Source organism: Anser brachyrhynchus (assembly GCF_964034855.1).
Source record: "Anser brachyrhynchus genome assembly, chromosome: Z".
Taxonomy (NCBI): Eukaryota; Metazoa; Chordata; class Aves; order Anseriformes; family Anatidae; genus Anser; species Anser brachyrhynchus.
Window position 1 is genome coordinate 68,792,822 of NC_137697.1, and position 574,303 is coordinate 69,367,124.

The window sequence follows — 574,303 nt, forward strand, 5'->3', positions numbered from 1 at the left end:
TGTTTGGTTTCTCTGAAGGAAAGACCCTTCCAGATCTCTCCACGATCTGGCTTTCGACCATATCGAGACACACCATGCGCTGTTTAACTCTGCCGTTACCTGCTGCTGCCTACAAGACTGGAAGAGAAGTTGCTGGTCTCCTGAATCAAAGAGCAGCTCTTCTGTCCATTCCCTTTGTGTTGGAAACCAATCCAGAGAGGGAAAGAGACCGGTGAAAAGCAGCACCTGGGTTGCCTTTCCGCAACAACTAGTGGGATCACCTTGTGCAGTTCCATGGCAAAACAAAAAAGTCTTCCTGCAGCAGGCAATGACAAGCACTGCTGGGATACCCAAAACTGAGATAAGCCCTGCAGCGTCCTGACATCTGGTCTCCACCAGCGGGTAACAGCAGTGCCATAAATTTAATTGCATGCCATGTGAAAAGTACTTCCCTTTGTTTTAAAGTGCTGCTCGTGGTGGCTGCTAGGATGCTTCTTGTTGGAGGGTAACAGCAAATGGCCTGTTCCCTGCTCACCTCATCCGTGGTGTTTATGATCCTAGCACTCTCCCTCTCACGTCTGTTTGGGTTTCAGTGCCAAAAACTCTAACTGATCCTCCGAATACAGATATCTATGTTTGTTCCCTATCCTCAACTTTGAATCTGAGGTGTCCTTTCCAGGAGGGACTACATTCAGTTTGGGGGATATGTGGGGACCATTCCTGCACAGTGGCACAACAGCCAGCACACTCTGTTTAATAGTGTAGGCACCCTAAAAATAAAACTAGAACACTCTGGAACTAGCTAGGACCAAAATCTAGTGCAGTACCACTTGTAAGAGTCAGTTATAGTGGAAAAAATAAATGGTGCATTCATCTCCCACAAGGCTCCCTGAATGAGAAAGGTGGGAGTGGTCCTTGGGAGACAGGAGGCAACAGCCTTGAGTAAAAGGGGTATTGGCCCACAGGCACCTTACCAAAAGTAGATATTTAACTAGATCCTATAAAATTTCCATATTGCCTGGAAAACCCTCCTTTGTGTATCTTCAGCTCTGTTTTGTTATCTCGTTTTGAAAAGCCAGTCACTGTAGGACAACAGTCTCTGTTTGCTCTGCCCCCCTGTACCTGACAGCTATGGATATTCTCTGTCCTTGACTCTCCTTGTTGTGCAGGAAGCACATGCTTCCCAGCTACCCAACACGGTCTGCAGGCCAGAGGGATTTTGTCTACAGGATCTATTTTTTTCATAAAAATGCAATTCATGCCATTATGTGAGGAACTGACATATCTTTAAAGTGTCTTTCTGAGGTCTGTGTTAGGAGAGAGAGGTTTTTGCAGAAGGAAACAGCCCATTAAAGATGGATTGCTGGTATATTACTTGTTAAAACCTTATGCTCCTAGGAAGCCTGCCTTGCATCTCCTGCACACAGGAGGCCACCAACAGTCACTGGGAGGTACTGGGAGGCAGGTGGGAGACACCTTGTGCCCGTGCCACACCAGAGTAGGAGCAGGCCGAATAGCTCGTGCTTGTGTGTTCCTTTCCAGAAGGTCTGCGGCTGTTTTCCTTCTCCTGTGGCTTGCCCCGTTACCCTGTAATTAGCGCTATGGTCGTATCTGCAGCATCTGAGAACCTCAGGATGACGACGGTGACTGCAGTAGGCAGGAGGAGGTTTAATGGGATATTCTGGGCTTTCAGTTACACCCACGCTACCCCGCTGAGGCCAGACAATTACTCTGGTGTAATTAGAGGCCAGCTGGGTTCTGTTTTCTTTCCCTGCAGTGCTCCCTCCCCCCAGACCCTTTGCAGTGCTAACAATGACCTGCAGTATTCCCCATTTATTGCTGCAGGACCCTGCCTGCTCCTTCTCTCTGTCAGTATCAGAACTTCCCTGGGGAAACCAAGCCCAGTGTTTAAGTACAAAGTGTCATGTTAGCGCCGTCAGTCTGCTTCTTGGCAATGGGTTGGCTTCCACCTCACCTGAAATGTCCTGACCGGCTGCTGCAGTCACACCTTGGTACCTCCCTTTTCTATCTCATCTACTCCAAATACAGAAGTGTCGGCACAAAAGTGTAGAAAACTTTCTGGATGGCACATCCAGAGGCAGTTCTCATTTGAAATTGGACCCATCTCCAGACTGTGGTCCCTCTGAATAGAGAGGTTCTTTAGACTAAATGCATGTTTTCATTTTTATGACCTGAAATATGATGTGACTTTCTTGTCTTCTGATTTATCTGTGATGCAAATTTGTCCCAAGACTACAGACAAGATACACAAAACAGCTAAAGGAACCTAGTGTGTTACACTTACTGAGGGCAGCCTGTTAAATATATAGCCAAGGAACTGCTTTCTGCTGCCACTCACACTGCTGTCCCCTCACTGTGCCCAATAATTAAACAATAAAAAAAAAAAATCTAGACTGAGTCTAACTGTGCTCTGGTAGATCCTTCCCTTTGAAGGGATGATTCTCCAAGGAAGACCTTCCTATTTTTAAGGCTCAGGCAGCTCTCACAAGTGGCTTATAGGGGAACATTTTTGTGGCCTGTGGCAGAGTATTATTTTAGTAGCTAGTAATAAGCAATAAACTGCGGGCAGGAAAAGACTTCTATCTACCAGAGCTGGAACACAAAAACAAATATCTAAGTCAGGGTAGCCTGAGGAGCATTGCTTCTGCTCTTGATTTGTTTCATTTTTGTGCTGTCACATATTGGCACGGGAGAAAGTCAAGTAGGAACATTTCAAAAGAGGGATGAAGGAGACTGCCTGGATAAAGGATCAGTAGCCCTCGATCAATGCCAACTGGAAACTGGAAAGAAGATTAGATCCAAAAATATCATGAAATCTCTGGAGAATCCAATTAGTTTCCTGACAAGCACATTGGATATTCTTGCACTTGTTCTAGCTAACTTTTTTGTTTCTTTCGTCCTTTCTCTCCTGACAGATTTAAGATTGTTGATTTCTAGACTTGCCTTTGTGCAATGATGACTTCAAAAACTAAACCTCGTCACACAGTATACTCCAAAACTCCAAAATTCCACGACTCTCTGGTGCCACAGGCTGGAGATCAACATCAACTTCACACAAATCACAAGATGGAGGTGCATCTAAGTCAGTATACAGCCACCAGAGCCACCAATGTGATCTTTCCTTTTACATGACAGTCCAAGAATTTATGACCTTTTCTTTGCTATTCAGGGTATCAAACTAAAAAGGCATCACTGAGCAAACTGGGAATAATGGAGGTTTCACTAGCTGGGTACAACACCTAGAAAGGCACCACAGGAAGGTGAGGAAGGTTGTTCACCTTCAGGAGAAGAAAAAGCTTAAAACATTTTTCTTTTTCTTTTTCTTTTTTTTTTTTCAGAAATTGTGCACACATAGACACACACACACACAAAAAATATGCAAGGCTAAAAAGCTAACTGAACCAACATCACCTTCCTGCAAGACCTGAGTTCCACATGCATGCTGCTGTTGGAATGGATGGACACCTCTCCAAAGAGCATTCAACCTTGAATTCAGTTAGTATGTAACCCACCACAACCCTTTGCACATTTTAAAGTCAGTGACACCATTCATTTCTAGAAGATGCTCTTTCCACAGTTGGTGCTATAGAAATAAATTAGTCTGTTACAGAAGCATATGGTTTATATTTTTACACCTTTTCTATAAAGAGCTGTTCCTTCTAAACTGCCAATCATTCATGGTCAACTTTTCAATTTTGTTTTGAAACTTTTGCTGTTAAGAACGGAGACCATGCAGGACAGAAGTCATCTCTACCTATTCATGAAGTGACACTTTGCTTCTCCCAAGGAGAACAGTAAGCATTCTCCTAAACAGAGCAAAAAGCTGCCAGAACACAGAGCCAGATCAACAGGCCTGTAAGTCATCACAAAACGTATAGTTTCCCTGCTGTTTTGCAATACAGGCTTCTTAATTGATGCAGGAATTATATATACTTTGAATAATGGTTATAAGCACCACATCTGAAAAAGATTGCAAGACAGTAAAGCAAAGCCATTCAGAGGAATTTATTCCATGTGTTAATAATATATTATAATATAATAAAAAAATAAAAAAATAAAAAAAATGGACAGCTTCCCTCTCTGTTTGACAAGTGTGCCCAAATGGAAATAATCTCATGCCTCTCACTGGTCGAGAGCTTGTAGCTTTAAATTTATCCTTTCAGTGACACACAATTTATCCACAATGGGTATGGAGAATATCATTGTTACACATGGCAAGCCATGTGGACTGCAGAGGGTGTGCAGTTTTAGGCAGTAAGCCCAGAAGCTGAACCTGATGAGCCCTTGCATAGCTTTTGTTGGACTGGTCCTATTTATGGCCTGGATCAATGTCACAGCAAATACCAATGAAAACTGAAAATTCCTCTTGTTCTGCAGCGTGTTACAGCTGTGCAGTACATGAAGAGAAAACCCATGGACGTCTCACTAATGTTGCCTACCATGCAGACCCCACAGATGTCAAATGCTCAGACGAGGGCCAAGAAATACATTCTTGGCACAGCACGGGAGTCTGTACCCTGCCTTCAGCTTTCATTGACATCAGAGGGAATTTCTGCACTTGAGGACAACTCTCAACATTACTGAAGGCAATAGCTGTTCTCCTATTTATTTCCACAGCAGTGATTGTTAGGTAAATCTGGATGCAACTCCTTAGCTATTTCAGCCAACATCTTGTCAATAAGGTTCATCCTTAGAATATGTGAAGGAACTACAAGCCACATACGCAAGTGAAAACTTCTGTTCTACCACAGCCCTGAATCCTGAATTCATCCAGCAACCTTTCAGCCACAGAATCATTTTATTCATTGGTACAGCAATCAACAGGAAATTTGTATAAATGTTGACCAGTCCTTTGGCAAGCTACTACTTCATTTATATACTGCAGTATATAATTGTTCTTCTACTCTAGGGTTAGCAGAAGTGCTCGTTATCAAAACAGATAATGCAGCGATTAAACTGCTAGTTAGAAAAATGATTAAGTTAGAAAATGAATACGAAACTGCTGGCCAGAAATGCTGTCTCCAGGAAATTAAAAACACATTTTTTGGCAAGTGGCCGAGATGATAATATCACTCCTCTATCTCAGTGGACATGTTACCTCTTGTAGCCACCACCAAATGTACGTGAGCAGCAGGAATTCATCCTCACATGCCAATTTTAACAGGGCCAGCAAACAGCCTGTTGTTCATTTCTTTTGCTTTGCAGAGTGCTGTGGAAGAAGGCTTCCCTGTTCCCCTCCTCCCCTGCCCACTCACTGCTGTCAGCAGCCACCTCCATTGTCATCATGTTTCTGCCCCTAATGGATTTTGCCTTTTAAGGAGAGAAAACATTTCACCATGACTTGTCCAAATACACATGGGTTTGCCCTGAACTTGGAGCAAAGGGAGGGGGAAAAAAAAAATGGTCTGAATGGACAGGCTTTTTCAACCCTTTCAATTAAAATCCTGACCCAGTTCTGGGTATGAAGGCTCATTAACTGATGAGAGTTCACTAGTTCATCACGTGAATGTAGGGGCCTGAAACCCGCCCCAGGAGAGGGAGCAGGCTGCTGGGCTCGGGCAGGGTGCAGAGGACCCTCGCCTCACTCCCACTCCCTGGCTGACATCAGAAACAACCAAGGGATCAGTCCCACTAAGAAAGCTCTTCACTGCCTTCCGTTTTGTGACAAGAGCCACACCAGAAATTTCCCCTAAAATCATTGCTCAAATTATTTACACTTTGCTTTGAAAATAACAAAGCCTTCAAAGTATTTCCACTTTGCTTTAAAAGTAATAAATAGAGGCCAGTATTGTAAAGGTTGAGGAAAGACCACATGGAGAGAAGAACAATCTGGGAAATCAAAATAGCAGCATTTTTCATGCTGTTTTGCCCTGGGCTGCAGAAACCAGCCAAGAAGCAGGACTGCAAGGCACCTCACCAGTGCAAACACGGGGGCCAAGGCTGTCATCAGTTGTTTGAGCTGGTAGACCCAGCGCAGAGGATGTCCTATATGTGAGACTCGCTGTTGTTTCCAGGCACTGCTTCATCAAGTTATTTAAAAGTGTGTCAGACCGTACCTGTCTTCACAGAGTGTGTCTTGCCAAAGCTGGATGCCTCCGCACTTTGAACTAATTGCAGGACTAACGCTGAACTCATTGAAATGGAAGCTCACAACAGAAAATTAGAAACTTCTTTCAGAAATCAGGGCCCACCTGATCTTGATTTAGCTAGGCATAAATATTTGCACAGTTCTTTGAATGGGCATTTGCTTCGGGATTAAATATTCATAGTTAACAAGCCACGTTAGTCATTTTATTTTAATATTAAGCCACACTATGCAGGATGGTAACTCCAGTGAGTGGTAACAGCAAGTTTTAAGGAAAACTATTGTAGCACTATTACAGAGAAGCAGAAAACAGCGTGTTTTCCTAAGTTTTATGAAAACAGGGCTCTAATGAATGCTCAGAGAAGGCCGACTAAAGTGTGATTTTCCTGCATTGAGTCATTTTAAACTATTATTGACTTGGATCTATTTTAACATGCTGATGCTAAGGGGGTATAAAGGCAGGAATACTAAAAATAATGATAACCTGGGTGAGCCAGGCTATAAAAGAGGTGTGCAAAGGGTTGAGCATGTGTGTGTGCACACGCATGCATACACGGGTACGTGAGTAAGTCTGTATTTTAAATATTCATGAGAGTTGATCTAAAATACCAGGAGGGGAAGAGATCTGTGTACACAGTAAGCTGTAGTCAGGATTATTACCTTAGGATTTTGGGAGCCAAAAAAGTAAAACAAACATGCATCAGTCTAGTTTGGGTGGTAGCCTGAAACAAGGTGTATTATATGGGTGCCCTACCAGAAAAACCAAGGCAAGCCCAGAGAACAGCATTGCTTTGTTAACACAACACATGAAGGGAACATGAAGGGATAGGTTGTACGGGAGCACTGAGCTGCCATTGATTAATTAAGAACTAATCTTTCTCCTTTTAAAAAGAGCACACACAGACTCTCCTTTGCAAGTAGGATATTTGGGGATTAATTTGCCTTTCCTTGAATTAACATTCAACTGTACAATTCTGGAGACAGGGACAAAACAAGGTATCAACCTTCACAGCCTATATTTTGGTGTAGTTCCAGCCCACTTTTAGATTCCCTTACCCAGTCTAGTAGATCCAAGCAATAAAACCCTAGTGCCTGTGGCTCTTCTGCATGGACTGGAGGGGTCTACAAGCATGGCAATGAGCAATTGCCTCAGTCACTTCTTGATTAGTCTTTGGCCACTCCCTCAGCAGTGGAGCCAAAGCAGAACCTAGGTCCAAGGCTTTATTGAGCCACGTCTGAGTACCATCAGCCTGCCTCATCACTCCGAGTTGAGAAGAAACACAGTTCTGAATCTAGATTAGGAACAGCTACCTTCCTGTATTAAGCTATTTAAGGAATTTCTAACATACTTGAAGTCTGTACATGTAAATATTAGAAAAAGAAAGGAAAATGAATGTATTCTTTAGGAAAACAGCACGCCTACAGTAATTTGTAGTCATATCTAATACACCTGACCCTCCTCCCAGAAGAATGTCAATGATCCTTTTAGAAACAGGATTGTGCCCTGAATAACCTCTGATAATCTCAGGCCAAATGTAACCATAACAATCTTCTGAAGCTTGTTAGGCAAACAGACCCTTCTCTTCACTTTTTGCAGTACAGATTATTTCATTCTGAAAATGAAACAGAAAAGAGTTCATCTACTGACTCGGTCATTCCTCTTCCCACTCTGCAAAACTTTGCTTAACCCAACTTCTCTTTCAGGATCCAGGAACCTTGAATGCTTCATTGCCTACATTTGGTTGCCCCTGCAGTCCACTGGTCTCAGCACTATGAAACTGGCTATGATTTATACCAGAGAGCAAACACCTTCTGTAAATAAAATAAGGATACTGAGCACGTAAAGACCAGAAACTGAAAAATCAATCTGGTGTTCAGTTTAGCGGGCAGAAAATGTGCAAGTCCTCAAAGAGAACAGCTCTGTTTAGCTGAAGAATCAACCAATTCAGATGGAAAATCAGAGGGAAATTGAAGGGACACACACATAAAGCTGCACCATTTGGAGCTGCAGCTGTCTGCAACCAGGTTTCTTGCAGCCAGTTTCCAGAGCCATCAGCTTCCTACGAGTCCAATCCACAAGCCATAGTATATAACCCACGACAGTTCTGGTGAGACCTTCCGAACAAGAAACAAGCTGGCCTCTTGGAAAACTTCAGTCCAAAGGGAAGATCAGTAGACAGATTTTGGAGTCCCTACTCAGACAAATTTCCCCCCAGAGCCACAGCAGCCATGGGCAATGACTCTTTCACCATCAACCAGCAATGGACAAACTTCCTGTTTCTCACTCTTCTTTCCTTTCCTTTCCCTTCTTCTGCCTCTTGAGTCACCCTACAATGTTTTTGTCAACATCAAGCTGGTACTTCAGCTTAATACAAGTTAATTGTGTGTGCTTGCAAGGTCAGCACAAAGAGCTGGATCCTGGCGCAAGCACTACTCACCTTCCACGACCACCGTTGCAGGTTTCGAATAGGCTGTGCCCAGGCTGTTTTTGGCTACGCACCGGTACTGCCCCGCGTCTTCTCTCTGAACATTGTGGATCCTTAAATTCCCTGAATCGAGAACAGCAATGCGAGCATTCTCCTGCCAGAGGAAGAAGGGACCGAGGTGAGAGCTTTACGTACATCCTGTCCACAAACAGCACCAAATGTCCACTTGCAAAGATTAGGCTTACATGCATAAAAATTATTTGTGCTGCCCTGCAACTGAAGAATTTGGGGACAGCTCTTCCTGCTCAGCATTGTCACAATATACTGGCCCATGCTTATTTTTGCAGACCAGTAAATTACAGCATTCATAGAGCCCTCAATCTTAGCCAAGCTGCTCCCTAGATCTTATTTATGAAAATACTCACAAATGTATTTTGCAGCATTTGGCCATGCTTAGTGGTAATAAAAGTAGTGTAAAATATAGACACAGAAAATGTTTTGTTTATAGGCAGAATTATTGTGAACGCAGGCATTTATGAGATGAGCCAAGGATTTTCCAAATGCTTTCTTCCCAGCAAGTAGAATTTGGAAACGCTGCAAGTTATGATAATATTTTATCACCGTACCTTTAGCAAATAGCCAGCAATATTGAAAATTCATTCTCTATTCACCTTTACAATGGTTTCTCCTTTGATCCATGAAACAGAAGGTTTTGGATTTCCCATTGTTGTGCATGGAAGAACAGCCTTTAACCCTTCTATGATTTCCACATTTAGAGGTGGCCGGGTTATTTTTGGTCCTAAAATTTGAAAAGGTAAAAATTAAACTTGAACTGAAGGTACGAGGTACAAGAATAGGTCAAATTCAGAAATGTCAGCAAAATCTCTTATTGCTCTCTGTATATTGCTGTAGCTGAAAGACAGACAGGCCTTGGTAGGGCATGAGCTACCTTGAGAAGTAAAAGCTTTCTTAAGTGCAGCATTCAGAGTTTCAGTATATGGACTCAAAAGCACCTATCTTGCATGGGTCATTTGTTTTCAGGAGTGGAGTTTGACAGTCATTTGAATTAGGATCTGGGCTGAAATCCAGATCCAAATAAAAGTATTTCCAATATTGAAGAATGTTTGCATTCCAGGTTTTGACATTTTTTGAGCGTAAACAATGCCTTGTGTGAAAGCTCAGATATGGAGTGAATTAGTTTTGAAATGGTTTTAATTTGACATTGTCTCTAGGTCAACAAGAAGGGCATGTAAACTCAGTTAATGTCCCTAACTGAAGAGTTAATGACCATGCCAGTAAAAAGCAGAAAGGATCCTTAGAAAGAAAAAAAATAAAACTCCCTTAAAGTTAATATGGGGCAAATTTAAATTTCTTTTACCCAAAGAGACTGTGCTGGCAGTAAAAAGATCTCCATCTCCGCATTTTGGGAGATTTGAGTTTTGCTTCCCCGGAGCACTACCATACCAGCAGAAAATCATATTTCAGAGAGCATCACCTGCAGGTGAATGTGGGGCTGAGGGCCTCAGGACTGCCCAGTCTGGAGCATCAGGCTCACAAGCACAAACAAGCCCTTTTATACAAACAGATGTTTTAGCCCTCCTCTGTGGATGGCTCAGCATTTGTGCACATGAGCTCAGTCACATGAGTTCAGCTTGACCAGGCCCAGAGCATGGGCCTTTTGCAAAAGCCAGGCCCCTGCTCTCCAAAGGGGATGATGAGATTTACACCGTGATGCTCCAGACCTTTCAAGACTTCACTTAAGAACATCTGAACAGTGTGCACTCACTTTTACCATCCTTAGCCGTAAATCTGATTAGTGACATCTGATGTCTAAAATTCACAGGGGATTTAAGCAGCGTTGCTACAAAGGGCCAATCTATCAAGCTGTGCTGCTTTTATGAAGTTTTGTTCAACGGGTGTTGATCAAAGCTTTTTTTTTTTTTATCCTCTGCTACACAAACAGTTCTTGTGCCATTCAAAGCACCATGGATGGCACATCCCAAAGATATGGTGTGACGTGCCATGTCTCACTCCGGGGCCTGCAGCCACCAAGGCCCACACACAGCCCTACGTGGAAGGTGCGTCACCCTGAGCTCTGCTCAGGCTCTCAGCCGCACCCTCACACTGTGCCTTCCCCTGCCGCCAGCTGTCTCGTCCTCATCTTTAGGTGAATTTATATTTTAAGGCACAAGAATTGTGATTTTTCCCCCAAACCATAGGCCGAGCACCACAGTCAGATGATCCTGGGGAGGAGATACCACTGTCAGCTTTGCTGCCTTCCCACTTACGCATCTTCACTTGCAGAGCTCCACAGCTCTGGGCGGCCACGCCGACCCCATTGTCTGCCGTGCAGCAATACACCCCATCGTCGCTGTCCTCCACGCTCAGGATGGTCAGGAGCTGCCCGTTCCTCTGTATGCTGTACCGGGTGTCAAACAGCCTGCGGGGCAGAGCACAGGTGGTGGGGAGAGGGCACTGCACCTGTGTCCAGAGACCGGTGGTGCCACCACAAAGAGCAGTTGGTTGTACCTCCCATTTACAATGTCTAAAGACAAATAAAAGCACTGGAAACATCAAGATGGGGCTTAATATTTGGTTTGGTCCTCACTCAACCATTCAGTTCCTGATGGACACCAGCATGGTGGCAATGCTGCCTCCAGCAGATGCTGGGAAGGTGAGGAGGGCTCACTGTCTGGAATCCTGTCTGGAACAAGAATAACCTTAATCCAGGTGGGTCCTGTTTTAGGTATAACCACCCAAGGAAGGACTGCATATGTAGGAAATGGCTCCAACTGAAGCTTTTTACAGAAATTTTCTTCAGAGTTTTTTGTTTTGTTTTGTTTTGTTTTGTTTTTTCCACAAAAGGTATGATTTTCTGGCAATATCTTTGTTGTATGTGAAAAAAGAAACACAGCAACCAAAACCCAAGCATTTTTGTCTCTGTCTTTTTTGTATCTGGGAGCATTTTTGCTTATTTGTTTGGAACTATAGAAGTGTTGTTTTTATGGGGGGAAAAAAAAAAGGGGGGGGGGAAGAAAGAAAGAAATGTACTGAAGAAAAAAATCCATCTAAAGATTAGAGGATGTAAGGATAGCTATAATTTAATGACAGCAGGATTTAACCTGGGGACTTCTGAGAAGTCCGGAAAAGCCTTGAAGTCTGATCAACAAAGGTACGGGATTTTGCAGAGAAATCTACAGATCAAAGACAAATTCTAAATGAGAGTATGCTGTGTGTGCATGTGCATGTTAGAGAGAGAGTAAAGCACAAACGATGAGAAAGCAGAGGACTGCTCTATGATTTTCATTGCAAAACTGGAAAAATACAGTAAAACGTTACAGGAAGAAAATTTGCGTAATATTTCATAAGTTCCTCCATGTTTGACTTTCACACCGTCGCTGTTTTTTGGAAGGACTTTCATGCCATTCACTCCAACAACTAGTAGCAAAATCACTAGAGGACTGTCTCCCAAGCTGTCACAAATAAAATTCCTGAAGCCTAAGTATGTCCCCTTTCATCTTTCACTGCTGAAAAACATACACCAGCTACTGCATAGTCTGAATGTGCCACTCGCCATGTTACAGTCTGAGGTCATCCCAGGACACACCAGTCTACTTGCACAAGTTTTGACACCAAAAGGAACATGTAAAGGAGCTTCCAGAAAAATAGTGCTGACAATAGCCTCTGTCCTGGCACTACTCGCATTGAAGCTGAATGTTTACACACTGCATTGTTTTGAAGGTTAGCTGAGCTGTCTGTCCAGGGTGCTTGGACCTTGGCAACAGAAGAAAATTTCATAAGTAAAATAACTATCAGTTATTTATTGCTTGCTGTAGTTGGCCCCTTTGAAGTCTGACACATACACACACATAAATATATTTATACTTTTTTCCAGAAAAAAAAAAAAAGTCCACTGATCCGATCTTTTCCTATTGTGAAATACTTTCATCCACGTTTCTGGAAAATAACAGAGATAGTCTTAGCTCAGATATTTCCTTGTCTTTGGCCCTAGCTTGTGTATTCACTAGCACCAACTATTAACTCCAGCAGAGATTTGGGAAAGTGATGTAGTTGTTGCTATTCATGTTGCTTCAGAATGGTGTCTCAAATGTGGGAAAGCAATGAAGCAGCCGAGCTCTCCAGGAGAGCTTTTTTGATTGGTATTTTCCTATTCAGTCATTGTGTCTCAGAGAAAATAGGATGGATTTAGAAAGGTGTGTTGGGCTTCTGGAAGTGCAGACTGGGGCAAAAATTATCATTTTTTCATATGATCCTACAACAGCAGAGTGAAATTTTAAAGACCATGGGGTTAAAAAGGCATGTCATCTCCATGGTCCTGCATGAATGGCTTCCTCTGCCAGTTCGGATTTTCAGGCATGGCGTCATGAATGGGAAAGGAATTTGGAGGAACGTGACCTAATGTGGAAATAACATCCGTGGAAACTTGGACTTCCACCCTACATCAAAAGTGTTAGGAACAGGGTTTTGATGAGGTTCTTTTGCAGGCAATAAATCAGATTTCTGAAGGCAATACATGTAGAAATCTGTTTGTTTTTTTCTTATTCTAAAATGGGCTTCCTAGCAGTAAAACCTCTTCCTGCTGATGGCTTGTTTGGAGTCTCCTGAACCAATAGCTGAAGGGTGCTTTTGATCTGCAGCCCCAACAGCAGGAACCATACTGAAGGTGACTATCTGCGTAACATGGAGGTCAGCCTTGGAGAACAGAACTGTGTTATGTAGAGATCGTTCTGTAATTTTCCATTACAGAGACAGTCACTAACAGCAGTCAAGAAGGAGAAACTGATGTGGAGCCATCTGGCAGATATGAATTGTTTTCAGAGTTGGAAGACTGGGTGCAGTTTGCTTTGCATGGGCCTGTCTTCAGCAACAGGGCTATAGCAATGGTAGTAACTTCCATAACATGTTTCCAAGGCTGCCTTTTTCAGAGGCACTTCAATGCCTGGACATTAACATCTGGCAGTTCACAACACAGAGATGCAGAAGCAAAGAATGGCATGATACAACCTCCTTTGTGCAGTTTCCAATTGCACTGCAGACACTCAGGCAGCAAGTCTGGCAATGATGCTCCATTTAAATATTATACAGCATCCTTTGTAAAGGAGCAAACTGAGGAACAGAGAGAGAATTGCACCATGAGAAGCTGAAGAACAAATTCCTTGCATTGCTCACAGCAGAAACCATCTCCAACTCAAATTGTGAAACTGCAAAGGACAGATACTTCAAACATAACCAGAGCTGAGATTCAGAGAAAATTCAAGGCTGCATAGTACTGTTATCGATGCAGATACAGTGACAACAAGCCCACATGGCCAAGAAAATGGCTTTTCACATTCACTTTAAGAAAGCACGTAGCACAGCAAGAACTTGGGCTCCCTGCCCTGAGTACTGACAGCAGATTTCTCATTCTGTTATTGCCAACCACATGTCTAAGCAGTCCCAAAAGTGCTCTTATCACTCCTTAAGAAACAAAGATTCACTAACAATTACAGACCTCTTCCCCACCGCAGACCCACCTCCAAACGCCACCTTTGTCATGAAAAAAAGCACCACATGTTTTGGAAGGAGACCCTGGGGCAGGCCAGGTGGCTCCCTACCTGATGGGAATGCTGTTGCGCGTCCACGTGATCTCTGGCTCTGGGTACGACTCCACCACACACACGAACTTGGCAACATCCTCCACCAGCGCGTCCACAGTTTCCAGAGGAGTGCTGATAAAGGGGGCTGCACAAAGGATAAGAAAATATGAAAACCTCCCAGTGACCCCAGAGGGAGGTGGCCAAGGCAGAGGTGTCCCTGCAGGTCACCAGATGGCTCCTTGCTTCATGCACCCTCCACATACTTGCTGTAACTGAGGTCCCCCTGCATTTGTTACCTGCAGTCTGCTGTCATTGACCGCAGGCTTTGCATTTTCCCCTCTGCTTTCTCCACAGGGCACAAGACAGAACAGCCTGGTATACAAGACAGGAGTTTTTCCAAAACCAGACTCCTAAAGGCCCATCAGCTCTTCCAGATATATGGCATGACTACTGCACATCCTGTCTTTTTCTCACCTTTTCTAACCAAGTAGCACCAGGGTTAAAAGTGCAATAGCTGTGTCTGACACTTATTAGTGCAGATCTCTCATCATGCATTATTTGAATGTATCTTTAGAAACATTTTCCATCACCCTGATAGAAGTCCCTAAGCAGGACTGGAAAGGATCAAAGGTTATGCCTAGTGAATCACTCTTCCTGCGCATGGTATGCATTGCAGCCTTTGCATCCCAGGACACATGAATGACTTCTAATGTATGGCTGCAAGGGACATACATCTAATATTTGTTGGGCTGGATTTCATTGACAGCTGTGCTGACATGAACTAGTTTCATACCATGTTCCTGAAACACCACCTTGCAAATGCTCAGCGGATGCAAGAATCTTCCTGTTCCTTTCTTCCTGTAGCAGTATCTGGCATACAGTCTGTTTTTTTCACAGGAAAATCCTTCCCATACTGTATCTGCTGACTCTCCTCAGTATAACAAGATTTAGGTACAGAAAAAAAAAAAAAAATTAACCTTCCTCCTAAAAAAATGGTTAAATAAAAGGCACTCCAGTATAAGTAAATAATAATAGAAAGCATTTACCTTAATTCTTTTTTACTTTACATGGGGGTAAAATTAGAATGTCATTGGTGTTCATCTGGAATGAAGCTAGGGCAAGAAAGGATGGACTTCCACTAACAGGTTTATGCAAAAGTCCTGACACTTTTGAACTGTCATTAGAACAAACCTGTCTCAATAACATTTCTGGATTATATGACTTCAGATTGCGTAGCTGGTAATTGCTGTACCTATACAGAAATATCTTAAAGCTACAGTTAACGTAGCACTAAAGATTATACTATCTAAATGTTAATTAAAACTCATCCCTGTCAGATTCACTGTTTGAGATCACTGCCTCAAATTGTAACAGGCTGCAATTTATTGGGTCATTTTAGGTCATACTAGATAGAAGTAGTGTCTATATAGCATCCCAGCTGAATCCCACTCTAGCAAAAGCAAGTGGAAGATTTTCAGAAAGCCTAAATTTTCCTGTTACTGGAAGCTGTTTTAGGAGAATAACTTCCACCGATGGTTATCCTGTCTACTTCAAAGGAGATGTCGTTATTTCATGACGGAGTTTATGAGGTTTTGGTGGAATTAAGCCTGACTGAAATGAAGTTTTATGATCTAATTTTATATTGTATGTTTTTATTGCTGTTGTCCACATGCCTTGATCTCAGGAATGATGCTTTTTTAACCCTGAGAAATGTAAGTTCTTACATTAACTAAAATTCAAAGCATCCGGTTTTATAATTGCATTGTCACAATGAGAATGGCCACTTGATGAATAAAAAAGTTGGATATGCACTGTTCACAATCCTTTAACACCTATAGTAAAAAACAGAAAAGGAACATTGTTTTACACCTACCACCCTAAACTCTATGGCCTTGAAGAATGACCATGATAACAACAGCAGCGTGCAATCTTCTCATTTGATCTTTTCGTTTCCTATACTAAAATTAAAATGTGGGGCCAGCAGGGAAGGTGAATGCGGTACTCCTTTCGCTTTGTGAGATGGAAGTGGGACAGAAACCCAAAAGTCGTGTGGTGTATCTTCAGGGTGTAGTAAGCGGTGGAGCGCACCGCCATTTTGTCAACAAGCGGCAAGAGGGCCCCAAAATGGCCGAGGTGGTGCCTCCTTACAAGAAGCGTCAGAAAAGCTCTGGCATGGTACTGGCATCGCTCTGAGTTTTCTCAGGAGAGCAGTCAAAACTTATGACGCCTTTATAACCAGATTTTAATGCAGGGAAATAAAATAAAAACAGTACAATATATATTTATCAGTATATAGAAATGGCCCCTGACCTTTCCGTGTGCGTGCTTTGGGGCTCTCTGACATTTTTAGGTAGCCATGTGGGATTAGATAACACTGAAAATCAATTAAGCTATACATCTGCAAAGCCATTCAGGTGCCGTTTTTCTGGATGTCAGCTGTAGTTACCCAAGATAGCAAAATGAACCAAAGGGCAGTCACAGGGCCTGTGGGAAAGCCAAATCCCACATTGCCTCCCACCCACCAGAAGCCACCAGGTTATTTGGTTTGGTGTTTGAATTCACACTTTTAAAAACAAGAGACGCTGAGCCAACGAAGTGGAACAGAAAACAGAGCCTCCCCTGCAGCGTCACAGGCTTCTCTGGCCTACAACCACTCTCAGAGGTGCTTCCAGCTCAGACGTACTGCAGGGCCTCTGTAGGGTACCTCTGGGCTGCACTCACACACGCAGCCTCTCTCCAGGGACGTGGCAATGCAGCTGCCCGTGATGTTTTAGGAACAGATGCCTATCTCCTCGCTGCACTGTGCCACCAGGGTAGGAAGCAATCACCTCCCTGTTTGGTTTTCTTGTCCCTCCGGTCCCATGCTACCAGCACTTTGAAAAAGAGCAGGGTACACCAATGTACATTACTGTCTTAGCAAAAAGCTGATATTTTAATTTCAAAAGCTTTTCTTAAAAAGAAGTATTTTTCCCCCGTTTTTGAAAGGCCAACCTGACTTCCAGCTTTAAGAATACACCTGGGTGAGAGCAGCAACGGGGGCCTAACTGGTAACTAACAGTGTCTTCCATGAGGTTGTTTTTTTTTTTGCTTTTTTTTTTTCCTGAAGCTGGACATTTTCTGGCATGCTCTAAATGTCTCCTGACAATCAATGTGCAATCAATCCCTTTGTCCACAGGGTTACCAGACAGCAAATCCAGAAAACCAGTGTTCCCATTTGTACCTCAGGGACTTTTCTGAGCAGATTGTTTTTCATTTCATGCATTGGCTAAAGGTATGTGTGTGCATGTCTGTGCAGGAGAGAAACTAGGTGTAGTAATGCCCTGCTGCATGCAACAGATAAGTCGCTTATTTGTATTTATATGCATACCCTATACAGACCTTAAAGCATCATCTTCAAGCTGTGTACCCCCACAGGCAGACACAGGCAAGCGGGACAGCACCAGCCTTGGTCTCAGCAGCACTGCATCCCCCCAGCAGTGGAAACCTGTGAGCCAACACAGGACACGTCCATCCCACCCACACTGAACCCAAAGCTCTCCACTGTCCATTTCAACAGGTCTCACTGCTATTCCTCAGCAATCAGTGCGAGACACGAATTATTCTCCCCGCTATCCAAAAAGCATCCAAGTGACCATCAGACAGACAAAGCCAAAAACAGAATATTTTTGCCCATTTTGGGGAACACCACCCACCCCACCGTTGCCAGAGATGCCTTCCCCTTTGCAAAACCTCCTTCAGCAGGAGCAGAGCAGGGTGTAAACCCTCCCAGCAAACCTTTCTGAAGCGTCTCGGCCAGGCTGAGGGCTGCCAGCGTGAGGACGTGCCCAAGGGGCACCACCAGCAGGTCTTTCATCCTTGGTCCGGAGAGTGCCCGGCGCTGTCAGGCCAGGCGAGCAGAGCTCCCCAGCAGCATTTCGGACGGCGGTACGCGAGCCGCGCTCCCCCGCTAATGACGGAGCGGAGTCTGTGACTCTAAGTATAATCAGGAATTCTCCGTCCCGGCAGCAGTGATGGACATGGCCAGCTGGTGCGTATCCACTTTGGGCAGCGTGGAAACGTGGGGCTCGTGAAACAAGAGAAAGCAAATCCCTCCTGAATTCCTTCTAAGCAAACAGTGAGGAGTACAATGGGCAAGCACACTTCCAGGGCCATACACGGCCCCAGCGCTGTAAAATAAGCAAGCCTTTCGTTCAGTGCCATGCAAATGCAGTGGCAGAAAAATTGCTTTCCATGGGGTCTTCCTTCGGCTTTGTCCCCCTCTTTTTCACTTTTACCTCCTCTCTCTCTCTCACACGTGCTCCCTCTGTCTTATTATAACCCTTTCATGATTCTCTGCAATATACCACCTGTTGCCCTGCTGATGGCATTTCTTTTCTTAACAGATATCTTTGCTGCAGCGGGAGAGGTTGGCATCAGGGAGCTGGAAGAGCCCTCCTTTGCCAAGGCAGTTGTCCACGTTTGGGAGCTGCTGCAGAGCACTGGGAAAGCAGATCCTTGTCCTGAAACAGATTAAAACATGGCAATAGCCACAGAAGGAATGGCATTTGTACCCTGAGGGGAAAGGAGTATTCGACTTCAACATCAGCAACTGCCCAGGGGATTTGGGCACAGGCAGAGGCATTGCTGGAAGAAAATACACAAGTTGGCCCCTGGTGTTTTTAATCCCTCAGAAATACCTTTGTATCCATCTCTGTTTTAAGTGAAAGACTGAGAGTCAGAGCTTATTTTCTAGGAGGGTTCAGAGGAGCATTAGTCTTGAGGAGATCTCCTCACTAACTCAGTCTTGCCTGTTCCTATCCCACCAGCATACATCATATGATCTTTTTTTAAAATGTCAAGTCTTTTGTGGTCCCTCTTTTTCCTCTGTAAATATTTATAAGAATAGCATTTGCAATCAGTCTTATCCGTGTAGAAAGGCTGATGTGGGGGCAACATCTGCATGAGGAGAAGAGAAAAAGATGAATAATTAGCTAGGGAGAATCTAATTGATGATGATGCCCTGGGAACATGACTCCAGATACTTTTCATCATGTTATCAGCAGAGCGGATGTGAGCTTGGCTCTGCAAAGCACTAAAAGGCCTCATTTGAGGAAAGGGAATGTGCAGTCATAACATATCACAGTGAAAGGTGCTTTGAGATCTGTGGAATTTCCTTTACTTGCTGAACCCCTCTGTTTTAACCACCTACTAGCAGTCATTTCTGCAAAGAGCATGCACAGCTCAGAGATGTCCCCTCAGTAGAGCAAATGAATAAGGCTGGCAAGAGATAAAGGTGTGTGAATCCCAGCGGTTCAATATCGTGTGATAATGGCAATGTTAATTTGGGGGCATGCAGTGGATGATTAAGAACAAGGATCCCCAGACAAGCACACCTCTGAGCTTGAATAACAGCAGAAGCAGTTGATGAACATGTGTTACAGATCTTCCAGGAATTCTGGAGCTAGCAACAACAACAAAGCAAAACAACAAGACAGCAATGAAACAACAATCCTACACAGAAAACAGAGAAATCTTGACTTATGGCTGAACTTACAAACATTTCTTTCACTTTCTTTAAGTCCAGTCGCATCCAATTCATCTGCTCCATAGAAATGCACATAGAAATGCAACCTTCTTTTTTTTTTTTTTGGTAAAGTTTTCTCCATGGAGGGAATTGACCAAGGACCTCTACATCACCGATTCCTGCTGGGCTGTGTTACAAGAACTTTGAAACTGCACCATCCTCTACAAGCCCAAGAATTAGTCTTTGCCTTTTACTGGCTAATTACAGCATTTAGAAATGACATTGGCAGCAGTGGCTGTTACATATCAATACAAATTGCTGCTAACCTCTCATTTCCTCTGCTTTTTAATTTGTTATAAAGGACTCCAGAGAGCTGAGCTGCTCTAAACTGAAAGGGTGTGCATTTACATTGTAAATGTGAGCAGAGAGGATACACTTGTGCAGGGTGGAGTTATTTTGTTCTCCAGCTGCACAAGCTGGATGGCTAGTGGATAATACATACTGCAAGCTCTTTTTCATCTGTGTCCATCATGGAAAGAAGTTTCTTCTTTCCAAGCAAGGGGAGATGAGACTGTACAGAGTGAAATCAGTGGAACTGAAACACTGGGGATATCAAACTTCCTTTGCATCCAAGAATTTTTTCAGGCTTAGCTTATCAAAGTAAAATGTTCCTTAAATTTTTACTCAAAGTAGTTATTAGTGTGATGTTTTGTTTTGCTTTGCCTTGTTTTTGTTGTGTTTTGTGTGGTTTTTTTTCCCCCGTAACAAAACTGAGATGCATGCAGCGTACAGCTAATTATCGTTGTCTGCAGCCATGCCCATAAGCCTCTGCTGAGATGAGGTTCTGCACAGCTCATAACCAGTCCCTGGTTTGCATATATCACACTCCAAGCCTTATTCCCACAAAGACCCATCAGCTGAGCTCTCTGCACTGCAGAGGGCTCCCCAGGAAGTCCACACATGAAGTTCAATGCACAAAGACCAGGTGTGTTGTAGTATTTGTCCATCTAATTACCTTTTTCTGCCTTTGCAAGTTGTTTGCAAAGTAATTTTTAACAAACACACAGTCAGCACTAATCGAGTTTATCCAGTCTGCATTTTGATGCGAAGTCAAATGGCCTTACTTTTCTTTGTCTTATTTTTAGCCCTTTTAAGTAGTCACAGCATAAGGATGTCCAGAGACTACAGACTGAAAGCGTGTGATGAAAAAATAGGTAACTCTTGTATGGTCTGATATATAAGCAATGAGCAGTATTATGGAGAGGAAAACACCTGAAAGCAGACGTTCTCTTTTGGTTGAGATTGGGACACCAGATGTGTAACAGATTCATTCCTAACATGAATAACTGGCAATATCTGTATATGGAAGCAAGCTCCCCCACTGTGGATTCTGTTTTTCCCTCTGCTGCTCTGGCAGTTCATTGAATAAAAGCTGCTGCTGTGACCAGCAGAGCAAAGTATCGCTGCATGTCACCACGAGGAAAGCCAGAACCTCGGTCTCACTGGAAAACCAGAAAATAAAATAACAGAGGTTGGCATGGGCAATGCTACCTTCAATGGAAATGGAAAACGACTGCTGGGAGGCACTGAGTGGCTTGGGGTGAAGTCTGACACAGGTGATTTTTCTGTGCTGTGGAGGTGTTCTTCATAGAGCTGAGCAAAATTCCCAGTTCTTTGAAGACACCTCACTTTAAGTTGGGTTTACAGGCTGGGTGGTGACTGGAGGCCTCTCTGGCCATTTACAGATTTTGCAGCATCCAGCAAAGCCTGATATGGAACGAAATAAACAGGGTGTACTTCTGCCACATGTAGTACTGCAGCCTGCAAGTAAGCTACTCTGCTCAGTTTTCCACTCCTGCACCATTTTGTTTTCCCCTGAATTGTCCAAATGAATGACTTTTCTTTAAAGTTCTTTAAGAAACACAGCCCCATCCTAACTTCTCATGTTTCAGTTGCAGGATTTCAGGAGCATTTGACTTGGCCTCTGCTCTGACATCTGGACAGTTCTCTGATCCTCCTAATATTTCAACACTTAGTGAGCTCTGATGCCTGTATCTAAAATATTCTTCCTTTCTTCTCTTGAAATGTTGGGGAATTGAGAAATCTGAGATTTGCATTAATTTCTTGCAATAGTTGTGCTGTATTTTTTTCTGGAATTTTTTCAGCTCAGAGGATCTGCTGGTACTGACAAAGACCAATCTCATCTGATCTCCCATCTTGCAGAGGAGCAAAATTATGTAGCATAATGCAGTGTAATTACTGCACTGAAATAGTGTAAATACTGTTATGAAATGGTAAGACCCATTGTGATGCAGCTAGCTAACTGCTAGCTGGTGTGTATGGCACAGAGCGTGGGGAAATTCTTCCTTGCAATTGCAATTTGTCATTGCAATTGGTGCACAGAGTGAAACAATGACATTTTGAATTGATTATAATGAACGTAAGATTATTCCATCACTGTCCAACATATATGTTATGTGGACTGCAATATCACTCTTGTAGTAATGTTGTCACCCGTCATGACGACCTCTTGCAGGGCTGGGGCTCATGATCAGACTCTGCAGAGAGGAATAGACTTCCTCCACAGCCGTCTGTGACACCTTAATGCCACGAGGCCTGTATCAGGAAATTACATTTCATCAACTGATTCAGGCATTTCCATATTCTTCAGTTCCATGACAAGGTAAAAGAGATAAATTAGCTCATTATTCTTGGACCGTTTGTGGTGCAGAACAACCCACACATTTCATCCAGTGCTGTGGTCACAACCTCTGCCACCCCTCTCTGGTGGGGCTCTGCCTTCAGCCCCACAGGCCGCACCTGGCAGCACATCTCCTGCCACGTCGCTCCCCTTACTTCTCCCCACCATGCACAGAGATGGCATGAACTGGCATGGGAAACCTGTCCTAACACCTAAAACACTTGTTGAGTTGGACACCGCAGTGCTCTCACTTGCCATCATGACACCAAGTGTTCAGTGAACACACCACCCGTTCCCCAGCTGGTAGTGTCAGTCGTGCGGGCCCCAGACACCATCAGAAGAGTGCAGGCCTGTGCTCGTGGCCTGCTTACAATCCAGTGGGACTGAAGGAAGGTCAGGGCATGATCCCTGTTGCAGAAATGAGGAGGCACTTCAGGACAGGGATGCGCTGGGATTATAACTTGTCATGTTGACCTTGGTGCCAGAGCATTGCCAAGGGTAATAGAGAAGCTGCTGCATGAAGTACAGTTAGCCTGGCCCTTACCAAAACTCCTGCAAGTAAAATTTTAGTTATCGTCAGCACCTCTTTAAAACAACCAAAACTAAAACCAAGGAAAAGCACAATGAAAAAAAAAATGTACGTGCAATGATGCCTCATGTCAAATTGAAAAATATTTTTCACTTTTTTTCTGTTACCATTTGTTGGTCTTGCTTGCTATTTTGGAGTGCAGAGGAGCCAAACCTAAGAAGCAGGAATATGTATAAGTGAGTCACAAGAAAAAGTCCATGTGGTTTCAAACATACAGCCTCTAGCACAACTCACTTTGAGTGGAAGACTGAGGGACACAGCACAGAAATTATTTTACCCAAGTGACCTGCAGATACATCTCCCACCCATCACTATAGCATCTCTGAAACACCACAGCATCTCTCCGCAGCCATGCGAGATCAGGGAGGTATTATGGCATACAGGCGTGATGAGAGGAAGCACGTAGGTTTCGGACAGACCTGCACCCATGCGGCAGCTTCTCTGCCAGAGGAACAGGAGCCCTGCGATGGAGATGCTGTGTCCTGCCAGCTGATGGCGGGCTGCCACAACTAGCTGCAGGAGGTGTGCAGCGCACAAGTCCCACAGCCGCCCTATCCTGTTTCATTTCCCTGAGGAAGAGCTCCTCATGCTTTCTCTGGACAAGCTGCCTTTTTCTGTTACTTGGATAGGAAGAGAGCTTTTCCAGCAGAAGCTGGTGGTGTACCATATTGCAGCATTGCTGAAAAGCATTCTGGGGGGCTTCCGCTGTACGCATTGAATACAAGCCACTAAATTCTGCTCCGAGTTAACCCCAGGCAACCCCACTGACGTCAATGGAGTGTAACTGAGAGCAGAAGGTTGCCTGTGATCTTCATTTCTTAGGAGTTCACCTGCTGCTCGTTTGAAGCCATAATCCTTGGTGACATCCCAGTCATTTCTATGGGAAAGAGGCTTGAACTGCAGAGATCAGGTCCCGGTTTGAACTTCACCCAATGCTTGGCTGTAGTGTTTTGGACCAGCCCAATATCTAACTGCTACCAGTGTCTCACTGGCTGTCATTTAAATGCTGGTATTTATTGTTTGGAAGCACCACTCTGAACACAGCTGTATATGTGGATACGTTCACTTGGTCATAAGGCAGGTCTTCAGCTGAAAGACACATCCAACACGTTCAGCCCATTGAACAGCAACCACTGCCATAGTGATAGGCACCAGGACGACTGGCGTGAACAGGAAACAGAAGCAGAACCAAAGACCCAAGCCCCAGGAAAACGTCCTTAACAATGTGCAGCCCCCCGTGGACAATGTTTTCTGCAGGAACCAAAAGGGAATTTCTGTGCCCCAGCAGCAGAGCCGTGCTTGCGCAGCCACCTGCAGCTTTTGCAACCCTGCAACAGACCTGTGGGGCACAGAGGGTGCTCAGGGAAGGAGGAGACCTGGAGCCCCTGGGGAGCTATGCAAGAGGGATAGGTATGTGATTTGGCACATGCCTGACGAGCCTGGGGAAGACTAGACGCTGAGAGGAAATTTCTGCAGGCTGCGTGTTGCAGGTGACATTTATGACCATTCATGATATGTTATGCTCTCCTGCCCTGCATTTACAAGCACTGCCCAGTGTTTTTCCACAGGAGTTGGTTTGTTCCTGAAAAAGACCTAGGGCACATAAAATCTGATCAAAAACTCTGGAAAACGCATAGGATTAGTCCTTTCAACTTGCATGAGTTTGTCCTGAGGCTTCCATCAGTGCCTGTTGTTGACATAACACTGTTAACTCTGTTTGAAGCAAGGGCAATGTCCATGGTCTGTGGGCCTGGCACTGCAGCCCAAGAGCTTGGTCACAATGGTGTTCTTCTGGTGATTAATGTACTGTGAATGACTTATGAATGGTGGAGCAGCAGTAGAGCTTGTCAGGAGATGACACAAATGGGGGCAAGGAGTTGTAGCAAAACCTAAACTGAAATCGTTTTGTGCCTGTTTCACAATGCAACACCCATCTGTTGGTGAGGGGGTGGCAAAGGAGAGAGTTTTCTTCATGCCCTGAAAGGATGGTCATAAAACAAAATACTTTTGTTCAAAAACCATGCAGTGCAGAAGCCACCCTAGATAGCATCACGAGAGGCTGAGACCCATAAGATGGCTTAGAGCCTGTTCTGAGAGCCACGACAGCTGCCCTGGTGCATCCCTGACGTGCTGTCCCCTGAGGACATCGCATGGGCGAGGGTCCTTCCTCCGTGCCACCTCCTCCATCCCTCCCAGCTGGAGAGGGACTCTCCGGCCACCACTTCAGCACGTTTCTAGCCTGGACCTCCTTTCCCTACCAGCGGCAGATTTGCTGCAGGTGGGTAGCCTCCAGGAGAGTGATAGAAACCCACATTGCTTTAGCAAAGCAGACGTTCCCAGTGAGTGGTAAGATGCTGAGCATCTCTGCAGCAGCAGCCGAGGCTCCACCCTGTCCCAGCCATCACACTTGGCGAGCACCACTGAACTCCAGTCCCCAAAACAGCTTGAGATCAGTTGTTTGTAAATGTCAGCTTCCACAGCAAGCTTTGGCTAGAGTGTTTTAATAATACTTGCTTTTTTTCCATACCAGCTACAGCTCCGGAGTGTTTGGATGAATAAAAAATGCACTGGACCAAAACCATCCCTGAGATGTCTCCTCTGGCTGCGGCAGATATACACTGGGGCTAGATTTCCCATTCCCCACTTTTGCTGATAGTGGGAGACAAATCCCTACTGGTGTCAGTCAGCTTGTTGAGGATGCAAGACAGAAAAAGCAGGATGGACTCACATTTCCACAAAACATCTGCAGACTTCCAGCTGATGTAAATTGTTATGATTCCCTTGGCAATAGTGGATCTGTGCCAGTTTGCCCTCAGTCGAGAATTAGGTCTGTGCTTAAGACTTGATGAACATCATTGAGACTTCATCTGCTTGTCTCACCCACACATTGGAGGCTCCCTGTGCAGCTGTTATGGTCTGTATACCACTCTGCTCTCCCATGCCTTATCTCCAGCTGAAGAAGTGTTTTAGACCATACTGGGAAGCCAGACTCTGCACTTTGAACGTGAACTTTCTGGTAAAAGTCTGAATCTGTTACGCCATGATAATCCCACCTGTGAGGCAAATACCATTTCTCTTCACCAGGCCACAGCAGCCCCAAAGAAGTGGGAAGGCTCTGTCTATAACAGCAAACATCACTGTAGTCAAAACGTAAGCACCAGCCCACTTTGCCACTGCTGCGGTGAGGCGGTCAGCTTCCTGACCAAGGCAAAGAACCCATACTAAACATGAAACCACCCCTGAAAATTCATATAACGTGACCGAAAACAATGCCAAAGAGCTTGTAAACCACTGTCCAGTATGGGCCTTCTGGTGCGAAGAGCATTTCCAGCTGCTCTGCAATCTACAGGGATGTAGCATCCAGCCAAGTCCCCTCAGACCTCGTTCGCATCAGTGTGCCTTTCAGAAGCATTGCACGGGCCATCAGTGATTACAAGTGGAAACGCCACCCGCCAATATCACCAGGGGTCAGACAAGGAGGCACATTTTTTCTTCCAGGAGCCACCACAGAGCAAGCGGGACATGCTCCCTGGGCAGTAAGAGAATTTTCTCTCCCCATATACTGTGGCAGCAAAAAGATGGATTGACTGTGCCCGTAAAAAAGCGCAGGGGATGGCTGCTCACAGAGTAAAGATGCACACATGGGTGCTTCACAGCCCATGTGTCTGTGCTTTCAGGTGCTGGAAGAAGAAAGATCCCCCCTGGCACTAACGGAATTTGCATCCTAAACAAAGTTTCATTGAGGAAATGGTGCCAGAAGGGATATATCTAGCCACATTTTTTTGTTGTTGTTTCAGACAAGCATGATTTTGAAACTGTAAACGTGCTGTAGGACATTTGTTACAGCACCTCCAACAGCAGATGCATGACAGAGCTCCCGGGGGCTCGCTGCTGGAATGTCAGAAACGCATGACAGAGTTGCAGCATTCAAAACATTCAGGGAAACAAAAATCCCTGAATTAGGCAATGCTGTCAGGATAGGGAAATAAAAAATCAGGCTCGAAAGCTGAACAATAGCCGTATTTTTGAAAGTACACTACAGTGTCCCTCAGGCATTCAAAAATCATGAGTTAGGTCTTAAAAAATAAAAAGTCGTTGGCTTAAATATAATAGTTTGGGGGGAGGTGCTAGTAACCTTACGTTTACTGCACTATTAAGGGTCACATTTATAAGTTCTGGAAAAACTAGAAAATGAACTTTATTTTGTAATAAAAGCAGAGATTCTTACATAATCTTATAGCCCTAGGGGCTGAGGCATTAAGCAGAATTTCAGATAATGCGATAAAATCCCAACAGTTGGAAACACTGGAGCAAAATCTAACTTGTGTCGTCCTGGCAATATCGAGCAATATCAGGTTTGGGACCTGGTTCAAGAACCCACATCCAGGAGCAGCCCGCTCTGGTGGAGTGATTCACAGCCATAATTGTTCCAGACTGCAGTTTTCAGATGGTGGCTGTCAGAAATGAGCTGGCACATGACAGCCCTGTTCCAGTCAATGGAAAAAGTCTCTCTGAATAAGAGAAGAAAAAAGCCCCTGCAGGGCAGACTTCTGCAGTGACAAATTAACAAGCACAACAAAGTGAGGAGTTTCAGAGGACCGTCTGAGGTTTTAGGAGCTTCACACGAGGAGAGTGATTCCCACTGTATTTCAGTAAATGCACCCAGTTCCTCTAAATCTTGTCCCCTATGTATCACACAGTTGTGATCTTCATGTGTAAGATAACGTTTGGCATTTATTTATTTACTAACGACTTTACCTCTTAAAAAAAATGTAGTTCAAAAGCAAAAAATAGTCTCTGCTTCTGACACTTCCACTCACCCTTGCAGCTGCCCAGCCTCCCCTAGCACGGATCAGGGCTCTCCCCACCAACTAGCCCCTGGGCATGGGAGACAACGTGGGAGCCCTGGTTCTTCACCATGACACTGATGATGGACCTGGGACAAGTTCCTAGTCTTTGAGGATGTCACTGTGCATTTTGCATGGGGAGAAACAATTCCCATATCTGTCTGGGGACAATTCTGTATTTGAAAACAATTCCGTATTTGAGAAATACTGACTTACCCTGAACATCATGTTCACCCACGTCTCTTTTCTGGAACACAGGTAGCTGTGATCTTCTGCCAGACCTTTCATTCACCCCCTCAGATCCACCCACTCTCAGTTAATTACCATTTGTCACTTTTTTTTTTCCCTGAAAAACTTAGAATGTTTTTCAGAATGTGTACATCAACATTTCCAGAAAGTGCACTTCATTCCTTCGCCAAGCGATGCTGCATCTGGCCACAACTCTGTTACAAAAGATGGAGCGACATATCCATTTTCTAAGAAAAGGGATGCAGTTCTTCACCATCAGACTTTGCCCTTAAAAGCAAAGGTGCTGCCAGTACAGCGCTCTGTGCTGAAGCTGTCCCAATCTGCTGCTCCCTGCTTGTCAAAAGCACAAAATTACACAATCTCTTCTGTGCAGCTGATGTTTGAGCAACCGTGGTAATGTCTAGACTTTCCTCATTCTCGTGTGAGATCAAAGGACACAAGCTTTGTCCCAGTCCGAGTTCCTGGGAGGCCTGATAAAAGATTTGTGGCACTTCTTGTGTGCCAGCCGAGACCTTATGTCCATCAGCCCTGTCCTCTGACATAGCAGGACTTAGGCTCTCACATGCATTATTGCGGCAATGATCCTGATGTTTTCTGTAGCTGTAGTACCTGTCTGTGGCAATGCACAGACTTCAGCGATAGCCGTTCAGGGCAGGAAACACTCTTTAGCTGTCCTGTAACTGCTTGACCCCAGCATCGGTGTTGGGGGACAGGAGCAGGACCTTATAACTAGATGTTACGCTGGGCGTGATAGTACCCCATCTCTACCTCCAGTGGCATAGTTTACAAGTCATACGTGGCAAGGGAGGGGTTGGCACATGCAGCAGTAAATAAAACAATGGAACAAGAAGCTTAGCTGTAGGAGATAGAGAAGGGGCAGTGATGAGTTCTAAAAGACCTGCAGTCAGCCAGGAGTTTGGGGAGAAGCGGAAGTCAGAATTGAGACATGGAGGCACTTAGCAGGTTGGAAATAGGTCTCATGGATCAAGGAGGATCATGCTAATGGAGGGGGTCAGTGCTTGGTGATGTCTGGCTGAGCAAGTGGTCCTGTTACCTGGCCACACCAGGGCATGTTACCTGCCTGCTGTGCTACAAAAACCACCAGGTGGTCTCAAACCTCACATTTCCAGTGCTGCCTGCACAGGGAAAGACAAGAAATTCATGCTGAACTCTACTGTGCAAATACAGCGGTTTAATCTCTTCTCAGCAAAGGTCCAGCAGGATGTGAAGAGACTTCTTTTGTTTGCTTCCCCCAAGTTGAAAAGCATATCACAGGCATGTCAGGCTGAGAAAGAAGGGGCTAATCAGGGGCATCTGAAATCAATGGGAAGTCAACTACAACACAAACTACAATAACTGTTGTGCCTTTCTCACCTTGCTTGTGCCAGCAGTCTGACGGTCCCCTTCTCCTGCAGCTGAGAAGTGCAGTAATTCTCTACAAACCCTTGCTCAGATATGGAATAATTCATCTATATGAATCTATATCCACCACTCAGCACTGGCAGCAGACAAGTGACCATGCAGCCAGTCAAAGAGGCAGTGACTAAATCTTGCCGGACTAACAGCTTCCCCATTTGTTAGCTGCAGTCGTGTAAGTCACGTTGCAAGCAGCCGTTTTAGTGCTGGACAGAAGGCAGGGAACTAGAAACCCAGCCATAAAACCCTCACAGTGATGCCAAACAAGAGGATAGAGCAGGACTGAGCAGGTCTGGCAGATTTGAACCCTGTTGGAGCTATCCAGTGACCTGGGAGCCAGCATGGATGGCTTGTTCCTCCTGTGGGATTTTCCAGGGGCCACGCTTCCCACCAGCAGTGTGGCCATAGGGGTATGAAGCCCCTACGGTGCTGCCCAGGATGGGAGGAGCTGTACTGCATACAAAGTAGTACTCATAGCGAGCAAACCCTGGCACTTGGACAAAGGGATGAATTTCTGGATAGACCTAAAGGAGCTGCCAAGACACCAAAATTCTTGTTCTGGAGAAGTACCTTGATTCTGATGAAGTCATTCATTATACGCATATTCAAAAAGTTAAGTAATAAATGTTATAAAAAAATGATAAGTTGTTTAAAAGTGAATTATGCAGATCTACTCCACTTCTTTTTCAGAGATATGCGTTAACATCAAGAGGCTTTGAATTACCACTGAAAGTCATTTAGAGAAGCTTTTCCTACAGAAGTATTTCTATGCACTGAATATTGGTCTCATAGATCTTCACACAGGGAATTGGCAGTCAATGAAAATATAAGGAAAGTCTCCTGATTTTCAGTTGGATTATTGTCCAGGCTTCAGAGAGTCTTTCCTTAATACTGTGTGAAGCGTCTGATCTGATCTAAAAGCTATTACTTTTTCTAAGTCAGATAAGAAGGATCATTAAGCATTGCCAAGTTAAACTCTCCTAAACACTAGGAAAAATAAGTAAGGCCTTAAAAAGAAAAATGCAGTCTGGGACTAATTCCCAGGAGATTTTTGGCACACAAAAACTCTGTCAGATTCAACTTAGTGATAATTCATAGGCATAATCCACAGATAATCTTCCTTTGATTTAATTACAGCCTGAGTCATGGTAGTTCAACTCTAGCTGCGTTTGGACTACTCAGACATCTGCATCGGGGTTTCAGGTTTGAGGAAATGCAACAAGAATGGGATTCTGTGGCACAGTGTCCATTTGCTGATATGAATAATACCCTTGCTTGGTACAAAATGCAGCATGCCTTGCGGTTTGGTTCTAAAATTTAATCCCTGGCAGTGGCAAGTGTGAACTGAAGTTCAGCACTGAAGTGACTCACTCTGCGCACCACAACAAGGCAGCATTTCAGGCACACATCTGAAATAGTGCATCCTACCTCTTTCAGCAAGACATTTTTGTGGTTCATGGTATCTGCATTTTCTAGGGACGCAGGCAAAAGCAGCCCATGAAAGCACAAGTCACTGACCTAAGTGCCATTTTAAGAAAGGCTGAAGATTAGTTTTGGGGGTTGTCACCAAGTCAAAGTTATGTGAGCAGTTAAATTGTGCAATAGGGTCATTTTAGAAGGAAAATTCTGTCTGCACCCAAAAGAGTCATTACTGCTTGAGTTCCTGCCTGTGCCCCTGTATGGACTAAAGACATAAATGTAGAATAAACCACTTTGTTTGAACATACCTTTCATTAAAATTGTAGGATTAGTCATTGGTTAATATTCAGCATTCATTGTACTCCTGGAGAACAAGACACCCTTTTCCAAATGAGTCAAGTCTGAGCTTCTTCAAGATGTTTCATGGGGAACGCTGAGGCTTGGTCATAGTTTTGCCCTCTGTCGAGGATCATAGCCCTTAAGAAATATTGTTCCATGATGTGAAATTACACAGTCTGGTGGGTGTTATAAATCTAGGTTTTGAACAAACTGTCTTAATAACCTACAGTAGTCCCACACTGAAGATCCAGTTCTCTGCCCAAAAGCACTGCCTAGAAGCCACCTCCTGGAAACTGGATACTATTGGGTGTCTTGGGATACACAAATTAAATCAGAACTATTAAAATGTCGGTGTGAGTATTTTTGGTGTCAGAATTGGTCATTAGTGTAAAGTTTCCTAAAGAAAAATATGTTTCCCTATGACAACTTCTTTGTCAGGGCACATTCTGTTTAACATCTTGCCGCATGTTCCCAGGTTCTCAGGATGCTGCAGATGACGCTTTTCCTAGTGGCTGAAGAACCAGGACACACTGGTAGCACATAAAACAGTGAGAATGCAGGCAACTCAACATGTGCAACAGGAGAACAAGAATCTCAACTGCGGGTCCATCAGTTCCTGCCAATCTGCCACATAAAGGCACACATGGCCATCTGAGGAAAGTCACTGGGTTGACTTGGAGTGGATGGTACTTGCTGGGGTCCTACTCCTGCCATCTCTGCCTGCAGTCTTGCTTGGCAAAGTGAGAACATGGCCTTTCCAATGCTGAGCACAATACTGCTGCTGAAAGTCCTCACTGGAGCTTTTCACGAGCTGCTTTCAAAGCCTGCCTCCCTCCCTGACTTCCCTCACAAGGCACGATTCTGTCATGGGCACAGGCAGGAAAAAAAGTCCCTTCTTTCAAAAGCGGATAATCTGGTTTGTTTCTATATTGGTGTTTATTTTATGACAGTGTAACAAAGCCTGTAAATGTTGTTAAGCCAGAGTCAGTATTAGCAATGGAAATAATTACTACCGCTTTAACTGACGTTTTGTTAATGTTACTGTAGCGCTGTCTCATGAGTCATGACAGGATGGAAATTAATTTGTCACTGCTGTAGGTCTCTTTTCTCTTTACTATAAAGCCAGTTTCTCCTCTTACATTCATCTGCTCGAGTGTCTGCAACAGAACTAATAAACCAAAAACATGCTTGAACATCCTTGTACGTGCTGCTGACTCCGTGGCCAAGGCATTTTGAATGTCATTTAGCTTAGGTAATGGAACAGTTGTGTGAAGACTGAGGCCCTGGTGAAGGCACCTCTGAAATTCACAGAAAGGCTCTGGACTCCTTCAAGCTTAGAAAAGGTATATTTTTACAGTCTTTGCAAAGAACTTTTCTTCTGGGGACTTTGTGGATACATCCTTTCTGGGATGCCTTCTTGTGATTCAGTGGGTTCTTGATGAAAAACTGAATGCAGCAGAACTATATAAAGAGTAAGCAAAAAGCAGGGGATATATTCTACCTGGTGATGGCAGGAGGTCCTTGCAATGGTTGGGGCTGGAGCACAGGGAATATGAAGGAAGACAGAAGGTGCTGGGCTGCTTCAGCCCGAGGTTTGAAGAGGAAGGGGAAGTCAGACCGTGGTGCACAGGAAGCGAGAGGATGTGATTCACAAGAAGGGACATTCTGGTTTACCTCTTAAGAAAAGTTTTTCACCAAGAGGGTGGTTAGTCTCACTGGAAGAGGGGCTTGGAGAGACTTTAGGATCTCCAACCTTGGAAATATTCAAAGTTTGACCATTCAAGGCATGGAGCAACCTGTTCTAACAGGACCAGCTTCATGCAGGGGGTTGGACAGCAAGAAGTTCCTTCCCTCTCCAGTTACTCCATAAGTTAATTAATTCTTTGGAAGGTTGTTTTGTTAGTTATAGTTTGTTTCTCTGAAGAACAGGATTCTTACCCCTGTTCACATGCTCTACCTCGGATTTAGCAAACTCACAGTGTTTCAAAGTCTCAGACCAGCCCTCCATATAACAGTTTTTTATCCTCTCTTCTCTAAAAAAAAAAAAATAGGAGAAAATAGATAGATTCTCTGAATAAAATAAAATAAAATAAAATAAAATAAAATAAAATAAAATAAAATAAAATAAAATAAAATAAAATAAAATAAAATAAAATAAAATAAAATAAAATAAAATATAAAATAAAATAAAGTGAAAATGCCTCTTCACTTTTCCTTTGCCTGTTGAACAGGGAGTTTTTCTATTTGTGCATCCATTTTGCTGTTACTCAGGATATGTTCAGCCCTTTCTGCAGTACACCCAAACTTCAGCAGCCTGTACAGTCCCCAGCCGGTGGCATAACCTACATTTCCCAGTGTGGATAATTTCTGAGCCAGCTGCAAACTTAGCTGACTTCATCTGGCACTCTCCAGATCTGCTTGCAAGCTCTCTTTCTAAAGGTGAATAAGTAGAGTGCTAGAGCTAGACAGTTTCTACTGACGAGCTGTTTCTCATTTTCAGAGCTCAAAGAAGCCTTTCTCTGTTGCTAAATGATTTTATTTTATATATTAAATTTAGGCTTTACTGAAACTTGAATATGTTGTAGGTTGGGGGAGCCTACTTTGGAGATTTTTGTGATGTTTTTAATGTCTGAAAGTGACGCAGTCAGAAAAGCTGGAAGAAATTAGACTTATGATGAAAAATGACTTTTTTTTTGAAAACAGACTCCAGCAGTGAGGTCTGAGGAAGCCTGAGGCTCTCATCCACATGTGTAGGAATCTAGCTTTGTCCCTGGGAAAGTATGTCTGCTTTCTGTGACCGGCGAAGAACCATAACCAATACCAGTCCCACCCTGTGCTGCAGGGGCAAGACCTCAGCCCACAGCACACCTCCTTCTTCTCCCTTCACCCAGGATCCCTTCACCGCTCCATGGCCAGAGCAGCTTTGGAAGGGGATGGCTCACCTTCAGCACTGGCCGTACTCTCCCTGCAGCTTGCACACAGGGCATGTGCATCCCCCCCGAAAGGGCCTGTGGACATAGGAAACTTCTTTTCATTGCTTCGAACATACAGCTTAGCGCATAAATGTTTCATTATCCCAGGATGTGTCATGACAATGCACAGAGGAAGTAACAGTAGGCTTTCCAACTCTGAAAACTCCATTTTTTCAGGTGAAATTTTAGCTCTTGAAACCAGATCCTGTTGTGAAACTCCTTCCACAGGGCTTTCTGTGAGCCTGATGCATATTCCATAAGCCATGAAACAATATAATATCCCCCTCATAACATAAGTAAACTACACCATTCTCCTCACTGCACCATGGGTGTCTGTTTTTTAGCACTGCAGCAATACAGACACATATTTAAGACCTGAAAAAAAACACAGAACATTGATTGCCAGCGTGGTATATTGGTAGACAACAAGGCTCTCTCTTGCACCAGACAGAATAAACTTACCAGAGAAGGACTGGAGGAGGGGAACACAGACTGGAGCACGCCAGATCCACTGCTCACCTATGAGATTGAGAGAGGTTGCCTTGATGTTCTGCCACAGTAGCAGTTTCATTGAACGCAGTTCTGTCAGAAGTCATTTATATCTGGGGGTTTGTTTCCAAAACTGCACAAAATTTCTCTAACCATTGCCTGAGAGAAGTGTGACCACAATCTCAGGATAATATCCATGGCTTTCCCAGCACGCACAAATTAAGACTGGAAAGGGATTTTCTTACTTTAAACAAGATGACACGCAGTTGGTAGAAAATCTGAACAGGGGTCATCTCCTGGCTGTTTTGTATCTCTTCCTCCATCCTTAAGTCCTTTGGCCTCTTGACCCATGGTTTTCACAGCATACACCCACATATCATTTCCTAAATGAATGGATCTCGATATCTGGCAAAAGAGTGCGTTGCAGAAGTGGGGAAAAGCTGTGAATTTATTTCAGTAGATGTTGAATTTTAGCAGCTGGACACATCACAGGTCACATGCTATGTTACTGTGGTGATGGAGGCTGACAGTGCGCCTCCATGAACACAGGAATATTTGCTTAACTAAGCTAAATGAGAAAACCTGGATCCTTCCCATAGATCACAGAGGATTTCAGTTGACTTGGCCTGGACTGCAACAAGAGCTTTAAGACAAAGAGGATTTGGCTCCTAATAGATTTTTTCAGTAATGCATCATGTTGCTTCCTTTTGAATATAGAGAGGTTTAGTCACTCTTATAGGCCCAAACAGTAGAGCTGAGGACTTGAGCCCAAGACTGTCCCTAAAGTTCCTGAAACACAACTTAGTCCTATTTGTCACCTTTGAACCTATTACCTTAGAAAAGGTTCTCCTGAGTGACAAAGAATGGAAGGGCTGACGAAGGCATGAATAAGTTCTGAGACTGTCTCTATTGCTTCTTTAAGTTGCCTGTAACCAAGCAGCTTGTTCTTTCTGACCATCACTTCATGATTTCTTTGAAACACTTGCTTTGGACATTGTTAGCAGCACTGATTTATGAGATGGGGGGTGCCTGTTCATGAGCAATTGCATGAAGATCATCAGCTCAAAGGCTACCAAACACTTGTTGAATGCTAATTACATCCCACCAATAAAATCTGAGACACATGTGAGCCAGTGACCTAGAGGTCATGAGTATTTTCAGTAAAGACCAGTTCTAATTTTCAGCCCGCTGGTTTATCTTTACAGGCAGCCCTTTTGCTAAGCATGAGCTATAAAGAAACAGTTGTATATTGGAAGTAGGATGGCCGCTGCCTGACCTTGTCCACAAGTAAAACACAGGTGCCGGTGTGCTAGCTGTTTCCCCACGTTAATATTGAACAATTTTAATTCTCCAAGAATAATCCTTCTCCTAAGCCATGACATATATTAAAGATCTCACCCAAATATTGACCTCTCATGGAAGGCTAAGCATCTTTTCCTCAGTGTGCTCTGTTCTGCCTGAAACCCCCTGATGCTGTTCTTTGTGAACATACTGACATCTTCTGGTTGCATCTGAAACTCTGCTACAAGGAAAAGAGTTCATGTACAAAGGATGAGCTTCTGCAAGAGATACTCTTAAGTCTTTACGTAATGATGCTGACTCGGTGTGACCCAGGCTTGTCCTTCTCCACAGATCCCTACATATATACTTACACGTGCATTGGCCAAGACCACTGGTGTGAACACACATGCTTAGAAGATCAGTTTTTTTCATGCCAGAATGCATTTCTAAATCAAGACAAAAGACAACTAACTGAGTCACATGTGAAATGCAAGCTACAACTAAAAATCTCATCTTCTCCAGAAAAGGAGCTTTTAATAAAGTTTATTCTTGGTGTTTAAAGTTTTATTTTGGTTTTGCCTTTAGAAGGCAATTCCTGCTGTGTTGTTGGTATTTTGCTGTTATTTCTGTATTCCTGAAATACATTTTGCGTCCCTGAAAGAAGATGGTTTGGCTTTTTGTCCTGTATTTACTTTCTGCATTGCCCAAAGCAGGGTTCTTTCTGAACTTTAACTGTTTGTCTGGTAAGGAAAAATGTTCAGATTTTTCAACAGCTCTATTATATATATGCCCAGCAAATATACTCAGCTTTTTAGTAAAGCATAGCCCAGTGCTAAACCTTCTAACTATGCCTAACTTGGTTGAGTTTTCTGCAATTCTAGTCAATGAAATGTTGTTACTATACTGGAAATGAGAAGGAAGTAAGAAATGTCACTTTAAAAAAAAAATACCTCTTCACATATAGGCTTAAGTCAGCTTTACGTAGTTATTTCCAAGCAATTCTGTGTAAGACATAAAAAGCCTAGAATGGTGTCTGATTCTGAACTCTACTTAGGTGCGTTAAATGTTGTCTGGTGAAGGGCACTGTGGAAAATCTTCTTCCATATAACTTCAGTTAATTAGTCTGTTTCAAGCAAATTTAACCCTGGGTGCTGGTCCTTGGTCATCTCATGCATGTTTGAGGGGAGTGTGTTCTCCCTCTTAGGGGCCACAGGGGTGTTTTAGGTTCATGGTAAATGAGGAAGACCACCAATGCCATATCTGCTTCCTCCATGAAGCCAGAGGTCAGCAGACCCAGGACATTGCTGAGGGATGAAGAGGGGAGTTGAAGTGATTTTGAGGCTGTGCTGTAAGCAATTTGGTGTGGGCTTTTTCAACAAAGACCTAAGAATGGATGAATGCCTGGCTAAAAGGCACTGTGGATACTGTGCTTATCTGTGGGGGATCATTCACACACTACTGAATTAACATGGAGCTACTCCAACTCAACCAAGTAAGCTCTCACTTGCTGGCTTCATGGGAAGTGTTCCTTTGCCCCATGACGGTGGTATTCACAGCGAGCAGGAGTGGGCAAAAAGCATGAAAGCAAGTGAAATTATAGGATTTTGCAGAACATCCAAATTGTTTGAATCAAGGAGATCTGGCGACAAAGAAAGAAGACTATGTGATAAACACCAGTCTGGGAAGAAAGTCTAGCAGAGAAAGTCCATGAGACTGTGCTGTACAGGATATGTCAGTTTTTGGGTGAGAATGAACAGCAGAGGTGCATAAGCTTCCCTGTTTGCTTTCAGTCGTACTTCTATTTCATATATTTTATTTAAAATGTCTCACATGGAGTGAGAATATCTCCAAGGTGTTGCTATCAGGAAAGGGATTGAAGCAGGCAGAGGAAAGTGTTTTGTGTCCTACACAGGAGATAAGTTTTAAACTGCCCTGCAGATGGGTGCCCTGAGGGGAAAGAGGGGACCAGGGATGCTGTTAACATAAGCAATGATTATGTGCCCAATTTCTAGCTTTATCAAGCAGTGAGAGGTGGATCAGATATCATAGTTATAAATCATGCACAATAGTTACTCAAAAAAAAAAAAAAAAAACTCCTGGAAACACAAGAGCCTATCTTAACAATAATTTGGGGGGATTGCTTAAAAGCAAAGCAGAAGCGTACCAGCTATGGAAAGGTGGCCAAATACCCATTGAGGACTACAAGAACCTTGCTAGGGCATGCCGAGATATAGACAGAAAGGCTAAGTCTCAGCTAGACTTGAAATTGGCCAACAATGTCAAGAACAAGAATGGGTTCTTAGATATGAAAGCAAAAGCACAAGGAAGACATAGGCCCCTTGTTGAACAGGGCAAGGAAACTATTGCAGATTAGTAATAGTTAATATTACTATTAATGTTCTATTACTATTTAATAATCAAGAATGCTGACAAGGCAGAGGTTCTCAATACCTTCTTCACCTCTGTCTTTACAGGAGTAGCCAGAACCCAGATCACAGGATCACATAGCTATGACAATGCATATGTCAGCCCTCAGTAGTGGAAGAAGGGCTGGTCTGCGGTATCTTGCAAGAGCTGATCCTATATCAATCTACAGGCCCAGCCAGGATCCACCCCAGGATGCTAAGACAAGTGGTTGACATTTTTGCAAGGTCCCTGTCTACAGTTTTTGAAAAGCCATGAAGTTCAGGAGATATCCCTCATAACTGAAGGGGCAAATTTCACACCCATCTACAAGAACAGCCAAAAAAATGACCCAGGAAACTCCAGGCTCATTCGTCATATTTCAGCCCCTGAGAAAGTAATGGAACAAGTCCTAGAAACTACTACAAACCAAATGAGGCAGGTGACTGGAAGAAGGCAACACAGATTTACCAAAGGTAAATCCTCACTGACTACCCAAATCACCTTCAGTAACAAAGTACCATTTTCTATGAACATGGGAAGAGCAGTGGATAATGCTTACCTGGACTTGAGCAAAGTGTTTGACACTTTTCCACAGCCTTCTCCTGAACAGACTGAGAAGATTCAGATTGGGTGGGTGGGTGTTATGTGAAATGGGTAGGAAATTGGGTAATGGGCCACCCTCAGAGGGTAGTGATCTATGTTTTTTCTCAGGCTGGCAGCCTGTCACAATTGGGGTCCCTCAGAGATTGATACTGGGCCCCATGCTGTTCAACGTCTTCATAAATTATCTGGTTGATGGGATTGAAGTCACCCTGAACAAGTCTGCTGATGACACTAAGCTGGGTCATCACTCAGTAAGGTGGACACATCAGAAAGGAGAGTCACCTTACACAGAGACCTGACCTTGACAAGCTGGAAAAGTGAGCAAGCAAGAACTGCATGAGATTTAACAGACAAATGCAAGGTTCTGCACCTGAGACAACATAACCAAAGAGCCAAGTACAGGCTAGGATCTAAGTGGCTGGGGAGCAGCCTTGCTGAAAGGGACCTTGGGGTCCTTGTAGACAACAAGCTGAACATGAGTCAACAGCATGCTTTGGACCTGAGAAGGCCCAAAGGAGGGCTACAAAGAAAGTCAAAGGGCTGAAGAACCTGTCCTCTGAGGAAAGAGTGAAAGAGTTAGGACTTCTCACCCTGGAGAAGAGAAGGCTTGGAGGGGGACCTCATCACAGTGTTCCAGTACCTAAAGGTTGGCTACAAAGAGGATGGAGGCTCTCTCTTTAGAAGGAGGCACATGGAGAAGACAGGGATAGTCAGTAAAAGCTGCAGTGCGAGGGGGGTTCATTTTGATAAAAGAAATACGTTTTTTACAGTGAGAACAATCCATTACTCATACAACCCCTGCAGGAACATGGTCAAGTCCCCATTACTGGGGTTTTCAAGGTGCTTTTATCTAGTGGGTGACATCTCTGCCTATGGCAGGGGAGTTGGAACTAGGTGATCTTTTAGGTCCCTTCCAACCCAGGATTCTATTATGGGATTCTTTTGGACAGGATCCTAAATAATCTCATCTAGGTTCCCTTTTCCCACAAAAGGTTAGACCTAATGGTCTTTTGAGGTCCCTTCCAACCTGGGCTATTCTGTGGATCTGTTGTTCTATGATTCTATTACTACAGTTGGTGTGTTTGGACTTTTGGTGTGCCTGTGTGACTGAACAGATGTGCCTGGCAAAGTCCAAGCCCAGGAGCCTGTGGCTGCTCCCCATGGGGCATAGTGCTGCCATCATGGGTCAGGGTGCCATACAAACAGCTACCTGACCCTTCACTGGCCCTTTCATCACTGGCATCCCAGAAAAAAATGGTATTTGAAACACATAAGGCCAGAAAGTGCTCATCTAGGAACAAGCAGATATTTCTAAATTATCTGTCTGCCTGAGACAGGAAGAAAGTAACCGGAGGTACTGGTACTACTTTACTATGCTAGGGAGGTGGCCCAGGAGACACTGCAGTGCCTATATTTTAAAAATGCAATATGAAAATATTTTTTTTTCTTTGTCTGCAATATGTTTTGAGCCCCCTGTGAACAACATGTTGGTTATCAGCTCAAAACTGGTATTGAATGGTGTATTCATTCCTGTTCATCAAAACATACAGTAATTCCTTGTCTAAAGCCAAGCTACCCTTTGTGGACAGTTACATGTGAGGACAGATTTGGGGCTCAGGTTGTAATTGTCATCCAGATCCCTGCCTATTATGACACAGATTTTTTTGCCAATTTAGCAGACATGGTGCAGGAGGCAAACAGCATGAGCCAGAGCAGGATTAAATTTAACTTTTCATGGTTGTAAAGTAAAACATGCTTATTCAAGAGGCAAAGGCTGGATAATGTACCTCTGGTCTTTCCTGATAATGTGTAGGGTGTATTTCTCCCTACTCCAGACTTTCAGAAGTTATAAAGAGTGTTTTACTCCAAGGAAGACCCACGCTGTAGACCTCAGAAAGGTCTTTGCAATTCCACAGATCACACCAGCCCTGCTGAATTTTAAGTATTTTGTGATGGGTTTTCATCAGAGCACAAGAACTCACAGGCTTGGAGAGAAGATGTGAGCAGCCTTCAGAGGACAGGGAGGTTTCTGTCAAAAACGTGTGAGACTTCGCTGTTTACAATCTGCATTTATAACATGTCATAAAATCCACCTCAGCCCCTCCTCCTGGCCTTCCTCCATGTCTGGCTGAACGTTAATGGCGTCCACACAGGAGAGGCCCTGGAAGGACGCACGGCCACCCACAGCAAAGGTGGCCGTGTGTGGGCTCCTTTGATCTGTATGATTGGCAGATTTTGTGACAGAGGGAGCAAAAAGCAAATGTCAAGCTGTCAGCTCTGGCCAGAACGAAGCCTTGTGGGGAGCTGGTATGTAGCTGGGTGAGGGGGCTGACCCACAAGTTTTGCTTCCCTCAGGTCTCTCAGGTGTTCTCCTCACCTCTGTAATGTACTCTGCTGTCCTTCCCTAGGTGACCTCAAAGGCCTGTGAGGGAAGGGATCAAAATAAAAATGCAGTAAATTGTTGTTTCAACTTGTAAGGCCCTGTCAACCTGTAAGTCACTGACCTGACAAGGGGAAAATAAGAGCAGGAAATAGAAGATGCACACAGTCAGGACTGGGAGAAGTTCTCATCTACCTCAACCAGATTTTGGATCTGCCCTTCATAACTAGATTTTGTCCTCATGATTTTCAACATGGCTGTCTGTCCCTTCACCCAAAATGTTGTGACGCCAGTGTTTCTGATCGATGTCTCTGCCTGTGCATCTACCAGGGCCTCGACTGCAGGGCCACATCCTGAGCTGTGGCTCTCGTGGCTCAGTTGTGACAGAAGTGATCACGGACACTGGAACCAGACAGACAGAAAGGAAGGAGGAAAAAGAGATGGATGAAATATTATGTTCCTGCCTCCTCAGATGACAAACTGGTTTTCCTGACATCCTGAAACAGAGAGGAAAAGAACTTCTGAAAAACAGTAATATTTGGTTGAAACAGAAACAAGATCTCATTAATCTGTAAACAGAAGTGTGTATTTATGGAGTCAGAGTCCATGCAGATAAACATAATTTTAAAAGCATTAAAACAGAACAGTTTGAAATTTCTAATAGCAGGCATTTCCAAGAAAGTTGCTCTAAACCAGCCATTTCCTTGCAGTCTCAAAACAGACTATTCTTTCTGGAAAAGACTTCGTCAGAAAACCACCACTTCTCACTGCCTACTCATCAGTGCAGGGCTTTTTCCTACCTCCCAAATGATGGCAAGAACTGAGATTATGCTTGCAGGCAGAAGTGACTGGCTGCTTGGCTTATCGACTTCCCTCTTTTGTGTGTGTGTGTATTGCTTATTCCAAATCACTTCTGGGTAGAATACAAATTCTTTGAGCACCTCCAGGACTTGTAGCTACTCGGTTTCTGATCAGAGTCTTTGGGCACTAGAGCATTTTCAAATGTCAGCGCACCTAGAGTATGCAAATATTTGTAGTCTGCATAGTTTCTTCGCTGACTTTCTTTGATCCCCCTCCACACCTTGACTCCTGGATATGCAGAAAGATCATACAACATGTACAAAAGTCTGGAAAATGCCCTTTTTTGCAGGTATATTGCAAGGCTCTGTAAGCTCTGACTTACTCCTTAACCAATCTTCAGCACTAGTTTTATGCATGTCCTGTTCAATCGAACCAGATGTCTGCTGGCAATCACATAAATTGGTCTTTCTTAGGTTGTGATCGTGTTTTAAGAGAGCAGCTGTATTTGTGACTCTGAGTCGCTTGTGAGCTGCGTGCAGTTTCACCAGAGCATCACCAGAGGGTAGCAGGAAGCTTTTCGCAGCTGGGGCTCCTGGAGATTGCAGCAGCTTTCATATAGACTGTCTTGCCCTGCATTTGATCCACAAGAGATGTTAATTTTCTGTCTTTATTCTTTTGAAAGACAACATGGGACTTAAAAGCTCATCAGAAGACCATTAGAGCTTTCTCTTGTGTAGGAGCTGTGCAACACAGCTCAGATTTAGATTTAGCAGGAAGACTGGCCTCGCTCTTATCATCTAGCAATAGCAGTTACTGGCCTCTGATATTCCAGCTTCAAGAGCAAATCTGCTGAAATAGGATCCTGTCTTCTACACATTTCATTCTTGCTTCCATGGAAAGCAGTTACTAAAATGTTAGTTTCCAGGATGCGGTTTGCCACTGCTTTGTATAGTTGCTGCTTGGACATGACTTCATTCAGGCCCCAAAGTGCATACTCCTATGCATCAGTACAGACTTGTTTTCTTCTAGGCACTGATGATCTTTGGGTGTTTCCCCAAAGTACTTCTATTCAAGAGAGTAAGCAAGTGAGCAAAAGAGAGTCATATATGTCCCCCAGGTGCACTGAAAACACTTTCCACTCATTGGCACACTAATAAAGAATAGCAATATACATAGGTGCAGTGGCATGCGTTTCTTTGCTGCTGCCTTTGTGGGCTTAATTTGGGGGTGTTCTGGGAGCATCCTACAGAGTAACCCCTCTGTGTGAAAAGAAAGAGCTGTCCTGGGTTGAGATACACCGCTGGTTTAGCAGCTACTGCACTGGGCTGTGTCCGGCTTCACTGAACCAAGTTCTTGGTCCTGCTGTTCTTCCTCGGTAACCTTTGCTCGTGGGGGGAAAGGAGACAATAATTTGTGCCCCATATAACAATCGGTATGGACGTGAACTAGTGTTTGGCAGCTGGCTCACAGAACCATGATATGAGTAGTTTGGGTAAATTTCCACTAGATGATGCTGTAGCCATTTCAAGGATTAGAGGCTGTAACTTACAAGGGGGAAAAATACTTCCTTAGTTTTAACTGCATATTTAACTGAAGCATTGTTTCTGCTCATCAATTCACACCCTAGCCCTACTGTTCAATGTTGTACTCAGGTTACTCTCAACAAGGTATTTTTCCATGTACGATCAGCCGAGATGACCACCCAGCTACTTAACACTGAGGGTAATCAAGCCTGGGTGGTAGCAGACTTCCAGAGCTAGCCTGTATTTCCAGCTCTCTTCTATCTGTCTCCTCCTTTCTTCTGCAAGGGACATTATCTCGGGTATCCTAAGATCAGACCTTGGTGGTCTATTTCCAACACATGTCCGCAGCAGCCAAGCAGGGCAGGTGTCCAAAAACCCTGCTTCATTTAGCTGGAAGCAGAAATGACTTTTCTGGTAAATCTGTGATGTGATAGCAATGAGGATCGTAATTTTAGGAAAACAAACCCAAATTGTGACCATTTATTTTGCAGTGGTTCAGGAAAAAAAAAAAAAAAAAAGAGAGAGAGAGAGAGAGAGAAAGAAAGGGAAGTTGTGTGCACATCCTCTGTGGAGTGAATTTCTTAATGACACTGTAATTAAGAGTGGCTTCTGCCAAATGCTGTTTACTTTCTGCTGTCAGATCTGACTGAATTAATCACAAGCAACTCGACTTAAAAGTGAGACTTGTTCTCCTCTGCTTGCTGAGTGACACACAGACCAAGTGCAAGAAACAGCCTGCCAATGCCTCCATCAGGCAGCCCGCTTCAGTACAACTTCTGAAGACTAAATGGTACCTTGCCAAGACTCCATCTTATCCCATGATCTCTCCTACTGCCCTCCCATCGATGCAGTAACATGGCTGTGGCATGGAGAAAGCTTTGCTCTATAGACTTCCCATCTGTGGAGCAGATCTTGCGCTGGCAGTGTGTTCAAGAGAGAAATAAGGCAAAAATCTTACTTCAGACCACACTGGCCACACCCAGTTTAGGACTGAGGGAAATCAAGCCTGGATGGCAGTAGATACAAATATGTGGGGGACACAAGAAGCTAGACAGTATATTGATGGACTGGAAAAATACGAAGGAATGGTACACCAGATCAAATTAATTGTGCTCACTTCCAGCATCATGAAATGTGTTAAAGATTTTAATGCGGAGTGTTTATGGGCTAGCTGGGCTCTTGGAAAAGCAGTCCTTAGTCTCTCAACCTGTGATAACCTCCCTTTTATACAGCAATCTGATCAGTGTGTATTGGTGGTATTTATTCTGCCTTCGTAGATAAATTAAGGAATACATGTTAACACACATACTTACTTCACGAAATATAATTGCCCTCTGAAAAACAGGCTCTGGCTCTTTTTTTTTTTTTTTTCTCAAGGCATCTGATATTAAGTGAGGATGTCTGATTTGTTCTTAGCCTCCCAGGGACTTCAGAGGGAGCAGGCAGATCCGTATTTGACCAAGTCTCATGTTCAGTACTATAACCTTGAGGGCAGTGGTTGTTGAAGCAGTAGTGGTTATAACAGTGAATACTTTAGCTCACCATCCTTGATAAACTACAAACTCCTTCTGATTGTGACCAAAATAGGAGAATTCTTCATACTCCAATTCACACAGCCACAAAAATTGAAGAACTCAAGTGAAAGTGAAATATCTTCTTTGAGCTAACCATTCCTGGATAAACTATTGACAAATAGGAAGGAAAAATACTATTTTAAAACTATAGATATAACAGGAGAAGTTTAGCATTTTTAGATGATCTTGGATGCCTCTGTATGAGCAACCAAAGTGATGCGCAGGAGGCCCTTGGCTTCCCCAGCAAGTTATGTATGCCCCAGACAACCACCATCCATTAATTTCCCCCATGCACTTTCTGGCAGACAGAAGTCTGTGGCTGGATGAACAATAGAAAACAAAAGTTTTGTTCCAACCTTTCTACACTTGACCCCATGGGGAGAAACTACTGTCCATGTTCTGATCCTTCCCTGCCAGTCTGATTCCTTTCTTTAAGAGAAAAGAGCAAGAAGACTTCATAAACCAACATATTACAACAGAAAAACCCCACGCCCTCCAGGAATTCCTACTAGTTAGAGCAAACAGAAGGTAAATGTCTACATGCATCAGTCTGGAGTGAATTAAATCACATCCTTTGTGGCATTGCTTTTACATGCTAGTGATCTGTGGCTCTGCCTAGCCATACTGCCACAGTGCGTATAATGAGCTGCTCCATGAGCCAAAGGACTACCATCCCCATGCTCTGTATTTCCTGCAGAAATTCACCCAAGAAATGCCCACTCCCAAATCCATGTGCATTCTGTTGCTGAGGGTTCTTACTCTGCAATTTGGCTTATCTGATGTCTAGTTAAGGTTAAAATTGTAAATACATCTTTTCTCATTAAGGTGTCTTTTTTCCCAGTGTCTGCTTGTTCCCAGGAAGCTTACAGTAACTCACTGTCTGCTAGTGTCGTTGAGATTCTCTAAAGCTCAAGCACAAAGGCTTGAAATTGTTCCTTAGGTTCAAAGTCTACGTGGGATGCACACGTTGTGCATCCACCGGCATCTAGTTTCCTTATGCTGAAAAGGTGATAAACACAATACTAGAATTAATTATTGACCTGCTACCTGCTTATAACCAGAGTGCTTGCAGTTCAATTAGGCTCCAAAAGCCATTAAATGCTTTGTTTTATATTCATTACATGAAAACGGCAACCTGATCTGACTTCAAACCGGCTTCTGATAACACAAGTTTAGTCAGGAGAGCTGGCTGTAGCTATTGTAGCCTGAGGTGGGACATGGGAGCTACATAGGTACATGTGGAGAATGGAAATCACCTGAGTATTGGTGAATTTTTTTAACATAAGGCCCTGATTTTAAGTCGGCACACCCACTACACCTGAAATTTCACCATCTGAAGTTGATAAAAATAAGTGCAATTCATGGAGAGGTTCACAGTAGACTGCAGATTGTTTTTACAGCCAAAGAAAGCAACGGGCCTATCAGCTGCCTCCCTTGGGTTGCAAATGAAGGGGGATGAATACATTGCAGCATGGTAGCCCTTGGTTTTCATCTTGGGTATTAACTGTAACATGGTCTTAGAAATCTACAGGATTTTGCACAGCCATCCTCTGCCTTAGCGCTGCTAATGCTTTCTCTACAAAATCCTTGTCAGTTTGACAGAAAGAGCTAAATCTATGCAAAGATACTTTATGATTTAACTGACACTAGCATGGTGAAAATCTGTTTGTTCTCTGGCACCTCAAAATCTCTAAGTCAGGTCTCATGGCTGTGATCCAGCCAAGCATTTAGTATGAATGTGCTCTCTAAGCATGTGCATTGTCTTATCAGATGCAAGCATTTGCATAATTAAGAGCTATCATAGCAGAAATAGTCTGCATTGCATATGTAAGAATTCATCTCTTCAAAAAAGATGTTGAACATCCTCTTTGCATGTACTTTTCATTGTTGCTCATCTTTAATAGGAAGCTTCTCTAGGATTTTTTTTTCAAATCAATGACCTGGGAGCAAAGATCAAGAAATGCCCCTGCAAATACAAACAATGCCAGTTTCAGGTTACTGTGAACTTGCATACAGTTTGCACAAACCTTTCATAAGTTTGCGTAGTGGTGTTTGTTCTGCATTATTTTTGGAAGCTGGGTGGGGTTCCTCTTCTGTCAGACATTTCCAAATTTCTTTTCCACTCTGTGCAGGGCTCTCAGGCTATCCCATCTCTTGGGTGGTATCTCTAGGTCTGTCTGCTGTTCCAAGGCTCTGACCTAACAATTGTTATGTTTAGACAGCGCCTCTGGGAGTGAGTTTTCCTTCTCTGTCTTTCTTTAAGATGGGTGGGAAACAGACTTCCAGCTCTCAGATATGCACAGCGCTCTGTTCTTGCTGATTCTGTCCAGGTTAGCCTGATGCACAAACACACTCAAGAACACAGCTCCCACAGTGACAAGCTAGATAGGGCTTACAGCAGAACATGTCCCGCTGAATTAGCAAGTGCCTTGTTCTTTGATAAACTGTAAAGCTGCTCTATCACGTGTTTGTTGTACTTTGAGGCACCTGAAGGAAGCAAGATTTTCCATCCTGGCACTGTTGAACAGCCATTGTAAAAGTATTGACCTGCTGACAAGTGGGAGAAACATTCCAGTTATGTAAACAGATGGGAAATATTTATTTTTTTCTCCAGCATTCCTAGAATAAGCTGGCTTTAACTTAGTCCATAACTTAACTTGTGTGTGTGATGTTCCCATTATTGCCTCCAAACACGCAAACTGATTCCTTTACAGTCACCAGCTGTCAGCCACTGAACCGGGGGGTTTCACTGCATTCTTGTAAAAGCCATCAAAATGCTTTGAGAAGACTTCCCATGACCAGTTTGAAAATGCATTTCAAAGGATGTAAAACTACCATGCTGGGTGAGGCCGAACACTGCTTTGAGCAGCAGCTCGTTTCCAGCCCTGGCCACTACCGACAGCTTCAGAAAACTGTGCCACTGGACAAGTTAAAATATCTTCTTGTAAAATGTCTCAGCTTCCAGCACCCAACAACACAAGAACTTTTTGTCATAGCCGCTACTGAAATTTAAGCTGAAGTACTGAGCTCAACAGACTTTAATAGCCATACATAGCTCTCTCCGCTGGATCTGCTGAACCTATTTTAACCATTTATATATTGTCGTCTAAAATATCCCATGCTAGGTGAGTTCCAAAGTTTAACTTCTGCGGTGTGTGTAGTGGGGAAAACGTCAAAAAAGAAGACAGCTTATTTCTGTTGGTTTAAATTGGCTGCCTAACATTTCATGCCTGCTGCCTTTAGCACTTGAAGTATTAACAACAGTAAATTCTCCATGCTCTGCACTTATGCTTTGTATAGTTACATTATCAGTCATCACTTTCACCAAAGCAAGAGTTACTTCATATATATAATGATTTTTCTATTCTTTTGTTTAATTTGGCTTTGAGATGAGACAGGAGGATGGACATTTGATAACACTGATGTGGCTACATGACAGGTTTATACAGGGATGTAACTCTTTTTATTCTGTTCTCTATCTGTAACTATAAGAGGAAGCTGAAAGGATTTTTCTACTAGGTTAAAGGTTGGACTAGAGGATCTTAGAGGTACTTTCCAATCTGAATGAATCTATGATGCCTTTTTAGTGATTTTTTTTTTAAACATATACAGGGACTTGAAATTCAAGAAGTATAAGAATACTGTCACAGCATATAGTGTGCTATGATATTTCTTCATTTAGACTGGATCTTCATCTGGACCACAACAGTGGAAGACAGGTGGAAATTACACTTGATATCAAGATACAAATCTGGTAGTTGTCTGGATTTTCATTTCTTGTACAGCTCAGGCTCAGTTCTTCGCTCACCCATCCAGGAATGCTGCCTGCAGTATAGGCTGCAACCAGTCCGGTTCTAAACCCTACTAAACTGACTGCACCCTGTTAGCAAAGCTGTCACAGATTTGCTGGTTCATTAGCTTTTGAAACTCAGCTTTAATGAGTAACTGCTGGACCTCTGACCTGGATTGCACCTGCTTCACCTTGTCTTGGTTCTTTCAGATGCATTTCAAACAAAACGGAGAGCAGAACATCTCGATTCACCTATTTGCTAACTGGCATCAGCATGGTCCTTAAAGTAAGGCTGCTCTGGCATGCCAGAGATAGCGAAAGCCCCACATATGTAAACAAACACCTCAGAGTAATAAACTGATCCACACGATCTCCTGTATTGTCTCTTTGGAGTCAGTGGGCTCATGAGGCTCCTGAGCAAGCAGGAAAAAGACAACCAGCTCAGACAAAACCAGAGGTACTGCCATAAAACACATTCTGCAAGACCCATGTCAGCTGCAGTGGGTGTTACTTCACCTTTTCAACCTATGATGAAAATTGAGAATACCAGAAAAAAATAGTGGTCCAGGAAGTTTGTTGTATGTGGGTGTCAGACCATGCCCAAGAAGTTTGATGTATGTGAGTGTCAGACCATGCTCAGGAGTAGCAGTTCTACTTTGGCTCCAGTATCAGCATTTCTACTGTAAATAAATTGCAGGCAATACATTATGAAAACTTGCTTTTTTTGGTGTGCACCAGAATTGCATTTGGCATGAACACGCAGAAGCAAGGGCCATGCTCTCTGATGTTGAACACTGTCCTCTTTCTACTGCAGGCACAGAAAGCTGCACCGATGGGTATATTACTGTCCAAGATGTACACATCTTTTGGAGCTTATCTGAGTAACACATAGCATTATATGTACAACTGTCTGCAGTAATTATTGAAAAATTAATTGATTTGTGGAATGGCAATGAGATGCTACCTCTCTTATGCCTCTTTTATTCCTGTTGGATTTTCTTTTCAAAACAGTAACATTGCAAAAAATGCTGATCCCTTTCCTAATTTGGAGCTGAAATCTGATGGCTTTTTAATTCTATAGTAAACATTCACTTACTACAGTGGGTTTGGCATTTGCCTACAAGAGAGTGAACCTGATTCTCAGCCTGAGGTTACTTTAAAGGATTCTGGACATCCACATGAAGCTTCATCTTCACAAAGAGAAGTTTATAAACAAAGTCAGAAGAACAGCATGAAGCCAATAGTGCTGCAAGCTCCTTGATCCTGTTTCTATCAACAGATACACTTGATAAGTGTTTGCTAAACTACTAAGAATAGTTGTTGGTCCATTTTAAGTCTCCAGTAACATTTGGATGGAGTAACTGGCCATGTGAGAGGTACAGCCTTTCATTTGGATTCACATGGGTGTGTGCTCATATGGAACAAGACAATTAATGTCGGCACACCTTATTCATGATACTGCTCCCTTGCTCAGTGAGAGTTGTTGGGTCTACAGGGTCAAAAAGAAAACTTAGCTGTGTTATTTCCTAGCCACAGAGCTTTTGCAACCTTAATAGATCCCTCAAACTTTTCAAGCACTCCTAAATATAGGATTAAGGTAGCAGACCCAGACTGCATATTTCCCGTGACTCCCTGGAAAAATGGTGTGCTAGACACAATATAAATTTAAAAATACTTGGAAGGCAAAAGTAGCGGAGCTTGCCAGAGGATGACTGTTTCACAACAGCTCTCAAGGTTTCAAAACTTGTTTTCGATGTGTGCTAGAGGAAAAACAAAGCTCTTCCAATGCTTTCAGGAAGTGGAATCATGACAAAATGGCCCTCCCCAGACACAGAAGCCCAGGGTGGGCACTTTCCACCTCTCAGCAGCAAATTTTTCATGTTTGTTTCTAGAATCCTCTTGAATTTTGTGAAAGACTTAATCAAAAAATTGTGTTTTATTAAATGAGGATGGAATTTTTCTTACTTTGAAAGCCCTTGGGTAAACCTAGTGGATCTCTCAGCTCTAATGCCAGTGTCACCTTGCTGCACCACAGCAAGGTGTGGAATGCTCCACCACACAAGCCCTGACCCAAAGTCCAGGATGGCAATAGCAACACTCATTATTAATTAAAGAATTTTTTTCTTACTTTACATTTCTAGCCCTACATTTATAGCCTGAATACAATTCTCCCTGCTCCCCTTGCCTGCCCAAAACAAACAAACAAACAAATCCTGTGCTGAGTACAGCATGTAGAAAACTCATGTCAGAAGAGCAGAGCGATAAACTTTACAGAAAGACACATGCTGTTCGTGCTGCCCTTATCTGTTGTTGAAGTGCAGGAGCGCAGTGCATTTTGCATGTTCTGCATGTTCGTATGTTCTGTGCCAGAACCTCTGCTGGTGAAATAAGTGCCTTGCCATTTAACCTTTTGCCACAACTATGCAGACTATTTAACAACCCAGGCCCAGGAAGCTGAATTTTCTAGGCATGTTTTTGCAGTGATTTTAGCATTTTAATGTGTAAGTGGTCAAATCCATCCATGTTCAAAGCCCAGGAAAATAAATGTGCTTTCCCGTTATGTTTTGTGTGACTGTTTAAGATTGGTTCATGAAACAATAACCAATAAGATTTTCCAAGGTCATGTGCATGTTAGTGACAGAATTCAAATATAAAATGTCAATGTACTCTTAATTAGGTCAAGATGTCTGAGCAAAATTCCTTCTGTCCAAAGCATCCTCTTTTCCCTGTGTAGGGTAATTAAAATAAATGATGCCCATGAGAAAAGCTATGCTCTATCATCAAAATACCATTTATCTAGATAAGCTTCAAATCCCTCCTTGTTTTGTTCAGATAAAGTTCATCTGTCTTTATTTGCAATTGATCTGGCTTTGCTTAAGCTTAGTGTAGTGGTTTCTATTTTATTATTATTATTATTATTTTTCCACCTCTGTAGCCTCGACAGTTAGGTTTACATGGTTGAAAAAAGGAATCCCTAGGCCTTTCTGTTTCCCAGCTCTCTTCAAGCTCTATCTTAACTGTTGTTACTAAGCTTGGTGGCCTCATTAAGAATCGAAATCTGACAAGCCACCAACAGGTCCTTCTTCACACCGAATTGATAAGGTGTGGCAATGGTAAGATGGCAGGGAAATACCACACTTTTCTAACATGTACAGCAGTGGACAGCCCATTTCACTCCAGTTGTGCAGGTGGAGTTGTGCCAAAGAGAAAGGAAGAGGACGAATGTGATTTGAAATGCACCAGTATTTGTTTTTGTAACAGATACTTCAGTTCATTTTCTTCCTTCCCTGTATTTACATTAGAAAGTACCTCCAGCCCTGCTGCTTTTTATAGGATAGTTCATGAGCAGTCTTCATTATTTATATCTACACACAATTGTATATTCAACACCAAAGAGGAAGGTTGACCCTAGCCTTTAAAACAAGAAAAGCAGCTTCCCTTCTTTCCTATCATCATGAGTAAACAAAACTAGCCTCTACCCCTATAGGGAGCTGTTTTCTTTACCTCTTCACAGCTTTCCAGGAGTTCATCATCCTTGTTCTACTCTGTGGTGTGGTTTTTTTTTTTTTCTGAGCTGTTCAATTTGGGGTTTTCACCCAAAATGTTGTAACTCCAGAACCTATACCTTTATTGTAAATTTGTAAATGTGCTTGCAGGAGAAAGAAGAAGAAATAAATAATAAAAGGGAAGGGATGGATGAAACAAGAAGTGACATTTTCTTCTTTCTATCTAATGGAGAAGGAAAAGAATACCAATTCTAAATATGGACGTTAACTGCATTTGTTATTTTGAAAGCTCTTGCTTGCTGGTCTGTGACATACGCAGCTGGTAATAAATTCATAAATATTAGTATTTGAAATCAGAAAGTTTTAAACCTCAAGCTACTATTTTTGTGGAAAGGAACACTTTTGTAATCCTTCACCCTTTCATGAAGGACAAAAAGCAGTTTCCATCATTATCTCCCCTCTAGTTCTGCAAACTTTACTCTCGGAGTTGGAACTTTCCACTCTTTTTCTAGATCCAGCCTTTTATTGACTTCAGTGAGAATTTGAGCTATCACTGAATTTGGCTTTCATTCAAAAGAGCTTTTTTGTCATGCATGTCTTTCCTGACCAGGGTTACATATCTGAACTGGAGCATTAAATGAGGGTATGCATATCAATTCCTTCATTACTTTTGTAGGCATGTTGGCAACTCCCTCAGCTGCCAACTCAAGATTGCACAGGACAGAACAAAGGAAAGAAGACAAACTGATAAATTTGGTATTCATAAATCTGCAGGAATTTAAGAAACACATGCAGTACCATAACTTATTCATTTTTTAAGGACATCACAATAGTAAAACTTGCTTTTAGAGCTCATGGAGCAGTTGACTTTCTTTTCCTCTTCCCTCCTGTCTATAAATTTTTTTCTTCAGTATTTTACAAGCTCAGACAATACTTTAAAAAGCATGTGAATGTACTTTTCACTTCTGTTTTTACCATTAAAAATTGCTCAAGCTGTAATAAACGATGTGCATTTGTGATACGTTGTATTCCTTTTTCTTGTATATATCTAAACACAAGAGTGGTATACAGCTAATCAGTTTATATCTGCAAGTGGAACAGGAAAACCTGCAAAAGTTCCCAGTCATTGAAACTGGAAAACTCTTAGAGGGAACAAAAGACTTTGACTCTTTCTAGTTCTTGAAGGGCTTAACACTTCATGAGAAGAAATCTCTAGGGAAAGAAAGATTTTTTTTCTAGGACTGTGTAAGAGATCTGAAAATAGTTTGGCACTTAATTGTCATTTCTTTGTTCCTGTCATTTTAAGTAACTGGGATTTGTTCTGATTTTTTTGATCCACATCCCCATGTCTCATTCATTCTCATCAACAATGTAGAGAGAAGGGAAGGAAGAGAGAGGGAAGGTAAACTGCTGCTAGCATGGCTCTATCCCAGGAAGCTGAGAAAAAAAGTGGATTTATCCTCAGCAAAAAGCACCGTTTTGTGGCTACATCCTGGTGAAACTGGTGTGCTCAAAGGTAATTGGTTTACATACATGGCTAGGTGCTATGCATACCAAGTCAGTCAATTAGCTGTAAAGAGTTTACATATAATATGTTGATTTGGGAGGGCACGGACTGTCACTGATGGAAATCTGCCCATTCTTGAAGGTAAAGACATTGAAAACTGTGTATACTCCCATAGACTAACTATTAAGTAATAAAATCATTTCTGAAAATATCGCTCTTTCCTGTTGAAACATTAGGATGTGATACACAGTGTAAACACCTTAACCAGCTGTGTTGATCAAGAGTGGCTCATGGGCTTATGCACAACCAAAATAATGTAGGAAAAAAAAAAAAAAAGAAACAATTCTTGGCCTTCTGGACTAGAGAATGTATCTGCCATGGAATAATTTTGCAGTTACCTGCAATTGTATAAAAATAGGCAAACAGTGTAAGCAAGAAGTTTTTGATGTAAAAGATCATTTAAGTTGAGGTGAAAGGAGCTGCTGTTTTCATTCATGAAGAGAGGTTACAAACCAATTATGTTCTCTTCTGACACTTCTGCTAATGTCGAGGAAGATGTTTTAGGGACTGTATCTAACTAGGGATTCTACTATTACTTTGTTGTCTCCTTCTGTGAATCCCGGTGTATTAAAGATATATCCAGAAAATGTTCCCAGTTGTTTGGTGTAAATACAAGTGTAGCTTCGGGCCAGTATGGGTAGAGGCCTGTAGAGATGCCTCCTGGTGTTTGGGGATTTGAAGGATCTCTTTGAAAGTGCTGACTGAAATCTGGTTATTGAGTACTGATATCTGGGTATTACATTGATATGCTTAAAAGAAAGGGCAAAATTAAGAGCATATGTTTTATGTGTACACACAAATGATGAGGATGGAAAATATAAACATTACATTTGGAAGGGAAATTGAAACCACAAATGGGTGGGAAAGAAAATAGCAAAAGAGAGCCAAAGTACCTCTTTCCATGCAGTGCATGATCCAGGCCTTCTGTCCCTACCTCATGACTACTAATCAGCCCTGGCATTTCTCCCCCCCCCAGTGTTTGAATAGGTATTTAAAAACTATATTTATATCTTGCTGGATATAAAAAGCCTCTCCACGCTGCACTGAGTGATTCCATCACATGTCTCTAGTAAAAACAGGTGCTTAAAACTTCACTCCGATGATATTAAAGAGCTTGATCTAAGGTGACTTGAATCTGATAGGTTCTTTTAGAAGCCAGTGGGACTTTTATCAGGATCCACCAGGCTGTTATAAGTCATCTAGAAATTGGGGCTGAAACTGATGATGAAGATAACAAAGCTGCAAGCAGCAGTAGGTTCTTCTTGTAGCTGAGTTTGGTCATGCAGCAGTATTTAGCACATAGACCCGATAAAAGTTCTGTAATCTGGTATGGCCAAGAGTAAAAGACTGTTGAAGCAGAATGAAGGCTTTCTCTACTGGCCGCCCTCACCCAAAGCTCTTCCCTTTTCAAGCCTCTTTCCTTCTCCGCAGTGCTTGGTACAGAGGTGAACTTTGTCTTCACCAATGACCACATCACAACAAGAGAGTGGAAAACCTTAGTTGAAACCTATCCCAAAGCCTGTTGTCTAATGCAAAGCAAATCAGGGTCTGAAGTCACATAAATTTCAGCGAACACAGGACTGAAGGCCAAAATGAAATCACAATTTCTTAAAACCACGGTTTCAGTTCTCCAACAAGAACAGAACACCATGTACAGATAAGTAGAACACCTTTACAAAATGGAAGAGTACGAGCATTGAGTTGGCTTGACGTGACTCTCCAACATGATTTAATATTTGCATGCCTTAATTAATTTCAGGGGAAAAAAAAAAAAAAACTGATCTACTCCCAACAATAACAAAAATAGGTTTTCTACAAGATACCGTAGAGTATACCCTCCATATTTATTTGATGTCTTTTTCCCCAAGATTTGTCTATGAGTAATGATAGCACTGTAATTACATTTCTTCATAGTACCTCAGCTTTTAGTGCAAGTTGTCCATTGGCCAAAGCTGCAATGTTTATCTTGTACCATACTCTGTAAAAATGTAGTAATTAACTGTCTGCTTTTTCCAGTCATAATTAACATAATTTCATTCCCTATAGCAAGAAAGGATGAAGTCTAGGTTTTGGATTAGCAAAAGTTGGAGTCATGTAGAAAAAGAAAGACCTGAATGTCCCTTAATGAAAATTATGAGTAATGGAGGAGGCCTTTTCTTTTATCTTTTTTTATTAAACTGTAAAAGTAGAACTCTTATTATAAATTCACTTCCAAATTATATATGAGTTCAAGGAAAAGCAGTTGGTAATAAAATGTAAAATATATATGTATTTTCAATAGAATAAAAACACATAAAACAAAAATATTAATCAGTTTCTTTGTCTGTTTCAGCTGAGGATCTTGCTTTACCTCTTGAGAAAGTTCATCCAATAGGAAAAATCTAAAACAAAAGCAATGATAGCATGTGTAAACTGAACTAGGTCTACCCAACTTTTGCCTCCTTTGTGGTCACACAATACTGATTTGCTCACAGAAGCTCAAGCAAATCTTTTTGACAAGTAGACAAAATACTAGACCACGGAAAAGGTAAACAGCAAGATATGAAGGGAGGCATGATTACTTACAGAGTCCAGACAAAGAGCAAGGCAGCGTGCAAAGCATATGGTTAGTCACAGTGCAGATGTGTCCTCATGCACCTTAGGGCCATCACATACATGGGCATGTCTGTGTGAGGACAGAAAGACAATTATTCTCTCTACGCAACAGAAAACATTTAGATGATTTCATTCAGATTCATATTTGAAATTCTGAAATGGTGTCAGCTGCCACGGCTTCATTGGTTTCACTGATTTCACCGATTTCCAGAATAAATTCAAATCTGGGGGGTCTCTCTTTCTTACTTAGCGCTTACTTTGGCAAAATTCCCATCAATAATGGATGGGAATTATGCCTGAATATGCGTGGAAGGATTAAGCCCAGAACAATCAACCTCCGTTTGAATTTCCTGATGTTTATTTCTTTTTTGCTGAAATTTTAATATTATTTAGCTTTTGTTAATCATACAGGAAAGGAGACAGACACTTTGGGTGGTTAAAGTTAGAGGACATACCCTAAATGTCACTTCAGCCAGAAACAAATTCACATGAGCCAAATGGGTCAGACTGCTAAAAGAAGTACTAAGCTTACTTCAAACACCTTTCTGGTTTAACTGCTGCAAACGCCTATATCTTTACTGTGATTTCAAACGGGTGAGGGAGCCAAACCCAAAACACAACGTGTCCTCCTTCCTGTTTGTCTGTGCTCCTGACAGGCTGCCGAAGTGGACATGGGAGGGCTGTGTGTGTAAGTCCAAGCAAGGGTTTGCAGGCTCTGGAGGCGCTGAGTACCTGCTGTCAGGACAGAAAGGATGCACCAGATCTCTGGAAGAGGAGAGGAGGGAGCCTGATGTCCCAGGTGTCCCAGTGTCGTGACATGACTTCTGGCTGGCATGTCCCATTGCTGTCACAGAAAGGAAAAGGTAGCTGGACCTTCCCACTGCTCTTGCTCTCACTTCATTTTTTTCCTGCTCCCCTTTCAGCACACTGTGCTCAGTGTTGATTACTGCTGCTGTCCTTGAAGTCACGCGTTTTTCTGTAGACACACGCTCTCTCTCCGGCCTCGTTTATTTTCCTCCCCTTGGTGATGTGGTTATGAGGGCTCTTTGTCCTAGATGTGTATCACAGTAATTCTGAAAATATTTCTACTTCTCATTTCTTCAGTCCTGGTCTGGCTTCATTTCAGAATAATATTTTGAGTAACATGCACACAAGCTCTCATACTGAGGGAGAGTGATGTATGAATGCAATATGAGCCATGCCAGACTAGACTAATGCTCTGTCTACATTTGAACCCTCTCTCCATCTGACACATTTTAGGGAACAGTTTAAATACAGACAAGTGTTGTTAATACTCTTTTAAAATCTGGGATATGTAACTCCAAGTTTTCAGAGATGGAAGTTATACTTTTTTACATTTTTAAAGCTTTGGATTTATTTTTGTTCCATGCATTAAATTTCAATTGCTTAAAAATGTATACTTTGAATTATTTAAATTGTATTTTTTAATAAATTAGATATATTTATTACTGTTTTTCTACAAATAAAATTATGGTATCCATTGCATTATGTGAGTTGGACTTCAGCTGCTTAGGTACACACCATTGTGCAAATCATCTCCTTCTAAAACACATCCTTGACGTGTTCACATGATGCCACTTAATCTTTGCACTGGAAGCAACAGTGGAGTCACTCCCTATTCATCACCTCTGTTTTTCTCAGGAGTTATTACTATCTGTCAAATTCTTTAGCCTATCACATCTCTTTTCAGCTATCTCTTTTCCAGGCTAAAGATCTTTTCTTGTCTGAGAGTGGTATTTTCATGATTATCACAGTACCATAAACGCACCTCTAACATATTTGATCTTCACGGGTGATGATAAACATTGTGTGAATTTTAATAAGGAAGCTACAGCCCTGGAGACCGCAGCCCTTCCTTATCCACATAAATTTACACTTATCCACTTGTGAGACTCAGTTTTGGTAGGGAAAAACTGCTCCACACAGCCCAAACCTTTTCTCCTTGAATCTTTGGCACATCTGGAAATGACAGAGCTTAAATACCCCTTCGGAAAACCACTTTCCACACATGGACCATTTTCAAGACCATTTCTGAAGCTCTTTGAGCCCTTTTTGACGCAGGGAAGAGAGTTTTGAAATTTACTCTGATCCTTCTAGAGCAAGGTCCTACATTGCGGGGTTAGCGCAGAATACCCTGTGAGGTAGCTGAGCCATAACTGTGCACTGTAAATAAGCAGAGTTAAAGACTGCCAGTGATTTTGTGTTTCAAGGTCATAATACACAGCGAGTTTTGAAATAGTAACCTGTAAAAGTCTGTCTACCAAAACTATTTTTAATGGTATTAACCTATTTAGGAAAAAAAGAAGAAGAAAAAAAAAAAGAAAAAGAAAAGAAAAAAAAAGAAAAACAAAAGAAAAAAAGAAAGTCCTAAGCAGCCATTGCCCTACAGACTTTACTTGTATCTTCTGTCCTGTCACACCAGAGCTTTCAAAGCCTCCAGTTTCCCTCTATTTGAACCTGCCTTTTGTGATCAAAGAAGTCTTTCACAAGTTCCTTAAATTTAATATCTGCCTAGACCTCTACAAAAATCATGTGCATACTTTGGGGTATAGAATATGCTAAAATTCAGTCACTTCAGGCAAAGCATGTTTCACGAACTCCCATGAGCTTAGCTTAGAAGTGTACTCAACATCTGCTGTGCAGACGAAGACCAGCAGATGTTTTGATTTTGCCTACCTTTTTTTTTTTTTTTTTTAATCTTGGAAGCTAGCCATATGATATTCTTAGTGTGCACTGGGCTTGTCCACAAGTGAATATGAAATTCCTATGACTAAACTTTGTCGTTGTCTGAATATTGCAAAGCAATACGAATCTTGTTTTTCTTTTTTTGTAGCTTGAACTCATAACCCATAGCTTGGATCGTTCAAATGCTTGTTTGCTCTGCTGAAGACTAAAACACCCATCTCCTTTACAGACCTCTGCCTGAAAGTAGAAACTTTTGGCAGACTGACTCTTCTCCGCCTACGTAATAATCTTTTTCCGAAGTCATGTGGACAGACACTTTGCCCTCATTTAAGAGCCATGTACTCTCTTCAGTCTGTGTCAGAACTCCCAGAGGTGTCAATGGGATTTGCATGCATAAATCAAAACTGACTACCCTCAATTTGTGTGTGTTTAAACAATTTATGTGGGAAGTCTGAACTTCAAGTTTCTAGTCCTGAACAATGTATCCTAAAATAATTTAAGCCAATGAATTTTTGCTATTTGAAAGAATTCCAAAGTATCTATCCTAGCTTTTTAATGATAAGACAAGAGATAATTTAAAAGATGAATCTCTTTTCTCCTTTTACTTTTTTGAGGGCACTATTATTTTCACAGAAAAACGTTCATTTCCTCCATGTGTGTTTATTCATATTCTCTTTGAGCCAAAGACTGAGGCCTAAAATGTCAAAAAAATCACTCAGTTGTTATTTCCTAGCTTTGGTACTTCAATACTGAATGTAAAATACATCCTGATCTCTCCTCCATACTCCTTTTAGCACTACCACTAAAAAAAATCCGATGGTCAGGAAGTGCTGAGGCAGCATGTGCCAGCAACACATCCTACTGCAGGGAGCTAAAGGGCAGACTCTGCTCTGCGAGACCGCATTCCTGCCTGCTCTTTGTCATAGTTTGGGGACAGCAAATGAAAACCATAACTAGGGCTGTAGGTAGTAAGCCACTGGCAGCAGTGGTTCTGGGAGGGGAAGGTTTCAGAGGTGAGGAGAGAATTCACCTCCCTGCACTCAGGAGCTGGACCTGAACTCTCTTCCCTTCCTCCCAAAGGTACAAGAGGAAGGAGGAAGAAGCAACTTCCCAAAGCGCCTTCTTCGTCTTCCTCCTCCTTTCCCAGAATGGCTCTGCTGCTCTCATACACACCTGGAAGATGCTGCACACCACCTACCAGTGACTGCCCGCAGGGCACTTCTCCTGTTACTGAGTTAATGGTGCCCCAGGAGGCAGATTACAGAGGACATTTTCTAAGAACGTATTTCCCATTCTATAAGCACTATTCCTTCTAGCTTTGCTCCTCCCACACAGTCTTAAACACCTCCAAGTTGAAGCACTGTCTGGCATCTGCGAGGGAAGTGGATAGTACAGGTTAATCCCATAACCCTGCCTATGGCTGAAATGGAAGGGCGTCTGGCTCTGCTGGCTCCATACCGTGTGACGTTTCCCCAGATGGATGCTCTGGTGAGCACAAAGGGAGACTCTGAATAAGCTTAAGTAACATCAGGTTCTTATTTCTGTTCTAAAACTGTCATTTTATCTCTAGCTTAGATAAAATTTAGAATGCTGCGAGTTCCCTGCAGAGGACTTAATGTTTCAGTTGCGGCTGTGTTTCCACTGTGGCATGAAGTCACTCACTAACAGAACATCATTGCAGTAAAAACAAAAGTGACCTGCATTCCTCCAAAAATTGTAGGGTATGTGATACTGTGGCGTTGCCTCTGCAGGCACGAATTCTGTGTGGGTTGAACACAGGGATGTATTCCGTCCAGCTGTATTTGGGGGAACATGAAGGGGGAGGAATATAATGCTTTCTTTCTCCATATTTGGAAAGATGCTTGGCCATGTTTCATTGAGTAATTCAACCAAAAAGCTATTTGGCTAAAGGACAGCAGTCCTCAGACTGTTTGTTTGCAGAAGGGCTTTTAACTGGGGGTAAAGACTTCCCTTTTGTTTAGTAAGCAGGGTGGTGTTAAATGAACATACGATCTTGTGGGGAGACAGCAAAGAATTACTGGAATTCGTGAAGTCTGTGGATTTTATTAAGACAATTAAAGAGATACAGGAATGCGATTGTAAAAGTAGTTGAAGTTCAGCTCTTAAATTTGCCTTGTCAGGAACAGTCAGCCTTCCTTTGTCACATGACAAGGGCCCTTTAATAACAAGATCAAGCATTTTTCTTGTTACCTGCTGTTTTGTAATGGAATAGAGTCATAGCCCAACACCGCCTTCTCATGCACGTTGTCACCAGAAGCAACACGAAACCTGCGTTATCTGTTCAGGCAGAGAAGCCCAAGACAGATATTCTGACCTTCAGGGACGCTCGAAGTGGGAAAAACTCCTTCTGCTCTCCACTTCCCCATCTGCTACAGATCAGCATGAACCAAAGCACAAATAATATGCATGAATACAACAGGGAAAAGACCATCAAAAGCAGAGAGCTTAAGCATATCAACATGGAAAGGATTTGTAAAGAACTGGCAGGCAGGCTTGGAGAAAGCAATTTCATTACAACAGAGATTTCCACTGGAAATGGTGCTTTCAGAAAAGCTTAGTGAATATAGAGTGAACAGAATTCTTGCTGCTTACACACACACAACCTCCTCCATCATCTGTAAGATGACCTTTTCTCTTACAAGCACAACCCCTTGGACAAAATACTTTCCTGACGATATCGGAGGTGGAATCCAAGATTTTCAAAATTCAGTTTATTCCAGAAATTAGTCTCTCGTTCTCTCAGTTCAAATCATGACAGGAACGCACTGGAATACTTTGGACACTGCGTCCTCACTCTTTCCCCCATACAGTTAGATCGTGTTTATTACAGATGCTGGTGTTTCACAGTATCACATATTTATTCAGTATCTCCTCTCTGCATAACAAGGTTGAATCCCAATGATTTTAAAGGGAGTTACCTGTGGCATAAACAAAGTGAGAACGCACAAGGAAAGTTTCTCACAGGTTACAGGTCAATGATTCTTTTCAAGGTCTTTGGCAAGCTAATTATCCATGTATCTAATGGAAATTTTCCTGGATTTTGCTTCGTATCAGTACCATAAGAGCGTTTTAGACTTGCACCCCATCAGAGCTTAGCTTTTTTTCACCTATTTACTCATTTTCTACTCTGAACAGACTGAGTGACAAATATGTTCACATCTTGAACTGATGACTTCACTTTGCTACCCTTATTCATAAGGGCATCTTATACAGCAAGTACAGCTTTCAGGTGAACCAGTAAGGGCTTCTGTGCAGAGTGATTGCAGGACCCCTGTGACCAAAGAGAATATGCATTTTCACAAACTGTGTGTGTATCAAGGGCTGATTTATAATTGCCCTGTTATTTGGGGGAGGGAAGTGTCAGTTCTGATGAGATTGATGAGATTGAAATGAACTGCTGTTGTTTTCACACTCAGTCATTCCCGACTGTGGTCTCTCGTGCTGGCAGTACAGGAGCTGCATATGAAAACTGACCATCAACATGAATCGTTCTTGCTTTGCTGATCATGTTTCCAATTCATCCTCCTTTCCTTTGCTTTTGAGTCCCACAGTGCATTATAAATCTGAATCTGATTAGTGTTACAAAAACATGGGGAAAACAAGGGAACTGACAGTTACCTTGCCAACAAACTAAATTGGCCTAGAGAAAATTACTTGTTGATTATGACCTGAACACTCATGAGTAACGGGAACACGTCACAACTGCACTCACCCACTTCAGTTAGGAGCACCTTGTAGAAACCACACTTTTCCTCCGCTTTCACCTCCTCTTCTTGCCTATACTTTTCCATCCTCCATTCCGGGCTCTGCAGAGACTGACACGGTCTCTAGCCCGGTATAATTTAGCTGAAGGGTGTTTTAAGGCATGCTAGTGGTGCTACTCAGACCACACTGAATGCAACTGGGACGACATCTCTTTCATCCTCCAAGGAGCAACGGAGCAAAGCAATTTGCTGCGGTTTTTGGTGGTTGTAGCAACTTCCATTTGCCCCCTTGAAGACAAGAAGGTTGCCTGCTACTGCAGGGGCAACGCAGAGCAGTCCAGGCACGATGCTGCAGCCTCGTTTCACTGTCACAAAAAAAAAAAAAAAGACTAGTTTACTGATCCACTCCATCAGCTGCACACCCTTCGGAACCAAAACTCCTCTCCACACGCTTCTCTAGCACTGTCTGATTGCTATCTCCTCTTCGAGCACTATGTGGCAAAAGTGTACCTAAGAAACACGTTTTTGTGAGGCACTCAGACCACCACACACATCTAACACCCTGCTGGAACCGTGTATCAAATGCATCGTTTCCCTAATTAAACGGTATCTCCTCTCACGTAGTCTCTTGCCATTTGCAGTGGAATTTGAGTGTTGGGGAAAGTCAAAGGAGCAATATTGGATATTCCGTCGGCAGAAGAGAGGCTAAACAATTCAATTAAATTTAAATGTGGGGTTTGACTTGCAAATGTACCGCTGTTCCTGTGTGGTCCACGACACCGTTAAGCGGCAACAGAAGTAAGTAAAAGCAGAGGGAATGACAGGAAAGCGAGTAAGGGAAGGAAAAACACTGAGGAAGGAAAAGAGCTGAAATGTTTCGCACGGCGAGCCAGCGCACTCCGAGGGAAATTTTCGGGGACCGAGTTACTGCTCGGGACAGAGCAGGCTGACACTGAACAGGCTGCGGGGAACCGCAGCTCACAAGTCCCGGCGCACCTCGCAGCAGCCCAGAGAAGGACATTTTCTCAGAAAAACCGTGCCCCTCTCCCCCCCCCCGCGGTCGGGGGGTCCCGGGGCTGTGCAGGGGGGTCTCTCTGGGAGCTCCATGCAGCGGGGCGCCGCGGGGAGCCCCCCCCCACACACACCGAGCACACCGCCCCGTCCCGTGTCCCCCCACCCCCGGCACCCATCGGGGCGGTCCGGGGCGGTCCGGGGAGGGAGGACACAGGGGCGGGGGGGATTAAAGGGGCGCGGGTACCTGCTGGGGGCCGCCCTGCGAGGAGGTGTGGCGACGAGGGGGTGACCGGCCGCCCTCCGCCCGAGCCGCCGGCGTCCGCCCGCGCCCGCCATGTGGCCGCTGGTGGCCCTGTGCTGCCTGGGGGGGCTGTCGCTGGCGCTGCCGCAGAGCCCCCGGGCGCCCACCTTCGCCTCGCCGGCCCTGGCCGCCCCTCCGGCGGTGGCGGCGGCAGCGCTGCCCGACACGACGGGGAGCCGCGTGGAGCGGCTGGGCCGCGCCTTCAAGCGCCAGGTGCGGCGCCTGCGGGCGCGCAGCGGGCGGCTGGAGCTGGTCTTCCTGGTGGACGAGTCGTCGAGCGTGGGGCCGGCCAACTTCGCCAGCGAGCTGCGCTTCGTCAAGAAGCTGCTCTCCGACTTCCCCGTCGTGCCCGCGGCCACGCGCGTCGCCATCGTCACCTTCTCCTCGCGCAGCAACGTGGCGCCCCGCGTGGACTACATCTCGCGGCGGCGGCCGCAGCAGCACAAGTGCGCCCTGCTGGGGCGCGAGATCCCCGCCATCGCCTACCGCGGCGGCGGCACCTACACCAAGGGCGCCTTCCAGCAGGCGGCGGTGAGCGCCCGGGGGAGGCACGCGGGGTGGGGGGGGCGAGTCGGGGTCTGCCCGTGGTGGGGGCCCGGAGTGGGGTTCTGCCCGTGGTGGGGGTGTGGGGGCTGCCCTGTGGTGGGAGTGTGGGGTGTGAGCCTCCCTGTGGGGTGAGTGTGGTCCTGCGTGTGGTGGTGGTGTGGGGGCTTCCGTGTGGTGGTGGCGGCCCGGAGTGGGGGTTCTGCCCGTGGTGGGGGTGTGGGGTGGTGTGGGCTAACGTGTGGTGGTGTGAGCCTCCCTGTGGGGTGAGTGTGGTCCTGCGTGTGGTGGTGGCGGAGTGGCGTGGGGTCTTCTGTGTGGTGGTGGTGTGGGGTAGGGTCCTCCTTCTGGTGGTGGTGCTGTGGAGAGCGGTCCTGCACGTGGTGGTGGTGGCGGAGTGGCGTGGGGTCTTCTGTGTGGTGGTGGTGTGGGATATGATCATCCAGGTGCTGGTGGTGTGTGTCCTGCGTGTGGCGCTGGTGATGCTGTGGAATGTGGTCCTGCATGTGGTGGTGCTGGTGGAGTGGCGTGGGGTCTTCCATGTGGTGGTGGTGGGGGCGTGGGGTAGGATCCTCCTTCTGTTGGGGGCATATGGTGTGCATGTGGTGGTGGTGGTGCTGTTGAGAGTGGTCCTGCTTGTGGCGGTGCTGTGGAGTGTGGTCTTCCCTGTGGTGGTGACGGAGTGGTGTAAGGTCTTCCATGTGGTGGAGGTGTGGGATATGAGCCTCCCTGCGGGGGTGAGTGTTGTCCTGCATGTCCTGGTGGCATATGTCCCGCATGTGGTGATGGTGGCGGTGTAGCATCTGTTTCTACACGTGATGGTGGTGTGTGGTCCAGGCTGTGGTGGTCATGATGCTCCATGTGGTTGTTGGTGCTGTGGAATATGGTCCTCCTTGAGGTGGTGGTAATGTGTGATCCTCCATGCTGTGGTGGTGTGTGGCCCTGCGTGTGGTGGTGGTGTGGAGTGTGATCCTGTGTGCAGTGACGGTGGTGTGTGATCCTCCATGTATTGGTGGTGTGGAGTGTGGTCCAGTGTGTGGTGGAGGTGGTTCTGCTGGTGGTGGTGGTGTAGGGTGTGATCCTCTTGGTGGTGGTGGTGTGGAGTGTGGTCCTCCACGTGGTGGCGGGGTGTGTGATCCTGCATGCGGTGGTGTCAGGGTGCACGGAGCTACACGGTGGTGTGGGACATGGCGTAGTCTGGTCAGGGCAACTTGTCGCCGTCATTCCATACTGCCTGCGCTTGCAGCCCCTCTGTTCTCTGAAGCAGTTGCAAATAAATGCATGAAATGTGCTCTTTGAAGGAGGGTGGACGCGGTTTCAGAAGTGACAGAGATACATGCGAGACAAGTCTGGCATCTGCCTCGCTTCTTGGCAGTGGGACCCGGTTCCCCGATAGCTGTCAGCAGTCAGGGATGTCTACATACTGTCGCCAGGTGACTATTTCACTTGCTAATGAGTGACATAGGTGCCCTCAGGCTGTGTGTCGCCTACCAATAAATAGAAGCATGCCCAGGAACGTTTCCAGGCGCTGGAATGGCACTGTCTGTGGTGTTAAGTTGTTACTCAGTCCCACAGCACAAGTGTGGTCAGGGCAGATCCTGGGCATGTGCTGGCACTTGTGCATGCTGGGGAGGATTCCCAGTAGACACTGGTGGACAGCCAGTCTGCTCTGGAAGGTTTTTTATGAGGGTAGACTGTGCTGTTCCTGGCCGTTTGGCCTGTGTGCAAGAGCATTCCCGAGCAAGTCCAATTTTTTGGTATTTTTATGTCTAATTTCTGGTAGTGAGCTGTAGCCGATCATTGATTGTATTTATCTTGAAACATCTTAGGCGCTCATTTGTAGCTGGTGAGCGAGGCTGCAAGATGTCCATCAGTGTTAGGCTTATGAAGCTGGAAACGATTATTCTCCACGTTTGGCAGGAGACAGGCAAACCATTTTCCAGTGTGCCCTGAGTTACACGTGGAAAACGTGCTTTAGGAAAAGACATTCCTGTGTTAGATCTTCCATTCTGGAATCAAGATTTGATGCGGATCCATCTCAGAGATGTTGTGTGGAAAAAGTTAATGATACGAGTTAAAAATATTGTTACAAACAAAACATAACTTAAAGAAATGCTGCTTTCTTGGACATGTAGACTGAACTAATCATACCTTTGAAATGAAATAAACAAAAGTTCAGAAACCTACAATTTATTTTTATGAGCACAGCTAAGCCTTGTGGATACCACAGCGTCGCTGTCATTTTACACTGTGGTCCCAGGAGAACATGGGAAGAAGAACATTCACATGGTGGCAGAGAGAATTGAGATAGAGTAACACAGTTAAATTTTGCACGGTTTGCTGACTTTTGGTTGAAGATGCTGTCCTGTGGTTTTGTTCAGTGTGTCTTCTTCATGTGAGACAAATTGCAGCTTCGGGGAATACTGTCCTTTCTAGGACTCTTCAGAGAATGACTGTTCTATGTTTGAAATACCACTGCTGGAACAAATTTAGAGAAGTATTTTAAGTATTACAAAGTTGGTGTTCCCTATGGACTCTTATATTGCTGTCCTTTGTTTCTAACTGTCTTTTGTTAAAGTTGATACTATTTTTTTCTTTCACTTTCCTAAAATGTCGCATTTTTATTCTTATACTTTAATGTGGGGTTTCTTCTGCTTCTAACCAGAATTCTCTGCTTGTTTTCCAAAACCAAAAGCATCTGCAAAGCATGGCAAACTCTAACAAATAGTTAAGTGTCGTAGTAACAGAAAACTAAGGAAAGTGCATCACTACTATAATCCTGGCACTTACTCTCCATGTCTCAAAGTGAGTTGCTCAAGTCCGTGACAGTTCTTTGGAAAAATGAGGCACAGAGAGGGATAAATGAATTCTGTAAGGTCATCAGGCCGGTTGGTGGCGTACCTGGGAGTGGGATGTAGTAAATGAACAGGAGCGTGATATACTCAATATTTACTGTAACAGAACCCATGGCAGCAACACTCTTCACTTAACATCCCCTGAATGCAGAGCTACTCGGTTTCACCAAATGTTGCAAGTTCATTCAGTGTCCATCTTCTTCCAAAAAAAAAGGGGGGTTGGTTCTCCTTGGCTCTGCGGTTTTGTACCCTCTTTAGAGGTGCTTTTCAGAGAAGTTTATTGCAGAGCTTCTGCATTTTGTCAGAGCTGTCCATGCTTACGTGTGGACCAAACTTCGACAAAATTCCTACCCAGCAGATCAAAGACAAATCGTATAAGGTACGTAGAAGTATGTGTCTTCGTACCACAAAAGACAGCAGCTGCTATCAGTGTTTAGTTTTGTGACCCTGTTTGGGATTTCATGTCACGCTTCAGCTAGCAAGCGTTAGATACATCTACTGATGTAAGAAAGCCTGGTATTTGTGTTACTTTTCTCAGTGATCCAGGTGTCAGAGAGTTTCTGTTGCCATGGTCTTTTTTTCTAGAGCTCCAGAGACAGGACTTAATTGCAGGTTTGGGAAAAAACAATCCACTTTGTCCTATCTTTAGTTCATCCAAGAGGTTGATCCATTGCAATTACATGCACCACAGACATCTTCCGTTAGCTTCAGATTGCAAGAATTTGATGGTGTGTTTGTTGTGCTTGCTAGTTAAAGTTCCCCAGTGAGGGGAAGTTTTTCAGGTTTGGATTCTGAGTGGCTTAATAACATTTCAAGGTGAGTTTTGCTTAGCCATTATCAGTGTTGTGTTCATCTGCACACACAGTAGAATGTTTTTGAATATAATTTTACTCTTAAAATTTAGTTTTCTACGTCTGTAGGAAGCACTACTTATACCTTCCTACTAGCTCATAAAGTGTGGTGGTCTCCAAGCCAACCTTCCAGATGCTGTAGTTTTTTCTTCTTGTTATTTGACTACTGACTTCATATTTACAGGTCATAGGAGGTTTGTGGTTTTAACTTTGTTTGTTAGCATATAAGGCAGGAGAAGAAGGAACAGTAGGGAACTGGGTACTGAATCTGGACCTTTGGCAAGTATCAGTCAAAACCCCTGTATGCTGCTTCTAAAACTAGATGGTGAGATAGCATCTACTTTGACATAACACAGGGTCTGCTTCAAGCAGTTGGAGTAAATAACGGCTTTGTTGGAGGTACTTTTTTCTGTGTCTTGGATTCCCAGGATGTTAGCACTGACTGTGAAATTTAAGATGCTGCAGTCCTCACCTTATGGCTGAAAGCTGTAGCTTGAGTAAGACTGAAAATTTATTCAACAATATCATCTATGCAATCAGATAAAATGTGGCTTGCCCTATGTATATGTCTTGTATGATATCTAGAGTAGTTAATATAAAAATGGAGAAAGAGTTTTGGCATGAAGTCATTCAGAATTCAGTTTTAAGATCAACAAAACTTCCTTCAAAGGCCATCAATACATGTGGCTTAAGACTCATTTTCTTATTTGTATAGACTGTGCATCTTAAGAAGAACAGATGTTGAGTTATAAAACATACTTAGCATAACAAAATATCTGTTAAAGCAGTTATTTAGAGGTATGAACTTAGAGGCAGTCCTTCCTGTAATGTGTATGTAACCAGAAATAGTGTAAGGAAGGGGAAGAAACTAAGCTCACTCATTCAAAACTCTCTTGGCTCCAGTTTTTCTCGTCGTGAGTTGATGGGACAGCACAAACCGCTTGCAGCAGATGTTAAGCAGATTGCTTTCTGCATTCTGGAACGCTGCGGGGCTGTTGCGACAGTGAGGAAATAGCTGAAGCAGAAATGAAGAAAGTACAGGCAGGCCTGAGGAAGCGGTGCTGTTGAGGGGATGCACCTAAAGCCCAAAGAGCTCCCTTTAGTGTGAAGTGCTGAATTTCCCAGGTGTAGGTACCCGACACTCCCTATTCCAAAACCTCAGCACCCTGCTGGAGTACATGAAAGAGTGTTTCGTGTGGAGCTTATGATCCTGAGAGGTAACCAGTGCCATCAGCACCCACTGCACCTTGGGGGAGCGTTCTGTGTTTCTTCCCAGATTGATCAAGAAATAGTAATGGGACCATCATACCAGAGCAGGAGTTTAATGGTATGTCCTCAGTGCCCAAGATACTAACCATAGTCACAGTTACATGCTTGCTAGCAGAAAAAAGAGGGCTCTGTCTTTATAGCTGGACAATTTATATGGCCAGAAGCTGCACTGGTTGTTAGGGGCTAAAAAAGATTAAAATAAAAATGATTTAAACTACTCCATGTAGCAGCCTTTTGACAAAATAGTAATAGCTGCTTCTCAGAAGACAGGCCATGTTCTGTCTTCCAATGTAAGTAAAATGGCAATTCTTCAAAACTGGACTTGGAAGTTGTAGGCTGCAGTGCTCTTGAGCTGAACTCAGAGTTCACGTACCCATAGCCATCCCTAAATAGCCAAGTTAATTGTTCTAAGCAGCTGGGCAATAGTAGCTGAGAAAGGCTGTGGTTGTTGCTCTGTGTTGTGACAATTGTCACATTAAAAAGCTGGGCATTTTGCTTTTGTAGTTCAGCTATGCTCCACTGAAGTCAGTAGTATATGTAAGTGGAAGGTCTGCCGCAACACCTACAGACTCAAGTGACACATTTTCTATTTCTGACTGCATCTGATCTTTAAAAATAAAATCTGGCTTTTGTATCTAACCTGATCTTGAGGGAGCATGACAAACAGCCAGCCAGTATGACAGATTTGGTGTTCTGTTATCATCCAATTAACAAACATGAAAAAAATGACCCTCAAAAGAATGTAAGCACATATCAATTTAGGATAAACAAATTTAATGCTTATTTAATGCTTGTTTAAATATGCAGTGGTTGGTTTGTTTCTTCTATACATCAGAAGCATGAAAGCACAAGATGCAGCATTGTTTCCCACTAAGAACAGTTGGCCTATAACTTCAATGCATTTTCAGGTTCAGTATCTCATTTTGAAATTAAAAATTGTTGAATCAAAAGGAGTTGGAAAAAAAATCTTACCTTGAGTTTTTTTTTTATTATTAAAAAAAAAAAAAGGTAGTATAATCTCATTGAAAAGATTTGCATTTAGAGTTGTGTATGTTGTCAGTTTACCAAAAATGTGTTTATGGATTTCTGTTCCTATGATCTCTTCATAATCAGCAGATGATAATGAGAGAGCAGGAGATCTGATCTATCTCAGGCATGGTCCTCTAAATATCAGGTGGTGGCTTTGGTCAGATGGAGCTGACAGAGTATTTGACAGCAGTGGGCTTCTGTGAGTCCTAAGACAGCCTTGGAGTTAAAGGTGAAAAATATAGAAGTCGATCTGTTTTACCTCTGTGGTCACCTTAAAATTGCTGAGCTGGTTGTTAACAATTACTGAGCAAACTGGGAGTGGAGTTCCTGTCAGCCAGCATTACAGTCAGCTCTAAATTACCACTTTTAATCATTGTGGTGTTTGTGAAAAGTACTTGTCCTGCATACTGCAGTTTTGCGTAGGTTTTGCTCACAAGATTGATACAGCAGGGTCAGAGTCAGGACACACATCTGCACACTGTTCATTGTCTTTGGGCCTAGCCTGAAATGGGCCCACCTTAGAGATTTATGAAATAATTACATTTTCCTCTGCCTTATTGGCCAGGGCTGGCGAAAAGTTCTAGGTTTAACATCATTTATGAAGCTAAGTAGAGTTACCTGGTAGAAACCTACTTGTTGGAAATTGGTCTGTTTCTGCTCCTAGAATTGTGTTTTGCTTCTGTGTAACCAGAAGCGTGTGGTTTGGAAGTCTGGTATTTAGCAGACTGGACATTTATTATCTTCCCTTTAAGTTAAGTGTAATTTGTTTTTAAAATGTTAAAATAACGTGTTTCAAAGAAGCACTGAAGGATACTGCTACCTACCCTTTTGCCTCCTCAGTTCAACAAGGTGGAGTGAGTTGATCAGTGTGAGGTTCAGGAGAGAGAGGCAGCATGATTTCCAGCACAGACTCAAGCACCTCAGCCTGGGAGCTTGACATCCCTACAGAGACCTCCCTCAGGGTCATTCCCGCCAGCAGCACCTCCGTACAGCATTTCTAGCTGAAGCTCTATTCCAGCATCTCCCTCTCTGTTGGGTATACAGGCAGCTGCAGGTGCGTAGATAGAGCATGTAATTCCAGACTCTGAACTGATGTAAACACCTACTTCCTCTCCCTTATTCTCCATGATCTTCCCTCTCCAGTATCCCTAAAAGCAATAAACTTGTTAGTTCTGATCCAAAACAAAAAATACTAGCGAGCGTTCTTCTGTTCTTCATTGCTTCTCAAAGAATTGTATTTCATGGCGTGAAAAAGTCACTTACCTCTTCTCTTTAACACTGTGAACCTCATGCCCTTCCAAATCGCAGTTTGTCTTTGAATATACTCCAAGAGTATGTTAATGCAAGTGTTAAGGGGTAAGTAACAGCAATGCAAAATGTTATATATAAATGAATTGTTATCAAACGGAGTGGTTTGCAGTACTTTCATGCAGTGTCTATGGCTTACTAAAACCTGGCCTGAAAGCGTGAAAGTTACCATCTACCTTTACACTTCTGCACGGCTCTTGGCCTAGAAATTTTCTTACGCAGCTTTCTCTGAGAATGGCACACCAGTCCACAAAATAACTTGAAGTCCCCTTTTTCTTCGATTTTGAGATGCTCACTGTGGCATATTGTTTGTTTATTGCCTGGTGCACTGCTACGAGTTTGGGCAGTGGTACTCAGAGATGTGTGTGGTTATAGACAGCAGAAAGAAAAACTTTGAAGCCAAGTGAGATTTAGTCATAGTCTTCATGAAAATCTATGGAAAGCACATCAGTTTTTACTAGTTTCCAGTTGACTGACTGTGTTTCCTGAGTATTCTTCATAGAGTTGTAAGGCTGAAAAGACCCTTATGGGTATATCACTTCATCCCTCCTTTAACTGCATAGAGTGCTTTGTGACTTCTGTTTCTGAAGAGTACCTCTTGGTGATGCTGCGTAGGGTAGAGTTGAATGATGAGCTGATGCTTTCTTTCTCATCTGCTTTGACTAGGAGATTGCCTGTACTTGGAGCCTTTCAGAAGCGAAGAAACTGTTACAGTGTTTAAGAGAGGTCCTAGGGAACGGTGCAAATAGCCAATTTTAATAATGGCATGGATTTTGCTGAGGTGGTGTACATTAGTCATCTGAAGTCTGCTTTTCGTTTCTGTGAGAGACCCTTTCATTTTTACCTATTCCACCAGTGTTGGTCTATTCTAGTCTTGTTGATGCTCTTGAGTTGTTTTGTGCTAAGCATAAAAAAAAACAAAGAGAAGTACCGCTTTCTTTAAAAAAGTGGGCAACCGTAGGAGAATGTTCTCATCTCAGCCCAAAGAAGGGTGTTCTCTCTTGTTGCTGGGTCGGTACCACCAGGGAGTTGGGCACTACCAATGCAGAAACCCACATTACTGGGTATTTGTTCCTTGCCTTGTGATCATGGACCTACTTCAGCATGTTTCCGTGGGCTGCAGAAGCTGGTCTAACTCCAACCTTTACAATGTCTCATGATCAGAACACATTTAACATTTTTCATACCTTTAACTTCTAAGAATTGAGGTGGATGTTCCTGCCTGGAAGGACCTCCACTGCACAGTGTACAGCGGCTTTCCTGAACTGTGTTGTGTCAACCAGCTAGGTAAGTGAGGAGGAGAGGATGTTTGGGAATACAAAGAGGTGTGCCAACACCCACTGTGTTGCTTGTCTGCAAAGACAAGCCTCCCTTAAAAGGCAGACTCATTTACAGCCTAGTATAACAAAGCCTCCAGCCTGGTGTAACAACATAAAACAGGTGGAAGAAAGGTAGGAAACATGAGATATTGCTGCAGGAATTGGCATGAGTCTCATTGATACAATAGCAGAAGTAACAGGACAATGAAATAAACCTTTCATTGCTATAGCATCTGGATTATCTTCTCATAAATGTTTCAAGAGTAGATTACTTCTCCTGAGAAAACCATTTTCTGTCCTTTTCTCTCAGAGACTTTGCTGGAGTGGCCTGACACTCAGTACCCTCTGATCCCCACTCCTTTAGAGTTAGCACCTTCACAGAGAAATTAGTTTTACCACGTGCTTTTCTCCAGAGACACAAAGCCAAACCAGAAACATTACTAAGTGATTTGTTCCTGGGATAGGAAAGACATTATAGTTTTGAAGAGGTCAAGGGGAAAAAAGTTGTTTTATTTGTAATACATTTCCCAGCCTTACGAGAGGTCTTTCTAGCAAAATACATCATTTTTAGCAGTACTTCCTGACATGAACCTCCGCATTAATATTCTGTTTGTAATACATTTTGCATGTTCTGTGGCACTTTTTTAGCCTCTCTCCTCTAGTTCCACTTGTTAGTGGAATTTGAAAGTTAGATTTTACAAGCAGGACAGAAGAATGCTTGTGGCTCAGAATTTTCTGACTGTCCTAGCTGCAGAAATTAAAAGCAGCGTTGCTCTTTAATAGCAATAGCAACCTTTTGCTCACATGAAGCATGTCCTTGACAAAATCTGAAAGATGTTCTGTTAACAGAGAGTTGAGGTTTGTCGAAATTACTATTTGCCACTGTTATTGTCTGTCTTCCTGCTTCCCAGTGGTTGTCTTGCTAGAAAGACCAGGGGTAAGACCCAGAACTCCAAGACTGGGGTGCCAACATTCTCAAGCATAGGCTGTTTATGGGACTAGGACCCTGTCCAAGTTTTTGAGCTACTTCTCTATGAAGTGAACACAATTCAAAACAAAAGCTCATGTTAATATTACACTGTTTCCCAGTCTCACCTGGTAACTTCAACTGGGAGGATGAAGAACCTCCTTGAATCTGACAGGCAGCCTATAAAAAGCTTTAACAGGCAGGTCTGTGGTGATTTGCTGAACATACACAGTATAAACAGTGAAGCAGGAAGTCTAGCTGTCTGTCTTGTTTCTCTATCAAATACTCCCACACACCCCACTGGGCTGAGACAGCTCTTACCAGTGATAACTGTGTGCATGTTGCTTGATTCCAGCAGTCCTGGAGCAAAAATTCAGAAGATAATTCAGCAGTGACAGCTGGCAGTAGATAGGACAGGTCACGAAGTGTGTTTGTCCTTTGGGTATTAGTTACTCTGTTCAGCTTCTTCCCGGTATATTTTGAGAAATGAATGTTTAAAACAAACTCAAAAAAGTCTTTGGCAGATTCACCAGTCAATAGTGGTGTGAATACTTGTCTGAAAATACACGAAGATTAATTACTTATTCAGTAAAATATTTTGGAGTCCCTTTTTTTAAATTACTAGCCAAAGACTGGAGCGTACCAGAGAAATCAAGTGACATCTTGGTTATATTAATGATGACAATTGCTCAAAGACAAAGAAAATTAGTAAAATCTACATTTTTCAGATGAAACTCAGATCTATTAGCAAGATGGTATTTTGAATATAGCACCCAGCATAGCAATATATGAAGACTGCAGCAGCTTTTCAAATTCCTGAGTAACTTGTTAAAAGGTTGTACAGCACCAGGAGCTGAGGAAGTGGCTATGTATATAAGATGCCTTCTCTTTTAATGTCCAGTTTAGAAGTCTAAAGGATGATATGTTATTGTCTCTCGGAGAATAGGCGTATTCTGTTTGCTACAGTTTGGAGCTCAAAGCTGCTAGCCACCCAAATGTCCAAGTCATCGGACCTAACAGTCCCAGCACTTGTGTAGAACTGAACCTAGGTCAAAATTGTATGTGGTGGCTCCTGTGATTGCAAAAGCAGTGGTGGTTTGTGGGTTGTGTTTTTGGTTTTTGTTTGGATGGTAGGGGGAAGAAGTAGTCTTTATACAAAGACAAAATCAGGATACTCAGGACTGTGTCCATTTAGGTTTTGAGTATGTCCAAGGATGGAGAGCTTAAAAGGCTTCTGAGAAACCTGTGTGATCACCTTTGTAGTAAAAATACCATTTTCCACTGTTTAAGTGGAATTTTCTCTATTTTACTTTGTGTCCATTGCCTCTTGTTTGCACCTCATGCTACTTCTGAGAAGAACTATTGTGAGACTTGCTGAGTTTGTACTTACCAGTTACTTAGAGATACTGGGGAGTTCAGTGTTGTGGGTAAGCAAAAAATGAAATACTAGCATTTTTCTACAGATACGTTTAAGAACACCACTTACTGCAAGAATCTTAATGAATAAAGTAAGTTATTGACAAGAGATTAGAAAGTTCACTCTCAGATTGTCAAAAAACACTTTTAAGTTGGAGAAGTTTAAAGGATGAAGGAAAGATGACTGCATGCCATGAGAGTGACACACTGCATAAAGAAAAGACGAAAGTTGAAGATAGGATGAAAATGGATAGGAAAGACAAAAAAAAATGCATGCATAGACTACACACATGATTTTGATCACCCGTTGATTATTACATAAAAGAATCATGAGAAAATTGATAGTGCCAGTGTATTGTTCCACTGAAGTAAAAATTGTTGAAGTGCAAGACTAGACCAGCACAAAATCACTGCATTTTAAATAACTTTTTTGTTGTTGGTGGTGGTGGTGGTTGTTTTCTTAACAGCCTTTTAGTTTTAGCACTATTTAAATATCCAGATTCACCATATAGATTACTTTTCCCTAAACTGTTACCCTAAACAGTTCGTGCTAGGCAAACATTCCAGGAAAGCTTTTCTGATAACTTCTTATATGGAGGTAACAGCTCATTCTCTAGAGTTTGTGTAGCAGTGCAGAAGAAAGTGGCAAAAGGTACAACTGGGAAGCAAAATCTCTAACTATAGAATATTTTTAGTTCCTCTCCTGAAAGAAGCAACGAAAGCTAAAGAGAGGATAAGATTTGATTGAGCGGAGCAATGGAAGTAGCAGTGTCTAGTGACCTAAAGAGATGCTGGTGAAATGAGATGTTTGCTGTTTTAGAGAGGGGGCACAGGAGGTGTAGAGGAGCAATATCTGCATCATGATTTAGGGGACAATATTTATGTTGCCACCTAGGTCTGCATTACTCCTGTGACATGACCAACTTGGGATTGCTTAGGATTCTGTGATGAGATTTCTCAACTCCATCAAAAGCTAGGGTTGGTCACGGTAGGGACTTTTTTTTTCCTTTCAGAATATTCATTTAGGTAAAATTTCCCACCAGGCTTGGACTTTCTGCTTGCAGGAAGAATGAAAGCAGAGGAAGCTTGAAACATCGTGAGATTCACAGAAGTATTTAGCTTTGCCATTTCCCTTTGTGAATGATGCACAGCTCCCTTTCTGAACCCATCCCTAAGAAATTAAGACGTTTTTGTATTTGGAATTATAGGTCAAATCTATACTTTTTTTTTGTAGTAAAGAACACTTTTCTAATTTTAGCATAAATTTAATGGCGATTATGTTGTATTATGTATAGCTATTAATATTTTTAAATGGGAATAATTTATGTTAGAGCGAATAAATGATCCTCTGGGTAAAATAATCATCTAGTCCTGTTGAACACTCATCGCTTGGTTTGTAGCTTCTCTGTAATTCCTAGGGTGAAAATAAATACAATGTAAGTGGTCTATTGGTACAGCAGAGATAAATGGCTTTGTGATAAAGGGTTTTCTGTTTCATTTCTGAGGCACAGCGATGGTTCTTCCTGTCCTACAACAGATAACATTCCCTTTGTAGACCTGACGTAGGTTATTCCCTGCACGGTGTACAAGGAGCAGCGTAGTTTTTGTGATTAATCTTGGATAATGTGATTGTGAAAGCTAGGTTCCAACTTAAACCTTTTAAGGCAAGCTCCTCCTGGCAAGGATCCTGGGTCTGACTGATGTTATCAGTTAGTAAGGGCTTAGTTTTGTAAAGTGAGAAGATTAACCCATTTCAGTTTGTTTCCCTGTAGACAGATGTATTAATGGCAAATTCTGTATGGTTAAAATCCTCTTTAAAAGCCAAATACTGAATAAGGACGGGGATTAGGCCCAGGATCAAATGTTTATGGATTAGATGCAGAACGTGTAATTGGGGCAGTAACAAAGAACCTCAACACTGTCATTGCTGTGGCAGTTAGGTGGCTGAAGAAGTCTTTTGTTTTGATTTTCTTTTACAAACTTAACATTAGAAGCACAGAAATTGGAGGTTTAGAGGCATTTGTGACTGTAGTTTTAGAGTTTCATTTTGCCTTGGAGTAGTGACTTTCTACAGCAGGATTTCGTACGATAACTTTTTATTGCACAAGACTTCATTTTTTAATTCTAAGGGCTGCTATTGGCACAAAGGAAATGGTGAGTCTGCCAGATATTTGTACACACTAAGCACAGATTGAATACAATACAGATGGTAATAACTTTTTGCTAATGTGAAAAGAATGTTTTATTTAAGATCTGGAAGAACTGCTGAAACTGACTGATCTCTCCTCTGAAGGAAGTGTAGACAAGAAAATGGGTACTAAAACAGTCAAAGAGGAGGTGTTTCCAGTGGCCCCATGCATTATTTTGCAATCATCAAGATTATTAATTGTTTTCTTTTGTTTGTACTTATCCCTTAGTACTAATTTGTAGTAGTGATCGAATTGGCCATGTTCTCAGTTATGAAGGTCATTCGGCACTTTATTTTCAGTTATGGCTGGTGCTCAGTTTTGTTGTTAAAATCAGAAGCAGATGTGGATCTTCATACCAAAGAAGCAGGTTTCCAGGATCCTTTCAACTTCCCAGTACTGTTCAGTGGGCTCTTAAGTCTTATTTATTGAAAAACCTGACAATGTATGAAAGGACCGCAGAGCCTGGTCATGCAAGAAAAGCATCATTGCATCGATACAGTCCATGAAGTTGATGGGGACTGGCTAAATTCATGGAGCCACTGCATGCGTGCTTGCAAGTTGAGGGGTTAAGTGAACAGAAATCTAAAACCAGATTAAATTTCTGTGTGAAAAATATGTGTTTCAAAGGGACTTTCTGGAGAGGAAAGGGTAGAGGTGTTTTGGAGTAGAGGAAGATGTTAAAGTCAGGGTTAAAGGAAGCAAAAATGATGAGAGTGCCACACAGATATTGGAGAGAGGGGGCGAGTGATGCGTCTTTGTACTGACTGTGCATAATGCGAAGGCTTTTCAGAAGACATGACAACAAACTTTTACTTGGATTGTTAGCTGCTCTGGATGGAGGCCTGCTCTTTATGCCACTGTACTTTCTCAGAAAGATACTAGACACCATCTGGGCCACCAGACATATACAAACGATGTAAAAAAAAGACATGTCTCTTTTTTTTCTGTTTCCTCAAATGTTGAATGTTTCTTTCTCTTGTTCTTTTCCTCTGCTGTTATACAGCAGGGAATATGTATCTAAAGTTACAGCTGCAAGACTTGTGGGCCAAGCTATTCAGTGGCTTTGATTTGTTTTGATTTCTGGGGTCAATATGTAGCAATCCTCTCCGTCAGTTCCTGTGCTCAGTTCCTCTGCTCAAATCTGTTGGTGCCTGAATGTTTTAGTACCTCAGGTAGCATCAACGCAGCTTCATGCTCCCTTACCCACCAGCTCTGCGTGTGACAGAAGTGCTGCCCCAGAGAAGAGGTTGCCCTTTCAGATGCAGGGGACAGAAGAGCTACTGGCTGCTTGCCGTATCTCAGGCTCATACAGCTAAGGGACATTTGACCCTTAGTAAATGGTCTTTTCCTGACGCTTCCCACTTACTGTAACCCACGACGTTCACTTTTAAAGAGGGCTTGATAAGCTATTGTTCATGGGACTTACAGCCCGCGAACCTTTTTTGATCTCACAGAAAACACACAGAGGGTTTGTGTACTCAACATTTTTGGAGGGTATTGGTGGCTGTGTAGTTTTGTGGAGCAGAGATCCTTGCTAATTTAGTTACGTAGTCCTTTCTAAGACACCCGTTGCCCTGGCTAGACTACTGGGAGTCAAGCTAGCATGTTTATTGGCCTTGCAGACATGTCCCTTGATTTGGGGAAAATTCGGAGGTTTGATTGCTACCTCTTATGAGCAGGACTTGCTGAAAAGTGATGCTGTGTATAATGCCATCCGCTACCTTCGTATGCAGTTTGTGCAGCTTTGTGCTTTGCACAGAGGGAAACGGTGCTGAAAGGATATTACTGAAATTACAAAGGCAGGTCCTGCCAAGACTGAGCTTTGTTCCCCCTTCTGTGCATGTTACGACATAATCGTGGGTTGAAATGGTATTCTACTAGACCAAGCTGCATGCAGGTGGGATCTTTCGAGAATTGCACTGGCAGCCTCCAGAATGTCTCTTAACCCTATGTAAGTTGTGGTTTCTTCCCCAGTTACACACGTTCCACAGTTTGTACAAGCTTGGGGTCATTTTTTTTTCCATAGGGGTGATAGAGGCCCATCATTTTTATAAATGCAATTAGCAGATTGAAAATCCATGCTGCCTAGAGATGCTACTGTTGCAAAAAAACAAGTAAATATGGTTGGAGCATATGTTTTCCCTCATTTTGTTTTCAGAAATAAGAGACATTTCTACTGAAACAGCTTAAGACAAACATCCTGGGAGGAAAATTTCAGCCTGAATAGTTAAAAGGTTGATAGAAGTTTAAGTTGCTTAAGTTCTATTTTAAAATAGCACAGTTTATACTAAACCTGTTAATTAAAAGTGTTAATTATAAGTATCACTGCATCATTCTCTGCTTGCAATGCTGCTTGTTTTAGAGCAGCTCTTTCAGAACACATTCTGAAACAAGGCATTTGTATTTTTTCCTAATGTTGGTCTTCATATTGTTGTTTGACTTGTCTTTATCTTCCAGATTCTTTTCATTCTAGTTTTCCACTTCATTCTTGTTTTCCACTTATAACACAGGAAAATGAAGAACAATGGGTTTGGTTTGCAGAGGGTTGTGTCTGCAAGAGAATTTGGTTTCACTCCCTTTGGGTTTTGCATACAGTTAGTAATAAAATCAAGCACAACAGCAACACTTCACCTACCAGCATTTCAGACCACAGTGCCAATGGTCTGTGCTTTGATTTACCGTGCATGTGGTTGGTTTTGCTTTAAAAATCTACCTGAAATCAAAGGACTGCAAAATCAAATTGTTCTGAAATTTGGCCTGGCTTAGTGAGAAGGTTGTAAAATCTCTGCAGGTTCTTTGGGCTGGCCTAACTTGTGAACTGGAATCTAGACAAGTTTCATTTTGTAAGTCTTACTTTAAGATTTTGTTATAAAACTTAGTAAAATTTTAGAACTATAGAATGGTTTGGGTTGGAAGGGACCTCAAAGCCCATCCAGTTCCACCCCCCTGCCATGGGCAGGGGCACTTCCCACCACACCAGGTTGCCCAAAGCCCCATCCAGCCTGGCCTTGAGCACCTCCACGGATGGGGCATTCACAGCTTCTCTGGGCAGCCTGTGCCAGGGCCTCACCACCCCTTGAGTGAAGAATTTCCTCCTAATATCTAATCTAAATATTTCCTCTTTTAGTTTAAAACTATTTCTCCTTGTCCTGTCATCTCAGTTCATCCCCATTTTCAGAATTTGTGTATGCAAGAGTGGCTTAAATACACTTACTGCTCATCATATGATGACATGGTTTTTGGAACGTACTGTTGATACCATTGGAAAGTCTACCATATATGGTATGTTTTATTGATCATAGCGTGGTACAAAGTTATTGAAATGAACTGGCAATTTGCATGCTAACAAGTTGAAAATCACTTATCTCTACTTTTACCTAAGTTCACAGAGAAAGGAAAGAATACACCTTCAGAATCACCTGCTTTAGGGCCTCAGAGAGCCACCAGGAGAAACTAGTGGTGGTCACATATATACTTACTGTCTTACAGGCTGTGGCTGAGTACAAGACTGGTAACTCCATAGGGTGGCTTCTGGTCCATAGCACATTAGCACAGCATTTTTGAAGATGCTCTGCCTGTTGTCCAAGAACAAGCATAGGGTGGGTAGAAATTACCATTAGTGCACAGTCAGACTGGAAGTATGAAATGGGCAGGAGCCTGTGGGGCATGTTTTCACTCAGGCACTTTTGAGTATATGTCGTGAGTGCTTTGTATGAAGTATTAGGGAATGATCCTTCAATTTGTAGATTGCAGCACGGTGGGTGGGGCTACATGCAGTTTTTGAGGCCATGAGAGATGAGCTAAAGTGTTGCTGGCAAACCAGTAAGAGAGAAAAGGGCAACTCAACAGGGACAAATGTGGAGTGTTACACTAGGGTGGAAATAACCAGTGGTCCAAATGCTTGTTAGGGAAAGACTAGCAATAAATCAGAAGTGGGCTTAAGTATTTAGTGGATCAGAACATAGTAAGATGGCATTAAAATATGTCAGATCACATTTGTTACCCCACGCTTGAAAGCAAAGCAAAAATGAGCACCAACAGGAAAGCAGTTACCATTGTGGGAAGTACTCAAGGAAGGGTTTTGATCTGTTAGGAGCAAGCAGTGTGCATAGAATAAAGAATACTGGTGTGGTTTTTGTTTTGCTTTGTTGTTGTTTTTTGTTTGTTTGTTTTAAGCTACATAGTTGTTTGTTGTCTTTGACTTGGCATTCAACTCCTAAATGTATGATGGTGTAGTGATTATTGTCACTTCTGGGCTTTTGCTTTCCATTGATAAAATTACAGTTTCAAGGACTGCTTACTTCTCCAGGTTCAAGTTTCCTGGTGTAGTTGTGCTGGTAGCGAGGATTCTGTACCTGAGTGCAGGGGCACGCTGAGCGTGCATTTAGAAAAGCAAGCCACCCTGTGTATGTTTACTCTTTTGAAGCTTTTTTTTAACAGCAGTTATACCCATATTCTTTCCTTTTTGTTAATTACTAGCCTGGCAATGACTAAGAACTTGTTTCTGACCAGTCCCATGTTTTTGTCTGTATCTGAAGCTCTCCTCCATAGAGGGAGACTCATGAAGCCTCATCAGGTATAGCTGTATTTTCACATTGCACATGAGTTATCCAAGACGATTTATATTCAAGACTATTGTTTCCGACAGTATCTCTTTGGTCTCACTACCTTTTCCTTCGTACCCACACCTGTGTATGTACATGCTCTATGGCCTGTTCTCCGTTGATGCGTACACTGTTAAATTGCTTTTGGGCTCACTGTGTAAATCAGTCTTTCTCATCTGCCTTAGATAGGAGGAGAACAACATAGTCACTGTTTTGCTTTCCAGACACTCAGTGGATTTCACTTTTTAGACAATGAAATGGTAGAGGAAGGGCAGAAAGGAATGTGTGGGAAGAAAAAATTTCCAGTGGAAGCTTTAACCATTCATAGGTTATTCATATGAAAATTTGTTGTTGTGTGTGAGAGCTCTTTTCAAGATTTATACCTGGTTCTGACGGATTCTTCAACTTTCATTGATATGCTTATCCGTACAGGATTTCTAGTAGATCCACGGGGGGGGGCATGTTTGAGCAAAATAACACTTAGTAAAACATTTGTTTTTCTTAGTTATCTCTTACAAACTGCAGAAGATTTCTCCATGTATCACATACTGAAAGTCATGGTAATGAGTGCGGGGGTGCCATGGTATGCAGGACATTTTCATGGTGTGGCTTGGTGAGAGGTTTGTGTATCTGTGAAAATTATCAAGTTGGGAACCAAGTGGCATTCATATGCTGAACAGAAAGACAACACTGGTCAAACGCTGGTCACACTGCAGCTGGTTTGTGTCTACATCACTTCCATGGTGCTAAGACAGCTGGTAGCATCTGAACTTCTGTCCTTGGACTTGGTCTTGGACTAGATTTTTATTGTATTATCTATCAAACGGCAGTCTGAACGTAGGTGCTGCAACACTGATCAGTATCGTTGCTGTCTAACACATGGATGACTTTTATCAGTCAGCGTGAAATTGTCTCATTGCAGATCATGTCATTATTTCACAGCTGTGATTGGGCAGACATTGACCATCTGAAGTGTGAGTCAGTGTTTGGTGTTGTCTAACCATACTCTCTGCTTGCAGATGGTTGGTCTTTGCTGTGGTGAGTAGTATTGCAAAGACTTAGTCTAGCTGTGTAACCAAATAAAAGGAGCCAAATCCTGGAGGAAAGTAGATTAACTGCTGCTAACGCTTTGCTGAGGTGTGCCATTTCATTTTCTCTTCCAGCAAATATTGCGGCATGCGCGTGGCAATTCCACAAAGGTGATATTTCTCATTACTGATGGATATTCCAATGGTGGAGACCCAAGACCCATTGCAGCATCCTTGCGTGAATTTGGAGTGGAGATCTTCACCTTCGGGATATGGCAGGGGAATACCCGAGAACTGAATGACATGGCTTCCCATCCAAAAGAAGATCACTGTTACCTTCTTCACAGTTTTACTGAGTTTGAAGCGCTGGCACGCAGGGCTCTTCATGAAGGTATTAACCTAAGAAGTCCTACAGGCAGCACAGGGCTGAATATAAAGCACTGTCTTGCAACTGCATTTCGTGTAGTGCAGATTCCTTTTTTTTTTTTGATATTTCCTCCTACTTTCTAGCAGAGGTGTTCATTCCTCAGGTAAAAGAATAAACAGTTAGACTAACTCACCATCAGCAAAATGTAAGCTAAATTCTCTTCCTTGGTATATCCACTTCCATTCTACTCTACATTTTGCCCAAGGAGAACATACTATGGTCTTGGCACAGTGCAACTTTTGTTTGAATAGATGAACCTTGTTGTCTGAAAGAGGCCCCCAATACACAACTTAGGACTAGCCTTACTAACTAGTGTGTATTTTACACACCAACAAAAGCTAGCCTATTCGGAAATAATTTAGATCCCTATGTATAAAGGTAAATACAGTTTATTTTTAGGGCCTTACATATTCAATAACACTGAAACAAGCAAGGGGTGGAAAGAGAGTTTGAACTCTACTTTTATCCTTTTTCAGTCTACTCTATTGCAAAGTAGAATAAAGGTTCTACTTTAAAAGTTCTTCATGAAAAGCAAAAGAAGTTTAGCAAGTGAGAACACATGAGTAGACCTTCATATGTAAGCCAGTCCTGCTTGAATGAGACATAGCACATGCTACTATGCTACATAGCTACATGACTACTAACTAGCATTTATATGTGGTATTTAATTTTTAAAAGCATGCTACTTTTATGTAAGTAGTATGCTTTACTGCTGTTGTGTTTATTCCAGTTAAGGTTTAACTGTTTTGTGTAAATGCATGAAAGAAAAGATTTTTTTTATATGACCAACTGGTTGTACATCCCATGATGAAATGCTCTCCTGATGCCAGTGACAGCATCCAGCAAAGCAAGGGTAGGCTGTCTCAGCAGCTTCGGTAGGGGGTGAGACTGCCTTCTGGCAATGTTAGAATCAAGCAAAGCCAGGTGAGAAAACTCGGGGATCTTTGCATCACTGGTTTCAGTGAACATTTTTCCAGAATAAGAACACCATTTATTTTATTTATTTTTTTACATTTTATGTCAATAAATGTTCTACTTCATGCTACCATCACTACAGTTTAGAACTGGACCTGGAACCTATGTGTTTTGGTTTTTTTAATAATGTCACTAATGACATAATGTGACACTGTGGGGGTAATTGGGGTTGGATTTTTTGTTAATAAATTGATATAATTTCAGACCTGCCCTCTGGCAGCTATATCCAAGAAGATATATCACATTGTTCCTATCTCTGTGAGGCAAATGAAAACTGCTGCGACATCATGGCAAGCTGTAAATGTGGCACTCACACTGGCCAGTTTGAGTGCATCTGTGAAAAAGGATACTATGGGAAAGGACTACAGCATGAATGCACAGGTGAGTCTCATGTCTCAGTGCTTGTGTTTCTTCTCTGTGTGCCATGAATGTGTAGCTAATTCAGTCTAGGGAGGTCAGCTCTTTTGGTGATTATGATTATGAACCTGAATCAGAATGGATTTCTGGCTTTTGGAAAACTTTCTGGCTAAAGACATATAAGAGTTGTAGCAGTCAAACTCACTCTTTATCTCCCTCCAGCAGCAGACAAAAGAGATGTCCAGGAAAGGTAAGAGTAGGTCAAATGTGCAGACACATTAAAACATCCCTAAAATGGTAATCACCAAAATATTTTGACTGAAGATTTACTAATATCTTCTGCATTTAAGAGCTCCTGGTGATTTTTTCTATCATGAATTTTACTGATCACATTTTGAAATTGCATAAACTTCCTTGTTTGGAGAAGTGCTGTCTATGTGGATCTTTGCAGGATAAATACTTGGTGAATATTACAGTCAATTAAATGTCCTTTAATTCTCTCATGTTGACTTTCAGTAACTAAAGAGGAAGAAGGCATTTCGGTCGCTAAACAGAAAGTTGTCATCACATTTCGCTGAGATTGTTCTTGTTACTGCTTTTGGAACAGTACTGCTTTTAATAATATTCATTTAAAGTGTACAGTTGAAATAACAACAGTTTACAGCTCTTTATTGCATGTCAGGTTAAAAACGTGGAGGCAAAATTCTGGCTCTCTGAGTTCCCTGTAAAGTTGTTCATAAGCAAAGATGAAAGCAAGGCTGTATTACTAGGCAGAGGACTTCAAGCTTATTTATTTTTTTTATTAATAGATAGAATTTCCTAGGGAAGTAGCAGGGAAAGTTGAGCCACTGGTCTTCAGTGGAGTTGTGTTTCAGCTCTGGGGGATACCAGATGCCTTTGTTTAATAAGAACATAGATAAACAGATAAATAGCAGGTTTCAGTATGAAGTTTCTTTTTACAGACATTTGAGTTCAGTTGAAAGCCTTCGTGCAGTCAAGATAATCTGATGAAATAGTTGTTCACATACTGCAGTGATTATAAGAAGTGAAGGCAAGCTGTGCTTGTAGGAAAAGATAAGCAGGTTTTGTCCAACTCCATTGGACAATGGATGCATATGCGACAAAAAAATGCCAAAACTGTCAGCATATCTGAACTCTGTTATATTTGTTTTGTGAGCTGGATAAAAGGAGTACTTATAATCAAATATTTCTCAGCTAGAAACAAAATACAGTGTTAACATTGATTTTACATCCTCATATTCTCACTTACACTCTTCATGCCTAATCACATAACCTATGGATTGTGGTTGTATAGCTGTGTTTGAGTGCTGTGCTGCTTACATTGAATGTGATTTTCATCACATGCAGAGGGCTTCTTGATGTAACTTGCAAGACTTGATAGCTCTGCTCAGACACCAGACACAGGCAGGCTTGTGACTAGAAGCTGAAGAATGCCTTCAAGAAACATTTTAATGGAGGCTGTGATGGCTATATTTCTGCACTAGAGTAGTAAAAGATTACACCTAAGCATGCAGTGGGGGAAAGGTATTGCCTGCCACCAGTGCAAGAAAGGACTGAGATATTACAGTGTTTGCGTTGGGAAGTTTTATCAGTTTTATGACGCTCTTTGCGGATTATCACAAGGTAAATGTTAATTTTCCTTGTGCCTCTGGGGCATCTTTACTTTTATCTGATTAAAAGTGAAGGAGGTAAGTATTCAGGAATCAGTAGGGTTTTGATTGCAAGATGAGCAGAGGAATGTAATAGAGTCACTGACACACTGGATCAGAATCTCATTTTATGTAAGTGATAGAGTTTACCAGTGTGTTCACTTAACTCCAAACAAAGATAAGCTATTACATTCTGCTTATTTTCAAAAGTAATTCTATTTTTTTATCAAGTCAAATTTTCATTTTTAGTTTCTTCTGGAATTCTAGTCCATTTTGTTCACCTCAGCTGAATGTCCTAGTAACCTATTGAACAAAATAAACTCAGCATTTCTGCTTCTATCAATAGCCTGTGTCATTAAATACTGTTCTGAACTATTTCTGAAGACAGAGGGACTATCATTTTAGAGTTAATGTTACCATTTCTGTAAGAAAGGAACTTTTGATGAGGTGAGCTTACCTTTTGAGTGCCATTAGGAATGGTAAAAGTCTGACTTATGTTTATGGATATTTGACAACTGCAGAAGAAAAGTTTCATTTTGTTACAATCAGCAGGTGTTTGTAAAGTAAGTTTTTTAAAGGGATTTAAAGGGATTGGTATTAGATACACTGAAATAAAACTATGATTGCAGCCATTTGCTTTCTGTGTGAAGATAAAAGGTGCGTACGTATATTTTGTGGAGCATTTGACCAGAGCAACTCAAGCTTGTTCTTTTAAATATGTCTGATGAATTCAACTATTATATTCTTCCTTAAGACAGACAGAAACAAAAGGCAACATGTGTTCTTTAAATGAAAAAGACATTCTGAAATCTTCTTTTCTGAAAAGGATTCCAAACCATTTTTTTAACATTTCCCAGCTGAGGATAGCTGTGGATTTGTAAAGGACAAGGAATCTTAAGAATGCCTCTTAACTTTTCTTCAATGTATAATGAGCAGGAGGACTTCTGGCAAGTTTACATTGACAGAACTTATATTTGATTGATTAAACATGCAGATACCATACTAGCCTGTGTTTACTTAATGAAGTAAAGTATTTTTAAATGATTTTTCATTAAGGTGGGAAACTGTTCTTCTGTAGTGTATCTGTTAACTTTTGCTATATTGGTTATTTTCTGTCGTTATTTTCTGTATGGCCTTGTGCTTTTGCATTATGCCACTTTATTGATGTTTATGGTTTTAAAAGTGAAGCACCAAAATAACTATGCACAAATCATAACAGGACTTTAATTACCTCATTACCTGAAAAAAACACCCTAGAAAGCTTCCATAAAATAAAATAGGAGCCACATGCTTTGTGCTGGAGAGCAGAAATTGGCTTCAGTGACCACCTCCTGTTCTTTGCAATATTGTTGATGATGTGCCACAGAAAGAAGAACAGACTGACTGTTCTCTGCTTTAGAAAACAAATCAAACAAAAGCCTCTTGGCCCACATTATGAGCCTTATGCAGCCAGGGACATCTGTGACAATTATCAGAAAAGAAGGGAGAAAGAGAAAGAACAGAGACCGTATCACAATCAGTCCCCATTATTTTATAGTACCTAAGCGCCTTTTCTTCAATAAGTCTTCACTTTTTTTTCTCCTTCCTTTCCATGATTACAAATGTTAAGTTTCAAACTAAATGCAACCAAACAAAAATACAGATGTCAGCAAAAATATATCTGTGACCTTCATGGTCTTCCATTCCATCAATAAAAAGATGAGCTATTAAAGGCAACTGCTTGTTCCATGGAAAGCTAAAATGTCCAGATGTACCTTCTGTCCATTTGTATCTTCTCTGTCTTAGGAAGCTAGGTAATACATCTTTTACACAGCCTCTTTCCACATTTTTTTTCAGTGAGACTCTCCAGAGAACAAGGTTCTTTTTTGGCAAGTGGTCTGATGGATCTAATGACCTTATAGATTCATGGTGGGGAAACTAAAGGATGACACCTGTCACATTTATCTCATTGGTTACCTCCTGAGCAGAACCACAGGTATCAGGGAGGGCAGGGAACTGCTGTCTTACAGCCAGTCATTTCTTTTATTGTACATGTGGACCACATTTTTTATAGCACAATGTGTTATTTTGTTTAATTTTGGTCCACTACATGTGTATAATTATTGAAATGTAGAATTTCATCATGTATATAAATATTCAGTAGGTTACCTAGGCTTTGCAGTTTTTATGAGTATGTAGCATTGTTGGTTATCATCTGCATGGCCACCAGGCCAGCAGTTTTGCCTACAAAACAGCACATAAGTTAGATCTGTAAAAAAACTTTTCCAGGGAAAAGTGAAATCATGTGAACTGTGACCTTTTTTTTCTCTTCTCTCTCTCTCTTTTTTTTTTTTTTTTTTTTCAAATTTTAGCTCAGAACACATTCACTGGAAAGACTGAGAAGAATCTCAAGGAAAATGCAGGAGGTCCAGCAAGGCAGGGGGGTCTACATTTTGCCTTTTATGATTTCTTGGATTTTGGACCCTATTTTTGTTTGAGCTTTTTTTTTTCATGAGATTTCCAGAATGTTCCTTTTGAGAATGCAAAGCAAAACCTGATGTTCATGAGTTGGACAGCTCTCTAGTTAGAAAAAAAAAAAAAAGAACACAAGTTGTGCGTAATATATTACTAGCAGTTCTTTTTTTAGTGAGATAGGAAGAACTATAACTCCAGTAGTGATTGGAATGGTCCATTCAAAGAAAGAAAAACATCTGTTCTGCCATGATGTGTTTTTCTTACCTCCCTTCTGTTAGGAGCTTCTCCCTGCCTGGAAGCCAGGTCACCCTTTCTCCACTTTCATTTTTTTGAAGTGTTTCATTAGCTATCCTGCAGGTGTTCTGGCTTAATGAATCTTTGTCAGGCATCTTGAATTTGTCATACTCTGTGTGGAAATTCTCTTTAAAAGTTGACAGAACTGCAGATTTTCTGCATCTTAGAACTTAGTTTCTTGCTGTCTCACATGGCAGTGCCATTTCATTCTGTCATCCATTGAATCTGTGTCTTAAAACAGATAGGATCCTGTTTTGGTTCTTTTACTCTCCTTTGTTTTTAATTTCTGAATCAGAAAAATACTCTTCAAGCATAGCTCTCACTGAAAGCTTCTGCTGAGGCCTGCACCCAGTGAAAACTGACAAATTGAAGAAGGAGCATCTCATCAAGGGAAATGTTATATGGCTGCTGTTGTGCTTCCTTGTGCCATATAAACCTGCAAATCTGCATAAGCGAAAAGAAGCAAGTAAACATTTTAAACTAGATGAGCTGAAAGAACTGAGATTACAGCTGGGTAAAGAAGTTCAGATATACATGCTTAATAAAGCATTAATTAATGTTTACAAAACCTGGACAGTTCAGAGAGACTTGGAGTTAGACTCATCTACTGTAGAGAAGAAACAGCTTTCCTGGAGAATCCTTTCTCCAAGAGTAACGGCTGTCAGGGATATGCTCCTGTAGTTATTACCTTGCAGTCATGATCCCCTTTCTGTCACCCACAGGGGATGAGATACCTTTGTGTATGTTACTCTTTAACTTGTAATTTATTCTTTAAAAAATACTTCTCCCAGGTGGAGCCTTTTGTTGCAGCCTCTTTTGCCTTAGATAATATGCAGAGTTTCCACTGTGATTATATTGTGTTAAAATCACTGGCTGTCATGAAAGGAGAAAACAAGAAAGCAGGGTTCTAAAACAAGGGAAAGTTGCAAAATACCAATGACTAAGTGACAGTGAGTTGATGTTGAATAAATACTGGCAAAACCATTCCTCACTGGCATTCTGTATATTTTTTTCTTTTTGTTATGAACCTTTTTTGGCTCTTTATGGGTAACAATTTGAACATAACATCTTGATTGATAAATACAGAAGAAAAGTAAATGAGCGTGGTGTTCTATTGAAGATATCATAACATCGTGATGGGTAACTACGAGAGAAATGTGAATGGATCTGTTTTTCACGTGCTGAAGTACAAGTGGATGAGAAGGGTGGGTTTAGGAAACAACAAGTGTTATCGGCAATGATATGAAAGTTTAGTAAGTTAATTTTCTTTAAAAAATGTTTAAGACCAGAATATAATGTAAAAACATTCATAGTTATTGTTTACATAAAGACCAAAAGAAACAGCTTTTATAGATAATTTATTTGGAAGATAAATCTGGAAGCATGCAGTCATGCTCTTCAAAATTTTTAACATTGAAATCTTCTTTCTCAAAAGTTTTCCCCCTGAAGTCCAATATTTCTTGCTTTGCTTTTGGAAATTCAAATACAGATTCTCCTGCTTGGTATGGTACAAAGCAAAGCAAAGGCTGAGGATGAAAGGATTGAAATGTTCTAAGATTTCTCAGAATGGAGCACACAATGGAGATACAGTACTTTGGTTAGGTAATTTAAAAGCATTATGGCAGTAAATTCTTCTTGTCAGGAGGGGCTTCTTTTGTAGGAATGACTCCAACAAAGATGAATAGCGTCTTGTATGATGGTAGAGTAGGTTTGCATTTTAAGTGGATTCCAGCACCAAACTAGTTTATTTGTGACCTGTACAAACTGCTTCATGAATTTAGGGCAGTGGGAGCTTCTTCTGTTGAATTCAGTCTTTGTGCAGAGTGACACAGAAAAAGTTCATAAACCACAGTAGGTATGAAGTGGTAACAGGTTTTGTCAATTATTAAAGCCAATTATTATTGTCAATTATGAAATTCGAATAGAAGTAAAAAACCTTTGATATGCTTTCCCCATATCTTTGAAGGCAAACAGTAGCAAAAATTTGGAATTTTAATCCAGATTCAGTCCACCAGAAAAACTCTTTAACAAACCCTTAAGTTAGACACTGAGCTTTCCAAACCACTGTAGAAATGGGAAAATTTTAACATCTAACCAATGACTGTGTAAAAAGGGAGCTTTCCTTGATCAACTTCATACAATCTTTTTGAGTGAAACAAGTAACCTGTGCAGCTACTGGTGGGTTTTAGCCATGTTCAGTTTCAATAAGCTTATCAAAATGAATTAGGAGTATTTCCAGTAATGTTAATGAGTTTGGGATTGAGTCCTTAGAAGTGGGTGACTTATTTTTTTCTTCATCCCCAGGCCTTAGGTACCAACTTAAATAAATATTGTTTTGCAAAAGTAAAAATTTTAAGTAACACGATAACTAGTGTGGATAATGGCAATTAATTGGTACATAATTTTTCTAATTCTGCACCATGTAGCTTGTTTCCTTTGCATTTCCAACTGAACAGTAGGGAAGAAACACAACCCTAAAACTAAGAAAAACCTGCCAACTTTAAAGTCTTCTTTGTATACCTGCACAGTTTCTGAGGGAATTCTTTAAGCGTGAAGTTGCAGGGTAAAGGTGAAAACCCCAATTGAATTTTGGCTTGTACAGATCACAAAAACAGAGGTAATTTCTAAGTCTGCATGCAACATTAAAATGTATTAATCTTTCCTACTAGTTGTCATCTGAGGCATTAGAAAAAAAGTTTCAAATTCAAAACAGACTTCTGTATCGAGTATGGAGATATTTCTGAAATACATGTGGCACAAAATAGGGAAGCAATGCACAATTTTCCCTTCTTTTTCTTATCTTGGAAGTGGCTTGTCCTGGTCACCTCAGAATGTCATGCAAATAAAATCTCTGGCCAAAGTTTTACATGCAATTAGAGGAGAACAAGCTGCCATATGGAGGGCTTGAGAGGAGCAGAAGCCATGCTCTGAATAGACACAATATAGAAATAGACTCCAGCTTTCTGTGCTGACACAGCTTAGGCTGCTTCTGGAGTGCCCAAGCTGTCCTCTAGCCACAGTATGACCATTACAGGTGGCTGTCACAATGAAGGCTCCAAGTGTAAATACAGCACAGGTAGCTTTATCCTTTAGTTAAAAGACTGTAAAAGTTTACTGTTAAGACTAGGCACGGCCATGAGTCCCTAGACAGTATACAAAGCAGGGTGTCTTACCTCCACTCTGATTTTACACTGTTCACTGTTGGGGATTTTATGGTGGGAAAACATCCTAGGGTAAATGGGCTCCGAAGTATCAACTTTTAAGTAGTTGGAACATTACCAGGACTTAATTGTGCTACAAGTTACTCAAGAGATTTAGCCTTAGTTTTTGTACCTGTGAGGTTGTGACAAGGTGTCAGGATTCCTAGCATCTTTAAGTTGCTCTGGATAAACCTTATCAAAACTGATTCATTTAACCAGACTGGAACATAGAACTGTTCTTGTGACAAAATCAGGCAGTCTCTGTGTCTCTGGATCTGAAGTTGGTTGAATTGCGTATAGTGTGTTTGTTACTTGGTCAAATGAATTTGACTTTTAGCTCTCAGAATAAGTTTCCAATAGAACATGGAGTGTGGGAATATTTTCATTTTATTTTTAAATCCTTGTCTTGACTTACACTATGATTGATGTTCACCGTACCTAGGCCAGTGAATATTGCAAAGTATTCTGTAAGAACAAGCGCCATTCCTTGTAGCATTTTAAGCAATATTTTCTACTTCTCTTGCAGTATTAAGCTCGTATTTTGTCTAAAACATAGTTCAAATCATTGTGCAAGTATTCAGAGATGGTCTTCTGATAATTGCTCTGGAGTTACCCAGATGCAGCTAACAGGAAAAATTAAATACAAAAGCAAAGCTGCACAAAGCTCATCAAGTGATAACGCACAGCTAAATAAATCGTTTTTTTGCAGATTTTGATATAAACAAAGTCTTTCAAGTGATATTTACCCCAAAAGTGATAGAGATGTTCCTCCCACTGTCTTCTCTGCATCTGAGTACCACCATCAAAAGAGAAGAAAGTTGGTGGAAAGAAGAGGTGGGATGGCTCTTCTGTTGCCTCTCCTGTTCAGGCCTGACCAGATGGCTCCGTGTCTCTGTGGAAAGTTATCTGGCTGGTTCCTCAACTCATTTCACAACCCCTTCCAGGAAAGAAATCCTCTGCCTGTGTCTTCTACAGCTGTGCTTCTGCCTTCTTCCCATTGCACACATTGTCTCTTTCTTCAGCCACACTCTGGTTCCACTCCAACAAAGGCAGCTGGCAGCAAGAAGAGTGTGCTGCAAAAAACTCCATGATAAAAAGGGGTAAAAACCTACTTAACTTGGGGCAGAATTAGGGCAAATAGGTTGCAGACACTTCATAGGCTTAATTTGACTGTCAGAAAATCAGCAGCCAATAACGGATGGGAAGAGTTTGGTCTGCTCTCTTGTAAGCTGCCTTGTTTTCCTCTGTCACCCCAAAATCTACTGCAGATGACCCAACCTTCCCACCCAGAAGCAGTGCTGACTGCATGGAGGAATGTGTCACAGGACCTCTTGGGAATGCGAAAGCAGCAACTCAGATCAGTTTCATCAAACAGGAAATTGGTTTCTCCTGGTTTTGTTGGTGTTTTGATGAAAACAAAGATCAGGACTCTCCACAGAACTGGGAACCTCTTCAGGCCAAAACCCTTGGGTTTAATTTGTTACCACGCAAAACAAAGCCAGACCAGCAGCTCGCACTTCCAATGCAGATGTTTTAGTAGGGACCACATCTGAAGGTAGTTTGAACACTTGATTTTTTTTTTTCCCCCCAGTCTGAATTTTTTAAAATTAGGAAGCATTTTCCTCTGTTATTTACCTTCATAAGAATGAGAAGAATGAAGAGATTTTTTAGTGTGTATGGGGTGTGAAGTTGAGGAAGATTATTTTTATAGAAGTTTAGTTAACTATATAATCTGATCATAGTTATGTGATTTATTTAGAGTCTGAAACTGACGGGTTTGAAGAAAAAAAATCATTAAGCACTACATTACAGTTACTCATTAGTGTAAAGTGTATAAGATTTGTGTAGGTGTGTGCAGCTGTACTGATTCTGTGCAAAGCTTCACCCTGTTGTAATAACTAAGATCTGGCTCCTTCTCCTGGCCATGAGGCAAATCTACCTTTTTTTTTGTGTGTGTGTGTGTTTTCTTTCTTTTTTTTTTTTTCAATGAGAGCAAAAGAAACATTCTGAGGATAGCTAAAAAATAAGTGGATCTTAGGCCCATGAAGTTCAAACAAAGGATGTTCCCTTGTAAATGCCATAGTGAACACCCATGCAAAGCTTCCATCTCCTTGTGGGTTACAGTTTGTTACTCAAACAAGAATACCAGAAGATAAAGTATGAGAACTTTCCTACATTGTGGCTGTTAATTCCACATGTTCTTTTTTTTCACAGCGATTATTGCTATTAGTTCCAGTCTGTTGGCTGGTGAGTGCTCCACAGAACAGTGCACAGTATAACGTTCCTGTTCCTGAATTCAGGCTTCCCTTCAACTATGTTTTTTATGGTTTTCTGTCAAAAGAGTGATTACGACGTTCTTACTGTACTCCCCCAGAAAAACTCTTATGTGGAAATACACACAGGTGGTATTAAAAACTACCTAGGGAGAGACAGGAAACATCAGCATTCAACTGGAACATAGAAACATCTACACTTTTGTGGACTGGGAACACCCTAGGTATTCACATTAATTTAAAGACATATATTTATATTCTGAGTTTAATGTCTGCATAAAAACCCGTGGAGCTCTAAATGAAAGTGTTGGCCTCTTACTGTGTTTTTTCTTCTTGACCCTCATTTCACGCTTTGCCCATCTGCTGCCTGCAGAACATCCTGTGAAGCCTGCATAGGCCTGGGAACTTTGCTCTGCTGCAGTACTTTAACACCATAGAAGACAAGCCCAGAGCATGTATTGACAGTGTTTAGGGCTTGTTCTGGGGAGCCCAGGCCACTCTAGAGGAGCTCTGGTAACATTAAAACCAGTAGCTAACTAGTTTGAATCTTCTGCATCTTTTTCACCTCTTTGGCACAGGGGTGCCTTAGCCCTCGAGAGAGAGGGTGTGAAAGAAGGATTTGCCTGCAAGAATGTAAGGTGCTTCAGATATTGCACTTTTGAGTAACTCAGCTCACAGGATGGGATTTTTTAAGTACAAGAAGGAGTGTGGTAGGCTTGGTAGCTGTATTCCGTCTTGGTGTCAGCACAGAACCTAAGGAGAATTTGCCATACCTCATGGTTATATATCAGAAGAGCTACATATAGTTGAGCTGGTGTTTCTTTTGGTCTTCCATTATTATGTCATGGAGTCATTGACTTTTACACCTAAAAATGCTCTGGCCGTCTAGTCCTATTTCTGTTGTAACCCTGGCAAAAAATACCGCGTTCTGAAATGCAGATATTTTAGCTCTTTTTAGAGCCCAAGCCATTGCCTCAGTATAGCGAGGATCAAATTATACAATCCCTTGCAAGCCCTTTCTCATATTTTTTTATGTTGTGAGTGGTAGAGGAGAAAAACACACATGTACAATGTTGCTCTCTTTTATTGCTGAGTGGGAATTCAAGATACACAGCCTTGCAAAATGCAGGAGCATATTAAAAACACAGCGCTTCTGGGAGCATCCATATTCTTCCTGGTTTGCCAAAAACGCTTGACGGAGTTCCCCCACTAGGGTTGCAGAAGTGTTGGCTATGTCATGACACAGGGGTGCACAAAGGCAAGGACACTTGGTATTTGTTAGTGACTTCCATTCATTTTTGCAATGTCAGCAGCTACATTCCTGTTCACATAACAACTTTCTTAAGCAAGTAGCCCTCCTCATGTTCACAGCTCAAGCCCATGAGAACAGAAGTAGAGTGACCACAAGAAGTTTGACTGGGAGATAGCATACCAGCCACAGACCGTGAGGCATCCTCTGCCAACATCTCTTTAGTGAAACTGAGGTATATTAGATAGCTGGGGGTTACTTCTATTCCTGTCTCTTCTAGTACATGGCAGGGATGCTCCTTTCCATACTTGTGCACTGTAATGGCAGTCCTAGCCTAGGTGCCAGAAGGTTTGTGTAGATCCCCTTATTGTCTTCTTGTCCCCCTACTTCTCTTTACTACGTATCCCTCAAGATGTAGGTGATGGATTACAGCAGTTAACTTGTCTGTTTTTTGCCTGAGACTGAAATACAGGCAAGTTATAAAGGTAACGAGTCCAAAGTCTGTAAATGTGATACTTCATTCACAAAGCTGTCTGTAAGGTCTTAAAATTCGCCTCCAGGGATGTTAGGAATTGATTTATTCTCATTACTTTTAGAGTCTCTTTAGGGAAGCTTCCCATGTTGAAATAGAAAGTGCAGTGCCTTATGCATCCCTAGGCCATAAAAGAAGTTTGCCATCTGTCACTTGCATCCCTCAATCATTCATGTGCAGAAGTGCAAGACGTTAGTGCAGAATACTGGGCTCCAAGTCACAAAAAACAACAGGATATTTTTAGATAGCATGAATTATTATGTGAACTTGTCTAATTAAAATCAAATGCTGTTTAGAAGTAGATCTTATAGCTAACAATCAGTGGTCTAATAACCATAAGTCTTATTAGATCCAGTAAGCAGCAATGTAATCATGCTTATGCCTTTTTTTTCTCTTTTTGCTTCAGATTGCAGTTAAGAATTTTTGTTCTCCATCTCTACGAGTGTAGGCAGCCTTGTTTGTGGCAAAGAATCTCAAAAAAGGGCATGCATTTAGAAAGGAAGGTATGACCAGAAGCGTGGCGGACCTTTTTCCTCCCAGAATGTACAATGGACCTTGCTGTCCTTTAGAAAGCGAACCAGTGATTCTACTTCCTCATGGTGGTAAAAACACTTGAAACTGTGAAGAGGCTGGAGAAGTAGGATGTAGAGCTCAGTTTCACTTTCAGGCACAGAGAGACTGAGTACCAGGCAGCTCTTGAAAGAATCTCACTGTTGGCTGCTCCTCTTCTGGCAGCAACAGCAGGCTTTGTCAGGCTCTTTTAAACAACTAGACTTCAGCAAAGCCTCCAGATGTTACAGGTTGCTACTTCAGCACGTGTTTGGTTAGCACTGATAGCAAGAAGGGATCGTGCAAACACATAAACTCACTGTCCAGGGATTTCTGCTTTATGGGAGAACTCCTGCATTGCAGAGGGTTAAGTTCTTCTGGAGGGGCTAAGGGACAGAGACCAGGTGAGTGCTGCTTAGTTGGGGGGCAACAAAGTTGGTGGTCAGAAGTGGCTTCGTGAAGGTTCTTCACAGAACAAAGCTTTGTTAAGACTGAGTAATAAGGCTGTGTATGCAGTTGTGAAACATAATGCAACAGTATTTTTTTTACCATAGCTTTTGTGGTAGTAAAGTGTAGTTTGTTGGCGGGGCACACGACCAAGTACTTAAAACACAATTCTTCAGTTCAAATCTGAGGTGACCCTTTTGCTTGCAGCTGACCATTTCAGCAAGAGTCAGATCCATCCTTAAGGAAGAACTTACTTCCTTTCTATTTCATATAAAAATAAGAGTGGAGAGGGACAAGAAAAAATGGTCAAAATGAGATGAAAAGACTTTTTTTTCTCTGAATATTTTCTGAGGAAGCAGCAGTTAATACAGAGTTATGTAGTTGTTCTCTTAGCACTGTCATGTTCCATAAACAAGACTCTGTTTTGATCTTCATAGTTCAGATCGTTTTGAAAGAATTCAGAGGGTCCTGTGAGTCTCCATAAGCATTTTGCACGAAAATTGGTCAACGGAATTTATAGTATTTTTCACAGTAAATCATGGGTACCAGTAACCATTTCAGGAATTAAGTAGAAACTCCAACATTAAGAGTATGGCACTTTTCTGAACTCTACACAGGAATAGCTGGGTTTGTTTCACAACATGTGGGGAAAAAAATTGGCAAAAACATCACTTTTTATTGTCTGATTATTGGCCTGAGCCATTGCATGTGCTTCAGTTCTCTTGAGTTAACCAAAAACTGTCTGACTCTCACCCTGGGCTGCTAAGTAAATAAACATGGAAATAGTGACATATGTTCTCCATCTGCACGGTCACGTGCTGTATCGTCTCTGCTCAGAAATGTTACTTAATAGGAGTATAATCGCTGTTGTTGAAAAGTATATTTAAATGATAAAAATAAGGGATGTAGAAAACAAGCCAAATTTGGCACCTAATGCAGTAGTGACAGTTTATTGAAGGTCTGGGCAGAAATGGCTTCACTTTCCTGTTTATAATAGCTTTTACTTGCTACATTCCCCATCTGTGATTCAGCAGCTGGAGCTACTCTGATCTGCAGAGAAAGGAGACAGAAATAGGTGTCTTTTTTTTTTTTCCCTTCGTGATCACACACAGCAACAACTGCTGGGAGTGGGTGTTGGAAACAACAGCAACAGGGGAGCATTTTGCATTGGACGAGAGTCCTGAATTTGCATTCAGGACTATGCAGGATTCTGTTAATATATTTTACCAGGGAACAAATTTGCAATTTCTGCCTGTATGAGGAGAAAAGCTGAGGACTTGGTGTCTCTGGCTCCTCCTGGAGCATGCAGCTCTCAGGAAAGCCGGTTCGCTTGTTCAGTTTGAGCAGTCATATTTTAATTATACTCTTAAGTCTGAAGAATAACTGAACACAAAACTGTCTGTAGGTGAGCACGGTGGAAGTGGATCTTTAACCACGAGGGATGTTCTTCACTACAGAAACACACCAGCACTGGGAAGCCCGGGGTGCATGTTTTGTCAGCTTCTAAATCCCAAGCCCTTATTTCAGTTAAAATTACCTTTCAGAAATCCCGGGAGAAGGTGATCTGTTGGTTTAGCCCTGTAACATGTAACATGAGACTCTTGCTCTTTGCTTCTGGAAGAAAGCGTAGGCTGTGCTGAGCAAGTAAGTGCTGGCTGAGTTGTGATGATTTCAGTGTGTCCCACGAGCCACAGGCACTGGAGTAGACGCTTGGTTCAGCTTCTTCTGGGTATAGCACATCAGGAGTTGTTAAGGAAACATTTTTTTTTCCCCAGCCCCAGGTCAGGCTTCTCCGTTTCCAAGTACTCCCTCTTCCCAGTTGTGCATAAAGGAGGACTATTTCTTGCTTTCCAGCGTGTTCCTCTAGCTCGTGCAGAAGTTAACTGAGCAGAATGTAACGCATCCCAGGCAGAGCTTTTTCACTGTTCTGATACTTCCACTATCACTCGGGGTTTGGTCTAAGCTTGATTTTGGTCCATTGGGCACCTAATACCTGTTTATTAATCCTTATTAGGGAAGTGATAGATAGAATTTATTGGTACAATGAAGATTAATGGAAAGGTAACAAAGAATATGGAGTGACTTTTCTCTCTGCATCTGATTTGAATCCCCATCTGCAAGTGTATCTTGGTCATCCATTTTCCTTTCTGGCCCAAAACCCTTTCTGTCAAAAAAGCGAAGAGGATTTATTTGATATATTGTATAATGGGTAGACCAAGCCTAGGAAAAACTGGGCTTCCAGTGCCTTCAAACCAGACATATATTACATCTCTAAAACAGTTATTTGCTCATCTGTTTGTAGCACAAATTAAATAAAATGTGGGTTTTTTTGTTTGTTAGTTTGTTTGTGTGTGTGTTTTTATTGGTGGTGGTGGTGATTTTTTTTTGTTGTTTGTTTTTTTCTTCTTCTTCTTCTTCTTTTAACAGAACCTGCTTTACTTCAGCCTGTTTGTAGTTCTTTACAGCTTGGAAAAGCAAACATGCAACTTCACAGCACATGCGTTAAAATGGCAAATAAGTGCACCTAGGGCAGGAGGATAATGTTCCTTTTCAGTGTTTATTAATTTAAATAGTAGGAAGCTATCCAGAGACCAGGGCACTTAGAACAGGCACTTACAGTAGCCTGTGCTCTCACATCAGCAGTGATAAAGTTTTACTGAGGAATGCGTGTCTGTGATTATGTGAAGACCATGTCCAGAGAGGCCTCTGTTCTGAGTGAATCATTTTCAGACCTGCTATTATCTCCCTTTTTAAGTTTGATTGTGTGCAGAGTTTTGGACACAAAATTATCACTTGCACATAAATGATTTCATAAGTAATTTGCATGGTAAACTTTACACAATCAACTGATTCAGTTTGCCAGCAACTTTTTAGTACTTCTGGGGTTTGTTGTTTGCTTTTAACATGATACGTGTTAGAAATGTGCAGGGGCATGAGGACATAGATCAGTGTCCAAGTTCTAAAAGTCAGAAGCTGGCATGGTCTGATACCCGTACCTCATAGGCACGTTCATACTTGGCTTTGTGTATGCTCTGCAAATGCATCACCAAGACTGCTTCTTTAATGTCTATACAAATGGCAAACCTGTGACAACTGTCTAAAATGCCACTGAGATCTTGACCAAAAGAGCTTCATTTTAGTACATGAATGCCATTTCTGTTTGTAGTTAACCAACAAAGTTCCTAAGCTTCACCATTAGCTTTACTTTCCTTTGTAAGCTTAAGCTCACAGTTCTGCTTCTGTAGATTGTTGTGGTTTGGCCCTTCACTAAATGCAGACTGTCTTCCACCACAGCTAACACAGAGCTGCCTCAGTACAGGTTATGTCACATGCTAATTAGTGACTGTTAACGTGCCCTGCATTGCTGGATGGGTTTGTAGAAACCACAGCTGTGTATCAATGCACTAGTGTTCTAGCTGTTGTAGCATTTCCCAAAAAGCCGAAATGGACATATCTGTTGTGAAAGTGTGTGAAATGGATTTTGTTGCAAAATCACATAGATTGCACAAGTTGTCTCGTGTATCTTGAAAACTTGTAGCCTGAATGAAGCATGAGTAGGCTTCTTTTTGAAGATAAGTTGCAAGACAGAACCAAGGTTTTCTTTTATATTCCTAAGCCACATGCTTTGAGTCAATGAATGCTTTTGAGTTACTGTCTGTGAAAGTATATATGGTAGTCTTTATTTTTGACTTTGGAGAGAATCAGTTTTATTTTTATGATCGTAAAACATTTTAAAACACTTTTAATAGCTCTGTGTTCTTGCAATGCACATGTATTCTTCAAGTATGAATCTACTTAAGACACTCACTGTGCTTTTGACTTATGCTAATTGTTCTGATCTAAAAATGTCTTTAAACTGGATGAGAATGGATTTTCTAGATATTCTTAGTACTGCTACTATTACAGTAGGATATTTTGCTGTTAGAAACATTGCTTTGAGGTAATCCTATCTAAATACCCTGGCCCTGAGCCTACGCAGGGATGCTCAGCACTGTTGTGGCCCAGGGCCAGACTTCCCTGTGGAAGAAGATCCTTGTAGGCATCATAACTTTTACAAGGTGCTATCACTCTTGAGCTTGTATTCTTCAGCAGGGAGATTATTCCCCCATGCTCTGTATGCTTGGGGTGCTGAGATGGGATGCTAACCCAAGGGACTACATTTTCTTTCAGGCAACTTTCCAGTTCTCTTGCCCTATGGGAGAGGATCCAAGATTCTCATTTTTATTGTGAACAAGTTATTTCTGCTGAAACTTTGTTAAGGCTGTTTGAAGTGCTTGAAGATCTCTATCTAGAGCATCGCAAAGTTTCATTCCAGATGCTGCAGCCTACTTGGTAGTGCAGTATTGCATTTCTGATGTCTCTTTAAACTCAATTAAAAGGTTTGGCTGAACCTGTCCCCTCCGTACGTATGATGTGTAAAAGTAGCTGAACTTTGGACTTGATTTAGTCTGCTTCTCTCAGTGAGAGGAAATTTGTAAATCTAATAAAGAAATGGAGCAAAATACATCAAATGAGAACTGAGAAGACATCTAGCTTGTTAAATTGCTGATCACATTGCTATGACAAGAGATGTGTAAGGAATACTGACAAAGAGCAGATGGATGAGCAGGTTCAGAGCTGTCTGAAATTAATGCAGAGCACATGCTGGGGATAAAAGGAGGTATTAGAGCTGGAGAACACACTGAGACTTAGTAGAAATCCTTTTCTGATCCCTACACTTAAAGGTAAGCGCAAGGATTTCTTTTGCAGTCTTTGTACAAGTCATACATGTCAAATGTTTAACTAAAGCCACTTCCTTGCATATTTCTTGTAATACTAGCATGCTACTGGCTCTTTTTTTTTTTCTTGCCTTTTTTTATGGCACCATACATGTTGCAAACTGCAGAAGAGTGGATTACAGTATCTGCCAAAGGTTTCAATTTTTTTTTCCCACTAGCTTTCCAAATGCATTTCATGGGCACGAAGTGCCTGGTCTGACATACCTTTCTTATAGAAGATTAAAAAAAAAAAAACTTTCCAGATAACTGAAATGTAACAACAAAAGCTGCCACTTCTAGAAACAGTCTCTCAGACAGGGATGCAGTGTATGGTAAGTGTTTGAGAAGCAGGCTTAAATATCTTAGTGTACAGATTCAGAGAGGTATATTTCAATGTCCAGAGAAGTCTGTTTTTATACTAGCCCAACTAAACATTTTTTGACTTGCGAATACAAGGAAAGAAATCCACAACCCTAGTTTATTGTTTGGTTTAGTAGAATGGATCTGAAAATTACAACATCTCTGGCCATTGGTGCCCTGAGTTTGCAGAATACTTTGATTACAAGAGCAGTCAAGAAAGATTACTGCAAAACATATGGAAAAGGTAGGGGACTGGGGAGTTTTGTGCAGTCAAAACTCCCATCATATGCCTCCCTTTGCAGAGGCCACTCAAAAATGCAGTAGCAGCAGGATGGCTTTTGGAGGACGGATGAAGGACTGGGTATCACTGCATGTTGGTCCAGTGAGACATCCCACACTTGCTCTGCTGCAGCAGCAGGTGGGAAAGCATCAGGAATTCTGTTTGGTGTGAAACAGGGATCTCCGTTCCCTCCATGCAGGTTGAATTGCAGCCCTAGGCATCTCCTTCCTTCGTTTTCCAGCTTAAGCTGACCCCATGCATTATCCTTGTAAAGCATATTTTGTTTGGCAGGCCATTGTCAAGGGACATACAGCCCTTCATTCCCATTGTTTCTTCTAATAGAAAGCGTGCCTGGGTCTTACAGGACTTAGTCATGATGAGAGATGAAGATACCAGTGTAGAAAGATTCAGCACGTGATAATATACTGTAAATTCTTTGTATTTTCATCTTCATGAAAGTTTTGGCCTTTATTTAGTAAAATAACTAAGCTTTATAGTGAAGCCATTTCATGCTGCACAGTTTACAGCATGAATGATGGCAAATATTGCTACCACAGTACTTATTTCATAAGCAAAAGTCAAGGTGACAACTTTTCTAATTTTCATGTTTATTTTGATTTTGCCACAGCATGAGAATCTTTGATTAAGTAAAGCAGTGAGAGATAACCCACACCCTCAGGCTGAAGTTCTTCTCCTCTAAAGACATAAACATGAGTTAATTTGACTTTTAGGTTGTCCTGGTGTTGTGGACTTCAAAGTAATTCTAGGCACACAGTGGATTTTCCCTATAGCTTCCAATGAATGAATAAAAATGCAAGATGTTGTATGCCAGGTCAAAGATCCACATAACCAAAAATCTCCTGTCTGTGTATGTTCAGTAACAAAAGCGGAGGAAACCGGAAAAGAATAGTATAAACATCCAGTGATCATTGTTGAGAGATTCTGTGACATATGATTGTATTATTTTTAATAGACAGCAGCAGAACAAAATCAAAATAGATGTTCATAGTATACTCTGATTCTGGGACAGATTCCCCGCTTGGTTACGCTTAATACTTATGCATATAATCAGTGTCATAAAAGTAATTATAGTGGCATACAACCAATGTAACTGGAAAACTAGGTTTGCTTTCTTCATTTAGGAAGTTTGGGGATTAAGCTAAAGCCATTTTTGTATTTGTGATTTGCATCAGAGTATCATTTCATTTAAGCTTTACACATGCAGGGAAAAATGAGAACTACAGACTACAGTCAGTACAGTATATAGAAAATAGAGCAATAGTATATACAAATAGAGCTCAGGTTGATGTGGGAGAGAGCAGGATATTGCCTAGCTGATTCCTGTCGTATCCTGCTGAAGATAAATCCTTAATCGGATCCTTCATTAGCATGAAGTGTGGAAAGAACAGCTCAAGCCAGAGATTACTTACTAAATGTAGTTAGTGGGAGAAATTATGCATTGAAGAAAATATGAAATCCCTCAAATTAATCTTTGAAATACCTGGAGTTCGACTCTCCTCTCTCTTACACTGGGATAAATCAAGAATAATTCCATTTCAGTGACTTAGACATACTAGCATAATTGGAGAATAAATTGAGCTTGCCTGCTCCCCCAGGATTTTAAAAGATTTACATTTTTAAGGCAAAATTATTTGTCCTTCAAATTTGTACTCATACATTCAGAGGAAGAATTGTGACCCCATGTCATAGACTGTAACCCTTCAATATATGATCTCTACCTGCTTAGATGCTGGCTGGAGTCTTCTTGGCACTCTGTGGGTTCAATATCAGTTGGCTTAAGTTTGCCTCTGGTTTTAGTATTTGCTGTTTAAAAGAAGCTAAACTGGATAATTCATGTTAAGTGATTGGCGAAGGTCTGAAACATACCTTGTTCTATGTAGTCACTTTTACGGCGTTAAATTCCTGCTTGAAGATTAAAACATCAAGTTAGTCGTTATTGTATGCAGGCAGTGCAGAATTCCTACTGAATTTGAAAGTCTGTCTTTTGATTTTTTGAGGGCTTCCCAAACCTTCCACATCCATTGTTCAGCTTCACACAATGCCTTCACATATATTTATACTGTCCATGCACCTCCATTGACTGAAATGTTTTTATGCCTACCCTGTAGGTTTTTGTTTCTAGCAAGCCTATGTCATACTTGCTTTCCACTGATTCTCTTCTACATGCAACTGAATATATTTTTTGATAGATAAAGAGATAAAGTATGTTGTATTGGTAGCCTAAGTCATCATGCCCTATAGTATTCCAAAAGAGAACAGACATACTGGATTTTCTTACTTTTTTTTTCAGTTAGTTGTGTACCCCAGGAGAGCATAACTGAGGAGGATAATGCAGGAGGCATGCTGAAGTAAGCATTTATTATTTTGTTCTTATTTCCTATGAGAAGACGAATGCACTGACATTACCACAATAGAAAATGCATATCATTGGCAAATGTCCACCATATTGTGAAAGCAGGTTGTTGTTGATGGCAACTTCAATGTGAGCCATCTTTGTGTGCTTGGGGAGTTTAAGACGCATGCCTATTTGAGTTATCACACTAATCCCTGCTACCAGATAGCCTTTCATTCCTGTAACAAAAACGTAATCCTCTGCTGTTACTCAGTATTCATTGTTCTGGTCTGAAGAGGGAATTACATTAAACAGAAGGCAATTTCTTGTTCCTCCCCATGCTTCTGGACAAAGAACAACATGGTTCCTATGTAGGCAGTAGTTAAATCTTTTGTTGAGAATATCATGCATGTACACGTGCACATTTGCACATTTCATGAGTGTCCTCTCCCTTTAAAGGCTGATACCATTTAAATTGTTTCCACATTTCTAAAATTCCTACCTTTTTGTCATTCTTGAAAGTGCCAGATCAATTCTTATTTACACTGGGGTTCATCCACACACTGTTTTGAGCCTTTTTCCACCATCATATTGATGGCAAGGGAAAGCAAGCTTTGAAAAAAAAAACTAAATTGTTTTTACAGATTAACACTGGAGAAGGTGATCTGCAGGCAGATTTTGTGGGTATAGAGGGCATGTTGGTGAGCACAGACTGGCAGTTAGAATTCTGTGAAAATTTGGCACCACTTCATTCTCAGGAGAGACCCCAGAGAAGTGCCTGTGCAATCAGTCACAGATGGGACCACTTGTATTCTCCAGATGAGATTCCCCCACAAGTTCTTTCTCTTGCTGATGAATGCATCGTTGTGTATGGACTTGAGCCATGCTCTCGTGGTGTCTGGAGAAGGAGGGCAAGGGTCATCAGTCTAGCTGGATCAGGCATGGACAAGTCTACAGCAAGTGGCTGAAGCTCTGCTTTTCCATCCATAGCTGATTATGGATGGTTGTAACTTAAGCTGTGGCCAGGCTAACCTCTGTGGGTGTGATGGAAATGCGCAAAAGTTAGGGTGCTTATGCTCCATTCTTAAACCATCTCTTGGCATCACAGAACAGACTGCGATCTCACACTCATGGAAGTAGCTCCGTAAGCAAGTATTGAGTTGTGCAAATTTTCATTGTGGCTCACATGGAGTTTGGTAGCTGAATCTTCCAAGGAGTAGTGTGAGATCAATGTGCAGTTCAGGAACAGAGGCTTGGAGAAAACTCTACATACAAAGTCCGGGTAACATGTAGTTCAGCTTTTTAGAAAGGCAGTGGCAAGCACTTGAAGCATAGAGAAGCAAAACAAATCAAAGCATTTGGAAAAACTTGCCTTTCCCACTAGAGACCTTAACAACAACTTCATCATTATGAATTATCTCCTGCAGCTTCATTGGAAAAACTAGTTGTAAGTGTACTTTTAGAATGAAAATGTTTACAAGAGACCAAATACGCAAGGAGAAGATGCCTGCACAGAAGAGAGGAGAGAAGTAGTAACTGTTCAAGAGGAATGTCTTTGATGGGAAGAACAGGTGAACTGTATGAAGGGGATTTTTTTGCAAATGCTTTACTGAAAGTCCCAGAAGAAAATTTAAGAATTCCCAGCTCTGATTCTGATTGGATACTTTTCCCTTTTTTTTCTCCTGAAAAGTTTTCATTTATATTTCTACCCTTTACTTTTGGGGCATTTTCATAGTCTTTTTAAAAGTGTATTTAAAATACATATCTGTAACATTGAAGCCAATTTATAATGCTCATAATCACCCCTTAACTCGTAACCACTATGACTGCTTTCTTCAAAATAAGACTGCAAATTTTACTGAAAGTGAAATAAAAATATTATCTCTGGAAGCCATGCAAAACACCATGCTTTTCTTGGAAAGAAGTGCTAACTGTTCATACAGGTTGATCTTTTAGGACATCATTCAGAAAATGTGACTTATTAAAGTCGAATCTCCCTTGATGGGTTGAGAAAAAGGAGGCTAGAGTTTCTGTTGGTTTTGGTTTTGGGGGGTTGTTGGGTTTTTTTTTGTTTTGTTTTGTTTTTCCTTTTCAGTTGCCAAGAAAGCAGAATGTTGTTTTCATTAATAAGACAAATGTCAGATTATTTTAGCACGTAGTTTACAAAACAAACATAGCTGGTCCAATATTTACCAAAATACAAGACTGATAATGCCAGAATATTTGAAATCCGGGAAATGAACTTCAACAGGAGAAACTAACTTTAGAGACAGATTACATCTTACCACATAAGGTAGAAGACACTTGAAGGCATTTATGGTCAGGTTCAGTCACCTGATGGCTGTGGAGCTGAGCTGTTCATTGCCAGTTGTCTGTACCATGCAGAGGTTCATCAGACGGTGAACAGTGGCTGTACTTAGGGCAGGAAATGAGAGACAGACTTACCTGCAGTCTGCAAGTGAACGTATGGCCATTAGAAAAATTTATAGACAATAAAATTAATGAAGTGAGAGGTTCACTATTAAGTAACCTCTAAATATTTGCAGAACTTTACATCGGGAGATATGTTTTTCAGCTCAAGTACCTTTGAGTTCTGTGTCAAATGGCAATCTGACCAGTCAGTACTTCATTTTATCAGCACCTGGTAAATAGTCACTCTCCTGTTCTCACATCAGCTTTGTAAAATAAATAAAGATAATTATTGTAATTTCCTGAAGAACAGAATTCAGAGCAAAGAGAGACTTATCCCACCCATCTGAAGTTCTCATGTGAGAGGTCACTTTTCTGTATGCATTTTCCCTGTCTCTGAAGATATCTGTGGATCTCTTTAAGACTTGTACATTAGAGTAACATAGAGTTACAAATGTTAAATGGGATATAAATGGCTAGAAAAGCATCTGGGAGCAGTTACTTTGATTAATTGGTTCATTGTTTGTGGTTCATACATTACAGAAAGCATAGGGTGTAGATCATCTATAAATCATAATGTGTAAATCAAGGGCAGGCGTATTTGTGAGCTTCTTTTGCTAGTTTAGTGCTAAGAATTTGTGTGCATTAAATTTTGGTGTAGTTCTTCTGTAGGTTAGGATTTTGTCTGAGTTAACTTTGTACAGCTGTAAATCAGGAATGTCTTCGTGAGGTCAGTGCAGGTTTTATCGGTGGAAATCTGGTGTCTTCTGGGACTGTGCATCTTTTGAAGAGGATAATTCATGGACTTAACCTCAGTCCTCAAGCAGACGTTGACAAGACCTTCAGGGGGTTCAGTGGGCTTTAGTTCATCTCTGTACAACTCTACAGGCTTTAAGTTGAGAACGTTCCTTCCGTAAGTGACTCTGGCTATATGAGGAAGAATGGAGGAATGTAAAAAATGTAAAGCAACACTCTGGAAAAGCGATACTAGCTGTGAAATGTGGTACCCTGAACCTCTTTTCTTCTTCTTTTGTTTTGCTCAACAGCTTGTCCCCCAGGAACATACAAGCCTGAAGGTTCACCAGGTGGAATCAGCACTTGCATCTCCTGTCCCGACGAGAATCATACTTCTCCACCAGGAAGTACCTCCACTGAGGACTGTACGTGCCGGGAGGGATATCGTGTTGTAGGACAAACCTGTGAAGGTAAGTGTTTCTAGCCAGAAGCTGAACAGTCCTGTAATGCACAGTGCAGTTCTGGGACAGCTTCATTATTTATCTTTGAAAGACAAGTCAAATCACATGCAAGATTTTCTGTCTCTCTCCAAAATAGCAAAATTACCAAGGTGCAACTAGAATTGGAAATGGAAAAAAATTGTTTTCCTTCAGTAGCCTGCTACATTCCAGCTGGTGTGATAACTCTGTTGTGGTTGTTTAATTATTTAGTTGTTCACTGCCCTGAACTGAAGCCCCCTGAAAATGGTTACTTTGTCCAGAATGTCTGCAACAATTACTTTAATGCGGCCTGTGGGATCCGGTGCAAAGCAGGATTTGATCTCGTGGGAAGCAGCATCAGGCTTTGTCAGACAAATGGCCAGTGGTCTGGATCAGAGGCTACTTGCAGAGGTATGGATGTGTGTTTGAAAAGTCATTTTCCTCTGGGATAGTTTGTTGTCCATAGTGGTTTACTCTGATCATTGCATGGTTAGGTGTGCAGGTCTGGCCCTCTTAAAGGAAAGAACATTCCAAAGGCAACCTTGGTCATTCTGTTTCCCTCCTTCCTAATAAGAAGATGTCTACAAAAGAAAATGTAGAACAGTATTTGCTAGGTAGTTAGTCAAACATGTAACAAGGCCTTGCCACACAGGTGTCTTACAATGTGCGTCAGTCTTCTCACATAGACAGACATTGGCTTACAGTTCCTTCGTATGAAGAATTAAAGTAGGAAGGCCTTGAGTGTAGTCCTCTGAAGATTTTTGAGTGGAGTTTCACAGGGGAACAACTGACAGTATCCGAGGAGTTTGCTGTAAGGGAGCATCTGCTGGAAAAGTAATAAACAGAAGGATTGAAAGGGAGAAGATGTGGGAAAGAGAATCCTGAAAAGCATTTTTTATTTCTATAGCTCTTACGAGTACTTAGGAACACAGTTTAAGTTTTTTATCACTTGCTTTTGCCTGAGGCTTGGTTCTTGGTGGTTTAGAAGTGGGGGTGCATCGTTATGCCATCCTGCCTGGTATTTCTTCCAAGGATGGCCTGAAAAAGCAAGTAACAGCCCTCATCTCCTCAACAGCCACAGCTTGTAGTTTAACATGTTTAACTTGAGTTGCATACACTTGATATTGGTCTGCACACCAGAATGTAGTAAATAAGAAGCAATCACCTCTTGCCCTGGCCACGAGTTGTGGGGTGGAGGAGGGGTAGGTTCTTGGAGGCTTTAGGACTTCATGCTACTACAAACACTACAGCCCTTAAGGAAACAGCAACTGATGATTCTGAAAGCAGGGATCTGGGGTACAGATCAGTTCCTCAGGACACTTATATAGCAGATCACTTTTGCTTACATTGCAGGGCTGTTCTTCAGATAATCTGGGAAAACTGTCTTCTTATATAGCTTCCAGTAACAGAAGACAGAAAGGAGAAGCTTGAAATAAAAAATAAATTGCTGTCATGTGCCTCGAGGGTGCCTTAAAAAGGCAAAAACAAAGAGATCAAAACACGGGTTGAAGATACATACCACTTTAGGTAGACTTGGGTACTGGGGAATAGCTTCTGCCAGTCAAAGCTTTTGTTGCACACTAGTTTCAAGTGCAAAAAAGTGGAGGAAGCTGCAGTCAATGACAAAGAAAGGATCCTTTATCTTCACTGTCTGTACACAAGTGGAACTCTCTAGTACTTGGAAAAGCTTCTAGAGCAACTACAAATATTCACCTGCTGGGTGTAGGTGCATGATCTTCCTTTAGCTGGGGTTTTGTTTGGAAAAGTGAGGGAAAAATCTGCTTTGAGGTATTGTCTTGATGTTGAGTCAATTTCCTTTGAAGCCTTGATAGGGTATATTTTTGCCTTTCTCGTGCCCCTCCATCACACTGAAGACTTCCAATTAAATAAAAAATATTTAAAAATCCTACCTTTACACATGCTGGATCTGCTCCTCATATTCATTCAAACTGTGGAAGCGAGCAAGATCAAAGACATGGTTTATAGCTGTCTTGTTAATCCCAGGGGTATTTTATCACATAAATTAGGACGGGACCTTAAAGGAAAATCCCTTTGCACTGCTTTGGATTTTGACATTAAACACTCCTCAATTGCTCTGCTAGCTAAAATCTGCTGTGCTATGGGAAAGCAATTAATGCAGTTATGTCTTGCAATTAACTGTGACCCATGAAAAAAAGCCCTGTGAAGTGTGTATGTAATCCTGATAAATGTATTAGGAGAAAACACAGCACAAACAGAATATACCTTTGTTGTTGTTTTCACTGACTTTACAGAAATATTTATTGGTCGTGGAAAGTGCCTAATTGACAAGAGGATGTATTTGTGTTTTAAGACGTGAAAACATAACCAGGATAACGTGGGCTCAATTCCCAGTTTCCAGCCGAGGCATACTGAAACTCTGAAGGAAAGTGAACACAGAAACACTGAGGAGGCAGGAGCACTGAGGAGTACAGCTAGCATGGTCAGAAGAGATGACTAGACTTACCAAGTGGTGGAAGGGAGTGCGTTCTCCATAGACATTACGTTGCTGAGGTGCTCCTCCTCAGTGCTCGTAATTCATTCAGCCTTCCTCAATAATAACCGCAGAGCTTGGTAGTATTTGCTTTCTTTTACCACAGGTTGGTTACTAAAGGCTTCCATAGAAACAATAAAAGAGAAAGCCTATTCTCTTCTGCATGAAGCATATGTGATTCAGCTGCAAAATGTCTTTCCTATTCACTGCACTGCAGTTAAGATACAGCTTATTAGAAAGCTGCTCTGAAGTGTTAAGTGTCACTAGCAAGATGGACATTTCAAGGTCTCTTTTATACTCTTTAATGCACTCTCTAGTGAGTGCCTGTGTGTATGTGTGCATGAGAGGAACAGTATTTTCAAAGAGTGAAGATGAGACAGTGGTAATACAGAGATGTATCAGATGCATCTGAGTGGCTTTTTTTTCTTTCTTTTGTATCCAATGTACCTAGGTTTTGCTGCAGATTTTTCTTTCACTCAGGATTTCCTTGTAGCTACTTTCACATAAGACATTATTTAATGAATGTTTTCTGCAGCTTTGAGGGGCTTGTGGTTATTGCCATTTGTACAGATGATTTCATTTTAAGGAGAGGTCAGGATATTTCCCCTTTTATTCGTTTTAGGGAGTATCATGCTCAGTTCAGTCCACATGTCCAACTGCCAGCATGTCTTGTCTCATCAGTATGCACAGTAAACAACTACTGGGAAGACGAGAGAAAGTTGCCAAGTTGGCTTTCTTTCAAGTGTCTTTGGAGAGGAGCTTGTGGTCTGCCTCCTACCAAGCAGCAGCTAGGATGGTTTATTTGGTAAAATTGGCATTCCTACCACAGCAGAGAAGCCGTCCACAGCTCTGAAGCCATACATTGTCAGAGTTTACCCCCTGCCTGCAAGGTCAACAGAAGCTGTGGAAACAGTCCTGAGAAAAGAATAGTTAAGGGAGCTACAGTCTGCTTGATTACATTTTTGATCAGCCACGCTGTTTGCCTTTATGTATGCTTTTCTCCCGCTAATAACTTTTGAACCAGTACCCTCCAGCCTTGGCTGAGGACAGTTTTTAATGATACAAGTTTTCCATAGGCTTTGGAAAATCAGCAGCTAGCTAGAGAAGAGAGGCATGAACTGTTGAGGGGAAAGGTACGGTAGGACCCCAGCAGGCATCTATCTACTCATTTCGGCTTGCTGTCACCCTGTCATATATAAATCAACATCATCATATAGTCATGTCCAGTTGATGGGTGTGTACGGCTCAGCTGTTCAACGCAGGTGAACCCAAAGGTGTGTATGTACAGAGGGTAGCAAGGGGACGAAAGGAAATTTTAAGGTACTGGCTGAAGAGAAGGGCTGGAGGCACTGCAAAGGAAAGAGGTCCTAGTCAAAGAGCTTAAGGTTATGATAGTGAGACAAAGAAAATAAATCAAGGCCTTACCAGCGCCTGCATCAATAAGCTGAGGAGTGCCTAAGGATGTTGCCAAGCACTGGGACACAGTCATCTGCCCTGTTAAGCTCTTAGCCTTTTCTCTGGCATGCCCTCGGTCCATACCAGACTGACAGTTTGGATTATCCCAAACTGTCAGGCACAGCTGGGGAATTGGAAACATCAGAAAGGTCCAAAATTTTCCATAGGATTGCATTTGTATACAATCCTGAAGGCTGACAGACTTTACTAGCAGAGGTTACCTGGTGCCAAATGTCTCCAAAGGCTGGGAACTTCTCATAGTATAACTGATTTGCTAACATATCAGAATTTAGGATAGTGTAGAATTGTGTGCCTAACCTCATACGTGTTACATAAGGCTCTCTCTCCAGAAAAGGAAGGCATCAATCCTTTGAAAAAATTAGCCCTCTTCCAGCCCTATCCTATTCCCTAACTCTGTTCCAACTTCTGTAACTAGTGTACAAAACAGTACCTTTCCTATCCCTGAAAACCTTAAGACTAGAGTTACTCCCCAGGTTCTCAGTGCTGCAGAGTGAATTTTATTTTTCCCTTTGCAGTTCGGACATGTCCCAAACTTTGGGCTCCTGAAAATGGTCAAATTAATTGTTCAACAGCTGATGTCTCCTATAAGACAGTATGTTTATTGACCTGCAATGAAGGCTATGAAATAGAAGGAAGTGCCAAACTCACCTGCCTGGGAACCTCACAGTGGGATTCAAAGGAGCCAAAGTGTGTGGGTAGGTATCTGGTTGCACTCTATTCATGTCAGAGCACAGCCTTTCCTGACGTGCTGTCATGAGTGAGAAACTCTAACAATTTCAATAGCTGATGAAGCCAAGGTGAGAGTGAGAATTTGTTTATGGAGGTTTCATACAGATTTTAAAGTTTGGGAGGGGCGAAACCATTTGTAAATGCAGTAAGCAGGCAGATTAACACTGAAATCCAGCACAACCAATAGCCAAAAGGTTGTTGAATCTGGTGAGTCGCTGTGATGTGATAAGTTATAAGAAACACACGTCTTGTAGACTTACACCACAGATTAACTGTGAACAAACAGGTTTGAGTTACCCTCTTAAAGCTAAAGATTCGGGTGTGTTAACCAGGCATTGTGAGTGCCAAGCAGAGTTGTGGCTGTTGACACTTCTGCTGAACTCCCAGCAGGAAGTAAGTTGAGAAGTATTAGGGACCAAAACACTAAGGCAGGATTCAGAGGTCACACCAAATGTGCAGCGGTAAGTAGGCATATATTGCTGTTCCAGACACTTCCAGTTATACGGAGAAATAAAGGATTGTAGATTTCAGAAGTACCCATTTAAGACTACTGGCATGAACTGAATTCTCTTAGAAGCATAAGAGGAAGAAATAGCAGCTGAAACACTTCTGAGGTCAGACTGCAAGAAAAACAGCACAAGCTTAAAAGTCCGGTATTTCAGAAGCTGATCTGGTGCTGACTAAAGCTCGATTGAAGTACATGTCACCTGGGTCCAGTTAAGGTAATGCCAGTAGGGTAATTTGGGTTGAACCTGTGACTATTTTTGAACCGCAGGCTTAAAGATGTGGACATTGCTTGAGACAAGAATAAATTTCTAACTGTAGATACATGTTCTAAAATCAAAAAGTATTAATTTATCAGGAGAGTTCGTTAAGAGATCCTAATCTCTCTTCTGTTGAAGCCAGTGTAAAAACTTCAATTAACTTCAAAAGGAAGGGACCCTGAAATCCTGTTGGAAGATTATAATTGGAAGATTAACTATATTCATCAGTTGAACTCATCCTTCCTAGCTTAGCTTTTGATTATTAAAATCCATCTCTACCCTGTATCAGATTTCTTCACACCATGCAATTTTACTTCCATGCCCAGATTACCCTTGGCAATGGCTTATTTTTGCTGAATCTGAAAATCCAGTGTAAAAGTTAGCTTTGGTTGTCCCAGAGAGAAACGTGAGCTAGAAACAGCCTCTGCCATCAGGCTTCCTGAGATTTCTGCTCAGTAGTGGTGTGTGGAGTTTCATTCAGAGAAAGATGCAAACCAGAGGACTCTTAATAGCATGTCCCCATCAAAATGTATCCTTCATACTCATTTTCAGAATGTCCATCATTATCATAGAAGTGTTCCCTATTTATTTTTAATCTGAACAGTTTCTAACTATTGTTTGTCATCTGCTAGATGAAAGAGAACAAAAATCCTTATGTATTTATGCATATGTAGTTAATAATTTATCTATTTCCAACCCTTCTGTTGATAAAATGAAGTGGGATTAGGTTCAGTCTCCTGCCTTGGAACAGATTTCTTGGATCTCAGGGTACACTTGTAGCTGTTTTTCTGAGTGCTTTCCAGTTTGAGTGGACATCAATGCAAAGTTTACCATATTTAAAAGTTAGCTCTGTAAGATTGTACTACAACCATCTGTAAACATAATTGCCACAGTGTCATAACATAATCTGGATTGTTTACATGCACTTCTGTGAGTATGTTGTCATACGCGTCTTTTTCCAAGAGAGTGGAAGTTAATGCGACTTTGGCTATTTACATGTATTTTTAAATCATTTTTTTTTCATGCTGTTTGTAATTAGCTAACTTTGCGCAGGTTACATTACATTACAGACTGCTTAAAAACAAAATACTTGCTAAAAAGAAAGGCTTTATCTTCTGTCCAATAAAAAAAATAAATTTCCTCAGTCATGTTCTTGTGTTTCTTCACCCAATGATGAAGGACTAAAATCGAGCACGTCAAAATTAATAAACTTTGCAAGATACTGTTCTTGCTTTGTTCAAGTGTTCCTGAAGAAAGGTAAAAATCCTGATGGCATCCAGGGTGTTGATGCCATCTAGTGTTAAAAGATTTAGTACTCCACAAGCCTAATAGCAGTTGGCTGATTCATTCCCTGAAATGTGTTTGTAAAGGAGTTGAAGGAAGGAAGCATGATTTGCTTGGTAGTCTGTTTTTAGTTGCGGTATTGAAGTTCCTCTTAGAATCATACACCAGCCCAGGTTGGAATTGACCCTGAAACTTACTATCACTCTGTTCCTCACAGAGTCCGGTCTTCCTCGTCAGCTTTATCAAACTGTGTAACTGAGCACAAATAAAAAAGCCAAACAACAATAATACAACTTTTTTTTTTTTTTTCCTGCGGCTAGATATGCCGAAGGTTATCCTGAAACTTCATCTGATGTTTCAAGATTCTGCTCTGCTAGGATCTTGCTAGTATACTTGGAAGCATCTTTATGAGGAGGACTGTTTCCACTTAGCCAAGAGTTGTAGATTTCTTTTTCTTATACCTACACCTTTCACGACCTTTCTTCTACTTCTTCCCGGAGTATTGTACATCTTAATGCTTTTAGCTTGTCCTTTCAAGCGTTGTTTTTTTCCAGTTCGTGATCTTTCTTCTGTTTGTCAGTATCCTTCCATGGTGACCAACCAAAGGTTAGATTTTTTTTTTCTGATGGAGTTGTTCTGCATTTCACAGCCAACAGCATCTACCTGCAGTGAATGTGTTAACATTTACGATCTTTGCAGCCTGTTTAAGTATCTGTTCTGAAGCTGCAGCCTGTTGCAGTTATTAATTGCTTAGACTTAGACACATTTTCAGTATTGCGAGTTTAGAGGACAGGAAATACTTAAAATGCTTAGAGTATTTAAGATTTGTTTCATGCAGAAGAACCAGTTTTCAGTGACTGCTGCGTATTTTGGGAGAATATATACCCTTTTTTTGGGAAAGAAAAGGGATATGTACTGTTTTGTATTGAATCACTTCTGTGTCATTAAACCATCGCTAAGAGATGAACAGAGCTTTGCCTTCTGTATCTGTGTTGTTCTTTGTGTGTGCCTTTGTGTAGAGATTTTTCTGTTTTCTTCACCAACTAGCTAAAGAGTTACAGTTCTTCTCATTTGCTATAGTCAATGAAGCATTTTTCTTGTGTGTTTGTTCATCACCTGTTGGAAGAAACACTACTGAAAGTCTGCTTATCTGAATTAATGTGATAAACCCTTTTGTCCAGTTTGTTAATGACTGCATGTCTGAAGTAAAAATAACATTCCTTGTCTCACATGGTAAAAACAACAGCTCAAAATTGAACAAGGTTGTGAGAACTGGACATGTTTACATACGTTGTATTGTTTGGAAGCTTACACTTCAATGCGAATATTCTTCAGAATTCGTATTAAATTCTAGTTACGAAACAGTTCAAAACCTCAATTTTAAGCCTCAAAAAAATCATCATCCCATCTTAACATTGGAGGGATGATCGGCTGCCCTTTATTGTCACCCTCAGTCTTTGCATCTGGGTTTGAACACAGTCAAGACCAAGCCTAGTTTGACTCAGTTTGGAATACAGTAGGCAAAATCACATGCCATATCTCTGATCTCAGGTGAGCTCATGGCACAGTGTCCTTTTCTGTCTCTCATTCTTATTTCATAAGATAATGTAAAAGCTTTACAAGAAGGCAACAAATGCAAGACCATTGCTCGGAAGAGCTGTTTTCCATAGGAAGCAAGGGAATGCAACTTCAAAGTAATCATGAAAGGTGAAGTTGTTTAAAAAAAAAAAAGGTGGCTGGGGGGAGGGAGAGCAAAATATAGTGGAGCCACATGAAGAATACATTTCTGTCTCACTGAAAAGCGTAAGTAGGAAAATCATAGAATCACAGAATCATATCATGGTTTAGGTTGGAAGGAACCTTAAACCTCACCTCATCCAACCCTCCTGCCATGGGCAGGGACATTTCTAGATCAGGCTGCCCAAAGCCCCATCCAGCCTGGCCTTGAACGCTTCCAGGGATGAGGCAACCACAGCTTCTCGGGGTAACCTGTCCCAGTGTCTTGCCACCCTTATCGTGAAGCATTCCTTCCTTATTTCTTATCTAAATCTCTTCTCTTTTAGTTGAAAGCCATTCCCTCTTGTCCTATCCCTACACCCCCTGACAAAGAGTCCCTCCCCAGCCCTCCTGTAGGCCCCCTTTAGGCACTGGAAGGCCTCTCTAAGGTCTCCCAGAGCCTTCTCTTCTCCAGGCTGGAGCCCAGTTTTCTCAGCCTGGCTTCACAGGAGAGGTTCTCCAGCCCTCTGATTGTCTTCGTGGTCCTCCTCTGGACCTGCTCTAACAGGACCTGACATCTTGGATGCTGTTTACTTCAGACAGCACTGGAATACAGAATTTGAGTAGTTTCTACCGTTTTATACACTCACAATGCATGCAGACTCTTGAATTAAAGGTCTGTACGTTTTGTGTTCCCTCTGAGTTGCCATATGACTTTATTTGCAGATTTGTTGGAATGTACTTTTTTACATATGTCAGTTAAAAGATATGTCTTACTGGTCTCTTGTAGAAATGCGTTGCCCCACCTTCCAGAAACCAGCAGGAATAACAGTTTTCCCTCCAAGATGTGGGCTGGAACCAGCTGTTTCTGGGACTGTGTGCCAACTGAGATGTCCCCAAGGATTCCTCTTGTCTGGAGCTAGAGAAGAACTAAGGTGCATTTCATTTGGGAGATGGAGTGCAAACATCCAGGAGGCTCATTGTAAAGGTAGAGACCAGCACAAAATACTTCTGTGTACACATGTGCAGAATTGAAAGGAAACAGAAATTGCTGAGAAAAGACAGATTTGAACTGGGGAAAGCGTGATTCAAGCAGTGTGTAAGAAGCATTGTCCGTACCATTATAGCTTGGTTCTCAAATTTACTTGTAGTTAGTAATACTAATGTGGAATTTGAAGTGTGCTTAAGTGCATCCTTAAAAGTGTTCACTGTTGGCTGTCACTCCTTGGATGAGAAGTCATGAGGTGTTGGGACACTGCCTGCTAAAAGGCCTGATGTGAAGATAAATTTGAAATTTCAAAGTAAAAGTGAAAAACCTTAGCTTAAAGGTAGTCAAAGTGGAACCCACAGTCCTATTAAAACAGCGGTAACAGTAATGCTACCAGTGGTTTAGCACAGACTTACGTAAGCGCTGTAGTCTGAGCAGACCTGTACTGGCTGTGTAAGGCCTGGCTGATACACAGGGTGTGGAAGGATGCTTCTTTTCAGTTGGCTCTGACCTGACTACAGCTGTAGACGTGTCCTCGGTAATAGCACACAAGAGTCAGTGCCAAAACTGACGGAAAGAAGTGCGCAGAGTCTATAGAGGAGCAGGAAATCGTTGCATGCATTTGAAGGGTCCTGCCACGTTTGCCTAATTCTAGCATTGTAAGGTTATTTATTCTCTTACATGCATGCGCACTGAGTTGGAAGGAATTTGGCTTTGGTTTACAGGAGGACACAAGTGAAAGTGTAATTTGTCTGGAAATAGGCTATTCACCTCTTCGTGAACCACTGTGCTCGTAGAGCTAATGCTTCCACCCCAAGCAGGGGCCTTCACCAGCCACTGCATGAAAGAACAGTACAGAAAACAGTTATGGCAGTCATCTTGCCAAGTCACTACAGAAACTGAGGTGGGAACTTTTTCCTCTGTAGTGGCCAAGGAGATTTTATCCTTCCCTTTAAACATATCATTTCCCACTCTGTGATGTACCACATTGTTTTTCTGAATCTTTGTGTAAACCTGTGCCAAACCACAGTTTTTAATATTTGATGGGATCCCAGCACAGGGCTACGAGCTGAAGTGTTTGGATCAAGATAAAGCAGCATGGCTTGGGTTCAAGCTTTTAGATATTACCAGTGCATAAAACCCTAAAGTAAGAGGCACCAAGAATCTCCGAAAGTTATTCTTCTCTAGTAAAAATGAGCAGTGGCCTCTCAGTTGCTTTCATTCTTATTATTGTCTCTCTCTATTTTGCTGCCAAAATATTTTCCCAGTTCATAACAGCCATTTTCTTTCTGACTTATTTATTAGCCTTTCTACAAAATTTCACTTTTAAATGGAATTTGCTCCAGCCTGAAGGCTGTGGTCAGGGGAGTGTGAATTATAACTGGTAGTTATTAAAAGAGTTCACTTCTACTAAAATTTTCATCAGAATGAGTTCAGAGGAAGGCAAAACCACTTGTATTTATTGCTTTGCACTCTTAATTACAGGGGTTTAATTGTCTAACTTATGTCTTTACTGGAACTATGTAGTAATAAAAATGTAAGTGGTATCAGTCCTGAGTTGTTTTAAAGCCTCCTGGGCATGGATGAGTTCAGAGCTGAATGCTGTCCTTGTCTCATGAGTCTCGAGACCATTTATCAAACAATACTACAGCAATAAAATAACTTGACCACAAATGTTTTGAGAGGCCCTGTGCCAGGGAGATGAAGAAATACTTTGTCGGAGAAACTTTAAAGCTTAAATGTTGGTGGTGATATTACCCGTATTGTACCACCACTTTGAAATCATTCAGCATTGTCACATATGTCACAAGAAGAGCCCATTAGTCCTACGTAGTACCTTGTAGCAACCATTTATTAAAGAACATTTCCAGTAACTGTTGACAGAAATCTTGTCAGTGCTTCTTTCAAGTCAGTTCCACACCATGTTACAGGGCATTTGAGAGTGACTACTGTCTTGCTCATGGCACATGTCATGTCAGAAATAATTTTCTTTATGTCACTGATGATCAGAAACAAGTGTTTACATCTGTATGTGTCATGTGTGTGGGCAGTGAAAGGATAGAGAAACCATTCCTTCTTAATGAGTAGATGTGTGTAATGAATAGATGAATAATAAAACAATTAATTCTGTCTTATTTATGCTTTGTTTTATGTTTGCATGCGGAAACCAGAATCTCGTTTTGTTAGGTGATGTTCAAAAATAAAACAAAACGGTCACTTCTCGTGTAGAATTTACTGTTTATATATGAGCCAGGAAGAAAGAATTAAAAAGAGGCAGAGACAGTACCTTTGCAAAAACATGTGTAAATATTCCAGGCAACACAAAAAAGCAGTAGTTACAAAAAACTTGAAGTCTAACAATTACATAGATTTTATTTCTATAATACCACATATAAAATATTTGTCTTCTGGGTCAGATATTGAAGCTCCTCGGATCCGCTGTCCAGAAAACATTGAGACTGAGACCCTGGAACATCAGAACTCTGCTAATATCAGCTGGCAGATCCCAATAGCAGAGGACAACTCTGGAGATGAGGCAAGTTAAAACCTTTACATTTGACTGGGTGCATTCTTTTTTAGCTAGTTATTTCAAAGTAATTTTCTGAACCACTAGAATTTCTTGCTTCTGACAAGCAGGAGTAGAAGAGAAATCTGCTGAAAACCTTGTATATTGAGAATTCAGCATTTTCTGTCCCGTTTAGGATTATGTAGTCACAGGACACTCTGTGTGGTTGATTTATGTGGTCAAAAGGAAGAATGTGCCCTTGTTTATAAAATGGAGACAGCTGCTTTAAAAATTAGCTCTTAGAATGTGAAGGAGTTTAGTAAATGCTTCTCAAAAGGAAGTAAACCAGTTCATTAATCTAAAAGGCTAACAAGAGCATACTGTGATAAGTAAAAATGCATTTCAGCTTCCCAAGTAAGAAAAAAAAATCGCATTTTCTTATCCTATGCAAGGTTCAAACGCAGGCCTTTGGCTACTATGGGTATCAGAGGTCTGTGAATGGAGTTACGGAAAATTTGCTCCAGAGCTGTTTCATAAAGAGTAACATTCCCTACAGGCTCAGACATGATCAAGTTACAGCAACTGAATGCATTATCATGAGTCAGCAGAGGAAGAGTGGCTATATGTACGTATGCTCTGAATTTGCTGCAAACACAGGAGATTTTTGCATTTGGAAACTGAGCAATCCCAGTAAAAGAGGTTTAAGTTCACACAGGTTTTGCTGCAGCACAGCCATGATCAGATAATGTAGCTGTGCGGACCCAGAGTCATTCACTGAGCTGTAGAAATGAAGTCCCTTCACTCTCAGTTGTAGCTGGTCAGACAGACTACTTTGCTCAGGTGAAGCCAGTTCCCTTCAAGAGAGGCTCCTTAACGCAGTTTTAACCTATATGAAAGAGCTGTAGTCAGCAAGTAGGTGCCATTCACTCCAAATGCAGGATTCTTTTGCGGTACTAGAAAGTATTGAAGCATCTGTGGGCTATTAACTCATACAAATATGTAGATTAAAGCTGGATCTGCAAGTACTCACGGCACACAACCGTCTGCCCCACACGTCTCCCAGGTCTGCTGCCCTTGCGGCTGGAGACGTGAACTGCAGACAAAGCAGGTTCTGAGCTGGCACAGTTTGTGTGCAGCATGAGGAGGCAGACAGGAGCCTGTCTCAGATTGTTTTAATGCACAGTGCTGTAAACTTCAGCAGATCAGGGTCCAAATCCTGACTTAGTAAATCCCAGTTGCTCTAAGGAAGGTAGTTTTGAGAAGGGAAGAAAGGCACTCTCTTGCAAAGTCCACTCTCATTACTTGAAGAGGCTATTAGCTTTAAGTATGAGCAGGGTTAACATTAAAGGATACTATTTTGTGCCCATTTCTTGAAGCATATGAGTGTTATGAATACTGGCCTGTTTTTTTTTGTTTTTTTTTAAATAACAAGTGTCTTCCTATAAAAGGTCTCAGTGCACGTTACTCCAGCTTTCATACCACCGTATCTTCTCCCGATTGGCGAAGTTGCCATTACTTACACAGCAGTTGATAAGTCAGGCAATGAGGCAAGCTGTACATTCAGTGTCAAGGTTATTGGTAAGTGCTGTTAAGAATCATTGGGGAAGAGTCTGTCACAGTTGAAACCTTTTTATTTTGTGCAGGAAGAGACAGTGGATCAGCACGGCCTTTCTGTGTGCATGGATAAATCCAGAAATAATGCCATCTCCATAAATGCGTTGCTGATCTTGGGCCAGAGCTCACATAGTGTGCAGTCATTGCTCCCACATGTTCAGTTTGGGTTGTTTGTTCTGTTGTTCATGTGAATGTTAAGATTACTCCTTATAGATGAAATGCTTTTTTTGTGTTGCTGCTTACTGCCTTTATCATATACGTCTTTTTTTTTTTCTTCTTGAAAGACTGCAAGAATTTCCAAGGTTCCTGCATGTTGCTGATGCAAATCATTGTTCAAGTATTTTTGCCAGACAGTTTTGTTATTCTACAGTCCTATTAAACAAAGTTTGCTGTGTAGAAAGCAAACAGAATGCAGAAACCATGACTTCAGCCAAAGAAATTGTATTATATTACTTTTGTGCCATTTCCTTAGTGTCTATGAGATATAGCAGTTACTCACAGGTGCACACCTAACTTTATTGTATCTTCTGATGCAAACTTAAAACTGCTTTTTACATGACTTCTTCTGATTATACATTTCACTTGAGTGTGGCTGCAGTTCAGTGAGCTAATGTCATGCCATCCCTTCAAATTCTGTAGATGCAGAACCTCCTGTAATTGACAGATGCAGATCTCCACCACCCATACAGGCAGTAGAGAAGGAGTACCCAGCAACATGGGAAGAACCACAATTTTCAGACAATTCAGGTGAGACAGTGCACCCCAAAACGTGCACACAACCGTGAAATTGTAGAGAGTTTCAGTCTGCTCACTCTTTGAGTTTATGATTTTATTATTATTATTTATTTTTAAGAGCACATCATTTGGAAGAGAAGACCTACCATTTCTTTCTCCATTTGCTGAGGTTTAGTGTGAGCAACCATGTTTGGCTCACGGATGTTCTAAGTTGTCTTTTAACTCTTCTAGGTGCTCCACTGACTATTGCTAGGAGTCACGCACCTGGAGATCTCTTTCCAAAAGGAGAGACAGCAGTTCAGTACACAGCCGTGGATTCCTCTGGCAATAACAGGACATGTGAGATTCACATTGTCATCAAAGGTTTGTTGTCTTCTGTCTGCTGGCACAGTTCAGTAACACATTAGTCATGATGTGGTACTACAGCTTAGTATTCTCAGACCAGCAAAAGTGTATGGCTTTGTTGTAACTGAATATCATAAACAATGCAAGTCAACTCCACTTCTTCATTCAGTCTCCAGTTTTCTTTTAGGTATTCCTAGTTTCTGTGGGAGTAACTTGAAGGCGGTCAGGATATCAGTTAGTACCAGTGAATAAATTACCTAAGCAGCACAGCAGTGAATTTGGCCCTATAAATTCAAATTAGGTGTAAAAGCGATTAAATTAATATTAATTAAAGCAGTAAAACTTTTGGTAATGGATCCATTTTTTTCTCAGTGACAAATATAGTGTGAAATGAATTAATAGATGTTACTGAAGCCTAACTTGAAATCCGTACTTAAAAAGGAAAAAAATATGGAAATATTTTTCTAGTCACCTACAAATACTGTAGCAGATACGAGAACATACTTTAGGTTTTAGAAACTGTCTTCATCTATGCATTTGTGTTGCTTGCACATACACCTTTTCCCCACAGTTTACTTTCTTAGAACACATCAGTAATTTGACAGATAAAGAATGAAAATTGTACTCTATCTCTACCCTCTGGTGCTTATGTCTCAGTTGAACATCTGTATAAACAAATGGTAGTGAAGAGAGTATCCAAAATCATGCAGACTGGACTTTTGGTTATAGCTTTGCAAAAGGTAATTTCAAATTGTCGTGCTACTTGCTGATTTGCTTTTGTAAATCTTAGCAAGGACAAGCCAGTTTGTAGAACTGGTATTATTTCAAGTCTGCACCAACCCAGACTTTTTGTGGTCTCTGTGCTCGTAACATAATGTTTTCAGATGTTCACAATCTCATTCACATTTGGCCTGAACATAGATTAGAACTGAGATTTGGTTTGGTTTAACCCAGTGGGCAGCTAAATGCCACTCAGCCACTTGCTCACTCTCCCCAGGTGGGATGGGGGAAAGTATTGGAAATGTAAAAGTGCAGGAAGTATCCTAGCTGTGTCCCCTCCCAGCTCCTTGTGCACCCCCAGCCTCCTCCTGGTGGTACAGCACGAGGAGCTGGAAAGGCCTTGGCTCTGTGTAAGCACTGCTCTGCAACAACTAAACATCAGTGTGTTATCACCAGTATTTTCATCAAACATCCAAACCACAGCATCACGTGAACCTTTGTGAAGAAAATAACTCTGTCCCAGCCAAAACCATGACAGGTTTTGTAGTCAGTCAATCCTGAGATGATTTTGACAAGTCTGCGTGTTGTTGCAACAGTGGAGAATGGACAGTGCTTAGTTTTAGAATTCAGGGTGCAATACAGTTTACTATAATTCATTATATGACAGTTCATGTAAAAATTTAGATTTTTTTTATTACTTTAGTAGGTGTGTACTTGAGCGTGCAAATGAGAAGAAGTACAGATGAGTGAGTCTTGCATTATGGAGGTGCTTTTTTTTTAATTTCTCATACGTATCACAATATTTTTTTCTTTTTTAATTTTTCACATTTCTGGTTTCAAATTCAACGGCAGAGTCTGAGAATACTTTAGCAGTAGTCTGATCCAGGTTTTTTTGGAAGTAATGAATAATACTTTCACAGGCTTCAACTGCAACTTTTGGAAATGCTGTTTTCCCATGTGTTTATTTAATTCACCAAATTCATCAATAAGCATCTTTGTATTTTTTTTCTTTGTTTTCTTTGTACTGTTTGTAGGTTCTCCCTGTGAAATCTCCTTTGAGCCCATGAATGGCGATTTTACATGCACAACAGATGAAAAAGGTGTTAATTGTACATTGCGCTGTGCAGAGGGTTACAGCTTTTCAGAAGGATCAAATGAAAACTACTATTGTGCCTATGAGGATGGTGTCTGGAAGCCACCTTATTCTCCAGAATGGCCTGACTGCTCTTGTAAGTCTAACTGTTATTATTTTTAGCCTGTGTTTTGTGAAATGAATCTGCATCTTATCAAGCAATGTGTTTAATGAGGAAGTAAATGAAAATATTTTAGAAATTACGACTGCTGTATAACGATAACTAATCTTCTCTGCTTCCAAATTGTTACAAGTATTGCAAATGAATGCATGGAAGTCCCTAAGTGTATTACTTCAGAAGATTTCTAAAATATAAAACTAGTCAATTTGTATCCTGGAAAGCACAAGATGACAAAGATAACAAAGCAGACAAGGCTTATCATTAGTTTGTCTGCAAACACTAACAGCGCCTTTTCAACAGGAATTTCAACAGTATTTGCAAATTAGCAGTGCAAATGTATCTGTAAAATCAGTGTATGCTGTAATTACATATATACTTACCACCAAATCAGAAGCTTTTATGTCTTTCCTTTGAGAGGAACACATACAAAACTTTAGTTGTGGACTTTCTCAGCGTTGGTGACATTCTAAAAATAAATATATGAGATCTAGATATGAAGTTAGACTTGGCATCACGTTGCATCCACTCCAACCAGAGTGGATTCTCTGGTTCCAGCAAATAGCAGTGTTTCAGCTGTGAGCAAATGGATGTTTCATAGCTATTTATCAACTGAGATGCGTAACGTGGACATAGGAGCTTTGCTCCTTTTTTCATATTTAGCCTTGCAGCGTTAGTAATAGTGCTTTCAATATTTTTTTTCTCTCTCTATAGAAAGTAAGAGTGCAGTTTAGGATTTTGACAGCTCACAAGTTTTTCAATTAAGAAAATGCTGAAATAGCTGTATGCCATTTTTCTTTAATATCTTACAGCTTTCCTGTTAAGCTATTGTGGAAATTTGATGCCCGTCAAGGGGTAGTTAGCGTATTTTCATATTTGTCTGCATTGGCTGAGATATGTATGATACATTTTAGGAAAACAGCCATGCTTTCATGTATATATACTGTGAATTTGGGTTGCTGATTTGAAGATAATGCTTCTTAGCTTAGTATATTCCAGTTTTAGCAAGTCCTCTGAAACTATTGTGCTGACCAATAAAAAATTTGCTCCAACGTTTTTCAGTAAATCGTTTTGCAAATCATGGGTTCAAATCCTTTGAGATGCTCTACAAAGCAACACGATGTGATGACAACAGCCTTCTAAATGGCTTTTCTGATGCCTTCCAGAGTGCACTTGGTAAAATGGTAGGTTAGTAAATACTACTTCCTTTTACATACTTTTATTAAAAAATACAATTTCTTGTTACTTTTCCCAGCTAACTAATTTCAAACATGGAAAATACAATGGCAACTTGGAAATGAAATCTGTGCTTTTTCAGAAGAGTCTCCTTTAAAAATAAAGAGGATGCACGGCCATTTTAATGTAATTCAGTTCAGTCTTCAATGTGAAGTTATTTAGGACAGGCTTTATAGAAGTGTCTGTGTAGCTTATGGACCTCATACACAATAGATTTTCAGTTGGATTCTAAAGAGAACATGTGCAGTTTTGAAAACACCAGTAAATTGTCCCCTAACCTCAGTGTTCTTTGTGAAAGTGATGATAAAATATCCTCATTTTATACATAATATGTGTAAAACCTAGATAATACAAATGAATATAAATGTATACAGATAGATAGAATCCACATTTGGTGCCCAAGTCTAGGCACTTAAGTGGTAGTGACTTAAATAATTTGCTCAGGTTTACTTTAGTTTCTGAATTCTGACTCTTATTAGTAAAAACTACACAGTGATGAATTTGAAAGCATAGCATGTTTCTTCTCTGCGGTGTCTCTTGCTTTCCACTTCAATGTTACAATTCTCCCTCTTAATCCACCAGTCTGTCCTCAGCTGCAAAGCAGAAGCAGCAGGCTTTTGAGCTATGGTCTAAGGAGCTGATGTCTGGGCCTAGCATGATGGCATTGTGCCAGAAGACAACACTGGACAATTACAGGTTTTTTGCAGGCCAAGGCCCATATGCTAAAAGCTTCACTACTAACTAAAAAGCATTATTAGCACATCCAGCTAATGGACAGACTCCTGCAACTCTGGAATTCCTGTCAGTAGCCCTGGTCGAAAGGCTCAAAGCTTAAATGAAACTTCCGATAATCTTATACACTTGGATCTGAATATCTGTTACTCTCTTGTCTTACGTCAGGTTTGTTCTCTTCCAGTAGAAAAATTTGTTAAGTTTTAAAAAGGGGGACAAATCAGCAGGAGCCATCTTTCCAATGGAAAACAATATACAGGGAAAAAAAAAAGCAATCCCAAAACACATACTAGAGCCCAGCTTGCTTGAAATCATTCTGGAAAAAGCCAGAAATAGAGATTTTATCAAAAACAATGTATTCATCTGTTCTTATTCTGTGTCCATTGCCTTTATGGAGAGAGGAAACTCTACAGAAACCTTTCTGGTATTGAGAATTTTCTGTGCTGTGGTTTCCAGGTATATCACAGTGCAAACTCAGCAATAAGAAAGAGTAGGCCTTAATTACTCTAACTTCCCACCAGCAGAACTCTTCAACACTGTGATGGAGAGCCTTATTTCTCACCAGTGAATGGTTTGCTTAACCAAAAATGCTTCTTCACTTTATGGTATGTTTCAGGATGAGCTTTTCCAAGGTTTTGAAATCATTTTTGAGTTACAGCCTTCAACTTGTGGGGCAGTATGCAACTGCTGGTTTCCCAGACCAGGAAGAAAGAAAAGGATATTAAGTAAATCACATACAGGCATCCAGAGCTTGCATCAGTTTTCCTGAGCAACTACTTCTATATCCTATTTGAAGGACTGTCCTACTCAGATGATTTTCTCTGTCTTCTGAAATCTCTTGGGGGTATACATGAGTACCTTCCCACAGGCAAGGAGAGATGGATATGAAGAAATAAAGTTTGAAAGCTAGAAACAAAGTGATGGCATTATTGTAAACCTGACAGAATTACAAATTACGTTAGCTGGAAAACCTGTAGGTGTTTTCAAACCTGTGAGCACATGCCGTTTTTGAGAAGAAGAAACAACCTTGAACTTTCTACTGGATTGTGGGATTACGTATGCGAGAGTGGTTAACACCATGGACATAGAGAATCATAGAATCATAGAGTATCCCATGTTGGAAGGGACCCACAAGGATCATCAACTCCAACAATTTCACATATAAAATAGACCTATAAAAAAAAAAAAAATTGTATGCCTCCAGTTTACCTTTTATTTCCTGGTTGTATCAATAGAACATACTTCTTTCAGCAGACCTTGCCAGTATTATAAGAGACATGAAAGGAGATGTGTAGTGTCAGAGAAAGGGCAAGACCAGTGCTTTATATTGTAACAAAGTTTCTTTAAGTTTGGGATGAGCTATGTGATTTTATTTTTTAACTTTATTCTTCTTTATGTTGGAAGGTCCCATCGTTCTGTAATGATGTTGATGATGTTGACTGCAGATTGGAAGAGCAGACGCAGAAACATTGCTTGGAATACAATTACGATTATGAAAATGGATTTGCCATTGGTAATTACCGATTGCATAGATTGTTAGCCATCCAGGCTTCACGCAGTATAATTTATTTTGTTCTGAAATACTGCAGTGTGTTGTGTGGAATATTTAATGAAAATAATTGTAGCATTCAAGATATTAAGCAATTAAGCAATAGATTTTCTTATGGAATTGTTTGCTCTCTGTTTGCAGTACTGCTTTCTATATATTCTACATGGGAAGGAAAAGTTTACTGAGATGCCTCATGGTAGGGAGGAAGAAAAGCATGCACACGCATGCACATGCAGAATGCCACAACCTTGCTTGGTTAGCCTGGAAGAAAGCAACTTTTTTAAAAACATACAGCAGTTTCAAACCAAAATAGTGAAAAAGCACAGCAGGTGATTCTAGAGATTGTTAAGAGAACAAGGACCTTTTCCATCCTTGATGCTGGTTCCAATCAACACAGAGCCCTCAGAGTGTACAGGCCAAGCATAAATTTGCAAGTTAGCTGTGAAATAACTTCCCATATGCAAGGGTAGCTTTTTGCAGGATGACTGTAGGTATGTTGGTGTGAAAGCTGTAGCAGCCCTACTGATTGCTCCCACTTCACTTTACACCAAGTAAGTTGTCATTTTCATTCCAATCCCAGACAGGTTAGCGTCCATGTTGCACTTGGCTTTTCTGAGTCCCTTGGGACTAATTAAGAGCAGAAAGGCTAAAAGGAGATAGTGAGCTTACATCATCTTAACATGAGGCATTTTGGCAGATCAACGTCAGAATAGTTAGTCTTTTACAGGACTGTGGCTCTTTTAGAAGTTCATAGTGGGATTACTCTGGTACAGCTTCCTGCTTACTCTCACCTTTTAGACATGCTTCACTCAGTTTGAGAGGACATTTGTTTGTAATCAAACACAAGGGACTCAGGGCTCAATTTGCAGTTGTCATCAGGGAGAAAGTTGTTGGCAGCTGGAACTAATTTGTAAAGTCACTTGGTGGAAACAGTATCGTGGAAATGAGGTATAGGGTCCTATTCTCTTCTGGTCATGTCAGTCTCTTTTCAGAATAACCTTGATACTGTTTTTCTGATGTTTCTCATGATTCTACACTGGGGAGGCTGGAGATCAGAGCTCTCCTCTGGTCATAAGAGTTAACAGTTTAGAAGATCTGTTATTGAGTAATCACGTAGTATTAGTCACAAAGCTGCAGGTTTAACTTGCCTAAGTTTGCAGTGCATATTAAGCATAATCTAGATGATTTACCTGGTAACTGGCAAACTGTTTTTATGCCTTCGTGTGTTTTCAGAAAGAGCTAGGTTAATGAAATAGACTGTATACCTCTAATTCTAGTCATGAATAAGCAGATTACTTAGAGATCAAGATAGTTTAAATCATGTTGTAGATGAAGAACATTATACAGAGGGTGAACTTAAACCATTGTGTGTAACAGGAAATGCCTGTCTCAGGGGACTGAACACAGAGGGTGATGCTATAAGCCTTTTCTGAGAAGTGAGACAATGGTACAACTTTTTCAGCAGTTGTGAGAAAGAGAGGTAGTGGAGACATAGTGATAAGGGCATGCTAGCAGTAATTGAGCAGTAAGAGAGAGAGCAATGAAGAATAGTTTAAGATGTTGCTTGCAGGTGAGGGTCTGTGAAAGACTGAGGGGAAGAGAATTGCTGTTTTTATCAGTAATTTCTTTTATAGCAGAATTTCTATAAGACTTCGGCTAAATACATGGATTTCAGGAGCTCTGTGGTATCAAGAGTTAAACTTTTTTCTTTAATCAGAATCATGGTACACTAGGCACTTGTGCAAAGGCAAAGATAGCATACATTGTCTAGAGGTTCAGACAGGCCCCATTCTATTGGGGATGTACTTTAGAAGTAAGTATAAATATGACAGGCACTATTTTCTACATTTTCTTCTGGCAGGGGCTGCTGGTTGGGGAGCAGCAAACCAGCTGGATTATTCCTATGATGATTTCATTGACACAGTGCAGGAAGAAGACCTATCCAAGCATCTCTCTGCTTCTGCAAAGGCAGCACCTACTCGAGTCAAAAGACATAAGAAACTGAATGTTCCAATGACTGACCACAAAATCAAGTTAATATTTAACATCACAGGTGAGAGAAGTAAAATATATTCCTTCTCTTGTACATTCTTTTTTAAAATTCTTATTTCTAATACATACAGTAAAACTTTACCTTCAGTTCACAAAGCCTGCTGGAAATGCAGACAACAGTTTTCTGGAGACATTCAGAGCCTCATTTTGTACATGCCTGCTTTCCACTTTGAACTGGCAAGCTTGAGTGCTGCACTTGTAATACACTTCAGAGTACAATGGAAGTGCTGACTGTAAAATCTGTGTGCTTGTTGTGTTCTCTGTTTAAATCCCAGCTAGCGTGCCACTGCCTGATGAAAGGAATGATACACTGGAACTGGAAAACCAGCAACGTCTCCTTAAAACTCTAGAGACGATAACAAACAGGCTGAATAGGACCCTCAATAAGGAACCAATGTATTCCTTTCAGTTTGCGTCCGAACTCATTGTAGCTGACAGCAACTCGCTGGAGACAGAGAAGGCCTTTCTCTTCTGCCGGCCTGGTTCTGTGCTGAAGGGGAGAATGTGTGGTAAGCCAGAGGACTTGCTCCTTATACGTATTTAGAGTGCTTTTCAAAAGCAAGGTTTTAGAGGATACTTGAGAAGGTAATGGTTTGACACAGTCCAATGCTTGTGATCTCCCAGAACAATAAACTGCAAAAATGTTTTGTGCAGTTTGATTTCCAGAGGATGTTTATGTTTCTAACCAAGACTTGTGGAAAAAGAATGCTTTTGTACCCAGGATTCCACTCCCATGGGGAAATCAGGCATATCCACACAGTTGGTGATACTCAGGAAAACAGTGCTTCATATGCAGTCTTTTAACCCTACTTGTTACTCTTGTGGATGAGGAGTAGCTCAAATAGGGAGCTTGGATCCTGTTTCTGTTCTTCACTGTTACACAGTGAAGTCATTACGATGCTCGAGTCAGACACCCCATGCAAGCCTATCTATTGAGGAACAGAATCACATTTCATATAAACAGGATTTGATTAAATGGGAACTCCAGAGGCAAGACATGTATAATTGTACATTCTAAGGGGAACCTTGTGTTTACAACATTACAGTCAACTGCCCTTTGGGTACCTATTACTCCCTGGAGCATCATGCCTGTGAAAGCTGCTGGACTGGATCCTATCAAGATGAGGAAGGGCAACTGGAATGCAAAAGTTGTCCATCTGGTAGCTATACTGAGTATCTGCACTCCCGGAGCATCTCTGAATGCAAAGGTGAGAACTTTGTCTTCTTCAGACAGCCACTTCTGAGTGCCTGGTCCTCATTACAGGAGCGCTGGGATTAAATTAATCTGTGAAATGAGAAGCAGTCCTAATAGCCCATTGATGCATGTGTAATGAAAAAAAGCATATGTGGTATGCAGAATGCCCTGGCAGATGTTTTAAATGTAAGAAGAGCTGGCCTCTAAGGTTTTGTTTCATTTTTGTCTCCTTTCTGTGAAATTATGAGCCCATTTCACATAGACTAGTGTACTTAAGATGGTACCATTCTTGTTTTTGCCTGCCCCCTCATCCTATGGTGACCGAAGATGAAATTTTTGCATCCCACACTACAGTGCTCTGGCATTAAGCATCTCAGCACTCCTAACTCTTTGCAACCAACTTGTTCTGAAAAAGAAGTTACGAGATTTGTCACCTATTTATTGTTTTGACGTTAGTTTTGCTCATTAAAAATGAGTGAGTTGTAATCATGTGTGAAGGTGGTTGGTTAGTAATTCGCAAATACACTAACAGTGAGTAACTTACCACAATTTCTGTTTGTTTGTTTTTTGTATCCATGAAGCCCTTCAGAGTAGAGGAAACTCTAGAAATAAAAAGTCTGTGATGTGTATTGTGATTTCAGTATCATTTCCAAAGGTTAGGAGCCATGTTCCCTGTTGGACATCATTTAGTCTTTATGATTTCTTCTGCTTTACAGCTCAGTGCAAGCAAGGAACATATTCGTCTAATGGTCTTGAGACCTGTGAAACATGTCCACTTGGCACATATCAGGCAGCATTTGGATCCAGGAACTGCATCTCTTGCCCAGAAGATACAACAACAGTAAAAAGAGGCGCTGTAGATGTTTCAGCTTGTGGAGGTGTGTAACTAATGGGGCTGTAAAATTTCTAAAACAAAATATATATTAAAAAAAAAGTTGTTTGAACATTGAGTTCAGACAAAAAAAAATGTTGTTTGAGCTAACGTAATCCAACTCATCTGCCTAAGATTTAGGTCAGCTTTTGTTCAAATGTGGATCAACATCATTTCCCAGCAAAACCACTGGCTGTTTCCTGATACCCTGTTTGTTTGAATTGCCCTCCTTCTAATTCCCAAGATGGATTCTTATCTAAAGATGAATAAAGTGAAATCAGTGAGAGTTAACTATATGAAAATAAATAAAACCTTTTTCCTTACAGAAGAGAAAGGGGATGACAGGATATACGTCACTCTTACCTCAGGAATGGTTTCCACAGTTTCTGTACAAAATTTCCATATTTTGACACAGTTTGTGTCATTTATTTTTTGAAGAAATTGTCCACAGCTGTCTTTGGAAAGTTTTTTTTTCAGAAAGATCCACAGAGGCAATAGTCTGCAGGGATTAATGGTACAAAAAAGGCTTGTCTTGTCCTTATTCCTTCTTCAAGAAAAATAAAACAAACAAGGTGTGAGAGAGAAAAGAGAAAGGAAGTTGCATTTGAAAGCTGTCTCCACAGCAGCAGAAAAAATAAAAAGAAATACTTTCTAGATATTTTCGTAGTCCTTTGAGAACCACATTTCCCTTAACAGCACAGGTAAATAAGTTTCTTTTAGGGTTTTGAATTACCAGTAGGTTTCACCCTACTCCTTGAAGCCTATGAAGGAACTGTGAGGGGAGGAAAGAAAATGTGGGAGAAGCGATCACTCTAAAAAAATGTCCTTTTGCTCTTGCAGTACCATGTCCCGCAGGAGAGTTCTCTCGTACAGGTTTGACACCTTGCTACCCTTGTCCCAGAGACTACTATCAGCCAGACCCAGGAAAGTCCTACTGCTTGTCTTGTCCCTTTTATGGAACAACAACCATCATCGGTGCCAGATCCATCACAGACTGTTCAAGTAAGCTGAACTATCTCTCCTGAGGAAAGTTAATAAAGGGAACCTCTGAAGGGTGGCCAGCACTAAACTTAACAGAAAACGTCCTGTTCACTCTCAGAACAAATGTAGAACTCTCCTTTCAAGCAGTGACATTCACTATTACTTTTGCCTGCTGGTGTTGTCTCTGTGCTAAATGGAACAAGTAACTCTGATACGTACCAATGCTTATTAACGGTGTACAGATATAGAGAGTATGTTGTGTGTGTATACATATATATATATCCATGTATACACATGGATACATACATGTGTATATATATATTATATATACACACTATGTATGTATGTGTACAGTGTATATATATACACAAAAAAGTATTTATTTGTCTGTGTATGCATGTATAAATACACATAAAATATGGGTACAAACACATATATATATTTAAAATCCTATGTGGTTACTGTAAATCCTGTTTTTCATTCCCATGCATCCACTTTTTTTCAGCATCTCTTTCGATGAGTTGTTAAAATGTAATTGTGATGCCCTCATAGAATAGGGACCTCACCATACAGTATTATTGACAACATTTTCGTATTTTTCCTCTTTAGGTTTTGGCTCTACTTTCTCAGCTGCTGAGGAGAGTGTGATGATGATACCAGCTTCTCCAGAAAATATCAGCAAGCAGTACAAAGTCAGCAGTCAGGCAAGGACAAGATATGTTTACTAGTATTACCTCTAATGAAAGAAAATGAGTGCCTTATGCCTGCAGTAAAGGACTAAGTTTTTTTAAAATGTAATTGTAATGCTGACGATATTTCCTGTACAGATGACAGTGATAGTCATGAGGAGAACCCTCAAACTCTCTTCACGATCATAGATGTTTAGTTGAGTAAAAGTGGCTGCATCAGCTATTGACGATCTTAAATTGTGGACTTGAATTCTTCACCTGATGTATGAAATATTTGTCATACTTATAAAAGACATATAAATTCTATGGAGGAGGCTCAGCCAATCCATAAAAAGCAGGTTGACCATGCTCAGTCATTTGATGGCTTCCACTTGGTGGATTCCAGAAGATGCCACCAGGCATCCAAGTTCCAGTTGTAAAACCTTTGTTTTGCTTATTACAATATAGATACACTTGGCAAGAGGCAAGCAGAGTTCTCTTCTGCTCTGAGTACCTACTTGGAGTATGGGCAAGTCCTCACATGATAGAAACTTCTCTAGTTACAATATTTGCCATAGATGCTGCATTACTGATATCATCTCCCCCCACCCAGTCTGTAACTGAGACAAGGCTTCTTTGTACTAATCTAAAGTTAAGATACTGTGTTACTGGAGCGAAGTTGATGACAAGTTTGACCTGAACCATTATTTAACATATGGACAGGTGACAGACTGATCTCCCATGACTGTAGTTGACTATTTACTCAAGGACTTCACTGCATTCGGGTTTGCTACCTGAGAAAGCATAATGCCATACAGTGAAGTCCCACACCAGTTCATATAATGGCCAGTAGCAGGAGGTGATTAGCCTGTGTAAAAGGATGCAAAGCAGAGAATTCTAATATAAAACACAACATAGTATAAAACATTACCTGTCAATCATAGCTCAGAAAGCTCTAGGGGAAGAGCTGAAACAGTCATATGTTGGTAATTAAAAGGTCATTTAAAAATAGTAATTCATACTGCTGCTGCTCTTCTCTAGAAATAAGAATGGTTGGCGTGCAGAGGTGACAAAGAGGAAGCTCTAGAAGTTAATGCCAGCCCTATTTTTGTTCCCAGTCTTCCAAAGTGACTATAGAGTGTGCAGTTTAAAGTGAGAATATTTTGTTCCATGGATATTTCCACGTTTACTGTAATTGTGTTATTCTTGCTTGTGGCAGGTGTTTCATGAGTGTTTCCTGGAACCGTGCCGCAACAATGGGACATGCAAACAGTTGGGAACTGGATATATTTGCATATGCCCTCTTGGATATACAGGTAAAGAATCTGAGAAGCAGGTGCAGGAGCTAACATGGCTCCAGGCCTTTAACACAATCAAACATAAAGGAGCAGAACATTTCTGTGCAAGAGCATAGCATAACTAATTGGAATATCCATCAGAGATTTACCATACGTAACCATTAAAAAAAAGAAATAACTCTTTGTGTTCTTGATGAATTATATAGTTTTTGACAAAAAGGGATTTTGAGTGAGATTTTATTTAGTGGTGTTTATGTTAAGTTCCATGGACTTGAGCAAGAGTGCATTGGACAACATTTTGTGGATTTCAGAGTCTTTTTCTTGGTCATATTTATGATTAGCAAAAACCGGAAATTTGTACTATAAACAGCTAATTCCACCAGATATTCCTGTACTCTTCCCTGTCAGTTTCATAGTTGCTCCAAAACAAACAGACAACTTATTATCAAAAAGTCACTGGTCTGTGTTATTTGCAACAGAATATTAAGTGCTACCGTCTGGAACTGATCAGACTGTTGTCTGATACGCTTCATACCTTTTTAACAGCATTTAGTTTCAGGTCTGTGTTAAAACACTACTAGACATCCCAGTTTTCTTTAGGTTTCATACTCAATTGATCAGTCCTGTTTTGCTACATTAAGCAGTCATGACTTCTGTGTTTCTGAACAATTCCATGTTTTGTTTCTGTGTTCTCAGCCCTTTATTTTGCCTTCTAGGCTTGAAATGTGAAACAGAAATGGATGAATGTAAATCATCTCCTTGTCACAACAATGGATTGTGTAAAGATGGCGTTGGGACCTTTGTTTGCCATTGCAAACCAGGCTATTCTGGTAATTTTATTGTTTCTTCTTCAGAAAGGCATTGTTTTTGTGCTAGGTAGATAAAACAAAACACAAGGGCTGTGTTACTTATTTCACTGAAATTCATGGAATTTTAACAGGAAAGCCGTCTGATCTACAGGCTAGAGGAAAGTTCCACTGTATGTGAATAGTTTTTTTAATAAAAGGACGGTCTCTGTAAGCATGTGTGCATGTGTGCTTCTGTTCTGTGACATTACTTTTCTGGAAAAAAAGGGAATGAAGATTACGGAACTAGTAAATACTCAAAGGAAAAATGCTTATGATACTGAATGTGACCTGATCAGACAAAGCGTTTATGGAGTTGCTTTACTGCAACCCTATGTGTTAGTGAATAGTTTTTTCTCTTACCTCTTTCAGTAGTCTTCTTAACTGTCACATGCATGCATGTTGTAGATGTTGAAATATATGGGGTAACAGACATGCTTAAGTACTTTGCCAAAACAGTACCAAAACAGTATATTTCTGAATGTTGAAGTAAGCTGTTGAGGACATAATTTTGTGAGCAGATTTTTTAAAAAGGCCTGGTGTTTTCCATCAGAAATTGACTTCATTATGTTTATGTCTATACATGTATTGACACTTGTTGATTGTTTTTAAAACTTCATAAAGACAAACCACGGACTTACCATATTCCACATCCCAGCAGCTATATAATGCAGATGATCCCTGCGTATGTTTGCAGCAGTGCAGTCAAACATGGAGTTTATCATCCGATCTCAGCAGCCTTTTATTATGCAACAGCTACAGTGCAGCTCTGCCTTTCATACTCAGTCACTGCACCATGCAGACCTTGACTATGTGTTGATCATGCCTTTTCACTCTTGCTGTTTGAAGGTCTCCTGTGTGAGGAAGACATAAATGAATGTAGCTCCAGTCCATGCTTGAATGGAGCCCGCTGTGTTGATGACAAGAACGGTTACCACTGCACTTGTGCAAAAGGGTTCACAGGTACACCATTTTTTGTGACAGCCAGATTTCACTCTTTCTGACCCCCAGAAATATCTTCCTACCCTGGCCAAAGTATTTCAACCTTATTGCTGTATGTTATGTATATGGTTTGTTGATTTGGGTGTATTAGCTTCTCTAGGTCCATGTAATCTCTTAGTGTCCTTGTAGTGCAACACTGTGGTTTCAGAAGATCTACTAGGTGATTGGTCTTCTATTCTAAATTTTGCCATTAAGTTACCGTATGGTGTTGAGGAAATAATTATGCAATTTATATGGCTCGAATGAATTGTTAAAAGTGTATGAATTGTTAATTTTAATTTAATTTTTAAAAACTTTCATTTTATTGTAACAGTGGACTAAATGGTCTATATTAAAACTACTTCTAATCCCCATGTTCTACTGCTTTCATAGATTTCTGTAACAACCAGATATATTTGTTGATTGTCATGTTGCCAAAGAACTCCACTATAAAATCACATGTAGTATCTTCATTCTTATGTGCTTGCAACATGAAGCCTTTTTTATACTAGAAATCTCTAATTCATGTGTGTCAGGCTTTCATGTCTCTCATGAGAGCTATGGTTCCAGCTTAATGTTTTTTGTAGTAGTTTTTCATTAGTTGATCAGAATAATTACTATGATGATTTCCTTATTCAGCACAAATTACTCATACAGTGGGCAATATCCATTCACATTCCCAACATTAATGTTAATGTGTACAAATGCAAAGATGCTTCCTGTAACCCTTCTATGCCTGCTTTACCTCAGTTAATGGAGTAAAACCCAATCCTGGTAGCTACTGTGGTGTCTGCTGTTTCCCAGAAAACAGGCAGCAGTCCTTAGAAACCAGGGAGGGGTCAGTGATCTTTCTCAGGTTAAATCAAAGTGGAGCTATTACTTTGTTCTTTTCTTCTCAGGTGCTCACTGTGAAACCGAGGTCAATGAATGCCTTTCTAACCCGTGTCTTAATAGAGCTATTTGTGAAGATCGAGTTGGCAGTTTCTACTGCAAGTGCCTCCCAGGTTTTACTGGTGTCTTGTGTGAAAGAAACATTGATGAGTGTCTCAGCAGACCCTGTAGGAATGGGGCTACGTGCAGAGATGGTATCAACAGCTTCAGGTGAAAAACAGATGATTGACATGATCGTCAGTGTGGAAAGTCAGATCTGTCGTGGTGTTTTGGACTTCTTAGATTTCAGCAAGGGATTTGGCAGTTTGATCAACTAAAAGGAGATTTTAAAAGGGAAAAAAATAAATCCTAGCATCCCTACCCTTTAATTCCAAGGAAGGCAGCAAAGAAAATAGGCGGTTCGATGTATAAGCATGTTGGGATAGTAATATGGTAGAGTGTGAAAGGTTCATTGTGGTTTAACCCTGAGCAGCAGCTAAGCCCACTGCAACTGCTTGCTCACTTCCCCTCAGTGGGATAGAGAAGAAAATAAGAAAGGAAGAAGTGCAAAAACTCATGGCTTAAGATAAAGACAATTTGATAGGTAAAGCAAAAGCTGCAGGAGCAAACAAAGCAATGTAAGGAGTCCATTCACTGCTTCCCGTTGACAGGCAGATGTTCAGCCAGTTCCAGGAAAGGAGGGCTTCATCCCACATGAAGGTTTCTTGGGAAGACAAAAACCATAACCGTGAACATCCTGTGCTTCCTCCTTCTTTCTCCCCAGTTTTATTGTCCCACATGATGCCACATGCTGAGGGACATCCCTGGGTCCAGCTGTCCTGGATGTGTGCCCTCCAGGCTCCTTTGTGCACCCCCAGCCTCCTCACTGGTGGGACAGCACGAGAAGCTGGAAAGCTCTTGGCTCTGTAGTTGCACTGCTCTGCAACAACTAAACCTCAGCGTGCTATCAGCATGGTTCTCATCCTAAGTCTAAAACACAGTACAATACCAGCTACTAGGAAGAAAATTAACTCTGTTTCAGCCAAAACCAGAACAGGTGTGAATATTGTTATTCCCCAAAAAAATCCACTTTCCCAAACCTCAAGCACTTGTCTTTCTTTCCACTAGAATAGGTAGTGACAGGTTATGTTATCTGGTAATACTACTTTTCTGGAGCCTGAATGACAGGGAGAGATATACATGCTAGGAATAAAGAGGTGAAAATACTAACACATTAACGCTGATAGAATCTTCCAAATACTTCTGTATGCTTTTGGGTATCTGAACTTAGATCAGAAGTTATGAATACCAATAAGAATGTCATATCCTGGATCACTGTAGAGACAGCTGTTGCTGTCTGGGTTTAACAAGTCTTTCCCTCCCTGAAGTCCCAGAATTTTTGGTGCCTTTCGGATATCTTGGTTTTCCCTCAGTGTAAGTAGTTCTGTGCCTGCAAAGTCAAATGCCTCTTACCTATAATTCTATGGACTCTAGAAGGCATGCTTCACTCATAGGAATTCAATGACTGCATCTCCCAATTTCATATGAAGAAATGCAGACACTGTATTTAAATATTGTATTGTCCCTATTAAGAGCTGAATTGGTGCAGTCCAATCTGCTTATAGCATACTAACATACTTAAAGGGAACAACTAAAACAAAACTGTTAATTCTGCAATATCTCTTCTGCTGATTTTTCAATATATGCCATTCCCATTGGCAGACCTGGCCTCACAGCCACGTTTTCTTGTAATTACAGCAGGCACATTTGAAGTGTGCTTTTCTTCTCCTCCACAGGTGTCTGTGTGTGACAGGGTACACAGGACCAAACTGTGAAGTGAACATCAATGACTGTGACTCCAGTCCCTGCTTAAACCAAGCCACCTGTGTGGATGCCTTGAACTCGTACGTTTGTAAATGTCCCCCTGGCTTTACAGGCAGCAGGTGTGAAACAGGTACACAGGACCAAGTGTCAGAAAAAGGTGGCTTGACTAAGTCTCTGGGCAAGATTTGCACTGACTGAACTGATTTCATACAGCTTTCCCAGAAAGCAGATAGGGTGGTGGGACTCTGAAAGGCTGAGTGGAACCTGTGTGACTGCAGTGCTAATAAATGTAATTGCAGACAAGTAACACCATGTGTGCTAAGTCATATCTATATGAATTTCTCTTTTCTAAGGCCCAGGTCTACCATTTTGCAACCCAGTTGGTCTGTCAAATGTAATTTGTGTTTGCTCTGTGTGTTTTAGTTAATTAGCTCTTTATGTTTCTTGTATTTTATGTAGGACTTTGCATCACAGAGCTAGAGATTAGGGTCTGGTAGTCTCAGTTTTAGAAGTTCCCTACAGTCAGCCAAAATTGATAACACCTGGTGCAATTTCCACCTGGTTATTGGTGGAGTTACACTACACAACCACAAGGCTCAACTCCATTTGTCTTTGAGTCAAACAATTAAAATTGTACTGTTACACTAGTTGGTGACTTTTTAAACAGAAGTTGAGGAACTGTGTTGGTTTTACAGAGACAGTAGAGGACAATACAGCTCTTTTAGACAACATCCTATGTTTGAGTTTAAATAGCACCCAGCTTTCAGGAGAGCTCCAGATGGTATATTTTCATGTAGTATTCTGATAACACATGCCACTCTGCATTGACTGTGAGCAGCACAGAATTGTTGTTCTGTATCAGTATTTCGGTTCAAAACAATAGAAATCTTGTTGTGTTTTTTTATTTATATTGACTCCTGTGGGTGAAGTGGCACCAGCTGATCACCCCTTTGGGTTGCTGGATGGCAGATGGATATGTCAGTTCATTGGCAGATGGCTGAAAAGCATATCCAGTGCTGTGCAGGGTTCATGTTTATTCTTTTTTAGATTATCAGCTTCATTTTCAGTTGTGTTTCTTCAAATCCTTTGTTCTGTTTAGCCTTGGAAAACTCAGTATGCTGGCTGATGCTAAACTGCTGTACATTCTTTCTAGTTCTGACCAATTTAAAAGGAATAATTTTTGTAGATGTGTTCATTTTATTACATTTGGTTAGAATCAATTCAATACTGTCTCTGTGTTTTCAGGAATGGAGCTCTGAAAGCTGTTTGTCTTTGTTGCAGAACAGTCCTCTGGTTTCAATCTTGATTTTGAAGTCTCTGGTATCTACGGGTATGTCATTCTTGATGGTGTTTTCCCATCGCTTGGTGACATCACCTGTACATTCTGGATGAAGTCCACTGACACCACCAACTATGGAACTCCCATTTCTTACGCGGTGGAGAACGGAAGTGATAATGCATTTCTTCTGACTGACTACAATGGGTAAATCACAATTCTGCTTTTCTGTGGCTTACAAATGTCTTGAATTGATTTAAAAAAAAAAAAAAAAAACAGGCCAAAAGTCTGAATATCAGCTTTGCCTGTCTTGGCATAGGAAAACCTGCATCCAAAATCTGGATGTAACTGGAGTTTCCCTATTGTTTTGATTTCTCCTACTTTGTTGCCAAGTAGAAGAGTAATTGCAAGAAATCAGTGAAGTTTAAGAAGCAGAATATTTTTGTCTGGACTACATTTACATCATATTTAAATGACACATTGGAACAATGATTGGATAAAATTGAAGCTTAGCACTCACGGTACTTGCAGCGTGATGCCAAAAGCAGAGATTGACTCAAGAGACAACTTTAGGAATCCACTATGCAGCCGTGACTTGAGTCTTCACATTTTGGAACAGGAACACATCACTTCATTTCATTTTATTTTGCATGTGATAGTGGTAAATTCCAAGTTCTCTCAGAAAGCACAATTATTTCAAGAGAGATTTCTTGTGTGATGAAGACAAAGTTATCTTGTTTAGCAAATAACATTTCTTTGAGTCATGTGGGACTAGCCATGCTCTTCAATTTGCTTCATGCAATTGCGTCTGCTTTCAACTTCCTTCCATGCAGCTGGGTTCTTTACGTAAATGGGAAAGAGAAGATCACAGACTGTCCTGCAGTGAATGATGGTAACTGGCATCACATTGCAGTCACATGGACATGCACAGATGGGGCATGGAGAGTGTACATTGATGGAAAGCTGTCTGATGGAGGCACTGGACTCTCTGTCGGCTTAAAAATTCCTGGTATGATTTATTTATATTGCACCAGATCTGTTGCTTTTATTCTGTTTTTATCGCAGAATTTTCTGTACCTCCAAATAAATGTTTATTCTTGTGTTTTTAGGATGTTTTCAACATTTAGGCAGGGATCTTGTTTACTGTTCTTGCTCATGAGGACAGTTCCCTCAGCCTTACTGAAGGCCAAGTACGGATTTCTAGGGTTAAGTAGTAGGTAGCTTGTATTGGGGTTTTCAGAGTTTAGTCCACAAAGGAGCCTGTGTTGAGCTGTTTTCGGAATAGCTTGGTGAGAATATGTTTCTCACACAAGAAGGTTAACTGACATTTCTCTTAAAAATGTGTTCTCAAAGTTGATCAGATTAACCTTTTCCCGTTACTCTCAGACATCTTTTTAAAGTTATGTTTGTACGTCTTTCTAACAGGGTGGTTTTTGCTATTTCGTTGTTTTCATTGTGGTCAGCAGTCTTCCCAGTAATATCAGAAGACATGAAAAGGAATATCTTCAGGATCGAAGAGCTGTGAAAGGCCTGATGTTAGACTGTTTTCAATAGTGTTTTCATACCACCACATTCAAAACTTAGAGTTTTTTAAAACTCCCTTATCAAAAAAGAAAAAAAAGGCATTTTAGTCTGTGCACATTGTGCTTGTCCCTGTACTTCACATTAGAGTTATCTTAGAGACATAACCCAAAAAAGTGTGCAGGCTCAATTACATTTTGCCCGTGGTCCACACACTCCTGTGACTTATGTAATACACATCCATATAATCTGTATTGTTGGTCAAGGAGAGAAAAATTTAATTTGTGTGGATGTCAGAATGCTGACTGTAATCAGCTGTGTGAGGGTTTGGAACCAAATTTTTTCTACCTGACTTCCTCAGCTTTCTTTAAAGCAGGAAGTTCAAACTAGCACTGTGAAATATGCCCCACCTGCTCAAAATTGCATTTTCTGTTGCCCTGTAATACTCGTTACAGTGAATGCTGAGCTAGAAGCAGTCTCTTAGACCAATACTATAATAGTCTTATTAACATAGGGCAACAAAAGTTTTGTTTGGTTGTTTCATCTTCCTGTGGGGATTGCAGCCGTAAAGTGGTGTTTCCTAACACTGTTACAATTCTCTCTGATTCTAGGTGGTGGTGCACTTGTACTGGGACAAGAGCAAGATCAGAAAGGAGAAGGATTCAACCCAGCTGAATCTTTTGTGGGTTCTATCAGCCAGCTCAATATTTGGGACCATGTCCTGTCTCCACAGCAGGTAAGTCCCTACCTCAGTGTTTGAGCAGAGGAATCTTAAGCATAGGATGGACATTTGAAAAGGCATTCAGAGTTAGCTTACTGGACAAACATCTGTTCCCACAGAATTCAGAGGGGACCAGATGAAGCTCTCTCTTAGTGTAATGTGCTTAGTCCAATGAGTAGCTTTAAGAGTAGGTATGGTAAAATCAACACTGAAGTAACCTACTATTTTGACTGAGCCTTTCTGTGTTAAGTGGCTTTGAAAGAGAAATACACAAAAGACATACACAAAAACTAGTAATCTTATTAGGAAAGGGAGAGGCCCAATGAAATGAGCTCAGGGCCTGTTTTACTGGTTTCAGTTCCCTCATCCTGCTGTGTGTAAAGGCACGGTAAATCTACAGAGGGGAGGCATCAGGATTTCAGTCAATGCATTAGACACCGTGAAAAACCTGTTAGCTACATAGTCCCAGGAAAAGTCCAAATGATCAGTAGAACTGAATATTAGACTGCTTCTACTCAGGTACCAAAAATACAGGTTTGGAACTAAACTTACACAGAATTAAAAAAACAGTGTGGAACAAAAGATGTCTTCAAGGATGGTGATCCCACAACCTTTCTGAGAGACAAGTCGCAGTGCTCAATCATCCACAGAGTGAATATTTTTTCTTTAAATCCACCTGGGATGTCACACTTCAATTTACGACTACTATTTCACTCTCCCAACCTAAATGATTCTATGATTCTGTGATTCTGTCTCCTTGATTACCACCCATACCTCTCCAGGAGCTGCTGTTAGGTACCCCAGAACCTTCTCTGTCCCAGGCTGAAGCAGCCTTCATCACACAGCCTCTTCTCACAGTTCAAATGTTCCAGCTTATCACACTCTTGATGCCTTCCCCTGAACTTGCACCAGCTTGTCAATGTCTTCCTTGTACTGTGGAGCCCAAAATGGGATTCAGTACTCCAGATCTTGTCTAATAAGTGCTGAGGAGAGGGAATAATCCCTCCCTTGCTTCCTGGCTGTGATCCTGTTCACACAGCCAACTATGCTGTTGGTTCTCATTATTGCCAGGGCACATAGCTGCTCCATGCTTAGCTCACTGCCTGCCAGACTGCCTAGGACCTTTTCCACAGAGCTGCTCCCTGTCCAGGCTTTTCCCAACTTGTATCGTTCAGAGGGTTTTTGTCTTTCCCATTTGTTCTTGTTCAATTTCACATAGTCCATGTTGGCCCACGCCTCCAACCTGTAGAGGCCCCTGCGAATTCATCTCTGCCGTTGAACATACTGACTACCACCACTAGTTTGATTTTTGCAAACTTGATGAGAGTGTGCTCCATCACCTCTTCCTGGTCATTAGTATTTCAGTCTGGAAGGTCAGAAATTATGTATCTGTTGGTAACACTTGAATATCAAAGACCAAGTTCAAAGTCAGGGGCATTTCATGGGGGAAGGGGCTCAATAATAAATAATGAAAAGAGCAGGAAATAGAAAAGAAGCAAAGCAAAATCTTTGTTTACAGCATCCAAATGTCTTCTCTGTTTCTTTGTCCATTTATTTACTACTTTGTCTTTCTGCTAGGTTCATAACTGCCTAGCAATCAACTACTACTACTCTTAGCCTTTGATGTCATCATGTGTTGCATTGCCAAACCAAATCTTTAGAGTTTTTTGCACCAGAAGTTATGAAGCTAATGAACTTACATGCGATTTTACAGGACACACTTGTGAAGAGTTTAAGTGGGATTTTCTGAGTCTTTCTTGGTGTTCACCTCTGTTTAATGCTATTGACAGGCTAGGTAAAATTCCCATTTGCTTCAAAATGCAGTACAGCTATGGTGAGGAAGAAAATCTTGCCTGTCGTTTGTGGTATTTTTGTTTATCTGAAAAGACAGGTGTGTGACCTGACAGGGAACTGAGCCAAGTAAGCTTGCAGTAAGGTTTTTACCTCATTCATTTTAAAACCTGGAGTACTAAATCACTATAATTATCTCTGCTATTATCAGTTTTGTACTAGCCAGCTAGAACTACTCATTAAGTCTTACCTTCCTGTTCTTGGCCGTAAAGGAAAGTGGGGTGAGGGAATATGTTGTGCAGTGAATAACAGGAAGGCTAAGTCCATTCATTAAGATCTTTGTATACTTTAATTGCTCACCCACTTGCCCATTTATTTTCTGTAGCTAAACCTACAGACTGGTTGTTTCATTGGTGAGTAGACAGCAGTAGAAATATGAATTGTCTTTAATCATGGAAACCTAGAATAAAACCATAGAAACATTAGGTTGGAAAAGACCTCCAAGACCATCTGGTCCAACCATCCCCTACCACCAATACCACCCACTAAACTATGTCTCTAAGCACCACATCCAGCCTTCCCTTAAACACCCCCAGGGATGATAACTCCACCACCTCCCTGGGCAACCCATTCCAATGCCTGACTGCTCTTTCTGAGAAGAAATGTCTCCTAATTTCCAACCTGAACCTCCCCTGGTGCAACTTGAGGCAATTCCCTCTTGTCCTAATGAACTGTGAGGTCCCTTCCAGCTCTACATTCTCTTCTATAGAGCTTTGAAGAGACAGTTTCCTTACCTGCCTGACCCACACTGGAAAATTTTCCCTGCAAATTCCTCACAGATTGTTTGCAGCTCCTGGTTGTAACTGTTTCTATCACCACAGACTGTTGATGTGAGATCCTTGAAATAGCCTCTGTATAAACAGAGCACATAACTCTCTTCTTCAGCTAAGTTGTCTTTAGACCCTGATCAGCCTGACTGGAGTTCAGGAGAGGAGTGATGTGAGAATAACTCAGTCTGAGGCTCATGGTATACCTTACCTTCTCACAAAGGCAGTATAGTACACTGCTTTTGGTAGTTCATTTCATCCAGCGGAGACTGGACAGAAGCCAATTAGGCTACTGAGAAAGGCAGTTTCCCAGCTGTTCATCAGGAACTGGGCACGCATGGGTTTTAACCAGCTAGCTGTGCTCTGAAGCTACACTACATGTATTCATGGATAAGCTGTAGTGAGATGCACCCAGGCCACTGGGTTGTTCCTCTTTGCTCTTCCTTTTTTTCATGGTGCTGAAGAAAATATTCCTTTCTCACTAATACACCTTAATCCTGGTTACCCTCTGGGACTATGTTTCCTTTTTACCCCTGGAGGTACAATGAGCAAAGGTAATGCAGTGAATTCAAAACCCTGGACTTTCATAAGAAGTTTTAAAATGCTTCTACATAGCAGAAGCCTCCCTGAACATAAAAGTAGATGGCCTCCTTTTTAACAATTGTTAAAACATCAAGTTTCCTCTTCAGGTTGCATCCTTATATGTACCTTTTTCTGTGACATAAAAACGTTTCTTTTTTTTCACACTAACAATCTCAGTTGTATTTCAAGAGTCATGTTTTATACTTGGCTTGTATGACAAGTATTCCATTAGTTATTACCTCCATACATTCCTGTCCCCAGCTAGCTGGCTTATAAGTAGAGAATTACAATTAGTTCAATCAAAGGCCTCTTGTGCTAGGAGGGAAGAACATTACTCATTCAATAATTTGTTCACATGTTGCATGCAGACATGGAGGGTATTTCTTTTTAACAGTCTTTTCCTACATGTTCTTTAATCAGCGCCTAACCATCTGTTTTAAATCCATAGGTAAAATCTCTGGCTACGTCCTGTCCAGAAGATCTCCAAAAAGGAAATATACTAGCCTGGCCAGATTTCCTTCCAGGAGTTGTTGGAAGAGTGAAGATAGATTACAAGAGTATCTTTTGTGCTGGTTAGAACTTTATTTACTAGAACCCCTTTCATCTGAACAATCTTGTAAGACTATTTCATGAAGTTAAATATGCTAGCTTGCAGCCTTTGCCCTACTAACCTTGAATAAATTATTTTGATAACTTAACAGTTGGAACATTCAGTCCTTCATTCCTCAAATTCCAGGGTTTTGTAACAAAAGTTCATTGGAATCTCTGACAGAGATTTATTATTTCCTGAACTGAGATAGGGGAAGAGTGAAGATGTTGTTCGGTCAGAAGGAAGTTTTTCTTGTCTTTTCTTATAAAAATAATTGGACAGTATTAAAGTACCTGCTGCCTCCTCACCTTTTTTCCTACCAATTCCTTTCCTGATGTTGTATTTTGATGATTCCAAAACTTTTTGAAAGGTTACGTCCAAGTAGGATGTAGCTTAGCATAACACTTCCCCAAATTTCCTCCTGGATAAATTTATACAAGATCAACAGTCAATTAACAAATGTATTCCTTTCAGCACATAGCTGCATCTCTTACTGTATGCCTGTGTTTTGTCCACAGACTGTCCATCTTTGCAAGGATCCATACCACATCTGCGTGCCTCTTCATCTGATTTAAAGCCAGGGTCAAAAGTAAGCCTTTCCTGTGACCCAGGCTTCCAGATAGTGGGAAACTCTGTTCAACACTGCCTTAACATGGGACAGTGGACACGGCCTTTTCCACGCTGTGAAAGTGAGTTGTTTCAGTGGGCTGGCAGGGTTAGGAAACATGAATTTCTGTTTAGACCCTATCACTGTTCGGGGCTTGTTTATCCCTTCGGCTGTGATATGGTTGAAACCATCCATGTTACAGATGATATCTGTCTGATATCATATGTATGATACAATATGTATGATATGATATCATCATACATGCTTAAAGCTAAACTCAATTTTTACTGAGCAGGAACTATACTGCCATCTGATTCTGCCAACTTTTCTGTCAGTTTCTAATGACTGTGGCGGAAATGAGTCCATCTGGATTAGCAAACTGATTACCTGAGCTTGCCTATCCTGTGGCACCAGGAATGTGGAAGATACATAGGAAATGCTAGAGTATCTGAACTTTAAGTGTCACTGAGAATGTCTGGTTTGAAATAAAAGCTTTTGCATTAGTGTGTTATAGAGTAGTTTCTTAAAAGGCAACAGGTATTTCTGTCAGCACTTAGAGGTACTCCAGCACTTGCAAGATTTCTGCTAAGAAATTCTGCTAAGATTTCTGCCACATACATTTAGGTTGCCAAGCTTCTTTGTTTCCTGCTTTCCTAGTCCTGTTGTCTCCTTTCTGTGTTCTCCTCTTCTATGACTGTACCAGTGACTGTAGTTGCATACAGTGGAGCTGACTGTATTTCTCATTTCAGCAGAACCGTAAGTTAACTGCAGAAGTAGGTATTGCGTGATCCCAAAACTACTCAGCAATTTGATGAAAAATCATCAAATTTGTCAAAAACACCTTAAAATAGATTGGTCTAGGTTTTATGTGGTTTTCTTGTTTCCCCTTCATTCAGCTGTTCATAGCACAAATACAGGATCTGTCTCCTGTTCTGCCAAAATAGCATGCGTTTGGAGATATACCCAAAAGCAAGCCCTTTTCACTAAAGCATAATTTCTCTGGCAGAGACAGCTTTGCTTTCTCTTGGTGTGTTACCAATGACAAGGCACCAGAACCCTGTTAGTGTTGTCATCCAGTCTCTGTATTGGGCCAGGCAGTTTTCCCCATTGAGCACAGAGCTTAGAACAGACCTGCCACAAGTATGTTGAGTGAATGAGGGCCCAGCTCACCTTTCTCAGCCTGTTCCCTGAGTACCTGATTAATGAAAGTGGGATGAAGATAGGTATTTCCTGCATAAAGAACCACAAAATCTATAGTGGACAGTGTGGTACAGGCCTAGTCAGAAAAGATTCTTTTACTGGTTGTAGCCAGCTCATTGTAATCATTGCCTTCACCCACCAGGATCCTGTTCCTCCTTCTGCTACCACACCCCCCCAAATCCACAGGTCCACATCCACTGACAGCCTGTCTTTGCTACAGGCTCTTCCATTCTGTCCCTCTGCATCAAGTACTTGGCTTCCAATACCATGGGCTCTAAACACTCACACTGTCGTACTGTGTGATCCTTACAAATGCCTGGGGAGCAAGGAATTGCTACAGTCCCTGTGGTTACAACAACGGGCTGTGTAACCACTGGAATAAGTACATGTCAGCTTAATTGAAATGAAGATTCAAGCAGCTCTGCTAGAATAAGTAGCAGCCTCCAGCAGCCACGTACAGTGACACCTTCTGCTGGCACAGCTGGGATCAGCAGGGATTATTTACTATAGTCAAAGTCAGAGTGATTCCAAGGGTTGTGAGGTCAGTTCCCATCTCTCCGTCATAGCTAGTTTTGCGGTGCTCAAACACAGTAACACTGAGATTGTTTTTCAGTGAAGGGAAACGCTAGGAACCTCCATGCAAACTTAATTTTCCTTTCTCCTCAAAACTCACCAAGGATCGTTGATTATCAGGAGAAGTGTCTTGGGACTGAAAGGCATCTGCTCAGATACTAGTCACAGATGGCTTTTCCAGAACTAGCAGAGCAGCAGGAGCTGGAGAGTCCCGCTCAGTCTCTGTCAGAGAAAAAATGAAGGCCCTCCACTGACCTGGAATCAATTAGCTACCTCAGAAAAATGTGGGGCCTCCTTGTGGATGGGATTCCACAGTTGTTGCATAGAAAATTTCTCTGGTGGTGGCTCAGATGTGGAATTATTCTGAAGTTGACCTGTGCCCTTTTTTCACTCACATTGCAGGAATCAGCTGTGGAGTGCCTCCACCTTTAGAAAATGGTGGTTATGCAGCTGAGGACTTCTTTGCTGGCAGTACCATTACCTATCAGTGCAACAATGGCTACTATTTGCTGGGCGACTTCGAGATGTTCTGCAAGGACAATGGGAGCTGGAGCAGCATTTCACCGTCTTGCCTTGGTGAGACATGCCATACATATGGCTGCATGGGCTGGCAATCTTGCACTTCTATGCCTTTGGGTTTGGGTGGGATTTCATTCTGAAATGGTAAGCTAGCCAGAATCTCAGAAATTACACTCCAAAATACTCACATTTTTGAAATCCTGTGCTCAGCACGTCAAAACAGGCCCCCATCTGGCACCTTTCTTTCTCAGTCCCCTTGTAAGACCCAAATCCTGTGCTTCCTACCTAATAAGCCTGCATTGCACTCCCAGCCTCTCTCCTTCCAGGTTCGTTTAGCCCTGGAGTCGTTGCATTCTTTGCTACTAACCTGTGCATTTCCCTGCACTTCAGCATGCCTGTCAGCAAGCAGCTGCAGCATTAAGAAGGTTGGGAGTGCAGTTACGGACACAGTTCACATAATTGCCACACCATAACTTACTTCCTGGTCAGCTGGATCTGTTGTACCAGATGCAGCTACAGGAACTGAAAGGTGAGAGACCAGCACGGTACTGCATACAGAGGGCTGGTGGTAGGGCAATGTCTCCAGCAGATCCCTGCTGGAATCCCCTAGCTAGCTGTACTCAGGTTACTTCTGTCTTGGTCATGCTTAACGTGTGAATTGCGGGGTAATAACCTGGCAAGGCATTTATGTTTGATTTGCCTGGTTGTTTTTCCTAAACATGTAGGTACAGAATATTTATTTTTTTCAGTCAAGATGAGCAAAAGCAAAATGAACAGCCTCTTAGTTCTGCCAAAATTCACTTTGGAGTAGGATCCATCTTGTTTTATAGAATCTTGTTCATCAAGACTCCTCCAGAATCTCTGAACAGACCATCCAGACTGTCATTCCTCTCTTTGCTATTCACCTTTGCACTTTATACAAAGGTCTAAACATGAGCAGGCACAAAACAAATGCTGCAAGGCTGTCCATGTAGTTCAGCATCTGTGCAGTATAGAGACTAATTTGGGAAGGGAGTGCCCTGTGCCCCACCTTCTATCTTGTCTTCTCTCTGATAAAGCAGAATAGACATGGAAAATGGAAAAAAAAAAGAAAAAAAGAAAAAAATAAATAAATGAAATGAAAACCCTGTCCCATACTTTACCTTTTTTATTCACACTCCAGACAGGTGCTAACAAAGCATGATACAACTCTAAGGCATTCCTTTTGCTGTTACAGATCTGATTCATAGTGTCCTTCCACTCGGCTTTGCCTTGCCTTTACAAGACATTACTGAGGAGCAGTCATTCCATTTCTGCTGCGGTAGCACTTTGCATTCTCTTGATATTTGCATAATTGGCAACTGTTTTGATTTAAAGGAGCCATTTTTATCCTGCATGTCAGAGAGAAACTCCCTTTCTTTTCAAAGCATTGTCAGGTTCTTTCCTGCTGGCTCATTCAGCAGTGAGGAATGAGCACACCAATTCAGAAGATCTTGTTGCTTTTTTAACTGAGTTGCTTTTTTTTGCCTGGAAGTAGGCAAAGAACTCCAGCTATGTGTTTGTATACTGTACCTAGTTCAACAGCTGTCCTGTAGCAGGGCTTAGAAATGAAGAATTGTTCTCTCTCTTAATGGTCTGATTTATATGGGGAATAATCCCTCATGCCAGCATTTTTCAATGAGATACTTTGAAATTGATCCTTGCAATTTATTACTCATTGTTTACATACCAAGAACGCTTCTGCTCAGTCAGGATTTGAAAGCTGATATGAAGTAATCTGGAGCCAGGGATATTTTCAGCTGTACAGTACCAAATGACTTGAAGCATAAATTATTGGTTGACATTTCTAGGCATTGTTATCTTATAAATAGATAATTATAATAACTGATATGCTTTGAGCTAATCTTACCTTTTTCTGGCAACTGCGGGTTCTTCTCTTTCCTAATCTAGTGTAATTCTCTGTAGCAAAGATGGGGCTTTGCTTGTATTTTATGTTCAAAAAGTTTCCCATATTGGCTAAGCAGTTGGGAAGTTTGAGGTGTAGAGGATTTCCTGAGTAAGTATTTAATGCAAAGTCATTAAATTAGTGTCTGTCAAAAACTGTCTATTAGTGTCTGTCAAAACTGGTAGACAATAGCAACGTGAGTTACAATGTCTGCACATGAGTTCCCTACCTGGAAATAAGGTACTTTTTGTGAAAGTATTGACTGAAGGATAATGGGGATTTGTCTTCTGTTTTCTCACTTTTACAGTATTTTATAGTAAATTAACTGGAAATGTAAACACTAATTTAAAGATTAAATCTTATTACTAGTACATCAAAACTGTGATTGAGTTGAGTGATTTTTCATTATTCTAACTAAACTGATTCCTCTTGTTGATTAGTGAGACGTGTTTGAAGCAGATGTATATTACAATTACCACCCTAGAGACATCATTATGTTTCTTTTTTGTAGATGTTGATGAATGTGCTGTTGGATCAGACTGTGACGAGCACGCGTCTTGTCTTAACACAAATGGATCCTATGTTTGCACTTGCATCCCTCCTTACAAAGGAGATGGTAAAAAATGTGCAGGTATGAGAAAGAAAAACATCAGGCTAGCCTTCCAAGAGTCTGTATGGGCTAGTATCCTGTCTTCTGCTGTGAAGAAGACTGACTTCAATTATTTCAATAACTGAATAATTTATAATTATTCAAATTACTGTTGCCAGTAATTGATAGGAGGGAGGTACAAGAGCAAGCATGTTCTCATGTCCAAATCAATTTGGCCTGAATCAGGCTGCAATGAAGTGTGATGAAGAAATATTTAAATGCAGGCATTTGAGTCAGGTTTGAGCTGCCTCTGGAAACACTAAGCAAGGTGGCTTTGTGTAAAGACTGCAAAACATTGGCATAAGTTGGCATAAAAGGTGTCTGAGCTGATTTGAAGTTGAGGGCTGGACATGCTGGACTGGGCTTTCTCTCGCAGGGGGAAAAATGGCTGCAAGATGCATTTGTTTCTGACAATGAATGCAAGCAGCCATAGTGCTCATACTGTGAATGCAAACTCAGTTACAGAGGGCTGTTATCAAGATTAGCTTACTTGCATGAGTCTTCAGTTTCTGTCACTTACATACAGAACAGGGAAAAGCTGGCAAGCCTGTAAGTTGCTTGTGGGTATTTTCCACGTTTGTCTTTCCTACTTTCAGAAGATTCCCAAGGATATCTCCTGTAACTTGTTCATAAAACCTGGTACTTAGTGATGTTATTAATAGTTTTCTCTCTTCTTCCTCAGAACCGGTGAAGTGCCGTAATCCAGGAAACCCAGCGAATGGACGTTTGTACGGGGACATTTACAGTGTTGGCAGTGAAGTAACATTTTCCTGTGAAGAAGGGTTTCAGCTGACAGGAGTGACTAAACTTACATGCATGGAGTCTGGACAGTGGAGCCACCCAATACCATATTGTGAAGGTGTAGTTACTGGGGAGAATGCTGATTGTAACATGCATTATGATAGAGTTGGAAGGAGAAGAGACTAGAGAGTTGAGAGACTTCAGAGACCTTGACAGCTAATGCAACCTTGTCCCAACAGTCTTGGGTCACAAGGCTGAAGTCTCTATTGTCTTTAAAGATATAAGCACCAGCTGAAGCTTTTCTGACAGTTGTCATGTTCACAGTGGCACTCTTACACAGATTCTCCGAAGTGACAAAGGTGTAGACTCATGTCTTTCTCTTAATGTAAGCTTTAAAACTGTCTTTCTTCTCCAAGCAGCCTCCTGTTTTCAAGGAACTTGTGGAAACTTAATATCTTAAAGATCATTAACAGTATTTCAGTGGATAAAAAGCATCCAGGGAGGACAGGCTACTGCACATACATATACATGGCATAATTGTGGAAATAGTTTTAGAGAAACAGAACAAATAAGGTGAAACAACAGGGCAAAAGGAAGGGGTGGCAAAGAACAAACCAAAAGGGTTTCTTCCATAGGAAGAGATGGAGATGGAGTCCTCTTGATGGTAAAGCATGTGGGTTTTGGAACATTTCCAACTGCCAATTTCCAGTTAGTCAAATTTCTCCACAAGGTGAAGACAAATAAAGAGCCCTACACGTCAGTTATAGCTTAGCCAAGAACACACTGTTTTCAAGAGCTTTAGATCTCTTCAAGCCTATTTAGTAAAAAAAGAAGAAAATCCTGACGTTGTTTTTGATTTGTGTTGTATCAACCTCTCTTGTGATCCTGTCTTTTTAAAGCTATATCCTGTGGAGGTCCAGTTATTCCAGAGAACGGTGTCATTTTGGGCTCAAATTTTACGTACCGCAGTAAGGTGATATACAGGTACGAATTCTGTATATTTGAAGTGCTTTATTAATGACTGAGCATCTGGCAACAAATGAGAGTTTATCTAAATTCAGAGAGTGGTTGAAATAAATGGGGAGGACGAAGATGATATTAAAGTAATGGAAAGACACTTGTTTATAGCTGTGGCTGTTCACTAGCAAAGCTGAATGTTTACTGCTGTGCTAATTCTCTGTACTACAGAGAAAACTAGCATATGAGGGTGTGGATGAAGGGGTGTGAAAGGGGTGGCCAATGAGGTTGTGCGTAAAAGGCTCTGCATTTGATAACACTTATTTTCTTCTCGCACAGATGCAATGATGGGTACAGCTTAGTGGGTGAACAGGAAATTCTGTGCCTTGCTAGTGGCGTTTGGAATCTTCCTCCCCCCTCCTGTGAAATGGTGACGTGTCCTAGCCCACAGAATATCAGCAATGGAAAATACACACTTACTGGCACAACCTACCTTTCCTCTGTGTCATACACCTGTGACAATGGATACAGGTAAATGCAGAAACATTCCTGAATCAAATGCAGGCAGCATGCCTTTGCATTTAAAAAACTTTCTGAAAGATCTAACTTACATCTGGAATAGACAAGGCTGGGATGATTGCTCAGAAAGATAGAGAACTAAAAGAAAAAATAAAAATACTTATTTATATATTGGAAGTAATTCCTGTTTTTCATACTCAATAGGAGAAATTCAAGAAGGCCATTCAGTATCTTCCATGGACACATATATATGTATATATAAACAACATTTTCATTTTTACCATTAAACTCAACACATATTTTGAATATTTGGAAATCAGTTCTCATTATTTTTGAAGCTCTCATTTGTCTCTAATCTTTAATTTATCATTATCATTGTCTTTAATTTATCATTCACCTAATTAGCTTTGGAGCATATGCAGTATTATGTTTAGTATTGTTTTACAATGCCTTTGGTGAAAGAATCTTTTGGAATTTCCCCGTTTACTCCTTGAAAGCTCTGCAGTAGTTACTTGTTTTAGGCTTTTATTCTGTTTTACATTTGTAAGCAAATATATCAGAAACACATTTTTGTTAGGCTGCAGTTAAGTGTTTTAAGTCCATGAGTGAATCAGGTCTCAGACTTAAGCCTGGTTGCAACTCTCAAGATAGGCATGGTGTTGGTGGTATACAAGTGAATCTTTAAGCTTAAGTAAACATTTAAGCACCCCATGACCTTTCGTAGCTCAAAAATGGACAAAGCTGCAGCAGAAGTAAATATGTGTGTCTGCACAGTGCATTGAGGCCCCACATGAATTCCACCAGCTTTCTCCTCAAAATACCTGAAAATCAGCTTTTCTGAGAGCATCAGCAGTGTGTTTTCATGAATTGGAGATTCTGGCCTCTGCTGAAGTCAGACTCCCTTTGGCTTCACTGAGGCCAGGAAATCAGTGAGAAGCAAAGCACCTCTTGCTCTCTCTGTTTCTCACACAGCCTGAAACAGCAGTCTTAATAATGATCTTCGTGTCTCAGCCTTCAGGGATCCTCCGTACTTGTCTGTGCATCTTCAGGGAACTGGAACAGCACACCGCCAGCTTGCAGCATTGTCTCTTGTGGATCCCCTCCTGCCATCAAAGATGCGATCATAAATGGAAATAACTTTACGTTTGGAAGCACTGTCTCTTACACATGTAAGGAAGGGTATGTATATTCTTACTACTGGACTAATACACAGGACAAGTAAAACTGGTGCAGGCCTCGCACGCTTACTGGCAAAGCTGTGTGCTCTGTTGCTTCATGACTTCGTAACTGCACATGAATTCATTTTCACTTCTCCTGTCGTGACTTTCTGGAAATTAAATGTGAAGGAGACGTTTTGTGGGCTGGCAGGTTAGCATGGGACACCAAGGCATTTCCTAAAGTGGTCAGCTCCACATCAGCTGAATACACCCCAGAAAAGAAGAATGGAGAGGATTCAGAGGGCATGATAGATCAGTCTCTTGGACTAGTCCTTCTCTGGTAAACTCAAGGCTGTGGTCACAAAGAATTCCCCATGTCTCGTCACACTGTAAGAATTCTATTTGTTTCCCTTTGAGAACTAACACAAGTGTTCTGGTGTTCTAAACTCTGCTTACTTAAAACTCTGCTCCTTTATTGAGGTGCATGATTTTTCTTGATTTCCATCTATGCAGTGTAGTGACCTTTTCAGGCGCAATTGTATCAAAAACATGGCTCCACTTCGGTGGTCTAGCATGAGTGTAATGCTGGCCTCTGATCCTGGAAGAACCTTAGCACATGTGTATCTTTACGGCCTGTGAGCAGCCGCATTGAATTTCTTGAAACTTTTCTGTCCAAAAGGCAGAGTACATATGAAGAGCTTTTGCAAGGTCAGGCCTTAAGCAACTGGAGGATTTTGTGCTTCTTGATGAAAAAAGGTAGATTAGTGCAACGGCATTTTTTCTTTTAAACTAGTTTCGCAATATTATTTGAAACATCATTGAAATAAATCCTCCTTACTCTTTTTTCTTGGCCTTATTAAGATTCAAAAAGCTGCTTCTTTTCCCTGTGCAAGTATTTTAAATAGGATAGGATATCAGCATTTAAAGAGGGTCACTGCTGTCTGTGTGACAATTGATAGAGTGGATAATATTAAGCATTGGCACATAATAGGCTATTTCTCTGGAATCCAGTCACAGGGCTCTGAAAACATATCCTGCAGGCAAGACAAAACACTTTTACAGAAGTTGCCATCAAAATCTGAACAACCGGTTCCCAGCCGGCAGCTGGAGTTATTGGGACCTTTGGAATAGATATTGTTTCTTCATTTTTCATGAGACACTACAGAAAACGTAAAACTTAGCAAAAAGATGGTCAAAGATAACATATTGCATGTTTAAGCAGCAGGAATTTAAATTAGTTGATGAGCAGCAGGGAATAATGCCTGTCACTGCATCCCAGAGACAGAGTAAAGAAACATAACTGCATTCAGAGTAATCACACAGTAGAACTTCATTATAATTTTTTTTTTTTTTAATCAGGACTAAAAATATTTGCTTTTATATCAGTTTCTACGATTTTTTTTAGGAAGAAGTTGTTACAAAATTACTACGTGCATTATTAGCAACAGCACTTCTAGGTAACTCGCTGAGGAGCTTCTTATTGTTTTCAAGTGTGAAAATTGATTGATACAGCTGATACAGGAATCCAAAAGACTTTTATGGGCTTTTCATCTCTTCCTCCTCCCTTCAGTCCTGCTAGAGAGGAATAATTTCTGAGTGGGATAGTTTCTTTGAGGGGTGGACAGCCATCACAGCACAATACTAGGTTTGCTGTAATATCAAAGTTTTAATCAAAATGGAAGTTCAGGAATGGTAATCAGATGGACAGACCAGAGAAGAGCATTATGCTCAAGGTCTTCTGGGTTCTCCCTTATTGTGATACCTCACCTGTGGACATGTTGGCTTTGAGATTTTATGTTCGAAACGGCTGCTGTAAAGCAACCTATCTGTCTTCTAGGGTGCTAGCTAACTTGTTCTGTGGGGACTTCAGGATACTATACATTTGACAGTACTTGCTTTTTTGACTCCCTGTGTGGTTTCCTTATCCACAGTTACACATTAGATGGCCCTGCAACCATAGAGTGCTTAGCCAGTGGTGAGTGGAGCGTGAACCACCAGCAGTGCCTGGCAGTATCCTGTGATGAACCACCCCATGTGGAAAATGCATCGCCGCAGAGAGCCCACCGCCTCTTTGGTGATACAGCTTATTACTTCTGCTCAGATGGCTACAGCCTGGCCGATAACTCTCAGCTGCTTTGCAATGCAGAAGGGAAGTGGGTGCCTCCAGAGGGCAAGAAGATGCCCCACTGCATAGCTGATTTCTGTGAAAAGCCGTCCACTGTCTCATACAGCATCCTGGAGTCCGTCAGTAAAGCCAGGTTCGCAGCTGGCTCCATCGTGAGTTTCAAGTGCATGGAAGGCTTCGTCCTGAACACTTCAGCCAAAATTGAGTGCCTTCGAGGGGGTCTCTGGAATCCTTCTCCTTTGAGCATCCAGTGCATCCCAGTTCGCTGTGGAGAACCTCCCCACATTGCCAATGGCTATGCCAGTGGGGCCAACTACAGCTTCGGAGCAGTGGTGGCTTACAGCTGCAACAAGGGCTTTTACATCAAGGGGGAGAAGAAGCGGACCTGTGAGGCCACCGGCAACTGGAGTGGCAATTTGCCCACATGCCACCCCGTGTCCTGTGGAGAACCACCCCAGCTTGAGAATGGCTTTATTAAGGTATAAAATGAGTTTTCTCATCTGCCTGGTAGCATAGCAAACTGAATGTCTTCATAATTGATGCTGTGTTGTTTTTTTTTTCTCTTCTTTTTCGTTTTGCTGTTAAAATTGTGGAAAGATGTGACTGGATGGAACAAATAAGCAAAGGGAAAAATGGGAGGATTTGTAGAAGAATCATGTTTAAAAAACACAGACACTTCCATGGTATTTCCTATCATAAAATGGGTTTTCAGTTAGAAAACTCAGGGCGTAGTATTACAATCAATTGATTTCCTTGATACCTCACTCTTCACTTGTTCAGTCCATGTGTGGATTTCCAAGAGCCATCTGGAGATGTATGAAGTACTATTGCCAGTTCACAAGCCTTGCTCTTTTTACTGCTGTGAAAAATATCCTAATTTGAAATAGATACATCACTTTGGGATAGTTTCTCTGCTTTGGATGCAAGAACATTTCTTTACTGAGGTCAGAACTTGTCCTTTTTCTGTCAAATTACATTGCAACAACGCCTAAAATTAAAGATCTCCTTGTGGCAGCCCAAAGCTGTAAAAACTACTCAATCTGTGTTGTGCTTTGGTGCATGAGGGTAATACTGTGGCAAGGAAGAATAAACTGTTATTGTAAAGATTCAGTTTAGAATTTCTTAAGCATTTTTCTTCTGAACTTTTCCCCTCCTTCCTTAAATCTAGCCACCAGGTAATCTACATTTTTTAAAAACTGTTTTTTTTGGGGCATCCCAATTCCTACATGAGCTTTCATCAGCTATAGCAACAATTTTTGTTCAGACTCCCACAGAGATATGTCTTCTAAACAATGTATATCACTCTGTGTTGTCTCGCCTAAGCAGGGTTACTCCTCCAGATACTCCTTCTGTTAGAGACATTTTTTAATATTGCATTCAGAGCTCAGCCTGCAACTTTGAGGAGCTTCTCAGCTGCCTGCTCAGGACTCTCCAACAGCACATGTGGCACTTATAAAAGTCTCCTGGTAGTACGCCTGAAGGCTCCAGCCTTGAATACACCTGTAAGCTAAAGAACCAGAACAGCAATAGGCTAATAGTTTCCTAGCAGCTTCTCCCAATATGTTTCTTTTCTCTCTTCCTGTCTGCATAACTTTTGACCTTAAAGGTCAGGAAGGGAGAAAGCAGGAGGAAATACTTTCTAGATTTGCCTTTTAGGCTTTGGGTTTTCTCTTTTCTTCTGATGTTGTGTTCAGATTTCCTGACAGCAGAGTGCAGTATTTGAGGCAAGACATGCTCTGTCTGTTACTTACATTCGTTTCTTTGCAGACAGCCTTGGCCGCTGCCTGGGATTCAGCTAGAATCTAGACTGAGAAAACACAAGTAATACTATCACTCTCCCTGTGTGCCTGTCATGCATCTTCATTTCAGATATGTCCATGTCTCATCTGTTTTACAGGAAACAACTGGACGCTTCTTCGAGAATCAGGCCAATTATCAGTGCAAGTCTGGCTACCACCTGGTTGGGAGCTCGCTGTTTATCTGCCAAGCCAATCGGCAGTGGTACAGTGAATCACCTCCTCAGTGCATTCCCCTCAGCTGTGGAAAGCCACCACCCATCCAACATGGCTACTCCAAAGGAGAAACCTTTGACTTGGGCTCCAAAGTTGAGTTTTTCTGTGATGAAGGCTACGAGCTGATTGGAGATGTGTCTTGGACGTGTCAGAAGTCTGGGAAATGGAACAAAAAGCAAAGCCCAAAGTGTGTGCCAACAAAATGTCCAGAACCACCCTTGGCAGAAAACCATCTGGTCTTGAGGGAAGTGACTAACCAAGTTGGTGTTGTAAAGTTCTCCTGCAAAGAGGGTTATGTTTTGCATGGCTCCTCTGTACTGAAATGCTTGCCGTCTCAACAGTGGAATGATTCCTTTCCCTTCTGCAAGGTTGTACAGTGTCCTGCACCTCCATACATCCCGTTCAGCGACCCTTTGACTTCATCCCTTCTTTTTGGTAGCACTGTGAAGTACATCTGTGTGGATGGGTTCTTACTGAAGGGTGAATCTACTATCAGATGCCAGGCTGATGGCTCATGGAGCTTGCCTTTGCCAGAATGTATTCCTGTGGAGTGTCCCCAGCCAGAAGAAATTCAAAATGGTATTGTTGATGTGCAGGGCCTCACCTTCCTCAGCACAGCTCTCTATACATGTAAACCAGGCTTTGAGCTGATGGGGAACACAACTATCCTCTGTGGAGAAGATGGACAGTGGCTTGGAGGAAGGCCAGCTTGCAAACCCATTGAATGCCCAAGGCCTAAGAAGATCCTCAATGGCAAATACTCATTCACAAACTTCCATTATGGGCAGACTGTTAGATATTCCTGTGACAGAGGTTTCCAGCTCCAAGGGGAGGAAACGCTGAGCTGCCTAGAGACAGGAGAGTGGAGTACAAATGTTCCCTCCTGCAAAGCCATAAGTTGCCAGCCTCCTCAGCCTATCGAAAATGGCTTTGTGGAGGGTGCAGATTACAGTTATGGGGCCATGGTCATTTACAGCTGTGTGCCTGGCTTCCAGCTCTCTGGCCTTGCCATGCAGACCTGTGAAGAATCAGGCTGGTCTAGCTCCACTCCATCTTGCCTCCCCACAGACTGTGGCCTACCTCCTCACATTGACTTTGGGGAGTATGTGCAGGTGAGACACGGGGAAAGACGCTCAGACCAGGAGAGCGTTACAGAGAGTCCCTCCCTTTCACACATGCTGCTGGCTGGCAATTTGAAGGACTTCAAAAGTTCTGTGAAGGAGAACAGTGCAATGCAGCTGACCACTTTCTTATTTGGAACTATCATTTTATACACGTGTTACTCTGGCTATGAGCTCTTGGGAAACCCTGTTCTAGCTTGCCAAGAAGATGGGGTCTGGAATGGCACTGCCCCCTCCTGTGTTTCAATAGAATGCACATTGCTGTCGCCTCCAGAGAATGGAATTTTATATTTCACTGAGAACACGCTCGGTAGCGTGGTGCAGTACACCTGTAAGCCAGGGTTTACACTTGTTGGCTCAGACACACGGCTGTGTTTGCCAAATCGGCAGTGGAGCAACACTGCTCCGTACTGCAAAGCAGTAACATGCAGCTCACCTACCCAGCTAATGAATGGGAGCATAAGAGGGGAGAACTACACGTATGGGAGTGTCGTCTACTATGAGTGTGATCCTGGCTACCAGTTAAATGGCCCCGCAGAGAGGAGGTGCCAAGAGAACCAGAAATGGGATGGCAGTGAACCGATTTGCATCCCTGTTTCCTGCAGCCCACCACCAGTTCTGGAGAATGGTCAAGTGTCTGGAGAGGAGTACACATTCCAGAGGCATACAGAGTATAGCTGCAACGAAGGTTTCCTGTTAGATGGGGACAGGAGTAGAGTCTGCCTTGCAAATGGCAGCTGGAGTGGAATTGCTCCAGTTTGCAAAGCTGTGACCTGCCCCATGCCTCTGCCTCTTGCCAATGGGAGAATTATTGGCTCAGATTTTGGCTTTAGGAAAGAAGTGCAGTATCACTGCAACGAAGGATACAACCTGCATGGAGCGTCCACACTCACCTGTCAGAGTGATGGTACCTGGGATTCAGAAGCTCCACGCTGTGAACCAGTCATTTGTGGACCTCCTGAAGACATCTCCCATGGCTTTCTGAACAGCTCAGACTTCACCTATGGGGAATTTGCCCAGTATGTGTGCTTCCCTGGCTATGAGCTGCATGGTAATCCTTCACGGCAGTGTTTGTCCAATGGCTCCTGGAGTGGAAGCCTTCCATCCTGCCTCCCCTGTGAGTGTCCTGAACCACAGATCCAGAACGGGGTTGTCCTTGGTGAAGATTTCAGCTGTGGGAAGAGCACCCAGTTTCAGTGCCTGGAGGGCTTTAAACTGCTAGGGCCTTCCGAAATCACCTGTGAGGCAGCTGGCAGGTGGAGTTCGGGGTTTCCTCGGTGTGGGCAGATTTCTTGCGGCTCCCCACCCATCATCCCCAACACGTTTATCAATGGGAGCAGCTCTGCAGATGAGAACACCATCATATATACCTGCTTGACAGGTTTTGTCATGCGGGGGAGTCCAGAACTGACTTGTGTGGAGACAGGTGTCTGGAAGAAGCCATACCCAAGCTGCGAGCTGCTAAGCTGTGGCCCGCCACCTTCTGTCCCCAATGCAGAGGTTCTTGGGAGCACTCATACCTATGGGAGCAAGGTCCAGTACAGGTAAGAACACTGCTGCCATTCTGTTTCCATAGAGTCTCTGAAGGAATGAAGATGGGAAATTTATGCACCCTCAATTAGTGCACATTTTTAGAAGACCTGGAAGAAAAGTTATGCCTTATCGTATGCGTAGATAGACAAAGCCCACATTCCCGTGCCCATAAAAAATATTGTTTGGGCCACTGATAAAACTTTAGCAAGGTATTTCAGCACGTTGGGCTGCACTCCTCCACCACCTTGGTTTCCTGTTCCTCTTTGCTTTCCTCCTCTCCTCTGACACTCTTGTCTGTAGGGCATGGATTTTTTTTCCTCTTTTGGCATGCCTTTTACCTCCTCTTCCTGCTTCAGCTACCTAATGTAACACAGAAGGGCTGATCTCCTAGTCCCATTTTCTGTACTGTAGCATTGCACTGTCAACAAGTGTTGTTGATGCACAGTTTTTCCTTTGTCGTAGACAAGAAAAATGTGTTTCTGATGGTTTCTTGTAAAGTGCACACTGCAGATCTCTTTCTCCAAAGTGAGGAATTCCTTGGCAGAAGGGGAGGTTTTAGCAGTAAAAGCAATAAACAGTAAGGGGCAGAACTGTGAGATTGCATGTGGATGAGTTTAACAGAATCAGATATTCCTGTTCATCTTTAACAAAATGAAGGGGGTCTGCCAACCTACAACTAAACCCACTGCTGGCCAGATCCTGCAAGCCAGTTGAGTGATCTTGGTCAAGCACTGCATGGCACAGAGCAAATCAGCCTGAAACTTCTAAGCAAGCAGTCTGTGGTCAGCATAAGGCTCAGTTTACTCTTGGAAGAAAGTGAGATCATCTTTAGAATTGGTGGTTGCATATGGGATATTCAGCAATTGGGAACTGAGAACCTGCAGTAGCATTTGGCACTCTCACAGTTTACTTAACCAAAAGCCCTCCTCACAAAGGGAAGGGCAGGGACTGCACCAAGGCACTCACTATTCTCTAAGCACTAAAGCTACCAACTCACTCTCCCTGGTGGTGCTTCAGCAACGTGAAGCAGCTGGAGATGAAGTCTGAAACTTCCAACTCTTGCAACAGAATAAACTCAGTCTAGGCATGCTTCTTGCAAGGTTCCCTTGAAATAATAGAGAAGTCACCAGGTGTGCTTATGAACAAGTAATGTTGAAAAATGTCTTTGAAACTTGTGGATCAGTTTGTCCCTAGCTGTGTCCCTTTGGTCAGGTGTTAATGCTCTGTTGCAGATGCCTGGAAGGCTACACAATGGTGACAGAAGAGGATGTATGCACTTGCCAGGAAGATGGACAGTGGTCTCCTCAAAGTATTTCCTGTTGTCCCAGAAAGTGTCCGCTCCCAGGAAATATCACCCATGTAATAGTACTTGGGGACAACTTCACTGTGAATGCAAACATCACTTTGTCATGTGTGGAAGGCTATACTCTGGTGGGAGTGAGCACATCTACATGCAAGGTATAGTATTATCTGCACTGTTTTATTTTGCAGGCTGTTGAATTCAAGAGTCTTCCTCTTGCCCTCATTAGCTTTTGGCTCTTAATTGCACACAACAAAAAAATGTAAAGCATGTCCTGTAAAATATAATATATATGCCTTCTTGTTCACCAGTAAGCACATAATAGACTTTCAGGACTGGAAATTAATGATCTCTTCTGTTAAAACTAATGCTGTCCTTTAGAAAAGCATTCCTTTTGTCTCATTTAGGAGAGTAAATCATGTACTTTTTGCAGGATTAGTACTTTTTCTAAGCAAACAATCTGTTTGCTCTTAAAAAGGTCTGTTGAAGTAAGAGTAATTGTGTTTGATGATTGTTTGTTCAGTTATTAGACCTCCTTTACGACCTGGGCAGGCAGCTGAAGCACTTAGCCATAGTAGGAGGCTTTCAGCTAAGAGAAAAGTATAGAACATGGAACTGAGTTTCATTCCTCTCTTGAAGAGTTCCCTGACCTATTAGATGACCTTGTATAGGTGAACTTGTTTTTCAGGTTTCTATTTCCCCTTTTATATTTTGTTCCCTCTGTCTTTCATGGCAGGGCATTCCTTTCATAGCTGAGCTTCAGTCTTTGTTGACGTCTTAGAAGTGCTACTTATATTACTGAGTTTCTTTAAAGATTTCACAGATTACATTAACTACATCAGTATGCCCACAGCTATTGGATGTTTCTGCTACTGTTTTCCTAACTTTTTCATTTAGATATGAATTTAGCATATGGAATGATGCATTCACGCTTTTTATCACACTTATTTTTCAGGAGAGTGGTGTTTGGATGCCAATGTTTTCTGATGACATCTGCATTCCTGTGTCGTGTGGGACCCCAGAATCTCCAGAGCATGGATTTGTGGTTGGCACCAAATTCAGTTATAAAGACTTGGTTCTTTATAAATGTGATCCTGGCTATGAATTACAAGTAAGCAAGCTCAATCTCTAGCATTCTAGAGCTTTAGTTGTCCTTTCTTCACTGTCCTTATGTAGTGACTGTGAGAATGTATTATGCCTGCTCCATATAGATATATTTCCGTAGCTGCTACAGAAGTTCAATATCTGCTTTTGTTGTTGTCTGTAGAATGCTCCTGGTATGTCTGGGGTATTATATGAATTAGTTAACTGTATAACTGAAGCAAATGTAAGCATCCTGTTCAAAGGCATGTATTCAGCAAATACCTTTCAGTGTTGTTTCTTTTTTTTATAGCTGAAGATTATTTCAATCCTCAAAGTACAGCTTTTGTGTTACTTCTGTGCAAAATGATACATACTTGTGACCATAAATCATGGAATTGTTAATTTCTCGCATGTGCTCTCTTGAACTAGCTCTCTGTTCTCAGTTAGATCATCTTCTTCCCTTTTCCAATCCCATAACATTCCAAGCCCTATGTCTTCTGCATTCTGCCTTCGAAACTCAAGGCTCCTGATAAATGGCACTGCCTTCAGTTCTGTGATACTGCTAGATGATGTGGAAGTGATTTGTCTTTTTTGATAAGACAAAGAGATTGCAGTTTGTTTAATGGCAGCTTTATTCCCTGGTGGAGATATGAACAAAGTCCTTTCCTGTTTTTATTAATGAGCATTAGGCTATTGTTCCTTTCTGAGCTCTGGAGCACCACTGATGTCCAGTTATCTGGATTCATGCTAGCCAATTCATAGCAGCTTCATGTGTTTTCAAAATTGCAGTGAGTTCAGAAATGAAAATTCATTGCTGAGGTCCAGCATGGTCTTCACCATCCCCAGGTGATGGCAGAATATGGGACTATCCTGTCCAGAGGCATGAGGTAGCAATGAGAGGTGCTGTCTCTTAACACTGCACTTCATGAGTACCAAACAAAATGCATTGCTTCCTTGTTACGGTGGTAACTCTGATAATAACTACAAACTTCATACACCCAGACGGGATTGCATTCACATGGTCTTTCAGTATATTTAAAAAGGAGAGTTTAGAGAATTCACAGGTAACAAGAAGTCTAATTTCCAGACAGAAACAGAGAGGACAGATAGGTAGAATTGCTGTTAAATGTATTTTTGGCGGTGATAAACTAGTGCTTTTTTATAGTAAAAGATTGATCCGTCCTTTGTACGCCAGCTTCGCCACCTAGTGTCAGTGTGTTTCCCTCTTGTTAGAGGTCCTGTGTTTTTCTCTCCAGAAAGCAAAATACGTTGGCTGTAATGCCTTACAACACTCATTTCAAACAGCTGCCCTTGTCAGTGGGTTTGCATTGTAATGAAAGTACATTACTTCAAGGGACAAATTTAGATGTTGTTCTTCATGTCTTGGAATAAAATACAAGATAAATCTTTAAGTATAAATTAAGTATATCTTTAACTAACCATAAAATGTGCATGTAAGATATAAATAACGTCATTTATAAGTGAATTTGAAGCATGAGTGCTTGGGACATGATCAAAGTCAGTACAGTATGTTTACAAACCATAGGCTTATACTGTTGGTGAAAAGAATGCAAGTTAGATTTTCGTTAAGTGAATACTGGAATGAGAAAATGTGCCATCATAACACATTTCTGGGAACAAGAATGGCAAAACTGACAAAAACAATGGTACTCCAGGGAGAAGGACAAGGAAACTGACTAACTGACCCACAAGCATTTGGTTTGTAAACAGTACCCTGCAGTTTGCAGGAAGGAGTTCTAGCCTAAACTCTCCTCGTCAACTTGAGCTGTGAGCATTTAACTCTGTCTTCATATGGGTTGTACATGGAGGGAAGACACACTGGCATTGCTGGATTCCAGAGCTGTTGGGAGAAAAAAGGATTGCTAAGTGAAGCTGGTCTTTGAGCATTGTCTCTTGTTTTGTAGGGTGATGCAGAACGGACTTGCCAAGAAGACAAGCTTTGGAGTGGCACAGTGCCAGCATGCAGAAGTATGTTCCATCTGAGTTTGTCACTTGATGAATTTGGTCAAGGGTGTTTTTAACCAGAAGACACTCGTGGTCGTTTTGCCTGATTTATAATTCATACTGTCTTCATATGTCTAAAAATCATCAGTAAGTACCACTGATAACACAATGGGAGACATGCAGAACTGCCGTTTTGTGCAGGTAACAGTGTTAAGGAAATCAATACAGCTTTCCACTGCTGTGCCCCTGTACCTCTAAGAAAGCTGGGCAAACAGGTAGCAAAGGGGTTGTTGTTGAATCCTTCCATTTACATATCCTTTACTTCAGACATAGGGCTGCATGCACAATGGGGCCTTTGACACATTCCTTTTGCTGTTTTAGCTTTTTGCATCTTTAGATAAGTTTAATGGAAATTGTTAATGATGTGAAGAAGTTTAAACATTTTCTATTAACTGCATGTTTAAGTAAGATGAGATACAGAGAGTTTAGAGAAACATCAGTTTCTCTGAAACTCTACACAAATAAAGAGTAGCAATGACAACTTGAAGAGCTGTTTTCTTGTATCAAGTTACTGATACAAGAGATTACTGTCATATTACTTTAACAGATTATTGTCCATCTCAGAAGAGTAATATCTGAAATTTAAACAGCTCTGCCACTTGAGGTCATGGTTTCTCGGGTTGCTAAGATCCTTTGACCACCACAGTTACCCAGAGCTGTGGGTACTCAGCATTCTGAACTGTAGCTCTATGGATACTCTTTTTCAAAGGTACTTAGTTCTGTCTGATTCCCTCTGCCTGCAGTGCCAAAACAGAAGCTGTCTACGTAAATACTTATGTGCAGTTCAGCTGTTGGCTTCAAGGCTTCCTGCCAATAAAGCCACAATGGATTTTGTCTTTCAGCAGTATCTGAGAGCACTGAATATTATTCTGCTGCTGTTCTGCTACTCAGGAGCAAATATCTGGGAATGCCCATATAAACACCGTGTTCTTTCCCTGTTTCACAGGGTAAAAATGTGGAGGAGCTGGGAGCAGGACAGGCTATATGCACTGTGTCTGGAGTATATTTCTTATGTTACAGGAGTATCATGTGGGCCACCAGAGGCGATAGAAAATGGATCTGTTCAGGGAGAGGAGTTGTTGTTTGGCAGTGAGGCTTTTTACAGCTGTGACCCTGGTTTTGAACTACAGGGACCAAGCCGAAGGATTTGCCACGTTGACAAAAAGTGGAGCCCTTCTGTTCCTTCATGCAGGAGTAAGTAGCCAGCACAGCAACATGGTGGCAGTTTTCCAGGAGGGCCAGGAAACTGACTGTCATGGTACTTTTGCTGGCTTCCACCTGATCTCCTACTCCATTTGGGGGTGTAACAGGAGGAGCCAGCAGAAAAGACAGCTGAGAAGTTCTCACTGGCAGTTCCTCCCCGATCTGAAGGGAGCTCCTTTTGACATAAGAAAATGGAACAACCATAGAGCTGTGCTCAGGTTACTAGAGGAGAAGTGTGGCCTGCTCTATTTGATTTGCTTTGCACTGTGGGTTGCAGGGCCTTGAACATCATGTGCTGAGGTGATTTGTCTCTGCAATGTCAAGGCTAATATATCTTGGTCCCTGGTATGTCTGGAGATCAAGACTCTGCTCCTTAGGATCGGATCTTGGTCCTGTGAAGCAGAAGGTGATTAATTGTGCGAGCATGGAAAGAAGGATTTATGATTTATTTCATACAGGTTATAAATAAAATGCCCAAATTTTATAATCTCTTCTATAATCTCTACCAATAAATCATTTTCCATCTTTTCATGGTGATGTCATAGTCCTACTGCTTGTATTCCTTTCTCTTAGCTTTGACCAATTTTCATGGTCTGTGCAATAGGGACGGGACAGCGGACAAGATCTTCTTTAACTACTGTCATTTTTCCTGGGGACATCCTGAGGCTGTCTTTCACTGTACAGGGAGCAGAGAGGTCTGAAGATGCATCCTCTGGGTTAATCAGAAGAAATATTCTGGATCACTGATTGCTTACTACACTGTCAGATACACTGAGGCAGGGTCTCTCTCAGGTGTCTGCAGCCTGAACCTCAGGAGAGAGGGCAAGCAAGGCATTATATAACCTTTCTCATATAGTACTTCACAGATTCTTTCTTTCTTCCCATCTTTCCTTTAATTCAGTCTGTGAATAGAACTGCGGACAGTGTATACCAGCCAGACAGAATGGGCTTTGTTGTTTGTATAAAACCAAAATTTTTTCTTCTCTTAAGGAATTAATTGTGGGCTGCATCCCTCAGTAGAAAAAGCAGAGGCCATTTCTACGGGAAGCACATACAGAAGTAATGTAACCTTTGTGTGCAGCGCTGGGTATCATCTTGTTGGACCCCAGAACATCACATGTCTTACCAATGGGAGCTGGAGTAAACCATTACCATCGTGTGAAGGTAATCATTTGGTGTCATTGCCTGGAACATTCTGATCTGGGATAAGCACTGCCTCCCACCATGTGCATGTATATCACATAATCCAGGGAGTAAGCTGCTTTCTGGAGACAATTCTGTAATGTCTGTTAAAAATTGTGCCTGCAAAATGAAATGTCTCAAAAGGAACAGTGCCTATTACCAAACCATAAGGAGGCTTAGACATCATTTTTCCTTAGGTCTTAATCTGCAATTTTACAGTCTTAGTGAGAGATGACATTGCTTATCATCTGAGAAAATTGAACTATTAACTAAAGGTGATGGACTGTGAGGACATGGAACTTCTCCCAGCAGCCTTCTGAAGTCAGTTGTTACGTTGATATTCTTTCTCTGAATTTTGGGCTCCAAACCCAGCAACAGGATTGTCTCAAGGACAGTATCAGCAGCTCAGCCTTTATCTCCACTCCTCGCTTGAATAAATACTGTGAGTGCATGACGTACCATTTTGCACTTAACTGCTTTCAGAGGCTCCCTTGGAAGGTCCTGTTGCTTATGCCAAGCAGAATAAGTGTCGAGCAGGAATTATCTGTATCATACAGAGTGGGCAGTAGTTGGTGGAAACAAGGCTGTCGACATAAAAATGGAACAAAAACTTAAGATCCCAAGCATGAACAGATAGCCACCGTTGTTGGATGACTCTGTTCAACATATAAAGTGTATAGAAGCATAGTAAATCGCAATATCACTAAGTATGAGTATTCTCCTTTCCTGGCCTTTTAGCCATGAAAGGACAAAGTCTTCACACTATTCCTTTCCTTTCAGAAACACATTAGTCCATTTTTTGCTCATCTCACTTCCTTTCAGGCTGTTTTTGTCCTGCCGCACATACTCTGGCCTCCTAAGCTAGACTCCAGATCCAGCACTCTGCTTGCTTGCCTTAGTTGCCCCTTACATTCTCACATGGAGCTGGCTTGCAGATGTCTCCACAGCCAGCTGCCTACACAGGTTCAAAAGGGACCGACATGCTGTGACAGCTTCACCAAAGTAAGACAGATAAGGATCTTCCACTCAAGGCAGGTGTTAGGTGCCTGTCACCAGATCCATGAAAACTGCACGAGGCCTAGGGATCATTGCTGTGTTTGGCAATCACACGGTGTACAACTCGCTGTGCACTACAGTACTCTTAATGCTTTGCAGACCTTCTTGTAGCAATCTGCAAAGTTGGTAGGGGTTGTCCACATTGCAGAGGAGGTTTCAAGTACCTAGACAGGCACCTAAGAGAAGTCACACATGAGCAGTGCTGAAATAAACAAGATATCAGGAAAGACTGCTTGAACAAGGTTGAGCATGGCCACTTCTCCCAACTTCTCTCTTCCTGTTGCCTGATGCCCTTATGTCCATCTTTGCTAGTTTAATCTTAACTCGTCCTATTATGCAGACCACCCAGGAAAATCGAATGGAAAACAGGATGTAGAACAGAGTGTCCTGTGTAGCAGTGGTAACCTGACTAGGGCTGTCTGCTTGCTGGCTTCAGAAACACAGCGGAGAATCTTGAGGGGACCAAATAGTAATTTAAGTGTTCAGCACCTTGCATCAAACCCATCCTGCATCTAATCTGGTATTTCTTGTCTGTCAAAAAGGAAGTTGCAAAGGGCTGCAGGTTTCTGAGGTATCTCTTAGCAGTGAGAAGGAACCATTTCCATGTTCTGCCCCACTTACCCCAGTACAAGGCCATAAATATGTCCTTCCCTATCTCTGCCAAATTTTGCTGACCTGATAAACGTGTGGCTGTGGCTTTTCTTTATCACTGGGAGGAGGTCCTTCCCTGACTTGACTGCATTGCCTTACTGGGGCTACTGAACTGTCCCTCAGTGCTCTTCATGATTTATTAGTGTGTGGCTGCTACTTTAAACATACTGTGTGAGTAACTCAGGAACTGTTGGAAGTCCAGGTCTGATATCAAGCTGAGTTAATGAGAGCTCTTCCTTTGCAGAGACCAGATGCAAAGTTCCACTTTCCTTGCTGAATGGGAAGGCGATTTATGAAAACAATACAGTTGGCAGTACTATAGCATATTTCTGCAAGAGAGGATACAGCTTGGAAGGAGAACCTGCAGCAGAGTGCACAAGGGATGGAAGATGGAGCAATCCCTTGCCTCTCTGTAAACGTGTGTGTTTGCTTTGTAATGAAAAAGAGGTCTCAACTTTTAAGCGTTAAAGGCTAGGTTGCTCTTCATTTAAACTGACAGTAATTGAGAGCAACTTCTGCAGATATTTGTGGAGATGCATTGTAATTTTTTTCTGGCGTGGCCATGAGCAGAATTTGTCACTCATAGTTTAAAAAATTGGTTTGACCCACATTAGGAGATATGTTGGTGTGCATCCTGTTTTTACAAAGGAACAAAGGAAGCAGTTGCTGAGAGATGTTAAAGCATTATCTTGTCTGGGTGTATTTTTCTGACAGTAAAATAACAAGCTGTGTTCTGCATAACGCCCTTTAGTTGGAAAGCTGACATTAAATGGAGTCAATTGGATTCAGCGACTTGATATATGAGGAACAGGTGAGAGAAAGGTGTTTTTTCAGCCTTTGGAAGAGAAGGCAAGGAGAGATCTTATTGTTGTCTGCAAATGACTACTGGCAGGGTGTAAATGAAAAAGAGCCAGACTCCTTTCAGAGGCGCACAGTGGTAGGATATGAGGGAGTGGACCCAAGCTGCAACAAAGGAAGATCCAGTTGAGTGTATGAAGAAACTTTTCACTATGATAGCAGTTGAATTCTGGAACAGGGTCCTGCAGAGAATGAGAAACGTCCATCCTCAGACATACTCGGATGTCAGCTGTACGAGGCCTAGAGCAACCTGACTTAGTCGGCCCTGCTTTGTAAAGAAGGTTGAACTAAATGTCTATAGAAATTATCCTGTGATTCTATGAAATAGCACCTTATACACATGTATACTGTGCATGCACAGCCACAATAGCCGTCATTGTTGCTGTATCTGTCTGCAACTACTTCTAAGATCTACTGTTGTCTCAGGGTAGTAATTGAGACATTTTAGTTTTTGTACAACAAAGGACTCAGAGGATTTTAGTTTGAGGAATCTGGCATTAATCTGTGCTGTAGATAAGGTCCAGCCTTCTCCACATTCCTGGTGAGAGCAATAAACCATGCAAAAATACCTGAGCAAGCTTACAGGCAGTAATAAATAAGGTTATCAGAGAAATTCAAAGCTCTAATGTCTCTATGCAAACACCTGGATTTTATGCTGTTTTCTATTGATCCAGGCCCTCAGGACAAGGAGTGGTATAAGTTTGACTTTTTTAAAAGTGGAGTAGGTCTTACTTTTTTATACCAAAGCTATGGTAACCAGGAAGGACAGGAGAGAATGGCATGATTGTAACATATATGATACTCTCCACTTAAATCCTTAGTATAGCTTCCACTGACTTCGACAGAGTATGTAGCAAGTCATGTGACAGCAGAGAATCAAACCTTTTAACTTTATTTTATAATCCAAATCTCATAACTTTACATCAAATTACACATGGGACTTGTGAGTGGCATCCATTTCTATTGCTCTTCATATGATTTGATTTTGAAATTCGCAGAAATAAAGTTCTCTCTTTCTTCCTTCCTTTCCTCTCTTTTTCCTTCCTTTTCCCTCACACCTTTTCTTTGAACAGCAAACCCTTGCCCTGTGCCTTTCATAATCCCAGAGAATGCCCTTCTCTCCGAGGTGGATTTTTATGTTGGGCAGAATGTCTCCATCAGGTGCAGGGAAGGCTACCAGCTGAAAGGGCAGGCTGTGATCACCTGTAATGCCGATGAGACTTGGACTCCGACAACGGCTAAGTGTGAAAGTAAGTACAGGTGTTGCAGTTCTGCGAGGACACGGTCTGTTTCTGTAGGGCTGGTGACACATCTCTATTACACAGGAGCATAACAGCACAGACATGTTAGCAAAGTTCTCTATCTAGATGCAGTTATCCATAAAGAACAGCATTTTTATCTACAATTGTCTTATGGAGAGCAGGGTTGCTTCTAGAGACCCTGGCTCATAAAAGCAACCAAAGAAGCTCTATAAAAGAGCTATATCTTCTTTCTAAGAGAGTTATTTCAGGAAAAAGATCCAGAATAAGTCTATGAATTGATGCCCCAGGTGCACTCATGCTACTGGCCGTTAGGCTCTGCTGTAATTTTCTTTTCAATTTATCTTTTGCAAGCAATGCAGCTGTGTTTGACTGTTGCATACCCTGAATGTCTTGAGAATGATTCCAGTGAGATTGAGACAAGGGCTGTAGGGAGAGGTGTTCTTTCATTGTATTCATTGACACTGATAAAAGGCATGAAGTCCTTTTTCAGGCTTTTTGGCTTCTTACAAGCAGTATTGGTTAGCACAGACAATGACATCGCCTCACCCTGCAAACCCAGTCTCATGTATTTCCTAGGACCATCTGAAAGTTTCTGCTGTGTCTGGTAGATTCAGTCATTGTTGCATTACTTAAAATTGCTGTTGCTGGTCCTCTCCATGCTTTGGTCTTCTCCATCCTTGCTGGTGCTCGCGAGAGAGTACAAACAGGTTCGCCCTGTGGGTACCTGCTCTGTGGAGAAGTCCCACTTGCTGCATTTTCATCAGAGATGTCTCAGCATCTCCTGAGTCCTGCGGGCAAAGCTGTTGGAAACAAAAGAGTTGGAAACCATGTCATGCAGGCTTTGTAGCTCACCAGCCTCTGGGTGATTTCTTTTGTTTAGAGATATCTTGCGGGCCCCCAGCTCACATAGAGAATGCTCTCATCCGTGGTAGCTTCTATCAGTATGGAGACATGATCACCTATTCCTGCTACAGTGGCTACATGCTGGAGGGGCCCCTGCGAAGCATTTGCCTAGAAAATGGAACATGGACAACACCACCTACCTGCAAAGGTAAGTATTTTTTTGAACAGAAGTATTTCTTAACTAGCCATAAGCATGGAGGTGTCATCCTAGCTGCAGTAGAAACAAAAGCCAAATTCTTGCTGGTTTCAGTGCAGCTGTGATTTCACCCCAGGCATGTTAAGTGCAGGGTGTTGCTTTATTTCCAAGTGAAAGAGAGGTCATCCTGATTTTTCCTCTCTAGTCCTTACTAACCCTGTGGTTTCTCTTCCTGCAGTGTTGCATCCCACACTTCAGATTCTCTTTCCCACATCTTTTGTAAGAAGGACGCAGAACTAGTCATCTTGTTGACATGCTAGGCTGTTTCAAATAAAGCACTCCTGGTCATTTTTTCAAGCACTGCATAAAACACAAGTAAGAGATTGAATGGGTGGTTGGCCTCTTGCTGTGTTTAGAGCTTGGCAGCTCCTGAAAACTCTTTTGCAATAAAGTACTTCAGGATAGGTTGGTACAGCTCACTAAATAGTGCACACTAAGTACTGCAGAAAATTTGTGATTTTAGCAAAATACCAAGTACAAAGTCTTACCTTTCCATCCTTGACTTCTATAAATTACAGAATTAACTCTTTCACACTGAAGATTTGTAGAAATGATCAATTTTAAGCAGAAAATGGGGGAAAACAACACAAAACATAGACGACAAACTATACAGTTAAAAGCAGATATAAGAATATTCAAGCACTAACTGAAAACAAAGGGTCACACAGCTGTCATGGAAGAGACCTTGCCACCTGCCATTTCCCCACCAGAAGCTTGACTAGCCCTCCTGCTGCCGGGTCACTATATAGCTGTGTGAGTTAGCTGCAGCCTGAAATCTTACCTCAGATGGTGTAACAGCCACTAGAGTACAAACTAAGCCTTAGGTGTTCTGTTCAGAAACATGAGCATTAGAAGTAAAAACCTTAGGGCACATCAGTGGCAGTCATAAGCAGTCACATTCCCAAAGCTCGAGAATTCCTGCAGAAGAGAATTGTCCCCCTGTACTCTGCTCTGGTGAAGTCGAACCTTGAGTACTGTGTTTGGCTTTGGGCCCCTCACTACAGAAAGGACATCAAGGCCCTGGAGCGTGTCCAGAGAAGGTCTATGAAGCAGGTGAAGGGCCTGGAACACAAGTCCTGTAAGGAGCGGCTGAGGGAACTGGAGTTGTTTAGTCTGGAGAAGAGGAGGCTCAGGGGACCTTGTTGCTCTCAACAACTACATGAAAGGAAGGTGTGGGGAGCTGGGGGTCAGCCTCTTCTCACGGATAACAAGCAATAGGATGAGAGGGAATGGCCTCAAGTTGCACCAGGGGAGGTTCAGGTTGGAAATGAGGAGACATTTCTTCTCAGAAAGAGCAGTCAGGCATTGGGACGGGTTGCCCAGGGAGGTGGTGGAGTCACCGTCCCTGGGGGTGTTCAAGGAAAGGTTGGACGTGGTGCTTAGGGGCATGGTTTAGTGGGTGACATTGGTGGTAGGGGGATGGTTGGACCAGATGATCTCGAAGGTCTTTTCCAACCTTAATGATTCTACGTGCCAGAACATTGATCTGGAAACATCAAAATCGCAATCAAAGTTGTCAGGTCTGCCTCTGCCCTTGCAAGTGTCTCAGCATCTCATGTCTAAAATTGAAGCAGCAATACTTCCTCCCTCCACTGCCATCTTTCTGTTTAGATCAGAAACCCCTTGCTGTTGGAAGTTTCTATACAGTGCTTAGCCTGAGTAATCAGTGTCCCTTTGGTAGTGTTTTTTTTATTGTTGTTGAATTCTGCCACCAAAATATGGATGTTAAGACCTAGATAATTTGAGTTGCCCTCCTTTGTGAAAGCAGGCTCTCTGTTAAAAGTCCAAATGCAATAGTTAAAATTGCCTTGCCTAAAAATCACAGATCAGCAGGTTGTTTTGAGGAGGCACAGAGCCAGTAAAGTGGATTTGTAACTCCTGAACTTTTCAGGAATAGAGAAGCTACTTCTGAAAACCATGTTTTTGCTAGTAATGTGCTCATGGTTTGGCATTGCCCCGACGAGTGGGCTGTCAAGCAGCCAAGTAGAGGAGATTTGTGGTAAAAGCACCTGAGTTATTTCAGATGCCTGGAGTTATCCAGAAGTCCTTTTGGAAACTTACCCTCACAAACAATCAAGTCCTTTCTGAAAAGCTTACTGAGGATTTTATTATTTCCTTCTAAACTGTGGAGGCTACAGAATTCAGGGGATCTCAGCACAATAGCTACTCTACCTAAGCTACGTGTTTATTAGCAATTTCTTTTTATGTTATCTCCAGACTGTAACACTGTGCATTCTTCAGCTGCCTCCTTAAAATCATCAGTTTTAGTTTTTATTCTTATTTACTAGTTTTTAGTTACACAGAACACTACCTTATGCCAAGGGCTGTAGTCTTCTGCTAAAAGAGGTTCTTGCCATTGTTGGCTAACAAACTGAAAGGGATGATATGCAAAAAACTGTTAAACATCCTGTTTCCAATACCACTGAATTCATGGGACTATTCAGAGGAATAAGTGTTGGGATTATTTTGAAATACAAAGTGATGAGGTGGACAGATGATTAGGGTAGTGCAACTAAACAAAGTGGAAAAACTTGCCTTTTGGTATATTAAGGGAGAAAAATAACAATTTCCCTCCTCCTTTCACCTAAAAGGGAAACTAAAAAGGACCAAAGATGCTTCTGAGGGGACTGATGTGTTTTCATGACACATGTCAAAATACTCTTTCAGAACTGCTTTATAATTCATTTGGGGGATTTGCCTAACAAAAGGCCTACAGGACCCAAGCCTTTGTGGTGTACATCAGAAGCAACATGAAAGCACTGTTTGCAATGATTCATCCTGCATTTCTTCTCTTTGGCTCTGTGAGCTGATTATTAATATGTCCTGAGCCTGCTTGAAACATACTGGCCCGGTTGAACAGGTTAGTTAACGTAAATATTGTAATTAAAAAGCAGACTTTGTTGGCTTCTGTGGAAGAGCTGTAACCACAGCTGCACTTGGCTGAATCACTACGAGCTAGTGATTGCAGGCCAGATTCCAATCTGAGTTTCAGGGGTGAGAAGTATTAGGCTGGATCTGACAAACATAAACACCAGTGGAACTCATCAGACTTCACAGATTCACACAGCTTGTTGAACTCCTCTCTCTCCTCTCTGAAATGCTCTAAAATCTGTGTCAGGTATTTGCTTTCTGCCCACGTCTTGTTGGCTGGGAGAGGTCTTCTGGCATGGAGCAGCTAACCAAAAGGTTGGTACCCAGCTAGCAGACGAGCATTCTGAGGGGCAGCAGAGGCATCAGGAAACTGTTCACTTGCTACCACATAAAAGTTTTTTGACAGAAATTAAATCTCTTTTTTACCTCTTCTTACCCAAATTGGTCTTGCAGCAGTGTAATGGTTGGAAATAATTATCAGCATGGATTTATAAAGTGTGGAGTCTCAAAGATTAAGACTGATACTGTGGATGTGAGATGTGCTACCAGAAACTGAAGTTGCAATTAATGATTCCCATTTTTTTTTCAGTAGATCAGGACTGCATTTCTCCTGCTTGCTTTCACAGAAGTAGAAAAAGAGAACGAGATCCCAACTTAATTTCTTGCTCCAAGCCTTTCTCTACTTTTGTCTGCTGAGTGAATAATAATCCCTACAGCTACAGACACATAGAGCCTCTCCCTTTGTAAACTGGTGTATAACAAGAGCACACCTAGGGATGGTACTTATTAATTCTTCAGAGTTTCACAAACAGGGGTCCTGGGCAAAAATCCAATAGAAGCATACCTCTGACTGAGATCCTGAATCCAAAGCAACTTCTGCAACTCATGAAATGTACACATCTTCTCCATCAGCAGCATGAGAGAGAATAAATTGCAGAAACCACATGGGGGGCGGCCTTGAATTTAAATTGGCTTTTAATTTATATACCAGCCCTTTACTTAATATCCTATTATACTTTCATGGAACATCTTTTCAGTGGTCTGGATCACAGACACCTTCAAAACTTCAAATGTTTTTTGATTCAACTTTCATAATTTTTCATTGCACAGAAGAAATCTATTTGGCACACTGTTCCACTTCAGTCAACACCTAGAGACAAGCTGTCTGTATGTTCTTAGATATCTTTACAACAAAGATCGTTCCAAATACCTCTGAAAATATTGCAACTTCTGTGAACCTGTCAGGGCATAAGGTCTCTTCCCAATCTCATTATCAGATGACATTTGATGGGAAAGTTCTTGAGTTTTTAAAAAAGCTAAAGCTTCAGCTAAGGCTTTCAATGGACTCCAAGCTGTAACTTGCAGCTTGGCATGGTTTAGTTGCAAGAGTGACTCAAGTTCTGCTCTGTCAATGCAAGATTTGCGTTCTTTCCAGTGTGGAAGTCAGGTCTGAACCAGTGTGCTAAACCACTGCTTGTAGTTAATACTAGCATTTGAAAAAGATCTGAAATACTTTCAAAGGCTAAACAGCCTTATTTTGCTCAGCTAGTAACTAATTGAAGATAGGATGCAATTAACAGTTCAGACTGAGTTTTCTGAGGTTACTCTGTGTTCATAACTACCACTAATTAGAAGTTTGTCTGATTACTTATTTGTTCTGTAGTACCATCTAGAAGCCACATTTTTTGATCTTATGTATATGGCGTGTACATGAACATGAGAGGGATTGTACTTGCTCCAATGATCTTTAAGTCTAATGTGTTTGTACTTAGCTTGCCACCCAGTTTTGTAAAGTAGTCCTGGTTTTCCTGGAAATATTAGCCAAGATACAGTGCAGTGTTGTACAAAAGATGATGAAGTCCAAAGCCTGTTGAGTTCAGGCAACTTACTGGGGTGGTGTGTTAGAGCCCGCTTCAAATTCATCACTTGTATGATCAAGTATTTATTAGCAGGTATGTGAGCCACAGAAAAGCAGTCAGCATGAATGCTGAATGAGGTTTATAATCATGCTTTTGGTTCCACAGGTAAACACTTTGCTGTGCCACTGTTGCACCCTTTGTAGGGCACTCCTCATTACTCTGGATGATAGTGCAATAAAAATTCCGTGTGCAACCGCAGTGTTTTATCTCACTTTCGACAAACCTTGCGTTGTGCCAGACAGCATTATCTTGGTGCTTCATACCAAGGTTAGAAGGAAGCTTGATTTTATCAAGAAGAGGAAAAAAAATGGGTAATAGTTTTTTTCTGGGGGGGAGACAAGTAAAGCACAGTATTAGCCTTGAAGCATTGTCCGGATAATTTACCAGACCATTCTAAAAACATATTATTTGTCATTCTTGCCATTGTTCAAGGACATTAATGGGTTGTTTTAATGGTGCACTGTAAATAATGAGGAAAGTATTATGTATGCTTCCCTCTGTGCTCTCGCTTACCATACCTAGTCACATGCACACAGCTAGAAAATGATGTCGCCCTTGAAATCAAAACCAAGTTAAGCTTCTGAACTTTACTGTGTGTTTGTCCTGCGTGAAACCTTACAACTGCAAAAATCTGTCTAAGATTCTGAATTACTGATTTTCTAATTAACCTTCTTGAGATGGTCATGAAATTGTTCTGTTTTCAGCTGTCTGTCGGTTCCCGTGTCAGAATGGTGGAGTCTGTGAGCGACCAAATGCCTGCTCGTGTCCAGATGGCTGGATGGGTCGTCTCTGTGAAGAGCGTATGTATCATCCATAGAGTAATTTTTAAGGATGTTGTAGGTGAGACAAGTGAATTTACTGCTGAGTGGGAAAATTAAAGGCATAAGAGCCAAAAACATAAAAATCGTAACTTCGTTCTGCATGACAAATTAGACTAGAAATGACTAAGCAATTGATTGTTTCTAGACAAATGGCCGTCCTCTAACACCAATAAAAAGATAATACAGCTGTGATAGTAATAGCTGCTCAGATAATACAGCTGTGGCACCTTTCCATCCTTTCCTTTGTGACCTGTGTTCCACTGCCCTACAAATGCTAGACTGGCTTTTCCTGGCCTGGGCCGCTGTGTAATTAGAGAACTGGATCTGTTCTGGTTGGGAACAGCCAAATCTGACTTCTGGGTCTGTCAGAACTTCGCTGGGTGGCATTGGAGATGCCAGGTTTTGCCATATTTCCCATTTCTTTGGCAGTGCTCTTAACACAAAGGGTTGGCGAGGTCATGCCCTTCGTGCTGGCAGTACCACCGTAGCCAAGCATGCAAACTCGGCCCTGTATGTTGGACATTTTCAGCAGGAGGGGGGTTGAGCCCTGTGGCTGGCAGAATTGTGTTGGGAATGCCACAACTGATTTCCTTACCTTAACATTAGTAACGATACCTAATGCATTCTTCAGAACCAGAAGACAAATTCTGTGCCCCTAGACATTTTGATCTGTCATCCCAGTTCTGACCCTGTTTTCCTTTATGGGGAAAATGAACAGACAGCTGACTAGTTAGATTACAGTTCAGGCAGACACAGGCAATAGCCCTCTTTTATTTTTTTTCTTTACTTTGACATAGGTAATGAGGAGAAAAGGCTTTCCACAATTGGTTAATGCCACCTTAATTCTGCAGTATTGCTTGTCAAGCAAGGTACAGCAGTGAACAGAAAAGATAGGTTTAGTCTTTGGTGCTGAGGGCCTGTTCTGGAAGTCAAAGGGCTTTTCGAGTGCTAGCAGTGAGCACTGATCTGTCAGGGCCAGGCCCCAGGTGAGGCCACAGAGTTTTGATATAATTCAGTCGCTTCCTACCTCATGGTACATTTCACAGATAATAAGACAGGTACATCTTTCTGAGAAAGGCCTGACCATGTTGAAAAACATGCAGAGCACTACTCATTTAATGATATAGACAAGAGTAAATCTTGGTGATATATATTAGTCCCGTGAACTCCCAGAATTTCACCATTCCTTTCTTACCCAAGCTGACTGTACCTGCTCAGCTTGATCTCTACTATGCAGCAGAAGAGGAAGAAACTGCGTCCATCAGCCCTCTGCAGCCCCCGTCCATCCTCCCAGAACAAAACTCCCTTAGAAGTGCCTCACATGGGTCCAAATTCAAGGCCCAGCTCAACTCTTGCTCCTGTGAGAGCGTGTTCACACAAGTACTCCATTCAGTTAGGGTAGTAGAGATGGTTATTTTATGAAGGTTCTTAAATCATAGAATCATAGAAATCACAGAATGGCCTGGATTGGAAGGCACCTCAAAGATCACCCAGTTCTACTGCCCTTCCATGGGCAGGGACACCTCCCACCAGACCAGGCTGCCCAAAGCCCCATCCAGCCTGGCCTTGAGCACCTCCAGGGATGGGGCACCCCCAACCTCTCTGAGCAGCCTGTGTCACTGCCTTACCACTCTCTGACTGAAGAATTTCCTCCTAACCTCTAATCTAAATCTCTCCTCTTTTAGTTTAAAACCATTTTCCCTCATCCTGTCATTACCTGATTGAGCAAAGAGTTGCGCCCCATCTTTTTTGTAAGTCCCCTTCAAGTACTGAAAGGTATTTAAATCTTTTATGTACATACACCTTTATGTACAAAAGTACATAAATCACAAACAGTTTGCACATTGCAACATTTTGCAGATGTCCTCATTGGCACAGCATAGGTTGATTGGTCATGGGCCATCTACTACTTGGTATGACGCAGCAGTGCTCTGGTGTCTTTGTTCCCCAAAGCTTACAGCCACAGTCAGCCCGTTGCACCCAAAATGCCTTGTACTGCTGGAGCTGTCTCTCACTGCGAGGCTTGTGGTGTCACCTGTCCCAGCATGTTTTCCCTGGTCCAGACCAGGGCTTTCCTACGAGCAGCGTGTAGTTCCCTTGTTTTGGATGTTGCACTGTGGAACCCTAGGGAATCCAGAAATACTCCAGTTACATGTGATTAAAGCGTGAACTGATTTTTTGCTAACCACCATTGCAGAGGTGGGCATTGTCTATGGGTATTACAGGTGAGAAACAAGCAAACAGGCCTAGCTCCTTTCCAGTGAGCACAGAGCCTACAGGCATCTCGAGGACTCTAGAAATTGCTTCAGTCTGTGCGTTGTCTGTCACCATTCCTTCTCTTCTGTGCCCACCAAGCCAGTGGTAGTTGCTGCTCATGCCTTGTGGGTTGATTGTGCTCAACTTCTCTGATGCTGCATACAAACACCTCGAGAGTAGAGTTTCTAAATAAACGTAAGTTCTTTTCTTACACACCTTCCTCTGCACTTGCAGAGATTATTATTCTTACTGGTTATCTTCCCATCTCCTTAGCAATATGCATTCTGCCGTGTCTCAACGGAGGTCGCTGTGTGGCTCCTTACCAGTGTGACTGCCCTGCTGGATGGACTGGATCACGGTGCCATACAGGTAAAACGCCTTTTACCTGCATTTTTTTTCTAATTTTTTGTGACTCTGCTGTCAATACATAGCACAGTTTACTAAGGACTCTTTAGCAACTCACAGGCTTCTCACAGGAAAACCCAGTCCTAAAATAATATTCCCTGAGCATTTGCTGTCCTCAGCTGCAGACTATTTTCAGAGTAGTCCATGATGCATCTTAACAATCCTCAGAGAAATTTAGTCCCAGAAAGGACAAACAGCATTCAGAAGAGGGCTGTCTGCAAAAAGAAGTACAGTAGCGAGAGGATAGTATATGAGCTTCACAGAAGAGCCAGGACATTGTTTATGTACTCACTCATTACTGTACGCATTTCACCACTGGACTCAGAAGCAAGTTGCAGGTTTTGCTGAGGTTTCTCACCACATAGCTGTCTGGTGTGGGGGATTCCCACTTGGTGCCTAAGTGCAAAGATAATAAGAGATGGCAGAGCAAAGCAAGGATGTATTTAAGGATGGTTGAGTTTAATGGTTTCATGGATCGCTTAGGTATCACCTAAGTTCTGTGAACAAACATAATGTGCAGAGTGGATCTGTTGCTTGCACCTAACTGAGTTTCAATGGCATGTAGCACACCAGGGTAGTCAGGGGAGCGATTCTAGGTGCCAGACCTGTGTCCTGGCAAGTCAGTTTGTGTTAGGTGAAGCTGATTTGCAATTACAGGTAATATTTGAACCAAGGTTTGGCATACTTGGCTCCACAAGTCTGAACAAAAGGCAGCTTTTTAAAAACTTGTCCCTGTAGAAATAGCCAATAAAACTCATAGAGACAGAGTGATCATTGAAATGTCTTTCAATCATTACTGAATCTCAATCATTAATAAATGTTAACTACTTTTTTAAATTATTATAGAGTTTGCTCACTGTATTTTTGTTGTTCAGGTGCACCTTAACTGAGCGCTAACAGGGCCTTAACATGAAAGCTGGGCTTTGCCTTCCTGCAGGTCTTTCAAGTGGTTAATTGGGTGAACTCCAAGAAGAATGCATGCTGTTGTTAATGAATGTTCATGTTCAAAATTTCAGAGTAACCAATATAACTCAGAACTGCTGTTTTTTGAAGGGACACTAGCCTAGCACGTAATGCCGTATTTCCTCAAGTATTTTGGAAACTTTGCAGCTGTAACAGCATAGGTGTTTGGAAGAACAGATGGCTTTTTTAGTTCTGGGCCAGCAATTCAAATCTGTTCAGGCTGACTTGCTTCTCAGTAGCTCAAGGAAAAAATCTGGTGGACAACTCCATCTGTGCCAAAATCCATTCAACAAAGTACACAAGCACCATTTATGAAGTTACTACACCAATTCTTGTTTCACTTCCTGGTTGTGACGTTTTACCATAACAGAGCAAAGTGAAATGGGAAATATCTGGATTAACTGCTGGTCTCACAGGAATAATTAGGTAAATGAAGTGAGAGGTGAAGATGTTTCATTCATATTCTTCATTCCAGAATCTGAAGTCATTTTCAATATGAGAAGCCCGGCACACTTAATTGCACAGGGATGGTCTCTCTTTATAACCTCCTGCCATTGTTTGTTGTGTTTTGGCCCAGAGGAGTCAAGTAGACTATTTCCATCTCCTTTACACATTCCTGGGATTACTCATTTCCATTTCCTGTAATTCTATTCTAATCAGTGTTTCCAGTGATGCATATTACTGGCAAAAGTACTACCCAAAGTTTCTCTTCCCTGGTGTCTTTAAGTCTATCCTCTTAATATGTTGTTATCTGCTTGAAAGACTTCATGCTTTTCAGCAACCCGGTGTTAGAAATGTTTGTGTAGGAAGGAGCTCATTAAGTGAATCTCTGAATCTGTTCTGTAAATTGTGTGGTGCTTTATCTCCTAGTCTCAAAACTGATAGGAAGCCTCGAAGCTTTCACTTTCTCTGTTTGGCTGCCTGATATCCTTAGGTTTGGCTGTCACACAAAAGCAGGTGCTGCTGTTTCCCGGCACTATCATATGAGGAAGGCTTGTGCTTGTTCCCTAATTCAGATGCCCCATACCCCCTAGTCACACATCTTAGGGATATCCAGTGCCTTTTACGAACTTGCTGTCATTCTCTGCTTACTTTCTTTGTCTCCATACAGGTGCCATTGTGTGAACTCTTACTCCTTGCCTGCTGTTGATGTGTAAATGGCTTCTTGACCTTTAATTCCCTGTTTGTTCTACCTCTTTCTGGACTTTTTACCACATCTGGTTTCTGCTTGTCCTGGCTGCTGTTCAGCCATCACATTCCTGTCAAATAAACATCTACGTTTTCTTCCTAGAAATGAGGCCTATTTTTCTGTTGATCTTATGACTTTTCTTTTCTAATCCCTCCTCCTGTTCCCACTTGCATTCCTTTTCTGCCTCAATCTGGGGCAAAAAGAACAGAATTTTTAAGGCAACATAAAAACATGTACTGGCTCTTCAATGCAGGTCATATAGTGCAGCAGACAAAAGAATTAGTGGAGAGGTTCAAATCACATTCAGCAGAGATGAGCCTCTAAGACTGCCCTTTCCAAAGCAAATCATCTTTTACAAGAAGCCCGAAGCTGACATTTACTGTTGTAGCTTTGAGTGCAGTCTGTTTGTAACAGAACAATGCAGGCTGGATTTTCAGTGTGCCGTTCCTTAACAGCTTCGATTTGGTATTCTCACTAACACAATGTGTGTGTACATTTGTATGCAGCTGTTTGCCAGTCGCCTTGTTTAAACGGTGGGAAGTGCATACGACCAAATCGATGTTATTGCCCCTCATCATGGACTGGACATGATTGCTCTAGGTAAGTGTTGCTGAGTGCTCTCCCATGGCTATGCTGTTTGGCTCCTACTGAGCAGTAACTTTGAAGACTGCAATTAATTTCGCAGAAGAGCATCTCTAGGTCCTGTAAATCAGTGGTAACTGGACAACTCACCGTTTATGGGCAGTCTGGAAAGACCTTAGAGACTGCTCTGCCACGTGGTTGCCAAACGTATGGAAATCACAGGAAATGGCACATTTATGTGTGAGCAAGCAGGCAAACCTGCAAGGTTTAGCCTTATTGTAATGCTGTAAGTGGAGGTGTTTGCTCTGATGTAATACAGGATGTTCTTCAGGAAAGCCGGGTTGCCTACTCTCAGCAAGCATTCAGTTTGAACTCTGTATACCTCAGCTGCGTCCAAGTTGCAGACTAGGGCTATGCAACAGGCGTTGTAAATGATAATTCTTCTTACACTTAGTGTTGGGTGGTGTCATTATTTAGAATAAAACACAGTGACTTCGAGTCAAGTCCCAGTTCAGATTGCCTGCCAGTGCCATCCCTGTGCCAGGAGCCACAAGGACTGGCCTTAGATCTTGTTCACGTATGCTCTCTTTTGCAGAATTTTACCTGTGCTTGTGCTTTGGTTTGCTGATTCATGTCTAACAGGGCCAGTAGCGGAGGTTTTCAAATCAGCAATTGCCATCGCAATGCAAGGCAGCATCTAAAAGCCTTAATTGCAGCTTTGTTTTTTAAAGATGATTTGTGAAGTTCGGGCATTTGGCTTCCAGGGGAGTCTGAGCAGGACCCAGCTGCCTTTGGAAAGCTGCTTTGTTCCACGCTGCCATTAAGAGCCATTTACGGCCCTGAAGATGGAAGGCAGGTGGAATTGTAAGGATGTTGTTGTGGTCAGGAATCAGATACAATAACACAACGTGCAGCGTGAGTTCTCCTGCTCCCCACATGGAAGATTAATGAGGGCCATAAAACACATACTGGCAAAAATATTTGTACCTCAACTCCTCACCAGCCATGACAGCCTGTCTCTCTGATGTACCATTCATCTTAAAGCTCCAGAAGAGGTACCTGCTTCAGAAATTATGTTGTCCAAAATGAATAGTTTTCATTTGTGCTTATATATATATATATATATATAAGTGAAGCAGCTTAAATTTACTGCCAACAAACAGTATTTGGCTTTAGGCTGAAAGTTACAGATCTAAAGTCTGATCATATTTCCATTTAGAATATGAAGCAGGGGAGCCCAAATCCGCTGGATTTATCAGCCAAAAATTCTAGAGTTTATCGCTGAGAATAACCCTCTGAGAGTTTCAGGCTGTTACCAAACTGGACTGCTCTTGTTATTATTTTTTTTGTGTGTGTGTATTATTTGTTTGGTTTTGGTTTGGTTTGGTTTGGTTTTTTATTGTTGTCTGGTTGTTGTTTTTTTTGTGGGGTGGTTGGTTTTTTTTTGTTTGGTTGGTTTGTTTTTTTTGGTTTTTTGTTTTTTTTGTGCAGGTCCACAGCTACAAGCAGCATTGTGAAACCCGAGAGAAGGTGGACGATTGGCCCTGTAGGCTTGTGGTCCAATAGCTCATCCCTTCAAGGGTTGTTTGAGAGGAAACTTTCCACACAGAACTGGAGGGGCTGAGGGAAGATGACAGAAACAGGCAGTCGGATCTGTTCTGTATTTTGTTAAACATTGGCCTCGCCCCCGGTGGCTCTTTACTGGGTATGATACTGTGCTGAGGACTTAAAACCTATACAGGCAGAACAGGAGTAAGTGCCATGATAGCAAAGATTCGCTGTTGCGGGTTAACTAGGTGTGATTTATAATGGGAAGTTGAAAGGGCCAGAAGCTTTTATCAGCATCCAGGACTAGATGAGCTCCAAACCAGTCCGTGATGAGTCATGGTTTACATTAGACATCATCTCCCTCCCTTTCCCTCTCTATGTACTGCCTTGAGCTATGGCCCTCTAATCCCTGGTGCAGTTTCAGACACCTTCACCACATGCCTCGCTGTTGATCTTCCTCTGTATGCTCACCACAGCACTGATTTTATTTTGTTTGTTTTGTTTTGACACAGGAAACGGAAGGCTGGATTCTATCCCTTTTAACAGCAGAGCTGCAGTTTTACACTCAGAAACCTTTCTTCAACCTAGGTACCAGGGCTTGGAATTTAATGCAGTGTAAATCACATCCATTGCTTCCCTTCCCCCCAGCTCCCTTGTTTTGTATTTTTTTTGTGATATATTTTTTCTATACACTCCATTTTAAAAGAAATCCTCTGTATTTTCCATTTACAAAAGTATTATCAAATATATGCTGCTACACACACACCATACACGCATACACATACAAAGGCAAAGATTCCTCCTGTCCACTGAGGAAGCAGTTGTGTATGGTGAATGGTCCCTCCCATTTCTTACACACAGTAAGCTAATTAAAACTTACTATACTGCCAACCGTGATTAAACAGAATAATGTGGCAATTCTGCTTATCATCTGCCAAAGCACATTGAAATCCAGCAATCCAATAGTAAAGAATAGTTACGTAAGGCTAACCAAGCAGCTGAACTTCGCGTCGGGCCTGTTTCTGAACACACGCTGATGTAAATTAGAAGTACATCTGATAAAGCCCATATTGTAACCAGAGTTTCTGGTAGACATAAGAACATTCTGTAATGTTCATTATGTGACACTAGCGTCCTTGGAAAGTGACTTAATGGAAGGCATTGACATGGATTTTACCTGAGATTTATTGGTAAAATGGTCAAAAATGTAAAAGAGATGAGAGAACATCATTTCGTTTGGAGAAAGACAGACACTGTCTAGGCAACAACAGCCTCTGAGGCTTTTTGATTTACAGGCAGCTCAGGTTTCATTCTTAGGGCTGGATAATCCAGGGTGCAGCAGTGGGCAGCGGTCAGACCGCTGGAACCGATGCTTCCCACTTGGCATGGGACTCACCACCACTTGCCTGCAACCAGCACCCCTTTCCTGTGTAAATTACGCAGCACATGTCTAGCAGCTGCCTGCCAAGTGAAGGCTTTTGATGCACAGGTTTTGAGTCCTGACTAGCCCTGGAGTAGGGAGAGAAGGCACAGTAGTGTTTACAGGCGAAACTTTGCTATTTGCGTACAGAAAGGTGGTATTTGCGTTACGCAGAACCCTCAGAGAACTGGAAAAGGCCTCTCTTGAACACACACGCGGGCAGAAATGCCTGGCAGGGAAAGAAATACTGAGAGCTCATGTGCTGTCAGATTTCTCTTTTGCACACTGCCGATCCCATTGCATGTGAGAGCAACGCATACTTGAGTGCCGTCATTAAGTCATGCTCTAATGAACCGAGATGCCAAGCCTTACCTACGGTTAAGCGGTGTGGTGAAATTGTAAGGTGAAAATCACACACATGTGTTGAGGTCAAATGTTTTGCTAATTATATCATCAGATAGCAAAAAGTCTGACCTATGAAAGAAGATGTTAGAGTGAGAACCTGAGAACCATTTATCAGAAGCTCCATTTTCCCCAGTAATAATAAAAAAGCATGACTGGCAGCCAACACTACAAAAGAAGGAGGAATAAATTTTGTTCTCTGCAACATTACTGCTTAGTTACCCTCTGGATTATGAGTGTGCACACCCTGCCCCACCCTTTCCCCCTGTATAAATTTACCTTCCTTTTATGAATGCACGAGAGAAATGTGATATGACCCAAAAATGAGCTGATAGCTATGGGACTAGGCCACTAGAAAATACTGACACATAACTGATGGCTGTTATGACCAAACAAGCCCAAGACCAAAACAAGTGAACATGCGAAAACCCCAGAAGAAACAAGTGAAGTTGTGAGCCATGAAGAGCTTTCAGCCAGCTGGAAGAAAAGCAAATAGGTAAGGAATAGTAGTTGTTAAGGGACGAGCCAAATTTGACTGCAGGTTCCTTCCTGGTAGGAGCTGCAACCAGCTGAAGAGTTGTTGTTTCAGCTCCTGTGAGCTTCTGTTTGTCATGGATAACACATAGCCACAATCTTCTGGCTCCCAACTTGACAGCCATCAGTGTTTACAACTTTGGTTCAAGGTGGTGTTTAATAAGTAATATCCACGCTTCATCACATAGTCGCCACCACGTGTAGGCGCTTTTTTTCCTTGACCTTCTTGCTGCTGTAAACCGTGGATGATGCGCTGCAGTGAGCAACGTGGGATACGTCAAGGGAAAGAGTGCATCAGCCAGAAAAGCAGATCTTTATTTATGTCACTCTCATGTTTTAAAAAGTAAATGGTCCCGTTTTCAGTGTGCTTCTCTGGTACGTGCCCTCACTGCCCTGGTGATCTCCAGAGCAAGACAGCTGTGGTTAGGAAGGTGCTCAGAGCTGGCGGGACATCGCTGGAGACTTCTGGGGCTGAGGGTTGGCTTTTAGCACTGCAGCTTCACACTAGTGACTAGTACATGGAGTTTGGGGATATACTCAGTCAATACGTTTCATAAGCTGATGTGGTGGTAGGACAGAGTAGCTGAAACTATAGGCTGTTATATTAGTGCTGTTGATGATGCTTTGATACTCGCTGGAATATTTTCCCTTCCCCGTTCTGTGCTGTATTGTCATTTATGTCACTGCTTGTTGTGTGTGTTAAACGACTTCTGTGTGATGCACTTTACACTGTAAATAAAGTTGCACCCTGTTTAGTACCCATACGGAGGCAATATTGCATTTTTTCGTAGCACCTAGCAACAACAATGTCTAGCTACCCTTTTGAGCCTGATGGAGGATCATGAGTATTATGAAAACAGAGCTCTACTCGGGGGAAAAGATGAAATAATTGCCAGTAATCTTAGATACGTGTGCTGGATTATCCCAGATCCTCAGATTAAAATGCAGTTAGCACGTAATTTTTCAGATCCCCTCTGCCGTTAGAGTGCATTTCAAAACCCGTAGGGGCTGAGCTTATCCTTGGCACAAACAGATGCTTTAAAACCTGCTCCACTCACTGCTGACTCCAGATGGAGGTTCAACTTGTTTCATTCTGCACTGGCAGTGGAATTTTTAAAGCCATGGAGACCTCTATACTGAGAGACAATCGAGGTGAAAAGTGTACGATAACAGAAAGAAAACTGTAACTCCAATACCACACCTCCACACAAGGAGTGTGTATGACATCGCAGTGAAAAGATTTAGGGTGTGGGTTTTTTTCAGGTAACGTTACTAAGCCTTTCCGTGCTTTGATACATGGGTGTAGCAAGAGGAGATTTCAGAGTGCCAAAAGCAGTTTCAAAGCCTTCCCGTAACCCACCAGCCCAGAAGGTGGCACAAGGTTACAGAGAGTGCTGCTAATGAAGCCCTGAAATTTGATGTGCATCTGATAGGAAAGAGGCAAATCTACAAACAACATTAATCCTCCAAATACTGCTAATAATCCCGCGTCGGAACAGCTGGGCTGCCCTTGCACGTGGGCTCTCAAGCTGCAGAATTACAGAGCACAGCCCTAACTAAAAGGAAGAGCGGTGAGAGCGGGGCTCTCGCCCTGCCCTGAAAGTCAAACAAGCTGAAAAGCTGGAGGGAGCTGCTGACACTTGTATCTCCGTATAAAAGACACTGCTCTTCACGGGGTGATGGACATGGATCTTGGGTGCCAGATAGTCTGGGGATGGACCAGGGTGACCGCCTCGCCCTGCACGTGTGGCCTGGTGGAGGGGACACCTGGTTCCTCCCTGCTGGTATCGTGCTGTGACACCACCAGCAGGTCGCTTCATCTTCCCCTTTCATGGGAAAGACAACCCTTTTGTTCTCCACCAAAGCACTGCAGATAAAAGCAGGTGAGATTTAAGCACGATTGTCGTCATTATTAAGGGCAAGCCTCCCTGCAGAGCCCTGAGGGGAGCGTAAATGCCTTCAGACAAGGAGTGTCTTCCCGTGGGGGAGCCCACAGTCTCAGCTATAGACTTGAGATCGCTTTTTTGGCGACTGGTTAAAAGCACGGGAAGGAACATGACCTTACCACCTCAACTGCTCTCCTCGTGGCTTGGCATCCCTGCCCATGGCAGGGGGTTGGAACAAGGTGATCTTTGAGGTCCCTTCCAACCTGAGCCATTCTGTGACACTGTTCTTGGTGGTGGGGACACCCACATGAAGGGACGCAGCAAAATCAGGGCAGCTTGTGTGTGCACCTCACTTCTGTCCTGGTGTCCCCTGTCTCCCAAAACCACGACGCTATGGCAGCGTGGGCCAGCCCAGACCAGCACCAGTTCAGATCCATCCCAGCATCCGGGCACATGGCCAAGAGCAAGGAGGGCAAAACGAGGGGCCGCACAGCGCAGCAGGGACAGAAACCTCAACAAAACTGCTGTGCTGCGCGTGTAGGGCCCCGCCAGGGAGACACGAAGGGTGCTTAGCGTGCCCTGCAGTTGAAAGCAGGCTGAGTCACTGCGGGATTACAAGAAATAGGAACACCCGTGCCTGCTGCCCGTGTAGGAGAGATGTCTGCCCGGCGCCTGGCGCGGGGTGCAGGAGCCCAGTCAGGTATTGCGAGGCCGGGTGTCTGGTTGGATTTTATTAAATAGCTGGGTTAACGATCTGGGGTAAGGGATAAGCAGCTCGTTAATTAATCCTGCTGGTAATGAGCAGGGAGGTGCTGCGAGCAACTGTGGGAACGAATTACATAAAGGGAGGATGATCATATTAAGGGGGAAATGACGTGAAATTAAAGTTGGGAATGACGAGTCGGTGCTTCCTGAGCAAAGAAATAAATAAAATAAAACAAATGTGCCTCTGGGGAGGGAGGCGTAAGGGCAGGCCTCTGTTTTGAAGAGGCTCCTGCTGTTTTCTGGGTTCTTGCAGGGTATTCATGGAAAGAGGAGAAGGAGTGAAGGGGAGGAATGCAGACAGCCTGCCCAGGGATGCACTGACACTTTGGGAAGCATCAAACACAGACACTGAGGATTAGAAGCAGGAGCCCTGTCCTCCCAGCTACATTTCCAGGGCCATCCGTAACTGCACCTTAGGTCAGCAGAGGTAGAAGCGGATGGCAGAGGTGGAGGTGCTGGCTTACATGAGAGCTCTCCTCTTCCATCTTTTGGTCTCCCAGTCGTGCCCACGTGTGAGACCTTCCCCCTGGGCACCTCAGCCGCACACGAAGCTGCGTGCAGGAGCAAAGCATGGCTGCAGCAGGGCTGGCTTGGCTCTGCTGCTGCTGGTGGTGCAGTGCCGAGCTGCTGGGCCAAGCGATGCAGCCCAGATCCTCAGCAGATGGGCTCCGGCGTGGCTCGGTTGCCGACCGCAGCCACGCGTAGTTAATTTCCACAGCAAGGCTGGCAGATACCAACGCTATCTGCAAAGACAGGGGTAGTAACGCACAGGCACTGAGTGATCTGCCCTGATGTGCAGTGGAGACAGGGAGATCCGGCCTGTGCTGGGGCTTTGCGGCACCAACCCCAGCCCCTCGGTGCTGCCGATGGCCCCCGGGCAGGGCTCGCACCCAGCTGGGCTCTCAGAGGTGTTGCAGCTCCTCTGAGGATGCAGGAGGGGGTGTCCCACACCTCGCCTCTGCCTCAGAGGGTGTGGGAAACCCCTGGGGAACCACACGGCCGATCACACAGGGTGGTCACCGGGACCATAAATCAGCAGGGAGGAATAAAAAAGAGGCAGTGGGTAAAAACCTGAGTCTCGATCTGAGGGGGGGGGGGGGGGGTTGGCTCCCAGGCTTGCCATGCCCTTTTTGCAGCCTGATGGGGAAGGATTGCAAAGGCGTATTTGCTGCTGAAGAAGGCCCCTAGTAGAACAAGGGAAATAAATAAATAAATAGATAGATAAATAGATAAATAGATAAATAAATAAATAATCCTTCAAAGGTAGCCAGCTGTGTCAGGGCTCTGTTTGCCGATGGCTGGGCTTGCCTGGTAAGACCCAGGCTGTGCCCCAGGTATTCCCGACAGCAGCTGCAGCAGCCCCTTCCCGCCCCGCCTCCATGACCCCAGCCCTGCTCCAGATGCTGTCCTGCCCCCAAAAGCAGTGCCAAAACCACTTTTCCACTTCCCGTCTGATTATTTTCCACGGAGGTGGTGATGACGTCCGGCTGGCAGGCTCAGGGCACGCAGGTGGCATCCTCTCCTGGTGGCACGCACACGGGCTGTCCCGTGTTGCCCAGTGCCACCACCTCCCAGTCCCCGTGGCTGCAAACGAAGCCCGGGCAGAAGCCACCTCGTGCCCGAGACGAAGGCTGGCGCCAGGTGGGGAATGGGAGGACAAAACACACCTTTACTGCCTTCCTCCTCATTAGCACACCTGCTGGCCGTCCCCGGGGGGTGTTGTTGTTGCTGACTGCTTTAATTGCACAGGAAGGCGGGGAGGGAGCAGCGAGGTGAGGTGGGGAGCTCGCCCACCCTCCTTAAGCCCTTCCTGCCCCAGGACCACCTCTCCTGGTGGCCGAGCCCCCCACGGGCACCTGGGACAGGAGAGATGATGGCTTTTTTTCACATCCTGTGCTGATGGAGGTGCTTTTCCCTTTTTCTTTGCTCCAGGAGAAGCTTGTGAGAAGGGACTGGAGCTTCCCAGACATGCTGCCGGGGCAGGAAAAGGTGGTTTACACAAGGTGGTCACACTTGGCCCTTTTTCAGTCCAATCCCTTTTGTTTTTCAGATGGCTTTTCCAGTTTGCCGAGCTCGCTGTCAGCCCTGCTCCTGTGCTCCAGGGCAGCACCTCCCCACTCAGCACTGCCTGCAGAGGTCCTGTCCCCGTCCCACGTCCAGGTCAACAAGAGGAGCACCACGTGGGGACAGACCAGCAAAATAAAACAGCCCCTGCAAGGCGCTCTCCCAAAAAGCTGCTATTGAGGAGAGGCCCCGGCCCCATGCAGGAATGCCCTGCTGGTGCATCCGGGCTGCATCTGCGCAGGGCCGGTCACATTTTTGAAGGGCTTTGCCCCTCCTGCAAGGAGAAAAAGTTTGCCGGCACTCCCTGCAAGCAGGAGCAGCATGTCAGGGCAAGAGGAAATCTGCGGGCTGCAAAATAGCTCCGCGTGTCGCCTGACGAGGCTCCTCCTGACGCTCGTAGCTGAGCGCCCGGCTGCTGGTAGCGACAAAGCGTGACGCACCTGAAAAATAACCCAGCGCCTCGTTGGAAAAGCCTTTGTCCCCCATCAAGCTGCATTTCTTTTCGAGCCATTCATCCTTGGGAGGAAATGGTTTTGAAATGTGGAGCACAACTCACCTCCTGCGCCACCTGGGGCTCCGCTCTCGGGAGCCGGCTCGCCTGCGCCTGGGGCTGCTGGCGGTGCCACCGCGGCGCTGAGGGAGCATCCTCGATGAGGATGGGGCTTCCTAAAGCCAGGCCGTGCAGCGTGTATGGAGCTGGCTGCTTTAACTGACAGTCAGCAACCCCCTCGGTGCACAGCAAGCCTCAGCAGAGGACTCTGGATAGGTAGGGGAAGCCTGCCGTGGGCACCAGCCGGACAGCGTTTGACAGACACTGACCAGCACCCAGATAAACCCCTTGGTCTTGTTTAAACCCATCAACAAGGATTTAATAAGTGACTGCACAGCCTTGGCTGGCCATTTCCCCAGAAACTCATCAGCAGGACTCAGGCTTCTTGTGACCCCCTCTGCCAGAGGAAGGCCTCGCTCAGAGTGTGCACAGAAGGAGCACACACACTTATATAAAAACCTGTTCAGCTATAAAATAACAGACTCGAGGATTCACAGAACTTGTTTTTCCTCATACAAAGGCTCTGCCTTGTCTTGTGCTCCTACAAAGCAGGGTAAGGTGACCCAGGCTTACAAAGGAATTTGGCACTGAGGGCTGAAGTGTTATTACTGCACCGGCCAGAAATATTCAGATAACTGCAGGAAAACACAGTGGTGATGTGGCTGTGGGTGACGGTGCCCTGTCTTGCACCACCAAGTTTCTTTAGAGCTAGAAGAAAACAAGCTTTGTACAAAAGAGGAAGGGGCTGGCCTTTTCTTTAAATTATTTTTTAAGTAGCAAAACAGCAAGAACTACAGACGAGCGTGGACAACGGGAGGCAGGTGAGAAATACTTGCCACTGGGGTTGTAACTTGGGGACCCAGCTGAAATCCCCCATCCCTGTTTGCAGCCACTCCTGGCCACTGCTGGCATCAAGATATCGAGATCTCTGGGCCTCTTTGCTAGCCCAGCCTGGCCATTTCAGTGCCTGTACCTTGGGTACAGGGCTGCTGCTGGCTTCACATCACTCCTACGGCTTCCTTTTGAAACCTCTCCCTGTTTTTCAGCATCTTTCTAGGAGCTCCCAGAGATGGAGGAGCCAGAAACAGCTTTCTAGCAAGCTCTCCTGCTCCCTGTTCCCTTTTCAACACGCCTAGTGCCCCATAGAATGGAAAATTCCTGCTGAAGAGCACATCGAAGAGCCAACAACAAGCAAAAACACTGGCCTTTTCTGAGTCAGTTAGCAGTTTCTCCATTCTTCATCTCCTTTCACTCGTAACTTCCCCATTTTGGGGTGGCTGTGCTTCAAGAGTCCTCCTCCTGGTTCCCATCCCGCTCGCCCGTGGTCTGTGCACACCCCCACTGACACCAGTGGGAGAGCAGATTGTTTTCTGCAGACAGTCTCACCTCTGTATTCGGAGAGGACTGAAAAGGGGGAAATGAGCCTAGCACTGTGCGTTTTGCACTCCGTGTTTTTCTTCAGAGACATCTAAACTTAAAACAGACAGAGGGGCGCAAGGACTGCACTCCGGGAAGAAAAGCATTTTACTAATGCCCAGGTACACGAGGTTGGCTTCCTGGGCTGCCAGTCAAAGGAGTCTTTGGTGGTTTTGAAGCAACCAAAACAAGGATGTGGGAAAGAAAGGCCAGCCTTATCTCCCGACAGGCCTGCACCCTCCTGTGGGGGATGCAAGCTCCTCTTGTATCTCACCGTGCCACATTTACTGGCCGTGACCTCCTCGCTGGGTGGAGCGTAACACAGAAAGCTCTGAATAATTTAATATTGACCCAGCAGGGGAGGACGCAAATAACTTACAGATTGTGATCGAGGCGGCTTTAAAGGAAAAAGAAACATCTCACTGCAGAGGAGAAACGTTGTCTGATGCTAAACGACAAGATGTGACTGCTGAGAAAACGAAACCTCGTTGCGTGGTGCTGCTCCTGGGTGAAGTTTCTTGAGCATGAGCACGGAGGTTTGTAGCGTGGCTTCTCATTAAAGAAAAAGTCCCCAGGAAATTTGCTGAAGAGGAAGAAACGTAACGCTGAGCTTGTTTTGCTGAGTCAGAATGATGCAAGGGTGCTCGGAAGGAACAAACACGGGCTTTTGAGTCACCTGATAAAATCGTGTACCTTGACTATCTCTTCACTCTGCTGATAGCAAGTGGCTTCAATGAGCAAAATCCTCAGTAGGGGTGCTGATCTTTCCTCGTAATGCACTTTGTTTGCATGTCCCTTGCTTTGTCATGTGCCCTGTGCAGTACGCAGGCACGGGGTGAACTCCTGCACACCTCACCACCAGGCTGCAGCCTCGAATAAAGACAACTGACGTTAAGAAAGAATAAATCACAGAATCGTAGGATCACAGAACGGCTGAGGTTGGAAGGGACCTCTGGAGATCGCCTGGTCCAACCCCTGCTCAGGCAGGGACAGCCAGAGCAGGCTGCCCAGGATCAAGTCCAGGTGGCTTTTGAAGATCTCCAAGAAGAAAGGCTGAAGCAAACATGTGTCTCTAATGGCTCAGTGTCACTAATGGGTGTTCTTCTGGCCCCGCTCCATAGTATAGCAATGGACTGTCAGCAGAGCTCTTACAGCAGTGCCCAGAGAGGAGACGTCTTATGTGAGCCACGTCCCTCTGGGAGGCTCAGCTCCAAACCATGTTTGTGCTTAAAGAGCAAAGGATGTAAAAAGGGCTTTTAAATTTGGTGAAAAGGGGATGGGGGAGAGCATGATTTTCAGAAAAATACCCACTGGTGCTTTTACTCTTCACCAAAGGGCAGCAGGGAAGGAAGTACAGTGGGCAAATACTTTTTCCTCCCACCACCCACCACCCTGCCTTGTGCTGGGAAGACCACCAGCAGTTCCCACCCCTGGAAAAGGCTCAGGAGAGGGGCTTGCAGCCCACAGTGGGCAGGCTTTGCCCCAGAGCAGCAGATTCGGAGGGGCAGTGGCTGACCTGGGGCAGAATGTCCCATCCACGCACACCCACTGCCTCCACATCCCCACTGAGCCTGCGGGGCTGCAGAGGGGGGACACGGTGCTCAGACAGCTCTGAGAGCAGCTCCTGCATGGCAGGCAGAGAGCTGGCAAGTGCCAGCTTGTTGCTGCCGGCTGAGGGAAACCCATTTATTCCATTTACTCCAGGAGGACTGGGCGGTGCGATGGCCTGCAATTCCAAAGTCGGTTTGGCAGTGGTTAGGTGGAGGAAAACAGTGGCTGAGTCATCTTTAGTTGTAACGTTGGACAAAATTGGGTCTCAAACATGAAAAAAAAAAAAACCTTTACCCCCCCAGCTCCAGACTGCAGGAATGTGAAATATTGCCAGCTCTCCCAAGTAAAGCAGCCCCATCGGCTACAAGAGGCTGCCATTTCAAGGGCCAGGCCAACAAGCAAACTCATTTCTACACATAACATTTAACAACTTGGGGCATAAAGTGGATTTGAGAGGGGTGAAGAGTGAGGGATTTCCATGGGCACCGTCCCCTTCCTGAAGTCTGTCCTCCAGCGACTAGAATAAAACAAAGCAGGAGTCAAGTTGCTCCTGGGTTTGATGGTGGTAAGACCAAGACCTCAGATACACTGGGATGAGCACTGAGCACCAAATATCCCGAATCATTCCAGATGGAAATGTGTTCTGGGGATTTCATGCAGTTCTTGTTTCACCAACCTGGAGGTTTAGGTCCTACTTGGCAGAGATTATTTCTGTTATGGATATACATAAGAGGGGGTTCTCAGCGTACACCTGTAATATTTTTGCCAATTGTTTTCCCCTTCACTTAGTGGTAACAGAGCATACAGCAACTTAAGCAGGCAATACTAACACACCCACTACAAAACACCTGCTTTCCCCTTCTTTTCTCAACAGCGTTTGCCTCCTGCCCTGTTCATACTGGTGACCAGTCAGCGTGGATGAAGGCCAGAGGTCTTGCTGGAGCCACCAGCTTTATGCTGAGTCCATGCCATGGGGGACAGCCCAGAGCCAGGTGCCCTCAGCACCTTGATCTCTCCATTTTAGCTCCTTTACCAAATTTTCCCAGAACCCCTCAGCTAGCTGCCCACTGGCCTCGCTGTTAAGAGGAGCAAGCCTCTGAGTTCAGGGATCACAAAACACAACAGCAGCAAGCAAGGTGCATCTGCAAAGGCATGCGAGTGTTGATGCTCTGCCAAACTGTGGCCCAAATCCTGCATCCCAAACACTGCCCCTGCACCAGCAGCCACACTGGTGGAAACCAGCATGTGGTCCCATGGCACTGGAAATAGTTTTTGCTGGGAGGTGGTGAGCAACCAGAGAAAGGGGACAGGCTCTCCAGTGAGGAGTTCCTTACGGTCCCATGCTTTTCCTTTCCTTTTCCAAAAATAACCTACCTTGCCACAGCAACAAGCATCCTTGCTGTCTGAGAATGCTGATGGAAACGGGGTCTTTATTCCAGCACTGAAAGGAGCAGTGAGTAAAGAGAGCCCTTAACTTCATTAAAAGCTTGAAGGACTCAAGAACTAATTTGTCTGTCTAGACCAGCACAGTGTCTGGGTGCTGCTTCTCCTCTGTTGTTGCAGCATCTCTCAGAAATGTCGAAATCAGATCATGTTTTTTCAAACTCAGAATTTCCTTTCTTTGTGTTGCATCACCAGCTCTTGTTATTTCCTTTCTGCATTTTTTTCTTCTCTCCTTTTGCATGTCCACCAGTTTTGGGCCTACAGGATCCCTGTGCCCTGCAGCAACTGGGAGGAAGGCAGGGACGTGACCATGCCAGAAGAAAAGCATAAAGACAGCGCTGGAGGTGGGCCCCAGGACATCTGCCACTAGGTCCACATTTCCACCGTGGTTTTGGGATGAGTCTGAGTTACAGAATGTCAAAATAAGCCAAGATGCAAGGGTCCTCAAGTCCAACTCCTGGCTCCACACAGGACCACCCAAAAAACAGACCCTATCTCTGACAGCGCTGTCCAAATGCCTCCTGAACTCCAGCAGCTCGGTGCCGTGCCCACTGCCCTGGGGAGCCTGTCCCAGTGCCCGACCACCCTCTGGGTGCAGAACCTTTCCCTCACACCCAGCCTGACCCTCCCCTGTCCCAGCTCCATGCCGTTCCCTCGGGTCCTGTCGCTGTCCCCAGAGAGCAGAGCTCAGCGCCTGCCCCTCCGCTCCCCTCGTGAGGGAGCTGCAGGCCGCCATGAGGCCTCCCCTCGGCCTGCTCTGCTCTGGGCTGAACAAACCCAGGGACCTCAGCCACCCCTAATATGTCTTCCCCTCAAGACCCTTCACTATCTTTGTAGCCCTCCTTAGGAAGCTCTCTAATAGTTTTATGTCTTTCTTATATTGTGGCACCCAAAACTGCTCACAGTGCTCGAGGTGAGGCTGCACCGGAGCAGAGCAGGGCAGTCACCTCCCTCGACCAGTGGCAGTGCTGGGCCTGAAGCACCCCAAGGTGCGGTTGGCCTGAAGAACATCTCAAAGCAGCTGGGATCCAGGCAGGACCTTCCACAGTCCGTGGCCATGCAGGGCTTCTTAGGTCTCAGAAAAGCTGCTCACCAGTCCAAGGCGTCACTCAGGTGAACCCCTGCAGGAACCCTGACACCATCCCGGGACACAAGACCTTGGAGAAGGTCACCTGAACCCCGGTGGCAGTGCCCAGCCCTCTCGCCCTCAGCCAGAAGCATCTTGCGTCAGGTTGGGGTGCCCAGGGCCTGTTAATAAATGTCACATTTCTCAGAAAGCCCTCATAAGTCATTCAGGTGTTGCCAGGAGAAGAATTGCACTGCTATAAACCCAGATTGTTTGGCTCTTCTTAATTAGCCACAAAGTCAGTAAACATTAACTATGCAGGTGGATCGTGTGATGCACGTAGATGGTTAGGTCCCAGCTGAATGCTTTCATTTATTTATATATTTATTTATTTTGGGGGACCCTGTTTTTGGAGGTGGGCTGTCTGGTGTCTGCAGGAAATGAAGACAAGGCCCCTGCATTTCCCTGCCTCTTTGCTAGGCTCGTGGTCCACTAAGCACAAGTAGCACGGTTGACTTGAAAGCCTCCCCCAAAACCTCAGGCAGAGGTTGAGGTTCATCCCAACTTTACAGGAAGGCTGGAAAGAGACCCGGTGCTTCTCTCCCCTTTGGGCACTGCCACAGCTACGAAGAACAGTGGCTTGGGCCACACAGGTCCACACTTGGTGGGGAAAGCCAAAGTTTTGTTTCCTTCTCATGCTTGAGACACACGATGGATGAGGCAGGTTGAAGGGGAGCCTCTCTGTCCTGGGGGTCTGGCTGCGTGCCTCCTCCAGCCTTCTTGTCTTTGTATGAATCACAGCCACCTTCGAGCACGTGGAAGAGGCAAGTGAGTAGGTGCATGTCTCATGAGGCAGCTAGTGATGTTTTTTCCTGTCTGCTTTAGGGCATCCCAGCAGAAGACAAGTCCTCAACTCGTTTTGATCTGACTAGTGATTTTGGTTGCCCTGGTTTTCAAATACTTTATTACAGGCACCTTCAAGGAGCCTAAGGTTTTTCAGGATGTGGGGATGTGGTGACCATCCTCCCACCCTTCTCTTCACTCTAAAATTGGTCATGTGATACTTTTGCAGGTTGACACTGCATAATTTGCACATCCAAAAATGCAATTGCTTTGAAAACTGTCAGCTGGAGCACTTCCACAGTGTAAACACAGGCTCTTCAGCATCACCTGTTCAGACAAAGAAATGCAACTGCATATGTAATTTTTGGGAACTGGAGCTTCTGCACGTCTCCCTTCAGTGAGAATTACATTTCTGTTCCTGAGCCTCCATAATACCACAGACTCTGTGTTTTTTAAGCTTAGCTCCATGCCCGCACACAAACACCTCTTAACCTGAGTCAACTTCCACTGCATCAGGAGGTGCAGCACACTTGTCTCTGGGCATGGAAGTGACATGCTAATTATTTACACACTGCAGATGCAATCATATACACCTGTAGTGTGGGGGTCCCACAACCCCCTTGCCTAGGGACAGCCAGGGATGCAAGGGCAGGAGGTGGTGCTGAAGTGCTCAAAGTGCTGAAGGCCCAAAGCCAGATTGCTCCTCTATTTCCATCATTCTTCCTCCACACTGCTGTGAGCTCCTTACTGTGTCTGCTAAAATCTCTCCAGGCACCAGGTCTGTCCATTGCATGGTCCCAGCTGGGGCACCAACGTGAGAACAGAGCTGTGGATGTCCTATGAGAGATACCACACTTGCCCCTCTGAAGATAGCGAAGATGACCCAATGCCAAGCATCTGTTCTGTATTTTGGAGGCTGCCACTCCCCACGGAGAACACCATGCAGGCCCTCTGAGTTTAGGGAAGCTGGGGCCAAATTTGTGGTGACCAGGGGAGCACGCAGCACCGGAAGGAGAGGGCTATGGGAACATCACACCCTCCTGATAAGGCTCTGGACAACTCTCCAGCCTCAGCGTGCAAACCACATCAAGCAGTACTAAGTCATCCATGGTGGGTGCATCACTGCTGAAGGTCAAAGTCTTCCAATAGCTCTGTACCTCGTGCAGAAGAAAAGCTGGGAGGTCCCAGCATCTCTCTCTGCAGAAAGGAGAGAGACAAAAGAATTTAAAAATAAAAAATAAAAACAAAAGCTACAGGAGAGGTCAAGAATGAAGTGAAAAGCAACACAGGGAAAAGGCTAAAGAGAGAGAAAGGGAGACAAAGCAAACCAGCCATGTGAAAAGGGGTGGGTGTCAAGTACTTGGAAGCAAAGTTTGTAAAGTACACCAGTTTGTTATATGGATAGGATGTGGAGTGAAATTAAGAGCTGGAGTTCCATTATCCGCCCTTTGCTTCTCAGATGCAGCTTCCCGCAAAAGGCATTAGGCAAGTAAGTGTCCACCCTGGAGACTGGACACCTGAATGGCAGTAGCCAGAGAAAGCACAAGGTGAAACTACATAAGACTGTCTCCGGCATGCATGGATTTTTTGCTTTCTGTTATCGAGCTTTTAAAAAGCAGTTAAGCGAAATTACAGCTTGAAACTTCTCTGCGTTGCTTTACGAAGCATCCAGGCATGACAAGGATCCTGTGTGCTGCTTTTGGCCCAGATGCAAGTGCCACTTCATTGATAACACGCTGAGGAGAGCTGGGTGGTCACTGAACCCGGCACACTTCACTCACAGGAGGTGCACTTGGGATGCAGGGTGCTGAGAGGACCTGGTAGGTGGTGGTGGGGCTGAGCAGGACCCACCAGTCCAGGGACAAGCTCTGCCAGTTCCCTGGAAGAGCAGGGCTGATCCTGGGAAGCAGAGTGCGTGCCAGCCTGCTTTCCTCCTCCTCCTTTTTTTTTTGTTTCTCAGTGTCTCATCTCGTCTTTCAACGAGACATGCTGTGCCAAGTGTTCAAAAGACTCGGGGTAATTGTGCTGCTGGTACGTCATCCTGGGAGAGAGAAGCGTGCTCGCTCTGTGAGTTAGGCTGGCACAGCACACAGCACACCTATCTAATTGTTAAATATTTATTGCGCCTTTAATGGGTCAGTTACAAAAGCAAAATCTTCCAGAAGAGCAGGCTGGAAGGAAAGGGAAAGTGCAATTAAAGGCTCCTGTTTCATTGCAGTGTCAGGGCCAGACGAAACACTCCTAATTTTCATTGAAAGGGGCTGGTCTTCCTATGATAAAATGTGATGTGGCTAATTCCTGTAAGCACTGCCTCCTGGTGTAAGCACCAGTGCGTAAGCACTGCTTAACGCTGGACGTGCCCGGCCACCTGAGACATGGCCAAAATCATGTTTTCCATGAAATTGTCCCCTCTACTGCATCACACAGTTGAGGATATCGGCAGATACCATGGTGTTTTGGGGAGACTCTTGTGTCCTGGGTATGCTCAGGGGAGCGTGAGACTTGTGAGAAGTTAGCACAAGCTGCTGGATCTCACTTCGGTGCCTGGCAAAGCAACAGAGGAGATTACTCTGAGGGATATTGAAAATCACTTGAAAGGCAATGTAGTCATCGGGCAAAGCCAACATGGCTTCAGGAAGGGGAATTCATGGCTATCTAACTTCATGTCCTTTCACAACAAGGTTACCTGCCTAGTGGATGAAGGGAAGGCAGTGGTCCCATGGCCTGCAGGTGCTGCTGCCACCTTTTGAGGTCTTCTGGCCCCGGCACCAAATTTTCACTGATCCCCACCTGGAGGCTTGTAAGGGCCAGGGGTACCTGAGTCCTGCAAAAATACATCCCTCTGTGCTTGCCTACTCCTAGGTGGTGCTGATTAATCCACTCGAGAGCACCTAAATCCAGACCTGACAACTCTCTCTCCCACAGCCTTTCCGTGCATCAGAGAGCCACAACTCACCCTTAACGTGGCAGGATTTCCTGCAGAAACAAAAAAGCCACATTTCCGAGGCCTCCGTGGCCTGCCTGCTCTGCCCTCCGCCAGACACATTCTCCGGTGTGGAGGAGGAAGCAAAACCACGGTCCCGAGGAGCACAAACGTGCCCTTCAAGACCCCTCAGCACAGCCTGACAGCTGTCAACTAACGCTCGTTCCTCTAAGAATCGGGCGCAGATCACACCATATGTCACTTTTTATGTTATTTTAGACATTTGCACAACTGTTTCTGAGTTCCAAGCTGCTGTATGCTTCAGCCTCAGCAGCCAGCACGGACAGAAGTCCTGCAGGGGCACACAGACGTGAGGGGCAGACGGAGGGAAAAGCAACGCTGCCAAGCCACCGACACAAACCGCGCGGGGCTCGCTCTGAGGCCACGGAGGGTGCTCGCAGCGTGTGAGGATGTGTTTCCAAAACACGGGGCAGGCACCGGGAAGTGCAGGAGATAATAAATGGAGATTGAAGTGCTTCCGCGGCGGGGCCCCTCCGGCTGTTTCCGTGTGGGCAATCGCTGGGCTCCCGCCAAGGGGGGAACCGCGGCAGATGCCGGAGTCCTCAAAATGGGGTTTTGAGGACAATAAACGCTAAAAAAGTGTTTATTGCTGGGCACACGCAGGGCTGGAGTGCTGCTTGGTGCTACACCCCGTGCTTCTGGTGGTGGGAATCTAGGTGAAACATGAAGTGAAGTGAAATGAAATGGAAACGAAATAAAACAAATTGAAATAATGAAATAAAATGAAATTTTAAAAATGAAATAAAAAATGGACACTGAAATAAATGAAAATTAAATAAAGTGAAACAAACTGAAATAATGAAATGAAACAAAATGACTTTTTTTAAACAATGAAATAAAAAATGGACATTGAAATAAAAAATGACAATTAAATAAAATGAAATAGAAGTAAAATAAAGTAAAATGAAATTTAGAAAACGAAATAATGGGAAATAGTGAAAATTTCGTTTTAGAAAATGAAATAATGGAAAATGGAATCAGAAAAGCAAAAAATAAATGAAGCAAAATAAAATGAGATAAAGTAAAATGAAATGAAATGAAATCAAACGAAATAAACAAGGAAAAACTGAATAAAAAAACGAAATTTAATGAAGTAAAATGAAATAAAAACGGAATAAAACAAGATGAAACGAAACGAACTAAAAGAAAATGGAATGAAATGGAATGAAATGCAATGACATGAAGTGGGATGGGGCGGACTGGACCGAACTGGGCTGAAACGCAGCACCGAGGCCCCGTCCCCGGGCCCGCAGCCTGGCACTTCCTGCCCGCCGTTACTCAGCACTTCTCTGCCGCCGCCACGCGCCCCCCCCGCCCCAACCCGCCCCAGTGGTTTCGCCCGTCCCTCTCCCTCCCCCCCCACCCCCACCCCCACCCCGCAGCCCCCCAGCGCCGCCCCCCCGCCCTCCTCCCGGCGCCCCTGACGTCACCCGCGCCCGCGGGAAGCCGAGCGGCGCCGCGGGGCGGGGGGGGGCAGCCCTCCGCGCCTGCGCGGCGGCGCGCGCGGCGGCGGCGGCTATATAAGGGCGGCACGCGGGGGGCGGCGGCAGAGCGCTGAGGCGGGCGGCGGGAGGGCGAGTGGCCGGGAGGCAGGCGGCGGGCGGAGGCAGCGCAGCCGGGACGCGCGTGCGCACGCGGGGATCGAGGCCGTCGGGCTCCCTTCTTGCCGCCGGGCAACCGCTGTGAGCCGTCGCCATGGTGAAGAGCGTGGGCAGCCTGGTGAGCCGTTGGGCGCCGCCTGAGGGGGGCTGAGGGGAGCCGCGGGCTGGGGGAGGGCGCGCCGTGAGCGGCGGGGAGAGCCGGGCGTTGTTGGGCTTGGGGGCGGCTGAAGGCGGTGAGGGGGGCTCGGCGCTTGGCGGATGTCCTCCGAGCGAGGCCGTTTCGGGGGAAGAGGGTCCTGTTGGGCTGGTCCCGTGCTCCCAGCTTGAAATGGGGTCGGAAGCCGGGCTTGGTGTGGTTGTGAGGGGCTCCCGAGTGGTGCCTGGCACCCGGGTTGGTGTGCTTTCCCCTGTGCCTTCTGGGCAGCGCCCTGCTGCAGCATAATGAAAAACACCGCGGTCTTCCCGTGTTAAACCTCAGAGGTATTTACGTCTGACAGGTCTCATGGCCAAAGCTCAAATACCTGCGGAGGCAGGAAGCTTAAAGCCAACGGAGTGCCTTATTTTCCCCAAGATGGGTTATTATAGAAATTCAGCCTCTTATTTTTGTTTGCGTGTCCGTCCCCCCCATTTTGCCGTACAGAGCTGCGGAAGAGGATAGCTTTGAGTAAGATCTGGGAGTTTTGGTGTAGTCTTGGAACGCTTAAAATGGAGTCAGTGGACCCGGCTTTGCAAGAAGGGCCAGCTCTAGTGCAACGGGTGGTGAGGGCTTCCCTCTGCTGCTGTCTGTGCGCATTGATTTAAATACTGAGCTGGACTTAAAGCACAGTTGTGTTGCTCGTCCACCGAGGGCATGGACTTGGGTCGCGCTGACATCAAGGTTTTAACATCGGTAAAACATTGTACAGCGCAGCTGAGCTTTCCAGATTAATTCCGTGTTGCGGTGAGGCAGACTTGCATTCTGTTCAGATACAGAGGGGAAACCCCTTTTCCTGCTGCTTGCAAAATTTAACTGTTCTATACGTGATTTTAAAGCAATGTGAGCACAACAGCTAGCTAGATATGGTCTGTGTCCTAACAATGTCTTCAAAACCTGACTAGCCCTGGAGGAATGGCTGCCCACAGCATGCTCCGCTAGTCCACCTCAGGTTCCCAGTAGTGAACCCATGACTGAAGTATGTCACCCTGAGATGGATGACTTGTGAAAATTGTAACAGGTTTGGATGACGGTGCCATGGTGCCTTCTATAGCAGAAGCTAACAGGGTGTAATGACCTGTTTAAAAAGCTGGTGTTGCTGAAGCTTTCCTCTTCACACCAGCTGCCTCTACTACCTGAGTCACAGCAAGGCTTGGCAACTTGCAGGTTTGGGTGCAGGTGGTAGTTTCAGAAGTGGTCTCTGCTAAGGGGCTCAGGCAGTTTAGTCTTTGGTCTGTTTATGCTAGCTTCTGTGTTTGTGTTTTGTTTTTTTTTTAAAATAAAACAGGCACTAAATTATGTAGTAGCCATTGGCAGTCATCTGATGATTGAGTTAATCCAAGTTCAAGGGCGACTTGATACGTGTTGGAAATGTTTATAACTAAGGTGCTGTGTTAAAGCTATCTCGTGTGCTGCTGAGGGCAGTAAATTTCTCACAGCATTGTCCTTGGTCAGTAGCCTCCATTTTGAGGTATTTGCTGGTCCTGGGAATCCCTGCTGCACTGGGGCCTCTCATTGCCACCTCTTTTCTCTGACTTGGCCCTTAGAAATTGAGACTTGTTAGCGGAGAATGCAGCATGCATAATTCTGCTGGAGGATGGTGCAAGCAAAACGAGGTCCTCCATGTGCTCGGGGAGGAGGTTGTCGCTGAATACTCAAAAAACTGGTCAGAGGTTTTCCCCACAGTAAGATGAAGAAAGTATTGCTAAGGAAGTTGTAAAGATCCTCTAACAGTGTGACTAAGTAGGCTTGTGGTGGGAGGTGTCCTGTCTGTTAACAAAGGTTTTTATATGAAAGCTTGTCAAGTCACACAGCTGACACACAATGCAAGTCAGAAAGGTCAAGTAGTTTTTCTGTCACTGCTGTCTTCAGGGACTTCAAGCTCTCTGGGAAAAGAATCAACACTTTCTCCTAGTTTGATATCTCTTGACTCACAAGAGCCAGCACCTTTGCACCCTGCGTCTCTCCTTGGGCTCCCCACAGCAACTTCATCTGATAGTGGAGGTGCCTCTTAGGGTAACACCTGACTGCAGTCAAGGGAGACCACACGTCCAGGGGTGTATGGTCTGTGGCCAGCAGGAGGAATCCTGTCCTCCTGCTCTGTCCTTGTTGTGTACAATAGCGACCCGAGACGTGTGGCCATATGACCAGTGCATCCCAGGGCTGGACTTCCCGTTGTAGAACACGACAATTATGGAACTGGACAGAAGAACCAGAAATGAGGAAGGTGGTCTGATTGGTAGGTGCAGGAAGCAGAACTAGCTAAGAGCTGATGATGTTAATGCAGAGGTGTGAGAAGCCATACCGAAAAATCTAGTTGTACGGTTTGGAGGTGGTGAGGAATGGGGCTTGGCTGAGGAACTTGAGGCTCAAGTAGCTGCAGGGAGCAGATAGCGCGGACTGCTACATACATGGACATTGAGCTTTGGTGGGAACAGCGTGCTTTTGAGATTGGGCTGCAGGAGTTCGTTCTGTGTTAGTACAGGAGTGTGGGGAGACAGGAAAACTTCCTGCTCTGTGTCTCAGACCGAGAGCAGGTGTTAGGGAGTGTTAGCTGCTGATCTTACAGCAGAGTAGGCTCCAAACATCCAAGATGCAAGGGTGGAAGAGCTCAGCGTATGGAGGCAGCATGTCTGAAGATAGCTGCGTTGGGAGGCTGTGAGAGCTTCAGTGGGAAGCTGTGATGCCTGATGTGTGTGGAGCTGCAACAAGTTATGAAGACTTGCATATGCCTACGAATGCTGATGGGGGGTCCTCTGCTTGTTTGTTAAAACTCTGACTAATTAGGCTGCTTGTGCTCTTGGCTGCCTGCCTGCACGGCATTCTCTAAGTGGGGAGATGGCTTACTAAGCTCCAGTCTCAAGTTAGCTGGTGTTGGTAAGGCTAAACACTGCAGGCATGGCAGCACACATGTTGCTTTTATTCAGCCTCTACTGACAGCACCCCAGTGTGCTGCCCTGTGGGGTTGAGGAGAGTAAAGCAGCTACCCTTTGGGTGCAATGTCTGAAACTAAGCCTACATCAACAGCTCTCCTGAAGCCTGCGTTGCTGTGAGAGCAGGGTTGAGCAATATCGAAGTGGCTCGTCCTTTTTCTAGAAAGAAGCTGTCAGGAAGTAGCTGATGAGCATTAGCATTTTCTGCTTCTGCCTGAGATACTTGTTTGCCCTCTGCTAGCATGCAAATAGTTACTGCTTTTAATGTCTTGCATTTCTGCTAGAACATTCACTCTTTGAAAATATGGTTAATGGCATGTAAGGAGCCCTAAATTGCACAGAACATAATCTAGAAATGACTGGTGTGACCAAGTGCAACAGACTTGTTATTTGTGTAGTCCCTGTGTAACATTGGCTTGGCTATTGAAGTTGCGCTTGGGTTCACTTGGCAAAATAAGTAAAATACTTACCCTGTGAAGCTGTTGCTTTAGAAAATACGCTGTAAACCACACGACATCAATTTGTTACTCTCTGTTGGTTGGAAGAGGTATCAAACTGGAAGAGCGTGCAAAAGCTTGCCCTCAAATTCTGCAGAGGAAGGTGTTCCAGGAGAAAATGAAGTCTTTTCATCAAGCCACAGATGGAAAAAAAAAAGAATATTCCAGACCACGAGGTTCACATTAAGAGCGTAGCACTACTCAGTATGAGTTGAGGATTACAGGCCAGACTAATTTCTAGGTTAACTTCAGCAGTTCACTGAGTTGTGGCGACTGGGCGTTGTGGTATGTCCTACATGAGTCAGACACTGGCGGATGCTAATCCTGATGAAAGCAATTCACACAGAAGCATGTGCATGATGATACAAATAGCTTATTTTAAGTGAAATTAGTGTGTGAAGGCTGAGGGAAAGCTAGCTTCCGCTTTAGTCTAAATCCTTTTGCATAGCAGAGAATGTTCTTAACGTGCTCAATTCCTTCTTCTTTCCAGTCTGAATTTGAGACAGAACTGAAGTCTGCTGGTGACAAGCTTGTAGTAGTCGACTTCTCGGCCACATGGTGTGGACCATGCAAAATGATCAAGCCGTTTTTCCATGTAAGTAGCATTGTTAAGACCTGTTTTTGTCAGCGGCTATGCTGAAGTATATACAAATATTTTGCGGTGCTTGTCAGTAATACGGAGGAAACTTCCTTTGTCCACTTAATTTGCAGTATTTTCTGGAAGGGAGAGAAATTGCAGAAGTATCTACTCTCTTACTATTTAGTAAAACGTGCTGGCCTTTGATACAGCTGAGGGCCGACACTGAGCTGCTGCTGTCCTAAGGCTTCCATGCATCTGTCTATGGGGGTGTAATAGTTGCATTGCTTCAGGAACTTGGGATAATGGAGTTAAAACAATGTTTATCCTTGTGTATATACTGGCTGTAACTTCCTCCAACTGCATTGAAATAAGCTGTAGCACCTTTCTGTGATCAACTGTAGGCTGTAAGAGAAGTAGAGGCCTTTCTCCTGTGCTTATTTGAGGCTTCTCCCCAGGGAATGGGTTTCAACAAGTTTCATCAGTCTTATGTGGATTGGAGCAGAAAATTTATTTTTTTCTGCTCTGGTCAGTAACATAGCTTCTTTAAGATAATGTGGCAAGTCGCACTGGGGGAAGCAGCACCAGGGTTACAATTTCTGTGAACGTGTCTCTTAAAAGCTAGCTTTCCTGGAGCACTAACTACAAAATTTCGTATTTCATTCTAGAGTTTGTGTGATAAATTTGGGGATGTGGTGTTCATCGAAATCGACGTGGATGACGCCCAGGTATGGTCGGGGTGGTGCTGAGAGAGGGTTGCTGATGAGATCCACACATGTGACAGTGAAGAATGTCTTTAGATGCCCTTGGAGATACTAAAACAAAATGAGATAGGGGCTTAGCAACTATACTGCAAAGAATGTTCTTCTCAGGTGTCCTTTAAAAATTCAGACTGTTTTGTCTGCATAGTCTAACCCCCATGGCATGCATTAGATAGCTTGCGAACACTGGTGCTCTGTGCTTTGGGAGGGAGTGTTAGTCTCAGAGGCCTTAATCTGCTTTGATGCAATCTTTCCTGAAACTAATGGCTCACAACTGCAAGACTGTCTGGTCTTGCCACTGCCTTTGGCACTGTTGCCCCTTTTATGTCTTGAATCGAGACCAATAAAATGTCTGCTCTATAGCAATTCAAGCAATGCTCAATAAGTACTTGAACAATGTCAGGTTGAAACAGAAGAGTTGCTGTAGAGCTCTGGAGCCTGGCAAATAGTGTTCTGTTTTGATGCAGAGGCCTTTTTTTTAAAAAAAAAAAAAAGCACAGTCCAGGTATAGTGAACATGCTCTTGTTATCTATGGATTAGATGCTGAAGAGAGAATCTCATAGGTTTGCTTCAGGGAGATGTTAATATCAGATGCTTTTGCTTCGTTTTCAACAGTAGTGGCTTTGCCCTATTTCCCTAATCAGAAGGAAACTAGTGGGTTCTAAACTGAACATCCTTCAGATGTGCACAACTGAAAGTTGCTTTCTGTCTCTTCCAGGATGTTGCTGCACACTGTGAGGTGAAGTGCATGCCAACATTCCAGTTCTACAAGAACGGAAAGAAGGTAGGCTCAACTCCCGGAGTTCATTTTCCTGGAAGAGGCAGGCCTCTTTCGAACACTTGAAAGAGAGGATTGAGAGTATTAGATCACATGGTGTGCTTTCTCTTAATAGTGTATCTGGGGCACAACTGGCATTGGGACAGTCAGGAGAGCAGTTGGTTCATCTTAGTGTTGCAGCAAATGCAACGAGGGCCATCAGCTGATAAAGCAAGCCCTACTGAGCAGCGTAGTGAACTGAGCGTCACAGGTTATACAGGTGGATGTTCAGGAGACACCAGGTTAAGTGTTCTAGACTGTCGTAGTGCCCTGCTGATCTTGGTCAGCATTTGTTATCTGGATGGAAATCATGTTCAAGCAGAGACATGACTGGATTCCATGACTTTATGCAACCCTAACAGAAGCCTAACTTGTGCTGAATATACACCCAGCTGAAACAGCTGCCTGGGTGCTTTCACATAGACTGTACAACCCGTGGAGGGGAGGTCATCCCTCTGCCAGAGAGCTGAACAGAGCCCCTCTGCCAAGGTGGATAGGTGAGATGCAGGGTAGTGACAGCACAGGGTACTGGTTATCTGCCCGGAGTAAAGACACAGTGAGATAACTGTGTAATCTGGGGCTATAGTTTGAGGAAGCTGAAGATAAGCTTTTCTAAAATTAAAAAATGCCTTATGAGGTCATGGCTGAAGGCAATGGAATTGCTCCTTGAAAAGCAGGTGTTAAATGTTTGCTGAGCTTCCATTCCCATAAATATGGGGCCAAATGGTGAGTGATAATGAACCTTTGGTCTTCTCAGGATAAACTTCCACTGATTCAAACAAGAAAATGTAATTGGAAAAGTCAATGTGTTCTCTGGACACATGAGTATCAAGCAAGCAGTCTTATGGGCTGTTGTGTAATGCCATAAGTATATTGCACCCCTGCAGGTAGTGGAAGGCAGCCAGTGCTTTTGAGACACGAATGTTGCCTGTCTTTGCTGTCTAAGTTGCATCAGGGACAGTTTTTGTAGAAGTCAGGCTCTGGGGCAGGTCATTCCGAGCAATCCTTTCAGAACTTGATAGGAAAGGGTCTGGAGCAAACCAAGGTAACTTTGGATGCCTGTGCTGAGAGGTGACACCCAGAGTTCCTTCAAGCCTGTATTTTTTTAGTTCTTAGGCAGCACTGGTTCAGGATCAATTGTTTTTCCCTTTTACATGTCAAAGGCTCCCAACCGTGGTAGTCTGAGAGTGATTCTTAACAGAGCGCACCAATTTTTGTGAGTTGAGTGGGAGGTGAATAGCTTAGCCCATGCAGAATGTGCCGTGTTCTGGGCATAAGGAAATCTTAGTGGTAGCAGAGCTGCATAGACCTATGTTTCTGGATGTTATGCAACTAGATGTTATGCGCTTCTAAAAATTGCTTTCTTTACAGGTGCAGGAATTCTCTGGGGCCAATAAAGAGAAGCTGGAAGAGACCATTAAAAGTCTAGTCTAATCTCCAGCCATGGAGACATTGGAGCATGCCTGCTTCGGCTAAATTATAGCCTGTAACTTTTCTACTTAAAAAAAATCCAACCAAGCTATCTAGATCAAGAAGGTTCTACCATTTAATCTATGTAAATGAATACAATAAAGTGTAAATTCTACACTTTTGATTATTGCCTTGTGCTTGGTTGAAGATGTGAGCGAGTTCTTAATGTCACTGAGATGCCGGTTTTTGCGGTGTTAAAGGAATACTGTCTGGATGTAAAGGCTCTTGTCAAACAACAATCTAATATGGGGTTACTGCTGAGCATGGAAAGTAAGTGTTGAAAGGATATCACTGGTGGTTGCTTTAGGGGAAGACTGCTGGCACATTACTCAGGTGGTAGCTGCCATGCTGTATCTGAAGGGTGGCTGTCTGGCTTGCAGGTACAAAAAGATTAGCTTGGGAGTTGTGGAAAAGTGGGTATCACTGATATGGGTGGCTTCTTCTTAGTTAAAGGTTCACTTCTCAAGCCTTATTTTAGGCTTAGAAGATAAGGCGACGTGTTTATTAAACATAGTACAAGTACCTGAACATACTACAAAATCTGCCAGGGAAGTAAGGTAGGATTTGGGGCTGCTGCCTTCTTGCCTTTTCAGTTTTCCCTTGCCACTGGGGTATGATCTGGTTCTGCTGGCAGTGGTGTGCATATAGCCTCTGGGTTGGGCTCCTTGGTTGTTCCAGATTACTGCCTAGGCACAGGGCTAAAGAGGCAAAACTCATCATGTCTTAAGCCTGAGATATTTTAAATTTGTATGTTCTTGTCTTCACTTAACTGATCTACTGCATTCCTACACCATGCTGGATACACCTTGTGCTAGACAGTAAACTGGACTCGACAGTCCTCCAGACCTGTCATTTGTCTAGATTAATTAACCTGCCAGCCTCTGCATGCTGTTTAACTGCTGTTTGCACAGTTACTGAGGAGAACTGCCTTGTCCCCTCCATATCAAAATGGCTTTCTTGCTGGCCTTGGTGTTGTCTCCTGGATAAGGCTCAGTAAACAAGGAAGCGGGGCTGTAGCTAGCAGCTACACCTAACGCGGTGGTTTTGGGGCTAGGCGAGCTGCGTTGCTCATGGACTGTCACTGATGAAAACGCAAGACTTCCTGCTACATCTGTCCACAAATGTGGAATCAGTGAGCCTCTTTGTGGTAAGCAGCTCATGTGTGACTCAGATCACACTCACATCAGAGGCATGCATGAATTTCCTGGTGGACAGGAGGGCTGGGAGCCTTCAGCACTTTGCCTATGCTCCCTGTCCAAACGATTTTTCCATTCCCAAGAAGTGACCACACCCTCTGGCTGAGGATGAGCCATCAAGAATCTTCTTGGATGTAAGCTCTGGGTTGCGCTGATACAATGAGGAGCAGAATTATTTTCCCTGCTGCTCTGGCTGTTTTACTGACAAATGCAGCTGCAGAGTGTGGCAGGAACCCCTTCATCCTTTAAGGAAGCAGTAACCTAAGTGTAACCTACAGTGTTTCTGCTGAGGTGAGGCAGGACCAGGTTCTTACCTGTTAAGAGCAGGCAAAAGAACTTATTAGAAAGTAATGCTCATGTTAAATTTGAGGTAATGCTGTGTTTAACAGGATGGAGCTCTGAAATATTTAGGTGATACAGAAGTGACTGCAAATTCGCTTAGGAATGGGGCAGGATCAGAAAGGTTGAAATAAGTCCTCTGCTCAGAAGGCTGCAAAGTAGCTCTTGCAAGGACAGCAAGTCTTCAGCTCCCTCTGTTGCAGTATTTTCAGTTTCTACAGGCAGGAACATGGGCTTCAGCCTGCTAAAAATGTATATTTTGCCCTAGTGTCATAATTTGGACTAGAATAGTTAATTTTATTCCAAGTAGGTGGTATGGTGCTGTGTTTTAGATATAAGATGAGAACAATGCTGACAGCACGCTGATGTTTAGCTGTTGCAGAGCAGTGCTCACATGGAGCCAAGGCCTGTCCAGGTTCTCATGCTGCCCCAGCAGGAGGAGGCTGGGGGGTGCGCAGGGAGCTGGGAGGGGACACAGCCAGGAACAGCTGACCCCAGCTGGCCAAAGGGAGGTCCCATAGCATAAGGCGTCATGTGGGACAGAAGCACTGCGGGATGCTGCTGATAGGGGATGGGATTGGTTTTGGTGGGTGGTGAGCAATTGCTTTGTGCATCACTTGCTTTTATTCTCTTGTCATTGTTTTCCCTTTCTGTCCTATTAAGTGGTCTTTATCTCAGCCCACAGATTTTACCTGTTTTCTGGTTCTCTTTTCCCTCCCACAGAGGGATAGTGAGGGGGAGGGAGTGTGGTTTGGGAACAGCTGTGTGCTGCTGAGCTGCCTGCTGGGTTAAACCACACCACCCAAATGCAGTGGTTCCAAGTAACCTCGCTGAAAACTTGGGGCATATGCCCAGACACAGGTATTAAGTAATATGCTGGAGAACTCAACGAGTGTGGTTTTTGCTTGCTGAATGGAGTTGTCCTTCGCTTGAAGGAGAGAGACCAGTATTACCATATTTCAGAACGTAAAGCAGCTGAGTTGCTTTCCTTGAAATCATTTAGCTCTGGTGAGAAGCAGGGATGTGACCTGCTTTGATCCTGTGATCTGAGAAAATGCCTTTAAAGGGGAAACAGTAGACGACTGACTGACTTGAATGTACACCACATTTCTTACATATTTGGTGGAGAAAACATATAAAGGCTACTTCTGGGAGCAAGGGTTCCTTTAGGGAAGGAGTTATCCTCCCCTCAGGTAATGACTGCAGTCTTATTTTATTTGGCTATAAAATGGCTGAGATCTGTGCCTTGCTGTCAAACCAGTAGAGCAAGAAGTTTTTCTCCAGGTGCCTGTTACGTAGCTTCCAGCCTCAGAGTGGACTGGCTGACAGGAAGAGAAATACTTCCTCGTGCACAGAAATTGAATGAGTGGCTGGGATGACTAGGCTTTACCAGAGAATTGTGAAAGGAAAGGCCAAGACAAAGGCGTTACAGTGAGTGGACAAGGGAAAAATGCAGGGTTAGACTGAGGTGAAATAGCTGTGCTCCTTAATTCCAGCCATGCTCCAAGACTGCTGTAATACACTGGGGGAAATTATTCTTAAGCACCAGCACATCACTTCCACATCACTAGTGCTCAGCCGAACTTCAGCTCCAGCTGACTGTTACCTTTTTGTTCTTTCCCAGACCTGAATTATGTTAGGCTTGGATTTGATAGAATAGCATTTGAAATAGTTCTGATTTCTTGGTGTTCATTCATCATAGCTAACTGGCTGTAGCAGGGACAAAAAACAGCTTTTAATACCTTATCAAGGTACATGGTGTTCAAAACTTGCCTGATATCAACTTCATAGCAGACACATTCCCAGCAATTTTGTAGTCCATTAGTTCTGTTGTCTTTTTTAACTGATTATAGAAACAAAACACATGTAGTAGTAGCAGGAGCAACTGGGCCAAGTTTCTAAGCACTGGGATATGCATAGGGAGCAGATTCCTTCTACTGTTGCAGTTAGTGAAGTGCGGCATGGCAGTTCCTCTGTGCCAAGCTCCAGTGCATGCAGATTTCAGCTGTTTGAGGACTGTTTGTGAAATCCTAGCTAGACCAAAGCCTGTGGCCCTGACCCTTTGTGAAGGGTGGGAAAGGCTGACGTGCTGACAGGAGGCAGTGCAGGCCTGAGGGAGGACCAGGGGCCTGGCCATGGCATGGAGTCAGCTCATCTTAAGTGGTTAACAGGGTGTAGCAAGTCTACCCTAGTTTTCAAAACATCTGCCTGTAGGTCTTGATAAGGATACCAAACACAAAGCTATAGCGAGGAGGAGGAGAAGTCTGATTAGGAGCTGTGCGTGGGATGCAGCTGCTGGCCTTCGTTCCCTCGTTGTGTGGGACTAGTAGGTGGTGAGCTCCGTAAGCTGAGCAGAGGTGGAACCATGCTGTGGCATCCTTATTTTTGGCCTCCTCTTTTTCAGTGGATGTTTCCTGCAGGTAAGAATTATACCCACTCAGATGCCTGCAGATTTGGTAAGGATCATGTAGAAGAGTTGAGGGAACTTTGAAAAAGCTGTGTGGTGACAATCCAAGTGAAATTTTTCCTCCGCTCTAGAGATGGTCCAGGCTGGTAAACGGGGTGCAATAGCGTGAGAGCTGCATGAGGACTTGCTCCCACTTGCAGCTGCCTGAGAAAACACGTTTGTGCCATGCAAGTCTCCACAAGGCGGCAGTGACTGTTTCTGTACATTTTTTTTTATGCAGGCACTCTGGGAATGCCTTGTGCCTTTTCCTTTGTGCACGGGGGTGGTGGTAGCTCTAGGTAATGGGCTAGAGGAGAGCATGGGGCCTTCTGGAACTTCTAGAAACTCCAGAACTCCTTTTTCCTTTCCCAGGAAGCTTCTCTCTTCAGTTTCAGAGTGTTAGCGTTAGACAAAGGGTGACAGCCACCAGTGTGTTTGCCTGCTCACAGTCCTTGTGCAATTGGATGGAAGACAGGCTGGACAGCAGTGATACTACTAGTGCTCTGCCTAAAAGCACACAAGTCATTTATTGGCAGACAGGGCCTATCCCAGCACTGCACAGCTGTACCTTTGCTCTCCAGGGGACCCTGGCACCTTGTTAAATTCTTTATGCCAGCTGTACTCACAAGGTTAGTCTGTGTGCTTCACAGGGAGAAATAGACCAAGGGTAGAAAAATACAAAGTTTTTGTGAATTTTAACCTATCTTTACTCTTGTGCCACTGACACTCTCGGTCCCATGACAGTCAGGAAAACTTTTGGTTTTCATACTCTTTATTTTCAACACACTGGAAAAAAAAAACTACAAGGACAACCAGTGGAGAAACTACGGGGAGAACTCAAGGCGATATCTCGATACCTGACAATGAAAGGTGTTGTTGTTTTACAAATAAAGTTGTTTTTGTAGTAGAACTACCTTGCAGGTAGTTCACAGGAACCCCCGGTGATTGTTTTTAGTTGGCTACAAATCACAGCTTTACTTGAAACAAAAGATCGTGAAATTAGTGACCTTAAAACAATTCAGTATTTTAGGATTTGCAAGTCTTCTGAAAATTTCTCATTAAAGAAAGGTGAAACAAAAGCAAGCCTCTACATAGGAGAATGGAAACCTACTGGCAACAAACTCCCTTTTCTATGTTTTTCCACACTGTGCAGTGGTATTAATTTTCTCAGAGGCCAATTGAAAACCACAGCATTGGAGCTAACACAGGCTGGTGCTCCTTTCCCTTCAGAAACCCCTATAAAGCAACAAGCACCTCTCCTCTAGTAGTTGCTCTAAATCTTAAATGATCTCTTCCTGTTGACAGACAGATCATCTAATTCTGCCCCTGTAAAGACACTAGGGCCTTTTGCAATCTCTCTTCAGAGATCAATAACAAGAAAACAAAAATTAACCAAGAATTCTATATCTGTGTTTATTCTTCACTTGGAGATGGAACATCATCACCTTCTGTAACCTAACTGTAGCCTGTAGCTAACAGTGTTCTTGTTCAGCTCTTTCAATATGTCTAAGATGTTTATTGTTGCTAATCTGAGTCTCCTTCACTCAGCACCATGCAGGTCCTGCACATGAATGTAGCACAGATAGGGCCAGCATACGGATGTCATCTTCAGGGACAGCCAGGGTGAACAGCACGGCAAGCCCAGCTTTAAGGTTACACACCAATCCCCGCATTACTCAAGGAAATACGTGACCTAGCCATACCACCCGTATTGTGGGATCTGCTGGGAGAAATAGGGTGGCTAAAATATTGCAAGCATGTGTGTTAAGTGCAAGGAAGTGAAGAGCAGGGCATTCCACAAAGAGAACTGTGACACAGCTGAAGTATCCGTTATAGGTTTATTTTTTTTTCTTTCCATAGGCCCAGAATAACTAAGATGCCTGTATTTCCTGATATTTTTTTAAAAAAATTGCCAGCCTTTTGAGGAAACTGGGAACCCCTGAACAGTTTGCCTGATCTTTGCTCCCTAATATTGTTTACAAAATTAAATTCCCTCTTGCTGAGTTCTGGACCAAATCAATAGGTAAACATTAGTCATCAGATGTGCCATCAGCTGGAAAACCTTTCAGAATGGCCTTTTTCTTTCTACGAGTCAACTTAGATTTGTTCGAACTACTATTAAATCAGTTACACTTCTGATGAGGTTAAACAGTTTTAAGGCTTTTTTGTTTAGCTTCGGGAAGCAGGTCTCAAGTTCTTCAAGAGCAAACCCACTGGCATACACTTACAGTTATATGACCAGTTATTAAGAGGTTATCTTCACCAACTTCCACCAAAAATATTGAAATATACCTTTTGAACAGTGAGTTAGAAGCACAAAGCTGAACAGAAACATTCTCCTTTGCCTGCCTCCCGAGGAATGTGTGGCCTTCAGACTTTTACAATAGCTTTTCCAAGATTTTCTCCCTTTAACATTCCAATGAAAGCTGCTGGCATGTTCTCAAATCCTTCAGTGACTTGTTCATGGTACTTCACTTTTCCCTGTCAAAAGGAGGAAAGGAAACTGCTGAGTGATCATTCATCAGCTGCTTAGTTTTCACAATCTTCATGAGACTAAATTGCCACCAATGAATTTTCTCCAGCTTGTATGCTCCGTCTGAAACATGCAAGCTGGTGCACAACAGGGTAACTTTGCAAAACTAGGTTTGGGTATAGTGATTCCATAAAAGAATCTGCTTTTGTAGCACGATTCCCCCCCTTGCAGTCAGAAGAGGGAGCAACAGTCACTGCTGAAAAAAATCACCAGGACAGATTTAGTGCTTCTCAGTCCCCAAACAATGGGCAAGTAGATTGTTTCCTCAAAGCCAGGCCTGTTTCTATCTGTAGTGAAGCATGGAATTACAAATCAAAATGATGACCCTCCCCAAATCCTCAATTTGTAAAAGATAAAAGCCTTGTAGCCTTCAATGTTCACGCTCACATATTTTTCACAGCCATGAATCAAGTTTTAAACTCAGCCTCCATTTAGAAAAATAAAATTAAAGAAAAAAAAATCCTGGTAACTCCCTTTAGAGCCCAGCTCCCGGTTCCATAAGGGCACTGATTTTTGCCAGTAATTCCAGCACAACAGTACAGTGGAAATGCTTGCTCATACTACAAATGAGAGGAGATTTCTGAAGGAGAAATAGAGGAATTACTCTAAATAAGAAACTCTTCATTGCCAGAGAATTGTATAGAATGGTTCTGGAAGGATCCTCTTCCAAAGTTTATATGTTTTCTGGGATTCTAATCTAAGACCACAGGCTAATATCGCAAGTCTCAGTGAAGTGGAAGGCATCAGGCATATTCAGCATGGTTTGAGTGTCCTCAAAAGGCTCAAAGATCACGTCAGGTAGAAGAAAATCATACCAGGACCTCAGTTCACCAGCTATGACAAGAGACCCGCCCTTGCAAAGAGGTAAGCAAGTACACCTTTTAAAGAAAATTACCCCTGCCTTTCTTACCTCCAGGACCCATTTCAGCAGTGCCTTCTGACCTTCCTCCCGGCGGTTATTCCAGCGAGTGACAATAAACCCTTCCATATGAAGCTCCTTGAAGATCATTGGAATCTGAACATAAGGTCCTGCAGGAGAAAGAAACCAACCCTCAAGCTGCCTGTAATGCCAGTCTCATTTGAAATGAGACCCAATGCATAAAGAGAGCTTTTAGCCAGTAAAGGACACTGAATCACATTGTTCCAGCCAGAGGCAACTTCAATTCTTTCCAAAAAGAATTTCCAGAATAATAAGATCATGGGTTCAGGGACAGAGCCATCCTGGAAAACAAAGCCCTGAGCTGTTAAAGCTGTGTGAGGCTGAACACCCAGCACTTGTGAAAAGTTTCATTCAGAAGTAAAATGGCCTTTGCCGAGGGGCTTCAGCTTAATCCTCAAAGTACTGTTTTCACTGATTATTAGATAGCCTGCCGAGCTCTGGTGCTCTTGGCTAAGGCTCAAAAAAAGTTACATACATAAAAAAAAGTTCCCTCAGTAATAAAAATGTGTGATAATCTCCCCACTTGAAAAAGCCTGTCCCATTTTTAAAGTGATTTGAGAGTCTAAAGTCAAAAAGAATGTAGTTCCTAAGAACATTCATTTCTTCTAGAATGCAAATTTGGAAAATTTAATGCTATTGAATATTAATTTCAGACATATTTCCCAACAATTTCACCACTAACTGAAACATTAGCACTGATGAGATGGGCGAAGAAAGAAACAAGAACACACAAACAAATTAAAACCAACTGTTTCATCTAAAAACCTGAGGGAAATCCATTTTCTCATCTGAAAGTATGCGTTGTGTAAATGCCATCGTTCCACCACACCTGCTGCCTTCCACTGATCTGTATCTGCTCAGAGCCCTGGGGATTCTTATTTCACAGTCTCTCCTTCATTTCTAATCAGCTGATGTTCTCCATCTGATATGAGTGTGTACTAAGGAGTATGACTGCGTGTACACGTAAGTGTGGTCACACAACAGCTGCCCCAGAGCAGTGGTTTGTTATCTGAATATATACGCACACACAGACTCAACTAGCACGCTGAAACAACCAGCAAAATCTCAGGAATTTCCCACTATGTCCCACTCTGCCGTCACCAAATAGTAACTAAACTTAGAGACATGGAAGTAGGCACACACCTTTCTGGGGCACGGAGTCATTGTACTGAGAGATGGCTCCACAGACTGCAATCCTTCCGTATTTCTTCATGTGGTTGATGGCAATACTGGAGAATTCTCCACCCACCTACACAAAGCAGAGGATGTGCAGCATTAGAGAAAATCCACTCTTTGGCATTGTTTGCCAAAAACTTGCCAGCATTGAGATGTTGTGCTGAAAAGAACAGGTTCAATCAAGGGTGGGAAGTTGACCTCCATTCCTCCAAAGACTGGCTGCAGCAACCCTTACTCTTAGCCAACGCCTACAAGGACTACATCACCTTTCTAAAAATTATCTGTGAACAGAGGGAACCAGTTTTAACTCTGTATCTGCTTCACAAAGCTCGGTATAATGCATACACCACGTATACTAGGAAATGAAAAAAAAAAAAAAAGTGGGCTCATTCTCTGGCTTGAGGGTGAACTGACATGGTTTGACTGCATCCATACTCTTAAACTCTCCCAGCCTATAGAACAAGACGTTCACATTCAAGCAGCCTACTGAGACCAGTCCACATTGCCTGTTAAAACCTGTTCTACCAGCGAGAGGTCAGAAACTGTAGACAGACTACTCTAGGAATTTTTACAAGCTTGCCTTGCAACTGCTTTGTTTACTGGTACCCTTGTAGCCACTTGGACCACTTAACATGGGACCACTGATCCTCCCTCCGTTTCCAGAAACAGCAGAAGACTGCGTGTTCCAAGGTGGGGCCAGGAATAGACCTGTTCCTCTCTGTTCAGCCTCAATTAGCACTAACAATCCAACTTCGCGTTTCAATGTTTGTTCTGTCTGTTACCACCCACAGCAGCTGCAGAAAAATCTGGGAAGGGAACAGGGAAACAGTAAGCTCTTACAGAACCTACGTATCACTTAGATGAAACTCCATACTGAGTTTCTGCTATAGTCTAAGGAAAATAATAGTCTGTTCAGGTCCAGGCCATCTTTCTGAACTCACATTGTCAAAGAAACAGTCATAGCCATCGGGAGAGGCTTTACGCAGTGCTTCATCCAAAGATGTAACAGTCTTGTAGTTAAAGGCTTCATCAAAGCCTATTTTTTTCAGATAAGCAACCTTGTCATCTGAGCCAGCACAGCCAACCACTTTGCAACCCTGCAAGGAAAGAAAGAAAAACATTTCTAAACGCCCTCACAACACGGGATGTCAGTCAGAGTGTTGGGTGGAGGGCTCTCCCTTAAATTCACTTGTTGCGACCATAGGAGTTCCTGAGCTCTAGCAAACCAAAGCTAGCATTGCTACCTCTTCAGCAGCTTGTTCCATCTCAAGAGCTTACTACAGGCATGCCTTCAGCAATGCCTGCCCTCCTGATCATTCATGGCCTTGACCATTCATGGTCTCAGAAGGCCAGGTCAGCCTTCTGAGGTGAAAGGACAAGCAGTTCATGCCACTCACCCCAATTTTAGCAAGCTGCCCCACCACAGAGCCCACAGCGCCCGCTGCAGCATTAACCAGCACTGTCTCTCCTGGCTTCATCTTGCAGACCTCGAACAGACCAAAATATGCAGTAAGGCTGTGAAGAAAAAGAAAGATGCTCAACAAGCAATAAAAGAAAACAGACACAGAGGTCTGAATTGACCACAATAAGGCAAAATATCATCACAACCAGAACAAGATTTAGTTTTCCTCATTCCTTAAAAAATACTATTAAAAAAGAAAAAAGGTGCAACTTTCTAAATTGGCTTGTAAGCACATTTACTTCCATTATAAGGCTACAGCCACTCCAGAAAAATAAGACACACTACTGGGAAGCTGGATGGTGTGGTAGAAGTCTGCCTTATGTGAAAACAGCTTTCCTTGGGCTCACAAGTTGAAGGAGTAAGAAGTAATGAGATCAATTGGCCCAGAATCCCAAGAAGTTTCTCTTTAATTTCTTCTAACTTCAGGTATAGAGCCTCCTTCCCACTTGTTCCTAACTGAAAGGGTGAATTGCTGCTGTCTAGAAAAAGATGCATCTAGAGTGATGTCAGAATGAAATCTGAGGAGTTCTGCATCACTTGGAATACTCCTACAATTTTTAAAGCCTTCTGTGTCAGCAAGACTCATGGAGTCCTGAGCTCCTGTAAAAACTACGCAGAAGGAGATAAGAAATATGAGCAGGATTCTGAGAGAAAGCAATCGTGTGATTATGGCTTCCCCTGCATAATAGCTCTGTCTGCAGCAGTGTGATTTAAAGGACTGCTATTTTCTTCCACCTTACAACAGCTGTCTCTTGCCATTTTGGCAACAATTCTGGAAATACAGCGATAGCAGAAGAGCATAATAGGCAGAAGCAGAATGGCCAATAAACCACTGAAATTTGATCCACTCAGTTAATTAAATAATAGTTAATAATGAATTAATTAATTAAAAATATTAAATAAATTAAATAATAATCCACTCAGGTTAATCCAGACTTGATTCTTTGCAATCCCTCCTGGATCCTCTTCCTGCCTTACCACAAATCCTCAAGGACAGGCACCAAAATCTCCAAGGCAAGTCTCTGATCAAAAGGATGGACCAAACTTCAGACCCTCTGTAGGGTGAGGGCGTCCTGATACATACATGTTTTTTGTGTTTTTTTTTTTCTTTTTCTTTTTTAAAGCAGAGTGACCAGACAGTATAGTAGTAGAAAAATACGATGGAAAAAAAATCAGAAACACCCTGCATAGCAAAATCCAGAGGACAGCTTCCTTTGAATCATAATACTCACCCTGGCATGCCAACTGTACCAAGAGCCAGAGATCTGGGGAGTGATTCTGGCCAGCTTGAAGGAAGGAGATGGAGGCCTTTCCCATCAGAGATGAAGTGACTTCTCCAGCCACTGTTAGCCACAACAAAGGCCCCAACCGCAAAAGCTGGATTCTTGCTTTCTACAATCCTGTTCAAGCAAAGAAAAAAGATTTTAAAAAAAGTGAATATCCTGTCAGAGAGAAAATCTTAACTGTCTCTTTCCTCTTCTATTCCTGTTGCCCTTTGATGCAGAAGAAAAGAAATATTTCATGTCAGGACATTTAGTCCATACCCTACTGATGCTGTAGGCTTCTGATGCCTTCCCTGAAATGGCTACTGTCTCTTATCAGCATAGGAAAACTGGGCATGAGGATTCTAAACTCAGCCTGACCCATGACAAACGACTAACATCAGTCTGGTATGAATTCAGACTGGGTTCCTATGAGCTCAAAGGTAGGAAAGAGGATGCTAGGATTAAAGGATGGAAAAGCGAGAAGCTGAATCACAAACAGGCTACGACAAGCAGTTACCTTTTCAGAAAACCTGCACCTCATTTAAAAGTTGAAGATCCTGAAGAGGGAACCTCTTGTGGTAACAAAATGCTCCTTAGGAACAGATGGAAGGCAGTATCTAATAACAGAAGTTCACACTTAGGATATCTCTACGCAAAATGGAAATTCCACTTTCTCATCCCAACGGGAAGATTAGCTTGGGAAGGAGTAGGTAAGCACCCTTGAAATACTGAAAATATCCCAGCCCTCAGTGTTCCTGCAGAGAACCACAAGAGTAAGAGGCTACAGATGTTCTCAGATGGCTACTTAGAGGCAGCGCAGCAGGAGCAAGCAGACAAAGGGAACCATCTGTATAGCTAAATCATTACCACAAGATTAGAAAAGGATATACTTAAGATCAGATAGCCTTTTGGCTACATCTAGACTTGCATCTTAGGTGACACTGAGATAGTCACAGCTGGAATTGTAAGCATGCATGGTTTGGGGCTTGCAATTTCTGCACATCAGATTTTAAAACGTGAAGTTGACCCTTCATGCCATGTACAAAAGTTGGCCCTTTGTGCCTCTCCTTGTAATATCGTCTCCAGAAATAACATGTAGTTTGCAACAGAGGCCTAGTTGTTCTCCAAGAAGGCAAAAAAACATGACATAGGCTACAATGTTCCAAGTGTCAGTACATTTCTTCGACATCTGCCGCATGGATGGAAAAAAAAGAACTGAACATCTTACCTGGCAACCTCTGTGCCTATCATTATGTCTCCTTCCTTCATGTCCCTTTGACTGTAAGGTCTGTAACACAGGCAGAGACACAGCTTATTGTAAGCAACTTCAATGATCTTCCAAGTATACTAAGTAGTATCTACTGCCTGACCCAGAAACAGTAATAAGCAGTGCAGCCAAACAGACCACAAAGAGCTTGTCACGGTAATGACGTAATTGGATGTCTTCCATGGACACCTACTCAAGCATACCACCCTGACTGAACACTGAGCTAAAGTGTCCGGGACTGGATAGTGTTAATCTTCCCTGCATGGTCCACCACTACGAAAAGTTTGGGACTCCAAAGAATTATTTCTGAGACTAGAGTCTACCAGACATCCTCATAGCTCTGGGTAAATTTTCCCAGTCTCCTTCTGCTTGAATTACTGACTATTAACACAGGCATATCAGCAACTGACTATTTAGAATATGTATCCTTAAGAACAAGCTTGCTAAAATCTGGGACTCTGGCAATGTGGGACACTCCCAGTACATGTTCTTTTAAGGTTCAGTTGGGAGCTCAAGTGAGTTAGCGAGCAACTTAAAGGGAGGAAAAAAGAAAACAAGGGGAAGAAGACATACCTCATGTAAGGATCAACACTAAGAAACACTGATTCAAGCAGCAACTCTGAAACAAAAGACAAAGCAAATTCCTGGGCATCAGCAGTACAATAAAGCATAGGTTCCACAAGCCAGTCTTTTAACAAAAACCTTAAGAACTCCCAAAAGTTCAAAAACCCCATATATTAGCATAAAAAAACTACCCAAAAGAAGCTATGACATTCAGTAGCTTTGTCTGGATTACCACTGTGCTCTTACAAGACACTTTCAGAAATGTCTCTCTAGAAAGTTAGCTTCTTTTCTGTCCTGTTTTTCTTTATCTGCCTCCTCTCTCTGCAGAAGACTCAGTAGGCCAGAACCCCTGAGCAAAACACGAATTTTTTTGACCTATATATATAAAAAGCCTTCTCAGGATTCATCCAACAGAGGGTGGTAAGAGACCTTGGCACATGTCATATATAAACACCACTTTGCTCCCTTGAACAGAAAGCACATGTTTTCTAGGTAGCTTAATCTGCATTAGCTGTTCACCTCCACCTAATAATGCTTTCTATTGCCCATGCTGCAGCAGCCAAGTTAACATAAGCTAGAAATATATTTGGACACAAATATTCCTCCACAGCTCAGAGTGAGCAGGAAGAAAACTGTGTAACATAGGAAAGACTGCCTCTTTAAAATGACTCCATGTCATGTAAATACCTGTATGCATCACTTTTTGCTTAAATGTGTATGAACTCTACAGAACTACGCATGCTATAAAATTGCTTTAAAGTACCTACAAGAGAGATCATATTTCGAACCTTCAGCTTGTAAACCTAAATAGTACTACTAGCACTTCAATGAGTTTTCTTTGACACACCTGCTAAACTGGAGTAAATTTCATAAAGGACAAACAGTGTAGTGAGGAACAGCATGGTATGGATGTACATGTGAAGCCAAAAATCAAGGTTCATTCTTTTATCAACATTTCCAGCATTAAATAAGTTATTATAGTCTCCACCGTTTTCAAAACTTAAACACATAAGTAAAGCCTGTGTATTTTTTTTCTCTTTTTATTCATATTCTCATGCTGTTACAATGGTCAAAAATCATAGGTAAGCATTGTTAAAAAGCAGATTTTGAATGCAGGCAGAATCTTCCCAGAAGTCTTCCCTTGTTACTTCTTTAAATGAAAGACCAGCCCCAGTTGACTCCAGCCTTAACTACTCCCAGTTACGGCCTCACTCTCACTGCAGTGGGAGTCCCCCATGACTATCTGTCCATACTAAAAAAATCCAAGTAAAATTCTCCTATGAATTCTCCTTCATTCTCCTATGAAGAGAGACCAAGAGAGCTAGGGATGTTCAGCCTGGAGAAGAGAAGGCTCCGGGGAGACCTCATTGTGGCCTTTTAATACTTAATGGGGTCTTATAAAAAGGATGGAGAGGGACCCTTTACTCGGGTAGATAATGACAGGACGGGGGGAATGGTTTTCAACTAAAAGAGGATAGATTTAGCTTAGACATTAGGAAGAAATTCTCCATTATAAGGGTGGTGAGGCAGTGGCACAGGCTGCCCAGAGACGCTGTGGATGCCCCATCCCTGGAGGTGCTCAAGGCCAGGCTGGATGGGGCCTTAGTGGCCTAGTGGGAGGTGTCCCTGCCCATGGCAGGGGGTTGGAACTGGGTGATCTTTAAGGTCCCTTCCAACCCAAACCATTCTGTGATTCTATTAAAAGATTCTTTGAAAACCCACTGCCAGAGGTTACCATCTTCTCCAGCTTCCTGCAAAGGATTTTGCAAGGTAAAGCAGATGACAATTTTACAACAGTAAAGCATGTTTGTGTATTACTAGAATTGCATCACTTGCTGTGGCCAAGGTTCACTTCTCTTTCTCCTCCTAAATTAAACAAATGCCACTTCCTTACAACGGTTGGTGTTGAGGGTGTATCACTTCAGCAATTTTCTCCAGCAAGGCTTATTTGCAAACAGAGTTGAAAACCTCTCTCATGAGGCACCACGTGTGATTAAGTGCTGTGGGACTTCGAAAGGCATGCCAGAGCCACCACATGATGGAGCTAAAGTTCAGCCTCCTAATTCTATGTGTATCATCAGATGCCAGCACGTCTGAAAATGCACTAAACCCATCAGTATACATGTCCTTGAGCAATTGCTCTGCTCTGCAGAGGCACATGGTTTGCCACAAGCCGTGCCAAGCCTTTTTGTGAAAATCTGAGCTAGAGAGACACATGGACAGTTCTACAAATGCACAGCCATACGTCAGCAACACAACAACCTCCAGGCAAAAGCTGATGGGGCTCCACTTACCTCCATCCTTTAGGCTTGGCAGCTCTATCTTTTTCAGGTCAAAGTCGCTGGGCTTGGGGAAACCCTCAAAATGCTTCTTCAGCACCCACACCTTGGCAGTCACCATTCTGCAAAACAAACAGCACAGTCAGTGAGCGCCTGCCAAAGAAACACCAAATAGTGTCAAGCCAGGGCTGGGGCTGCTTGTGATTTTGGGGAACACAAAAGCCCAAGCTTTACTGCCTGCTGTCACACAAGGAGGCTTCTGCTTGCACCCTGCGGCAGCAGCATCTGCCCCAGCACATCTCTGAAAAGCATGCTCACTGCCAAGCAGCCTGGCTGGCAGCAAGCCAGGCAGGGGAAGTCAGCCCCAGCAGGAGGCACAGCTCCCACACTAAAGAAAATGAAGAGGGAAAAACCACTGATTTAAGGAAAAAAAAATGAGAGGGGGGAAAAAAAAAACAACCAAACAGCTAAACTTGCTCTTTTGCCCTGGTCACATGAGATGAGTGGTGAACCTGGACCTGTACAAGCTTGAAACAAACTGCAAGCCAGGAACATGAAGGCAAGAAAAAACTCCTTCAATTCTAAGCCTGTCGGTGACGCCCCACACATCTAAATCAACAGCTTCTGTGGCTGCCAAGTTCAGGGCTTGCAGCTGGGAGCACATCCTCACCAGCGTTTTCCGTGCAACTTGGAAGCAAACACACAGCTTGCATTCGTTTTACCCTCTCGTTCCCTTTATCCTGCCTGTAAGCGAGCACATGCACAAACGCAGAGGAAGAGGAGCTCGTACTTGGAAGAGGCGGCTGGAAAATTGTCTTCTGCTGCCAACCCTCGGTCCTATGCTTCTGTAGCTGGTGCTGTCGGGGTCTGGGCTCCTCGACACGCGTCCTGGAAGGCAAAGTCAGTGTCTCTCATGGCTTTTATCAGCAGAGGGAGCACCACCCTCGGTCCACTCGCCCAGGGCCCAGAGCCAACCTTGTGCAGCCTGGCGCACCCGCCGCGATTCACGCTCCTCCTGCATGGATCCCCACCGACCCCGGAAAAAAACAAAACAAAACAAAACAAAACACATCCTGCCCCAGCTTGCAGTGATGCTTTGTCCCAAAGCTCCACTGCCTCCTGCTCCTCGCTTCCCCGTGCAAATAATCCTGCACAATGCAAAGGGTGGGTGCTCGGGGTATCGGGGCTCCGTGCCAAAGCACTCCGTGCTAAGGAGCAAGGCCGAAAGCAGCGCCCAGACCCCGCGTACAGCACAAAGGTCAGAGGAAACTTACCGGCAGCTGTTGCATTTGGCCTACATTCTTTTATTATTGTTATTAGGAGTGCAGGCAGCACTCCCTGTCCTTTCCATCCGTTGCTGCTCTGACTTTGGTACCAGCCGTGCTCACCTGTCCCCGTCAGCAAGAAATCATGCTGCAATGCCACAGCAACAACGCAGTGAACCCAGTAGAAGGGCTCACTGGAGGAAAAGGTGAGTTTGCATTAACACAAAGCTGATTTCACTCCCATGTTCACAAGCACCAAGATGTGTTTTTCCTAGCAGTGTGTCCTGTACCCAGGCACACATCCCATAGCACTCCAGCCAGGGACTCTCTGTGTCAGTGGTGCTGGCTCAGCCAGCAGCCACACGTGCATACAAACCTCACAGCCACACAGAAATGCCATCTCCACATCCTGTCCCACCCTGATGAGTCATTAACGACTTACTCTCTGCTTTTTGTCTTTTCTTTATGTGCCTCAAGGCTCCAGCCCTGTTCTTTACCTTCCCACCATTATTTCTTGATAGCTTGATTCTTCTGTGCTTAGACATAAATTGATAAGAAGGAAGTTGCCCAACTCTGATTAGAGGACACTAAAGGATAAATGGCAATGATGCAACATTTTCTGGTGGTTCAGTAAAACCATTAGTGAACTGAACTTGTCATAGCCACTATCTCAGCTTTAAGACCAGCAGCCACTGTACTGTGAAACGACTTTGTTGTCTTTGTTGTCAGTCCCTATGGGTTTCAATAATACATTTACTTTCTGCACTCTCTGTATAACGTGCTGCATAAACTATTACAATCATTTCTCTAAAGAACCAGCCATAATAAAAATCTGAAAAGGGAGAGTCCATGAGACCTACAAAAAGACGACTACTTAACTCATTCCTAACAAGTTCCAGGGGAAAAAAAAAAAAAAAAAGCATTTTTGCCTGATAGTCTTGAAAAAGAACCATTAAAGTTTTTAGTGAAATTGAAATCCAAGATGACATTTATTCTGATGTCCTTCAAATCCTCCTTATCCTCTGGTCTAGCCCATCAAGTTATGAACGAGTAAAGTTTTACATTAAACTATCTCAACTTTTTCCATAAAATCAAGCAGCTAGCAGAGAAAGAATAGATTGGGGAATCTCAGCCTTGTGTACTAACCACGTACGTAAGAAAGCCAAGATCCAGCCTGTGTGCAGATACTGCACCTTTGGGGAGGGAATCACACCTCAGTCTCCAGAATCAGAATGGGGAAGGAGATTCACCACTCAATGGAAAATGGGAGAAGAAAATAAGGAGAGGTGGAAACTTGGATCCCATTGTAGATGCTAGCAACTGGAAGAGAGGTCAGGAATAAAAAAGAGGACAGACAAGTTTGAGAAAATCGTGTTATACCGGAGGCTGAAGAGCTGGTGGTGATTCCTGAACTCAACCTGAGAACCTTCACTCCCTGGAGTAAAGTCCAGGGAGCACAAATTATACTAGTAAAGCTACAGTAAAGAAATCAAATTTCCCTAAATAACCTCAAACATTTGTGTCTTGCAGGGTATAGTTTCCTAGCCTGTGCTTGCCAACTTAGTACAAAATTGTCTTAGAAGCCTGTCAGTAGCAAGCAAGTTCAATGCAAATTTGGGGTTAGGCTAACAGTTCATCTTGCTGCCAGTCACAATTAATATGCAGATGTGGCTGTGGTAGTTACTTCCTTTATTTCCACTTAGACCAGGAACAGCTAAACGTCTGCACTGACAGACAGGGGTATGCCTAAAAGCCAAGTGGGACACCTCTCAGAAACAGTTTGTAGGTCAATGACACCAACCACCCCGACAACAAAGTTGTTCAGGAAACCAGCATCCGATCCAGTCCCCTCTTACAGATCCACCTCAGGCAGTTTTCTGCAGCATTTCAAAGGAATCTGCCAGGCATCAGCATAAGAAACTTCCTAAATACTTAAATATGCACTTTCCTTCAAAAGCACTTATTGGCAGTAAATTCCTGGCAGTAAAGCATGTCAAGGCAGTCATAATTCAGAGGTTACTTTGGGATTCCCTGTATATTACAGGATTCCCAATTACCTGGGAGTGAATACAGCCTCTAACTGTAAGTGCCAATAAGTCTGAGCAAAAATCACCTGTTCATCCTCTCTGGCTTAGCTATTACAATTCTTTGTCAGATTTTTTTTTTTTTCCCCTGTGGTAAAAAAAATTAGGTAAAGCCAAACCACTCCCATGCTACCTTTGCAGGCACTATGCTGCAAACATCTGAGCAAGCATGACGCTGCATTGTGAAACAAAGCTGCAACTTCCCTTCTTTATGCAGAGCTATTGAGCCCTAGAAGAAGGTCAAAGACTGAAGGTGAGAAGTCATTGCACAGGAAAAAGACTATGCGACAGTGCACTCTGCCGCAAGGCTGTCGATCTGAGAGGTTCAGCTGCTCTGCTGAATAAGCTTGCATGGGAAACTAAGACCCAGAAGGGGTCTTCCCAGTGAATTCTCTCTAAGTGGGTTGGAAACTTCAGAAAGTTTCTCCAAAGTATTCTCTTTTAGTTGGTGGAACTCTTCAGATTTTCCACAGCCAAGACGCAGGCCTGTAGGGAAGAGGAGAGACTTTCTTCGTTCTGCCGGAGTTGTTTAGCCAATTCGTCCACCGTGGGTTTTTTAACTCACTATGCCTCACTCACTGCCAGTACGCTGGCAGTTGATGAATCTAAAGATTGAAAGGTTGTAGGAAATGTCTCAGAGTTCACTCAAATAGCCAGTGACGATCAGCTGTCAGAGACAAATCTGTCAGCAGCAAGCATCAACAGGGGAATGGCTTGTCTTTTGTGGCATCTGGGAGGCCTAGGATGGCTTTATCCAAGGATGCTGCTGTTCTCACTCTTCACAACATGATAGTGAAGTACTGCCTTGCACTGCTCTGTGTATACCGGGGGAGCAGGGAGACCATTTTTGTCGGATGCTGTCTGCAGTCCAAAGCTGTGCATAGTAAATAGTGACACAACAGGTGCTGATCACTGTTGCGTACTTTCACAGGTTCCGCTGTCATTCCTTAGACTCTCATTGACCCCCTCCCCATTTTATTTTTCTCTCTTATCCTTTACTCTGTTCCATGTATCTGTTTCAGTCTTCTTAATACAGATATATTGCAATGGTAATGAATTTTTCTAATGTGCAGACCTGCAGATAACAGATGTGTCTCAAGTAGGCTGGAGCAGTGAGTTTCCTTCTTGAAGCTGGCTGCGTGTATCACGAGCAGGAACTCATTCAAAGATGAATCTGCACTTGTAATATTACCGAAATTCAGAGCGTGGCATCAGAGGAGTTGCAGGCACATGTAAGAATGTGTGTAAATTCCCTGATGTGTACTCAGAGCAGTACAGCAGAAAGGGCCAGAGTTGTCTCATTAGGGCACTACAAGGGTCTGGGGCGCTTCTACTTTGTAGAGGTAAGTAACGGACAAGAGAAATGAGGGAAGGAGCCCTCACCTGTTGGGTTTAGTTAGCCTTGAAGTTTTGCAGTAACTACAACATCAAATACAAGCCTCTATCGTTCTCCTCTGAAACGGAATACCTTGTTCGATGTAGTCAAGTTTAGGGTTTCGATTAAATGGAGACTTGTTGAAATCTAAGGTGAATGTAACTTTAAAAAAAAGAAAAAGTTCGCTTTGGCAGCTGTAAAATCAAGCAAAGGAAACATTTCTTTGTGGTGCAGCAACAGGCATGTCCCTGCAAATGAAGGAAGCTGAACTGTTGATGGACTTGTGCCGCAGTATGTCTCAATAGCTCTGATGAAGTTTTGCAATTCGTGATGTTGCAGCGTGTGTTTGGACTGTGTCAAGGGAGAGTAGAGAAAGTTCTATAAGGAAGCTCTGGAATACCCTTTGGTCCCCAGGAAGTCATGGCTGAGGACCATTGGCACGGTTTGTCAGTCCAGGTCACCTGCGATAGCCTTGCTTCGCTCTTATCTGTGGGCTTCTAAGTTACTCTTTCCTATCGGGTATAGTTTTTAATATTTTAATCTTGTGTGTGATTTCTGAGAGGCTGTCCTGGTCTTGGCCGGGAGAGAGTTCCTTTTCTTCATAGTGGCTCCTACAGCGCTGTTTTGGATTTGGGAGAAAAACAATGCTGATAGCACACCAACGTTGTAGTTGTTGCAGAGCAGTGCTTACACAGAGCCAAGGACTTTCCAGCACTGCCCTGCCAGGGAGGGGACAGCTGACCTCAGATGGCCAAAGGGATGTCCCATACCCCGAAGTGTTGTGTGGGACAATAAAACTGAGGGGGTTGGCCGGGGGGCAGCTGCTGCTCAGGGACTGGCCGAGCATTGTTTGGCAGGTGGTGAGTAACTGCGTTGCGCATCGCTTGTTTTGTTTATTCTGTTATCATTATTTTCCCTTCATTTTTTGTCATTTCCCGTCATTAAGCCGTCTTTATCTCAGCCCAAGAGTTTTACCGTTTTTTTCCAGTTCTTTTCCCCATCTCCCTGAGGGGGAGCAAACAGAAGGCCGCGTGGTGCTGAGCTGCCTGCCGGGTTAAACCACAGCAGAGGTTAATCAGAGCTGAGGCCTGACACCGGGGGCCCCCAGGCTGGCAAGGACTGTTCCTAGCAGTCCCTAAACTTGCGCCCCACCCTGCCTGCTTGCCCCAAGATATTCCCAAGCAGACTCGCACAGACCATCCAGCTGGTGGAAGTAGTGAGCACCTCAGTAGGAAGCTGGGTGCCCTGGTGGCCAGTGCCAGGGAACTGAGGAAGCTGGGCTGCTGCGGGAAGGCTGAAAGGGGACATTGCTGAGAGCTGCAGGACACAAAACCACTCCCCCAAATGAAATTATTTTATTGTTTATATATATCAATATGTAAATATTTATATATATTGCTTCAGCTCTTTTGTGAGGTGAGCAGGAAGGCAACCTTGCCTGTCATCTCTGAGACCTGACGTGACCACTATGGCTTGGGGGGGGGGCAGAAAGACCACCCGTAAGTCACCCACTAAACCATGTCCCTAAGCACGACGTCCAACCTCAGCAAGGAGTTAGAGCGGAGATTTCCATCCTTGCACGCCCACAGGGCCCTCTGCGCGTGTCTGAGGGAGGAACAAGTGTGATGTCTCCAGGACGTGCCATCCTCCCCACCGTGTCCCCTGAGGATTCTTAGAGGTGCAGTGTGCTGAGAGAGCCATGTCCCCAGGCCCCCTGAAACGCCTGCTGCGGGCAGGGGAGTTTGGCATCCTGCAAAACGCACCATTGTTTGAGAGCGACTTCTTCCAGGTGACTGGGGTAGGGAAGGGCAGAGGTTAGATATCCTGCCTCAGAAGCAGGGCCCTATGCTTCCTATAATGGATTCCACCCATGCAGGTTGGCTGCCAGGGGGAGATGCTTCACGTAACGAAACGTGTCCACGTCATTACCATGGGCGTGGCCTGCACTGATCCCAGCGCAGAGATGCCCGACACCTTGTTACTGGCTGCCCCGGCAGCCCCTCCAGCTGAGGGACTGGAACTAACCAGGTACCACCTATCCCCGTCGTCAGCCTTCCCTACTCTCCCTTCCGTGATGTGGGGCAGCCCAAGAGGTGGTGTGTCTGCCAACGTGGTATGTACCCTGACACTGGGGGGCCCACCACTGGGAGTACCCCAGTAACTAGGTTTTCCTCCAGGCTGCTTCCACTGCGGTGTGTAAATCTGGCTGTGCACGACTTCTCCGAGAAATGTCTGGCGCTCTGTTTCCACACAGGCCGCAGGGTATATCTTCAGTTATGTCCTGGCCCTGGTTCTGAGGGCCTCTTCCTCTGCTGGGCTCTGCTGGCGCACATGCTCTACACGCCCAGGGCGCCTGGTCTGCTCAACACATGCGCAGAGGAGGCCTCCTCTACATCAGAAGTAGAAGAGGAGGACACGAGAACCCGCATTCTCCTGTCCACGGACAAAGCTTCACCGTCTTCAAAAACTGATGAGACCTTGCCTGCTGCCAGCACCCCAGAGGTGAGGTCTGACACTGGGGGACCTCTGGCCAGCAAGGACTGGTCCTAGCAGGCCCTAAACTTGTGTCCCACTTTGGTTTCCTCTGCCAGGTCATTCCAGAGCAAACTTGTGCAGAGCATGTAAGCAGCGACCAGGATGCCCTGGTGACCAGCGCCACGGAGCAGAAGAAGTTGGTCTGCCACAGGAAGGGCGATAGGTGAGTGGGTGGGGCCATTCAGCCAGGAGAGGGGTTGAAGGAGCGTGAAGCATTGCGTGAGGCCATGCAAGAATGGGGGACATTGCTGATGGCTGTTGTCTTTTGCAGGTTGCGGGAAGTGCCAGCAGCAAAGAAGAAGCCTTCCTCTGGTAAGATCCTGCCCCCTGGAGCCTGAGCGCACCTCCCAGAGCCAGACTTTGCGCGCAGAAGGCAGACTGTGCCCCACTTACATGTGCTCCCCCTCTCCACAGGTCACAACAGTCGGAGAGTTGGGGCGTTCTGGAGGCGGTGGTGGGCCCAAGGACGTGCCACCATGGCAGGTGTTGCTGAAAAAGCGAAGCAAAAAGTTGCAGCTTTGTTTCACAATGCAGTGTCATGCTTGCTCAGAGTGATCTCTTCATCTAAGACCTGAAGCACAAACCAGAACGTTTGTATTCAGATTTTTAAAACTCCGAGTGTTCATAGCTAGTTCCACACACAGAAATGAAATACTGTACGAGTTAAAAGACACGCTGCGCTAGTTACTCAGTATCCCGAACAACTATAAGAAAGTACACTTTCCAACATATAGTACCGTTTGAATTTCTCTCAGTTTGGCTTCCTTCTTCGCTATGGTTTTCTGGACAGATATTTTCTTGCATTCATACATCCTAGTACCAGCTGCTTCTTCAACCATAGACAAAATCTAAAATAAAACATCGAAATTCTGACGTTACTTCTTTGTACAACGTCAAATAGATTTGACTTAGAACTGAGCTCAACGTCATATATCCCTACATTTTGTTGTTGTTGTTTTTTCACCCAAAATACTGATTCTTGTCATTCAAAATAAACCCGTAAAATTCCAGAAAAAAACTCCCACAGTTTTCTTACCTCTGGTGGCTTCATATTTAGGACTTTGGTAATTCGTCCCTGGTTAGAGAAAGATAAATCAAAAATGACGATTGTTTACCATGCTGTAGTAGTAAAAATAAAATTAAAAGTCACACGTTAATTTTATATGCTATACTGCACGCTAAAACGCTTTTTTTTCTTTTCCTGTAAGGATAATTAGTTGTATACAATTGCTTTATTCTGGAAAGTTCACAGAAATACATAAGTAAATTCTTCATGCAGCACACTTGAAATGGCCCTTTTAACTTCCAGACGCATCTTCCACATTATTGCTTGTATCCATATAAAGCAGTACTGTGCTTATTTTGTACTGTTAGTCTTACTGACTTGCAAATCTTAAATAGCTTCTTCATTATAGGTTGGCTGTTTGGTCATTTAGCTCATATGTAACGAGGGGAAGCAGAATGGGTGCAATACTGACTTTTTAAAAATAAATAAATAAATAAGCAGGAAATTGGGACAATTCCATTTGAAACAGTAAAGCCTGCTACGTTTTATTATTCCATGCAAATATTTCAAAAATTTATTTAGTCCTTGTGTTAAAGTTTGTCAGGGTCTTTTCACTTGATCAACTTTGCTCTTCTCAACTGGTCTATCAACTTCATACAAAATACTGACTAAGATAGAATTTACCAAACAGGAAAAAAAGCTCTTTTTTTTTAATGCAGTAATAGAGGAAAAACTCATCTGTTAAAGAGACAAAAAGGAAAACAAAATGGGTATATGTTTTACAAAAAGCCTGCAATAAGGCATATGAGAAGAAAGAGTAAGGGCTGAAAATTATGTTTCTGCTGGAAACCTTAGCTACATGACAGATACTTGACTCGTTCAAGCTGCTTTTCTCTAATTAAGAAATTAAGTGTTCTTCCACTACCTGTTCAGCCACAAACTTAGTGACACTTCTATACTTTTTGGATTTTAGAAAGATGCACACAATACCTGCATAATGAGGAAGTGAGGGTTATTGACATTGAGTCCAACAGAACAGAAGAGATCCTGTACAGAAGTGTTGGTAGCATTCACACCATTGATGAGATACTTATTTTTACCTCCAACGATGACCTAGGCAAGAAAGAGAAGCACAAGAAACTTCACATGATTTAAAAGTGGCTTGATTGTGGGAATACAAGCTAATGACCTAAAGGGATCAAAAATCTGAGCAAGTCCCATGTTATATAGCCTTGCATACGCATATGGAACATCAAAACAGATCTTACAGATATTTCAGATGTCTTTTTAGTGCTAACATAAAACGATCAGTAACAGAGGGCAACATTTTTGTCCTAGATTTACAAGAAGACTTCCAGACTCTGCAGGTTTTCTTATCAAGGTTCCTATGCTCTTGGAGACAAAATTTAACACACAGTTCAGAAATTAAGTAGAAAAGAAAGCCACAAAATAGAAAATCAGAACTTGTTTTATGAGCACAATACCACTGCTATTATGTTTCTGTGCAACTCAGTAGAAAACACTATGGATATACTACATTCATTTATATAGAAAACATTATTAATACACTACATTTAATTACGTTAAACTTATTTCCCAAGTAAGTCAAAATTGTAAGCTAGTACACTGGTTCCACTTCTACAGTCTGTTACTAACCGCACTGTAGAAACATTGCCTCACTTGCAAAAACTCAAGGACTGTAAAAATTAAGTTGTTGGTTTTTTTTTCCCTTTAAGAGTCACTCTGTTGAGCATGGTAAAAACGTACGCAGATTTCTGCACAAATACATACATTAAGAACCCACCTGCCTGGTGATGGTGATCTCATCACTGCTTTCAAATCCCAGGGGACTCTGTTTCTTGTCAGAATTGTCAAAGGTGATAGATACAGTTGCTTTATTAACTCCTGCTTGCCCGTTTTTATAAACTAGATCTTGCAAGTTGGCAGCTCGCACCTAAATACGTGGAATAAGTTTTTTTAGAGTTTGAAGGAATTTCAAAGTGTGTCAACGTGAAGAATTTCAGAATTTGTAAAACCACAGGCAGAGCATTCAAATTAGAGTGAGTTAGCTAGTTGCTCCTGCATGAGATTCCTGACAAAAACTGGATGGCTGTTTAAAAGAATAAAAAGCTAGATGACTAGTTCATCACTAGTATCTGTATTTTAAAAATACTTATTCCCTATGCAGTTCAGAAGAAAGCAAAACAGAAAAAGTGTTCCTTGGAAGTCTATTCAATTGCCCTAGAATTACCGCGGGGAAAACAATATCACGTGAGAACAAAGACTCAACTTGATATCAGCACACGCACAATTTTTACATAATACATGCTTAATGCAAGCATACGTATTTTCTTTTAAACAGCAGTCATTGTGAGAAAACAGCTTTTTGCTTCTTCTGATGAAACAGCTGGTCAAATTTTGGCAATCTGATCGAGAAGTGCAGAAAATTAATACAAATAAGCAAGTTTTGCCTTTACTCACAAAAGAACTCCAGCCTCAGAGGCTGCTGCCTCTGAAGTGGTATCTTCAGTCTAATGTTCTAAGCTGCATACTTTGCACTACCACGGTATATTGATAAAACTGTGGTTCGGTCTTAATATAACGAACAAGAAAGACAGAAATGCAGCTTTGCACACTGAAGAATCCGAATATTTTCTGACAGAAGCACCACCTCGGGTCTTCCACCAGAGATCACTCAAGAGACGAAAACAAAACGCTGCTGACAAAAGGGACCTGTTAAATTCTCCTTACCTGGGACAGGTTGGTGATGCCCAGCAGGAAGCAGATGGAGTCCAAGATGTTGGACTTGCCGCTGCCATTCAAGCCGGTGATGGCGTTGAACAGCGGGTCGAACCCGTTGATCTCCGTCCTCTGCGCGTACGACTTGAACCCATCGAGTATGATCGACTTGATGTACATCTTCCCAAGGGACCGGGCCAGGTACTCCTTCCAGGGCTACGGAGAAACTGCTCTTGGTTGTAACTCCCTATTTTCAGGGAAAAATTTAAAAAAAAAAAAAAATCGCACTTCGTGTCAGGCACAGCTGAATGTCAACGGAAACGGGACGAGAACGCGGCTTTAGAACAAAAGCAGCATGAATTTTTACACAGACGCCTACTCAGGACCTCAGACCGAGGAAAAAAAGCTACTTAATACCTCAGACGGAGGGGAAATAATTGGAAATAGACCCCAGAGCCCCATCCCGCCCCGCCCCGCCCCGCTCCTCACAGACAGCGCCGCTCGCCGTGTAACCGACGCCTGAATTTTGGCGCCCACAGCCAGCGGCCGCTGCCCGGCAGCGCCCTCTCCGTGGCTGTCCAACGCGCTGCCTGCCTCCGCTGGCGTACCTCGCACCGTTTCTCCTTTCTGGAGAGGGAGGGAGAGGCTGCAGGAAACCGTTTCTTGTTGGCAATAACAAATAGAGCGGGAGTGAAGAAAGCGGACCTCGGTCGGAGGGGTTGGCCTCAAGATCGGGTTAGGCGACGGAGTCCGGCAGGCGCTGCCGCCGAAGGCCCCCTCAAGCCCGGACAGACCGAGAGGGGCCGTGGGGGCCTCAGCGGGCTGAGGCGGGAAGGGGCGGAAAATGGCGAGCGACCCGCCCTGAGGGAGGGGGGAGGGGCCAGCTGAGGCGGGAGCAGGGGGCGGGGCGGGAGCGAAGCCGTTTGGAACCAAAATGTTTAATTTTAACGCTTTTGAGGCCGTAGGGAGGTTCCTGAAGGAAAGTACATCCCGAGGGCAGGGATGAGGCCATGTGAAAAACTTCTTTTGTCTCCCTGCGCGGTGATTCACAACGGGAAGAAGGGCCGTTAGCTGGTGTGTCACCGGCTGCGAAAAAGGAAGGCGGGAAAATAAACGAACTACTGTTGCATTAGAGTTGATTTTTTTTTTCCTACCTTTCTGTTTAGATTGTTAGGGCTTGGATGTGGCTCCCTGTAAAGGAAGGCATTGGTAAAATTCCCAGAGCTGCAGCACAAAGCTAATGCTGGAGTACGCTAGTTGTGACGACAGAGTAACTAGGATTGTTATAGGACTACCAAAATGAAGAAAATTTGATTTTATTCTTAAAAACAGACAGAAAAAAGCTTCCCCCACCCCACCCCACCCCTGTATATACACACGCATATATATTTAAAGGAAAAACATCTGCTTAATTCTCTGTGGCTGTTTACCTGCTGTGACTTACAGAGGTGATTCTATTTAAAAATAATAAAGACAAGATTCAAAGCTTGTAAATGTGTTTCCTTGCAAGAACAGTAGGTGCCTGGTGTTGCACTGGTCAACACGGATAAGTAGTTAAATCAGCTGAGCACGTTTTCCTTTCCTGAAACTGGTGTTACTGTATGAAAACAGACCTGTGTTTTGCAGAGGGACTTCTGTGTTACCACGTCAGCTGGAGCTCGCTGTTACCATTGAGATCTAGGTGCTGCGGTAATAAACTGATAGCACTAAATTACCTAGATCAGTCAGATGTTTTAATCATTTGAAATAATTCAAACTACAGGCCTTTGTTAAAGGGAACCATATACATGTATGTATATGTTATAAATGACTGAGTCCCAAATAAGATTACAATCAAAGTTTACAATTTATTAAATGAATAGAGGCAAGCAAACAGCGCTGGGTGCGCCGGGAGTCTCTGCTCCACCAGGACGCACACCTGTTACGTAAGGCGGCTGGTTTTGATGCTCCTAGGCTAATACATATTCATTACTACTTCTAGAAGAGGCAGGGTTATTATAATTGGTTTCCCGAATCCGAAGTCTTCCCAGGTGCTCCTGCTTATCAGTCTCTGTTAGTTTCTCGGGGGCCGCTCGGACAGGGAGGCTCGTATTCTTCCTCCTTATCTAGTGGTCTCTTGGCCGGCTGTCAGAAGTTACTGCAGGTCCGTGCAAAGTCAGCAGTTTTTCTCTGAAGAAATCCCTTTGTTCTCTTCTCGCCTAAACCCAGGCCTCAATGTTAACCCTTCACACCCCTTAGTGGCACGAATTGCTGGACTATTCCTTACAATTCCTCCCTTTTTTTTTTTAATATCATCAATTCGTGTCTCTTCTTCAACTTTTGTTAGTAGCAGTTGGATTTCATCAGTCAGTTCTCGGGGTGTCCATTTCTTAAGCATCATTATCGACATATCACCTTTTCTCTCCCAAAGTCATCACAAATTGGGTGCTATTTATTATCCGCCGTATCAACAACGTAAAGCAAGGTATCATGCAAGGCATAAACAATAATGTCATTACACCACATAAAAATAAAAATAGCATTCTTTTAACCCATGGTCCACCGGGCAACCATGGAAAGAAATCCCAATCCATACCCTTCCAAGTTTGTACTGGGACGTGGGCTAGCTTTTTAATTTCTTTTGTTATCTGCTTAACCACTTTTCCATTATCATCAATTTGTAAACAACAATTAGAATCGTTCAGTTTTCCACACACTCCCCCTTCTTCTGCTAGTAAATAGTCTAAGACCATTCTACGTTGAAAGATAGCATTCCTCATCTGAGTGGATTGATCAGCCAGAAGATCCAAGGTCGTCGCTGTTTGATTGGTTACAACTTCGAGGATAGCTTGCGACCTAATTATTCGGTTCAAATTATAAATAGGTTCTCGGGCTCCTGATACCGACTCATTCGGGTTCCAGGTAGCTGGCCCATAATGCTGTATGATTCTTTCAGGAGGCCATTCATCCTTTCCCCATTTTTGGGCACTATCCCCGGATAAGGAAGTATCAATAGATCGTTTTACTCTGTTCAGGTCATCATATAATCTTATTCCTAAATGATTTCCTTGTGTTTGTGACAATAAAAAGAACAAGGGTCTTATGTACCCCACATAGCATATTCCCGACCAGTTTCCGGGTAGCCTCTTGTAAGCATGTTTGCCACACACCCAATAATGTCTCTTTATGGCCCACGTCCCGTTTGGAAAATGACCATCCCATCCACCATCTTTACCCTTTGGGGCGTGATAATACAGAGTGTCCTTGTTACCGAGTGGTCCTGTTACAATGTCTGCCCTGTTTGTACTCGTATATGCACACTTCCAAGCTCCCACGTTGGGTTTCCACTTACAGTCACAATTCAGTTCTCTTTGGCGACCTGTCATATTATAAGCCTTTTTCGCCGTCCAATCTTGAGAGTGTGGGAAGCGCCTTCAATCATGGGGTTGGGCCCGCTTTCAGAGCTTGTGTTACCATTCAGCCCTTCAGGGCGATCCAGCTCCTGGAAAAACTAATCACAATTTTATTATGGGTTTAAAAGGTTCTCATGTTATTTTTCTCAGGACAACCTGATCTTGGTGTGGGAGAAGTCCAGTCGAGGCACTCTCACTCGGCGGTCAATACCCATAGGGGTTGCCTCCCTCGGTAGACCATACACGCCGCAGTGGAGGGTCCTACCCCGGTCTTGCCTTCTCCCTTTCCTCCCTTCAGCCTTGTCCTCTTTATCCAGTGCCCTTAATTCATGCAGAACCTCATTGCTGGGATATCAGTTCCTCTTTAGTCTCAGTTTCAGTTCCCCAGGAGTGGACTCAACCCTCCAGGCTTCGGTAGTTATTGGTCCTTTTATTCTGGATGCGTGGGTCCAACCCCTTTCTGCTGTTCTCACAGCTGTTTCAGTATTAAGTAAAACAAGGTACAGTCCCTCCCATCGGGGGTTCAATGATTCTTCTCTCCAGGTTTTTATTAAGACCTTGTCTCCTGGTTGTATTTTATGAATAGCAAATCCTAAAGGTGGTGTCTGAGTCATCATCCCAATTTCTCTTATCTCCTGTAATCTCCTTCCAATGGTAATTATGTATTTCTGGATACTATGATCCTCAACTACATTGTTCCCTAGGGGCATCCCTTGAGAATAAGGCATACCATATAACATTTCATATGATGATAACCAGTCTCACTGTGTGGTTTAGTTCTTATGTTTAAAAGTGCCAATGGTAAGCATTTCGTCCAGGGCAGCTGTGTCTCGATCATTAACTTAGCCAATTGTTGTTTTATTGTTTGATTCATCCTTTCTACTTTCCCTGAGCTTTGTGGGTGCCACGGAGTGTGGTATTCCCACTGAATACCTTTCAAGGGGTACATCCTTCAAATCTTTGTGGCTGGTGTATGTTCGATTATTTCCACACAATTGTGTTCCAACGGTCCTTCTTCTGGAACGGTTCCTAGAAATACTGCTGGATATAACAGGTTAGTCGTTTTCAAGGTTATGTCATCTTGTTCAGTTAGGATTGCCTGATATTTCATCATCCAGCTGGGTGATAACCAGTGCCCCCCCCCTTTGTTCCAAAACGGTTGTTACCATATGTGGTCCAAAAACTTCAATACGTTTTCCCATTTGAAGGCAAATAATTTTCTACTATCTTTATCAAGAGGTATGCAAAAGAAGGCATCCTTTAAATCTATCACGGTAAACCATTTATATTTCCCTTTCACAGATGTTAACAATGTGTAAGGATTAGCTACTACTGGGTGAATATCCTTTGTTATTTCATTTATTGCTCTAAGATCTTGTACAAATCTATACTCGCCATTTGGCTTCTTTACTGGAAAAATTGGAGTATTGTATTCCGATTTACATTCTTCCAGAATCTGATATTTGAGAAATTTGTCAATAATTTTCACCATTCCTGTGCCTAGCTTCTATCTTAAGTGGATATTGTTTGATTCAAACAGGTTTGGCTCCTTCCTTTAATTCCACCTTTACCAGTTGTGCCAGTTTCGACTTCCCTGGTACATCTGTTTCCCGTACTGTTGCTATAACTGCATGTTCTACTTCTCTTGGAATATTAACAAAGGGTTTATCTTTGATCATTAGGATTTGGCCTACTTTGGACTCAGGTACCTTCATTATTAATTCTCCATCCTCAAAGGTTATTGTTGCATCTAATTTGGCTAATAGATCCCGTCCCAAGAGTGGCATCGGGCATTCTGGTACATACTAAAATTCATGGGTTAGTTCCTTACCCCCAAAACGCAAATCAAGGGGTTGTAAGAATGACCATTCCTCCTCTTTCCCTGTGGCTCCAATTATTGTAGTTGTCTTAGTTCCTAATCGTCCTTTTAAACTATTTAACACTGAATATGTTGCTCCTATTACATTTACAGCCTAATTAACACAGAGAAAGAAGCTCCCATAACCAACAAAAAATTCAAGCCTCTGTCTTCGTTTCCTAGCTTTATTTCAACTAGTGGACCTGCTAGGGTAGATGCCCCAGGTCCCCATCATTCCTGACTGTTGTAAGTTTGTCCTGCAGCCTAAGACAATTTCTTTCTGATATCAGGGGCTGATTGCCCTGGAAAGAGGCTAGCCAGTTGCCTCTCTCTCTCTCTTTTTTTTTTTTTTTAAGCCAGGTCCATTTTTTTTTTTTTTATTGCATTTCAAAGTTGGTCCAGAAATTCAAAAATTCCATAAATTCCATAGGGGTTTCTTTGGGACCTTCTTGGAACAGATTCTCAATTCCCAATAGCCAATTTAACCAGATTTTGGTATTTACATAATTTCCGGGATGATTAGGGTCTCAGTGAGGGGGTCGGTCAGGGGAATGCAATCGTTGGAAGTTCCCTGAGCGGTCCCATTGGCAATCTGAGCTCACACAGGAACTCAGGTTGTTTCAAGAGTTAGCTGCTTTTCTGTTTCCACGACAACTCTCTCGGACCCATCACGGTCCCCCTGCCCTAGAGAGCTCACACCCGCGATTTAGAGATCTCAGCCTCGGGTTGAGGCGGAACTATTAACATTCCTACATCCTCTTTCCCTGCTCATTCAACTTCAAACAGCTCTGTTAAATACTACATGCCACACAACCTTTAACACCTTCAACAATCCTTCTAACACTTCCTTTATCTTTCTCCAGCCCGTACTTTTCTAATGCCAACACCAAAGGCTCAGTCAGGGGCCAACTTAATTCCAAACCTTTTCCCTCCAACATGCTGAAACAACATATCACTATACAACATTTCATCCTATTTTCCTTCTCTCCTCAAAAACATTAATTGCAAGACACTGTTATAGTCGATTGATCCATAAAGTGGCCATTTAGTTTATATAGTGGCCACCATTGATTGCAATACTTAGTGAAAGTCCTCTTGCTTTCTGTGCCCCCATTTCTAACAATATCCTTCCAATGTGCCACTATGCACCCAAGGAGGCTTTTTTTTTTTTTTTAGGACGTCTTTTTTTTTGGATTTTCCCCTTTTCCTTGATTTCCCATTCCCTTTTATTTATTTATATTAGTTACTGTCCCTTGTTTCAATTTCCACGCAAACCTTTTTATTGCAGGTTTTTACTATCTTTTCCTAATCTTCTTCCCAAATGTCCCAATTCTCTGGGATTAAACTCTTCTTTCCACATACAAACTTTACTATTTCAGATTATTAATGAGCCCCATTCCAATCATAAATCCGCAGGACTTCGGAAAAACACCTGAAGCACTCAGCCTTCTGTCTTCTAGACAAACAATAACACCTTTTCCACAAAATTTACATTTCAATAAGACCGAATTTCAAGCCAAATGCTAATTTTTCTCATGCACTTTGTTAGTAAGCCTACACAAAACAAGGAATCACTCCTGTGTATCCGTCAAGATGGGGGTTTAAAAAGGTATTGAGGCCTAAATAAATTCGCTCTCCCCCTTCTTACCGAATTCCCAGGGCTCAGGCCCGAACCACCAAAGAAGTTACTCTCCGTTCTACCACTTTGATAATCAGTCAGCCCCCCTCCCCCGATACTTGGGAAACTGACCGAACACCACCGCGAATATACCCAAACTTCTAAACTGTTACTTAGATAATGCTCCCACCTTCCTCCTTGACACAGTCAAAACATTTAAGAACAAAACAGGATTACAAGATGCACCACCGGGGGTGGATTGTTAGGATATAGAGGTGGTAGGTTATCCAATGACTCCCATTCATCATCTTTTTCTTTTTCCTCTTTTTTTTTTTTTTATTTTTTATTTTTTTTATTCTCTTCTTCGTCAAACTTCTCGTCTGCTTTTAGTGTAAATATTGAGGCTGGAAAAGGACGTGAGATCCTGATCCATAATCCTGCATAATCACTTTCCTCCTGGCTAAAAGGTTCCTTTGAATTAACATGTATATTTAAGGCTTGGCAAACCCAGTCTTCAAAGGATCCGAAAACGGGCCAAAAGACATGTGGTCTTAAAGGCTACTTTGGCCATTCTGTCATACAATACTGAACCATTTTTAATTTACTTTTTCCCTTTTCTGGGGCCCCTATCGTTCCAATTTCTAATCATTATCCCTAATGGACTTTCTGGTGGTATGTCTGGTAATTTGCTCCCTTTTCTCTGGTCCCGGGTCTTCAATTTTGTCTGACCCATCTAGGAATTTTACTGTGGCAATTCCTACAGCCCTTGGTTGCCTTAGTGAGAGTGTCTTGCAGGGGGTTTAGGACCTATCACCCACCCACGAATCCGAATCCTATAGGAATCGCTTCGGTCCTTCACCGGCCAAGTCCCTCGCGGGAGATCGGAACCGCGGTTAGAAGACCTCCACAATCGCTTCGGAACTACGTTCCGTCTCAGTCACACTCTCACACACACACAGGCAACCGAATCCCACCCAACCGAACGGTATACGCCTTAAATACTTACGACTCCGTCGTCTTCGTTCGGATCTTCGCGCGCAGAATTACGGGCAAAATATAGTGCTGCAGCCGGCAAAGGGAGCTCATAAAAAAATCTAAATCTTTGCTTGCCCTTATTCAGGTTCAAGATGGCATTAGCCCCGACCTGACTCGAACAGGAGCCACCAAATGGTGGGGGCGCCCCTCCTAGATCAAGTCAGAATTCAGGAACCAAGACCATCCCGGATGAGCCCCCAATTGTTATAAATGACTGAGTCCCAAATAGGATTACAATCAAAGTTTACAATTTATTAAATGAATAGAGGCAAGCAAGCAGCGCTGGGTGCGCCGGGAGTCTCTGCTCCACCAGGACGCACACCTGTTACGTAAGGCGGCTGGTTTTGATGCTCCTAGGCTAATACATATTCATTACTACTTCTAGAAGAGGCAGGGTTATTATAATTGGTTTCCCGAATCCGAAGTCTTCCCAGGTGCGCCTGCTTATCAGTCTCTGTTAGTTTCTCGGGGGCCGCTCGGACAGGGAGGCTCATATTCTTCCTCCTTATCTAGTGGTCTCTTGGCCGGCTGTCAGAAGTTACTGCAGGTCCGTGCAAAGTCAGCAGTTTTTCTCTGAAGAAATCCCTTTGTTCTCTTCTCGCCTAAACCCAGGCCTCAATGTTAACCCTTCACACCCCTTAGTGGCACGAATTGCTGGACTATTCCTTACATATATATATATCTGCTTGCTTCAGGAATTAGATCTGATGCAGCTTGATCATTGCATCTGGTTAAGGTATTATTATGACAGTGTTGTTTCTAGTAGTTCTGTAACCACAAAGCATTTAATGACGTCCTGCCAGCTGCTAACACCTGGACACCGCACTGAGAAAAAGTATTTTGAAGTACTGGGAAGAACCACTCTGAACCAATGTGCCTGTGCAGTCACAATAAATACCAGTTTTATTTGCAAATCATTTATATATAAGGAAAAAAAAAATTGTCAAGCATGCTTGAGTGTTTGTTGCCTGAAGACCAGATCCTGATTAGTTTCTGTGAGACGCAGTTGCTTGGGCCAGGGTGCAGGCAGCACCTGCTTGCTCATCAAAGGGCCAGAGCGGCTGCTGAGCGGTGGTGAATCATGCTGGGGGCTGTAAGCCCCTGGTGTAGCTGCTCCAGCAGTTCTTTCTCCTCCCTAACTGAAACCTGAGTAAGAAAATGGAAATAAGGAGGAACCGCTTCTGGTATGAGAAGCTTCTGATTGTAAAGATAACCATGTATGTTCTCTGTTTGCAGGTGACATGTGCAGGAGGGATAGCTTTATCCTTTCTTAAGTGTAAAAGTAAGCCCTAAAAGTTGAGTACTTTATTTGGTGTCACGGTAAAATGTTTTAATGACAATATTCAATTTTAAGGAAAAAATGCAGCTATTTAATGTGCAGTTAGCTTGCTGATATGGATATAGCGTGTAGTCTGAGGAAAGAAATTACGTTTATAGCAGCTGTTTATTTTTGAGAATTTCCAGTTCTATTATACGATTACGTATTATACCAAACATATAGCAGATACCTTTCCTAACTCTGAAGTCACAACTAGATATTCTGGCAAGGCAAACATACGGTATAGCTTCATTTCTGTAAAACAGGATTATCTTAGGAATTAGGAAGGGGGTTTATTTTATTAAGTACATGATAGTATATCACAAGTTAATGATACAACCAGCCCAGAAAGCAGATTTTTGTTTTGTTTTTGTTTGTTTTTTAACTCACTATGCCTCACTCACTGCCAGTACGCTGGCAGTTGATGAATGTAAAGATTGAAAGCATGTTACAATAGATACATAAAAGGCAGCATTTTATTTTGGTACTGCAATGCCTGTTTTTTTATTTCATGAGATGAAGCACTAAGTCTTTTGTGTGGACAAATATAATTGTAAGGGTTTGGGGTTTCTTTGCAAATCATACTATGATGCTATTGATAGCTTGGCACCGTGGGTTCCTCATGGTCTTTCCAGGTCATTACTGCCAAGGAGTTGGCATATGATGATGGTGCACTCCGTACAAACTTCCGCCACATGGGTGGTGTACATTTGACTTCATCTGGATCTTTGGATAGCCGGTCATTGTCTAGGTCATCATAAACCACATCCCGTACAGCTAATTCCCTCGGGTACTGGATTCCCTTCTCCATGGTGGTCCATTTTCCTGGCTGACATACAAGATCTTCCTTGAAGGGGTACCTTTCCTTCACACCTGACAGGAGACGCCTCCAGAGGGTGAAGCTTTGTGCTCCGTTTCCAATTGCTTTGTCGATGCCTGCGTCTCTAGCAAGGGATTCCAGCTGCCCGGCTTCCCTGCCGTCTAATTCCAGACTATTGGCTGCGGTGTCCCAGCACTGGAGCAGCCAGGTGACAAGGTGTTCGCCTGGACAACAACCAAATTTCTTTCGCGTATCTCGTAGCTCACGCTGGGAGAGGCCTCGGGTAGGTATTGATGCTTTTATGATACCTTCCTCTTCATCTTCCCGTTTGTTTGATGGCCCAGCCACTGCGGAATAGCCCATCTCATCGTCATCTTACTCCCCAGTCTGAGCAGGAGTTCCTCTGCATTCTAAACGACCTGACTTTCTCATCCATTGTTGCGTCTTGGGTTACAGGGGCAACTTGCACTGCTACAGTCTCTTTCCCTGACCCAAACGCAGGGCCTGTGACAGGGGTTGGAACGACCGCAGGACAGTAACAAAGTGCCCAAGGCCTATATCATACATTACCACAAAACCACAGACACAAATCCCACAAAACACGTTCATTGTTCATTCCGTGCAGGCTTTTTCAGCAACACCTGCCATGGTGGCACGTCCTTGGGCCCACCACCGCCTCCAGAACGCCCCAACTCTCCGACTGTTGTGACCTGTGGAGAGGGGGAGCACATGTAAGTGGGGCACAGTCTGCCTTCTGCGCGCAAAGTCTGGCTCTGGGAGGTGCGCTCAGGCTCCAGGGGGCAGGATCTTACCAGAGGAAGGCTTCTTCTTTGCTGCTGGCACTTCCCGCAACCTGCAAAAGACAACAGCCATCAGCAATGTCCCCCACTCTTGCATGGCCTCACGCAATGCTTCACGCTCCTTCAACCCCTCTCCTGGCTGAATGGCCCCACCCACTCACCTATCGCCCTTCCTGTGGCAGACCAACTTCTTCTGCTCCGTGGCGCTGGTCACCAGGGCATCCTGGTCGCTGCTTACATGCTCTGCACAAGTTTGCTCTGGAATGACCTGGCAGAGGAAACCAAAGCGGGACACAAGTTTAGGGCCTGCTAGGACCAGTCCTTGCTGGCCAGAGGTCCCCCAGTGTCAGACCTCACCTCTGGGGTGCTGGCAGCAGGCGAGGTCTCATCGGTTTCTGAAGATGGTGATGCTTTGTCCGTGGACAGAATGCGGGTTCTCGCGTCCTCCTCTTCTACTTCTGATGTAGAGGAGGCCTCCTCTGCGCATGTGTTGAGCAGACCAGGCGCCCTGGGCGTGTAGAGCATGTGCGCCAGCAGAGCCCAGCAGAGGAAGAGGCCCTCAGAACCAGGGCCAGGACATAACTGAAGATATACCCTGCGGCCTGTGTGGAAACAGAGCGCCAGACGTTTCTCGGAGAAGTCGTGCACAGCCAGATTTACACACCGCAGTGGAAGCAGCCTGGAGGAAAATCTAGTTACTGGGGTACTCCCAGTGGTGGGCCCCCCAGTGTCAGGGTACATACCGCGTGGGCAGACACACCACCTCTTGGGCTGCCCCACATCACGGAAGGGAGAGTAGGGAAGGCTGACGACGGGGATAGGTGGTACCTGGTTAGTTCCAGTCCCTCAGCTGGAGGGGCTGCCGGGGCAGCCAGTAACAAGGTGTCGGGCATCTCTGCGCTGGGATCAGTGCAGGCCACGCCCATGGTAATGACGTGGACGCGTTTCGTTACGTGAAGCATCTCCCCCTGGCAGCCAACCTGCATGGGTGGAATCCATTATAGGAAGCATAGGGCCCTGCTTCTGAGGCAGGATATCTAACCTCTGCCCTTCCCTACCCCAGTCACCTGGAAGAAGTCGCTCTCAAACAATGGTGCGTTTTGCAGGATGCCAAACTCCCCTGCCCGCAGCAGGCGTTTCAGGGGGCCTGGGGACATGGCTCTCTCAGCACACTGCACCTCTAAGAATCCTCAGGGGACACGGTGGGGAGGATGGCACGTCCTGGAGACATCACACTTGTTCCTCCCTCAGACACGCGCAGAGGGCCCTGTGGGCGTGCAAGGATGGAAATCTCCGCTCTAACTCCTTGCTGAGGTTGGACGTCGTGCTTAGGGACATGGTTTAGTGGGTGACTTACGGGTGGTCTTTCTGCCCCCCCCCCCAAGCCATAGTGGTCACGTCAGGTCTCAGAGATGACAGGCAAGGTTGCCTTCCTGCTCACCTCACAAAAGAGCTGAAGCAATATATATAAATATTTACATATTGATATATATAAACAATAAAATAATTTCATTTGGGGGAGTGGTTTTGTGTCCTGCAGCTCTCAGCAATGTCCCCTTTCAGCCTTCCCGCAGCAGCCCAGCTTCCTCAGTTCCCTGGCACTGGCCGCCAGGGCACCCAGCTTCCTACTGAGGTGCTCACTACTTCCACCAGCTGTATGGTCTGTGCGAGTCTGCTTGGGAATATCTTGGGGCAAGCAGGCAGGGTGGGGCGCAAGTTTAGGGCCTGCTAGGAACAGTCCTTGCCAGCCTGGGGGCCCCCGGTGTCAGGCCTCAGCTCTGGTTAACCTCTGCTGTGGTTTAACCCGGCAGGCAGCTGAGCACCACGCGGCCTTCTGTTTGCTCCCCCTCAGGGAGATGGGGAAAAGAACTGGAAAAAAACGGTAAAACTCTTGGGCTGAGATAAAGACGGCTTAATGACGGGAAATGACAGAAAATGAAGGGAAAATAATGATAACAGAATAAACAAAACAAGCGATGCGCAACGCAGTTACTCACCACCTGCCAAACAATGCTCGGCCAGTCCCTGAGCAGCAGCTGCCCCCCGGCCAACCCCCTCAGTTTTATTGTCCCACACAACACTTCGGGGTATGGGACATCCCTTTGGCCATCTGAGGTCAGCTGTCCCCTCCCTGGCAGGGCAGTGCTGGAAAGTCCTTGGCTCTGTGTAAGCACTGCTCTGCAACAACTACAACGTTGGTGTGCTATCAGCATTGTTTTTCTCCCAAATCCAAAACAGCACTGTAGGAGCCACTATGAAGAAAAGGAACTCTCTCCCGGCCAAGACCAGGACAGCCTCTCAGAAATCACACACAAGATTAAAATATTAAAAACTATACCCGATAGGAAAGAGTAACTTAGAAGCCCACAGATAAGAGCGAAGCAAGGCTATCGCAGGTGACCTGGACTGACAAACCGTGCCAATGGTCCTCAGCCATGACTTCCTGGGGACCAAAGGGTATTCCAGAGCTTCCTTATAGAACTTTCTCTACTCTCCCTTGACACAGTCCAAACACACGCTGCAACATCACGAATTGCAAAACTTCATCAGAGCTATTGAGACATACTGCGGCACAAGTCCATCAACAGTTCAGCTTCCTTCATTTGCAGGGACATGCCTGTTGCTGCACCACAAAGAAATGTTTCCTTTGCTTGATTTTACAGCTGCCAAAGCGAACTTTTTCTTTTTTTTAAAGTTACATTCACCTTAGATTTCAACAAGTCTCCATTTAATCGAAACCCTAAACTTGACTACATCGAACAAGGTATTCCGTTTCAGAGGAGAACGATAGAGGCTTGTATTTGATGTTGTAGTTACTGCAAAACTTCAAGGCTAACTAAACCCAACAGGTGAGGGCTCCTTCCCTCATTTCTCTTGTCCGTTACTTACCTCTACAAAGTAGAAGCGCCCCAGACCCTTGTAGTGCCCTAATGAGACAACTCTGGCCCTTTCTGCTGTACTGCTCTGAGTACACATCAGGGAATTTACACACATTCTTACATGTGCCTGCAACTCCTCTGATGCCACGCTCTGAATTTCGGTAATATTACAAGTGCAGATTCATCTTTGAATGAGTTCCTGCTCGTGATACACGCAGCCAGCTTCAAGAAGGAAACTCACTGCTCCAGCCTACTTGAGACACATCTGTTATCTGCAGGTCTGCACATTAGAAAAATTCATTACCATTGCAATATATCTGTATTAAGAAGACTGAAACAGATACATGGAACAGAGTAAAGGATAAGAGAGAAAAATAAAATGGGGAGGGGGTCAATGAGAGTCTAAGGAATGACAGCGGAACCTGTGAAAGTACGCAACAGTGATCAGCACCTGTTGTGTCACTATTTACTATGCACAGCTTTGGACTGCAGACAGCATCCGACAAAAATGGTCTCCCTGCTCCCCCGGTATACACAGAGCAGTGCAAGGCAGTACTTCACTATCATGTTGTGAAGAGTGAGAACAGCAGCATCCTTGGATAAAGCCATCCTAGGCCTCCCAGATGCCACAAAAGACAAGCCATTCCCCTGTTGATGCTTGCTGCTGACAGATTTGTCTCTGACAGCTGATCGTCACTGGCTATTTGAGTGAACTCTGAGACATTTCCTACAACCTTTCAATCTTTAGATTCATCAACTGCCAGCGTACTGGCAGTGAGTGAGGCATAGTGAGTTAAAAAACCCACGGTGGACGAATTGGCTAAACAACTCCGGCAGAACGAAGAAAGTCTCTCCTCTTCCCTACAGGCCTGCGTCTTGGCTGTGGAAAATCTGAAGAGTTCCACCAACTAAAAGAGAATACTTTGGAGAAACTTTCTGAAGTTTCCAACCCACTTAGAGAGAATTCACTGGGAAGACCCCTTCTGGGTCTTAGTTTCCCATGCAAGCTTATTCAGCAGAGCAGCTGAACCTCTCAGATCGACAGCCTTGCGGCAGAGTGCACTGTCGCATAGTCTTTTTCCTGTGCAATGACTTCTCACCTTCAGTCTTTGACCTTCTTCTAGGGCTCAATAGCTCTGCATAAAGAAGGGAAGTTGCAGCTTTGTTTCACAATGCAGCGTCATGCTTGCTCAGAGTGATCTCTTCATCTAAGACCTGAAGCACAAACCAGAACGTTTGTATTCAGATTTTTAAAACTCCGAGTGTTCATAGCTAGTTCCACACACAGAAATGAAATACTATACGAGTTAAAAGACACGCTGCGCTAGTTACTCAGTATCCCGAACAACTATAAGAAAGTACACTTTCCAACATATAGTACCGTTTGAATTTCTCTCAGTTTGGCTTCCTTCTTCGCTATGGTTTTCTGGACAGATATTTTCTTGCATTCATACATCCTAGTACCAGCTGCTTCTTCAACCATAGACAAAATCTAAAATAAAACATCGAAATTCTGACGTTACTTCTTTGTACAACGTCAAATAGATTTGACTTAGAACTGAGCTCAACGTCATATATCCCTACATTTTGTTGTTGTTGTTTTTTCACCCAAAATACTGATTCTTGTCATTCAAAATAAACCCGTAAAATTCCAGAAAAAAACTCCCACAGTTTTCTTACCTCTGGTGGCTTCATATTTAGGACTTTGGTAATTCGTCCCTGGTTAGAGAAAGATAAATCAAAAATGACGATTGTTTACCATGCTGTAGTAGTAAAAATAAAATTAAAAGTCACACGTTAATTTTATATGCTATACTGCACGCTAAAACGCTTTTTTTTTTTTTCCTGTAAGGATAATTAGTTTTATACAATTGCTTTATTCTGGAAAGTTCACAGAAATACATAAGTAAATTCTTCATGCAGCACACTTGAAATGGCCCTTTTAACTTCCAGACGCATCTTCCACATTATTGCTTGTATCCATATAAAGCAGTACTGTGCTTATTTTGTACTGTTAGTCTTACTGACTTGCAAATCTTAAATAGCTTCTTCATTATAGGTTGGCTGTTTGGTCATTTAGCTCATATGTAACGAGGGGAAGCAGAATGGGTGCAATACTGACTTTTTAAGAATAAATAAATAAATAAGCAGGAAATTGGGACAATTCCATTTGAAACAGTAAAGCCTGCTACGTTTTATTATTCCATGCAAATATTTCAAAAATTTATTTAGTCCTTGTGTTAAAGTTTGTCAGGGTCTTTTCACTTGATCAACTTTGCTCTTCTCAACTGGTCTATCAACTTCATACAAAATACTGACTAAGATAGAATTTACCAAACAGGAAAAAAAGCTCTTTTTTTTTAATGCAGTAATAGAGGAAAAACTCATCTGTTAAAGAGACAAAAAGGAAAACAAAATGGGTATATGTTTTACAAAAAGCCTGCAATAAGGCATATGAGAAGAAAGAGTAAGGGCTGAAAATTATGTTTCTGCTGGAAACCTTAGCTACATGACAGATACTTGACTCGTTCAAGCTGCTTTTCTCTAATTAAGAAATTAAGTGTTCTTCCACTACCTGTTCAGCCACAAACTTAGTGACACTTCTATACTTTTTGGATTTTAGAAAGATGCACACAATACCTGCATAATGAGGAAGTGAGGGTTATTGACATTGAGTCCAACAGAACAGAAGAGATCCTGTACAGAAGTGTTGGTAGCATTCACACCATTGATGAGATACTTATTTTTACCTCCAACGATGACCTAGGCAAGAAAGAGAAGCACAAGAAACTTCACATGATTTAAAAGTGGCTTGATTGTGGGAATACAAGCTAATGACCTAAAGGGATCAAAAATCTGAGCAATTCCCATATTATATAGCCTTGCATACGCATATGGAACATCAAAACAGATCTTACAGATATTTCAGATGTCTTTTTAGTGCTAACATAAAACGATCAGTAACAGAGGGCAACATTTTTGTCCTAGATTTACAAGAAGACTTCCAGACTCTGCAGGTTTTCTTATCAAGGTTCCTATGCTCTTGGAGACAAAATTTAACACACAGTTCAGAAATTAAGTAGAAAAGAAAGCCACAAAATAGAAAATCAGAACTTGTTTTATGAGCACAATACCACTGCTATTATGTTTCTGTGCAACTCAGTAGAAAACACTATGGATATACTACATTCATTTATATAGAAAACATTATTAATACACTACATTTAATTACGTTAAACTTATTTCCCAAGTAAGTCAAAATTGTAAGCTAGTACACTGGTTCCACTTCTACAGTCTGTTACTAACCACACTGTAGAAACATTGCCTCACTTGCAAAAACTCAAGGACTGTAAAAATTAAGTTGTTGGTTTTTTTTTCCCTTTAAGAGTCACTCTGTTGAGCATGGTAAAAACGTACGCAGATTTCTGCACAAATACATACATTAAGAACCCACCTGCCTGGTGATGGTGATCTCATCACTGCTTTCAAATCCCAGGGGACTCTGTTTCTTGTCAGAATTGTCAAAGGTGATAGATACAGTTGCTTTATTAACTCCTGCTTGCCCGTTTTTATAAACTAGATCTTGCAAGTTGGCAGCTCGCACCTAAATACGTGGAATAAGTTTTTTTAGAGTTTGAAGGAATTTCAAAGTGTGTCAACGTGAAGAATTTCAGAATTTGTAAAACCACAGGCAGAGCATTCAAATTAGAGTGAGTTAGCTAGTTGCTCCTGCATGAGATTCCTGACAAAAACTGGATGGCTGTTTAAAAGAATAAAAAGCTAGATGACTAGTTCATCACTAGTATCTGTATTTTAAAAATACTTATTCCCTATGCAGTTCAGAAGAAAGCAAAACAGAAAAAGTGTTCCTTGGAAGTCTATTCAATTGCCCTAGAATTACCGCGGGGAAAACAATATCACGTGAGAACAAAGACTCAACTTGATATCAGCACACGCACAATTTTTACATAATACATGCTTAATGCAAGCATACGTATTTTCTTTTAAACAGCAGTCATTGTGAGAAAACAGCTTTTTGCTTCTTCTGATGAAACAGCTGGTCAAATTTTGGCAATCTGATCGAGAAGTGCAGAAAATTAATACAAATAAGCAAGTTTTGCCTTTACTCACAAAAGAACTCCAGCCTCAGAGGCTGCTGCCTCTGAAGTGGTATCTTCAGTCTAATGTTCTAAGCTGCATACTTTGCACTACCACGGTATATTGATAAAACTGTGGTTCGGTCTTAATATAACGAACAAGAAAGACAGAAATGCAGCTTTGCACACTGAAGAATCCGAATATTTTCTGACAGAAGCACCACCTTCGGTCTTCCACCAGAGATCACTCAAGAGACGAAAACAAAACGCTGCTGACAAAAGGGACCTGTTAAATTCTCCTTACCTGGGACAGGTTGGTGATGCCCAGCAGGAAGCAGATGGAGTCCAAGATGTTGGACTTGCCGCTGCCATTCAAGCCGGTGATGGCGTTGAACAGCGGGTCGAACCCGTTGATCTCCGTCCTCTGCGCGTACGACTTGAACCCATCGAGTATGATCGACTTGATGTACATCTTCCCAAGGGACCGGGCCAGGTACTCCTTCCAGGGCTACGGAGAAACTGCTCTTGGTTGTAACTCCCTATTTTCAGGGAAAAATTTAAAAAAAAAAAAAAATCGCACTTCGTGTCAGGCACAGCTGAATGTCAACGGAAACGGGACGAGAACGCGGCTTTAGAACAAAAGCAGCATGAATTTTTACACAGACGCCTACTCAGGACCTCAGACCGAGGAAAAAAAGCTACTTAATACCTCAGACGGAGGGGAAATAATTGGAAATAGACCCCAGAGCCCCATCCCGCCCCGCCCCGCCCCGCTCCTCACAGACAGCGCCGCTCGCCGTGTAACCGACGCCTGAATTTTGGCGCCCACAGCCAGCGGCCGCTGCCCGGCAGCGCCCTCTCCGTGGCTGTCCAACGCGCTGCCTGCCTCCGCTGGCGTACCTCGCACCGTTTCTCCTTTCTGGAGAGGGAGGGAGAGGCTGCAGGAAACCGTTTCTTGTTGGCAATAACAAATAGAGCGGGAGTGAAGAAAGCGGACCTCGGTCGGAGGGGTTGGCCTCAAGATCGGGTTAGGCGACGGAGTCCGGCAGGCGCTGCCGCCGAAGGCCCCCTCAAGCCCGGACAGACCGAGAGGGGCCGTGGGGGCCTCAGCGGGCTGAGGCGGGAAGGGGCGGAAAATGGCGAGCGACCCGCCCTGAGGGAGGGGGGAGGGGCCAGCTGAGGCGGGAGCAGGGGGCGGGGCGGGAGCGAAGCCGTTTGGAACCAAAATGTTTAATTTTAACGCTTTTGAGGCCGTAGGGAGGTTCCTGAAGGAAAGTACATCCCGAGGGCAGGGATGAGGCCATGTGAAAAACTTCTTTTGTCTCCCTGCGCGGTGATTCACAACGGGAAGAAGGGCCGTTAGCTGGTGTGTCACCGGCTGCGAAAAAGGAAGGCGGGAAAATAAACGAACTACTGTTGCATTAGAGTTGATTTTTTTTTTCCTACCTTTCTGTTTAGATTGTTAGGGCTTGGATGTGGCTCCCTGTAAAGGAAGGCATTGGTAAAATTCCCAGAGCTGCAGCACAAAGCTAATGCTGGAGTACGCTAGTTGTGACGACAGAGTAACTAGGATTGTTATAGGACTACCAAAATGAAGAAAATTTGATTTTATTCTTAAAAACAGACAGAAAAAAGCTTCCCCCACCCCACCCCACCCCTGTATATACACACGCATATATATTTAAAGGAAAAACATCTGCTTAATTCTCTGTGGCTGTTTACCTGCTGTGACTTACAGAGGTGATTCTATTTAAAAATAATAAAGACAAGATTCAAAGCTTGTAAATGTGTTTCCTTGCAAGAACAGTAGGTGCCTGGTGTTGCACTGGTCAACACGGATAAGTAGTTAAATCAGCTGAGCACGTTTTCCTTTCCTGAAACTGGTGTTACTGTATGAAAACAGACCTGTGTTTTGCAGAGGGACTTCTGTGTTACCACGTCAGCTGGAGCTCGCTGTTACCATTGAGATCTAGGTGCTGCGGTAATAAACTGATAGCACTAAATTACCTAGATCAGTCAGATGTTTTAATCATTTGAAATAATTCAAACTACAGGCCTTTGTTAAAGGGAACCATATACATGTATGTATATATATCTCTGCTTGCTTCAGGAATTAGATCTGATGCAGCTTGATCATTGCATCTGGTTAAGGTATTATTATGACAGTGTTGTTTCTAGTAGTTCTGTAACCACAAAGCATTTAATGACGTCCTGCCAGCTGCTAACACCTGGACACCGCACTGAGAAAAAGTATTTTGAAGTACTGGGAAGAACCACTCTGAACCAATGTGCCTGTGCAGTCACAATAAATACCAGTTTTATTTGCAAATCATTTATATATAAGGAAAAAAAAAATTGTCAAGCATGCTTGAGTGTTTGTTGCCTGAAGACCAGATCCTGATTAGTTTCTGTGAGACGCAGTTGCTTGGGCCAGGGTGCAGGCAGCACCTGCTTGCTCATCAAAGGGCCAGAGCGGCTGCTGAGCGGTGGTGAATCATGCTGGGGGCTGTAAGCCCCTGGTGTAGCTGCTCCAGCAGTTCTTTCTCCTCCCTAACTGAAACCTGAGTAAGAAAATGGAAATAAGGAGGAACCGCTTCTGGTATGAGAAGCTTCTGATTGTAAAGATAACCATGTATGTTCTCTGTTTGCAGGTGACATGTGCAGGAGGGATAGCTTTATCCTTTCTTAAGTGTAAAAGTAAGCCCTAAAAGTTGAGTACTTTATTTGGTGTCACGGTAAAATGTTTTAATGACAATATTCAATTTTAAGGAAAAAATGCAGCTATTTAATGTGCAGTTAGCTTGTTGATATGGATATAGCGTGTTGTCTGAGGAAAGAAATTACGTTTATAGCAGCTGTTTATTTTTGAGAATTTCCAGTTCTATTATACGATTATGTATTATACCAAACATATAGCAGATACCTTTCCTAACTCTGAAGTCACAACTAGATATTCTGGCAAGGCAAACATACGGTATAGCTTCATTTCTGTAAAACAGGATTATCTTAGGAATTAGGAAGGGGGTTTATTTTATTAAGTACATGATAGTATATCACAAGTTAATGATACAACCAGCCCAGAAAGCAGATTTTTGTTTTGTTTTGTTTTTGTCTTTATTTGTTTTTTAACTCACTATGCCTCACTCACTGCCAGTACGCTGGCAGTTGATGAATGTAAAGATTGAAAGCATGTTACAGTAGATACATAAAAGGCAGCATTTTATTTTGGTACTGCAATGCCTGTTTTTTTATTTCATGAGATGAAGCACTAAGTCTTTTGTGTGGACAAATATAATTGTAAGGGTTTGGGGTTTCTTTGCAAATCATACTATGATGCTATTGATAGCTTGGAGGAGATAATTGTTTTTCTTTCTGAGGACTCGGTTCTGGTGAAAGACATCAGGGTGTGTACAAGCAGAGTAAATCTCCCATGAAATTTTTCTGTTTCTTCAGCTGTTTTGAAGAGTGTCATGTGAAACCTGTGCTAAATAATAAGCAAAACCAAGCAAAATAAATATTAGGGGCAAGGAAAGTTATAATTTCTTATTAACTTTAGTTCATTGGGTGTTAATGCTTGTGGTTGTTTATACCAAGTAAACACTCCTTGTTGTACGGGAAGCTAATTATGAGTTGTGAGTTAATTATTTGTGAGTGCAAGTTGCCATTATGTATTCATAGAATAATTTAGTTTGGTAGGAATTTCTGAGAGTCTTTCAGTCTGAGCACATGGTCAAAACCAGACCAAACAGATCAGAGGGTTCACAGGCCTGTCAAGTTGTGAATATTTCAAAAGGCGGAGATTCCACAGTCTCATCAGGCATCCTGTTCCAATACTTGATCACTTCATGGTTTGGGGGGAAGGAACAACCAAAACTTTCTGCATCTCATCGGAAAATCCCGTTTGCAAACTACGCCCATCATCTCTTACCCTGTTGCTGTGCACTCCCCTCAGATGGGTTGGTTTCCATTTTCTCTATACGCACTTTACTAAGTAGCTGCAGAAAGGTATAAATCAGCTATAGTATATATATCAGTATATAATCAGCTGCAGAAAGGTATCAAGGGAGAGTAGAGAAAGTTCTATAAAGAAGCTCTGGAATACCTTTTGGTCCCCAGGAAGTCATGGCTGAGGACCATTGGCACGGTTTGTCAGTCAGAGGCAGCAGCCTCTGAGGCTGGAGTTCTTTTCTGACTAAAGGCAAAACAGACAGTAAAACAGACTGTAAAAGTGGAACCAGTGTACTAGCTTACAATTTTAAATTACTTGGGAAATAAGTTTAACGTAATTAAATGTAGTGTATTAATAATGTTTTCTATATAAATGAATGTAGTATATCCATAGTGTTTTCTACAGAGTTGCACAGAAACATAATAGCAGTGGTATTGTGCTCATAAAACAAGTTCTGATTTTCTATTTTGTGGCTTTCTTTTCTACTTAATTTCTGAACTGTGTGTTAAATTTTGTCTCCAAGAGCATAGGAACCTTGATAAGAAAACCTGCAGAGTCTGGAAGTCTTCTTGTAAATCTAGGACAAAAATGTTGCCCTCTGTTACTGATCGTTTTATGTTAGCACTAAAAAGACATCTGAAATATCTGTAAGATCTGTTTTGATGTTCCATATGCGTATGCAAGGCTATATAACATGGGACTTGCTCAGATTTTTGATCCCTTTAGGTCATTAGCTTGTATTCCCACAATCAAGCCACTTTTAAATCATGTGAAGTTTCTTCTGCTTCTCTTTCTTGCCTAGGTCATCGTTGGAGGTAAAAATAAGTATCTCATCAATGGTGTGAATGCTACCAACACTTCTGTACAGGATCTTTTCTGTTCTGTTGGACTCAATGTCAATAACCCTCACTTCCTCATTATGCAGGTATTGTGTGCATCTTTCTAAAATCCAAAAAGTATAGAAGTGTCACTAAGTTTGTGGCTGAACAGGTAGTGGAAGAACACTTAATTTCTTAATTAGAGAAGAGCAGCTTGAACGAGTCAAGTATCTGTCATGTAGCTAAGGTTTCCAGCAGAAACATAATTTTCAGCCCTTACTCTTTCTTCTCATATGCCTTATTGCAGGCTTTTTGTAAAACATATACCCATTTTGTTTTCCTTTTTGTCTCTTTAACAGATAAGTTTTTCCTCTATTACTGCATTAAAAAAAAGAGCTTTTTTTCCTGTTTGGTAAATTCTATCTTAGTCAGTATTTTGTATGAAGTTGATAGACCAGTTGAGAAGAGCAAAGTTGATCAAGTGAAAAGACCCTGACAAACTTTAACACAAGGACTAAATAAATTTTTGAAATATTTGCATGGAATAATAAAACGTAGCAGGCTTTACTGTTTCAAATGGAATTGTCCCAATTTCCTGCTTATTTATTTATTTATTTTTAAAAAGTCAGTATTGCACCCATTCTGCTTCCCCTCGTTACATATGAGCTAAATGACCAAACAGCCAACCTATAATGAAGAAGTTATTTAAGATTTGCAAGTCAGTAAGACTAACAGTACAAAATAAACAGAGTACTGCTTTATATGGATACAAGCAATAATGTGGAAGATGCGTCTGGAGGTTAAAAGGGCCATTTCAAGTGTGCTGCATGAAGAATTTACTTATGTATTTCTGTGAACTTTCCAGAATAAAGCAATTGTATAAAACTAGATTATCCTTACAGGAAAAAAAAAAAGCGTTTTAGCGTGCAGTATAGCATATAAAATTAACGTGTGACTTTTAATTTTATTTTCACTACTACAGCATGGTAAACAATCGTCATTTTTGATTTATCTTTCTCTAACCAGGGACGAATTACCAAAGTCCTAAATATGAAGCCACCAGAGGTAAGAAAACTGTGGGAGTTTTTTTCTGGAATTTTACGGGTTTATTTTGAATGACAAGAATCAGTATTTTGGGTGAAAAAACAACAACAACAAAATGTAGGGATATATGACGTTGAGCTCAGTTCTAAGTCAAATCTATTTGACGTTGTACAAAGAAGTAACGTCAGAATTTCGATGTTTTATTTTAGATTTTGTCTATGGTTGAAGAAGCAGCTGGTACTAGGATGTATGAATGCAAGAAAATATCTGTCCAGAAAACCATAGCGAAGAAGGAAGCCAAACTGAGAGAAATTCAAACGGTACTATATGTTGGAAAGTGTACTTTCTTATAGTTGTTCGGGATACTGAGTAACTAGCGCAGTGTGTCTTTTAACTCGTATAGTATTTCATTTCTGTGTGTGGAACTAGCTATGAACACTCGGAGTTTTAAAAATCTGAATACAAATGTTCTGGTTTGTGCTTCAGGTCTTAGATGAAGAGATCACTCTGAGCAAGCATGACGCTGCATTGTGAAACAAAGCTGCAACTTCCCTTCTTTATGCAGAGCTATTGAGCCCTAGAAGAAGGTCAAAGACTGAAGGTGAGAAGTCATTGCACAGGAAAAAGACTATGCGACAGTGCACTCTGCCGCAAGGCTGTCGATCTGAGAGGTTCAGCTGCTCTGCTGAATAAGCTTGCATGGGAAACTAAGACCCAGAAGGGGTCTTCCCAGTGAATTCTCTCTAAGTGGGTTGAAAACTTCAGAAAGTTTCTCCAAAGTATTCTCTTTTAGTTGGTGGAACTCTTCAGATTTTCCACAGCCAAGACGCAGGCCTGTAGGGAAGAGGAGAGACTTTCTTCGTTCTGCCGGAGTTGTTTAGCCAATTCGTCCACCGTGGGTTTTTTAACTCACTATGCCTCACTCACTGCCAGTACGCTGGCAGTTGATGAATCTAAAGATTGAAAGGTTGTAGGAAATGTCTCAGAGTTCACTCAAATAGCCAGTGACGATCAGCTGTCAGAGACAAATCTGTCAGCAGCAAGCATCAACAGGGGAATGGCTTGTCTTTTGTGGCATCTGGGAGGCCTAGGATGGCTTTATCCAAGGATGCTGCTGTTCTCACTCTTCACAACATGATAGTGAAGTACTGCCTTGCACTGCTCTGTGTATACCGGGGGAGCAGGGAGACCATTTTTTTCGGATGCTGTCTGCAGTCCAAAGCTGTGCATAGTAAATAGTGACACAACAGGTGCTGATCACTGTTGCGTACTTTCACAGGTTCCGCTGTCATTCCTTAGACTCTCATTGACCCCCTCCCCATTTTATTTTTCTCTCTTATCCTTTACTCTGTTCCATGTATCTGTTTCAGTCTTCTTAATACAGATATATTGCAATGGTAATGAATTTTTCTAATGTGCAGACCTGCAGATAACAGATGTGTCTCAAGTAGGCTGGAGCAGTGAGTTTCCTTCTTGAAGCTGGCTGCGTGTATCACGAGCAGGAACTCATTCAAAGATGAATCTGCACTTGTAATATTACCGAAATTCAGAGCGTGGCATCAGAGGAGTTGCAGGCACATGTAAGAATGTGTGTAAATTCCCTGATGTGTACTCAGAGCAGTACAGCAGAAAGGGCCAGAGTTGTCTCATTAGGGCACTACAAGGGTCTGGGGCGCTTCTACTTTGTAGAGGTAAGTAACGGACAAGAGAAATGAGGGAAGGAGCCCTCACCTGTTGGGTTTAGTTAGCCTTGAAGTTTTGCAGTAACTACAACATCAAATACAAGCCTCTATCCTTCTCCTCTGAAACGGAATACCTTGTTCGATGTAGTCAAGTTTAGGGTTTCGATTAAATGGAATGATTAAATGACTTGTTGAAATCTAAGGTGAATGTAACTTTAAAAAAAAGAAAAAGTTCGCTTTGGCAGCTGTAAAATCAAGCAAAGGAAACATTTCTTTGTGGTGCAGCAACAGGCATGTCCCTGCAAATGAAGGAAGCTGAACTGTTGATGGACTTGTGCCGCAGTATGTCTCAATAGCTCTGATGAAGTTTTGCAATTCGTGATGTTGCAGCGTGTGTTTGGACTGTGTCAAGGGAGAGTAGAGAAAGTTCTATAAGGAAGCTCTGGAATACCCTTTGGTCCCCAGGAAGTCATGGCTGAGGACCATTGGCACGGTTTGTCAGTCCAGGTCACCTGCGATAGCCTTGCTTCGCTCTTATCTGTGGGCTTCTAAGTTACTCTTTCCTATCGGGTATAGTTTTTAATATTTTAATCTTGTGTGTGATTTCTGAGAGGCTGTCCTGGTCTTGGCCGGGAGAGAGTTCCTTTTCTTCATAGTGGCTCCTACAGCGCTGTTTTGGATTTGGGAGAAAAACAATGCTGATAGCACACCAACGTTGTAGTTGTTGCAGAGCAGTGCTTACACAGAGCCAAGGACTTTCCAGCACTGCCCTGCCAGGGAGGGGACAGCTGACCTCAGATGGCCAAAGGGATGTCCCATACCCCGAAGTGTTGTGTGGGACAATAAAACTGAGGGGGTTGGCCGGGGGGCAGCTGCTGCTCAGGGACTGGCCGAGCATTGTTTGGCAGGTGGTGAGTAACTGCGTTGCGCATCGCTTGTTTTGTTTATTCTGTTATCATTATTTTCCCTTCATTTTTTGTCATTTCCCGTCATTAAGCCGTCTTTATCTCAGCCCAAGAGTTTTACCGTTTTTTTCCAGTTCTTTTCCCCATCTCCCTGAGGGGGAGCAAACAGAAGGCCGCGTGGTGCTGAGCTGCCTGCCGGGTTAAACCACAGCAGAGGTTAATCAGAGCTGAGGCCTGACACCGGGGGCCCCCAGGCTGGCAAGGACTGTTCCTAGCAGTCCCTAAACTTGCGCCCCACCCTGCCTGCTTGCCCCAAGATATTCCCAAGCAGACTCGCACAGACCATCCAGCTGGTGGAAGTAGTGAGCACCTCAGTAGGAAGCTGGGTGCCCTGGTGGCCAGTGCCAGGGAACTGAGGAAGCTGGGCTGCTGCGGGAAGGCTGAAAGGGGACATTGCTGAGAGCTGCAGGACACAAAACCACTCCCCCAAATGAAATTATTTTATTGTTTATGTATATCAATATGTAAATATATATATATATATATTTATATATATTGCTTCAGCTCTTTTGTGAGGTGAGCAGGAAGGCAACCTTGCCTGTCATCTCTGAGACCTGAGGTGACCAGTATGGCTTGGGGGGGGGCAGAAAGACCGCCCCTAAATTATGCCTCTGTGGGGGCTTGGCCCCTCCTCCATCCCCAAATGAGAGAAAACATGTAAAAGAACTAGGAATAACAATGCTTACTCTCTTTAAGTGCAATCTTGGTGGTGTTTGGTAGGGGAGAGCGGGCAGAAGGTTGGGAGGTTTCAATGAGGGAGATGTACTCATCATGGCCACCGTGTTGCTGTGTTGTTGATAGTGCTGTCTGCCTTTGTAGGTGTTGCAGTTGTGCAGCGTGGATGTCACTCTGGACACTCTATGAGGTGTCGCGGTGTCACCTCTTTTGGATGTGACAGAGCACTGATGTCACAGAGATCGCTGATGTCAGAGTTGATGTCACTGATACGAAAAGCTGTCGCGCAGCACTGAGGCATCAGTCCCAAGCAGGGTGGCAGCTGTGTGGGTAGAAAAGGTTAAGGCTGAAGCCCAGGAGTGTTGTGACGGAGAAGTGATCCACGCGCCAAGGCCAGAAGAAACCCACACGTGCTTCTTAGAGGTGCAGTGTGCTGAGAGAGCCATGTCCCCAGGCCCCCTGAAACGCCTGCTGCGGGCAGGGGAGTTTGGCATCCTGCAAAACGCACCATTGTTTGAGAGCGACTTCTTCCAGGTGACTGGGGTAGGGAAGGGCAGAGGTTAGATATCCTGCCTCAGAAGCAGGGTCCTAAGCTAATGGATTCCACCCATGCAGGTTGGCTGCCAGGGGGAGATGCTTCACGTAACGAAACGCGTCCACGTCATTACCATGGGCGTGGCCTGCACTGATCCCAGCGCAGGGATGCCCGACACCTTGTTACTGGCTGCCCCGGCAGCCCCTCCAGCTGAGGGACTGGAACTAACCAGGTACCACCTATCCCCGTCGTCAGCCTTCCCTACTCTCCCTTCCGTGATGTGGGGCAGCCCAAGAGGTGGTGTGTCTGCCCACGCGGTATGTACCCTGACACTGGGGGGCCCACCACTGGGAGTACCCCAGTAACTAGATTTTCCTCCAGGCTGCTTCCACTGCGGTGTGTAAATCTGGCTGTGCACGACTTCTCCGAGAAACGTCTGGCGCTCTGTTTCCACACAGGCCGCAGGGTATATCTTCAGTTATGTCCTGGCCCTGCTTCTGAGGGCTTCTTCCTCTGCTGGGCTCTGCTGGCGCACATGCTCTACACGCCCAGGGCGCCTGGTCTGCTCAACACATGCGCAGAGGAGGCCTCCTCTACATCAGAAGTAGAAGAGGAGGACGCGAGAACCCGCATTCTGTCCACGGACAAAGCATCACCATCTTCAGAAACCGATGAGACCTCGCCTGCTGCCAGCACCCCAGAGGTGAGGTCTGACACTGGGGGACCTCTGGCCAGCAAGGACTGGTCCTAGCAGGCCCTAAACTTGTGTCCCGCTTTGGTTTCCTCTGCCAGGTCATTCCAGAGCAAACTTGTGCAGAGCATGTAAGCAGCGACCAGGATGCCCTGGTGACCAGCGCCACGGAGCAGAAGAAGTTGGTCTGCCACAGGAAGGGCGATAGGTGAGTGGGTGGGGCCATTCAGCCAGGAGAGGGGTTGAAGGAGCGTGAAGCATTGCGTGAGGCCATGCAAGAGTGGGGGACATTGCTGATGGCTGTTGTCTTTTGCAGGTTGCGGGAAGTGCCAGCAGCAAAGAAGAAGCCTTCCTCTGGTAAGATCCTGCCCCCTGGAGCCTGAGCGCACCTCCCAGAGCCAGACTTTGCGCGCAGAAGGCAGACTGTGCCCCACTTACATGTGCTCCCCCTCTCCACAGGTCACAACAGTCGGAGAGTTGGGGCGTTCTGGAGGCGGTGGTGGGCCCAAGGACGTGCCACCATGGCAGGTGTTGCTGAAAAAGCCTGCACGGAATGAACAATGAACGTGTTTTGTGGGATTTGTGTCTGTGGTTTTGTGGTAATGTATGATATAGGCCTTGGGCACTTTGTTACTGTCCTGCGGTCGTTCCAACCCCTGTCACAGGCCCTGCGTTTGGGTCAGGGAAAGAGACTGTAGCAGTGCAAGTTGCCCCTGTAACCCAAGACGCAACAATGGATGAGAAAGTCAGGTCGTTTAGAATGCAGAGGAACTCCTGCTCAGACTGGGGAGTAAGATGACGATGAGATGGGCTATTCCGCAGTGGCTGGGCCATCAAACAAACGGGAAGATGAAGAGGAAGGTATCATAAAAGCATCAATACCTACCCGAGGCCTCTCCCAGCGTGAGCTACGAGATACGCGAAAGAAATTTGGTTGTTGTCCAGGCGAACACCTTGTCACCTGGCTGCTCCAGTGCTGGGACACCGCAGCCAATAGTCTGGAATTAGACGGCAGGGAAGCCGGGCAGCTGGAATCCCTTGCTAGAGACGCAGGCATCGACAAAGCAATTGGAAACGGAGCACAAAGCTTCACCCTCTGGAGGCGTCTCCTGTCAGGTGTGAAGGAAAGGTACCCCTTCAAGGAAGATCTTGTATGTCAGCCAGGAAAATGGACCACCATGGAGAAGGGAATCCAGTACCCGAGGGAATTAGCTGTACGGGATGTGGTTTATGATGACCTAGACAATGACCGGCTATCCAAAGATCCAGATGAAGTCAAATGTACACCACCCATGTGGCGGAAGTTTGTACGGAGTGCACCATCATCATATGCCAACTCCTTGGCAGTAATGACCTGGAAAGACCATGAGGAACCCACGGTGCCAAGCTATCAATAGCATCATAGTATGATTTGCAAAGAAACCCCAAACCCTTACAATTATATTTGTCCACACAAAAGACTTAGTGCTTCATCTCATGAAATAAAAAAACAGGCATTGCAGTACCAAAATAAAATGCTGCCTTTTATGTATCTATTGTAACATGCTTTCAATCTTTACATTCATCAACTGCCAGCGTACTGGCAGTGAGTGAGGCATAGTGAGTTAAAAAACAAACAAAAACAAAACAAAAATCTGCTTTCTGGGCTGGTTGTATCATTAACTTGTGATATACTATCATGTACTTAATAAAATAAACCCCCTTCCTAATTCCTAAGATAATCCTGTTTTACAGAAATGAAGCTATACCGTATGTTTGCCTTGCCAGAATATCTAGTTGTGACTTCAGAGTTAGGAAAGGTATCTGCTATATGTTTGGTATAATACGTAATCGTATAATAGAACTGGAAATTCTCAAAAATAAACAGCTGCTATAAACGTAATTTCTTTCCTCAGACTACACGCTATATCCATATCAGCAAGCTAACTGCACATTAAATAGCTGCATTTTTTCCTTAAAATTGAATATTGTCATTAAAACATTTTACCGTGACACCAAATAAAGTACTCAACTTTTAGGGCTTACTTTTACACTTAAGAAAGGATAAAGCTATCCCTCCTGCACATGTCACCTGCAAACAGAGAACATACATGGTTATCTTTACAATCAGAAGCTTCTCATACCAGAAGCGGTTCCTCCTTATTTCCATTTTCTTACTCAGGTTTCAGTTAGGGAGGAGAAAGAACTGCTGGAGCAGCTACACCAGGGGCTTACAGCCCCCAGCATGATTCACCACCGCTCAGCAGCCGCTCTGGCCCTTTGATGAGCAAGCAGGTGCTGCCTGCACCCTGGCCCAAGCAACTGCGTCTCACAGAAACTAATCAGGATCTGGTCTTCAGGCAACAAACACTCAAGCATGCTTGACAATTTTTTTTTTCCTTATATATAAATGATTTGCAAATAAAACTGGTATTTATTGTGACTGCACAGGCACATTGGTTCAGAGTGGTTCTTCCCAGTACTTCAAAATACTTTTTCTCAGTGCGGTGTCCAGGTGTTAGCAGCTGGCAGGACGTCATTAAATGCTTTGTGGTTACAGAACTACTAGAAACAACACTGTCATAATAATACCTTAACCAGATGCAATGATCAAGCTGCATCAGATCTAATTCCTGAAGCAAGCAGAGATATATATACATACATGTATATGGTTCCCTTTAACAAAGGCCTGTAGTTTGAATTATTTCAAATGATTAAAACATCTGACTGATCTAGGTAATTTAGTGCTATCAGTTTATTACCGCAGCACCTAGATCTCAATGGTAACAGCGAGCTCCAGCTGACGTGGTAACACAGAAGTCCCTCTGCAAAACACAGGTCTGTTTTCATACAGTAACACCAGTTTCAGGAAAGGAAAACGTGCTCAGCTGATTTAACTACTTATCCGTGTTGACCAGTGCAACACCAGGCACCTACTGTTCCTGCAAGGAAACACATTTACAAGCTTTGAATCTTGTCTTTATTATTTTTAAATAGAATCACCTCTGTAAGTCACAGCAGGTAAACAGCCACAGAGAATTAAGCAGATGTTTTTCCTTTAAATATATATGCGTGTGTATATACAGGGGTGGGGTGGGGTGGGGGAAGCTTTTTTCTGTCTGTTTTTAAGAATAAAATCAAATTTTCTTCATTTTGGTAGTCCTATAACAATCCTAGTTACTCTGTCGTCACAACTAGCGTACTCCAGCATTAGCTTTGTGCTGCAGCTCTGGGAATTTTACCAATGCCTTCCTTTACAGGGAGCCACATCCAAGCCCTAACAATCTAAACAGAAAGGTAGGAAAAAAAAAATCAACTCTAATGCAACAGTAGTTCGTTTATTTTCCCGCCTTCCTTTTTCGCAGCCGGTGACACACCAGCTAACGGCCCTTCTTCCCGTTGTGAATCACCGCGCAGGGAGACAAAAGAAGTTTTTCACATGGCCTCATCCCTGCCCTCGGGATGTACTTTCCTTCAGGAACCTCCCTACGGCCTCAAAAGCGTTAAAATTAAACATTTTGGTTCCAAACGGCTTCGCTCCCGCCCCGCCCCCTGCTCCCGCCTCAGCTGGCCCCTCCCCCCTCCCTCAGGGCGGGTCGCTCGCCATTTTCCGCCCCTTCCCGCCTCAGCCCGCTGAGGCCCCCACGGCCCCTCTCGGTCTGTCCGGGCTTGAGGGGGCCTTCGGCGGCAGCGCCTGCCGGACTCCGTCGCCTAACCCGATCTTGAGGCCAACCCCTCCGACCGAGGTCCGCTTTCTTCACTCCCGCTCTATTTGTTATTGCCAACAAGAAACGGTTTCCTGCAGCCTCTCCCTCCCTCTCCAGAAAGGAGAAACGGTGCGAGGTACGCCAGCGGAGGCAGGCAGCGCGTTGGACAGCCACGGAGAGGGCGCTGCCGGGCAGCGGCCGCTGGCTGTGGGCGCCAAAATTCAGGCGTCGGTTACACGGCGAGCGGCGCTGTCTGTGAGGAGCGGGGCGGGGCGGGGCGGGATGGGGCTCTGGGGTCTATTTCCAATTATTTCCCCTCCGTCTGAGGTATTAAGTAGCTTTTTTTCCTCGGTCTGAGGTCCTGAGTAGGCGTCTGTGTAAAAATTCATGCTGCTTTTGTTCTAAAGCCGCGTTCTCGTCCCGTTTCCGTTGACATTCAGCTGTGCCTGACACGAAGTGCGATTTTTTTTTTTTTTTTAAATTTTTCCCTGAAAATAGGGAGTTACAACCAAGAGCAGTTTCTCCGTAGCCCTGGAAGGAGTACCTGGCCCGGTCCCTTGGGAAGATGTACATCAAGTCGATCATACTCGATGGGTTCAAGTCGTACGCGCAGAGGACGGAGATCAGCGGGTTCGACCCGCTGTTCAACGCCATCACCGGCTTGAATGGCAGCGGCAAGTCCAACATCTTGGACTCCATCTGCTTCCTGCTGGGCATCACCAACCTGTCCCAGGTAAGGAGAATTTAACAGGTCTCTTTTGTCAGCAGCGTTTTGTTTTTGTCTCTTGAGTGATCTCTGGTGGAAGACCCGAAGTGGTGCTTCTGTCAGAAAATATTCGGATTCTTCAGTGTGCAAAGCTGCATTTCTGTCTTTCTTGTTCGTTGTATTAAGACCGAACCACAGTTTTATCAATATACCGTGGTAGTGCAAAGTATGCAGCTTAGAACATTAGACTGAAGATACCACTTCAGAGGCAGCAGCCTCTGAGGCTGGAGTTCTTTTGTGAGTAAAGGCAAAACTTGCTTATTTGTATTAATTTTCTGCACTTCTCGATCAGATTGCCAAAATTTGACCAGCTGTTTCGTCAGAAGAAGCAAAAAGCTGTTTTCTCACAATGGCTGCTGTTTAAAAGAAAATACGTATGCTTGCATTAAGCATGTATTATGTAAAGATTGTGCGTGTGCTGATATCAAGTTGAGTCTTTGTTCTCACGTGATATTGTTTTCCCCGCGGTAATTCTAGGGCAATTGAATAGACTTCCAAGGAACACTTTTTCTGTTTTGCTTTCTTCTGAACTGCATAGGGAATAAGTATTTTTAAAATACAGATACTAGTGATGAACTAGTCATCTAGCTTTTTATTCTTTTAAACAGCCATCCAGTTTTTGTCAGGAATCTCATGCAGGAGCAACTAGCTAACTCACTCTAATTTGAATGCTCTGCCTGTGGTTTTACAAATTCTGAAATTCTTCACGTTGACACACTTTGAAATTCCTTCAAACTCTAAAAAAACTTATTCCACGTATTTAGGTGCGAGCTGCCAACTTGCAAGATCTAGTTTATAAAAACGGGCAAGCAGGAGTTAATAAAGCAACTGTATCTATCACCTTTGACAATTCTGACAAGAAACAGAGTCCCCTGGGATTTGAAAGAAGTGATGAGATCACCATCACCAGGCAGGTGGGTTCTTAATGTATGTATTTGTGCAGAAATCTGCGTACGTTTTTACCATGCTCAACAGAGTGACTCTTAAAGGGAAAAAAAAAAACAACAACTTAATTTTTACAGTCCTTGAGTTTTTGCAAGTGAGGCAATGTTTCTACAGTGCGGTTAGTAACAGACTGTAGAAGTGGAACCAGTGTACTAGCTTACAATTTTGAATTACTTGGGAAATAAGTTTAACGTAATTAAATGTAGTGTATTAATAATGTTTTCTATATAAATGAATGTAGTATATCCATAGTGTTTTCTACAGAGTTGCACAGAAACATAATAGCAGTGGTATTGTGCTCATAAAACAAGTTCTGATTTTCTATTTTGTGGCTTTCTTTTCTACTTAATTTCTGAACTGTGTGTTAAATTTTGTCTCCAAGAGCATAGGAACCTTGATAAGAAAACCTGCAGAGTCTGGAAGTCTTCTTGTAAATCTAGGACAAAAATGTTGCCCTCTGTTACTGATCGTTTTATGTTGGCACTAAAAAGACATCTGAAATATCTGTAAGATCTGTTTTGATGTTCCATATGCGTATGCAAGGCTATATAACATGGGACTTGCTCAGATTTTTGATCCCTTTAGGTCATTAGCTTGTATTCCCACAATCAAGCCACTTTTAAATCATGTGAAGTTTCTTGTGCTTCTCTTTCTTGCCTAGGTCATCGTTGGAGGTAAAAATAAGTATCTCATCAATGGTGTGAATGCTACCAACACTTCTGTACAGGATCTCTTCTGTTCTGTTGGACTCAATGTCAATAACCCTCACTTCCTCATTATGCAGGTATTGTGTGCATCTTTCTAAAATCCAAAAAGTATAGAAGTGTCACTAAGTTTGTGGCTGAACAGGTAGTGGAAGAACACTTAATTTCTTAATTAGAGAAAAGCAGCTTGAACGAGTCAAGTATCTGTCATGTAGCTAAGGTTTCCAGCAGAAACATAATTTTCAGCCCTTACTCTTTCTTCTCATATGCCTTATTGCAGGCTTTTTGTAAAACATATACCCATTTTGTTTTCCTTTTTGTCTCTTTAACAGATGAGTTTTTCCTCTATTACTGCATTAAAAAAAAGAGCTTTTTTTCCTGTTTGGTAAATTCTATCTTAGTATTTTGTATGAAGTTGATAGACCAGTTGAGAAGAGCAAAGTTGATCAAGTGAAAAGACCCTGACAAACTTTAACACAAGGACTAAATAAATTTTTGAAATATTTGCATGGAATAATAAAACGTAGCAGGCTTTACTGTTTCAAATGGAATTGTCCCAATTTCCTGCTTATTTATTTATTTATTTTTAAAAAGTCAGTATTGCACCCATTCTGCTTCCCCTCGTTACATATGAGCTAAATGACCAAACAGCCAACCTATAATGAAGAAGTTATTTAAGATTTGCAAGTCAGTAAGACTAACAGTACAAAATAAGCACAGTACTGCTTTATATGGATACAAGCAATAATGTGGAAGATGCGTCTGGAAGTTAAAAGGGCCATTTCAAGTGTGCTGCATGAAGAATTTACTTATGTATTTCTGTGAACTTTCCAGAATAAAGCAATTGTATAAAACTAGATTATCCTTACAGGAAAAAAAAAAAAGCGTTTTAGCGTGCAGTATAGCATATAAAATTAACGTGTGACTTTTAATTTTATTTTTACTACTATAGCATGGTAAACAATCGTCATTTTTGATTTATCTTTCTCTAACCAGGGACGAATTACCAAAGTCCTAAATATGAAGCCACCAGAGGTAAGAAAACTGTGGGAGTTTTTTTCTGGAATTTTACGGGTTTATTTTGAATGTCAAGAATCAGTATTTTGGGTGAAAAAACAACAACAACAAAATGTAGGGATATATGACGTTGAGCTCAGTTCCAAGTCAAATCTATTTGACGTTGTACAAAGAAGTAACGTCAGAATTTCGATGTTTTATTTTAGATTTTGTCTATGGTTGAAGAAGCAGCTGGTACTAGGATGTATGAATGCAAGAAAATATCTGTCCAGAAAACCATAGCGAAGAAGGAAGCCAAACTGAGAGAAATTCAAACGGTACTATATGTTGGAAAGTGTACTTTCTTATAGTTGTTCGGGATACTGAGTAACTAGCGCAGCGTGTCTTTTAACTCGTACAGTATTTCATTTCTGTGTGTGGAACTAGCTATGAACACTCGGAGTTTTAAAAATCTGAATACAAATGTTCTGGTTTGTGTTTCAGGTCTTAGATGAAGAGATCACTCCAACTTTAGAGAAACTGAAACAGGTAAGTAATAATTAGAAGAGAGGTAGAGGTCTTAAAGTGCTGAATACTTTCAGCTGCTCTGAACTAATGTGTGGTAGGTAAGACTTATGGTGTTTTCAGGCTTTGTAGAATCTTTTAGGAGATACAGAATTTATCTTTTGTCCAAATAGAGACAATGTGACATGCAGTACTTGCAAGAAATCCTGAAGGGAAATGTAGCTAGAAAGTATTAAACAAGAGAAGTAATAAAAATAGCAGTTAAGTTTCTATCTTAGTTCTTAAAAATCTGGTGTCAAGTGGAGTTCCTGCTGTAGAATCAGCTACAAGTGTATATTTGTCTAGGATTTTCTTAAACAGATTTGCAATGTACAATACTGAATATTTCTTAACATGGAGGATCCTTCCTCTTATCAACATATAATATCAGTAATTTTAGAAATACTTAGAAGTTTTCTATAACGGTCCGACTTAATAACATTTTTCTACCAAATTCTAGTGTTTTTTTCTTCTAATTGGTATCTTTTCTTTTCAGGAACGATTGTGCTATCTAGAGTACCAAAAAGTAATGCAAGAAATGGAGCATTTAAGGCACATCTGCCTAGCCCATCAGTTTGTTCTGGCCGAAGAGACAAAAGCACGCTCTGCTGTTATGTTAAAGGAAGCATACATAAAGAGAGATACGGTTCAAGAATCAATGGCTGAGAATGAGAAGAAGGTGAAGGAACTTCAGAAACAAATAGCAGAGTTGGAAAAGGAAAGGAATAAGGTAAGTGAGATGTGCTTGTCTGAAAGTATTAATAGAAGGAATTATATGAGCAGGAAATTATTTTTCTAGATAATACACCCTTTGATTGTTATCTTCCTGTTGCGCATTGTTTAGCTCATATTCTGCTCGTTATCATTCATAGCCGCTGTCTAAATGATGTCAATTTAAGATTTTCATGTCTGAAAGGCTTTATTACCAATTGCTGTAAATTAGTAACAACTGAAGAAGACAAGGTTTTCTGCTTGTTTCCATTGTGCATTCAATGGTAAACTTTGCCAGGATTTTTTTTTTCACTTTTTGTTGGTGTCTCAAAAGAAATACACTTCAAACAGGAAACACGTTCAACAAGTCACCAGTAACCTCAGCTATGGGGGCGGCAAAATTGGTTAGATGCAGGATAGAGCCCACAGGGTGTTTGGATGCCTAAATGCAGCTTTTGTATGGGGGCAGTATCCCATCATAATTAGTGTTGAGCTCTAGTGGCTTCAAATCAGTTTGGATTTCTGAGGGAATACAAGTTCTAGCCTGTTTGCATTGGAGTCTGTCTGCCTCATTCATCTTCTGTGCATATCTGTGAACAGGTGAAATATTACAGATACTGTATCATTACATTAAATTTCTGTTGTTTCTGATTGTAGGAAATCGGTGATATGCTCAAGTCACTGGAAGATACTCTTTCAGAACTTCAAAGACTTGATGCTAAGGCAAGAAGTGCTATTGATCTCAAGAAGCAGAACTTAAAAAGTGAAGAGAATAAGCACAAGGAACTGGTAAAATGCATGCAGGAGGTAAGACCTTTGTACATGATTTTCTTTTTAAGTGCTAGAGTAGTTCAGACTGAGTGGGGACAGCACTATTTTCTTACCTCTCCAAAGCTGATTGGCGAGAAAGTCACCAGGAAGGCAGCAACAAGTAAGGGCATTATTTGATTTACATGGCATAGGTAGTAGGCTCCTATTAAAAAGAGACGTGATGATGAAGAAAGTGGAGCTTTCTACTGTTGGCAACTTTCTTTTAATCTCAGGAGGGTATTCCAATTGTTTCAAAAATATTCTGCACTCTGGAGGCCTGGTACTCTTAAAGGAAAAAAATTAGTTTCATATTCTTGACATCTAATTATGTTTTCATGAAAGAGGAACACTCAAAGAATAAAGAATACTTTAGGGATGGCTATTTTTTTTTTGCTAGTTCTTGTGCAGTTGTTACCTCTTCCTGTCTTCCATCTTTCTGTAGATCTTCAGTGCACTCACAGGCCAATTACACATTTGAAACATGCAAAGACGGATTGCAAAACCAGAAAATCTGACAAAGGGTTACAGAAATTTAGTTGGTGAAAGAAAGTACTCATAGCTACGCATCTGAACAACATGTAAACATGTATTTGAAGTTAATGGGACTTAGGTTCTCTGTTCCTTTTTTTTGTTTGTTTCTTTTTCTTTGCTAAAGGATTCTAAGGCATACACGTCAAAGCAGAAAGAATTAAAGAAGATACAGGAAGGACTAAATGCTTTACAGGAAGAAAGTAAAAAAGACGCAGACGCTTTAGCCGCAGCCCAACAGAATTTCAATGCTGTGTATGCTGGCCTGTCTAAGAATGGTGATGGTGAAGAAGCTACTCTTGCAGACCAGATGATGACCTGCAAAAATGAAATTAGCAAAGCTGTAACAGAAGCTAAACAGGTAAGAGTCAAACCTTGGAAGGTTTATGAAGAAGATTTGTAGAATATCTATGCAAGATATTTTGTAGGTTGGCATAAGTATTAAGGTAACTTTGACTTAAACAGGTTATTTAGAAAGTAATAATCTTGTGCTGATTTAGGGAAAAGCTACAACATGGCCATGAGGAAGTACAGAAACTGGCTTTTGAGACATAAAGCAGGACTCAGATGACTAATAGTATTGAATAGGAAGAAATTAAGATAGCTACCTATGATATACACATACACTGTAGGAATTAAATTATTTCTATATTAAAACTAGTGGAATCAAAATAAACGAGTGTGAGTGGATAGTTCAGAAATAACTCCTCAGTTTTCACCTTAGTTACATTGTGTGCCAACAACACAACTGAAACAGATGTCACATCTTTTGTCTTAAGATAGCAAACTTCTGCTGTTGTGGTTCTTACGATGGAATATAAATTTTCCGAGTTAAAAGTGCACCTTCCTTGTCTCATTTAAAAAAAAATTCTTTCACAAAAAATAAGGGTGTCTTTCCCCCACATTATTTTACCTTTTTTCTTCCCTTTCTTGAACACTTTTCATGTGCTAATATATATTACTGTATCCAAATACTTGGAATAGAATAACTCAGTCGGCAGGAACCTTGAGAGATCATCTAGTCCAACTACCCTGACCACTCCAGGGCTACCAAAAGTTAAAGCGTGTTACTGAGGGCAATGTCCCAATGCCTCTTAAACACTGACAGGCTTGGGGCACCAACCACCTCCAGGAAAGCCTGTTCAGTGTCTGACCACCCTCATGGTAAATAAATGTTTGCTAATATCTCATCAGAACTTCCCCTGGTACAGCTTTGTGCTGTTCCCATGCACCCTGTCATCAGTTAACATGGAGAAAAGACCGGGACCTCCCCTCCTAAGAAAGTTGCAGTTGCACTGTGGCCAAGAGAGCCACCTAACATCACCTGTCCCACAAGGCACTCGCTATTCTAAAACAATGGAGCTAGAAGGGCACCTTTTCTATTTGGCTCACTCAATACTCGTGACAGGAAGTTATCTTCAATATGCTTTAGGAGTTTCTGAGGCTTGCTTGTCATGTCAGTATGCTATTTCCAGTTTATGTTATGTTATGTTTAAGTTGAAATTGCCCATAAGGACAAGGACCTCTATCTTGCCTACCCTGCCTATCCCTCCTGAACAGCCAATTGCCCTCCATCCCCACCACTCCAGTCATGGGCCTCGTCCCACCAAGTCTCACTAACACCAATGGTATCACAGCTCTGGGAAAGGACCGAAGCTTTCAGTTCTTCCCGTTTGTTCCTCACACTGCGTGCATTGCTATTTGGGCATTCCAGATGTCCTCCTGAACCACACAGACCTCCTTGGAGCAGCACAGATTCTCCTGTTATCCCTGCCACCCTCAGACAGTGCCACACCATCCCTTGGCATAACCTCAGTGTTCCTAATGGTATCTCTCTCCCCAGCTGATAATGCTTTAAAGAGGTCTTTTCCAACCTGAATGATTCTGTAATTTTAAGCGATGTCGTTGGCTGGGGAGGCTGACAGGGCTGCTGGTGAGCAGAGGAGGCAGGGCGAGCAGGCCACCTGCTGACTGAGTTTGTTCCCCTTCCTGCACGAACTGCCGCACAGACTTTTTTGTCCATGTTTGCAGTCCTCCTGGTCCATGGTGCTCCCCAGGCGTGGGTTTATATACGTATTCATGCCATTTTAAACTGGCTGTGGGGTTGGCTAGCAGCACCAACTCCTGCCTTGCCCTCTCATGACACCGGTCGCCTGCTGGCCAACGCCTTCATACACACTGCTCAAGAGGGTCACAGCCCAAAAACCTACTCAGATACATGATTTGCGCTTTTATTTACAAATCACCAGTGCCCTTAATTTTAAAGGCCAGGGCTGCTATTTGCCATTGTTACAAACAGTAGGAATTTTTTAAAGAAAATTAAGGGAGGACTGAAATAGTACTGGTGTCCTAAATGCATACTCAAAGATTCTACTTAAAGATCTGCTGGTTCCATACTTTCTTATTCCTTATAGGCCCAAATGAAGTTGAAATATACACAGCAGGAATTAAAGACAAAACAAACCGAAGTTAAAAAGATGGATGGGAGCTACAAAAAAGACCAAGAAGCCTTTGAAGCTGTCAAAAAAGCAAAAGAAAACCTGGAGAATCTAATGGAAAAACTGAGCTGTAAAGGTTCATATAGACCTCTGGTGAATTATTTGGGGGGAATCTGGCAAGGAATATAGAAGGAGCAGAAAAAAAGAAGTATACTGCTTTCATGTGCAAGGCAGCCTGTCTGGTCAAAGCTCAACAGCTCTTGCCTTCCACAGAAAGTAGTTTGAATTAACTTAATTTGATATACTGTAGGACAACACTTTTAAAGCTTGAGCTTAAACTTAAAAGGAAAAAAATGACCAATCTCCCTGTTTCTTTCCATTTTTTCCTGCATAAAACTTGTCTTATTGTTTCTTATTCCAGGTAACAATTGTCACGGAAGATATGCAAAAGTATAAATTGATATTGCTGAATCAATTTCAACTCACATTCATGGAAGGACATCAGACTTTTTGCTCTTTGCACGTTTAATCTTGTTAAAGTGCTAATTTGTCTAAGCTGAAAATTTAAAAATAATTTTAAAGGTTATCTATTCTCTATTTATATAAATATTTATATAAGCAGTGCAGCATACCAATTTTTAAGCTACTTATTTCTGTGCTCTGAATGTGTCTTGTGTTCAACTCTTAAGATGCAAAACAAGGAGACCTTTTAGAAAAAAAGAAGCAATTGACTCATGACATCGGTCAGCTGAGACAGTTATATGACAGCTTAGTAGCAAAGTTTCCTCACCTACACTTTGAATACAAGTAAGATCTCAGTGTTATCCTGAAATGCATTTAAAAGTGGGTTTTGGTGCATTTTATGTATGGTCTTAAGAGAATTATCGATTCCTTAGCTGTTGTCTTTCTTTTACTGTCAGTGAATAATGATTATCTTATCTGATACAAGTGGAGGGGTGAGTAAAGTCAGGAAATGTTAGCTGAATTAATGGGCGGCAGGGAAGGGGATGCAGTCATTCTTAAAATACAGGCTTATCAAAATCATTTAAAGATAGAAGTTTAGTGACATGGTGTTTGTAAGCTTTAAGTCGAGTTCCGTAGCTGAAACTATAGTATCCAACAGTCTGTAAAATTAATTACCATTAATTTTTAGAGTTCTCTTTGAGGACTGTGAATAAACTTGCTCTGTGGAAGTCAATATTGTGTCTGTCTCCACCAATCAAATATATGTATCCCCAGATTTATTTGCTTATGTAAAAATCACTCTGAACATATTCCTGTAGCTGTGCTAATAATAATAATAGGACCTAGAGTAAAATCAAATGAAAAACCTGTGGACAAATCATACCAAAATCAGGAAGAACATTCTTGTATTGCCTTTGTAAATGACTTTTTTTTGGGAAGTCTCTTGCTGTAAAGTAGTTAGTTTAACCTTTTGCTGCTCATTTTCTATGATTTTGCGTTATTTCTTATACCATAGTAAACAGTAAGAGTTTTTAATATAGTTTTTAAAGATGTGGAGGAGAGAACAGAATGTGTGGTTATCATAACTGTTTGTTTTTAAGACATCCAGAAAAGAATTGGGATCCAAACCTTGTGAAAGGCCTTGTTGTAACTCTCGTGACCCTGAAAGATGCAGCCACAGCAAAAGCCCTAGAAGTGGTGGGTGGAGGAAAACTCTATCACATTGTTGTGGATACAGAGGTACATATATTACTTTAATACAAAGCGCTGAATACTGAGATTAGGTCATGTGATTCAAGGTTAGCAAGCATGGGCATAATGACTGTATGCTTAAGAGGTGGCTTGGACCTGCGTACATGTTCAGATTAATTCAAAAGGGTAATGCGTAGTTATTGTCAACAATGTAATCCAATTGCAATGCCATACTATCTTAATTTTCAAATCATTTATATATTTAGGTATGCTCTGACTTGTAACTCTTCTCATTCTAGGCTACTGGCCAAAAGCTTTTAGAAAAGGGTCAACTAAAGCATCGATACACCATCATTCCACTAAACAAAATTTCAGCCAAGTGTATTGCACAAGAAATTGTCAGTCTGGCCAAAAGCTTGGTATGTAAATAAATTCACTTGTGTGCTGCCTTTTTTTTATTGCTAAAAATATAGGCTTTGTAATAGCCATACTAAAAAGAATTTCTACAGGGTTTGAGGGTATCTTATTTTTTTTCCTTTTGTATAGTTTGAGCTATGCAGTGTTTAAACTGGTTTTAATTGTCTTTTAATTGAAGTTATGTTTTAAAATGTAATGATATTTTTGGAAAGTATTTTTATCAAGAGAAGACAAATGAAATTTGAAAATTCTTATATCTTAAGGTATGCTAATTACATTTAATTTTATTTCTAGGTCAGTCATTTTGATGATGTGCATTTAGCCATTTCTTTAATCGGGTATAATTTTGAACTACAGAAGGCAATGGAATATGTCTTTGGAACAACGCTGGTCTGTAAAGGCATGGATAATGCAAAGAAAGTGACCTTCGACAGAAGGATCTTGAAAAGAAGTGTTACGCTTGAAGGAGATATATTTGATCCCCAGGGCACCCTTAGTGGAGGCAATTACTGTTTTTTTCATATAATATTGTATTCTTGTTGATTTCTTTACTGCTCTGCATAATTTTTTCGAAAAATGAATAGAGATGTTTTTATTGAGGCTCATGCTGGTAATAATGCTTTTTGAGCAAAGATTTGGTGGTCATACGCTTAAGTAAAATTACTAGTAGACTAGGAAAAAAATGACAAACTATTTGCATAACTAGCTTTTTATTTTAAATACTTAAACCTTTTTTTAGCTATTGAAACCTCTTGGAAGATAGTTAGAGAAATGCTATGAATTCAAAAACTTTCTGAGGTGATTCATAATTAATTTGAGGTGATTTCATAGATGACATTTAAAGTTGCTTGATATCACAAAATTCGTTTGTAGTCTCTCCCCATTGAAAGCTGTTGTAATTTCAGCCCACCTGTTTTTCTATTCTCTAACGACAACAAAGCATGACCCAGCATCATAATCAACATCTACAATTCACCACTTGCCAGGGCTGAATCTAATTCTAATTGGATTAACTTTGTGTTTTCTTCACTGAATAGGTGCAGGCACACACACTGTACCAATATTGTCAAAAGTTCAAGAAAAGAGAGAAGCTGAAGTCAGTCTCAAAGTAAAGATGTCTCAACTTGTCACTATAGAGAGAGAGCTGGCGAGCTTACATAATGCCTCTGAAAAGTAAGGTTTGCCCTATAAAATTGTCTGTTATTTTTCTTATGTGACTATGAATAAATCTAATACAAATAAATGCTTTTTGGAGGGGGTAGGGCCTGTTGTGAATTTAACATGCAGAAAAGAATGATTCTCACCACCTTCCCTTGCATAATTTAATTTGTAAGTATAGCAGTCAACAGGCAAATTTAGTTTTGGAGAACTCTTTCAAGAAAATTTTATTTGGTGTAATGCAGAAGAAAAAGAAACCATAATATTTTGGCATACAAAAATATTTACTTGAGATCACCTGAAGTTTTCCGGAGTTGTCATGAAATGCACTCAAGAATGGTTTCAGTTGTATTTTGTAACACACATCCAGAATTTAAGTTTGTGATAGCTCTTACTGTTCTCCAAAGCAAGTATAAAGGTTCTAAAGGGAAATGACTCTTTGAGTTATACTGCTATAAGGATTTAAGTTAAATGATTTTAACTATATTTGAATTTTGAGCTACTTAATTACTGGAGATGTTTTTAAAAGATGGAATATAAAAATACATATTTAGTCAATTCTATAAAAATCCCATAAGAAAGTAGTGTTGTGCAATATGCTATCTACCAGCTGCATTTATTTTTCAGATTGTTTTAAGTCATAATAGGTTCTGGAAATATGACCAAAAGAAGGAATGAGTTTTGCATTTAAATATTTTTTTTCTTTGCTGATTCTGTCTAGCACCTGTCATACCACTGGCTGGAAAAACATGAGCTCTGAATTGTTTCCAAACTCCATGTGTTGGATTTGTTTGTTTTTAATGTACCTTATCAGGGCTACACAAGAATGAATTACGTGTATAATAACTTACCTACAAAATTCACAATTACTTAAAAAGATATTTATACTTATATGTTTATTTATCTTTATAAAGATATACTGGTCTTCTATAAATGTAAGTTTATTTGTATTATATTCATTGTACCTCTCATTGGAACGGGAAGTATAGAAGTATTTATTTCAACTTCGAAGCTGAAGTGGTGGGTACCCCTCTTTTTAACAGCATATCACGTCTGTCTTCAAAGGTACCAGCAACTGAAGCAGGAGTGGGAGATGAAGTCTGAAGAAGCAGAGCTACTGCAAATGAAGCTTCAGCAAAGCGCTTATCACAAGCAAGAGGAAGAGCTGCTTGCTCTGAAAAAAACTATTGGTGAGACAAATATGTTTTTAATCTTGTAACTGAAGACTAATTGCTGAGAATGAGATGGTTGTTTGGCTGCTTAAGTAGCAGAATCTTTGCTTAAGGGAAAAAAATAGCTTTGAAAATTAGCTTTATACTTTTGGAGTATATAACAGATACAGAATCACAGCTGACAAGCATAGGTGGGATTGGGACTAGGTTTCTTCAGGTAAGCTTTGTAGTAAAGCTTATATCCTTATTAGGGGTTTTATGTTCTTAAAAATAAAAAGAAAAATGACTTTGCAGGGACATTTTTAATGGATTTAATTCCATATTTGAGTAATTTTGTGGCTTTTTTTCCAAGCTATCTGTTTCAGTGCACATTTAAGGTTAGCAAAACAAACAGTTTGAATGACAGGAAAGCAGTGGAAAGAAGTACTGTTGATATTTCTGAGGAAAAATGTAAAATGAATCAAGTGTAGAAAAAAATGGACAGAAATGATAACTTGGACATAGTACACTACGGATGAGGTAACTTGTTGGGTAGCTGTTTAATAACTTGCTTGTTCAACAGATTTGGCATATATTTGCCCCGTTTTCTTTTTAACAAACGTTTTTCTGTTTGGTGCCTTAAAGGAATCACTGAAATAGCCGACCACTAACTAGCAAATGTACAACTGTTTTTTCTAGTAGAGGCAAAGATACGCTTATTTCTGTTGGAGGTTAGGGTTTAAGCTTAACAATAAGAACACTGTTCAATCTTAGTACTATATTTCTTGATTCAGCGGAGTGTGAAGAGACATTAAAGAAAACTGAAGAGAGTCAAAAGAAAGCAGAAGAAAAATACAAGGTATTGGAGAATAAATTGAAAAATGCAGAAGCAGAACGTGAAAAAGAGCTAAAGAATGTCCAGCAGAAGCTAGATGACAGTAAGAAAAAGGCTGATGATTCAAGCAAAAAAACAAAAGAAAAGCAGCAGGTAAAACTTACTTTTGTTATCATAAAATCATTTATGATGAAAGAGTTGTTGGCAGCCCAAAGGTTGTTGGTAATTTTCTCAATGTCAGAAGAGGTTCTAGTACTCGGAAACTTTGATTCTCCTAAAATTTTAATCCTGACAGCTTCAGAACTTAATATGCTACTTTGTAGTCACTAACATGTAGAAATTGCTGATGCTTCTTTTGCAACACTGTCCCCTTGCCAAAGAACAATTGTTCTGTTATCTTCTCCCTCGTTTAATACATCAAACTGACTGTTAATTCTTTCCACTTAAGCATACCTTAATACATCTGAAAACATCTGTCTAGGAAGTTGAAGCATTGCTTCTGGAACTTGAAGAGCTAAAACGTGACGAGGCCAACTTTAAGCAACAAATTGAGGCTGCAGAGAAAACAATCAAATCCTACCAAGAGGAAGTTAACGCTATGGAAGCTGAGGCATCCAAGTCCAAGGTAAAAGTGAATACCGAGTCTCATTACCAGTTTTCAAGTTACTGGAGATACGATCCCCTAAAGCTTAAATTGTACGGTGTATTTTTTTTGTTGTTTGGATTTTCTTGCCATCACCCATTTATGTTTAGCCTAGGTAGTTATTTTTTTGGCTGTATTGCCACGTGTTAATTTTTTCCTCTACTTTGCTCTGTCCTTCTCTTCTAACAACTGACTAACTTCTCCTTTTATAAGAAGTTAATGTTTATAAGAAGCTGTCTGAATTTCTTTTCAGGAATCTGTAGAGAAAGTCCAGAAGGAGCTGGCCAAGCAGAAAGAAGTCATTTCAGTACAGAATAAAAAGATTGAAGCCAAAGTTGAAGAGGCAGTAAAATACAAAGAACAAACTAATGAATTGCAGCTTAATGTTAAAGCGTTAGAGCACAGCATCAGCAAGCATCAACAAGAGGCTGCTGATGCCACTGCCAAGGTAAGGTATTTAAAAACCATGCTTTTCCTTGCATCTAGTGACCAAGAGTGTTTATTTTCCTTGCCACATGAAAAGGAAATAGCCTTTCTTCATGACGAGCACTGTTCTATTTGCAGCTCTTAATGTGAAAAGTTTTTGTCTTGAGGAGAAGAAACTAAAAATTGTAGCATAGCTTATCAGCAAGGATTCATAGAAACTAGATCACAGAGAAGGTGATCAATGAAAAGAATGTTCTGATCTTAGGAGCAAATTGTGTAACCAGTTAAAGAAATTGATCCAGATACTCATTGACTATGGCTTAGTCCAGATACAGAAAAAAAACATGTTCCAAGTAACGTGTGAAAAGCATATATAAAAGCACCTTCGAAATCTTGGTTTGTCATAGAAATCACATGAGCCTATCCACCTATGTTGTGTTGGATAGAATAATCAATGCTTTGGAGTAATTTTAGGGTGGTGGTAGTTTTTCTTGTTTGTTTTGTTTTTATTTTAATTCGGGATTAAAAAAATAGCCTCAACATGTTATCTTGTATACAGGTAAACAAAATGTTGAAGCAGTATGAGTGGATAGGTTCTGAGAAACATCTTTTTGGTCAGCCAAACACAAACTATGACTTTAAAGCCAACGATCCTGATGAAGCAAGAGAGAAGCTGCAGAACCTCCAGGAAAAAAACCAGCAGCTGGAGAAGAATGTGAACGTGACAGCTATGAATATGCTTTCTGAGGCAGAAGAAAGGGTAAGTGTTCTGTGTATTAACCTTTAAAGATTGGGCAGGTTGGGTATATCACATTGTGGGTAATGTAGCTTTATATTTTCATATACTATATTTCTGAATACACCAAAAATAAAGCTAGGTTTCATGAGTTAGCAGAGAACCTTCATTAGATCTTTGATACGCACTTTATATTTTTGAACTATTTGATAGTGCACCAGTAAGCCAGGTCATGGATTATCTTGATTTAGAATAGTCAAAAGAATAATTCCTCCACAACATAGTCCATTCTAAGTTGCCATTAGGCAAGCTTTGGTGATACCTCTTACAGCATAAGAGAAAGACATACTTCATCAAAGGCTGCAGATCAAAAACCTTCTCATCTTAAAGAAGATAGCTTAAAGATGTTCCAGAGTTGTCTTAAATTCACCTGTATCTTGAGGTTATTCCAGTTTTGTCTCAAAACCATCCGCTGACTGACTCACTGAACTTCTAATACTGTTCCTTGATTAGAATAGGTCTGTTTTTCCTATCTGCATACTTTTGCTGAGAAAGGCAAATGAAGCATGATTAACTTGAAAACAAAGCGCAAATTCTTGAATAACGTTGGTTTTCCCCTTTGCTGACTGTTGAAAATTCTAATGCTTTAATTTGTAAATAATATCCTAAAACGTAAGTCCCACATACAGCTAAATAAATGCTTTGGATTTCAATCTTGTGGATAATTGCTGTTTCACAGTTACAGTTTTACTGTTTTGTTTTTTTTTTTTGAAAGATTGTGATCAAATTCATTTTATGGTAAAGTTCATTGAAATCAATCTTCTCTTCTTGTTGCATAAGTACAACGACTTGATGAAGAAAAAAAGAATTGTAGAGAATGACAAGAAAAAAATTCTTGCGGCTATTAAAGAGCTTGACCAGAAGAAAAATGAAGCTTTACAGATTGCTTGGCAAAAGGTATGTCACTTGAAAAGCAATTTTCACATTTTAGCACGTATTTTTTCTTCAGAATCAGATTCATCTTAGATTACTCTTGCACGTTTCCATGAAAAAAATCTTTCCAGAACTAATCTCTGTTGCCTAGTATTTAAATTACAAAGCAGCCACTTCCATTTCTCCTGTTTCATCTCACATTTGACAATAAAACATGAATTCTCTGAAAATTGTGGAGATACACTCAAAACTGCAAACTACTTTACCATTCTCTTTTGGTGCCCACAAAGATAAAATGAAAGTTAAGCTACTTGCATCCTGAAGTCATTGCCTTTTACATAGACTGTATCTCTGAAATCATAAAATGGTTTGGGTTGGAAGGGACCTTAAAGATCACCCAGCTCCAACCCCCCCGCCATGGGCAGGGACACCTCCCACCAGACCAGGTTGCCCAAAGTCCCATCCAGCCTGGCCTTGGGCACTTCCAGGGATGGGGCAGCCACAGGTTAAAACCATTCCCCTGTGTCCTGTCACTACATTCTCTGATAAAGAGTCCCTCTCCGGCTTTCTTGTAGTACCCCTTTATGTACTGAAAGGAATTGCTCTTTAGACGTTTGACCAGAATTAAAATAATTCTGGCTCTGTGGAACAGCCCCGTACAAAGCGGTGCTGTGGACCTGGACGACTGTTCCTGTCCCTGACTGGCTAGGTAATACTGGGAGGTAGAAACAGTTGGTTTAGGTTTCTGTTGTGTAAGTACTCTGCTTTCTTGCTAGTTCTCTCATGTTATGAACTATAAAAACAAAAGGTGTAAAATTTTCCTTTTCCCTTCCTACCTGTAAAGCTCTTGACACTTTTTGCTGTACCTGGAGAATTTGTACTTCTTGGCCTTTCAGAAAATTGGTTATATCTAGTCAAATAACTTAATATGCTCACAAATTAACTATTGGCTTTAATTATTACTGCCCATACTCAAGATACCACTGTACTTTTTTGTTGCAAAATCTTGGTTGACAAAAAGTTGTGAATTATGTTTAAAAGCATCATGGGTGGTGGAACAAGTGTATTCTCAGATTCTTTCCTTGACCTGAGAGCTTTTATTCTAGGCTTACAGTTGCATCCTACTCAATATGCGCACATTTTTTAAGTAGTCCTGGAGGAAGTAGAATGGTGAGGATGCCCACGTGTGCTTCTTATGAGGTGCTTACACTTTTAATAGTCCTTTAATCAGGACTTTAATTGACCCTTGATAAATCTGGTAAAAAAGAAAAAAAAAAAGAAAAAAGAAAAAAATGTAAATCTGAGGCAGGGCATAACCATTTTCCTGGCTGACAGCACATGAAAGAAATACTGGAGGATTTTTTTTGGTGATTCTACAATGCTCAGTCTGAGATGTCCTATATACCTTCCTAGGTCTTGCTTCATTTTCAGTGCAGCAGAAATAAAAGATGCTGTACTAATATTTTCTCACCATATGTTCTAAATTTAAGGCACGAGAATTCACTGCTAAGTTTCTGTAGCAGTTTGAGCTTTTGATTCAAAGCTTGCTCATACATCTTTCATGGTCTTCTAGGTGAACAAAGACTTTGGTTCAATCTTCTCAATGCTTCTACCAGGAGCCAAAGCGATGTTAACAGCCTCTAAAACTGGAAATGTCTTGGATGGCCTGGAGTTCAGAGTTGCCTTAGGAAATACCTGGAAGGAAAACTTAATAGAACTTAGTGGAGGCCAAAGGTTAGTAAATTTTGTGGGTGTTTTGAGATTTGTTTTATTCCACTGTAGTTGCGCATATAGTTGATATGTCTAGCCAATCAGAGTTTAGAACTAATGTAAGAAATTAATCTTTTCCCCGGTCAAGTCAAGGGCTCTGTCTTCTTCCATCTTGGCTTCATATTCAAGGTACTTTAAATTCAGTTCAGCTCAAGAAGGAACCTGACTTAGAAGAATGCAGTGCTTGGCATGTAATAGCAAAATTTTACTCTGTGGAGAAGTGGACAAAACGACAAAAAGGAAAATGAGTCATGCAAAAACTGCAGTAACTAGGTAATAGTGATGTACAGTCGTCACTAAGTACTCCAGTCTTTGAGTTGTAACCTCAAAAATCAGCATAGACAAGTTCTGCCCTGGATTCAAAGCGGTGTCATGGTGACAAAGTTTTCTTCTCCAGTGATCTGCTGGTGTGTAGGGCATGTGCTTCTTTGCAACTTCTGAGGAAAAATCTACCAAGTTAAAAAACAGAAACAGAATTTAGGGAGAGGTGAAATAGAGGCATAGGACTTCTTGAAGGATAGAGAAAAATCCAGAGCTTTTCAAGAACTGCAAGTTGAAAAACAGCATTGCAAAACTCAGAATTGAGAATAGCTAAAGCAACAGCATGATCTTAAAATAATAGTTCATTTGGAAGGGACCTACAAAAATCGTCAAGCCTAACTGCCTTACCACTTCATGCTAACCAAACCAAAAGCATGTTATTGAGGGCATTGTCCAACTGCCTCTTGAACACTGACAGTCTTGGGGCATTAACCACCTCTTTTGGAAGCCTGCTACAGCATTTGAGCACCCTCAGCCGTAGCTTAACCCCAGGTGGCTGATGAGCACCACACAGCATCTCACTCATTCTCCCCAGCTGGGACAGGGGAGAGAATCAGAAAGGTAAAAGCATGAGAGCTTACTAGTTGAGACAAAGGCAGTTCGATGGATAAAGCAGAAGTTGTGTGTGCAAGCAAAACAAAACAGGGGCTTCATTCACTGGTTCCCATTGGCAGGAAAGCAGCGCTCATCACATCTAACAGTTTCTTGGGACAACAGGTGCTGCCACTCTGAACATCCCTCCCCTTCTTCCTCCTTTAGTCCAGCTTTTATTGCTGAGCATGGCATCATAGAGCATGGAATGTCTTTTTGGTCAGTCTGGATCAACTGTTCTTGTGCCATCCCCTCTTGGCTCCTTGTGCACCCCCAGCCTCCTTGCTGGCAGGGCAACACGAGAAGCTGGAAAGTCATTGGCTCTGTGTAAGCACTGCTCGGCAGCAACCAAATTCATCAGTGTGTTATCACCACTATTTACATAAAAAAAAAAAATCCAGAACACAGCATCATGTGAGCCTCGGTGAAGAAAATTAACTCTATGACAACAGTATTTAATTTTTTTCTTAATTTTCCTATTTTTTTTACCCTCCCTGGCACAGCTGTGTGCAGTTTCTGCATGTCCTGTTACCAGTGACCAGGGAGCTAAGATCAGTACCTCCATCTCCATTTCACCTCCTCAGGAAGTTGTAGAGAGAAATGAGGTGGCCTCTCAGCCTTCTCTTTTTAAGCTAGACAACAACAGTATCCTTAGCCTCTCCTTGTAGTACATGCCGGCCAGCCCTTTCACCAGTTCTGTTGCCCTGCTCTGGGTGCATTCATAGAATCACAGAATATCCTGACTTGGAAGGGACTCACACCAATCATCGAGTCCCCAACTTCTGGCTGCACACAGGACCACCCAAAAATCTGACCCAGATGTCTGACAGTGCTGCCCAAATGCTTCCTGATCTCTGGCAGCTCGGTGCCATGCCCACTGCCCTGGGGAGCCTGTCCCAGTGCCCGACCCCCCTCTGGGTGCAGAACCTTTCCCTAACCCCCAGCCTGACCCTCCCCTGTCCCAGCTCCATGCCGTTCCCTCGGGTCCTGTCGCTGTCCCCAGAGAGCAGAGCTCAGCGCCTGCCCCTCCGCTCCCCTCGTGAGGGAGCTGCAGGCCGCCATGAGGCCTCCCCTCGGCCTGCTCTGCTCTGGGCTGAGCGAACCCAGGGACCTCAGCCGCTGTACGTGTGTCTGCCACTCCAGACTCCTTCACCATCTTTGTAGCCCTCCTTAGGAAGCTGCCTAATGGTTTCATGTCCTTCTTATATTGTGGTGCCTGGAACTGCCCACAGTGCTCGAGGTGAGGCCACACCAGCGCAGAGCAGAGCAGGACAGTCTGTTTCCTTGACCCGTGGCAGTGCTGGGCCTGACGCGCCCCAGCCCTCCTGGCTGCCAGGGCACACTGCTGGCTCGGGTTCAGCTGGCTGTCAACCCCAACCCCCAGATGCCTTTACGTGGGGCTGCTCTCCAGCGTCTCATCCCCCAGTCTGTATGTGTATTCAGTGTTGCCCTGTCCCAGGTGCAGAATCCAGCTCTTGCTGTTGTTAAACTTCATGTTGTTGGTGATTGCCCAGCTCTCCAATCTGTCAAGATCTCTCTGCAAGGCATCTTACAGGGGGAGTCAGCAAGCTCAAGCACAAATGGAAGCTTACAGAGGGTGGAAGCAGGGATGGGTAACCTGGGAGGAATACAGAGATACTGTCTGAGCAGCCAGGGATCACGTTAGGAAGGCTAAAGCCCAGATGGAATTGAATAGGGCCAGACATGTCAAAGGACAATAAGAATGGTTTTTATAATTACAACAGAAGACTAGGGAAAATGTGGGCCCTCTCCACCAGGAAACAGTAGTCCTGGTTACCTGGGATATGGAGACAGGTACTCAAAGACTGTTTTTGCCTCGGTCTTCACCAGCAAGTGTTCTAGCCGCACTGCCCAAGTTGCAGAAGGCAAAGGCAGAGGCTGGGAGAATGAAGAACTGCTTGCTGTAGGAGGTCAGATCTGAGACCATCTAAGGAATGTGACTGTGCACAGATCCATGGGACCTGATGAGATACAGCTGTGGCTCCTGAGGGAACTGGCAGATGTAGTTGACAAGCCACTGCCACATGATATTTGAGAAGCTGTGGCAGTCCAGTGAAGTTCCCACTGGCTGGCAGAGGGGAAACTTGTTTAAAAAGGGAGAAAAGAAAGACCCAGGGAACTGCAGGCCCGTCAGTCTCACCTCTGTGCCTGGCAGGATCATGGAGCAGATCCTCCTGGAAACTGGCACATGGAAAATAAGGAGGTGACTGGGGACAGCCAACACGGCTTCACTAAGGGCAGATAGTGCCTGGCAAATCTGGTGGCCTTCCACGTTGGGGTTACAGCAGTGGTGGGTAGGGGAAGAGCAACTGATCTCATCTACCTGGACTGTGCAAAGCATTTGACGCTGTCCCCCATGATATCCTTGTCTCTAAACTGGAGAGACATGGATGTGATGGATGGAGCACTTGGTGGTAAGGAATTGTCAGAATTGTTGCAATCAAAATGTTGTGGTCAGTGGCTCAATGTCCAGCTGGAGATCAGTAACCAGTGGTCTTCCTCTGGGGTCAGTACTGGGACCAGTGCTGTTTAACATCTTTGTCTGTGACACAGACAGTGGGATCAAGGGCATCTTCAGTGAATTTGCTGATGACACTGAGCCGTGTGGCGCAGCCGACACGCAGGAGGGAAGGGCTGCCATCCAGAGGGACCTGGGCAGGCCTGAGGTGGGCCTGTGCGAACCTCATGAGGTTCAAGAAGGCCAAGTGCAAGGTGCTGCACCTGGGCTGGGGCAATCCCAAGCACAAACACACTAAATGACCTGTAAGGTCTCTTCCAACCCAACCCATTTTATGCTTCCATGAACAGCCCCTCCTAATTTAGTATCACCTGCAAACTTAGCATACATTCAAGTCCTGCATCCAGCTGATCTGCAGAAACATCGAAGAGACCTGGTGCCAGACCGGAGCTCTGGGGAAACCCAGTTGTGACTGGCTGCCAGCCTGGTGTAACCCCACTTATATAACCCTTTGAAAAGGCTTCAACTGTCTTAGCGTCCTTTGTATGCTGTGTAGCCCGGAGCTGCACACAATAAAAAAAAGCTGCACAGATGCCAGCTGTGGTGGGGTCACCTCCTCCTCTGGCTGTGCTGTGCTCAGTGTATCCCACCTGCATTTCGGGGAGCACAATGCTGGTGCTGAGCCTGTTGGCACCGGCACCCCCAGGTCCCTCCCTGCAGGGCTGCTCCCCAGCCTCATCTCCCAGCCCTGCCTGTCCTGGGGCAGCACCCAGCACCTACTGTGTGGAACTTGGTGCTGCTGCGAATCCCCCAGAGCTCTGCAAGGAGATCATGGACTGATATTAGGCTGTCCCAAGCTGGGAGGGACCCTTGAGGACCATCGCATCCAACTCCTGGCTCTGCACCCTGTCCCTTCATGAACCCATGCAGACTATGCCTGATAACGGCTTTGTTCTTCAAAGGCCTTTCAGTAGCACACAGGAGAATCATCTCCAACTACAGGGGTCTGTAGTTTCCTGGGTCTTTTGTGCCCTTTTTGTAGACAGGCGTTAGACGGGTTACCTTCAGTCAGCCGGGACCTCCCCAGACTCCCAGGACCTCGAGTAACCTGTGGAGAGGGGTCCGGCTGTAGCATCTGCCAACTCCTCCAGCACTACGGGGTGAATCCCATTAAGCCCCGTGGACTTAGGGACAACGAGCCGATACAGTTGTTCCCTTTGGATTTTGGTGACCACAGATGGAAAGTCACTGCTCGCCCAGTCATGATCCTCCAAGTCAGGGGGCCAGGCAGAAGTTGTGGCAGAAACCGTTACTCTGTCTCTCCAGAACTTAACCCCTGAATCTGCTTTTGAGGGAGCATTTCATTACTACCAAACAATCGCTTCAATAAGTGAAAGGTGTCTCTCAAACGGGCATAAAACATATCGTCCTTGTTCTGTGTATTAGATCCCTGGTGGCCTTGTCCTTCATCTTAGCCATGCTTCTTTTCAAACCTGCTCCAATTTACATCTTGGATGAAGTGGATGCAGCGCTTGATCTCTCTCATACCCAGAATATTGGACAGATGCTCAGTATGCATTTCCAGCACTCCCAGGTATGACCGTGAAACTAATTTATTCACTTTCTTATTTTCAGAGGCAATCTGCTCCTACAAATTCTCAACTATTTTTTTATGCCAGTGTTGTTTTTTTTATCGCTAAGTCATTTTAGCTGGATGTGACCCTTATGATGTGGCAACTGAAACTTCTAAGCATTACCTCTTCTAAGCATTACCTTTTAACATAAGCAATTGTTGCAGTGGCTAAAAAAAGTGGGCAGTAATAGGGAAGAGTATCTGTGATACGATCAGTTTGAGGCATGACCCATGTCATTTTTTTTTTTTTGCTAGAGTTCTTTAACCTGAACTTAGAAGTATTTCATTTTTGGCCCTGGCATTACTGGAAAGACTCGTTGGATCACTGCGGCCTACATATGTAAAAGCTGTAGTATTGAAGAAACCCCTCTGACTGAGAAGTGTGATCTATTTGGCGGTAGATACGACCTTTCTAAATTAGAGAAGAGGGGATCATTCGTTACCAGTACTGTCAAATAATTTGAGTTATAGCTTTAGATTATAAAGGATCCTGCATTTTTACAACATGGCAACATTTTTCCAGTGGTCGATGCACCAGGAAAGGTCGTATTGCATTGTACTGGTACTGACATCACGGGCTGAAGAGACCAAGCACTGGGATTGACCACAGCCAGAGCTCGTAGCTACAGAAAATGCCCGACCTGTGGGTGTTTGTTAACCTGCCTCGCACATTCCGTTGAGCTTCAGTTATGTTTAGATTTACTTTTTTAAGAATTAGTACTAAGATATTATCCAAGTAAAGTAAAGTAAATTTTTTTTGAAGCATTTTCTAATCTTTTTTTTTTTAACTCTATATTTGGATAGGAGCATTTATTTTAAGCTTTCTGTTTTGTTTTAGTTTATTGTGGTGTCCTTGAAGGATGGAATGTTTAACAACGCCAATGTCCTCTATAAGACCAAGTTTATTGATGGTGTATCCACAGTTGCAAGATACAGCCAGCAGCAGAACAGAAATAATGGACCTGCACACAAAGCCAATAGGACTTTGACAAACGGGAAGCAGGTGAACGAGGAAAGTGAGTGACACACCAGCTGCAGTAATGGCTGCTCAGGTGTTGTGTGTCCTTGGTCTACAGAAAGACCTAAAACAACTGTTTTAAACTTGCTGATTTTAACGTTTTTAACCTTGATTCTTTTAAAAGTTAATGGTCTCAGCTTTTAACAATTTAAATTCATAGGAGACGACTGCCTGTACTTTTAGCTAAGCTGCTTTTAATTCTTTTAGTATCCCATAGACAATTGCAGTCCTCACTCTTCAAGCACGTACAAATAAATGTATGTAAGTAGTAGCTTGCTTTGTGAGCTGAACAGGAGCAACTGGAGGCTTTGTGTTAGGAAAGTGTGATGCAGCTTGCAGTGTTCATGACGTTCAGAAAACCCGTTGCAATTTAAATGCTGTTTTTATTTCCTGTTGTTAAACGCCCAAGGAAAGAGATGTACTAATACTTATGCAACTGTAATGGTTTTTAAGAAGCAAGGGCAGGAACAATTTTAACTAAGTTTTTTTTATAATTTGCCGTACTGATTTATTTAATCAATAAATGTTTTCAAGTAACTGAACAAGTATCTGTGTTCCTTGTGAACACAGAGCAAACTTAAAATTTAACCCTCTAACATAGTACTTTTCATCCTTGATGGTACACCAGCAGTGCTTTGTTTTATACAGAGACTTAAAACTGTCACTATTTGGATAAACTTGTCACCTGTCTGCATCTTTAGCAGTCCCATATGTGGTTGTACTTCTGAAAATAAACCACCATGTTACTACCTTTTGTTTGTTTTCTCTAAGCTTCTGTTTCATTTTTGCTTCTCATGCATTGGTCATTATTCTCAGTGAGGCTACTGGACTTCGCAAGGGCCCTGTTTCATCCCAGAAGCTGATGCAAGGAGGGACCACCACAAACTGTTTCCGAAAGTGGTTGGGGGGTGGTGTCACCACAGGCTGCCTGGCCTCTAGTCAAATGAAATCCAGCAGCTGGGCCCCAGAGCACAAAGGGGGATAGCTAGGGCTGGAAAAGGAGCCTAACGCGCTCACGCTTCAGGCAAGGCTCATAAATCCAAAATTCATTCCTTTGGTGGATGCTGTCTCATTTCACATAGCTCCCGTGGAAGCCATGGGGTAGCCAGTCACGCTGCAAGGTAAGGCAACCAGCCTGGCTATGAGGTTAGCCTCACCCGCTAGCCCCACTGGGGGTGCAAGGCCAAGTTGCTGCCTCACAAACAAGCTCATATCCTCGCTCCTTTCCCTCCTGTTGCGCAGCCACCCGCCTTCTAGGTGGCAGAAGCCTCAGACCAAGCAAGGTGAGCAGCCCGAGGCACTCCTTCAGCACAGCACAGAGCACCACCACCACCAGGCCGGTCAGCTCAGAGCAGAACACACAAAGGCGCTTTGAATTTGGGACAAGAGAACAGCACCAAATACTTGCGTGTGTGTGTGGGAGTGGAAATTACCAGTTACTTCCGAGACGAGGTCATGCATTTTTTATTTAATTTTACCTTTTTGGTAAGCAACAGGGTTTTCTTTCAGTCAGTCCATTTACATACTCCGACAGTACAGATTGCAGTGAATTTGATGGAGATCTTGCAACATTAGAAAACTTTTCTCAATATACATCCATTTAAGCAACAGCTTGTAGGTCAGAACGAGTGCTAGTGTCCAGTCTGCACACTGCACTCCTGGTATACAAAGCAGCATTGCAGCAGCACAAGAAATGCCCACACTGGGCAAAGTACAGTGTGTTTTACATAGTGCAATCACTTTTAGAGGAAAAACTCTAGGAAAGGCCACATCTATTTGTTTATTTTTCAATCCTGTCAAGTTTACAAATGAGAGGGGGGTAGAAATCAAACCTCCGACTGAATTAACTGTTGTACAGGTAGGTTTTGTGTATAGGCACGTGCTTTAGAGAGGAGCTCTGAATCTGTTCTGGAATCACAAGAAAGACATATTGCTTTGTGATTCAGAAAGCATTTATGCCATCTCTAACTTTCCTAACACTCTTGGCCAGAGTTGTTAATCCAGCTGTTTTTAGAGTTCCTAGAATATGCTCTTCCCTCTAGTGTAAATCCCCAATAAAGAAATTCAGGTTGCTATTGTCAATGATTACAGTTATTCTACTTACGGTCTTTCGACCACGTGAGGCGTTGCCTCTGAATACTCCAGTCCACAGTGAAAAAAATCAGATTACCAGAGACTTGGAGACTCTTTGCTTTTCTGTAACTGTCACTCCAACCAATACGAAAAAACCCAAGTCAGACAATGAACTGCTACAGCAAAGCATCACTGGTAATATTCATCTAATACAAAAAAAAAAAAAAAAGAGCACTCATGACACTACATGTCATGGTAAGCAAGTTTTGAAAGATATCGTAAAGTGATTTGCCCAGTAAAATTTTAAAATATACACTGTGCTCAATAAGTTCAAACTACACGTAAACAAAGAGCAGCTCCCTGCAACAAGGTGTAAATCAAAACGTTATAGCACCAGCTCCCAGCACCAAGAAGTTGCCCACTGACCAGTTCCAAGTGTACAATGCATTAGTGCTCGCTGAGGTTTCTGCTACAGAAGAGCCACAGTGGGACAGCTCTGCCCATTTCTGCAGATATTTTCTCACCGGGTGGGTACGAATTAAATTCCTCCCTTCCCATGGATAAAGTCAGACAACTAGATTGTTACAGTACCAGAAAACACTGAATGGGAAATGGCACCTGAGGGAAAAGTAGGTACTGTATACCTGATTCTGAATAAATGGGCATGGAGGAAAGGTGATGTTATCTGAACAACTCTCTCCCTCGTAGATTGCATCTGAAAGAAGCTGCAGACCGCATGAAAAGAAACGAACGTCCCTGTGCTGAAAGCCATGGACATGATATCGCCCACACTAATGATTTTATTTCACCATCAGCAAAGCATTTATCCCCAAAAAACTGTACACTTGCTCCTGGTCAGGTTATGGTGCAGTGCTAACTTTATGCTATGAAAAGTCTGTTGCTATAGTGGTCAGGTTTGTCTTTTATCTGAGGAGGGCAACAAGGGGACAGGTAGCATGGCCACATCATCAAATAGCAATTTTACTCCACGTTAATGCAGATATAATCTTTCTTCTTAAGTGCAAATTAAAAAGTATCTGCTAGAAACCAGCATGACTTGGGCTGCTGAGAAATGACATACGATTCAGTTTCTTACAAATATTGACAATTCTAAATCATTACAGGTTTCCAAAGCAAGAACAGGGTTACGGACATGAAGGGGGAAAAAACATTACCACTATTAAAAAAAAAAAGTATCATTGCAAACTTCGAACACTCTTCAAAAACATATCTAGAAAAGACTGTTTTCCTTTTTTTTTTTTTCTGCAGCTGAGGAGTGTCCATGCAAAACAATTTTGAGAAGAGCAGTGTTCCATCTGGGCACCAACTAGGCCCTATTTTATCCCACACAGCTCAGTAAAGTGCTCTCTTGTGCATCCTTTGAGGAAAAAAGTTCTCATTTAAAGTTTGGGAGGCCGAGGTTACTAGCTGGGGAAGGCATAGTCTCAGTCAATCCATTCTGAGGTCAGAGAAGAAGGAACGAGAGAAGTTAACAGTACTCTGCCTTTCATAACTCACAGACAACAGGCTGCAAAGGAGGAGCAAACAGGAGAAGCAGAGGTGGATGTCAGATGAAACCCTGCCCCTGGGAAGCCTCAGAAGTCTAACACAGACTTCATCAGAGGCAGCATTTCATTCGTTACAGGTAACACACACTAGCTCTACTGCAGAGTCCCAAAGATCCACTGTTTAGACACCAGGTAACAGATCTCCACGTGGTATCAGTGAAAATCAAATACGCTTTTCACTTCCTGTGCTGGTGGTTTTTCAATAATTGCTTTGAAGGACAAAGGGGATCTGAGAAACATTCTTTTGCCGATCTAAAGAAAAAAAAAAAAAGCATCTTGCCCTCAACATTTTCTATAATGCACACTTATAAACATTCTAGGGCAGATCATTAGAGGTATTTACTGACAAAACAATAACTAATCATCAGCTTAAAAGAGTAAAAGTAACATTAATGGGGAACAGAATTTAAGGCATTTTATTTTGGCCAGGAATTATGCATGCTACAGAGTAATCTTCATTTTCCCATTTGGTTTTCAGACCACTGCACTTTTTTTGTTGTTTTACATGGCACTTCATAGTTTGTGTTTTACAATTTAGTTAAGATTTTCAAGTGTTTTCTTCAATATAAATGCTTTTTCCTGTAGCTCGGGTCTGCTATCTGATGCCATTGTAGATAACGAATGAATGAGGTGCTCTCTGCTTTCTGCTGTCAGGCTTTCCCACTGTTTAGCTTCTGTGAAGACAAACAGACAGACACCACGGTAAATACCAGTCTGTCAGAAAAAAAAACACAACAAATAGTCTCCATCCCTGCACAAGCTGAAAGTGACCACCTCACATCTCGCGGCTCTTCCAGGGGAAGAGCTGCTGAGGAGGAAAATTCAGCTGGACACTCAGTGCATGTGCTACCTGCTGCACAGGTAGCCGTGCCGATTCAGACCACGCTGAACTTGATTGTCTCGGCCTGCACTATAGGACTGCAAGGGCCTGAAGAACCACGTTTCCCACTTCAAAACTGCTGCACGTAATGCAAGAAGAATGCATTATACACAGTCCTTGCTCCCCCCCTGCTGGACATTTTACCAAGGAGCATCCAACTGCACTTTAGACCTGGACTTCATCCACAACTGCTTCCACCCCCTCCAAGTTCTCCCAGTCACCAAGCACAAAAATCCAAGTCCCAAGCCACCCCTAAAGCACCCAGTGCTGCAATCAGAACGTAATGCCATCTCTCCACCTTCCCAGGCCGCATAGCCACGTACCTTCTATACCAAACAGCAACTCTCCCATGTGGCAAGCAAAAAGACTCACCTTGCAGTTTGGTGAAGAGCAGCTGTATCACAGACAAAGCTTCTGTTCTTATGGACGTGTAGCTTTTGTTTTCTAAGGGATTTGAAAACAGCAACAACAACAAAACAGATTCAGAACCAAAGGCACACTAAAATTGTACAAACAGCAGTTACCACTGTGGTCTGCAGACTACTCTTAGCACAGCTAAATGAGCTAATTTATGCTGCCAGTCTGCAATGGTACCCAATTAGATATATCCAAATGGCAGAAAGTGACCAAATAGCGGCTAACAGGTCCACCAAGCCTTGTGTATCACCTGTCCTTTTACCGCAGTACTGTTCCTCACACATGTTGAATTGGAATAAAGTTCACATAACTGCAATGTGACCACAAACAACTTCTGTGCGCATCATGGACTTTTATTTTTCTAAGTTGTAATGGCTATAAATCATCCAGGTTTTAAAGAGCAGTATTAAGTACAGGTACACAAACCCTATGCTGTCAAACACAAGATTGTCACATGAAAATACTTAGTCTCCTGAACTAAAATCTCCTTAAAGCCTCCGCTGAGGTTTAACAGTTAAAAGAAACTGGACTGTACTAACTTCTCCAAAGCAGCTCACCAGAAACACGAGCTGCATGTGGGTGCGAGGGGACTGGGCACTGTTACAGCCACAGGGCAAGTGGCAACACCACCCAAGTAATAACCAGCCCTGGACTGTCCAATTTACATAGGTATCACTTGTATTTCTGTGGTTGCCCTCCCGAGGGAGAGCACAAACTGCCTCAAAGCCTTGGAGCTTCATGCACTAGCTGCCTCAGCAAATTCTGGGCACCTCCAATGCATGTGTATCCAAAAGGACTGATCTGGGGAAGGAAAAAAACTTGGGTTTCATTAAATCAGTAATAGATTGACTGGGTGGGGTTCATCTTCCGCTCTGGAGAGGTATCACAGGAGCGTCTCTCCTCCTGTACTTCTCTTTTTGAAGCTCTCTCGCACCTGAGGGATTTACCTTTCTGAGCACAGCACCCTGCACAATACTGTCCTGATGAACAGCTACTGCAGCGCAAGGCAGGATGTGTCCTATCTGACAGTCTGTGCTTGTTCTGCATTTTCTGAACCAGCCAACACCCGAAGAGGAAATGTATTAACAAGCAATTCATTATCAACACAAACTGGAAAACATCCATTTACCTAAAGAATGGGTGATAGATGAACAGGTTTCCAACAGTATTTCTGTCAAAGCCCCAGGGTCTGAGTGTTCCTCCTCAAACAGCGCTAGCCTGTCAAATGCAAAAACAGACACCCTGTATCACTGGGACAGAAGTCTGTTCTGCTTCCTCTGAAAATCCAGTAAACATCACTGCCGTATCACTGCATGCTTTCCGTCATTTCATTGAACAGTTTGAAGCAACAAGAAAAGAAACATCAAAGAGGAGGGCAGAAAGGAGAATTACCCTTGAAAGTAGGCATTCATGGCTTGTAGCACTCCAAGCTGCACTTTCCACGTACTGAGTTTCAGACGGTCACACATTAACTTACAAAACTCTTGTCGATAGCAACCTAGAGAAAATGAAGGATTTGTGTTACCCTTATGTTACCACAGGGAGAGGCAGAATTAAACGCTTCCTGTCCTGTCTCTCAAATGTTCCTCGCGCTGTGCTCCAAGTGACATCAAGCTAGACTCATGGTATACAACCAAATCAACATCCTGTAAGAAACGGCACCAAAAATCTTTACCAATCAAGGTAGGACAACGCTCATTAAGAATCACTTTCAGTGATTCTTAATCACTGAATCCTGATAAGGAGCTACTTGGTACGTTCTGGCCTGCTAATAAAGACATCCTTTTTTTTCCAGCATACCATTGGACCTCCCCATAAGTCTTCCCATACCCAACATGGTCTCTAGGTCCCTCCCTCCTCGCCCTGTCCGTTTGATTTTCACTGTTAGATGACTTACGCTGTGTCTCCGGGCTCCTTGGCCATGCTTTGCCCAGGGTCTCGAAGGCACAGATCAGGGACTCCATCTGCATCTCCTTCTCCCTCATGTCCTCGTCCTCTTCGTCGTGCTTCGGTAAACCCGTGCCTGTGCTCTCGAGAGAGTTCTGCAGAGGCCACGTGGGGAAGGTGTGATCAGCAGGGGATGAGGGCAGACCAGACACACACTTAGCTCAATTCAGTGTCTCCTTGCAATTTGCTCACACCAGTCCTCGCACCCAACCAGTACAGATCAGCATGACCCACCCTGGCCTTGCATCCAAACAGCTCTCTGTGCTGTGAGAGTCTGAAGTGCAGAGCTGCAAAGCACTGCAGGCACTCGATACAAGCGCTCTACACAGCTTCCTAGGAATCTCCTGCTGCCTGTAGAGCAGCCAGGATTTAACTTTTAGCTGGGGTGATGCTAGGCACCACAGAAAAGAGGGAAAACCCAAGACACTGAACCGTCACCTTCTTTATCATGGGGAAGATGATATCTGCCAGCTCCTGGAACCGGTCCTCCTTTGTTGCCTGCAGCACTCCAGCCGCGCAGCGCAGCGCCACCATCTTGTACTTCAGGTTCTCCTTCCGACACTCCTTCAGGACAGCCTGGACAACATCGCTGATGCTCGGCTGGCCAGGCACCGAATTCTGCAGCTCTGCACTGCAACGTGAAGCACACAGAGACTTATCAGGCCCACATCAGCCCCCCTCCAAAAACTGCTTTTCCCACAGATCACAAACAATACCCATGTTCAGACGTAGGACTGCCAACCGACGCTGCAACTGCATCTACACTCTTGTGCTCTTCTTCGCTCTTACCTTGTCCATTCTCCATGATTTTCTTTCCAGTCTTTCCTCATGCAGTTTCAATGCACTTTTCCTCCCTCACTACTTCTTCCTCTTTCTCCCTTCTCCCCTTCAAAGTGTTGATCCTTCCCCTTAATCTACTCTTTCTTATTAGCAACTCTGGCCTTTCAACTTCCTCCTCCTTGCCCTAAATCAACTGCTTAGCTCTGAACATCCCTCTGAAGCATTGCCTGTCCCTCCCAGCCCTCACCAGTGACCCACACGCTGACATAAGGATTGGAGAGAGACTCCTCACAACCTGATGGGAGATCAAAATGGCGTTCAGAACTTTCTACCTCTTCTTGCAGAAAAGCAGGAGGAGGTAGTCTCCCGTTCACCAGCCAGGCAGCAACCCCGTGCAACAACCTCCTATTTGAGTTCCCAGACCCTGAGGGTGCCACCTTTTTCAAGACACTTACCTGCATGCAGAGATGACACTGGCAATGGCCTTTAACAGCTCCTCCTGCAATGAGTAAGACAGATACCACTGAGATATGCTCCACAAACAAACAGCAGGGTCCTGCTGCACAAGGGAGTCCTTTGCACTCCACTGATAGAGGTACAAGGGAAATAAATCCAAGACACCAGCCAAGAGAAGCAATGTTTTGCTCCTGACACTTCTCCTAGGCTGCTGCCAAGGCCGCAGAAGCCTTGACTTTCCATCTGCACTGAACAGCAGTGTAAAGGGGTCTTGCAGCACCTCTGAGCACAAGCTAGTCCCCTTCAAGGCTTGAATACAGTACACCGGAACTAAGTGAGTTTGCAGATGACACTAAATGAAGAGCTGTTGACTCCTTTGAGGGTAGAAAGGCCTTGCAGAGAGATCTTGACAGATTGGAGAGCTGGGCAATCACCAACAACATGAAGTTTAACAACAGCAAGAGCTGGATTCTGCACCTGGGACAGGGCAACACTGAATACACATACGGACTGGGGGATGAGACGCTGGAGAGCAGCCCCACGTAAAGGCATCTGGGGGTTGGGGTTGACAGCCAGCTGAACCCGAGCCAGCAGTGTGCCCTGGCAGCCAGGAGGGCTGGGGTGCGTCAGGCCCAGCACTGCCACGGGTCAAGGAAACAGACTGTCCTGCTCTGCTCTGCGCTGGTGCGGCCTCACCTCGAGCACTGTGGGCAGTTCCAGGCACCACAATATAAGAAGGACATGAAACCATTAGGCAGCTTCCTAAGGAGGGCTACAAAGATGGTGAAGGAGTCTGGAGTGGCAGACACACGTACAGCGGCTGAGGTCCCTGGGTTCGCTCAGCCCAGAGCAGAGCAGGCCGAGGGGAGGCCTCATGGCGGCCTGCAGCTCCCTCACGAGGGGAGCGGAGGGGCAGGCGCTGAGCTCTGCTCTCTGGGGACAGCGACAGGACCCGAGGGAACGGCATGGAGCTGGGACAGGGGAGGGTCAGGCTGGGGGTTAGGGAAAGGTTCTGCACCCAGAGGGTGGTCGGGCACTGGGACAGGCTCCCCAGGGCAGTGGGCACGGCCCCGAGCTGCCAGAGATCAGGAAGCATTTGGGCAGCACTGTCAGACATCTGGGTCAGATTTTTGGGTCGTCCTGTGTGCAGCCAGGAGTTGGACTCAAGGATTTGCGTGGGACCCTTCCAAATCAGGATGTTGTATGATTATATTATATTATAGTCTATGGGGAAACCCAGCTCCAAAAGCAATCTAACTCCACCTCTGTTCATCTCCCCTGGCACTTATGTATGACAGGCGCAGGGCCAACATCAAGCTCCCCAAGCCAGAGGTCATGCATGTGGTCCTCTGCAATGAAGAACATCGCATTTCCTGCCTCAAGGGACAAGTGCTGGACAAATGCTCACAGCAATCCACAGGGTACCAGTTCCATTTTTACCTTCCCAGTCCACGTTCTCCCTGGCAGACCCTGCAGCAGTGCAGAGAGCACTATTCCCAGATGTGGAGGTACAAGGGAGCCAGTCTGTTTGGCAACTGATGCCATGGCAGCCGCTCCCTGGGCTTTCATCTTCCAGGATTGTGACTGCAAGGCCTTCTGTGTAATCGCTATCAACTCCTGCATATACAGCCTGATGCCACCCTGAGTACCTGCACAGAGGAAACAGAGGAAAGTTGTAATTTTGCCACAAAGAGAACAAATATTTGATCTTACTAAAAAAACAAACGAGAAGGGGGCTATTAGAGATTTCTGGATTTTTATGAGACTTCAGGCAAAACAGCAAAGAATTCTTCACAGGCTGACTGAAGATAGGTTCTGTTTTCCAGGTGCTTCCAAATAACATCTTTAGATTTGTTTTATCTAGAGACAGAGCTCATCTCACTCTTTCCACATGGCAGACACTATACACTGTGTTAGCTAGTTTCTAGGAAATGAACAAGTCACTGGAAAACCCTTTTGCAGTTCCTTTTCCAAACTCCAGAAATGTATTCTACTGACTGAGGGACCAGATCTGAAACCAGGTCACAGAAGAAACCAGCAAAACCATTCCACCATGCATACAGATCTTCCTTTACAGACAGAAAGCATAGCAGAATAGCCCTTCTAATATTGTAGATTCATTTACTGAAGTTAAAACCACAGGCATCACTAGAGGAACAGATGAGATCTCCAGCCCCAGAGAGGGGCTGAAGTTCCCTTTAAGTTTAGGGCGTGCAGCAGCTCCTAAACGTGGCACTGAAATTTCCAAAGATGTTCAGCTACCTGCAGCACTATAAGGGCTGCATTACAGTGGCATTAAGTGCCTCACAATCATAAACTGTTCCTCCTGACTGAGTTTGTGTATCCTCAGCTATCGACAGCTCTGTAATTATTTCAGATAGGCTCAGAGAAGCTAACCTGCTCAAACTCTTACAGGACATCTTGAGCAAGGAAGAAAATGAAAACAAGCTTCCCACATTGTTTGGTATGAGAACGCCCTATTTTCAAAATGGATTTCCAGAAAGCATGATATTTTGTGGCTCATGCATCACAGAAAGCTTTTACCACTCTTAATGCAACTTACCAGGTACATTTTCCTGCCAAACTTCAGCCCACAAAGTAGAATCCTCTCTCTCTCCTTTCTCTTCATCGGGAACCTCATGCATACCAAGAAAAGCCAATGGCAACACCTGTTTGGCGTGGTTCTTCACTACGTCTGGACTGTAGCGTCCCATAGCATGTACAGTTAAAGCACAGCCTGTCCTGTACACTGGTTCTGAAGAAGCAAAACAATCACATTACCACTGTGAGGTAGGTTTTTTCCTTTGACAGCTTTCAGTCTGCCTCTTGGGAAACAGAGGAATGCCATCACATGATGATGCATGGGAATTATCCCGCTGGTGAAGGCGTTCTGGTTTTATCCGGGATGAGTTAATTTTTTTTTTCCTAGGGGCTTGTATGATGCTGCATTTTGGATCTTTGATGAAAATAGTGGTGATAACACACCAATGATTTTAGAAAGTAGCAGCTGAATTCCTTGTTTTGCTTTGCTGTGTGCGCAGCTTTCGCATTACTTAGTAAACTGTTTTTATCTCAACCCATGAGTTCTCACAATTCTACCTTTCTGATTCTCTCCCCCATCCCACCTGGGGAGAGTGAGTGAGCAGCTGGGTGGTGCTTAGCTGCCTGACAGGATTAAACCACAACAGAAAACAAGTGTCACAGTACAGAAACGTTTCTTTACCAGCTTCTGCCAGCATCAAGAACCCTTTTATGCACTATATTCTGTAATGGAATATCCAAGAAGCAACATACCTTCCTTTTCCATGTACCAACTGCTGAGTTTGTGCAGCAGCTTTTCAGTGCTACTGTCCCGAGAAGTCTGTAACAGAGAAGAGACTCAGACCACTCATCAGACTGCTCAAACACTTGGGGGGGAAAAAAAAAAAAAAAAAGGAAAGAAAAAAGCAAAAAACACCAAGCAAACAAACAAATAAATAAAAAGCTAAAACCACCTCAAACCTCTACTCACCCGGACTAGATGGCCCATAGCAAAGGCAAAAGACTTCTGCACCACACTGTTGCGATCAGTCAGGCCACTAAGTAAAGCACTCATAAGTTTGCCTGTTGGAAGAGACTTCACTTTGTCAGATGGATCATGTTATTGCCGTGGCAAGAATTACAACAGCCTATGTTTCATTAGATCACCTGCACTTACGCATTCTCACTCTTCACATGTTTGCTGGCCTATATATCTGCCTGGTCGTTATGTTTAAACAAGTGCACAGCATAACATAGCTCTCAGTGGCAGCAAAGCCCAGCAAATGCTAGTGCTTTGCCACCCTCAGCCTGCACACCTCAACTGTGAATGTTCCTGTGACGTGAGCACCCCAGCTGATCGTGCATTCAGTTGCTTTCCTACTCTGCAACAGAAAGGAAGCCTTCTTCGTACTGCCATCCCAAATAAAGTCTCTGTGTAAAGAGAAGACTAAGATACACAGAACCCAAGTTCCTGTTTATGGTCCTCCTGTAGCTCAAAGCAAAGGAACAAGTGCTTACTTACAGCACTACACTAACACAGGCATTGTCAGCCTGCTCCAAAAAGTCTAGAGAGAGATTTCCACCTGTTCCTCCTGAGCACTAACTTGCTCAACTCTTCTCTCAGCCTCTTCCAACTTGGAGATGCATTTAACATCCCAAGGACCTAACTGCAGTATGTCTATCTGATGCACAAGGCAACTTCAAATAACTCCCTGAAGAAAACAAAACAAAAAATAAAAATAATTCCTTTGAATAGGGAAGAAATGACACCTACAAAGCAGCAACAAAAAGCACATAAAACTTGACACTAGAAAAAAACCCTACCTGAATAAGGTGTTAGGTCCTGGGGACACTGTGTGGTTAACGAGACAATTACACTGGCACAGCCTCCCTGGAAGATTGCAAGGGAAAATAAGGGTAAGATAAAAAAAATTAGCCTCTGGTTATTACTGTTAATACTTGCTGTGGTGCTGTACAATATGACCTAGGCTCACCAAGCCTCTGCTCCATCAACTGGGAGCCGATGCCAGAAACAGAAACTGTTTGTAGCAAATGAATGACAAGAACTGAATTAGGAAGAAAGAAAGTTACCCGGACCCACACTCAGGATGGATGGACCTGAAGATTTACAGGTATCAAGGACTACATTTGGCACTCAATTGTCATGGAATACAACAGCCATGTAGTCCAGGGGAGATTAATGCAGCACACATGCAGAAAATCACAAGTAATGTACGTGGACTGAGACTCAGATGTAAAACAACTATGGTATGAATGAACCCAGGCTGTCACTTCAAAAGAAAAAGCCAAAAAACCCCACAAATTTAAACTGACACTTCACTGCGCTCCCTTTTCCATTTCCAAACGATCTATTAAAACACAGGCATACCTTTGTGCCAAGGCCTACTCCGCTTTTGATCAGTTCACAGAGACGAGGTACCAGCTCACCCAGGATGGACACATCCAAGTACTGCAAGCTCTAGAGAAAGGCAAGGGACCAAATAAATTAAGTAATTACATTTAAATTAAATTAAATTTATTAATTAAAATTTAAAAAAATTAATTAAAGTTTATTAATCAAATTTATTAATTAAAAGGCCTGCCACAGTTCTTCACACTGGTCTTTTGCTGAACTGTAAGAGTTTGGTGCATGAAGTGAAAAGGGCACCATGACATATCTTATACCACATACATACTATCTTGTCCCAGTTCTGTGGTGAGGTGACCCTGCTGAAATTATCAGTTGCTAGAATCCATGAATTCCTGCACTCCAGTTTCTTAGAAAACTGAAACTAACACACTAGCAAGAATGTCTTTTGCGGAGGGAAAGAAGAGATGAAAAGGAGTGCCTATTTTAGGACAAAACCCAACATTCTTCTGATTGTCTGAAATCCCAAAGCAGTAACATCTCCAAACCAGACAATGAAATGACAATAGTCAGTTTTTAAGCAGGTCAAGGTACACAAGCGGAAAAAGTAACTTCAAGTTTTGAGAGGTATTATTGGTATAATTTTCTAATCTCCTGTGCATAAGATGTTAGTAAGCAAAACAGAAACCCACTGTATCACAACCAAGGAGACAACCTACCATCTCCCAGCCAAACCCAGAACATACAGGAATTGAGGGGTTGCTCACAAACCAGAACATCTTTGTGCTACTCCAGGGAAACCATGCTATCTCACCTCTTCCCTAAGAAATCTCAAGTGCTGATGGGGACAGCACAACTGTCCTCACTCCTGGCTGGAAGGGGGAGAGGCATGGGCAGGAGGAAGGACAGCAGCAGCTGCTCCAGCCTGCAGGCTGCCTGTGAGTACAGTTTTTCATGGAGTCTTTTATCCCCATACACTTTACATGCTATAAATAGAGAGCACTCTACATGACACCAAAACACAGCTCCCTCTGTGCTGGAGCCAGCAGCTCCAAATGCTGTTACCTACAGGAGAGCTTGCTGTTGTTACTTTTGTGTAAGTGCACAGGATAGCTCTGGTTGCTGTACTTCTCTTAAAACTTGCTCAACGCTCACACACCCTGTCTGCTCTCGTGCCCCTGGCTGTATGAAGTACCCAAGCAGAAAAATTAGGTCCTTCTCTTTAGAAAGGGTCAGGTTCTAAGAGAGGGCAGGGAGGTCCACCAAGACCCCTACAGCAAAGTGTCTGGGCATCTGCAGCTGCTCCAGCAGCAGTAAACTGCAGTGCCAAACACTAGCTGCTGGCAGTGCTTTCAATAACATCATCGTCTTCTCTAAATATCTCTGCCATCTAAAGCACTGTCCAGATAAGGATATCTAAGGCACCACAAGGCACGGATCCGACAGCATTCGTGTCTTAAGAACAATGACTGTCATCAATTGGAGGGCCAGATGAGAAGCTTTGGTGGAATTGCAGGCCAGAGACGAAGAGAAATGGCAAGCAGAACAATGCAGAATGAGCTGAACCCCATCTAAGGAAAAGTACTTTGTCAAGGAAGGTAGGTTCTCAGGTGGAAAAACAATCCCTCTGACTCCAAACGGAGCCACAATGGGGCCATTTACAAGCAAGGAGCTAGTAAGAAAGTGAGGAGCAAACTGTGACCACAGGATGATACAAGTCTGTATGTAAAAGAGAAGGTGGACAGACATTCACATGTAGATAATAAAAATGATGCCTGAATTCCATAAAGCTCCCAGTTTGATTCCTATTTTTCTCCTACAAAATACCTTAAGCTGGAAGCCTTCTGAATCAAGTACTTACCATGTTAATAGTTTCCATCATGGGAGATGACTTGACAGCACTAAGTCTGGCACTGTCCATTGCAGTCTAAAGAAAAAAGAGGGGAAAAAAAGAAAACATTAATTCAACCCGAAAACAGTGGAAAAGCCAACATCAACAGTAACCCTACCTCACAAACAGAAACCAAAATCTATTTCAGATGCATCCAGGCAAGAAATAGTAACATCTTCAGCCTGTGAATGCTCCTCTTTCAAAGGCAGAGGCAGCTGGATGTTCTAGATGAAGTACAGGAGCTACACAATACACTTCTGACATGGTGAAATAAAGACACAAAAGAAGAAAAAAAAAAGGAAGAGACCTACTGTGCCCTATTGTTTACTCCCTTCTTGTTGGCAAAGGGCAGAGTTTGCTCCCTCTTCCTCCCCACAATAAAATTAGCTCAATTTGCTCTGGAACAATAGGGTTTAATTTACTTTCCCATAACACTGCTACTAATTAATATGGTTCTTTGAGAGAGATTAAACGACACAGTACTGACAGCACCCAGCTCTTGCCCATATTGCTGTGGCATACCTTCTAATTAATGTTAGAAGAAGTAGTAGCCTTGCAGTTAACCCCCTTGGAAAAATATCACCTATGTTTGGCAGTACAGATGAATTCCAGATAACTGTCACTGACTTTCTCTTTGCCTGTTTCACTCTTGTACATGGAGCTGAAGTGACATATAGCGACACAGTTCTTATTAAGGTTCTTAACTTTCTGAAATATGTGGAAGTCTAGTGAATGACATAAAAAATCCCCACACTTCCATCTCCCCCTCCAAAAAAACATGTCCATCCATATTCCAGTGAGTACATTTATTTTAGTATATCTAGTAGATTTAGTATATTCCAGCTATTTAGCTATTCCACTTCTCCTTCATCTCTCAACCAAATCTTCTATTTTTCTGTTCACCGACAGAACAAATGAAGCTCATATCTTCCAAACTTCTGCTCTGTTGATACTTACTTTCTCCTGATCTGTTGCACAAAGACTCAAATAATTGAGGACCTGAGGCTCCAGCACACTCAAGGACTCCAGCAGGGCTGGGATAAGTTTCGGTGCATGAGGTTTCAGCATAGATCCAGCACTTTTACTGATCTTCACAAGAGTGTTAATGCTGGAAAAAGATCAAAGGGAAAGTCAAAACCGCAACATACAGACTTAGTCAAAAAATCTCCGGTCTACTGTCATTCAGTATCAACAAAAAGGCCATTCCAAGTCTCAGGTATGCCAATATAAATCTACCTGCAAACAGTAATCTGTATATTGTTCTGATTACGTAGGATCAGACCCTAGCTCTGAGCCTACAACTGGTGCTATGCTTTGCACAGAGATTGCTTAGATTGGCCAGGGTATCACAAAGGGAATGGGCAAAGAGACAGTACTACAGACAGATGCAGGAAGAAATAACACATCGTCATGTTTTGAAAAAAGCTCTGGGCAAAGTCAGCCCAGAGAAATCAATAGTCTCTGCCCAAGAAAAACAAATTACAGTGATTTGTTCAAATCCCATTTGTCAGTTTTAGACTGACCAGATTTCTCTGGCTGCATTGTGTCAGAGGGTTTTTAACACTTCAAAAAGGATGAAAAAATTTAAGAAATATTGACTGTAATCTGTTCGGAGCTTTCTAACCTTCCTGGATAATCATGTTCAATAAAAGAAAATTGTTTCGGGGAAGACCAACTACACTCCAGGTCTGAATTTTCCTGTTTTTCTGTACATAAAGTAAATTAAAGAATAAATAAGGTTACAAAGTGACAAGTATGTGAATTCCCTACATTTCAAGAGACATTGAAACATTAAACAGCATAAAATATATTTGAACAATATGATCAAATGCAGTCACCTTTGTCACTTGTTTAAACAGGAGGTCCCCAAAAGATACACGCAGTTCCCAGTTTGAGTTCAGTGAGAGAATGGTTCAGTATGAAGGCTGATTTGGGGAGAAACTTGTGACTTCAAATACAAAGAACATTCTGCAATTCAGGTGAATAAGCTGGGTCTCTGTGCCCTCACCCCCAGTGAACGTATGTGATGCAAAACTAACCTGAGAGATCGGACTTCAGCAACTGTGCTTACTATTCCTTTGTCTAGGAGGCAAGGAAGCAATACAGCTACTGTCTTCTGACCTGCAGCTCCTTTAGAGGGATCACACATTTTCACACAAACCTGGGAACAGATGAGAATTGGTGTTGCAAGCACACAAAAACCTCCTGCTCATATTTCATTAAAGCACCTTCTCAGTCAGACAGAAGAAGCCAACAGCAACTACAGCTGCTTACAAACAAACCCAGGCTCTATTACACGTTCATTCTTCTCTCCAGGAAGCACTTAAGATCCTAAGCCACATTCCTAAAGAAGTTTCAGCTACAGTCAGTTTCCAGAAAAGGCAAATTCAGAGCTAACACCTAAGATCCATGTGTGGATGAAGAGATGAACCAAAAGACCTCTCAGCCCAGAGACAGCCTGTCTCAGTTACATGGATTCAACTGTTCCACATGGCAGAGCACCAAGTCTCAGATCAGAACAGATTCTGCAATGGTAACGACAATGTGTTGGGACCAGGTCACCATGCTTTTGCCATTGAAATTTCATGCTGCATGCATTGTGAAAGTTATGATTTCAAACATGGCTCTTATAAGCTGTTCCCATTTCCACGGATTTGACCTTTTAGAAGAATATCAAACAAAACATTAAGTCATGTTGTGTATTATACCCATCTTGTGTCAGCAACAGCACCAAACAGTAAAGTTCAGACTGGATTACTTTATTTCATGCCAGGTTCCGTTGGGCTTGGTCAGCTATGACCTGCTGCAGTTACAAAACATTTCCTTAAATCTCATCCCGAAGTGGGAAAAAAAAAAGGTAAAAAAAAAATAATAAACCAGTATCTCCCTCCTGGGGCTTTTCATAACTTGACATTGCATTAGCCTCAAGCACCAGAACTCCACCAATGTTAATGGAAGTACAGAAGGGTATGTGGCCAAAATTATTAAGATTGCCTTTCAGGTGGCTGTTCTGTTCATCATTGTATCAGTTACGAGACATCTTTTCAAGACAACAGTCTATAGCAAAAAGGACACTCCTGGAGAGATGAAAATTAATGATTATCTGAAATCAAAAAAAGAAAAATGTGTCCATGAGCAAACGACAAGATTAGATTTTTACCTTGCTTAAAGTTTTTAGGGCTAATTCTGCTGCCTTTCGCACAGATTCCTAAAAAACAGAACAACAACATTTTTACTATTTTTTAAAACTTCTATATAATGACTCATATTCATTGAAAAGTTATCATTAACACTGTCAAGACTATATTCATCACTAATACTTAATAATTTTAAAATAAATTTGTCTAGGGCTACAGAAAGATGGACTAAAAGCAAACTGTAAAATCAGCACGGCTCTGGTAGCACCAGACACCATTACCAAGTAGACTCTAACTTTACCTGCATTGATGAATTAACAAGTTTTGAGCAATATACTCCCGGGTAATGAAACACAATCACCTACATGGAGTTGGACTCAATGATCCTTATGGGTCCCTTCCAACTCGGGATATTCTATGATTCTATACACTGATAAATTCCCTGAACGTTCTCAGAAGAATTATGGCCTGTCACAAGCAGACTTTCCCAAGCTATTTCCAAGTAAAATTCCGGAATTAGTGTGCCCTATGGACCCTTCCCAAAAGGCAGCTTGCAGGCAAGGCAGCTGCTCTTTCTTGGAGGCTAACGTACTTTATTAGCACAAAAGCAGAACATTCTGCCAGTTGGTGTGAATGCCCAGGAACATTTCTGAACACACTGCATTTACTAGTATGAAACCAATTTCCTGGTACATGGCACAGTTCGGGAAACAGCCCAGCCCTGCTTCAGCAGGAAAATCTGGATCCAGAGAAAACATGGGACAAACCTGGAAGAACATGAGGATTCTGACTTCATATCTGCAAGGCATTTAAGCACACATGCAGTCCAAAATAAACTTTTCTATACTTGAGAATTAAGCATATACTTAGGAATTCTTTTATATCCAGGAAAAGTGCTGAACCTTCAAGAATAAGCACAGCAGGAATGAAAACTAATCCTTAAAAACAAGAGGAAAAATACACAGTGAATATACAAGAGCACGGAAATTTTAACTGTAAAGGGCCTGAACTTGTAGTAGTGTGCTTAACACAGAAATCCCATTAGCTTCAACTCAATTTCTCAAAGAATCTCCTTTTAAACACCTCAGAGTCTGATCACTGTACTTTTTGTGAAAGATTCTTTTCAGTTATCAGTTCCATTACCTTAATGTCATCTTGCACTCTAAATAGAATTTCCCAGATCTCTGGAAGCTTGTCTATAATGTCATCCAAAGGCCTTCCTCTTAATAAGTCATTCAGTGCTAGACAGCTGCAAATGAGGAATTTCATTTCAATCACACGGTATATTTATTTGATATGGATATAACTAAATAAGTAAATGGCTTAATGAAAAAAACTGTTTTACTTTCCTTATTTTCTCAAAACCCTTAATCTACTCTGTTGTAAGAAAGTCTCCCTTAGCAGAAGGAAAAAAGCATTCAGCTAGACAGGTGAAATCTGAAACAGGTGACAGCATGCAAGAAAGGCTGCTGTGGTGAAAACTGCTATTACAAACATTCCAGTTGGGTTATCATTTCAGATTTCTTTTATCCTAGTACAGGATAAGGGAAAAAAACTACAATGGTCTTAAGTCTGTAACTGAAATTAAAATGGAAGTTTTCAGTACAGCATAACCACAAACCAATATGAGTTTATTAAAAATGCTATACCAAATGGCACCCTCCTGCCAAGCACATATGTAGCCAGACTGTCAGTATTTTCTAACATTATGCAATACTTCAGGTCAAAGGATAGCCAATAACTGACCAGAAAGCTTTTCTTCTGGAGAACATTTTTTAGTATCATGTCAGGATGCATGCAATACAAATTTTCAGGCTCAATGAAGCAGATAGCTTTAAGACTGTATCACACTTCAAGTGCAGACTCCACAGTTTGGGTCTATGCTGTTGAAAGGGCACATCTTCCTCTCCACAGACTTCTTTTGGTTAAAAGGTTTATGGTGAAGAAGAGAGTTCAAAGAAAAGTCTGTTACTTTTCCTAGCAATACCTGGATTCCCTGATTCTCCAGAGACTGCTGGTTAGGTTACTGATCAAATCCTCAAGAATTTCCTTCATATACTTATCAACCTACAATTAAACAGAAAAGATCATACATGAAACAAACAAGGAGCATGCATCCATCCTGCTGTCTGAAAACAAGATCCTTTTGGACAATACAACCTGCTTGTAGCCACAACAGATAAACTAATGCTCACCAGAGCTGACTGTGCAAGCTTATTTTGACTTTGCTTTAGAAGTGCCTTTCTCTGCACTGCTTCAGGGCTTAGCACTGTGACAGTCCTCTACCAACAGAACTGTTTAGATGCAGCACCAAACGCGTATTTACAGGAGAAGCAGTTGCCCTTTGTTGAAGGATCAGAGTCAATGACTTCACACAAAGATCAGCCTTGCTAGGAAAAAAGGATTTGCAAACCCAGTTCCAGGCCTTTTGGATATAAAATAAGGGTACATCATGAAATTCACTTATTCCTGAGACTTGCCAGGGCAGAATTATTCTCAAACTGATGGAACATCATCTTTGCATGGGCTTCTTCCCATTTCAGAACTGAGGAACCATATTCAGATGCTCTTGCTCTAGAAATGCATCTTCAGCTACAAGGGTTTCTGAAAAGCTTCTCATAAACAATATCAAAGCCACATCACAGAGATGAAAGACCGTACTTTAAGTATCTAGTCAGTCAAACTTTTAAGATTGGCCACACAAAGTCTGCAATATCCTTTCACATGTAAGAGGCAGCACAAAAGCTCTGTGCATTCTCCACCTCATTCACAGATTTAACCAACTCTTTCTTTAGAACAACATCTCACCTCTTCCTGCACAGCCTTTCACAAGATACAGCTATTCCATAAGGATCTTTGAGATGCTCCTGGGTTAGCAGAAACCCACCACTCTGTATTTTACAGCTCACTCACCATTGACTTGTCGGTGACCAAGGCATTCCAAATGCTGGTCATTGCCTGTCGAATGCTTAGGTTGGGGTCAAACTGGTAGCGGTAGAGCCGGGGAAGAAGCTGGGGCAAAAACGGAGCCAGCTGCTCTCCAGCCTTGGCAGCTATCACATTGAAACCAAAAGCTGCTCCCTGAAATGGTAACAAAAGAATGATGAAACAAACTGCTCACCCACTCAGTTATTGCTCCTGGGCACATCACAGTCAGTGGCAAAGCTAACTGACACAGATTAGACACAAAGTTAAGAGGACTACAATGGTACCAGTATTAGCCCTTATCAGTGCTACAGTACCACAGTCATCTCAAGCATATAACCACACTCAGGAGACAATACACTACTTCAAAACCTCCTCCTTCATTTCGAGATATCATCTGACACCCTTTGCCAAAGTTCTGGTAGAGAATTAAAACTATAAGGATTTGAGAACGTTTTTCCGAAACGGTTTCTTCCTCAGGGTGGGCCACTGCTTCCTTACAACTTTGCTGCATTTAGAAGACCTAGCATAACTTAGGCACTGAAAAAATAAAAATAAAACAAAGCTTTCTTAACCTTACAATCTGCAATTGACAGGAATGACTAGTTTGCCTGTGTCCTTATTTACTTCAAGCTCATTCTTTCATACTCTTTTCCTTTTCCAGCAGAGCACCACTGTCAACTATAACACAGTGGAACTGATTCTCACTCATGAGGTACCATGGGGTTTGCCAGGATAGCCCAAAGAGAAGATACTCAGTACAGGCAGTACAGACTACCTCCAGTGACTTTCATCTCTGCTTCCTGACTTGCTGTGTCAAAAGCTTCCACTCAAAACCTCACTTAAGGGATTTCAAAGGATATACTGTTTGGGTCACAGTCTAGAAAAGACAAACTCCCAGTTAGGACCACTGCTGTGAAGACCAGGATGTAAGGAAAATAGAGGCATCATCTAGCGAGGCCCTGCACAGCTTGGCAAGGATGGAGCATGGACTTCCAGATGTCCCCTTCAATTTAAATGACTGCAGTTTCCTCAAATGCCAGAGCTCCACATGCAGTTGCTGAGTAGATTTTCTTTGAGTTACCGTGACTGGTAAAATTCCACAAAGATGATGAACCTAACTATGCTCCTATGCCTCCTGGAGTCCCAGGACAGAGAGAGCTAATGTTGGAGCTTGTTTTTTTGCATTGAGTGGCCAGATGCTAGCTGCCAGAGACTCAAAACCTCAGGTAGCAAGCACAAAAGAGCATGAAAAGTGCACTGCAGAAGACACAGCCCACTTGGGTCTTCTGCATAAAAGACGACTGCATGCTCCTAGGGACAAAACAAGTTCTTCCATGTGTAGGTAAAACCAGAGAAACAGCTTCCAAGTTAGGGCTCTGAAAAGTTTACTTAGATCTTAAAATTTATTGCGCTTTTTTTTTTTTTTTTTTAACCCCCAGGAAGTGGATCTAGTAGTCTTCTGACTTTGCTAAGGGTCCCAGTAGCTTTAAAATACCAAGTTTAGCTTTTGGTAAGCTAAAAAAGGACACTATTTTGGCAACAGTGGTTAAACCAGTGCATTTTCAACCTGGTTTCTAGCATCTTGTTGCTGAATAGTTTTTGCTGTAACTTGTTATGTAACAAAGCTCTTTTTCTCTGGCAGGTGAAAATTCATTCAGTTTTGAAAATATTAACTCACTGCCTGAACATATCAAGACCTGGCCTCTAAATGCTCTCAAAAATAAAAGGATCACGGCTGATTCAGAGTGGAATGCAAGATGATATAAACTGTGTGATACCAATGTTTTGTTGTAAGAAGTAATCCTAAATTTGCTTTTCTAACTGCTGAATTTGCATTGAACCTGACACCAAAGCACCAACACGTGGCCTCCACATGTGGTTATAGATGGATCGTATAACCGAGTTAGAGAAATGCAGTTACTGTTTCCAGAGCTCACAGAGGGAATGAAAGTGGTATGAAAGCAGTAAATTACCTTCCGAGAATTCCACATGGCATGATGGTTGGCCAGATTCATGAATTTGTATACCAGGTCTGGCTGATTGAGATCACTGGCCAGTGAACAAAGCTCCTTGTAGGTAGAAAGACCTTGACTTTGGAAAGCAGAAGGGAAATCAGTTATTTTTAGGGGAATTACTATTTTTAGCTACAGAAATACCACAATAGTCAAATCACAGCCTAAAGCAGAGAGAAGTAAATACCCTATCAGTATTACATGAAAATAGTTACAGTAACTTAAAGAACAAGAAGGAATGAAAAACACAGGAAGCAGCTTTATAGGCAAGTGAATACCATTTCAGCATTGACTGTGTGTCTTTCATTAAACTTACCCATCTGGGGTTTTGCTCAGGCCACCCTGAAACACCACAGTTTCTCCTGTCATCTCATGTTTGGCTCTGGTGGAAAAGAGGTCCAGTATTAACCTTAGCAGGTTCTATCGGACTGCACGCTACAGAACAAGTGAATTTGTTTTGCTCTATTTAGTCAGTACCTTCCCACTTCCAGTCCCGCAAGAAAAAGAAAACCAAAAACATCAACAAAAACACAGTGTACAGATGCACAAAGGTAAACACACTACAAGTAATCTGATTAACCTGTGTCATGTGTAATGTTAATGAGAAGCTTCAGAACGTTAGGATTTCGCTGTGTAGTCAGAAGCTAAGGGTCAAAACACTGAATGATGGCTTTTTATTTCAGACCAGACACAACCCACACCCTGGAGAGCACATGACTACTTCAGAATGAAAAAATCCATTTTCCATTCATCTTCCTGCTCACCACCACCGGATCACCCAAACTCCAAGACTGGCCTTTTGTCATTCACAGTGGCCACACTCACACCAGGTTAGACAGGATTAGGCTGTTGAAGAGCATTTCCAGCACTGATTCAACATGATTATCAGCCAGGAGTCCCGTAGGATTGTCAGTTTTTGCACTAAAGCACAGAAGTGACATTAACAATCCTCCTCAACGAAAAGTGTGTTTCAGACACAGGCAAGTCTCCACTTCTGCAACATTCATATTGTTCAGACTTGCTGCAGGAGGTCATTGTCCTTTGCAATTACACAATGCAGCAAGTAGGAAATCTAACCAAACACAAACTGATTTGAACTGCCTGAATCAGGACTGAATCATTATTTGGAAGCTTTGTTAAATTCAGAATGGAACAAAACTGGAACAACTTCACTCAAAATAAACTCTAAGCTGAACTAAGAAATGTCCCAGTTTGACTCCCCTGCAGTATGAGGGTAACGGCTTCCCCTTGGCCACAAAACATCTCTCCACCCAAAAGAAAGGCACATTTTTGTTCCCATCAGACACATAGCTCAGGGTACTCTCTCACTTTGTTCTAAGCACACTGTACCTTTTCCCAGTCATAAGGGTATCAACAAGTGTGGTGACTAGCTCTTGCTGATCCTGTTCACTTCCTAGTTCATATATCAGCCCAAGACCTTTTGAAGCAACATCTTGACTAAGCTCTGCAAGAGATTTTACAATGTGAAATCGAAGATAAGCATGTGATTAGTAACAAACAAATTTCAATAACCAGATCCAACCAAAATCATGATTAAGGAACAGAAGCTCTGTGCTGTAGTTCACAGTTCTCCATTTCACAGCAGAGCTAGTCTGGCACGACAGAAGTTTTGGATTCTGAAGCAGCAGTCAGTTCCAAAGGCAAACCCCCCAGTAAACTGACATCTTCTTGTTAGTATTGTCACTAGTGGTTTTGAGATAGCCGAGAGCATTCAAGAGCTGCCAATATTCTTGCATGCTGCTGGCCCCTGCACTGAAGTTCAGCAAAGGTAATAGTAACACTTTCTTCTTTAACTTCAGTGAGCTCTGGTTAGGCCACTGGATGCCATCCTTCCCACTAGCTGCCATGGGTGGACATACAAGCCAAAATATTGTTAGTTGAAAGAGGTCTCAGAGTCGCTGTCCATGCAGAACTCTGATACTTATGTTTCTGCTCAGAGCATGGCAGACTGAATAGTTTCTGTTATTACAGTCTGCAGGAGAAAATGCAGAAGATTTGTGCTTCGTTAGCAAAGCACAGAAGGAAGCTCTGTATATTTCTGCATGTAACACCTAGGAAAGATAATCACTTCTACTACTTCAGAAATGGATGTTTCTAGTCATCGTTTAATTCTGGCTGACAAAGAGGGTGTAGGTGACTTTCTGCCTGTTAAAGATTCCCTCCATCTGTTAAGACCCCACTACAAGATAAAACTGTCGTAATAGTACTTACCATCACTATCTGACAGAATTGAAACAAATGCACTTTGGATATCCTTGAGGTGAGACTGAAAGATGAGAAAGAAGGACATTACTTTTATTTCAGGTTTAGTATCCTTTCTCTGGTCTCAAGACAGCCCCTAACAGATAAACAGAAGTTACCGTATCAATAGAGTTGTCTATCTGAGCTACAACTATGACAAAAACTGCTGTCTTTTCAGACTGGTAAGCAACAGCCTGATTGACATTCACAGAACATAACAGTAATTTGACCAGAGCTTTTTTATAGTTATCATGTCATTAGTAAACCACATACTTTACTTTCCTTGTCTAATACATAGCAGTAGCATATCATAACTCTGACTTGCAGCCAGACAGGACTGTCCTCTGTGCAAGGGACAGCTTTCCTTCATCTCCAAACCAGAGGATTTTGCCACCTCCCACAAGTTTCACTGTTAGATGAGTATAATACATGGCAAGGTTTTAAAAGTAGCAGCTTAAATTAGCAAAGCATCTTGTCTCCCAAAGCTCTTTATCAATTGCCTACAGAGAACAAAGTGGTTACCTGGTATCATCACAGCCTATAGCACCTCTGTGTGAAGAGAGGATGTTTTTGTTGGGAATGCTTTATTAAGTCTTTCCTTGCATAGGATCTTTCACATTTTGGGACTGTCATAACAGACAAACCCGCTAAATACAAGATTTTCATCAAAGTACACCACAAATATTAAGTACATTAAGCATATAACTTCTGCTAGGTAACAAAGTTGTGGTGAACTCTGTGAAACAAACAAGTCCAGGAATTCAACCTAGTTTTCCAATTTCTTCCCCCTCTTATATCTCCTTTTAATATTTTCCAAAAAGAAATCCTAAAAACTCTACTGATACCCACCTATTCTTCCTAATGGAAGATGTACTGACACTTTATCTTATAAAAGGTATTTGCATCATGCTCACTCTGACCTGAGTGCAAGTCAGATGTTTGCAAAGGTCCAAACAGCCTTGTTCAGCTGCCAGCTAGTATGCTCCCCTACTAACAAAAGACAACCCATGACTTAAAAAGACCTCAGTAATAATTGCAGCAGCACTGGGAAGAAAGAGGCAATGGAAGTGAAGGGGAAGGAAAGGACAGAAAGGAGGTGAGCAGAAAAATACGGATAAGGAGCAAGTGCTAGGAAAAGGGCATAGTCCTTACCTTAATTGCTTTGTGTGTGCTCAGCTTCTTCACCATTGATAGAAGCCAGATGCAAGCTGCTTGCCTAACATGTGGGTTGGGGCTGATAATGTGCTTGTTCAAAATAAGGTCTAGGACCCAGGGAACCACGTCATTCACCTTCAAATCTATTTGAGAAAAAGAAAGATGGAGGGGAAGGAGGGAGACTTCAGAATTGGCCACACTTGTTTTCAGTTTCCATGTAACGTGCAGCAGCAATGGAAAACCTGTCAGCATACGAGTACTTAGGTGACACAGTGATCTCTGCTCACTCAAGAAAAACCTTCAGTATAGTCTCTGTGAAAGTATTTCTCCTAAAAGAAACACTGAATAGACTTCTCCTAACCCTTCATGAAAGTGTTTCAGAGCCTGTGGCTAAGAAGAGGTACCCCTCATACTGCATGAGATTCAGTGCACTACTTTCGTATGCATGAGTGCGTGCACACGTTATAACTCCAAAATCCTGGAGCAAAGGCAGGGTTTGGTTTCCACACGCTCAGATTTGTGTACACTTGAGATCTAAGACCACTCTCCCAACATTAATACCCTGTTTGCAGGTCTGAGGCTGATATTTACAGCTGTCTGTTTCAGAGCTAGCATTTTGTCACGCTCGTACTTCAACTGACACAGAATCTCAGTCCTTAAGCTGCTCCATCTACTGTATCTGTCACTTAATCCAAGTGTTGGTCCAAGTCGTTGGAAAAGAACTTGCAATTTAATCTTATAATCCTATTTTCCAATGCAGTCTTCAAAATGCTATTTTTAAAGATTTGTGTATGTTAAACCTGAAGCTAACTCAACATGAAAAACCAAAATGAAAAAAATAAATGCAGTGTCAAGTGACAATTAATTAGATTTCATCAAGATGCTACTTAAAAAGCATGTGAAATAAAGTCTCCCACCCTTTGAGTAGATGGGCAGAAATGACTTGTTTATAACTCAGCACTGCACAACACAGAACAGTGCGTTATGCAAAGTGCAGGGGAAAATGTCTCTCACTTCTTACCGTTATAAATGAAACACCACAGAGATAAAGTCAGTGTTAGGCCAGAACTGTGAGATTTCATGTTTCTCAACCCAGTCCCCTGTGTTAGGAAAGCCTACCTGGAGGGGGTATGTATTCCTCCTCTGTTACTGTCCATGCATCACGTGCAGCCACTGAGCTAGTTCCTACAGCAGCACTGGTAATAGCTTCACCAACAGTGAACTGCAGTTCTATTTGTTTAGCCTGAAAAACACAACAGAGCCTCACTGACTACCAATTAAACAACCACCAAAAAATTTGTGGCATTTTTTCTACAAAAGCACAGCCTTTTCCCCAACTTCAATTCTCAGCACCAATTTACAATAAGACCACACTTTTGTTGAACTTCTAAGACCAGCTGGTGACTCAGATACCTTGAAACTGATGTAAACTGTGCCAATGTAGAAGTCTCCAAAACAAATGGTAAGAGCCAAAATTATCACACCTGGATTTCCACACTTATTTTTACAACATGCATCCTACAAAGCACTTGACGGTCTGCACAAGCTTAAATCAGTGAACAGAAAATTGGAGATACAGGTTTGAAGTAACGCTCTGTTAGAACAAGATCATCAGACATTAACAAAAATTACTGTGACTCTAAGAGAGGAACAAATTTGTCTTTCACATAAAAAAAGCCATTATTTTGCTTTGCTTTTCTGTCCTCTTTCCACTATTTTCCTAAGCTCTCAGGAACAGAATGTGCAGAACTCTGCCAATTTTTTGTCACTATTTACGATGAATCTTTTGTTCTAAGAACTTTTTTCCAAACCTGCTGTGTACCTTCTAGATTGCTAGCCTTACTCTCTGGAAGTCCAAAATGCTCAGGCATTTGGACAAATAGGTCCTTAGCTTCCTGCAGTCTAAGATTTTTTTTTTTTTTTTTCCGAAGTACACATTTTATAAAGAAAGTTGTAATGTCTCCAAGCAGTTCCAGGAGATAAACACAGCACTCAAAACCATAATTTGGTAGATGTGTACACAGTGTTCTTACTATTCTTGCTTGTTCGATCACATCAGACTGGAGGACTCAGCAAAGCCAGCCTGTTTCATACTCAATAGATGTTTCTACAGTTCCTATGTGAGCATGAACAAGGAAGAAAGATAAAAACAAGCTATAAAGAAGAGCACACTTCCTATTTGATTTTGCTGTCTGGCACATTGCAGAATGTATAGCAGCTCTGCAGTACTGTGAAAAAATGCACTGCACTAAAAATGCATGTGGATTGGACTGACAAAAGATCTTACTATAAAGAAAGCTTCTAATTCAAGGGAATAACAACAGCTGACGTACTTCTGATGAAAAGGAATGTGAAGGGAACTTTTAGGGTGTTTTGAAGGCCAAAATACAGACCTAAGGCTTCATTGCTACAAGCGCTTAACATTTTATGCATATTGGTAGTCCTCCTGAATGGGAGCACTTACTCATCTCAGAGATTGGGGCAGAAACCTCAACTGCAAATTTTTAAACTGTGGCATAGAACATTTTATAATTTTACAATCTCCAAACCTACCTCTGCTCTTTATTTCAAACCGGCTTCAAAACAGTAAGAGACAGTATTATGAGAAGACAGCTGCCCTTGTAAACCTTGCTCCAGAGTATGCTGAAAGCATTCAAATGGAAAAACTCATTGCAGTATAAAGAATAATACATTGCTAGTTCCTCACCTCCACAGAATCCATTAAACCTTGCAGCAGTAATTTCTGGTGAGGAAAATCTTCATCTCCCACAGGAAAGTAACCTAATGTTTGTATTGCTCGTTCCTTCATCTTAAATACAAACAAAACAAGAATAACAATCACATTATTTTCCTGTAAGTCCAGAAGATACTCTTTCATCCCTCTCCCTCTCCTTCTTTCTTAAGTTTCACTTAAGGTACCTCAAGTTAGACTTGCTAGAGACTTACTAGGTCAATTGCTCCTCTCTTCCAAAACACAGCTTTTCCATACGACACAGACCAAAACAAATCTCGTGTTACCTTCTAGTATTATTCTCCAGAACGTATTGCCATTTTTCTTGAATTAAAATTATCCCCTTTCACAATTTTCATCCCATGAGCTCCTACTTACAGATACGGAAAGCACATTCAGTCAACTGCTAGACAATGCTAGATTTTCTGAAAACTCTTACTCTAAGTTTGACTCACTAAAGCCAACACTTAGTCTAACAAGGTTCAGTAAGAACTTCTTTAAAATTCAAGGCTGAGTTTGGCGTTAATATAAACCTGAGGATGGAGCATTCCAGAAATGAACAAGAATCATAACATTACAAAATCATACCTTGTTTGTTTCCTTGCTGGAAGGGATTCGGGCCAATAAGCTTTCAACAAGTTGCAGCTTTGTAAACCCTGTGCCTTCGCTGGGGATTGGCAAGGGGCCATTCCTGCCAATCTCCCCAAGAGCCGTGCAAGCAGCCACCACAAGGAAGGGAGAGGTGCTGTCCAGGAAAGAACCTACACAAAAAAGTAAACAGGATGACTTTGATCTTGTTTTATTATTTAGCAGTGGGCAGGCAGGCACTTATATTTTACCAGGCAAGAAGCAAGGTGTTTATCTCCTCTACAGCTGGTAGGAAGCATTATGCAAGAACTAAATCAAAGTGAGAGGAGAAACTGGGAGGAGCCTAGACAGTTGTACTGCTCCTAATTGTGCTATGTTGGTCAATGAGCCAAGAGTCCACCTATTTCTTGCTGAAAAGGGTTATGTCTATACATTTCATCATATGGTAAATTTACAGGCTGTAAGTTCTGGAACACATAATGAACTCACGGTAATAGTATGAGCTGAATATCTTAGAAAAGTCCTCAGCCTGGGGTGCCTGAAAAACAACTGTTACATGCAGCAAAGTCTTAGGTGGGAAGTTACCTATTGTCTCTGTCGTCGACTTTATGAGCTGTTCTTGTTCCGGCATGACTGCAGTGTTTGGTTGTTCTACGTCATGTAGCTCCATTGCTCTGATTTTCCCTTTGGCCAAGTACCTTCCTACTGTAAATCCCAAAGCCAACAAGGATCCATGTTGGACCTCCGGGCTCTACAGACAACACCAACAGTGCAGAAAATCTCATTTTCAAAGTAAGCAACACTTTGCACACAGCACTGATTTAAAAACGCATATGGACAAGCCAGCTGGGGAGGCACCCTGAAGAATGTGGAGTTCTAACATACAATACAACAACAGAGCACTTAATACTGCTCATGTTCTCTGATGGAGTCCTTTAGGATGAATTAACAAAACTCAGAAGAGATTTAGGAGGACAGATTTAGAATTTATCACCAGAACTCACATTCCTAAAGCCTTCCCCTTGGTGGTTAGGAAAAAAAGAAAAGTAATAATTCATGATTTTTAAGTACAGACTTAGCAAGGCGAATTTAGACAATGCTATACTCTCTATTTAAAAACAGGACACGCAGAGATTATGAACACAAAATGTATTTTTTCGTAATAAGTAATAAAGGGGAATTACTTTAGATTTGCATTGCTGACACTGAGAGTATACTTGGCCTACTAATACTGAAGGCAACACCCCTACACAGTTTGGTACACAACAAACTGTGATAACTAATTATTACAATTAGATGTCAAGCACATTAATTTTTCCAGTTCTGATTTGGTGCTGAGACTATCTAATGGCAGTGCTTTCTCCCGCAGGTGAATTCTTATAAAAGGATTTTTTTTTTTTTTTCAGAAATAAGGCTGTGAGACTTAATTGCTACCTTAACTAAGAAAAAGAAAAAAAAGGAGAGGTGACGGCTTAACTCTGCTGCCAGGACAGGATCCTCAAAACCTTGCTTAACTATCCATCTACACTGCAGGTCCTTACTGAGCCACTGGAGATCTCTGCCACCCCTACTAGTACTGATTCAACTTCTGTTGAGTATTTTCTGCATTTGCAGTAAAACAATGCTAACTGACACAAACATGCAAAAACGGATGTTATTCCATGGTTCACATTCCTCTTCACTGTAAGCCAGGTTCTGTAAAAGGTCAGCCACGGCTCCATGGCCTACTGGTAAGCAGGACCACTGAGGCAGAAAGCAGCTAGCTTTGCTACTGCAGAAGCTGCACCTTGTCTACGACTGAGCAATGACTCGGCTTTCAATGGGCACATCTTTCATGGACTCAAAATAAAACCAGATCTGTCAGTTAATATGTAAAACGATCAGCATCTGTGTCTGTTACCTGAAATGTAAAATAGTCACAATAAGTCCTTCAGAGAGACTGAGAAAGTTTTGGGGAAATGTGACAAAAAATGCTGATACCTTCCCTTACTTTCAGGATTCAAGACACACTGGCAGAGAAATCTGCCTTTTTTTTTCACCCCCAGGAGTTTTCAGAGCTCTTTCCCTATTCTAGTAGTGGCAAAATCTAGAGATAAAAATAAGGCGAGGCGGGGGGAGCTCCTTGAGGAGGGAAGAAAACCCACCTCGTGGGTGGGGGACACAGCTACAGCAGGTGGGGGTCTGTTGATCAATCCCCGTTGGGGCTGGAAGCAGCCAGGCCTCACCCAGTCAAGGACACTGAGCAGGGCAAGCCCTGCAGCAGTGGGATGCCCTCAGGTGATGTGATGCCATAGGGCACTACGGCTTAGCTAGGGGAGGGACATAAGTAAAAAAAACAGGCATTTTCTTAGTTCTGTGGGTGCCTTTAATTGCCCACAAATACAGAATCAGGAATGTGGTGGATGTAAGTAGTATTATCTATTACCTTTCAAAAATACTATGAATATCTAGGGGGCTAAAACTGGTGAATACACTGACTGCACTGGCTCTGCTTACAAGAAGTGTCTTCAAGAAACCCTCTTACTAACGTGAACAGCAGCTTCAGGGATTAATTTATTTAAAGATCTGTCCCCCTCACCTACATCAAAAATCCCTTCCAACCACCCAACTAGAAGCCAGCTAGTTAATTTTACACTCAGATTAAGGCTAATACATCCTGGAAACACTGTGAGAGGTTCAGATTTCCCACCAGCGACATGACACTAAAAAGCCCAGCAGGAAGCAGACAAAGGAAGGTAGTTACATGATTGTCTTTTGTCATCTTGATCAGCTGCTCCACAGAGGCCCTAAGCTCATTTCCAGACATTGTAGACAGCACTACAGAATAAAACAGGGCAGCAAGCTCACGCATTTCTTCTTTGTTCGTGTTCATCAGGCTCTGTGGGAGTTGTTAATAAGAAACAGTAACTTCTTAATCAGTCTGTTCATGCAGAGGTCCAAACTTACAGCCACAATCATCACGCAGCGGCATAAATAGTATTTCATTCTTTAAACTGAGAGTACTATCGCTTAGTAAGAATCAAAGCATTAAATTGAGCAAAGCATTCATTACACACTTGACTTTTAGCAGGAAGATTACCACTAGCCACAGGAGGGCTACTCACCAGCTCTCAGTCAAATATGTTGACTGAACGCTTTGCTGAATTTTGTTTTCAAAGAAAAGTTTCCACATTTCACATCTAGGTGGAGCTTAGAAACCCTATGGAACTGCAAAGACACCATTTTTTCCCAAGCTACCATAAGCTTCCATTTCCTTTCTATTAATCAAAGGGGAAAAAAACACCTGTAGAGGTTAAACCACCTAAATGCAATGATGACCAAAAAGAAAGAAGAAGTGTTCAGGAAATCACAGCCCTCAATACAAATCTATCTATTTCATATTGGAGATATTTTATTATTTAAATTGCTAAAAAGTTGAATTTTGGAAGCCTCAGGCCATTTGTTAAGATATAATCTTACCTCTGCCATTAATTTGAGGTACAATGCAACACACTCGCATCCAAAATTCATACGCTAAGCTTTAAATTACTTGGGTTATCAGAAATAATACAAAAATGAGCCAAGTGAAAAAACAAGATATGAGACCTGTCAAGCTCTTAAAATACAACTCTAATTTCAACTCTGAACTTGTATCAGATCATGTTGCTCACTTCTAACAAGCCCCTGGAACCACTCCTTCCACTTGGCAAAGTGAAATCACACAAAAGATGATTTATAACTGGAAACTAGGTAGTATCAATTACCATCCCTAAAAGCTTGCTAGTGGATATAAGGCCAAAGAAAATGAAGGGTTTCCTGCAAATGAGGAGCAATACTGAAAAAGATAATTTTTTTTTGATTTTTTTTGTTTTATTTTTTAAGTCCTCTTCTCTGAAACTCATACTTGCACTTGAAAAGAGATGCAGTAAATTGCAGGTATCAGAAGGAGAAATTATTATAATACATTCTAATTTTATTTTATATTTTTTTTAGGCTGACCAAGTATTTTTTGCTGACAGATTCCCCAAATAGAAGCAAAGGCCATCTGTAAGAGTTTAGCAAAGCCTGATTAAACTGAATCGTTAAAAGAAAAGTTCCAAAGAAACTTTCCAAGAAAAAGAATCCAAACAAAGGCGAATTCCCTTTGGTTTATTCCCCAGCAGGCTCCTGTTTATCAGCTTTTTGTATTGGGCTAATAAAAAAGAACAACAAAAAATTCCATAAGAAGCGCTCTAATACAATAAGGAACCTAATTCATCTCATTTTCTGAGAGGACTGTCATATCTTCCAACTGGAATACACCTATTTATAAACTATTTCTACAAAAATTTCCAGATTTTTTTTTTCAGTTTTCTTTTGCTGTTTTAACAGATCTTCCAATCAAGATAAAAATTGACTGACTATTCCAAGAGGATTAATGACGTAGATTACCTGGAACATGTAGGTTGATGAACAAAAGCACTAACATCAAAGAAGCAAAAAAATACTTCTTTCTACCCTGCTCCATGTAACACCTCATCAGGTGTTGACTGTATGTAGAAACACCAGACTTTAAAGTAAGCGCATACTTTACATCATAGGAAAATGCCAGATTTTGCTCATGCTAAACCTCCTCTAACCCCAACCCCAAAACATAAAGGAGAGAGAGAAAAGAAAAAAAAAAAGTAAGAAAAAGGTTTTCAACATACCTTTATCCAATCCATTTTGTCTACAAACCTGGTGGCTAGCTTTTCTGGATACACTGAAACAACTTCCAGAAGACAATACATGACTGGCAAACCTAAACAGTTATTAAAAAAAAAACAAAACAGGTTATTAAAAATAGCAGTATTTAAAACCATGAAACAATCAGTAATAAAAAGAAGTAAGAAATACCAGCCATTTCAAAGTATCCATATGCAATTCACCAGGGATACCAAATAATACATAAAAATAGGTTATTCTGTTTCTTTGAGATATTAGGTAAACTCATAGCAGCAAACATTTGGGTAACAATTTTTTCTAAAGGTATTCAAGCACTTCAAGACTACACTTACAGGTATGTGGTTATGAGAATGACAAAGAACATTCACTGTTGAGGAAACTGCTGTAGACATTGGCTTCACAATTTTAACAAACTATGTCAACTGATGCTGCAATTTTACTGTCCCACTTCCTCTAACCTACGCAGCAGCATAGAAGAGAACAAGTTTACAATGAAGACTATACAGTCTGTGTTGCAACTGTGTGATTGCTGAAGCCAAGTTCAAAGTACTGGGTGTGGCAACTCATTCCTAATAAATGACTTTGTAAAGATGCTGCCCCACACAGTTTCTTACCTCCAACACCAGCTAACAGCTGCTGAAGAAGGCCAATATAGATCTGTACAGGGTTGGTTTCTACGCTTTTGGAAGAAGAGGAGGAAGAAAAAGATATGTGGTTGCCAGACATGAGGTTTCTTATGTAACGTCCAATGGCTGGGGCATGATCTTGCATATCTGCCAAGCTCTGTGAGGTTGGTACCACGCCTGCACTGTGAGCAAGACACATCCGCAGGTAAAGAACAATCTAAGAAAAGAGAAAAACATAGGATTCTTGTGAATACAAGAGCACTTGGGAAACCATGGAGGGGATAAAGAAAAAGAGCAAGGAATATGCTGTATTTAACATAATCAAAACAAGACGGTTCCTTCTTTAACCAACTCAAGACAGAAAAGTCAGCAGCAACAAAGTGCAAGAAAATTTAGGATCAGTTCCTGCAGTATGCTTGTGTAAGCAGACAATCCTACAGTGCCTGAATCACATTCAAAAGATTAAACCATAAACAAAGTTTTGGTTTATCATAAGCTGATGCAATCTGCTTGCAGGCTGTTCAGCCTGTACTCTATACCAATCTGGCATGCATCCAATGCAACTCAATGCATTACTAACACAGATCTTGCATCACATCTGAATTTCTGTCTCCAGCTCAATGAAGCCAGGGAATCTGCCATGAAAAGAACAGCCTCAAGGAGCATAATGGGACTTACGTAGAAGATTGCCAGTTCCTTCCTTTAAGAAGGTATTACATTAGGTCTGCTTCAGAAAGCAGTGGAGCAGCCCTACTAGAATCACCCCTCCCAAACCTTTGTGCAAATTCTCTTTAGACCTCTTTTTAAGGACAGAGGAGTAACATGAGGATAGTTAATCCCAGTATCTGTTTATACAAGGAATTCTGGAATGTGCTGACTCTTAGCATAACCGTTACCTTCTTATATTGTCCTCTAAATAAATAATGGTAAACACATCGAAGAAAGTGAATACAGATGATTACCTCTCCAAATGTGGCAGGATTGAAAGGCAAGGCTGCAGTCCCCGTCATGTATTTAGCTGGAGTTTTCATTCGGTGAGAGGCCTAAACAACAGAGTATATTAAGAGTAGGACGTTCAGATCCATGGGCAGCAGAGATGTTGGAAAGGTCAGTGAAATTTTGCTGTGTTTATCCTCCACTTAGCAACTGAAAATGTACAGCAGAATAAAAAAGGCACAGTGCATTTGATAAGGAGTCCTAAAATATACTTTGGGTCCATCAGCTTTTCCTCCCTATCAGAAATGAGAAAGTGGAAATTCTGAATTCATGAGAGAGAGCTGCAGGGGAGGCTGGTGGAGGGACAACATTCTTCCCCCCCACCCCCCGGGAAAAACAGAAAGTGCTTTAGAATTCAAAAACAAAATACCTCTAACTTCCAAACTCAGAGGCTCCCAAACTGCCAGTCAGCAAGGAGCTTTGAAGACTGTAGCTCTAACTGGGGAGGCTTCAGAGAAACTAGGCTTCCCCAGTACTGGGAGGTGAGCACCCTGTGCTGCGCCAACCAGGACCAGGGGGTCTCTAAGACCCTGGTACCTGCTTAGTAGGATGCTGGTGCAGCAAGCAAGCAATTCATTTCCATGAAAATGTTAGCTTTGACAAGGAAGAATACTCCAGCAGAAAAACATCCAAACAGACGGTTTCCAGCAATATCTACTACCAATGCTCCAGAAAGGCATGTCAGTATTTTCTAGTCAGTATGCACTTCGGTGCAAGGGTTGGATTCAGTAAGGAAGCTTTGCACATGAGTTAGTCATATTGAAGTCAACAGATCCTCATCTCTTAACGTGCTCAGATCTTTTGTTGCACTGGAACCTCAGTGACATCCAGAACCATCAGTGAAAGCATGGCTTAGTGAACCAGAAGATGACTTCCTTGAGGAGTGGGTTCCTTTCCACACTCAGCAGATCATGCCCTACTCTTTAAAATAAACTTTCTTGTGAAGGAAGAGAAGGATGGTAACTCATGCAGGAAAGCCATTTTGTGTCTTGGCCTATTGTGCCAAGCTATGCATACTCATTGAGTGACATTACAAAACTCAAAGAAATTTAAAAAAATTACCTACGTAGGGACAGGCATTTATTAGTAGTAAAACTCAACCTTGGTTTCTTAATTTTTTGTCTATATGAGCAACCAGTAGTTTGGATAAAAGCAAGTTTTTCCTAAAGCTCCACATACTTTAAACACCTGCACAGTATAGCATTTCACAAGAAATATCTGTAGGAGTTTTGCTGTCACAGATCTCTTGCAAAACCAGAGAAACTTTGACATTATAATTCTTAGATTTGTAAAAAAAACAATTAGACAAATTAGAGGAAAAAGGAAGCATTGTCAGTGACACTTCGCATCATCTTTATAGCTTGCAAGTCTTACATAGCTACTATTCGCAGAAGTGTGTAATGCAGACTAGATTTTTAACAGCTCTCCAGGAAATCTCTCAGTGTAAACAGGATAAACTCATTGGTATTGGTTTTGTTACATCATTCCACTAGACTCATGAAAGATCATGAAAGGTTACTTACATGGCCATTATTTTTACTGATTGCAAAGAAGATGAATAACCAAGCCTTTAAGTGAACAAACCAGACTTCTTCGTTTGTTCCAGTATCTTCCTTTCTCATCCCAGAACCCTTTTTCTATTTTATGCACAGCTTTATTTTTCTCTGGCCTTACCAGAGAGTAACCTTCTTATCCCTGCCAAGAACATTTGTCAAACATACTGGATTGTCAGCCCTGAACACTGGCTTCCCTGTGTCACACATCTTCTGCACAAGCAGCATCACTGCAAAATAATCCCTTTTTTAAAGGATAAGCTCTACTGATCTGTGTCACTTAACACTTGGACCTCTTGCGATTACTGCCAGCAGGAATTTAACTATGAGTGCTAACCTTGGCAATGTGGTTCTTGTGATATTATGTGTGGTCTTCCTTCTGATCTTAGCTAACTCTGTTCCTTGAAGGAGGTGAAAGAAATGGAGACTAGGATGGGAAGACCACCCTTACTACATACATAAGCATCAGTCTTGTCATTTACTGGGACAGAAGCACTGTACCTTGTCTTGAATATAATGGACCATTTCAGGAAAGGAAGGCATCTGCTTCCCAGAACTCTCCTTTTCATTTTTACCGGGAAACGCTCTCAGCACCCGCTGTGCTTCTCCGTGTACCTCCTCTCGCCTTTCAGAAGAAAAGACAAGAAAGACATTATTTGCACAGAACAAATAGTCTCTAATGACCAATGAGATCTTAGGAAACTGGGTAAGAGCGAACAGTTTTAAAATGAGAAGTGGCTTTCTGTAAGGAAAAAAAAAAGTCAAACATTTATTGGGACTTTCAATGATTCGTTTATTATACAGAGGCAGGAAGAAAAAGGTAGTGACAAGTGGCCCCCACAAAGCAGTGTGGACCAGCCCATTTCTGCTGATTTTACACCCTACTAGTGTTCACTACCACTTTCTGGTTCCCACATCCTTGTTTTCCAATTCACCTCATCACTTCTTATCTACAAGCTTCAGCTAACACCTTATCGCTTATCGCTCCCTACCTACCTGAAGATCAACTCCTAAAACAGTGCTGACACTGCTATGACAAAGCAGTCTGTCTGTTTAACCTCTCAGTTATACAACAGCTATGCACATCAAAAACTGAGCAATTAAATAAGTTGGAAAAAAACCAACACATAAGTGGCAAGAACAGATAACTGTGAATGAAGTGATTACTCAAATTTAATGAGTCACCTGCTCCTCAGCAGCAAACGGCAACTTTCACACAGGCACAGTCCTGACTCTTTGCAATCCAAGCTAAAAATAGACTGCAACAATTTGCCAGGAAAAAAGAATTTCTAACCACTGTAAAGGTGGCCAGATTTACTGCAATGCATTTTACTTTGCAATTGATCATTAGCACAGAATTGCAGAATGGTTTGGGTCGGAAAGGACCTTAAAGCCCATCTAATTCCAACCCCCTGCCATGGGCAGGGACACCTCCCACTAGACCATGTTGCTTAATACTCCATCCAGCCTGAACAACGCAGTTCACTGGAAACAAGAAAAAGAATCCAAGCCAAAAGTGGTGTAAGACATAGTAACAGCTGTCCACAGCTCGACCAACATTGCTAATATGGAAAGGCCAGCTTCCAAATTACCATACTTGATTTTCATTTATTTTTTACAAATATACTTCATCCATCTATATGCACGAATACATATTTAATCCAAATATATACTGCATCTTGTAAATACATATTTGGGTTATATATATATTTGGATGAAAATAATTTAAAGGGGAAAAAAAAAAGACTTACGGGTCTCCTGCAGCTAACAGCAGTAAATATCTGGAAGGGATGTGATCTGGAGGAAATACTGTGCTAGCAAATTTCACAGCCACTTGACGTACTTGAACTTCAGGCTTAAAGAGAACAGACACAAACATACAGCTGAGTTTTAAATGAACATTCTAGTAACCTTCACTCATCAGTCATCTGTTTTGTCCTTCTGTACCAACATAACTCAAAGAGTTTGTACATTTTGAGACACTGTTCTTGCTAACTCCTCAAATAGCAGGGAATGGTGAAAAGAAAAGGTAGCTTCTCATATAAACCCAACTGGACAATTAAATGCTAAATTAAATACATGCACGATCTGGGGAATTACAAATAGGGGTTATCACTAATTTTTACACATCTGAACTGCCCCACCAAAGCCGTTTTGAAATGAAGAATGACACACAATCTACCCACAGAAAACAAAACTGTGCTTAGGAGCAGCACAACCAGAAATATTAACTCAGGGAGGTCATTCTCTCTGGTGGCTTCTATTAGTCTTAAAATGGTATTGCTTGGAGTCCTAGATCACTGTAGCACATAGGCAAGAGTCATCACCATGAAAATAGTCTCTTACACAGCTATTAGTGCAACCACCAGAAATACACATACCTCTGCAGTAACCCTAAGTACCCATGCAAACATGTAGTATACAAAAGCCTCTCATTCTGAAAACCCAGGCCAAGAAGTGCCAAGAAACAGAAGACTGAATAGCTCTTCTTTTAAGGTACCTAATTTTGACTTCAATGAAAATACCTTTATTAGATAAGAAGCTACAAGAGCTTCCATCAGAGTACGCTGGGCTCCTTCCAAGTTACTGTATGCTCCAACCATCATAGACAAAGCCTCCTGAATGGCAAGCCTTGTATCAGCATCTTCCTGCTGTACAAAAATAAGAGTTTTCTGTCACTTTAAAGTGTACAGTGACAAGTACTAAGCAAAACCAGCGCAAAATATTAATGATTTCCCAAAACCCCATCAGCACCCACCTTACATAAAGCTTCAAAAAACTGCTGTACGAGTGCTATATCCTTGGTAAAGAGCTGAGGCATTCGGCTGAAACAAGATATTTTTGTTCATGAACATTTGAGTTTTTTAAATTGAGATGTTTCACTTTTCATTGGTTTTCCCCTCACCTCACATTTTAACTGTCAAACAAAAGAGCCAACACAGAAAGTCTGCTCTATCTTATCCGTTTCCACCACATAACAGAATGCCCCTCAACACAGTTTGGAGATTAAGATATTCTTGGGACAAGAAATTAGATCACCAGCAAACCACCGAACATACCACTTGTCTAGCTACATGCCCTCTAACCTTTGCTGAATATTGCTTAAATTTATGTTGCTGGCAATCCACAAAGTGGAACCATTTTTTAAACTCTATGCATAATTCAAGACCTGTCATTAATCACTGCTAGAAAAGCTATTAGCCAAATGAATAGTTCATTTTACATCCCCAGAGATGTTACAACAATGCTTATCTCTGCACTGTACACCCCATTGCAAAACTTGCAGGAGATTCAAGGTTTGCTGCTGATAAATTAACAGATTACTCTGGAAAAAACTATTCAATGACCCGTTACTTAAATGGCGTTTCTGTTACCTGGAGAGTTTTCCAACCGCTGAATAAGCCATTGACAGCAATTTTGAATCCTTAAATGATAAAACAAATATAATTCAGCAAAAACAGGACTATATAAAAACATACCTATCTTTTATAATTAAACATTTATTTTATATCTTGTCTCCAAAGTGCTCAAATAGGCTTTCATGGACAAAGAATCCTGGAACATAACCATACCCAAGAATAAAAGCATCAGATAGGAACTGAGGGTGCATGCTTTTCCAAAAGAATCAGAAAATTACAAGCAGTGACAAAATGTAAATCTCCCTTCTGGTCTCAATTAATTATATGGTATTTCAAGGGGAGAAGCTAAAAGATCTGGCAAATGTAAAAAACAGTAGCTAAGTGAGACAGAGACCTTTCACTGACCCTGAGCACCACCTTTATAAAAAGGAAGCTGTTTGTGCAATGAATCTGGCAGATGATCAATGACACATATTTGAATATGGACTCACTCCCTCCTGAACACTTCTTTTTCATGCCGTTCACAATACCATAGGAGGCTCACACCTCCAAACTCCAGCTCAGGCCAAAAGTCACATCCAGTGGTTCAAATGTACCAGCAAAAGGATCAAAGCTGCACAAGAGAAGGTCTGCAAAATCAGCTCTGCATAAGATATGTGAGGGAGTATCTTCGGGAATCTGCCTTCTGAAATTGCACTGGAAGGATCAAATACTCTCTGGGCCAGACTGGCATTTGCAGTTCTGTTTGTAACACCCTCTCCATAGCAATACTGTCACTGGATAACAGGAAGGAACGTATTACCAGCAGTTCAATATTATATGTGTCTAGCACAATGGGGTGCATGCATGGAGCTGAGGCCTCTGTGCACTCCAAAGTAACGAGGAATAGCAGGTGGATGCTACTCTTGCTTCACTCTTTAGGTTACCAACGCTATTATTTCCTGAGACTTTGCAACTAGTGACCGAGCACTTAACCAGACCTGTTATACAAATAAAATATATTTCCTGTAACAGCCTTTTAAAATATTGTCATCTTCTCTTCCAAAAAAATTTCTTAGAAAATATCCTTGGACAGTCACCTCAGCAAACTACAGGTAAAGAGATTTATCAGTTCCCATTGTAAATACATTTGTCTTTTGCTTGTTTTGTGTGAAAAATTACAGTTCTTTACACAAAGAACCTTTCAGCTTACCTCTTTGTATTCATTGATCAGCTTTGTAAGTCCATTTAGTAGCATTGGGCCTAACGGCTTTATTTTACTTTCTGGGCAACTGCAATTAGAAACACCAACAAAGAGCATTTAATGTTTCCATCCCTTAAAAATATACTCTGTCAGTATCACTTCTCTTTTCAGCTTTGCTAAGCTGAGAAATTACAGCTTAACATGTGCAAGTACAAGCACAACCCCCCTCCCCAGTTATTTTCAAGATTAAGGGAGGAAAAACTACCTTCTAGTAGTTACAGTAGTATTTTTTGTCCTTAGTTCACTTATACGTTGAGTAAATAGGGTGGCTTGTACCTATATGGCTAAAACACTGTGCTCATTCTTGATTACTTACATGATACAAATATGATGCACAAACTGCAAGGACAGACTTCTCAGTTTTGCATTTGTGTTTGCACCAAAGAGTCCATCATAAACCACCTGGCAAAAGAGAATAAGGAGCAGATCAGAGAGTGTCTGGCCTCACATTCAGAGGTTCTCTAACTCCCCTTCTTTTTCAAGCACCATCATGACCAAACTCATTAGGAAGTGTAGTTTAGGAATGTATGTGTTACCTGAATGTTAGCCGGGAATGTTTCTGCAGCTTGCCTGGATCGCAGAAGATGAGGAACAATTTTTAATTTAACACGGGTACTGACCGACTCTCGTTTCATTTCTGGTTTCAGAACAGATCCCTGTCAGAAAAAGAGTTAAAACAATGTAGTGCATCTTTGCATAGCAGTACTTCTAACTTTACTAAATTACGTTCTGCAAATCAGAATGCACTGGGACAGAGAAAAAAACACTCAACAGCAAAAGTGTTCACTGAAAGCAGAGATCAAAGGAACTGATAGATTTAAGAAATATATATGCCTAGATCAACAAACAAATAAGAAAACTCAAACTACAGTTTCAAAAAGTTTGCATGTATGCAACTCAGAAAGTAATCTTACCTCCTTGGTTTTCAATGGTATATCCCCAAGATACACTTTATACATTTTGTTGATGATAGCAGGATTGTTCCAGTCAATTAAGCTAAAGAAAAACACACACTGATCACCAACCCGTTATGATTCTCACCTTTGGTTACTTTTTGAAACATACATATTTTACAGCATTTTGAATCTTATTCATACTCTTACCTAAGTATTATCAGATCTGATTTGACTTCTAATCACTACTCCCACAACCACATAGTATGTTATCAGGAGGAATGTGAAGTGATTACAGATCTCACCTACACAATGCAACAATTTTACTCCAAATAACTCATGAAAAACCTACACGCTCACTGCTCTCCCACCAAAATAAGACAAACCATGGTAGACGACTGACTGAAAACAGAATGGCTGTTCTTTAATAAATGTCTCCATAATCTTCAACTGCAGTGCTTTGATATTTCACTGGAGAATAGGATATTTATATTTCTAGGACTATTTCATCCTGCTCTCTCAGACAAACCTGTCTACGCACATGATAGCCATTGCCATAGAATCACAGAATGGTTTGGGTTGGAAAGGACCTCAAAGACCACCTAGTTCCAACCCCCCCCCCCCCGGCAGGGACACCTCCCAGTGGACCAGATTGTCCAAAGCCCCATCCAGCCTGGCCTTGAACACCTCCAGTGATGGGGCAACCACAGCTTCTCTAGGCAACCTGTGCCAGTGTCTCACCTCCCTCTGAGTGAAGAACTTCTTCCATATATCTAATCTAAATCTACGCTCTTTTAGTTTAAAGCCATTGACCTTTTTACTATCACTAAGTTCCCTCCCCATCTTTCCTGTAGGCACCACTTAAGTACTGAAAGTCTGCAATGACATCTCCCTGGTGCCTCCTCTTCTCCAGGCTATGCAACCCCAGCTTTCTCAGACTCTCTTAGTAAGAGAGGTGCTCCAGTCCTCCGATCATATTTGTGGCTCTCCCTCTGGACCCACTCTAACAGGTCCACATCTTTCTTGTGCTTGGGGACCCACAGCTGGATGCAGTGCTCCACGTGGGGTATCATGAGGGCAGAACAGAGAGGGAGAATCACCCGCCTTGAACTGCTTCTTTTCCTGCAGCCCAGGACACCGTTGGCTTTCTGGGCTGCAAGCATGCACTGCTAGCTCATGTTCAGTTTTTCATCCACCATGAATCTACCAGTAGAAGTCTATTTAGGGAGAAAACTAATTAAGACTAAATCCACTGTACATGCAGAACATAGCAGCTAGCAAATCAGAACACAGTCCTTTCAAACCTAATGGTGTCTGAATCTCTGGGTTGAGACTTTTCACTGAATGTCTCAAATTATCTGATGCTAGCTATTGAAGAGACTGTCTGGAACACACAGACATACAAAAAACACACTGAATACAAAAATGTAAGCATGTATGCTTCAAAGAACTGGGGGATACAGAACCATCTCATTCTATCAGTAAAGAAATTGATTTCCTGTTAAGTACAATATATTTCTCATAAAAGACATTTAACGTTTTGTACTAACACGCATTTTGTCCAAACATGTATTTTGCTCTCCAAGCACAGAACACCAAAACAAAGGGAAAGATGAGACCAGCAGTAAAGGACAGACTGCCTTCCTTCACCAGACTGTGCTCACTTGGTAGAATCACCCCTTCCACCACAATTGAGACACATGAAGAGACTTGAATGGAGAAGGTTTCACATTACATATCTGACTCCAAGTTAAGTAGCCCTGTACTTCTAGTAATACAGAAGCCACCCACATATTCCACTGACAGGCCTATCTCCTAATCTTCTAATGTGAGCCAACAAACTTCACATGGTCAATGACTCAGCAAACAGTACTAACAGCAACTACTCTGGCCTCATAAGGAGTTAAAGAGAGAATATTACCATTAGATCATGAAAGCTGGGCTGCAGACAAGCAAAAAGCTTTTATAACGCAGACACCAGCAGCTGCTAAGCTTTCTAGACTATGGTCTGCCTCACAATTACACTGCCTTTACTTCCTAGCTAAATTAAATGAAAGTATGTATTTCCAATTCTGTGATTCTATGATACTGAGTTGCCTGCTGTGAATCACGTAGCAAGGCTTTACAGATCCACACCAGACAATTTGGAAATTGAGAAGCACCAAAATGGCTCGAAAGCTATAGCAAAGATGACTGCAAATGCTTACAGCATACAATTTCAGCTCCAGAGCCTGGTGATTTTTCCAGCTGTGAGGCTACAAGCACTGTTCCAAAACCCAGCCCCGTGTGAACGTGTGGCAGATACGTGAGGGGCTGTATCGGGCTTCCCTTCAGAGCACAGTCTCTGTGGAGCACTACGTTAGCAGTAGTGAGCATTGCTAGAAACACTAGCATCATCTTTTCTCAAAACCCATATTTGTACCTTTGTTTGCTCTTCAGTTCAAGGTCAGCTGCAGTGGCAACACTGTGCCTTGTGTCACTGGAGGCTACAACCAGATGTACAACAGCTTCAAGCTCTGGCACCTGCTCCGCTTCGATGAACTTCACTATCCCCAGCTTGCACTATTCGACAACGTGGAAAGTAAGGGCAGTATTACTGACAAGAAAGTGTGTGTTAAAATAACCACAGCAGCTCAACTGTCTGAAACGCTGGCTTTTGCTTGCTAAGCTGAAGTTCATATGTTCTCCCCACCTCTTTAGCAGTCTCCTCTTGTCTCCTTTTGAAGCAGCCACTTGCAGCAGAGTATGGGCATATTGATCAGGAACACTCTGCTGCTTCTTGGCTGAAAGGGGCAGTTTCACTAACACTGGATAGTTTTGCAGCCTCACTATCTCCAGGAGGAAGATGCAAGAGGAGGCTGCGGATGTGTCTGCTTCCTAACCAGCTCAGAGAGCTGCCGGCAGATTGAGGGAGGCACCTCCCACCCCCACCTCACTGTTGGAAAGTTCTTTAAGGCATCATGCCCAAGTCCTCCAAGGCATTCTCTCAGGCAGCTACACATTTTCCCTCTAGCCTTCCCTTCCTCTGTTTGCAGCCATCCTTGCTACCACCCCCAGCCCCCTGAAATCAGCCTGTCAGTGCGAATACCTGCTCCAGCAGCTCTGGTGTCCATGGGCTATCTCCAATTACCCTCTTGGCTGCATAAAAGCTCATCCCTGGAGGCGGCTGAGGGATTCCTGGACCTCCCGCGCTACCTGACGAAGAGCCCTGTGCTGCGGGCATGTTTTGCCGACTCTGAGATTCATTCAGTACGTACCTAAACAGATGGGAATGGAGTTTCATTAGAGGCTTTACCACTTCACATTGCCAGTTGGATTATATGTTGGAATACACATAACCTATATTCTTCAGTTAATCCCACGACTTTGACATAAGACAGAATTTTACTCATTTGAGACTCAGCTACCAGTTACCCCAGCATATTCCACAGGAGCTGTAGCTATCTCACTATAGCTGTTTGCAAAAAACAGCAACTACAAAACCCCTTGGTTAAGAGAAGGAAGGATCCACTGATGTTTCTGAAGAGAGTTATCTCAGGTTACAAACCAGAAAGACTGTTCTCTGCTATAGTAGAAGTCAATACATAGCTAACACTAGATGTGACAAGGTTATATTAAAAGCTTTAGCAACATTTGTATGATTTCTATGAAAGACTTCAAGCCTAATAAGGGAAATAGTGAACCATATTCAACACAAAGTGTCAGAAGCAATCCCTGCTATCAAAAAATAAAAAAACAAACTAAAAATATCTTGAAAACAGCAGTTTCAGTGCTGGGCAGGGAAGGAAAACAAAACCATAAAGATTAAGCTTACAGTCTTTTTGTAGGCTTGCAAGTCTAGCCACCCTGAGCATACTTACATACCCTCAAAAAGCTACTCTTAACTCTCCCTGGATGTTTGGTAGCTCACTCAATACAAGAATGGATCATAATTTTAGAAGAGACAAACCTATCTGAACTTCTGTAAGGCCTTTGACACTGTCCTGCATGACATCCTGATCTCCAAATTCGAGAGATATGGACTTGAAGGGTGGAGCATTCAATGGATAAAGAATTGGAAGGATGGCCGCACCCACAGAGTGGTGGTCAATGGCTCTATGTCTTGTGGCTGGTGACAAGCGGTGTCCCTCAGGGGTCTGTCTTGGGACCAGTACTGTTTAATATCTTTTTACTGTTTAATATCTTTTGTGGGAGACAGAGGGATATGTGGGAGACAGAAGGATTTGGCCAGCCTCTTCTCAGTGGTTTGTGGGGACAGGACAAGGGGCAGTGGCCACAAAATGGATCACAGAAGTTCCGCACCAACATGCGAAAGAACTTCTTCACTCTGAGGGAGACGGAGCACTGGAACAGGCTGCCCACGGAAGTTGTGGAGTCTCCTCTGGAGATATTCAAGGCCCATCTGGATGCCTACCTGGGCAGCCTGCTCTAAGGAGCCTGCTTCGGCAGGGGGGTTGGACCCGATGATCTTTTGAGGTCCCTTCCAACCCCTACAATTCTGTGATTCTGTGATCTTTATAAACAACATAGACAGTGGAATCAGCTGTGCCCTCAGCAAGTTAGCAGATGACACCAAGCTGAGTGGTTCAGTCACACAACAGAAGGAAGGGATGCCATCCAGAGGGACCTGGACAGGCTGGAGAAGCCGGCCCATGTGAACCTAATGAGGTTCAACGAGTCCCAGTGCAAGGTGCTGCACCTGGGCCAGGGCAATCCCAGAGAGGAGCACAGACTGGGAGAAGAACTCCTTGAGAGCAGCCCTGCAGAGAAGGACTTGGGGGTTCTGGTGGACGAAAAGCTCGACATGAGCCAGCAGTGGGTGCCTGCAGCCCAGAAGGCCAACTGCGTCCTGGGCTGCACCAACAGAGGGGTGGCCAGCAGGTAGAGGGAGGTGATTCTCCCCCTCTGCTCTGCCCTTGTGAGGCCCCACCTGGAGTGCTGTGTCCAGGGCTGGGACCCCCAGCACAAGAGGGATGTGGGGCTGTTAGAGCGGGTCCAGAGAAGGGATACAAAGATGATCAGAGGGCTGGAGCACCTCCTCTGTGAAGAAAGGCTGAGAGAGCTGGGAATGTTCAGCCTAGAGAAAAGAAGTCTCTGGGGTGACCTCACTGCAGCCTTTCAATACCTAAAGGGAGCTTATCAAAAGAGATGGAGACCACCTTCTTGCTCGGGCAGATAATGAATGGAAAACGGGGTTTAAACTAGGAGAGGAGATTTGGATTAGATGTTAGGAGGAAATTCTTCAGTCAGAGGATGGTGAGGCACTGGAAAGGTTGCCCAGAGAAGCTGTGGATGCCCCATCCCTGGAGGGTGGTCAGCTTGGATGGGGTCCTGAAAAAACTGATCTAGTGGGTGGCATCCCTGCCTATGGCAGGGGGGTTGGAACTTGATGATCTTTTAGGCCCCTTCCAACCTCAGCCATTCTATGATTCTATGAAGAACTGTTTTGCTCCAGCCAGCCATTCTCTGTTCTGCATTGAGCACACAGAGAAAAAAAGAAAGTAAACAGTCTCAACAATGAGAATAGATGTTCATCCCAAGTCTCCAAGATTAATTTTTGATGAGCCAAAACTTTAAACACTTACTTGATTTTGAGCTTTAAGCCCTAAAGTTAGGCTTTCTGGTTGTTTTACTGCATGCAAACTGGCAAGGTTCATTCACAACCAGGCAATGACTGAGCAAGTTCTACCAAGCATAACTTAGCTGTCAACAGCAACAAAGTCTCACCCCAGGGAGCAAGACTTGAAGAGAGAGTCAACCAGTGCCACAGGTGAGCTGAAGACACTCTCTGAGCACCTTCTGGAAAGAAAACGAAGCTAGAAAAGCACAGACCCCTACTCCTTTCCCCCTACCCTCTGGCATTTCAAAATTAGTTGTCATGCTCTGCCAGTGTACAAAAGCACGTAAGGAACTGAAGTCTCAATGAAATGCCACAGGACTTCATCTCCTGAAGCTACAGCCACAGTAGTGTTGGGGTGAAGTTAGCAGCATTCACCTAGGCAAACTGACAGGTGTGAGCTGTGAACAGAGGGGTAGGTTGGGTGTTTTAAACTATAAACACCAACACTTGAATGGTAAGGACATGGCCCCCGAAAACATCTGACAGGAGCACGGCTTCCAACAGAACTATGTAGAGAAACATCTGGTGCTCACTATTTTAAAAGTAATTGTTTTTTAGGTTAATCCACTTGAGTAAGGTGCTCAAAAAATCCTACTGCAATCAATGAACTATTAGAGGAAGAAATATGTTCTAGTGATAAAATTATTTCTACTTTCCTTGAAGTTTCCCAAGTGATAAGAAGACATTAAAAACGTATAGAAAATAGATTCAGATAAAGAACTGCTTTTAGACACCAGAAGGTTCCTAACAAGCAATGAGCAGTAAATTCAAGTTGCTCCATAAATCGTTCTTGCTTTCAGAAACAGTGCTCACACCAAGACAACTCCATCACAGTTAAAATACTCTTCATCCAAAGACAGATGCAAGAGAAAGGTTTGGTTCCGAGAAGCACAAACATTCAGAGACTATGCTTACTTATGACATTGGAAGATCAAGCCTCAAACTCAACAGCAAAAGTATGAGCACACATTTTGATTTGCTTTCTGTTTTAAAGGTTTGGTTGTTTAAAAGATAGCCCATATGTCTCATAGGTTCCCTTTGATCTCAGAAGAGGTCAAGGAGAGGACAACATAACACCTAATTAAGTAGAAAATAGATGTTTTGTTAAATAAAGAATGTATCGATCCCATCCGTACAGTTAGGACCCTACTGTAACATGTAACTGACTGCATTTGAGGTAGGAAATAACAGCATACTTTGAATGAGCTTCCATGGGTGTGGTTTGTGATGTTTCACACATCAAGAGCACAGGATTACCAGATAAGACTGATATTAACTCGTACTTACCCATAAGGCATAAGAAGAACATCCAACATAAAGTCCAAAAGCAGCTGTACAGTCTTTGGTTTTTCAGCAAGATTAAATGGAGAAGCTGCTGCTTTCAGTGGTTCAGCAGGATATTTCATGTGAAAAAGGGTTGGTATTAGAAGATGCATTAGGCTGAAAAACAATTACATTTACTGCAACCATTTAAAAAAAACACATCTGTTTATTCTTAACATTAAAGAGAAATCTTTACGAACATACCTATTCCTTAACAGCAAAAAAAAACCAACTTAACAGAACTTTCAATGATTCACAATCCAGCAGCCTCTATTTTACACCCAATGTACTTAACAATGGAAGGCAGAAGATAAGCACGTACACAGACAATGTATTTATTATACACCACTATAGCCAATTTTTCCAAAAGTCTCTTTGCCTACGTACTTGATTTTTGGACAGGTAAAAAACATGCTCCCAAAGAAAACAATTTTTTTACACTGATCTCAAGAACAGAATCAAGATTTTACTGCAAGACCTTTCAGTAAGATCATTTTGAAAATACCTCTATACTGCCACAGTGCTGTAGAAAAAATGAAGATATGATTTTAATGACAATTTCCAGTGCCATCCTGGTGGAAACGCATCTCAATGTAGGTAAGCTGCAGGATCATATTTAATATTTTTCTACAAGTGCTTAGTATACAGCAGCTCACCACTTCTGTGGTGATGTCATCACCACAGGAAAAAAAATGAGGAAATGATACAAATGATTTTACTAAAATGACACAAGCAGAATATACTCCAAGAATGTGTATTCATACCTATCTTGCTGTGGTTGAGGTTTCCCTTCCATTGCAGTGAGAAGAGTTGGAGCCAATTCACATTGTCTTTCCACAGGCAAACGGGGGTATCCCATCTTAACATAAATTATGGTAAAATTCTACAGGAGTAGAAAAAGCACACAGTATTACAACAGCACAAAAGAAATATCCATGTTTTAAGCTCTTCTTGTATGCTGTTATGTAAATGGCTGTTGGAAACAAATTACGTTTTGTAAGACCGATTTTTTTTAATTCCAAGGCTCACTGGATTGACAGCTTTTAAAGGGGAAGTTCAGCAAGACTTGTTTACAAGGCGTTGAAGAACATCAATGCAAAAATCTCCCTCTAGCTTCTCCTACTCACTGTCAGTTTCACCAAAAGGAGCTTTACCTAAGCCATAGCTTCAAGGAAATAAAATGCAATGTTTTCACTTAGTTATACATATAATAAAAATAGTAGGCGTTATTAAATAAATACAGAGTCACCAACATAGCAAGTTTTCTCTTGAAATGTGTTTTTATATCACCATACTTAAAAACTGTGAATGCAATCCAGAGTCCAATGACAGCACAGCATAGCAGAGCAGTACTGAATATTAGACTATCTTTAATTGCTACCACGTTGATTCAAACACAGCTCAGAACTGCAGAGATTATGTATTCAATGACCTGCTTGAAATAAGTACGCAAATTCAGTTTAAAAAAAGTATTTTTTTTAAAGAACTACTAAGAGGTTAAAAGCTACTGAAGATGAAGAGCTGAAGACAGAAGGGCCTTTTCTAGTCTTTAGTTCATTCTGATAGTTCCTCTGAATGAAAATTAATTGAGAAAAAACCACATTAACAAAAGATAATTACAGAATGGTGCTGGTGATTGTGTAAGGTCTTTTTTTCTGGCTTGCTCTGACAAAATGTGAGCCCTAGTTACGATCCAGACATCATCTGCTGATCCCAAGTACCACTCTGTGATCGAAATAAATACTAAGTTCAGCTTGTCAAAGGGTTGAGTAAGGAGGAGGAGGCCGGGGACGTGTACATTCAGGGAGAGGGCTGGCAGCCACAGTACACCACCACAGTCCAAAGCAGTGCAGACCTCAGCTGTGTACCTCCCTTGGTGCCATTTATTTGGCAACAAACTATAAGCTGCAATTCACAGCAGGAAAAGCTTCAAACACCGAAACAGACCTACAAAGTGTTGAAGATGGAAGAATTACGCTTCTTTGTAGATGCGACTTCCTAAAATTTTATGAAGCCCACTAATTCACTGCATAGAACAATACGCATCACTCAGATACATCAGTGAATACAGACTTCTCATGTGCGCTGCCAAAAAGCACAGTTTATGTCACATTTGTCTTCATACAAGATGGTTCTTCTACTGCTCTACAGAACACTGGCAGACTAGAAGCCCTCAGTCACTCCCAAAAGGAGAACTCTGGATAATCCTACTTGCTTACAGTCTGAGAATACTTCTACATGACTGCAGTTTAAAAGTTGCAATATTTTTCCTTCTGTTTCTGAGGCATCGCATTTTCCCTTTATACTGCATATGAATTGGTAACCAGATAAGATGGACAAAAGGTTTCCCTCTGATTTTATTGCTTTTTCGTGGTGAGGATTTGCAATAGATCTACCACAGCTGAAATGAAAATTATCTTCATTAGTACAACAAAACATTTTAAAGCTATTTTTGCTTTACCAGCTACACTGAATGACACTTAATCTATAAAACATCTTTCATATTCTCTTGCTCAGCTAATGTCCTGACCCTAAAAACACACAAAAATGTGTTCTCGTGTTCAGAGAAATGCAGATGCTTTAATCAAGACGCTAATCCTGCACATGTCAGGAAGGATTGGCAGTGGCTTGCAAAATGGGACCTCAACAATAGGCCTTCTATAACACAGGCAATGACGTGTCATGGATTCATGAAAGATCAAGAGTGATTACCAGTATTTTAACAAAGTCAATAGAGTAGCTGTTTTATGAACCTAATTTTCACCCACACCAGACTATAAAGTTTAGTTTAAAAGAATTGCTTAAAACATCAACCTCATTACAGTAAGACACTTGTTAAAGAGAACTGACAGAAATAAAGCAGGAGTTTTAAAGAATATTCTGCTTGTTACAAGTAAATCGGCAACTGTTCTAAGAACAGTTAACAGTTAGAACAAATACTTACAGTGACAAAAGACACTGCAGAAGGATCTTGATATTGAACCAGCAACGTCTCTACTGGAAGCTGGATTTTTGGGCGACTTTTGATTCGCTTATTCAGATGAACAAGCAACTCCATGACCTGAGAGGAAGAAAACAAGAAATCTTGTAAGAACCACCAGTGATTTTACTACATTGGACTCCACACATCCCCAGTGCACTAGGAAGGTATATCGTACACAAGTTGGGATGGAGCTTCCTGGTTATTTAGTCTCTGAGAAAACAGCGTCCACTATTAACTGTGCTATCTTGAAGCCACTCTGACATGTCTAAAGTCACTATCAAACACATCAAACATCTCAAACCATGCATGCCACAACCAACACCACCACTAAGTAGAAATGTGAAGAGGGAGTGATTACTGAAAACGATTGGTTCTTTCTACACATTTAGCTGCTATCCCCCAAAACTGAGCCAGGCTTGGAAATTTGCATCGCTGCTGTCTGAGATCTATCTTTTGGCTGCAGAGTAACACCAACTCACAACACAGAACAAAAAACAAAAACACACAAAACCCATTCATATGAAAGTTATCAAATAACTGTATGAAAACTAATGTTTGGTGCTGAATAAGACAGAACTGTAATTCTTCAGTCAGGAGGAGCAGTGTTGTTTGTAAATCTTCTAAATTGGATACTGTAACTGAATGGAGGAACTTAAGAAACTACAGTAATCTCCAGTATCTGGAGCAATGGTTTCAGAGAAATCACATAGAGCACCTGCAACTACCACATAAACCCTACCAGACTCTCATGCAAGGTGGTGCAAAAATATCAGTGACACAAAATGGAGTCAGCTCAGCTTCAGTAAAACCAGACTGACAGTTCCAGAAAGTCACAGATGCATGGTGACTTCAAGCAATTCAGGTCAAGGAGCCAGGGAGCACGCTGTCCTGAGCTGTTGATGGCTCATTACCTTAGTAAAGGTGTGGTGAAAAAAGCAGATAAATATCTGTCACTGAAGTTGGTGATGGAAACATCAGATTCATATCCATTCTGACCTGCCTATCATCTAAGACACCGTCTTTGCACCCACTTCACAACTAGATATCAAACAAAATAACAATGTCCAGATATAATCCAGAGAAATGGCACAGCTGACCACAAGCAATAGGATTGCAACCAGAGATAAGCTGACAAAGTAAGTAAAGCTGAAAGCTATCAACTTTTGATATTGATAAAAATTCCCTTTAATTTAGAGGGGAAAAAAAAACTGTCTGCACACACTTACTGAGAAGAAGAGAAGCATGCACGTGACATTGTAAATTTGAGGAAACTGTTCGTATTGTCCTTGACAGCTGTTGAAAAAATTGGTTGGATTTGGTTATGTGTGAAGGTTTAGCTCATGCCCTGCTTCTCTAATCATTAACATCGAATCAGTGCACTAATGATCTCAACCAGCAGTACTTATCTGATCTGAATCAAACACCTTGCACTTCTGAGCATGAGTGCTTTGTATGCTTTTATGTTGGCATCATGCAGCATGCAGAGAGATACTATCCAAAATGGCACAAATACTGCCAGTGTATCAGAACTCCTTGGAGCTGAGTGAACTTGCACTGGATTAGTTGTGCATGTGACAGATGCTGGGTGGATAACTGCTTCAGTAAAAGACATCCTAGAGCTGAATTTAAGTCACCTGTCAAACTGTGGCTTGAAGAGGGATTAGATTACCTTTTCAGATCAAATTGCTTAAGAGGACACATGCATTGCAAGCTTATTCGCATACCTAGACTGTATCCTAGACCTGAAAATGTATGAGGACAAAGAGTTCAAATTATTAAACAACAAATAATATTGATATGACATTCACAAAATTAAGGACAGGGTAAAACCAAACAAAGCAATGTATTAAGGCAGCAGGACGGAAAGAAAATTTTTTTTTTTCCCCTTCCATTCTAACAGCATAAGGTTGAGGAGAAAGTCAGCCTGGAGGTTCAGAGTAAAATTACAGTCTAATCAATCCATCTGCTGTATTGAACCTTATTGGGTTTGCATGGCAAGGTTTTGGCAGCAGGGGGGCTGTAGGGGTGATCTCTGTGAGCAGTGACCAGCAGCTGCTCCATGTCAGAGCTGAGCCAGCTCCAGCTGCTCCAAAAGGGACCTGCTGCTAGTCAGAGCCAAAACTGGGCGAGCATGTTTTAAAAAGGGGAAAAAAATACTGGCAACAACAGCTGAGAGCGAGAAATGAGAAGATATGAGAGAGACAACCTGCAGACACCACAGTCAGTGCAGAAGGAGGGCAGGAGGTTTTCCAGAGCAGATATCCATGCTGCAGACCACGGAGGACTGCCCAGTGGAGCGGGCTCCTGGAAGAACCTGCAGCGACCAGCCCATACCAGAGCAGTCCATTCCTGAAGGACTGCACCCTGTGGGAAGGATGCATGCTTGAGCTGTTCTTGAACAGCAGCAGAGAAAGCGTTATGGACTGACCACAACCCCTGCTGCTCATCCACCTGCATCGCTTGGGGCAGGAGTTAGATGAATTGAAACAGAAGCTGAGCCTGGGAAGAAAGTGGTGGGAGGAAGGTGTTTTTACTTTGCTTTTAGTTCTCACTATCTTACGCTGTTATTAATTGAAAATAAATTAAATTAATCTTTCTCAAGCAGAGTCTGTTTTGCCTGCGATGGTAATTGGTGAGCAATCTCTCTGTCCTCCTTTCCACCCACGAGTTGTTTCTCCTTGCTTTGTCACTGTTACGATGAGGAGAGGGACTGAGAGAGTGACTGGGTGGGAACCCCAGTGACCAGCCAAGGTCGACCCACCACATGAACAAGCTACTCCTTACTTCTAAAGCTGGGTGAAGGCAAGTCCTGAGACTCTGTATTGGCCTATACTTCAGCAGCATACTGGCAACACAGAGATGATATTTTTTTGTTCATATACATATCTTATCAAAAGCTACATTATCTTTTTTTTAATAACAAATTATATTATATACTATAATACACCTGAAAAGTGTTTATTATGTACTGTAAAACACTTAAAAGACAATGCTGCCATCGATCATAATCAACACAGGTTCACAAGGGAAAGTTCTACCTAATGATAATTTCAGAATCCCAGAATGGCCAAGGTTGGCAGGGACCTCTGAAGATCATCCAGTCCAAACCCCCTGCTGAGCAGGATCACCGAGAGCACACCGCACATGACGGCATCTAGGTGGGTGTTGAATATCTCCAGAGAAGGAGACTCCACAACCTCCCTGGGCAGCCTGTCCCAGTGCTCTGTCACCCTCACAGTAAAGAAGTGTCCCCTCATATTGAGCCGGATCCTCCTGTGCTTCAGTTTGTGCCCGTTGCCTCTCGTCCTGTCGCTGGGAACAACTAAAAGAGACCGGCTCCATCCTCTCAACACCCTTCCCTCAGATATTTGTACACACTGATGAGGTCTCCCCTCAGCCTTCTCTTCTCCAGGCTAAACAGGCCCAACTCTCTCAGCCTGTCCAGGTACGACAGGTGGTCCAGTCCTCTCATCATCTTTGTAGCCCTCCTCTGAACTCACTCCAGTAGCTCCATGCCCCTGCTGTACTGGGGAGCCCAGAACTCCCCGGGGAGCCAGGTGTGGCCTCACCAGGGCTGAGTAGAGGATCCCTTCCCTGCTGGCAACACTCTTCCAGTGCACCCTCAGGTACCGCTGGCCTTCTTGGCCACAAAGGCACGCTGCTGACTCATGGTCATCCTGCTGTCCACCAGGACTCCCATCTGCAGAGCTGCTCTCCAGCAGGTCAGCCCCCAGCCTGTTCTAGTGCTTGGGGTTATTCCTTCCTAGGTGCACGAACCTTTTACAAGGTTACCCACCTAGTTGACCAAGGAAAGCCAGTAGATATTTTTGGATTTCAGTAAAGCTTTCAGTACTATCCCACACAGTATCCTTCCGGACAAAATGTCCAGCACAGAGCTAGACAAGAACATAATGCAATGGGGGAACAATTGGCTGACAGATCGGACTCAAAGGGATGTAGTAAATGGGGGTTACATTAAGCTGGAGACCAGCCACTACTGGGGCTCCATAAGCTCCATTTTAGGGAGTTCTTTTCAACTTTTTCATAAATGAGTTGGATGCAGGACTCAAACACATACTGAGCAAGTTTGCAGACGACACTAAACAAGGAGGAGCCGATGCCTCCCTTAAGGGTAGAGAGGACTTGCAGTGACATCTTGACAAATTAGTGAGCTGGGCAATCACCAACTGCACGGCATTTAGCAAGAGCAAGTGCTAGATTCTGCACCTGGGACAGGGCAACACTTAATATGCATACGGACTGGAGGACAAGAGGCTGGAGAGCAGTCCCACAGAATGGTTTCTGGTCAACAGCAAGTTGAATGTGAGTCCGCAGCTTGCCCTGGCAGCCCAGAGTGGCTATGATTCTATTTTGCATCATTCTATGGTTCTTTGATAATAGCAATACGTAATACTAATGCTACAATAGTTGCAGGAGACACCTGACATGAGACAGCGGAGTTTTGTCACTTCGCCTATAGTCAGTCACTGGGTGAACAAAGTTTGTGCTTCTCTTTTCTCTACCCCATCTACTTTTTTGCTTTTATTTTCTAATGTAATGAGTGTTCATGTAGAAAGCCATATTTGCCTTACTTCCATTGCCTTAACATGATTTTGAGGCCAGAGTTGAGTAATAGGCACATTCTTTGCTGTCCACCAGGTAAGATTAGCACAGGAAAACTAGGTATTAGTGTTTAGAAGCCACTAGCATTTGAAAATAGACCAGACGTTTTAGACACTTTCCACCAGCTTAGTAGAAAAATAAGAACAAGTACCAAATTGAAAAGCTTACTTCTGACATAAGTAGCAGAAGAAGGTGCACATTAAACAGATTTATCTGTAGGTTACTCAGTGTTAGTGCTCATTAGAATTAAAAACTAAAAATGTTTTCCCCTTCTCTCCATATCACTGATAAAATATTTTGATGTCTATGTACAGAAACAAACAAAAAAATCAAAAACAAATACAAAAACTTCTTGTTATATTTTGAATTTGTATCAGAAACAGAATACTGAGAGAGTCAACTTCCCTTCAGTGATAATGGCAAGAGCAGAATCCAGGGTCATTTCCTTGACTGCAGTGAATTTGACAAATACCAGAAAGCACTCTTATGTTCTTATGATACCATCATCATCTCGTACAGATAATAATCTATAGCTTAAGTATATAAAAGGGGGAAGAGGAAACAAATTTTATTTCATTATTCATTCTAACACAAAAACTACACTACATCATAAGAATGATGTGTGACTTTGAGAGACCTCTCAAAATCTAATTTTCAAAGTAGTCCTCCCTCTTTCCTGAATCTCGCATCACTCCAGTGAAAACAGACAACACTTTCCAGTTTATAAGTGGAAAAAATGGTATCTCTGTCCGTGACAAGGAAGTTAAAACTATAAGATACAAAGCACTGAGATTCTATGAAAAATATCATATAAAAATACCCTAAGAAATTTCACAATAGTTAGTTGGATGCTTTTCTTCACAGTTTTAAGAGCACATAGGCTTGTATTCAGAAGAACCCTCCTTCTGAGTCTCAACATTTGTCCTTCAGCATCTTGGAATGGTTTTTATGTCTATGGATTCACTTTCATGTGATCATGGCCAGGACCGTGCTTTGTGTAAAATCTGTGCTCTAGTTATTTGCAGGTTCTGATTTACTGCAAAGTTCAAGTGAAGGCACAATCATTTCCCTATTTCTTCAAGACAAAGAGGGGAATCTTAAAAAAAAAAAAAAAAAAAACTTTTTGGAAAGACTCTGGTCCAGTTCTGTCACCAGGCAGCTCCTTCTGATGAAAAACTGCAGAGACAAAGAATTCATCCTTTGCTTTCTAATCTAACTACTCCGGTCTCTTATACTCAGCTGCCTCTCCTGGTCACGTTCTCCTGTAAAAACAAGGAGCAGTAAACACAGGCAGGTGTTCCTCTGTCAGAATCCAGGCCAGGTCTATTCTGCCTTTAACTGTGAGTTTAGCAATCCACTCACACAATCACACAACTGTTATTACCCAATATTTGAGCCAGTTTCGGCAGCTCACGATGCCAATCTGCTAGTGAGAATATGCACATACCTGTGTACAGCACGAACCTCCCCAGCCGCTGAGCTCTGACCCTCAGCCTACCCAGTGGCTGCCCCTGGGTCCCAGTCTCCCCAGTTGCTGGCACGTAGACATACACACCCCTAAAGCTGCAGCCCCACTCCAGCTGCTGCAGCAGACCATCACACACATCCACGCACACAGAGCAGGCCAGGTCTCCCCTGGTCCTGCCGCCACACCACAAAGGGTGGTCTCACTTGCAGAGATACAAAGGCACTCACATGCCCAGCCCAGACAGCACTCCTGGTCTCCATTAGCCAGTCTGTCCCAGTTTCATCCTTAGGAGACAGACATTCACCACTAGGTCTCACCCCAAGGGACCCTCATATCCTTCCTCCTCTCCAGCATCTGACCAAGATTCCCCTGGTCACTCTGAGAGCCAGCTTCTCCAATGTTCTCATCCTTACAGACTATGGTCTCTCCAACTGCTGGCACCCAGATACCTTCCCCCTGCCCCCAACACAGAGTCCCTTACGCAGAAAAAGAGCTAAAAATGGAATTTAACAAGAAAACAGGACAGACTGTGCTGACCAGGTGCAGGACAAGGACAGACAAGCAAACCAATCAGTGAATTGTTTACATGCCACTGGCCCTTTTTATCCATTCTTTCCTCTACTCTACCACAATTGCTTCTCCCCAAATTACCTAGATCCACCCCTTTCCCCACCTTTAGTTTCTCCTCTAGCCATCACACAATAAAGCTTGTACAATCCCAAAATGTTCTTCCACTGCACCTCATTGTGTCCGTTACCACTAGGCAGCACCCCCTCAGTCCAAGTAGTGCTTTAACACGGGCTCATCTTGATGGGTTTCATGCCTGGACAGTGGGGTTGAGACTCTCGTGGGGCAGCCCTGAGAGGATTCTGGACAGGATATCCCTTCCTCTGTGTCCATAATTGGGGTTGCCACCTGCCATTGTGCCCCTGTGCTCCTCTAGGCTTGTAGGCAACGGAGCTCCACAAGCTGATGGGCCAGAGGTTCCCATAATGGGCTGGGAGTAGCTGGGGTAGGGTGTTATATGGGTTCCCCCCTTGCTATTATGCTTATGTGCCATTCTGTGGGTGTACAGATGAGTTTTTGTCATGTAACCTAACACAGTGAACTGAATTCCTTAGGTACATACTGAATTCTGCCTCCGAATTGGTTTGTTCCTTACTCCTATTCCTGTAACTAGACAAGCACCAAACCATTTGTCAGGTGGAATTTAATGTGCACCTGAATAAACTCTGTGATAAAGCTGCCATCTGTAGCAGGGAGCCAAATTCTTTCAGACAGAAATTAAATTGCATCTTAAAAGCTATTTGGTCCTCACTCCTAGTTCTGTCACCAGGTTAGTGAATGAGACCCATGAGCATCTCTTCACAGCCTTTTGCACACAGAAGCAGGCTTGCTCCACATGTGTTGTGTGTCCAGCCAGCTGATGCAAAACAGCCCTCACCTCGAAGTTGTGCCAGTTGCCTCCGTGGCAGTAAGTCTCTGTCCCAGGCTAACTCATAGTTAGTTAGCTGGCTTCAAGTGGAAACAAATACAGCCTCCACACATCTGCAAAAGCCACACATCTGCCAAAAGCCTCTGCTTATACAGGCAATGAGTGTTTTCTCTAAGCCCTGACAGCTGTAATAAACCCATTCTTCTTATCAGGCTCATGACAACATTTCCTGAGAGAGTAAATTTCTTCACAGAGAACATCCAAGAGCAGTAAAGCACCATTCAAAAGCATCTACTTCTGCATGATGAAGACAACATACCACTACAGTAAACTGCACTCTTACCTTTTTACGCACTCCTTCCTGTGTGCTGGACAGCTTGAGGAGAACGGGGGGTAGGAATTTGGAAATAATATTCTGTAACTGCTCATCCGTTTCCGCGTGGCCAAGACGCAAGAACACACGTTCAAGTTGATCTGCAGAGGAAAAGAGAGAAACCTGTTGAAACTCAAAATTTCTGTAAGAAGAAAAGAACTTTTTCTGAAATTACCTTTATGGGCCTCTAAGAGATGCCACACACAGTTCTCAAAGTAATTCTGTCTCAATACAGGATTCAATACAATACTCAACACAGATCCATCTTCTACTTTTAACACTAACCGACCAAACTGTTAAATATCTTATTTTAAACCAAATGTATAAATATCTAAAGTGCAGGAGGTAAATGGACAGAGCCAGGCACTTTCCAGTGGTGTGCAGCAATAGGACAAGGGACAATGACCAAAAACTGGAACACAAGAAGTTCCACACAAACATGCGTAAGAAACTTTTTACAGTGAGGATCACAGAGCACTGTAACAGGGAGGATGTGGGGTCTTCTTCTCTGGAGATACTCAAGACCTAACTTGACACTTTCCTGCCCAACCTCCTACAGGGAACCTGCTTTTAACAGAGGGGCTGGACTCAATGACCTCCAAAGGTCCCGTCCAACCCCTGTGAATCTGTGAACTGCCGATACTGAGCAAACCAGCCCAATGGCTTCCAGTACTAGCCTCCACAATCACATACAGACCACTCCTATCAAAGACAAAAGCAATTCAGACTTCCTTGACATTGCTTCATGCTGTGTTTCAAATAAAATCTGGAATGTATCCAACGGTGATAAGAAAGGTTAGCATCTCTAAGTCACTCCTTGCCCTTTCTGCTTTGACAGCCAAGTTGTGCAGCTGTAAAGCTGCAAACTTTTAAAAGTGTGCTTGCTGTGACCTGCATTCAGACCATGGTGTTCAATATCTCTGCTAGATAATCAGAGGGCAAAAAGATTTGTCCAATTCTTGTTGTTATTCTTGCTAAACTTAGGGTTCTGGTTGTGCACAGGGATCCCACTGCAGATGCTAAGTAAACAGAACAAAATGTTAACCATGTAAAACAGGACTCAAGACATATTACAGCCAAAAAAAAAAAGTCTAGGCAAAGCACCAAGTAAAAGCTTGGGACAAGCCACATCATCACAGCTGTGAATGAATTAGCAGGCTGTGTACCTGAAAGCACAAGAAACAAGCTGTAAAGTGAAATAGTTGTGAAAGAGCTTGAGACTACTGCTCAAGGGTGATACTGAAGGGAGAATTCATAGGGCATATTGACACAGGTTCACTTGTTCTGCCTGTGGCCTTATGTTAAGCCACACAGGTCTACAAAAGCTGGATCGATCAGCTTTATGAACCTGTACAGATACTGTCTGAATCAGTTAGTGGTTTGTAAAAATTTGTTAACCTTTTTTTCCACAACAGACAGCATTATCATCAGGAATAAGATCACAAGTGTGAAACACAGGATATGTTGCTGTAACTTAAAACACGAAGTTCCCAAAATCGCACTGTGAAGCTGCTGGAGAGTTGTAACAAATCCATTTTCCTCTGGGGAGGAGACCTGCTGCTAGAACAAGAACGAAAACAACAAATTAACTCCAACAAAGACGTACAAGTTGCAACTTCTACAAGACCAAGAGGGGAAAAAATGCACGAAGCATTTTCTCGGTGAGCTAGTAGAAGATCACTTCAAGGAAACAGATGAGACCGAAGTCTTCTGTCAGCAGCTCAAGCACAAGGCCTGAGGACCATCTGTCTTTGCAAGAAGAATGGAGGAGTCACTATTTTAAGCACTGGCACGCAGCTGCCCTGACAGCTACACCAGAAGCAAAGCAAAGCTGCCTGGCGCAGCGGCGCTCCCGATGCATGCAGCATTAGGGACTTCTCCCTCCTTAGCAGCCATGTCCACAGGCAGCAAGGGGACCCAGTCGGTGCTTTCAAAGGGACTGCAGGTCTCAAGACATCCCACACGGAGGAAACCATTCGCCCAAGGACTAATCTGAAGTGATCTGCTACAAGCCGAGATTAAAGGGTGAGCAAGGAGAACTCTCCTTCAGCAGAGAAGGATCACCAGGCAGGCTGTGGAGGACTGAGGTGACTGCGTATGTCTGGAAGTAAAGCAAACAAGAAGGATGCTCAAATTCAAACACAGCTCTAGCCAGGAAGCCTCTCACGATGTACCTGCAGAATCCTTTACTGTCTTGTTTTCAATCTGTCCTGTCCCTGCACTAAGACTCCTTACAGCATGATCCCTCCTCTGCCAGCTGTGGATTAAACACCTCCAACATTTTATCTTCTGCTGAGCAAATATGACGGGGTGCTGAAAAGACAGAGGGCTACGAAATTTTACGGTCAGGGGAATTACAAGCCAGAACTCTGCAGCACCTACCATGCAAGCTGACTGGCAAACTGATCTCATTTCAGACAGATTTCAGGGAACATTTAGGCTGTCAGCTAGTCAACAACTTTTAGGTATTCCTCTCTCTCTTTTTTAATCACAACAATATTTATCTTTTTGTCTTCCTTTTTGTGTCATATTCCACCACCCTGAATCACCTCCCAGAGGTCAAACCTGGCCAGTGCCCGTGGACTGCTTGGGACACCCCAGGCAGGTGAAATGGCTCAAGGCACTACAGGAATCATCCAACCTTTTCCCTTGGAGCTGGACCTCCAGGTTACCACTGCAGATCCACCATCCTCACGGCAGCTGACTGAGGAGCCTCCCAGCTACAAGCTCCCTCACGTGGCTACAGATCACACTCGACTGTAACGAAATACAAGCGAAGTTGTTTCCCGAGCCACTGGACTGCACACACCTCCCAAAAGGCACAGAGGCCTCTTCGTACGAGTCTGCAGGAAGCAAAGCCACGCACTGAATCGTGAGCATCTATATTATTTCCAGCTTTCCCTATTATTTTGATGTTATTCAGCAACCAGAATTGTACTAACAGAACAGGAGAAATAAGGAAGAAAAGAGCTATCCCCTTGTTCACCATGCCCACGAGGTAAGTTTATTACTTTTCCCATATCCTTCTGGTCTAGTAGGTCAAGCCCTAATGCTGCAGTCGAGTATCCTTCCCCTAAATGCAAGCATGACAGGACTCTCCAGCAAATTCATGGGGACCAGTCTGCTGGCCGCAGCCAAGAAGCCGTCCAGGGGTTTGTCAGATCACAGGCGAGTCTCACTCCTGCGCACTGATGCAGGCGTATCCATAGCAGCAGGGCAGGGAAACAAAGAAAAGGAACGTGGCTGTAGAGCCACGAACCCTCACACGTTCTGCACAGCGACCATTTTATTCCCAGTTTTAGCTCCGTTGACTGTTAGGACCATCCCACATCTCACATCTGACCTCCATGCCTGGCTCCGGGCAAGGTCCTTCCCCTCTTCCTGCAGCATCTGACAAAGGGTTTGCTCCCAACCCACCTCGCATTCCTACCCCACGCACTTCACACTCTAAGAAGGGAGCCAAAACCCTCCCCCATCCAGTTTTATGGCCCCCACTGGGGACTGTAAAACTTCAGGGCTGTTAATTCCAACAGGGGGCCACTAGGTTTTATTACGATAAAAATACATTAAAGCGAGAGGTCTAACTTGCTTTGCTACATACCGCAGGAGAAAAAAAAAAGGAAAAAAGATGGCACGAGCACTTTGAATAAACATTAGCAACTAAAATTAACTGCTAGAGCAATCTTACTGCAAGTTGCCTTTGCCAGTCTTTATCATTGCTAGCCCAAACTGAACTTGAAATCCATCCAGCAAAACACCTCCTATAATTTCTCCTTTCACAAGCTGATTGATATCGTTAACAAAGATAATTTGTGAAGTTTTTGGAAGAACTGCAAGAAATAAACAAAGGGGAGATGATGTTTCATAAAATAGAACTATATTCCCATCTTAAAAGCTGCTATTCAAGAAAATGGATTGTGCAAAGGCTTCTCCTTCATAAATCTCACATTACACTCTCACCTAAAATTTAGGTCTGTAATATTCCCTTGCTATTGGTCGCAAGCTCTAGCACCCTCTCTATTAGCTAATTATAATGTTTATAAAATTACTGCATAGTCAATCTACTGCAAGTCTGCTGAGCATGCGGATGGGGGAAGACTGTCAGAGACAAAGGACCACTTTTTAATACAGTCCAGAGGACTTAAGAAAAACATCTGTTGAGAAAGTCGAAATGAAAGGGAGAAAGGAGGAAAGGAAGCAGGCTTCGCTGGAACGACAACTGGAAAACGCAGTGCCCGGACATGCCAGGACCTAAATAAATCACTCCAAGAACAAACTTGCATTTCAGCACCTTCAGACCAACGGAGAAGAGCAGGGCACACCTGGACCACTGTGAGCTTCTGGGTTCGCTCCACAACAGAGAGCCCCTTGCTCCACAAGCGAGCTTCAGAAGGAGCAACCCAAATAAGATTAATTCACTACTGTCATTCAGTGCATCACTGATTTCATTATTTTCGTTAAAAAGTTTCCCTTTATAAAGAAACATGAAAGCTAGCAACCATTTATTTAAAGAGAGATGACCGCTACACCACCCAGAATCTGGTTATGAGGTATGTGACAGCCACAGTCCCAGTCAAACTTACCCACTACATCAGCAAGCACATGAGAAATCATGTCTGGGTTATTATGTATTCTTAGAAATATTGTGTGTGCCACAGCTATGATGATGACCTTTTGCTGGGGATTAAAATAAACAGCCAAGAATGAACTGCATGAGTAAAAGAATGAATACCAGATGGTTTTATTTTCAAAACCCATACAATTAAGTCCATGCAAAGTTTGTAATAGACATTCATGTATTTTGGCATAAGTGCAACCTCTTTCCTAGCTGCTGTGTCACATTTTCATACAACATTTCATCTTTACCAGTGTTTTCTTGAAAAAAAAAATCTAGAAAAGGAGGAACATAAACAAGGAGAATTTAACAACAGGCACTGTATATGCAGAGACCTTCCATTTCACTGTATGTGAAAGAACAAAGTGGCAAGAAAACAAGATAAATCTTTGTATCCCCGCTTCCAGCAGCAGTGTCCAATTTGTGTCTACAGACATGGTGTATTTGGAATGTGAAATCCTCAAGTTACCATGGCAATGCAGTTACTGATTTGTGAGAAAATGTGCATGTTTCACTTCTGGTTCTTTCCAGTCTCCATTTAAAATTACGGCAGGAAATATAGGGTTCAGTACTCAAGACCACACCTCTTGCAAAAAGCAAAGGAATAGATTTCAAAACACGGATAACATATAGCATACAAGTTTTACAAGAAAGTCACGTTAACAGCAAGGCTCTGACTCGTGCTTTATAGGCTTCCAAACCCTGTGACACGGGCCGTAACAGAGTCAGAGCTATTTCTCAGCCTTCCTACTTCAGAACTGATCCTGCAGTCACTCAAGCCAAGAGCAAACCTCCAGCCTGCTACTGAAACAACACGCCCCCTCTGCCAGTTCTGCTATGTGGTAGCTTGCCAAAGGGAACAGCAGAAAGACACAGAAAGGATACAGTAAATAAATAAACAGCCTAATATTTTCCACCCTTTTAGAAGGGCGTTTCCCTACCTACTTCCTTTTATTTTATTTTTTTCCTAGTTAAAATCACATACTTCGAATGCTTGGCCTTCCTAAGGTAGCTAGCTCACTGTTTATCCATCTTTTTATCGAAGAAGTCGCCTCTCGTTTCAGCTGAGCTCAGTTCCATTTCATGTGCCCAGGTTCTCCTCCCTGTCCTTACGCAAGATAAAGAATTAGCTCCCTCTGGCATTTATTGCTATTACATGCAGCACGTCGGCCATTCTGCACACACCTCTCAGCAACATATGTTGGTATAATTGAGTGTCAAGCACCAGAAACACCCTTCTTTGTATGAAAACAGACTCGAGAAACTACTGACACCAGGTCATGTCAAGGTAATGATACTTAATAATTTAACTACCCTAGTAGCCCCAAATAGAGTCTTGCGTCCTCTGCAAAAGGCAGTAGAAAAGCAAAGTTCCGTGCGTAAAGCTGGAATTTGTCTTCGCTTTCCTGAAAAATACAGTCTATTAGATGAATTACCGGGACTGCCACATTAAAGTATTTCTACAAGCGTGTTTCACTGAAGCAAACAAACAAAAAACCTCAGTTATGTGAGCTCTGTAGAACCACTATGCTGCACTTAGTGTCCCCCAACCCTCTCTCCAAAAGGCCCTACAGCACGTAAAGACTACTGGACACGGGTGGGTTTCGACTTCCCTGCCTGGACAATGGGTAGTTTTCAGCACAAACAGCGGCTACAAGCAAAAGCTGTTTGTTTCTGTGCTATTCTGCATGCAGTCAGGGAATCAAACCAGCTCCCGTCCACTGTGCCGCTACTAGAATAGAAGTCAAATTCTTGTTCAGATGGTATTAGACTCTGGGAGAAAATATATCTGGTATGATTATAGTAGCAAACAGTGAGTCAGGATTTGCTGGTGCTATTCCTGGCTCTACCAGTAACCCATTATGTGCCTACAGGCAAATCACTTAAGGGAGCATTTGCAGAGCTGGGCTCATCACTGCGTTATTTTACAAGCTCTGACTGGAAAAGGGTGGGAAGGCCTGGGGGTGAGGGAATGTTTTCTCTTTTGTCCATCCTGTTCTTCCATTTAATAGAAAATCTTTTATAAATGGCTTGACTGACATGCCAAAATCCAAATATTTTTAATATGCCAGGTTTAGGCTGTCCATTCAATCAGCTGTCTACTCTTCCTCAAAATTAACTGTTCCTTCTCTTGCACCTGAACTCTTAAAGCTTCAGGACCAGTTTAATGGCTTTGCATTGATTTTTAACCGGCATATCTTCACTCTTATGCTGCCTTCAAATAACTAGTCTTCTAGAATGGTAAGTACTCTCATACACAACCTAAGCAAATAGCAAGAGGTCTTGGGTTTGACTGGTGCTGTAGATCGAAGTTTCCTATAGCTATACATATGTAAAGCAAGGAAAATTGATTTTCCAGTCTAAAACTAGTAATAATTATGCTTGTTATTTTGGGACTTATCGTCATCCTAAAAAAAAACAGATTTCTTTCCAAATACCCCGAAATTTGACTATTTAAATGCATCAAAAGACGGAAAGCCCACACGGAGGTTGTTCAGTTTCCTGCTCCTTTACCTTAAAAATAAAAGCTAATGGAAAAAGAGAGATTTAAGTAAGACTGCAGTACTTCCTATTCAGCGACAGATGAGGAACTAGGGAAGAACAAACAAAAGCCAACACTCTTTCCTTCCCCACTGGGCCAAGGAAGGTTTCCAACCACCCAATACAACCTGTATACAACCGCTGCGGGATGCAGCGGACCAGCAACCCGAATTACGTCATATAATCACCGGCATGAAGCTCGCTGTAAGGATATTCGTCCTCTCACAGTGATTAACACAAGGAGCCGTTTAGCACCTGATACATGGCTGAGGACTAATTTTTTGCAGGGTCAGCATCTGGAGGCCAGAAAGCCGGCTTCTACACAGATGAAAGCCAAGGAGCTGCAAGCCAGACAGCTCATGCTGTCTGGTTTCAGCAAGCAGCATCACATCAGCAGCATAAAAGCGACAGAAGAATCTCTCGGATGGCAGTGGCAGGCAGGTCTGTCACTGTCACAATTTATCCCAGTTGTCAATGGAATAAATAGCCTGGCATTTGTGCCCTCTGATTCAAGGATCAGTGTAACCTGAAGATCCTTCTCACTCCACCACGGGGTCCTGGCTCTCTGGTTACATAAAGGACATCCCCACCACCGCTGCCACTCAACTTGGCTCCAGTAACGTCTAACAAAGAGCAGAACAAAGGCATCACCTCCGCAGAAACACACAGAGAGACCAACAACGACAAAATCACAAAAAAAAACAAATAAACAGACAAAAAAAAAACCAGAAACGCCTCAGACCTGAAATCCAACCGCAGAAATATGCCCAAAGTATTTCTGCTGCCCTTCATCCCTGGCGGCTGCCAAACACACCATTCCAGAACAACCAGCGGCCCTTTCACTCCGCTGAGTCATACGCTATCTGTTTATTAATTCTCATACAAAAACCGGCTCTTTTACACGTCAGGAAAAGCAGGGAAAGGAGAAGATATATATTTTTTTAAAGTTCCGTGAGCTTCTGCGAACAGCAGGCTGGCCTCTGGAGCAGAGGTCGGGCCTGGAGGGGGGCAGGGGCACGGCACGGGCCCCCCCGAGCCCCGGGGGCACCCCAAACCGGGCACCCCTCGGTCTGCCGGGGGGCTCCACGCCGGGTCCCGGGGCCGCCCCCGGCTCCCCCCAAGAGCAGGCCGGGCACGGAGCGGGGCAGGCCGGCACCGCCCGGGACTACATTTCCCAGCCGGCCCCGGGGGCGGCCCCGGCCCCCCCAGCCCCGCCACCAGCCGCGCCCACGCCCGCCGAGGGGCTGCCCCGGGCCGGGGGGCTCCGGGCGGCTCCCCCCGATCTCTCCCCCCCGGTCCCCGGCGGCGCTTACTGAGCTCGTCCTGGGCAGCCGCGGCGGCCGCGGCCATGTTGTGCTGTGCCGGCTGCGGAGGGAGGGAAAGAGGGAGGGCGGTGAGAGGCGAGCCGCGGTCCGCCCGGAGGCCGCCCGAGCCCCGTCCCGCCTCCTCCTCCTCCTCCTCCGCCGCCGCCTCCGCCTCCTCCTCCTTCTTCCCTTCCTCCTCCTCCTCCTCCTCCTCCCCGCGGCTCTCCCCACGAGGGGCAGCCGGCCCCCGCCCTCCCGCTTTATATTTAGAAAGAGCTGAGCCATCGTCCCCGCCCGCACCCCCCCCCCCCGCCGCCGCCGCACTGACCCGAGTCCATGCTGACCTCCATGCCGGCGCGGGCACACGGGTGGTGGAGGAGGAGGAAGAGGAGGAAGAGGAGGAGGAGGAGGAGGGACGGCGGAGCCTCGCCTCCCCCTAGCTGCGGCCGCGGCTCCTGCACGGCCGGGGGCTGGGCTGCGGCCCCCCCGGCTCCGCCCAGGGCCGGGCTGCCCCCGCCGGTTGGGATTTCTGAGGCAAACCGAATTGTTTCTGCCTGGGTTTCGTTGTTAAATTCATTCGGAGGGAAACTGGTGGAGGGTTGGAAGAGACCTCCAAGATCACCTGGTCCAACCACCACCCTGCCACCAGTGTCACCCACTAAACCATGTCCCTAAGCGCCACGTCCAACCTGCCCCTAGAGGCTGCATCACGTAAGGACGTGGTAAGCAGGGGATACCGAAATACCTCCCCAACAGAAGAGGAGATTCCTTGGCTGGGTTTGGAATGATAGCGGTAAAAGCAGATGAGCTCGCAGACAAGGGATGACACGCTCACATACCACCCCGATGGGATTTTTGAGTACGGGAACAATACACCAATAAAAAAGTGACATTCAAAGTGAAGTTTCTATTCATTCTGATTTGGAAAGGGAACGTTAATTGGTGTGGCTAGGCTGTGGGTGAGGAGAAAGTTGGGTACGAGGAAGAAATTCGTCCCTCAGAGGGTGAGGCGGCGGCACAGGCTGCCCAGAGCAGCTGCGGCTGCCCCATCCCTGAAGCGCCCGGAGCCACGCTGGACGGGGCTTTGGGCACCCTAGCCCGCTCGGAGGCGATAGGGGGTCTGTAATTAGCGCTCGTAATTAGGGGTGGCAATTATCTGTGCGCCCAGGGCCCCGCCCTGCCGCCCGAAGAGCGCAGGCGCGGCCCCGGCCCCGGCCCCGGCCGTGGCGGCGCTGCGAGATGGCGGCGGCGGGCGGCGGGCGGCGCTGGCTGCTCTGCCTGTGGCTGTCGGCGGCGCTGCTGCCGCGGGCGGCTCGGGGCCTGACCGAGGGCCTGTACTGCGGCCGCCGCGTGTGCTACGAGGTGCTGGGCGTCAGCCGGCAGGCCAGCAAGGCCGAGATCGCCCGCGCCTACCGGCAGCTGGCCCGCAAGTACCACCCCGACCGCTACCGCGGCGAGCCGGGCGGAGGGGGCGGCGGCCCGCAGGCGGCCCACGAGAAGTTCCTGCTGATCGCCACCGCCTACGAGACCCTCAAGGTGAGAGGTGAGCGGGGCCGCCCGCGGTCAGGGGCTCCCTGAGGGGATCCCTGCCGGGTATCCCTCTCGCTGTCGGGTGGCGGAGCGAAGCGGGGAGGAGAGCCGTGGCTTGGAAGTGCCAGGAGATGCACGGTGCCCTCCACACCCTGCTCCTCGCGTCCCCTCGTCCGGACCCGAAGCACCCGTCAGCTAACTGGGGGTCGCTCTGACTTCGCTAGCTCGCAGCGCGAGGCTCCCGCAGGTCTGCCTTTCCTCAGTGGAAGGGGGAAATCAGATCTTTTGGTCCCACACAACCCGTGTTTCACAGCAGATTGTGCGGAATCAGTTTTGTGTTCCTTTGCGTGGGCTCAGCCAGCTTGCTTCCCACCAGCCGTGAAGGAGGAAGGAAAAAAAAACACAACACCAAAACCTTCTTCGATAGCCAGCCCGAGAGTGAGGAGAAGACAGAGTGCTCTTGAAAAGCCCTGTGGATTCAAAATAAACAGACTAGACCCTTATTGTGCAAGCACATCTTTAAAAGTAATGGTAATCATTGAATTGAGTGGTAGATGGGACTGTAAGGAAAGCAAAAAATCCGTGGCGTGGGCAAGACACGACCAAGGAGTGGAAGAAAGAAACCTGTACATGTTTTAAGGTTGATGGGGGGGAAAAAAAAAAAAGAACTGGAACTCTTTCTGGGTAGAAAAGGGATGCAGCTGAGACTGACAAAGTTAAATTTCTCATTTCTTTATTACATGGGTGAATATGAGAAAAACTTCAAGAAAATGAGGTTTTGGAATGGCCTCGCATTGGATAGAGTTCACAGCCATTGTAAGCTAATTCTAAAAGATCTGAAAAACAGTAGTCTTAGTGGTTTGTTCATCTGTAAGTCTCTTCCTGAGCAATACCTATCAACTCTAGTCCATCTGGACTTCTGATTCGGAAATTAACTCATTTTGTGAATTTCAGTTGCCTGTTTTTATTTCAGTATTAAATCAAGTCTTCCTATAGCGCGTGTTATGTATTTAAGACTATGTATATCAGGTGCGGGGGGGGGGTTGGTGAGTGCGAGAACAGATCAATTTAGTGTATAAGGGTAGGACCAAAGATTTTCCTCTTTGCTTCATAGTTGGTCGGGTTATTGCAAATTTTTTAACAGCATGGTCATTCATGAGCTGTAAAGCACAAATGCAACAGATTAAGTGAAAACAGGGTCCTGAACATTTGCATATTTTTCATCCCTTATCCTACAGGATGAAGAAACACGGAAAGATTATGACTACATGTTGGATCATCCTGAAGAGTATTACAGGCACTATTATCACTACTACAGCAGGAGATTGGCCCCTAAAGTGGATGTCAGAATCGTGATTCTGGTTACGGTGTGCGCCATCTCTGTGTTTCAGGTAAAATTTCATGCTTACTTGACAATGCTCAATGAATTTCGGAATTGCAGGAGAAGTATCTGCAGATCTTGTAACATACCAGGCTTTAAACAGCCTCAGCGAGGAGGTCTTTTTTTTTTTTTTATCTGCTGTGGTAAACTGCTGTGTAGTGTCCATGACAAATTTGAAGTCAGGATGTACTGACCAGATTTTGACTGCGCTTGGTACCTTGGACAAAAGCACAGATGGTGTGATTAGTGATCGGTTTCCTGTAACAGAAGAATATTTCATACAGACAAGCGCAGCTCTCCCAAAGAAGTTACTTAGTTTTTCGTGGCAGGCTGAGAACAGTCTGTTCCTGAGCACAGACGGGAGTAGTGCTCTAGATAAGCATGTGTCAGTTTTTCAAGCTTCACAAATATTTTTTTTTTTAAGAAGATAAACTACTTGCAAACTAAATTAAAGAAACTCAGATAGCAGTACTAAACATCAGGAGTGGGGTTTGCTAACATGCGTGTCTTATATTATAGTTTATCTTAAAAAGCAGTTCAGTGAAGTTTTCTTCACTGACAGTGGTAGTTCCAAGTTCAAGAAAACAGTCTGTGGTTTAGATGAGAATACTTGTGCTCTTGCTGACAATTACTTACTGGAAGGAGGTATATAACTTTTTGCTTTAGCATCCATTAGATTATTAGTTCAAAAATTCCTTTAAAAAAAAAAAACACACACAAAAAAACAAAAAAGGTGATATCTAGGAGGTAAAAGTACAGCTTCGTCTTTAGTACAGATAACTCTTTTTAGTTGGATATTGCAAGGGAAAACAAAAATATGTTGATCAGGATTTGAGAGCTTGGAATAATAAATTCCAGTGCAATACAGAGCCAGATACTTAATTTCTCATCAGACTTGCTTGTAAATGCAGTGTTCCATTTCAGCTGTTATTTTGGCTATAAGTGGAGACGCTCACTTTGCCTGCAGTCCAGCTTCCAGATGATTAAATGCAAGTTTACAGAGAATTAGCAAACTGATTTACCTTTCTCTTGCTTTCTGGTGTTTCTATTTCTCTGCCTTTGATACAATTATATAGTGTGTACCTGGGTGCCCTTCTGTCTTCACAAGTGGGTGTGCTGCCTGTGTAAAAATTCAGCACAATATGTCACACTCACTCCAGCCACTGTCCTTTTTTTTTTTTCTCCCCAATTGAAATTCAGAGGGTAACTGGAGATCAGAGTAGGATATTGCATCTTGTAAAGTCAATCCTGTCAGACTAATGAGATTGTGGCGTACTTAAGCCACATTTAATTAACTATGTAAAGTGGGTAATAATTTTATAATGAAATGTGCGTATACCAGCTACTTTATTTATAAAGCTGAGGAGACTTCTGAGAATGGACACCAAAGCCTAACAGAAGCTTCACCTAAGGCCGTGTGAGATAACCATCTTCTCGTGAACAAACACAAATTGAACAGTGCCTTTACCCTCTGCTTGTCCTTCTTCATCACTGTGTGTCTCTGTGTATACTGCTCGCACAGCAATATAAATACATACTGCTGTTTCCCAGGTGCCTTATCACATTTGGACGAATAGTTACAGCTTCTTTAATATTGTAGAAGTTGTGCTGTTACTTTCAGTTTTTACCCTTGCTGTAATAAAATAATAGTTAAAGGTATATGACAGCATTATTTTGTTTTTCCTGGCAAAGCTCTAAGTAGAAATGTGTCTGTATAAAAACGTGGTGGTTTTTTTCTTTGTTTGTTTGTTTTGCTTTTTGTTTGGTTTGGTTCTGGTTTTAGTTTTTAACTTTTACTGTTGTTAAATTACAGTTCTTCAGCTGGTGGAGTAGTTACAATGAAGCTATCAACTACCTAGCTACAGTGCCAAAATACCGTATACAAGCTACTGAGATTGCCAAGCAACAAGGTTTACTCAATAAGACTAGAGAAAAAGGCAAGAACAAGCGGTCTAAAGAAGAAATCCGTGAAGAAGAGGAAGAAATTATCAAAGACATTATTAAAAATAAAATAGATATAAAAGGCGGTTACCAGAAGCCCAAGATATACGATATCCTTCTATTTCAGATCCTTCTCGCTCCCTTTTACTTGTGCAAATACGTAATTTGGTACTGTTGGTGGATTTATTGTTTCAGTATTAAAGGGCAAGAATACGGTGTGGAAGAGAAGCTGTATATCATACGAAGATACATGAAAATGTCTCAGTCTCAGTTTGACAGCCTGGAAGACCATCAAAAAGAGACCTTTCTTGAACGGCAGCTGTGGATACGAGAAAACTATGAGGTGGGTAGCTGTGGTGGAGAAGCTAATGTTGGTTATCCAGAGTTCATAGAGTGAGAGCAGGTGTTTTGTGAAGGTGTTTGGCACAGTGGTGTGGGAAGCACTGCTTCAATTCTAGCTAGCTATTGCTGCCTGAATTGAAAACTGCTAGAGAACCACTTCGTGTGCTTTCTTCATCATCTTATGCTTATGTGCTGATAGCATCTCCTGAACAGGCCCATGGATGTAAGAAGGGATTTCTTGGTCAGGGGTCGTCTACCCGTGATTGTTAAGGAATCTGTGGATACAAAAAGTAATTGTATCTGATGACAGGCTGTCCTGTAAAAATGTAGTGTAACAGAGTTCTTACAGTAGGTTGAAGACCATGCGTTCTCCAAACAATGACAATTTTGTAATGAGGGTTACCTGGACGACCTGAAACTCTTCTTTTATTAGTCTCCTTAGCCATTAATTCATGGCTTGTTTTAGCTGATAGAAGCTGACAGCTGATAACTGTCGCTTGATAGTTCTTTTGCCTTCACTGAGTCTGGGGCTGTTCTTTTCATGCTGTGTCCTGCTCGACTGAAAATGGGCTATGAAGTAGTGGGCACAACTGCTATTCTTGCCAGGGATAGCCAGTTACTAAACAGCCAGTGCGTAATTTTTCTCAAATTTTCTGTGAGAGTAGTGAAAGAACATTAGCCACAGCATGAAATTTGCAGTACAGACGTTTTGGGATGCCAGGAGGTGGGGAGAATTGATAAAATGCCCGTATTGTATCAGAGATCATCTGTGGGCCATCTGGGTGGGAAGTTTCCAGAAGAGAAATGGAGGAGAGGAACTTGGCCTGCTTAAAAGGGGTGATGCTGCAGCTCTGCTTGTTCTGCGAAAAGATGGCAGAACTGCCTTTGCTGCTGGTGGTGTGCACCAAAGATAAGAGAATACTTCCCTAAAAACAGTCAGAGTTGGATCAATTTAGAAACTTGAAGGGGAAAATACATTAACTTCAATTTTAGTAAGGAAAGGATTAGCCAACAGATGAGCCGTACAAATTGAATTAAGGTGGGTTTGCTTGAAAACGATCTGGAAGTCCAAAGAGGTGGTTATGTTAGTAGTCAAAGCAGATGGCATAAGTAAAATGCACGGTAGGATGGATATTCCATGGCAGAAAAACCTTGCGTGCTGTTTCTAACTGGTATTGTTCTGTTCACTGAATATAAAAAAGCTGTATTTGTCAGGGGTGAAGCCTGCTTAGCCCAAAGTCATCTGTGGTGGCCAGCAGCTGATAATTAGTGAAGAATACAAGAAAGCTACACTTACATAGCGATATTTATTCAGTGCAATACGCAGTCTTGGAGCATCCTGAACAGGAAATGGTGTCTTTGTTGGTAACAACTGTAATTAGTTTTTTTAATAAACATGTCTAGCCACTTCTTGAATGTATTAAAACCGTCAGCGACTACAGAACCATCTGGTTGTGAGTTCAGCAGGAAGTGCAGAGGATGGCTCTTGTTTTTTTTTAAGTCACGCAGACACCTACTGATGGTTATTTTATTGGAAATGGAGATTAATCGTGCCTTGTTCCCTTTTCTCATGGTAGCTGTGCTCCTCTGTACCACTACTATAGCCTTACTTGAAACTCAATCATGTCTTTTCTAGGCTGAAAAATATGCTCTCCTGTTTCTCACAAAAAGAAACACTGAAGTATCTACTACTTTGGTCACTGAGGTTGCCTATCTGCGTATCACGTAGTTTTTCCAGTGTCCTTCTAAGAATGACTAAGGATTCAATATATTGCCATACCATGGAGAAAAATAACAATGTTTTATTTCTTCTGTTACTTTCCTAGTAATTTTTGAAGCTTGTAGGATCACTGAACTTTGAGCAGGTTTATCTATAAACCCATCTAGAATATTTTTTAAATCTTTCTGATGCTTGTTCAGAACCTTAAATTTAATTTCCTTACAGGAAGAATTCAGATGACATAAACCTGTACGGTGTTGAGATATACACTGTCCATCTACGTAAATAGCCTTCCAGAATAAAAGTGTTGATTCTGTTGCTTTTCGTAGATACATGGCTTTTATTGAAATCACTGATGATACCATTTCTTGCCATATTGTAATTACTTGCCATTTGGCACTACCTATACTTAATGTAGGTATATTGACTTAGTTGAAAATTAAACGAGGAATAAAAAGATCCACTGCTGTGTAGCTGAAGGGGATCAGTCCTCTGTCTATAGGATAACTTCAAAATATGAAAACAACGGAAGTAAGAAGCTAAACTGTGTTGAATGGTATGTGTGCTGAATAGGGGCTCAAAATTTAGCTTTTTGAGTAGTTCTTTGCTCATGCAGTCAACAGAATAAAAGTAAAGAAGTATAGTTGCTTATAGCACACCATCTTTCAATGATGTAGTTTTGCTGTCAGCAGAAATTCAAAGCATTTCAACTACAGCTCGAAGGCTCCTTGGCTGAAGGCTCTTACTCTGTATGTTAGTCAAGGTCTTCTGCTATGTTGCAATTTGGGTATCTTTACAATCGATAACTTGACAGATGGTTGAATTGCTAACACTTACATACACATACCACCATCCCTATTACCTCCTGCTTTGGATTCACTTAAGCTGTTTCTTCAGCCTTATTAAACACTTTTTTTTTTTTGTCTATCAGGTCTATAAACAAGAACAAGAGGAGGAGTTAAAGAAGAAGATGGCCTTGGATCCCCGATGGAAGAGGTATCGGAGGTGGATGAGAAATGAAGGACCTGGAAGACTGACTTTTATTGATGATTGAAAGTTACTGAACAAAATGAGTGCTAGTGTCAACAGTGATCTGCAGAACTTTTCACTACATCGTTCAGAGTTTTATCTGCTGTGGCTCGGCAGTGATCTAAAACTCAGGAATTATTAAGTCAGGCCGAAAAATAATACAGGTTTACCGTTTTTATAAGTCAGACTTATTCAACAGGCTTAGCTCAATGTATATATCTGACATACATGGGGATCTTAATGTGGAATTCATTATTTCAAATAATGTATTTTCTCGAAATATTTCCTACTTGTGATCGATGGAATCATAACTTTAATCTTTCTCAAAACGGTTTCTAGATCTGTCCTTGAAAGTCTCTGTTTTCCTTTTTAAAGTGAAGGGTTCCTGCAAGCGGACACTGGAAATTTGGAAATGCTTACAAAGGACTCTACAGCAAGGGCCATCTCCTGCTTTCCTCTTCTCTCCTTCCAACTACTTTTCAACTTAATTTCTGAAATGCCAAAATGTTTTTTGATGTAGACAATATGGGGATTATACAGGACTACTACTTTTGCTATTCCCGCTCCAATTGGAAATGAATTTTATTCTTTGTGGGAATAAATGATGCATGATTGATCACCGTTTTGGTGCAAACAAGCCTTAATTCTTTGTTCTACAGAGTGGTTCATGAAATAGCATACTTAAGTCTCTTATGTTTGTTTTTTAATCTTGTACGTTGGACTGTACCTAGCTGTTCAGAACAAGCGTACCAGTGAATATTAGTCTACTAAATGTGATACTTTTTTCACCAAAGTATTGGTAAAGGGAAAACGACCCTTTTGTTTAAAAGGGCAATCTTGATGCCTTATGTAAATAAAAGTTTATATAATATATATCCTGAATTTGTTTTAAATTCTAAATCTAAAGGGTTTTTTTTTTATGCTTATCCCTTCTGATTTTTCTGATCAGAGTACTTACAACACAACAGAACCCTCTAGTTTCATCTGTAATTCTGGCCAGGTCAGAGTTTTCCTCAATTTATGATTTCTGTATTTGTTTAGGAATTTTATGGGGGGACTGTATCTAGATTGGGGTGCTTCTGTCTCTTCACATCTGTAAAGGTCTGCATCTGTACAGATTGGTTCTGGGAGAGACTCTCTTAAATTTGCTGCTTCTAAAGCATGTAATAGCTAGTTCTGAAATGCTTCTATTAATGTTTGAAGTAAGACGTTTATGATACTGCAAAAGTGACCTATCATAAAATCATCTGTGTTGGAAAAGACCTTCTTTAAGTCCAACCATCAGCCTTACCTACTGAGTCCCACCAGTAAACGATGTTTCTTAGAGCCAAGTCTACATGTCCTTGAATACCTCCAGGGATGGTGACTCAACTACTTCCCTAAGCAATCTGTTTCAATGCTTGTAGAAATTCTTCCTAATGTCCAATCTAAATGTTGTGTGGTGCACCTTGAGTCTGATTCCCTGAGTCCTGTTGCCGCCCGAGAAAAGAGAGGGATGTCCTCCTCACTACAGCTTCCTTTCGGTAGTTGTAGAGGGCAATGAGGTCTCCCCTTAGCCACAGTTTCTAGTCCCTTCACCATCTTTATTGCCCTTCTCTGGACATGCTCAAGGGCCTTGGTGTCCTTCTTGTAGTGAGGGGCCCAAAGCTGAACACAGCACTCGAGGTGCGGCCTCACCAGAGCAGAGTACAGGGGGACGATCACCTCCTTGGCCCTGCTGGCTGCACTGTTCCTGACACAAGCCAGGATGCCGTTGGCCTTCTTGGCCACCTGGGCACACTGCCGGCTCATGTTCAGCCAGCTGTCAACCAGCACCCCCAGGTCCTTTTCTGGTGGGCAACTTTCCAGCCATTCTTCCCTGAGCCTGTATCGCTGCATGGGGTTGCTGTGACGCGAGTGCAGCACCCAGCACTTAGCTGAGACCCTGTTGAATGCTGTGTGGTTGGACTTGGCTCATTGATCAAGCCTGTCCAGGTCCCTCTGCAGAGTCTTCCAACCCTCAAGCAGGTCAACGCTCGCACCCCACTTTGTGTCATCTGCAAACTTACTCAGTTGTCCTGTATCATTCTTTGAGGAACAGCTTCAGTTCTCTATGCCTCTTTTGTTAGTTTAGCTTTCAGTAGCTCTTAGAAAGTGATCTCAGTTTTCTGTTGGAAATAATTAACACATATTCAAAGGTATGTTGGAAGTATTATACTGGATGGCTAACTTCTGTGTGCTTTTCTAAAATTCAGGAGGAGCTGCTAGATTTGTCATTAATCCCTGCTGCTGTGTAGTGCTGCTATAAACTTAATTCACTTCAGATTTAAAGGTCAAATCAGATCTAAAATGTGTTAAAGAACATATCTAGAATAAGTTGTGCTTATTTTCAAGAAGTAATCTTATGGACCTGATCTGGTGGGAGGTGTCCCAGCCCATGGCAGGGGGTTGGAACTGGGTGATCCTCAAGGTCCCTTCCAACCCAAACCGTCCTGTGATTCTGTGACCTTGTAGTGATGATCCAGGGACACCGCAAAGATGTTTGTGAGGTGAGACACCTTCACAGCTTGGGTGTATTGCTTACTCATCCACCAAAACACATCTTCCAGGAAGAGCGGAGGGGGGAAAACAGAAGTTTCTGCAGCAGATATGCAGGGAATAAGGGTAAGGATGAATAAAATAGTGTTGCTTACTAAGTAGGGTTGTTATATCTAGAAATTAGGTAGGGCAGTAATATCTAGAAAAGAAGCAGAGAAGTGCATGCAAGAGCGATTGTATCTGTGGCCACAGTTTCATAGGCTAACAGCTAAAAGTTTGCACCAGTGCCTCGTTTTGTACCATCCTTCCCCTCCTGAATTTGTGTGATAAGCTAGGTTGTACAAATAAGCAGGCAAGACCCAAGCCACGCATCTGTCTTCCCCTTTTTTTGGGTTAGTTTTGATCAAGATTAGTTTCCTGACCTGACTCTGTAGCAACAAATAGGGCAGTCCGTGGGGAGCATGGAGCTGTGTCTTTCAGCAGCGGTGGTGTCTTGTCTTTGTGGAACAACGGCCTGATAGCAGGTGCAGAAGGGAAAATCAGCAGGTACTTTGCTCTGGGTGGAAATGAGCTGTTCTACAGCCTTGACTCAGTTTCCACTTTTCCTGACACACAAGCCCCTTGAAAATACCGACATCGGCATTATTAGCTCATGGGCTGCAGGCAGAATTTGCTGGGCTATGCTGCAGTCACAGAAGGCTAGAAAAAACATGTGTATGTCCCAAATGCTGTGGGCTTGCCATGGGCAGCTTTTGGTTGAGGGCATCAGCCGAATGCCTCTTGAACACTGACAGGCTTGGGGCACCAACCACCTCTCCAGGGAACCTGTCCCAGTGCCCGACCACCCTCACGGTGAAGAAATCTTCCCTGATGCCCAGCCTGAGCCTCCCCTGGCCCAGCTCTGTGCTGTTCCTGTGTGTCCTGCCATCAGTGACCAGGGAGCAGAGACTGTTGTAATGGGATCTTGAAGAAGAAACACCTCACCTCACATCTCCTATAAACCATTTTTTTTTCCCCTGAAGAACTAGATGTGGTTTATAGCACATATGTTCTTATATATATATATATATATAAGGTAAAATGCTTATACATATATATATATATATATATAAGGTAAAATGTGCAATTACTCAATATGCAAGAGATGCTCAGAGTCAGGGCCTCTCACAGTCATGCCAAGCCTTCCAAATGACAGCACCGAGGCGTTGCCTGCTGCTGCAGGACTGCAGAGCCCGGGGATGCTCAGTGCTGGAGGGACCAGACCCAGCTCAGGGCTGGATGTTCCTGTGTCCATCGCACCCTCCTCCGGGTATCACCTTCCCGTGCCGCCTGCACCGGGCTACAACACCTAAAAAATAAATAAATAAATAAATAAATAAAAAGAAAAACGGAATAAATTAAGATGACTTTTGGCGCCGCCACCAAGACGGCGGCCGCCAGCTGGGGCTCTCCAACCGGGGGGGCGGAGCGGCCCCGGCCGCGGCCCCTCCTCGGGGCGGCTCCCGCGGAGCCTGGCAGGGCCGAGCCGGGCTGATCCGAGCGGATCCGAGCCGTGCGGAGCAGATCCGAGCCGTGCCGAGCCGTGCCGAGCCGTCCTCACCCCCCGCGGCATGTCGTCGGCCGGCAGCCTGAGCAGCATGCAGCGCCTGGTGGAGCAGCTGAAGCTGGAGGCTGCCGTGGAGAGGATCAAGGTGAGCAGGGCAGGGGGGGGTCCGGAGGGTTTGGGGGGGGGATTTGGGGGGGGGGGGGCCCTGAGACCCCCTGAGACCCCTCCCCGGCCCTCGGGGACCCGGGGCTGCCCCGGCTGGGTTGTAGGGGGGCCTGCTCCTGCCCGCACGCTCCCAGACAAAGACAGGCAGCCCCGCCACCACCTCCTGGGCTCTTATTTTTCTATATATATATATATATTTTCAATTTTCCCATCCAAACCCACCCGAGCAGCCCCGCCGAGGCCCCCGGCAGGTGGAGGGGAGCGCAACCCACCGCGGTGATGCTCCCCCGGGCAGCCCCGCACGAAATCCAGCACGGGCTGTGGAAGTGGCAAAGGCGAAATTAATGTGCATCCTCGGCTCCCCTCCTCTCCCATCGCCCGGTGCACTCGCCATTTTTCTCCAGCCGGTCGCAGAAGGCTGGCTTCCTCGGGCTGGGGCCGCGGGAGCTTGGCCGGTGGGTTTACGGATGGTTTTATCGTGTCTTTTCTCAGCGCTGCTCCTCTGGGCTGGTCAAAATTCAGAGTGCCCGTTGCAAGGTGGGACCGCTGTGGGTTTTGGACATCGTCCTGAGCGATTTATTGGTGTTGGTAAATTTTATTGGGGAACACTGAGCTGGCAGGTGTTTGATGCACTAAGAGAGCGTGGCTTATCGTTGCAGCGATGCGCAGGAATCCATGAGAAGTGACACAATGCCGAATAGAAATGCAGTCTCTCTGTGGCAAGAGGGGTATTGTCCCAGGCAGAAATGACTGACTGAACGCTTGTGTCGCTTTATACCACGAGCAATACCCTCTGTCTCTGTTGCTGCTCCTTCTGAGGCACAACATGCCCCCCTGCCTTGAGGGGGTCAGACAGTTTGTACTTTATCCGGGGTTACTCTGTGTAGGTACCTGATACTCCGGAGTCGGGCTCCTCAGGGTTAGGTGTTTATTGTGGGTTTGCTTGTGCTGCGGGGCGGCCTGGCCTTGGTGAGGTGCCCGTCTCCTCTTCCTCACATCTCGCTCTGCTCTGTGGACCTGCCTGTGTCTTCTTACAGCCACGGACGAAATGATGCGTGGTCAAAAATGCGTCATCTGGGTTTCTTGGTGCGCAGAGTAAAAACAGGGAGGAATACACTCAGCTGGCCCAAGCCGCATGGATCGGTTTCAGCAGCCTCTGCGGTGGGAGAAAACATTGTTTTGGCTGCTTTGAATACACAATGCGCTTTCAGAAGGAAGCTGAATATGAAAGGAGTTTTAAAAATACATCCCATCCAGTTCCAATGGTGATTTTGTTTACCCTGACAGCTAAAAAAGCAGACAGGAACAGTATTTTCAGAAAGAGGAAACCGTGTAGGAAAGAAGTGCCCCCACACGCCTTGCATGCGGGAGGCTGCTCCCCCGTGACGAAATGTGGCAGAAACCCTCGCACCGTACGTGTGAGCAGGGGCACGCACACCAAAGGGTGGGCAGAGCTGTCCTGTTCTGACACGGATGCCAGGTTTGCATCTTTCCGGGAGCAGCAGGGCACCTTGAGCTGGGTGCACGTTGTGGCAGTGAGGTGCGAGGAGATGCAGCAAGGAGCTGTGATCCCTGCTCTGTGCCCCGAACAACTCTCTGCCCATTTTCCCAGGAAAAAAAAAAAAAAAAAAGCTCTGTGCAGCCCTGGCCTGGGCAGTGCCGGCGGGTGGAAGCTCTGCCGTGCATCATCCGTGCAGCAGCAGTTGGCGTGGGTGCTCTCAGGGAGAGCAGCCGCCCTGCCGTCAGGTCCCTGGGCTTGCTCTGCACCCCCGGCTGCCCCCTGGGTGGGTTCAGAGGCCTGACCTCACTGCCAGGGGAAGGTGACGATTTGCACCAAAAGCTTTTCATCCTCGTCTTCTTCCTTTCTTATTATGCTCTGTGCTGCCTAACAGTTTGGAAACAAAAGTCATTTTAATAAATGATCTGAGGTTGTAAGAGTTGAAACATAAACCCAAAGCTGTACGATGGAATGGAAAATCCTGCGGCCACGGTCCTGTTTTTTACAATGAGGATGAACTCCACGGCACAGGCACCTCAGCCCTGTGTACTCCCCCGGCTCAGGACGGACACGGCATTTCGTGCGTGTTTCATCAGAGCGTTGTAGATGTCTGTGCTGATTTATTCAGTGTTTTAGAATTCAAGTGCTGACTTGGCTGCTCCCCAGCTCCGCTTGACAGTGTTTCTTCGAGAGGAAATGCCTAATAGATGCTTGCGAACAAATTAGTTTCCTCTCCGGATTGTTGTTTTTTTGTTGTTTGTTTTTTTTTTTTCTTTCCCTCCGCACAGGTCTCCCAGGCAGCTGCAGAGCTCCAGCAGTACTGCATGCAGAACGCCTGCAAGGACGCCCTGCTGGTGGGGGTGCCTGCGGGGAGCAATCCCTTCCGGGAGCCCCGGTCCTGCGCCCTGCTCTGAGACCAGGTAACAGCATCGTGGTGCCACCACGGCTCTGATTGGAAATTCAAGCCCCAGCAGTGACAAAGGGGCATCGTGGGAGTTGTTTCAGTGTCAGGTTCCAGAAATTTCAATTTTTTATTTTTTATTTTTTTTTTCATTTGAGCATCTCTAGGGTCATTAGCAGCATCCAAAATAATAAAAACTGCCCATGTGTGTTCGACATAGCCAGACAGAAAAACAGTCCCGCACCTAGCTTGGAGAAGTAAGACAGAGCTGTGCTACTTTCATGTGCTGTGATGACAAGGTGATAGCCTAGGCAAGAGCCTCATTAAAAATACATTTGGTCTCCTGCGTCGTACCGCACTTCCTTTGGTTGTGTCTGTCCTTAGGCTTCTTCTGTTGCTGTTGTTGATGCAGCACCAAAGCTGCTGGAAGCAGAGGGGAGCTCAGACAATCCGTAATTGTGTTCTTTGTAACCATTTTCAGCGCAGGTCTAAAAGATAAGGTACTCCTGGCACTCTGTCTGCCTTAGTGCTCTGCATTGCTTGTGCCTGCGCAACAACCGAAGGGTGGGTGACCTTCCAACACCTGCACCCTTTTGGTTTCCAGCTCTGCAGTTCTCTCTCTTGTCTCTCCTGTCTGACACAGGGATGTGGTGATCACGGGAGGAAGAAATGTTGTGTGTGCTAGTAGTCTTGGGCAGGATCACATCGTGACTTCCGTTGTTCCGCATGGCAAACAAGTGTGGCAGTAGGATATTCAGAAGGGGGTGCTCCTCTTTAAAATTAAAACAGGTCCTCCTAAAGAGCTGAAAAAGCTACTGGGAGAGGAAAAAACACTGAATGCTGTTATTTCTTTAAGAATGTTATCAAAGTGAAATTGAATGTTTTCTCTAACATCAGAATATGAACTAGAATGCAGAGTACTTGTAGGATGTTTCCCTTCCCACTGCCAGGGTTCCTGAGCGTGCAGTTGCTTTTGGCCTCATTAATAGCATGGTTTTGATTGTTGCTACATAGCTTTGATAAAGCAGAAGCGAACCTGAAGAAAGGGAGCAACTGAGCATGAACTATTCTTGCAGAAAAACTGGAGAAGGAAAAAGCACAAGCAGATATCCTTAATTTAGGTGCTGCCCTTAATTCCTCCTGCAAATGAGATAAAGTTGATGGTGACTGTTGCACATCTTCATCTGTTGTTAAAGCAGCCTTTCTACTTTATTATTTATTTTATTTCTTATTTTTGGTAATTTCTAGGGTTCAATTTTGATTGCATCATCCAGGCAGGATATGACATACTTTCTCAAGTTTGACGTTGATGGTTGATTTATGCTGGTTTTAGAAATGGATAGCTGAGCCCAAGATACCACTTTATCCTTTTCTGCTAATTGATCAAAAGTCTAGGTAGGAATTTAGTTACATTAGGATCCTAACAAAGAGAACAAAATTGAAAAAGCCAATGCAGAAATTTTATAATATTCAAGGATGCCAACACCCAACGAAGGAAAGTGGTTATTCTTTTTCTCTCAGTGCAAAGAAGCTATCATGTTATAATCTCTAAGAGAGGTGCATCAGATTAGGAAGACAGCATTTAATAAACCCTTTTTCCTTTTATAGGGAAGGTCATCGGAGAGCTGCCTTCAAGCATGACATGAATAACTGCCTTTCCTTCTCAAGAAAAGTATCTCCGTGCCCTTACTTTTGTGTGGTTAAAACAATCTCTTACATATTTATGTTTGTTCTTGTGCACCCGTACCTCACTACCTTTTGCTAATGTTTTTACAGTTTTTTAATGTAACTAGCATTCTTTTCGTAAAAGTCACCGTTGTTACTACACTATACTAACTATACAAATATTACTTGAGAAGTTTACATTTCAAAAAAGACAAACGTGAATTTTTACCAAATTTCTTATTTCTGTCTTGGTAGGTTCTTATGCTGCAGTGATGGTAAAAAACTATTTGTATTTTCCAAAATCAAACATCAAAAAAAATGAACTGTTAAAACGTAAGAGTAAATGCCGCCAGTGTTAAAGAAATGCTCTCAGATGGAATTTTTAATTACCAAGACCTGAGATCAGCTGTTTTCCTTCAAGTGCATCTAAGTCCATAAATGTCACCTCTTAGGAACTGCTTAACACAGTATGTGGTGCAGGCTTGATTTCTAAGCTGTGGATCTCGTAAAAGTCCTGATGTGTTTGGTACTTCTCGTAACTTGTATTCATAAACATACTGCCTTGCTGGAATCTCATTGACATGTTTAAAATGTAGCCAAACTAACCCTAAAAGCACATTAGTATCCAAAGACAGTTGCATGCCTAATTTTCAAGTTTTGAAGTACACAAAATTACCAAGTTCAGCAAGTAAAATACGCTTGGTCATCTGCCTTTGGTTTTTATAGAGCACTTTTACAAGGACAACTAATTTTTTTACTAGGTTTTTCATTTTGTTTACTTTCTATTGTTTGTATTAATCTTCTAGAAGTTTGGAAATAAAATTCCTTTCCCTACTGGCTTTGATCTCATTGTTTAATTGCAAGGGATACCAAATTCTCTAGTGAACTTTGAAGAGGACACTTGGATTTTGCAGTGGGAGGGGAGGCTTCAGGCTATTAGCGTTTTGGGGAGGAGAAAGTCACTTCTGGAATTTTAGGAAATGTGCCTTGTTATTAGAAAAATCGAATTTATACCTATTTATAATTTTTGTGGTAAATAGTAACTACATTATCAGGCCCACTTACACATTTTGAAGCTGTAAGGAAGAAGATGAATGGGGCTTTAAGTGATCCGAGCATTTAATTTTCATTAATACTAACAGAAGTGGGACAACCCATTCCCTCCTGGCAGTTCAGTCTTTGATGAAAGACTCTCAGACTTACTGTCTGGCAGGGACATGCTGAAATGAGAGTAGGAACACTGCCAATATGAATTGTGCCTCCAAGAACAGAAGCAAGTGTCCTTCCTCGAGTGCCTTTTTTCGCTCTGGCTTCCTTCTCATTGCAGGCTATTTGACCGTGGCTGGCAGTTTTTCTTTTCGCACTTGACACAGGCATGTACTGCGGAAAGCTGGAGGAAATATTGCTATTCTCATTTGCAGAGAGGTGACCAGAGGCTCAGGCTGGGGTCAAAACACTCAGCTTGGGGGGAGAGAGATGAGTGGGATGAAAGAAACCCCTCTGGTTTCTTTTACCCCCCGCAATAAAACGTACCCCCAGCACCAACATTTGTGTTGGTGCCAGCCTGTGATGGAGGAGCAGGTGTTTGGTGTGTGCCAAGCTTCTTTTTGAGGCAGCCAAGGAAGCTTAGAGGAGCCCAGGCAGCTGCCTGCTGCTGTGGGCAGCAGAACAGGGCATCTCTGAGCTCCTTGGTCAACAGAGCCTTGTCTCCAGCTGCAGGCGTCCAGAGGTCTGCACTGCTCTGCTGAGCATGATACACAGCTCAGACAAGGCCATGCGTTGTGTTTTTCTTCCCTGGCTGTAACAGGCATCATCTGCAGCGGGGTGGACAACAGCAGCTTCCTCTAACACCAGCCAAGACGGTCTCAGCTCTCCACACGCTGCCTGAAGGCCTTCATAGCTGTCTCACAGCTGAAGGAGGATGCACAGGATGCCCACAATAAAGCAAATTAAGCGAATGCACAGATCTGTGCTATGCAGGGCCTAACATGAGCCATAAGGCCATGGTTTCTCATCCTCATCCCTCACGGCCCATCAGCAAGGCTCTTCTCCCTCTTGAGGTGACACCTGCCAGGTTAACAAGCCATTCACAATTTGACCCAGGCAATGAGCATACCTACTGCTCATGGAGGACTGGTGATTAGGAAATCACTCATTCTCAGGCAAAAAGCTGCAACACAAAAATTCTGTAATGTTCCCCTCCCACTGCCAACTGGGAAAATAAGAACAACAGTCAATCTGGTTTGTCACCACCATCTCACTTTCCAGGATGAAATTCTCTTGATACTCCATTAATGTGGATCTCTCAGTTACATATGTTTTAGGGGAAAAAAAAAAAAAAAAAGAGCATTTATGTAGTACAATACCATTTTTCCTCTACATGAAACAAATTGGACTGGGCAGGGGGGAGGGGGACACACCTTACACGTGACAAATCTGTCACCGTGTACGTAATCTGTGAATGACTGAGAGTCACAAACACAATACAAACCAAATGGCCATTGCAAGCCCTTTTCCTTATTTTCCACAATATTGTTAGTATCTAAGTGTTCAATAACGCTTTGCTACCTGATGGAAACTGATTGCAGATAGCACTTGAATTTTCTTCACTAATCAAATGTAGGCAGCACACAGTTTACCTTTGTTTTTGAAATGATCCACAGATTATCTGAGCAAGCCTGTAATGAACATTCACATTGAAGTTCTGGTGTCAGCCTCTGTCTATGTGAAAGGAGGACATAAATACACAGCTAGGGAGTGGCTGCTATAATTTTCTCCACTGTGGTCATCCATGACTGAGATTTTTGCAGAGCTGCACTCTTAAAAGAACAGATTCCTGGGCCTGGCAATCTGGGAGACAGTTCTGAAAAACAGAGCCAAATCCATGATGGAAAGAGACAGAAAATGGTTAGGTCAAGTGACCACAAAAATGGGCCAGAAATAGTGAGCAAACTGCAACTTTTATTTAAGTCTTTCTCTTATTCTGGGCAAATAGGGAAACACTGGCTTGTTTGCAATTCTACAAAAAGGTCTTTATGCTACACATGAAAGATGTTTTTTAAGACCTTGTAAACAGCTTGGATACAATTAATTTGGGGATATTACTCCGAACGACAATTGCTCCTAGTGCTGTCATCATAGCTTTTAGTTCTCAGTTAGCAACCAGCACCCCCTTTTCTCTGATAAGTCAAAGCTGCTCCCCTAACATCTGGCTGTATTTATTCGAAGAGTGAATATGCACTTAATGAAAACTCTGTATCAAGGAAGTATTTTACTGCAAGCCTAAACCACAAATATATATATATATATATATATATATTCTTTTACTGAATTAAAACTTAAAAAAAACCCACAAACAGCATGTGAATTTGAATCATGGAAACTTGAAAACTGAATCATCGGAACTGAGAGCCACTGAACAGACAGTGACGTTCTGGAGCTAGCAGACATTCCTCTGTGAACCGTGTATGCATTCCTGCAGCACCACAGAGATACTTTCTTCTACTGCTCCCACACATATTTCCAGTTTCATTGTGAAATCTTTTGATGGAAAGTGAGGGGCTGAGTGCTCTTTTTACCCTCTGTCTTCTATAGCTTGCAAATGAGATGACTTTTTGTAATCTCTTACCCCTTCTAGTTGTAGCCTACAATTTCTGACACAGAGGATTCTCTTCTCCCTACTCACAGATGCGCTGTAGCAGACCGAGAAACATGTATGCCAACAAATGGCCTCCACCAGGCACTAGGGTCACAGAGTTGTTCTCTGAATTGAATTATGAGAATCATAAATTTCAACGTATCTTTCATGTGCAGGCCATAAAACAAGTGTGTTATTTCTGAAGCTTGGTTACAACTATAGCCATTCTCAGGCTACAAAGGAACTTGTAACATCACATGGCTCCAGAGGAGCTGTCAGAAGGAAAAAAGTGGAACATGAACCCAAAGGACAAATACAGAGTCCCTGCTTTATGTGCAAGGAAGCTTTAAAATTTCATGAGCAGTTTTGAGATTCTGGCAGGTCTAGTCCAGCTGTAAGTGTGGAAGCCTACATGTTCAGGAAACAAACATAAGTCCCTTGAAAAGTCTGTGTTCTTCAGCATCTGTTTGTTTTCATTCTTAATTTTTGTATAAATAACGTTAAAGTACCTTTATAAGATTTATATAAACAAGCAGAGAAGCAGTAATTCTCCAGGTTCAGGGAGCTAGTTTGTCTAAGACTTAAAAAAGCATAGAAAAAATTCTTTAATTAGTAAAGATTCCTAAACCCTAATTTCTCTCTAAAAATGACAACGACAACAACATGAATTTAATCTATTTCTCTTCAAAGAGTTTACAAATTTGAAAAACCAGGTGTAGTACACAATTCCCTACTCCAGTCAAAAGAATTTAAGACGTGTTTGTCCATCACTTCTTCCAGGGACTCTTTCATACATCAATTTCCTTTTCTTGATCCCTGGTACTTCTTCAAATCCTGAATCTGGTAAAGAAGTGGAAAGAAAGTACAGGTATGATAAGCTATGAATACAACAGTTATGCAAACTTAACTGTTTTTCAGAAGCAGTAACAGACTTTTTTTCGTAGGAAAAAAATATCAAATATCAAATTAAATACATGTGGAGTAATATTAACTACTGCTTACTATTACTGACCAATTTAATGCATATTATCCTGTCATGGTAATACAGGACCACTTATACAAAATCAACCTGCACTATGCTTAACCACACTATTTCAGTACAGATTTTCATACTTACTTCTATTTCACTAATATGACACCCAGTCCTATCCAGTAATAGTAAAAGTTAATTCTTTTTAACCAGAGATAGAAATTATTCCTGTTTCTAAGTTAGTTTAAGAAAGCTTCCTACATTCTTAAGATTCAAGTATTTTTTATAATAAAATATTTAGAAAGTTACGTATTCAAAATAAATTAATGGAAGAAAATTCTGTTTAGCCTTTGCAAAAAGTATTGCAAGAAAACTTTAGCACTGATCTAAGAATTTCATCTGCTTTAGTGGAAATACTGGCTTAGCATACTGGTATTAATTGTTTGTGGTATAATAAACACTTTATTTGAAGCCTACATAAATCCCTGACAATTCCCAATGTATCTTTCTTAACTTGACTCGGCACACATTTCTTAAATTTTGGATTTCAGAAAGCTTTCATTGTATTGAGGTGGTTTTTTTGCATCACCATGCACGGCTAATTAGCATTCCTATATTTCTCTTGGTTAATGAATAGTAAAGTAAAACACTACTCCCAAAAGCTAATTTAAAAACCACTTACCCTTTTTTGATTTGATTCAATGTTAAATATATATTTGCTCTATCAGGTGAGAGTATTACAGAAAATGAATCAGTCAGAGAACCCAGTGTTTTCAGAATACTGTAACATGGTGCCAGAAGAGCCTGTTCTGATCTCTGCTGAAACTATTGTAATTAGAATTTTCAGTTTTGAGTGCCATTTACAGATTACTAACTATCTAGCAACACTTCAGGTCACAGTTTTCATCCCAAGGGAGAGGCAACAGGTCTGTTCGCAATTTCTGTATGAGTATTTAATTTTCATAGGCTGAAAATTAAAACCAGTTCACCATATCCAATTAACTTTTCCTCTGTTTACTACCAGAAATGCTGTAAGCAGCCATGAAACATAGTGGTACTGATTAGTTACTTCTGCTTTCATGAATGATCTCATCTAACCAGTGAAAGTATTTAGTACTGCACTGATACTGCTCTACCACCAAGAAATTTAACTTAAGGCAGCAACAGAGAAAACATAGATTAAATTACCTGCACTATGCGTTAGACGCTTTGTTTAAGAAACTTAACTTTATATTTCTGAGACATATAGCATCTCACCTTTAAAGAAGCAGCAGAATTTTAAAAAGAACTAATATATATATATATATATATATAAACAAACAAACACTCAGTATGATAGGGACTAATGATGGTTTCTTACTTTTAAAGCTCCATAGATATATACTATACCTTATCCAAAATATTCCAGGCTAGCTATATTTGAGAACACAAGCCAAAGATGAGAAAAGAAAAGGAAAACCAAACCCCCACCCCAAACAAAAGAAAACAGCAAAGAAAAAACCCACCAACTGAATTTTGCATGTAAGGAGTGTACACGCCCTCAGGGTAAACAAAGTTTAGAAGTACACACTAAACTATCTGTCTGAAGAAATATGCTTGGTAAAGATTTCAGGATAGAGAGTAGAGCCCTGGAGACATTAGCTCTGAAAAATAATTCCAAGAATAAGGTAATTGCATGCAACAAGCTTAGAAGAGTGCCAGAGTAAAGCCAAAAGCAAAACACAGCCTTTAGTAGTATCCAAATGTCTAAATCTAATTTTGTCCCTGTGAGAAAATACTAGTCTTTTTTTTCCCTTTTGTCCAAAACTATTTTTACAGAATAATTCCTATATCTTTTAAAATTACTATAGTAAGGTTATTATGCACATTTCAGACACTTTCAAAGACAGAAGAATCTGAAGCATACAAAATTGCAGAATTACAATTTTCAGTATTTTACCAAGAAAAATTAGTGGCAGTGACACAATTAAATACATGCACCTGCAGCCCAGAAAGTCAATTGACTCCTGGGTGGAATCAAAAGTGTGGCCAGCAGGGCAAGGGAGGTGATTGTCCCCCTCTGCTCCACCTTTGTGAGACCCCACATGGAGCTTCACATCCAGCTCTGGGGCATCAAGCACAAGAAAGATGAGGATCTGCTAGAGCGCGTCCAGAAGAGGGCCACGAGGATGACCAGAGGGCTGGAGCATCTCTCCTATGAAGAAAGGTGGAGAGATCTGGGGTTGTTTCACCTGAAGAAGAGAAGACGCCAGGGAGACCTTATTGAGGCCTCTCAGTTTTATCAGGGGGCTTACAGGAAAGATGGAGAGAGACTCCTTACAAGGGCATGTAGCAATAGGAAAAGGGGTAGTGGTTTTAAACAGAAAGAAGACAGATTTAGATTAGATATACGGAAGTTCTTCACTCAGAGGGTGGTGAGGCCCTAGCACAGGCTGCCCAGAGGAGCTGTGGCTGCCCCATCCCTGGAGGTGCCCAAGGCCAGGCTGGATGGGGCTTTGGGTAGCCTGGTCTGGTGGGAGGGGTCCCTGCCAATGGCAGGGGAGGGCTGGAATTAGGTGCTCTTTAAGGTTCCTTCCAACCCAAACCAGTCTATGATTCTATCTTTTCATTTCTTAATGCTCAAAACTGAACAGAAATGTTTAGAGATGTTTTATTACTCAAAAATATATGTGCTACTAAGTTGTTTTTTAGTAAAGGAAACACATCAATGCTAGATTGGATGTAATAACCATTTAAAGAAAATACGATCAGTTTTACTGATACTCGTTTCCAGTCAAGTTTCAAACAGAATTTCATCACATTTTGCTTGCTTTGTCCATACCTGTTAATGTTTTTCCTTTTGTCCATAAGTATGGTGGACTTTGCTTTCTCTTTCCTGAAGATTCTCTACCTAGCTGATGAAAATGCAGACTTTGAGGCTCATCTGGATCAGCAAGGGAATCAGAGAGAAAAGAATTAGGTGCAAATGAATCATATGTGCAGGTAGATGAAAAGCCATTCCATGGGGTCTCATCAATCACAATTTCTGGGCTCTTAAATGTCATTTCTCTAAATTCTTCTAGAAGGCCCTTAGAGTTCTTGTGAGGTGCACAGTCAATGAAAGTTGCAAAGAAATCCTCTTGTTCAGGTTTTTTTGAGGAATGATCAGAGCTGCAGTTAATCCTGCAGGGCTGTCTTTGAACAAATAAAGAATTCATAGCACCTGGATGAGTAAAACCTTCACAGTCCTTTGGCACAACAAAGGAATTCTGTTTTCTCCCTGTAACTACTTCAGAAGAACATGGTTTCTTTTGCATATAGCTTGAAAGGTCAGAGTCAATAAGACCCTGATGATGGTTTGGTGGAGGAACTACGGCTTCAGAATTCACATGAGGTGGTCCTAGTGGAAAGAAATGAAAAATTAGCTTACCTCTCTGAATTTTTCAGAAAAATATGAATCCATTGAGCATTAAAATACAGTCTGTCTTCTCAGAACAACTCACCATTCAGTAGTTAGAATATAAAAATTTTAATATACCTAGACATTCACTTGGTTTCAAGTATGATACATCTTGGTAGGAATTCAAGATGTTACCTGTGCTAGTTTGTGCCTTAGCCAGCAGCTCTAAAGACTGATAATTTTGCTTACAATCTGGATAGAGTCTGTTAATGTTGTTCCAGTTTTCTGGGGGTGATGCACCTTTCACTGCTGTTTTTAGTGGACCAGCAGCATTTAGGCTGTACATAGATGTCATGTCACTAAAATGCTGAAATGAAAAAAAAAGATATTCAAGTAGTGTTTATAGTGCATGTCCACACTGTCAAATATGGGGAAAAAAAACACACACACAAATCTGTTGTCAGGATTCTAAGGTTTATGTATAATGTGTTGTTTACTGGAAAGAAAGAAAAAAGACTCGAGTACAGAAGGAAAGGCACTTAAGGCAAACAATGAGCCACCAATCTTAAATCTATAAACAGACTAAGTAATAAACAGCATGTCACTTGAAACACAACAAAATCAATATCTTAGTATACTGTACTCTCTTTCATCAGTCCAGGACTGCAAGAGGTATTGTCTGCGATGGATTGCTGCCTATCATACATCATGGACAAAATTAAACTGACAAGAAGTTTTTCAGTCAGGAAACACTGCTTTACACATACACTGTTATTACAGTAACATGCGTAAGTTGATATTCAGTGCCCAAATATCTGTTTGCCTGCTCTTTCACCTTAACTGAATGTTCCTGATTCAGGAAGCAAGCCTGTCCTCCCTTTTTCTTGACGGATAAAAGCTGTGCATTTCTAATCTAATTAGCTGACTATAGCTGTTCTATAATTCTTCTAGACTTGGCCCAACTGAAACAGTAGGAATAAACAATTCCAACTGAGGAAGGGAGGAAGGAAGGAAAACTGTCCTGAAAACACTTAATTGGAAAACATTTCTTATTTTAGGGAAACATATAGGCTTTTATGCTCACAGGATACTTGATATGAGAAAGCTTAGAAAGAAAGTGGATTAATTTTTTTCCACTTTATTTTCCAGAGTACTTTTTCAGTTAAGGAATTTTTCCAGTTCTAATAGTCTTCACACTAACATGACTCAACAAAATCTGCTGAGAATTTGCAGATGTGACAATTTAGATATAAGTGATACACTAAAGTTGTGAGAGTAATAAAATGCTATTTCATTAATTTTTAAATAAAACCAGCAAATAGGCATGTAGCTTCAGGTTAAAAAAAAAAAAGGTATTTTAACAGTGAAAATAGACTGAGCTAATACATACATTAATTTTGACTAACCTTTAAAACTTTTTTTGGAACCTCTGGCAGGAGCTCCTGAAGTTGAACAAAACTTGCAAGAAACAGCCTTCTCAAAGAAGATCCCTTCTTTAACATAAACTGAGCAACCAGAGGGTTGATACATGGAAAAGTAAGCAGGCATTTCTCCATCTGAAAATGGAAATAATTTTGTCAGATTAATATCTCAAACTTTTTAATTTTTTTTCTGTCTTTACAGAATAACATCCCTGTGAATAGGTCATACGGTGTATCACAGAACTAGAGCTCTGAACCAGTGCAATTTTAGATAGGTGTTTAACACCTACTACATGATTTTTATTATTTTTTCTATAGATATAACAGTGTATAATTCTTGTAAAAGAGTTAAGTTTTGCACAGGAGATTGATAAAAAGGAAGAACAGTCAAAAGATGTTTCTATAATTAAGATGAAACCACTGAATAATGTAAACTACATTTCAAAATACATTATCAGATTTACTGTTTATTCTGTTTTGAAGACTATTACTTGGGTCAAAATAAAGTGACAAAGATTTTGTTTTCTACAAAAGATACATTTGTAAAGAGCAATGAGGCAGGTGCCAAAAGCAGGAATTACTAGGTGGAGGTTGAATGTGACACTCAGGGCAGCAAATTGAAAGCTGTAACATTTTAAGAATGTCAGCTTCCAGTTTCTGACATTTGTAAAGCTCTACACTCAACAGATCAGGATCTAATGCCTTTAAGAGAGATGAAATATAATAAATGACTCCTCTTAGTTTTTTTTTTTTTATTAAACACTTGAAAGGCCATGTCAATATCTGATTCAAAATGCTTCAGATTTTTTCAAAAGCTAAAAGTATCTTGAGTTTAAAGCTTCCATATAAAATGGCTAAATCTATTTAGCCAAACTAATTAATTTGAAAACCTTAATATACATGTTAAAGAACATCAGTATTTAAATGTGATCAATGGACATGGTCCAGCATTTACTGTATAATTATTTAAATCAACTACTGCAGAATAAATTAAGCATATTTCTACTATCTTGTGCTAAAGCAAGTCTGAAGCAACTTCACTGATGTCAGTAAAGGACAGCATTGATGAATATGGCCTCCTGTCCAAGCGAGCCACTGTATCATCATCTTTCACAGTTTGGGTAGTTTTTCCAATTTAGTGCCTAGAGCTGTACAGTTGTACACATTAATCTACAGATGTGGAAGGTAAACATCTCCAATGGTTAATTACGAAGGCACAGGGAAAGTCCAAGTTTCCCTGTAATTGTGCTGACAAGGATGACTGAAACATTACATACATAAATAAATAGTGTGTCTATCCATCTATCGACAATGCATATACATACATACATAACATAAAATGCTTATTTTAATAATGTATTTTAACAAAACAACACAAAAATCCCACCTAGAAATTAGTCTGAAAAACAGGAAGAAAACTGTGTAGTTTAACAGAAAGATAAGCAAACCTCAGAAGGCAAAACAGAAAGCCAGGATTTGTCCAACCACTCAAGAGGACTGACACTAGATGCCATTAAAACGTGGTCAGCAATCAGACGAATTAACAATGCTGCCTCTTCAATCCCTGGCGTAAGACACACCTAGAAATGATACATAATATTTTTGGTTAAAACTTGTACTGAGAAACTCCAAATGTCTTAATTGACGACAACAGTTAGCAAATGGGAAAGTTTAAAGGTGATCCTCAGCACAATAGCTAATAATGTAATGTAATGTAATGTGGAGTAATGAAACCTGATCCATGCTCATCATATGGTGGAAGTTCAACCTCTGACCACAAACCCGGTTCCAAACTACACTTACAAATCCTATGTAAGTGAGATTTAGTTACTTCTCTAGGTCTCTATTACTTCTTTAGTTACCTCTGTAAGTATATTATACGTTATTACATTTATGGGTACAAGTTCCTAATAAAACAGGTAATTTTGAGATGCTTAAAATAGTTTAAGAAGATAGGGGTATACAACCTTTTGAAGGTGTATCTAATTTTCAAATGAACTGTATTCTGTATTACTGTACATGGATTGAAAGAAGTTTTGTCTTCCCTTGAACTTTCATTTAACCAGATAATTTTGAAACTAACATTAATATGCAAACACATTCTAAAAAATTATCAAAGACGATGTTATTTCGTGCAAAAGAATCAGGTTACAGACAACAACTTGGTATGACATGAAACTTTTGCCACATTTTTAAAAAATGTGAATTATTCCAGATACTTCATTTTTTGATCCATAAAGAAAAAAAAAGGTAATTGATATTGTCACATAATAGAGAAAAGAGGCAAGAAAGCTGACACAGCAGTATAAATGAAAGCTTTCTTTTCTACTACATTAATAAAAACATTAATCTGAAACTTCAAATTAAGGCATAAACAGGACTAATAAACATTCTAAATATTCATAAAATTAAAGTTACAACTTTACTTCTTCACTCCTAGCAGTAAAAATACTATCCAGATTCTATTTGAATGTGATTCAGCTTTTATTGGAGTCAATCAGAGTGTTTTTTTCACTGACTTCAGGAGTACTGAAATAAACTCCTCTATATTATTTTCTTAATATTGAATTATTTCATGCTTTTGATGTAGAATGCATACTTTGCTAAACACTTTGGAAATATCACACAGTGAAAATTAAAATAGAGGAGTTGCTACCAGAAAAAATACCTTCACTTCAAAGTCTTCTGACTTCTGTGTTAATTCAATCAGAGTGGCATAAATTATTACCAGGTTAAGTAGAGTATCTCCCCTGAAACTGTACCTGTAAAAACAGTTAATTGGACCATTAATATTTAATATGCACATGTAATAGCTGCAAAATATTTGTTTGCTGTGTTAATAAATGTCTCATTTCCTGGAATTCAGAGTACAGTTCCTTGAACATTATCTGTGAAAAGATAACTAGGACATATTAAGTGACTGAGTACTGAAGGATGCGTTGTAAGATAAAAAACAGAGTCAGCTTACAGAAAAGAAAGCCTGGCCTGAAGCAAAGAACTGAACCAGGGTCAGTCACCAGAGAAAAATCATACAGAGAGGAAAGGTGATGCAAGGAAAATTTACCACGTGCTCAAAGAAAAAGTCTCACAATAGTTAATGAAGGACTGCTGATGAACTATATTGATAAAAGTAGCACTTCCAGAGCAAAAAAGCTACTGATGGATTGGAAGTACATCTGAAGAATGTCTCCCTGTTGGAAGTGATGTACTTATAGGTATTAATTTACTTCAAACACTTAAAAAGAATAGTTCCAGTATTCAAATATCCTTAATCCTGTGAAATTTTTGGACCTATTGATTTTAAATATTTATTAAAATAAGGCTTCATGTTAGCATTACCTGCATCAAAATCTCTTATTTTATTACAAACATTTCTTCAATTTCTTTACCTCTTGTGTAGGACTAAAAACAACATATGAAGAACCATCTTTGCTGACTTTTTTAGGGCCTCTACTGAGCTTTTTACTAGAGAGCATGACAACACTGTAACAAAGCAACTAAAGCACATTAGAAATACAAACTTAAAATATTCATATTCTCTTAAGAGAAGGGTGTCCCCACAGACTAATTCAAAAACAAAGATTGCTAGCTTGTTCTAGTATTCACCTTTCTTTAATGATAACTTTCTTTTAAAGATACCAAGATAGCAAAATAATGTATTAACTTACTCTAAACTCAGTCTTTCTCTGGAATAGAAAACAACCCAGCAGCATGTATATTGGAGTGATAACGCCGTCAGCTTCAATATTATATTGTCACAGGATTTCTCGTAATTTAATTCATCCATATTCTACCATAAAATTAATATAAAAGTAAAACATAAACGAACACACTACCATGGCTGTCACAAGCTTTTAGTATGCATTGCTATATTATGCAGAAGTGAAATCAAACATGGTTACAGGTAAATAATATAAGTATCAATGACATATCTGTCAGTCAAAAAAACTAGGTTATATTCCCAGCTTTCATTTTGTGTTTGAAAAGCTGATTCACTGCTTCATGCCTTATTTCCCTCCTGTAAAAAGGAGACACTACTACTAATTTTTTAGGGTGTTCTAAGATTTTTGGGAGTTTTAACAAAGCTGCAAATACAAAACTTGCAAAATACTGTCATAAACCACTGAGATACTTACGTGACCTATATAAATCATATTATACCTGCACTTAATTTATATGGTACAGCATTGCTAGTTACAGAAGCATTTGCAGTAGTAGCATGTAGGAATGTCTATCTGTATTGTGCTTGGAGTCCATTTTGATTATTTTATTCTTTATCACTAACAGTTCTTCTACCTGTAAAGTCACCTGTCTTTCTATGTAATAGAATTGATGTACTTACTGTGCTGTCATCTAAACTATTTCTTTTTTTATAAAAAGTAGAGCAAATTAGACTAATTCAGATAACTATTCGAAATGGGAGAAATTAACATGCAATGTGGTAGGAGGATAAAGTCACACAGATATATTTAATTGGTTGTTACAATATTCCTGTATACAACCTTATTATGAACTATGTATCTTTTAACCCTATCTAGTACAATCCAATCTGAGGTGTAGTGTGACACTTCTGTAGAAAAAAAAATAAATAAAGAAAAAACGTAGGTACAGACGGGAACATTTTAAACCAGTCAGACTGGCACACACAGAATTTTGGAGTTAATGAAATGGGAAGTAACTTGTGTCATGAGACAATGCATGAATTTGATATGATTAAGAGGAATAAAGTATATTTGAGAAAGGTGCAGACATGGCCTAGAAGCAATATAGCACATTAAAGAATTTGGACATATTAGTTTCCTTTTGTACCTGCAAAAAGATAGCAGTGCATTCATCTATTGTCAACACAACGTATCGATCTGTGTCTCCAAATAGCCTTAAGGAGTGACTGCAGCTTCTTTCAACAAAGGTAATGCTGTAACTGAGTAAGTCAAAATCTGTTGTTAAATCTTGGTTAAGTAAAATAATGAGATTTTCTTAAAGGAAATGAATAACATAAATTTATTAGTACAATTTTTTATAATTATGTGTTTTTTTTTTTTTACATACCATGACCTTTTTGATATGCTCAAGTTAACTTTGAGACACATTCAAAGAATAAATGTAGCAGTGACATATTGAAATACTACTAGATTAATTCAATTGCATTGTTAACTGCATGGAATACGACCTTAATACAAAGACCTTGAATTTGTCAAGAACTATATAATACAGAAACTAAGATAAAAAAAAAAAAAACAAGCAAATATACTTACATTGAAGTTTCTGGAATAACAATTAAAATCTCCTTATCTTCTTTTGGAGTAGTTAAGTGTATATCGCTTTTCTTTTCTTTCTTCCACAATTGTGCAGCACAGGGAAAGCACACTAAATGAAAGATCCCTGACTGCCATTTGAATTATCCTATTTTTTTCTAAGTGAAACTGCCAGCAGCACAGCATCCTTTCATCAGCTGTGCTTGGAGAGACTCACTGAATTAGTATCACATGCTTAGAGCTTTAGAAGAGTCTTGGCTGACTAAGGGAGAAGTTGAGAACAATAGCCACACTACTTGGTCTCATCCCTGGGAAACACAAGGGACCTAAACTTGAATCTGCCAGCAGTAAGTCTCCTAGAGACTTGTATGGACAGTGTATTCAGTCACGAACAACAACAAAAGAAGTGACCTGTAAGCATCTCTGAAACTACATAGATCTTTGTTTAATTCTGTTTAATTACTTCACTGGTGCTAAGAAGATCTAGTGGGGAAATACTGAATAGCAGCTCTTACTATTTAGCTTATGGTCAGGCTGAACAGTGAATTTGAATAGGTCAGTGTATGTCAAAAAGCGTGTGTCACATTGAATATTCAAATTTTAAATATCAAACATTTTATTTTATTATTCTTTGCCTGTTGAACTGCAATTAGAGCTCTAAAATGCCTTCACAGCTGACTCTAGGATCCAAACTGGCAAGACTCTTCAGCAGCAAGGTGAAATCATCTGTATCTCTGGCACTTGGTTTAAGAGTTGACACTGCTATGTCTCTTATTTCTTTCTTCCTTCTTTTTTTTTTCCCCCTCACGATAGAAGATACTTTTAATAGGTACTTTTTATGAGAAAAGCAAAACACAAGAAAATTATGTCCAAGAGAACAATGCATGCAAATTTTTGCACAGGTTACTCAAGATTTAGCGAATATTAAGTCTTAATTTTTACAAATACTTTTTTAAAACTTAATTTGTTCCAAAAACTGTGATACATCAGAAAATGAACGTTTTACTTTTTTTATAGCTCTGGTACTTAGCTCCCCACAAAATCCCAATGCAGTTTTTATGGAGAATTAAATACAAACTCTTTAAAGCACAAAGAAGTAGAGAAGCAAAAAATGTTTTGGGATAACAGCATGACTTTCAGGGAAAAGCAGACAACTTAAAAAGTTGTTTTGATCAAAAGTTCCAGCTCATCATTAAAATTAACAAATCAGCCAATTTTGCTCTGGTTGACATCTGTGTGAATATACAGAATTAAGGCATGGGCTTCAGCAGAAAAGTTACCTTTTTGTCTCTTGCAGTGCTAATTCACTAACTGCAGTAGTATATGCTTTATAGCTATGTAGATTATATATATCCTGGAAAACTGAAAGTAATTAGTCATTAGTAAATAAGTCATTTTCACTCACTTGGATTCCAACAGCTGAAGAAAATCAGGCATATTAAGAAGACCTTCAGTTGTGAGAAACACATAGGGAATCTGTACTTCCAGAAGAAGGGAACCACAGTGATTTCCTGAAACAGTTCGCATACATAAGAAAATAGTTTCATAACTAAAAAAAAAAACGTTTCATTATTTAAATGGATGTATCTTTTAAAAATGCTGCTTTTATTCATCCCCATTAAAATACTTCCATTATATGCTTTTTCTTCTTTCTCAAAAATTAAACTCTTCTGAATCCCTTTCAAATTAATCTGTAGCTTATATTCTTTTAGATCTACAGCAACATTCCCTTAGGATGAGGAAGGGTGGATACAGCTTGTATCAACAGTAAACAACTCGTAAACTTGGCAGAAGTCTTTTATAAGAGATCAACATTTACTACCACATCCTGACCAAAACTAAGCTCACATCCTAAGACAAACACCTTCCTAACCTTCTGTACAGATAAACCAGCACTATTTGCTTAGCTTTACTCTTCATAACTTATGACTTGTTCTCTTCCACAAACACCTGAATGCAGTATTTCTGAGAACTGAAAATGCTTTCCTTTAATATGCCAGCCCAATTGTTTACTATAAGTCCGGAGAGTGCTTACCCATTTGTCTTGTTTCAGGGAGGGTGGTTTTAAAAGTCATGTAAGTAATATTTAGATTTTCACACCGATTTTTCCAGCAAGAATTTTCAGAATAATCATATTCTATCACTAATGAGAAGTGAGTCCAAGGGAAGTCAGCTCCAATTTGCTGATTTTGTACAATAACACAGGAATATCTACTGAGGCTTAAGAAAACACAACAACGACAAATATTAAAAATTTGTTCAGGTAGAACTACACTCAGAACAAAATAAACACATTTTTACTTTGAAGAATTATGGTTGGTTAAAGTTTGTTTACAAAAAGATCTTACCCTTCCTGAATTTAAAAACTGTAAATTTTCAAAAATTCATTTTAAAATTAAAGACTACACCCCCCTCCAATTACTTGCCTAAATTATTTATATTTTCCAACTTCATAATTTGTCATATTTGAACATTATGCTTTTTTTTTTCCACCCACTGAAGAGATTTTCCTAAAACACTCGTTAGCAATTGCAGGGGAAATTCCTCTGAGTCTTACAACTAAGCATTTTACTAGAGTTTTGGCAAACTTCTCTCCTCTCAGAATGAAGCTGTAGATCCATATTCTGAATTTTTTTACCCTGACAGGATACTTCCGTAAAAACGAACAAAGGTTTCACTAAAGCTAGTCCTGAGTAGGGAGTTCAGGCTACGCTCTTAAACATCCAGAATTTAACTTACTTGCTTACTACATCTTTACAACCTAGGAAGGTTCCTTTTTTCTTGTAATTCAAATCGACAGCTTTTAAACCTGCATAGAAAGAGTTAAAGCCTTAATCAAATAAATGAGCTTCTGCTGGTATGCACAGCAGTAAGCAAAGCAGTAAAGTGGAACAACACAGGCTATTAACATTTTTGTATTACATTGTCTGTCTTCATTAAGTCCTACATAATTTCGGTTTGTATTGCAGTGGTAAATATAATCATTTGGAGGCTTCCATTTTTGAACTGAAGGCAGAAGTAATGTGAACTAGATTCTGTCTCATAACTGAAGTATTATTTCTGATTACTTTCAAATGAAAAATTAAGAGCTAGTATAAAAGGCAACATTTTTTTGTCCATTTAGCTTTTAAACTCCTTTATGCATTCTGTATGCTTCAAATCTTGCAGATATGACTGGAAGATGTAGCTAAAAATGGATATTTGTATAACATAAATGCTTCTCTTGAAAAGTTTACCTAGCTGGATTGACTTGTGTTTGCAACCAAGCTTTAACATGTTAAAACAAATCAAATACTTTCCATTAAATATCATTATAATTAGTAAAAGCATCGTGAACATGCCTCCTCCCTTTCAAAACATTATAAAAGATAGGCTTTCTTCTTTTAAGAGCACAGGAAACTTAACTTTATTTTGAAAGGCAAAAGAACAATACAATACATGACACTGTTGATAAGGTTCAAGCAAGAAGGAATTACAAAAGTGAGTTTTAAAAAGCAATATGAAAGGAATCAGTGGCTTGCCCTAAACATAAGTACAGGCTCAAATAACAATCTTCCTGAAACAGATTTGTTTTACCAGTTGAATCTCTGATGTTGAAAGAGCTCGTACAAAAATTACTCATGGGTAAAATAATGACAGTGCTACTTGTATCAGGGGGGCTTGGAAATAGAAAACAAATACTTTTTTCTTGACTGTAATAGTTTGCTACAGCTTATGCCCATATATTTAACAAATTAACAAACAAGGCAGCAAAAAGGTGGTGAAAGGGAATCACCTAAATACTCATTTGAAGTTTTACATTAGGGAGCTTAGCTAAGACTTGTAAATTGTCCTTAAACTACTCTTAAGAGACATGCAAGGAGGAAAACTTCTGTCCCTCGATCAGATAAAAACAGAGACAATTTGACTGAGACAATTGATACAATTATTATTAGGCAATGGGGTGCCCACATCTCCTTTGTGTTCTGTTAAACAAATCTTTGACTTGACAGAGGAGCTCTCATTCTCTTGCAACAAAAAACATCACAAGAGAACACTTAATCGGGGAAAATACAATGACAAGAAAGAAAAAAAAGGTTTACAGAAGAGTTTGGAAACAGAAAACAGTGAGAAAAGTATATAGAAAGGTCCCTGATGAGGAGAAAAAAGGAGACATAAAAAAAACAAGGCACACAAAAAGAAAAGTAATTAAGCACAGAGCAACAGCCTTTTTTTCTTTCAAAAATAGATTATGATAACTATTTACCTTCTACTCTAGATAAAGTGTGAACGAGAGCAGCTTTTTCTCTCTCAGAGTCCATTCTTGTTATGATTAGTATCTGGAAGAAGACAAATAAAAGTAGTTCTGGTACTGTAAAAATGTGCTTTCTGCCTACATACATCTTCCTTTCTCCTTTGCACATAACCCATGAGATTGACTAGGCAGGTGAAACAGATGGAAACCTCAGAATTTTCCAGAATGATGAGTGTACATGCATTATTATTAGAAGAGTTGGAGAAATTATCCTACAGAAGACCATAATTCAGTTTTACAAACCAAGCTCTTCTAGTAGAAATCTCAACCATCAACTTGTAATTCAAAGTAGAAATGCTATTTAAAGATATTATTTAAAGACATTATGCCACAATATTACTGTTGCACTAGACAGATTATTACTGTCACATTAGAGGACTACATACTGTCACATCTTATGGACTTAAACTGAAGATATTTAGAATTCAGCCTGCAAGGTGGTGATGTACTGGGAGGCACTGGATGTACTGCTGAACTAGTTAGAAAGATTTTTCAGACTGAAAACAGAGTGTATTGAAGTCTTCCTGCCAAAGATACCTTATGTGTGAGACTCATTAAATACTGCTGAGGATGAAAACACTGATAAGGATTACAATCTACCAAACTGCCATATTTTTTAAAAAATCACTACTGGAAAAGGTGCTTTACTTTGTCCACTATTTCAAATGATACAGACTGAACTTGTGTTACACAATCAAAGTATTTAAAGAAGAACGTGTACACACATACAAGACTTTGAGCTTCACGTAGCATCATCTCTAAATGAGAATGTCATTTTATAGGCACTTTTCACGGTATACACAAGATAAGACTTTTAAGAAGACACATGGCACATCCGACTCTAAGACCTAAAGGCACAAGGTAATTACATATGTAAATGTTGACACTGTGATAGATCTTGTCAGAAAAGATATCAGTCTGCCTGACAAGCTTTAAGTAGACATCTGTTTCCACATGTTGGTGCAGTCACCTGACAACACACTGGCCCGTTTTGAAGCAGTTTTTGGACAGCTACATTTTAAAATGATGGCCTGTTCTTTTGTTTTTTTTTTTTCCTACACCACCCAATAACATCACATCTTGTTGTGAGCTACATGACAATGTTAGTGATATCCTATATGGACACGAAACAAAATGAAACAAACAGATCAGAAGCTCATTTCAAATTAGTTTCTTCTATTTTGTTACCAACTTCTTGCTTACAAAGAAAATTTTGTATTATAATCCTGTATCAATAATAATTTTCTTTAATAAAAGAATAACCAATTATCATATTTCACATCGTATTAACTGACGCTGATGTCATGTGACAGAGGAGGAAATGGTTTATGTAATAGAGCTTTCATTTCTCATTAAAGCTGGAATACTCCTCCTATTCTGTTTGACTGACACTGAATGTCAGTGAATAACGTATGCATTAATGTATGCATCTTATAATTGTGAATAAAATCATATATACCCTTAAATTTCACAGGTCCATATGCACAACCTCAAGTTGAAGTCAAGCAAGCAAGTCAACACTCGGGAGAGTTATATTTAAAAATCACATCTAGAGGAGTTCAGAAGAAAGTCAAAATCGTCACTGAGCTGACACTAAGATGAAAAAGTTGTGAAACGTCTCCTAGTACAGCGTAATCCTACTACCAGAAAGCAAAGTGCGTTACTATTACGAACAAGAAAATGATGCTGAAATCAGCTTAGAGGGAACACTGAAAGACAGGCATCGAGACAATCAATGTTGTTGATGTTTTGGTTGTTTCATTTCCACTTTACATTCCATTGCAACAGCTTATTGCACACCCCTTTGGAATGCACCTGTGTGAGGGGCAATCCCAATGACAAAAACAGGTGGGGAGATGAATGGATGAGGGCAGCCCTGCGGAGAAGGACTTGGTGGTGTTGGTGGATGAAAAACTGAGCACAAGCCAGCAGCGCAGGCTTGCAGCTCAGAAAGGCAATTGTGTCCTGGGCTACATTAAAAGAAGCATGGCCAGCAGGGTGAGGGAGGGGATTGTCCCCTTCTGCTCTGCCCTTGTGAGACCCTACATAGAGCACCACATTCAGCTCTGGGGCCCCCAGCACAAGAAGGTTGTGGGTCTGTTTGAGAGGGTCCAGAGGAGGGCCACGAAGACGATCAGAGGGCTGGAGCACCTCTCCCGTGAAGAAAAGAGGAGAGATCTGATGTTGTTTCAGTCTGGAGAAGAGAAGGCTCTCTTAAGCCACCTTATTGTGGCCTTTCATTACCTAAAGGGGACCGACAGGAAAGATAGGGAGGGACTCTTTGTCAGGGAGTGGAGTGATAGGACAAGGAGTCATGGTTTCAAACTAAAAGAGGGTATACCCTGCATGGTATCACCCAAAATATTCACATTTAGAAAAAAAAATATCTCTGGATAACTTGAACTTTTTGCACAACTCCATCCTCAATGCAATAACTGTGCCATATAGATATTTGGCTCATGTAAATACAATCCCAGGAGACTGGCCTGATACAGGGGTCAAGCAGAGGCTGTGGATAACAATATCCATACACTGCAGGGTACCTGTGCTCTGAACATCACTGTACAAGTACCCCATTCTTACTTGTGATGTGACTGTCTGCACCAGAAGAAGATTGGAGCTGTCAAATAAAAAGTTATAACGCAATTTTCAGTAAGTGATGTAATACATGTATTTACCAGAGGAACAAAACCACCTGCAATAAAATGAAGCCCATCCAATATGAAAACTTCCATGCATGTTATTTCACTCTTGCAGCAAGGGGAGATCTGGTGAAACACAAATCTGCACTGCTTCTGATAGAGGTCTTAAACTTTATGCTATCCTTACTTAGCAGATACCGTGAATTGGAAAGGTAAAATGTATAAGACTTCCTTCCATAAATCAACTCTCATTGAAAGATGGTTTTATAACAGTTAATATATTTTAATCAGTTTCATTTGTGTAGAGAGGTCATTTACATTGCTAACCTTAGCACTGCGTTCCTCTCCATAACTTTGCATCCAATTTAACATTTGACGCTGAAGTTCGGTTATTCTGGGACTGATTTCATGCTTTTTCTGGCTGCTGTACTGTACAACCTTCAGCTGCCTCCAGATATTATCCAAACAGGATTCTAAGATGTTTTTATAGATATCCTTTGCTTTAGACAAATATCCTAAACCAAGAAGGAATGTAATTGAAAAGAAAGAGACAAAAGATATTTGCCAAGGTTTGCATTTAATCTACACATATGTTTAAAATATGATGGTACCTTCCTTGCACAAAAATGCTGAAAATTTAATGGCTGACCAATATGGAAGAATACTATTCTGACTAATCGGGTATATAAGTGCCCTTTATAGATCTGCTAATCATCCCATAATGTCTTCTATATGATTTCAGCTAAAGAACACAGCATTCTATAGCTGCAAATACCAGAACTGTCTCGTTACATTTAATCAGTCTGTATGATTTATACTAAAAAACTCCCACTCTCTAAAGCTTTACTTCTCCCATGTTTTCATCACTCTGTTTGTATTATCACAATTACTTCTCATCCCTGAATGATGCCCTTTGCATATAAATCGTGAACAACACCAGGCTTATTCGAAAATGCATAAAGAAAAAATAGATCTAAGAAACCTATGTGATGAATCAGACATCACAGCACCAGATCACAACAGTACTGAGAACCACAGGGCCTATTTAGTACATGTCTCAATTTTCTAAGATCTGTTTTACTTGTGCAGTTTCCTGTGGCAGGTGTTACTGGGCTCTGGATGGTCAGGTACTGTGTAATTCTGAAATGCCGTGTATGAGTGCTTCTGCTAATCCTCCCGTTTCCCTCCTCCTCCTCCTTTTGATTGTAATAAACACAGAAAATAACTTCTTAGAACTCATGTATTCATTCTGTATTTTCTTCCCGCTTTTTTAGGGCTAAAAAGTATGTAAGCAAATACAAAATCATTTATTTTCCCAGCAGCTCAATTTATAGCTGATGTTTTCATTTTAAGTCAATTTTAAGGAAAACCCACCGTTAATGGATAATTCTGAGTAACTGAAGTTAGAAACTCTGAACTGTTTATCTCCTTCAATAAACAGGGAGGCTGACATTAGGGCATTCAAAAGGCCACTTATGAATCTACCCTGACAGATCTTTCTGAAAATTCACAATACACAGCTATGGGAACTTGAAAAGCATAACATTATGACTTCAGACATAAAATTAGGTTACTAAGAATTTTCATATTCCAAACTGAAATAGCATAATAGCAGAAAAGCACAAAAAGCAGCCTGAGTCCAGTGCTAAGAACTGGACTGTAACATCAAACTTCCTGCTTTGTTATATGCTTGTTAGATAGTATTTAAGATTTTGCTTAAAATGCACCCGGTTTGAAGTACCTCATTTTCCATGAGCCTAAGAATATTTCTAAACGGAAATCATTCCACCTTCTCAGAAGGTGGATTGTAAACAACACAGGATCTGTCATTTTTGCATGTCCCTCAGTTTCCACACAGAGATTCCAAAGAAAAATTGTCATTCTGAGAGACCAGTAAACACATTATGTATGTGAAATTTCATACAAAAGTTTCTTAGGCAAATCCATGTAATAATATAAGCAGTGCATACACACCACCAAAGTCCAATCTGTTGTGAATTCATAACTCATGATGGAACAGAAATAAGGAAGCAAAGGGAGACGAAAATGACATTGAAGCTATGGTGGAGGTTTACTGATGGTGAACTCGCACAACTTACAGACATGAAGAAAGGACTGCAGAATACATGCAGAACATAGGGATTCTGGGTATCATGGTTCACTATTTAAAACAAACCTAGCGCTGTGTCCAAGCCACATGTTAATAGAAGGTCTCGAACTGTCACCAATAGATGCACCAGAGCAGCGTGTCTGAACAGTGTGATCTCTTTCTCATCTACTTTACCTTTACAAATAGAAGACATAGGTGTGGTCTATATTACATTTCAGAAATCACACTATATGTATGAAAATAATTTAAAAGATCTCAATATCTCAGAATTTTCATTAAAAACAATTGAACTGACATAACCTTGAAAGGCTAATAATGGTGATTGAAATAGATATGGCACAGCATAATTTTTCCCATGACATCTGATCAAAAGCAAGTGGCACACACGGAAGCTGTGATTTTTGAAGGCTGTGTAGGCATAGATGGTGTTTGCTGGAGGAGGGTATAACAGTTCCCCCAGGTCTGCCATCAGATTCACACTGCCTTGCTGATTTTATGCAGGCAATCTTCAAACGCACACAGAAACTAATAAATTCCCTATCTTTTGTTCCTTCATACAAGCACAGGTATTGATCTTACTATTTCCTCATCTGACTAGTCAAATTACTAAAATTTTCAATACAACTATAACTCCATCTAATTCATTTTCCAAACATTTTGGAACTTTTTCCAAGAAATCAAAATGACAGATTATCCATTAATCAATAAACAATTTTAAATCAGTGATAACCTCAAATTGAGCATTTCATAGAACCCTTTCAACAAATCCTAGACCATAAAAGTCACATTCTTTATGAGAAATTATTATCACCCTGCAAGTCATCGCATATATCATAAGAAAAGTTCCCACTGACTTCCAGTAAAGATCCATTTAGAGTCTAAACTCCTGATATTACCTTATCCACATCTAATTAACCTTTCCTGATAAGACTCCTTAAAAAATGGTTATGGTTTGGAGGACATCTTTTTCAACCCACAGAGTAAATCAAACGATTTATGGGATACATATTCTGTATTCTATACCCACTTTGAATAAATCTTCAATAAAACTGAACAGGGAGGAATTAATAGTCTAAAAGAAGGAATGCGTTTTTGAGAATTGCACACAGGAAGCAGTGTAGTTCATTATCTCAAGAAAGGAAAGATGTGAGTGTTGCAGAGTAAGTGGACTAATGAATGAAAAGCAGACTTAAAGATACTAAAAAAAAGGTTGAGGGAAATAATTAGCTAGTTCTGTGTACTAGGGTCAACATAGCTTTTAGTTCAAATACACAAGTTAAATGCTTAGGAAGGAAAAAATACTTATGAACACAACACATTTAAAAATTAAATTCAATTAAAATACTTCTTGTATTACAATATTTATGTTGATAAATGTGATGATGAAAAACTATGAGATACCATTTTGTAAATAAACAAGGAAATCAACTATAGTAACCATATGAGATAAACTGCTGAAAGTTTGATCATTAATTTATCAAACACCTTGAACTGTGTGTCATCAATTATGCCCATATTAGTATTGCAGATGAAAAACATTGACTTTTTAAAGACATACCTTCTTTAAAATGATCACATATCACTTTCTCCTGCTGCTTTAAGAAAAACCTTGTATGATCAAATTTTATGCTGTCAAAGCTCCAACTTATAGAAGCAAGAACACCTAGATGTGCCAAATCCTTTAAAATAGGGGTGGCTGCTCCTTCCAACAGACGGTATGCCTGGTATTGGCTTTCTGGATAATAAAGAAAACAGTAATAAAGCTTGGTTTCATATACTGGACAAGAATATTCAAGAGACCTAGTAAAGCACAAAGAACACTGTCTTCTCCATGAAAGCTGTAACATTAATAGAAAAGCAAATGCTCAGCATGGTGCTGAGCATATCTGCTGGGTCGCAGAATTAAGTTGCTCCTCCCAGCAGGAGGAATAATAACTGTATTATTCCATCCGCTTTGCAAAGTGATCAAACTTCATGATGGATAGTTAGGAATTTTGCGACTCCACTGCTACTGCTCCATTGTTTAGCTACCTTCTTCCACTCAGTAGTCTGAACTTAGACTTAGTCCATGTATATCCATTTGTTACTACAACTGCAACTTAAACAGACCTTCTCCTTTCTTGGCATTTAACTTCAGATGTCTTTGTCTAGCAAACCTAAACAGGTCAATCTCTCAGTGCCTTCATAATTTCATGGGTTCTCTGTGGCTATGCTATAATTCCCTCTGAATTACAACCAAGTTCTTTTCTATTAGAATGCAGGATGAGCTGCTAAATGCTCAATGCGTCAAAAGGTCGATCTTTTCCATGGGGAAGAAGTTGAAATTCTTTACTATCCGTTTTTAACATGTTCATCATTACAGTTGAGTTTACCTTGTCAACAAGATGAGATTTCTGTGAGTCTTCACTTTCAAGGATTTATTATTATTTTTCAAAAATATTTTCAACTGACCTATATGAATAATCTGATTTGACTAGCAGTTGACTTAAGTTTATCTGTACAGTTCATTATCTCCCAACAGTTAACAACCTCATATTTTTAAGCATTCTAAAAGAAAGGTATATTATTATGACCGGTTCTTCATCCTGTATGGATATAGGTCAGATACTGTGGTATTTTGGATGCACATTGTTTGATTTAATTCAGACATTCCTGCAGTTATGTGTCATTTTCTTTTTAAAACATATTTCTAGTCATGTCTCATCACTGTTCCACTGTTTAGGAAAATGTTTGTGTGAATTTTTCTAATCTATGTTTTGACTATAGCTTGTTTTTGAGAAAGATTCCTTTCCTTCACGTGCAAGGCCACCATAGAATGGCTTGGGTTTGGAAGGGACCTTTAGAGATCACCTTGTCCAGGCCCCCTGCCATGGGCAGGGACACCTCCCACCAGACCAGGTTGCCCAAAGCCCCATCCAGCCCGGCCTTGAACATCTCCAGGGATGGGGCACCCACAGCTTCTCTGGGCAGCCTGTGCCAGGGCCTCACCACCCTCTGAGTGAAGAACTTCTTCCATATATCTAATCTAAATCTCCCCTCTTTTAGATTAAGACCATTCCCCCTTGTCCTACCACTACACTCCCTGACAAAGAGTCCCTCCCCAGCTTTCATGCAGGCCCCCTTTAGGTACTGGAAGGCCGCTGTAAAGTCACCCTGGAGCCTTCTCTTCTGCAGGCTGAACAACCCCAACTCCCTCAGCCTGTCTTCATAGGAGAGGTGCTCCAGCCCCTTGATCATCCTCGTGGCCCTCCTCTGGAGCCGCTCTAATAGATCTTCACTTTCTTGTGCAGGGGGCCCCAGAGCAGGATGTGGTGCTCCAAATGGGGTCTCACAAAGGTGGAGTAGAGGGGGACAATCAACTCCCTTGCCCTGCTGGCCACGTTCCTTTTGATGCGGCCTGGGACATGGATGGCCTTCTGGGCTGCAAGCACACATTTCCAGCTCATGTCTAATTTTTCACCCACCAGTATCCCCCAGTCCTTCTCTGCAGGGCTGCTCTCAATCCATGCAGCGCCTTGCACTTGGCCTTATTGAACCATGGTTTAATACACACTGCATTTCAAGGACTGTAACAAGACATTCAGTTCCAGGCTGCAAAATGATATATATATTTTTTTAACTGTTGAAGAGATTTTTTTTCTGAGTATATTAAAGAAATCTTGTTCCAAAGTTATATACAAAAAAAAAAAAAGCATTAAAAATAAGCTTAAAGCTAATACCTGATACTTCATAAACCCATCTCAGATGGGGTTGGGTGTGTTTGCTTTGAGGCTGTAAAATATCTTGGAAAAATATCTTTATCTAAATATATCTATAATCTTAGATATATAAGGGTAAATATCCTTATAGTATTTATAAAAATATAGTATCTCTATATAATCTATATTATATATATACATATCTATATACACTTCCAGACAAATGGTAGTTCTTCCCCACCATTTCTACTGTATGAAGAAATTGTTCTCAGTGCGTGTTCTTTGATTAATGTCTTGAAAAGTACAACAGCATGAGTTCACTGAGTAAGGCTCAATAATTTATCAGATAAACCCTAAGCCTATGGTGGATTGCTACTGCGTTAAAGCAGCACAGTTACTTTGTTAGACTGTACTTTTGCTACAGACATCTCCTACAAAAGTATTGCTAATCCATTCTGCCTCCAGTTCTCTCCCACTTAACCCTGTCAGAAGAAAAATGCAGATTTGTAGTTTGAGAGTACTGATTAGCATGAAGAAATTTCATGTCAGCTGACTTATATCTGACATAACTCATAACTTGTATGTTTCAGTTTGCGTGAGATTTGCCTAAGTCATAAGACAGAATTCCACTGCTTGCTCTCACACCTGTGTCCACATAAATATCCATCTATTCGGAATGCTCTCAGGCACAATCAGGAGATAATAAGCCTAAGAATTTTCACGTTTGTCTGAGTGGCACTATTCAGTGTGAGATATTATATTGCAATGCTATATAAAATAAAGCATATCCCAAAATACTACACCTGATGCTTGAATTTTGACTGTGATGCTGCTCTCATTCTCTTCTTTCTCTGCTGTTACAGACTCACACACAGAACTGTCCTCTTTGTGATCAGGCAAGTGCTGTTCTTTGGGTTGTAGCACTAAATCATCAAACCACAGAAAAGATGTAGATATGAATATCACGCGACCATCTCAGTGATGAAGAAAACTTTTTGTAAGTGATTCTACATATAAATAAATTTTCAGATTAAGTAGTGTGTATGACACATACAACTTTTTATTTTCACAAACATCTTTTTTCTCTTCATGGACTCGTATACTATGGACAAAGCTTCGAGACAGAGTGAGATGTGGCACTGTCAGCCTGCACTTCCCATGAAGTCAGGTTCTATCAGGTTCCTTTTCCTTAGGGCAGAAATGCAGTGTTGGGAAAAATCAGGAGCTTTTATTATGGTTCTGTAATAATATAATTCTACAGCAAAGCTCATATAAATTTGTATGGAGAAAAAACATGCATGAGAGCAAAGAAGCTGCTGACCGTAAGTAGCTCCAACAACAAAAAATACCTCAGCCAGTGTGGAAAACCTTAGGTAACAGAGTGAGTGTGATTAGAAAGGGTTAGATAACATAAGTGACCCAGAAAGAATGTGGAAGCTGCAAATGGCAGAAGAAAAATGAAAGAAAAACTGCTTATTGAAAATGACTTTTCCCCATATCTTACAGCAATCTATTGCAAGTTGTTATCATTTTAAAGTCTCCTTCCTTTGTTCCTGATAAATACTAATACATGAGCTACATGTACTTCTGCACACAAAATTTCCTTTGACAGGTCTATCTACTTCTGAAAGGGATTCTGGCTGGATAGGTGTCTCCTAAATAGTGCTGATTATTTTTAGTTAAGAATTTCAGTTTCCTCAAAAAGCAAACTGATCATATAGAGATAAAAAGAAAAGATTAAAAAACCTACTTCTCTAGTTAAGTTTAAAAAGTCTTCTGGTTTTGAAAAGCAATACAGGGCTCAAAATTGGATCAATAAATTTATTCTACTACTTTCCTCTTGTGTATTTTCTAACCTAAATACTATACACAGTGGCATCTTTAATAAATAAGCTAACCAAGAAAACCAAAAGAGAAACAGCCCTACGAGCAGCGCTAGCATTTCTTATCTTCAGCTAAATTTAGAATGACCTTTAGTAAGACATTAATCTGCACAGAAAGAGTACAATAATTTACATGTTTTCTATATCAATGTGCTAAGATTATATATTTTAACATGTTCTTGTTTTATCAGACATAACAGATCTACTATACTGTGGTCTACCTGTAAACTTATATGTTTCTACATGGCATTTAACTTAAACCTCTGCAGGCTTACTGCTCCCTGCTTGAAAGTACAACATAGACGGTTTGCTTTTCAAAACTTTTGCATTTATCTTCTTAGGAGATGTAGTTCTAGTCAGAGTTCACTAGATGGTAGCAGAAGTCTCCTGTTAGATACCCTGCTCTAGAACTTTTGAAGGTGGGATTGTTCCTTTCTGATGGTATGAAAATGGGTTTTTGCACATCTACCAGAAAAAGCTACCAATGAATTTGACTGAGAAATAATTTGCTCCATAAGATTATATAAACTGATGGTTAAGTAAATGTACGGATTTGCTTCTATAGGAATTATTGCTTAAAGGTTTTATTTACCGATTATTTTTTAAAATGTTGGGACATATAACTGAAACACAGATAAAAGTTGTTGTCAGGACTCCATTATACAGGTCCAAACAATGAAAAATATTCTTTTTTTAATACAGTTTTATAATGAAAAGTGAGTTTGGAAATATGTCACTGTCTCCCAACGTACCTTAAAACAAAACATGAACAACAACAAAAAAAACTCACAAGGACTTTCTTCTACTTCTTTTCCCTCTCTCCTATATTCCATTCCTGCAATGCTCACCCTTGAGCCTGAGCTTGTCTCATAAGTGCTATCATCAGAGAGAACAGGGCTGTCAATAACTGTCTGTTTTCCCTTACTTCTGATCTGCCTCATTGTTTTCTGGGATTTGCATCAAGGTAACTGGCTCCAACAGCTGCTTTGTGAGCAGAACTCTAACTCTTGTTTATTGTCTAGGCTATGCTAATTCTAATGATTTATCCACAGAGGCCAGGAGATCTGATTCAGGACATACAGACAAAACAGAACCACAGAACGGCTGACGTTGGAAGGTACCTCTGGAGGTCACCTGGTCCAACCCCTGCTCAAGCAGGGACATCCAGAGCAGGCTGCCCAGGCCCATGTCCAGGCAGCTTTTGAAGATCTCCAAGGAGGACACTCCACCACCCCTGTGGGCAACCTCTGACAGTGCTCCATCACCCACACAGTAAAGAAGTGCTTCCTGGTGTTCAGATCTTCTGGAGTAAGTACCATTTAAAGTTACTTGTCAGAATAGGATTAAAGTCATATATATTTTATTAAAAAACAAGCAAACATAACAAAACCAACCCAAAGATATCTAAAGAATAATAAACTCAATAACCTTAGATGAAAATTTAACTACATTAAAGATCTTAAAAATGTTACCAATGTGAACTACCAGCATCTATTGTAACTGGTATTAGAAAGCAAAACTAAACCTGGAATAATGGCACAATAAATTGGTTCACATACCTTTTTCAGGACTATCATTCTCTTTTTCAGGACTATCATTCTCTTCCTCTCTTTGGGTGACTGTGTGTTTAGATCTCAGCATGATAAAGTTGCTCAGATCAGAATCATCATTGTCCCATTTTGTAGCAGGTGTGAATGATGCAGGCTTCTGAGCCTCAGAAGAGTTGTCTTCTTTAAAAGATACATCTTTAGGGCTGACTGAATCAAGTGATTTAGGTGTCTTCTTTCCTTGGTTTAAGAAATAAATCTTCTCTTCTACCTTACTCTTTTGTATGCTTCTTCCATCAAACTCTTCTACAAAGGTAGTTGTACTGTCAATTTTGACAGAAGATGCAGCATTTGTAGGCAGGGTCCCATTAGTTACTTGGTCCAACTGATGTCTTTTGGCAGAAAACAGCTCCTGATTTGTCATGGAATTCTTCTCTTCAAGCCATCCTAAAAAATAAGATTTGATTTCTCCACTGTAATGCAGAATGTTTTTTTCTTCCTCCTGGTTGATGTAAACTGTTTTGGTTTAATTATAGAGAAAGCATTTTTGTATTTTATCCCTCTGCATTCCCATATTGTTAGAATCTGATTTTAGGAAATCTGTACTGATTAGTCTTTACTCAAAAGGTATAATGCTGAGAAACAGAAGGCTGTGCTACTGTCTTATTAAGTTATCATCATCTGCATGGTGCTTCCTGGTGTTAGATTTCTAAAAAGTGGGATGCAACACATTTGATTAGGAAAAAAGATCAAAAGCTTAACAGAATTCTTTATATGAGGAAAAAAAGAAATAAAGCAGGTAATTACCACCTTCTGAAAGAAGTGCTTCACTAGAACTGTAATTTTTGCATTGCTGCAGCACATCCACGTTAAACACAGTAACTAAATACTTTCCAATATCTAAAAAGAAGTTAAGTGACAACACTTCTTCATGAGTTGTGCCTATTTGTATCACAACATGTTATGTTTCTAGCATTCTTTGGTGTTCTACAACCACACTGACAGCCCTGAAGTCAGGCCATGGTTATATACATAATTCTAAATAACTTTTTGCATTTTCTGTTTGATTCTAAGTATGCATAGTGCTCTGTTAGAAATTCTAGTATTTATCAGCAGCGTGTTTGAAGCCATAGTCAGAATAAAAAAAGTTTTCCGAATAACATCACAAAAAAGAATTTTCACTGTAACATACCCTCCCACTGATATTGTGCAGAAAGGATTATATGATCTCTGCTTTACCAAAATAATCCAGTCCAAAATTACTATTTCCAAAGAAATTCTCCTGCATTAAACTATTTTATTAAAAAGTACTATCGCTGGTAAAGGCTACTTTTCATTTGCACATTATTAGAAAAAATAACTGTGTAGTTAAAAACTTGTTACTGAGAGTTTGTGTAAGTACATCTATACTATAGTCATTTTTCTGCTTCATAGTGGAAAATATTTTGTTCTTTAGAACAAGAAATCTTCCATTTCCTTCCCTGATGGAGGTATGTAACTGTCCCTGAGTGATTCTCTGTTAAGGTACCTATCTTTGCCTTTTTACCATTTTCTTTTTTTAAGGAAGATACTTACTTTCTAGTTGATACGATTTAAATTGTGTGAATGTTTCTACTTCTGTAGGAAGCAAACTGTTTGTATTACTGGAATCGATATTTAATTGCTCCAACGTATCAACACAGGCTGGACTTAATCCCATATGAATCCACCAGTCCTCCTCCAGTGAGATAAGCATCGGTGCTTCTATATCAATTGATAGCACTTTCTTCAGTTCCGCGAGCGAATGATGCTGATATGCAAGTTTAAAGGTCTGATGTTCTACAAAAGCAGAAATCAACAAGTAATATTAATAATCAAGAAACTTGAAAACAGAATGTCACTTTGGAAAAGAAAAATCCCAGGAACTCATGACCTACTACACATACCCCTTGCTTGTATTTTACTTTGCAACACAGTATCCATTGATAGGCTGAAAAGCAAAGTAGCTAGAACTGTAAGAGCAAGTGTGCTTTTTAGCTGGGGGTGGGTGGTGTAAATTTGTTCAGCTCTATTAATGTGTAGCTACATCACTAAAGTTACAGATGACCCAATTACATGTGAATTTATCTGTCATGCTTACAAAGATGTAATTTAATCTTTAACAGGAAAAAATAATGAGATTAAATAACAATGAGCCCACTATAAGTAACTGTCAACCAAAAATGAATGTATAAATGAACTGGACAACATAACAGGTTTTTGCTCAATCCTGAGACTTGCAAAATAAAGAAAAGTAAAAGAAATGAAAGAACATTGGTAACAAGTAATCTGATGCTGTCAGAAATCACCTGCAGCTTATTTTGGTTATGTGTGTTTTGCCCCCTAACATGAACTCTACTCTGGTCAAATTATAACATTATTTTACATTAACAGTATTCTTTGATTGCTTGATACACATTTTGAAACATTATTTAAGGAAAAACAGCACCAAGAAAAGAGTTACTTCAACAAATTTTATTACTATATTAAATTACTACCTTCATTAAATATAATTGATATTTTTATAATTTATATACAAATATTCAATTTATTTTATTTAAATATTTCATTGCTTTATTATTATTTATATTTTATTATTTAAATATTTCATTTTTATGATGAAATAAAACTCCTACTTCATTCAAATTATCTCCATAGAAGATAAAATACTAACTTTTATGTTGCCACATGTAATTCTATGTCATTTTTTACATGTTCTAAAAAAAGAATATAAATCAAATAAACCAAAACAGAGTTACATTAACAGGGTAAACTCCAGGGGCTCAAAAGATGTGCTCTGTAAGGTAACATTATCTTTTTCACTGTATTTTCTCCATACATACGTGGAACTCTTCAACATCAATTAGAAATTCAATACGTCCTTACCGACAAGCAAAAGAGAGCTCACATTGTCCCGGTATTTCTCTGATTGCCATACCAGGCATTCTAAGTATTCCCTAGAGGACTCTGTAATAAAAATGCTAAGAACATAAAACAAGACTTGAGGTTGTGAAGTTTAACAGCATTATCTGTTGAATTCTGAAACTATTTGATTTATAGAAAAGTTTTTAAAGATCCACCTTCTCTCCAAATTTCATGTTCATTCATTCATTCATTCATTCACTGCATTTTTTTCTCGTGCATATACAAGGTCACTTAATGCAACACCACTCTAAGAAGGAGGGAGTGAGAGAACCATCAAGACTGCTTCATGAACTAAGTGGCACTGAACAAGAATTCTCTCTAGATTGTGATTCCCTCCCCAGAAAGGTATTTAAATACTTCCTGTGTATGCAAGAGAGGCAGTGAGATAAAAAAAACATGCTAGTCTTGCAAACGAGATAAGAAGGAAAGGATGAAGCAACCCTGATTCTATGTCAGCATGAAATTCCTCTGTTTTGGGGTATCCCCAGAACAAAGACAATACTTTCTTACTTCCTCTAGAATCTCTTCTGGAGATTTACATAGGTGATACTTAATAAACATATATACTTATTATTTGTATAAATATACATATCAACACCCACACATACTTGCTAAATATAAACTGTTGCCTGTTCCAAAAATGAGATTGGATTTTCAGGCTATCAAGTATCCCAGGAGAAAGATGTCTATAACAGAAACTGCGGTTTCCTCTCTCAGGCTCTCTGGAAAAGGCCACAAATACAGAGTCATAGACTCATTCAGGTTGGAAAAGACCTCAAAGATCATCTAGCCCAACCTTTAACCTAGTACTGACAAGTCTACCACTAAACCCTGCTGCTAAGCTCCACATCTACACATTTCTTGAAGACCTCCAGGGATGGTGACTCAACCACTTCCCTGGGCAGCCCGTTCCAATGCCGCACGACCCTTTCAGTAAGGTAATTTCTCCTCATATCCAACCTGAACCTCCCCTGGTGCAACCTGAGGCCATTTCCCCTCATCTTATCACTTGATGCTTGGGAGAAGAGCCCAATCCCCCACCTCACTACAACCTCCTTTAAGGCAGTAGTAAAGTACAATGAGGTCTTCCCTGAGCCTCCTTTTCTCCAGGCCAAACAACCCCAGCTCCCTCAGCTGCTCCTCCTAAGACTTGTTCTCTAGACCTCTCACCAGCTTTGTTGCCGTTCTTTGGACATAAGATATGGATCCTTTGCTCTGTTTACTCTTTAAGACAAAACAGAAAATATACGCAGCTGTCTCAAAGCACATGACTGCCAATTCACAAACAGACTAAAGCTATTTTTGCACTGATTTTGAGGATATATGATTTAGAGGATCTATGATAGGATTTATCACTACAAAGTTTTCATTACCTGTTACCAGAAAGAGGAATAGGTTCTTCTTGAAGTCCTACACACATACAGTTCACCTGTGATCTTTGTTGTCTGCACAGAGGAGTTAAAGGTATTTCCATTTCATCTTGCAGATATGAAACGTGTGTAGCTAGGAAATGCATAAAGCCCCACCCAAAACAAACAAAAATCTAGTACAGTTCACAAAGCTACATGTGAATGAAACACACATACTCAGAAATTTTACACTAGCAAAGATTGCATTACAATCCAAAATATTTTAATGGGACAATTCACTACTTCAGCAATAAAAACCAAACTGACATACTTCACATCTAATTTCCTGACAGTTTGGGGATAATAATATGTATATTTCATTTCTTTACTCCTTCTGTGATGTAATTCTGACTACTTACTCTTCCCATGTAAGACGATTTTTATGATTAAATCACCAGGTATTGCAGCTAAGGTTTTGTATTAAGCAATGACCATTGTTGGCATCCTTAGCTAGTTCCCACTAAGCTACTTAGATGTTAGAGATACTTCAGACAGCCTTGTGGTGGCTGTAACAGCACACATGCAGCTGAATAGACCCAGGACATTTAGAAACAGTTCAAGGTTTTGAAGATGCAATTACTCTTTCATGTAGAATTAGTCCTCATTGTAATTTATAGGTGTGACCACTGAAATGAATCACAACACCATTTTTAAAACACAGTATTATCTGGCACGTTACAAGTACCTGCAAGTCACTTTCATTAACCCTTTTATTGCTAATCATATTAAATGTGGATATTTTAATGGATTGTATCTTTTGATTAAAATCTAATATGGAAATCGTGAATTGGTGGATTTTTGCTGTCATTCGATAAAAATTGGGAGTTTACATGATTGCCTTGGTATTTATATATTTACATGATTGCCTCTCTGGCATTCTTCTAATAATATTGCTAGTTATGTTTGACCATAAAGTAAAGGTCACAAACAAACATTTTCTCTATGTTCTGGGAAAGCTAACAGCCAGAAAAAATTGAAGTAAATTAGTGCTCCCATAGGGAAAAAAAAAAACACACTTGTAACAAATTCCCTACTCATTCCAACAGGCAGTAAGCAGCTGCAATGACCATATGCACATTGTTTGGCCAACTGGCACACAGCAGGCTGTGAATTAGCTACCTGCCCAGCTGCTTACAGCTGCTCCTTGCCAACTTAACAAGCAGATTGTATGGCAGGAAGGATACAAGACAGTGTTAGTAAGCCAAATAATATATACTACACATCGAAAACAAAAGAAACTACAGCTGTTACAAAAGAAAGAAACAGACTTCCAATCAATGTAATTTCTTTCCCATTCACTTAGAAACAAAAGATGCTTAGTGAACTTCAGCTGCAGTTTCACATTTTATTTTATTTTTATTTTATTTTAATTTTTGTGGTGAGAAAAATTTAGCATTTTTATTTGAACAGAACAGGAGCTGATCTCAGGATGGAAAAATTCCTTCCACAACTAAAAAGAACAATTATTTCTTTTTTAGCAATACTGCTCATATTTGTTTTCATCTAGTTATTTTGCCTTTGAGACTGGACTGTTCTGACCTACTACATCAGCTAAACTCTGCCTGCACTAAAGGTGCCATTCCCCTCTTTAAAACAAAAAAGACTGAGTGATTTCTCTTGTGCCTCAGCTCCTTTTTCAATAAACAATCTCCATAGCTAGCAGGAAAGGTAGGTAAACAATGAAACGTTTATCAAAAATGCCATTATTTTATTACTGTTTATTCTCTGAGTCCAGGCAAACATATTGCACTTCTGGTAACTCATAGATATCAAAATTAAGAAGGAGGAGAAGACTGCAAGGTATCTTTGTTGAAATTTGACACGTGATGCCTGCATTAACTTCTATTAGAAAAGAGTCTTAGCAATGAACATCCAGTTTTGCAGGTCTCTGTCCTACAGATATAGTAGCTGCTTGTGCCCCGGTGACTGAATCTTGCCTGATCCAATAGCGGAGCTAAGCCAGCAAACTGGAAACAAAGATTAATGCTCTTACGTTATTGTAAAAACAGTTCAAGATGGTTTGAGCACTCATCTACACTGAAAGAATGGACAAGATCCTAGACATGCCCATGGCCAACTTGTTACTTCTCTATACAGGCGAGTCCCAAGCTGTCCAAACCTACTGCGCTTGAGCTCCTCCTGCATATCAGAAGCATTAGAAGTAAAGAGCAGGCAGGTAGCTGAATAGGTTCAGACTAAAGTTAATCCTGCAAGGAAAAAATCTCCAGATGGAAACTAGATACAACTTTGTTTAGGTGGAACAACGCAAAAGCTCAAGACAAAACCACCATAACACAGACACTTTGAGTTGATACGAAGTGTGAAGAACAGAATTTGGGGACAATCGCTTGAAAAATTATTTTAAGTATCAGCACCGGGTGTAGGTCTTCCTACCTGACTCACAGGATTCCAACATACTTGTGCTGTTACTGGAGCAAAGCTCTCCTGGTATAGGACAGTATTTGGAAACTTCAATTTTGTTTGAAATTTCTGCTTTAAGATCTGAAAACAGATTTTAAAAGGTGCCATAAATAAACCATTTATTTCTTTTTACTGTCAAAGCAATTAAAAAAAATACTTAGTGGATCTCCAAAATTTATCATTATGAAAAATTAAAGTTACGCTTAGTAACACCAAATGTTGTGACTGATCAGAGCAGTGCCCAGTCTTGACTCTTAAAGGTGACAAAAAAAAATTGCAGGGTAGGGTAGTCAGCATCTGAACTACTCAACATTCTTGTGACCACAGTGATGTGATGTCTGGAACAAGTAGGTAGCATCAATGTAGTTTACTAAGTATCTTTGTATGTAGGTTTTCTTGCAACTAAAGAGCACTAAAACAGAATAAAAAAGAATAGACCAACAGTTATGTACAAAATCCTCAAACCTCTGTAGTGGAGGCTGTGTCATTCAGCTTGGTACTATAAACATGGCATATATGTTGTGATGTACTATATGTATCAGAGGAATGAACATGGAACTGTCCATGTTAAATATACAAGTAATTTTTTAAGCTTTACTCTTTAAGTTAAGATTACTCTTAACTTTTTGCCCCAACAAAGAAGTAGTTTTCCTCGCTTGTTTGCCAAAAACAATGCAAACTTTTTTTTTTTTTAAATCAAAATTAAAAGTATCAGACACTGTCTTCTCTTAGCTATACAGAATACTTTCACAGGCATCAATCCAGGCTAATAACTGTCTTTAAAGTTGTACTTATCTGCAGTGTAAAAGAATATGGTAACTTTTATTAAATTCCTTTGGAGAAGTTACTACTGCTATTTAGAATATTTCTGTTGGCCATGGGCGTATTTAACCCTTTTTTTTTTTTTCCAGAAATCTGCTTTTGCATATGCAATTACAACGTAATACAAAGAATGTATATGGAATGAACATACTACATATAATCTCTTGGGGATGTCTCTGAAATCAAATTTAGTTACAGATAATAAAACGTAACATTAAATTACCGTAATCATGGAGGAACAGATATCATGGCTCATTTTACATTTATTTCCAAGATTGCCACGTAACCGACGATTGAACCTAAGGGCAAATAGGTCATTTCCCCTTGGCTATTTGAGAAAACATTTCTAATACTTTGAAATATGCATATAGCACAGTTCATGATTTCATGTATCAAAATTCTCATCTGATACACTCCAATAAATAAATTAAAATAAATTAATAAATAAATTCTAAGTGAACTGATTGTAAAAGAGCTATATTGTATTAAATCTGTGAAAACAATAGGAAAATTGGGTCGAGCATATAAGAAAACCAGTACTCACCTTCTTTGATCACCTCTTCACACATGCCTTCATCAGCCACAGTTTCTGGAGCTACATTTAACAGCTCTTTCAGTTCCAAATACGATGGAGTCTTAATGGAATCTGATCTGCTGTTGCTGTTTTTGCAGAATTCTAACTCAACAGGCAACATGAAATACTGAAAAATATTAATCACCATAAAATGCTAAGTAAATTTTAAGTTTCTTTTGATATTATTGTACAGTCTAAACTTTTTAAAAATCTTGAAATAGTTAATTAAATTAAATTATTTCTAGCCTGATCTAAGAGCTTTCAGGAAGGAAGTCATATGACATGTATACAGCATACACAAAGCTTTGCTCAATATACAGAAAAATAATGATAGCATACAGAATTTCAAAAAGAGCCAGTGGAATAAGAAGAGTAGATCTAAACTTACAGTTACAAATCAAGTAAAATCCTCATTTATTTAATTGAAAGATTATTTTGATAGAATGTTGTAAAATGGAGAATTTTTTTTTTTTTTTAAAAGAAGCCAAATCCCAAAACACATATTAGAACTTCCCATTTTCTATGGGCATATTGTGGCATTCTGTTCTGGTTCCTTTTTATTCTTAGTGTAGCATTGCCTACATAAAACTATCAACACATCAGGTTGCAGTAGAAACAGATGATTAGAGTGGAGATTCTTAACAATGGTATTCAAAAGTTAAAAATATACAAATAATACTAGTGTTTTTCTAATCTCAGAAACAGGTGAGGTTCAAATATTTAGCAAGTATGAAAAAAAAATTAGTGAAATGACTTGCAGATGACACACAAACTGACCACTAACACAATAATTGGCAAGAAACAACATCATGATACCTCTTTATCATTTAAAGTTATTGTACAGAAGGTCTCTTTAATTGCCTGCAATTCTTTTTTACTCTCCTGCATCTCCATTTCATTGTGAAAAGTCAAGAGTTCCCTTTAGAAGATCAGAAAACAAAGCAAGTGATTACTTCAAATCTAAGACTGAAATCTAAGACTTTATATTCAATAGAAATTTGTCTAATTGTATCCCTTTGTGTATATGCATCTCCCTGTGTGCTCTGTAGGTGATTTAGGCTCCCACCATAAGAGGTCTGGTGGCTTTGCTGGCTGTGCATCAGCAGATCACATCTATTTCTGTCAAAGTCCACACTAGCATTTTTTCTCACATTGATTGGTATTTCTTAAAAGTTATTGTGGAATTTGAAGCATGTTCTCTTCGTAGGATATATATATACAGGTTAGACTAGATGATCTTAGAGGTCTTTTCCAACCTATATGATTCTATGACATTTACGAAACTCTACATGTGCGCAGAGTCTTATGATCAGAACTCACTGGAAGATCAAAGCTCATGTTTGAAAAAAAAAAAACAACAGGAAAATAGTCACAGTCCTCCTTGTTCTATTATTATGTAGGTACAGTTAAGTCATTTGAATTCTGTTTTGCCTTGCTTGTGAATCATGCAACCCTGTCAAGTGCAAAGGAAGTTATACAAGTCATCCAGACATGGAGTAAATCAGCAGAAAATTTAGCCAGACTTTATGAATATATATACACAGATTAATGTATTACAAAATACTGGGTACATTCTGAATATGACATATATTTTGATGATCCATTTTGTTCAAATCCCTGACGTAAGACGCCATTCAATTAAATTCAATCAAACTGACAATATGAAAATAAGGAAAGACAGAAAAATAATTAATATTTGACCTTGAAGAACAGTGGGCTAAAAGAATGGATTTACTGACTGCACAACAGAGAGGAGGAGAAAAAGGAACACAGAAGCATGTGTAAAATCCTGGCCCAAGTAAATTTAGTGCCATTTTACTGACAGGAAATCAGTCAGTGAGTACCAGGTCTCCTAAAGACAGACATTTTTTCAGAATTCCAAAACTAAAATCCTGAGCATATTTAATACTTGCAGAATATAAAAATGACTTTATTTCATTTATTCACTTTTCTTAAATAGTACATATAAATGCTATCCTATTCATTTTTTCCTATGAAAGAAGAAAAGCTGAAGTCTTTAATTGTTAAATTAGTTAAAAAGCATATGAGGTGTTAAACTGCTAACTCACAAGCTATTAGTTATGTTTAATATTATATAATTTGTAGATACCTAAAAATGTTCTCTTCTCTTAAATTCTGACCTTCAGAATCTGAAAGAGGATCTCTCACTAAAAAAAATTTTAGTCTGTCCAGAAGTGCAGATGAATGTGGAAGCTTTTTATGGTAGTTTTCAAGATTATCAACAAAAATAAGTTCGTCTCCAACATGTAAATCTGAAGAAAAAAAGAAAAAATACATTGTCAAACAGTATAAAAATAATTACAATGATCAGAATAAACAGAACTGTGAAGCAGCTGTCCAAATGCTATAAATATTAGCAAAACAATAACTATTTCTCAGTTCAAATATTTTAGGATTTTTAAGTTTTATATGGAACCCAGTTTAGATTTCCATTTGTTCACCTGATAAGCTTTGGTTTTCTTTATTTTTTTTTCTTTTGTTTTATGTAACACCTGTTAAAAAGAAAAGCTACATTCTTTTCATTTTCTTGTTTGCACTACCAAGTATTATAAAGGAACTTTTAAGGTAGGTTTTGGCTGAGTAACTTAATTCAGAGAAATTCTGGACAGGTTCATATATTTCAAAACGCAGTGAAGCAGTCTCTTCATAGACATCTAAATGCGAATGTGGATTCTCTAGTTCTGCAACAATGATAAATTTATTGAAAAAAGAAACAGACAAAAATATAAATGATTATGATTTCAAGAAAGATGAAATTATGGAACTCAATTTATTTTGAATTTAACATTAACAGGAATAACTATGAAACACTTTAATATGCACAGGCTGGTAGAAAAAAATACCACCTTGCACTAATAAAAGAAGCTATTTTGAATTAAAATATTACCTATCTCTAGGAAATACATATTTTAAATTATCATTTCAAATTCTGTATCATGTTCTTTATTAAGTTGATATTATCCTCTTTTTTCATTACAGGTTGTCAAGAAGGTATGTCACATCACACATAATATTCCACTTCTAATAACTTTTACCTATCAGTAAATTCCTATGTTTTAGTATTCACTGTATGTTTAGTATTCACTTCATGCCTTTACTGAAAATTAGCTAGTTTTATGCTGTCAGCAGACTAGTTAGCATTAACTAACAGATTCTCAGTGACCCAAAATAGCTTTGAAACCTTTCAAAATCATGGCTTTAAAAAATGTTAGAATAAACATTTTCCACAAAGATGAGCCTTTTGCTACCATTTCCTTCTTTAATGCAACAGTAAGTTAGAAAAATGGGTTGCGGTAATGCAGTGGTTACACTGATAGATTATTATTGAACTGTTAATTTAATAAACCTGTCAACAGAATAGTGAATAGCTTGATGTTCTCTTATAAAAGGAAAATCTACTCTCTTTATTTTGCCTACTTTTTCTTAAACAAAATAATGATCTGTAACCTCAGAGAAAAAAAAGTTTTATGAATTTTCTTATTTTTTTCTTTCAGTCCATGGAAATTTAGCTCTCTTGAGGTTGTTTCTAAAAAGCAAGAGCTAAGACATGGGAAAGCATCTGAATTCTTTTTATTCTCTTTGTAAACACATAATATAGACAGCTTTATTAATTATGAAAATATTTTGTAATATACCACCTAGCTCTGGAAAAAAATCAGGTAATTGCTTAATGAGATGAACTAAGATTAGTTTCAATTATTAACTGCAATACAGATTCATTATTGATACTGTGTTCAAAGTAAATGTTATCTTGTACAATATTGCATTAAGAACCACTTGCATCCTCTGTGCCACTGTGGAGCAAAGGCCTTAGTAATTGATAAGTTACTTTCTTTTCCTAAACAAATCTAATTAGTGGTGGACAAACTATGTAAAATAAACCCGGATAGTTCATAGTGTATCTATTTGGGCACTACCAACCAGAAAATAGTCAAAAACACTAAGGAACACTATCCAGTTTGAAACACCTTCATCCAAGCAACAAAGCAGAAACTGCTTACTTCTTTCTCTTCTTGCTATGGCAAAAGAACATGCCTCAGGAATATAATTTTATTGAAGTACAAAGGATCATTAGCATTTTGACCAATGCCTAACAGGATCTGTTTGTTGTGATACTTTTGGTACAACTTTTGCCATATGCTTGATCGGCCTGAAACTTCTTTTGGCTTGTATCTATCTTGAACTGTTAAGCCCTGCTTCTCTAGCAAATAAATCTCTATTAAATGGCAAAGAATGTGATCACTCAAATGATCTCTTCAAATGAACAAAATGCGAAACACACAAAAAACTTTTAGAAGTTAACAGGCTTACTCTGTAAACAGTTATAAGACAGTGAATCAAATACTTTACCTTGCCATTGTTCTTTAAGTTCAGAGGCACAGTCAGCCTTCAAATATTTGTCTTGAGTTGATTCTTCCATACAGATATTCTTATTGAGTAAATAAAGTTCTTCTGTGTCAGTCTGAGAGAAGGGATTTGAACTTGGAATAACTTCTATCAATTCATTATTACTATGGAACTCCAGAGAAGTGATAGGTTTCCTAAAAAGAAGAAAAAAATCTGATACTTGAGCTGCTGTAAGAACACTTTCATAACTTCCTTGCTTCCCAAGTGAATCGATGGCACTCAGAAATACACTCTAAGAATTTTGATAGTCACTGTATTTGGTGAGAAAGATTGGAAATTACAAGTTATTACCACTACTGAAATATAAATCCAAAGTTCAACCTCTCTACTCTCAAATTAGTTTTAAAACTTCCACAAGAAAAAGCCCTTTAAATTCACCCTCAGCGTGGAATTGAACAAAGGGTAATGTTTGAAAAATAAATCATCAAACCTATTGATGTCATAACACTTATGACCAAGAATCTGATGCGTTAAAAGTATATTCATGTTTCACATGCAGAAATTGCAAGCATAGTAGGAACTGCAGGAGGTGAAATATGGGATAAATGAAGAAACAAAACCATTTCATTTTCCTGTCACTTTTCACACCAATTTCATTATTACTGCTATCTGTCAGGGAGAAAAAAGGTTACCAAATAAATAGCAAAATTATTTGACAACAGAAAGTCGTTGTTCTATGCTAATTATACATTTGGATAAAATATGTGTAATTGCTATTTAAAATATGCCCCTGTTAATGCTCCATTATCCATATGAATTGATTGAACAATAAATGACTCTGACTGATAGCGCTAACATTTCTGAAGTGGCTGACTGAATAATGAAAATTGTTCAATGCTATTATCTTCGCTATTCAGCATATAGCTGTAGGCCCTTTAACAAAATCCAAATTAATACAGTTATGCTATTTTGGATATTTCCAATAGCATTGTAAGAAAAACAGAAAGTAATTAATATTTATGAGATTCCCACAAAAATGGCAATAAAAGCTCAGTTCTCTAGAACAGGACCAAGACACTCATGCTAGGTGTCAATTTAAGATATTAAACTCCCTAGTCTTGGAAGCTATTTGGCATTTTTACATTGTTCAAGCACTAGTACTCTCCAACCATCTTATGAGCACCCATCATCTTCTTTAGGTCTGCAAGAAAGTAAGAGAAGCACATTCAATGGGTAACTGCAGACTTCTTAGTTCGAGTGCCTTGCCCAAAATCACACTGATTTTTTGGCAACAGCAAAAATAGAATCAGTTCCCTAGGCAGCATTTGATTTCTTTAACCAAGGTCCATGAATTACATGAGAAATTACATTATTGGGAAAATATCCAGTCTTTTATGATCATTAACAAATGATTTAAGGATTATACAGATAAACACTAAGGCAGTTAACTGCCCTTTTAAATTAGGGGTAAAGATATTTTTTTTTCCCAGAAAACCTCCCATGTATGTGCTCTTTATTCTAGTTTTCTTCTCTTGTAGTAACTATTGTCTTAAAAAACTATGAACTTCCCCTTCAGATAGTACCACATCTACAAAAAGCACCTCTCCATTGCTGCAACAGAGGCAGAATTGCATAGACAACCACATAAACCAATGTACAGCCCTGATGCATTCTGTGAGCATGATCATTTCTGTACTGTGAATAAGCAGAGGTTTACGTACAAAAAATAAAATAAAAATAGTATGTAGCAATACAATTGAAGACTGTAACATAGTGAAATCACAGAAAATGACACTGTAAGGTACTGGCAAGCCTGGTGCTAGCATTTTGTCTGTATATATGATTGCTTAATTACGTAACCACAACTTTTCTTCACACCTTTTTTTTTCCCTTTCTTTATTTATCTACAGACTTGAAGATAACATAGATTTTAGATTGGCCTGTAAAACCGCTAGTGTAATTTCTCTATGTCTTTCATATTGACAAACATTTGCGAGCAGAACTATACACAATTTACTGGTTTCACAGAAAAAATATTTTCTTTCATGTCTTATGTATGCTGTACACGCCACGTTGGAAACCTGTTTTCAAAATGAACTCTATTTCTATTCTATCTTCTATCTTTTATTGGTATGATATAAGCTGGATTTTTTTCTGTTGCTTTTTGCTTCTTTTCAAAAGTCTATAAATAGTGTTCTTTGGATAGCTCTATCTCCATTTATGAGAGATACCTGCCTTCTTCAAGCAGGGGTGTGGAAAATGTCCTCGTGGTTTACTTTCACGGTCATACACAGACTTCAGGGACTTTCTTCAATGTCAGAAATAGGTTACAAAGCAATTATAAAAATGAGACAAGGAAGCACAGAACTCCATAAAAATATAGTACTACTTTTAGCGAAAAAGATATCTTTAAGCTGTCTGTTAACAGAGCTTCAGTGCGCTATTCACTTGCTACCATTAGAAAACATTTTCATATTCTATTATCCTCATTAGCTTATGATTCACAAAGCACCTGAATGACATCAAAGGAGTCATATATCTTTGCAAGTTAAGGTTACTGACTTTTCCAGGAAATCCTCCACAGATAAACTTTTCTTCCACTGATCCAGCACTGAAATAGCAATTGTGTTCTGTGTTGATGTAACTGAGACATAAACAGAGAAAAAAATCACACAAAATATTATTTTTTTATCTATACATATAGATTGGAATGGCTAAACTATAGCTCCTATGCACAGAAGAAACAATATTTTTCATTAGCAACAGTAAATGAAAATAAGCCAGAAAGATGCAAGTACTTAAGTCTATAATCATACATCTTTCCCTCTGTGCTTGGAAATCCCCACCTTTTCCCGTATCTTGAAATTTCAACATCATCTTTCGAGCTTCTCCCAATCAATCGGATTTTAGTTACTTATCTACAAGCAATATTTTTCTTCCATAACAGCCTGTCCCATGACATGCTATACTGTATTTGATTAATTCAGCAGCTTTACAGATATTCCCACAAACTAAACAAACATCACCCTCATTTATGGTACCATACACAAATAAATATCCAATACCCATCTGTTCCTACTTAGACAACTAACGAATGCTACCTTCAAATGTTATGTGACCTGGTATACTGATATGTCTGGAAGTATATTTTCCTCCTACCAGACTTCAGCATATTATGCCCAAACACAAGATTTTTTCTAATCCACAGAGAATTTAAACTAAAAATTATATAACATACCTCTAGTCCATGGCTTCCTATACTTATCATCAGCAAAGAGTCCAGTCAGATGACACTTTTCATGTTGTTGCAAACAGGGAGGAAAGCATAGTGATAATCTACAGATGGAAAACTTCTGCCTTGCCATGCTCTGCACAAAAAGAAGGCATGTGTTAAGATTATGAAACATACTTCTATTCTTCTTTTGGTGCACTTGCTCTTTAGTCCCACTGTATCCAAGTGTTTACTACTAAAACATAACATTTTATATTTAAGTTCTTTTTTTTTTTTTGGTAAAACTGACATACAGTCCAAACTAAGAGAAGATATTAACATTTACCAGACCTGATATTTAACTTTTAATCTACACTTCTGCACATGCAAAACTTGGCATAAGTTTAGCTACACTTACCTAAACTTATCTTGTGCAGTTACAGGTGCTTATCATCACACTTGTATTGGCCTCCTGAACAGGCACATGTGTGTAAGCTGGCTAGCACCAATTTACAGTGACTCCTACTATTGCTGTTGTAAGTGCTCAAGTATTCTAAAGCCTCTCAGTTTTCATGTGACATTATCAAGTAAAAAAAGGCCTATACGAATCATTTTATCTTCATTAAAAATAACAGGGGAACTTGGCAGTAATTAGCTGAATTCTAGAATTAAATAGTCAACACGGCAATTTCAGTGACTTTTCATTCCACACCACCTTCAATAAACCGACCAACAGTTCTTTTGTCACAAATGCCCACGTGCAGTACTGTATGAATAACACTGAGTTCCAGAATAATCAGTGAGTTTAGGAAGCAGAGAAAAATAATTCTTATATAGGGGGTTGAATTTATTAAGTATATTGTTTAGGAATAAGTAGTGTCCAAAATTCTGGGGTATAAGGGCATATTGGAAAAGATAAATAGCTGTAGAAGCATGTAGAGTGTCATGAGTGAGACTAGAAGCCCCTCTCTACTTCTAAGTCCACAGCCTGACTTTAGCTGTGTTGCTTCAGTCGTAGAGATGTCCACCCACTTCAGCATATGCTGCCAAGCCAGTTACAGTTTGTACAGTCAGACGTTTCAGATGATAAACTAAAGATAGTTCACTGACTTGGATTACTGTCAGAAGAACTGTGCTCTCAGCCACACTTTCTGAAACCTTTTTGCATAGTTAGAGAGTAAGTGGAAAAACAAAACAAAACAAAACAAAAAAGGCCTGGGAAGCAACATGAACAAACTCAAGTCACTTCTGTCAAAGGTCAGCATTACCAATCCTTTTTCCTTTTCAGTTTAATCATCTGTGGGATACTTACAGTTCCCAGAACTGTTAATGGCAATTAATTTTAACAAAAAGGCAAAAACCCACTGCCATTATACTATCTTTTCTTTAGAAGGCTATTGTAAAAATTCAATGAAAACCATATTCATCCAGTGTATTCCCTTTTGCTTAAGGCAAAAGGTGATGTTAATTTAGGGATCTCCTCTACTAATTCTGAATGAAGAAAACAGAACCAGACAATTGGACCTACATGCTACATGCCAGTGGCCATACACCATCTTGAATAATCTGTATTGAAGTTACTGCTAAAACTGCCTTTGTTGTCAAATAAAGTACAGCTAATGCAGTTCCTGCCACAGATCACAGAACAGAGCTGATGATAACCTTCCTCTTCATCAAAACAAGCTATAAGGATTGTGATACAACAGCTTCCGAAGAACTCTGAGGTTATAGAAAAATCAGCTGCTGGAGTTTAAGTAGAAATTACTAAACAAGTAAATGCAAGCAATAAATGATGGGGATTAGAAAGAAATTGTAAAGACCAGTGTGTAGTTTTACTGAGGATAACTTTAATTTAATGGCCTATAATTAAGTTTGTTTTCACTCACTAATGTTTGGTAAGTAAAACAAGTATATCCTAGGGCTATCTTCACAGATGGTGGCCTTGTAACATGCAAACTGTGCATTTTACGGAATATGTTAAATGAATGTTCTGAGTGTAAAGGTTAACCTGAATTAGTTTCCTTTATAGATTCTGCTACTACTTAGCTTTTCTTGCCTGTCTTAAATATATAAAAGTGCTTTTAAAAGACAGCATTAATGGATATATCATTTAATCAATGTGTATTTATTCATATTTCTTAATGTACAGTTCCCTGTAAATTTCTGTTTTACCAAAAGACAATATGTGCATTTTTATAGTTCCATTCGGTTTGCCTATACTGTCAGTTTAAGACACAAGGGAATGCTGAACTGCTAAATTACTTTGTAATTACACCTACAAAACTCAGCAGCATGAGGAATCTAACCCTTGTGCCTGTAATGACTGAAAATCACAGAATATCCCGAGTTGGGAGAGAAACACAAGGATCCTTGAGTCCAAACCCAGGCCTCAAACAGGACCACCCAAAAACAAGACCATATATCTGACAGCACTGTCCAAAGGCTTATTCAGCTCCAGCAGGCCTGGTGCTGTGACCACTGCCCTGGGGAGCCTGTCCCAGTGCCTGACCACCCTCTCGGTGAAGAACCTTTTCCTAACACCCAGCCTGAGACCCCTTCCAGAAACAACCTATTTCTTCAAAAAAATATTTAAACTGGGCGGTTGGAAAAAGTTTGTCCGGGATTTATAAAAATGTGCAACAATAATATTAAGAGCAGGACTCCACACCCAGCTCAGCTAAACATGTGCAGCAATCAGTTTGATACTCCTATCAAATTCCAGCATTTCCTAAAATTGGAACCATTAGGCAACTGCACTTCATGTAACAGATGTCTGAAAAGTCCATTTAACTATCAGGTACCCTCTAGGAGGACGGGAGAAGCTAAGTACAAGAGTGGAACGAGAAGCTGCAGTTTTAACACATCACAGCCCTTGCACAGTCAGATCCTTAATACCTCAAAAAGTATGACCACAACCATTAACCCCTTCTGGTGGTATTAAAGAGCTAGCAGCCATTCAGCAGGTCACTAAACATTTATCTTCTACCTCTTCTCACTTGTCCTGCTGTCTGCACTGCCTGACTCCTCAAAATTCAGGCAAGAAAAGGCATGAATCTAATTCTTCTGTTTTCCACAATGGTCTTTTACACGTTTTGCTAACATACCTCCTTTTTATAGTTACATATACCACAGAAACACCTTAAGTTCAAACTGAATGGAACTACTGCAGGAAGGTTTTCACACAAATGTTGAAAGACAGATGCTACATCCTAAGAAAACACTAAGAACGTGCAGAGGTACTATATGGAACAGTTTCTGCACTCTGTGAAAAGGGATGTGGGCAAGGTATTTCATAACATGGATCTCAGTTTACCCACAAATAGTATCCCGGACCAATTCTGGGTTGCATTTCTCCAGCTATGTGCAAGGACTACTTGTGAATGTACTTGCACTCTCCCTGAACGCTTGAAGACATCATGTCTTGCTACTTCATTCTTCTCACACACTAGAAATATCCCCTCCAGGCAAAGCACCACTCTGCTGGAGACATCTTTAAAAGGGCACATATCTTTTCTTTGAAAATGTAAATAAGTAAAAACTCAATTAGGTAAGACATTGCACCAATTGATAAGCACTTGGTAACACCGCATGGATGTAGACAGGAAGGAAAACAGCACTTCATAATGCTTGTATGTTATTAAAGAATCAATGTTTTTATAGCCAAAAGATTCATTGCATATGTCAAAAACATCTGCTTTCCATGAAATTTAAATTTAATCTAAAACATTACAAAGAAATACTCTTCCCTACCATCAGTAGGAAACACAGTGTTTTGTAGCATTACCCTAATGCATATTAAAGTAGCTGAAAAACTGGATTAGCTCCCCAAAAGGTAATTAATTTAATTTAATGCATTAAAAGCACAGTGTGCGCTGCAAAGAAAGCTCTAAGCAGGAAAACTGGCTAGGAAACACAACTGTAAATGCAACAGACAATCAAAAAATTGATTCTTTTCAGTTTTGGCAAAATTGTACTTTAAATTTCTATTAAAAAACTGTAATCACTGTTATTCCAGTAACAATGCAGTAAAACAACCTCACTGAAACACAATTTCTAAGAAGTTAGTTCTCTACATTTTTAATGTATATTAAATCTTTTCTTCGATTACTGCTCTTTTTCTTTCAAAATATTAAGAGAAATAGTAAAAATGTACCTCATATAAATAGTCTGTTGAGTGATACTTTAAAGCTGTGAACATCTTTCTTGTTTTGTGATGCTTTCAGCACTTCAGTTGTCTAAAACAAATATAGAAGATGGGTTAAAAAGTTCTTATACCAAAGTGTTGAAAGAGAATGTTGGAATTAAGGTTCAACAAGAATAGCTTCCTTGACACTTCCAAAGACACTTGATTTTAATCCAAAGAAGCTGGGCTTTTTTTTTTTTTCCTTTAAGCTATACCTCTTGCTGTGTGTGCATTTCACAGAAAACCTTACAACCCTTCAAGTGAATGTCACCAATAAAGATTCTCTCCCCTAGCCAATAATTATGAGAACTGAAATGATTCTATGAAATTTTTGTGGATTTTAATTAAAAGAATGTAGTTCACCTATCTAAATGGCTAACTTTTCACTGATTCCTGTAGATATGAGGGGACTGTTTTTCTCTCCTTCAGTTTTACAAGTGCTCATCATATGGGCTAGCTGTGAGCAAGAGGTCCTGACAGAACAGCAGGGCTCTAGATTAACCAATGCTTCTGATGGCAGCCAGGAGTCAGATGAAAACTACACCAAGACGCAGATATGCTGTGAGTGCTCAGGTGTTTATTAGGTAAGAGTATGTGTTCTAAATTAAAATTAGGTAGCAGAGTTAAGGGTAAAGTAAGATAAGTCTATCCAAAAAGTGAATGATGTAAATGAAACATAACAAACATGAATTGTAAGGCCATAAGGGAGACCTGGGATGCAAGGTTGCCAGTAGATATGGTATTAGGCTAAAATTGCCTCAATAATGGTGTCAGAAAGAGCAAATTTGGGTATGGATGTAACAGAATTGGGAGCAATGAGGAAAAGTAATTAAGGGCTGGCTGCTTACTTGAAAGCAGTCAGGACAGTGAAAAGAAGTGCAGGGAAGGCAAAAGGCTGGTTTCAGGAGAAGGAAAAAAAACACACACAACACAAACAAGGAATAAGGCATAAAATCAGATGTGAGAGGAAGCAGAGGGGAATCTTCTGGTGGAAGGAAAATGGATGCCCAGAGACAGTGGAAAGCAGACCAGTGTACCAAAACCTTGGAGATGCTGAGGAAACCTCCAGACAGCCTGCTGGACCCTCCATCAAGTCCAAAAGACTTGGTGTGGGCGGGTGAAGTGAGAGGGAATGAACTTGAAGGGGGGGACAGATTTGTACCTTAATACTAACAGCAGAAGGACACACAGTGGAAGTGCAGCTTTGGGTACTAACGTGTATTGTTTACTAAGAATTCTCTGTAGCAATGTAACTGTGCATCAACTAAATACTAAGCCATAGGATTACGACTATCACTTGCACTGCCTGTGAATTAATGCTGCAAAGTAGGAGAGCGCTTAACAGCCACTTTAGTTATGACTGGCTTAAGGGTGTGCCAAACAACCAACATCATAACCATCTCAATCGGGTATGCTGTAGTCACCAATTTAACCAGATAAAGCAGGGCTTAGTCTGTGAGGGAACGAGGAGCTCTAAACTTATTTAAAACCTCGTAAGATTTCAAAGAGAAATAATAACACTGTAGGAGAACACAACCCTGCATCGCCCTCCCTTCCCCTCACGGATCCCCTCAGGGTTCGCCCCTGGGCGCCAGCGCGGGCGGCCTGAGGTGGAGCCCCGGCCTCTGCCGCGCGGGAAGCGCGCTCCGCGCCTCTGATTGGCTGCTGGCGGGGAGGCCCCGCCCCCCCGGCCGCCAACGGTCTGCCCTCGCGGCCGTGCCTACGTGCGGCGGGGCGCGTGCCCGCGCCGGCGCTGGGGGCGGGCTGAGGGGGGCGGGCGCTGGGGGGGGTCGCTGAGGGGGGGGCTGAATGATAGGAAATCGAAACTGGAAGGGACCCATAGGGATTATCGAGTCCAACTCCTGGGTACCCAAAGGACCACCAAAAATAAAATAATAAATTAAAAAATCTGACCCAAATGTCTGACAGCGCTGTCCAAACACATCTTGATCTCTGGCAGGTCGGTGCCGTGCCCACTGCCCTGGGGAGCCTGTCCCAGTGCCCGACCCCCCTCTGGGTGCAGAACCTTTCCCTAACCCCCAGCCTGACCCTCCCCTGCCCCAGCTCCATGCCGTCCCCTCGGGTCCTGTCGCTGTCCCCAGAGAGCAGAGCTCAGCGCCTGCCCCTCCGCTCCCCTCGTGAGGGAGCTGCAGGCCGCCATGAGGCCTCCCCTCGGCCTGCTCTGCTCTGGGCTGAGCAAACCCAGGGACCTCAGCCACTCCTAATACGTCTTCCCCCCAAGACCATTTACCATATTTTTTGCCCACCTTTGGACACTTGCTAACAGTTTTACATCTTTCTTATACTGTGGCACCCAAAACTGCACACACTGCACTTGTCATCTCAACCTTTGTACTCTGTGCTGGGCACCAAAAAGGCTGCTGTGGTTTAACCCTTTTAACAGCACTACAAAGCAGTTCACCACCTCCCCTCTTATTGAATAATTGCCCGAGGTGGCTTGGAAATTAAGCTTATATTCGTATTTTACAGAAAAGGTACATCATTGAAGAAGCTTCCAGGGTGGATTGTAGCTGCGCTCCGTAGAAGTTCCCTAGGCCTTCAACCTTAGATGTTGGCCACACCGGGGGAACTTAGAGTGATGACTCTGAGAGGAACTGTACGGAGGGTGGGGCGGAGTGGAGACACTGTGGACAGGCTCTGTGATAAGATGGGAATTTAATTGTTCTTGTGCACACTGGAACTGATAAGCTTCACATTTACTACCCCGAGCCAATGGCCTGTCATGGTTTTGACAAAATGCTGTCCTTTTGGTGAACTTTGCCTGTTATAATATCATGATAATATCAAAACATACCTCCATCCCAAAGGGTACTCACCTCCAAAGTGTAAGCATACCTCATTGAGCTTGCACTTTAATTTTTTTCTAGTCAATACTTCTAAAAGCAAAGTGAGAAAATATCACACCAAATGTAACAAAGATATGAACGACTAGAGTCACTCAAGCTCCACCTAAAAGATAGAAAATAATATAAATTAGCTTAAGGGAGAGAGGATGTTAGGGATGATACCATCATGTAATGAAAGATACTTTCTGAATTCTGGGATCAGTCAATGAGCTGAGCCTCTCTTACCCCACGTTGGGACACCTTTGGGTAAGATTCAGACACTTGGTTATGCCAAGTGCCTCCCCACGAAACCTAGAAATCTCTATAGAGTCGCTTTATACATTTTAACACGTTTATAGCCAGGCTGTATTACTCATACTTTTGGTGTTTGCATGGGCTTTGCAGACAGTGAATGTATCACTGGCAATCCAAAGAACCCATGCATCTGTTGCTCCAAGGGGTCAGAAGCAGGCTGTCCCTAATCTATGTGAAAGAAAAGCTCCTGATTCATGTTCTTGGGAGGAGCAGATTGGAAAACTTGTGGTCTTAAAAAGCAGAGATGTAAATACTTTGAATGTGATAAATATAACTAAGTAAGTTTCATCTTATGTCTGCTGGTAGCAGCTTGTATGGGAGAAGAAGCTAAGGAAACAAACAAAAATAATAATGTTAGTGTTTAAAGTGATATTATGTAAATTTACACTTCTGCTGATCTACTGTCTGTTGCCTTGGGAATAGAAACAGTAGGAAGTCGGAATTTAATATCTAGAAATGCTTCCATTTCATATGCTCAGCAAGCATGTGAAATATGAGTTTCCACAAATAGCTGTCAACTTTGAGGGAAAGGCTTTCTTTTTGCTTTTAATTGGCTGCCTAAATTGCTCTGCAGCCTTCGGGCTGACATCTGTTGAACAAATTGAGTTTCACAGCAGCCAGTTGAGCATTTAATGTCTCTTGTGGTCCGGGCTCAGACAATTCCCTGGATTGGCAGAAAGCTGAAGGCTTGCTGCAAGAATCACCCCATTGCCCCCTCACCTCCCATATTTTTCACAAGTCCCAGCTGCAATTATCTGCTTGCTGGAATGGTGACTTCTTACCATGGTTGTCACCAGCAGGGCCGTGACGTTGCATGTCCTTGCCTCCTCCTGTTACCTGAGAAGTGGAGGTGCGCCACAAGTGCAGAAACTCCAGTAATGCTGCAGCAGATGCCATTACACTACTCAGGGAGTCCAGGAAACATGGTTCCTCCAAAAACTCCGTAAAGGTTGAGTGCTTTGTGGGGATAGATCTTTTTGGGGAAAATAAATCTGACACTTATCACTCTGGTTTTAAGAGCTATACTAGCTTTTGTACTTCAGAAAAAGCAAAAAAGTTAAGTAAAAATTATATGGACAGATGATGTCTTTATCACTAAGAAATACTGTTTTTTTTTTTTTTTCTTTTTTTTTCACCTGAGAGCATGGGTTTAGCCTAGCATTCACATAGAGTTTTTCAAAATGCAGGTACATTGCAGATATTTCCCGGGTTGGTTCTTCCATTCACAGCAACTGTAGTGCGAAGAGCACATGGCTCCTTAAGGAGTAATGGCTCCTTCATCAGAAAATTACTGCCTTTGGAAAACTGCTGTGAGGCCTGCAGAGTAATGGATAGAGTGAATACAGTTGGAGTCTTCTAGGTGTTGCAGTTATATGGTCCTGCTGCAGATGGAAGGGGAGAGTACTCTGTAGCTCTATCCAGAATAGGTCCTATGAAAAGTGCAAATGGTAGTACTTGATTGATACCTGAGTATTCATATTTTTTAGAATATTTTTATATTCTAGTATGCCAGAAGACGTTTTCCAGAGAAATCCTTGGGCCCTGTAGGGATAATACACAAAATACAGGAACTTCAAAAAAATATATTTCAGAAGTGCTGCTCTCCCAGCTGGAATACAGATAAATACATGTTTTTACCCCAGACCAGGAAATGAAAGAACAGTATATTATTCTTATACTGTTAAATCAAGAACTCTGTCATCACATGTAGCTCTGGAGACTTCTGAAGATTACAGTTTAAGCCAAAATTATTTATGGAATATTTTGATTCTAACTTGCAGAGAAATGGGTAATTGAACAGCATATTACTGCAGAGAAATGCCCCTCAGCAGCAAAGCCCTTGAAGTACCTGGAAAATGTAAAAGTAATGACAGTCAGTAGTTAGATCAAGTACTGCCTAATCATAGAATTGCAGAATGGCTGAGGTTGGAAGGGACTTTTAAGTTCATCTAGTTCCAACCACACTGCCATAGGCAGGGCTGTCACTCCCTAGATCAGGCTGCTCAGGGCCTTGTCCAACCTGACCTTTAACACCTCCAGCGATGGGGCATCCACAGCTTCTCTGGGCAACCTTTCCAGTGCCTCACCACCCTCTGACTGAAGAATTTCCTCCTAACTTTTAATCTAAATCTCCCCTCTTTTAGTTTAAAACCAAGCAAAAAGTTGCTCTCCATCTTTTTTATAAGCCCCCTTTACATATTGAAAAGCTGCAATAAGGTGACCCCAGAGTCCTCTCTTCTCCAGGCTGAACATCCCCAGCTCTCTCAGCCTTTCTTCATAGGAGAGGTGCTCCAGCCCTCTGGTCATCTTCATGGCCCTCCTATGGACTTGTTCTAACAGCCCCACATCCTTCTTGTGCTGGGAGCCCCAGACCTGGACACAGCACTCCAGGTGGGGGCTCATGACAGCAGAGCAGAAGGGGACAATCACCTCCCTCGACCTGGCTGGGATTGCCCTGGCCCAGGTGCAGCACCTTGCACTTGGACTTGTTGAACCTCATTCCCTTCACCCACTTCTCCAGCCTGTCCAGGTCCCTCTGGATGGCATCCCTTCCTTCTGTTGTGTGACTGCACCACTCAGCTTGGTGTCATCTGCTAACTTGCTGAGGGTGCACTTGATCCCACTGTCTATGTCGTTGGTAAAGATATTAAATAGTACCGGTCCCAGGACAGACCCGTGAGGGACACCACTAGTCACCGGCCTCCGCTTGGACATAGAGCCATTGACCACCACTCTCTGGGTGTGACCTTCAAGCCAATTCTTCATCCACTGAATGGTCCAGCCATCAAGTCCATCTCTCCCCAATTCGTAGACTAGATTGTCATATGGGACCGTGTTGAAGGCTTTGCAGAAGTCCAGGTAGATGACATCAGTCTGTCTTCCTCTGTCAAATGGTGCAGTCACTGCATTGTAGAAGGCCACCAGACTGGTCAGGCACAATTTGCCCTTGGTGAAGCCATGCTGGCTGTCCTGGATCCCCTCCTTGTCCTGCATGTGCCTTGATATTGCTTCCAGGAGGATTTTTTCCATGATCTTGCCAGACACAGAGGTGAGGCTTACTGGTCTGTAGTTCCCTTCCTACTCTTTTTAAAAATAGGAGTGATATTTCCCTTTTTCCAGTCACCGGAGCTTCACCTGACTGACAGGTCTTTTCAAATACGATGGATAAAGGCTTGGCAGCTACATCAGCCAAGCACACACTTGCCAAATTACATACAGTATGCCACTGCATAATATATGGTCTGCATCTACTCCAAGAAACAAGGCAACAGCACATACTGTGAGGAGGTAAAGATGCAGGTGGATGCATGTGCATGTGGAGGTAAGGATGTCCCATGAAGACTATGCTATCTACAGATTTTCTTCATCAGATTGAAGAGTTACTGGTGTACACATCCTGCAGAAGAAGAGTGCCAGCAGTTGAAACTTATCTCCTTGACTCTATAAACCCATAGATCTGTGTGTCTGTACAAACAACTTTTAAACAGGTGGTTGGAGACTGTTTGGCTGATAAAATCCAGTAAGTGGCATACTAGGAATACTAGTACTGATATGAGTGAGATCAATAGTGGAAGAAGCCTTTCCAGCTCACTATCTAACCCGGAAAAAGCCTTCGTCCGTGAAGGAGGACTTCAGGGAATATGTGAAATCAAAGTGATAGCCTGGGCACTCACTGGGCAAACACATTTCTCCTGATAAAACTACATCCTGCATCTTAGTTTGATCCCTTGTGAGGGCTGCTGAGAATTCCATGGAAGAGATAGATGCCAGCTAGCAGTTGATCTGGGTAAGGATTGTGGGGAGAATAAAGATGAAATATATCCGGTGCTTGTGTTTCTCATCCTCATCTTTGTCAGCAGGGCTATTTTTTTGTATTGCAAGAAATGGTCATGAGATGTTTAATTTTAGTTCTCAACTGTGCTATGGAGTCTGCTGCTGTGCTCTCTCCTCAGCACCCATAAAAGTGTTTATTGAACTCCAGAAAGACATTTTTTAATAGATACTGGAGGGTTGGGCACAAGATTACTGTGAATGAAGTCATAATCTTGACTATAGTTCATTGTTCTTCAGAAAATAGTCCATCATGAGCTGGATCATAGCTGGTGCCATTCACTGTTATATTATATAAGCTGCACCAACTCATTTTAATTGAGAATTTGGCTGTGTACCTTTATGTCTTCTTTTCTTGTCTCATTTCATTCTGTACTAGTCATAAAAATCACAACTGAATGTAAAAATATCACGAAGGAAAGAAAGAAGTAAACATATAAAGAACTACTTGTGATTTGCAGAAAATAAATACTTTGCTATGTATTGCTTTGAAAACATAAAATATTGAATATGTATGAATATGTGCTTTGTTTTATTTTTTTTTAATTTTATTTTTACTAGAGGGATCAATTCACTCTCTTTCAGAGGATTTATCTCATCAGGTAACACATAATGGCCTGATTTGTTCTCTCAGAATTTGTATTCCTCCAGTGTGAGTTGTTCAAAACCTCCATAGAGATGTAAATGGTACAAATATTTTCCATTTTATTCATCAAGAATTTTTATAAGCCAGCTTAAATGAACAAAACAAATGTAGAGTACAGTTTGAAGACAGCATAATGAGATCAGGCATCCAGAGACACGAGACACAGAGAAAAAGGATAGCTACACAGTATAGTTAATAAAATACTTAAGTGTACCACAGTCATCAATTCAGAAGCCTAGCTTCGTATAATGTCTTCTAATCAAGTTGCTGCTTTGTATCAGTGACTGCATTGTGACATGTAATTATATCCATATGGAAAATGAGTGTTGAAAGAGACATGCTTTTCTGCCTCAGCCTTGAGTGGAAGGCTGGAAAATTCTGTGAAGGATGCGAGAAAACAGTTTCAGAGAGAAAAGTATGGGGACCGGCAGTGCAGCTGTGTAGTGTGTCCTTGGGTCCTGCGTTGGCTTCTACTTCACCTGTGATGCTCAGATACTGAAAAGACAGAGATATAAGAAACTGAACAGAATATATTGCTGTTTCATTTGCCTTGCATTTTGTGTAAATGTCGTTGGATGTAGAGGCTGTGGATGAGTTAGCCTTCTTAGCCTTCCAGGTGGCTGCTCAGGGTCTGGAAGAATTCTTTCATTCTATTGTAGAATGTGGGGAAGAAAAAGAAGAGTCAGAGTAAGGAAATCTAGACAACTTGTTTTAAATTATGCTGAGGGCATATATAAAATAAGATGTTTCAGGTCTGATAGTTGGAAGTGACAGCTTTGATTTTTGTGCATTCAATACATAGTTTGTTAATGAGGAAAGCGTTATAGGATCACAGGATAATCTAACTGGAAGGGACACCAGGAGGTCTCTAGACTAACACTCTGCTCTAGCAGGCTCAGATGTGAGATCAGGTGAGCTTGCTCAGGGATTTACCCAGTGGAGGTTTGGAAATCTCCAGGGATGGAGGTGGGATAACCTTACTGTGTTCTGGCTCCATTGCCTGGCTGTCTTTGCAGGCAAACACTTTTCCTTCCCTGCAGTCTGAACCTCTGCTGTTTGAGCCTATGCCTGCTGTTTCTACCCCGTGTGTTGCTGGCCCCTGCTCAGCTCACCACCTGCTGCGTCTCAGGAGCTGCTCCATGGGCTTTTGTCCTGGCTGCATCTCCTGGGGTTGATGTCAGACCACTCCACCCGCTTGCTCAGACCCCTCTGGACAGCAAACCAGCCCTTGTGGGTATTGACTGGTCCCCATAACTTGGTGTCATCTTCACATGTGGGGTGATTGCACCCCCTTGCCTTGTTCAGGTCACTGACAGAGGTCTTAGACAGCATGGCTTGCAGCACAGATCCTTGGGGTACCAAACTTGTTACCTGCCTCCAGGCTGAATATGACCCATTAACCACCACCTTCCGAGTCTGATCATCCAAGGAATTTTTACCCATCTTTTTATTCACCCATTCAAACTAAAGCTCTCCTTTTCAAACTACAGATCCAGACTTTTGGTTTGTTGGTTTGTTTTGTTTCTTTTCACAACAGAGAAGCATCAACATCCACTTATGTCAAATTCTTTCTGAGCAGTGTTGTAAAAGAAGAAGAGGACAAGCAAATGGTCAGTTTGTTTTGTTTAGTTTTGTTTTTTCCCCCAAGGGCTATCAAATCAAATAATTATGCAGACTTGTGAAGACTAATAAATGACTACTGTCTCCTCTTGACCTAGGAAATTTTTAAACCAACTTATTCCTAACCATTGTTGGCTCTGTTCTTAGGCTATCCATTGCAAGATCATGAGTGTTGTTGGTAGAATCATTCTGTCTCATACTTGTACATATAGTTATATAAATATGATCAGTTGTGTAAGTTTTTAGAGGTGGAACAGCACCTGGGAAAATCTTGTTTATGTATATATATGCTCATCTAGCAGAAGAAAAATAGGCAGGAAAAACAACTGATATGAATGAACAGATGCAGCTCCTTCAAATGTCTCTGTAGTGGTCTAATTGCCTCCCACATCCGACTTAGGACTGGCTCTGTAAATTATACAACTGAGTCCTTGCTGAGCTGTATGTTTCCTTGTGAGTGCAGCAATTAAATTAATTGTAAGGTAAAACACCGCTCTGTTCAGGAGGAGGAATGAAGGAGAAAAGGAGGAGACCTTAGAATCATTACCAAGCGGTCCATGTCACAGCATTTTGAAAGTGGTGAGAATCGTGGGTAAACATCTGTTTCAGAATGAAACCTGCTCAGAGCCTCAGCCCTGACATCCTGCTGTTTTTCTTTCACTCATCTTGCAAACCCCACTGACTTCAGTGGAAGTGCCTTTCTTCCTCAACAGCAGGGTGAGTAAGAGTGCTGCACCACCTGACCCATGACTGCGTGAGCAGTCCCTGTGTGTAGCCTCACTGCCTTGTGACTGTGCAAAACTGTTTGCATCAGTGAGATCAGTGAGTTTGAATCAGTTGATTCATGTGAGTTAAGGGTTTCTGTCTGTGGTAAATACATCTGAGCTGTGTATGACTCCATTACTGGACTACTAAGGGAGAAAATGGTGCCAATGTGTATTCAGTTCCACTTAAGGGAACCTGAATTCATCACAGATGAGTGTCTGAATGCAAAGTCACTCACAGCTTTAATATATGCGTACGGTGTCACAGTTGCTTTTGCAGGTCTGCTTTCAAAAAGTCAGCAAAATCAGTGTTCCTACTGAATTTTAAATGCTGTTTGGTTCAAGGCCTCTAGCTGCTTTGAAAATTCACAGAATTAATGGGAAGAATTTGGAGCAGATATCCTAACAGCAAACTGAGATACTATTTTTTTCAAATGCTGTAGGGAATGCATCAGAAAACAAGGTATTTATAGGTCTTCTGGTGTGATTCTATAAAAATGGAATTAAACAGCATATGGTACAAATCATAAAGTAGACATGCAGGTTAGAGTAAAGCATTGAAGTGATTGCTAATCAGTTTTGATTGAGAGTTAAATCAGCTAACAAGAAAACAGAATTAAAATAAACTAAATCATGGTGAGATATGCAGGTGGCCATCCCTTTGCTTTGGCTCTGTGAAAAAGCTGAGAATATGAGAAATTACAGGTCATTACAGATACAAAAAGGGTAATAATACATATGCAGCTGACCATCCTTCACCAGTGGACACTGTGACAAGATGACTACATAAAAAAATGACAGAAACGAGAAACACTGTACTTAAAAAAAAAACAACAAAAAAACAGATCCCAATGGGGCAAGACTAACAGGGTCAGGGAGCTAAAGGCAAAGCATTAAATGAGGGAGTATTTGGAGCTCTCTTCAAAATGTGCATAAGGCAGACAGCATTACCTGCACCTTGTTTCTTCTTCTACTAACAATTAAATAGTTTTTCTTCCAATTTTAAACATGATCTTTTAAAAAAGAAAAGTTGATCTTTATTGGCCATTATTATTTTTTTCCAGTTCATTTTCAACTAAACACAGTTAGTTTACTATGCTTGGTATTCCCTTTTCCCAGCTAGTAGAAAACATTCATAGGGACATTATTTAAGTAAATAGATTTGAGTGATCTTGTTTAGATTCTTCACTTGGATCTAGTTTATTTTGTTTAGAAATAGTAAGCAATACTTGTTAAAATGTGTGACTCAGATTTTCTTGTTATCTCAGTGTCTATTTTGGTTAAGACTGAATTTCAATAAATTGTACAAGAGCTATTTTTGCATTTTTTTTCATGCAAAATAACTTATCATTTGATGTTTACATGTTAAAATAAGGGACTTATTGTGAATTGATCTTCTACAGTTACTAAGTTCTTCAAAGTATCAGAACTAGTACTATTCATACCTAGTCTCAATTTATTATTCGTAACAGAAAAAGTAATTCTGCTCTTTGAACTCCTTAGTTTTCTAGGAGCTGCTCACTGTTCTATGGTAGCTGAAGAAACCGGAGAGAAGAAACCTTTCTCTGTCTTCCACAGACTCTGTTGACGGCAAGAGCTGTCTTTGCATTTCACTGCATTTCATTGCACGTGTTTGCCAAGTAACACTCATTCACTTGCTGTATTTTTTGATCACCTCAGTAGTGAGGCGCCTAATGTGCCTAATTTTATTTAACCTAAACCACATTAATATTAAATTCAGATCTTTATGCACATTGCCAGCTTGATAAGTTACATACTAATTAAATACATATTTTGGGGAAGAAAAGACATTAGATAAAATTTCCACCAGAACAAGCACATTGATTTCTACGTATGTTGTTACCCACTTAAATGGTCAAACTGGTAAGGCCATACAAACTTTCCAATCTTTCTTTCCCAAATGAGAATCTCACTGTGTGCATTTATTAACTTAACCACAGTTGTATTGTGTTTTATGTTACACTACATTATTTAACTGGCCGTCATTTTTATCAGAAAAAGGGCACTTTTTGTTAATATTTAGCATATACCCAACAGTCATTAAATATTTATTTTCATGCTTAAAGTCTTTACAAATCAAGCTTGCAGATACAGGTTGCGAGGAAAGAGTACACGAAAATAAGACCCTTTCTCTTCATCGCAATGGTTTCTGAATACCGCTTCTTTGGTTAATATTTACAGTTGTTGGTTTGCCCTAACCACCTAGAGGTAAAGATAATTGTGTGGAAAAAGCTGTCCAGAGGATAAATATGATTCTTAGAGCACTTATCCAGCTGCCCATTCATTAATTTTTTTAGAAGAAATAAAGCCAGGTGGTCTTCCACAATTTAATCACATAGCTCAAGTTTTCTGTTGCTGGCATGATGGATATATGTTTAGCTGGTAATGGCTAGCACTCTTAGATTGAAAAAACATAAAACAGGGAAAATTGTCTGTCACAACTCTAGGTCAGCATGCTGAAGCAGTCTTACCCAGCTGATGGTCTGAAGACTTGCCAGTGATCTGCTTTCGTAATTGACATCTCTGAAAAACTATCCCACTCCTGATATTTTTGCTTAAAAATGTAACTCAGGTATTTTGCCTCTCAGCTAGAAGATACTGGCAGCAGAAGCTAACCCTGAAGTACTAATCTCAGCAAGACAACCTTGATCAATCAAAGTATTCTCCAGGTAGAAACAAAATCCATATAAATGCATATGGTGAAGTGGCATTCTAGAAGGCAATGGGGTTTTTCTTAACAATCTCAGTGGAAAGGATTTTTGCCTTTTTTTCCCCTGTCATTTAGTAAATGTATATGCCTGCCTCTACTGCAGTCTTTTATCTTAGAAGAATAGTTCTTTGTTATTCTGAAATCTCTTGCCATTTTTGCCTTTTGTTAGGCTTATTTTAGCAGTTGCCTAGGCAATGTCCACTGCTGGTAGTCCTACTTCACTACTACCACATACGCAAAATTCTGGCAGTCAATAGAATATGCTAAAATGCCTATTTAACACATAAGCCTTCAAGTCAGCTGGCAGTCAGAGATTAGGACATCACATAAATCTGACACCTTTCCTGTCTCAGTGACTTATTTTTGCAATACTTAGCTTTTAACAGCTGAGTTACAGTGGTCCTGCTATATAATGCACAACTCTGAGGGGGCTTTGTAGTTGATGTATAGTCTAACAAATTAAAAAAAATAATTATCCATGTCATATATTACAGATGTATTAGAAGTTTGGAATACAACTATAAGCACAAGGGGGTGAATGAATCTAGGTGTTGGTATCCAAGCATCTTTCAATAAAAATGCTAGGTTTCAAATTAAATCAATTGATGTAGTCATTGCAGCACAAAAATCTGTCTATCCAGAATACTTCAATCTCTTTATACTTGCCCCCTCTGGAGGTCGCTCAAGAATGGCTTTTCATAGGCCTTCAGCACCTCTAAAGACTGACTACTGCATTTCCTGGACTTGTCATCTCAGAGGCATGCTGTCTTTCAATAACTTGTTATTCAGCTGATAGTCCTTTCCTTCTGATTTTACACTGATTATACTTAGTTCTTTTCTGCAGTTTCCCTTCTGATTTATAGGTATACAGATGTTGTTATAATGCTAATGGAGGCACCATGATGGCATGGTAACTACATTTCAGCATACGTTTTACTTTTCTTTTTACTTGAGGCTTATTTGCAATTAGTTTAAAAGATAAAGATAAAACAAGGAATGATATGTCCTTCCTCACAGAATGCATACTACACAATTCATCCAATTATGAAAATGAACCAGTTTATCCTCTTCTTTTCTAAGATATATTATTGTATGTCTGTATGTTAGCCTGTGTATTTATGGCATTCTCCTTTGAAGAGTAGGGAGAAGAGACATGAAAAGGGTTGGTCAAACTTAGTACTAGATACATTTTATTTTAAAGTTAGCAAGGATCAAAAAGCTTAAAAATGATCCATTGTGACTGGAGAACTGATTAAGTTGGTGGTCTGGTTTGTACAAGGCTGTGGTGTCATTTCCCTAATGATGAAATATTTGGCTCTGGAAAACCACCACTGTAAATCATTGCCCAAACAAAAAGAACAGTGATTTTAAGCATTGAATCTCCTTGCTCCTAGAGAAACTTAGATTATTTCAGAGTTGTGATTCACTGAGGAAATGGGAAGAGTTTAAGTGATGAACAAGAACTGTGGAGTCTTTGGATTTTTACAGTCTCACCTACTCTAGTTGCAACAGCTATGTAATGGACCTCTAAAATGAATGCCTCTGTGTGAACAAATACATCTCAATGAGATTATGTTTATCTCACTAGTAATCGTATTCTCTATTTTAAAATTTGTTATGGATTGTTAAATTGGCCTTCATTTTGCAACATGGCTCACACCTATAATTTATTTCAGTGTTTACTTTGTAATAGGTACTTTGAAATAGATAATATCAGAGTTGATCTTATCATGCGTTAGCTTGTTTTAGTCACTAAGAGACTGCCTCTTGTCATAACATCTCACCCAGAATAGCCTAATTTCATCATAACAGTGATAATAGTAGCCTTTACATGAAGTTCCTGCGTATTGGCAGGAAATCACTTGACATTGGCAAACAGTTTCATGAGGGAGAGAAACACAAAAATCCTGCTTTCAGGCAAGATACATGAAGACGGCACAGGAAAACAGAAGATATTAAATATATCTGGTAGTAAGTAGTAGTGCTGTGCTACCGCAAGTAAGAACAAATGCTAAATAATGTTTTTATTTATGAATCAGAATAATGAGAAAAGCAATAAAACTCTATATTCACTTTAACTTCAGGAAAAGAGTAATGGTAAAATAATTGGTAAGTCTAGAAATGATAAATGGAGGAAAATACAAAAAAACTTGATGAAGCGGGACGTTGAAGCTGTTATCAAGTTAGAGTGGATGAAAAATGAAGAAACTTTGTGGTTGTATTCATTCACCAGCAGGATTTGTAGAAAAATACACGTCCAAGTAAAGCAAATTCTGCAGTGTTTGCTGAAGAGGTTTTGTGAAAAGCTGCTGTGGAAGTAATTGTGCTCCACTAGGGGCTGTTATTGTCACACATCTAGGTGCACAGCTTCCACTTGCAAGAACAAAGTGTAGGCAGAAAAACACCACAGGGAGTGAAACAGAAGAGCCTCAGCCCTCCAGGTGCCTCCCAAGCAAGGGATCTTTCCACTGACCTAACAAAACAGCTCCTCTGTCAGAACGGAGGAAGCTCCAAAGGGGAATCTGCTTTGGCCAGATTCCCTGAAATATAAGTGCAATGCCTTTATGGGGTTCCTACATATTTTCTTTGCTGTTTGAGGTATTTGCTTCCAAATCAGAAAGAAATGGACATCAACGACAACTAGATCATTGTTGCTGCGACAAAATCTTTGTGAACTTCAACATTTTTGTTGTTACATTTTATGAGTACTGCAAACTAGTGTCATCTGTGAAAAACTGTCTGTAGGATATGTGGTTGTTCACATATAACACTAAAGATTTTTGCTTTGTTTTTGCAGATTGTTGAGGAGAAAGTATCATGTAATATTTTTAAATAATTCTTTTGGTACAAAAAATAATTCTGTCATGGGTGTCTCAACTAAGCCCTGAAAGAAGTTCAAATAATTGAATACCGTCACTCTAATACTAAAAATGCTTTCTGAAGTATGTCTGTAAACTTCATCATATACTAACAGAGGATGACGCCAGTCCTGAGCCATCAACATGGTGGAGGAGACCCACTGGAAAGTCACTAAACCTATGAAGATTTGCTAAATCCAGACGTCCCTGGAGACACATAAAATCATCAGCAATATGAAAGAAGAGGTTTTAATCCACTGATTTCTTTAAAATTGGAGTTTTATTATGGTTCATTTTACAAACTGAACTAGGACTTTCTGTGGGATGGTGATGAGGTATTGTAACATGCCACAGTTATATTAACTATGGAAACTTTGTGAGAAAGTAAAGCACTACCTCAGAGAATATTTACATTTTTGCTAAGTGAGACTAAGTCTTTCTGCTGACATAAATGTGGTTTCAGAGAAAGCCTCAGGGGAAAAGAGCTGGATTTGTTTGAAATTCTCAGTGAGATCATATGGGAGGAACAGGTTGAACTTTTAAAATTTGCAGATAAGGTTGGTCGTTACTTAAATACTTCAGTTTGTTCACTGAGCTAACTTATGAAACACAAAAGACACCACGAACAGCTTCAGAGATGCTTCTCCCACAGTTCAAAGACCACCTTATAAACTGGTGTTCTCTCTCTCTCTGGCAAAGCTCTATTTCATAGACTTTTTATGCATCTCTTGGCTTTTGGGGTGTGTTGCCTCTGATACATACTTTTACCCTTTGCCTTCACTGGTCTTTTTTCCATCAAAGTTTAATTTCATTCTGTTGCCATACACATGCAGTACACGGTGAGTGTATTAACAATTTTAATTAACAATTTTAATCTTGGAACTGAAGGGCAATTCTGAAGCATCTGTTTTTGCCATAAAGACATTGGTATGAAAACTGTGATTGTTTTGCAGCCTTCTTGTGATAGCTCATGGGACATTGTTTACTCTTCATATCTGTGGAGCTGGCACGGGTATGTATCTTCATGTGACAGCTTGCGAGGGTACTGTAAACCTTAGAAGAGGAAGGCATGGAGTTTAAGAAATCATATGGTCTTAGGAAAGAGCTTAGCCTTAATTTATGCGATTGTTCTCTCTTGTGACTCAACAGGACACCCAAAACAGGAGCATTCCTACACTGGAGATGCTGCAGAAGCCTCAGTACCTCAGGCAGGTAATACAAGCAGTGTCAACTTTGTTATAAATTTTGGGTGGGCTTTAAGCTTTCATGTTGAGAGATTTTTTCTATAGCACTCCTCTTTGGATCATCCTATTCAAAATGGTGTTCAAACAGTATACGGAGAAAAAAATCAGACCAGCTGTTTACAAGTAATCTTTACAACAGTATCTTCCCTTCATGTGCACATATTTGATTTTAAAATCTTAAGTCTTGCTGCCATATCCCAGGCAAAGTATAAGTTGCCATAAAACTTTATTTGGAAATGCTCACTAGCATCCCAAACTGCTCATGTGTTAGGACATGCTGTGATTAATATAGTAGACAATTATTCGTTGATCTCCCCTTTCTGTCCACTTTGGAGGTCTGATGGAAAACCACTTTTCAGTCAGTCATCACCCTAGCCTGTATGAGGTTTTCCTCACTAAGAATTTAATTTCAATGGCAATTCTCTCTATTCACAGTTATTATTCTGTCACAGACACAAAAAATAGTTCTAACATGGTAAGAGATAATCTAAGTACGATTTCAACTAAGTGTCTGGAGCATCTTAATAGCTTGTAATTTTTCAGCAGCTTAAAAAAAAGGGGGGGGAGTTTAGTCATTGTTGCTATGTTCTCTATTGATTGCTTGCTTCAGTATAAATTATTTGAAAAGACATTTTATTCAGTTCAGGCAGGAGTGTGGTGACTAAGAACAAGGTACTAGTATACTAGCATTTTTCTGAGGGAAAAAAAAAAGTTCTATCTTTGTCACAGCTATACAGACCAGGAAGAAAAATGAAGAAACCTGGGATACCTTTTCATTTTCTTCTTTTGAACAACTACAGCAATATTTGATGTACCAGACAATGCCAGGACATGTAAGGTCAGCGATGTTAATCTGAATCTGAAGTCAAAACAGCAGAATAGGAATGACAAGCCCCTGTTGTGCTGCAAAGGTATGAAAGTTACCAAATTATGGTCTTGCCAGTGGTCATCATCCATTCTCAATTACAAGGGTGACACATATATAATTTAATTCCATGTATTTAGAGATGGGCTCACTAGTCAATGATGGAAGTATGCTCTGTATTTCAGTATTCTGAATAGTCCTGGGGAGGAGTATCACTCTTCCTCGTAGCTGTCAAAGCTATCTCCTAACTCAGACGTGTAAAGTGTAAGGTTAGATGAAGCTGATACTCTCAGCAGTTCTAGGTTGCATTTCTGGCTTAGAAAGACCATTCTGCAGAGAGCATCTGCCATCAGAAACAGTGTCAGTTCAACACCCATATCTGCCTCATCATATTGGCTTGCTGTTGTTATGCTGCCATCCCTGTCTTCAATGTCATCAAAGCAGCCTCTGAAGCTTTTGCCAGGATCTTTTAGGCAACAGCTCTCTGATAAGCCAGCTTTAATACTGACCTGAGGTTACTTAGCTGCAGTTTTTGTTCTCTTGGCTTCAGTGGATATTTGTGAATAGCTTGAATACTGCCTCTTCTGGATGTGTCTGCGATTGGATGAAATTGCTCATCCATCCTGGGCTGCCAGTCTCAGCTGTCTCGGGAGCTGGGTGTGGAGCAGCTAAGTGCTTCAGCACTGGCCACAATATTAATTGCTGATGTGGCCAGGCTTTCCACAACTAGCAAGAGAACAAGTTTAGAGTAATACAGCCAAAAAGATCAATTGTAATGTAAAATAATTTTTGATATATTTATTATACATCTCTCTGCCGAAGCAAAAACATGAAGTCCCTCTGAAAGTCATTTCAGTATTTACCTTTGATAGATAAGGGTGCAAATAAGATGCTGAGGCAAACCTGTGTGGCTTACATAAATTATGAACTATTGCATTCTAATGTAAAGGCTTAGTAAAAGTCTGTTTGCTTGGTTTATATATGATCCTTTCTATTTGTGAGGCTTATGTATTGAGATCTTTTCTAGCTGAATGTAGCCATTGTTTAGTATTTTGTCACAGTACCACTTCAGTTATGCATGGCAAGCTACATTCACCAGGACGGAAAACTGTAACAGAGACAAGGAGACGCTAACAGTGGTGGGAGGCATCATACTGTACCAGATGAAGTTTTCATATATCTCCTGACCTGCTGTAGTCTTCTCTAAATGGCTTGAATGATAGAGATGTGCATTCCATCATGGAAAAGAGATAACAATTTTGTCTGTGCAGGAACCAGAGAAAGATATTTCTGTTCTTTGAGGAAGAGAAACACCAGTGTATCTAGCCAGTGTCTGAACTTAATAGGCTTTTGTAATTATGGCTGAACAGTTTCCCTTGATAGATGGGGTTGTCAGAGACTTTTGACAGTTCCTCAGTATGCTTTCTTACCACAGTCAGACTCAACTTCTGATCTGATCTGAAATGAAGCCAACTGTTTGACGTTCTGCAGTGTGCTGGGTTTGACAGGTATTATCTTCATCCACCTCAGAAGACAAGAAAAACAGATTACTGCCAGCTTTGCAACAGCACTGTAATTCAGGTATCATCTTAGAAATTTCCACTGTGGTTTGGAATGACTTACAAATCGGTGAGCAGAATGAGTTAGTTTGAATATTGAATAACCCCATCTCTGCTGCGAAGATCCCCTGCTGTTCTCCATCAAGTCCTTTGGATAATAATGAGAAAACAAACAAACAAAAGCACAGGAGAGTGATCTTTCCCTCTGCAAAAGGAGTCAGCAGCCTCCTGTGATCATTAGGATGGATGACCTTGAACAAATAGAGCAAAGCTGTAAGGAATGAGGGGAGCAGTTGGCTCAGGAGAATGTGATGTCCTGAAAATTCACTCCCAAAGAACAGAGTGGCCAGGAAGTTGGAAACACTGATGTTCTTCAGAAACAGAGGCAGGAGGAGACAAGCAGAAGGAGGCTTTGAACGTTGGATGGATGTTGTATACATTTATCCAGAAGGAGGGCCTTCTTCAGTTGCATGAATGCATCTAGTATTAGCCAGAAAAGGTATTCAAGAGATCTTCATGTGGTCAGTGCAAACCTAGAACTCAATATCTGGGTTCACCTTTTCTTAACTGGACAGGCTGAAGAATGGAGCAACTGCTGTGTGAAATCCTCTGTAAATGGAGTAAGTGTCCCATTTGATACTACAGTGGGCAGCATAGCAGTGACTGACGTCGTGATCTGAGGACTAGCAGCCTGTTGTGAATTCTTTTCAATAGGCTTAGATATACACTGAACGCTTCCAGAATGATGAGGTGTTGACAACCTCTCTTGGACTTTATAATCCAAAACAAATGCAGATTTTTGTGAGGCCTGTGGCTTAATACAACAGGCAGCACACTAAAGGCTATTTGGTTTGCGCTCTGGAACTGTGAAGTCCTTAGATATAGGGAAGGATCTTTAAAGAATAAGCCTTGCAAAATGTAATTTTTATGGAGATGTAGTGAGTAAAGCTCTGTAATTAAATACTTCGAAGCTTTATAGTAGCAGTGGTGACTCAGAGGAGAGCTCTGTTCTTCTAACAAGACAGAAGCTCTGATGTATGGATCAGGATCAGAGCTTAGCTGCACTCAGGACATGTCCATGTCAAACGGCCTGCTGCAGGGCTGTGCTGATGGCATTTCCGCTGCACCTGGCTAACTGTCCGTCCAGCAGACAGTGGTGGTGAAAGGAAATGTTGTGGTCAGCAAGCCTCACATACACCAATAATGACAGATTATCCCTCTTTCCTTCACCTTTCACCTTCCATTAAGTGTTTCCACACCAGCCAGGTGTTTATTCCCTCCTCAGAAACAATGAATGCTGGTCCCTGCTGGAGCAGGTGTGAGACTGGGCTGAATATAACAGTGTTTAATCTAGGAATCTCATGTTTCAAAATATCTTTGGGTCTGTGGGCATCTTTACACTAACTTTCTTCTGACTTTAGTTAGTCATCTGTTTGGTTTCTTGTTCCACACCTGACTGAGCACAGAGGGTGGCTTTGTTTTGGACTGACATGAAAGTACCATGAAAGATTAACTACTGAAAAACTGCCCTCCATTGTTTACTGAAGTGCAGTATCACTGAAACTGTAAATGTTAAGTAAAACATTTTCCAAATTGTGATCTTTAACAGATCTTGGTAAACACCAGTGACTCCAGTTTATGTTGGTCTATAAAATCTAAAGGCAAAGGGTTCAATTTGTCTAAGAAAAAAAAAAGTTATTAACATATAGGAAATAAACTCTACAGGTACCTCACAGAAGGACAGACTGATTTGAGGAAAAGGTCCAGTGGGTTCTTCTGATGTATGTGTTACTGTTGGTACCCACAAGATTTTATTAACATATACTAACTGTAGTCTGAGGGACTGGCAATTCTGACAATGTTATTTGCTCAGGAGTGAGGGGTAAAACTGAAAACATGTAGTGTGCTTTGTTTCATCTTTAAAGTGCTGTCTTCACACCTCTGATGCCAATCCTTACCACTGGCTCCAGGCCTGACCTTGAATGAGTTACTTCATCACTAACTACTTTCCAGATCGTAGATCAAAAGTGTCATAATCATTGCCAAGTGTTATTAAGTCAGGTTTCTGCTCATGATTGAATGATTTGGTATACTGAGACCTTCCAAGGGTGTTTATGATTTTGTGCTGGAACTCTCCATTCCTATCTTGGCTGCTGTGCATAAAGGCAGATTTTTTTATATTTCAGAAATTAATGAAAGTAATGTTGCCTGGCTTCCTGTTGAAGCATTACACTTAGAATCATAGAATCACAGAATCACAGAAGGGTTTCAGTTGGAAGGGACCTTAAAGGCCACCTAGTTCCAACCCCCCTACCATGGGCAGAGACACCTCTAGATCAAAGACAGATGCCCAAAGCCCCATCCACCCTGTCCTTGAACACTTCCAGGGCATCCACAACTTCTCTCGGCAACCTATGCCAGTGCCTCACCACCCGGTGTCTCACCACCCACCTTTGCAGTAACTGGAGACAGGGAAAAGAGTGAAAAGATGGTTGGTGCCACTTCATGGAGTTGTCAGTATGGTTGGAACAGCTTATACACAGACTCTGTACAAATACGCTGTAATCATCCTGCACTCTGTGACTAATGGAACAGGTAGAAGAAAGACAGATTTGACAGCTGTAACGCTAGCAAAAACATGTCAACATGCATGTGAAAGGTACTAAAGAGAGGTTGGGAATCCCACAGTGAACAAGTTTGAGGATCACCAGGATATTTTTCTGCAGTGAAGTCATAATATTGCTGGTCATTATCAGTATCCATAGCCAAGATAAGGTTGTGCAGTTTGTCAGGAGTGTCCCCAGTACCAGCGCACTGTGTTTGCACTGACAAGCAGCATATCCTTCTGCTTCATAGGGATGATCTGGCAACATGACTCAGTCTGTGACTCTCCATGTGTCATCTTACCTTGCTTTGTTGATAGGAGTACCTTCAGTTTGAGATGAATTTCTAGATAGCTGTGTGAATAGCACTGTCTAAGCCCATTTCCTCTCTGCACTTGGAGACTTCTGTACTGCACGCTGAAGAGCTGGGTCAATTTTTAGATGACAGAAAGCCAGCAGGAGACAGCAGCTTCAGTTACCGTGCTCCATCTGTAACTCCCATGGATAACCCAAAATCCTATCCTGAACCTGCTTAGTTCACTAAGACTCATACTATGACCATTTTTTCCCCAAGAAGGCCTAAAAAGCCAAACTCTTACAGGATTAAAGTTAAAAAACAGACACTCTTTCCCTAACCTAGAGATCACAAAGCTGTCGAGGCTGGGCCCTCGCACCATGCCAGGTAATCCCATTCTGTCATCCATTTCCTGGCATCTTCATGTGTCATGTTTAGTTTCCCTGCAATGCCATGCAGCAACAGTAAATTATAAAATTAGTAAGTTGTTTGAATGAGAAAGCATATTACAGTGCATGATTTATAGCGTACAGGCTTAAGAATGATAACCATCATGCAAGAGGTGCTTTGCATAACAGAGGTTACGCTACACCTCCGCAGCATAATTGCACGTTCCATGAGTGCTGCAGGGAGGGCAGGTGCATACCTACGAGGCTCTTTGCCACATCTGCCTTCTGCAATGTTGATATGTCATGCCAGGCAGCTGGTGCCTTACTCACAGGGTCCGTCAGAAGTTTCGAGAGTGTCAGAATTCCCGTGCAGCCAACGTGACGCTGGCTGTAGCTTTTGTATGACTTCGGAAAATTAAGGGAGGGTTTTCATGGTGTGCGTTGTGTGGCCTAAGAAGTCCAGCTGAAGCTTCCTCCTAGTCAACTGACAAACTGAGCTGTCTGGTGAAAAGAACATAAAATTACTACCAGAGAGAACTCCTGAATAACAAAAGCAGAAAGATCTAATTGATATACAAAGAAACAAACAATGCTTAATCTGTATTTTCATAAATTAAGCAAAAAAAGGAGAAAACAAGGTAAAACATTTTTCTGAGAGATTTTTCTGATAGTTTCACACCCCGTATGAGTTTATCTTACTTGAATTCAAGGGGAAAGAATAGATCCTTGATACTTCAAATGAAAGGGAAATGAAAATACGTCAGGCTGCATTCAGTAAGCCTTGGCCAATGCCCATGTCCTGTTCGGTCAGGCAGTATTTGGAGGCTGGTGTGTTCTTTTTAGGAATGAGACCCTCAGCTGTGAAAGCTGAGGAGCATCCTGGGGTTGTCCATTGACATCAGACTCAGCCAAGGGAAGTTCCTTGTTAGTATTTGCAATGAACTGAAATTAATGGGCAACCACACAGTTTCAAATGGAATTTAAAAATGTATTTATTATTATTATTATTATTATTATTATTATTATTATTATTATTTTGGTTCAACTCATTTCCGATGTAATAATCAACTGCTTAATTTTTATTTGAAGCAAAAAGTCATGACCATTACTTTCTTAAAGCTGGTCTTGTAATAAAAGTGGTACTAAGGTGAGCTGGCAGTCTTTCTGGTTTTCTTTGGGGGTGGATTAGTACACCCCTAAAATAAGTATCATGCAAGATGTCTTTTGGGAAGTTCAACACTTTCCTCAAAGCTAGGAGGGCAAGGTTAAGGCAACACAATACTCCCCTTTAGAAGTTTTTTTGTCAAGCAGCCAGAAGCAGAGAAGCAGCTCACAGCTCAAAGATTACTTAAAATTTAAGGGAGCTATGTTGTCCCCAAGGCTTAGACACTCTCCTACACAATTACATTCTCTACTTTATATTATTTTGTATATATTAACTTATATAAGTATCTTATCTATATTAACTTACTATATGCTGTTTACACACTCTCCTGTTTTCTTTTTATTCTGAACTAAAATTTCTTCAGAGCATAAAATAAAGTTTTCATCAGGGAACATGTAATTACTGTTTTGCTGGGAAAATATCAAATCAGCAAAGAGTTTCTTCAGTATGATAATCATTTTCTGCAGGAAGTTAAGTCCATGACTGTGACTGATATTAGGGAGACTAAAGGGAAAGATAAAAATAATTTTTAAAAATAAGTCCACTACTTAATTCCCTGATCTTCACATGATATTTCATTATGTTTTGCCCAGTTTTAAGTTAATCAAACAATTTGATTTTGTTTTTCCTAAGATGAGCATAATCACCATGATTGATATTGATTATGGTTGTTAGGAAAGCACAAGCACCTAAAAAGAGAGTGAGCCTTGTCTCCAAATGCACTTATAAGCAAAGCAGGTTATTCTCAGTCACACTCAGATTAAGATTACATATAAAGTATTTACACAGTAGAATCTGTTTGGAAGAGAAGAACATTTTTAATATTACAAAACTCCTCAGGTTGCAGTCTCAGCTAGCAGTGGTTGGTGCTCTACATTCACCTTTCACCTGATTTTCACATAGGCAGAACAGTCTTGAAATCCTGTGTCTCAAGATGGCATTTTTACATGGCTGGAAGATTTGTCGTGGTGCAGGACAAAGGCATGCCAACTTGTTCTTTCCCTTGGCCTTCCAATATCAGGTTCCACTCCGTGCTAGGCCTAGTGAAACTTGGTGACAAGAAGTTCCACCTCTGGTTTTCTGCCTAATTCTGCATTATTTTATTATTGTCACTTAAATGAACAGGTAAAAGAAAGAACCCATTCTAAAGAGTCTGCAGTTTAGGTCAGATGTCATAAAAAAAGGTAACATTATACAAGGAAATGGATGTAGGAGGACAATTACTAGTGAAAAGTGATAGGCTTCTTGTTTACTAGTATGCATATATTAAGCCTATTATTACTATTTTAATAGAATAGTGTTTGTATAGATGCAGATTTTGTCTCTGTAGTCCATGCTGAATGGCACTGCAGTCCATGAGCAGTTCCACTGGAAATGTTTTATCAGGAGTTAGCAGGACTGTGGCTAATCTTGGGAAACATGCCTGACAAGATGTTTTGATGTGGAGGAGGGTTCGTTGTATCTATCAGGAAAGGAAAAGGTTTCTGTATGATGTGATGGACAAAACGGAGAAACAAAAGTAGTCAGAGAATCTGAAATTCCTGTCTGTGAAATCCCCATCTGTGATATTAAAGCATGCATGGTACATCTTTGAAAGAACTGTCAGCACAAGAAACGATCGGTAAGTCAGAATGCTACACACAACACCATGGGAATCAATGTCAAGGACTCTGAGGCTGAGGTGGCTTTTTCTGACACTGTAGCAGAGTTAAATCTCTAGCACCCAATAATCAGGAGGAAATACAGCCAAGAGCTTCCTGAACACATTTATATCACAATAAATATGTAGGAGCAATTCCAGCTGTGAATCCACTCTCAGTACACTGGCAAAGACAACCGCACAGAATGAAAAATCTTACAAGAATTTTTGGGCTCACAGGTAATGTTTCTTTCATACAGAGGTCTCAGATTGTTCAACACAAAAACATTCAGAGCCATTCAGATTTGAAGTGACCTTTAGAGGTCGCTAGTCCGACCTCCTGCCTAAAGCAGGGGCATTTGTGAGATCAAAGCAGGGTGATCAGGGTTTGTTCGAGCTGTGGTTTGAGAACACCCAAGGGCAGAGGTGGCATAATCTTTCTGGGAAACCTGCTCCACTACCTGGCTGCCCTTGTGGGGAAAATGTTTTTCACCTCTGGCCTGAACCTCTTTGGTTTCAAGCTTATGCCTGTTATTTCTCATCCTGCTGCTGGGCACCACTGTGAAAAGCCCATCGCTTGCTCCTCAATTGCCTCCCCACAGGTACCGGGGTGCTGTTAGGTGCCTCAAGGCCATCTCTGCTGCAAGGCCATGCTCTGCTCACGCTGCCCTGGGCACTGCTGGCCCTTGTTTTTAATCAGGGATATGGCTGGCCCCTGCTCAGCTTGCTGCCCGCCGGGACTCAGGGCCTTCTCCATGGAGCTGACCCCATCCCTGCTGGCATCCATGCCAGTGCTCTGCCTTCCCTGGGTCAGGGCTGCATATTGCTCCTGGTTCAGTTGCATGGGGATCCTGTCAGCCCCAACAAGGTTCTTCCAGATGTCAGCCCTGCCCTCACACATTATTGACTGGTCCTTGCAACTCGGTGTCATCTGCTAACTTCATGGAACTGCACCCTGTCACCTTCCCCACCTTGTCAGTGATACAGATCCTAAAGAGGACAGGTCCCAGGACAGACCTCTGTGGGCCCCACTGGTTACCAGTCTCAAAATGGGGTACGACTTATCCACCAGCCTCTGATGCCTGCTATCCAAGCAGGTATTTACCCATCTGGCTGCCCACCCGCCTACCAGCCCAGGCTGTTGTATCCCAACTTGGGTAAAAGCCTAGTGTGGGAAGAGTGCTGTAGGCCTTGCTAAGGTCAAGGTAAATGACACCCACTGCTCTCCCCCCATATGCAGTTCTAGTTTTTTTTTTTTTTTATCATCACAGAAGACAGTCAGTTGTTCAGGCATGATTTACCCCTAGATAATCCACGCCAGCTGTCCACAATCACATTCTCCTTCATGTGCCCAGAAAAGTGCTTCAGGAGGACTTGCTCCAACCACAGAGAGGCTGACTGCCCTGTAATTGTGTAGTTGTCTTTCTGACCATTTTTGAAGATAGATGCTGTTTTTCCTCAGTTGTTAGGGGTCTTTCAAACATTTTAGCAGCCTTGCAAGAGCATTGGTCTGAAAGCAGTCAGCTAAGTTACAGAGTACTTCCCCATCAGGTCCCTGCTCTCAAAGGATGCCTATAAAGATGAAGGATTACAGAAGGCACTTTGAAAAAGAGATGAGTAGATTTGGGCTTAACTCCTTCTTCACTGAATCATTTCTTCCATTCTTGTAGGAAAACTAAGTTGGTAGCACACAATTTTTTGTTATAATCTGTGTCTGTTTTATATGCATAACATTAAAAGGAAAATCATTTGCAAAGTCTTGATAATACCTAAACCTATAAAAAATGTGGTCTACCACATTTATTTCTGGTATTTGTATGGAGTTCTCTCACTGAATGTCATAAGTGTCTTTTGCAGTTCTAAGCCTGAGAAGCTAGTCTTCATCCATGGAAGTTTAATGCCATGAGAAGAGAGCTTCTCTTACAGTCTTGGAGGCCACCGTAAGTATAACCTGTTACCTTCACCCTAGATGGGATTCCAGTAGAGAAGCCACTAGCTGCCTTAACAACCACCAGGGTGGCTTGTATGCGTACCACAGTCTGCCTGGACTCCTTGGTTTCTCTTTTCTCACGATGCAATGAAACCACACTGACCTCGTAAGCGAATTGCTTAGATCACATATTGCCAGGTGATCCAACAGATTATTTACCTTCCAGCTGCAAAAAGAGCAAGCATAAAACCACCTGGTCCTTCCAGTCAAACCTCAGGGAAAAGTCATCCCAGCACCTTGTAGGTCTGCTGATGTGGTTGACAGTTTCCGCAGACAAAGCATACAATCTGTGCATACAAGGATAGACATCTCGGCATCATTCCTGCCCTCTGGTCTCAACCATCTGATGTCTCTTCTCCAGCTGTGGCCATTATCTTGCACATCAGATAAAGGCTACAAAGAAAAATCCATAATACATGCAGATTAATATGCTTTTCTCAGGAAAACAAAATCATTACAGATTTTCATCAGTGTGATTGCATGAACTTTGCAGAGCAACAGATGCTATAGATACACTGTGGTTTATCCCTGAAAACTCTTCCTAGAGCCCACAGGAAGGAGTTGAATGACATGATGCAAAGATTCACAGTAATGTACATCATATCAGTGATACTTGAGATGGATAGCAAAATAACCATTTTACAAAAACACTTCTTTAGTGCTCTGTTCCCATAGTTACGTGGAACAGTCACCACTGTCAAGGGACCAGCAGTGCAAGAAGACCCACTTGCTGGAAATCAATGCTAATCAAACTCAGACTGGAAATCAGGTATGAATTTTTAACAAAGAAGCTGATTAATCACAGGAGATCTCACTTACCCTGAGATTATTCATCTCCTCCAGAACTGGAGATCTGCTTAACATAAGTGCAGGAGTGCTCAAGCAGAAGGTGCTGAGCAAGTTTCTCTGAACTTAAAGGAGGAATTCAGTTCCTGTCCTGTCTCTCCTCAGACGTTCTGTAGCAACATCATCCAGCAAAACACTTCCTCAGTATCACCCGGTTGCTTTTAAAAATGTTACTTTCAGATCAAGTGCTGCCAAGTCTGCGTCTCTTACTCGAACCAAGACAAACTAAATCAATACTTGCTGGTTTATACACAGCTAGGCTGGTGGTGATACTTCACAGTAACTGATACAGGCCACTGCTGCCATGATTATGGATGGTAAACACTGCACAGCAGCTGGGACCCACTGCAGGAGTCGAGTGAGGTGAGTCAGTTTAGAAAGCCAAACGTAGATAAAACTGTTAACTTGTCTGGTAGGGCTGATTTTCTGTTAGCTTAACTCTGATCAAGCTAGTCTCACATGCAGCAAGAGCATTGAAAGAGGAGCAAAAAGTACTGTAGTAGGGAGAGAGGTGCACTGCATCTGGATAATTTAACTGCTCTCTTCAGCAGGAAATTACAAAAGTTCATCTGCACCATACCCTGACCCTGGGAGCTGTTTTTCTTTAAGCTGACAAGGTGGCAACCTGAATGTGCATTTTCTTTCTGGGGGAAAATATGAGTAAGAGCTGATGTTATTTTTGTTAGTGCTTATTGTTTGTATTGCTTAGGTGCCTCACTGGCCATCCTGCGTTGGCCAAACCCCACCTAGGGATTACTACACACGCCTTGCTGGAGTTGCTTATAATAGATATAATGGCTGTTGAGTCCCACCCTTTAGTTCTGGCAAGACGGAACATATGTAAGGCTTGTCAAGTGACACGGCATTCAGACACCACAATGACAGGGCAGAGCATGAGTACATAAACAGATAGGCAGATCAATTAGTTTCTATGGCCTCAAATAGCGACAGTTATCATGCTATCTGTATACAGGCTAAACATTACCCTAGCTGCTGATCATTTAACAAGTGAGTAAATTGACTATACTTTTTCTCCAGCAGCAAAAAAGTGGTTGGAGAAGAAGCTCCCCTCCAAACCTGGTAGCCCATTCCTGCCTACCATCAACATTTCTCAGGAAGAGTGACACAACTGTCAACTTTGCTTCTGAATTATCTGTGTCTCAAATAAGCCCTCTCAAATAGGAAAAAAAAAATCCTTAATCCAGCTCATTTCTGACACCCCCAGACAGCTTCATGGCACAGCCTAGGGGTGTGGGAGAGCCACGAATGATGAGCAGCAGGGCAGGAGGAATGGCGAGTCGGGAGCTTTCAGGTGAGCTTCCTCATTGGAGTAAACATATCACTGAGTCATCCCCTTTCGTAGTGATGAGAAGAAAATTTAATTGTAGGACAAGCTATCCAAGCATTACCACTGTTTAAATGACTATAATTATAATAACGCATCATAACTCAATACAATACTTCAAATATGGCAGCTACACAAAAATAAGCTTGATGGCTGCATGCTTTCCCAGTGTGCAGTGTTGTCAGTTGGTATGCCATCTAGCTTTCCTTTTTTTCCATTTTCTTATGAGTTTTGCTTTCCTGAAGAATATTTTTCTTCCCCTGAGTATTTAGGAAAGTGCCTATCTCAGCTATTTTACTTCTTGGTTCAGAGTTAGGGACTACCTCTTCCCTTTCAGTATGTTTCAGTCTTAGTATTATTTCCCACAGCTGTCTCTCTGCTTTCAGTATGTATCAGCTCTGTTCATATTCTGTTGGAATCACTTCTCTATTTAAATAAAATGCATATTCTTAGACATGTCTGCAAATGTAAAAGTTTGCAGTGTGAACTGCCAAATAAGCTGTGCATATTTTCTTTATACCTACTAAAAAAGTGAATATTAAAGTCAGGACATTTTGGATCACCATAAGTTTGTATTGTGGAGACCTGTCGTATGGCTTGGAAGGGCTGTTTTTTTTTCTTTCTTTTTTTTTTTTTTTCCTGGTTGGGAAAGGAATTGAGAAGTTGCTTTGGTAACAATAGCAGCTAATGGTTGACAGCAAGTTGAACATGAGCCAGCAGTGTGCCCTGGCAGCCAGGAGGGCCAGCCGTACCCCGGGGTGCATCAGGCCCAGCACTGCCAGCCGGGCGAGGGAAGGGATTGTCCTGCTCTGCTCTGCGCTGGTGCGGCCTCACCACAAGCACTGTGTGTGATTTTGGGCAATACAGTATAGGAAGAACATAACACTATTAGAGCGTGTCCAAAGGAGGGCTACAAAGATGGTGAAGGGTCTAGAGGGCAAGATGTATGAGGAGTGGCTGAGGTCCCTGGGTTCGCTCAGCCCAGAGCAGAGCAGGCTGAGGGGAGGCCTCATGGCGGCCTGCAGCTCCCTCACGAGGGGAGCGGAGGGGCAGGTGCTGAGCTCTGCTCTCTGGGGACAGCGACAGGACCCGAGGGAACGGCATGGGGCTGGGACAGGGGAGGGTCAGGCTGGGGGTTAGGGAAAGGTTCTGCACCCAGAGGGGGGTCGGGCACTGGGACAGGCTCCCCAGGGCAGTGGGCATGGCACTGAGCCTGCCAGAGATCAAGACGTGTTTGCACAGCGCTGTCAGACGTAGGGCCTGTTTTTTGGGTGGTCCTGTGTGGAGCCAGGGTTTGGACTCAAGGATCTTTCTGGGACTCTTCCAACTTGGGATATTCCATGATTCTAATTCAGACCTCAGCTCCAGGACTTACTAAAGAGTATACTTCACTCTTGTGAAGCTACGGAGTTAGTGTCTTAGGTGTTAATCCTGGTGAATACTCTAGCACAGTGCCATCCTAAGAGAGTACCTGAGTGACTTTGATTGCTTTTTTAAAATAATAATACTACTAATAAAAGTGTGCTTAGCTACTTCAGTGGGTGTGCATCCACCTGTGCATGTCATGATTGGCATTGACCTGGTTGAGCCCTTGCCCAGTGTCCCAGCACTACCCTTGTGCCAGCCCTGGCATCTGTTGGACCCTTTGCTGAAGGAGGAAACTTACAGCCCCAGAAAGGCCAGAACTGATGGCCAGCAACTAGGTCTTCTTACGATGCCATGGCATTGTGACTTACTGATGCAGTTTTTTGTTCTGGCTGAAGCTGCCACCAAAAAGGGAAGGTTTTCTCTCCTTCCTCCTCCTAGTCTGGGTTCCTTGCACTAAAGGTCACCTAACATATACACCCCCACCCCCACCCCCCCAAAAAAAAAAAGAAAAAAAAGAAAAAGAAAAAGAAAAAGATTAGTTTACATCTCATCAGTGAGGATGGTTGAGAATGCTAATGCAAGGAGAGAGAGGAATGTGAATGTGTGTATATGTCTGAGCGCCTGCTTTCCTGCACATAGTTTAAGCCACTGCATCCAGAGCTCTTGATGGAGGAAATGTGTATGTGCTTGAAAAATTAGAGGAAATTCAGTTCTATTTGGCATATCTACAACCAAAGAGTCCTCATTCTGCTTTACAGGAGAGTACTTCTATCTATATAAAGCATTTGCAAACATGCCAAGAATCTCTGCTTTTTTTTTTTTTTTTAATCAGGATGGATTGGGTTATGTTACAAGACAGTATTAGCAAATTACTATCAGGAAGGTAAGTGGTTATAACTTCTAGTAAAAGAAAGATTGGACACAGCTACTTTTTATGAATGTTTGTGTATGAAGGAATGGAGGAATTAATATTATGAAATAGTATCCATTCATTGTTTCCACTTAATGTGTAAGGCGGCACATATGTAAAACATTCCTATATTATACTTGAAACATTTCAGTAAGCAAAAACTTTTTTATTTTTAAAAAAAAAGAAAAAAGATTTAGATGAGATGAGAGTCTCTGGCACATTCTCCAAGAGTAATGTTACAATAATTGCCATGCACCTTCAATAGAAGGAGAAGGAAAATTATTACAGAACAGCTACAATTTGTCAAACAGCTTCAGATATGGCACAAATAATAATGTGTACTTAGTATTTCCAGAAATAGGTTAAAAAATGAAGGCTTTCATAGATGTCCTGGGGGAAACAGAATTAATGTGCATTACCTGGGGAGGTTCGGAGGTGGAGTGCTGACAGAAAAACGGTGGCGTGTACATGATGAAAACAACCCACATGAGCAGGGTCAAGGACAAAGAGGCATTGGCATTTGAAATTCTGTCCACTTGTTTTCATTTGTTTGTCTTTGATAGGATCTTTTATTATGGCTAGTTTTAAGATTAGGTCCCAGCCAATACTTTAGTGAGTAGCTTGGCATTTTCTACACAAATGTTCATTGGCTGCCTTCCATTTCAGGATGTAAAAGAAGTTAACCACAGTTCAGCCCAACCTTCTGCTTGTTGTTTTCGCTTATATATGCAGAAGGAGAAAATTCCTTCTCCATTGCTCTTTCTTTGGCCTTTTGGAGGCCACTTTTCTTGTGCAGTGTCTTGAGGCTCAAGGGACAATGCAGCACATCTGTGTTAAAAGTGGAAGGCTCCACTTGTTCTTTGCAAATACATTAACAGTGTTAGAAAGCCCAAGGCCTTTCTTCCCCTGGGGAAAATGGCCTTTAGGCTCTGTTGAAGTAAGATGACAGATTTGCCTGAAAAAGCCTGCTTGAGCCTTTGCGTGAAGTCTATTTCTGGTCAACAGAGGTCTTTATTTTTCAGGGTGTCTAGCTGAGGCATTTGAACTGCAGTTCCAGTCTTCAGATCAGATTATGGGGTTTTCATTTTAGTGCTGCATTCTTGGTATTTGTTGTTGTTGTTGTTTTTTTGACTAACACCTGGGAGCTGTCTGAGTTAGAATGCACCTTGGAAAGCACTGGTGTATTTAGACAAATACAAAGGAAAAGGATGCTGTCATATCCTGCTAACTTCTGTTCTTGCTGAGTTAAAGGCATAATATGCACACAGTAGTTTTTAAAGACGGTTGTTGGAAGCTGATCTCCAGGACTATTTAGATAGGTGTTCCTGATAAGGAGCAATACTCTGTGCTCTCCATCCTCTGACAGTGCTCTGTCATGTACCTTCTCTAGCCAAGACGGACTACCTGGTCTGTTTTCTGGACAGTAGACATCATCCTTGCATCTCTATTAACGTGTTTTTCAATTTCAGTTGAACATAAGAAGAAACTTTTTGCACCGTGAGGGTGGTCAAACACTGGCACAGGTGCCCACAGAACTTGTAGGATCACTGTTTTGGAGATACTCAAAACACAAGACCCCAGGCAACTTGCTCCTGCTTCGAGAAGGGGTTGGATCGAAGATCTACAGGGGTATTTTCCCATCTAAATTATTGTATGACAAAAGCTCAAAGCACCTCAGCTGAGCACAATTCAGGTGGTAAGGTGTTTTGGAAAGAGTGAGTAACTTTGCAGTCAGGTATAAAAAGGCCCTGGAACTCTTCAGTACCCATAGACAACGTTTGAGCTCTAGAGGTTGTTTTTTTATATCATTACAAAAAATAATGCTCAAGTCATGAAAATCTGAATTTCCACTATAGTGGTCAAATGACCACAGAGGTAAGCCTGGAGACAGTGATACATCCATACACACTGTTCAGCATCGATGAAGGCACAAATGAAGATCAGTAAAGTTTCGTGCCTACCTTTGATTTACCTATTTGATTTTCTAATGTTTATTCCTATGTTTTTAGTTAGTCTGTCATTGTTCTGTGTAGGAGAAGGCTTAGGCTGCCTAAGTGCTTGTAAAATAACTAAAGTCTGTACAAATTCTGCTTTCCTAGCGGCTTTCAATTTCAGGTTTTATTTATATATTATATATATTATAATGTAATATATATTATATATATTAAGGAACACTCAAAGGGCTATGGTGGAGATTAGAACCCCAGTACAAAACTGTAAGAAAAGATACTGTCATATTGTTTTTTTCCTGAATTTAAGCCCTTCACTCATCTTTAAATTGGAGTAGAAATACACTTTGAATGGAGTATAGTAGTCTCTATTAAAAAAAGTAAGATCTTATCTAAAGAAGAGTGTGTTTGCAAGAGGTAAATTAAGTGGCCAAAAAATGCACACATTCAGGTGTGCTCCATTGTTCTCAGTCTATCTATCACTTTAGTTTAGGATCGATCCCATCAGAGATCCATATTTCATTGTAGGATTATTCACAAAAACTGCATAAAACCAAAAGTACTGGAAGCTAAACAATACAGGGCTAGAAAGGCTGATAAAATGATGCTATTATTTTAAAAAAACACACACCCTATTAGTACATTTTCCTGTAAAACAATGTTTATAGCTTATTGTCTTCCTTTTACCCCTAAATAAATAAATAAACAATCCAGTTCTGAGATTCAAGTAAATTAGTAATGAGTCTCAAAGAAATGGGAAAGATTAAGCTGAAAACCACATAGTGCTAGGACAGGAAAATGATTTCTTAATCGGTTAAAAGAATGTGAACATACAAACACAAGAAGTAAAGAAAAAAAGATTCCCAGTTCCCTAGTTAGGTGCTATGTATGAAGTCTGATTTGCAGGTATATAGAAAGCCTGATTTGCTAGTCTGTGGAACACTATGAAAAATTAATTTTTAACAGCTTTATTGAAATATTTCCATTCAAGTCCAGTCTTGTAGTTCTAATAATATTCATTGGTATTAGCAGGCCTTATCAGGCCTTTTGCCTAGGGCTGCAGGACCAGGAAACACTTTATTTTCATGGTACAATAAAGTGTAACTAGATAAACTGAGTATGTAGGTGGATTGTCAGGAAACACATTTCTTCATAATGACGTCTTTCAGACTGGGGAGTGAGTGATCACACAGAGGAAGAGTTGGAAATCCTTTTATTTGAGAAATTACCAACTGCAAAAATCTTTTGGAAATATTTTATGTAGGAAGCTCTCTTTCACAGACAGGAGGCAGAACCACGCTAATGTAAAGCAGCTTTCCTGGAAACAGAAAATGAGCCTTGCTAGAAAAAACAGGAAATATAATTATTTTTACTCCTTCTCCATAAACATGACCATGAGGTTGCGTGGTTGAACAAAAGTATGGGAAATTGGTTAAAAACGGGACCGTCAGGTCAGGCTATGGAAGTGAAAGGGCTCAGTGCAAGCAACAGATAGCTAATATATTCTCACTTATTTTCCCCATGTAGCGTTTATCTGAGTGAGAGGAAAATCTGTCACAGGTGATTGAACATCTCTATCAGGTAAACATCCCACGTAATCCAAAAGTGCAACATAAACAAGTTTTTTTTCTCAGCTGAAGCAAGTGGCAATACAAACCCACTTGAAGTCTGGTGAGTGTTACGTACTTGATGTATAGAAAATGAAAATAATTTGCAATGACTCCTGATTAGTACTGTGACGAGCGTTTTAGAGAGGAGTACTTCTTTAACCTCTTTGGGATAGCAAAGCTAGTGTGACCACTACTGTCATTTGTCCAGTGAATCAATGCCATATTGCTTTAAAAATTTAGGAACTCCAGCTCATGTGGGATCTGGACTGCCAAAACCATGCAGTTATGAACATCTGAGAGAGCTGCTTTGAGCTTCCCAGGTGGGTCTGCACTTCATCACAATCATTATTGCCACTGTGTTACTGTCACATCACTGAGGTCAAGCTTAAGGCCTCTTTGTAAACTCGCTTCTCTTAATTATTTTTAAATGACAAGATAAGCAGCTACTCTAAAATGACTTTAGGAAAATTAATTAATTTAACCTTAAAATAACCTTGTGAGGAAAATCAATTGCCATTATTTCTGTATTAGAAAAATGGAAAAGAACTCTCCTCAGAGACAATATTTTACGTAATTTGCTCAAGGCTGCACAGGAAATGTAATTTGTGAAATTGAGAAGAAATACTCATATTTCTGTAATTTTTGATCTGAATCACAAAAGTGTCTTCTTCCTCTATGTTCTGCCGACAGCCTGCAAGCATGGGGAGATTATTCATTTTTCTACTGTGGATCAAATATAAGTTTTCTTCTGGGCTCCTTGTTTTAAAGTATATACATAGTATGTCCTTTTGTGATCCATGCTATCAAGGCTAAGGTGAGTTCAGACAGCAAAAGGGGAAAGTGTTACTGTGAAAGTACCTACCACTTACTCTCTTTCTAGAGAGAGATAAAAAGTCATTGATTATTTCCCACGAGCTGGAAATGTGTTTAGTCTGTTTTGTTTGTCTGTTTAAGAAAAGTGGTTAGAGTTGGACCCTAGATGACTAAAAAAGTGATAGTTGTTGTCATGTGAGTTGGTCTGCAGCTAGTCTGGAGAGCTGCATCACTTCCGATGGTGAGCCTGGTAGCAACCTGTGAAAGAAGTCCAAACTGAGGTCTTGGTAGATGGCAGTTGTCAGTAAGGAGCAGCTTTTCATACATTGTGTTCATTAGAAGCTAATTTCAGAGTAATTACTCTGCACCTAACTAATTAAATTTGCACTGGTCTCAAGAGGAAAAGCAAGCAGTTTCCTTGGGACTCTCTATTAATAGCTTTTAGGAACTTGTGTATAGACTCATATGCCCTACAAATGATGGAAAATATGTTTTGCTTTAAGACTTATTGCAATGGGATTCTTGTACACAATAACTGTGAAAGCCTATGTTGATCACTGTCTGTTTCTTTACCTTTATTTTAGTATCTGGAGATGCTGAATAGTGTAGCTTTATTTTCTCTTTTTGTCTTAGATAATGAGAATTTTTAAGTAAATGTCATCTGTTTTCTCTGGCTTCATTGCTGCTTCCATTGCTTCCTCCCAGTGCTTCTCTCTCTTGCCTCAGAAAAGAAGCTCCCTTATTTTTCTTGTAGAAAAGTCAAGGATGAAAGTGAACCAGCCTAAACCAACTGCTGAAAAAATCAGAAACTGCCTCATAGACCTCTGTCTTGTAAACCCTTACCAGAGATATATGGGTGAAAAATGATGTTACTGAGAGAACAAACTTATTTTTAACATTTAACCACTTTAGTGTACTGATTTATAGCTTGGCCCCAAGAAGCTGTGCTACCAATACAAATGCAGGACCAGTGAACTGCAGTGAGGGTTTGGGGAATGAGAGATTCAGGGAACTTTTAAAGACAACCGCTCTGCTAAGTTAAAGGTCTGTGAAGCGGTATCTTCAGGCAGTTTGGATCTCTAGGAAGTGGAAAATAGCTACAAGCAGCATTTTAGATCTCAGCATTCTCAGAGACGTTGTTTTTCCTTCCTACAGCCTCTGATTCTTGTTTCAAGTGTTTACAGAATAATCACAATTTCTATTTAGACACTTCCAGCTCTCAAGATTTCAGCCTAAGAATTGTCCTAAATGAGCCTGGCTTTGAAACCTAGAAGCAGAAAAAGAAGAGGGAACATTTTTTCCATTGTGTGACTTACAAGCCTGTCTTGTGGTTTTAGGCAAATCCCACTGCTGACACTTCAAGGCTTACCGCAGAGGCGCTGAGCGGCCGTGCAGGATGCTCCTCGTACCAAGGAGTGCTGACGGGTCAGACCGTGATGCTGCAGTCACAGGTCAGGGCAATCAGTTCCAAACATCTCTGTGCTATGAATGCAGCATTAAGCATCATGGTGCATCTCAAACACACGTGCTTAGTTTCTCTCTCTCTCTCTCTCTCTCTCTCTCTTCCCAAATAATCATTTCTTGTATTCTTCTTTAATCTTGACAAAGTTCAGGAAAAGAGGAATAATTAAAATGCCCAGTTGTTTACAAAAACCTCTTCTGTATGTGGACATTCTTATGACTGATAATTTCTGATGTTCCAGGAACCATTTTTATTCTCTACATGCAAAAGTTCTTGGCAAACACACTAGTTTTGTACAAACATGCCACAGTCCACCAAGTGTAAACTGAATTTATTAAAACAAACTGAGAGGCAAGGCACAATTAATCTCCTTCTCTCATAGTCTCGCATGCTTCTCCAGAGTATTCTCAGCCAAATGGTTTGTAATCACCCTGCCCCACAAAATACATACATTTATTTTCTGTTTCTATAACCTTTTACCTCCACAGATATTCAAGAAATTAGAGCAATTTTTCATTCACAAACCCTCATGGTGCACTGGATATCTAGTGGTAATATCCTCAGGGTATATCATTGTGGCCAAGTGCAAGCAGGACATGTAATGGGAACTTAATGAGAGAGCTGAGAGGTGAACCCAGATTTTAAAACACCACCTCCACCTGCAGTCTTCTGCCACAGGTGTGTTAGACAGCCTCATGTTGAACATTATAGACGGGACATAAAATTTTATACCACTGTTACACTTTGTATTCAACAAAGTCAATAAATGAATTAGCAAAACTGTCTTCAGCAGAAAAATAGTATTTTGTCTCCCATTGTAGCAGATCATTGTACCTGTCATGTCATTGTACAATGACAATACAAAAGAGCAGAGCACTGGACAGATGAGGAATACAGGTTTCTGGATTTCTACATGTGTTAGCCAAGTTTTTTCTGCCTATCTGCTTTGCTTCACTTTTAGGAACATGAATTCCTTGTCTTGTAGGAAGTAAATACTCATATTTTTTTTCTCTATCCAAACTTGGAGTCCACCAATTCCTTTTCCAGGAACATCCCAGAAGGGCTGGAGAAGAAACATAATTTTTATGGAGAATACGCCATAATGATACTATGTTAGCCATGTTTTGAAAATGTCCAGCACCAGAAACTTCAGAGAAAAGTGCAAGAACTTGTTAATTAGTAGTTAGGTGTAGGTCCTCACAGTAATTACACAGGATCCAGTTCTTAGGAAAACTTTCTAAGGAGAGACCTTTTCTTGCTGTCTGTGGCAAATATGCTAAGAATTATGCTGTGGCAAATATCTAAGAAATAAGATACTATTATAGAGTTTGTTTTGTTGTTTCTTTACTTGTTTCCAAGATCCCTCTTAGATACAGATTTTTTATTGTAACTTTGCTGCAAGGGCCTCCAAGCTTTGGAATATTCTACAGCAGTCAGAAAGGCAGATCTTGTGTCCTTTTCCTGCACAGTAGGTACTTCAAATTAACAGTGGGATAAACACACATCGGTGGTTTAGAGGAAAAAAATCACCCTTGGAAAATTATCTGACTGATCTTGAAATGAACTGGAAAATTTCATCGGATCTGTGACTTACTTTTTCTTGGTTCTGTTCTGATCAAAAGTGGCAAGTGCTTTTTCCCCATGTACTTTTGGTTTCAGCCTCCAGTGTATCTTGGAAAACTAAAAAGGATCAAGTGAAAAAAGGCTGAATATGAAAACAGTTTGATTGGGACTCCTGTGTGCTATTGCCGTGCAAAAGATTGGGTAACAACAAGTAATAACTACTACAAATTCTGAAGCAAGGTTGATTTATAGATAAAAGGTTCAGATTCGGTGGAATATAGCAAATTATTCTTACTTGTTATTACATGCTGTTTTCAGAGTGGCTTCCCTTAAAGCTAGCTCAAGACACAAAATAGGAAATCTTCAGTTTAAGCTTTGCTGTTTTGAGTTGAGTAAAAATTTCTGCAAACTGACTTTTCACACTGCTTTGTGAACCAGATTTGCCTCCCCACTTCAAAATAATACTCTTGCATTGAGTGAAAGACTACCTTCATAGGCTAATACAAAGTAAAATTTTAGTTTTAAAGTCACGATTGCTCCAAGAGTTAACTCTGCCTTAGAACAGCCTGATGCAGAGGATTCCCAGCTGGTGTCCCTGAGCAACAACACTTAACAGAGCATTTTGTTGAGCAAAATGGTCTGATTTGTTGCTGTTGTTGACAAATAGTTCACCTAAAATACCCTGGTACCACTGCTTCTTTGTTGGTGCCCATTACTTTCAGCCCACGTGAGAAACACACGGCACAGTTCCTTCTACGCAGACTGTGCAGTTTTACTTGTTTATCCTGTTTCCTTCAAGTGGTGTGTTTATAGCACCTTTGGGAGGAAACTTTTCTGTTCCTTCAAGCTTTGGACTAGCTGTTGTAAGTTGAATTGTGTTCTGTTCCTTTATATCTCAGAAAAATTTAGTTCCTTCTGGGTACTTCTAAATTAAAGCTGTGCCAAGTACTACTCCATATAGTATTCTGTTCAGGTAGGCAAGAACAAATAACACCAAAGCTCAGGTGTGGAAAGAATTTTAAAAAGTATTTGGATAATAGGCTATAAAAATACTCACATGCACCACTGTCAAACCCTCATTGATTTCAGCATACGATACATATTTGATCTAGTGTGATACTTCCGAAAAATCCCCCTGTAAGGTCACCAGCTCTGCCTGTCAATTGTTTTATATTTTAGCTGATTATTCTTTTTTTCCTTTGCACAGAGTGACTGAGAAGATGTGTCATAAATGAATACACCCTCTAGCATAAAGGGGAAAAGGTGGGTTTCTGCACTTCTCTCTTTGTTTAATTGGCCATTTTCTTGTGGAAAGGGGAAGAACAAGAAAAACAGTGACTTGATTTAAACAGCATTGGCAGGTGTAAGCATAAAGGCAGTTTCACTGTTGTCCACAGAACAAGATTTACACTAAAGGGCTCCTTTGAACTGAAGCCGAAGCCCATATAATTAGATTTCATCAGCAGAAGTACTTTCTGGTGCAATTGGCTTGTAGCACTATCATGCAAATAACAAGGAGTGCTAAAACTGGATCCTAACTGTAAAATCACCAAACCGATTTGATGTAGCAAACACATTGCAATGAATGATAATCGCCAGTGATTGGAGTGAACTTCCAGGATTTCTTCCCATGCTTTGTACTGCTTTTATGCAATATCCTTCCTGAGGACAACTTCAGCTTGGAAATTGTCCAGAGAATGAGCTTTCTGCTGCCTGAGTTTTGTGGTGTCTTCTACAAACAAACATCAGTGACTTCAACAGGAGCACAACTCGTGTAATCATAAAGGTAGACTGGTCTCTGAGAGCAACGCAGATCTGTTCAAACCGATCAGTCTCATTCTAGATGATTTCTGAAGATGACAAATGAGAAACATGAAATGTCCAATCCGTTGACATTTTTAATAATTTGTATAATATCTTAGGTGAAAGCAAGCACAATAGCTTCACAGTCCTGTCATGCAGCTTGCATTTCTAGGTAGAGAAGAGTCACCACATTCCTTCAGTCCAGAATGCGCACACAGGGTCCAAACTTTTCTTATTTTTCCTCTCTGTTTTCTTTTGTTCTTTGTGTTGTTTTGTTTTGTTTTGTTTTTTTCTTTTTTTTCCCTGAGTCAGCAACTTGCTGGTCAAAATTGTGCATGCTTTTTGCCCTAGCAGGCTACAATTGCATTTCAGCAAACTTTTTGCACTATTCTTACAATTAAGAGTGCTCTTTACAATAAGTATTCACTGGCTGATGTGTCCCATGCCTCCACTCCCTGACAAAGAGTCCCTCCCCAGCTTCCCTGTAGCCCTCTTTAGGCACTGGAAGGCCATTATAAGTTCTCCCCAGAGCCTTCCCTTCTCCAGGCTGAGCCTAACTCCCTCAGACTGTCTTCATAGGATCTTATGTCTGGTCAGTTTACCAGCACAGATGTTGGAGACACCTGGATAAATTCTTGTTTTGGAAACAGCTATGGGTCTGATCAGGAACGTTTGGTCGGGAATTAGCAACACCCAAAGGAAAAAGAAGGCCAGTGCTTCAGCAGCTTGTATATGGTCTCTCTTTAAGCCATAATTATGGGACTGTTATAACTGCAGAAGGTGGGGTGCAGAGGGACGACAGATCCCGCAGAGGTGCGTACCTGTGACTTGGACATCCTGGACAAACTCTGCAGAAAGCTGCAGGATTTCTTAATCCGCTTTAAAGGCAGAAATTCTCCAAGGAAGCAGAAAATACGTGCTTGTAAGTGTAAAACTCTTGCTATAGCAAGAGTACTGAAAACAAATCAAAGAAGATATTTACAAACATGGTGTCTTTTAGCCCAGACAACAGTGACATAAAACCTGCCTACAATTTGGAAGGAAAAACAGGGTGGGAATTCATGAACAATAAAAGATGCAAGGCATCCTGTCACTGTTCCTCAGCCTAGGATTGTAGCTGCTCTTTATTACCTGCAGAATAACAGAGCAAGATTCATCACAGCATGCTTTTTTGTAGGTATGGAAGAGCCCAGATGGAGATCACACACCCAGTGATTCTCAGACACTCCATCCAGGATTTACTTAAAGCACTGCAGAACAACACACTGAACAACTCCTCTGCTGGGGCATGCTGATAAAGAGTAACACTTCTGCTAATAAGAGTACCGTTTACTGGTTTTGTGCTTTGCTGCTCCGGTAGCGCAGTACACTTGGTGTCTCTTCACCGTCTCTCCTATATTCTTTCCCATCTTGTGGTGGGGAGATTGTATGACAACATAGTTTGAAATGCTCCCACTGCCTGTGTAACTTCCAATGCAGCTCCTGTATTTCCTCAGCATGAAGCATTTACAGCAACATGCCCTGGCATGGGAAACATCATGGGATACTCCGTGGCCACCCCAGGAACTTGGGCAAGCCTTACAATCTGCTGTCAGATGTCGAAGTGTTTTAAGTAGCTGTGACTGCAGAACCACAGGGCTCTGTGCAGTGCACCTACATGCTCAGTAGTGGTTGGAAATGATTATCTGCAGTCCTCGCAGATACCAGGATAATGTAGCTTTCATTACTGTCTCTCATCTTAGAGAAGTCCATGATATGGGTTAGGTCATGATATTCACACTTAGTGACCATAAAAGCATCTGTAGTGTGGAAAATCTCCATCTAGATCAGAATCCATTAGTTTGTCCCGTGTGTGAGGGGCTGAGAGGCCCTCTGTGCTCTGCTTACTGCCTGATGAAGTGTGGGTTTGTGACAGGCTGCTGATGACCACCAGCTGAAAGACTCGAAGGCCATCAGTGACCTTAGGACCATCTCATTAGCAACCCCTGTGTAATGCAGTCAGAGGACCTCAGGCAGCGAACAACAAGCCCTTATCTTTTCTGTTTGCACTTTCGGATCATTACTAGAAGCTAACGTGCATGACCTGAGTGTCATTCCCCAAGCCCCTGACACCAGCAACAGCTGCATTCCTCAGAATAGAAAGGGAATGGCACAAGGCTGGCTGGCTGCTAAATCAAATGCCAGCCTGTCATTTACCTAGCCTATCTCCAACAACTGCAGATGATCTTTTACTGTCAAAGGATGGAGAAGGATTGCCCAGAAATATTAGACTGAATATTAGGCAGAAGTATTTTAGTAAGCATAAAATAAGGAAAGCGGTAGAGAGGAAGAATAAATTATGTTGATCTCTAAATTAAACAGATTTATTGTCTGTCACTTCTAGCTGCATGGAGTACAGCACTACAAACATTAAGGACTGTCGTTCTGTCCCTTGTCAGCGCAACATCAATCACTGTGGAAATCCCATCCACGGCTGGAGTTCCTATGCATTACCCACAATGTAATTAACAGCTAAGAAAAACAGTGAGAGCTGGTCTTCTCTCAGCTTCCTTCCCATGTGCCTGCGGGTGAATTTTCTGGGGTGTTTATGTCTGCAGTTCTTAAACAACTGTGGAATCCTCCCTTCTTAAGCAGCCAGTTGCATACTTTTCAGAATTTTGTCCACTGGTTAAAGTTTCATTGTTTATGTTATGAACAAAGGCAACCATTCTTGTCCTGGATTAACCTGTAGATAGTTCTCTGAATAATACAGAGCTTGCTCAAGGGATCAGGATTAAGGACACCATGCACTGCATTGTCAGCTGATGCCACTGTCACAGCGATGACACCTGAACTCTGAGGCAGTCCGTGGCATAATCCTGACATAAACCATAACACACGACCAAGATACCACCAGTCCTGTAGCTGTAGTCCCCAGGTACTCCTCTGTCACAGTTTTTATGACCCACGTTTACCTGCTCTTAGTACGAAATGGAAACCCAGCATCCATGAACTCACACTGAGAAAAGGGACATCGAACCAGCCCCCATATAGCTGTGACCATGAATGTAGATAAATTGTTTTACTCAGGGAAGGGGACAGAACTGAAGGACCCTAATCTTGAATTTATTCAGTGGACATAGACATGCCTGACTTATAGCTGAATTATATGGAGCCCATGTCCTTGTAATAGCAAAAAATGAGGTTACCATTGCCAGGATTATTTATATGAAAAATCAGGACTGGACACATTCAATTTTTCTTGATGTTCTGACGGAGTAATGTAATCGCTGGAAGGAAGAGTTCTCATTGTCTCCAAACTGCTTATCACATGAGAGGCACAGAAATATGGACTGGGGACTGGATACTTCCTCTTAGCTGTTAATTTCAAAAGAAGCTTTGTGGCTGAAATCAGCAGCAATAAAGACTGAGCGGAGCAGCTCCATCCCACTAATGGATGTTGCTATGGAAATGAGGAAAATTTGCTTGTTCTTAGAACTACAAGAACACACGGGATAATGAGGGAAAAAACATACATTTTAACAGCCAGCCTCAAATGATTCCATCATGCTAGACAGAAATGTGTAGGCCTGTCTATAGTTTTTATTCCAAAAGTTAGTCTGCCATAATTTGCTTGTTCGCTAACAGTTTAGCCTGAGCACTTCAAGCATCAGCCCTTGCAGATTCACAATGCAGCCACAAAGCTCCACATAAAGCTGGGACTCCAGCGGCTCTCCAGCAGGCTTTGCATTGTTTTGCCCAGTGTTTCCATGGGAACCTGACTCTGCTGAGAAAAGAAAGATTCAGAAACTTCAGCTAAGCCAGTTTAAAAGAGCAGCTGCAAGCTGCTCTTGTAGCCTAGAGGAGACAGAACAAAGGGGCTTTGCTAGGAGACAGGATGGAAGAAATTGACTTTTTTTTTTTTTAAAAAAAAAAAGAAAATATGTGTGCCACAAGAAACAAGTTATAAGTTTTTAGTGTACTGGCCCCATCAGTCTGCATAGGGCAAAATTCAGCTGAAAGGTCAATTATGGCTCCTTTTGTCATTAAAAGTGCCATATATGAAGGGTAAAATTTACTTTTCTGGGTAAAGTGCATGCAATACAGACACTGATGTGAGACCAAGAAGCAGAAATCCATCCTTAGCTTTGTCCAGGGCTTACAGAAAATATACCTGGCTACAGCTCATGATCTCCTTTGTAATATGCTGTATTTCTTGGACTACTGAGTGTCAGCGATGACACCTGTGCATATTGCACTGGCTCCTGCTCCTTTGTTAGCAGTGCTAATGCTGGGCTTTCACACTAGGAGTACATGTTTGCACAGAGGAAACACAAGCTGGGGCAGTGCTTCCTAAGGTTTTGTTTGCTGGTGGGACTTCTGAACCTACCAAAACTGTTACCCAATGAAGGAACATTGCCTCTGAAATGCAGAAGACTATATATCATGACTTAGCAGTAGACAAGGGCAAATGTGACTTGAATTGTATCCCATTCATGAAAACAAATCTGTAAATGAATGAAAAGCTCCATGGAATGAATGCTTCCGTTAAAATTACAAAAGGGATATTACTTGTTCTCAAAGATAGCTTATTAGTTTAGCACAGTGCATTTATTAAGGTCACAGTTGCATCCCAGAATTTTTATGATGAAACATTAATTATAACATGAAAATTGGAAACCACTGTATGTACTGGCAAGTTTGTTCTCTTAAGGTTTTTTCTCTTAATGTTCATAGATAAATTCTACAAGTATTAAAGGAAATCATGCTGAAAGGATATCTAAGGTACTAGTTTTCTAGCAGATTTGCTAAGTTTTGGGGAATTATTTAAGTTGTGCGTTCCTGCTAGATAACGACTTTGATAGACTTAAAAAGTATTCCATTTAATGTCTCTTACATAGCAGTACCTCAGGGAACTTCAGAAAGGAATGTAATTGGCAAAAATACTTTGATACTTTTGCTTGCACATGGAGTGACAATTGCGCCTGTCTTCCTTGTGACAAGTGACAATCGCAAAGTCTTTCTCGGACATAGCTTGGCATGGTAGCTTAGTTTTGCCAAGAAACAAACTGCAAGACAAGGCTTTGCTATTCTGCCCTACTCCTGCTAATAAGAGGCACAGGTGAGAATGGGAGTGCAAAAGCTGGGATTTCTTCCTGCATTGGATGGTTGGGTCATGTAGATGGAGAAGGACAACATCTGTGAGAAAAGTGAAGCTGCTGTCATTACTCCATGCTGATTCCCTGTGCAGGTCCTCCTGCTCTTCAGTGTCAGCGGGCTTGAGAAGTCCTTTGCTGTGGTACACTGAACGATACATGGGCTTACACTCAGTGAAGGTTACTCACCTGGAGGCTTTGCCATGATACCATGGGCTTGTTTTCAAAACGGAGTCAACTAAAGCTTGTCCTGAATGTTGGCTCTGAGTGACCCTCTTACAGAGAGAGATGGTGGTGTTGGGCCTGGAGGGACCCAGCTGGACCGTTCTGTGAAATTCAACCAAATGCTGACCTAACAGGCTAACGTGAGAAAAGTAACAGCCTAGGGTCAGTCACCTCTATAAATCAGCTCCATAAATCAGATCAGCGCTTTTGAGATTCCTTTCTCCTAGTGTGACTTTCCAGATAGTTCAAAAGAATAAATAAAAATAAGACTTTAATTGTCATATTGCCATATGCGGTCCATTAAACTTTATATCTCAATTATCCCTTTGGTAAAATAGTGCTAATTGCTACTTGTCTCACTGAAGTGTTGTGAGAATAAATTGTTCTTAATAATCTTACAGGTTGAAAAAGGATGCCTTTTAAATATTCAAAATGGGAAGGGAACAGTTAATTTCTGTGCTAACATTCACAAAAAAAAAAAACAAAAGGAGCAGAGTGTGGAAAAGATCACAGTTGAAGAGCGTGCTTCCCCATGTGTACGTTCTGCAGTCATGACTTCAGGGCGAAGTAAGCCAGGCACGTGAGAATGATGCTAAGACACTCCTGGCAGAATTTCCAGCGCTGCAGAAGTGCCTGCTGATGGCTCATCAGGAACAGGCGGGACCACAACGGGAAAGGCACAGGCGAGCAGGGTTGTTGAACAGCGTTAAAAGAAGGCAACTTGTTTACTATTGCTTAATGTGGGTTTGGACAGTATTTTCCCTAGGCCCTCTTGAACACACCCGAGCATTTGGGAACACTTTCATACAGAGCGGTTATGAGATACTGTGGTCGATGAAGTCCTGTTAACAAGCTGTAGCACTATTTATAAACTCTTATAAGTAGAGCTCTATAGATAGTAATACACTTGCTAACAGGAAACGGGACATGGCGACATGGTTGCTTCACCTCTGCAATTAATGAAGCAAGTTCATACACCCTTGTATAAGCAAGAAGTGGACAAAAAGATCCCGTTGTCACAGGTAAAACTCACCGGGACTCATCAAAACGCCACAGAGACAGTAAAGCGTCACAGAACGCTGGGGAAGATGTAGAGTATGGAGTGCAGAGAGTTGTCACAAGAAGCTGCCTTCTTGAGTCAAATTCTCTTATGCCTGTGCTCCTATATAAATTATTACAGCATGGGCTATGCCCAGGCACAGGTAGGGATGATATCAGTTTAAGGTGCTGCTCTTTGTATATACATCTACTATCTGTACACATGTACTTCTTGAGTTGAGATTGCTGTTTCGCACCCATAGAGAAAAGTTTTCACTTTCTAAAATGTATGTCCGGTACTCAAGCTGAGCACCTCTGGGAATGCTGGGCCCCTGCCTAAAATAAAAGTCTGATAATGCCAAATAGTTTTTGAGCAGTAGGGAGAAGTTAAAATCTAGGTCAGGGCATCTCCTGTCAAAGTTTTGCTCATGTCCACCAGCCAAAGAGCTGTCATTCAATTTCCCCATGCAATGAGTTAAACCACATGTGAATAGCATTTCTCCTGTTCATTCTCCCCTCATCTAGATTCAAGGAATATAATCTGCTTGGAATCAAAATTCGTGGCCTCACTACCCATGAGATCAATGCAGTTGACTTTTGCTTAAGCACTACCAAATTTCACACTGGTTGAATTTGTGTTCTCTGACAGTGTTGCAAACCAGCTTTTTTTTCTAAGACCTATGATTGTAAAATATGTTGCATAAAAATGATATTCTTACTTGTAAGAAGGTTCATCAGAAGTCTACCGTGTAGATAGAAGAGGAAGGCAACAGAGTGTTAGGATTAAAATATCACTTGCCATCTGGGAGAGCTTAATGAAAAAATCAAGATATGGACACAAAGTTGGAAAGCTTTCTTGAAAATGTTTAAAGGCATGCCTCTAAAGACACACAGACAATGTAATTCCAGGACTCAGGTCAAAGTCTGTCATAGGGAAAAGATCCTGTGGGGTGAGAGAGTCTATGGTCTTGGTGGCAGAAGAACAACACTCTGCCCTGATTAGAAACAAGATCCTGCTCCATTCTGAGCCAGCTGCAAATCAGCATGGCAAGGCAGCCCTGTCCGTACTGCAAAAAATGAGGTTTTGCTAGATTTGGTACACTTGAAAAGGTAGAATGAAAATAATATATATATATATAAATGGGTGTAAGTTGGAGGAAAAAGTAGGAAAAACAAGCTGAACCTTTGGGAAGGAGGGAGAGATTTGCTTTCCATCTCGTGTACTGCTGATGGCATAGTTGGCACCGAATGCGTTGTAATCACAGCCATTGTAGATATCCAAGTGTATGCTGCGGATATTCTCAATAAGACTCTTAGGGCAATAATGGCCCCTAGTGCTGCACTTCATTACATATCAGCAGAAATATGTAAATCTGTGGGCCAAGCATTCCTGCAGATTGCTGTGCCAGCAGGGCCACCCTTTCATTCCAGTGAGAATCATTTCAGTGACCAGGAGCTCTCTGTTTGGTAAGCTACACACACAGGCTTATTGCAGGCACAACACATACAGACACATGCACGTGGACTTTGGAAGAATGACAACGTGCCCTGAACCTATACAGAAGATTTCCAAACTATCATGCCACATTTTTTTTTTTTCCTGAATGACATTCTTACTACATATTCTGGTGACTGTCAAGGTTCATGAGGGCCCACACCTCCCTGGCTTGCTCCACTTTTCCTGTTGCTTGCTTAAGCTGGTTCTGCTATAACAACAAAAATATTCGTATTGTTTTGTTTTTAAATTCTGACCTTTTCTTTTTGTTTTCATGCTTTACCAACCTTTCATTTTTTTATTTTTATTTTTTATTTATTTTTTTAATCCTGGCCAGCAGCAGACTGGAGATAGTGAGGAAGTGGGGACAGTGGGGAAGTGTTAATTTGCTAATTTTGTAAATACCTCAAGTTCAAAACTACTTTTGTAGCTTTATATGGTGTGTATTTCTCAGTATGATGCTATTGCTTTCAGTCTTATTTGTCTTAGTCTAGAATTATCATAACAAAACTGATTGAGCTACTGTGCTCAGACATGTTTTGAGATACGATCCTTTATATTTGATACTTGTTACTTTGCTGTAGAGAGACTATTAAATGGATTTCTGATGTGGTCTGCTTTAAAACTAACTGTAAGGTAGTTGTAACCTTGATTTCGCTTCTTTATCTTCCCCTCTTTGTTTATTGTCTGTGTAGTGTCATGGCTGAAATCTGACCAGAGCTCCTTGAGAAACCGTCTGGTCTCTTTGCACTCTCTGCAGAGTGTGCAACACACTTTGAGTAGAAGTGAAAGGAAATTGTAATAAAGAACCCAGAAAATTTTGCATGCAACACTATTAGACCACATTGCACATTTATAAATCACATTAACTTGAAATGATGGGCTTGGAAATGGTTTTCCTAGCCCTCAGAAATGTAGTTGAAAACAATGAATAGTATATATATGGAAGGTCATTGATGTTCTTTGTCTGTAATGAAACAACCACCTGCTCAGCAAAGGTTCAATTACATACGTATAGGTAAAGTTGCAAAAGGTTACAGACGTAAATGAATTTAAAATGATCAGATGTGCAACATCCTGTAGTTCAGGTACTTTAGAGAGATTCATGCAAGCAGAATGCAGTTTCATTCTGTTTCCATTTTATGCACAATAAGGTACGCTGAGCTTTCTTTAAAACTTCTTTAATTTCTAGGACAAATAATGAAAATCTCACTGATTTCATGCAGCATAGGCTTTTTTAAATACTGGTTCTCTGTCATATTGGGCCAGGTTTAGGCCGGTGTAGCTGAGTATAGCTCTGCTGCAGCCAGGGTTCAACGTTCCCCAACAACTGACAGTGCATTGCTTTAGTCTGGAATCACCATTTTGGATCCTGGTTGTAAAATTGCTGCTCACAGGCTGCTTGTCCTTTTGCTTTCACTGTTACTCAGTATTTAAGAGTGATTTGGGGCCAGTCTGAGGGTTTTTGTTTGTTTGTTTGTTTGTTTTTTGCCTTGTGGGAAAACTGATTACTTCATGCTGCACATACCTTTACTGACCAATGAGGGTTTGTTTGCCAGCCCCGCTCCTACCAGGAGATAACTGTGAAAACACTTTGCTGGTGAACAAGTTCCTGTTGGAAACACTCTGGAGTTTCTTTTGAAGCCACACCTGTTCGTATCGTACAAGCCTCTCAGCTGAGCCTCCTGGTCTCTTGCGGCATTGAGAAACAAATACGTCACGCCCTACTGGAAAGCAAGGCAGCGCTGTACTGGGTACACAAACACACATGCCAGAGAGCTAACAGAGACTGAGCAACCTTGCCCACTTAGCCAAATCGTTGCTCTCTCACACACACACAAATATTTCTTAGCTGAGTAATATTTCTTATTGTTGGAGAGGCAAAGGGAAAGGAAGGGCAAAGGCAAAGTTTCAACACATGTCTATTATTATTATTATATATATTGTATACCATAGATATACACATATACGTATTATTTTATATATATTATATATAGTATATATATATTATTATTATTTAACTGCAGTGGAGCTAACCAAAGACAAAATGCCTATTAGTTTTTACAGATGTCCAGTCCTTACGGGTGAGATACCCAGGAACAGAACACAGCATTTCTGTACCCGTATGTACAACTACTTGCCTGAAAAGAATCCTGAACTGTGACGAAAAACAGGGCAAGTCACTAAGAAATGGGTGAAAATATACAATCTCGTAGCAGTCCCTTTTGCAGGACGAAGTAATTTGTAGACACTCGCTTCCTTATCAAAACCAACCGTCACGCCCTAACCTGATACCAGAGGGTTGGAGGACGTGACACAACGCAGCGATGACTCACGACAGTGAGGACGCAGATCGAGCCTGTCCCTTGTATTTTGGGTAGTCAGCCCTGTTATGACTTACTGACGAAGGGCTGAACTTCTTGTCCTTAGGCAAGGGCACCGCAGCAATGACTCCCAGACATGGCGCAACGCTTCCATGACGTCTCCCGGCTCACCCAAGGGAAGACCCGTCTGTGAGCACAGCTCTGTCTGCCACAGGGCTTTTTGGCACAGGCAGGCTAGCGGAAGGACAAAATCATGCGCTATCCCTGCGTCTTTTGCTTTCACACTATGGGCTGAGGCCTCAAAGTAAAAAGAAAGTGAGAGAAATTGCACAGCCATTGACTCCTCGCTCCCCCCCCCCTTTTTTTTTTCAGTATGGGAAAAGGATCCTGCTCCTGAAGAAGGCAAAATTTTGCTGGATTCTGCAGCAGTTCCCACTGTTTCTTCCCTGATGTCAAGGTTGTTCTGAGCAAAGCTGACACAACACCCACCAGCTGCTTCTGCTTCTGTTCCTGGCTCTTACAACTATAAACATGCCTGATAACAGGCACTGAGGTTTGTTAAGGACAGATGATTTCAGAAGCAGGTGAGTCTGTATTCTGTTTAATGGATACAGCTTCAGACACCATTCTGCCATTCATCCACACCGAATCAGATTCATTCTTGTCTGCACATAAAGAAAACCATTACACAGAGGTTGCTCTCTAGGTCACTGTAAAAACCTGAACTGGGAGAAAGCTCCAGAGTAAAAGCACAAGTCACTGCACGAAAAGGCCATGATGCTGAGAGCTCTGGTTATCCCACAGCTCTTCCAACTACTAGTCCCAAGCATGCACTCAATTTGCACAACTCAGAACTTAATATTTACAATAAAGCAACAGAAATCTGTTCTGCTTAGAGAAAGGAAAACATACTCAGAGTTTTATAAAATCCCCATTTAAAAAAAAAAGTGGTTCTCAGTTTTCCCAGAGTTACTTTATTTGTAATGCACAAAAGCTCAGCCTTCTCACTCACCTGCTGTGTGCTTAATTCTAAGAATATTCCATTGTGAAGAAAATTGTATGAGCCTTAAACTGTGGTGGGTTTGTAATGGGCTTAAGTAGTAACTGAAACTTTATATACATATATTTATATAAATATGTATATATGTATATATACACACACACAAGTACTGTATGTATATACATATAGTATAAGCAGTAATTAAATTCTAATTTCCCACAAACTTTCCCTACTTTTTTAAGGAGTAGCCCACATCAGACAAGGTATAACAACAAAATGAAGGATGGCTAAATATGATCTTTCATTTGACAAAAAAAAAAAAAAAGCTATGGGAACGTTAAATATTTTTAGAAACAGAATCTCAGATATCACTGGTTATCTGGAGACAGAACTTCAAAACTCTGGTCTCAAGGAGTTCTGGTTGCTTGTATGTAACCTTTTCTTCCACCTTCAGTCTGCATCTGCATTCAAATTTTGGAAGATTGCATGCAAATGCTCATGGTTATCAGGAAGTAGATCTCTACCTGGAAAGCACAGGGTAATTCCTGGATGCTTGGCAACTGTGCAGCGGTGGGGGAAGATACAAATACAGCTTGCATCTTTACAGACACTGTGGAAGGAGAAAATCCTTGGGAAGGCCCCTGACAGAGCTGTGTATTATGCTATAATTGTGGTAGCCATTGAAACAGGAGTAGGAAACTCCATGATGTCTTGATAACTTCATTTAAGGACCAAAACATCTGCCAAGGCCGTTTTGCTTCCAGGCTCTTGTGGCTGTGTTAGTGACAAAGGACACAGGAGCTTTCCAGATCTCTTGGGTCTGCTTCCACTGAACTCAGGAGCCACCTCCCACCCTCACTGCCATTTCTGCACCATCTTGGGGCCCAAGAGTGCACCAGTTGCTTTCTTAAGGATGAATTACTGTGTTGGCGTCTAAAGATTCATCTAGCTATAATACTTGTATCTACTCATTTTCTTCAAGCACAAAATATTTGTTGATGGAAGCACCAAAATTAATTATAAATGTAGTGTCATATTCAGTCACAAAACATGACTACTTAGCTCTCTTCTTCTGCGGACTGACACTGTTCCCCCTATCATGTTTTGCCTTTATTTCACTCTTTTTGATTCTTGCATTCAGCTTAAAATGCATTTGTGTTTTTGGCGCTCTGGACCAAGTGGCCCGCTGACCTGAATTTCTGTTCTGTTTCTCACAGACCAAATTCTTAGCCTCAGTTCTAGGCCTTGCTGGCTGGCTTTGGTTCCTGACTCCACCAACAATTTGCCCTCCCTAAAATCACAACGCTGAAATGACAACTTCGAAATCACAACTGCTCGTGACTGCCTGTGCCCGGATCAACAAGCATGGAACAGTTTCACAGCAAAAAGGATTGCTACATGCACAAGTGTCTGCTTGGGTCCAATGTTTTAAAAAATAAACTTGAATATATGTTTTCATTGGTACTATGCTTTTTAACTGGCACTCCACAAACATTTATTTATGGGAGATTTTTATTTGCAAGATTGTTTGTGTTAATGAAAACTCACAGAAACTCTCCCATTGAATGAACATTTCCTGTTACAAAAGTCATGCAGGATTATCTGTCTAATCATTTTGCAATGTTGTTTGCTTCTTCTCCTTTTCTTTATAAAACTGAATTGGCCATACATGGCATTAGACCAGTATGCAGTCATATCAATGACCAACTGAGCACCATGAATAAAAATATAAATTCTAGTCAGAGTAGAAAGTCCATGGATAGTCTGTGTCTGCATGGATAACAAGCAATTAAAAAACAAACAATCAAACAAAACAAATACGAAGTTATTTGTGGAAAAAAAAATCAAAGTTAATTCTAAGAGCTATTTGTGAGAAAAGACAATTTTTAAAATGTCAGAACAAAATGTTGTAAGACCTTATGACCTTCTCATTTTCTCTCTATGTTCATTTTCAATATTTATCTAATCCTGTGGGTTTTGGTCATAAAAAAAAAAAAAAACAGAAATATATTTTGACATATATTCTCCTCAGCATATGCAGTTCTGTGGGTATACATGCAAACAGATTTAAGTCATAAAGGGGAGCTGTTTGCTTAATACACCTTAGAGGGCTGACTTTGAAACACTGTTTTAAACACTGGAATAAAACGATTGTTTTTGAAACAGGGCTAGCCCAAAAGAGTGAGAGATTTAGAGCTTAAACCAAAACAAAACACTTCAGCTTATAAATATAAATATATTTATATTATACTGTATTATCACAGAATCACAGAATTGAAGGGGTTGGAAGGGACCTCGAAAGATCATCGGGCCCAACCCCCCTGCCAAAGCAGGCTCCTTAGAGCAGGCTGCCCAGGTAGGCATCCAGACGGGCCTTGAGTATCTCCAGAGAAGGAGACCCCACAGCCTCCCTGGGCAGCCTGTTCCAGTGCTCCGTCACCCTCACCGTGAAGAAGTTCTTTCACATGTTGGTGAGGAACTCCCTGTGCTCTATCTTGTGGCCATTGCCCCTTGTCCTATCCCCACAAACCACTGAAAAGAGGTTGGCCAAATCCCTCTGTCTCCCACACCTCAGGTATTTATACACATTGATGAGATCCTCTCTCAGTCTTCTCTTCTCCAGGCTGAACAGACCCAGGTCTCTCAGCCTTTCTTCATACGGAAGATGCTCCAGGCCCCGTATCATCTTTGTGGCCCTCTGCTGGACTCTTTCCAGGAGTCCCCTGTCTTTTTTGTACTGGGGAGCCCAGAACTGGACACAGTACTCCAGGTGAGGCCTGACCAGGGCAGAGTAGAGGGGGAGGATCACCTCCCTTGACCTGCTGGCCACGCTCCTTTTAATGCACGCCAGGATCCCACCGGCCCTCTTGGCCACCAGGGCACACTGCTGGCTCATGGTCAACCTGTTGTCCACCAGGACCCCCAGGTCCTTCTCCTCAGAGCTCCACTCCAGCAGGTCGTCCCCCAGCCTGTACTGATACGTCCGGTTGTTCCTTCCCAGATGCAGGACTCTACACTTGCTCTTCTTAAACCTCATTTGGTTTCTTCCTGCCCATCTCTCCAGCCAGTCCAGGTCTCGCTGAATGGCAGCACAGCCTTCTGGTGTGTCAGCCACTCCTCCCAGCTTTGTGTCATCGGCGTACTTGCTGAGGGCAGACGCTATTCCCTCATCAAGGTCGTCGATGAAGATGTTGAACAAGACCAGACCCAGCACCGACCCCTCGGGAATGCCACTAGTCACAGGCCTCCAGCTGGATTCTGCGCCGCCAATCACCACCCTCTGAGCTTGGCCAGTCGGTCAGTTCTCAACCCCCCTTACTGTCCACTCCTCTAGCCCACACTTTCTCAGCTTTGCTGTCAGGATGTCATGGGAGACAGTATCGAAAGCCTTGCTAAAGTCAAGGTAGATGACATCCACTGCTCTCCACCCATCTACCCAGCTGGTGATGCCATCATAGAAGGTGACGAGGTTGGTCGAGCACGACTTCCCCTTGGTGAATCCATGCTGACTACTCCTCATAACCTTCTTCTCTTCCAATTGCTTGGAGATGACATCCAGAACAAGCTGCTCCAACACCTTTCCAGGGACAGAGGTGAGACTGACTGGCCTGTAGTTTCCCGGATCCTCCTTCTTGCCCTTCTTGAAGACCAGAGTGACACTGGCTATCCTCCAATCTTCAGGCACCTCTCCTGTTCTCCAGGACCTTTCATAGATGATAGAGAGCGGTTCGGCCATCACCTCTGCCAACTCCCTTAGCACATGTGGATGCATCCCATCGGGACCCATGGATTTGTGTGCGTTGAGCCCACTCAGACGCTCCCGAACCAGTCTCTCGTCAACCAGGGGGAAGCCCTCCATTTCCCAGACCCTTCCTCCTCCCGCCAGGGTCGAGGAGTCCCAGGGGAGAGTCCTTGAAGCAAAGACTGAAGCAAAGAAAGCATTCAGTATCTCCTCCTTCTCAGCATCTCCCGTTACCAGGACACCCCCCTCGTTCAGTAAGGGACCCACATTATCCCTAGTCTTCCTTTTACTGTTTACATACTTTAAACAACCTTTCTATTATATTTTATCTCTTTTGCAAGCCTCATCTCTAGGTGGGTTTTAGCCTTCCTTGTTGCATCCCTGCAGGCCCTGACAACACTTCTGTACTCCTCCCAAGAGGACAGGCCCTTTTTCCACATTTCATAGACCTTCCTCTTCCTTTTGATCTTGTCGATGAGCTCCTTGCTCATCCACACAGGTTTTCTGCCCCCCCTTCCCTGATTTTCTACTCTTAGGGATGCACCGATCCTGAGCTTGGAAGAAGTGCTGTTTAAATGTAGCCCAGCTCTCACAAGCACTTTTGCCTTCTAGCAACCTAGCCCATGAGATACTCCCAAGAAGGTTCTGGAAGAGGTCGAAGTTGGTTCTTCGAAAGTCCAGGGTAGCAATCCTGCTACTAGCCTTACTTCTTCCACCAAGTTCCACCTTGAACTCCACCATCTCATGGTCGCTGCATCCCAAGCTGCCCCCAGCCTTCACATCCCTAACAAGCCCATCCCTGTTGGTAAGGACAAGGTCCAGAAGCACCCCCCGCCTCGTCGGCTCATCCACAACCTGCGTCAGAAAATTGTCTTCGACACATTGTAGGAACTGTTTGGACTGCATGTGCCTGGTCAAGTTGCTTACCCAACAGATGTCTGCATAATTGAAGTCCCCCATGAGAACCAGCACCCATGACTGTGAGGCTACTACCAGCTGCTTGTAGAAGGCCTCATCGATCTCCTTCTCCTGATCTGGTGACCTGTAGTACACCCCCACAACAGTGTCCCCCATACCAGCCCACCCCTTAATTCTCACCCACAAGCTCTCCACTTGTACTTCACCCTCCCCCAGGTGGAGCTGGGTACACTCTAATTGCTCCCTCACATAAAGGGCAAACCCACCCCCTCGCTTCCCCAGCCTGTCCTTCCTAAATAGGACATACCCCTCCATGACAGCGTTCCAGTCATGCAAGCTGTCCCACCACGTCTCTGTGATCGCAACAAGATCGTGGCCCTGTGACCGAACACAGATCTCGAGCTCATCCTGTTTATTTCCCATGCTCCACGCATTGGTATACAGGCACTTTAGGGAAGCAGCAGGCGCAGTTACCCCTGGAGGGATGCAAGAGGAAGATTCGGACAGGGTATCGGGATCATTACCTTCTCTGAGGAGCCCTCAGACAATCCTATGGGACAACTCAGAGGTTTTTCCCTACTATCTTCAACAGTGACAGCAGTGACAACTTCCCCCAGCCCTTCTCTACCACTTTTAGCTCCCCTTCCTTCCCCCGTCAAACCTAGTTTAAAGCCCTGGTAATCAGCCCAGAGAGCTTGCTCCCCAACACACTTGTGCCCCACTCGCTGATTATCTTATCTTATTGTTCTTGAAGCATTCACACAAATTCCCTGGGAAAAATTTTAGATGTGAGAAATACCACAGATACTGAGTTCTTGCTACCAGATGCTCTCACCCCTGATCATCATCTCTTTTTCTTGGATCAGCACACAGGGATAGTCTTGGTCATCTTTCTTAGCTTGCAGCTCGGAAATAATTGAAATACTGTGGCCAGATGGTTCTGTTTTCCAGGAGGGAAGGATAGCGTGATATTTCTCAGAAAGGGGATATAATTTGTTTATAGGGATGTTACATTTTTTTAAAAGCAAAACAATTCACAGAAGTGTAGATACTACAATTTTCTGTCAGTTTGTATATTGGAAAAGTGACTTTTCACCTTACAGAGATTATCCTTGTCCTGAAAATCTCACAATATAAAATGAATGGAGACAAGAGAAGGAAAAGGAAAAAGAAAAGGGCAGATGGAAACTGAAAAAAAAATTAATAGTTGTTTCCAGTTACTTATAACAAATCCTTCACACTTTGCTTGCTCACTGATGATTGGAAATTGAAAGGAGAAATTCTGAAATACCTACAAAAGACAAGATGGAGCAAACATGTTTGGGGACAGGCCTTGGAGAATGAATGCCTGTGAAATATGTCAGAACATAGCAGACGGAGCAAGCAGGGATGGTGTAAATTGGAATCAAGAGATTTAGGAAATTAGGTCAAAAAGAGTTGGCAAGGCACCAGAAAGAGACATTAAAGTGCAACAAACTTAAGAGTTCTACTGTGCCTCTAGAGTGAAGACTAAGAACTTCAAAGGAAGAATTGGGAAGGGCAGTAAAGAAAAGGTACATATTCATAGAATCATAGAAGCCGAGAATGGTTTGGGTTGGAAGGGACCTTAAAGACCACCCAGTTCCAACCCCCTGCCATGTGCAGGGACACCTCCCACCAGACCAGGCTGTCCAAAGCCCCATCCAGCCTGGCCTTGAACACTTCCAGGGATGGGGCATCCACAGCTTCTCTGGGCAACCTGCTCCAGGGCCTCACCACCCTCTGAGTGAAGAACTTCCTCCTCATCTAATCTAAATCTCCCCTTTTTTAGTTTAAAACCATTCCCCATTGCCCTATCACAATCTGCCCATGTAAAAAGTTTCTCTCCATCTTTTTTTTAAGCTCCCATTAAGTAATGAAATGCTGCAATGAGGTCACCCCAGAGCCTTCTCCAGGATGAACTGCCCCAGCTCTCTCAGCCTGTCTTTGTAGAAGAGGTGCTCCAGCCCTCTGATCAATCTTTCATGGTTCTCGTCTGGACCCGCTCTAACAGCCCCACATCCCTCTTGTGCTGGAGGCCCCAGCCCTGGACGCAGCACTCCAGGTGGGGCCTCACAAGGGCAGAGCAGAGGGGGAGAATCACCTCCCTCTACCTGCTGGCCACCCCTCTGTTGGTGCAGCCCAGGACGCAGCTGGCCTTCTGGGCTGCAGGCACCCACTGCTGGCTCATGTCAAGCTTTTCGTCCACCAGAACCCCCAAGTCCTTCTCCGCAGGGCTGCTCTCAAGGAGTTCTTCTCCCAGTCTGTGCTCCTCTCTGGGATTGCCCTGGCCCAGGTGCAGCACCTTGCACTGGGACTTGTTGAACCTCATTAGGTTCACATGGGCCCGCTTCTCCAGCCTGTCCAGGTCCCTCTGGATGGCATCCCTTCCTTCTGTTGCGTGACTGCACCACTCAGCGTGGTGTCATCTGCTAACTTGCTGAGGGAGTGCTTGATCCCACTGTCTATGTCCTTGGTAAAGATATTAAACAGCACTGGTCCCAGGACAGATCCCTGAGGGACACCACTTGTCACTGGCCTCCACTTGGACATAGAGCCATTGACCATTCTCTGGGTGCCATATTCGAGCCAATTCATTATCCACTGAATTGTCCATCCTTCAAATCCATATTCCTCCAATTCTGAGATCAGAATGTCATGTGGGACTGTGTCAAATGCCTTACGTAAGTCCAGGTAGATGACATCGGTCAGTCTTCCCTTGCCAACTGATGCAGTCACTCCGTCACAGAAGGCCACCAGATTGGTCAGGCACGATTTGCCCTTGGGGAAGCCATGCTGCATGTCTCAGATCACCTCTTTGTCCAGCATGTGCCTTGACATTGCTTCCAAGAGGATCTGTTCCATGATTTTCCCAGGCACAGAGGTGAAGCTCGCTGGCCTGTAGCTCCCCGTTTCCTCCTTTCTACCCTTGTTAAAAATAGGAGTGACCAGGCCAATTTCCTTCCTTCCTTGCTTGATTTCTTACATACGGTGATGGTGAGCTCTTGCACTCAAAGAAAAGTGTCCTTAAAGAGTTGCCATCTCTGATCTGTTTCTCTATACCTAAGGACAGTGTCCCAGGGGATCTCATCAGCTAGGTCTTTAAACAGCTGGAAGTTCACTCTTTGAAAGTTCAGGGTCCTGACTTTGCTCTTTGACAGGCCCACATTCCTCCTTCATATTCAGTGCGGGTTTATGCAGGGGGAACCACGCTCAGCCAACCTGACAGACTTCTTTGACCAGCTGACTGGCTTGGTAAACAGGGGGTGAGATATGAATGGTGTGAGTCTGAACCGGAGCAAGGCTTTCAATGATGTCTCCCATAATATCCTCGTAGATAAAACTGGCACAGACTGGACTAGATAAGGGTATGGTGAGTTAGACAGAAAGTTGGCTGAATGTCCAGTCCCCAAGCCTTGTGATCAGTGGCAGGAGGCCAGCCGGAGGTCAGTTACCAGTTCAATGCACCAAGGGCTGACACGGGGGCAACAGTGTTTGACATCTTCATTAATGACGGAGTGTTTGCTCAGCAGGTTTCTAGGTGACACAAAATGTACAGGTGTTGACGGGCTGTATATATGAAATGGGCTGACAGGAACCACGTGAAGGTCAATAATGGAAGATGCGGAATCCTGCACCTGGGCAGGAACAACTCCAGGTACCAGTACCTGCAGTTTTGCAGAGAAGGACCTGGGGGTGCTGGTGGACACCAGGCTGACCATAAGCAGCAAGGACGGCCAGCAGCATTCTGGTTTGCGTTAGTAAGTGTGTTACCACTGCAAGAGACATGGCATGGTGGGGTGAGTCCACCGTAGGGCCACAAATATGATGGTGGGACTGTACAAGGAGAGGCTGAAAGAGCTGGAATTGTTCAGCCTGGAGAAGAGAAGGCTCAAGGGGAGTGTTGTCCATGTGCACCTTACCAGGGTCCAGGGGAGTAAAGAAGATGGAAGCAGACTCTTCTCAATGGTGTGACTCTGTCTCAATAGTGAAAGGAGACAATGAGCACAAAATGAAAGACAACAAACAGAATCACAGAATCACAGAATTGTTTAGGTTGGAAGAGACCTAGAAGATCACCTAGTCCAACCTCTGACCTAACACTAACAAGTCCTACACTAAACCATATCACTAAGCTCAACATCTAAATGTCTCTTAAAGACCTCCAAGGATGGTGACTCAACCACTTCCCTGGGCAGCCCATTCCAATGCCTAACAACCCTTTCAGTAACGAAGTTCCTCCTAATATCCAACCTAAACCTCCCATGGCACAACTTTAGCCCATTCCCCCTCGTCCTGTCACCAGGCACGTGGGAGAATAGACCAACCCCTACCTTGCTACAGCCTCCTTTAAGGTACCTATAGAGAGCAATAAGGTCACCCCTGAGCCTCCTCTTCTCCAGGCTGAACAAGCCCAGCTCCCTCAGCTGCTCCTCGTAGGACTTGTTCTCCAGACCCCTCACCAGCTTCGTTGCCATTCTCTGGACTCTCTCGAGCACCTCCATGTCCTTCTTGTAGCGAGGGGCCCAAAACTGAACACAGTACTCGAGGTGCGGCCTCACCAGAGCCGAGTGCAGGGGGACAATCACTTCCCTAGCCCTGCTGGCCACGCTGCTTCTAATGCAAGCCAGGATGCTGTTGGCCTTCTTGGCCACCTGAGCACACTGCTGGCTCATATTCAGCCGACTATCAACCAATACTCCCAGGTCCCTCTCTGCCAGGCAGCTTTCCAACCACTCCTCTCCCAGCCTGTAGAGCTGCTTGGGGTTGTTGTGCCCCAGGTGCAGGACCCGGCACTTGGCCTTGTTGAACTTCATGCAGTTGGCCTCAGCCCATCAGTCCAGCCTATCCAGATCCTCCTGCAGAGCCTTCCTACCCTTGAGCAGATCGACACACGCACCTAACTTGGTGTCATCTGCAAACTTACTGAGTGTGCACTTGATCCCCTCGTCCAGATCATCGATAAAGATATTAAAGAGGACTGGCCCCAGTACTGAGCCCTGGGGGACTCCATTAGTGACCGGCCTCCAACTGGATTTAACTCTGTTCACCACGACTCTTTGGGCCCGGCTACCCAGCCAGTTTCTAACCCAACAAAATGTACGCCAGTCCAAGCCATGAGCAGCCAGTTTCTTGAGGAGAATGTTGTGGGAAACGGTGTCAAAAGCCTTGCTGAAGTCAAGGTAGACCACATCCACAAACAAACAAACAAACAAACAAAACCAAAAAACACCTATTTAATCATATGAAAAACCTTGTTTACTGTGAAGATGTACAAATGCTGGTGCAGGTTTCCCACAGAGTTTGTAGAGTCTCCATCTTTGGAAACATTCAAACCTGCTGGAACGTGATCCTGGGCAAAGTGTTCTAGTTGACCCTGCTGGAGCAGGAGGTTGGTCTCTTCAGCTCTTGTGTGATTCTCTGAAATTGTTTGCTTGGGCTTTCTAAATTTAAGGCTAAACTCTGAGCATGTCTTCTCCAAGTTTTCCTTAATTTAATGCTGACTGCATAACTGCTTTCAACAGCAATACTGGGGAGAAGGCTTATAGGTTAGTGTAGACCGGGATCACTTCCCCCCCAAAATACTATGGAACTAAAACATTTGCATACATCTCACAATATTGAAGAGGTTTTTAATTATTATTTAAATTTATTTTTAAGTTGTTTTCATATTCTCTTAAAATAACATTCCTGAAGGTCAAAAGTATCAAAGCCTCATTCCTGACAGATTTGTACATTGAGATTTCACTACAAGCTTTAAGTTGATTTTTTTTTCATTTTTTTCCCACTATTGGACATTTTAAGAGATTGGGTGTCTAATTCTTCTGGTGTCTAATTTGTTGAGACACTCTACCAGACAGGAGACAGCCTGTGCTATGGCTAGCCTGGAACTACACTTGTTAAACCTCAGTGGCCACTTCACATATGCTGATTAGAAAGCTTGTTACTACTGCCAATTATGAGGGTACTGGCAGACTTCTCTGATAAGTTGGGCCTCTCTAGTTCTCCTCTATTAGGCAGAATTTTTCTCAAATTTTACAAGTGCTCAAAGACTTGAATAAAATCTCTAACTCATTCAGGCAAGGGAAATGACTGACAGAGAGCAATTGAGTAAATTTCTGTATTGAATTCTGCTAAATACTGCATACTTTTTTTCTCAATGCAAATGAAGACTCAAGAGAAAGACACAAGAGAGAACGTTTTGATAATAACAAACATGCTTAGCAGCAATATACCTATTTCTTTGTTTTTATTCAAAAGGAAGGAAGAAAGAATTTTAATAAAGGGTTAGTTAGACATATCCTACATTCTGCTTAGCCTTGGAGGCAGAGTTTTCAGTGTTTAAGTTATTAAAATTTAAAACTTCACTTCAAATACACACAATTCCTACCAAAGCATATTACCTTTATAATAAGGTTTTTTACAAAGCAGTTTCAGAGTGCAGATGCACAAGTGGATGAAGTCATTATGCACGGGGCATACTTCCATCCTCCGCTCATATCCATATTTTCATGAATAATTTGTTCTTGCCTTTTATTTGCCCAGAACCTCAGCAATATCCTTGTGAGGAGAAACAGTAACAGGACAGTGACAGGCAAAACGTACAGCCGGAAATACTAACAAAGGCACACACAGGCTGTGAAATAGCATTTCAGCAGATCTTACATACAGTTGTAGCTGGGGTTCAGATGAAAAACTGTTTTGCCATCTGCAGCTGGAGAACTAGATTACAGTATCACAGTATCACAGTATCACAGATTTCTAGGTTGGAAGAGACCTCAAGATCATCGAGTCCAACCTCCGACCTAACACTAAGTACTCCACTAAACCATATCGCTAAGCTCTACATCTAAACGTCTTTTAAAGACCTCCAGGGATGGTGACTCAACCACCTCCCTGGGCAGCCCGTTCCAATGCTTAATAACCCTTTCGGTAAAGAAGTACTTCCTAACATCCAACCAAAAACTCCCCTGTCGCAACTTTCGCCCATTCCCCCTCGTCCTGTCACCAGGCACGTAGGAGAACAGACCAACCCCCACCTCTTTACAGCCTCCTTTCAGGTACCTATAGAGAGCGATAAGGTCACCCCGAGCCTCCTCTTCTCCAGACTGAACAACCCCAGCTCCCTCAGCCGCTCCTCGTAAGACTTGTTCTCCAGACCCCTCACCAGCTTGGTCGCCCTTCTCTGGACTCGCTCGAGCACGTCCATGTCCTTCCTGTAGCGAGGGGCCCAAAACTGAACACAGTACTCGAGGTGCAGCCTCACCAGAGCTGAGTACAGGGGCACAATCACTTCTCTAGACCTGCAAGTTTTGTCTCTCCAAAACTTATATAAATGATGTTTTTCAATAGAAACTCTGATGATTTTGGAGAAACCTGAAAAGCCTGTATAAACTTTTGTGTTTTTTTATGTTTCCACAGTCCTCTCAGAACTAATACCAGCATCGCTACAGGTTATCAACTAATGACCTTTTGCTAGTGATCTATATATATATATATATATATTTTTATCAGTACAGAATTACATATGAGTGTTTATACTTCATCTTTTTTGTTGGAGCAACAGGTCTCATATCTACATACTCCACAGCCATATAGGATCCTCAGGAAGAAACATCGGGGTGCAGTTGGGCCCTGGGATGTGGGACCTACGCCTCTTGACAGGAATAAACGTCCCAGGAGAGGAAAGGGTGCTGTCGTGAGGTGTTTGGACTAGAGGGACTGGCCTCGAGTTGTGCCAGGGGAGGTTTAGGTTGGAAATGAGGAGACATTTCTTCTCAGAAAGAGCAGTCAGGCATTGGGACGGGTCGCCCAGGGAGGTGGGCAACCTTAAGTGTGGGAGACAGAGGGATTTGGCCAGCCTCCTTTCAGTGGTTTGTGGGGACAGGACAAGGGGCAATGGCCACAAAATGGATCACAGGGAGTTCCGCACCAACATGCGAAAGAACTTCTTCACTGTGAGGGTGACGGAGCACTGGAACAGGCTGCCCAGGGAGGCTGTGGAGTCTCCTTCTCTGGAGATAATCAAGGCCTGTCTGGTTGCCTACCTGGGCAGCCTGCTCTAGGGAACCTGCTTTGGCAGGCTGATGATCTCTTGAGGTCCCTTCTGTGATTCTGTGGTGGAGTCACTGTCCCTGGGGGTGTTCAAGGAAAGGTTGGATGTGGTGCTCAGGGACATGGTTTGGCAGGTGACATTGGTAGTAGGGTGATGGTTGGACCAGATGATCTTGGAGGTCTTTTCCAACCTTGATGTTTCCATGATTCTATGTTACACTGACGAGAGGCTCGAGCCTGAGCTGGAAAACATAATGTGGAACAAGGTAGATAGGGATGCAATTTGCAAGGTCCTGAAGTTTTGCCACCTAACCTAACCCATAACAGTGGCCTAAAGAAAGCTGGAGAGGGACTCTATCCGGGAGTGTAGCGATGGAACTAGGAATAATGGCTTTGAACAACTGGAGGGGAGATATAGATTAGATGTGATGTGAGGAAGAAATTCTTCACTCAGAGCATAAAGTGCACATGGGTATTAGGGCTGAAGATGCACCTTGCTTCTGTTCTTTTCTCTAAATAATAGAATGAAATTACATAAAAACTAGTGTTAAAAATAACCCAGGGCACAGGATGGGAGGGGGAGGGCAGTCCCTGTGGCCAAGGGGCAGCCTATCTCTCTGGCAAGCCAAATGGCCCAGGGGAGCCAGCCCCAGGAAAGGGGCCCTCAGCCCCCCCAACCCTCCTCCTTCTTCCATGTGAGGGCATCTTCCAGGCTGCTCCCAACACAGCCGCCTTTGGCCACGCATGGGCCACTCCATCACAGAGGCTTGCTGAGGTTACAGTGGCCACCACTGCCCCACCTTTGCTCCAGGTCCTATGAAAGAGGACCCCCACAGCTGGCCCACCATTCGCTGAGCTTCGAGGCCCTCTGATAGCCAACTCGTGTGCCAGGAGGAAGAGCAGAAGAAGTAAGGCGAGCGGCAGGCCTCCTCGGTGTGAGGACAGCAATGCAGTCCAAGGAAGCACCGAGGAGTGCACCTAACAAGAAGGAGATGTGTCATGGGCAGAGGGATAGCGCTGGCAGCACAATTGACACCAGTGCTTGAGAGACCTCTGGCATGCAGCCCACAGACACATATAGGCGATGCCACTGGCACTGCAACGACGTGGGGAACAGGCCGCCCCCTCAGCCATACAGAGACAGGGGGCCTGGGCCTTCCCGTTGGTGCAGTGGTGGCGTGGAGCGAAGGCATGAGCATCAGGCAGACAGCCGTGGCGAGCAGAGGCGTGCCTATCATCCAGAGGACAGTGTGGGACCCAGCCATGGCCATACAATGGACGTCAGTGTCAAACCCATGCATGAAAATCAATCTGAGAGAGGCATGGGACCTCGACGTGGGACTGGGCGACCCCCTGGTTCGGCACCCTGGCCTGAGAACATTCCGGACGGAAGGCATCCTGTCCGGGCGGTCCCAGGCAAGGACTGGCTTAGCCTTCTGCCCAACATCATGGAGTCCATGGAGCTGGTTCCACCAGAAGAGGTGGAGGAACCAATGGAAGTGGATCCACCTCGGCCAGAACAGACCTGGGACTACCCTGGCATGTCTTTGTTACCTGCCATCCGAGCACACCAACAGCATCGTAGCAGTGCCCAGCGAGCTCCCTACTCGTCGTCGTGCAGGCTCCATCCCAAGCATTAGCTTGGAGCCCCCAAACACCACCGACATCCTGCAGGCTCACCTGCGAGGTATCCCGGCAATAAACAACTCTGTTGCCAATTCTCAGGGGTTGTGTGAGTGATTCTTTCCCATCTCCCAGCCCTTGTGCAAGAGGTGGCATCCCTTCTGCACAGAACCTTGAGGAAGAGCACAAGAGAGGACCCAGCTTCCTTCAGGCTGCTGTGCTGGGGTGACAGGAGGAGCCCCTGAGGGCCACCATGCACCTCTAACATTTGTGCAAATAGACTGAGGAGTGAAAATAGTAATATCTAAGCGATTATGGGTGGCTAATTTCTTATATTAGGAGTGAGTTTCTATATCTGAGTAATTGGTAATGACAAACGTGGAGAAGGCTGAGGTACTCAGCAACTTCTTTGCGTCTATCTGCACTGGTAGACGGGCTTCCTAAGTCTTTCATTTCCCTGAACCCGTAGATGGAGACTGGGGGAGCAAAGTCACACCCACTGTAAGTGAAGAGCAGGTTCGACACCACCTGATGAATCTAAAGAGGTACAAGTCTATGGGGCCCGACACATGCATCCCAGGGTCCTGAGGGAACTGGCTGCCAAGCCTCTCTCCATCATAGTTGAAAAGTGCTGGCATTCAGGCGATGTTCCTGGTGAGTGGAAAAATGGAAACGACATGCCCATACTCTTCAACAATTAAAACAAAGAATTGAACAAAGAGCACTACTCTTCAACAATTAAAACAATTAGGAGACATTTCTTCTCAGAAGGAGTGGTCAGGCATTGGAGCAGGCTGCCCAGTGAAGTGGTCAAGTCACCGTCCCTGGGGTTGTTCAAGGAAAAGTTGGACCTGGTGCGTAGGGACATGGTTTAATGGGTGACATTGGTAGTAGGGTGATGGTTGGACCAGATGATCTTGAAGGTCTTTTCCAACCTTAATTTTTCTATGATTCTATGTTTTTCTCAGTATGCAGCAAAGCTTTCCTCAAACCCTGGTAAATAAATTCACTGATATTTTGGCAATAAAATGATGAATGAACCAAGAGCAGTAGCTCTACAACACATGGAAAGCTTGCCTTTTTTTTTTTTTTTTTTTTTTAAACACAGTACACATTAGCATAAGTCCAAGGCATTTGATTAGAACTCCAGGGTGTATCATGCCTCTGAGGCATGATGAGCCATCTTTGAGGAGGAGGCAGATTCACACTAGCTGAAGAACGCTGCTCTTTGTGAATCGACACAGTCTGTGCTAAAAGGGGAGACCAGGCGCACGTCATCCATCACTTCAAATTGCCACAGCTCCAGATGGCCCCTTGTTCCAGGAACCCATATCCTTTACTCTTTGTCCCCCACTAAGCTGAATATACCTGCTGAAAGAAGCCACACTGCAGGTTTGCTAGAGAAGTTATTCAGACCAAAGGCCTTACCCTACCTCACATCTCTCCACCATGCTCCCAGTGAACCTCCTGAAAGTGTATTGGGACCTTGTGTATTAAACTAGACATCAGCTTCAGTGTTGGATGCTGCAGTCTCCCAAAGGCGAGGTCTTTTTACTTCTTTACCTTTTTACCTTAGAGAGGTCTTTTTACCTTAGACCTCTCATGAGGATGAATTTCTTCCTTTTGATACAACAGAGCAAGCAGGACCAATTGCTGACCTCGAGAGGATGGCAGAAAGACAGGTCCTCTGCTAAACCAAAGTGACTTGTGCCAGCTTGGCATTTTCCCACATGACACTGTGTGACGGTTGCTCATTCATCATTAGTATGCTTTGCTGAAGGTTGGAGTCAGTAGCAGGGTAAATAACCTTTATTCATTTTATTTATACTCTAACAATTCTTAAACACATGCTACAGTTTACAGAAGCCTCAGAATGTTTGTATGGAGCCACTGACCCTAACAGCTATTGCAAAATAAGCAGCTGGTCAACATAATCTCCCATGCAAACACCTTCTGGGACAAAGATTAAGCTTTAGTGTTTCAGCTCAATATTTCAGAGCCAGAAAAAGTTTAATAAACTGTGATTATTTGCTCAACTTACTATTGAAGACTGGCCCTCAATCTTCCTAATTCACTGTACTGTAATATTTTAATGCAAGATACTATTTTGCATAGGTTGTTTCTGCCTCAGAAGAGAGATTAAGTCCAGCCAAGTAAGGGTTTATTACATATATCAGCTCATACATTTCATGATTCGGATGTACTGACTCAGAATTCTCTGGCTGGCCTTGTGACACTATCAAAACTGAGCACTACTATTCAATTCACAGCTTAAAAATGTACATAAAGGTCATTAAGAATGATGGGATCCTAAGCCTATATAAACGCGATCCTTAGATTCTAACAGAGAAAAATGAAAAACCGATTGATTACCACCCACAGTTACAAATCAGGTACAATCTGTGATTAATGAATTTGAAAACTGAGGCCATGTGTTTTATGTGAAAAGTTCATTAAACAGTTTTGCTGAGAAAAAGACTGAAGCCAGACAGCATAAAGGTATGCTGCTCGCCACCACGATTTACAATTAACATGATAAGTGCTGTTGAGCAGGAGCTAACAGACTACCCGTGTAGCATTGGCTCTGAGGCACACCAGTTCCTCGCCTGTTCCTACCAGAGATTTGTCCGACTCCCATTTCAGTTTTAAGCTGTGCTTTCAGTTTAAATCAGTCATTTTCTGCTGCAGCATGTGAGCTTTGTGGATAGTATCATAGAATCATTAAGGCTGGAGAAGACCTCCAAGATCACCTGGTCCAACCATCCCCCTACCACCAAAGTCACCCACTAAACCATGTCCCTAAGCACCACGTCCAACCTTTCCTTGAACCCTCAAGGATGGGGATTCCACCTCCCTGGGCAACCCATCCCAATCCCTGACCGCTCTTTCTGAGGAGAAATTTCTCCAAATGTCCAGCCTGGCACAACTTGAGGCCGTGGCTTTCAATCCCTACACCCTGAGTCCTTGATACTGAGTTACTCCGAAGCCTGATTTTTGTGCAGTTTTGAGGTGCATTTTGGTGACCACGCTCTTGTAATAGCAACGACCGAGTTCTTACGGAGAATTTACGAGCACTCCTCCACCCGCACACCCAGCGGGGAGCTGCGGAACGAACACACACACACACAAGCTGGGTCCCGCCACGTCCCGCCCCACACCGCGGGTCCGACACCCCCCTCAGCCCCGTCGCCATGGCCGGGTGGCCCCAAGGCCCCTCCGCGGCGCGGTACCGGCCATAACCGCCCGCCCCACCCCGGCGGGCCGGGCGTGCGCCTGACAGAAAGGCGGTGGCAGGAGGAGGGGGGACGGGGACGGGGCGGGCCGGCGGTGGCTCCTCCTCGGTGCGCGGAGCGGAGGCCGCCGGGCCGGCGGGGGGACGGGGAGCAGCCGGCACGGCAGAGGCGCAGCCGCGGCTGGCGGGGATGGCGGTGCTGGCTCTGGCCCTGGAGGGACTCGCCATCTTCGGGCTCGTCCTGTTTGTCGTGCTCTGGCTCATGCACTTCATGTCCATCATCTACACGTAAGCGAGGGGCGCGGGGGGCGGGGGGGGGGGACGGGACGGGCCCGGAGCTCAGCCCGCAGCTCAGCCCTCAGATCCCCACACCCCTCTTCGGGCTGGAAAAATTATAAAAATAATAATATTAAAAAAAAAAAAATCGTCGGTGTTGAGGCCCGGCGACCTTGCGCCGCCGCCTGACTCTCGGGGGGGGGGGGCGGGGGGTACGGCGTGGGGAGGCCCCCTCCTCCCGTTTTTAAATTTATTAATTTATTTTGGTAAAGTGGTGGTTTGATGAATGATGGCGGTGTGTGGGTATGCGCAGGTCCCCCGGCCGGTGAGTCGCGGGGTGCCCGGGGGCTGGCAAACAAAGCAGATTTATTCAGCCCTGTCAGCTTGACAGAGCGATCCTCCATATGGGAAGGGGCTGGGAAGGCGCCTCTCCCCCTGAAAGACCTCGCTTCTGCCTCTCCCTGAAATGAAAGGCCGCTGTTGCATCACCGCAGGCATTAGAGAATATCTAAATTTGTTCTGTTTGTGCTCGGCTGGCTTCCTTTCTCGCTGCTCCCCGCGTGTGGTAGGTATCCCTGACGAACCCCTGCCTTCGCTGAAGACAAAGCTCCTCTTACGCTCATGGATGCTGGAGGTTTGTTTCTGCTGTCCTTGGTCATGGTTGCCGTGCTCTTTTTTCCACGCAAAATGACTTAAAATCTCTACTAATTTTTCCATATTGTAGCTCAGCTGCATTTAGGTCTTATGCAGATGAATTATCTCCTTTCTCAAAGGCTAGCTGTCTGGTTTGTTTTGGGTAGAGGTGACAGTATTTTGGTACTGGTGAGCTGCAGGGGTGCCCTGTGTGGGAACAGGCAGCGAACTGAACTGCCATAGGCACAGCTGATTCTGGACAGCTCTGGGCCAGATCAAAACAGCCCCTTGCATGCCAAAACTTCAGCCTCTCGTGTGAGAGCGTGTGGCGGTGCTGCCGCTGCCCATAAATAATAAAGGAAGAGTGGCAGCTGCGAGGGGCAGGAGACCCACACGGAGACATGGGAGAAGACATGCAAGAAGATAAACAGGAGGTTTGTGGCGAGAGGGGAGCCAGGGGACTGTACAGAAGGGGGATGTTACTGGCAGCCCTCGCCACAGGACCCAGGCGCGAAGGGATGGCCGGGGTGGGCAGTGGTAGGCATGGGAGGGTGACACCAGAGCAGGGTGGGCAGGGGACACCCGAGGGACTGCAGCCCCTGCAAAACCCACGGTGGGGCAGGGATGCTGCCAGAGGGAGTGCAACCTGTGGGTGAGTCACAGCAGAGCAGGTGCACCTGCTGGAGAAGGGAACAGTTAAGAGTTAAGGAGGAAAATGAACAAGAAGCGAGGCGTGGCAGAAGGTGACTATGCACTGACCATGGCCTCCTGTATTGCCTGGCTGAGTGGGTCAGGAGGGACTGAGCGTAAGGTGCTGGGAAGCACAAGGAGCCCAGGTGGGGAGGAAAGGTCTTTGCCTGAAGCTGAGTTTGGGTAAGGGGAAAAAAAAGGCGCCTCTCTGGAAGTTTGATGGTCTGCTTTCTTTCCTCAACACCCAAAACAACGATTAATTTTCCGTTAACTGGCAATAACTCAAAGTGAGTTGAATTCCCCAAGCTGAGGCTGCTTTGCCTCTTCCAGTAGCTGGTGGAGAACACGGGCAGTGGCTAGAGTAAGTGCCATGGCTGTGAAACTTGGGCAGAGCTCTGGGTTTTGTTACTGGGAATTTGTGGTGTTCCTGTTGCCTGCGTGTGCCACCCCTGCTTGGTGCACAAGGCGATAACAGGTTGGGAACTCGCCAGCTGGGTGGGCGATTGCCCCGGGCTGTGACACCCCTGGAGAAAGGCGTGCTTCCAGCAGGGCTCCTCAGGGACTGGCCCCACAGATCTGGCTGTCTCTGCTGGAGAAAGGCCAGCAGCTGGGCTCTTTAATGCAGGAGGGTGTCCCTTGCCCAGAGCTGAGCAGCTGGTAGCTGAAGTGACCAGACGGCAAGCTGTGGTGGAGGGCCTCAGCTATATGGAAACGGGACCGCTGCACCCAGTGTGACCACTCAGCTGCCCTTCACTGGAGGTGAAATTAAAGAAATGCTGGGTGCGTACAGCAGGCGGTGCTGGGAAGCTGGAGCAGTGGGCATGGATACGGCTGCTGCTGTATTCTTACAAGGAAGGGACCCCAAAAAGGTGTATGCCATTGGTGCTGTGGCCTGAAAGCTCTGGTGGCCACATGCCGTTACTAATGCCTCTCATCGTGTGGAGGCTGTTTTGTCCTGGAGAGTGGGTACAGCACGCTGCACCTCTCCCTATATCTCTGAGGTGTCAAGGGTCTTTGCTTACGCGTGGAAACTCCTCTCGATCCCAGGGAGAGGATGTAGCATAGGAGCAGAATTATCTCATGTTTACCACGGAAAACTAATTAAACTGTACCCACTACAGAAAGTGAGGAAGGAAGATAAAAGTAATTACTCTTCCCATTTTCTCTTTGCGTGGATGATGTTGTTGGTTTAACACTTGTTGAAGTGATAGGGGTAGGGACTGCGTGTTCTCAGCCTGTACTGCGTCCAGCGGTGCTGGGCTGGTGGGTTGGAAGGGCTGATCTGTGCTACTGGACTGATAATGTTAAAACTACTCAGCAGAGCTTTTGTGGCCAAGGCAATCCTCATGCTGTGGTTCCCCTTCAGCATTTTAGATGCTTGATTTAAAAGGAAACATACTAAGAAGATGTGTGAATTAATTAGATAAATGTGATTATACATCTGTTAAGAAAGTAATCTTTTCTTGTTTTTAATTGCTTGCAGCAGTTGCCAAGGTTAAGGTCATAACAGCATTTCAGTGGTGCTGGTTTGCATTGCAGTTGCTTTAAAAAGATGTAGGTTTTGGATATCTAGGGTGATATACAAGATTTTGGTTGGAGGAAGAACATCCACTGTCTGTTCTCCCATGAAAGCACTTGCTGCATGGGGTACGAATCATGTACAACTGTCAGTTTGGTTCTTGACAGCTTTTTCCCCTACCACCTTTCCCCGTTGTGAATGGGTTTGATTTATAAAAAGTGCAGTAGGTTTGGTGGATTTCGTGTTCCTTCGAAATAAGCAGGTGGGCTGGAGCAGTGAAATTCAGACAGCCCCACTATTAAGTCAAAAGGTGATATTGGTAAATTGTTTCAAGTATGTGATTATGAAACCAGTATACGCTGGGTGCTCTCTGTGTAGCACTGACGCAGTGGAGTAAATGAAATGAACACAGGCCAAATGGCAGTTTTTTATTGCTAGTAATTAGGTAAAGGGCAGTTTGCATGTATTTGCTCTGTGTAATAAGGCAGTGATGACTGACCTGTTTGAGATTATATCCTTCATGCCCAGCTTGGGTCCTTGGGCAAGACCCTTGCATGCGTATAGCTACTTGAATCGGGGTGGAGACACTGACTGATCCAGTGGGAGTTCAGTGCTGGAGGTTACTGGGTATACCAATTCTGAAACCTTCTGAAGCTGTGTGGACAGCTAAAACAGACTTTCAGAACTAAAACCAAACCTATAGCTATGTCTGAAATGGAAGGAACGCATGTGATGTGCAATAAGGAAAAAGGATCTTACAATATCGCCTGAAGTGTCATTCAGGAGACCGAGGAGTAAATCTTAATTTATTTCAAGGCTGCTAAAATATCAATGTTAAATTAATGATGCCTCACTACCATTCTGAAGACGTTCAAACAGTGGAACAGAAATTGTCTTAAATCATGGGGAAAAAAATAAAAACAACTAAAGCTGCTTTCTCAGGGTTTATGGCACTCTAACAGATCTTGTATTTCTGAATAACTGACTGGCAAATTCTGTGGCAGCGGGTTTGCTGCTTTGACAGTATTTCAAAATAGATGGTTCTAGCTTAATAATGATAGTTTTCTGAACTTTGTGTCGCTTCTAAAATAAGACTGGCAAACAAAGTCTGCAGAAGCAAGAAAAAGCCTTACTTAAGCATAACCTGATCTGTTTCCCTACTATATCTTCCGGCTTTAGTCTAGAAACGAAAGAAAGCTTATGTTCTATAGTTCCCTGAATAACTTGACTTGATTGTTTCAACTTGTATGCCACACAGAGGTGTGTTGCTAATGTATTTTGGGGACCAAAGAGAGGATAGGACATCTTCTAAGATGTTTTGTCTCTGGTGAACTGCATTGAACTCTGCCAGTGCGAGTTCACAAAATCTCTTAACCTGCTTCCAACTTCCTGCTTTGTTTTCCTGGTCCACAAAATTGGACTCATGGAGTCGTGTTCCAGCCCTGAGTCTCCAATGTTTTTGTATCTGCTGTCAGCAGCAATTCTAATTACAGCACCTCATTTAAATTAGTTTCTTTTTTTTAACAAGGGATCCATAGTCAGTTCGCACACAAGTTGTTCATTGTGCTGGTTCTCCAGGTATGAGTGGGAAAGATACTGCCATATCATTTAATTGATAACTGCATTACCTGTTTTTAGCTTTTAATTATAATTAAAATGTCTGTATGTTAAACAGTATTCAATGATAAAAAACAAATTCTGCATTCATGCAGTATTTAGGTATAATTAGGCACACTATGCCTTGTCTGAGTGAAACCCAAGACTTCCAGAAACATAAATGTAGTAAAACTCCTAAAGCTAACTAAAAACATATCTAATACCCCTAGTGTGAATCGTGTGCATCTAAGGATGAAGTTCAGTTTACAAAGATACAGAAAAATCAAGTTTTCTTCTAAACAAACACCAGCTCCCTTCTCCCCCAGCAGAGCTGGTGTTTGATTTCTGCTTTTTATGAAGTCATGTTGATCTTTGGGTTAATAATATGTTACTGTAGAGCATCTGTGACCTTTCCTTCTTAAAACAACAATTCTGTTGTCCATACCTTATTGTCTTGTCCCCCTGTGTTTCTGTTTGTCCCTCCCTTGCTGCTCAGTCGATGATTTGTGTCCAGTCCTACCCTGCTCTGCGCTGACATCCTTGCTCTTGTCCTTCTGACCTTTTTGCTTGTTGGCACGGGGCTCCTTCCTTTGGGCTGTCTTGGTTTTTCCACTGTCAGTGTCTGGCAACAGATTGACCAAAGGAGATGGATGAGCAGTAGTAATTCCCTTTGCTGTGACAGGGCTGCGTTTTTTTTGGGTTTGTGGCACTGCTTCAGAGGCAGTCCTCAGACAGAAGCATCGAGGGGAGGAGGCGTGCTATCAAGTACTGCCAGGCATAAGCGAGCTAACATTTGGATAAACTTTCCTAGAGATAATGCAAATACCTGTTTCTGAGATGAGAGGTACCCTTCCCTCTTGTTGGTAATCAAACAGAAAACTGAGAAATGTGTGCTGGAGCTCCTCCAGGAAATGGCTGGAAGATTTCTAGCACATGCAGAATGCTCTGTCTGTTCTTGGGTTTGTTTTTCTTCGTTACTCAGATGAGTCTTTATTGAACTTGAACCATTTAGGCTGAAATTTTCCATGCAGGTGAATAGTTTTTCCAGTTACGTAGCTGATGACAAACAAACCTGATCTAAAACATTGGTAACTTTAATAGTAGATTGTCATCTGTGGTCTCGTCTGTGTGGAACAGAGAATGGAGCAAGCTCATGATCTCCATTAGTAATCTTTCTGCAAAAATGCAGAGGGTTGAAAGCAAGCAAAAACAGAACTTGCGTGTTTGACCACAAAGAGGGACACTAGAGAACTCGGAGAAGTTGAACAGTTACCTGAAACTTCTGTTTGATCTTGGGTGACACTTTTATCTTCCTACTCTCTCCGCACAACCCTCTCCCCTAACCTGTGCATGGAGGTTGGACCCTGCTTTCTGCAGCAACCTTAAGGTACTTGCTGCAAGTGCTGCGTCCTTACAGCTTGTTGGGTGGCTTTTACCTGGCGAGGGAATGACAGCATTGCAGGAGAGGGGAATCTGAGGGACAGCAATGCCAAGATGTGAAGTAAAGCAGAACTGCTCATGAGGAACAGGAAAACCAACATTTAAAGACACGGACGATGGGAGATATCAGCAAACAGCAGGGGGTCGTGCCGCCATTCAGAGGGACCTGGGCAGGCTGGAGAAATGGACCCAGAGGAACCTCAAGAAGCTCCGTCGAGGCACATGGCAAGGAATAGCTCCATGCATCAGCACTGGCTGGGGGCCGGCTGTCCGGGAAGCAGCTCTGCAGAGAAGGACCTGGGGGTGCTGGTGGACAACACATGGCCCCTGAAGCAGCAGCGTTACCTGTGGCAGCACAGAAAGCCAGCAGCTTTCCGGGCTGTGTTACTGGTTCCTATTACCTACGGACTGACTGGGATGGAGGTAGTGTGGAGGACGGAAGTTGTACATGTTGCCAATTTTAAACAACTTTAAATTTACCAGATGCTGCGTGGTCACCAGGCTTAATTTTAGATAATCTGTAGGGAAAGACAGACCTGGAGAAGGCAGGAGTTAATTTTTGCGTTATGTATAATAAAGTTGTGGTTGAGTGAGTGGTTCCAGACTAAAAGGAAGGAACACAAACCAGCGCAGAACCAGAAATCTGAGAGCAGTAACAATGTAGGAGAAAAGCCATGATGTTGTAGGCAGTTAGAAAGCTGTGTTTTCTTTCCTTTTTTTTTTTTAATGTTTTGAGTCAGGAGGATAAGGTACAGGTAATAAAATTTGAGGAGGCAGTGTAATATTGGAGGCTCTTAACGTGAGTGGTTTGGTAGAATCCAAAGCTAAAATTAAAGACTGTCTAGGGTAGGCTTTAAGGAGAGCAATTGTGGCAAACCTGTGGATGATATCCTCAATGTGTTGAGAAAGAGGAGCGGTGGTGGTGCAATAAATGTGACAAGTGCGCTGTTAGAGCCAACCACGTCTGCTTGGTGAATGGTTAGTGTGGAAAGGAAAGATGGAAGGCTGCAAGACTTGGAGTGTGTAAGGCATAAAACTAGGTTAAAGGAAGCGAAATGGATTGTGTTACCGGTGTAAGTGGAGGTCTTTGAGGCAAAGAAGCATCCAGCCTTTCGTGCCAGCTGCAGAGGAAGAAGCTGAGCAGTGGGATGAGGAAGAATGTATTCTGCGTGCTGGCTACCATAAGGTTATCAAGATTTCAAAAAAGTGGAAAGAAGCTGAGGCTGTATGTAAACCAAAGTTTGCCATAAAGATGTAACTTGATTAAGCAGGGTGTGTAGAGTTGTGTAGGTAGAAGGTGGTAGATGGCAATGACAAGTGACTTTAAGAGTGAATTTGTGGAATTTGTCAGAACTCCTGTGTGGCATGCAAAGTATGTAACTAGTATTTCTGGTTTGCTAGAGCACTCCTGAAGTCAAAAAAAGTCATGTTAAAAGTAGTCAAATTCACTGGGATTGTAATTTTTTTCTCATAACTGAAAGAAGTTTTGTGATTTTGATACACCTAACATTGGTCTTGCATTTTACTGAAGACTATGGTTTAGAAAAATAATTAATGTACTTTAAATATTTTGCAGTAGATCAAAAAAGCCTTTAATTTTTGGTTATTGCAAGGTGAATAGTTTGCATTTTCTTAAATACGTTACTTATAGTTGATAAAGATCGAGGCTAGATTATACCTTCTCGTTCTTGGCTTGAGCTAATTCATACCTTGAGTCAAATTACTGAGGTTGTAGCATGCATAAAACAAGTCTTATGTTGTCTTCTGGGCAAGTAAGGTAAAACACGTTTACAAGCGTAGACAAATGCAGAAAGCCGCAGTGAAGTATTGTACTAAGAAAAAGGCTTAGACTGTCTTGGCAGTGCTGCTTGTAACTTTATTGCTTTGAAACTGTATTTCTTGAAGCAGTTTGACTTCACAGGTGCTCCAATGGAATAACCTTTTTTTTTTTTTTATATTAATTAAAATGGCCAGATAACTAACAACACATCTCTGCTGCCAGTTGATGCTGGTAGTTGGTTTGGTCTATTTCAGACCATTAATTGTTCCCCTCTTCAGAAATACCTCTTTGAAAACCAAAGTCTGTTCGTTTTGTTAGTTTGTTGTTTTTTTTTTAACCCCTTGGTAAGGCTTCTCAGCTCTGTGTCAGCAGCATAGTCCGTGGAGAAGGAACCTGTTTAGGTAAAGAAACACCAATTTTCATGTTTGCAAGTATCCTATTTTTAAGTGCTTGTTCTGGGGTGTTGTTTCATTCTGTCTGTATAATAATGAATTCTCAGATGATTGTTGCTATGGTTCGATAATGACAGCATGCTATCCTTCATTTTGAAGAAATATTTCTCTGGCCGTATGCATACCTTGCTTGAAGCAAAATCAAGATGCTGAGAATTAGATTTTAGTCAATATGCAGGGCTATTTTTGAGGAGGTGTCTTAAGCGCTTTCTGCCAAAATAATTTTTTTAATCCTAAACATGTTTTTCTTGCAGACTTTGCTGGAGTAAGACTCAGAGGTAAAGCAGAAAGCTTTCAGACTTGTCTCCTTCATGAGAGCACGCATGGTGAAGTGAAAAATTCTTCTTCCCGTGTTCATCCTCGCAGACACGTGTTGGGCTGGGGGAGTGGAGGAAGCAGACAGGATTTTCAGGCTGCAGGAGTCTTTTGCTGGCTTTTCGCTTGCCTGACTCCACAGAACAAGGTGGTACAGCCAGTGGCTGAGATGCTGCGGCGAGGGCTGTACCCACCAACCTTTTGAAATACTAGTGAGGTGTTTCAAAATTAAGACGCTCCATGTCCCCTTTCAAACATTTTTAAAGGGGAGGTGAAATGCATAGGTTTCACAACAGCATTTCCAGGCAGATTGTTTTACGTAGATCATGTAGCAGTGAAGGAAAGAATTTTTTTTTTTTTGAGGGTCTGTGACCAAAGTGTTGTGTGTATATTTTTGTGGCTTTTTTTGTGCAGAAGACAGATGAAACTTACCAAGATAGTTTTTCTGGTTCCCATCTGCTGAGGGAGTGGGGGGATTACTTTTCTGAAGCCTTTAATATTGTGTTGAGTATAGAAATTACTCTAATGTTTTCTTTGGAAGGTTTTCATAATTGCTTTCTTTATTGGAAAGTCTTAAAGGTCCCTTAAGACACTTGCAGAGAGAGCACTGACAGCCCTGTAGGCCAGACAAGGTGTGTAGCTTTTTTATTATCTTAGTTGATACAAGGAGGGACTGGGACCGTGTGTTCAGACTTGAGTACATTGGTGTTTGGGTGAGGTTTCTGCTTCTATTTTGTACTTTGGAAACATTTGCAAATGAGTTAATTAAAAAAAAGGGACTGTCAACCACTAAAATAAGGAAAAAAGTATTGACGCAATATGTCTTTGATTTGTTCGTGCCTTCTCTGGTCAGTCATTACTACAATTCTGTTACTTGCATTTAACTGTTTTGGAAGCTTTTGGGGAGAAGAAAATGGAAAATGATGCTGAGTGGCACAACAGGAGCAGTAAGGAGCAACGTGTCTGTAGGAAGCACATTATTTAATGTTTAGAAAACGATGTTGTCATTTAAACTTGTCCCTTATGAAATTAATAGTGATGAGCTATTTTCTCCCTACAGAATTGCAAAATAAGTCAGAAAAGCGAACTGAATTATCTCACAGTGCAAATCTTGTAAAGCTTTGTTTAAAATTTTCATACTGTGCTTTGGGGACTCGGTTCTGTGCTAAGCCCTTACTGCTGTGAGTGGTTCACCTGGCCCAGAGCTGTTGCCATCCACTGGAGGTGCCCTCATAAATAAAACACGGGATGCAGTTCTCTGAAGCTGCCTATCGCTTGTTGCAAGGAGTCTGCATCAAAAAGCGCTTCTATTTCTGTGCCTCGCTGGCTCTTAATTTGCCGCCCAAAGGGGTAATCTAAATCCACTCCTACCCCTACACCTTTCTAAACATTTCTGCCATTCTAATCTGCCTTTAGCGAGCATGTGGCTACAGGGTGACTCAGATCAGCAACGAGCTCTTTCTGTGGGATAGTTCTCAGTTTGATCAGCCGGCTGATCCAATTTATCCTGTGGCCCTGACTGCTTTATAACCACCGGTCGGCTGAGGGTGTGGGAAAGCAGAAACAGGGCATGAGTTGCTATTTTGATGGCAGCCTGCAGGTAGGCTTCTAGGAGAGCTGTGTTCGTTTTAGTGCTTGCTATGATCCAGTAATGGCTGTGGTGTAGACAATGCGCGGAGCTTTTGTTAAGCACATGTCGTTGGTTCAGCTCGGCAAATTGTGCACGACCTAGGATTTGGATGGTAAAAGGGTTCCCTTTATGTTTAACTGCAACCTATTGTATGGGAGCCTGATTGTTTCCCTTTTATCTTGTGGGCGTGGGGATAAGAGAGGGGAGTAGGGAAGGAAATTCTAGATTAAAAAAGGGGGTGTTTGCTAGAGGTTTTCAGTTGAGATCTAGAGTGTTTGCTCTTACTTATTTCCAAAAGATAAGTTGTTTTTTTTTTTTTTTTTCTGCTTCAGCTTTTTTCAAACATGAAGTTAAAAAATAAATAAAAATCCAAGACCCCACCTTTGAAAAGACTGCACCACCTTATGGATTGCCTGTGCTAAATGTGACTTTTGTGATAACATGTTAAAGCTGTTCAGAAAGTGCTTCTCAGGCAGTTTCAGCTGTGTTTGAGGGCTTGAAGTTAAAAATGTTAAATTGTGCTAGATAAGATTTTTATTGTTTTGCATTGTATGGTTATACTTGTCTTCGCTGCCTGCTAATTGAGCTCCTGATTCCCAGAACAGGAAGAGCAAATTAATGTTTGTGTTCTGAAAGCATTTACCTCCTGAAAAAGTGTAATTATCACAGCCCAGGTTATACCTCATTCCGTTCTTCTACGTTTTTCGTGAGTGTGTGTGGAAAGCGTTTTCACTCTCACTGCTTTGGAGCTTGTTTCAAGTTTTTTACACCGTTTCTCTTCACTGCACCTCCCCATCACGATTTCAGTGTACTTTTTCCTAAGGGACTTCTCCCATCTCCGAGCACTCTGTCACGGCTGGGTGACGTGCATTTTATTACAGTAACAGTCACACCAAACATGACGTTGGGGTTTCCTCTTGGAAGTCTTGTTCCCCCTCTTCCCGGCAGCGCGTTTCTGCACCTTCCTCTTGCTGGGCACTTGTGTAGCTGGGACCAGTGCGTGTGTGGGCTGGCTGGCCGTGTGGCCCTGTGCCCTCTGCCTGGGATGTGAGGCCGGGAGATGACTCCGTGTCCCCTCGGTGAGGGGCTGGTCCCCACCAGGCAGGGGTGTGCGAGCTGCCACCACCTCACTTCTCTGAGGCCAAGTCTCTTCCTTTCAGCCACGCGAGGAAGAAGAGTGGCGTGCCCTGTGTGTGGCTTGTGAGTGGCAGAGACATTTTCTCCTGGCAGCTGATACTGGTTAGCCCTTTCTGGTGGGCGAGTAAGGACAGGGAGCAAGCTGCAAGGGAAGGGATGCTGTGAAGGACAACTTCTGTGACAGCCAGCTGTGGAGGAGTTTTCAGGGGACTGACCCTCATCCCTGCACATGCTTCCAGAGAAGAGGTTGTGCTCCTGGTGGCATGGGTCCTGTTCTGGCCCTGAGGCACTACATAGCCCTCCATGGGCACCTCAGCCCTTGTGGAAGCCTGCTGAAGCCAGGGGAGAAAGGAGACCATATTCCTCCTCTTCTCCTGCAATCCTGGCAGCGTGTTCACAGCCGCCTTTCCAAACACGCTCTGGAGCTTATTGTGCCATTCCCTAAGGCAGTCCAACATTAATTTGGCAGAAAACAGTGTTTTTTTTTTCTTCCCCTCCCACTTCAGGTTTAATTTTCTGTTGAAGTGAGTCGAAGCAGCTCACAGCAGGGTTGCACGGGCATCAGTACTGGCGCAATGTCTCGTTTGGCTGGCGTTGACAGAAGCAAGGGAGAGAAGGAACGCCAGGGGAACCTTCTCTTTGCTGTTAGTGAAGCTGCATGATCATCTTGCCCATCCTTTCACAGTGTATGCTTGCTAAATTACATTGACAGAATGCTGACATTATGAATGGAATAACAGTTTCGTGGTGGTTTAAGTACCTCAGCTGGGTCACTGTGGGATCAGACAAGTGTCAGAACCACCATGAGAAGCTCAGCACGTCCCAGAAAAAGAGGGAAAATGAGGAGAGAGGGAGTGCCTTCTAAGCAGTAGCCTGCACCTAAACTGGTTCAGCTATTTTATGAAACTGCAGTCTAGGGGAATAAGGTTGGAAAAAGATCCAGGTGTTCAGTTCTTGCTTAAAGAAGAATTCTGTTTGCTTGTTGGGAGTGGCCACAGGTGATGTTTTCTGCTTACGGATCTGTTTTGCAGTTTTCAAATCCTTCTGCAGTCGAGGGAGGACCCTAAAAAAGAACAGTTTTAGACCTCCAAGTGTAGTATGTATGCCCATGTTCTTAAATATGGCAAACTCCTGTTTTTTACCTTTCTGCTTCCAAAAGAAGAGGAACCATCTCCCTTTTATTTCTCATGCTCTCATCCTGGATCTGGTATTCCATAGCAGATCCTGCTCTCCACAAATCCCTGTGTGAAATGATTCAGCTGACTAAGATGGAAACTGACCAGAGGGTGTGTTTGTTTGTGTGAATTCAGAATTACAAGCAGGGAAAGCAGCCTCTTCCAAAAGTAATGATCTGTTAGGCTATCTCAACTGCCTGTGCAACCACAGCCTCCAAGGGATGTCTCCAGCCCTTCCCAGGCCTTGTTAGTGCTGGCTTGTAGCATTGCAGGATCTGCTGCCAGTCTGTGGCGAAGAATGATGTTTTTGCACCAAATGCGTGAATTGTTAAAATAAAGTAGCTGCGGAGGGAAGGCTGAAATAAATGAATAAAGAATTTTTTTTTTTTTTTTTTAACTGCTTTTAATAGCCATAGAGACCCAGCAGTCCATGCTAGCAAGCCTTTTGCATTTGCTAGAGTATTCTCCTTGCCTTAAGCGGGTGGGAGAAAAGGTTTGGTTTGGCTTGATACAGGTTAGCAAGGATTCATCATGTAGTGGGCTGCGCAGTGATAACTCAGTAGCCTGGATTTTGCCTTTCAAAGCTGTTGTACCTCTGAGAGAAAAAAAATCTGGATTACTGTTGCTTCTGTGGGTTAATTGTCATGTGAAGGAGCTAAGTTTCTCCAAGTTTTGCAGATGTTCCTTGGATAATATAGGATAGAATCACAGAACCGCAGGCTGATTTGGGTTGGAAGGGACCTCAAAGCCCATCTAATTCCACCCCCCTGCCATGGGCAGGGACACCTCCCACCACACCGGACTGCCCAAAGCCCCATCCAGCCTGGCCTGGAACACCTCTTCTCCAGGCTGAACACCCCTGACTCCCTCAGCTTGTCTCCGCAGGAGAGGTGCTCCAGCCCTCTGATCATCCTCGTGGCCCTCCTCTGGACTCATTTTAATACTCTTGTGTCTTTCTTGTACTGGGGCCCCACAGCTGAACGCAGGCTCCAGGTGGGGTCTCATGAGAGCTGCGTAAAGGGGGACAATCACCTCCCTCATCCTGCTGGCCATGCTGCTTTTGATGCGGCCCAGGACACGGTTGGCTTTCTGGGCTGCAAGCACAACATGAGCCAGCAATGTGAGCTTCTCATCCACTGACAACCACAGGCCCTTCTCCTCAGGGCTGCTCTCAATCCATTCTCCTCCCAGCCTGCGTTTGTGCTTGGGATTGCCCCAGCCCAGGTGCAGGACCTTGCACTTGGCCCTGCTGAACCTCATGAGGTTCGCACAGGCCCACCTCAGGCCTGCCCAGGTCCCTCTGGATGGCAGCCCTTCCCTCCTGCGTGTCGGCTGCGCCACACGGCTCTGTCATCATCGGGCTTGCTGAGGGTGCACTCAGTTTCACTGCCTCTGTCACCAACGAAGACATTATGCAACATCGGTCCCAGTACTGGCCCCTGAGGAACTCCACCAGTCACTGATCTCCATGCTGGGCTCTTGACCACAACCCTTTGAGTGTGACCGTCAGTCCAATTCCTTACCCACCAAGTGGTCCACCCTGCTGCTTTTCTCTTTGCCAACCCGCTCCTGGCTTCAGAGTGTAGAATACATTTCACAGCTTTGTTACCTAAGGATCACAGGCTGATGCATTTAACGTGACAGTGTGAAAGGTGCCCAGGTAACCTGGCTGCTGGTCATTCACACTCAGGACCTGAAAGTGCCTTAAATATTGCTTTACCAGCACCTGTTTTGGAGTTCAAAGCTGTTACTGATTCCTTGGTGTAGCAGTGCTTTTCTGCAGCTTACTGCATTAAGCAGGGGTAGAGAAAAAATCTGTTAAGCAAGTACATCTGAGTAGTGTCTTTGTGGCTGCTCTGGGTTAATTTCAATGCAGAATGATATACGTGATACAAACTTGGAAGGGACTGCCTTCCTTTATTGTTTTTACTGCTATACATGCTCTGTGGTAACAGACCACTGTGATCATAAGACCTGTCTGAGAGCACTAAACCACCGTAAGTACAAGTTTGTGCTCAAAAGTATTACTTCACTTACTAATTCATCTTAACCTTACTGTGTATGGTCTGTAGCACATGGCTTCATTTAGAATAGATCTGCATTGAAAATGTTGTTCTAATTTGTCCTAGTATTTTGTCTACCCTGTTAAATGCTAGCCCTGAGTATTTTAATTTATTTCCCGTAATGGTTGGTCAGTTTCTCCGGTGATGATAGGTTTTCAGCTGCAGCGCTTCCATTCTTGTTCAGGTTATGTCAACCCACAAACAGTCCGTATCGGTGTAAAATGCTGCTGCTGCTTCAGTGTGGCGTGACAAGTAGCGGGTGATCTGACGGCTTGCTTGTAGGATGGCAAGCTACAGGCGGTGCGACCCTACTGAACTGTGCTCTGTTAAAATTCCCTGTCTGTGGTGTTGTGTAGCTGGATGGATCCTGGTAACGCCACATGCCTCCTTTGCAGGTTTTCTAGGGCTTCCCTGACTCGCAGCACGTGTAGGCTCTTCTTTATGTAATTCAATCACCCGTGTGGTCCTGCATGTCAGCATGGCTTGTGCTGTGACGCCTGGCGAGGTTCTGCAGTTCTGTCACTTGCTGCTTATTCTCCGTCACAGTCCTGCCACAAATCTTTCTTCGTTTTTTGTCTTCTCCTTACCTCTCTCCATTCACTCTTCTCTTCCCTTCATTTCTTAAGGATTTTGCCTTGGTATGCAAAGCTTATGTGTGCATTGATACAGTCCATTTAAAATGGATTTTTTTTGTTTTTTTTGCCTTATGTACCTCTTATTCTTCCTTTTCAAAGTTGCATTATTTGCTCTCCCTTCATACCAGACTTAACAGCAAACAAGGGCATTATGTTTATGTGAAAATTAAGGAAAGAAAATCATTGTGGTAGCTTTCTGAACTGGTAAAACTATTACCTTCCTTATTTCGGTCTGACTGTCCCTTCTCTGTTAATTGTTCTGCAAGACTATTTTGGTTCACCTCTGCAGTGCCCAGGCTCAGACTTGGTGACAGCGTGAGGACATCATCTTTGTCTTTCTGTCTTCTGGGCCATGCGGTTCTCTCTGCACTGAGCCTCTGGTGTCCAGCTGCAAAACTAGTTTAAAGGAGCGTGCTGTGGAAGCAGATGAAATAACACGTGAGGATGTTGCTGTCCTGTTTCAGGAAAAACTATAAAGAACTACTGGAATCTCTTAGTGGAGCTTCTTAGTAGATCAGTAACTTCCCTTGATCAGGCACATTCTTCAGGAGCAAGCTGCTTAGGAACATGACCTCTTGTTTTGCCATTTAACCGGGATGAGTTGCACTCAGTGGACAACCACCCTATTCTCTTTTTTAGGCAGCATCTTGTGAATTGTGAAGTGTAAAAATTTTTAATATAAAATATTATTTCAGTCTGAGTACTAAGCATGTTTTTAGAGAAAACTGCAGCGTACAGTAGATTAGAACTCATTTTGAAAAGATTGATATTGTAGTAATTTGCAAATGTTAAGTTTCAGCAAATACTTTTTTTCTGCTGTTACTTAGATTACATATTTACTTCATTAAAATTTTATTGTGTTCTGGCCCGCTGAGATCTTAGAATTTAATTTTGCATTAATTCACACAAGAGTGTAGAATTAAACATTCATGATAGTGAGTTGTGGCATGGTTTTAAATTTTACTTTGTATATTTATTGCTGAAATATTAGTGATAGTCTAGATTTTTTCTCAGTTTATCCATGCTTCTGACCAAGTCTGGTATCTAATTTTTAGGATATTTATACTACAGTTGATAGCCATACTTTTCTCGGACATGTTTAACTGTTGATTCTGCTGATCAGTTTTCCCCCGTGCTTTCAGCTTGATTTAAGTTTTGCATGATTTAGTATAGGAAAAATAACATGACTTTTTTTTTCTTCTTTTGTTTACAGTAAGTTGTTTTTCTGGTTATCCCATTGTAATACCAATAATTCTTCATACTATATAGGAAGGCAGGAAAATCTCATCTCCTGTCTAGATTGCAAAAAGTGATACTTTTACTGTTCAAAATGCGTACTGCTTGGAAGTTTATCTGAAATATATAAAAAGTTGAACAAGGTTGAATTTAACCTATTCAGCACTAAAGTTCTTTGGACATTGCCTCTGACATGTCAACTGTCATCAGGTCTAAAAATGCTGACCAAACCTAGCTTTTTAGCAGTTTTAACTTCCAAATTTCTTGGTGTTTACTGTATTTTGAATAGAGTTCTCTAGCATATTTACATTTTTTTATGGTGGTATGTTATTTCTCTTACAGACGTCTTCACCTAAATAAGAAAGCTACAGATAAACAGCCGTATAGCAAGCTTCCTGGTGTTTCACTTCTCAAGCCGTTAAAAGGTGTGGATCCTAATCTGATCAACAATTTAGAAACCTTCTTTGAACTGGATTATCCCAAAGTATGTATAATATTTACAGTCTTTCCTCTTCTGCCTTCTAAACTGATATCAATTGTTTGTGCTAAAACTATTCAACTTGATTGTATAGTGAGTTGTTCTTCCTTCCACAGCTAATGCATAATTACATGTTTTATGTGTTCCAGACAATATTTATTGCTCTTAAAAAAGCTGCTTATGAAGAAACATGACTAAGACTTGGGAATAAAACATACTCTAGACATTAATAACAAAGAATTGCTCAATGTTGAGATTGTCCTATATAAAAAACTGTTGAGGTGCACAGTCTCCAAGCCACTTAGCCACTGCTGGAAAATAAATAATTAATAAAAGCTTCCATTTGCTCTTGAACACTGTTTGACTTTGCAATATTAGTGATAAGTAATATAAGTGATAAGTGTCAGAGTCTGTCCTTGCTTTAAGGACCGTACAGCATAAAGGAGAAATGCTTGCTGCATCCTTCGCTACTTGGTTTATGCTACTATGTGTGGAAAACACGCTATTCCTACTACATATCAAGATTTTGAACTCAGGAGATATAAAGACTTTTTTTCTCAGTTTTTCTCAAAACCATTTCTGATACTGTTCCTTCATGTGTAGAAGGCCAAAGATGTGGGTAAGGTGTACAGTGAGTTTTTGTTGTGTATCCTACTTAGGAGTGAGTTCAAAGCTCTGTCTGGTAGGGTTTAAAAAAAAACACACAACAACAAACAAACAAACAAAAAACAAAACAAAAACGAAAGCAGAAAAAAACAACAAAAGACTTGGAATGTACTAAAAATTGGATTGTTCTTTTGTAATGACATCCATGGCCTTTGAAAAGCTTGAGGCATGCAGGTTTGAATCCTTTGACTCACTGAAAAGCGCAATAAAGGTTAAGTGTAGCCAAAATAAATTAAAGCACACTTGAGGCATTCTCATATATGCTCGTATATGCTAATGTTGCAAACAATGCAGAAAGGTTGCAACAAGACCTTAAGATGTTCTGTGACTTTAATGAGCATCCGAACACTTGACTACAAATACAATTGTTTTTACCTACTATGCATGTTGAAATTTTGGCAGAAATTTCCCCATTCCTGTTATATCCAAATGAACCTGATTCTAATGTTTGTGTAGATAAGCATCTTCGTATTTCTTCTGCTTTAGTCATATACCTTGTATCTTTTTAATCTGTTACTGCGCACAAAGACTATTTACTGTGAAAAAGAATTTTTCTCTGTACAAATGTTGGCATGTCAAAGCTTTTTGTTCTTTCTCGTTGAATTTCTTTCAGACTGTGAATATAGAAATGTCATTGCAACTGTGGATGGAAGATTAATTTTACAAGTTACCAGCAAAAATAATTGTTCTTTTGCTTATTTAATTGAATCAGCAATAAAGCGCTAATTTCTTCAGTTGGTAATTTTCATGATGTACAAGATGTCAGGACCATTTTATAATAATGGAAGGACCTGCCTGCTTAATGAGACAGGTCTTTCACCTTTTAAATTCAACTTTTTATGCTGGTAAAAATAATAGGAAACAAATACTACTGACTCTTTCGGCTAACAGGCTTTAAGCTTGCACTCTGAGACATAAACGTGCTTGTCTGGTAGTCTGTAGTGCTAGACCAAGTCTTACTAACTACCACTTACTGTTTAATGACTTTAAGTTTCCACAACATTCTGAATGAACTTTTGATTGCTGTATTTTTGTCTCTATCTCTTTTTTTTTTTTCTTGAAAGAATGTATTTATTCCATTTATTTCATCCAATACTGTAAAAACATTACTTCTTACTGAATGGAAACATCAGAGATGGTTGTCACTGAACTCAGACAGCTCTTGAGATTCAGGTTAATTTTTGATTACATAAAATAAACTTCAAGTAGGTGTTAAAACAGTGTGAGGGAGAATGAAATAACCATCTTGATCAGTAGTTGGAACTTCTCATTTGGCACAGAAATTGTAAATACGATTCAACAACAATATTGTTCTTAAGCTGAATTTTTAATTTTTGGTCTGTAAAAATGGCCCCTAGGTATCTTGATCAGAGATCTAAATTTTCTGAATGTCATTCTTTTTATGGAGCACTATTAACTTCTTGTAATACTTCAGCCATTTGACCAGGGAGAGGGGAAGGTTATGTCAAGTAAGGAGCATTTAGGGAATCTCTTGCAAATGCAGAAACAAATATCTCCTTTAAAGCTTGTAAAGTTGTCTCAAAACATTAGGTTGAGTGATTCTTAAAATGCAATTTTTTCACCCTAGTGTCTGTAGTTCATGTAATAAGCATGTAGATTGACTGCTGAAACAGCTACATTTTTCCTTTAACACTTAATAGTTTTTCTAACTGTTTTTCTGTTGATGAGAAAAATACATATATGGCAAGATGCATGTCCCTGAGCTTTATTATGTGCTTAGGTACACATTTACTGGTCTCAAAGGATTATCTTCTGTGCATCTACATCTACATTATGCATCTACAAAGTAAAGAAGAGGAAGATGCAGTTTGGTGTACAATAAAGCTTGTGTTAATATCATCCGGGGTTCTCTTAAGGGTATAAAAAGAACCCAGCCTGTGTGAATTCCATTTTTAAGTGTCTTCCTTGTTTTGACATGCAAGCATTCAGAGTATTACAGGCTCTATTGGTAAAGATCATATTCCAACACATTTCTGACGTACTGCATTTTGGGAATTAATGTATGTTGACAGAAAGGCAAGATACAGATTGCTTGGTCTGCTGTGGAAGCTGATGCTTTCATGGCTTGTATCATCATTTCTTTAAATATTTTGTGTACTGTAATTTCATAAAGTGTAAACTCAGGTTTAAGATTCATATGTGAGCAAAAATAGCAGTGAAACAAAAAATATTACCCTTTGTGTGTACCAGAATGTCTTGTTTTGTGTCCAGTAAAAACTTTTCCAATAACAGGAAAATGAATGTTCTTAATGACAACAGCTTATAGGGACACGGGCTTGGGTTCTTTTCACAAGCATGTGGTTGCACATTTAAAAAAAGTCTTATTTAAATGTAAAACAACCCGGTTAGTTTTTTTCAATTCTATAGCAGTGCTCTGTATTTTTTCAGTTTGGTGTGCCATTAAGCTTTATTCCCTCAGCTATACTGATATTGTGTGTGTGTGTAAAAAAACCATTTGTGTACACTTCCGTTTTTCTCTTTTTTACTAGTATGAAGTACTACTCTGCGTACAAGATCATGACGATCCAGCTATTGATGTTTGCAAAAAGCTCCTTGGCAAATACCCAAATGTTGATGCTAGGCTGTTCATAGGTAAGCATTGCAGATCTGGGGTGGGACTCTCGCTTGAAAAATCTTTTTAGGCCTTCAACTCCTTATATAGTATTCTGCAATAAACAGTTGTCTTGTTCTGCCAGTGTTGGTTCTGTAGCTTAGTCATCTGTTTGAGTGGAGTATAGAATTAATTTTGTATTCACCATTTGAGACCTTGTTTTAAAAACAAACAAAACCAAACTGTAGGAAGAAGCATTTGTGCAAGCCCCTCCTCGCCCCCCAGCTTTTTTCTACTAAATCTGGAATTCATCGGTTCAAATCCTATCTCTGTGCTGAACTAAATATGCAGGAAGTTACTTAATGTTGTGGGTGTATTTGAGCTTGAGGTGCTACAATAATCCTTTTTCATCAACGTAGAGACTGTGAGGCTATTTCTTCACTTTCTGATTATATCAGAGGAAAGGAATAAGGTGTATTGGAACTAAATACAAGTTTTACTACAGAACTATAATGTTTCTCTGACATGAAATAAACTGAATCATATCTGTTAGGAGCAAAATGTTGTCTCACTTTTTTTGCTCCTGTTCTGTTTTTTTTCTAAAATTACCCTAGAGCATAATGATCATGATCAGTAGTAGCACACAACATTGACCTTACAGAATGTAGTAACAAGCTTTTTAGTTCTACTGTCTTTTCAATGTCATTAACCTTATTAGCCTGCCATTTTGAGGAAGCATTTGAATCCTTTTCCTTTTTAACCCTCTGCATAATTGTAGTGAGAGCTAAAATATGGAAGTGAAGGAATGCTTAAAATTGAAATCCTTTCTATTAAGTTGGACTTAAAGAATTGAAAGGTTACTTTATTCTGTTTCAGTTAACGCATCTAAGTATTTGGATTACTGAACCTAGATTCTAAAAAGCATGCATTTTGTGTATGATGTCTATGTTTTTTTAGGTGGCAAGAAGGTTGGCATCAACCCCAAAATTAACAACTTAATGCCTGGCTATGAAGTTGCCAAATATGATCTGATATGGATCTGTGATAGTGGAATCAGAGGTAGGTGGGTGTTGTAATGTGCTGGCAGTTGTATTGCCCTTACTCCTGTAAGCGAGCAGTTGTGGGGAATTGTATTAAATGAGAATAGAAATAGAAATTAAAAATATTGGAATTTTGGAAAAATATTTTCACAGAACAAAGATGCTTCATCTCTAAGAGGTATAAATACCATTAAAAAAAAAGTTCAAACTGCTTTCATTCTGTTTGTTGTTGATCATAATAATGTTAATCATAATTACTATTTTATTGACACTGTTGCCCCAAAGTACTGCGCACTGAAGTGTACCTGCTCTTCATAATAAAATGAATCACTGTATTTTTTATAGAGTAGCCTCCTGCTAATGACAGAACTGTTCAGTGAATTGTTTTCTCATTTGTCACTTAGTCACACCAGACACACTGACAGATATGGCCAATCAGATGACTGAGAAAGTAGGCCTGGTCCACGGGCTTCCCTATGTTGCAGACAGACAGGGATTTGCTGCTACCCTGGAACAGGTCAGTGTAATAATTTGTTATTTTTTTTTCCCTAATACACCGCTGGCTGACTAAAAGTTGTATAGTGCCTTTTGCAGCTTTTAAGCGAAGGGATGTTTCATTTATTTTTAGCTGCAGTTACACTTCAGACTATCTAGGATAACGTTTAAATGTTTGAAAATTCAACCACAGTGCTAAACATTGATTCAGTATTTAAGTTTGCAATTCCAAGAAGGAATGCAGGATTTTATTTTAAAGTTAATTAAAACTGGAAACTTCTTCACTGCTTACTCAGAAAAGGCTATTCATTCTATTTTTCCTTTTGAATAGGAGTACAAAAATGGCTGTATGTCAGAAAAGTCCTTTTCATACAGTGTCTTATTTACAGCTTAGCTTATAAGCAGAGCCTTTGAGTACAGAACCTAAGCAAGGTATATATCCTATTTTCAGATAGTAGTCGCTCAGCTGAAAATACCAGAAAGCTGAGAGGGATCCTGAACAGGAAGTAGTCTTGTTTGTTTACTAATACTCAATATATTAGTAAGAATGGTTTTCTTACAGGAACTTTTCCATTTCCATTCGATTAAATCCATTTAGATTTTCAACATCTACAGCTGCATGTAGCAGGAAGTTCCACAGTTAAAACCACCACCACCTTGTTCACTCTGAACTTCGTTCTCCTGTAGTGTATTTCATGTCTCCTAATGCTTCTTTTGGAAGAGAAAGTGAACAGTTGATTCCTGTCCAACATCTTCATATCACTTATGTTATCTGTCCTATTCTTCCCTCTCTCCATTCTCAGTAAGTTCTCTTTTGTAGAATGAAGAGGTTGAGTTTTCTTGTTTATTCCTTTTGTCTCAAGGCAAGTGATTTAATCAATTATCTTTTATTCTAAGCTGGCACAAATGAGGCATTTTGGCCCTGAGTCTAACGTTAGTCAAAGGCAAAAATATGAGAGACAAAAGTGCAGGGAAATTCAGTGGAGAGAGAGCAGCTTATGTGACTTTTTTTCTGCAGCGGAAAGTCTGATTTGATTTTCTTAAGGGAGCAAGAAGCAATAGCATGAAGTACTTAGTATTGCTGTTAATCTCCTTAGTACAGTGTTTCATCTCTTGCTACTGTATTCCTGGAAGAGCTTTTTTTTCCCATATCCAGTGTGCTATAAGATCAGCATGGCTCTTCTTGAATGAGTTAGTGTATTAGTAAGACCATCAATGGGAAAAAGTAGTGAGAGGTGCTAATGCTCACTACCAACTGTCTTTTTGTAGAAAATTGCTGGTTCTATATTGGATCTTACAAAGATACAACTTGCTTACAATCTGAATTTTTATCTTCCCTATTTCTTCTTGCATTTACATTAAATAAACAAAATTCCACTGGTTCTATACAACCATATAGTAAGCTTCTTTGAAAATGTATGCAGAAATTTACTTGATGTTTACGAGGAGGCAGCATATCTTTTTTCTATAACCAAGTAGTCTATTAATTTTAATGATTGGTAGTATGATTTTAGTATGTACTTCCTGAGAACAACCTCTATTAATTAGAAATTAAATACCAAATTTAATATGGTAGTTCAATACATTGATTTAATGAATAGCTTAAATTTATAAAAACAGCACATATCACTGTTAGATTTATTAGTTTTGGTGATAGGTTAGATTTCTTATATGGGTGGTAAAGACCTTTCCAAATAGATCATCGTAATTGGCCATGTCTAGATTTCTTTTTTTCTTCCAAACACTTATGGGAGAAAGTTGTGGGTAGTACTTGCATAAATACAGGTAGATCTTTAAAAGTCTTATTTATCTTGTTTTTGCAGGTTTATTTTGGAACTTCACATCCGAGGTCATATATTTCAGCCAATTTAACTGGCTTTAAGTGTGTGACAGGAATGTCATGCTTGATGAGGAAGGATGTCTTGGATCAAGCTGGAGGACTGATAGCTTTTGCACAATATATTGCGGAAGATTATTTTATGGCCAAAGCTATAGCTGACCGGTAAGATGACTGGACATTGCTTATTACTTTAAGTACAGTTTTAATTCTTTTTTTACATTACATATTGTATATATAGGCAGTCGAGTCAGTTTCACATGTATACAGCAAACATGTTTTACAAGTGCTTTGTCCTGTCAGTGTATTCTTGGAGAAATAACTAAGTCACATTGCAGTCTATTTCTTTAGGAAAAAGTTTCAGAGAACTTGGAGTAAATATTATTCAAGTGGTATTTGCTACCTTCCAAGCAAGAGACTTGATAAAATCTGCTCCATTTTTTTGCTTTATATATAATAATGTGGCATATATACCAAAGAAACTTTCCAAGTCTAATAAAATTCTTAGATGTTTGTTCTAGAATTGCTCTTTGCATTTCTTATTTGCTCTTTTTTTAATACACATTTATTTTTCAGGGGCTGGAAATTTGCAATGGCCACGCAAGTTGCAATGCAAAACTCTGGTTCATATTCTATTTCTCAGTTTCAGTCCAGAATGATCAGGTAAAATTTTAATTTTTACTTCTCCCTCTCACCTCTTACTTGCTTCTAATGTGGAAAACTTAAATGATGAGAGCAAAACTTCTATCAAACTAATTTGATGTAATATCCAGAATGATGAAGTTCCAATGCATGGCTTGAAGTACTCTTCTTGTTGGTGTTGAAAGAGATGTGCTGGCTTTCCACAGAAGTAGGACTAAGATATGAACACTTTTTTTTAAATGAAACTGAAAACCTTAAAAAAAACAAACAACCACACAACACTTTAATACCTTTTAAATGCTATGCACAGTATCTTTGAAGGGGAGATTTTTTGCCATGCTTAATTTGGAGGTGTACTTTAAATGTGATTAAACTAGCATTGAGAAAGACCCTGTTGGCTCATCAGCTGATGAGCCTGTAAAAGAGACATAAGGAATTGTGTATAGTTGGAACTGATTTATTTATTTTTCCTAGGTGGGCCAAACTGCGAATTAATATGTTGCCTGCTACAATAATCTGTGAGCCAATCTCAGAGTGCTTTGTTGCCAGTCTAGTTATTGGTTGGGCAGCTCATCATGTCTTCAGATGGGATATAATGGTATTTTTCATGTGTCATTGCTTGGCATGGTTTATATTTGACTACATTCAACTAAGAGGTGTTCAGGTATGTAGCACTTTTTTCAAAGGTTATGAAAGTTTTTAGTGCCAACTACTTCAGCAAAAAGATAAATGTGATTATAGTGACAAAATATTTGACATTGTCAAGGAAATACCAGGTCAAATACCACTACCCCTACCCATCTTCCAACTTTAGTTATAGTAGCATGAAAGGAGGGTGTGAGTGTGCTTGTTTGTAATCTTGTTTTCTGAGTGCACCTACCTCTACATAGGCTCTGAAAGTTGGCTTCTCTCTTGCGTTTATCTCTTTTGCATTTGTTTCCAGTCTGCTCTGCCTCAGCATGTCCAGAATTTTTAAGCTTTTTTTTAAGAGTCCAAGAACAGCAGTTTTGTGGGATGTTAGTTTTCTTCCTTTCTTAGTGGTTCTTTTGTCTTGTATGACTTGAAGCTTATATATATATTTCAAGTATATAATTACTTAGTTTTACTCTATTTTGATACTGAATAATGGACTTACTGTACAGATGTAGTCTTCTAAAAATAAAATTCTTCCATCACTGGAAGAAGTGACACCTCAGCAAAACGTTGAATATAGAAGGATGTCACAAATCAGTACAGCATTTGCTGTCCTAATGCTGTAGTTCTTTAAACTATTTTTTCTGTGACCATATTCCATCTAAATCTGATCCACAATTACTTGTGTATACACATTTATCAAATAGCTCTCGTTATGAAAAATATTCTTTTTTAGCCTTAGCAATTACTAGAAAGATAAGTTGGTTCTGCTGTTGATTTTGTAGAACACCAACAGCCAGGTTTCACAGTCCCCTTTCTGAATCCTCATCTCACCATGCGTGACACGTACATGGAGTAGGAAAAGAGCTTTGTGCCTATTCTTCCTCTTCTGAAGTCTCCTCGGTTTCCAGCTCTGCATGTGGCTGGAAATTCTCAAAGGAACAGAAAAGGCAGAGGCTCTAAACTCTTTTTAATCCCATTTTTTTTCTGAGGCCAAAAGCTTGGGTTTTTTTTGAATTTCACTCTCCTGGGAAATTGCAGTATACTTCTCTCATCTAGATGCTGCTGTTCTGGGGTCTGTGGCAAAAACCTAGTGCCTGCTTGAACACAATTTTACAGAGCTTCACAAGGGAAAAAAAAGTATTTATGCTTTTCCTTGCCTTTTGCTCTACATAGAAGTCATTCTTTGAACCTTGTGGGTCATTCTGTCAAGCTTTGCATGTTTAACATGGGTAATATTTTGAACAGGAAAACTTTCTTGGATTCTAAAAAGTATGCTATTGATAATATAAATCTGTCCAGTAAGCTGTAGTATAGAGTTATCTGTAACACAAGTGTTTTAATTACTTCAAAATTCCTTTTGAATAGTATGTTTAAGTATTTGTTCTTATGTTCCTAGGGTGGTGCTTTGTGCTTTTCAAAACTTGATTATGCAGTAGCTTGGTTCATCAGAGAATCCATGACAATTTATATCTTCCTATCTGCTTTGTGGGACCCCACTATTAGCTGGAGGACAGGACGCTACAGATTACGTTGTGGAGGCACTGCAGAAGAAATCCTTGATGTATAGCCACAGCTTTGTAACTGTGAATGTCAAAAGAGAAAGGGGATCAAAAGTATTATAAATTGTTTATATAAGTACTTTTAAGAAAATCTACCTTCAGTAGTTTTATTACTTGTATGTTTTGGTATCTGTTCTTTAATTTATTTTTGCATGGCACTTGCATCTGTGAAAATACATCTGTAGTTTTGGCCAAATGGTACCTTGCTCCTATGTACAAATAGAAATGGTGAGAATTGGTCCTGACATCTATTTGCTATGTGAATGCTCTGCAGTAAACTAATTAAAAAATATACATATATCCTCCTGGATATGAACAGCTTCTTACTCCGTGGTGTGCTGGCCTAGGAAAGCCAGGGGTCACATAGCTATTGTCCAGCTGGATTGCACAAGGCTGCACACGGTAAAATCACAGAAAAAGTATGTCTGATTTCTGTCATATCCCACTAAATTGAACCAGTAATAGGACCTCGGGAAAGAAGCTCTTAAATGCTTTATGCCTACCTCTTGTAGTTGCTGCAGAACAAAATGAATGGAAAGGTAAAAATGCTTTGCAAAAACAAGCTAAAGTAAAGCTGGAGTCTTGTGTTTATATGTATATATGAAATACTTGTCATTGCAATGAACCAAAAGTGGACTGAGTTTGATAGAATGCGTTGAAAGGAATTATTAGACAGTCATGTATTGTGAGCATCTTTTGGCCAACTCTGATCTGGTTCGGTCTTGAACCTTGTTAAGCACTGTGCTGTAACTAGCCTAGCTGGTCCCCTTCACTACTTCCATCCTTTTATAAGGGGTGTTTTGTGTGAGTGAATGCTTTTGGGGGGGGCGGGGTGGTCACTAGGGAGTGGAAAGGAACAGAAATACATTTCAGAAACATTTCACATGAGCTATTTTCTTACACACACAATGTCTTAAGAATGTAATTTCATGATGCAGGTATTTAATAACTTTTTAAAGTGAACATACATACCTACACTAGTATCATAATTAAGTATTCAATTGCAGTAGATATTGTGAATATATTAAAGGGCTGAGTGAGTTTGCTGTTACTGATTAAAATTGTAATCTTAATTTAAATATCAAACTAAGTCTGCTCTTGGCTTTTTGCCTACTACTGTTAGTCTAGCCTTTAAATTGGACTTTTGTATTCCAGTGGTATGACTAAAAAGTCTAGATTATAATGCATGCCGTGTTTTCTGACCCCTTCCCTGTAGCTTGGTTTCCGACCTCATTGTGAGACTTCCTAATTTGTGGTGAACTGGACTTGTTTTCTTTGAACTTTTTAAATTAAAAGTAAAACAAAAAACACAGCAAAGCTAGAGAGGGATGTTGCATAAGCCTTTTGTTTTCATAATTGTATTTATGCTACTTTACTTCAGATGGGATAGAATATTGCCACCATGAATGTGAGCTGTTAATTACAAGGCTAAAGCCAACAAAGCAGCTTTAAAAGTTGGATTATAATGTGTAGCATATTAGCAATAATGATGTGTATTTATAAAAATGGATACTTTCACCTTACTGAGCCAATCCCTTAATTGTCATATGCTATACACTAGCGTAACGTATATGTATGTGTTAAACATACTCTGGGCCAAAATGCTTTATCCACCTTAATATTTCTTTTGCCGTATGATACAATGGAACTTCTTTTAATGGGCATTTCTATATGAACAAAGGCTTTTGATGCATGCTTCATTCTTTTCATGTGAATCAGGAAGAAACTCTTCCTGAGGAAAGTTGCACACTGAAAGCTAGTCTAGTTGTGACCCACGAAAACATTGTTTTTAAGAGTTTCTACATAGTTGAATTTTGCTGACAATGTTTGTATCTTTGTTTTATGAAGTTTGATGCGATTCATTGCGCTGTTGAAGTGAAGCATAGCTTGCAACTTAGCATTATGCTGATTTCTATGCAGGCAATGGAACAGAAAACCAAAAAAGGCTGAACAGGCTTCATTTTAAAAATGTAAGTGGGGATAATTGTTTAACGGGTGCTTTTGTATTAGTAGAGCCATTTTTGGTCAAGAAAACTGAAGCTTAAGGAAATAGTTTAATTTGGGTATTGTCTGGTTGATTATGGAATGGAATCCAACACTGTCAGATACTGTAGAAGATGCTGCAACAGAACTTTTTAAAGTTAAAAATGGCTAATGTAAAGTTGTGTTGATATACAGATATGTAGAATGTACCATGTTTATTTAAAATCATTGTCTTGTTTTTTCTTTTATTTAAAAATAAATTTTGAATACAATGTTTGGAATACATCCTTTTTGCATTTTGTTCAATGGCATTGTAACAAGGCAGCTTTGACAGAAAGTGTTTATGGCAGTTTTAATGGGTTTAATTTCTAATTCATCTTTACTACAATAAATGGGTCTGCTGTTCTTAGTGTTTTTTTTTTTTTTTACACCTATACCATCTGTTTTGGATTTTACATTTTGCTGAAATTACCTCTCATGTGCTTAAATCCTTTGAGCTATCCTTACCTTTTTTTTAGAATAACTTCAGTGTATGAAAACTTCATAACTGAACAGATAGAAAACTATCTATTGTAACTAATCAGGCTAGATTAAGACTTTATAGATAGATGTCTTTGCTTTAAAACTTGGAGAAATTGAGGAGTAGCATTCATACTTTGCTTTGAGGTACTACTGCTGAGAAAGCACTCTGTGCATGTGCTGTCATCTGACTGGTCTCTTCTCTTCCTTAATACATTCTCTAATACCAGTTTTCATGCAAATCTTAATAAGAGACTGTGCACAATAGAGCTGCTGGAGTCTGGGAGGGATGGTGGAAACAAACACCACTGGAATCATCTGATAACTGGTTATAGAAACATAAATATTCCTGAATGCATTTTGTGCTCAGTGCAGCTGCACAGCACAATACTTAAATCCCCCTTCCGAGTCCTTTTATTAATTTCCTCCCTATTAAGCAATGTTTTGGCTTTTATTCTGTGCTTTCAAATGAAATATTTCCCACTTGAATTCCTTTCATTGCCACTCTTCTGTCTCCTGATAGTGCTGACTACCTTCATTTCCTGTTTTGTGAGCTTAAACAGTTGGTGCTTACTTCTATCCATCTGCTTTCATATCACTTCTGAAAGCTATGTCATTCATTTTAAAGGCCTCTTACTCCTCTCACAATTATTTTCTTATCTAATTTTAGGGTAGGTCTGAGGTTCAGGCGTTGTCAGGTTAATCTTGTCTCTCAAGAGCTTAAAAAATCAACAACAACAGTGTCATATAGACAAACTTCTTTAGTGGTACAAAGTGACTTGAATGCTCTTATAGAGTATTTAAGAGTGACTTTTAAGCATGTCTAAAAAATAAAAACACTTGTAAGAGACGATAGCAATGTGTAGAATAGCAATAATTTCAAGCTTGATCCAGCTTTTAGGTCTGAAAATGCGTAAAATGAAGTTTATCACATGTGAGTCTACAAACGTGAGTCTTCAACTTGGATATTCAGTGTAAATGTATACATTTAAAGGATGAGAAAATATACTCATTTGAGATAAACTAAATCCCATGTCGGAATTGTTTCACAATGCCAACTGTTGTTACATATCTGGGTGGATGGGGAGCTTCCCCTAGGAAAGTAATCTCCACGTTGACTGTACTTGCATGTTGGCTTTGGAGGAGGTACGTATGGTTCCTAACCTAGCGTAACTCTGTGGTGGCTCAAATCGGTGATCGGGGATGTGCTTTTAAGGAAAAACTAACAAAATCACGCCCAGGCTGGTTTCGTGTGTTCTGTAGAGTCTGACTGCTCTGGAGTTGGGCTGTTCTGCATTGCACAAGTTTCCATTGCTAGACATTGGGCAACTGAAGACAAGTGATAGCTGTTCTAGTTAAATTCCCTGTGTTCTGCTTTCGCTGCATGCGTGTCTGGTTCTTAAAGTCTGAACCTTTCAGAAAGGAAGCAAAGTTTAATGCAGCAGTTCAGCCACAGTCATGTTTGTGTTACAGTTCTGGTTATTTTTTTTCAATTAGAAAGTTGCTATTGACTATAGTGCAAGACTTTGCTAAAAATGTTCCTGTGTGGTAAACTGTTTCTACTGACTGCTGGCTCTTAGAAGTCCCCAAAAGGTGTCCAGTTCTGCCTTCGGATCTGCCTTGTTAAATGCGAGCAAACCAGCCTATCTGGTGAATCCGAAGGCTTTGCCAGCGTGCAGCTGTAACGTCCTGAGAGATTTCCTTTTCAAAAGCAGTCTTAGGTTAGAGCCTTTAGTGTTTCTCTAACTGTGCTGAAGCCCCGCAGCCTATATATGGAGAGCAGCTCGTCTGATTGTAGCTCTTTGGGAGAAGATGCTAGTGATGCTGGTCTTCACACTGAGGTTAAAGTAGCTGATCAGCCCATCCTGGTGAACTGAGACAAGGAGTGGGGAGGGAAAGCGCTGTTTCTAGTGTCTAACATGCTTTTGTAATGCTGTATTTCTCAGGTTTTCACCAGATTTGGAGTTGCCTGCTGCTTAACGTGTGCTTGGTGCTAATGGGGAGGATTTCTCTTGATCTTAACTCCAAGCATTTTTGCCTAAAGGTGGTTGTGACCACAGCTGATCAGTGGAGGGGTGTAAGCCAGACATCCTGCAGTAGAAGTCCGTGGATTGCTGCGTGTTCCCATGTCCTCCCTCCACACGCAGCCCCAGCTCTCCCCCGTTGCTGGCAGGAAGGAAGGGCCCCGGCGCAGCCCAGTGCCAGCTGGGATCAATGCCATCCGCATGCGGCCGGCTTGTGGGCGAATGGAAGAGGTCAGGCTCCAACGCTCGTGTGGCTGTGCAGGAAGCCAGCAAGCCTGCTGGAAGCATGAAACGGGAGCTGTCAGAAGGAGTCTCGTCACCAGGCTTTGACATGAAGAGAGTTATTGTTCTTGACTTGGGTTTAAGTCCTCTGGGCCTGCTAAATTTGGGTCTGCTGACAGGCCTGCAGCAAGCTCACTGACTGCTGAGCTCTTCCCTTCCCCCTGCCCTACTGCACAATGAGTAGCTCCTCCTCTTCCAAGGCCTGCCTGTCGCCTGGAAGTGTTTGTTTTTACTTATTCAGCAGCGAATTGCCTTTGGTGGCAGTGGCTGCTTCCTTCCTGTGATACCTGAATGCTGGCAGATACGCTGAGGCAACACAGGGCTCTAAACAGCACCCGTATAAAATGCAGCAACACACTCAAAAAATGGCCACAAACCGTTTTGGAATAAGGAAATACAGAGAAACTATGAAGGCTTCTAGTGATTTTTTGTCAGTATAGCTAATTTAGTTTATTTTTGTATGTATGCACTTAAATGAATAACTATTATTATACATATATATGCAGTTATATATAGCTATATATACTTATTTATATAATATATAAGAGAGAGCTGCAGTGAATACAGTGTTAAGTTTGTCCATGGCTAATGATGAAGAGTGACAGATTATGGACAAATCTGGGTCCTTTTGCAACATGTTGGGTAATGAGGAAGAATATCAGAGAGGTGAAATCTTAAGAATGCTCTTCAGGTTTCTTGCTTAAAGATAGGCTGAGACTTCTGAAGGGTTCAAGGCTAGCTGTCTGGAACAAGCCTGTTCCCCTTAAGTTATACGGGGCTTTCAGCAAGAGCTGCTTTATGGCTGCATCATGCATCTGGGGGTCTACAGCTGGCAAAGGAGGAAAGCACCAAGACATGAGACCTTCCAGCTCTTGTCTCTGGGTTACAGACCACTCAGAGACCTTCTCGTTTTGGCTCTCCATGTCCTGGAGCATTCAGCCCTGTGTGAACTTCTGCAGATGGCATGTAGGATGAGGCGGGGTGGTCACTGTTGTCTGGGTAGGAAGGGAGACAGACAGATCTGGGCCTTCCCAGGTTTGAGGGTGTCAGCAGCCATGAGCTTTGTTTCGGGTGTTGGTGTTTACTCTTAAAATTGCCACTGGTGGATGTGCCTGATCCTGGCTGTATGGACCCAGAAGCTTCTCACTGCAGGTACTGGAATAGCACAGACTTAAAACATCAGTGTTATTTCTGGCATCCTCCCACAATCATGATGTCCAAGCAGGGCAGTGTGGCACGTGGCCGAAGATGACTGCCTCTGAATGTAAAGTGTCTCGTCTGTGTGCAGGCTGACACAAACAATGATCTCACCATAACACGTCAGCACTGTGCTATCCCTGCGAGCAGCGAGCACTCGTGTTTGACATCCAGTGGCACTTTTGTAAAGACAGCCCTTGGGCAGCCAGAGTACAACTGCACAATATTTCCCTGCTTTGCCTGTCAAACGGACTGCTTTTGTCTGCAGCAGGTGATGGCTAGAGAGATGATTTCATTCCGCTTAAAACCATAGCTGAAATGAGTGCCAGAAGTGAGATTTGGCTTTTCCAAATGTTCTACAATTAACAGAGAAGCTGGTGTGTTTCTGCCTCAGGCGGTTTGTTGCTACCAAACAGCAGGGCCCATTCTGTATTAATGTGTAAAATAACAAAGCCATGTCCATGGAACACGAAAGATTCCAGCCCTGCATGGAATCGAGGCTGATTTTAGCAGAATCTCTGCCACGCAGCCCAAACCCTCTTGGCTGTGAATTGTTTCGAGCTTCTCACTCCCCAGGAAGTTGGTGCTGTCATCACAAACAGACTGGATGCATTTTTTTCCTCATTTTGGGGGGCTGTTCTACGTCAGGTCTAGGTGTCTGAAGGGACCAAAGTGCTGTTGTTTCATCGGTCTGCACCAGAACTTCCCTGCTTTCACCTGGTTTGTGCTGCAGCCTTTTCTGATGCCTGCTGCATCTGACAGCCATTTGTTCCCGCTGTCGCTCTGCAATCAGTGGATTAGTGAGCTTCGTCTAGGCGAAAGACAATGTCCATCTCCTCCCTGCTGTTAGCAGTGGGTGAAAATCAGGGCACTGAAGGACATGCTTGACTTGTGTTCGGTGAATGTTATCTCCATGTACCACACTGTGCAGGAGGTGCAGGTCTGACACAGCTGATGCTTGGCAGTCCCTTGCTGGGCTCTGGCTCCTGCCAAGGCAGCAATAGAGGGGAAGTGTTTAAAAAGGAGAAAAAAATTAAAAAAAAAAAAAAAAGCCTTTGGTTTTAGCATTTGTTCTGAGATAAGTAGGTTGTTTGGAAAGTCTCACTGTAGACAGCAGTCCTTGCCACCCACCTCTTGAATCATGTTCCTGGTCTCTTTTATCCACGCTTAGCTGAAACCCAGTGTTTTTTGGGGAAAAAAAAAGGTGCATCGCTGCACACCTGAGTTTGATCAGATTGACTAAAACCTCTTAAAATCACTGAGAATCAGACTCTTTTGTGGAGATAATCCCCGCTTCTGCAGACAGCACCAAATAGCCTGTGATGAGCATCCTTGTGGCAAAGGACCCTCTTGTCCATCCAAGGGTGGATGTCACACTGCTGCCTGAAAGCCACAGTGTTGTTCTCCTCAAAAGTGTTGGAAGTGAACCTCAGACTTGCAGAGCAGCTGAGGTTGGAAGGGATCCCTGGAGGACTTGTCCCACCCCTCACTCAAGCAGGGTCAGCTAGAACAGGTTGCTCAAGACCATGCCCAATTGGGTTATGAGCATCTCCAAGGATGGAGGCTCCATGACCTCTCTGAGCAACCTTTGCCAGTGCTTGATCACACTCAGGCTGAACATAATTTCAACCTCTCTTCATATGCCGGGTACCTACCAGTCCCTGAATCCTCTTTGTGTCCTGTCCATGGAGGTGCTCCAGTTTTGCCCCACCAGTGCCAAGTAGAGGGTAAGGATCCCCTCCCTTGACCTGCTGGCAATGCTTTGCCTCATGCAGCCCAGGACAGCATTCGTGTTCTTCACAGCAAGAGCATGTGGTGGCTCACGTTGAGCTTGGTGTCCCCCAGGACCCCGAGGTCCTTTCCTGCCAGGCTGGGTGCCCCCAGCACGTCCTGGTGCCTGGGGCTGTTCCTCCCCAGGAGCAGGGCTCCCCTCCTCTTGTGGAACTGCAGGAGGCTCCTGCCAGCCCATTTCTCCAGCCTGTCCAGGTCCCTCTGGAAGGCAGCATCACCCTGTGGGGTGTCAGGTATGGATCCCTGGAAAACGGGAGCAGGTATGGCAGGGTAACGCATGGCCTGCTGCATTCGAGATCTTTCTGGTAAAAACCCCTTTGTAATGAATGTATTTGAGCCGTCTTGTTGGTAAATCTTAGTTATGCAAATTAAATTATCTTACTGGCTCCTTCTAAAGCTCCGCAGTTCTCATTTGTACAGGTTGGTTGCATAATTTGTCTTCCAGTGATGTTTCTTTAACCTTTGTGCCCTATGCCTGCTGAACTGCGCAAGCTCTCCCAAGCAGCTATTTAAGGAATCTGAGTATTTGGGTTCTGGCTTTTCCCACGTTAGCTGGTTAACTGTAGGTACAGCTAGATGCAGTTTTCTGATGCTTCCTGCCAGCAGAAATCAATGACGACGCCACTTCTTATTTTTGCACCAGGTGTGAACAAACAGAAGAGCGCCAAGCCTGGGCTTCACGCACCTCGTTTCTGGCCTCTGTGTTCTGCCTCAGGGTCTGAGCAGGGTTAGGTTTCTGAAGACATCCAGCTTCTGCTGGTGAGAACTGGGACTGAAAGCACTCCAGGCACCTCCAGGCTCTCCTGTGACAGCCAGACTTCTAACAAAACCATGTTCATTTCAGGAGTGCCACACAGGCAGCCAGGTGTGCGCCGTCTGCTGATGAGCAAGGAGGTGCACTCAGCCAGAGAACAGCACTGGGGCCTCTCTCCGAGTATTCAAATCATGGGTCTGAAATAATTTCACTTCAGCACAGACGGGGAAGAGCTTCCTACTACCCTGAACCAAAAACTGTCTCCTTCTCGGGCTGAGAAGGAAACAATGCAAATGAATTGCTGATTGTACTCATCAGCCGTGACTCACTCCTGAAATAACTGGGTGAGAAAAGAAACTAAGTGTGTTTTGTGTAACCCTGGTGTATCCATCCGGGCACGGGTTCTGCATGCGTTCATTGCATTCAGGGCAAGAGTCATCGTTTTGGTGGTGAGGGAATTGAGGCGCTGTCCTTGGCATCGAGCACGCCTGTCTTTGCCCCCATCTTCTCCCTTTGCCTTTCCAACCTTCCCCCTGCCACCACCTTCCTCCTCTGACCTCCAGGCCTTGCTCCCCTGTTTGTTCCCCCCTGTTCCTTCCCAAACCCTGGTGCGTGGAGCCAGGGCTGTGGAAGGCAGGGGCTGGACCTCCTCAGGCTGTGCTGTACGTAAACCATCCTTTGGCACCTAGGGCAAGCTGTCCGCAGGCTGGGCTCACAAACTGAGGAAAGCCAACACTTCTGGCTCCTTTCTGAGCATGGTTTTCAAGCCAGAGGCAGCCCAAAGCCTCCCTGTGATTTCACACAAGGTGTGACCCATGCACAGCCTCTGCAAAGCCGCTTCAGCATGCTACATCCAGTTGTGAAGTTAAATCCAGAGCAGTCAGGGCCAGTTTGGGGGGATTTTCGTGGTTTTTTTTTTTTTTTTTTGGTTGTTGTTGCCCTAGCAATGGAAGAGCTGAGCAGAACAGCTGACAGGACGAGGGGAACCCCAGCACTGCTGCAACCTCGAGGTGCCTTCAGAGGCTCAGCCCAGCTCCCAGTGCCCACGCTGGTGTCTGGGTCCTGGGCTGAGTGACCTGGGCTTCAGGAATGGCCACGGAAGCACACAGCTTAGTCACAACATGTATTAAACTGTGGGAATATCAAGCTATGTATTGGATTAGGCTTAGCTTCGAGCCACCTAAGCATCATTAACCGTTAGAATATTGTATCTATATGCAGTATATTCACTTTCAAGCTAAATGTATTGACTTTCATATTAACTGCTTTTTTTTTTTTTCTTTAGAAGGATGTACTCAACGCAATTTTAAATTACATGCTTGTTGGTGCATACGCTTGTGCACATAACTAGGAACAACAGAAAATGTACCATTAATAAACCTCCTCCCTTTTATTTTCTATTAAATATATAATGTGGCTATTTAAGTAAATGAAGAATGTTTTTGATTTGTGTGCTTGCCTGCCTACTGTCTAGAGCTATTTACATTCCCTCTTGCCAGAAAGACCTATTGTTCAAACACGGTGTTCTTTCGGCAGGGTACCAGACATTACATGAATATAAGCACGCTGAGATCTTAGCCTTGAGTTTATTCACAAGGTGGGAAGCAGACGGGATGTCCTAATCCTGAGAGGCTGCCTTATTTATCTGGCAGCCACAGGGATGGATTCCTCAACTTCTTTCCTTGTTCCTGTGCAAAAGAGAGGAGAAACCCGTAACATGGTGACCGTTCGCAGTCCTGTGTCCTCCACGCCTCTTTGTTCCGTCTGGCTGGTGCAGAGATGCAGAAGACAGAGGATGTGCCTGCCCCATGTGTTGTTTGAACACTTATATTTGTATTTACAAGCTGTGCTACTTCAAATTAGATTTTTTTTTTTTTTTTTTTTTTAGCTCTTGACACCAACCTGTGGCAATTCCCCAAGGCAGAGCCTGTGGCGCTATTGGTGGTGCAGGTTGCATCCAAAATTAGCTGCCTCCTCTCCAAGGGTCTCAGTAACAGGAGGAGCAGGGGAAAGGAATGTCCTCACCTCTCAGCAAGTGATGCCGTGGTGTGTGCAGCCTTTGTGATGACTGGTTCATTTCAGAGAAGTCGCAGCAATGCTAGAGGCTCAGTCCCACAGGCTGGATGCCACAAAGGTCTGTTTTGCTATTTTGTTTTTAAAAGGGGAAGAAGGTAATACCACCACCAGAAAATGGGGCTTTTGGAAACTTTTTGCAGGGACTGAGGTTTGTGACAGCGATGCGAGACCTAACAACGTGCCATTTAGGGGAAGTCCACCAACAGCACCCTGCAGCCCCTGTGCAGCTGCTCTGGCTTGCACACTGCTCACCTCCTCCTTGCGGTCCGTGCTGGAAACAGTGGTGCCCAGCAGCATTAACCCAACCCCCTTCTGGGCCACACAGCTGCTTCCTTGGAGCTCGGTTCCTCCAGGGTCTGCACATCCCCAGAGATCTGCCAGGAGCTCACACCTCCCCATCCTGATGCTCCTGCTAAATCAACACCATCCTGGTGCTCAGACATATTCCTATTCCTTCCATGTGTTAATGTCTGCCTGTGCTTTAAGGCCATGGAAAACCTCTCTGCACTTTTGTAGGTAGTGAAATTTCCTGGTGGTGCAACCATCATAATGTTGGTGCCTTGAGAGGGCTTAGTGTACAAATGTGGTGTTCGTGTTTTTATCTGCACGTTGAACTGCAGCTGGGGTTTTGCTGGTTCCTGAGAGAGGAAATACCTCGGCCTCCTTGTGGTTTTTCTTCCCGGGATTTCTTCCTATGTAGTAATGAGCACCCCTAAAATCCACTGCAGTGAGTAATCTAACAAATGGTTTTACTTAAGGAGAGAAACAAAAGCATACTTATTTTGGAGAGGAGTTGGTAAGGCTGCTGTTCTCCAGAAGTCTGGAAATCCCCTATTTCTCTCCCCTCCCTCCTAAGGTCCAAGTGAATGGGAAGGTCTTACGATAATACACATAGTCAAAATTTTGACCTAAATAAAGTGGAGAAAATTGCATCTCCAGAAACACAACCACCTTTTGGAACTACTGAGAGCCTTTGCTGCTCTTTCATGGTTTTGGTTGCATATAAAATGACAGGGTTTGGGGAAGCGTACAGATTAGGCAGTGTTTGATAAATGCAGTCAGTGCAAGCTGTTGGTCACCTGGCGTGGTCCTTGCATGTGCCCGATGTGGTCTGCAGGGTGCTCAGACGTGCACCTGGATTTTGGGGCGCCCATCACCAACCCAGGAGCAGGACCCAGCTTGGCAGGCTAAGTGTGCTCTATAGGAGCTGCCTACTGGGCTGACTGCTTTTCTCTGGATTTTGGCTTTATCTCTCCTTTCTGTGTTGTAATGTTTATTCTGAATTGTAACACCATTTCAGGCCATCCAGCAGGTTAACAGTTTAAAATTCTGGAGGGAATATGCTCCCTATGCAAAGCTGAGCCTATCTATTTATATAAACGCCTCTCTTCAGGTATTTATTATTAGGTACTTTAAGCACAGATAAAACACTCTTCACGTGAAATGTGTCTCTAAAAAGAGCTCCATCTCTTCTCAGTGCTTCAAAGCACCTGGAGGTATACGTTCCCCTGCACCAGTGTGTATGTATGCAGGAGCCCACAGGGCTGTCCAGGCAAATATCTGGTGTGGGACAACAAGCTCCTGTGCAAAGCAACTACAGAGGTGCTGTCCCCTGATGGTCCTGTAACCTCAGCAGAGGAAGGGGTAGAAGTTTCAGTTGTATTTTTTTTTCTTGCTTGCAAGGACTTGAGGAGCAGAGCTAGCTGAGTGATGGTGCCTGCCCATTGTCTTACCATGGACAACCCCAGCCTGGGGAGACTGCCCCAAGGCAGGGCAGTGCACAACAGTTTTCCTCCCACCTACTTAAAAAAGAGAAATGTTCTCTGTTTATTTTGCCCCCACGCCACTTGTGCTGTGGGAATCCTGCTGTACCACCATGCCAGGTCTGGTGGGTGGTGGCTGCCCCGCTCCCAGGGTCCCTTAGCTGGTTGTCACCTTTGGACTGCCACTCGTGTCCCCTCCAGCAATCATGTCCCTTTCGGGTTTGTCTCCATGTTGGCAACCCACATACTTGTCTTTTATCAGGGTATTAAAAAAAAAAAGAGTTTGGAAAGGTGAAAATCAGTCATTTTCGTATGGTCCTGTGCTCAGAGGAATAATTGTGCTCCTTGGTGAAGACGCTTGTCAAAATGTAAAATTAAGAAAAGCCTTCGGCAAAGGTTCCTCCTGGTGTGAGGAATTTGATCCTGGGCAGAACACAACAGGGGACACTAGCAGTGCTTTTTCTCCTGGCAAGCATTTCCCCACCGCTGTGGCTGTGTCTTGTTCTTTCTTCCGTAGAAACTGGAGTAAGGCTGAAGAACAGATACAAATTCATGGTGTATTTGCTTGTCTGATATCCTAAAATACACCTGAAATGGAGATTTTTTGTGGGACAGAGGATGTTGTGGCCTGTTACACAAGAGGAGCAGTTTGATTTACAGGAGGCTGAGGGGAGACCTCACTGGTCTCTACAACTACCTGAAAGGAGGTTGCAGAAGGAGGTGTAGGCCTTTTCTCAGGTGACTAGGAACAGGATGTGAGGAAATGGACTCGGGTTAAAATAGGGGAGCTTTAGATTGGACTTTAGGAAGAATTTCTTCATGGAGAGAATGGTCAAGCACTGGAAGGTGCTGCCCAGGGAAGCGGTGTAGTGCCAGGCCTTTCCACTGGCCAGCACGGAGCAAACTCTGAAGCAGGGGGTGTCTGAAAGGAAAAGCAGCCACGTTCTTTCATCTGTATGCTTTGCAGGTGCTCCTCAAATGCAGTCCCTAGCTCTTGACGAAATCCCGCATGTGAAGGAAGCATTATTTTCATGATGAGCAGCTGCTCTGACGCAGCAGCAGCAGGTGCAGGCCACCTGTGTAGGATGTCATGGGACACACCTGCTCAGGCCTAGTCGGTTTTGCACTGACCCAGTTGGTTTCAGTTCACTTTATGGACACCAGTCCCATGTCCTCCAGGACAGGGCTTCCAGGGGCAGCAATCCCTACAGCAGCTGGCATCCTGAGCATGCTGGAGTCGTCCTGTTGAGAGCAGAATCCCATGCCCTCAGGTCTGGCCCTTCTCTGCTGAAACCAGCTCCAATGTCTCTTAGGAGGGCCCTAGAAGCTGAATGTTCCAAATTCAAAGTAAACCAAAGGTTTGTGCTTGTTTTGAATCCATGTGGATTTAGGGAAGCTTTAAGTCTGTTTCACAATGTCAGTTCAGGAGTTTTGCCCTGATTTTATTGCGTGATTTTTCTTAATCTACGCAAAAACAGCAGGGCTTAGACCTTCTGTGAGGAGAAGCCAAAGGGCAAAACAGTGCCTGTGAAATCTGTCAACGTGGTACACACAAGGCTGTGGGCAGTGCAGTCCCCCTGGAAGGAAAAGCCAAAAGAAATTCCATATTTTATGGCTAAGATGGCCTCTATTTGCAATTCTGCCCCCGTGACAATGGTTAAGTGACTGCTTTCTCAGATTCAAGAACAACTGCGTTGTGTAAGCAAAATGAACAGGTTTTCACTGCGTTCCTTCACAGTCCCTCAAATTTGTGCCAGATGAGCTTGCACCAGAAAAAAGATATGAATAAGGATAAGAATGAGAATAAAGAAGGAGAAGAGTCCCACACTGAATCCTATGTGGGCTGCCTTCTGAGCCCCATCTTGCCTGTCTCATCGTGCTGGCAGGAGGCCACCACTGAGGGCAGGAACAGCAGAGCCCCCTGGACAGGGATGGGCTCTGCCAGTGGGGCTGGTGGGTGTCAGCCCCCAGCGGTGGGCTGGCACGGGCAGGACCCTGGCCGAGGGTGCGAGCCGTGGCATGGGAGCGTGCCCTAGTGCAGCTCTGGGTAGCAGCACTCCTGTGGGGTTCACACCACATCACACCACACATAGAAGCTGTTTTGAGCTTCATAGTTAGAAGAACAGCATCATTGGGTGGTTCACAGAAAGCACCTGGAGAAGTCGTCTTCAGGTCTTTGACCCGCACTGGTGTGGGAAGGCATACATACATACATACATGCCTCTATATATGCCTATATGCATGTAGTTTAGTTCAGGGGGCATAATAATTCCTCCAAATCTTCCTCCCAGCTGAAATATCTGATTTGGAGGGCTTGCTTGTGTCTTGGCCAGAGAAAGGCAGAAACACTCAACCTGCTCCTTTCTTTGGTTTGCATGGTGGAAATTGGGGTGGGAGGTAGCTTAAGGGATGGGAAATGAGCACTTACAGAGTGGGAAATGAGCACTTGCAGAACATAAAAGCAAGAACATAAAAGAGCATAAAGGCAAGTTTGGTTTTCTTTTTATTCACTCCAGATCTCTGACATTTTCATATTACTGGGTTTAGCCTTGCTGCACAAAACACCCGTGATGCTAGTAGGATCCAGCCCACCAATACTCCAGATTGTAGAGTTGTATTCCTGTGGACTTTATGGCTCCATAATATCCTGCTTTCCTTTATTTCTTCTCTATTTTAGAGTTCCAGGGTGTTTTACCTGTGGTAGCAAGGAAACGTGACAGCTAGATCTGGTGCAACCCAGAGGGAATTAACACTGGACAGCTAGTTGAAGAGGTTTGCAAAGAGGAGCTGAAAGGGGGAAAGTTGAAAAGGGAAAAAAGGTTGAACTAGATGGGGTGGACAGGAAATGTGGAGCAAACAGAATCTGTGATGGGATGCTCATTGTAGCTGAACTTCATTAGCTGGGCAGCCAAGGACTTTCTGGGGGTTGTGTTTTGGTACAAGAAGGAGGATTTACCCTCAAGATCCATTGCTCCGGATACGTAGGCTTGATGACCTTAAAACTCAAAGTGGGTGTTGATTCATTGCGTGCTTGCGACAGGAGGGATGACAGAATTGTCATATCATGTTTGCACAGGCTTTCCTTATTACCACGATTAGATTGCACAACCATTGAGATTCATGAACTTTGTGGTTTAATTAAGCTCTATCTTTACCTTTGGGGGCCTGTGCTCTGACGTGACTGAGCAAGGACAGCAGCTGCCCAGAGGCAATTTTTACTCCTGGAGCTGCCTCCTCCAACCTCTGATGTGACTCCAGCAGTGACTGTCACCAGAGCCTTTTCCAGTACTGAGTGTGCTCATATCACCACAGGCTTTGCTTCTAGGGTGGCAGGGGCGTTTGTCTCCCCTGTGCTTCGGTCTGCCTCTACTCCCTGAGGTGGACCTCCATCACTCATCTTGTAACACATTTTGGCAGACCCCCAGAGTGGGCACCTGGGGTATGAGGCTGCTGTAACTCTTCCTGGCCAGAGAGGAGTTTCTCTGCTATGGTGCCACCTGCTCACACATCCCCAAGGCAAGCTAAGGTCTTTGGTGATGTTTTCCCTGTTCAGGGTAGAGAAGACTGGACCAAGACCATGCTTCTGGGCATGCCAGACTCCTTCTGCTCATCTATCAAGTAAGCCTCCCAGGACAACCGGAGGTTGCTGCAGTCTCTACCTTAATCCTATATAGCCCCCTTTTTCTTTGGACACTTGGTCTGCTTTGTGGTGTGATTTACCCACACAATTTGACAGTAATGCTGGGTAGGATAGCCAAGGTCCATGGCGTAGCAGCTCTGCATGGTTCTGGAAATCTGGTCCATTTAGAGGTGTGTTCAGGAGACCCATTTAAAAGAAAGTGCGTTTCAGATTGTACATAGCCACAGTGAGGAATCTATTTCACTCCAGCAGTTCTCTCCACAACATCCATTTTATGACACTGTGTATATAATTTAATCACTGCAGTTTACACAAAATCTTCGTAACTTAGTCAGTTGAAGAGTTACACTCAAAGTAATGGCTACTTCTTCTGCAGGTTTTCTGGCATCTCTTATGAATCCAGCCAGTGTCAGAGTAAAAGCTCTGAGATTATGTTATCTATCCATCTATCTATTTATATATCTATCTATTCTGTTCATCATTTTTTTCTGTCCTCTTTTTTCTTCCTCTAGCCATTGTAAGACAGAGCTAAAGATATCTCCATTTACAATTACCTAAAAAAAGAAAAAAAAAAGACTAGTAAAAACAATAAGGAAGAATGAAGAAGACAATACAGAGATAAGTTCTATCCATTAGAAAATTTTCATACAGGAAAGCTATGTCAGGAATCAGAGAGATTTTTCATCCCCAACACTCTAAACTGGTTTGGTTTGTTTGTTTTAACGTTTTCAGTGAAAAACCAAAGTGTACAGAAAGCAATAATGTACCTGGTTCTGAAATACATTTTTCTGTCGATGAGACACTTCTCATTAAAAGCCTGTCAGCTCTTTTTTCTCCTTTATGCGATGATGGCATCAGCACATCTCGCTGCCACGCATGTGGCTGCATTTGGTACAGGTGGGAAAGGTCATTACCGTTCACACAAGGGGGCAAGGTTTAGGTTTTATCTGCCCACACCTACTGTTTAGGTATCACTGCAGTTCAGAGGAAAATCACATTTTATTTTTATTTTCAGCTGGTGGAAAGTCTGAGTCTAATTTCCACCAAGCAATCTCAGCCTTTCCATAACAACTCATCAGCTAAATCATGGACTTTCAAACCCTTGCCACGGCCCCGTAAGGGCGGTGCTGCAAAGAGCAACAAATGATGGGCAATTAATGGAAACCTCAGCATGCTGGCCTAGCTTGCTGATGAAATCAAGCCACTGCTGTTGTGGAAGAGGACCCTCAGCACCATGTGGCACATGTGGGAGGTGAGTTCAGGGGGGAGCAGAAGCAGAAGGAGATGAGACACCACACGAGGCACCAACCAGCACTGGAGATCACGTCCATCAGAGGCTGGTCCCACAGAGAGAGCTTCTCAGAGCTGGTGACAGGACCAGCCTCTGATGGGTGACACAGAGCTGTCACCCATACCTTGCCAGCTGCCAGCATCTGCCCCACCACCAGCATGGCCAGGGGCTTCCAGGAGCCCAGAAGCGAAGGGCTCAGTCTCCATGAAGTCTGTCAGCAAGGAGGATCCTCAGCCCTTGCACAAATGGGCACCTGCATTTGTTATTTACCTAGCTCTGGCCTGGGAAATGCGAGGGTCCCTGCATTTCAGGCAGTGCGGCATTTCCATGAGCATCTCATGGGTTGTGGCCTGCACGCAGAGGGACAGAAGTGTCCAGCTACAGGCAATGAGCAAAAACATTAGAGCATGCCATGCTGGAAGTGATACGATTGCAGTAAATATTGCATTAAAATGTTTGCTGGAGTCTCCAGAGGGAGGCTTCTTAGTGGAAATCAAAATGCAAAACAAAAATATCCCTCTGCATCATGAATAGGGATCTCATGCATCATTTGGGTAATGAATCCAGGCTACAAAGCTGAAGATATGTCTTCTGGGGTGATGTCAGATAAAAGTAGCTAAGCTTCAGAGAGCTCTCAAGAATGAATTGATGAGAAGGATAATAAGAGACCATCAGCAGCCTGAAACAGGCAGAAATGTACCTCACCTCTTGTGACACCAAGCCAGCACGAAGAGAAATTGTTGCTGTATAAGACCAACACCATCCTCTAAGTATTTCCTGAGCCTGGGAAATCTTAAACCCTCTTTTGGGCCTGCAGGAGACCTGCTCCAAACTCACCTTCTGCTTTTTCTTCAGCATTTCTTCTAACTCTTCTTCCTCTTGTCTGGCTCCAGACAGACCTGACCTGTCCTGGAGATGGACATGGACCACCACAAGATGAAACACTACAGGAGGGCCATTTTGAAAATGCACCCGAGTCTTCAGCTTTGGATCTGTGGAAGAGGGCACCTAGACCAGACCTAGGAGGGAAAGAAAGATTCAGACAGCTGCAGTGACTGGGTGTGATGTAAGATTTTCTTGTTGGGCTATGCTGGACCTTGGGCATCTCCTGCAGGTGTTGTCTGACACTCATCTTCCCTGCACAGTAATCCCTGCTTTTTCCAGGGTGCCCCATGAGCTAGCACTGGTGAGCAGACCTTACTGCATCAGCAGCAGCCACAACCTTGCACTCCTCTGGAGAAAGATTTCTTCTCGTCCCCTTCTGCTTCTCCAGTCTTTAGATCCTGCTGTTTTAATTTTTCCCATTTTTGGACCAACCAAAGCATACTTCATTCTGCTGATCTCCTCTTCCACTGCGGCTTTTCCACGTTATCCTTTTAACACGATGCGTTTTGGAGGCAGGGTACATCTTTACTTCACAGCACTCCAGGGCTTTGTTATTGTGCTTGGTTCTCAACTTAAAGGTATTTTCATTACCATGGTAATACTTTCATGAATAAAAATGGCCGTGCTAGGAGCATAGCATGGCCCTGGACCCTGCAGAAGCCATCAACAACAGATCACGCTCCCTGCTGTTTCTGAGACTGCATACAAGAATGAAATAAGTTAATTGACAGCTTTTATGGGAAATTGCTGAGCATAAGCCCAGCTGCCATAAATACCAGAGTACACACTCTCAGCCCGTGATAAGAACAATGTTGTGCAATGTCTTTTTATTACAGACCAAGCTAATAACGTGTTATCTCACTTTTACATCAAATAAATGGGTGCACGCAGACAGCTACTGTGCTGCAGCACAATCCCATCTGGCGTTCAGTCTTAACCACTGCTCTCTAGAGAGCTGCAGCACAGGGACCTACCTGCCTTTGCTTGGGGCTGCAGCAGGAGTTACCAAGAATAAGGATGAAGGGAAAGCCTTGCACTATCCTGGTAACACTGGCATTACTTACAAGCAGCTTTGCAGTTAGGAGTATTTGTAGTCTGACATTAAAGTGGCTTCAGATCAGTTGCTGCTGCTGTATTGCAGAGGACGTCCCTGCCCGACAGGCAGCAGGACATTCTGCAGTGCTATTTCTCTACTCTTTCATGCCTTAAATTCACTTTAGTGACCTCACACCTCTTCATGCCATGGTGCCTGTATGTCAGGTAAAGGGTCTCAGCTGAACTGGAGAATGATGTCTTTTGTCTTCATTTCCAAAACTGCCCTGTTGCACAGGCACAGGCCTCCACAAAGAGAGGAAGACCCCTCCCCAGACCACCTTTCATGGGGTCAGCCCCCTACCCTGGGTACCAGTGACAGTCGGGGTCACAGGGCAAGAAACATTCACCCACCGGTGTAGCAAGCACCAGCGACTGACCAGGGAAGGAAGTTGTGAGCTACTTATTTATTTAACCTTTGGAGCAGCTTCACTACCTCTTTCCTTTCTTGGTCAGGAAATAGGGCTGGGTCTTGGCAGTGGGGGCTGTGAGAGAAATGCTCATGTCATGGGGCACACGAAAGATTTCTGCTCAGCAGTAAGGGGCTCCTGGTGGTACATGAGCACGTGGCCCCCAACAGGTCCCCCAGCCAAAGCCCAGCCTCTGCAAGAGCCCTGGGCATGCAGGGGCTTGAGCAACATCCACAGATTTCCCCTTGCCCCTCTCTTGGTTGGATGGACTGGTTTCAGCTTGTGTGAATATCCCTCAGGTGCCATCCCTGCATCCCTGTGTGCCAAGATGTGTGTTGCAGAAGAACAAGTAGTAAAGCCAAAAAAAAAAAAAAGTATATATATATATATTTTTTTTTTCTGTGCTGCTTCTTTGTAACTAGCCAACATGCAGTGAAAGGAGAAATCTGGCAAAACACCAATTTTCTATTTATATTTGTGATGGCTCCCGGTGTCTTACCTGGATGGGAGAAAAATCTGGTTCTGTACTGCAGAAACAGATAATGCCAAGTGTATGTGCAGGGCCCAGCCTGTTGCAGACGGCACACACCAGAGTGCTGAAAGCAGGATTTCTGGTGTCCTTTTAGGAAGACAAAACCTTTAAAAAAACAGTTTGAAAGGATCTAAGAAGCTCGCATTTCTGCTCTGCAGACTGTACAGCTTGACTTCCCACCACAGAATTACAGTCACAGAATCATCTAGGTTGGAAGACACCTACAAGATCACCGAGTCCAATCTCTGACCTAACACTAACAAGTCCTCCACTAAACCATATCACTGAGTTCCACATCTAAACGTCTCTTAAAGACCTCCAGGGATGGTGACTCAACCACTTCCCTGGGCAGCCCATTCCAATGCCTAACAACCCTTTCAGTAAAGAAGTTCTTCCTAATATCCAACCTAAACCTCCCCTGGCACAACTTTAGCCCATTCCCCCTCGTCCTGTCACTAGGCACGTGGAAGAACAGACCAACCCCCACCTCGCTACAGCCTCCTTTAAGGTACCTGTAGAGTGCAATAAGGTCGCCCCTGAGCCTCCTCTTCTCCAGGCTGAACAACCCCAGCTCTCTCAGCCGCTCCTCATAAGACTTGTTCTCCAGACCCTTCACCAGCTTGGTCGCCCTTCTCTGGACTCTCTCGAGCACGTCCATGTCCTTCTTGTAGCGAGGGGCCCAAAACTGAACACAGTACTCGAGGTGCGGCCTCACCAGAGCCGAGTGCAGGGGCACAATCACTTCCCTAGCCCTGCTGGCCACGCTGCTTCTTATACAAGCCAGGATGCTGTTGGCCTTCTTGGCCACCTGGGCACACTGCTGGCTCATATTCAGCCGACTATCAACCAATACTCCCAGGTCCTTCTCGGCCAGGCAGCTTTCCAGCCACTCATCTCCCAGCCTGTAGCGCTGCTTGGGGTTGTTGCGCCCCAGGTGCAGGACCCGGCACTTGGCCTTGTTGAACTTCATACAGCTGGCCTCAGACCATCGGTCCAGCCTATCCAGATCCTCCTGCAAAGTCTTCCTACCCTCCAGCAGATCGACACACGCACCTACCTTGGTGTCATCTGCAAACTTACTGAGGGTGCACTCGATCCAGATCATCGATAAAGATACTAAGGAGAACTGGCCCTAGTACTGAGCCCTGGGGGACTCCACTAGTGACCGGCCTCCAACTGGATTTAACTCCATTCACCATGACTCTTTGGGCCCGGCTACCCAGCCAGTTTCTAACCCAACAAAGTGTACACCAGTCCAAGCCATGAGCAGCCAGTTTCTTGAGGAGAATGCTGTTGGAATCGGTGTCAAAAGCCTTACTGAAGTCAAGGTAGATCACATCCACAGCTCTTCCCTCATCCACCAAGCGCGTCACTTGGTCATTGAAGCAGATCAGGTTTGTCAAGCAGGACCTGCCTTTCATAAACCCATGCTGACTGGGCCTGATCATTTGGTTGCCCTGCAAGTGCTGCATGATGACACTCAAGATAATCTGCTCCATGAGCTTCCCTGGCACCGAAGTCAAACTAACAGGCCTATAGTTTCCTGGGTCTACCCTCCAGCCCTTCTTGTAGATGGGCGTCATGTTTCCTAGCCGCCAGTCGACTGGGACCTCCCCTGATAGCCAGGACCTCCGATAAATGATGGAAAGTGGCTTGGCCAGCTCCTCTGCCAGTTCTCGCAGTACCCTCAGGTGGATCCCATCCAGCCCAATTGACTTGCGTACATCTAAGTGCTGTAGCAGGTCGCTAACCATTTCCTCCTGGATTATGAGGGCCACATCCTGCTCCCAATCCCCTTCCACCAGCTCCAGGTACTGGGCACCCAGAGAACAACTGGTTTTGCCGCTAAAGATTGAGGCAAAGAAGGCATTAAGCACCTCAGCCTTTTCCTCATCTCTCGTCACTAAGTTTCCCCCTGCATCCAGTAAAGGATGAAGATTCTCCTTAGTCCTTCTTTTCATGTTAATGTATTTATAAAAACATTTTCTGTTATCATTAACAGCAGTAGCCAGATTGAGCTCCAGATGAGTTTTGGCTTTTCTAATTTTGTCCCTGCACATCCTTACAACATCCTGATAGTCCTCCTGAGTGGCCCACCCTCTTTTCTAAAGATCATAAACCCTCTTTTTTTTTTTTTTCCTAAGCTCTAGCCATAGCTCCCTGTTCAGCCAGACCGGTCTTCTTCTGCACCGGCTCATCTTTGGGCACGCGGGGACAGACCGCTCCTGAGCCATTAAGATTTGCTTCTTGAGGAGTGCCCAGCCTTCCTGGACTCCTCTGCCCCTCAGAACTGCCTTCCAAGGGACTCTGCCAACCAGTGTCCTGAACAGCTCAAAGTCAGCCCTCCGGAAATTCAGTACAGCAGTTTTACTGGTTCCCCTTCTGACTTCGCCAAGAATAGAGAACTGAACCATTTCGTGGTCACTCTGCCCAAGACAGCTCCCGACCACCACATCTCCCACCAGTCCTTCTCTGTCTGTGAACAGAGGGTCCAGTGGGGCACCTCTCCTGGTAGGCTCACTAACCAGCTGCGTCAGGAAACTGTCTTCCACGCTCTCCAGAAACCTCCTAGACTGCTTCCTCTGAGCTGTATTGCATTTCCTGGACATGTCTGGGAAGTTGAAGTCCCCCACGAGGACAAGAGCTGGCGATTGCATGACTTTTGCCAGCTGCCTGTAGAATTCCTCATCCATCTCTTCATCCTGGTTTGGTGGTCTGTAACAGACCCCTACCAGGATGCTTGCCTTGTTGGCCTTCCCTCTGATCCTAACCCATAGGGACTCAACCTTATCATTCCCAGTCTCAGTCTCAAGTTCCACAACATCAAAACACTCTCTAATATAGAGAGCCACACCACCACCCCTTCTGTGCTGCCTGTCCCTTCTGAAAAGCCTATAGCCAGTTATTGCAGCACTGCAGTCATGGGAGTGGTCCCACCACATTTCCGTGATGGCGACCAAGTCATAGCTGGCCTGCTGCACGATGGCTTCCAGCTCCTCCTGTTTGTTGCCCATGCTGCGTGCGTTAGTGTAGATGCACTTCAGTTGGACCATTGCCTGCTCCCCCGGCCCTGACATTGTTCCCCCTGGCACACCTCTAACGAGCCTTATTTCATCCCTGTCCCCCTTCCTACCTAGTTTAAAGCCCCCTCAATGAGCCCTGCCAGCTCCTGCGCTAGTGTCTGTTTTCCCCTTAGAGACAGGTGGGACCCATCTGTAGTTAGCAGGCCGGGTGCTGAGTAAAGCGCCCTGTGGTCAAAAAAAAAACCAACAAAATTTATGTGTTGGCACCAGCCTCTGGGCCATGTGTTATCAGGTGGCCTTTCTGTGTCCTCTCCGCACCCCTCCCCGCCACTGTAGGGACAGAGGAAAACACTACCCGTACTCCCGCTCCATCTACTAAACACCCCAGTCCCCTAAAGTCCCATTTGATAGCCTTCTCTCAGCAATTTCATTGCTGCCAGCCTGGACTATCAATAGAGGATAGTAATCAGAGGGGCAAACCAGGTTGTGAAGGTTTCTGGCAATGTCCCTGACCTGGGCACCAGGGAGGCAGCAGACTTCCCTATGGGTAGGGTCAGGCTGATGTATAGGGCCCTCTGTTCCCCTGAGAAGGGAGTAACCAGCAATAATGGGTCTGTGTACAGCTCCTGGATAACTAAGCCTTTTCTTTCATTACTACCACAGTGCCCTTTGTGGACACCCGTGTCCCCAGGGCTGGAACTGATGCAACCCAGCAGTCGCGCAATTCCTCCTTGGCACAGTGCAGGAGAGCCCCGCCTGGAGAAAGGGCTCACCTGAATCATAGTAGTTGGCTTCACGGAAACAGGAATTGCTGCACTTTGGCAATCTCCCTTCCTCCTCACTTTGCTGTTTTCTTCAGCCTCAGCATTTTGTGTGTGCCTCTGGACACCCCTCTTGCAAGAAGAAAGAGAGCCACTGAGAAACCAGAACTGCTGCTGGCAGAGCTCATACAACCTTGTTGATCTGCAGCGCTGGGGTCCCAGTCACTTTCTTTCCCATTTGTGGTGCTCAGGTGGCTTCTGTTGGTTATCATGCTGCAGGAGGCCATGCTGAGGTGTTATCAGAGAGCATCTGTGTTGAAGGCAGATAGCACAAGGCTTTGAAACATCAGCACCTTCTCCCCTTCCCAGTGATTCAGCAACCATTTTTACAATGGCTGGGGTTTGAGGCATGAAGATGGTGCCCTCTCCTTTACTCATGGGGCTCCGTGATGGGGGTGAAGCTGCATCCCCAGGCTGGTGGCTTGCGGACAGCTCTTGTGAAAGCATCACCAGCCCAGGTCTGCATGGGGGCTGCAGCCCCGGGTGTGCAGTGAAATCGTTCAGCTATGAAATTGCTCTCTAATGTAATCCTGAAGGCCTTGCCGATGCTTTTGTTCAGTATCCTCATTGGGCAAATATTTCTCAACATCTATTGGGAAATTTCAAAGACCTCATCATTGATTTCTTGTGCTTCTCTTTTTGTTAGACTATCCCATTGTGGGCTGGTACATTGGAGGATCAGGAGAGGAGTGATGGAGGAGGGGATCACCTGGAGGTGGTTTTCAGCAGCAAGGCAGAAATTTACTGGTGTTGCAGCATCCCCAACAGCTCCAGAGACACTGCTGCAGGACGTCTGCCACCTCTCCTGCAAGAAAAAGGGAGAAGCTTGGGATAGAAAGAGAAATGTCACTGGCACTCTGCTCCAAGCAAGGAAGTTTGCCTGTCCATTAGGTTTATGCAGCAAGGGTTTGGTATTGGGGGGCTACAGAGGTGGTCTCTGTGAGCAGAGCCCAGCAGCTGCCCCATGTCAGAGCAGAGCCAGCTCCTGCTGCTCCAAAAGGGACCCGCTGCTGGCCAGAGCCGAGCTACGAGTGATGCTGGGTGGGCCTCTGGGAGAGCAGAGTTAAGGGAGGGAAAGAAGTGCTGGGCAACAGCAGCTGGGAGAGAGGGGTGAGAGCCAGCCCTGCAGCCCCCAAGGGCAGCGCAGCAGGAGGGCAGGAGGTGCTCCAGGCACACAGCAGCAGTTCCCCTGCGGCCTGTGGAGAGGCCCCTGGTGGAGCAGGCTGTCCCCCTGCACCCATGGGTCCCACACGGAGCAGATCTCCACGCTGCAGCCCGTGGAGGAGCCCCCGGTGGAGCAGGTGGATGTGGCCTGGAGGAGGCCGCGGCCCATGGAGAGCCCCCGCAGGAGCAGGCCCCGGGCCGGAGCTGCAGCCCGTGGAGAGGAGCCCACGCAGGAGCAGGGGGTCTGGGGGGAGCTGCCACCCGTGGGGGACCCGTGCTGGAGCAGTTTGCTCCTGGGGGATGGATGGACCCCGTGGTACGGAGCCGTGTGGGAGCAGTTCCTGAAGAGCTGCTGCCTGTGGGCAGCCCCCGCAGGCTCAGTTCGGGAAGGACGGCATCCCGTGGGAGGGACCCCACGGGGAGCAGGGGCAGAGAGGGACCGTGAGGGAGCAACGGAGACAAAACATCAGGGACTGACCGCAGCCCCCATTCCCTGTTCCCCTGTGATGCCTGGGGGGAGGAGGTGAAAGAGGGTGGATGGGGGAATGGTGTTTGTAGTTTGCTTTTAGTTTTTCATTGTTCTAGTCTGTTAGTAATGGGCAATAAATTACTTTAATCTCTCTACACTGAGTCTGTTCTGCCTGTTAAGATAATTGGTGAGCGATCTCTCCATCCTTATCGCAACCCTTCAGCCCTTTTTCATTGTGTTTTCTCCCCCTCTTCCTCTGAGGAGGGGGAGTGAGGTGGAATTTAGTTGGCCATCAGGGTGAAACACCACAAATCTACCACATTTTTTGTCCTTCTTTCCTGCCGCACTGCCTGAGCAGTTGCTGCTCTTTTGTCCCTTCCCTGGCACAGGCTCAGCTGATTCTCCAGCAAAGCCACAAGCAGAGGCACAGCATGCTTACCTTGTAATCCCAAGTTGTCTTCCCTATCTGCATGTGTTTTGAAGACATTTTTGATAGCAAGGGTGCACCACAGTGGGGTTCTCTCTTTCCAAGTAACACCAACCCTAGTCCTCCTCTCACATCCCCACTTCCCACCAGCACTATCCAGCTGGGGCTCGCCTCGTGGCCTCCACTTGCCTTCCTTCAAATACCATCAGAAAACATTTTCATCCCCCAGCGTGTCTTTCTGAACCCACGACAGACACCTTCTCCCAGGCCTCTCGCTCAGCTTTGTGATATTAATGAATGAAAAGCATGCTCTGAGACAGGGACGTTGGCCAACAGGAGCTTCAGTGTTGACGTTACACATCAAGCGGTGCCAAGAACATAGTAGGTCTCAACAGTTACCGTTTAGAAAAACAAATACTGGGCTCTGCAGCCTTTTGGTGGGAACACTGTTCCTTCAAACCCAGGAGCCTGAAATGAAACAGAAAAATTACTCCATAAATGTCCAACTCACCTTTGATTCAGAGTGTTGGGGAAAGAAAACAAAACAAAACAAAACCAAACAAAACAAACAAAAAAAGGAAAAGGAAAAGAAAAATGAAAAGAAAAAGAAAATTTGCAAGTAGGCTACTCTCTGGTTTTGGTGGAGATTTACTGGGCCGGAGGGACCATCCCAGCCTGGCATCTGATCTTCCCACTTGCAATGGCTTCTTCTATCAGTCTTGTGGTAAGTCTCTGAGGATGCTTTCCACCTCTTTGGTGCCTGCAGCACCAGTGAGAGAGACCCTGAGAAGTTTCTCTGTGACCAATGCTTCAAATTGTAGTTATTCTCACCTAGTGGGTTCCTGCAGGTTGAGAAAAATGGCAGGAGGGAGAGACAGAGGAAGGAGAAGAGCTTAATAATAAACTTTCTCATTCCTAAAACCTACAGCCCATAGCACTGCACCTAACTCCTTCTCAGATGTGGACAGTAAGCTGAGTTTTAGATTCAGGAAGGGGTTGGTCATCCTAAATGTTACATTTTGAGAAACCTCATGGTAGCTGTTCAGAAAACAATTACTTTCACGGGCGTTGTGCTGCCCTCCCCCATATTGTTCAATGAATTTTAAAAAATGCACAAAGTCCACGTCCTTGATAGATGCAAGAAGGATAGCTAAGGTTTAGAGGCACCATCAGGCCCTTTTATAAGCAGCCTGGGTCCTGCTCCATTAATCTTCCTTAGCATTTCCACAGAAGCACAAGCTTTTACCTCCCTCTGTGAAGCACCAGAATTTTGCAGATCCATTTCCTCCTGTAAAGCGTGTTTTAAAGAAGTGGGTAAAGCATGAATGAAGATGTGACACCCAAGGCTTGCAATGGCAGGATGCAGCACCAGCACGCCCGGCTGTGTCACCGGGTGAGCCCTGTCGGGGTGGAAACCAAACAAATTTATCTTCACCTGTTCACTGCTTCTGGCAATGGGGCCATGGGTGCTCTGCCTCCTCTCTGCCACCTGCAGCACTTTTAGGAGTGGTGTTTGCTTGAACAACATGAGGGCTGAAATACACATGGATAGAAATTGAGCATCTCCCCACCTGTGTTTATCAACCCCTTTTTCAGAAAACAGAGCAGAACGGATACAAGCATCTCCCACTGGCAAAGCATGCTTTCAGCAAGGATTTCCATGAACGTGTATTCAGAATTTGGGGGAAAAATGTGAACTGGAGCAGCTGACATGGAGCTAACCAGCATGATGTCTGCAAGCCCTGGTGCCCAGAGCTTGCAGTGTGTGCCAGGTGCTTTGGTGACGTTCACCATTTCCAGGCACCTGTTTCCTATGGGGGCTGTGATCAGATTTCCAGAGAGAGGCAGGGGCAGATTGGTGTCGAGAAGTTGTTTCCAGCTCCATGCATCAACCCACTGGGATGCTTTGGGGTAAGGGGAGGCATCAAGAAATAGCATTAATAGCTGGTGTTCAATTTATATTTGTACAAAATGTCAGACTTCACGAAATGAAAATATTTGGCCTTCAAACGCACGAGGAGGAGGCTTGCTTAAATCACCCTGAGGTGGTGATTGAAGGCTGTCATGGTCTGGGAGGAGGGAAGGTGCCCATGGCCGTGTGGCTGTGTCACCCGTGGGGCAGAGCCATGTCCCCAGCATAGCCTGGCAGCGGGATCAGGATGTTTTCTGCACTGAGGCTGGTCACAGTGCTGCACCCCTGGTTTTTCCTCCTTGCCGTTCTTGCTGTGATTCACCAGCAGGGAGGTGACTCGAAGGGAAACCCAAGCGGTGATGAGGGAGGGAGGGAGGGAGAGCCTGGCAGGCTGATTTCCTCTCCTTACTCGGTCAGGGGTTAGCTCGCTCCAGGTTTCTGATTTCACCGGGAAGCCTTTGGGGTGGTGAACATCCTCCTGCTCCATAACGCAGGCGAGTTTCGTCACAATCAATCTATTTCTGATTATCTTATGTGTAGCTCTTTCTCAGTATCGCTACATGCTGAATTTTAACTTCCTCTTTATAAGGCACAGAGAACCAAATAGATTTTAAGGCCAAAGGGTTAAGATTTCACTAGCCCAAGAAATGTGTATTATTTTGTTATCAGGAAAGACCTGATCTTTCTAAACTGCTTAGTTGTTTTTGTCCCACGCCCCTTTTCTTGGCTGAGCCCTGACCTAATGCAGTAATGATGTTTTCAGATTGTGAGGGACAGCAAAAGAAGAAAGAAACTGGCTGTGGGGCAACTGAGAGGAAGTGGTTTGCACATTTCCCCTCCTCCTCGTCTTTCTCCGTCTGTACTTATTTGCTTTCCTTTTCTCCCCCACACACCTCCTTTTGCAAGCATGTGTCCCGGAATAAGCCTGGGAGGTTTCTTGTTATGTTGCATTTGAAAGCTCGGCTGGGAAGGAGAGATCGGTCTTTTTGTTCATAAATAAAAACGTGAAGCACGTGATTCATCCCAGAGAGGGAGGAAGGGTAAAAGGACAAGACATGCTGGGGGAGACCAGGAAATCTGTCCTCTGCGAGGAGGGATCTCCTTGGCTCAGCAGGCTGATACCCCAAAATGCTTTGGTTTGCCCTGGGAGGATGTGGGTCTGTGCCCTGCTGTGGAAGGAGGGAGAGCAAGGTGTCTGAGCCCTGCTGCCCCTTCTGGAGAAAGGAAAGGGCAGAGGGCAGACAGGGCATGTGGCGGGTGCTGGGGGAAGATGCTGGTCCTGGAGGTGATCAGCTCCCAGACAGCTTCAGCCAGAGCTGGGCAAAACCCCCGCAAGCTGCAGAGATCAGCTCCTGTCATCATCCCTGAGCAGCAGATTGGGTTTGGGCCATTTTAATTGAAGGGAATCCAGCACTTCTGCTTTCAGCTGCTGCATTTTGTGTCTTGGCCCCTGTCCTGCCCCTCGGAGCAGGTCTACGCCGGGCAGCTCCATCCGGGTACCAGCCACACACCCCGTGCTGAGCCCCCATGAGCTGTCTCTTACTTACACATGCCCATAAACAGGGTTCTGTTCCAGGACTTTCACTCCCAATCACTTTGCTAGATCTGCCAAGAACACTCCTTTTTTTTTTTTTTTTTTTTTTTTTAGGTCCGAAAGCCTGTGTTTGCAGCAGCCACAGCCTGTCCTGCTAAATCTTCCTGTTTATCCCAAGGCTTTCTGCAGGGTGAGCCTGGCGGGGAGGTGTCCTGCCAGTTCCCACCCTGCAACAAGCACCCAGGGAAGCCAGCACAACCCACTGAAAGGCTTGCAGCTGCAGACAAGCAGCTTGCAAGATTTTTCTTGCCAATTCACCCCAAAATCTGCCACTGCCGCTTTTTGCAGCAAAAGTTAACACATAGTTTTGAAACTAGTTGGTGATGACGACAAAGTGGTGCGGTCATCCAGATGCATCTGGGAGCAGATCCTCAGCAAGGGGGTGAAGGATAAGGTCAGCGACCAGCCCGATGCAGCAAGAGCTCAGAAAGCACCAGGAACGCCACCAGCAGTTCAAGTTTGTCTTGCTGATTGGCAAGTCTGGATGGGATAAACAGTCAGAGGACACCCCTGCCCATAGACATTGCGGTTGCAGTTAATTTTCTTCAGCTTACAAATATTTTAGGGTTTCATCTTTTCAAGCCTACTGAGGACAACTGGATTAGTGTGCTGTTAGCTTGGTTAGGTGTTTTGTTTTGTTTTTTTTTTTTTTGTTTTGTTTTTTTATCATACTAACAGCTGTCCGAATGCTGAAAAACAGCAATGGAAGAAAGTAAAAGCAAAGTGATTCAGGAGCGTATGCCTATGGCTCCCATGGGGCTGCACTTCACGGAGGAGGTTTGTACTGGGATGTTTGGATCAGAGGGAAATGAACAGCTCAGAGGACCAGGAATGGATCCTGCTTTTCTTTTGAGTGGTTTTGGGGTGAACATTGCATTTCCAGTGACGCTTGCAAGAGGTCAGAATACGGGCAGAGGTCTGGAAGCCTGCCCAGATCATCCATCTGCTTCTAACTTTTCTGGCAGGGAGAGAGCATGCAAGTGGCAAGCAGCAACAGTTACCCTTGGTGTCCTGGTGGCTGCTGGCTGCTGCTCCAGGAGCACACGGACCCAGGCAGCCGTTTGCCAGGTCACTAGAAAAAGCATGGCATGAAACTCATCCGGTGATGCCTGAGGATGGACAAGGTGCAGAAAGCCCCATCTCCTTCAGCGAGCATGAAGGAGAGAGGTTGTTAGCAGGTCTGTGGAGCAGGACTGTTCCATTTGAGCCCAGACCACGCTAAATATGTTAGCGTGATGCCAGGTTGCACAAGGAGGAATGAGGGAGCCCACCAGAACCACACTGAAATTTGTTCATGCTCAGATGGCCAGAGGTGAAGCATTATAACTGTGCTGTGAGGACCTCCCAGCGTGAATTTCCCTGGGATCTGCCTCTCCCAAAGAGGTCTGTGCACTGGCACATGCTACAGAAAGCCCACAGCGTGTTTATTTCACCTCCTGGTGCATGCAGTGCAGCCTGGAGAGTGGTCAGTGTGAGGGCTGGGAGGTGAAAGGGAGAAGCACTCGTGCACCAGCTTTCTCACTTATTTTCTGGGAGCTGGTCCAGCACCACAGGACAAGCCTTTGTTTTACAGGGAAAACACAAACTGTTTGGTTCCAGCCCTGCTGGCCGAGGCTGTGTATCTCCACTGAAGTAATGGAGCAGCACTGACTTCCATCGGGTCATGGTGTGGCCAGATGTGGTGGCTGTCATCAGGTACTGGTGGACACCAGTGGTGGCCAAAGACCTCCAGCTGATCCCATCAGCCTCAGCAGATAACGTATTAGCAAATTCTAGCAGGATTTTTTTTTCCTGTGTTGTCAAGACAGTTGTTCCTATTTCACAAAATCACAAAACGGCTGAGGTTGGAAGGTACCTCTGGAGGTCACCTGGTCCAACCCCTGCTCAAGCAGGGACATCCAGAGCAGGCTGCCAGGACCACGTCCCGGTGACTTTTGAAGATCTCCAAGGAGGAGACTCTACCACCTCTCTGGGCAGCCTGTGCCGGTGCTCCACCACCAAAACAGTAAAGAGTTGTCTCCTGATGTTCAGAGGGAACCTCCTGTGCTCCACTTGGCGCCTGTTGCCTCTTGTCCTGGCACTGGGATATTTCCCATGTCTAACTCCAGAGGGGCTTGGCTGCTTCTTAAGCATTATTTCCAGTTCTTTAACTGGATGCTCAGACAAAGCTGCTATTTTTAACCAGAATTTTAGACTTTCTCTGGAGGCTGCCATCAGCACTCCTTGGACCTCTTGTGCAAATCTGAGTGCTTGGGACTCACTGCTCTCCTCTGACATGAAAAATTCAGGCTCTGTGTCACTAGGAGGTGGAGAAGGCTTCACAGCTTCAACCAGCTTCAACCACGGCTCAGGAAGACCTTGTTTCCCCTCGCTCTGCCTGCAGGTTTTGCTGCTTTGGATGCTGACCGGCTTCCCAAGCGTGCTGCTCTCACACCATCTGGGCTCTCCACCTGCGAGGTCACACAGCCAGCAGGACTGTAACTGGATTTGTAGTGACAGCAGAAAACTGGAAATGCTTCCAGCTCTGCAAGGTTTCCCTAGTTTACCTTCTCGGTGTGGCCCGCATGGCCTGTGAAGACCACGGGCAGCCACCCACCTGTGCTGTGTCCCCACAGGACTGAGATGAGAGGTCGTCTTGCCCTGCAGGGCCCTTGAGGGGCTGGCTTTTCTCTTTCCCAAGCCTCCTCTCCTTCTCACCTTGAAAATACAGCTTGGAAACAGTGGGCTGAGCATACCCAAACCAACCCCCCCGGCACGAATTCCCCGCAGGCTGGTTCCCCTTGATCTGCGTGGGCTTCCCTGCTGGCCTTGGCCACACCAGAGCCCCAGAGGACTGCTTGCCCCAGGGCAGGAAGAACGGAGGGCTCAAAAGCTGGACAGGGAGTGTTTTTCTTCCCGCTGCGTTGAACACACCATGTCCCGGCTGACCTCAGCTAGTGTTTTGTTGTGCCCTGAGACCTGTTTCCACATTATTCAGCAGATGTAAAAGAGGTAAATAGTGCAGCAACGCTTTTATGAGATACAGACTTGGTCAAAATGATGTCCAGGAGGTGTTCTGCAGAGCCATCACCGCTCCATTATTTTTTGGTTAAACGACCTCACTTACTCTCTCAGATCCTGAGCATAACGAGTGATGACTGGTATTACTGCACCAAAGCCGTCCAGTGTCAGTGGTGGACAGGGGCCAAAATCAAGGAACAGACACCTGAAATGTGTGGCCCACACACAGACCTCATGCAAAAGCACAGAGCAGCTCTGCAAGGCCAGGTGCCCAGAAATCATAGCAAGGCAATATGTAGGACCCTCGAGATGAGGGATTTCTGATCTGGGTAGAGAGAAAGGAAGCAAAAGTCATGACTACCCCTCTGTAAGGAGCACAGAGTACACCTTTTTTTCCCCATCTTAGTTAATCCTTCCTCAGAAATGGCTACAGCTAGCAGCCCCTTGAAATGGCACTGTGTACAGACGACACAACCCAAGCAGTTCTCTAGCTCCTATGCTGCAAATTGCAACATTTTTTTAGCAAAAGAAGAAGTTTGACGGAACTTGGACTTGTAGGTGCATTTGTACATTTCTTCTGCATAAAGCCACTGCCTTAAAACGTGCACACTATCAGGAAGATGAATATTTATGTGCTTGTGCGTCTTCTTTTCTGAGTGAATTGCCACTCTTCAGGACATTTACATTTCATCACCCTTTTGTTGCGGATTGGACTGGGCTTTTCCAAAAGGAAACCACTTTCTGAATTGTGTTAGAGAAGCACTTTGACAGCTTAAGGAATTAATTCCTGCCAGCTTCTGGTGTTGGCACTTTCCATTCTCGATAAATGTTAGAACGACCCCAAGAGCTGGAACAATGGTTTAACAAGAAGTTTCCAGCTAGCGGCTCAGCGGTACATGGAAGTGATTAGCAATCAGGAGGAAAACTGGAACAATGTGAATCTCTTGGGATGCATCTACAGTGAGTAGGCAGGATTGTTTGTGCACTACCTCTGTCCTCTCCCCCTGAGGAATACAGAATGTCTTGACGACCTCCATCACAAGGCAAGACTTGGGAGTCTTCTTCTGCCAAAGGTCTGAAGTCTGGGAATCCAGGCTAGGAAGCCAAGCAAGTATTTACCAGCTTCCTTGCGCAGACTAGTACAGCCCAGCAGGAAAAGTCATCATCACACATAACGTGTAATTACAGTTGGGGGTTAAGCAAAAGAGGATTTGTTAAAATGTAAATGGATCTCAACCTGCATATATCATTTCGAATGTGAAACTCACTGATCTGAACACATGCAATTCTCTCTCCATCCCCCTCCCCTTTTCCTTTTTTTTTTTTTTTTTTCTCCATGCATTAGTTCTTTGCCTTAAGGTAATTTGCATTTTGGCTGCTTTTCACTTTATACAGAGCCTGTTTTACCCCGGTCCACTGCACACTCGATGCTGCAGCTCCCAGTGCCTGTATTTACAGCAAAAGGCAAACAAAAACGAGGATTTCACCAGCAACTGGTGACCTGAATACAACAGTGCGTGGATAGACATGGGATGTGTGGGCACAGATGGGCACTGGGTGCCAGGGCCAGGACGAGCAGAGGCTTTCTGGAGCACATGTGGAAGCAGGGTCCAGCAGTCTTCTCTGAAATGCTCTCATTTGCTCACCCACCTGCTCCCCACCAGAGGCCTGGAGGCTTCCTCCTGACCTCTGAGGGATATTTGCAACTTCATTCTCTGGGTTCCTGCCCTGGTTTGGTGGTTGCACCCTCTGAGACCTTCTGGTGTGCCTCTCAGACCCCTGCACTATCCCAGTCTCCCTCTTTCTGCGTGCATTTGGCTGACATCTTAAATCCCACTCTTCTTTTACGGCATTGTCTGGAAAAAAATAAATAAATATCCAGGCCCAAAAAGAGCGAAGGAATTTCAAGGCGATGTTTCCCATTGCCATTTTCTGTGTGCAAAATCAGAGACAGATCTAGCTACTGGCTTTGAGGAATAAATAAATAAATGGAAGACAATCCATAATCTAGCACATTAGAGGCAAACTAGCAGTTTATTTTAAAAGCAAGCAGTGCAAGGTGACCATTTGTCATTTACACCTGTCTGACCTCTGGAGCAGTGCTGCCAGCAGTAATAGGATTGCTCTTGAGATACCCTAAGATGCTGTCCACCAGGACTAAGCTGCGGTGTGAACTGGCATCAAGGTGGACAAGAACTGGTCAATAAAGGGGGCTTGAGAAGCCCTCCCACCTCTGTTATAGGACCTGCTTTCTTCCCAGAGCTGCAGAGGTTAGTTTTCTGCATTGTGCTGCAGGACACCCTGCTATTTGATGCACCATCCCTTTGGGAGCAACACATCCTCCCTTTCTGCCTGCTGCCAAAGAGAGCAGTGGGTTTCTGCAGCGTCAAATAGAGTACCCAGGGGATCTGGCCTTAGAAAGCAGAGACTCATTAACTAGGGAGGGAAGGTTCTCTGGGGGTTTAAGGACTTGGGATAATTATTTTTCTGCTGCCTTCCCTGATGATATCCTCACTGGCACAGTCACTTGTGAATGTCTTTTGTGGGTGCTGAAAGACACCTCCTTTCTCTGCCCAAGCAAAATCTGTGCAATTAACGACCAGGCTTCGTAATGAGGCTGTAAGTTAGGACTTCTTTCGGCCTTCTCCCAGTTACATGTATAATCCTAAAGCTTCTGTGTAGTTTTCATTGCTTCCTGCTTGGTCTCTCTCCAAGCTCTGTGTCTTTCACATTTGCATGTCATTGCAGCTGGCACGTGCCCAGCGCTAACGTGGAAATGACCTTCCTCGACTGGGACCTGCCTTCTATCACCCATTCCACAACACTTATTCCTTCCGGCAGAAGCATCACCCTTCATCTAATGCTTTCCTTCTGCCCATTGCTCCTGTGCTGCTACCTGAATGCTCTGCTCACTTCCCATTTCTCATCCTGACACCAGGAACTTTTGCTTCTCTTTTTGCTGATGATGCCAACTGCAGCTGGAGCTCAATCATAATGTTTGGTGCATTTTTTTTTTCCCAAGTCCTTCCAATTTTTTTCTTCTCAGCCCCTTTAAATTGACATCTGGTGTCTCCAGTAAGGTGGAAATGGTCTGAGGAACACAGCTTTTCTGCTTGGCTAGAGGTTAGGTAGCAGGTGACAGAGATCAAACAGGCTTGTGGGGATGGCAAGGGCTTCTGGGCGAGGAACAAATCTGAGTAGTACCAAGCAGCATCAGTGTCCACCCGAGGGAGACAACCAACACCAATATGTAATGGGAGACAAACAGAAATGGGGGAAGAAAAGAAGAAATAGCAGCTACATGTTGGACACTTCCCTGTGATAGTGCTCATGGGACAAGAGAGGCTTGGTGTTGATGGCCACAAGGCATTCCCATTGCTCTCCTGAGTGCATTGACTCCCAGGGTACATCCCAGCAGGGGTGCCATGCTTGGTCTGGTAATGAAGAGACCCAGAAGTGAACAGCCTGAGCTCAGGGACCTTGTGGGAAGCTGATCAACAGGTAAAGCTAATCAACAGGCAAAGCAGATCTCCACCAGTGCACGAGGAGACGGGACGTCCATGCCCCGTGCCGTGCTCTGGTGTCTACCACAGTTGTGTGGGTCATCAGGAGACACCCACAGGAGCCACAGGCACCCTTCAGACCCAGGGAGGTGGTGAGGAGATCTTGGCAGGGATGAGGCTCAGAAGAGGGCTCTGGCACAGGGCGGCTTTCTCAGAAATTGCCTTTCAACGCCGCTGGCACTGGAAAACCCCATTGCTTTGTTGGAGGTGCCAGGAGCAGGAGGGGCTGCACAGCAACAGCTTTCAGATCATGACCGCAAGGTCGCCGCTCCTCCGTGATGTCAGCCTGTTTACTCTCCTCTGAAGGAGCTTCTTTGTCTGTTTCCCCAGCAGGATGTCAAATCCCAGAGCTTATCCCAGTCTGCCTTTTTTTTTTTTTTTTTTTTTCTTTTTTTTTTTTTCCCCTTCGTACTTCAAAACCCCACCAAAAGGGAGAGAACCTACACCACAGGGTCTCTGCTGCCACACGCAGCAGTTTTCTAGGAAAGCCCAATAACCAACAGAACCCTAGACAGCCCACACCTCTTTATACTTGGAAACCTGGAAAAAAAAAAAGGATCTCCCAACCTCCTGTTCACTGCAGAACAGCCATTTGCAAGCACATTACCCTGGCACCTCCGTGCCAGCCACTCTCTAGAGGAGATTCCCCTGTGGATTTTGCTGAGAGAAGCAGGAGGAGCAGGGGGATTGCTCAGCAGCCTCCGCACGTGCAGAAGCTGCTGGCCCTGCTCCATCCAGCCCTGACCTGGCTACAGGAGGGGATCAGGCCCACCTCCTGGCCAGGGTATTCCCCCCCCGTCCTTGCAGAGGGACTCTCTGGGAGTCGGATGGTGTCATTAGTATTACAGACAGTGCCATAACTGAGGTGTGCCAGGGAGGCAGCCCGGCTTGCTCCCTGAGATACAGCAATGCAAACTCGTGCAGATAGCTCCACTGCATGCCCTGGGTGGGGGGGGCGGTCGGCAGCTCACACCAGCAAGCAAACCTGCAAGTGGGAGCATGAAAAGCAGAATAATTCTGTTAGCTTCCAGCGTGCAGGAGGACAAAAAGGGGGATAGCTTTTATTTTAGTACCATTACTTGGACAAGACACCAAGGATCTGTTAGTGCTCCTCCTTCTTGAGCGCATTGACCACATGTCACCAAGGAGCCGAGGCTGTGGGCAGTGTGGGTTCTTGCCCTTTTCATGAAAATAAACACTTTAGCAGGGTCCTTCTCCACATTTTCTCCACTTGATGGTGAGTTCAGCCTGTGTTAGCCAACCACCACAGCATTCACAGGGTAGCACAGCCCCTGGACAAATTCACGAGGAAAGGCAGGCTTCATTGATCTGCCTTGCTAATTGCTGTGAAGCCAGGGAGATATCTTCCCTGATCCCGCCTGTGTCCATGGCCCTTTCAGAAATCAAACACAGGAAGTGCAGTGAGAAAGCAAAATTTTGTTCAGCAATTGTTGTTGACTGTCTTAGAGCTACCAGATTTCCAAAGGTCTGATATAGGAGGAGGGTATCCCCAGGCCATCCCACCTCCCCTGAAAGCTCCTTATCAAAGCACAGGGGCTCTGGCCACTGGAGCCAGTCCCTTGGGCTGGAGGCGGGGGCAGGAGGCATCTGCCCAAAGCCCCTTCTGTCTGCTGCAGCCGGGGACTGACCATGGGCATTGTGCAACTGGAGCCTGATACTCAGGACAATACCTGAACAATAAATTTCCTTCCAGAAGCATCAGCAAGGCCTTGAACCTTTCCCACCTATGGCATCCCTTTTTTTTACTGCTCAGATGGCTCCTTCCATTTCCCACCAGGACTTCGCTGCAGCCCCAAACCGGTGTTGATGCCACCTCTGCAGGTCAGTGGTACAGGAATACTCTGGTCCTCTGAGCAAGGGAAGATGAACATCTGAGGAGCTGAGGCTGATTAAACCATGGAAATCTAGTCATCAAATGTCTTTTGCTGTTTCGGAATAACTTTCTTGAGCAAAGGAGGAGGTCTTGACCTGAGGCAGTGACGGTGGAGCCAGGTGCTGTCTGCGCTCAGGGAAGTGGGAGCTGCGAGCCCATCTCTCTCCTGCTAGGAAAATGCCAGTGCCTGGTATTTAATCTAATGATGCATTGACACTTCAAACTCCTTTAATTGAAGCAGAAAGGTCATGAGTCACAGTTTCCCTCTGAGCATGGATTTACTTCTTCTGAGAATGAATCGAGCACTTCTGACCCACTTAGCAGGAACAACGTGGGAGTGAGTGAAAGCCTTGCTGTTTACAGGGTGAGACCGGATTGGGCATTGAGACTGCAAAACACCATGAATGTAACTGCTTTCCCTTTTGTCCAAAAGATGTTTTGGTCCTGGCATGACAGTGAAAGCAGAAAGAACTGCAGGTATGACTTTGGGCCTCACATGGCTGACTGTAAGCATCAGTGATCTTGTTTCCATCGAAACCGAGAGCAGAGTCAACGCTGCCATCAAGATGAGACGATTTTCGTGGCTGGTTCATATTGCCCTTTATTACCTCTTTTAGTATTATGATCTATTTATTAAGACCAGACCTTTCCACACCACATGGTGCCTGTATGTTGTGCCCCACTCCGTCTCATTTCCACCCCACGGGAACGTGGCTGTGATACAAGGGCTCAAGTGTCTCTGGACACGTCACTTTGCTCCTTTTTCTCCACCATCCTGGCTCTTCCAAGCTGGATCCACACGTACAGCAACTTGCCCGGGGTGGAGGCAGGGATGTGGGGTATCTGTTTGGATGGGATCTTGTGCACCCCTCCATTAAACACACCTGTAATGACTCCGACACAAAGCAGTTCATTACAGGATCATCAATCAGCCAGACCAAGCTGCTGGTTTGGAAGGATAATGTCTCAGGCAAAATTTGTTCACAGGGCAAACCTCTCAAACAGCCAGAAACATTCCTACTGCAGTTTTCCACATCTGGACCTCCTGCTAGGAGATAGTTGCATGTTTGAGATGCTTTGAGTAACAGAAAGAAATAAACAGTATGTATTATTTAGCATATTAAAAATAGACACAAAGTAGGAGTTGAATATTGCTCTGCGTTCATATTTTTTACTAAAGGTAGTTTAATTCTCCATAAAAACAGCTCAAACAGGCCTGAAAAAAAAATTAAGTCATATGCCTAGCTTAGAGGTAACATTGATCAAACCTGGTAAATGTTTAAGCAGTCCACATCCAGTGATTGCCTGATCAGTACCAACCACCGCTTTTTGCAACAAGCATGAGCGATGCCCATCTGCAAACAAGTATTGTATTTTTCCTGGGGAATTAACATCCAATATGAAAACCTAGCCCATTAAAGATGAGCACTGTCACTGTAAGCAGCACATTTATGTTTGTTGGTTAGCTCCAGACACCAAGGGTTGATGTGACCGTATGCAAAACATGAACTCGTTGCTCTGTTTGGAAAACAAGGTGGGGATAGGACTGGAAATGATTTCCTGAAGCCTCAGGTGCAAAAAGCCCTTGGGTGGTTTGCACAAGCACCCGTGCTCTTTACGGACAGAAACCACTGCAGCTCAGCTGGCAAACCTTTGGCAAGCAGGATGGCAGAAGGAAAGAGAAAGATAAAGGGACAAGTGAAAAAAGACCATATTTCTCCTCATTTTATGAATTGCAGGACACCCTGGGAGGGCTACTGATACATGTGTAGTTGCTATATGTGCCCTTGGAGACCCATCAGTGTTCTCACTGGCTCCAAAAGGAGCTTGTGCTCCTCCGGGTTACTTCGCTACTCCTCATCAGGTTCAAAATTCTAGCATTAAGAGAACAACTGTGCTGTGGCATCATGCAAGGGAAGGCATTGCACATGCAGCACAGTTGGATGGGGAAAAACCAGGACCCATCCGGAGAAACCCACAGTGAGAGAAACCTACAAAATACCTGACCTAGGGTTGACACGGGGCAGAAAAAAGGATGGAGAAAAAAGAGGGTGGATAGTGCCAAAGATAGTATGGCAGCAGGAGATAAAAGGAGGAAATGTTACCTACACTATGAACAACGGCAGGGAAAGCAGTCCAGCAGGAAAAGCAGCACGGAGACCTGGAGCTGGCAGCTAGCATGGATGCTGAAGAGGATTCCCGAGACCTGTTGTGAATCTGTGTGTGCAGGCAAAACGTCAGCACACGTAAAGGAAAACCACAGCCAGCAGTGGCACTGGAACAAAAAATTGAGGATCAGCAGCACACTCGTACGTAAGCACTTCGCAGCCAGGTGTTGGGTAAGCTCCTACCCTAGTCAGCAGCCACGTTGTGTGGTGCAACAGGGAGAAGCCCCTGCCCCAGGCCTTCACAGAGTGTTTTAAGGGAGAAAAAATAAGAAAATATCCTGTGGGAGGGGTTGGCTTATTTACAAGTGTTAGTAAGCACTTTCGGGAAAGAAGGGATTTTTATAGCACAGTCATTTTATCGTAAAGATAAAAATAGGGATTTTTTTTTTGGAAGAGATCATCCTGCAGACCCAGTGTGCTTTGCTGCTCCCTCCAGAGATGCTTGCAGGCACACGGGTCACCCTGTGCAGCTGAGTCCAACCTCCAAAGATGTGCACCAGCAGCACCAGTGGAAACAGAGTGAGTTTTTGCTGTCCATGCCTCTTGTGTGTGCACAACATGATGCTTTATCCTCAGCTGGGCACTTGGCATGTCTGCATGCTGGGACCTCTCACCAGCAACTGATACCTGGAGGGCTTCAAATCCTTGTGTATAAACCGGGGCTAAAGCCACTTCCTCACCTGTCCAGCACCTCAGCACTGCACTCCAAGAGAAGCATCAAAAGAGATAGGGACCTCTGCTTTCCAGGTGACTCTGCCCTCCTGCCCTTGAATTAGGGTTATTTCAGCTGTAACACCATGACAATACCGATCCTTTGGTAATTCCCTCATCAGCAAAACTCTGGAAAACAAAGGTTTCTAATCACAGGTATGCACCTTCAGGAGAGCTGTACGCTTGGGCCAGTGGCATCGAAGTAGTCACCAGGATGGTATGTGGCTGGGGTTTTTGAGCTGGCAGCCTCTGCTTTCTTCCCCAGTACTTCCAGCTGGTCTGTGATCTTGAGAAGACATTTATCATCCTAGCACCAGCTCTTCCCTGATGACATCATGAACTCAAAAGTGGACCACACTAAAGCATCTTTGGCTACACCGCAGCAAGGAATGGTCTCAAGTTGCACCCAGCAAGGTTCAGGTTGGACATTGGGAAGAACTTCTTCACAGAGAGAGGTCGAGCATTGGAACAGGCTGCTCAGGGAGCTGGGGGTGTCCCCATGTCTGGAGACGTTTAAGCGGTGTGTGGATGTGGCAGTGGGGGACAAGGTTTAGTGACAGGACGTGGTAGGTCAGGCTGGTGGTTGGACTTGATGAAAACATGCCATGCCTACCTGTCACTTATATTTGATACAACTGTCAGTGAGCCAGGGTAGCTGCCACAGTAACGATTCTTCAAAAACCCACCAAAAATCATACTACGACAGCAGGAGACTGGTCAAGACTGGGGAATAAATTCTTTGGAGGATACAAAAGAGACAGGAAATGCCAGGGACTAAAGCGTTTGAAGCTGGGAGAAAGCTCAGGGGAAATACCACGTAACTTCTTGTAGAGCTGCTGCTGGTTCCTAGACATCCACTTACAGCCCCAAAAACATCCATTTATGGAGCCAGATGGACACAGGATACTGCAGTTCTTGGAGATGTGGTCCATGCTGCTGCTGTGGGTACTGAGGTACCGAGGGCCCAGCCTCAAGCCCTAAATCACCAGGTATTATTGTGAGAGTGATTTTATTGCCTCTTGATTGCTGACGGATGCAGAAGACAGAGATGGATGGCTCTGCGTGCACAGACCTGCTGCAGAGCTGTTTGCTTGTGTGAGGGAATGAGTCAGCCAGATGCAGAGCAAAGAACAGCTTCCTGGTGTTTGATCCTAAAGCCCTGTGTCAGGATCTCTTTCGGTATCTCTTAGCAAGAGCACAGGCACAGCAACTTCCCCACATGCCAAGAAGTTCCACGTGAGAGGGGGCGAGTCTCCCCTAAAGCAGGCCTTTTGGAGCAGTAGAGCTTTCCTGTGGGAAGCAAGCCAACAAGGAGCCAGCTGAGCCCATGCTTGTGCTGTTCCTGCTCGGGTGAGGGGGTGAGAAAGCCGCTGTTTCCTCCTTCTGTTCCGGTTCAGACACACAGAGGTTGTCCAGGGCTCCTCCTGAGCCCTTCAGGAAGCGGGGTCTTCCTTTCGCTCAGCTGAGCCCCTGGGCTGCTTCAGACCACAGAAATAGCTAAAACAGCAAAACAGGAGCAGCGAAAGCTGCCAGGAGCACAGGGCGCCCTGATGCCTGCGCTGAGTACAAGCAGTGTGAGGGTCAATTTGCCAGGCTGCACAATACAACAGCTTATTGCAAATCTGCTGCATAAATCCAAAAGTCCTCAAGACCCTGCTGATGTTTGCATCGTGGTGCCTGAGGAGCGTGTCACCTTCATGCCAGGTCGTCAGCAGCCAGCTTGGTAAAACAGGGGCACTGCCCTGGTGAAGGACACCTCACACCCTGATGTGGGAGGGGAATGGCTTGGCCAGGATGGGTTCTCCAGCTCTGCTCCAGCTGGTGGAGGAGATCTCCATGTCCACCTGGCAGCCCCAGTGGGCTGGACATCTGCTCACCATGAGGGTGCTCCTCCAGGCCTGTCTGCTCTCATGGGGCTGCAGGGAAGCCTGAGAGTGCTGTTTTATCCCCTAACCTGGCCAAAGCATGGCTGGAGGAGACAGACACGTGTTTTGGGAGAGCATCATTGTTTGACCTCTCTTCTTTCCAGAGAAGCTGGATTTTACCAGGGTTTGGATTGAGATAAGTTGCACACTTCTCTCTTGGTAAGCTCTTCTTCTCTTTTTCCAGTTCATCAAATCAGTGTGGTCTCACAAGCTCTTCACAAGCCTGCAGTGTGGCATATGCACACGTCTGCTGCACTGGACAGGCTGGGAGGTGCAGAGGACACAGCCTCAAGTGTCAGACAGAGAAGCAAAGCCACTTGGTGCAAACAGTCTCTCCTGAAATCCCTGACCATCTCTAAGTACACCAAGACAGAAATGCAAGACTGACAGCCAAGGGCTAAAAGGAAAGCATTTCCTCCCAGCTGCCCTCCCAGAAGAGAAAACATTTCAGAAAACCTCTTCAGGAAAGAAGTACGAAGAAGAGGTGGATCTGGCAGAGAGAAACGGAGATAAACAGAAAGAACTGTGCTGAAAACAATTCTCTTTTAGTTATTTTTGTCAAAAGGGAGTCATGTTGAAGAGCGGAGAACAGTTTGCAGTTGTAGCAGGTGCAGAAGTCCAACCCAGCAAACATTTCAAATGTGTCTGAGCATCTCGTTAACCTCCAGCGACATCCTCCCACACTGCAGCAGAAAGGCCAGCAAAACCAGGCAAATTAACTGACTGAAAGAAAGCTGAAGTAAAGGCAGGAAATCTTGGTGAAGAGCTTTTTGCAAGGTACTTGAGAGCAGAAGCTGTCTGAGAGCCTCCTGAAACCGGTGGGGTTGTGTTTAGCTTATAGCACCACTTATATATCTTCTGCTGAGAGCTCAGATAACAAAACCTGCTGGTCTGTCGGCGAGGTTTGCTCGAGCAGTTACTAGTGTGGCATGGAGGTGAGGAGGAGCAGGTCAGAGGAGCAAGATGCATCCATCCAGAACAACCAGGCCTCCATGCCCACAGCAGTTTTACAGCCTGAAAGCACCTTGGGAGGGTGACAACTTCTGCAAATGCCAGAAAGTTTAGGTGAAGCATCCCAGGTTTTGGGAGAGGTGTTCAAGCTCAGGCTTTTTGTGGTGAACCCTCACCATCAGGGCTACCTACACTGAGCCAGACACCACGCTGGCATGGTCATCTCCACATCAGCAAGAAACAGAAGGCGATGGCAGCTGAAGGCCGAGGGAGAGAGATCATGAATCCATTCCCCAAGGAAGCAGCAAATGTTTTTTTGTGTTGTGACATTCTTTACAGAAGCTTCTACAAACCTGTTTCAGTCCTGCTGCAATCAAACCAGGCAATCAGATACCTGATAAACCTTTGCAAGTCATCAGCATACTAAAAACAAAAAAAAAGCAGCAGCAAAGCCAGGTAAATATCTATCTATCTATCTATCTGTCTATCTATCTATCTATCTATTTATGGTGCTCTGAAATTGCTGAAAGCTTTGAAAGATGTTGAAAAATCAATTGTATAACAAAAGTTGTCTTTAGGAATCTCATTTCCCGGCCTCCACTGCTGCTCTGGCTGTCTGGTTGTAGCTGAAAGATGTAAATACTCAGTTGGCCTTGGCACAGAATGAGACCTCTATTATATCAAGTTTTTATCACAAACTTAGGAGGACGATTGATGTTATTATCCAATATCTCCATGTTCTTCCAGCATGACCAAACATGTGCAGAGGTTACCTGTGCTCTGAGGAGAAGAACACAGGCCTGTTTTTTTTTGTTTTTTGTTTGTTTGTTTTGTTTTGTTTATTCCTTTAAACTCCTT

General features: G+C 42.5%; 15 protein-coding genes and 4 long non-coding RNA genes across 43 annotated transcripts in view; 8 read left to right on the plus strand and 11 right to left on the minus strand.

The window, feature by feature from the left end:
* MUSK (muscle associated receptor tyrosine kinase) overlaps positions 1–18,519 on the minus strand; it is a 55,782-nt gene extending 37,263 nt beyond the window's left edge. Inside the window, exons 1-5 of the mRNA XM_080574556.1 lie at positions 17,883–18,519; positions 14,127–14,253; positions 10,800–10,951; positions 9,183–9,310; positions 8,524–8,665 (exon numbers count right to left, since the gene is read on the minus strand). Of these exons, the coding sequence (XP_080430682.1) occupies positions 8,524–8,665; positions 9,183–9,310; positions 10,800–10,951; positions 14,127–14,253; positions 17,883–17,961 (628 nt within the window). The 5' untranslated portion in view covers positions 17,962–18,519. The remainder of the gene's footprint in view (positions 1–8,523; positions 8,666–9,182; positions 9,311–10,799; positions 10,952–14,126; positions 14,254–17,882) is intronic.
* A 42,235-nt stretch (positions 18,520–60,754) lies between these two features.
* LOC308185715 lies at positions 60,755–64,476 on the minus strand. 2 transcript variants are annotated; one of them, XR_013943670.1, is made up of 3 exons: positions 64,348–64,476; positions 63,098–63,454; positions 60,755–62,303 (listed from the first exon to the last, which is right to left on the minus strand). It is a non-coding gene; the product is annotated as an uncharacterized lncRNA (long non-coding RNA). The 2 variants fall into 2 exon arrangements; XR_013943671.1 differs by lacking the exon at positions 60,755–62,303 and having other exon boundaries at positions 62,831–63,454.
* Positions 63,550–191,660, plus strand: SVEP1 (sushi, von Willebrand factor type A, EGF and pentraxin domain containing 1). 5 transcript variants are annotated; one of them, XM_080574208.1, is made up of 51 exons: positions 64,796–64,935; positions 71,792–72,005; positions 83,918–84,173; positions 85,389–85,565; positions 109,415–109,573; positions 109,814–109,993; positions 114,086–114,265; positions 118,854–119,051; positions 121,469–121,587; positions 123,006–123,135; positions 123,811–123,918; positions 124,138–124,269; positions 126,006–126,200; positions 127,284–127,405; positions 129,594–129,702; positions 131,600–131,791; positions 132,066–132,299; positions 132,837–132,998; positions 133,702–133,863; positions 134,697–134,858; positions 135,447–135,541; positions 136,725–136,821; positions 137,520–137,633; positions 138,498–138,611; positions 139,529–139,730; positions 141,296–141,453; positions 142,605–142,806; positions 143,433–143,608; positions 144,732–144,856; positions 148,490–148,613; positions 149,149–149,319; positions 151,413–151,586; positions 153,965–154,084; positions 154,785–154,961; positions 155,743–155,827; positions 156,140–156,331; positions 157,331–157,498; positions 159,408–160,080; positions 161,499–164,278; positions 165,500–165,725; positions 166,523–166,678; positions 168,576–168,639; positions 169,696–169,869; positions 170,869–171,042; positions 173,012–173,185; positions 174,699–174,875; positions 175,768–175,938; positions 181,481–181,576; positions 184,127–184,222; positions 186,917–187,010; positions 189,053–191,660. In XM_080574208.1, exons 3-51 carry the CDS (start codon positions 84,086–84,088, stop codon positions 189,081–189,083), a joined length of 10,389 nt encoding a protein of 3,462 aa, XP_080430334.1. In that variant the 5' UTR covers positions 64,796–64,935; positions 71,792–72,005; positions 83,918–84,085; the 3' UTR covers positions 189,084–191,660. The 5 variants fall into 5 exon arrangements, with proteins under 5 accessions (XP_080430333.1, XP_080430332.1, XP_080430330.1 ...); XM_080574204.1 differs by lacking the exon at positions 71,792–72,005 and having other exon boundaries at positions 63,552–64,935; XM_080574206.1 differs by lacking the exons at positions 71,792–72,005; positions 169,696–169,869 and having other exon boundaries at positions 63,551–64,935.
* Positions 191,191–206,820, minus strand: LOC308185716. The gene is made up of 2 exons (XR_013943672.1): positions 198,271–206,820; positions 191,191–198,160 (listed from the first exon to the last, which is right to left on the minus strand). It is a non-coding gene; the product is annotated as an uncharacterized lncRNA (long non-coding RNA).
* A 204-nt stretch (positions 206,821–207,024) lies between these two features.
* TXN (thioredoxin) lies at positions 207,025–214,455 on the plus strand. Of its 2 annotated transcripts, XM_080574364.1 has the most exons (5): positions 207,025–207,203; positions 211,199–211,303; positions 211,954–212,013; positions 212,765–212,830; positions 214,235–214,455. In XM_080574364.1, exons 1-5 carry the CDS (start codon positions 207,180–207,182, stop codon positions 214,295–214,297), a joined length of 318 nt encoding a protein of 105 aa, XP_080430490.1. In that variant the 5' UTR covers positions 207,025–207,179; the 3' UTR covers positions 214,298–214,455. The 2 variants fall into 2 exon arrangements, with proteins under 2 accessions (XP_080430490.1, XP_080430491.1); XM_080574365.1 differs by lacking the exon at positions 211,954–212,013 and having other exon boundaries at positions 207,027–207,203.
* A 5,678-nt stretch (positions 214,456–220,133) lies between these two features.
* On the minus strand, positions 220,134–231,420 carry PTGR1 (prostaglandin reductase 1). 2 transcript variants are annotated; one of them, XM_080574347.1, is made up of 11 exons: positions 231,075–231,420; positions 230,591–230,688; positions 229,816–229,922; positions 227,531–227,576; positions 226,919–226,978; positions 225,658–225,825; positions 224,361–224,478; positions 223,905–224,060; positions 222,931–223,036; positions 221,758–221,876; positions 220,134–220,795 (listed from the first exon to the last, which is right to left on the minus strand). In XM_080574347.1, exons 3-11 carry the CDS (start codon positions 229,919–229,921, stop codon positions 220,685–220,687), a joined length of 990 nt encoding a protein of 329 aa, XP_080430473.1. In that variant the 5' UTR covers position 229,922; positions 230,591–230,688; positions 231,075–231,420; the 3' UTR covers positions 220,134–220,684. The 2 variants fall into 2 exon arrangements, with proteins under 2 accessions (XP_080430473.1, XP_080430472.1); XM_080574346.1 differs by lacking the exons at positions 230,591–230,688; positions 231,075–231,420 and adding an exon at positions 230,035–230,114.
* A 4,444-nt stretch (positions 231,421–235,864) lies between these two features.
* On the minus strand, positions 235,865–241,654 carry LOC308185793 (structural maintenance of chromosomes protein 2-like). Of its 5 annotated transcripts, XM_080574351.1 has the most exons (8): positions 241,413–241,654; positions 240,817–241,051; positions 239,870–240,019; positions 239,056–239,178; positions 238,096–238,134; positions 237,797–237,907; positions 237,453–237,548; positions 235,865–237,201 (listed from the first exon to the last, which is right to left on the minus strand). In XM_080574351.1, exons 2-8 carry the CDS (start codon positions 240,982–240,984, stop codon positions 236,914–236,916), a joined length of 975 nt encoding a protein of 324 aa, XP_080430477.1. In that variant the 5' UTR covers positions 240,985–241,051; positions 241,413–241,654; the 3' UTR covers positions 235,865–236,913. The 5 variants fall into 5 exon arrangements, with proteins under 5 accessions (XP_080430477.1, XP_080430474.1, XP_080430476.1 ...); XM_080574348.1 differs by having other exon boundaries at positions 237,019–237,548; XM_080574350.1 differs by having other exon boundaries at positions 237,019–237,548; positions 241,510–241,642.
* LOC308185801 lies at positions 237,097–237,611 on the plus strand. The gene is made up of 3 exons (XR_013943760.1): positions 237,097–237,222; positions 237,331–237,371; positions 237,474–237,611. It is a non-coding gene; the product is annotated as an uncharacterized lncRNA (long non-coding RNA).
* Positions 241,655–242,190: 536 nt separating the features above from the next.
* On the minus strand, positions 242,191–248,816 carry LOC308185795 (endogenous retrovirus group 3 member 1 Env polyprotein-like). The gene is made up of 2 exons (XM_080574353.1): positions 248,679–248,816; positions 242,191–245,237 (listed from the first exon to the last, which is right to left on the minus strand). The coding sequence occupies exon 2, from the start codon at positions 244,167–244,169 to the stop codon at positions 243,195–243,197; it is 975 nt and encodes a 324-aa protein (XP_080430479.1). The 5' UTR covers positions 244,170–245,237; positions 248,679–248,816; the 3' UTR covers positions 242,191–243,194.
* On the minus strand, positions 246,212–259,754 carry LOC308185799 (structural maintenance of chromosomes protein 2-like). Of its 4 annotated transcripts, none has more exons than XM_080574361.1 (8): positions 259,522–259,754; positions 258,926–259,160; positions 257,979–258,128; positions 257,165–257,287; positions 256,205–256,243; positions 255,906–256,016; positions 255,625–255,739; positions 246,212–249,853 (listed from the first exon to the last, which is right to left on the minus strand). In XM_080574361.1, exons 2-7 carry the CDS (start codon positions 259,091–259,093, stop codon positions 255,692–255,694), a joined length of 639 nt encoding a protein of 212 aa, XP_080430487.1. In that variant the 5' UTR covers positions 259,094–259,160; positions 259,522–259,754; the 3' UTR covers positions 246,212–249,853; positions 255,625–255,691. The 4 variants fall into 4 exon arrangements, with proteins under 4 accessions (XP_080430487.1, XP_080430486.1, XP_080430489.1 ...); XM_080574360.1 differs by lacking the exon at positions 246,212–249,853 and adding an exon at positions 250,382–251,951 and having other exon boundaries at positions 253,371–255,739; XM_080574363.1 differs by lacking the exon at positions 246,212–249,853 and adding an exon at positions 250,382–251,951 and having other exon boundaries at positions 253,371–255,739; positions 259,619–259,740.
* On the minus strand, positions 250,382–253,380 carry LOC308185797 (Golgi-associated RAB2 interactor protein 6-like). Its single transcript, XM_080574357.1, has 6 exons — positions 252,713–253,380; positions 252,474–252,625; positions 252,003–252,324; positions 251,807–251,913; positions 251,658–251,698; positions 250,382–251,555 (listed from the first exon to the last, which is right to left on the minus strand). The coding sequence occupies exons 1-6, from the start codon at positions 252,800–252,802 to the stop codon at positions 251,458–251,460; spliced, it is 810 nt and encodes a 269-aa protein (XP_080430483.1). The 5' UTR covers positions 252,803–253,380; the 3' UTR covers positions 250,382–251,457.
* Positions 259,755–263,370: 3,616 nt separating the features above from the next.
* On the plus strand, positions 263,371–270,613 carry LOC308185796 (Golgi-associated RAB2 interactor protein 6-like). 3 transcript variants are annotated; one of them, XM_080574354.1, is made up of 10 exons: positions 263,371–263,495; positions 264,415–264,453; positions 264,642–264,752; positions 264,919–265,682; positions 267,899–268,288; positions 268,370–268,521; positions 268,671–268,992; positions 269,082–269,188; positions 269,297–269,337; positions 269,440–270,613. In XM_080574354.1, exons 5-10 carry the CDS (start codon positions 268,199–268,201, stop codon positions 269,535–269,537), a joined length of 810 nt encoding a protein of 269 aa, XP_080430480.1. In that variant the 5' UTR covers positions 263,371–263,495; positions 264,415–264,453; positions 264,642–264,752; positions 264,919–265,682; positions 267,899–268,198; the 3' UTR covers positions 269,538–270,613. The 3 variants fall into 3 exon arrangements, with proteins under 3 accessions (XP_080430480.1, XP_080430481.1, XP_080430482.1); XM_080574355.1 differs by having other exon boundaries at positions 263,378–263,495; positions 264,919–265,033; XM_080574356.1 differs by lacking the exons at positions 263,371–263,495; positions 264,415–264,453; positions 264,642–264,752; positions 264,919–265,682 and adding an exon at positions 265,689–266,684.
* Positions 270,614–272,572: 1,959 nt separating this feature from the next.
* On the plus strand, positions 272,573–297,649 carry SMC2 (structural maintenance of chromosomes 2). Of its 3 annotated transcripts, none has more exons than XM_080573334.1 (25): positions 272,573–272,802; positions 273,165–273,399; positions 274,197–274,346; positions 275,039–275,161; positions 276,078–276,116; positions 276,305–276,415; positions 276,582–276,626; positions 277,138–277,371; positions 278,010–278,159; positions 278,818–279,051; positions 281,105–281,264; positions 281,818–281,935; positions 282,694–282,832; positions 283,084–283,203; positions 283,496–283,703; positions 284,239–284,374; positions 285,425–285,549; positions 286,305–286,498; positions 286,827–286,970; positions 287,242–287,436; positions 287,974–288,174; positions 288,991–289,107; positions 290,657–290,817; positions 295,691–295,838; positions 296,716–297,649. In XM_080573334.1, exons 2-25 carry the CDS (start codon positions 273,232–273,234, stop codon positions 296,899–296,901), a joined length of 3,606 nt encoding a protein of 1,201 aa, XP_080429460.1. In that variant the 5' UTR covers positions 272,573–272,802; positions 273,165–273,231; the 3' UTR covers positions 296,902–297,649. The 3 variants fall into 3 exon arrangements, with proteins under 3 accessions (XP_080429460.1, XP_080429462.1, XP_080429461.1); XM_080573336.1 differs by lacking the exon at positions 296,716–297,649 and adding an exon at positions 296,133–296,680; XM_080573335.1 differs by lacking the exon at positions 272,573–272,802 and adding an exon at positions 272,834–272,921.
* Positions 297,650–298,335: 686 nt separating this feature from the next.
* On the minus strand, positions 298,336–366,904 carry ECPAS (Ecm29 proteasome adaptor and scaffold). Of its 5 annotated transcripts, XM_080573316.1 has the most exons (50): positions 366,575–366,592; positions 366,256–366,307; positions 357,757–357,887; positions 349,849–349,965; positions 347,669–347,787; positions 346,869–347,021; positions 343,050–343,218; positions 342,384–342,523; positions 339,983–340,064; positions 339,605–339,724; positions 339,385–339,470; positions 339,018–339,096; positions 337,841–337,890; positions 337,225–337,291; positions 336,992–337,117; positions 336,218–336,321; positions 334,968–335,091; positions 332,880–332,960; positions 331,906–332,134; positions 331,276–331,367; positions 329,352–329,486; positions 327,194–327,359; positions 326,609–326,781; positions 325,997–326,098; positions 324,409–324,532; positions 323,287–323,432; positions 322,105–322,159; positions 321,223–321,337; positions 320,189–320,254; positions 319,834–319,951; positions 317,846–318,013; positions 316,920–316,999; positions 316,076–316,181; positions 314,956–315,003; positions 313,835–313,956; positions 312,753–312,903; positions 311,766–311,831; positions 309,926–310,015; positions 309,361–309,427; positions 308,528–308,619; positions 308,311–308,377; positions 307,580–307,771; positions 306,457–306,665; positions 305,016–305,059; positions 304,219–304,411; positions 303,731–303,875; positions 303,226–303,331; positions 302,963–303,051; positions 301,789–301,860; positions 298,336–301,210 (listed from the first exon to the last, which is right to left on the minus strand). In XM_080573316.1, exons 2-50 carry the CDS (start codon positions 366,290–366,292, stop codon positions 301,071–301,073), a joined length of 5,553 nt encoding a protein of 1,850 aa, XP_080429442.1. In that variant the 5' UTR covers positions 366,293–366,307; positions 366,575–366,592; the 3' UTR covers positions 298,336–301,070. The 5 variants fall into 5 exon arrangements, with proteins under 5 accessions (XP_080429442.1, XP_080429444.1, XP_080429443.1 ...); XM_080573318.1 differs by lacking the exon at positions 366,256–366,307 and having other exon boundaries at positions 366,575–366,904; XM_080573317.1 differs by lacking the exon at positions 366,575–366,592 and having other exon boundaries at positions 336,992–337,114; positions 366,256–366,409.
* Positions 366,905–367,418: 514 nt separating this feature from the next.
* DNAJC25 (DnaJ heat shock protein family (Hsp40) member C25) lies at positions 367,419–375,062 on the plus strand. Its single transcript, XM_080573350.1, has 4 exons — positions 367,419–367,782; positions 369,015–369,167; positions 370,971–371,441; positions 374,092–375,062. Exons 1-4 carry the CDS (start codon positions 367,486–367,488, stop codon positions 374,212–374,214), a joined length of 1,044 nt encoding a protein of 347 aa, XP_080429476.1. The 5' UTR covers positions 367,419–367,485; the 3' UTR covers positions 374,215–375,062.
* Positions 375,063–378,194: 3,132 nt separating this feature from the next.
* GNG10 (G protein subunit gamma 10) lies at positions 378,195–383,320 on the plus strand. Its single transcript, XM_080573357.1, has 3 exons — positions 378,195–378,397; positions 380,704–380,835; positions 382,425–383,320. Exons 1-2 carry the CDS (start codon positions 378,317–378,319, stop codon positions 380,827–380,829), a joined length of 207 nt encoding a protein of 68 aa, XP_080429483.1. The 5' UTR covers positions 378,195–378,316; the 3' UTR covers positions 380,830–380,835; positions 382,425–383,320.
* Positions 383,321–386,542: 3,222 nt separating this feature from the next.
* SHOC1 (shortage in chiasmata 1) lies at positions 386,543–434,959 on the minus strand. Of its 2 annotated transcripts, none has more exons than XR_013943321.1 (29): positions 434,411–434,959; positions 433,219–433,300; positions 429,093–429,222; positions 428,417–428,498; positions 425,858–426,048; positions 423,597–423,759; positions 422,303–422,405; positions 421,457–421,613; positions 420,064–420,171; positions 417,634–417,763; positions 416,222–416,316; positions 414,893–415,135; positions 413,330–413,764; positions 410,691–410,810; positions 407,748–407,924; positions 404,407–404,594; positions 401,390–401,462; positions 399,883–399,952; positions 399,179–399,363; positions 398,549–398,654; positions 396,698–396,809; positions 395,557–395,678; positions 394,557–394,650; positions 393,337–393,468; positions 391,874–392,023; positions 390,663–390,834; positions 389,910–390,467; positions 389,067–389,319; positions 386,543–386,958 (listed from the first exon to the last, which is right to left on the minus strand). XR_013943321.1 is itself a non-coding variant. In XM_080573320.1 (29 exons), the coding sequence occupies exons 2-29, from the start codon at positions 433,261–433,263 to the stop codon at positions 386,858–386,860; spliced, it is 4,350 nt and encodes a 1,449-aa protein (XP_080429446.1). In that variant the 5' UTR covers positions 433,264–433,300; positions 434,411–434,956; the 3' UTR covers positions 386,543–386,857. The 2 variants fall into 2 exon arrangements, 1 of the variants encoding a protein (XP_080429446.1); XM_080573320.1 differs by lacking the exon at positions 389,067–389,319 and adding an exon at positions 406,256–406,363 and having other exon boundaries at positions 434,411–434,956.
* A 68,195-nt stretch (positions 434,960–503,154) lies between these two features.
* On the plus strand, positions 503,155–531,839 carry UGCG (UDP-glucose ceramide glucosyltransferase). Of its 2 annotated transcripts, none has more exons than XM_080574209.1 (9): positions 503,155–503,370; positions 520,002–520,143; positions 523,314–523,416; positions 524,333–524,434; positions 524,820–524,932; positions 526,734–526,912; positions 527,324–527,410; positions 527,864–528,053; positions 529,422–531,839. In XM_080574209.1, exons 1-9 carry the CDS (start codon positions 503,273–503,275, stop codon positions 529,590–529,592), a joined length of 1,185 nt encoding a protein of 394 aa, XP_080430335.1. In that variant the 5' UTR covers positions 503,155–503,272; the 3' UTR covers positions 529,593–531,839. The 2 variants fall into 2 exon arrangements, with proteins under 2 accessions (XP_080430335.1, XP_080430336.1); XM_080574210.1 differs by lacking the exon at positions 503,155–503,370 and adding an exon at positions 513,355–513,383.
* Positions 531,840–543,696: 11,857 nt separating this feature from the next.
* LOC308185372 lies at positions 543,697–553,748 on the minus strand. Its single transcript, XR_013943333.1, has 4 exons — positions 553,620–553,748; positions 549,791–549,928; positions 547,742–547,923; positions 543,697–546,167 (listed from the first exon to the last, which is right to left on the minus strand). It is a non-coding gene; the product is annotated as an uncharacterized lncRNA (long non-coding RNA).
* Positions 553,749–574,303: the final 20,555 nt, after the last annotated feature.

Bases quoted from the DNA above. Each gene is read 5' to 3' on its own strand.
- SVEP1 (XM_080574204.1), top strand. From the start codon at position 64,438: ATGTGGCCGCTGGTGGCCCTGTGCTGCCTGGGGGGGCTGTCGCTGGCG. The intron at 139,731-141,295 runs GTGAAAAACAGA...TCTCCTCCACAG, and splicing joins GATGGTATCAACAGCTTCAG to GTGTCTGTGTGTGACAGGGT. The intron at 149,320-151,412 runs GTGAGTTGTTTC...CTCACATTGCAG, and splicing joins GCCTTTTCCACGCTGTGAAA to GAATCAGCTGTGGAGTGCCT.
- TXN (XM_080574364.1), top strand. From the start codon at position 207,180: ATGGTGAAGAGCGTGGGCAGCCTG. The intron at 207,204-211,198 runs GTGAGCCGTTGG...TCTTCTTTCCAG, and splicing joins TGAAGAGCGTGGGCAGCCTG to TCTGAATTTGAGACAGAACT. The intron at 211,304-211,953 runs GTAAGTAGCATT...ATTTCATTCTAG, and splicing joins TGATCAAGCCGTTTTTCCAT to AGTTTGTGTGATAAATTTGG.
- PTGR1 (XM_080574346.1), bottom strand. From the start codon at position 230,099: ATGTGCTGGGGCAGATGCTGCTGCCGCAGGGTGCAAGCAGAAGCCTCC. The intron at 227,577-229,815 runs GTAAGTGGAGCC...CTTTTGTTTCAG, and splicing joins GCCAAGCCTAAAGGATGGAG to AGTTGCTGCTTGAATCAGTG. The intron at 220,796-221,757 runs GTAAGAAAGGCA...TCCTTTTGACAG, and splicing joins TGCTGAAATGGGTCCTGGAG to GGAAAAGTGAAGTACCATGA.
- LOC308185793 (XM_080574348.1), bottom strand. From the start codon at position 240,984: ATGTACATCAAGTCGATCATACTCGATGGGTTCAAGTCGTACGCGCAG. The intron at 240,020-240,816 runs GTAAGGAGAATT...CCACGTATTTAG, and splicing joins GCATCACCAACCTGTCCCAG to GTGCGAGCTGCCAACTTGCA. The intron at 237,908-238,095 runs GTAAGAAAACTG...GTTTTATTTTAG, and splicing joins TAAATATGAAGCCACCAGAG to ATTTTGTCTATGGTTGAAGA.
- LOC308185795 (XM_080574353.1), bottom strand. From the start codon at position 244,169: ATGACAGGTCGCCAAAGAGAACTGAATTGTGACTGTAAGTGGAAACCC.
- LOC308185797 (XM_080574357.1), bottom strand. From the start codon at position 252,802: ATGTCCCCAGGCCCCCTGAAACGCCTGCTGCGGGCAGGGGAGTTTGGC. The intron at 252,325-252,473 runs GTACCACCTATC...ATTTTCCTCCAG, and splicing joins GAGGGACTGGAACTAACCAG to GCTGCTTCCACTGCGGTGTG. The intron at 251,699-251,806 runs GTGAGTGGGTGG...TGTCTTTTGCAG, and splicing joins TGCCACAGGAAGGGCGATAG to GTTGCGGGAAGTGCCAGCAG.
- LOC308185799 (XM_080574361.1), bottom strand. From the start codon at position 259,093: ATGTACATCAAGTCGATCATACTCGATGGGTTCAAGTCGTACGCGCAG. The intron at 258,129-258,925 runs GTAAGGAGAATT...CCACGTATTTAG, and splicing joins GCATCACCAACCTGTCCCAG to GTGCGAGCTGCCAACTTGCA. The intron at 255,740-255,905 runs GTACTATATGTT...TTTGTGCTTCAG, and splicing joins AACTGAGAGAAATTCAAACG to GTCTTAGATGAAGAGATCAC.
- LOC308185796 (XM_080574354.1), top strand. From the start codon at position 268,199: ATGTCCCCAGGCCCCCTGAAACGCCTGCTGCGGGCAGGGGAGTTTGGC. The intron at 269,189-269,296 runs GTGAGTGGGTGG...TGTCTTTTGCAG, and splicing joins TGCCACAGGAAGGGCGATAG to GTTGCGGGAAGTGCCAGCAG. The intron at 269,338-269,439 runs GTAAGATCCTGC...CCCTCTCCACAG, and splicing joins AAAGAAGAAGCCTTCCTCTG to GTCACAACAGTCGGAGAGTT.
- SMC2 (XM_080573334.1), top strand. From the start codon at position 273,232: ATGTACATCAAGTCGATCATACTCGATGGGTTCAAGTCGTACGCGCAG. The intron at 276,416-276,581 runs GTACTATATGTT...TTTGTGTTTCAG, and splicing joins AACTGAGAGAAATTCAAACG to GTCTTAGATGAAGAGATCAC. The intron at 285,550-286,304 runs GTGAGACAAATA...TTCTTGATTCAG, and splicing joins TGCTCTGAAAAAAACTATTG to CGGAGTGTGAAGAGACATTA.
- ECPAS (XM_080573316.1), bottom strand. From the start codon at position 366,292: ATGGCCGCGGCCGCCGCGGCTGCCCAGGACGAGCTCA. The intron at 319,952-320,188 runs GTAAGTTTAATG...TGCTTTCCAAAG, and splicing joins CTGAGCAAAACCCCAGATGG to TCAAGGTCTTTCTACCTACA. The intron at 313,957-314,955 runs GTAAAAATCTAA...ATCTGTTCCCAG, and splicing joins CCCTAAAAACTTTAAGCAAG to GTTTGTGTGAAAATGTGTGA.
- DNAJC25 (XM_080573350.1), top strand. From the start codon at position 367,486: ATGGCGGCGGCGGGCGGCGGGCGGCGCTGGCTGCTCTGCCTGTGGCTG. The intron at 367,783-369,014 runs GTGAGAGGTGAG...CTTATCCTACAG, and splicing joins CCGCCTACGAGACCCTCAAG to GATGAAGAAACACGGAAAGA. The intron at 369,168-370,970 runs GTAAAATTTCAT...GTTAAATTACAG, and splicing joins GCGCCATCTCTGTGTTTCAG to TTCTTCAGCTGGTGGAGTAG.
- GNG10 (XM_080573357.1), top strand. From the start codon at position 378,317: ATGTCGTCGGCCGGCAGCCTGAGCAGCATGCAGCGCCTGGTGGAGCAG. The intron at 378,398-380,703 runs GTGAGCAGGGCA...CCCTCCGCACAG, and splicing joins CTGCCGTGGAGAGGATCAAG to GTCTCCCAGGCAGCTGCAGA.
- SHOC1 (XM_080573320.1), bottom strand. From the start codon at position 433,263: ATGTTCACAGCTTTAAAGTATCACTCAACAGACTATTTATATGAG. The intron at 392,024-393,336 runs GTTTGCTTATCT...TTCCATTTTCAG, and splicing joins TTTCTGTTTTGCCTTCTGAG to ATGGAGAAATGCCTGCTTAC. The intron at 390,835-391,873 runs GTTAGTCAAAAT...TTTTCATTTCAG, and splicing joins TTCCAAAAAAAGTTTTAAAG to CATTTTAGTGACATGACATC.
- UGCG (XM_080574209.1), top strand. From the start codon at position 503,273: ATGGCGGTGCTGGCTCTGGCCCTGGAGGGACTCGCCATCTTCGGGCTC. The intron at 523,417-524,332 runs GTAAGCATTGCA...ATGTTTTTTTAG, and splicing joins TGATGCTAGGCTGTTCATAG to GTGGCAAGAAGGTTGGCATC. The intron at 524,435-524,819 runs GTAGGTGGGTGT...TTTGTCACTTAG, and splicing joins CTGTGATAGTGGAATCAGAG to TCACACCAGACACACTGACA.